Below are 525,230 nucleotides of genomic sequence, written 5' to 3' on the forward strand. Positions count from 1 at the left end.
CGGCGGCGCGAGTGCGAGGAGCTGGGCGCGCAGGCGGCGGCGGCGCGGCGGCGCGGCGAGGAGACCCAGAAGCAGCTGCAGGCGGCGCTGCGCGAGGGCGCCTGGCTGGCCGAAGAGAACGCGCGGCTGCAGGCCCAGGCCGATTGGGTGCAGAAAGTGGCGGCGGAGAACAGCGACGTGCGCGGGCAGCTGGGCCGCGCGTGCCAGGAACGCGACGCCGCCGGCCTGCTGGCGGAACAGCTGCTGCAGGAGGCGGCACAGGAGCAGGACAGGCAGCGGCAGCTGCAGCATGATCTGCAGAAGGCCCTACTTGATCTCCAGGTTGCCCGGGAGGAGATGCAGGCATTGCAGTGTCAGCCATACCCGGCACCCAAGGAGCCCCCAGAGGCCACCCAAGCCCCTGAGTCCCAAATCAGGGGCAGCAGAAGGCCCAAGTTCCGGCCAAGACCAGAAGACCAAACACTGTCCCAGCCTGGCTGGGTTGAGCCAGAAAAAAAGGAAGTCACCGGGCCTGAGAATCCAGTTGTCCTTGGGGAGCCAGACAGTACCCTCCAAATGCCAGCCAGGGTCCCTGACAGCCAGCCTCCAGACTCCATGCCCCTGACCAAGAAAACCAGCTCCAAGTCAACCTCCTCCTCTGAGATGGAGTCTGCCTGGGCCACTGTGCCATCCTGTTCTACTCTGGACCTGGACACGGCAAGTGAGGTGGATGATTTGGAACCTGACAGTGTGACCCCGGCCCCAGGAACAGAGGGTTTCGAGGCCCCCGCCGCCCCCAAGCTCTTCCTGGCTCGGTATAGCTACAACCCCTTCGAAGGACCCAACGAGCAGCCTGAGGGCGAACTGCCCCTCACTGCTGGGCACTACGTGTATGTGTTTGGGGACATGGACGAGGACGGCTTCTACCAGGGGGAACTTGAGGATGGCCGGCGGGGGCTGGTGCCCTCCAACCTGGTGGAGCAGATCCCAGACAACGACATCCTGGCCTGCCTCCCTGCCAAGCCCCCCGACCCTGGCCCCAGTCTGCTCCCAGCCAGGCAGGGCCAAGCTGAGAAGGAAGACACCAGTTGCAGCTTGTCACCTGGGAAAGCCCAGGACGCGGTGGACCGGGGGTCATGCCAGATAGTGAGGGCAGGCTCCGAGACAGAGGCTACAGTGGAGATCTTGGATGACAAGACGAAAGCCTGCCGGCTGGGCTCACTGCAGAGCATGGGGGGACCAGGCTTCTCCAGGTCCCTTTTGGGGGCCACGGGGTCCCTCTGTGTGACCCACATGCAACTTCACCTGCAGAGCGTTGCAGCCACATCAGCCGAGATCACCTGGGTCTACAGCAGCAGCAGACACCCCCATGTAGTGTACCTGGATGGCCGGGAGCATGCCCTGACCCCGGCAGGTGTGAGCTGCTACACTTTCCAAGGCCTGCGCCCTGGCACCCGATACCAGGCCCGGGTGGAGGTCCAGCTGCCGTGGGACTTGCTGCACATGCACAGCGAAACCATGTCCTCCACCCTCACCTTTGCCACGCCCTTGGCAGGACCCCCAGACCCTCCGCTGGACGTGCTGGTAGAGCGCCATACGTCCCCGGGCCTCCTGATGGTCAGCTGGCTCCCTGTGACCATTGACTCGGCCGGGTCTTCCAATGGAGTCCAGGTCACCGGCTATGCTGTGTATGCCGACGGGCTCAAGGTGGCAGAGGTGGCCAGTGCCACTGCTGGCAGCATCCTATTGGAGTTTTCCCAGCTGCAGGTGCCCCTGATGTGCCCGAAGATCTCGGTGAGAACCATGTCACTCTGTGGTGAGTCCCTGGATTCAGTGCCAGCCCAGATTCCCGAGGACTGCTTCATTTGTCACCAATGGCCCAAGACCTCTCCCTTTGGCTACACCTGTGGGGACCCATCCGCCTGCAGAGTCACCTTCCCCGTCTGCCCCGAGAGGGTGGCGCTGGCTCCTCTGAGTGGTAAGGCCAGCCCCCATGCCCCCGGAAACTGTGGGGACCCCCAGGCAGATTTCCTCGAAACACTCCCTGCAGAACTCCCAAGGTCGCCCCCGATGCCCAGCCTGAGTTCCGAAGGAGAGCACTGTAGTTTGGGGGCCAGTGGCCAAGCCCAGGATCCCAGAGAGACCCAGGAGGTGTGCAGGAAGGACCCAATCATCCAGAAGAACCCCCAGAGCCACGGGCCACCTCTGCCCGGTGTCCAGTCTGAGGCAGAAGAGAACTGCCACAGGGAGGCAGCCACCAGCCAAAGGCCCGCTCCGGCACTCGTCCGTCTGTCCCCCACGTGCGGGCCTGAGAAGGAACTGCGTCCGGAAAAGGTTCCCCTTAGGCAAAAGCAAGATGCCCAAGTGTTCAACGCTCCCCAGTTGGGCATCAGCCAGCAATACACATCTGACTGCTGGGGCCCTTGGGAGGAGGAGGAGGAGGGAGGGGGAGAGGAGGCAGCATGCTTAGGGCCGTGGAGCACAAAAAAGCAAAAGCAGACGAAGGAGCTCAGGAACCAGAGCGGGCGAGGCCAGACTCTAGGTGGCAAGAGGGAGTGCCAGTTCCACGAGGCCAGCTCGCTGCTGTATCCTGCTCCATCCAGCAAAGTCATCCGAATGTCAAGGGGGGGCCGTGTCTGGCCAGAGAAGGAGGCCAGGGTCTTCGTGGCCCTCTTTGATCACAAGCCCCTGGCCACATCTGCCAACCCCAAGGCTGCCGAGGAGGAGCTGACCTTCCAGAAGGGACAGCTGCTGAGAGTGTGGGGCCCCCAGGGCCCCGACGGCTTCTACTGTGGTGAGTGCAATGGCCAGGTGGGCAACATCCCCGGGCACCTGGTGGCCGAGGTGGAGGTGGGCCCAGAGTGGACTGATGGGAGGTGGCCTTTGCCAACCTCCAGGCCCCCAGAGGGCCACCTCAAGGACTTTGGGGGGCTGGTTGGCCCCCAGGGTTCTTTTTTCAGGTCCCAAGGGAATTCCCAGAGACCCCCACCATGGACCCCAAAGACCATGCTAGCGGCTTTGGACTATGACCCCAGAGACAGGCGAGCGGGGGGCCAGGCCAAAGGCAGGCTGGCAATGAGGGCAGGGGATGTGGTCACCGTCTATGGGCTCATGGACAATGAGGGATTCTATTATGGGGAGTCGGGAGGCAACCAGGGGCTGGTCCCGGCCCACCTGTTGGATCACCTGCCCATCCATGAAGAGTGAGTCAGGCTCTGTGCCAGATAGGGGACCCTGGCACCCACGTCCAGCCGGAAAAGAAAGCCATCCATGGTCCTGCACCCCATCATCTGCTCCTCCTCTCTGTAAGCAGCCTCTGCTCCAAGCACCGCTGTGCCCCACTGATGACGGTCCCCCACCGTGCCCCCAGCATCCCCCCAGCCTCTGAGAGCAGCAGGGCCCCAGTCTACATTGAATCATCTCCCAAAGGAAACAAAAACAAACAGCCCCTGAGAGCTGAACAAGCCGCCTTGGAGGTAACTGTTGGAGAAGTGCCTTTTTCCTGTGGCCACTAAGTGTTTGCTTCAGGAGTCTAACCTCAGTAATGCAGTGCCTTGTATGAGAGTCTCAAGAAAAAGTCTGCATCTTAAAAAAAAAAAAAAAAAAAAGCAACCAGAATGTTTATTATTTTTCTACCTTATTTTTAGCCCCCTCATTAAAATGTTCCTAGAAAAACAAACCAAAAAAAAGAGAATATTTCAGAAGTGAAAGCACAAGCAAAGGATATACGAACCTGCCCTCATCCTCCCCATCCTCTCCTCTCTGTCCAGGGAGCCCACAGGGGCCACAGAAACGTTGTCTCTGCTGGGGGAGGGGAGGGTGTCCCCCTCGCCCGGCCACAGAGGGTCCAGCCAAGAGCCGGGGCTGAGGAGCGGGCTCTGGAAGGTTCGGTATGACCAGGCCTGCCCACAGGCATCCCTGAGCTGGGGCTGTGCCCCTGACAAGACTTCTGTGCGGGGCTGAGATCAGTGTCCCGCGAATGTACCTGACTGGGTATCCCATCCCACGTGGCATTAATTGCTGCTGCTGTTTGCTTTCGAGATGGGGAACACTGGGAATGGGTTCCAGGGAGGGGGGCATGGGTCCCAGCCCCATCAAGGAGGTTGCCCACAGCTCGCTTGTCACTGGGCACTGTCAAAGTCACCCATCCGATCTTCAGATGTCTGCCCAAGCCTGCAAGGATGGCTGAGACTGAAAACCCAGTGGCAGTGGAGGGATTTAGGGGGCCCTCGCCCACTGTATTTGTCAGCCAAAGGGGTACTGATGCAAAGTACCAGAACTCTATTGGCTTTTATAAAGAGTATTTCTTTGGGGTAGAAGCTTACAGTCCTAAGGCCCTAAAGAGTCCAACTCAAGGTACCATAAGAGGTACTTTCTCACCCAAAGTCATTTGCCACATGCTGAGCAAGATGGCGGGCCATGTCGGCAAGGCAAGCGTTCAGCCTTCTTAAGGCTCCATGGTCCACACAGCTTCTAATCTCAGCTGTGGGCTGGCCTAAGGCTCATCTCTCTCCCGGAGGTCCATTTCCTTCCGGGCTTAGCTGCTCTGGTCTCTTCACGAGGTCAGCTGTAGACTATCAGGCTCATCTCTTCCTGGGGCCTCTGCTGTGTCTAATGAACTGTCTTTCTTCCTGTGTTCTTCTCTGTGTGTCTACTTCGGTGTGAGAGTCTGTTTTATCAGCCCAAGGGCGCTGGTACTCAAAGGCTGAGTGTACTCTAATGACATCAAAGCCCTAATCTTAACATAACAATCAGCTGTCTCAGCGGAATCTAATACAATCAAAGGGTGTCATGCCCCCAGGAACAGCCCCCTTTACAAATGTATCTCTTTTTGGAAATTTTAATCTTAAACTGCCACACCCATTAAGCCCCTGACTCTGGGTGGTGTGTCCAGAGGGCGCTGGGGAACCTGCTGTGGTTGTTAAAGGCTGCTCTAGAGGAAGTAGGTGAGTTTGGTCCGAGGGCTCCACCAAGGGGCTTGGCCCACTTAGTGGTGCCTTCTCAAAGCACGTGGGAACCAACGGGGCACCCCTGGATGAGCAAGCGCTTCCCATTTGCAAGCAGATGGCTGCAGGCCCCGGGAGTGGGGAGAAGGCGGCCTTCCAGGTGGGCCAGGAGCTCAGCGCAGGTCATCCCCCTGCCATGTTCACGGTGACTCATTTTTTAGAGGTGAGTAAGCAGCCTCGGGGAGGGGATGTGCTCTGTGGCTGTCCTGGGTGCCCTGGCTTAGGGAGGGAAGCCAGGCCGACTCACCCCCCGAATTCTGTGCCTGCACCACCACCTCTGGCATGACCCAGGTCGCGAGTCACTGAACCCAGCCCAGGGCATCAGCTTTCACACTTTTCCAGGGACGTGGAGGTGGTTCAGGCCGTTGGGCACTTGCCTCTCCTGTAGGAGGTCCCAGGTTCAGTTTCTAAACCTACCGTGACCCCCAAGGCCAGAATGAAGCCTGAGATCCAGGAGCAACAAGCAAAGGCTTCCTTTCGGGAAGAAAGCCAGCCTGACCCCTTGTGGCCCCCAGAAGCTGGGTGAAGGGAGGAGAGCACTTGGCAGGTCACCCACGGGCTGAGGGTTCCCCCCACACTGGAAGAGCCATGTGGGCTGAGCAGGGAACTGAAGCTTCACACACTTCAAAATTAGGGGCCAGGACGATAATTCCATGGAAATCAGAAAGTCAACACAAATCACTCTACCCACCCTGCATCATTTTTATTTTTTATTTTCTTTAAGAAGGTAACAGGGATTGAACCCAGGACCTTGGACACGGGAAACAGGCACTCAACCACTGAACTACACCAGCTCCCCACACCATTACTTTTTACTTAGTTTTACATCATGGATATCACTCCCCACCTCCCTTCCCTGACCATCCCTTGTCTTTTTCCCTAGAGCTGCATAATGTGTTGTGGCTAGGGACTGGCGCTCCACCCCCACCCCAGCCCTCACTCCAGCCCCCTATCCTGCTTTGTTTTTTCCTATAGCATGGCATGTTACATATTTTTCTGATGTCTGCATTCCCACCACCAACAGAATGTCAGCGCCGTAACAGATGGGATCCTCTCCGGCTTGAGCATTGTGTGTAGCGCATAGTAGGGCCTCCGTTACGCAGTACACAGTGGGGCTTCCATTGTGCAGCACACAATGAGACCTCAGTTGTGCAGTACATAGTGGCTCAATAGCACAGCACGTAGTAGGGCCTTAATTGTGCAGCATATAGCAGGGCCCCTTATGCAGCACATAGTGGGGCCTGAACAGTGTAGTACATGGTGGGGCCTCCATTGTATTACACGTGAAGTCTCACTTGTGCAGCACGTAGTGGGGCCTCAAAAGCACATGACATGACCTCCGTTAACACAGTACATGGTGGGGCCTCCGCTGTGCAGCACATAGTGAGTCCTCAGCTGTGTAACTCATAGTGGGGTCTCAGCTGCACAGCACAGAGTGGAGGCTCAGTAGCACAGCACATAGTAGGGCCTTAATTGTGCAGCATATAGTGGGGCCTCAATAGTGTAGCACATGATGTGGTCTCAATTGTACAGCCCATAGTGGGGCCTCAATCATTCAGCACATGGGGCCTCCGTTGTGCAACGCACGGTGAAGCTTCCGTTGTGGGGCCTCAACAGACATGGTGGGGCCTCCATTGTGCAGCACACAGTGAGGCCTCAACAGCACATAGTAGGGCCTCTGCTGCGCAGCACATCGTCGGGCACCATAGCATAGCACCTAGTAGGGCCTCAGTTGGGCAGCATATAGTAGAGACTCAATAAGTGTGCCTGGGCTGAGGGAACAAGCCATGTTTTTGTTTGTTCTTACCACCCTCTGTACGCAGACCCTCCGCTGGGCTAGGGCACCAGCCCTGTGCCCCAGGTGTTCACCCCACATGCCAGGCTCTAATGGGACCAAGTAAGAAGAGATGATGGTTCATTCTGCCCATAGGCCCGGGAGGCTTCCCAAGTGGAACAAGGCTTTGGGCCCCTGGGCCAGGGAGAGCAAGGACACCCTAGGCAGAAGCAGGAACAGTGGAGAATGAGGACAATCGCACATTTGGCAGCAGGGATCCACTGCTTGGCTTCTGCTTGACAAGGCTAGTCCAGGGAGCTTCCTCATGCCCCCACCAGGGGACAGCCTGGGCGCCACCAAGGGTCACTCCACCAGGGACTGTGCACCTGGCCACAGCTGCCAGGGTGAGCGGGAAGTATTTCCTTGCTGGGCTGAGATCCAGCTCACGCTGGGCCCTATTCTCCCCCTCCCTTCTCCTCAGAGCACCCACCCTTGGGGAACTGCCTGCCTACCTGCTGGAGTTGTTCACCCAGGGGACCAGGGACCAGCTTCAGAACTGGCAAGCCTCTCTCTTCACCTTTCTAGCAGACTGGCTCCCCACATCCTTCCTTCTGGGTATCACGGGGAGTTTCAGTGAATAAAAGATTCGTAAAGGGAAGCAGATGTGGTTCAAGCGATTGGGCTCCCATCTACCATATGGGAGGTGCAACCTCTTGGTGAAGGAGAGCACCCCAAGAGGGGTGCTGGCCCTAGTGGAGAGCTGGAGCAGCAAGATGATGCAACAAAAAGAGACACAGGGGAAGTGGATTTGGCCCAACGGATAGGGCATCCACCTACCACATGGGAGGTCCAAGGTTCAAACCCAGGGCCTCCTGACCCATGTAGTGAGCTGGCCCACGCGCGATGCTGATGTGCACAGAGAGTGCCCTGCCAGGCAGAGGTGTTCTCCCTATGGGGGAGCCCCGGCATGCAGGGAGTGCACCCTGTAAGGAGAGCCTCCCAGTGCAAGGAAAGTGCAGCCTGCCCAGGAATGGCGCTGCACACACAGAGAGCTGACGCATCAAGATGACACAACAAGGAAAAAGGACTTTGGCCCAGTGGTTAGGGCGTCCGTCTACCACATGGGAGGCCCGCGGTTCAAGCCCCGGGCCTCCTTGACCCGTGTGGAGCTGGCCCATGCGCAGTGCTGATGCGCGCAAGGAGTGCCCTGCCACGCAGGGGTGTCCCCCACGTAGGGGAGCCCCACGCGCAAGGAGTGCACCCGTAAGGAGAGCCGCCCAGCGCGAACGAGGGAGCAGCCTGCTGAGGAATGGCGCCACCCACACTTCCCGTGCCGCTGACGACAACAGAAGCGGACAAAGAAACAAGACGCAGCAAAAAGACACAGAAAATAGACAACTGGGGGAGGGGAGGGGAGGGGAGGGGAATTAAATAAATAAATAAATAAAATCTAAAAAAAAAAAAAAGATGACACAATAAGAAAAGAGGCATGGATTCTGTGTGCCACTGACAAGAATACAGGCGGACATGGAAGAACACGCAGCGAATGGACACAGCAGACAACTGGAGGGGAAGGAGAGAGAAATAAATAAAAAATAAATCTTTAAAAAAAAAAAGAAGGAGACACAGAGAAGAGACAATAAGAGACTCAGCAGACCAGGGAGCTGAGGTGGCATGAGGGATTGAGCACCTCTCTCCCACTTTGGAAGGCCCCAGGATTGGTTTCCAGTGCCGCCTAATGAGAAGACAAGCAGACACAGAAGAATGCACAGCAAATGGACACAGAGTGCAGACAACAGCGGGGAGGGGGCATAAATAACAAATAAATCTTTTAAAAAATATATGCGTAAGTCCTGGTGGGCTGGGGGATGCAGCGGATTGGGTCTGAACCCGTCCCGCCACTGAACAGCTGGGGGACCCTTGGGTGAGCCCCTTTGCCTCTCAGACCTTCGGTTTCCTCATCTGTGACAGGGGCCCTGTGGTTCTGAGCAGGTCGTGTCCACAGCGTTCAGCTGAGGGTGAGGGCGCCAAGGAACAGAAGGAAAGCTGGGGTGGGTGCAGGTGTGCATGCAGAAAGCAGAGAGAGAAGATGGTTCTCGGTCTTGTTTGGCTGCCCCTGAGGGCTTGGAGAGCCTGAAGATTGGGGGCAAGTCTAATGTGATGGGCAGGAAGGTGGGGGCAAGAGTGTGAGCATGCCTAGCCACCATGACGCCCTGACTGCTCCCTGGCTGACCTCATGGGGCACAAGCCCCGAGCCTGTCCAGGCTGGCCCAGACAGGGACAGAAAGCCTGGCTGGCCAGAGGACACTATCGAGTGGGCAGTGGGGCCGTGTCCAGACAGTTCTTTTGCAAGGGTCACTGGTTCTGTTTTATGGCCCCAGGGCCTCTGTCCAGGGCAGGTCTCAGCACCTCCAACCTCTATCAGCTCTGCTGGGAAGAGATTTTCAAGCCATTTGTCATCAGGGACCTCATTTTTGGCTGCCACGGTCCGCGTGGTTGGCTCAGGTCACAGGAGCAGAAACAGCCCCAGACATCGGAGCCACCCCTACATGCCCTCCAGTCTCTTCCACAACCCTCACACCTTCCCCTTGCTCCCCCATCCTGCCCAACCCCACTGGGACCAGCCTACCAGTACCCTCCTCTCATCTCCTTACCATCTTTCTTTCATTCCCTCTGGATACGCGTTATTTTTTATTTTTTGGTGTGTATTTTTTGTTGTTAAAAATTAAATTTTGGGAGAGTGAATGTAGCTCAAGTGGTTGAGTGCCTGCTTTCTAAGTATGAGGTCCCGGGTTCAATCCCCGGTACCTTCTAAAAATATATATATAAATAAATAAATGAATAATTTTTTTAAATCAAGGTGTATCATTCGTACATGAACATACATAAACAATACGTGCATAGTAAGAGTTGTGAATTTACAAAATAAACCTGCATAACATCACACAGGGCTCCCACACTTCACCCTACCACCAACACCCTGCATTGCTGTGCACCATTTGCAGCTGTGCACATTTTAGATGTAGGTCAATTTGCTCAATTTTGGAGTCATTACAGGAAATCTGGAAGAGGTATCACCAGGACATGATACAAGGAACATAATAAAGGAGACTCGGAGATCAGACCGGGGCCCATGTTAAGCACGTTCTACCTTTGGAGCCTACCTCTCATGTCCCATCACTTCCCGGCCGAGGCCCGATGTAGGGGCCAGGTGAGGTCCCGTGGGAGTCAGGCGTTCCATCCAAGGTAGAACATGCCTGTCTGACTCTGGTCTTGTGAAACCAAGCACGTGGCCAGGTGGGATCTGGGCACAGACCATTCCCGGGGCCATGGGGCCACCAGCTGACACTCCAGCCGGTCGCACAGGTCCAGCCGGCCCCTGTTCTCAGTCATCACCACCTCGTGCCTGCCCCAGGCGGAAGGTGTGGGTCTAACGTCCTATGCTTGAAGGACTCCTCACCTGCCCTTTGCCCATGGGGATCTGCCCTCTCCATAAGACCCTGGTTTCTGATGCCTGGCTATAAGCCTTGTGTGCCCCACTTTGCTTTCTCAAGGGGGGCACATGGAACCCCCAGGTGAACCTCCTTCAGATCCTCCTGGAATTGACCACCTGGCTGATGCTTGCCCACACAGATCCCCAGGACACCACGCTCAGCCTGGGCAACCCCTCTGGCCACAATCTGTTGGGCAGGGTGCTTTGGGCAGGGTGTGCCCTCTTGGAGAACAGGGACCCCCTTTGCCCAGCCAGAGAGTTGAGGTGTGGACTGAGTCCTGGCCTCCAGCCTTCCTTGTTGACTTTGAACGACTCTCTCCGGCTCCATTTCCTTTTCCTTCCAATTGACCTTCAGGGCTGTCCTGCCCCTTCAGCCAACAAGGTGAGCTGCAAGGTGTCCTTCAAAAACTCCAGCCAATGTTTCAAGGCAACATTCCCCCAAATCCCGCCCCTCCCTTACTGGATTTAATTGCCTCTCCCACCTGCTGGGACAGCCCCCCAGGCGCAATCCCTGTGCCCTGGATGGGTTTATTCCCCCCTCCACCTCCCCCCATCAGACTAGTTTGAGCCCACCTGGCGCCTGCAGCAGGGTTTGCAGATTGACCTGCTTCTAACCTAGGAGAGGCGCCACTGGGCCCCAGCAAATGTTGGCCTGGGGCTCTCCAAGGCCACAGTTCCCTTTATCAAGCCCTTAACGTGTGCCTTCCTTCGCTCAGGTACAGCTCCCTGCAACCCTCCCCAGATTGCCCCATTTAAGAGATGGGGAAACTCAGAGTTCCCTGAGATCCCTCCTCCAAAGTTGTTCAGCAACTTGCTGGCAGGAGCTGAGATCTGAACCCAGGCGTGTCCCTTTGTCCCAGGCCTTATCTCACAGTAACTCCCTCACCCTCCCTGGGGCAGGGCCTGGGTCTGGGGTGGTGACCAGAGGGAAGGAGAATCAGGAATTCAAATTGAAGGGGCCCCTGGGGGTAGGGGGGGTGGGGAAGGCGGTTAGGGCTGGGACAAACTGGGTGCTCGGCTACCCCCAGGGGGGCAGTGGGAGCAGACACTGACCTTCTGCATCGGAGGAACCGGGGAGGGGGCTGTGGGCAGGGCCAGTGAAGGGACCCCCGGATGGGAGACTTTGAGAGGGTAGGGGGCGACCTTTTCTGGAAGGAGAGAATGATCAGCCTACACAAGGCTGGTTCAGGTAAAGGGCTGCTAGGCCCAGCCTTCCTGGTGACTGTGGCCAGTGGCAGCTGTCACTGGGGGCTTCCTGGTGCCCCTCAAACCCCTCCCCCCACCAGCCACAAGAGGCCACTCCCTGGGCCCTGAGATGGAGGAAGTCTTCCCCCCAAAAAGGTGGAAAGCTGCAATTTGGAAATCCCATGCCTTCCCCACCTCCAGCTACAAGATGTTGCCAGAGCTTCCCCCACTAGGTCCTCAGTGCCCCAGCAAGGAAGGGTCTCCCTTGGGAAATGGAGCGGTCCCTCACCTTGATCCCACCTCTCACCCGGGGGTACACTTGCTGCCCACTCCCTCTGCCACTCCACCTACTGAGGCTCTGCTGGGTTTCAGCAAAGAAAAAAAAATTATTGTGGTGACATACATGCAACATAAAATTTCCCATTTTCACCTCTTTCCACTGAACAGTTCAGTGGTGTGAATTACATCCACCATGTTGTGCGACATCACCACCATCTATGGCCGAAACTTTTCTCTCACCCCAAGCGGAACCTTGATACCCATTTAAGCAGCAACCCCCCATTCCTCACCTCCCACCCCAGGCCCTGGTAACCTGTATTCTAATTTCTGACTCTACAAATTTGCATATCCTTGATTATTTCCTATCAATGGACTCAGACAATATTTGTCCTTTTGGTGTCTGGCTTATTTCTTTCTTTTTTAAAAAAAATTTCTCTCCCCTTCCCCCTCCACCCCCCAGTTGTCTGCTTTCTGTGTCCATTTGCTGTGTGTTCTTCTGTGACCGCGTGTATCCTTATCAACGGCACCAGGAATCTGTGTTTCTTTTTGTTGCATCATCTTGTTGTGTCAGCTCTCCATGTGTGTGGCGCCATTCCTGGGCAGGCTGCGCTTTCTTTCGCCTGGGCGGCTCTCCTTACGAGGCACACTCCTTGCGCGTGGGACACCCCTGCGTGGCATGGCACTCCTTGCGGCGCATCAGCACTGCGCATGGGCCATCTCCACATGGATCAAGGAGGCCCAGGGTTTGAATCGTGGACCTCCCATGGGGTAGGCAGACACCCTATCCATTGGGCCAAGTCCGCTTCCCTGTCTGGCTTATTTCATTCATCAAGTTTCCTCTATGTTGTAGCATATATTAGAACTTCATTCCTTTTTTTTCTTGTAATTTTATTTTGTACATTTAACAATTGAAAAGATAAACAATAATTTAAAAAGAAAACAGTTGAATAAAAACATACATTTCTCAATTAAATCTATTGAATACATAAAAATTTTTTTTGATTCATACAATATGTTACACAATATAGTTGGTTCACAGTAAAGCAATCATACAATATTTGTCCTTTTTCATTCCTTTTTACAGCCAAATAATATTCCATTGCATGGATAGACCACATTTTGTTGGTCAGTTCATCTGTCCATGGACACTTGGGGTGCTTCCACCTTTTTCGGCTGTGCTTTCACCTACACCATCTGCATAATCACCTCTACGCTCATGCAAACCAGTGAGGCAGGTACTGGGAGTAGCCCCATTTTACAGGTGGGAGAACTGAGGCTGGGGAAGTTGATGGTCAGTGGCACAGCCAGGAAAGGATCCAGGTTCAACTGCTTTCCCCTGGGCTCCTCCTTGAAACACAGGCCTGCCTTCAACTCTACCTTACCTGCTTCAGAGAGATGTCTGGGTCCCCGCATTTACCTAGGCTTTCACCTGGGCTGTTCCGGGGATGGGTACCCTGGCAAAGGAGAAGCCAAACCAAGAGAAGGAATAGTTCAGGGGCAGGAGGTCAGGGCCTGGGGCTAGGGACCAAGCAAGGGGGCCAGGCAATGGTCCACCAAGGAAGGAGGCCACAATGGGATTTTTGTTTTTCTATCTTCATAAGGATTTTTCTAAAAATAACGAAAGAAACATATAGACATAACAATCCCAGCAACAGAGCAGTACATTGAGTGAAATGTAAAAAGCGCCCTCTCACCCTTCTCATCACTTTCATCCCCACCCCCCCAAATTCTCTTCCCTCTGGTGAGTCCCTTGCTCCCACTTTTTTTTTTTTTAGGAATTAATAAACATATGTGTGAATGGAAGCACTTACATTGTTTTAAAAATTGTAAGTATGATTACATCCCATGGACTTTTCTGCATCTCGCCTCTTTCACTTAGCAGAATATCTTGGAAGATTTGCACAGTAGAGCCTTCGGTGGCTGTTCTAGGCCATCTAGCTCTCCCGTGGGCTTTCCCCCAGTTTTCAGGAGGACTTGGCTCCCCCACTCACCTCCAGCTCAAATCTGACCATTCCCCAGCTGTTTGTTTATTTATTTATATTCCCCACCTTTTAGAGAACATTTTGGTGGCATGCATGTTGATTGGGACAAAGACCTCCCAGCCCCCACCTGGCTGTCATCTCACACTTCTCCAGGTGGGTCAGCCCTCTCTTCCTCTGGAGACAGTGGGCCTGTTGTCCCCCTGCCTGACCTGCCTGACCTCTCCCAGCCTATAGGTCTCCTGTTAGTACTTTGAGTTTCACGTGCGCAACAATTCACATGTGTGCTGAATTTTTTTTTAGGATGTATTTTATTTATTTCTCTCCCCTTCCCCTCCGTTGTCTGCTCTCTGCATTCATTCGCTGTGTTTTCTGCGTCTGCTTGCGTTATCTGGCGGCACTGGGAAACTGCATCTCTTTTTTGTTGCATCATCTTGCTGTATCAGCTCTCCTTGTGTGTGGCGCCACTCCAGGGCGGCCTGTGCTTTTTTCACACGGGGTGATGCTCCTTGCGGGTCACACGCCTCGTGTGTGGGGCACCCCTATGGGGGGGCGCCCCCGCGTGTCATAGCACTCCTTGTGCACAGCAGCACTGCTCGTGGGCCAGCTCACCACGGGTCAGGAGGCCCTGGGGATCGAACCCTAGACCCTCCACATGATAGACCGACTCTCTGTCAGTTGAGCCACATCCACTTCCCCTGAATTGTTTTTTGACCATGTCATCTGTGTTGGTCTCAGAAGGGTGCCCAGTCCCACAAACTGGGTGGCTTAAAACAACACAAATTTATGGTCTCACGGTTCTGGAAGTCTGAAATCAAGGTTTCAGCCAGGCTGGACTGGCTGTGGAGAAGTGTCTGTTGTGTGTCTCTCTTGGGGGGTGGCCGGCCATCCATGGCCTTCTTTGGCTTCTGGCAGTATCCCTTCAGTCTCGTCCTCTCTGTCCACTCTGCATCCAAACTTCCCTCTTCTTACAAGGACATCTGTCAGACTGGATTGTTCCCCCTCCCCTCACTGAACCCATTTTGGCCTCTTCTCAATGAATTTCATCTTCAAAGACTCTATTTCCAAATACACATTCATAGTACCGGGGGTTTGGGCTTGACCACATCTCTTTGGGAGAAACAACATAATACAATCCTTGACAAGGGATGGTGAGGATGGAGGGTCCACGTGTGGACAGCTCTTGGAACACATATGGAGTGAGGACTCCGCTTTGGGAGCCAACTTGAGTACCCAGAATTGGGACCACAGGGTCATTGTTCTCAGAACAGATGCTCTTTTATTTTTATTTTTATTTTTATTTTTATTTTTATTTCTCTTCCCTTCTCCCCCTCCCAGTTGTCTGTTCTCCGTGTCCATTTGCTGTGTGTTCTCCTTTGTCTGCTTCTGTTGTTGTCAGCAGCAGGGGAATCTGTGTCTCTTTTTGTTGCGTCATCTTGTTGTGTCAGTTCTCCATGTGGGCAGCGCCATTCCTGGGCAGGCTGACTTTCTTTCATGCTGGGTGGCTTTCCTTACGGGGCGCACTCCTTGTGCATGGGGCTCCCCTACACAGAGGACACCCCTGCGTGGCAAGGCACTCCTTGTGTGCATCAGCGCTGCGTATGGGCCAGCTCCACACGGGTTAAGGAGGCCCGGGGTTTGAACGGCGGACCTCCCATGTGGTAGACGGACGCCCTAACCACTGGGCCAAGCCTGCTTCCCTCACAAGGAATTTTATCTTCCCAGACAAGTGACCTGAATGCCACGTTTTTGGCAATGCCACTCCATTCTCTGCACGTGCTGAATACATCATGTTCCTATAACAAATGAATGAATGAAGCCCACGTGATTTGGGCAGCTGCAGGAGGGGTCCATTGTGGCAGGAGGGAAGGGGGGTCCGGCGGAAATTCATTCATTCATTTATTCATTCATATATTCATTCAAACTTTAACTGAGTACTTATTTGGTCCAGGCATCCAGGCATGAGCTGGGTGCTGGGTCTCCAACAGTGAACTGGCAGCTTTCTAAGGACTATGTCAGGGAGAACGGGTGAAGCTCACTGCTTGAGCACCTGCTTCCCATGTACTATGTCCCGGCTTCAATCACTGGTACCTCCTTAAAAAAAAAGGATTTATCGGATGACCGGCCAGGAGAGCAGATGAAGTCTGATCTGACTGTTGGAGCTTGGTTAGGAGTTTGCCAAGTAGGGAAAGGGGAGCCCTGGGTACAAACCCTGGAGAAATCATTTACATGGACAAATAGCAGAGAGTTCTCCTGTGTGGCTTGAGCTTGGGATGGGAAGAGGAGAGAGATGGTATTGAATAGGACAGATACAAACTTAAAAAGTGACTTGGTGGGAGTAGATGTGCCTCAAGCAGTTGAGCCCCTGCTTCCCACATTGGAGGTCCCTGGTTTAATCCTCAGTGCCTCCTAAAAACAAACAAACAAGCAGACAAAACAAAACAACCAAAAAACCAACTCAGGGGACCCAACACGGCTCAGTGATTGAACACCAGCTTCCCACATACAAGATCCAGGATTCAATCCCCAGCCCTGATACCAAAAAAAAAAAAAAAAAAAAAAAAAAAAAGTCACTTGGGGTTTATCTAGAATTGGAATTCAATCAGGTGGCCTGTATTTTTATTTGCTAAATTTGGCTGCTGTGTGAAGAAAGTGGGAATGACCCTTTGGAGATATTGGGGGAATTGTTTACTTTTTGTTTTTGATTGAAAAAGAGAAGACGATGGTAGGATTAAAGAAGGATATTAAAGTAACGTGAACTCCGTCCTTCCCGCTTGTCAAATCCTATAGGACATAGCGATCAGAGTCACACTTCACCCAGGGCTGGCTACAGCCCAAGTTCTGGGCTCGACCTGCCCAACCTTGTTTCGTTTAATCCTCCCAAGAGCCCCATGAGGCGGATGTCATTGTAATTCCCAAATTGCTGGTGAGGAAAGCAGTTCAAGAAGGTGAGGTCCTGTAATCGACACACAGAGTGTCAGCTGTGAGTTGGGACGCAAAATAGACCTAGTTTTAAGCCCTCCATGGGATGGTTTTTATATTTCACATGCCCTTTACCTCCAATACAACTTTACGGTCAGATAGAAGAAATTTGAAAATACGCTATTTTCACTTAAAGTGCTATCAATGCCCCCTCCCCTGTTTTAAATTTAAATAATAGTGTATTAGAAGCAGGGGTATGACCAATGCTAGGGTTTTATCAAGGTCCTAGCAGGAAAGGGGGATGGGGCGCTCGCATGAAGATGGAAAGATAGAGTGAGGGGAGGCTGCCAATGACCAGGAAAGAAATTCAGCAATTTGGAAATCCCTTTTTCCCCCTACTGGGCTTTTTTTCTTCTTTCAAAAGGAATATGTACCATGTAAAGAAAATTCGGAATGTTCAGAAAAGTTGGAGAAACAAGAAAAAACAAAACCTGGTCCAAAGGATATGGCTAGCTAGAGCATCTGGGGAAAGTATATCTGGCAGTCCCTATTAAACTTTTAAATGTCCACATAGCATTTGACCCTTAGATTTCACTTCTGGTAAACTAATCTATAGAAGTAAGGGCAGGAGAATGTAAACATAAATATCCAAGGACTTTTTTCCCTCTTAATGAGCATTTTTTTCTTTAGTAATTATTTCAAAGTGTAAATAACTTGAATATCTCTGAGTAGAGGAATAAACTGAATAAATTATGGATTCCTCCTACCCTGGAATATGAGGTAGCTATTAATGAATGAATTGTGGAAATGAACTAGAAAGATGCCTGTGATATATTTTTAGGGGCCAGCAAACAAGTGTAGTGTAATGTACATAGTAAGATCTCTTTGATATCATGTGAACAGACAACTTATATGATGTTAGAGAAAGGAGTGAAGATATGCCAAGCTATTGATTAACTTTCAGAGAGAAAGGATGGAAATGAGGGAGAGGGAGAAATTAGTAACTTAAAAAAAAAGCCTCAGCATACCTAGAATTGTCTCAATCAGCTGTATTAATTCTGTACTAAGCACACACACTAAAGTATACACGTGTATGAAAACTAACAAAAAACACATCCCCAGAGAGAACCTCTATAAATATTTTGATGTATTTTCTTCAAATGCTTCTCCATGAATCAATATTTTGCAAGTATTGGGTACATACAATTATAGAAATTTACTTGCTATATTATGTGTATATTTCTAGGTCATAAATTTCATTCTTAATAACTGCTTAACATTCCATCATGTAGACTAATTAACCAATCCCCTATTTGTGGATATCTAGGTGGTTCATGACTTTTTCATTGTTATAAATGGCACTCAAGTAAATATTATTGTATATTAAGTTTTCAAATGTAAACTAAACAATAACTGAGGGTCTATTAAATCTCAAGTGGGGACCTAGGCAGTGGGGTTCTGAGTTTACCGTCTGGTTACGAGGAGAGATAATCAAACACATGGTCTGCAAGTGTGGTTATTTTCCAAGTACAGATTCCAGGAAGAAGAATTACTCATTCACAGGGTATGATACTTTTTAAAATTTTTAGCTCATACTGCCAAACTGATGGCCAGAAAATGTGAGGCAGTGTGCATTGCCTCCAACAATATGAGAGTGATTACCCACCTGATCCTGCCTGATTTGAAACTGATTTTTTAATTTGTTTGGTTAAAATGGTATCTAATCATTTTGTCTTATGTGCCTTTGATTAATAGAGAGGTTCACAAATTTTTCAATAGTTCCTTCAAATAGTGAGTCGTCTACTGAGCTCCGTTTGTGGAATATTTCTTTTCTTCCTTATGGATGTTTGAAATATCCTTTTTCGTCAATTCTATTTTTATCATTTCTAGGATCTGTTTCTAGGCTTTCTGTTCTGTTTCTTGGTCTGTACCGCACTGATTTGACTGCAGACATTTTTGTTTTTAATATTTGATAAGGCAAGTCCACCTTCATTCATTTTGTTGTTGTTGTTGTTGCTTTCGGTTTGATTCCAAGGGGAAAAAAAAGATAGCTGCTTTTGGTTACTTATTTTTCTGGTGAACTTAGAATTTTGTTATGGACTGGGAGAGAGTGGAAACTACAACATAAACTATAATCCATGCTGGGTAGCAATGCTCCAAAATGTCCTCATCAAATGCAATGAATGTACCACACTAATGAAACAAGTTGTCAATGTGGGAGGAGTGAGGAGTGTGGGGAGTGTGGTATATGGGAACCTCTTATATTTTTTAATGTAACTTTTTTTTTTAAAGATTTTACTTATTTATTTCTCCCCCCTCCCTCCATTGTCTGCTCTGTCTGTCCATTCGCTGTGTTCTTCTGTGTCTGCTTTTGTTCTCATTAGGTGGCTCCAGGAACCGATCCTGAGACCTTCTGGAGTGGGAGAGAGGTGATCATTTTCTTGTGCCACCTCAGCTCCTTGATCTGTTGCGTCTCTTATTATATCTCCTCTGTGTCTCTTTTTGTTGTGTCATCTTGCTGCGCCAGCTCTCTGCGTGAGCCAGCACTCCCGCGCCGGGCAGCACTCCATGCAGACCAGCACTCTGCGTGGGCCAACTCACCTTCACCAGGAGGCCCTGGGTAGAGAATCCTGGACCTCCTATATGGTAGACGTGACCCCAATTGCTTGAGCCACATCCACTTTCCTAATGTAACATTTTGTGGGATCTATGTATCTTTAAAAAAAAAGATAATAAAAATATTTAAAAAAAAAAGAATTTTGTTAAATCTAAGAAAGGTTCTGTTAGGATTAAAGTAAACCTACACATTCATTTCGGCAAAAATGATCACATCATCTGCCTTTGGCAGTTACTGAATTGATTTTCAATCTTGAGGCATGATCAAGAACTTGAGGGCACAGCTTCCCTAACCACACCAACAATCTAGGTTCCGCTCCCACTTCTGGGGCTGTGAAAATGGTGTGTTCCTTTGTTTGGCATTTAAAGTAGGGCGAGGGCTACGAAATAACTCTCTAGAGAAAGGGGCCCGACCACGGCTCCCGGCCCCTACCCCAGCTCTCCCAGTCCCGGTGCCCCTACCCCCTACGCCTCTCCCACTCCCACCCTGTCCGGGACCCTAGCGCCAGTTCCCAGCCACTGTCCCTAGCCTCTAGCTCCAGCCCCCAGCCCCAGCGAAGTCCGCGGGGATGACCGCCCGAGCCCGCTGGCCGGGAGCAGCCGCGGCGCGGCCGCCAAGCCCAGGTCCGGGTCCGCCCAGCTCAGGCGCGTCGCTTGACCCCTGGGCCCGCGAGGGGCTGCGGCCACCGGAAGGGGCTGGCTGCGCCGCGGCGTGCGCGGGACCTCGGCACCCTCCGAGCAGGTAGGGCCGGTCCGCCGGACTGGGAGCACCGGCACCCGAGGGGGCGCTGGCGTCAGGGGTCGGGGGTCCCCGTGCTACACGGGACCCGAAAGACCCGGGGCTCCCGGGAGCCCAGAGCATGCAGCCTGCAGTTCCCGGGGGGGGGGGGGGGGGGACTGCGCCTTTGAGGCTGGGGCCAATGCGGGGGGTGGGGAGGGGGCGGCGCAGGCCAACGCGCTGAAGGTCCAGTAGGTGGGGTGCAGGGAGCCTCTGATGGGGGGGCTCCCAGGGGTCAGGGTCAGGCTCAAAGGAGGCAACCCTGAGACCGGGGGCTGGTGGTGGGCCTGTGGGGGGCGCCAAGGTCTCCGTCCCGGGGGCTGTGTGTGCCGTCCGGGTGTGTCGGGGGGCAAGGTCAGGGGACGCCGAGGGCGGGGGTCCAGCCGAGCCCCGGGGTCCCCGGCCCCCCTCTGCGCCCCTCCCCCACAGCGCCGCCCGCCGGCCCCGCCCCGCGCTCGCCCGGCCCGCCGGCCCCGCCCCCGGCCCGCCCCCGCCGGCCCCGCCCCCGGCCCCGCCCCGCCGCTCGCCCATTCAGATGTGGGTCAGGGGTGAGCGGGCGGCGCCGACGTCACAAGCTTCCAAGATGGCGCCGGGCGGGCGGCTGTGAGCGGCGCTCGGGCGCGCGGGGCGGGGAGCCGGGCCGGCGGCGGGCGGACGGGGCGGGCGCGGGCGGCGCGGACGGGCGCCGAGGACGAGGGGCCGCGGGCAGGCCGGCCGGCCGGCGGGCGGAGCGCCGCCGCCGACGCACACGAGGTGAGCGGTGGCCCGGGGCGGCGGGGGGCGCGGGCCGGGCGCGCCCCCGGGGAGAGGGGCGTGGGCGGGCGCGCGCCCGGGAGGGGGCGCCGGGGGGGCTGCGCGCGTGGAGGGGCCGCCGGGGCGCGACCCCCGGGCCCGGGCGGGGGCGCACCCGGGTCTCGCCGCAGGTCCGGCCCGCCCGGGGCTTTGTGGCCCCTCGGTGCCCGGCGGGGCGGGGAAGCCGGGCACAAAGCCCCCGGGGCCGCGCCAGGCCTCGGGCCGCGGGTCTGCGGAGCGGGGGGCCGGCGGGCGAGCGGGCGCCTCTTTGTGCCTTTTCATTAGCAATCTAATCCCAAACCGCGTCGGGCGAGCTGCGCTGCCTGACAGGCGGGCTGGGTCCCATTATGCAAACGGCCCTGCGCCCGCGGCCGCCCCTCGCAGGGGCGTTCTGCGATCTCCAGGAGCTGCGCCCCGCACCGTCTGCGGTCCCCTGCCGCTGTCCCCTCCCCGCGGGCAGGGGCAGGGGCAGGGGCAGGGTCGGGCCTGGAAGGGACCGCTCCCAGAGGGCCTGGCCCTGCGGCTGGTGGGCTCGCTGCCCTGCCCCCAGATCTCTCCTGTTAGGCAGCCTCTTGGCAGGAAGAGAGATGGGCTTGGGGGAAGGGGGGACGGCTGGCAGGGGGAGGGGGCGGAGGGGCCCCAGCTTGTCACTCTCTGTTTTTCTTCCCCGATGTTCATATTCACACAGGCTTGTAGGGGGTTGGCGGTGTGTGTGCGCGTGTAGTGCCTCTCCCCCGGGGGTGGGGTGGGGGGTGGGCAGTGACTTGTGGAGAGGAGGGAAGGAGGCCTGATAATCTCTGAGCTGCTGAGCAGCCCCACCCAGAGCAGTTTGGCGAAAGGGAGCCTGGTGAAGGGAACCCCGTGCTGATCGGGATGGGCTGGAACGTTTTTGAAGTTATTTATCCAGTGTCTTCTCTAACCCCTTTCAGCCCCCCGTGTCTTTCCTAGTAGGAATTGCCAAGCACATCTGGAAAGCTAGGTTCCCTGCTTCCCCCACCACCACCACCAGCGGGAGGGGTGTAACCCAGGAGGCCACCCCTCTGACATATGTGGTGGGGGGGAGGGGTAGAGCCCTTGCCCATATAGGAATCCTGTGGCGGGTGGATTGTTGACTGATGTGGGGATTTCTGTCTCTTGGGCTGGGGGGAGGGGGAGAACTGGCAGGTAGTGGAGGGGCCTCCAGAGCTTCTCAGCTGAACTTGGCGCTGTTCTTCTGGGCTCTCCCAGATGGAGGGATTGCAGCTGGGTCACCCAAACCCAGGACCTCTCTGGACCTAGCGTTTATGGCTTCCTGGCTACTGCCTTTGCTTCTTTCCCCTCCATTCCCATCTGCCAGTGTCTGAACGACCCGGGCCTTTTCAGCAGACATTTTCAGGAACACAGGCCATGTGGCCGTTCTGTAGCCCTGGCCCGAGGAGAGTGTACACGCGAGCAGGGTTGCTGGAGTGGTCTGAAAAAAAGCAGATGGGCTGGCCTCAGGCCGGCCTCTAGAGACAAAGCTGCGTGGTGAGATTGCTGGGTTAGTAGGCTTGTAGCACCGAGGGGGGTGGGGGTGGGAGGAGGCTGCTACTTAGGGAAAGGACTGAGTCCTTTGGCCCCGGGGTGGTTGTAAGGAGTAGGTTGCCCTGCCTGTCAGGGAACCTTCTAGTCCTGTGCAATGGTGCTCCTTAGGAAAATCCCCAGGTCCTTGGGGTGATCGACTTGGAAGGCTGGGAGGGGGTCTCCCCACCTGCCTACCTGCTTTGCGGGCCAATGCACTGAGGTTGGTCTGCTTTCCTTTGGCTCCTGGCTTCCTGCTGGCAGGTTTCAGGGTGCCACAGCTCCTCTTTCCCAGCTCCTCTGGCCATTTGACTCGAGTGCTGGTGTGTGCCCAGAATTTCTCCTCACGGTTTTTTTTTTTTTCCCCTTGCCAGTTGTTGGGACTTGTAAATTAGTCATTGGGCTTTTACAAGCGATTCCTGAAAAGAAAAATCCCCCTCTGGTTGTTGGCTCCATGCAGAGGAAGAAGCAGCCGGAGGGAGCCAGGCCTTTAATTAAAACAAAACCAGAACGAGTGCCGCAATTGCTGGAAGGAAGAGGCAGTGCAGGTGGGGCCGAGGTGCCCTGTCCTGTTCTGCTGAGCGGTACCTGCCTGGGGACAGGTAGGCATGATCTCGTGTCCGCTGCTGGTCTTGGCCAGCAGCCCGGCCTTCTCCACAAGCTACGGTCCCGGATTAATCCTCACGGAGAGTTTTCTTTCCACAGATCAGATTTCTCATTTTGTTAATAAGCACAGCCTCCGATCACTTGAAGTCAGCTGTTGTGGGCTTGGAGCAACATGGTGTTGCATTATTGAGCTGGCAGGCCTGCTGCCCTTCCTAGAGGCCTCATTGTCTGCCAGGGTCAGTTCCGAGGGGTGATGGTAGGGGGGAGTGGGGGCCCTTGGCTGGCAAGGATGAACCCATGCCTTGTAATCAGCAACTAGCCCCGGAGAAGGGCTGGTTGGGCAGTTCTGGAGTGTCGGAGGAGTGAGGAAGGAATAAAGTTCAGTTTACCCATGGGTTGTATGGTTCTGCCTTTTGCCTGGCCTCTTGGCCTCAAGCAGTCAGCCCCACCCCATACCTGGTCTTGCCCATGGGGGCTGATCACCTGGCCATGTGGGTGCCCTACTTCCTGGGCTTGGTCCTGCAGGCCAGGGAGGCAGCTTTCACCATGGGGAGGAGATAACAAATCGGGTTCCTCCCCTCCTGGCTCCTTGTGGCCTGGCCCCAGAGGGACTTCCCTTCTGTAGGGCAGTGAGAGGGACCTGGGGATCGGGAATCCTGGCTCTGTCGTTTACTCTTGGCAGCGTAACTCAGAACTGTATGGTGTCCCCATTTTCACATGGAAACAGAACTTCATTTTACATTCAGGTACTGCCACCCTCCAGAGCTCAGTCTGGGGAAGACAGACAGGCAAACTGTTGACTGTAAGATGGCATGATAAGAGCATAAGGCCATAGAGCCCGGGGTGAGTGTGAGGTGTATTGGGAGGGGCGCTCTGGGCTGGAGAAGAGAGAGCCCTAGACGTTGGCCCTAGGTGCCTTGCTGCCTTCAGGTCAGCCTTTGGGTGGGGCCTTAAAACGTGGAGGGACTGAATCTGCTTTAAGGAAACCGTGAAGGGACTGAATCTGCTTTTAGTGGCAGTCTGGAGGGGGCAGGTCAGGAGAGCAGTGGAGCATGATCCTGTGAGAAGCTAGACTGTGGCACCCCGACCCCCTCCCTGCTGTGAACCTGGCACGTGTGTGGCTCTTTGACCAGTTTTAAACAAAAATTACTGTGCCCGGCTGCTGTGGCTATGAATTTCATGAGTCAAACGAGCTGCTCCCTGTCCTCTGGCTCTCACTAGCCTACCAACTAGTGGTTTGCCTCTGAGGCCCAATGAAAGAGGCCTTGGCAGGCTTGCTGGGAGTCCTTGCCCTTCAGATGAGTAAACTGAGCCTTGGTGGGCCCGCATTGTGCAGGGGTTGAAAGTAAGGGGACGGGTGTAGCTCAGTGGTGCTCAGTGTAGCGTGCCTGCTTCCCATATATGAGGTCTAGGTTCAACCCCTGGTACCTCCTAAAAACAAAAAAAGAAAGAAAACAGGTGGTCAGAGCCCCTGACTTCCCAGAGTGTCTAGGATCTGGTGAGATTTGCAAACTCACCAGGAAGGGGCTCCAGATCAGGGGCTTCCGGACAAGCTTGTCCAGTTTGACTCTGCCTGGCACCGCCAAGGCTTGCTTCCTGCTGGGATGAGCCCTGCCCTAAGGGTTAGGGACCTGGGTTGGGGGAGGGCTTTGAGGAGGGGCTGGCTCAGGGGCTGTGGGTTCTTGAACCCAGTTTGAGCCAGGAGTGGCAAAGCGAGAAAAGCAGGTGGGGGCTATGTGTGCGTCCTGGAGAGCCTGATAAGGAAGGAGAAGACCCAGAACAGATTCCAGACCAGCCACCATCCATTGGGAAGGGACGGGACACTGCCTCTGCAGGAGGGAGACACTGTGGCCAGACACTTGTGGACTGAGTCGGCCTGGGACCCTGGGCCGGTGAGCCTCAGGGCAGCTGCCAGGCCGGGGGGAGCCTTTCTTTTCTACTCACACGAGGATGGTAATATTCACTGTGAAGACAGGGGGGGCCTCGGGACTAGAATAAGGGGCCCTCGGGGGTCCTTCTGCCAACGGGAGGAGGTGTGTCAGCCAGCTGCCTCTGGTGAGATATGTGGTACGTGGTAGGCGCCTGTTTCCTGTTCGAAGGTGATCAGCTTCTGGGAGCCATGTGGGGTGTGGAGGGGAGGGAGCCTGTGGTCTATGGAAAGGCCGCCTGAGCCTGCTGTGCCCCGCCCATCTCGTGGGAATCACAAAGGAAAAAGGCAGGGTTTGGGGGGTGCTTCTCAGGTGGGGCTGGGACGGCTCTGGAGATGGGGGCACTGCGGGCCAGCAGGCACGTCTGCTGTGCCCCGCGCGGTGCGGGCTGTGGAAATCCTCTCATGCCTGGAGAACAGCCCCCTGGGAGCCCCCGCCCACCATTCAGCTCACCAGGCTCTTCCTCAGCCTATTACAGGCTCTTGACGGTGAGGGCCATGTCCCCTGGGCCTGTGCGGTGCCCTCATCTTTGCTGCCCTTAGTGAGTTTCTGTCCAAAGAATGAAGGAGAAGGGAGAGGAGGGTTGATGGCCCAGAGCAGGGCCAGGCCTCCGTGGTCTGCCCCGTGTGTGGACGCAGCGGGCTTTCCAGGGAGGACGAACGCAGGCCACCAGTGATGCAGTGTGGCCGCCCTTGTGTGGCCTGGCGCAGCGCCTGCCTGCTGGTGCCCTGGCTTGGCTTGGGCTCTGCGTGAGGATCGCCAGGGAGCCTGGAGGCAGCCCAGGCAGCTGTGTTCCTCGAAGCTCTGAAGTGATCCTGACGTGCAGCTGAGTTTGAGAACCCCTGCTTTGTTGGGTGTTGGTTGGTGACAGACTTAGACAAGCTAGGATGCTGAGTAAGTCAGCCCGAGTGGCCTGGGGAGGTCATGACTGCCTTATGCTGGGCCACTTCTTTTGAAGTGAGCAGCTGCCTTGTGGACAAATTCACCCAAGAAGTCCTGGCCGATTCTCCTGGTCACCAGAGTCTTAGATGAGTACTCGGCACAGGGCTTCTTCATGGCTTCTACCTGGGCAGCTGTGGGTGGGACGCCGGGCTGGGTGCGCTGGGGGGCTTGGTACAGAGGCGGCCCAGCTTTGTTTCTGTGATGAGTTGTGATCTCCTCACGGCATCCTGTCTGGTCCACTGTGGCTACAGCTGAGGTGACTGGACAGCTGGGGGCCTCTGGGACCCACAGCCCTTCTTTTTCCCTTTAGCCCAAGGGCCCGGGGGACTGAGGGGGTGCAGGAGAAGGGCAGAGCTTCAAGGAAGGCCTTGCCTGGCTCTTCCTCCTTTGCTGGGGTGTCGGACATTGGACCGTCGTGGGTTTATTTTGTTGGTATCTGCAGGGAGGCAGGACTGAAGACAGCCTCTGCCTGCTTGGGGGCACTACACCGGGAGGTGATGGGTGGAACTCCTGGGTGTGGTGTGGTATGGCATGGCGGCAGTACAGGTTTGGTGTCCTGGTCAGGAAAGCTGTAGTTTGAAGAAGGGGGAACAGTCTGGGCTGGGCTATAGAAGGAGGGCTGACAGTGGGCCCTGGGCTGTGGTCAAGGAGGAAGGCAGTGTAGGCGGGACGCAGGCAGTGTGGCCTTCCTCCTGGACGTCTTCCACCTGCATACCAGCGTGGAGTTTGTTTTTTGGTAGATGGGCCCGAGGGGTCCTTTCTGGCAGCGGATGGTTGTACAGACCTTCTGATGCAGATGCAAAGTGGGGAGGGTGGTAGGTGCTCACTTTGGGCCCTTACCCTGTGCTGGGCCTGGTGAGATGAGCTTTATATGCCGTTCATCCTCAGAACATACCTGTGTGTCCCTACTCGTCTTATCCAGTCCCGCTTTACAAGTGACTTAGGTTAAGTGACTTGTCTAAAGTCACACAGCCCCTGCCCACTCGGGTCAGCTGACATGCGAGATGGGAAAAATGGAACACAGACATGTCTGGGGAAACCTGGAAGACAAAAGTGCTGAGCCTTCATTTTGAGGGAGTGGCGGACAGCTGCTTTGGGGGTGTCTGATTCTTGGAGCCTGAAGGGCAATCAGCCTTACTCTTGTAGACTGAGGAAAGGACTTCAATCAGTCTGTCCGCAGGTGGTGCCCTGTCACCACTGTGGGCCAGGGTGGCTGAGAGCAGTCTTTGGGTGAGGGGTTTGACACCACCCGTCAGACTGAGCCCCCTTCCTTCTCCTCTTCATCTTTGCAGAGCGGGCAAAGAGAGGGGCTCAAACCCTGCCAAACAATACTGGCAAGGAGTGCCGCCTCCTCAGGTTCCCTGGTTCCATGCCAGCAGGTGCATCTCTTGCCTGGCTCCAGGCGCTGGACTTGGCCATGTTGCGGTTGGAGCTTTGGCTGTAGTGGGTGAACCTGAGCTGCAGAGGGCCAGACATGAGCCCCTGGTGCAACCAGAAAGGAGAGGAGGTTTCCAAAGTCCCACATTCCATGCCTGTTGACGCTGATAAGGGCAGCTGGGCTGGCTGGGGCAAGAGGGGACTTTGACTTTATGCCCCCACAGACAGCATGCATGTCCAGCTTCCTGATAGCACCCTTCCCCCTCCCCTCCCATTCTCCCTGACCCCCTTTCAGCTGGGCTGCCCCCTGCCTTTGGAGGTGCTGGCCTCAGCTCCTGGAGTGAAATGGTGCTTCTATTTGTTTGAAATGTTACTCTCAGGTTTGGTGGGAGGCCCCTTGCCCAGGATTTCAGCATTTGGTGAACACCCGTGGTTTAGCAGGAAGTGGACTCTGGTGTCAAGCCAGCTTCCCCCTGTGCCAGTCCTTGCCTCTCCACGCCTTATTTCCCTTGCCTGTATAACAGGTTGTTAGACGTATTTGAGACGGTGTGTGTCGGTGGTCTTCTAAGAGAGGATCCCCAAGAAGCCCTGTGTCCACAGGGGCCCATGGTACAAAGCCGTGGGTGCCTCACCCCAAATGGGGTGACACCCTACGGCAGGACTCAGCGTGCGGACTTGAACACTCAGATCGCCTGCTCACGCGTGTCCTGCGGAAGCATCAGGGGCGACTCCCTATTACATCTAGACCTTTGAGTAGACATTGTTTTAGTATTCTGTGTGGCGAAATGGGGAAGATGCAGAATGTCTCCAGGTTGTCTGAGGTATGAGCCAAACGAGCTGCATTTTTTTCATGGAACATCATTTTCACTTGAAGGAATGACAAAGCGTGGCTATTCAGACATGGGGAATTTGGCTGGTGTTTGCTCTGAAGTGACCAGTGAGCCTGCCACTGTAAGGAAAACAACTGATAATGTTTCTCACTCATGATAAAGTTTAGCTTTCAAGTAAAAATTAGATTTTTGGAAAACTTATGTGTGTTATTGTAAACCTGACAGCAACCCAACACTGAAAAGCTTTTTGATGACATCTGTGGTGATAATGAACATGTGATTTAAAAAAAAAAACGTTTTATTTTGAAATAATTTGAAACCTACAGGGTAGTTGCAAAAATAATAGAAAACCCACCCCCCAACCCGTTATACAGGTCGACCAATTTTAACCTTTTGCCACATTTGCTTATCACTCTACCCATCTGTCCATCTATTCACCCGTCAATTTTCTAAACATTTGAGAGTAGGTTTTTTAAAAAAAGATTTATTTATTTATTTCTCTCCCCTTCCTCCCGCCCCGTTCTCTGCGTCTGTTTGCTGCATCTTCTTTGTCCGCTCCTGTTATTGTCAGAGGTACAGGAATCTCTGTTTCTTTTTGTTGCGTCATCTTGCTGTGTCAGCTCTCTGTGTGGGTGGCGCCATTCTTGGGCAGGCTGCACTTTCACGCTGGGCTGCTCTCCTTACGGGGCGCACTCCTTGCACGTGGGGCTCCCCTACGCGGGGACACCCCTGCATGGCAGGGCACTCCTTGCGTGCATCAGCACTGCACATGGGCCAGCTCCACATGGGCCACAGAGGCCCGGGGTTTGAACTGTGGATCTCCCATGTGGTAGGTGGATGCCCTAACCACTGGGCCAAGTCCGCTTCCCTGAGAGTAGATTTTTATACATTGTGCTCCTTGGACACTTAGTACTTCCATGTACCTTTTTTGAGCTCAAAGATATTAGCATCTAACAGTTTTCAAGTTCAAGAAATTAAGCATTGATATATAGCTTCCAGTCTACAAATAAGGCTTTTCAGATGTCTCAGTAGTGTCCTTTTGGGCTTTTTCTCCTCCATAATTTGTTCCAGTTCAGGAGAACACATGATTTTTTGATATCGTATAATGCATTGTGATAACTTTTGGAAGATGTGATTAACTCATGAGCCAGTGGTTTCCAGATGACAAGTCACAAAATCACGAGTGGCTGCAGATGCAAGGCAGGCCAGTGGATTTGCGTGTAACCATGTTCAAAAGGTCCACGGACGTGACCTCAAATACTGCCTTGCAGCTTACCTCTAAAGCTACCGCCTGGCAGGATTTGGTGTGGGATCAATGAAGAATAGCCACAGTTATCTGGAAGGATTGAAGAACTCCTCCCTTCTGTCTGTGTGAGGCCAAATTTCTTCACAGACTTCAACCGAAACTGCACATCCAAACAGATTAAATGCCGAAGCAGATACGAGAAATCCAGCTGGCTCTGTTAAAGAGATTTCCAGAAAAGGAAAGCACATACTGCTTTTCTCACTATTTTTTCTCCTTTAGGAATAGTTTGTTTCACCCAAAAAAGTGTTACTGGTGTTTTCAATGAATTAAATACTTTAAAATAGTTTCAGTTTTTCCAATGCAATAAATATAACAGTAACAAGCACACAGTGACATTTACTATAGTAACATGTAAACAACTTCAACAAAGCTCTTTGGGAGTCCTTATTAGTTTTTTTTCTTTCACTTTCTTTTTTAGAGCAGTTGTAGTTTTACCAGAAAATCATGCAACAAGTACAGTTTTCTCAGATACCTCTCTATCTCACAGTTTTCCCTGTTAACGTTTTGCATTAATGTAGTATATGCATTACAATTAAACCAATATTATGATTTTACTGCTAACCAAAGTCCATTGTTGTGTTTTGTTTTGTTTTAATTTTTATTGTGGTAACATAATCAACCTAAAATTTCCCTTTTTAACCACTTGGAGGTATACAACCTTATCACTTTTTAAGAACGTCTACAGACTGCCAGTGACAGCGTTGGAGTGGCTGACATGTAAGCAGGCCTGGACCCAAGGTGCTGGGCCAAATCTCCTTTGTCCTCTGCCTTCCTCTCTTTACCACCTTATCTTTTTCATGTGTTATTTCTCCCTATCTATTCTCAGCATTTGTTCTTCCTGAGTTCATCAGCTCACCTAACATTTACTGAGGGCCTACTGCGTGCGGGCCCAGTTGGGCTGCAGGGTCCCTAACCTTGAGCTAGCCTTGTCATCGTGCCCAGGCGGGGAGGGGTGGTGCAAGGGCTGGGACAGTGAGGCAGCTGTGGGCACTGTGGCGAGAGGGGTGGAGAAGACAGGTGGCTTCCCAGAGGAGGAGGTGCCCCGGTGGAGGGCACAGCCTGGCCGTGGCAGGCAGGTGTGACCGCATGAGACGGTCACAGCCTGCCTGGCCTGAGAGTGGACTTTAGCTCAGACATTGGGAATCTCTGCAAGCTTCTAAGCAGGGGAGTGCCTTGATGAGATCTGTGTTTGAGAAAGATAACTCAGAGCAACTGAACTCTGAATCGAGAGGGCAGGGCCCGGGCAAGGGCTAGCCCGAGGGCCTGGGGAGGGGAGATTGTTCAAGACTTTGAAATTTCCCCTCGAGTAGCTTTACCCCTGGTCTTTTCCTGCTGACCCTCGGAGGACTTCTGGCCTTTCCCTTGGCCGGCACTGCTGTGGGTTTCCATCCACTCTTCCGGGTACCAAGGTCCCAGGGCTTCTGGTTTTTTTTGGAACCGGAACATTTTCTGGGTTCTGTGGGACTGGGTTACTTCTGAGGCCCACGTTTGTGAGTGTTGCTGTGGTCGCCGGCCTCTGGATTAGATGGTGGCTTGGGCACGACCTCTGAGGGCTGCCGGAGGGGCTTGGGAAGCAGGACATGGCGCAGGCAAGGTCACCGCGGGGCCCTCCCTTGCGCTGGGAGCTTCTGCTCAGAGCATGCTTAGCCTCCTTAGTAGACCTAGAGGTTATTTACAAAGAGAGTAAAACCCGAGGGAGAAAATTATAGGTATGCTTATCCGCACACGCAAGCACATATTTTAAAGACTAACAGGAATTGTTTAAAACGAATGCCGTTGTGCAAACAGCCACCCGGTCCGCGAGCCCATCACACACTCCTGCCCTCCTCACCCCAGAGGGCACCAGGTTTCTGAGGGGCAGGCCCACGCTTTCCTGTGGTTTCCCACATTGGGCGCCTGAAGCAGAGCAGCTTGGGCGGGAGGGTCTTGCTCTCTGCGTCTGAAAAGTGGGGCTCTGTGCGCTCCTGCTGCTGTGTGCTCCGAGATTCTCTGCTGTGGGCAGCTGCCCTTCTGCCACGGGAGGGTTGTGGAGCAGTGCTACGCACACCTGGCAGTGCACATATGGGTGTTTCCAGGTACTGCTTTTGGCTGCCTCCCAAGCCACCCGCTTTTCATCCCTGATCTGGACCCCTCCAGGCAGAGAAGTGCCGGCTGGTTATGCTTTGTGTCTCTAAACCCAGTTTCCTTAGGTTTCCCATTCCTTCCAGCCCTGTCCAGGCTCAATTTTAAAAAAAAATTTTTTTTAGAAACTACCTGCTATTGAACCCAGGACCTGGGAAGCAGGCACTCGAAGCACTCACTGAGTTATATCCACTCACCTAGGTTTTTAAGAGTCAGCCTTGTGGATTTAGTGTTTGTTTTTTTCCCCCCAAAGTTGGGGTGGATTTCTCTGTCCCTCTCTTGCCCTGCTGTCTCTATGGCTTCTTTGTTAGACCCCCTTCAAGGATACCTGCTGGGCAGGTGAGACCCCTTCTGTAAAGGACCTTCCCTGCGAGCCTCTCAGGCACAGGGATAGCCATTTGTCAGAGCCAGGCAGGTCTTTATCTTTCCCGTGGCAGTTCTTGAAATTTTGTCCTTGAAAATGTCTTCTCACAAACTTGATGGCTCTGTCTGAGGTGGTGAAAAAGATGGTGGTGATGGTATATAGCACAATATCACGAACGTACTTCATGCCTCTGAATTGCAAACTTTAAAGTGGTTAAGGTGGGAAATTTTGAGGTGTATGTTTGTCATGCAATAAAAAGTGAAACCAAAGATTAAGTGACAAAATAGAGAAGAAAGTGCTTTTTAAAGTGTAAATGAATTATTTGTGGTAATTTCAAGTGATCAGCAGTTAACCCTTTTTTTTTTTCCTTAAATCTTTGTGAGGTTATCTTTTTATAGGCAGCAGGGCAGCGCCATCTCCATGCTGTCTTTTCAACGCTCATTACCTCTTGAGCTGAGTAACTCTGAAAGGCAGCTCAGACCTGTTCTTCTCCCTTTGAATTTTCTTAGTGTTCTCCATTCTAGATGCTTTTGTTGTTTTTCTTCCTAATTAGTCTCAGGTTTGAACTAAAATTTGTCTCTGGGAAAAAGCAGAAAAACCCAAGAACTCCAATGTGTGCCCAAGGTGTCTCTCCTTGACTTGGATTGAAATAATTCGATATCTCTTTGGTGCTAGGACTCTGAGCCATTTGTTTGCAGCACTGGGGTGAGGCAAGGGGTGTTGGGTAGGGAATGGGGGGATGTAGTTAATTATCCTTCCACCACCAGGCAGGGGCAGCCGGCCATCGCCTTCTCCCCAATGTCTTCCTTTGACCTGAAATTCTCGAGGGCTCGCTTGTTTTCTTTCTGGCTTTCTTTCCTTTGATACTCTGCCACCAGGATCTGGTGGCCCACTTGGCTGGGAGTGTCTTGGTAGCCTGCCCCGCTCCTGGACTGGCCTTTACCTTTGAGGTGCCCCTCCTTTCTTCTTTGGAACCTAGAACTAGACCTTAGGACAATGAAAAAAAAATTCCCTGTTTGTTATTTTTAAAAATCTTTAGCAGACATTCATCTCCTACTAGAGATTTCAGATAGTCTTCTTTAGGTTTCCTGGGGTTCCTAGCTGGCAACTGGTTTGTTGCATGAGTTCCTTCTTCTAAAACCAAACAGGCCATCCTGGATTTCGCCACTTTCCCACCTGCCCTGTCAGCATTCGTCTCATGCGTTGGGATTGTGATTAATTAGTTGGGGGTTCACAGGCAGTTACCGCCTAGACCAGGTCTACTTGCTAGTCAGGATGGTGTCCGACCCCTGCCTCCCCTCCCGAAAGCTCTGTGCAGCCTAGTGAAGCACAACATACATTAGGTGTGTGCATGCTCATGGGTGACAGCTCCAGAATTCTTCCCAAACGAGCACACTCACGTAACTGGCACCCAGAACCACCCCTGCCCCAGCGTACCTCCTCCCCCCTGCTAGTGCCATCCACTAGCATTGCGTATTTTGAACTTACGTACTTGGGATCATACATGTATAGTATGACTCACAGTCTTGGTGTCTGGCTCCTTTGCTCAGAGATTCATCTGTGTTGCGTGTAAGCCAGACCGTATGAAATTGCCAACAGTCAGCCGTTATTGACCTCTTAAAAAAAAAAAGGATAGTTTCATTTGGTTCTAACGAAACTGTCCTCCTCTTTGCTGTCTGATGTCCTGGGGGTGGACTTAAGAATTGTTCATTTTGCGCCCTTATGAGCCGGGTTGCTGTGAAAATGTTTTCTGGTGTTTTTTGTTTTTTCTTTTTTTTTATCAACATATATGGATTTCTATTGGTGTATTCCTCGGAATGTACTTGCTAAGCTACAGGGTTTGTGTGTTTTCTGTTGTAGAAAAGGCTGTCAAGATTTTTCCAAGGTGTACTAGAATTCCAGTTGCCCCAGTTCCTTACCAGTATCTGGTCTTGCCTGTCTTTTTCCTGATGGGTTTTTGAAGTTCTCATTCTTTCTGGAACAGTCCTGAGCTTATTTGAAAACACGCCCTTTCTCCTCCTCCTGTGTTGTTCTTTTTGTATTTGGCAAATTAAAAGCCCATTGTAATAGTTGTCTGGCATCCAGCCTGTGTGTTGTTTTTTTTCTAATTCCCCTTTAGATTCCGTCTCAGTCTTAGGCAAGCCAGGTGCATCCTGTCTTGTTTTGGAGCAGGGCAGCAGTTCCCTAATGTCAGCTTGTCTTAGAGGTTTTTTACTGGCCCAGGACAAAAGCCTTGGAGAAGGGTTGGGTGTGTCAACTGCCCTTTCTTGGCAAGAATTCCTTTATATTAAGAGGTGGGTCTTCCTCCTTTGGGTCCATTGAAATGTTTCCTTTTTGAAGTGATAATGATAGGAGACAATTTTTTTTTTAAATTCTCTTAGAGGCCACACTTGACAAAAGAAAATTAATAGCCAGGGTTGCTTTTGAAAGGGCAAAGTCAGATAAGCCCTTCTCTTGGAGGCCCCAACTCGGCCATGAGGGGTTCTCACTTTTCTGTCTGAGGGTGCCCCGGGGGCAGGCAACGTGACCAGGATGGTCCCTTCCAGCGGGATGCCCTTTTAGTTCCTTGCAGGGGGCATTTCCCATTTACGTGCCGGGCTGGAGCTGCTGGTTCTCACAGACCCTTGGGCTCTGCCGCCCCCCCCCCCACGTCCTCCTTCTCATCTGGCTTGGTCAGCTCGAACCCCTCCCATGGCACCGTCCCCACGCTAAGATGCCCGCGGTCGCGGAGGCCCTGCCTAGCTATCCAGTGTTCCAGCTCACCTGTTTTTATTACTTCAGCCTCCGGTCTTATTGACCTGGGAGACGTGCTTCCTTTTTGGGACTCTGCATTGCACTTCCATGATAGTAGGAAGTTTAGAACCCAGCCCATGCTTCTCTAACCTTAACATGTACTCCACGAACCTGAAGTTAAAATAAAATGCAGGGAAAATAAAATGCAGGTCCCTGCATCGCTCCTGCTGGTCCTTGGATTCCGCCGGATATGAGAAAGAGTAGGAAGTGGGGTTGATTGCATGCTGTGCATGCTGTGCTTTAGAGACCCAGCACACTGGGCTCTTTCTGCCTCTTGGATTGAAGTAGCTGCTGAAGCTAATGTGCCTTACCTGATAGACATGGCAGCCTGCCCCGGCGCTGCCATCCCTTCAGCTAGCCCACCCTGCAGGCCTTCCGTTCTCCAGCATCCTGCTCTTTTGCTCCTCACAAGGCTTTACACAGCTCCGGCCACACCTGGGGACAGCGTGATGGGTGCACGCACGTGTGTGTGTATTATGCATGATTTCCATATTAATCCCCACCTTCCTGTCCCAGTAGTATGCGCAGACTCGGTGCTTCCCAGACCTCTTGGGCAGAGGGTGCCAGGCCCCGGGCCCTTGTGGCAGGACTGGGCGGTGTTGGCACCAGGGGAGCCAGCTGTGGCTCCCCAGGCCATCTCAGCACACTCCTGCCTGTTGACTCCAGAGCTGGCAGCGGTAGGCAGGGCGTCGGCCCGGGGCTGGAGGAGGGGACCAGGTCTGGGGCATTGCGCAGAGCACAGTTCGGGGGATAAAGGGGGTCTGCCGGGTGTGTGGAGCCTCCTGCCAGCCTCCTAGGGCAGTGTTCCCTGACTCGCCTCATTGCGACGGAGTGTAGTGTTTTCATGGCTTCTTTATACGGCTTCCCGAGGGAGGGTGTCTCCTGCCTTCGCTGTCCCTGGCCTTGTCAGGCTTGCCACCATCAAACCCAGTGCACAGCGAGGCCTCTGCCGTCCCCATCAGGCCTGCCAAGGGGTGGGCCACACACCTGCAGACCCCCTCGGCTCCCCGGAAGGTTGGCAGGAAGACAGGCTGGACTGGCGCAGCCATCGACAGCATGGGAATTCCAGGGCAGGCGGTGGGGGCGGGACTTGGGCGGCTCACCTCCCTTACTGTCCCTAGGCGAGGAGGAGGGGGAGGTGGGCTCAGGTCCCCAGCACCCTGTCTTCAACACCTGAGCGGCAGCCGCATGTTTGTTTCGCAGAAGCAGCGGTGTGGAGGGAGGGCTGGGCCCTGGCATGCGTGGAGCTGCTGCTTTCCAGGAGGATGGTCTGGGAGCAAAGCCAGGACCTGCTGGCCAGCCTCCAGGTCTGGGCTGGATTACAAGGCCGGGCTTGCCTGGGGAGTGAGCCCCGCCCGCCAGCGCCTGCCTGCAGGGACAGTGTCGAGGTCACGGAGGGCAGGGGTGTTGCTGCTGGAGCAGCAGGCGCAGCCAGGCACCCAAGGCAGGCTGCGTGGCAGGGACCCACTTTCTAGCTTCTGGAACCTTCTAGGTGCCCTCTGCTGGAGGGGCTGGGCAGACCCATGCCCTGACGCTGAGCTCAGGAGAACCCACCTAGGAGTGTAGGGAGTGAGGCCGCGTGGGGGTTGGGGTACAGGCAGACGTCCTCCCAGGAGCATGCCCACCCCGCGCCAAGCGGCCACGCTGACAGCACCCTCTTTGGGGAGCTTTGCATTTGGAGCCTGTCTGCAACAAGTGTGTGTGTGTGGGTTGCACGCTTTCCGTGGTCACAGCCCTGGAACCAGGCCTGGGTCCCTCACTGAGCCACCTGTTTGCTTTCGTGACCTTGGGCAAGGTGCTTCACCGCCCCGCCCCCCCAGCCTTCCTTTTCTTTTCTGAAGCTGGAGATGGAGATAATGGGGCCCTCCTAGGCCTGTGGGGAGGGGTCCCTGAGCACTGACCTCTCCAGAGCCTCCCCAGGCCTGTGATCACCATCTCACCCAAGCAGACACAACAACCTAGCCAGGGTGCCAGGCAGGGCACAACCTTCCCAAGAACGAAGGAGAGAGGGCTTCCTCTCCTCTCTGGGGAGGGCGTTTGGGGTCTGGGGTCAGGTGCGCCTCAAGGCTCTCCTGGGCCCTGGGCTGCTTCCTGCCTGGGGCACCGCTGCTCATACCTTCTGGCGGCCTTTGCTCGGCCCGGGTCGTGCTTGAGGCTGGGCAGGGCTGTCCCCTTTGCCTGCCCACGGGTCCATCCAGGCAGAGGCCACCACTTGCAGCCTACCTGTCAGGGCGTTGGAGCACGAGGTAATGGGCCAGGCCTGGGGCCCAGCCCCAGGCCCCGGCCTGGCACGCTCGCCCCTCCCTCCCTCCCACTCAGCTGTCCTGGCGCCAGCTGGGGGAGTCCTGTTTCAGTCTGTTTCTCCTAGCCAGGAATTCCTGTGACGTGGGATGGCGAAGGTGAAGGAGTGGCTCCTTAGGGGTGCGTGGGCCAGGCCTGGCTCTGGCTGCACCTTCTCCCCATCCCCCAGCGTCGTCACCCCGGCTTTCTGGGAGAAGGTCCCCAGAGCACCTGGGCGCCGAGGCCTGGGGGGTCTCTCCCGTCCCCTGCCCTTCTCCCCTGACTGGGCGTGTGCTGGGCAGATCCTGCCCTGTTGTGGGAACACGACATGTTTTAGTTGAGGTGCCTTGGCCGACTCTAGGAAGGGGTCCTGCCCCCCTCGAGGTCAGGCATCGTTAGAAGGGAGACCACGCTGGTGGGGCACTGGGCCCAGGGGACAGTATTCGTGAGGGTCAGAGGCGTCAGGGACGGCATCCACACCCTCTCCTCCACTTGGCACCCCCTGGTGGGCCTGGGGACAGGTGTGATGTGTTCCCCCCGCCCAGGGAGCAGGGCTGCCCACCCAGTTTCCCAAGGGTGCCTCTCAGGGGCCAGGGAAGCCTCCAGGCTTGCTGGAGGTTGCAGCTCAACAGGCGCTGGGTATCGGCCGAGGTGGGCAGCTCTCACCAGAATGGGCAGTTGGGGTCCTCGCCTCCTTGCACTTCACATAAGCAGGGATCGTTTTCACCCTCAAACCTGGTCTCTGACAGCCTCTGCAGGGTGCTCGAGTGAAGCATGCTCTCCTGCCCTCTGAGGAATACTAGGGGAGTGGCATAGAGGTGGGCTGCTTCCCCCTACTGTCCTTGAGGCCCCCTTGGACTGCCAGAGTTGACCACCATGGTGGGGGGAAGGCATGGCAGCCTCGCCCCACAGCCCTGGTCACCTGGGAATGGAAGGCTGATGGAGGGTGCTGCTCCCTACGTGTTGGAGCAAGGTGGGTGCCAGAGGCCACGGGCCTGACGCCCTCCTGATGGCCCTGTTAGTGGTATGTGTGGGGCACATGGGGCATGGACCCAAGGGTCACCCTGGGACCTGACTGCCTGCCCTGAGGGCGCCCAGTGTGGGGGGCGGGGGGACACAGGCAGCTGCTCTCCCCCCACCAGCTGCTTCCGGATGTTGAGGCTGCAACGTGAGGCCCTCCCGAGTGGCTGGGAAGCCCTCAGCTAGGAGGCAGGTGCTCTGCACCCGGTCCAGATGGCACGCCTGCGCTGAGCCCCAGCCCTTCGCGTCTTGGTCCAAGGGCGCCCTGCCCTGCCAGGGCCTCTGCTCTCCCTCGTCCTGTTTGCTCAGTGTTCTTTTTCCTTTTGAGGTAAATGGGGTGCCAGATTTTACACGTGCCCTGGTAAGTTTTGACCCACACCTCCACCTTAACCCCAATTGGAGATGGAGGGCACTGCCATCAGCCGAGAAGTTCCCTGCACCCCCTCCCAGATGGCACCCCAACCCCGCATTGCCGTGCTGGGTTTCCCACCATCGCTTACTTGGGCCACACAGTCTACTGTCCCTGTACGGCTCCATGGTGTGTCCCTGCAGCGCTTGTCTGTCCCTCCCCGCCTTTGTTTATAGGATTATAAAAGTAATCCACGCTTATTTTAAAATACAGCCATTCCCTAAACAAAGGTACAGAAACTCTTTTTCCTCCCACCCCATCCCCCAGAACTACCTCCTCTCACAGTGGAGTGCGCGTGCCCCCAAGGTACTTCCCCAGGATGGACTTGCCTGCCCAGGCCCTGGAGTGGCTCCTTCCGGTCACCGAGGAGGGAGGGCAGGGAGGAGCCGCAGAGGATCCCGTGATGGGTGCTGCCCAGGCGCACGGGGGCTGGAACGTCTCTGGCCTCCAGTGGCCTGTCTGGACCTTGGGCCTCGCCTCAGTGTGAGGGCCCGCGAGGCGAGGAGAGGACCTGAGAGCGTGTGGGGCTTGTCCCCAGTGTTGGGACAAGTGTCGCAGCGAGGCCGGCTAGCTGAGGACCGGGAGGTAACCCCCAGCTCTACTGCCAGGGTATTTTTGTCCAAACTCCGGGGGGTTCTTCCTGCCCTCCCTTGCTGGGGTCAGCTGGGCTGGGCCCCACCCGCCAGGCCACAGGAAGAAGCCTGGGGCCAAAGGCCGTTTCTGTGCCGCCCTTCCTGTCCCTGCCCCCACCCCTACCCACCCCCTGGGTCTCCTGAGGGTTCCACCCTGCAGAGGGGTCAAGTCTCAGCCTCAGTAGCCTGGACCTGGTGACCGCTGCGCTGGGAAGGGTGTCTGATCCTTGCGCCTGAGAAACGCCCTGTTTGGGCCTGCTGCCCGGGCTGCCGGGTGCCAGGAGCCAGTGCCAGGTGGTGTCCTCGTTCGAGTCGGCCCCCCGTCCCTGCCAGGGCTGGGCACTACCCCTGGTACCCAGCTACTGACCTGAGCCAGCCCCGGTTCCGGTCACTGGTCACCACCCCAGGCTGTGGCTTCCACAGGGCAGGCCTGCACTGAGCCCACACCTGGTGGCTCGCAGGTGGCAGAGGTTGCTGCCAGCTATCAGTCGGGTTGGAACGTGGCAGGGCGTGGCCCCCTGGTGTGGGTGAGGGTGCATCATTGCAGCACGGCAGCAGCCTAAGCCTGCCTGGGAATGGAGGGCGGGCCGGGCAGCATCTCTGTCCGGGGCAGTGGAGCGCAACCTAGAGGCTCCTCTGCCGTGCGCTGCCTCTGGGCGGTTGGCTTGAGGAGGGACCCTCATGGGTGACAGACTGAGGGCCCCTTCAGAGCTGGGCTCCAGCCCTCCCTGCCTGGGGATACCTGGGTCAGACCAGGGCCGGAGGAAGGGGTGGCACCTGCTCTGCCACTTGCCCTGCACCACCAGGCCTGCATGGGTCTGATCTCTGATGAGGGTGTGTTGTCCCCATTGCAGGGTCTGGCCTGAGCTGGGGTGAATGTGGGTGGGGGGGGTGCTTTGCCCAGGAAGGCTCCTGTGGACACAGAACCTTGGGTGAACTATTGAGGGGCCTGCGGGTCCCAGTGGGTGACCGGCGGCTCGAGGGCTCCCCTGGCCCCTTGGTGTGGTGGCCTCTCTGTGCTCCCTGCCCCTGCCCCCTGTCCTGGGCACCTGCTCTGGCTTCACGCTCCTGGGGTGCCTGGGCTTTGCACCGACTTGGTCTTTCTTGGGCCCTGTTAAAAAAGGTGCTCAGGCCGCTTGCTGGACCTACAGATAAGCCCTCTGGGCTGACAGTGGTGCACCCCTGGCCCGGGGCTACCCCACTCTAAGGAGAACCTGGGGGTACTACAGTCGAAGAGACAGCTGGCAGGCTGAAGCCGAGGGCTCCCAGCCAAGGGCCTGCACCCCGGGTCTGGTCGCATTCCTGAGGGACCTGCTAAGCCTCCCTGGCCTGGGGGTAGGGGTGGGGGAAGGGCAGGCCGGGCAGGGCTCCGGGCCTGCTGTACCCTCCTCTCCCACTTGCTGGGCCTGTTGGGGGGGGGGGCAGGAACTAGAGCCTCCAGACCCACTCCCATGGAACCCAAAGCTGTGGGGGGGGGGGGGGAAGGGAGGTGCCGCATTTGGTGGCAGCTGTGGTCCCAGTCTGGTTTTCAAAGGCCCAGCCTACCACGGGGCAAGCCCAGAGGCAGGGAAGCCTCCAGAGAGGGGCGAGCATGTGGTCAAGCAGGGGCTGGGCCCTCTGGGCAGGGAGGGGGCCCACGGCAGATCCTGGAAGGGAAAGAGGCAGGGGAGCCAGAAGCGGTTGAGACTGGTTCTTATAAATAGCCCGTTGCACAAGTGGCTCCAATTTTGACCTTTTGTCATGTAAATGTGGCCAGCCTGGGAAGGGCTTTGCCCGGGCCTCCTGCCACCGCCACGCCCACCCACCCGCCTAGGATTGTGTGCCTGCCACCAGCTCCCCCAGGCCTCAGTGGCCCGCGTGGGGCCCGTGGTGGAGGGTGAGGAGGCAGCACCTCCTAGGCGCTCCAGACCTGCCACGCTTGAGAGGCCGTCCTGAGCCTGGGGCCCACTGCGGTCACCCGCCTGATTGTCCCTGGGGGTTCCCTGCCAGAGAGGCGGTCGGGGTGACGGTGTCCCTCTTCTCCACGCCAGGTGACCAGGCATTGATGCTCCCCCAGGGAAGTCGCGCGCTCAAGGAGGCCACCCCCGCTGGCTGCTGCTCACATGGTCTCTGGACCCCTGGCACTCCGGTAGGCAGGCCGGGAGGGGGGCAGGCCGGGAGGGGGGCTGGGGAGGGCAGCGGATGGAGGGGGCGGGGCTCCAGCTCCAGTACCGGCCTGGGCTGTTTGGAGCCTGCCGGCAGACGCTTGCTGCCTCCTGCAGGTGGAGCTCTGAATGTTCACTTGGGGGACTTGGGTGCCCCGATGTGGTCCCGGTGAGCTCTGAAGCCTTCTTGGGGACACATCTAATTTTGTTAGGGTTTCAGCAAGGGCAGGGGAGAGCTCTGCCCAGTGGAGGCAGGGTGGGGCACTCAAGGGCAGGCCGAGGTAGGAGCAGGAGGTGCCGGCAGCTAAGAGACCAAGGTGCCCTCATCCCCTGTGTGGCCCAGGGCCTCGGGAGCTTCAGGGGCTGCTGCTCTGTTGCCAGGTGGCCCTGAGTAATGAGGGTCTGACTGGGCCCTGAAAGTTCTTGGCTCTGTGGGCTGTCTTCTGGGGAAGCCCCCCGGGCGGGGCAGCGGGTGGCCACCTGTGCACAGGCCTGCCCTCCCCAGCCTGGGCCCAGCGTCCGTCCCTTTCTGTGGCCCAGGGGGTGTGGGTGGGTGGGTGGGCGGTGAGAGGATGGAGCCGCGGAAGCTGCTGCCCGCGGCTGGGAGTTGGGGTTGAGCTTGAGGACAGCTCTGCTCCTCCTCATGCGTGCCCCCACCTGCCGCCTTTGCCTCTTCCCTTGGAGGGGCATTTCCTGCCCCCTGCAGTCTTTCTGGGCCCCATTGGGCACCATCTGCCCTGCCTTGTTCTTCCTACTGTGAGGTCTACAGTCCTTGGCAGGGGACTGCCTTCCCAGGTGGGAGGGGCTGTTCATTCAGGGTGGGGGGTGACCAGGGGCACCCTGCTCCCAGGGACCTCCAGGCTCCTGGCTGTATCCCTGGGCTCCCAGCTGTATCCCTGGGTTCCTGCCTGCACCCCTGGGCTCCCAGCTGTATCCCTGGGTTCCCACCTGCACCCCTGGGCTGCCGGCTGTATCCCTGGGTTCCTGCCTGCACCCCTGGGCTCCCGGCTGTATCCCTGGGTTCCTGTCTGCACCCCTGGGCTCCCGGCTGTATCCCTGGGCTCCCAGCAGCACCCCCGGGCTCCTGGCTGTGTCCCTGGGGTACCCAGCTTCCCCAGTAGTGGCTGTATCAGTAGGGGGGCGGGCTGGCTCCTATGTTTCCTTTGGGGACCAGAGGTGTTTGGAGCTGTATTACTGACGTCAGTTAGCCTCTGTACCAGCCCTCCTGGCAGAGGCCAGGTGGCCCCCCTTGCCCCAGCCCAGGTGGTAGTCACCCTTCCGCAAAAGGCTTCAGGATCCAGTGCCAGCGGCTTGGCCAGGCTGCCCAGTCAGTACTGCTACTAGGGCCTGCCCAGGGCGGGGCCTTCCTGGGCTTGGGGGTGAGGCCTCTTTCCTGAGGAGCAGGGGCTGTGGGGGTCCTGGAGCCTGGGAAGCTGGGACATGCCTTCTGGCAAATGGTGAAACTTCGGAAGCCCTGAGGGTTAACAGTGGACCAGCCAGTGCTCACCTTTGATTTGACTTGGCCCAGACAGTATTTACAAAAACAAGAACAAAAAGGAATCTAATTTTAACATTGGGAGTGGGGAGATGTCCTGTGAAAATCTGGGTTTCTCACTTAACCCTACCCACCCCTCCTGCCTTTCCCCCTCCCCCCAGCATTTTAGAGTCACCTGCTGGTCATTTTGGGGTTCCTTTTGGCGCCCTTCTAGCTTCTGAGGGCAGGAGGCCTGAGTTCCATTGGCGTGTGGAGAGAGCGACCTGGGCTATGGGGCCAGATTCCTGCCCCGGCAGCTCTGCTGGGTCCCTAGGGGGCCTTTAGGGCCCTCTGCTCCTGCATTCTCATTGGTGTGCGTGGGACTTCGCGGTGCACTAACCCCCAGTGCCTGTTTTTGGCTCACAGGTGGTGCGCGTGGGGAGGGCGCGGGGACACGGGCGCCGACATGGAGCTGCCCAGCCACTCGAAGCAGCTCCTGCTGCAGCTGAACCAGCAGAGGACCAAAGGCTTCCTGTGTGATGTCATCATCATGGTGGAGAACTCCATCTTCCGGGCCCACAAGAACGTCCTGGCCGCCAGCAGCATCTACTTCAAGTCCCTCGTCCTGCACGACAACCTCATCAACTTGGACACGGACATGGTCAGCTCCACCGTGTTCCAGCAGATCCTTGACTTCATCTACACAGGCAAGCTGCTGCCCAGCGACCAGCCGGCCGAGCCCAACTTCAGCACCCTCCTCACCGCCGCCAGCTACCTCCAGCTGCCCGAGCTGGCAGCCCTCTGCCGCCGCAAGCTCAAGCGCGCGGGGAAGCCCTTCGGCTCAGGGCGGGTGGGGGCCACCGGCATGGGGCGGCCAGCCCGCGGCCAGCGCCTGTCCACCGCCTCTGTCATCCAGGCTCGGTATCCGGGCCCAGTGGACGGGCGCAAGGGGATCCACCCCGCCCCAGAGCTGCCCCCGTCCAAAGGCTCCGACGACGAGCTCTTCCTCGGCAGCGCCAACCCGGAGGCGGCCCACTCCCTGGGCCGGGTGGGCTGCCCAGCCAGCGTGGAGCCGGGCCTGGGCGGCTGCAGCAGCAGCACCAACGGGAGCAGTGGGGGCTGTGAGCAGGAGCTGGGCCTGGACCTGTCCAAGAAGAGCCCACCTCTGCCACCCGCCACGCCCGGCCCCCAGCTCACCCCCGACGACCCGGCCCAGCTGAGCGACAGCCAGCACGACTCGTCTCCCTCAGCCCCTGCCCCGCCCATCGCCAACAGTGCCTCTTACGCTGAGCTGGGGGGCACCCCCGATGAGCCCATGGACCTGGAGGGGGCCATGGACAACCCGCTGGGTCTGCTGGAGGGGCCCGGCGGGCAGCCCCGCAAGAGCCTCCGGCACTCGGCCCGCCGAAAGGACTGGAGCAAGAAGGAGCCGGTGGCTTGCTCCCCCTTTGAGCGGAAAGAAGCAGGGCCCAAGGGCCCCTGCCCCGGGGAGGAGGGCGAGGGCCTGGGGGACAGGGTTCCGAACGGTATCCTGGGGGGCGGCAGTGGGGCCGGCGGGCCCTATGGGGAGCCCCCGTACCCCTGCAAGGAGGAGGAGGGGGAGAACGGCAAGGACGCGAGTGAGGACAGCGGGCAGAGTGGGAGCGAGGGGGGCAGTGGCCCGGCAGGCGCCCACTACGTGTACCGGCAGGAGGGCTACGAGCCGGTGCCCTACGGGGACAACCTGTACGTGTGCATCCCCTGTGCCAAGGGCTTCCCCAGCTCGGAGCAGCTCAACGCCCACGTGGAGACGCACACGGAGGAGGAGCTGTTCCTCAAGGAGGAAGGGGCCTACGAGACCGGCAGCGGGGGAGCAGAAGAAGAGGCCGAGGACCTGTCGGCACCCAGCGCAGCCTACGCGGCCGAGCCGCGGCCCTTCAAGTGCTCGGTCTGCGAGAAGACCTACAAGGACCCGGCCACGCTGCGGCAGCACGAGAAGACGCACTGGCTGACGCGGCCCTTCCCCTGCAACATCTGTGGCAAAATGTTCACGCAGCGTGGCACCATGACGCGCCACATGCGCAGCCACCTGGGCCTGAAGCCCTTCGCCTGCGATGAGTGCGGCATGCGCTTCACCCGCCAGTACCGCCTCACCGAGCACATGCGCGTGCACTCGGGCGAGAAGCCCTACGAGTGCCAGCTCTGCGGGGGCAAGTTCACGCAGCAGCGCAACCTCATCAGCCACCTGCGGATGCACACCTCCCCCTCCTAGAAGCCAAAGACCGCCCCCTGCCGCCGCCCGCCCGGGGCCAGCCTCCCACACCCCAAGCTTTAATCGACAGTCTATACCAAGAGAAGCGGAGAGAAGGGTTTCCGCGGGGAGCGAGGCCCACCTGCACGGCCCACCCCCGGCCGCCCGCGCCGCTGGCGGGCTCGTGGCGGAGCCATGGGTGTGCCTCGCCTTGACCTGGTTTCCCTCCCGCAGTCAGGTTGGGAGAAGGGGCAGGGGTGGGGAGGGCCTCCTGCCGCCGTGAGCCGCGTGGGGCCGCGTCTTGAGTGCGTGCGGCGTGCTTGAGTGTGTGCGGGCATCCGGGCAGGAGGCAGCTCCCGGGCGGCCAGGGTGACCACCGCCTACCTCTCGACCACTAAAGAGTCCTCTGCGGCCGCGTCGCTGTTGTTCCTACTGAGCTGTGTCTTTTTCCTCCCGAATTGTGTTACTTTAAACCAAAACAGAACAATAGTTGATTTTTCTCCCCGGGGCCGAAACGAGGGTCCGCAGACTGAATGTAACAGGGGCAGCTGCCCCTCCCTCTTGTCCCCGGCCCTGCCCTGATGCCGGGGGATGGAGGGGTGAGCCCACCTCTCCAGGCCCCAGAAGCCCTTCTTGCCCAAAGGCTTCTCTGGGCCCAAGGCCCTGCCTCGGCCACCTCAGGAGAGAGTGCTTTTCCTATAGTTTCCAAGGAATCTTCTTTGTTTAGAGGTACTTTTTTTTTTTTTTTTTTTTTATTACGAGAAAAACCAGTGTAACGTTTATGTGAATGTTTGAACTGGAAGGTCTGGGGTTGAGGGGGGTGGGCATGGGTAGGCTGGACTGGACGCCGAGTCCGTCGGTACTCTGTTGTTTCTTTTTATTTTCTTCGTGGGTGTGTGTGTGTGAGTGGGTGTGTGGTGTACGCGGCGAGTTTGGACAGATACTTCGCTTTCCTTCCTTCCTCACTGAACAAGGTGGAGAGACTTCTGACCTTTTGCTACCTCTTGAATCCCTGAGACCCCTACGTGGGTGACTGGCAGTTGAGGCCGAGACACCTTTGTTTTCCTCCTCTTTCTGTGGTGCTTTAGTGTGCACTGGGCCGGGGCCTCCGCTTCCCCGAGGGAGGCCAGAGGCTGGCCAGAGACCTGAGGGTGCTGCCAGGGTGCCCGGGCGGCCTCTGAGGGGGGAGGCCCCCGCAGCTTCGTGGTCTCTGGGCATGCACGTGTGTTTTCTCCTTGAGCTGCTTTTAGCAGGCCACCTCGAGGGTGTGCCCATCGTGGCCCGGGCAGGGAGGGCACCTGCTCAGGTGTGCAGCACGGCTGCACCTCAGCCCTAGGTTGGTTCCGCTGTCGGTCCCTTCGAGCCGGGGAAGCCACGGTGGGAGGGTGCGAGCCCTTCGCTGCTCCTGCCAGAGCCAGGGTGAGGCGGAAGTGAGCCCCCCCCATCCTGTCTGTCCTCCCCACCCCACGGTGGCTGAGCCAGTGAGTACAGGGGGGCCCAGGGCTCCGACCAAAGCAATGGGTTTGGGGGCGTAGGGGGTGCTGCATGCTCTTGGTGAGAGGCTGAGCCGGTCTGGGGTCCCACTGCCCCCCTGCCCCTCACCCTGGGCTTTTTTTCTCAGCCAGACTCAGACGCCTCTGTGTGCTCCCAAGGCCAGAACCAGCGGCTGCCGTGCTCAGCCATCTGTCCCGGGCTGACAGGAGCAGGCCTGGGCCAGTGGGCTTTATCTTCATATTGCTTAATGCTCTTCTTTGTTTTCCTTTTTTTTTCTTCCTTTCTATTTTAAGTTCAGACCAAAAAACTCTGGAGTCATCCCCCCACCCCTCAACCCCTCAAGGAACCTCCAGCTGGAATCGGGGCCTGTGTGCAGGGACCTCCGTGCTGACCATGGTGCGTGGGAGAGGAGGGAGCTCGGCCCGCACTCAGCCTCCTGGCTGAGCCCCCGCGTGGCTCCCCGGCCCCAAGCCTGCTCCCGTCGGCTTTGGGTGGGGAATGGAGGGCGGGACCCCAAGTCTTGAGCTCTAGCGGGCCAGGCTAAGGATTTGGGTGGAGGAGACGGGCGAGCCCCGGCCCCTCTGCTCCCCTGCCCACCCCCCCCCCCCACTCCATCAGCACTTAAGCCACACGACACAAAGTCTGTACCACACCGCATGAGAAGCGCGCGCGTGCCCTCGCGGGCCCTGAGCAGACGCGTGCTCCATGTCCGGGGCCACCGCACCCATGGGAAACTCGTGCAAGTAGGTGACCCGTTTGCAGAACTTCAGGGACTGGGAGCTAAGGCCCCCTTCACTCGCGACGTTCGGGCGACATAGTATTGTACCCGCCTTAGTATTGTATCGAGCCTTTTCTGTATTTTAATGAGAAAGCAGAACACTAGTTTCATATTTAAGATTTGCAGGGTTTGTGGGGGCGGGCGGGAGTAACACAACCCATCCTTTTGTTTCCCTCTTCCTTTGATCTCTCGTTGCGTGTGTGCTTGCGAGTGTGTGCGTGGAGTTGTGTCCCGAGCCTCACGAGGAAGTTAGGCCGTTGGCGGCCAAGGGCGGCTTTTACAGTTCTCTGCTTTAGTCACTTAATTCCTGAATGTTTCGGAGAAACAGGAAACAGAAAATAGCAGATGACGTAGGAAAGAGGATAAAAAGAAAAAAAGAAAAAAAAAAAAAGCTCATACCCAAATTCACAAAACCTATTTTTTAAACCAAAGCACATTTTTGAATGAATATGGAACCTCACTGGGCTCAGCAGAAAGATTCTAATATATTTATCTCATTGTTTACATAAACTTCTACAGTTTCAGACCTCAGCAGCTGTAAGGCCAGTCCCAGGGACCCCTCACCTTCCGCTGGGCGCCCACGGGAGCTGTCCCTCTGGGCTCAGGCGCAGAGATGGGGCCGGGGGGCTGGAGGTGGGAGCCTCCCGGGGGCCCCTTCAAGCCCAGATGGCACCAAAGAGTTTGGGCCCTTGCTGACCAGCCCCTGAGGTCGCCTGGCCGGACCGGGGCTGTCCCTGCCGGCGGCTGCCCAGGGGCGGGCGTTGGCTCTGGCCTCAGGACCCGCGTCTGGGCTTGGGCCCCGGGCTGGGAGGCAGGCCCTCTGGCTTCTCTGCCTGCGGCCTCAGGGTGGTTGCTGTGAGGGTCCCCTCAAGCCAAAAAGCCAGGACCTTCACACAGCACCGTCCCTGTGGGCCGCCCTGTCCCCTACCCCGAGCACCCTCCCCGCCCGAGCTGCGGAAGGGCTGACTGGGCCTGGTTCTTACTGACACCGACGGTGCAAACACTCTTCACAGTGTTCTTTTTGTATCAATATGTTTGTGCAGTGATGAATGTATTTATTTCTCAGACTTGGCGAGAGCGAGCGAGCCGAGCGGCAGGCCCGGCCCCGGCCCCCGCCACCGCACGCTCCCGCCACACTGAGCCACGGCAAAGGGCTCCTCCAGGATTGCGGGGGAAAAAAGGGAAAAAAAAAAAAAAGAATAGACAAACCTTTAAGCAAATAAGACTCTCAAGAGACTTGCAGCATAGCCATACACCTCAGCCTGTGAAATGAACAATCCGGACGAGACTGGTTTTTGTAGCCTCACGCAGCCGTGTGTATGTGTGTGTGTGTGTGCGTGCGCGTGTGTGTGTGTGTGTTTCCCATCAGCCCATCACTCGGAGCGGGGGGCCGGGCCGTCGCCACCCCCTGTCCCCCCTGTCAGTATTCACTGGACCTCAGGGCCTGCTGCAGGAGTGCGATCTGGCCGGGGCTGGCTGGGCTGGTGGGTCCCACCCGTCCCCCACCCCCACCCTCACCCCTGGGACCATCCTGAGGGGGTTGCGAGGCCTGGGCAGCCGGGGTGCGGGCGGGCTCAGGGAGGAGGGGACCACATCTGTCGCGTCCCTGGAGGACGAGGCTCGGGAGTCCAAGCCCCTGCCGCCCCTGTCCCCTCCCCCAAAAGGGACCAGCGTCCTTGCTGTTTTCCAGAACCGTGTTGGAGCAGGTGTGACACAGCCGACGTTGAACCTGTGAATCTGATGCCAGGAGGGAGGGGCTGGGGAGGGGCCAGCCAGGGCCTTGGTCTGACATTCCAAATTAGGGGAGGGTTAGGGGCGTTTGCGGTGATGATCCAGGCTGCCCAGGTCCTCCCTTGCCCAGGAGCCCCCCAGCTTCAGTCACCCCACTTGATTTTTCTACCAGGAACCCCTCCCCCTACCTCACCTTGCTATTTATTGCTGTAATTTATTGACCTCAAAAAATGCTGCATAACAGACCTCACTGGGGGCACGGGGGCTCCCCAGGGCTCCCCCCCTCCATTTGGCAGGGCCCCGCGGGGCCAGGTGCTGAGGGGAGCCTCTCTGTACCCCCACCCATCACTTGCCCTCCCCCTCCCCCGGGGGGCCCCAGGTTGGGCACTGACCCATTTGCAAATACCTCGAGGGGGAGGGAGCGGGCTATAGCTATTTTGTTTGATCAGAACTGGAGAGGGATCATGTCCCACTTTTATGTCCTTCCCAGAAAGGGGGAGGGACAGCCCAGGATCGCACTCCTGTACTGGCCACCGCCGCCGTCAGTCCTCAGCTTAAGTTCATTTCCCTCGAGAGTTTGAATAAATTCAGGTCAGAGCTGCATGGCAGCTCCCCAAAGTGTCATAGAAAAAAAGCAATTCACCGACGACTGATCTCTCCATTCAGAAGCGTGCAGTCTTAATGTACAGTGATGAGAAACTGTTATTTTATGATCTTTTCATTAAAAGCTTGATTGAAGACTCACCTGGTGTTGGGCCTTGTGTATTCCCCATGGCCGTTACCCCTTGCTCGGTGACAAACAACTGTCCTCTCTGTCCAGTGCTTCCTAGTCCCAGGGTGGTGGGGTTCGAAGTGGGGGCAGGCCTGCCACCCTCCGAGGGCGGGTTTCACAGGGCTGGAGCTGGGGAACTTGCTCTTCTCTTGGGGAACGCTGGCTGTGGAAGTGTAGGGAGCAGTGGCTCTCGGGACGGGCTGGTGGGCTGGAGCGGGTGGTTGGGGTGAGGGAGATGGTCTGGACCGCGTGGTGCCTGGGACCACCCTTTGAGCAGCAGGGCTGGTGTTGAGGGCCTGGGGGTAAGGCTGTCTTCTGCCCCCTGTGCCTTCCTGCTGCTTGACCTTAGGGTGGTGGCGTCTCCAAGGGCTGGGGGAGGTAGGTGCGATTCCCTGGGAGCACTGGCCCTCCTGGCCACCTGGGGCGGAATCCCAGAACGAGCGAAGACCCAGGAAGAGGTGGGACAACCTAGATCCCTGACTGGACGCTGGCTGTCCACAGTCCCCCAGGACAGCTACAGACGGGCCCGGCAGCTGCAGGCCTGCTCAGGCAGAGTGGCAATCACTGCTCTGAAACTCGGTAAGTTCAGTTCAATTGTTTTTGTCTCTACTTTTTATTTATTTTTAAATTTTTATTATTCTTAGGAGGTACCAGGGATTGAAACCTTGTACATGGGAAGCAGGCACTCAACCACTGATCTATACCTGCCCCCCTGTTTTTAATCAAAATCATACCCAGGGAGCAAATGTGGCTCAAGCAGTTGAGCACCTGCTTCCCACATGGGAGATCCCAGGTTTGATTCCTGGTGCCTCCTAAAAAGAAAAAAAAAAGCAAACGATAAAACCAACTCGGGAGCTGATGTGGCTCAGTAGTTGAGCACCGCTTCCACAATGAGGTCCTGAGTTCAATCCCCTGGTACCTCAAAAAAAAAAAAAATCCAGAACATTGTTTGTTTGTTTATTTTTAGGAAGTACTGGGAATTGAACCCAGGACCTTGTATATGGGAAGCAGATGTTCAACCACTGAGTTAGCCCACTTCCCTGAATGTAGTTTAAATCATCAAATGGTTCTTTAAAAGGCTTAGGCAAAAAAGTTTCTCAACCCCATCCCATGTTTAACTCCTGTAGCATTTTTTTCTGCATTTTTTTTACTACATTTCTAAATAAGGGAAGCGGACTTGGCCCAGTGGTTAGGGCGTCCATCTACCACATGGGAGGTCCGCGATTCAAACCCCGGGCCTCCTTGACCCGTGTGGAGCTGGCCCACGCGCAGTGCTGATGCACGCAAGGAGTGCCCTGCCATGCAGGGGTGTCCCCACGTGGGGGAGCCCCACGCGCAAGGAGCACACCCCATAAGGAGAGCCACCCAGTGCGAAAGAAAGTGTAGCCTGCCCAGGAATGGCGCCACACACACAGAGAGCTGACACAACAAGATGACGCAACAAAAAGAAACAGATGCCCATGCTGCTGACAACAACAGAAGTGGACAAAGAAGAACACGCAGCAAAAAGACACAGAACAGACCAACTGAGTTGGGGGGAAGGGGAGAGAAAATTAAAAAATAATATTCTATTGTCTTTTTTTTAAATATTTATTTCTCTCCCTGTCCCCCCCACCCGAGTCGTCTATTCTCTGTGTCTCTTTGCTGCTTCGTTGTCTTTGTTCCCTTTTGTTGTTGGTGGTGGCACAGGAATCTGTGTTTTTTTTGTTGCATCAGCTCTCCGTGTGTGCGGCACCATTCCTGGGCAGGCTGCACTTTCTTTCACACTGGGCGGCTCTCCTTATGGGGCGTACTCCTTGCATGTGGGGCTCCCCTGCACGGGGACACCCCTGCATGGCAGGGCACTCCTTGCGTGCATCAGCACTGCGCGTGGGCCAGCTCCACATGGGTCAAGGAGGCCCGGGGTTTGAACCGCAGACCTCCCATGTGGTAGACGGGCGCCCTATCCACCGGGCCAAGTCCGCTTCCCTCTATTGTCTTTTAACTCCTCTGCTTTAGAATCTGTGGACTTCGACTAGGTGAGGATTTTAGTTCATTCTTAACCACTTGCCCTTACCTTATATTCTCAAAATAGTCATCAGAATGTTTAATTTAGGGATTGACAAACTTTTTCTGCCAGGTAGTCGGATAATAAATATTTCAGGCTTTAAAACTTTACTTTAAAAAAAAACCAGCATAGGGAGCGGATGTGGTTCAGGTGCCCACCTCCCACATGGGAGGTCCTGGGTTCAGTTCCCGGGGCCTTCTAGAAAAACAAAACAAATGACACAACCAACTCAGGGAAACCAATGTGGCTCAGCGGTTGAGCACCAGCTTCCCACACATGAAGTCCCAGGTTCAGTCTGTGGCCCCCAGTACCTAAAAAAAAAAAACCTGGCATAAGCTGTTGTTTACATCATTTTCACTACGGAATCATCATAGCTGAGCCAGGAATTGTGCTGAGTCTTTTCTCCTTTTTTGTATTAATACAATTTCCTGTTTTCCCTGAGGTTGATAATTACTTTTTTCCCAATTACTTAGTGTGCTTTCAAACTGCCTTTAACTCTGTATAAAATGCTCCCCGGTACTGTTTTTCCAATAGTCGGACATGGTCAGGAAGCCATCTGTTCTGTTATTTTTGTCCTGGGCCTGCCTTCCTAGAGGCTGTCCAGAACAGACATGAGCTGAAGTTCTTGTCTTTATCCCGTCTTAGAAAAGCCCTGCTTTCTGTGTCCCATGTGTTCTCTTTCATGAATTACATGACAGCTTAGTGTAGTTTTTTAACCATACCAACCTGAGAAAGAGAACATGGGAATGAAGCTTTTTGAGATATCAAGTGTTTAAACTACAATGGCCTGGTAGTTTGGCTGGATGTAGAATTGCAGGTTGGATATCCTTTTTTCTCTGAATTTTGAAGGGTTTTGCTGTCCAGTTTCCTTCAGAGTCCCTATCCTTTGTATGTGACCTGATTTCCTCCATGGAAGCTTTTAGGATTGTCTCCTTAGTTTTATTTTATTATTTTTTAGATTTATTTATTTCTGTCTTCCCTCTCCCCCCTCCCATTGTCTGCTGTCTGTGTGCATTCGCTCTGTGTGTTCTTCTCTGTCTGCTTGTGATCTCACTTGATGTTGCATCGTCTTGCTGCATCAGCTCTCAGTATGTATGGCACCACTCCTGGGCAGGCTGTGGTTTCGTGCAGGGAGGCTCTCTCTGTGCAGGGGCCACTCCTTGCATGGGGGGCACCCGTATGCAGGGGCATCCCTGTGTGGGCTGGCACTCATTGCACATAGCAGCGCTGCATGTGGGCCAGCTCACCACACGGGCCAGGAGGCCCTGGGTATCGAACCCTTGCATCTCCTATATGATAGATGTACGCTCTATCCATTGAGCCACATCCGCTTCCCTCCTTGGTTTTAAATGGTCTGCTCATTTTCTGGGCCACGTACTTGATGGGTTGGTTTTCCTCTGGAAACTCACGCCCTTCAATTTAAGTCATGGATTTTTAAAACTTATCAGCTGTTTTTTAAATTTCCAAGAACACTTTCTTTTGTTTGTTCCTTAATTGCACACACTTTTTCTATTTTCTTTTTTTTTTTCATGGATGTTATGTTTTCTTCTGATGGATAGTTTAATATATTACAGTTTGTGATTGCAGAGTGCAGTCCCCACCTCCACCAGGCTGTTAGGCTGACACGCAGCATCTGCACCGATCCCCTTTCCAAAACCTGAGTGGTCGCACGTCACACCCAACCCTGGGGGGTCCACCCATGGCTTCCAGCCTCTGGGGTGCTTGGTCAGTGCCAGTCTGTCACCTTGGATGCGCCGCAGCTCTGGGTTGGGAGGTAGCGGGAGCCCGATAGACTAGTTGCTGCTTGAACTGTACCACGAAGGGGGAGGCAGCCAAATGGATGGGGTCTGGGGCGGGGGGGGGCAGGGCTGGGGCGGGTGCTCCCAGCGAGAACACTGCGAGCACGGAGGGGGGGGGCACTGTCTCCGTGTCCTAGCTGCTGTGACAATACCACACGGTGGGTTGGCTTCAACAATAGGAATGTATTGGTTTCCATTTATTTTCAAAGATTTACAGTCTTTTTACCTGTTCTGTATACAAGTTAACCCTCAGCTTTCTGTTCTCTAACCTCACTCTATTTTCTGGTGACCCATCTAACGTCATTAACTCCATGACTTGACACAATACATTTAGTCCATAATAGCCCAGTCGTACAGTATTCATCCTCTGTGTCTGGCTTGCTTCACTCAACGTAATGTCCTTCTCCAGGTTCATCCGTGCTGTCATGTGCACCCACCCCTCCCAGGTCGCCCCTGGGCCAGGGTGGGGACCACCATCAAGGAAGCGGCATCAGTAGGTTTTCCGTGTCGGTGCATTCGCCGGGCCACCCCGAAGAACCCCAGACTCCGGGACAACATGTGTGGCATTCCGAGCCCAGGGTGGTAGATGCAGAGTGTGGTGCTGACATCCCAGGACCTGGGGTGCCCCGGAGGGGACGGGATCAGTAGCAGCCACTGTGGTGCTATCTAGTCGTAGGTGACACTGGGCCCCGGGTCCTTGGCAGCACCAACTCTTCCGGCTAGCTCAGCACCCCATTTGTGGTAATGAACCTTACCCAAGATCCCTTGGGGGGTGGGCATCGGAGAGTCTCAGTGGAAGGGAGGTAGAGGAAAGGCTGGGGTCCATGGGAGGCTTCCTGAGGTCCCGGCTGGAGGGGGGCAGGCTCCCCGGGAAGGGGGCCTCTGCAGGCGCCCCGGTTTGGCCCACAGGTTTCCATGTGGCGAGGTGGCCGTGAGGGAGATTGTTCTGGCACAGTCTGCCTCACAGAAAAAGGCTGAGGAGAAAGTCAAGGCGTGAGGGCATGAGATCTGAGATGTTCCTGAGGCCGGAGCTGGGCCGGACCCCGAGGTGAGGAGCCAGGCCTTCCCTGTCCTCCAGCGGCCGTCCGGGGAGCCTGGCCACAAGCGCGAGGAGCCCCTCAGGCCCCCGGGAGCCCGGGATTTGCCTGGGCAGCACGGAGAGGCCGGGTGTCGCACCCCTCCTCCCTCCACAGGGCCACGAGCCCAGCGTTCCTGGCCCGGGTCCCTGGAGGCCGGGCCCCTCGGGGAGTCCCTCAGGGGTCACAAGACCTCCAGCTGGGGCCTTGTGGCCCAGGGTGTGGGAGGGGCCAGCGAGGCTGCCCCGGTGTCTGTCTGTCTGCCGTGGGCCCTTTGCATCGATGCCAGAGCTCACCCCCGCCTTCCTTGCCTTCCCTCCCACACACCTTTGCTCCTACGGCATGCTTTTTGTTTGTTTGTTATTTGTTTTTTGGAGGTACTGGGGATTGAACCCAGGACCCTCATACATTGGAAGCAGGTGCTCAACCACTGAGCTACATCTGTTCCCCCTGAACATAGTTTAAATTACCAAATGGCTCTTAAAGGCTTAAGTGAAAAAACAGGTTCTTGTCCCCTCAACCCCATCCCATGTTTAACTCTTGTAGCATTTTCTTCTGTATTTTGCACAATATTTCTAAATAATATTCTGCTGTCTTTTTTTTTTTTAAGATTATTTATTTTTCTCCCCCCCCCCAGTTGTCTGTTCTCTGTGTCTATTTGCTGCGGCTTCTTTGTCTGCTTCTGTTGTTAGCGGCATGGGAATCTGTGTCTTTCTGTTGTGTCATCTTGCTGTGTCAGCTCTCCGTGTGTGCGGCGCCATTCCTGGGCAGGCTGCACTTCCTTTCGCGCTGGGCGGCTCTCCTTACAGGGCGCACTCCTTGCGCGTGGGGCTCCCCTACGCGGGGACACCCCTGCGTGGCACGGCACTCCTTGCGCGCATCAGCACTGCGCATGGGCCAGCTCCACACGGGTCAAGGAGGCCCAGGGTTTGAACCATGGACCTCCCATGTGGTAGACGGATGCCCTAACCACTGGGCCAAGTCTGCCGCCTCTGCTGTCTTTTGAAGACTCCATTTTAGAGTCTGTGGACTTAGACTAGGTGAGGATTTTACTTCATTCATACCCACTTCCCCTTACCTTATATTCTCAAAATAGTCATCAAAATGTTTAATCTAGGGGTTGACAAACTTTCTGCCAGGTAGCTGAATAGTAAATATTTCAGGCTTTAAAATTTCACTTACAAAAAAAAACCATGGAAGCGGACTTGGCCCAGTGGACCTGACCTTGCCAGGGGGTGTCAGCAGCACCTGACGCCTCACGCGTGGGTACCTCCTAATCACCTTCTGCTGTGAGGGCATACCGGTCATGGCACTCGGGGCTGCCCACAGAGATGGGGCCACCAGGCCATCGTGGCGCCCTTGGCAGCAGGCCGGCGGGTAGCCTGGAGGGACCTCTTCGGAAGAGGAAAGTGCACCCACGTCCTGGCCATGCCCTCACTTATACTGAAGCAGCGGTCGGTTTCCCGGGAAGCAGGGCTGCAGCGGCTCCGGGCCCAGCGAGCCCACAGCACAAGCAGCGCCAGGGCCCAGCGTCCCCGTCCCCACGGGGGCGGCAGCACGTGACTGTGGACAGCCTGGGAATGGAGGGAGCTTCAGGCGTGTGGGCAAGAGGTGGGCCGTGGTGGTCCCAGGATGGACACAGCTGGATCCCAGCCCCTCCCAGTGGTGGCCGTGGGGCCTCAGGCAAGAGACCACGTCCTTAGACGATGGGGACAGTTGCTCGTCCACTGGTCTAGCTTCCGTTCAGGTGCTGGACACTGCTCAGCTGGGCTCATCTCCCAGCAGGGAGAAAGACAGTGAACCCGGGGAGAAACAGCAGCTTCTAGAAGGGTGGCCAGGCCAGGCTTCCCGAGAGGCGGGCACTGGGGGTGAGGCCTGAAGGAAGTGGGGGAGAGCAGGTGTCAAGGGCCTGTGGCAGGCAGGAGGCCTCGGGGGTGGGCACAGGAGGCAGATGCTGGGCCCTGGGGCCAGATGGAGAAAGGAACAGGCCCGGCTGTGCAGGCCTCGGAGGCTCTGTGAGAGCTGGGACTTGTGCTCCATGAGCTGGGAGCTGCTGGAGGGCTTGGCGGGGGCCGTTGAGTATAATGAGCCACATTTCCCCCACTACTCCATGTGGGAAATTTCATGCGAATGACGGATCTGGAAGAATTACAGACCACACAGGAGCCATTGGAATGAGCCAGTCACACGGCAGTGGCATCACAGCTGCTGAGAAGAGGTCAAGTTCTTTATTTGTTCAACTTCTGGTTTGAAATAATTTCACGCCTCCAGTACAGGTCCAAAAATCACGCAGACACCAACATAACTCCCACCCAGAGACCCAGATCCTCCAATTGTACCCTTTGGCCATGTTGTATCATTCTCTCCAATCCATCCAGCTATGGATCCATCATCCATCCATCCACCCACCTATTTTTACACAGCTGAGAGTAGGTTGTAGACATCATCCTCCCTGAACATGCGCACAGGAATATCAATTTTTCCTGTCAGCGTAGTTCCCCAGCCCTTGGGTGACACTTGCAGCGTGCCAGCACTTGGCAGGCCTCATGGGGCAGGGGTGTTTCTCCAATTTACTGGCGAGCATGTGGAGGTACAGGCAGATTCTTAGTGGGTGATGGCAGAGACCCCCCCCCCCCAGGGTTCGTGGCCAGGGGGGAGCTGGAGGGGGGTGCGGGAGCAGGGTGACATCAGGGTTTCTAGGCCATATGGGAATAGCGGAAAGCACTAAGTGACTGGGAGCCCAAGGAATGCAGCAGCAGGGGGAGGACAGGACGTTTGAGCCGCAGGGGGCTCTGGGTAGGGGCCTGGGGGGTGGGAGGTCCTGACTGGAGGGGCCATGACATTGCATGACCCTGGGGAGGGGACTTGCTGGGACACAGGGAGGGGCTCCGAGACTCTCAGGGTGAGTCAGACGAGAATCATGAGTTGAATCATGAGTTGACCGGAGGGTCAGCAACGCAGAAGGTCCGTTTCCGGCCATGCCGTGACTAAATGAAGGAAAGCCTGGAAATACGAACCCTCTCTCTCTCACTCCCTCACCACGACCTTGGGTGGCTCCCCCAGGATCGGGGAGCTCCGTGTGGATTCAGGTTCCCCGACCCCCACCCCCTGCCCAGAGCACACATGGCTTCTAGAAGATTCCCTGTTGTCGGCCTCCACGGGCGGCGCAAGCTGTGGAGTGCTGGGGAGTCCACTTGGCATCCATCTGTCCCTTCCCGGACGGCACCATCTGAGACTCAACTTTGTGGCCCAGGACCCAGATCACATCCCTGTGCGGCACGGGAGCTCCGACCTCACACCGGTGCCCTCTTCACCAGGCCACTTCTGTTCTTCCTGACATATCACAGTGCTTTTTTCTTTCCAGTGACAAACATTTATTTTTCTTATTATAAAAGCAGCATGTGTTGACCATAGAAAAATAAAGGGTGGGGGAGTGGGTGTGGCTTAAGCAACTGAGCTCCCGCCTACCACATGGGAGGTCCTGGTTCAGTTCCTGGGGCCTCCTTAAGAAGATGAGCCAGACAGCGAGCAGATGCGACAGGCAGGCGCAGTGCACTGATGCAACAAGAGACACAAGGGGGAAGATATTAATAAGAGACCCAACAAAGCAGGGAGTGGAGGTGGCTCAAGAGATTAGGTGCCTCCCTTCCACATGGGAGGTCCCGGGTTTGGTTCCTGGTGTCTCCTAAAAAGAAGACCTGCACACAACAAAACAGATACAGCAAATGCAAGCAACGAGGGGTTGGGGAGAAATAAATAAATCTTAAAGTAAGGGGGACAAAGACAAGCAAAAAGGAGCTGGGTTCTCGGACCTTGATGAGGTGGCCGTCCTGCCACCGCCATATGAATCTCTAGCACTTAGGGACCTGAGGTCTGCAAAATGGTGTGGGGCTATCATTGTTCTCCCTCTCGTTTAACACGTTTCCTGAGTTTCGACCCCGTTACAGATGTTCTTACATGATTGTACAGTTAATACAAAATGGCTGCATTCAGCCATAGAATTGACGGCTGAGCTGGGTCACAGGCTGGCTGCATGCGGGTGCTCAGGCCGGCAGCTCCCTTTGAAGTGGACAGATGGACAGACCTGCAGCGAAACAAGTGGAGAGTCATGGATGCAGTGGAATCCAGGTGGTTTTACCATCACTCATGCTCATTATTTCAGCTCTCATAGACCCTTGAAATTTTCCATCATAAAACCTTGGGGGAAATGTGGTTGACATATCACAGGCTCTTTTTTTTCCCTCCTCACCCCCTCCTTGTTTGCACTTGCTCTGTCTGTTCGTTGTGTGCTCATCTTCCTTTTAGGAAACACCAAGAACTGAACCCAGGATCTCTCATGTGGTAGGCGGTGTCACCTACAGAGGTGGTCATCTCTGTTTCCCAGGCTCATTTTAATCAATGCTAATTTCAGAAGTACTAACCCAGTAGGAAATCCCAGGACAGAATTGGGGTGGCTCAGCCACAAGCCCCCTTCTGTTCTGTGCCACCTTGGGCAGGCCTGCCTTCCAGGATGTTCTGTGGGAAATGAGCCTGGGCTGATGCAGTGAAGGAGGGAGAAAGAGTAGGTACTGGCCCCAGGAGCTGAGTTGTGGGAAAGCAGCGACGGGGGTCTGCCTTGAACAAAGGCAAAATGAACGTGCCCAAGACAGGTCTGCAGGATCTAGGCTGGCCACTCACCCACACCTTCCTGGCCCTTCCAGGGGGCTGAGGTGCAGGCTTGGATTTTGGGGTGAGTCGGGGGAGGGGTGGTTCCTGAATAGCACCAGGGTCCCAGCAGAGGTGTCCCCTCGGCCAGGTGGTGTGGATGTCGCTGCGTAGTGGGGAGCCTGCCAGCTGGGGAGCCTGGTATCTCCAGAGGCGCCCTCGTCAGCATCCCCCATGGCTGCAGAGAAAGTACCTCAGGGATAAGCCCAAATGCCACCCGCCCTTTCCTGCTAGTTGCTGACTCCAGTGTTTCACTCTCAGAATTTACGTGGGAACAGGAGGGCCCTAGGCTGCCACTTCCTGGTCATCTGCCATTGCCGAGCCTTAGTTTCCCCATCTGCGGAATGAGAGTCATGATGCTCACTCAGTGGGGCGGTGGGGGGCGTCCTGGTGGTGGGGCAGGGGCTTCCAGGCAGAAATGATGGCGAGGAGAAGGAACCCAGGAGGTGACACCACTAAGCTGGACAGTGCCATCCGCTAGTGTGTCTGTCATTGCACGAAAATTGTAAAAGAGAGGGCGAAATACATTCCACTGGTGTTTCTTCTAGCCTAGTATATTCCAAATATTATTTCAAGGGTGTGAGTTTGGAAATATGGTACTGACGTATACTTACCTCCCCTGCAGGTGCTCCTGGCCTGCGAGGACCTGGGCCAAGAGCCAAGGACATTTAGATTGGCCGGGCTCAGCTCTTAGCACCCAAACTGTGTTAACAGGGAGCAACCCCATTTAAAGATGGGGAAACTGGCCCAGGGGTCTCCATCCTCATCTTTCATCCCAGCATCTGCAGAGTGGCTACCCCCATACTCACCAACCTCACCCCCACTTCTGCCCTGATGGCTGGGAGCCCTCCAAGTATCACATCCAGAGGAATAGATTAGTTTACAAACATGATCTTTCTTTTTTTGGGATTCATAAATAATCTCAAACTCTCAAACCATTTAACAACAAAGCAAAACAAAGCCCCCAAAACTCCACAAACCTGCGTTACTGATGGTGATCCATACCACAGCCTAAGTCTGTGGTGATGAGCTGGGCAGGGAATTTAAAGGAGGACAGAAACATCCAGGTGTGTTCTAGGCTGTGACTTGGGGGCTGACATGGTTAGGCCCATGTGAACATTTAAATATCAAGTCCTTGTTCTCTGGGTTCAGATCAATGTGGGTTGAAGTTCAACCACGGTGTCGGGGCTTGGGGGTGCATAAGCACGTCTTAGATGCTTAGACCCTTCTGGAAATGAAACCCCCCTGACAGCAGTAATGTGTCTGGCACTTGGTGAGGTAGATGCTCAGAAAGCAGCAATTCCTTCCCCCATTCTCTGCCCCTGACCTTGACCCCATCTCTGGAATTCATCACTGACCTGTAGGGGACTGATTCCAAGATAAAGTGACAAGAATAACTCAGGTAAAGCCACCCCACCCGAGCAGCTGCCACGTATTGCCACATTCCTACAAGTACCAAATAATAATAGCTGTCCCTTGCAGCAACCCTAACATCTAGTCATCCTTTGCTACATAACACACTATGCTCTGCAAATAGAACAAACCACCCCAAGACTTAGTGGTTTAAAATAAGAGCCATTTTGTTTGCTCATAGTTCTATTGGGTCAGCAACTTGGGCTGGGCTGTGGCTGGGCTGTGGCTGTGGCTGTAGCTGTGTTGGGTTGGGGCTGTGGGCTGTGACTGGGCTGGGGTTGGGGCTGTGTTGGGGCTGTGGGCTGAGGTTGGGTTGTGGCTGGGGTTGGGGCTGTGTTGGGGCTGTGGGCTAAGTTTGGGCTGTGGCTGGGCTGAGGCTGGGTTGGGTTGGGACTAGGCTGTGGCTGTGGCTGTGCTGGAGCTGTGGGCTGAGGTTGGGCTGTGGCTGTGGCTGTGGCTGTGGCTGTGGCTGTACTGGGGCTGTAGGCTAAGGCTGGGCTGTGGCTGGGCTGAGGCTGGCTTGGGTTGGGACTAGGCTGTGGCTGTGGCTGTGTTGGAGCTGTGGGCTGAGGTTGGGCTGTGGCTGTGGCTGTGGCTGTGTTGGAGCTGTGGGCTGAGGTTGGGCTGTGGCTGTGGCTGTGGCTGTACTGGGGCTGTAGGCTAAGGCTGGGCTGTGGCTGGGCTGAGGCTGGCTTGGGTTGTGACTAGGCTGTGTCTAGGTTGAGGTAGCGCTAGGGTGGGCTGGGCTGAGGCTAGGCTGGGACTAGGTTGAGGCTGGGGCTGGACTGTGGCCATGGCTGTGGCTGTGGCTGGCCTGTGGCTGTGGCTGGGCTGGGCTCGGCTGGGTGGTTCTGCAGATCCCGCCTGGGCCTTTGACCATGCAGCTGCATGGCTTCAAGGCTCTCTTGTGGTGGAAGGTCTGGGGCAGCTTCCCTTAAGTGACTGCTGGTTGGTGCTGGTAGCCAACTCGTGCAGGGTCTTCCTGTGGTTATGGGGTTGTATGGTGGTGTAGCAGTTTGATATTATTGATGAATTCCAAAAAGAAATATTGGATTATGTTTGTAAACTGGTCTTTTCTTCTGCGCATATTAGTTTATATCAGATTCAGAGGTTTATTTAAGTAATTACGTAAACCTCTTGTGCCAAAGGGTGGGGACTCACAGATAAAAGACATGGCAAAGGACAGAGTTGAGTGTTTTTTTGTGTTTTTTTTTAATATTTATTTTTCTATTTATTTCTCTCCCCTTCCCCACCCCTCCTTGTTGAGGGTTTTTGATGTTAGAGTTTGATGCTGAAGACTTAAGCTGGAGCCCCAGGAAGAGAGGAACCCTAAGCCTGGAAAGAAGCAAGCCCTGGGAAGAGAGGAGCCCAGGAAGCCTGAACTTTTGCAGACCTCAGCAGCCATCTTGTTCTAATATGTGAAAGTAGACTTTGGTGAAGGAAGTAACTTATGTTTTGTGGCCTGGTATCTGTAAGCTCCTACCCCAAATACATACTCTACAAAAACCAACCAATTTCTGGTATTTTGCATCAGTACCCCTTTGGCTGACTGATACAGGTAGGTTATAAGAGGGCAAGAGGGGCTGCAAGAATTCCCTTTACATGGGAAGCAGGTGCTCAGCCACTTGAGCTACACCCACTCCCCTGAAAGAATTCCATATGCACAAGTCTCATGACATTGTTTCGTAAAAGCAAGACACAAGAATGAGCCACAGTGCACTGGGTGAGGAAATGGGTTCCTTCCTGATGGGAGGAACTACAGAAATTGGTGATCTTTTCAATCTACCCTAAGTAATCGAAAGTAACTTCAGTCTGCTTATATTTACAAACTGGAGTGACAGGAGGCCCAGCCCTAGGTGGGGCCTGGCAGGTCTCCTAAACCCCCAGTGACGCTCTGAAGTCCCTTGCCCCCGTGCCCAGATGGCATTGACCCTGGTCCCTGCCTGACATGCTTCTTCCTCGTCCCAGACCTGCTCCCCTTGTGGTCCCTTGTTCCTAGCACTCCCCTCAACATATTTCGGTTATGTAAATTTTCTCCTGTGATACGCCTCATTCTGCTACCTATTTTTTACCTTCAGCATTGCTTTCAGGCCTCTTACTGTTGATGTTAGTAAAGCCCAGCTCCTTTTAACTGCTCTAGAGCATGCCTTTGTTTCCAGAGATCACCTTTCAGTTTTCAATTTTCCAACATGGCTGGAATATTTAGACTGTTCCAAAGCTTTGTTCCTAGGAGCGTGTGTCTTTTTGGCATACTAAGAGCCTATCGGCTCCGTAGTGGACTTGCAGGTTGTAGAGGCCCTCGCCCGGCCACTGCTTGAGCCAGCAGCTGGTGGCAGTGCCCGAGCACCCCTGTTCCTCCACATCCTGGCTCCTGTTTGATGTCCACCAATGTCTCAAGTTGGCTGCACTGATGGATGTGAAGCGTGGAGCATCTCCTTGTACTGTCGGGCATTAAAGTTCTCCTCTCTGGTTGTGCTCCAGAGCTTCCTCTTTGCCCCTTTTCTCTCTGCCGTTATTGGTCGTTCTTGGGGTGGTCCCAGGATGACCCACGTTAATTCTAGTTATTAATCCTTGGAAGGCAAAGATCTTTTCCTCTTCCATGATCCTTTTGTAAAATTTGCCCAAGGTGTTGTTTTATTGTTTGTTTGTTTTTATTTATTGGGCCCAAACAGATTATCTTGAATTGAGGCCAAGTGCACAGATTTTTGGTGTCCTGTTTGATGCATTTTGGCTTATGTCCACACTTGGGTAACTCACCTCCCCCTCAGGATAGAGAACATCACTGTCACCATGCTGTATTTTTATTTTATTTTTTATTTATTCCCTCCCCCACCCCAACTGCCCCGGTCTCCCTGTTGTCTGCTCTCTGTGTCCATTTGCTGTTTGTTCTTCTGTGCCTGCTTGTATTTTCATTATGTGGCTCCGGGAACCAATCCTGGGACCTTCCGGAGTGGGAGAGAGGTGATTACTCTCTTGCACCAGCTCAGCAACCTGTTCTGCTATGTCTTCTTATTTTCTCTCCTCTGTGTCTCTTATTGTGTCATCTTGCTGTGCCAGCTCTCCTTGCCAGGTGGCACTCCTGCATGGGGTGGCATTCCAGTGTTGGGTGCCATTCTCACACAGGGCTGCACTCCTGCATGTGGCGACATTCCTGCATGGGCTGGCACTCTGCATGGGCCAGCTTGCCCTCACCAGGAGGCCCTGGGCATTGAAACCTGGACCTCCTATATGGTAGATGGGAGCCCAGTTGGTTGAGTCACATCTGTTTCCATCATGCTGTATCTTTAGATAAGCAGAAATCCTATGTTTGATTTCATCAAATCAACTTTCTCTTTATAGTCATGCCCTATATGTCTTAAGAAATCTTGCCCCAAACCCAAATCTGTCACGTTGCCTCTCCCATTTAAGCTAACTAATCCTGCTGGTGCTACTTTTTAAAAATAGAATACGTAGCAGGGGTCTGATTTTACTTCTCTTTTTTTGGCATGAGCCAGCTTTCCCAGTACCATTTGTCACATGGTCATTCATCTAACCCCATTCATTCCTTAGTCCTGGTTCCATTCCCATTTGCTGGCGACTACATTTGGAACAAGCACATGCCCTAGTTCTGGTCCAGGAAAGGCAAGGGCAAATCTATGGGAGGTTTCCCCCAAAAGAGGCCCAAGATAGAGCAGAAGACTGGCCCTTTTCAGGCACATTTCAGCCTCTCATGGCTTCAGGGTGGCTACAGCAGTTCCAGGCATCACATGCAGACAGCACGCATAGGCAACAAAGAGAATGTCCCTCCCTGTGTCTCTTTTTACACAGAGGCAGTCTTTCCAGCAGCCTCCAGCAGAGTTCCCCTGGGGTCTCCTAGGCAGAATTGTCCCACAGGGAGGCAAGACGCCATGACTTGTATAGACTATCCTGCTTTACCCCTGGAATTAGGAAGAACAAAGTCCTTGGAAGGAGCTATGGGGTAGGCAGTCACTGCGTCTGCTTTCACCTGGTTTCCGGCCCTTCAGCATAATGTTATATCTTAGCAGAGATGAAGGGGTCACTCTTGTCCTTTAAAAACTTTAAGGGAATGCTACAAACTTTCCCTTAGTATAATGTTTGTTTTTTTACTAAGTAGACTTTATCAGATTAGAGAGTCCCTTTCTGTCTCTCTTTTATAAGTTTTTTTTAAATTTCTCTCCTCCCCCCCCCCGACCCCAGTTGTCTGCTCTCTGTGTCCATTCACTGTGTGTTCTTCTGTGACCACTTCCATCCTTATCAGCGGCACCAGGAATCTGTATGGTTTTTAAAAAAATTTTTTGGGGGGGAGGTTTATATTTTAGACTATACAATTTTCTAAATTTTTAGTTATCTTATGTTTTACATTATGATTTACATTTTAGCCTATCAGCCCCTATATTTTTTTGGTGTAATTTAACATGTCTTACATCCATCCTTGCGTAATCTTGTGGAACACTTCTATTACTCACACAGTTACATTGGTTCCATCTATTCAATACCTCTTTCCCCCTCCCCTCAGGTCAGTGACAGTCAATCTTCATTGCTTGAAGGGCCATGTTCAGAGATACTTGCAACAGTGTTGAGGGCTTGACATGCTCAACTGCTCTAATGCACTGGGAGCCACCATTTCTCTTGAGAGATACAGTTCCCTCTATTTGAGAACATCAGTCCTCCCCAGGATGTGGGTATACCTTCGCTCCCATTATATGGGTCTCTACCCAATGATATAACTCACTATGGCAAAATGAGCATTCACATACTCCCTAGCAGCCTGTCCTATGCTGGATTATCCCTTTAAGCATCTTAAACAGGTAACTTTCCTTATTATATTTTTGAAAAATTTTTCTCAGCATTATACTCTCAACCAAATACCTGACAACAATGCTTCTTTTTGTTGCGTCATCTTGCTGCCTCAGTTCTCCATGTGTGCGGTGCCATTCCTGGGCAGGCTGCACTTTCTTTCACGCTGGGCGGCTCTCCTTACCAAGCGCACTCCTTGTGAGTGGGGCTCCCCTTGCGCGCAGCAGCACTGCGCATGGGCCAGCTCCACATGGGTCAAGGAGGTGCAGGGTTTGAACCGTGGACCTCCAATGTGGTAGGCGGACGTCCTATCCATTGGGATGAGCCTGCTTCCCTCTTTCATAAGTTTTTAAAATCATCAAAAGATGTTGAACTTTGTCATTACTTTCTGCATCTATTAAAAATGGACTATTGAAATGGAGTTCACCTTCCCTTTTGCCTGTCCAAGCCGGCAATGAAATTGCTTTCCTCATCTTGAACAATCCTTGTATTCCTAGAATAGACTCTGTTTGGTTTCCATATATCTTTTTTTGTACCCTCTTGGGTTTGGTGAGCTAATAATTTATGTGTGATTTTCACATCCAAGTTCATAATTGAATTGGGCCCAAACAAAGGCAGTTTAAAAGGATAAGTTTACCTACATGCTCACCAAACAGCATAATAGTTCCTCCTTCTTCTGTTTCCTTTATAGCCTGTAGACCTTTCCATCTTAGTTATTATCTTAGCTAAATGCTGAATAACATTGTAATTTTTTCACTAGACTTCGCCACTCTCCACACAGTGCCACACGGTGTTCCAGCATCCCATGTTAACAATTAGAATTGTTTCCTTTTGTATGGCTTCTGTAGCTAAAAGATCCGACCAATAATTTAATACATGGTGGAGTTTTTAAAATCTTTTTTCTCCCTGGGATACATTCCTAGAAGTGGGATGATGGGGTCAAAAGCTATGAAGAGATTTATAGAACCTGATAACTATTTCCAAGTCTTCTCCAAAAGACTTAACAGTTAGCAGGTGCCACTTGCAATGTGGGGGAACAAGTCTTGCCTCAACTTTGTCCTTATCAGCTACTAGTAGTTTATTAGCGTTTTAAAACTCTAAGCCCACTAAACGTCATGCTCCAGCCTGCGAGACCCCAGCCCGGGGCCGGCCTCGGGGCGTGCGCTCGGGCCGGGGGCCTTTGTGACGCCGCCGGCCCTGCGGCGGGGGCGGGCGGGCGACTGGCGGCAGAGCCGGGCGCCATGGCCGAGACGCGGGAGGTTCTGCTGCAGTTGCAGAAGGACAACCGCGACGGGCGCCTGCGGAAGCAGGAGCTGGAGGAGCTGCTGCGCGGGCTGGAGGCCGAGAGCGAGAGCCTCACGGCGCGCCTGCGGGACCTGCGCGAGCGCGAGCGTAGGTGCGCGGCGCCCGGGTGGCCCTCAGGCGCAGAGGCTGGGTCCCGGCGCCACCTGCCGGCCGGCGGCCACTCCCCGCCGTTGTGGACCGCCTCTCCGCTCTCGTCGGTGGGAAAAACCCCGGGCAGCGGGTAGGGGGGAATCTCCGCCTCGGTTTCCCCTCTGCAGCCTGCAGCGGCGGCAAAGCCAGGCGGCGCGGGCGCTGCGCGGAGAGGCGCGCGAGGCGGCGCGGGAGCGCGCGGAGCGGGCGCTGGAGCTGCTGCGGGCGGCGGAGCAGCACAAGCGGGATCTGGTGCGGGGCGGACCCCGGCGGGGAAGGCGGGGGCTGAAGTGCGGAGGCCTGGGTGGGAACCTTGGGGATCGCCTGGACGAGGGTCCTGGGGAGAACGGCGGGGTGGCTTGGGGGGCGGGTGGCATGGGAGACCGAGGGGAGTCATTGGGGATTCGGGAGAGGGTTGCGGGGAGGCCCGCGGTGTGTGTGGGGGTCTTGCGGAGGGGCTATGGGTTGGGCAGAGGGGCGATCCAGAGCGGAGGCGACCGTGGGGAGGTCTTCGGGGGGGCCGGACCGCCCCTTGGGCTCTTTCCGCAGGAGCTCCGCAACCGGCAGCTGCAGGAGCAGTGGGAGGAGCTGTCAAGTCAGGTATGCGCGGGAGTGGCCCCGCCTCTGGCTTCCGCTCCGAAGTCCGGCCCTGGGTCCCCTCCCCTCCCGGCCCCGCGTCCCAGGAGCTTCGAGCCCCGCAAAGCCCGCCCTCACCCCCCAGCTCTTCTACTACGGAGGGGAACAGCTGACGCGGCGGCGCACGGAGCAGCAGCTCGGGGCCCAACTGGCAGCCCTGCAGGTGCTGAGCGGGGACGCCCAACCCAGAACGCCCGGGGGGCGGGGCCCGTGCCCTGGGGGCGAGGCCCTGCGGGTCGGGCCGTGGAGAGGCGGGGCCCTGGGCGGGGCCCCATGTCCTGGGGGCGGGGCCCTGCTGGTCGGGCCGTGGAGAGGCGGGGCCCCATCTCACGGGGGCGGGGCCCTGCGGGTCGGGCCGTGGAGAGGCGGGGCCCCATGCCCTGGGGGCGGGGCCCTGCTGGTCGGGCTGTGGAGAGGCGGGGCCCCATGCCCTGGGGGCGGGGCCCTGCGGGTCGGGCCGTGGAGAGGCGGGGCCCCATGTCCTGGGGGCGGGGCCCTGCAGGTCGGGCCGTGGAGGGGCGGGGCCCCATCTCACGGGGGCGGGGCCCTGCAGGTCCGGCCGTGGAGAGGCGGGGCCCTGGGCGGGGCCCCATGTCACGGGGCGGGGCCCTGCGGGACAGGCCGTGGAGGGGCGGGGCCTGGGGGCCTGGGGCGGACCCCGAGGGCCGGGCCGGGCCGGGGCCCTGACGTTCCCGGGATCCTCGGAAAGAAACAGCTGCAGCTGGTGGAGACCAAACACGCGATGCAGGCGGAGGGCCTGCGGCAGGTGCGCGCGTTCTCCCGGGCAGGTGGCCGGCGCGTGGGGAGGGGCGTGTCTAGCCGAGTCTAACCCGCGCTCCCCGCACCCCAGAGCGCGCAGCGGACGGAGGCGGCCTGGGCCAACTTCCAGGAGCAGAGCGGAGTCCTGCAGGTGGTGCCCCGCCTCCGGCCCCCCCGCCGCTCCCCGCCCCCCCCCCCGGCTCTGAGGCCTCAAACTCCTCCGGCCCCCCCATTCCGCCCCGCAAACCCCGCAGGAGCTGCAGGGGAAGGTGATGGAGGCGGCGGCCGCGCTGGACGCCTCGCGGAGCGGCCCGGAACCGTAAGGGGGCCAAGGGCTCTTGGGGGGTGTTGGGGGTGGCGGGGGCGTTCGTCGGCCCAGAGCGGGCAGATGGCAGACCTCGAGCCCCCGCGCGCGCAGGTGGGACTCCAAGCCTCGTCCGGTGCAGGACAGCGCGGGCTCGCTCATGGAGGAGGTGGCCAAGGCCGACCGCGTGAGCGCGGGCGGGGCGGGCGGGGGGACCCGGCCCGGGATATTTTGGCGCGCCCCGCGCCCTGCCCATTCGGTACGAGGCTCGCCTCCTCTTTTGGGGTCCAAGCGTCGAACTTCCCGCCCTTTTGTGGGAGACCCCGGCTTCCGCCCCGCACAAGCTGGATGCCCTTTCCATTGCCCCCCTCCCCCCCATAGGAGAAGGGTCTGTTCGCCCGCTGCCGCTCACCTGGCATCAGGTGAACTGGGGTGCGGGTTCTCAGCTGGCGGTGGAGGAGGGATCGGCCACGGGCGGGGCATGGGCGCGGGCTCGGGTCCCTCCGCCCTGGATGCGGTCCTCGGCCGCCCCCTGCCCCCCTCCTGTCGCCCCGCAGGCTGTGGGTGCTAGGCACGCTGCAGACGCTGCTGCTGCTGCCGCTCGGCTTCCTGGCGCTGCCGCTGCTGTACCTGGCGCTGGTGAACCCCTCCGCGCTCCGCCGCGGCCTCCCGCGCCTCGGCTCGGCCGCCGCGCTCCGCCGCCTGCGCTACACGCTCTCCCCGCTGCTCCAGCTGCGCCCGCACGGGCTGCTGCCCAGCTAGCGGGCATCACGCACGGCCGCGGCCGCCCGCACCTCTGTCTCCTGTGTGTTTTTTGGGGGAGCGCCGGGGGGGGGGGGCGGCAGGGTGGGGCGCTGCACCGTGAGCTCTGCCGCAGAGCCGGTGCCCCTGGCTCACGCACAGGCGGGGCTTCGCAGCTCTTCTTGGGACAGCCCTGCACGTCACCCACCGTGGCAGTTTGTTAGCATATTATTTCTAAACATACTGGTTTAATTACCAGCACATTTAGAAATGGGAATATTGGGAATGGAATAGTGGCGGTCTGCTGTCGGACCAGAAGGCCATGACCCCTTTGACTGGGCTTAGGGGCAGTTTTCCAGGTCCCCGTTTTCTCCCTGTGGTCTTGCGGTCCTCTCTGAGCGTCAGGGCCTCACTCGTCGCTGACGGCATGGTGGAGAATCCTTTTTATGTGAAATGGTCTGCTTTTACTGGCTTTCCCCTTGAGTGTCAATTTAGGTGATATAGGAGCTGCTTTCGTTCTTTAGTTGTGAAATCCTTCCACTTTATCTCCTTGTGCACTTGTCCACATGGGGTTTTGCTATGGACTTTGAACAATCGTTTTCCTATTGATTTGTGGGCCGCCTTTGGGCTTTTTGGGTTATATTTGCTACGGAGTCCTGTGGATTGCTTTTTATCAGATTTAAGAATAGGTGTTTGTTTAAAAGTCCTCTTTCACCTGGAAGTCAAAGACATTCTCATATTTTCTTGGAATTCTTTTAAAATTGTTTTTCAAATTTAGAGGTTTAATCTAGGGAGAATTTATTATGGCGTCTTCCAGGTTTACTTCCCCCACCAAATGGAAAGCCAGTTTCTCTAACATTATTTGTTGAATATGCTTATGTTTTATCCTAATAAATTTTGCTTGCTTTTTTCTTGGGGGGTGGGGGAGGCTGGGGAGAGATTATGCCTTTTTTGGGGGGGTTTAAACAGGAATTCATTATCTCACAGTTTGGGAGGCTAGAAGTCCAAAATTAAGACAGGGCCATGCTTTCTCTGGAATCTGTAGCATTCTGGTGGTGATTGCTGGCAATCCATAAATTAGACTCCACCTCCACCACATGGCGATCTGTCTCCTGTCTCCTGTTACTGGATGGCTCCGGTTTCTGGGCTTCTAGGTTCTTGGCTTATGTGGCATAAAATAATTCAGGGAGCAGATATGGCTCAAGTGGTTGAGCACCTGCTTCCCACACTGGAGGTCCCGGGTTCTATACCCTGCTGCCTCCTAAAAACAAAACACAAAACAAGCGAACAAGTGAAAAAACAAACGCAGGGGAGCAGATGTGACTAAGTGGTTGAACACCGGCTTCCCACATACGAGGCCCTATGTTTAAGGGCACGCCATAGGATAGGGTATGCCCTCCTTTTTAATTTTTGAAATTAAGTATTTCTAAAAGGCATATGACAAAAGACATTTGTTTGCTCATTCCTGTGTCTGAGTAACAGGTAGATGCTGCTGGGCCTTTCCCCTGAGAAAAGACAGCTGCTGTATCTTTGGGATGCACATTGTAAATGCATTAGGGGCTGCAAAATGCCACTCTCACAATATAGAGCTCTTTTTTCACATCCACGTATGTAACATAGTCCTCTAGCATCTTCCAGTGGTCACCAATGAGTTTTTCTTTTTTTGAGACCCTTATTTAAGATATCAATCAAATCTAATTACTAACCTTTTTTTTTTTAAGATTAATTTCTCTCCCCTCACCCCCCCCACCCCGGTTGTCTGTTCTCTGTGTCTATTTGCTGCATCTTCTTTGTCTGCCTCTGTTGTTGTCAGTAGCATGGGAATCTGTGTTTATTTTTGTTGCATCATCTTGTGTCACTTCTCCGTGTGGGCAGCGCCATTCCTGGGCAGGCTATACTTTCTTTCTTACTGGTTGGCTCTCCTTATGGGATGCACTCCTTGCGTGTGGGGCTCCCCTATGCGGGGGACACCCCTGCATGGCAGGGCACGCCTTGCGCGCATCAGCACTGTGCATGGGCCAGCTCCACACGGGTCAAGGAGGCCCGGAGTTTGAACCATGGACCTCCCATGTGGTAGACGGACGCCCTAACCACTGGGCCAAGTCCGCCGCCTTAGTAACCTTCTTGAGGCCAAATTAATGCCCTTTCAACTTGATCTCTGAGATAGTCTGACATGCTTCTGGTGGTTCTTGCTTTCTAGCTGAGATATCTAGCTGAGATAGTATATTCTGTGTTCACAGTATGTCGGTCAGGGGTGGATTTTCTGGGATTGCATTTGTTAATATTTCCAGTTTATTTATGATCACATTGAAGCTTCTGTGGTTCCAAAGTTAAATCAACAAAATGTGTCTCGGTGCCCTCCATCGCCTTAAGAAGAAACATTTGATTTTTCATTTTTATGGACTTCCCTCCTCCCTTTATAGAAGTGAAATATACGTCATTATGCCCCCTCAAGTACTTAGGGAAACCTCATGTTGAACACCCCTCAGTGTTTCCTGGAGCAGCTCCCCAGCAAAGTGCTGGGGGGAGGTGAATGTGCCAGGGTTACTCTTTCAGTGGATGGGTGGGTGTGGATCTTTTCCTATTAACAAACAGCGCTTCACTGAAGAGGCTCCTGCAAACACCTTATGTTTTGCCAGAGAATCTTTTAGGTTCCGCATGGTACTGGCTCAAAGGGTAACTAACTGCAGACCTGATGTAGCTATGGCCTAGGTCCACCTCCATCCATTCTCAACATCTATCTTCTCCCACCTGGATTTTGTCAATCTGATGGGTGCGAAATGGCACTGCCATGTAGTATTTTTAAGTTTTTATTTTTTTTAAAGATTTATTTTTTATTTATTTCTCTCCCCTTCCTCCCTCCCCCCAGTTGTCTGCTCTCTGTGTGTTCTTCTGTGACCACTTCTATCCTTATCAGCCGCACTGGGAATCTGTTTCTTTTCTTGCTGCATCATCTCGTTGTGTCAGCTCTCCGTGTGTACGGCACCATTCCTGGGCAGGCTGCACTTTTTTTTGCGCTGGGCGACTCTCCTTACGGGGCGCACTCCTTGCACATGGGGCTCCCCTATGCGGGGGACACCCCTACGCGGGGGATACCCCTGTGTGACACGGTATTCCTTGTGCGCAGCACCACTGTGCATGGGCCAGCTCCACACGGGTCAAGGAGGCCCGGGGTTTGAACTGCGGACCTCCCATGTGGTAGGCGGACGCCCTAACCATTGGGCCAAGTCCGCTTCCCTGCTATGTAGTTTTAATTTGCATTTCCTGGAGGCCCATGGTTGAGAGTATATTGTCTATTTAAGGGCCAGCTGCCTTTTTCTGGAAACTGTTCCTATCTTTTGCTCCTTTGAAAACTAGGGGATTGTAGGTATTTCTCACCCTTGCTTTTTCAAAGCTCTTTCAGAGCTGTGATTTTACTTCGAGATAAAAATTGTGAATACCTTTTTCGTGCTGGTCTTTGTGCGTGGTGGTCTCTTGCCATCCATGCCTTTTTTTGGGTGGTGGGAGAGTGGGTAACAATCTATTTTCCTTTATTGCATCTGGGTTTTGTTAGGGGACGTTTTCCCCACTTCTAGGTAAAGAAACTCCCTCATCATCTTTCAATACGTGCATGGTTTTATTGTTTACATTTCAATTTCTGGTCTGTTTGGAATTTTCAGGCTTACCCTTTGAGGAAGGATTATTTTAACTTTTTTTTCCTGTACCACTGTTCAGAAAGTTCATTTTCCCCCATGGATTTAGACGCTCCTTCAAAATCTATATTTCAATATGCATTTGGGTCTGTTTCTGGATTTTCTCTCGTTCCAGTGGTCTGTCTGTCCCTTCATCCCCAATACCATGGGGTGGCTTTGTAGCATGTTTTCCTATGTGGCAGGGTTCCCTGCCTTAGAGTTTTCCTGGGCATTCTTTTTTATTCCTCCTTTGGAACTTGATCAATTTATCTAGCTTTGAAGAAGAATCTCATTTCTATTGTGATCTTGTAAATTAATTTGAGAACTGCTCCTATTATAAGTCTTCCCATCTGAGAAATGTTTGTGCATTCATTTAAGGTGACTTTCTGACTTTCCAGGAGTGTTTTCTAATTTTCTTCATAAGTTAGACACATCTTTGTCTTAAGTTAGCCTAGCTATTACATTATTTTTGTTACTGTAAGCGGGGTCCTCTCTGTTTTGTCTTTGCACTGGTTTTTATTTATGAAGGCTGCTGGTTTCTGAATTTTTTTTTTTTTTCATTTTGGATGTTTCAGGGATTGAACCCAGGACCTCATATATGCAAACCAGGATTTCAACCACTGAGCCACACCCACTCCACTGAATGTATTTTATCTTTCTTCCTGAATTCTCCAGGGACAGTTTTCCCATTCTTTGCCTTAATCATATTACCTGAAAACTGTGATAGTTTTACCCTCCTTTTGCAACGGTTATGCTCTAAGTGATTTCTGATACAAGGTGAGTTGTTCTGAGGTAAATTTCTTTTTTTTAAAGATTTTTTTGGGAAACGGACTTTGGCCCAGTGGTTAGGGTGTCCGTCTACCATATGGGAGGTCCGTGGTTCAAACCCCGGGCCTCCTTGACCCGTGTGGAGCTGGCCATGCGCAGCGCTGATGCGCGCAAGGAGTGCCCTGCCACGCAGGGGTGTCCCCCGCGTGGGGGAGCCCCACGCGCAAGGAGTGCGCCCGTGAGGAGAGCCGCCCAGCGTGAAAAGAAAGAGCAGCCTGCCCAGGAATGGCGCCGCCCACACTTCCCGTGCCACTGACGACAACAGAAGGGGACAAAGAAACAAGACGCAGCAAATAGACACCAAGAACAGACAACCAGGGGTGGGGGGGGGGAATTAAATAAATAAATCTTTAAAAAAAAAAAAAAGATTTTTAATGTATTTCTCTCCTCTTCCCCCCTCCCCGTTGTCTGCTCTCTATGTCCTTTCGCTGTGTGTTCTTCTGTGTCCACTTGGATTCTTGTCAGTGGCACCAGGAATCTGTGTCTCTTTTTGTTGCGTCATCTTGCTGTGTCAGCTCTCTGCCATTCCTGGGCAGGCTGCGCTTTTTTTTTCTGCGTGGGGTGGCTCTCCTTACAGGGCGCACTCCTTGTGCGTGGGGCTCCCCTATGTGGGGGACATCCCTGAATGGCACAGCACTCCTTGTGTGCATCAGCACTGTGCATGGGCCAGCTCACCACACAGGTCAGGAGGCCCTGGGTTTGAACCCTGGACCTCCCATGTGGTAGGCGGACACCCTATCAGTTGAGCCAAATCTGCTTCTCTGATACAATTCTAATAGTGGAGACCCAGCACCCTTTTGTTCCTCTCAGTTTACCAGGAATGTTCCAAGAAGGCAGATGCTTCCTCCGGCTGAACAGCTTATAACAAAACAGAATTTGTTAAGGAGCCATCAATTCCTATTTTTTTTTAAAAATATTTTTATTTCTCCCCTCTTCCCAATGTCTGCTCTGTGTCCATTTGCTGTGTATTCTTCTGTGTCTGCTTGCATTCTTATCAGTGGCACCAGGAATCTGTCTTTTTGTTGCATTATCTTGAGTCAGCTGTGTGTGTGGTGCCACTCCTGGGCAGGGTGCACCTTTTTCGTGTGGGGCGGCTCTCCTTGCAGGGTGCACTCCTTGTGCGTGGGGCTCCCCTATGTGGGGGACAGCCCTGCATGGCATGGCACTCCTTGTGCACATCAGCACTGCACACAGGCCAGCTCACCACACAAGTCAGGAGGCCCTGGGTTTGAACCTTGGACCTCCTGTGGTAGGTGGATGCTCTATCAGTTGAGCCAAATCTGCTTCCCTTGTTTTTTTGTATGAGTGTTGAATCGGCCAACTTACTTTTTGGCATCCCTGGAGATATTTTTTTCCCCCCTTAGCTCTGTGTTGATAATGTGGATTATATCGATAGATTTCTGAATACTGAACTATCCTTGCAGTCTTGGAATACACTTGTTCTTTAATGTGCTGATGGATTCTGCTTGTTTTTTAAAGATTTATCCCTCTCTTCCTTCTCCCTCATTGTCTGCTCTGTGTCCATTCTGTGTTCTTCATCTGCTTGCAATATCAGGTGGCACTAGGAATTGCGTCTCTTTTTTGTTGTCATCTTGCTGCGTCAGCTCTCCATGTGTGTGGTGCCACTCCTGGGTGGGTTATGCTTTTTTCATGCGGGGTGGCTCTCTTTGCAGGGTGCACACCTTGTGCATAGGGCATCCCGATGTGGGGAACACCCCTGCGTGGCACGGCACTGTGTGTGTGGCAGCACTGTGCATGGGCCAGCTTACTATATGGATCAGGAGGCCTGAGGGATCAAACCCTGGACCCTCCATATGGTAGACAGCTCCCTGCTTGTATTACTATTTTTTATTTACTATTTTTGCTTTGATATTTATAAATAAGGTTAGTTTCTAATTTTCTGCTTTTCAGCTGAACCATCTTTGTCAGGTGTATCAGTTATACTTGCTCTGCCTTTCAGATTGGTTTTCTTGCCTTTGTCTTATCTGCTGCTTAACCAATCTTGTATTAAAATTTCTAGATGTTCTATGTAGCCCCCCTGCCCCCCATATTTTGGCACTTTACTTCCTATTTCCTTCAACTATTTGGAGGGCCATAGGGGAGAGAAGTAATAACTAGTGTACAAAGATTTCAGTCCCAGAGCAAAGCCCTTGAATATGAGGGAGATGACCAGAGAAAGATCACCTGGCAGGGAAAAGATGAGTGGCTTTGGTGGTGACTCCGGGGAAGGCAACTGAGCCCCGTCTGTGCTGGGAAGAGACACAGGGAACCCAGACACCCTCAGAGCAGGAAGGGGGAGTTAAGAAAATAAAGTGTTATTTTGGATACATTAGCAGTGTGGTGAGTAAACTTTATCTCTGCTCTAAATTCTGTACACTTTGGTGACGCTCAGTCTATTGAGCCATATCCAGAGCGTCCCCTCCCCCCTCACCAACGAATTGCACAACCTTCCTTATCGGTGAAAGGGGGACAGTCTGGTAGCTTGCAGGGGGTGCCTGGGCTCCTCTGCTCGGGGGTTGTGCTCTCATCCTGGACTACTACAGGGGCCTCTGGAGAGGGAATGAGCCTGTCCCCTCCCAGCTCATACTCTTACTTTTTGGATTTTTTATTTTGTCCAAGTTGACAAAATCTTAAGTTGAATATAATGTTTTCTTTTTAAACACACACAGAGGAAAAAATACTTCATGTACCAATGGAATGAGGGGGACAGGGAATGTGTCCAGTGCCAACGGGAAGCACAGATGGCGTCCTCAATGATTGTCGCTCAGTTCCCACACGTGGGTCACTCCTATGGAAGGGTCACAGGCCAAGCTCGGCAGGTCTGTTCCTGCTGCCTATTAACAGCTGCTGCAGCCACTGGGCCCACTTTACTCTGACCCCCGGGGCCGTGCCTGGCATAGCGTCTGGACAGAGAAGCTCTTGGGCCCCAGTCTCAGGGCTCGGCAGGCTCAGTAGGGGATGTCGTTCTGGTAGTACTGGATCATGTCGTAGGTCCGGCTCCTGGAAGAGAGTGGCGGGAGGCAGTAAGGCACTCGTGCCGTCTGGGGACCCCTGGCCCTCCACGCCCCCTCTGCTTCTCTAGGAGTGGCAAGGAGTCGGGCTGTGGGGGCTGCCTCACACTCAGATGCCTTGAGGGAGTGTACCCTACTTCCCCCAAGTTTCCGATGCAGGTGACCAGGCCCCCGGCCTCCTGCACCCAGGTCTCACAGCCCACTGCCCCTCTCCCCCATCCCCCCTTGCCTTTCTCACAGCTACACTGATTCCTCAGTGGATCCACTGGACGTGCCCCTTCCCCCAGGCCTCCCTGCCCATCGCCCTGTCCCACATGTTCAGTCCCTGAGCCACGAGTGGGGAGGCAGTGGTGGAGGGCTGTTCTTGCCTGTTGCTGAGGAAGCAGCTCTGAATGACCTTCATGATGAAGTTGGCCGCCTCTCGCTCAGTCATGTTGGGGCTGAACCTGTGCCTGGGCAAGGAGGAGACAAGTCTGCCCTGGGGCTAGCAGCAGGGTCACCAAGGCTCAGTGTGGCCCCCTCCTCGGCCCAGTGGGTTTACTCAAGGCTGGCCCTCCCAAGCCTAAGGGGCCTAACCTGGTTTCATCATTCCCATTTCTGACTTGGGGGTTGGGGTTTGGACTTCATGGGCATTTTCTGCTAAGGGGCATACCCTGGAAGCGCATGCTCTCAGTCCCTGGAAAATGGGAGGCGGGGGTGAGGGCCTGGGCCCCTTCCCCACCAGCTGCTGAGGACAACTAAGCACAGGGGAGTTGTGGGGCACAGGGCCCCAGAGGCAGGCTTGTTCCCCTTGAGGGAGGTGAGGGCAGGGTGCTCCTCCATGTGTCCTCGGTGTGGCTGGCAGCAACCAGGTACTGGTGACAGCATCCTGCCAGGAGCCCTGCTGGCTAATGGCCCGTGTTAGGCAAGGACCTACTTCAAGAGCTTGATTGTCTGGCCTCGGAAACAGGGCAGGCCCGTGTCCAACATGAGGGTGACCAGAGAGACGACTGCGTCCATGTAGGGCCTGAGGAGACAGGGGATGACAGAGGCTGGCCTGAGCAGGTGGCGGTGGCCCTGCCCTCGGGGCTAGAGCCTGACGCTGCCCTCCAGCCACCATGCAGCACCTTCATGCCACTCTGTACCATGCCTTGGCAGTTCTCTACACACCACACCTGCTGTCTTCCAGCTTTCCCTGCACCCCAGCCAGCCTGTGAGCCCCAAAGGACCAAGACCAGAGGTGAAGACTGGGGACCAGGTGGGGCCTCAGCGGTGGCTTTTGTGCCAGGTGGAAGACAGAGACATGCAGTACAAAGCTTCCCTGGCAGAAGAAGCTGTGCACAGCTCTGGGCAGACTCTGGGTGGGAGGCTGGGTGTCACCACATTGTCCTTTGACTTGGCCAGGTGACAGTGAAATCAGGACAGTGGCAGGGGGAGGCTGAGAAACTGCAGAGCAGGCCTGGACTGTGCTGGCACAGTGGTGGCCCAGGCCGGCCCCTGCATCTTGTGCTCTCTGACCCTTGATCCCTTCATCCATAAGGGACCAAAGAATGCTGCCCCTGGGACCTCCCGGCACCTATGACAGGCCTCCTGATGCTGGTCCTGGGCTGGGGGGCCTGTGTTTTAACCAGAGTCCCAGGTGCCTGTGGGGCCCACCTAACAGCCAGGTAGCCACGGACACACATCTCCATGAACCACTTGAAGGGCGTGGCCTCCATCTTGCCTCCCATGATCATCACCATCTCGTCCGTTAGCTTGATGTCCGGTTCCCAGCCGAGGTTGCCGCCTGGCGAGCTTTCAAACATGAAGCCGAAGTCTGCAAGACCCCACAAATCCATTTATGAGGGGACCAAATCTCAGGCAGAGATGTGGGGGTAGGAGGGCACACGCGGGATTGTCTGCTCTGAGGAATGGCAGGTCCAGGGGCCACATTTTCATGGGGTTGATGGAGAGGAGGTGGAGGAAGGACAGAGATGAAGCAGGGGCAGGAGCCGGCAGGGGCAGAGACGAGCTGGGCGCTGAGGCTGGATGACCTCCAGCCACCCTGGGATCCCTGCCCCTCCCCTGCAAGCTGGGTTCCTCTGTGCCTCCACAGCCCCTGCCCCAGTCTCCTCTGAAGCAGGAAGTCCTGGAGGTTAACTGCTTAGACCCTGACCCTTTCCGGCCTTGACTTTGGGGCTGCCTGCCCCACCTGCCGAGGGGAAGGTCCCTGAGTCCCGACTGACCGATGTGGATGATGTGGCCCTTCTGGTCCAGCATGATGTTGCCATTGTGCCGGTCTTTGATCTGCAGCAGGAATAGCAGGAGGCTGTAGGCGGCCATGCTCCGGATAAAGTTGTAGCGGGCCTGTAGCAGGAATCGGGGTGCTCACCACAGCCCTCAGGGCTCAGCCTCCTGGGGCTTACAGCCTCTCCCTGTGATGAGCCCTGGGACCCTGGGTCCCTGGGTGCCCAGTGTTGGAGGCAGAGCTCGGGGCAGCCAGGCTGTGGGTGGCTGTGTCTGGCGTGCAGGGGCTGCGGTCTTTATCTCCCACACCCAGGAATGTGGGAATTGTGGAGAGTCTGGCGTGCTCTAGGCTCCTTTGACTCAACCCCAGGAGGGTGTGGGGTGCTTTTCCCATGTGTACCGAGGGCTCAGTCATGCAGGGCAGGGTGAGGCAGGACGAATGAGCATGGGTGGCCTGAGGCTCCCTGCTGCACCGCCAGCTCAGCCCTGGGTGGCACCTGTTGGAAGGCCAGGGTGGACTCGTCTCCGTACTGGCGTGTGAAGTAGTCGTACATGCCGAAGTCTGTCTGGCGGCCCAGCTGGTCTCGAGAGGTACAGTCGGGAATGCACTCAATCACCCCACACTGAGGAAAGGGGGTGAGCCTGAGGCTGTTGGGCACTGCCCCAGCCCAGGACCATCAAGGCAAGGCCCCCTTGGGGCTCCTGCCCAGGGAGGAAAGGGCACTTACCCCAGGGGCGGTGGCCACCACCCTGTAAGGAAACACGAAGAGGTCCAGGCCCACCAGCTGGAAGATGTTTTTGAAGAGGTCGATGATCTGCAGGGCCAGCATGTCCTGGGACAGGAAGAGGGAGAGGCTGCAGCCTTACCTCCTGGTCCTGCCTGATATACCTGAAGGAGGCTGCAGCCCAGTGGGTGTGTGAGCCAGGGGCAGCCCCTGCTCTCAGGGCTGAGTGTGTACCGTGGGAGGGGTGGCACAGGGAGCTGGGCCTCTGGGTTTTCCAGAAAAGTCTTATTTACCCTGGGTCACCCAAGCCAAATGGGGGAAGCAGAGATTCTTTCTGTGCCTGGAGCCCTGGAGAGAGGGCCGGGCCCAGCAGCCTGAGGCCTGGCCGTTACCTGCCGGCAGTCGTCGCCCACTTTGAAGATTGCTGCCTGCCAAGAGATCTTCTGGCCATCAGCCTCCTGCATGCTGCCCTGGTCGGTGGAGTCTGAGCAGCACCGCAGACCTGGGGGGTGGAGGTGCCTGTGAGAACCCAGGAAGCCTTGGTGCAGAGAGAGTCCCCGCAGGGTTAGCCGAGGAACTCCAGGAGTTTTTCTAACATTTTGGCTTAAAAGGAAGGCAGAACAGCCCCACTGTCATTCAAGGTGGGGAGCCAAGTGTGCCTCGGGGCCAGAGAAGGGGAGATGTCCATGCTGGCTCTGTACCCCCAAAGCCACAGCTATCAGCCACAGGGTGGCACCTCCTGGCCTTGCTGGCTGGCTGCTCTGGGGGCAGACTCCCAGGCAGGCACAACTGAGTGTCTGCAAGCTCAGTGCTGCCCCAACGAGTGGCCAGCTGAGGGTCATAGCCGGTAAGAGCAGGCCCATGCAGGTGGATGGATGGACACCATCTCTTATGGGGAGGGGTAATAAGCTGGCCATGTCACAGGAAGCTGGCATGGTAGGGGAGTTTCTCACTAACCTTCTTTTTCAAGTTCACTAACTCCACATCGTTTGACTTTAAACTTGGCCAGGTACGGTGCTTTCGCAGCACTAAAGAAAAGACAAATAAAAAGGATGTGGCGGGCGTGATGTGGTGCCATCTCCTCATGGCAGATGTGGAGGAAGTGGGGATGAGGCCTCACCTCTGCATTGGAGTCCCGGATTTGTAGTCAATGTCTAGGACGATGGCTTCAGGGTTACTGGGCAAGTAACAGCCTAGTGTGGGGCAGAGCAAGAGGTCACAGGGGTCATGAGCTCCCCTTTACTCGCAGTCCCACCAGTGGCAGCAGCTCTTCCCTTGCAGAAGGGCCAGGCTGGGGGCTGCCCTGACTCCAGGAGTCTGTGAACTTTCCATATCTTAAAAGTCAGCCAACAACCTCCCAAAGAGGGCACACATGGAACCCCACAGCCTTCAGACCAAATACACGTCCTTGACCATGACAGTGCGCGGGTGAGAGGACATGGGGTCCCCTCTCTGTCTCCAGCACCAGCAGCCACCTGAGGAGCCGCCGCCTCACCTCCATTGGCCCTGAAACCCCCTTGGCTCTTGTGCGTATCCCACGGACTAGTGCTCATTTCTCGTTAAGTGCTCAATAAATGTGTCAAGTGAAAGAACAGATGTGCAGGTGGCAATTCATCTTCAGAGAAATCCTATCACTGGTTCCAGGCAAGCTCTCTGGGGGGACTCTGGCTTGTCAGGAAGCCGTGGGTCTGGACTCTCACCACCAAGGGCGGGGCTTCCAGGGGAGGCCCTGAAACAGGAGGGACCCTGGGGAGCAGAGGGCCCACTGTGGGTGCTGGGTGGTGTTCCTCCAAAGGAAGGTGGGGGGTCAAGGCACAGGCAGACTCACCAGTCTCCCCCAGCTTCTTGGGCAGCCTGTGCTTGTCCCTGCTGGGGCTTTCCCTACCCACAGATGCAGCCTGTCACCCTTCTGACCTAGAACCCAGGGGGCCCCTGGCAGCAGGGCCTGCCTGGGGTGTGCATGTGTGCGTGTGCGGCCCAGCACATGCCGTGGAGAACCACCACCTTGGACTCTTCCAGCCTCCCTCCCCCAACAGTTTTGGTGACGGAAATCAGAGGCCCTATGTGAATGTCAGGCTCATTTGGGAAGCTGAGCTCCTGTAGGTGCTGAGGCGGGGCCATGAAGGCAGGACAAGTCCCAGGGAGTATTTAAAACCCAGGGGACACACTGGCAATCCAAGCTGGGCCAGCCTGTGTGTGAGTGTCTGCACTGGATGGCCAGGGCTTTGGAAAAAACGAGTTGGTGCCAATGGTTAAAAACAGAGCTGCACGGTGAACTCTGCACAGCAAACCCTGCTTTTCCATCTTCTCTTGAAAAAGCAGCAGACCCGACCACGTGGGCTTTGTTACCGCCTGGGCACTGCTGATGGCCTCAGCACATGGGTGATATCTTCCCGGCTCCACCCATCACCCTCCGCTGCTCTTTTAACACTAAGGATAAGGTACCCTCTGCCAAAAGGACAGTTGTCAAGGGCAGAGTCTTGGCCTTCAGAAACACAGTACGCAGTAGGGAAGATAAAGCTGTGGGGAGCAGCACCCAGCTTGGTGGGGGTCAATTCTGGAGAGGAGACAGGGTCCTGTGGCTGGGGAGCTGGTACCAGACATCGGGCACCAGCAGGGCCCAGGCACACGAGAGGCCAGCTGAGCCACAAGTGTCCACTGCCACCCCATGCCCCGCCTCCCTGCAAGGGACAAAGTATGCCAACCCCTCCTGCACCACCCTGCTTACCAGGCTGAACTTTCACTTCGGACAGAGCAGACAGACAAGCCTTCTTCCTCTCGTCGCCTTTGGGGTAGGGCCTGAGAAACAAGGCACATTTGCTGTGTGTCCTGTGTGGGCCGGCCCAGGGCCCTGTCCTGTCTGAAGGGCCCAGGTGTGGGAAGGGTTGGTGTATGTGGCAGGCAGTGGAGACCAGCGGCCTGGCCAGTCCCTCGTGCGCCTGAGCCCTGGTGGTGCCCGACACCTCTTCCTAACAAGTCACTTGCCAGGGCACACTAGTGATCCCGGCCCTGTTCAGACCCCCTGCCCCGTCTTCCTTGTGGAGTCCACCAGCTCTCCAGGGGCTAAGGTGAGCTGCCCCAGCTGTGTCTGTGCCCCATCATGCTGGCTATGCATGTGTCACCCCCTTCCTGGGAGTAGCTGCTGCCAGGGCCAGTGGGGACATGGCTGGCTGTGGGTGCAGACAGTTCTGGCTCAGATGCTGGCTATCTAATCATGGTATGACTTTGGGCAGGCCATTCCAATGTCCTGCTTCTACAGGTGGAGGGCTCCATAGCAGGATGTGATGCAATCATCATATGGCAGTCCAGTAAATGCTTCTCCCACCCACCCCTTCACCTTGGTGGGCCATGTGCTGCCAATAGCACCCACTCTACTTAATACCCTGCCCAGGGGGTCCTTGGGAGATATGAGATGGACCCAGTGGCGACTAAGATAAGAAGAGGACCTGATGCTTCCCATGGACTGAGGCGCTTGGCCGGTGTGATGACCACAGGCCCTGGCCCATCCAAACGGACAAGGCACAGGTAACTGCGGATGGTGTCATGCATGGGGGGTCCAGGGGATAAGCCAGGAGGCCCCTGACTAGATCTGCCGAGGAAGCCTGCTTTTCCTAATGCCACCGGGACCCTCTGGATTGTGGAGGGAGGCGAGGCCTCAGGCTGTGGGACAACGTAAAGAATAAAAGGCAGACAGGCCTGTTTTCTGCAGCTGGCACAGCCATCACTGTACTGAACTTTCCAGAGACCTGGCCTGTCCTGAGCAGCACTTCTCACGGGTCAGTGGCTGCCCCTCCTAGAGACTCTCTTCCACCTGGTCTGGGCCTGAGGCTGCTCAGCAGTGTTTTTAACACTCCTCAGGCAATAGGACCTCAAGAGGTCTGCTTCTCAGCCCAGTCACTTACTTGATGATGGCCGACACGTTGGTGATCTTGTTGAAGAAGTCGAATTCCCGCTGGTAGAAGTCCTTGGCTGGGCCGGACAAGGAGCCTGTGATCTCCTCCACCAACTGCTCCAGGAGGTCCCCGATGTCAGCTGACAAGGACACAGGACACAGGGAGGCTGAGCCCCTGCTTCCCAGAACCCATCACAACCAGCCCATTGCTGCCAGATACTTCATCCAGGTCTCTCCAATGCCTAGACTGGCAGTAGATACCTGGGGTCTCCAAGATCTTTGCAGGAGACCTCAGGATCAGAGCCACCCCAAGATGTTATTTCCTGTTCATGGTTGCCCAGTGATGCAACCAGCAGTGTGTGTCTGTGGGGCAACTGTTGGTGCAGAAGCACAAGCCAGGGGGGCTGGTGTGTACCAATAGCCACTGGATTCCTCATGGTTTTGTGCTCAAGGTTTTAAAAAAAACTCCACAAAAACCCAGCTCTGATTAATGACCTTGAAGAAAGAAAAATGATTACCCTTGAGTACCTGTCTCTTTAGCATTCTGTGTGGAGAAATGGGAAGGAGCATGAAGCCCTTCTGGTACATTCTGAAGTACAGGGGTAGTCCTGGGAAAAAAAACCCTCGTGCATTTGTTTGAGTTGTGAGCTGAACTAATTTCCAAGGAATATCACTTTTACTTGGAGAATTACTGAAGCAAAACAGTATTGTTCAGATTTAAGTATTCTGCAGACTTTTTCTTGAAAATGAACAAAGTGAACCTCCCACTTAAAGGAAAGCAACTAACATTTTTTTGGCAAATTTTTATTTGCTACTGTGAGCTTGATGGTTCCGCAACACTTATGGGGTATGGAGTTTTTCTTTTGGAGTAATGAAATAATTCTATAATTTTTTGTGATGGTAAATGTACAACATTGTGATTATACTAAAAGCATTTTTTATACACTTTGGATAGATCATATGTTATGTGAATATATCTTAATAAAACTGCTTAATAAATAAGTAATTGTACAATAGCCAGAAATAGCAGCTATGTCTAGCAGGGGAAACAGAGAGATTGAGAGGTGAAGAATTTTGTCTGTTTTTTGTTGTTATTATTATTGAAATAATGAAAAGGCTCTAATAATGACTGAAGTGATGAATGCACAACTATGTGATTATAGCAAATATCATGGATTGTACACTTTGGGTGAACTGTATGCTTTACTAATATGTACCAATATAACTGATTAAAAACAAACATAAAAACTTTTCTGATAAGACAGGGCAGAGGGGTTATTAATAAATGTGATTTTTGATACTGTATGATGAAACGTGCCAACATTTGGAAGATCTCCCTAACTGCCTGACCCATATTTTACCAATGACCAGCGCCTGAGCGAAGGTCACCCAGGAGTGGGTTTTAGCAGAAGAGTGTGAGGAGTTCACTGATGTGGTTTCAGAGCCCACACTGTCACTGAGCTTTAAGAAATGCTTGTCGAGTCTGAAGAAGAACAGGCACAATGACCTGAAAAGATGACTAAAATACTCCTCCTTCACTTGAAAGTGGTTAAAATGGGAAATGTTAAGTTGTACATTTGTTACCACAATAAAAAATTTTAAAGAAACCACTCCTCCCTCTTCCAACTACATATCCGTGTAAAGCTGAATTTCCCTCACTCGCTCCACCAATATAACGTATTGCAACAGATTAAAGGCAGAAGCAGACTAAGAATGAGTCTACAGCGGTCTTCTATTAACCTGGACGTTAAAGAGATTTCTAAGAAGGGAAAACAATGCCACTTTTCTTTTTTTGGAAAAAAATTATCTAGCATAAAAATATGTTATTTATCTTAACATGCAATGGATTTATATATTTTAAATTTCTCAGTTTTAGTTTCTAATGTTGGCCAACATTGAGAGGTAAAACCCATATAAGCCAAAGCCTGCTGAGGGGCTCAATAAGTTTTAGGCCTGTCAAGGGCTGAGCCAGCATGATCTGAGACCTGCTCCCTGGCCTGGCCACCTCGCTCTTATGTAGCCATGGGCCAGGTCAAGCACAGGTACTGATGGTGAGCTGGACACTATCTCTGATTGGGAGAAGAAGCTTGGTACCGAGTAGGAAGGCCTTGGGCACTTGGGGGAGCACTGCAGAATAAGGGGGGCTGAATGGAGGTATGCAGGGGTGAGGAAAGGCTTCACGAAGGAGGAGTTTCTTCTACCAGGTACAGGGCAGCTCAGGGAGGGCCCTGCAGGCAGTGAAGGTGTTGGGAAGCCCTGAAAAGTGTTAGAGATAGGGGAAAACAGGCAAGGGAATGCAATACTCACGATCTTTCTGGTGCCCCTCCTCATCCAGGTAAATGTTCGTTTTCATGTTCCAAATAAACTGGTGTGCCAGGAGCTGGGACTTGGACGCTGCCCACAGGATATACTCACGCACATAGCCCATCTGCAGAGAAAGGCCAATGTCACCCAGGCTTGGCATCCCCTCTCTGCAAAGGGGCTCTTTCCAGACCTGTGCTGGAGCTAACGTCCAAGACTTGGCAAGCCTGGGAAGAAGGGAAGTGAGTGGTTTCTGAGTGTGGGCAAGATCGGCAGGGTCTGGGGTGACCTTGTGGGCGATCTTGTGACATGGCCAGGAGTCAGTTTTGGGCTTCCCCTCTGTTCCTTCTGCCTGGAGTTTAGAACCATAACTCATCGATTTCTGCTGTTGTCAAGTATGAGAAACGAGCAGGCCGTATACTAAAAACTCATTTATAAGCTGGTTGTTTAGAACAGTGTTCCAATGTGATCAAGAGGTTCCAGAAAGCTCCATTTAGTGCCAAATATTTCCTTTTAGAGTTGACACACCTATGGTCACCAACCTGAGGCCCTTTCCTCCTCCTTCCTGTCTATTTCCCACCATTCATATGAGTAACTCCAGTTTTAGTTGCCATGTCCTAGGTGAAAGGGTCTTGGTGGGCTGACCCATGACCATTTCTGGAATTCTGGAGGAGAGGCCTTTCCCTCCGCACAGCAGGTGTCTGATAAGAGTTTTCCTTGGCAGGATGTTCTCAACCTGGGTGAATGATGGGTTGCCTTACCGAACAGGTAAAACTGCAAACAACTCATTGCTCTCGATTTGGTTTCCCCATTCTAACCCAGCAAGTGAATCTCAAGAGTAACTACGGGAAAACGGACTTTGGCCCAGTGGTTAGGGCGTCCGTCTACCATATGGGAGGTCCGCGGTTCAAACCCCGGGCCTCCTTGACCCGTGTGGAGCTGGCCATGTGCAGCGCTGATGCGCGCAAGGAGTGCTGTGCCACACAAGGGTGTCCCCCGCGTGGGGGAGCCCCATGCGCAAAGGAGTGCACCCATAAGGAGAGCCGCCCAGCGTGAAAAGAAAAGAGCAGCCGCCCACACTTCCCGTGCCGCTGACGACAACAGAAGCGGACAAAGACACAAGACGCAGCAAATAGACACCAAGAACAGACAACCAGGGGAGGGGGGGGGAATTAAATAAATAAATAAATCTTAAAAAAAAAAAAAAGAAAAAAAAAGAGAGTAACTACGAATACACAACTTGTAGTGCTTTTAAATAGAATTTTGTTTTAGGATGATGTAAAAACACTTACATAGCTCTAAAGTCAGAATGACCACAGTACATCTGGAGAAAAAGATCAACTTCTATTCCTGCCATGCCTACTCTGTTCTCTTCCTTCCCCAGCCAGTTTGGTTAGTAAACAAATATAAGTTTGTATTCCTCCCTCAGGCTTAATTGGAAAAAAAAAGTCTAAAATTGTAAAGCAATAAGGAAACCAATGGTTCCTTCTCAATTAGAGGTGAAGTGGGCATCACCATCCCAGCATCCTCAGTATTGGGGAATGAATGAGGGACTAGAGTAGACTTACTGTTATTCTACGATAGGCTTATTGTGATTCTAACAATATTATTGATGTGGAGGCACTGGCCACTGAAGGTTCTGAGGGGAGGGAGAGGGAAAAACAGGTATAACATGGGGGCATTTTTGGGAATCGGGAATTGTCCAGAATGACACTGCAAGAGATAGAGGCCATTATATATCTTGTCATAACTTACAAAATTGTGCAGGAGAGTGTAAACTACAATGTAAACTATAATCCACACTTAGTGGCAATGCTCCAAAATGTGTTAATCAATTGTAACAAATGTACCACACTAATGAAGGATGTTGTTAATGTGGGAAAGTGTGCAAGGGGTAGGGAATAGGGCACATGGGAATCCCCCATATTTTTTATGTAACATTTAGGTAATCTAAGTATCTTAAAAAAAAAATAAAAAAGAATATTAAAAAATAAAATAAAAACAATGCTAGTACAGGCTTTGAAGTAGCTTACTGTCATGTAAGATGGTTTAGTCTTATTTCCATGAATATTTCCATGAAGGAAGTGACCTCAGGCTCCCCTAATGGCATGGCACATGCTAAGCAGGGTATGATGCTACCATTCTGGAGAATATAGCTTTGGGAATCTAATAAGAAACAGAAAGATTTCAATGTATCATTGTTTCAATGCAAGGCTGTGTGGGCAGGAGTAGTATAGAAAATAATGTGAGTATAATAAATATTTTCAATTAAAAAAAAAGAAACCAATGAAGCTAAGCCCTGAATTGGTGGTATAACCACAGTAAGGATCATTTCAAGTGACTTTAAAACTCAGGAATCTGTATGTCTCTGATGATGAATATATCAAGGAAAAAAGAAAAGCAAAGAAATGTGAACTAGTTTTAAGTTATCACATTGCTAGCAACAAATATTGGTAATGCTATTTTGAAATTCTTAAATACAGACAGTAGGATAAAAAATTATGTTGATTTTGTTTGGAACTGATATTTTTAGTGCTAACAGAACAGATTTAAACATAAAGTAAGAAGCCCTGTAATCCTACATTTAAATTAGAAATGTTAGTATAACCTCATGATGTTTTTTTTTTCCTAAAAAAAAAAAAATCCCCTGCCCTCCCAGCTTTCTCTATTGGGAAGTCTTAGAAACAAAGAGCAATGTGGCAGCAGTGGGCGTTCTTAGCTACCAGATGAAGGCTTCTAACTACCACGTCCCTCTGCAGTGAACAAGGGCTCCTTGGAAAACTGGAAGATCCTAGTTTGAGGGAGGAAAAGAACAAAAAGAGCCTAGGATATATTGTTACTCTGCAAAGCAAGGAAGCTCTCAGAGACACTGGGTTTGGAAGATGGGGCAATTTGAGCACTGAAAAGAATAATAACTGAAGTGTGCTTATATGTATCAAGTATGTTGTAGTCTGTAAGTACCTAATAATACTTAATAAAGAAAATGGTATTGTTTACCTTCAAATAATGCTAAGGAATTATCTCATTATTTTGAAAATTAGAATTTTATAAAAACAGCCAAATAAAAGCCTTTCTAACAAGGCAGTGAAAGAAACCACCACCAGTCTAGGCGTCCATGGGGGCAGGGGCCTCAGGGAGGGTGTGCAACAGTGTGTCACTGCTCCTGAGGGTTCCTTCCTGGTGCTGCTGCCACTGCCAAGCAAAACAACTAGAGTGAAGGGGACAGAAGGACAGCAAGTGTCGGCCCAACCTTACCTTGTCATACCTGAGTGCCTGCACAATCTGTGGAATGTAGAAAAGGATGGCATCCTGCAAAGAAACAAAGGAAGGAGAATTGACGGTGGTCTTTCTGAAGAGGGAGGACAATTCCTTATCTCTAGAAATATTCAGAACCAATCAACAAACATGAATATGCCATGCTGCCTGAGGACGTTAACCATCCTCCTTTCACTTAGCCCCATGCTCTCCTTGCTGGAGGCCACAGAGAGACTAAGGACTGGAGAAAGCCTAGAGGATGGCAATGAAAATGACCAATGACTTGAAACGCATGGTTGGTGGACAAAAGCTCAAGGAAATAAACAAGCATTCCTCGGGGAAAGGGCTGTGGATGATGGGAGAGCCTGAGGGTCTGAGGCTGCCACAAGTCAGAATCTAGAACAGGACACACTGTGAGCACATGTGGTCAGGGATTCCAGAAAGCACAGGAACATGGCCATGGCGAGCTGGACTCATGGCTAACCCAAGGCTGGCAGTGTGTGCATGCCTGCTACACCTGGAACCCAACTCAAGCAAATTTTTAAAAACTCAAATATGTAATTAAAGATGAAAAACAAATATTCCCATTAAGCACACCTGCACGAGCGTGAAATCTACTTTGTACAACTGCAGGGTAAGAATGGGGCACGAAAGCAGGTGCCCAGGTGTTTTCTGACCTCCTTGGCTTATGACAGGACCCTGCCTGTAATTGCTCCATGTGAATGCTGCCCCGGCACCCCCTGCACCAAGGTGGACTCGCAGGGCCCTGGACTCACCGGAGGGAAAGACCTCAAGACCTTCACTCCGTACTGGGCCGTGAGCGGGTGTGGTGGGTACATGCTGGAGAAGTAGGAGAGCCCTGTGGGTGGGTCGGCGGGTGCCCAGCAGAGCACATGGCTGAGCTCAGGCGCATCGGCGTCGATGGTGTGCCAGGTGACCAAGAACTGGGAGGGAAGCAGAGGGATGCTCACTTCCGGCCAGGAGTGGTGGCCCATGTCCTCCATTGTTTGGGGAGGGGTAGGGGGAAGTCAAGTGAACAAGGGGTGCTCACAACATGGAAAAATGTTGCTGATGCATTACATAAAATGCCACAATTGCAATTAAGTACTTCCCCCCTATTGTAAACATAGTAAATGCTTCATATATCAGGAGTGGAAAACACAGGAAATGAGGAGAAAGGCAAAGTTGGTGTTGCCGCTGAGATGCCCCGGCCCTGTTTGTCCTGTTTCCAGCTCCCAGGCCTCTGCTGCACGCTTTGCGAAGGCTGAGCTCGGGACCTGGCACAGGGGCTATGCTACCTTGATCGCTTCAGGGATGTCGCTCACAGCTCCCGGGTCCAGCCGAACCAGACGGGTCACTTCATTCCCGATGGCTTCGGTGTTCTTGAACCTACGTCACAGGGTGGGTGGACAGGTTCACTACCATCCCAGGAAACACTGAACTGGAGGAATTCAGACCAAGCTCCACGCTACCTGGGTGTTCTGTGCTATAACTGGATTGAATGAGTCTGAGAGTGAGTTTAAAAATAAGCAGCATCATGATGGGCACCTCAAACGGGACTCATCCTACATTCACATTTCAAAGGCTGGTTAAAATAGTCCTTGCCTTTGGAATATGCCCACCTTTTAAAAATTCTTTTCCAGGACCATCTCTCCACAGCAACCCATTCTTGAAGACACTTGACCCAATGGGAGGCAGTCCAGGTGTGAACAGCTCAAGCTAATGCCAGGTAGACTTGCAGTAAACATATATTATTATTATTATTATTATTATTATTTTAAGATTTTATTTATTTATTTAATTTCCCCCCCTCCCCTGGTTGTCTGTTCTTGATGTCTATTTGCTGCGTCTTGTTTCTTTGTCCGCTTCTGTTGTCATCAGCGGCACGGGAAGTGTGGGTGGCGCCATTCCTGGGCAGGCTGCTCTTTCTTTTCACGCTGGGCGGCTTTCCTCATGGGCGCACTCCTTGCGCGTGGGGCTCCCCCACGCGGGGGACACCCTTGCGTGGCACGGCACTCCTTGCACGCATCAGCGCTGCACATGGCCAGCTCCACACGGGTCAAGGAGGCCCGGGGTTTGAACCGCGGACCTCCCATATGGTAGACGGACGCCCTAACCACTGGGCCAAAGTCCGTTTCCCGATATATATATATATATATATATATATATTATTATTTTTAATGGATGCAGGGAAACTAGTCCACAGTCCTGCTCTAAAGAACAGACTTGGACCTGATGAAAGAGGCTGTAAGCAGGCAAGTCTGGGCTTGGCTGAAGGAAATGGCAGTCCAGAAGCATTCACATGGGTTGGGAGCCCCCTGGTGGAACATCCACCCAGGAGCCTCTGCTGCACCTTCTGAAAGTACCTCTGCTACCAAGTCTTAGGGTCTGTCCCTGTAAGGGCTACTGTGGGGAGTTCACGGAGACTCAGTTGCCAGCCGTGGCACTGCTCCTGAGCTTCTGAAAGGTGATGTCTGGGCTAAGCCTCCCTGAGCCTGGATGTGATGGCCTCCATGTGCTTTTCCTCCCCGTGAATGAGATCATTGCTCTGAATTTGTTGTTATTTCCTCGGGTCTCTGGGTGCTCCAGTGTCCCATTGGGACTTTCACAAAATCACGAGGTCACCACATAATGACTGCATAGAGACTGCTGGGTGAGGGTGCTGGGCTAGAGGACTGTTGCTAAGCGCACACCAACCCCCCTGGTTAGTGACTGAGCCCCACTCACCCCACGCTCACATCTCCACCCATCCCCCCACCCCCCTGCTTACCCTCCTTATACCTCTCATACTCTGCCCCCCCCTCACCTCCCTGTTCACACCCCTCCTCATGAGCAAATGAACAAAGATGCTTCTCACTGAACCTGGGACAAGGCCCTGGTTGGGCAGGTGTGATCCTGGGGTCTACCTGGCTGGCAGCTGCACGGCCAGATAAGGAGAGATGCTCCAGGCAAGGTTCACGTTGTCTTTCCACTGCTTCTCACTCAGGCTGATGTACTTGGACCTCCAGTTGGCTACGCTGTTCTCCCCTGCCTGGTCCAGCTCCAGCTCTGGGGCAGACAGGGGGTTGTACCACGTGATCAGACGCTCAATCTCGGTGGCCTAGTAGAAGCAGACAAAACACACCCCATGTGGCTTTGCAGGCCCAGGAGTGGATCCCTGGGGTGTCATAGGGGAGGTGGTCCCAGGTGCCGTGTGAGCAGTGGTCTTGGGTGCCGTGGGGGAGGAGGTCCCGAGCACTTTGTGGGCAGTGGCCCTGGGTGCTACGTGGCAGGTGGTGGGCAGCCATGCCGTGGGGCTTACCAGAAGAGACAGCAGCAGCGTCCTGCGCTTCATGTAATACTTGTGCAGCTGGGAGCCACGGTTGGTTTTCTTTGACATCCCTTGGTGGGAGAGAGAAAGAAGACAAGCACTCCTCAGAGGCTGCCTGCCCACCCAGGCTTCTGGATTCCAGAGGAGCCAGTCCTGTGCCCTATCCCAGGCTGAGCACGCCCTTGGGCCGTCAGGACTGGGACATGGTGTGACTGGCGCATTACGTGAGTGATGCTCCGACCAACCTGACTTTTTGGAGATGGTGGACATGCCACTGGATAGAGGGTAGGTGTTGATCCAGCCTTGTGTGGCTTGTTGTCGAGAGCCGACAGTTATATCCAAATTGCTCCGTGTGTCCTGGTTATCTGTGGGCAGAAACGCTGTTGATGCCAGACTGAGGCAGCTCAAGGAGCCTAACAGGAGTCAAATGGACTTGGGCCAGCGGAAGGGTGGACAGGAACTTCCCAGAGCTCTGGGAGCCCTCGGGGGGCTGGCAGTGAGCCTGCAGGGTTGGGCTGGCAAGGCCCAGACACAGCTGCTGACAACTCTGTGGAATAAACCTTTGGGGACAACCAGTTTCCAGGAGTCTGAGAAATTCTTTGTTTTAATCATTTAGATGGAAAGCTTTATAAAATGTATTCTATTCCTTCTTGCCTTTAAAATGGAAAACAACATAACAGTCTTCTCTTGATAGATGAGGGTTGCTACTGGATCACAATCCTTCTTCAGCACAGGCTGCCACAAGGGCCTGTGGGCCCAGCAGGGCCATCTGCCCAGCTCTAAGTGGCTGGCTTATAAGATCGCTGTGTCTGCTTTCTCAGCTTTCCTACTTGTTCCTGGTGGTCAGGCTGTTGGCTTTACAAGCTGTGCTTTGTAAGTAGTGATGAGCTTAGGAAACAAGACTGTGGTTTCCTTTGGGAGGTCTGCCACAGGCCACGCCTGCTCACACCTCAGTGTCCCTGCCTCCTCTCTGCCTACAATACTCTCAGCCCCTGTCTATAATGGCCACTTCCTATTTATCCTCTGGGACGTGCATCAGCTGTCCTCTCCTGATTCTCTCCTGTCCTTGATAGGCACTCCTACGGTCCCCTTCTGTCAAAACCACCTGTGCATTGCTTGCTTCTCCTACTAGACTGCAATGGCCTGGAACATATACACACTTGCACACAGGTCCCTGGAACGGGACCTGGCATCTTAGACTGGGTGGGCTCTGTGAGAAGTCTGTGCAGGAAGTCTATGTAGTCCAAGGAAAGGAGTCTGCCAGAGGCCTCCTGAACTCATAGTTCTCAGTTCAGGCTCAATTGACAGGACCAGATCCCTGGGCTCCAGAAAGGCAGATCCAGGCAGGCTCTGGGCCTCCAGGGACAATGAGACGTGGCCAAGGTCAGGGCTTGCTGGGCCCCACCTGCTCCTCTGACCAGCAACTCAGGGCTGCCTGCCACATGCCTCTGCCCCCCTCCCTAGCCAGAGGTACTTACCTGGGGGGACAAGCTGGCTGGCAGTGAGGTATTTCTTATCTGAGAACATGGCAGTCCAGAATTTGATCATTATGCTTATATCTTCTCGTAGTCTCTTTTCTCCTTGAGTAGGGAACTTTGGGGGACAGCTTAAAACAATCACAAGAGGAAAAGGAATTGGGAGCTCAATGTCAGATATATTATCAAGAGGGGAAAGGGGATGTGGGTGGTCTCTTAACAACGAAAGGTTAACCCAGAGCTGATCCCCAGCAAGAATGCCTTCATTAGTTCAGACGGGAACGGTGGTTATTTCCAGCCCTCTCATTACCAACATCACTATCCCCAGAAGGCCTCTGCGTCTGTCTGACCGGAATGCTTGTGGCGGGTGGTGACTATTGCAGCCTTCCGTACACAGTATGCAGAGCCCCGGCAGTGCACGGTCTCAATTTGTTACGCACTAGTCATTCGTGTTGACGGGAAGGTTAAGTGGGTGCACTTAATCTCTTAAACCAATTGAACGAAGGGAAAATTTGCATAAATGGCATTGGGGGATTAGCTCTAAGTACACGCATGAAAACAGCATTGGGCCGAGGATATACATCAGGCTGCTGAACAAGGATGTCTTGGAAGCTGGCCATATCCTCCTGGGAGTCTCTTCCTGGGGGATCAGGGCAACTGTGGAGCTGGGCAGGGGTGGGGGTTTCTGGATGCTGCACCCACGTGCCTGGGAGGCAGTACCTGAAGTAGTCGAAGGCTGTGGAGTAGATCTTCTCCCGAAGGACGTTGCGGATAGTGGCGTTTGGGACCACGTCAGCGTGCAGGAGTGACAGCCCCAGCGTCAGCAGCCTAGGGGAGAGCCCATGTGGCCACGTCAGGGCTGGAGCTCGCTGCTGCAGCCCCGGAGCCTGGCCACAGGACTTGACCCCCATGACAAACCCCGTGGCTCTAAGCTCAGGGAGTGGGTCTAGTGGGCCAAGACTGAGGCATCAGGCAAGGGGCTACAGCTCCTATCTCAGGAAAGACTTTTTTAAAGCCTTCATTTTTTTTTTTTTAAGTACCAGGGGCTGGGGATTGAACCTGGGACCTCTTATGTGGGAAGCCGGCACTTAACCACTGAGCCACACTGGGTTCCCTGAATTGTTTTTTTTTGTTTCTTTGCCTTTTTTTTGAGGCACTGGGAACCAAACCCCAGACCTCCTGTGTGGGAAGCAGGTGCTCAACTGCTTGAGCCATGTCTGCTTCCCTTAGAGCCTTTATTTTTGTTGGATGTTACTCTGCCTCAGGCAGAAACCAGTCTAATAACCCATCTGCAGAGTACTCCCTCAGGACAGTTGCCGCTAGGAACTGTGAACGTGCAACATTTAATTCAAGTAAAAAATTCCCTAGGGCCTGGTTCCTGCCAGGTCAGGCCCTGGGCAGGTGGTGAGAGAGATCACTGTGGAGGATGGTCCTGTCCACAGGGAGCTTATTGCTCAGAGAGGTGAGGAGATAAGTAATCCCATGGGTGGGTGATAGGGAGAACCAGCTATGCTAACAGGCCACTGTACAGTCCACAGAGCAGGCGTCAGGTTCCAATGGGCCTTTCCCAGAGGGAAGAGTGCGAGATGGTTTCTGACTACAGCCACCTGCAGTGCTCTGACAATATAGGGTGGGCCATTCTCTGGTGACTCATCTCCACTGTATTTTAACAGGTCAGGAACAGGTTGGAAATAAAAAAAAACTTGTGCTCTTTCCTGTAGCTGGATTGAGGACTGCTGCCCAGGAGGGCCCAGACGGCTGTGGGGAGGGGCAGAGCAGGCAGTAGATGGTAGTTTTGAGGGGCCCTCCACTGAGGCACTACAGAGGGCCTGGGCCCAGAGGAAGGCACCATTGGAGGGTAGACTGAGGGGAGTAGGTGAGCAGGTAGGGAGGCAGGCTAAGGGGAGCAGGTGGGGGCGAGGGGGCAGGCTGAGGGGAGCAGGCGGCGGGGGGGGGGGGAAGGGAAGAGATTTAGGGGAGCAAGCAGGGAGTGCCATGTCCTAGCTGGGCCCCTTTGCCCTCCCGGCATCTGACCACCAGGGACCAGAGGCTGTGCTGAGACCCTCCCTGGCTCAACCTGCCACTCCTTGTGGCCATGTGGGGCGGCTGTGCCACTGGCCCTCCTGAGACAGTACCCTCAGGCTCCTCATGAGCCAGTACTTGGACTACCTGCTGCATGGCCCACTGCAGGCTACACTTACTATGGCAGGGGGTGTCCTCTGACCCCTTCAGCAGCCCCTCAGCTTTTCCGTCCTGCCAGGCCCATGGCCCAGCACCTTCCTGGCCATATCCCCTTTGTAAGCACACCCAGGCCAGGGAGGGCATGTGGTCCAGGTTGGCACACCCAGGTACCCTGCAGGGAGCTCTGCTTATTCGTTTCTGGAGAACAAAGGACCCCATGTTAGAAATCCATGCAGAGATGTTCAAGGAGCCATCCACGTGGACGGAGCTGCTGCCTGAAGCCAAAGAGCGGGGATGTGGGAATGGGCAGGGGAGCAGGGTCTCCAGAGGGTGAGTGGGGATGGTGGAGGGCAGAGGTCAGGTTCTAGGAGCCATCACACTAGGAGTCCCAGGAGCAGGAGGGGCAATGCTGGGGAGGCGGGGAACAGGGAGGTGTATGGTTTAACCATTCTGGAACATGTCACTTGGGACAACAGTCCCCGCCTCAGTGCAGTGAGGAGTCTATTTCTGATGAAGTTCTCCCCCATCAGCCTAGCAACTGCACACCATCACTTCCCCCACTCTCCACAAGTGCCTGAGACATATGTGCATCCCTAGGACCCCTCGCCCCCTGCCCAGGAGAGCTCCTCACTTGAAGCGTGGCCCGATGGCTGCCACATGACGGTTCATGCTCCCTTTGGCCCCGCCGATGTTGAGGGACATGGAGCGCTGCAGCAGGCTGGAGAAGATCTCCACCTGGTCCGAGCTGCAGTACTTGGCGATCTCAAACCTCTGCACCAGGAACTGAGTGAGGATAAAGACACACAGCCGTGAGGGCCTTGGCCAGCCCAGCATCAGGGCCAGGGCCATGCACCCCACAGTGCAGTCATCATCTGAGGAGTGGCCCTGGGCTGGCAGAACAGGGACAGGAAGGATGGGTAGGGTTCCATGGAAGCAGGAGAGGTGGGCAGGGGTCCACAGGGAAGTGGGGAGAGGCAGGCAAGGGCTGTCCTGGAACAGTTGTCCCCTCCATCCACTCTCCTTAAGTAAGGTGGTCTTAAAACTAGGGGCCCTCTGCTCATGGGGCCCCTGCCCCCAGCATTAGGGTACAGTGAGTAAGCACACAGCCCTGTGGGGAGCAGCAGGCTAGGTACGTACGTCGATCCAGATGTAGTGCGGGGTCACTTCAGGGGGGCAGGGCTTGGGCTGACTGGCTTCAGACGCAGCCAGAGGGTCTGCTTCCTTTGTCTCCGCAGAAAACAGGCCGAACTTCTGCTCTACTGTCATCTGCCAGGCCCCTGCCATCTCCCGCATGAACTGAAAGTGCAAAGTGCCCATGAGCTCCTCCAGGAAGCACAGAAGAGTTGGTGTTTTTTTTTTTTTTTAAATTATACAAGGAATACATGCTCATTGAATAAAAGGTGTGTGACAAAATCCAACATCATGATAAAAGCACTCAGAAAAACAAGGAATAGAAGGGAACTTTCTCAGCATGATAAAGGGAATTCATGAAAAACCCACAGCAAACGTCATCCTCCAAGGTCAAAGATGGAAAGCCTTCCCCGTGAGGACAGAAACAAGGAAAAATTCCGCTTATACTACACTATTCAACATTGCAACAGAAGTGCTGGCCAGAGTTATCACATAAGAAAAAGAAATAAAAGGCATCCAAATTGAAAAGGAGGAAGTAAAAAAAATCCCTATTTACAGAGAACACAATCCTATATAAAGAAAATCCTAAGAATCCACAAGAACTCATAAATTCAGTAAGCTTGCACAGTTACAAGATCAACATGCAAAAATCAGCTGGGTGGCACCCTCATTGCTCTACCTGTGCTGAACTGTGCCCCATCTGCAGCTCCCTCCATCCCTCCCTCCCCCTGCCATCATTGCCAAGCTCTCCCTGATAAATCTAAGTCTGCTGAAGCCACACATTCATCTCTGCCTGTACAGGTTAGAAATACATCCACTCACACCTAATCCTGGTGCACATTATTTGTTAACAGAAAGAAAAAAAAAAAAAAGACTTTCTTCTCATTTAGAAATTCAACAGAATAGTCCTGGGTGTAGCCTTCAGGTGTTCCTGCCTTGAGAATGACAGTACCTCCTGTTTGAGAAAAGAAAATAAAAACAAAAAGGTTAACTGTTAAAAAAAAAAAAAAATCAGTTGGGTGGGTGGGGAGCAGGTGTAGCTCAGTAGATTCCAAGGAGGTGAAGAATTTGTACCCTGAAAACTACAAAAGACTTCCGAAAGAATCTAAATGAGATCTAAATAAATGGAAAGACATCCTGTGTTCATGGGTTGGAAGACAACATTAAGATATCAATACTGTGTATTTTTCTTGTTGGGATTCATTAAGAATCTTAAAGAGGTTTTTTAAACCTCCAACATACCCCACCAGGTACCCAGATCCACCTATCTTAACATTTTGCTACATTTGCCATATCTTTTCTATCTATTTATTCATTTATCTAAAACATCTTAAATATTTTTGTTTTCAGATAATTCTCAAATGTAGAATTTCTACTTGGATCTTATTTTTTATTTGGTTCTTTTTTATAGTTTTCCTTTCTCTGCTCAGATTCCCCATATCCGCACCCATTCTTTCCATCCTTTCTTTAGTCTCTGAACCTATTTTTTATTTTTTAAAATTTTTATTTCTCTCTCTTTCCCCCTCCCCACCCCAGTTGTCTGTTCTCTGTGTCCATTTGCTGTGTGTTCTTTGTCCGCTTCTGTTGTTGTCAGTGGCACGGGAATCTGTGTTTCTTTTTGTTGCGTCATCTTGCTGTGTCAGCTCTCCGTGTGTGCGGCACCATTCCTGGGCAGGCTGAACTTTCTATCGTGCTGGGTGGCTCTCCTTACGGGGCACACTCCTTGCGCATGGGGCTCCCCTATGCGGGGGACACCCCTGTGTGGCATGGCACTCCTTGCGCGCACCAGCACTGCGCATGAGCCAGCTCCACACGGGTCAAGGAGGCCCTGGGTTTGAACCACGGACCTCCCATGTGGTAGATGGACGCCCTAACCACTGGGCCAAGTCCACTTCCCTGAACCTATTTTTAATAGTTATTTGGAAATCCTTGTCTGGTCTGTTCTAGTATCTGAGTCATCAATGGGTCTGTTTCTGTTGTTTTTTCCCTCCCTTTAATGTGATTTCTATTCTCTTGCTTCTTCCATATTTAAAAATTTTTTATTTTATACTAGACATTGTGTATAGAAAACCAGAGAGGGAAGTGGATGTGGCTCAAGCAATTGGGCTCCTGTCTACCATATAGGAGGTCCAGGGTCTGATGCCCAGGGCCTCCTGGTGAAGGGGCGCTGGCCTGTATGATGAGCTGGCCCATGCAGAGTGCTGGCCTGTGCAGAGTACTGCCCCGTGCAGGAGTGCTGCCCTGTGCAGGAATGCTGGCCCAGTTGGAGAGCTGGTGCAGCAATAAAACACATCAAAAAGAGACAGAGAAGAGAGAATGAGAGATGCAACAGATCAGGGAGCTGAGGTGGCTCAAGAGAATGATCGCATCTCTCCCACTCTGGAAGGTCCCAGGATTGGTTCCTGGGCTGCCTAATGAGAATACAAGCAGACACAGAACACACAGCGAATGGACATGGAGCGCAGACAACAGGGGAGTGGTGGGGGGAAGGATGATAAATAAACAAATCTTAAAAAAAAAAAAAGAAAGATCTGTTATTGGGAAGTGGATGTGGCTCAGGAAGTTGGGTGCCTGCCTACCAAACAGGAGATCCTGGGTTTAGTTCCTGGTGCCTCCTAAAAAGAAGATGAGCACAAACAACAAACAATACTAGTAGAAGTGTAAAATGCTTTAATATTTTAGCAAAGCAACCTGGTAGTACCTATGAAAATGTGATATGCACAAGCCCTTTATTCCGGAAATCCTTACTATAAATATCTGTATTAAAAAACAAAAATTAATAAATAAGGACATATGAGCAACAAGAAGAAAAAGACCTGCTATAAGAACATGAATTGCAGCTTTATTCATAATAGTAAAAGACTGTGGACAGCCCATATGGTGCATTTAATTCCCAGGAAAGCCAAGTGCTGCCACAGTAGCTACCCAACGGTGTCTGAGCCACTCCCAGAAGACACCCCTGCCCTACCCAGAGCTGCAGGATGGTAGAGGCACTAGGCCACTCCCATGCCTGGTACTCGGAGAAGGCCCAGAGGGGGTGTGCTGGGTGGGGCCTGCTGAGAAGGCCAATGGCCTTCAGGAAGACCACAGCATCACTGGAGGAGGAGTTTCAGCAGAAACAGGCACTGGGATGGCGGAGCTGGGGCAGGGGAATGCCAGAGGACGTGATGGTTGGCAACACCTTCAGAAAACTCTAGAGTTTACCATCACAGTACTTTAGAATTTACCAGGCTTTTTTCCCCATTTGATCTTCTCAGCAATTCTGCAAGGGAGAGGCTATTGCTAGCATGCCCCATTCTGCAGAAGAGAAAGCAAAGGCTTGCAGAGGCTAGGGGGCTTATCTGAGCTGAGAGCATCCTCCACCTCCTGTCCACAGAAGGGAGGTGTGAAGGGGGCAGCAGTTTTTACTCCAGGGTCTCACTGTGGCCTAGAGCATCGAGGAGCCCCTGCTGAGCTCCTTCCTCAGCCCTTCAAAGGGGAGGGAGCTGTCTGCATGTGCAGCAGGATCAGGGCTGCTGCAGCTGTGACAGGTGGCCCTTGGGGTCGCCTGTCAGAACTAGCTTAATGAGGGCACACCACAGTCCGAGTTAGCAGGGACATGACTCCCAGACAGCCAGGATGGGAAACACCGCTGCAGGCTGTGGACCAGGTGTGGGTGCAGCCACATCGCAGTCCACCAGTCTACCAGTCCAAATGCCTAGGCCTGATGATGGGTGGGGATGTGCAGAATCCTTCTTGGGATCCTTCTAGAAGACAAAGCTGTCCCATTTTTTTCACAGCAGCCAGAGTAGGAGAAGGTGGCCCTTGGGCTCAGCCACCTCAGGCTTGGCTCCTGCCCCTCTCCCACTAGCTGAGCTAGTCACCTGCCTTCTATACCTCGGCTCCTTTACCCATCAATGCAGCAGACATCCTGAGCCCAGTGAAACCCCTTTCAGTGATGGAGGCCTGCTGACTGCTGGGGTTCATGGCCCCTCCTGCTGACAACACTGACTGCTGTGCAAACAGTGGACGACAGGAAGATCCTAGGGGCTGGGCACTGTGGCTGGTCCTGGAGGTGAGTTAAGTCATTTAATCTGCACAACAACTCAATGAAGCTGGTGCCCTTGCTGCTATTCTCATTACCCAGAAAAGGAAATCAAGGCAAAAAGAGGCTAAGTAGTTTACCCAAGGGTCAAAGGGTCTAATAAGGAAGGGGGAGAGAGGACTGGGTGGGGGCTGCTACCTTCAATGAGCCTTTGGTGCATCTCCCTTAGAAGGAGGTAACACCCCCTCTCCCTGCAAAGAGACTCCAGTATTGCTCCTGTGTCAGAGCCCCTGCAGGCTGCAGTGCGGCTCCATGAGAAAGGGTCAGGAACCCAGGGCTGGGCCCGGGATCCTGGTCGGCCTCCTTTGCTGAGAGGCAAGGAGGGAGCTCCTCCCTGACTAGATAATTTCCCTCAGAACCAACTCAGCCAAACTTGTCCTGAGAACTCTGAGTGGTTCAAACAGTGGGCACAACTCGCACAGTTATTAACAGAAAGCAAAGGGAGCAGATGTGGCTCAAGTGGTTGAGTGCCTACTTCCCACATGGGAGGTCCTGGGTTTGGTTCCTGGTACTTCCTGAAAACAAATGAAAAAAAACCAACTTAGGAAAGCCAAAAGCAGATGTGGCTTAGTGGTTGAGCACCAGCTTCCCACATACAAGGTCCTGGGTTCAATCTCTGACCCTGGTACCTCAAAAAAAAAAAAAAAAAAAATAGTAGGCAAAAGTCAGGCATTAAGGCCACTGCTATTGACTGGAACATTCTAATTCTCTCTTGGGAACAAGACAAAACGAAACATTCCTTTTGTCCACTTATCTCAAATGATCCTAAGAAACACAGAAAAACCCATCAAATCTCCTATCATCATGAAACTTAGCAGGATCTTTGAAAAATCAGATCATTCTTAGGTGTTCATCCAATAGGCTGAAAGGTGAGTATAACTTTCCCAGTACGTCCCATCCAGCAGCAACTTCAGAAATATGGACACAAGGAAAGGCAGCTGCCCTACAGTGAGCAGGCTGAGAAACATATCCTTGTGGACAGGTGTTCCAGTGAGAAGGCCTTCCCGTCTCAGGAGGGCAACAGTGGCCCCTACGCTCCTAGACACCACAGGGGCACTTTTAGCACACACTCTTGCTAGTCTTCCTAACAGCCTAGTTAAGCCTCGAGGACATAATTTGATACCTAAGAAGGCTGAGGCTGGAGTGGGCACAGGGCTTGCCCAGAGTCTCCAGGTCTCAGCAGCAGAGCCCAGGGAGGGCTCTTCCCATCCCCCCCACCCCCGCCTCAGGAGTTGGCCTGGGGGGGGTCCTACCGGAACTTCCACGCCATTCTTGCCGGCCAGCAGCCACTCCCAGCAGGCCAGGGCGGTCTCCATTCCATGCTCATTGAACATCCGGAGAGGCCCCCAACACAGATGGTGGAGGAGTTGGGGTTCGCAATCTGTAACCAGACATAGGCTATTTAGAGGCCTCCAAGTGCTAGCTGAACCCAGGCACAACTCTCCTGGATCGACAAGCAAGTCAGCACCAGCCGCACCAACGATTCAAGTAACAATAGGCAACTTTCCACCCAGGAGAGATGACAGATGACAGAGCTTTCTCCTGAGGGATCCCCACTGAGTTTTCAGCCAGTCCCCAGCTTGCTAATGACAATGGAGACAGTACTCCGGCATCATCTAGAATGAATTCACAACTCCCAGGGGCTTCCGTTCGTTACCCTTGCAGCTGATGAGCATTGCGGTCAGCTTGAACATGGCCTGTGTGTAGTGCTGAGGCTTGCCAAGTTCTAACGCCGTAGTCAGCTCCTGGACCATCATTTTGTTCAGGTCGGACATCTGGCCTGTTGCGCCTGAGAAGCGAATCATCCCATACACCTGCAAGAAGCACACCTGTCAGCCCCGTGGCACATGCATGATAGGACAGGCAGGTGCTTCATTCACCATATCCAGCTAGAGCTTATGACTGCTGAGAGTGACGGACTCATTCCCATGACACAGTTACAGCTCACGGCACTTTGGGAACTGCTTTTTTAGAACTGCAGCCTGGCCTTCCCACTACTTTACACATTCCGTAAGGGCAGGGACCTGCTCTTGCCATCCTTGTAGTCCAGCATTGAGGCCAGGGCCTGGCATACAACAGGACTGTATGGACATGAGCCAGACAAACAAAGCTACCTCCAAACAAGAATATCAGTCTACTTTTTTTTAATTGTTTTTATTTTTAAGTCTACTTTTAAAAAAAAAATTTAGGTACCAGGTCTGGGGATTGAACCCAGACTTTGTATGTGGGAAGCTGGTACGTAGCCGCCATGTAGGATGCTGACACTCAACCGCCTGAGCCAAATTTGCTTTCTGAGCCTTACTATTTTCAAAATCACACCTTTTTTGTTTGTTTTGTTTTCCCATTTACAAGAATGACCATAAAAGTCTGGACTCCTTCCAGAAACCAATTCTGTACCTTGAAGACTGGATTCCCACCACCAACCAACGTATCTCAAACCAGGCTGAACAGTCTCTAAGAGCAGGTCTCAGTGACTGGCAACATACTGATTGGTGGCTGCTGAGTGGAACACAGGTCCCACCTGTGGAAGAGCAGCTCTTGGAAATGTTGGAAACTAGGCCCACCCAGAGCTGGCCTCTAATGGGCTTTTGGAGTCAGTGCAGACTAGCCTCTTGCTTCTGCATTTTGTGGATGAGGAAACCAAGGTCCGAACAGAACACGCTGTAGTGTGGTGGATGGAAACCCTCACAGGGACTCTAAGATGTGGCTCCCAACCCAGCTCTGCCTGAGGGACTATGGCAAGTGACTACATCTCGGGAGCCTCAGTTTGTTTAACTGCAAAATGGAATAATGGTTCTTATGCCTCACCTAGGGTCCAGGATAAGGCATGGCATGCAACAAATGTTTGTTACAAGGTTAAAACAAAGAAAACACCTGCCAGAAAATAGAATGCTTCAGTGTAGTCCCAGCATGTTTATGGGAAATCACCTCCAGTGAGAGTGGTGAGTAGCTCTAATAAATGTTCCAGGGGCATGGTCTGAGGCTCCTTGCCTTCAGGCCCGCCTAAAAGGAGTACATTTTATCATTTCTCCTACATTCATGCAGACCCTCCTTCATGTTCCATTTAGAAAGGAGCCAACTGGCACCAGAACTCCAGAACACACAGTGGATTCTGGCCCTGGGGAAGGAAAAGTACCTCTCCTGCATAGCGGTTGCGCAAATTCAGGGATGCCATGAAGTTGGAGTAATCTTTCTTCACACAGGCTGGGCGCTCGGTTAGCTGAGTTGCCTACAGACAAGTATTGATAAGTACCTTCAGATTATTGCAACATACTAGTTTTCTAAACCTAATTAAGTCAAGTTTATATCTGGGGTTATTAAAACTCTTCAGACCTGGCAATTCCACTTCTAGGTATGTACTCAAAAGAACTGAAAGCAGGGACTAAGATATTTGTACACCAATATTCACGCAGCATTACTCACAACTGCCAAAAGATGGTAGCAACCCAAGTGTCCATCAACAGATGAACAGATTAACAAAATGTGATATACACGTACAATGGAATATTATTCAGCTGTAAAATGGAGTGAAGTTTTGATACATGCTACAATATGGATAAACCTCGAAAACATCATGTTGAGTGAAATTGACCAGATACAAAAGGACAAATAATGTATGATCTCACTTACATGAAATAACTAGAATATGCAGTTCCATAGAGACAGAAAATAGATTACAGGGTAGCAGGGGCTGGGGTAAGGGTGAGGAAAGGGGGCATAATGGGTACAGAGTTTCCATTTGGGGTGATAGAAAAGTTTTGGGTGGTATGACAGCAGCACAACATTGTGAATGTAAATAACACCATTAAATTGTATGCTTGAAAGTGGTTAAAATAGGAAATATTGTGTTGTATATATGTTTCCACAATAAAAATAAAACTTTTTTTTTAAAGCAATCCTTATTTCAGTGTCTCAAATTTTATTAGGGGGAAAGAAGGCAAAACATTTGGATCAGTTTGGGGCCAAAGTTTAATTAAAGATGAATTCTATAACCCAAAAATTCTTCAATCCTGGCAAGTTAATAAAATGAAACACTTTAGAACTTGCTCTAGTCTGATATCACCCATGGAGGAAACAACTTATAATTTTTGTATGAAAAACTCTTCTGGAAGGTAGCTTGTGCTATAGCTTCACTTTGCTATCCTGTTTATACTCTCGACCCCAGTGAAAATTTCACTCCTGGGCAAATGAATAAGCCTCCCCAAGCCTCCCTGCCTCATCTGGAAAATGGGGAAGGATGAGAAGGAATGGAAGCAATGGTGAGCAGCACACCAGTGCACAGGGCATGGGCTCTGGAGCCAGATTGAATCCAAATCCTGGCTCCTCCATTCTCCAGCTGTCTGACCTCGTTCCCCTTCTGTAATATGATGACACAAGAATACAATCCCCTGGAGAAAGGATGGATGGAGTGCTGTTGGGGACCTGCTGGCAGAGGGTGTGAGTTGAAGAGATAAGAGAGTGTCGTGGCTCTTAGGAGGATTCCCAGGACTGGGGAGTGAGTGAGTGTGGGCGTGAAGAGACTTCTGGGAAGGTTTTTGCACGGGGACTTGTGGGACAAGCTGAGTGGGGACAGTAAGGACAGTGAGACAGACCTGCAGAGGGGAGAATTGGCTCCAGGTCATATTGATATTTGGATTATCAGTTTAGTTGGAAAAATAGTTATCTGAACACCATGAGACTGACTGCTTGAGAGAAGGTCACTTCTCCCATTTTTAGGTTCTTGGGGAAAGAACTTGGTGGAAGGGCCTCTACCATCACATCTATAGGACTGGCTGGGTGCCAGGACTTCTGGGGAGCCCACTCTGCACCCCCACAATGCTCGCATTGTGCTATGTCATCACTATGCTCAGCAAGGGCTGGGCTGAGAAAGCGCAATGTGTGGTCCCTGAATAGGACCTAGGGAGTTGCCAACACACCTATGCTGCAGGGAACGGCCTCAGTGGGGTCCTGCTCACTTGCAAGCTCAGCAGCAAACTGGTGGCCTCTACACCAAATTGAAGGCTCAGAGTGGATCCTGGCAGAAACACTCTACTGGGGGAAGGCAGCAAGGAATTTCTTTTTTTCCTGCTTTTTGGTTTTTATTTGACAGAAAAAGTTGCTCTTGCGGTACAGATTTTCAGCAGGGATTTTTGTGGAGAACTTGTATCAGTAAGTGTGGGTGTTGATCTGGGCAGGCCAGGACATGTCATTTATTTAGACATCTGAAAACAAGGCTCTTCACCAAAGCAGATTCAGAAGTAGCTACAGGATTGGGAGGAGTATGTGTCAGTGGAAGCTGGGGCTGACGTGTAGGTGACCGTGCGTGGAGGCCACTGTGGTGCGTGGTTAAGGGTGCGGGTCAGAGCGCGTTGGCCCAGGTCCCCCCCAGCCCTGGCACGCACTGGTTGTGTGACCTCAGTCCCCATGAAACAAGGATAATAAAAGCATATTCTGGGTGGATGTGAGGATTCAACAAGATGAAGCCGGTTAGAGGCCTTCCCTCAACACCGTGCAAGAGAGTTAGGGAGCACAAAAGCCCTGGAGGGCCAATGTTCAAGCTAACCAACAGGGTCCCTGATGCTGGCGACTGAGGCTGTGAGACTCCATACAACAAAAAGCCAATCAGATCACCAGCTGTCAACTCCCTGTTTGATTCTCAGCTATAATTCAGTGCAGGAAGGGAAAAAACTATTTAATGAACCCTCGAAATTAATCTAGATTGGAGCAAGATGAAACTCAACACTTCTGGGTTTAGTTCAGCACCCACAGAAAACAAAACTATTAATGAAGTCCAGATAAGTGTTTCAGATAAATGTGATTATAAGATAACTTTGCCCCTATCTAATAGAGATCAACTTCTCTCCTTTGTGATGTGGACACTCAGAAATGTTAAATTGATCTCATTATGAATCAAGCTTAAATGTCTGTAAATCCATATTCAAATTATAAGCAAAATAAGAAAATATCTATTAATGACCACCTTTTCTTTGAACCAAGGTGACATCCGATTCTGATTTGCCCCTTCCCCTGCAGCTTGTAAGCACTGGGCACCTTTCCAAGAAAAGCCACACGCACTCCTCCCTCAATATCGTCTGCTCTCGTGGTCCAAGAAGACACTGCTCCTCGGGAGGCTCGCAAACACATACCCCAAGAGTTGTGTTCTGCTTGTTATAGCCAGCAAAGTGAAGGATGCTCTCCGTGGCCATTGCCAGCCCTGTGTGCTGGGACAGTCCCGACACCCAGTTCTGATGTTTGTTCAGGTATTCCTAAAACAAGGGGAGAAGTGCTTTTTTATTTTCACAGTAAGGAATAGGACTTTACAGAGAAAACACTGGGTTCAAATTCTGCGTTCACCCCCCTTTGTGAGCTAGCTGAGGGGCTCTGGGCAAGATAGAGCACCTCTCTGATTGTTCCTTACCTGTAAAACGAGAATCAGGCCCACACAGAACTGCTGTCACAGTCAGTGCTCAATAAATGCGAGCACTTTGTCAGCATATTTTTGCTTAAAATCTGCCATTTGCCAGCCTGAGAGCTGCATGGCGGTTGGTAGTGGGCGTTCAGACTGACCGGATGTGCAGGCAAGGCCAGGGAGGGCCTGGGGTGATGCCTGGTGGACATATCAAGCTCAGTAAAGCCTTTTCATTTTCCTCTCCTTTCTTAAGCCAGGACTGAGAAAAGGCCAGAGTAAACAAAGATGCTGTCTATACTGACCACCTTTTTCTCCACAGAAACCATTCATGTATTAAAGGGGCCTCCCCTCTTTACACTGCAGGCCTGGAAACCGAAGTCCTCTGCCTTGAGAAGGTGGCACCAGAAGAAATTAGACATTTCCCAAACGTCAAAGTTTGATAAATGCCCACAGCAGAAAGAATTCTATTGTATGTGTTAGGCAGACACAGAGTATAATTTAGTCACAAGGACCAGCAGTGTCCACCTCAGCCCCTAAGTCTGCCTCTGTTCTCTTCCATCTTGTTCCATTGCCCCAACAGCTCAATTCATGCTGCCTCAACATCTCTGTGCAAGGAGGAACTTTTACAGCGAAACCCAGGCACAACCCATCAGTTCTTGAGAAACACATTTCCTGACAGCCTCTGAAGCTCTTGGTGCTAGCTGTTCTGTGTTTACTGGATTTCATCGCTGGAAATATTTTTGAACTATGGCTGCTGTGGTGAACTTCACAAGCTCTTCTCAAAATGCCTGCTCTTGTGAACTCAGATTTCTTCTAGTGGCATTTTTCTAATCTGACCCTGTTTTAAGGTGCCTCCTTCCTCATGTACACTGTGGCATTTCTGGTCTGTCCCTACTGATTGTCCCTGGTCATCTGTACTGACCAGACACATGGCTTTAGTTGAAAAGGATTCCAATGTGCACATGTGTATGCAGCCTGGTGAGCATCTTCACTGTACACAAACCTGTGACTCTGCCCCTGCTTAGCCAGCTTCCACTGGGTGTAGGTACCTTGGCCCTTGGGGTTGCTGCTGGTGGCTCACAGGTCTCCCACCCCCACCAACGCCTGCCCGTGTCCATCTTGCTAGCAGTCCCCAAGTCCCACCACAGGACACAGTGCCTTATCCGGTGGAAGCTGTCAGGGTCCTTGGCCCTGCTCATGCTGCACACTTACCTAACCCTAAGGTGCTTCTAGTTCAAACCAGTCACTGAGGCTTTTATTAGTCCCAGACACTAACCTGATAGTTTCGTTCTCTACTGATTCACATTAATGTTGTCTGCATTAGAAATTCTCTGGGTCTGTGAAAAGCTTATCGATTGCTCTGATGACTTCAGGAAAATACCTGCAAGTGGGACTTGGTGACTGTTGGTGCCCACTTCATGGCTTCTTGGAGAATCATTCCACAGCGTGCAGCAAAGTCCTTCACGATGCTCTGGAAAAGGGTTTGAGTGCTTTTAAACAGACTAAGGTCAGTTTATCTGGGCAGTCAAGGACAGCTTGGTACATATTCTGTTGCTGTGTCCTAACCCCATGGTCTGCAGGGACCGTGCAAACATTCCAGTCTGTAATTCTTGCACAGGTTGCAGCAAAACCTACGCTAATAGCGTATCATGCTGCTGATGTGCAACATATGTCATAAGTCAGCAAATGAAGGGGAAGGAAGGTTCTGGAAGGTAAAAATCATCACAAGGGTCTCTTGTGGGAAAACTCCCTGCCAACTGCTGGTTTGGCTGGGATGTCCCAAAGCTGGGACAGGCTCAGGAGCTCCAGTCTGAGCTGAGACTTCGGTCCTGCCTGAGGCCTGTGAATTAGGTTACGTGGGGAGAGAAGATGCTCAGGGTAACGACTAAAAAGCAAACTCCTCATTTGGAGCTATTTACTCTGTTCATTTATTTTCCCATGGTGTAGAAAAAAGCCAAAGTCATGTTACTATATAACAGTAACAACAACAAAAAAATCAGAGCACAAGGTTTGTCTCAAAATCATGCTTGTTCAATGGAGAGTTGAGGGGCTTTCAACTGTCTGGTAGCTGAATATCTCTTTGGCAGCTAAACCCAGAAAACAGTTGGAGTCAGCATGAGCCAGTGGTGAGAGCCAGGCTTCGCAGCCAGACAAAAGTGGGAATGAGTCTGGGCCCAGACTGGCCTGTGAGTCCTCATGACGTCAGCCAGCTCCTCAGTTCCTGGTGTGGGTAACACCACTCCCACCTCAAGCAGATGGGGGCTAATGAAAGCCTGTGTGTGGAGGGCCTGGCAGGGACCTGACTTACTAATGTGCTCAAGAGCGGGGAGAGGGAATGACCACCAGCCACAGGAGTGGCTTGGACCTACCTCTCGGGCTTCATAGGTATCAGGAACTGTGATCCGATAGGGTGCATCAGGGATGTCATAGTACGGCTGATCCTTGTGAATGTCCTGAAAGCACAAACAAATTTGCTTTCCGAGTTGCCTCTGCTGTGCTGCAATGGCAGCCAACACTGGTCAGGAGTGCCTGCCACGTCTTCCCCATATTCACTCTGGCTGTCACCTGTTTCCATTTGCAATTTACTGGGAAACACTGGGGAGGGATCTGGGCCCCCTCCCCCCTCAGTCCCTTGTAGCATAAATTAAGCTCAGATGCATGGCCAGAGGTATGCGACAATGCGAGGGTGGGCCGCAGGTCTGCGAGCTGTCCTCACGTCTCCAGGAACACTCACAGCACTCAGCGACAGCGACAGGGTCTGAAGGATGTCCAGCATGGTCTTCAGCACTGTCCCACTCCACAGCAAGTGAGGAAACCTGCATCGAAAGCCACGATTTAGGGCCGAGGAGACAAATCTCCAAGGAGCCCACATTATCCCACCTCTGCCACCCTCCCTGTAGACAGTACAGCCCCTTGGCTGCTGCCCAGCATAGGGCCTGGCTCCACTGCAGGGCACCCACCACCCCAGGCCCTTGGGAGTGGGGTGGGCAGTGTCCAGTGAGATCCTCCCCGGCACTGGCCAGTCCCACTCGTCAGGGCCTGAAGTGGCCTGCTCTGGTGCTGATGCTGGTTGGCGCGGTCACACACCGGCCAGATGTATTCCCCCACTCTCCAAAGTGACTCTCGAACTGTCTTCCCATGGGTCCCAGTTTTCCACTTCATGGCACACATAGAAAATGACATCGTAGGGTAAAGAGAAGCAGCTGCTGCCTGCTCCTGAGTGACAGCATGGGTAGCCAATGGCCCACTGCACAAGAAGCCCAGTCCTAGGCACACGCTACACATGTATTGCCTGCACCTGTCAAAGGACCACGGCCCCTGGATGGCTGCCCACCTGCCTCAGCTTGGATCAGGGGCATTTGCGGCTGGCCCCAGGGCTCTAGATATGGTGAGCTGGCAGGTTCCCGGGGGCAGCTGGTTCCTCTGGCCCCTCTACTGGAGAGGCTGGCCCAGACTACCTTTCAGGGTTCTCATCAGCTTAGGGACATGTCTCCCAGCAAGAGAGTCCATGGTGGAAAAGGGCCAGTGCAGGTTTTTCTCCCTAAGGATGCCTGAAGTTACTGATTCTACTAGAGACCACTATGCTGTGCACTGGGGTAGGAGGTGACTCTTAGCATGGCTATGAGCTTCCAAGAGCAGGATCAGAAAGGCTCTGTGGCAGGTGAGGCACTGGGCCACATCTTATCAGGCTGGGTGGAAATCAAAGGCAGAAGGGACATGACATTCCTTGACCAGTGAAAGATGCAGTACATGTAATTTAGAAAAGGTCCAAAGTACTGTCTGCCCAGTAAAATTATGACAGTTCAGAATGGAGGTTTCAGAAACAAAATTCAGACTACAGCAAACTCAGTGACATTGAGTGGGAGGCTACATGGTCTTTTGATTATTTAAGGGGGATTTTCCCCTGTATTTCAGATCACAGAAGTATATGATTTAACTAAAACACATCATAGCTCTATACACATATATAACATGGATATTTATACATACGTACGTACATACATATAATGTGTATATACACACACACACATACATACAAATATATATAAAAGCATTAGTGGAAGCAACCCAAGTGTCCATCAGAAGATTAATGGATTAAATAATATCCATACAGTGGGGAAGCAGATGTGGCTCAGGCCATTGGGCACTCGCCTCCCATATGGGAGGTCCCAGGTTCGGATCCTGGTACCTCCTGGAGAAGGCAAGTAAACAATGAGCAGACAGATGAGAGAACCATGGGGGGATGGGGGTGGGAATAAGTAAAAAAATAAAGTAAATAAATAAACCTTAAAAAAAACCCCATACAGTGGAATATTACTCTGCTTTAAAATGGAATGAAGTTCTGATACATGCCACTAAATGGATGAGACTTGAAGACATCATGTTGATTGAATTAAGTCAGACCCAAAAAGATAGATATTGCATGATGCCACTTATATGAAATAGCTGAAATATGCATATTCTAGAGACAGAAAGTAGAACACAGGTTACCAGGGTGAAGGAAAGGGGGAATGGGGAGTTAATACCTAGTGGGCATAAGGTTTCTGTTTGGAGAGATGGGAAAGTTCTGGTAATGGATGGGGGTGACAGTAATGCAAAACGGTGACGTGATTAGTTTCACTGAACCATATGTTTGGGAGGGGCTGAGATGGGAGTTTATGTCAAATATGTTTCCACAATAAAAAAAAAAAAGCTACTGAAGAGACAATGACAATTAAATGCAATAAATGATCCTGGAGTACTGGATCTAATAATGGAGGAGAAAAGGCTCAAAAGGACATTACTGGGTCATATGAAAAAAAAATAGAATATAGACTGAAAGTTTTTCATCAGTGTTAAAGTTCTTGAACCTGCTAACTGCATCTAAGGTGGTTACATAAGCGAATATTCTTGTTCTTAGGAAATCAACCTAGAATATTTAGAAAACGGACCGACAAAATGATATAGCAAATGTGGAAAAACATTAAAATTGGTGGATGTGGGTATATAGGGGTGTATGCTAGACTTCTATGTAGGGGTTTTGTATTACTTCTGCAACTGTCCTGTAAGTTTGAAATTATATCAAAATTAAATGTTTAAGGGAAAAAAAAGCACTAGAAGGAAGTGAACGTACTTATCCACCAGACCAGAGAGATACTTGTCTGCCACCCTCCTGATCCTTTTATGAATGTGGTTGAAGTTGACCAGTAAAAACTGGGCGTGCCGCTCTAGCTCCTCTTCATTCTCCTTGGTCTTGTCCTAGACATTCAGAAGAGACAGGTACAATGCAGGCCCACCACGAGCCACCAGCGCGCACAAACACGTTCTCTACGACAAGGCTCACTTTATCTGCCATCATGTTCAGAAAGGCATCGAACACTTTGTCTGCAACGGCAATCACACACTGCATCATCCCTGAAATGAGAGAGAGGGGTTCTTGCCAGTCAAGTGCAGCAACAGAAAGGGACCAAGCCCAGATATTTTCAAACTTCTCAATTTGAAATAATTTTAAACTTACAAGAGTTTTCCTATATCCTTCACCAGCTTCCCACAATGTCAACACCTGACCATCATGTGCTTGTCAAAACTAACAATGATTCAAAACTGTTACCTAAAATTTCACCATCTTCCCACTAATGTCTTTTTAAATTTTTAATTTTTTTCTCTCTCTCCCCACCAATTGTCTGCTGTGTCCATTCGCTGTGTGCTCTTCTGTGTCCGCTTGTATTCTTGTCAGCGGCATTGGGAATCTGTGTCTCTTTTTGTTGCGTTATCTTGCTGTGTCAGCTCTCCGTGTGTGTGGTGCCACACCTAGGCAGGCTGCACTTTCTCTGCGCAGGGTGGCTCTCCTTACGGGGCACACTACCACATGAGGTTCCCCGACACGGGGAACACTCCTGTGTAGCACAGCACTCCTTGAGCGCATCAGCACTGCAAGTGGGCCAGCTCACCACATGGGACAGAAGGCCCTGAGTTTGAACCCTGGACCTCCCATGTGGTAGGTGGATGCTCTATCCGTTGAGTCAAATCTGCTTCCCTACTAATGTCCTTTTTCTGATCCAGGACCCAATCTGTGGACCAGTATCCCCAAGCTGTGTTTAGTCATCAGGTTTCCTTTGTCTCTTCCAATCTGTGTTGGTCCCTCAGTCTTTCCTTGCTCTGAGGACCTTGACATGTTTGAAGGGCATAGGTATCTTGCCAAATGCCCTCAGGTTAGGTTTGTCAGATGTGTTCCTGTGATTAGACGACGGTTCTAGGTTTTGGGGATGAGTACGATAGAAATACTGGACCCTCCTCGTCACATTGTATCATGCACAGAGGTGACTGTCTTCTCACTGAAGATGTTTTCCTTGAGCTCCTGGTTGAGGTGGTGTCTCCAGGTTTTTCCACTGCTAGGTCACAATTTTCCTTTTTCTATATTCTATTCTTTAGAAGAGAGCCACCAGGTCCAGCCCACACTCAATGAGAGAGGATTTAAGAGTTATCTCTGGAAGAGAATTTGTGGACATGTTAAAACTGCCATAGCAGCTGATAAGTACGTTGGGAAAGACTGTTTGAGGTGATGCAGAAATTGACTTGCTATTTCTTCAAAGATTTAGTTTTATTTATTTATTCCCCCTTCTCCCCCGCCTCATTGTTTGATCTGTCTGCTCTCTGTGTCCATTTGCTATCCACTTGTCTTCTCTTTAGGAGGTACTGGGAACTGAACTGGGACCTCCCATGTGGGAGAGAGGTGCTCAATCACTTAAGCTACCTCCACTCCCTGCTTTGTTATATCTCTCATTGTGTTTCCTCTTCATGTCTTCTTGTGTCATCTTGCCATGCTAGCCTGTTGTGTCTTGCTTGTCTTCTCCAGAAGGCCCCAGAAACCAAACCCAGGACCTCCCATGCAGTAGGTGGAAGCTCAATCACTTGAGCCACATCTGCTTCTCCCCATTTCTCTTTAATTTTTTGTCCACTAATTTTAGCATCCATCAGTGGATTCTGCCTGTGGTGTTCTAATGGTGATTTTCTATTTCCCTCACTCCTTCCCTTTTTGGTAATTGGAATTCTTATCCAAGGCAGCTTGTTTCTTTCCCCTTTTTGTATTTATTTAATCATCTACTTACATCAGTTTGACCCAAGGATACATATTTTATTCTCTGAGTTATAATCCAATACTATTGTTTCATTTTGTTGCTCAAATTGCTCCAGCTCTCTTAGGTTGGCTCCTAAAGGTCCTTATGACAGATGCCCATGTATTAAAAAAAAATTTTTTAAAAAGCACTTACTTTCTGGCAGTACAAGATGCTCCAGGCTTATCTTGTACTTTCCCTGCCCCAGCCTTAGAATTACCTATTTCTCCAGTGAATCCTGCTTCCTTTTACTGAAGAATGCTATTTAGAAGGCAAGATCTGGGCATTGTGGGTGCTCATTGCTACTGGGGTGCAATAGCAGATTTTAAAAAAAATTTCCTCCCCCCCACCCCCTGCTGTCTGCTCTGTGTCCATTTGCTGCACATTCTTCTGTGTCTGCTTGTCTTCTCTCCTCATCTCTTGTTTTTTATGTATTTACTTATTTATTTCTCTCCCCTTCCCTCCCTCCCGCCCCGTCCCAGTTGTCTGTTCTCTGTGTCTATTTGCTGTGTATTTTTCTTTGTCTGCTTCTGTTGCTGTCAGCGGCACGGGAATCTGTGTTTCTTTTTGTTGCGTCATCTTGTGGTGTCAGCTCTCTGTGTGTGTGATGCCATTCCTGGGCAGGCTGAACCTTCTTTTGTGCTGGGCAGCTCTCCTTATGGGGCGCACTCCTTGCGCATGGGGCTCCCCTATGCGAGGACACCCCTGCATGGCACGGCATTCCTTGTGTGCATCAGCACTGCGCATGGGCCAGCTCTACACAGGTCAAGGAGGCTTGGGGTTTGAACCGCGGACCTCCCATGTGGTAGACGGATGCCCTAACCACTGGGCAAAGTCCGCTTCCCCTCATCTCTTCTTTAGGAAGCACCGAAAATCGAAAATTAATTCTGAGACCTCGAACTTGGGAGAGAGGCATTCAATCACTTAAGTCACCTCACCTCCCTTGTTTGCTGAGCCTCTCACTTTCTCTCCTCACTGTCTCACTTTGTCATGTCATCTTGCTGTGCCAGGTCTCTGCGGCATGTGCCATCAACTCTCTGTGGTGTGGGTCAGCTTGCCTTCACCAGGAGGTCCCCGGAATTGAATGTGGAGCTTCCCCTATGGTACACAGGAGCCCAACTGCTTGAGCTACATGTTTCCCAATAGCAGATTTTAAAAGGAACAGAAGGGAAGTGGACTTGGCCCAATGGATAGGGTGTTCGCCTACCACATGGGAGGTCCGCAGTTCAAACCCTAGGTCTCCTTGACCTGTGTTGAGCTGGCCCATGTGCAGTGCTGATGCGCACAAGGAGTGCCGTGCCACGCAGGGGTGTCCCCTGTGTAGGGGAGCCCCCCGCACAAAGATTGCTCCCCATAAGGAGAGCTGCCCAGTGTGAAAGAAAGTGCAGGTTGCCCAAGAATGGCGCCGCACACACGGAGAGCTGACACCACAAGATGACGCAACAAAAAGAAACACAGATTCCCAGCGCCGCTGATAAGGACAGAAGAGGTCGCAGAAGAACACACAGTGAACGGACACAGAGAGCAGACAACTGGGGGAGGGGGGAAGGGGAGAGAAATAAATAAATAATTAATTTAAAAAAACAACAACAGAAAACAGAATCACAGTGTGGGTGCAAGGGTCATTATAAGACGCCAATTCATACTTCACAATGCTGTTCCACTTACCTAGATGGCTAAGTAACAGGACTACAAGACCTTCAGGGGTTTAGGTACATAACATGTACACTCCAAAAATAAGATTTCATCCCTCACACCCAGCCTCTTTAGAAACTACCGTACATTTAGATGCTACCACCTGCCTGGATGGGTAAATGTACCAAAATGTTAAAAGTTGGTGGATCTAGGTATCTGGGTAGGGAGTATACTGGGTTCTCGATATTGGGTTTTTATTATTTTTGCAACTGTCCTGTAAATTTGAAATTATTTCAAAATAAAAAATAAAAAGTATTAAAAATAAAAGAAATTCATACACCTGTTTCACAGGAGTAAGAACTACTTGCCAAATAATTTTTTGGATGAAGGTTTTACATAAGTGGCATCTCTCAAGAGTCCATGGAGTGATTATTTTAAGAGATTTCTTCAAGCACTGATATTTCTCCACAAGAAAAAAAAAACGGTACCATAAGTATCTGAGGATTATTTCTTCCACTGGCATGAACAAGTGGATAGATTCATCAATGTGTCAAGGGCTTTGCCAATGGAAAGTGATGATTGCTACTAGTTGTGCTTTATTAATACTAAATTTATTCATCTTTATCAATCAGCATTTCTCAAAATATCCACACAGTTAATACATAAAAAAATCATAGATCTAACCAATTAAATTCCTGTAAATATTTAAACATGATTACAAAATCCAATTCTTCTAAGCATTTAATTAAAATATAGGTTTAATATTTCAGTCTAAGTTTTTCAACACCTTATAAATCAGTACCCAGATGAATACAACGATGTGAAAACTTATCGGTGTCCTCACCCTAAAACTGGTCAACAAGTACCTAAACTATGGATTAGACTACGGGTCTTTTTCCTTGCTGTCTCTATTTTAATATTTCTTCTTCCTTTAATTTCTGTTCTTCCCTTAGGGCTGCCTTTCGAGGTTTCAGTAATTGTAATATTTGTGTTCCTTCCCAAGGTTTCAATAATTTTTCTTTCTTCCAAGGGGTTTGATGGGGCTGGGATTGGTCATAGCTGGCACCCCTGTGTGTTCAGGGTCTGGGATGTGCTGCATTATGGACTTGAAGTCTTTGTCATTCTCAGAGATTCTCCTGTTCTGAATCCCCACCACAGTCCCTACACAGACATGTCCACAGACCCTGACCTGCTGCCCTGGCATCTGACCAGTCCCGATGGTGTCAATGACAGTCACAGCCCGAGTGGGGTTGCATCACGACCAACATGGCTGTCACTTAGGTGGGACAGAAGGCCTCCCACCAATGAACTCTCATTTCACATTGCACTCCTAATAAGCACTTGGCTAACCAAGTCCACAGTTGATCAGTATTTAGCGGAAGAAACAAAAGTATATATATCCAAATAAATCCATCTTTCTTTTGTAATTACAACTCTCTTCTTATGCATTTTAAAAATCAAATCTTTTTTTGAAGTATCGTTATGAACTCATACTTTCCAAAAATGACACTTGTTTCAATTAACTAAAGTAATGAGAATATTGTGACCATCTGTCCACTGTAAGTCCCTTTAAATTGCTTCCTTGGGCCTTTCAACCTGCTCCTGGCATTTTAAACAAGCACTTGCTCCCCAGAAACAGTAAGATGTTTCAGGTCCATCAAGAATTGTCTAAGGAGCTTTGGTTCCTTTTATGGAACAAAACTTGGGTGCTGGAGTGCACTCAAGGAGTGCTGCTTTTGCACCTGGGCCCCTCTCAGCAGTGGCAGCACCAAAAGGTAGTTTTTATGGTTGTAGGTTTCATACTAATTGTTCCAATGTAGTATATAGTGTCACAATACAATTTTCTTCAGGCAGACAAAAAAATAGGGAAGAGTTATCTCCTATAATATTAAAGCTAAATTTGTCATGAGAGTACCATGATAATAAGCTTACCAGATTTGTCTTTCTGAATAGCTTTATCCTCAAAGTAGCAGAACATTACCTGGAAGCGATCAGGATCTGTAGAACGCAGTACCCTAACAAAGAGAAAAGCGTTAATTACATTTCAAAAAATCCAGGTCCTCCTTATTTCAAATTTGATATGAACTAGAACTGGTATGCTTATGATGAACAGAAAATTTGGAGATAAATAATAAAGAGATGTGAACTTTCTAGCAGGCGACGTCCACTGTTGGCCCTAACAGTTCCACACTTTGAACCCAGCAGGTCTACCAAAAGCATCTACATGCACAGGGACCCTCAAAGAGCACTGTTTGCATAGTCCAAGATGCCAACAATTTAATGTCCCTCAGTGGGAGACTAGTCAGTTAAATCAAAGCACATCCGTTCAATGTCATATCATGCAGTCACCAAAATGAGAGGGAGCTATGAGGCTTTTATGGGAAAACATCCTATACATACTATTTTTTTTTTTTAAAAGAGGGTCATTTTTTTTTTTTGGTAAAGAAGTCATTCTACCTAGGTATAACAGCATTAAACATTTCTATATACCTAATAACAAAACTTCAAAGAAAAATCTGACAGAATCAGATGCCATCTTGCCCTGCCTCCTCCTATACATACTATTAATTGAAAAACACAAGGTGCAGGGAAGACATGCAAGGCCTGGCATCACTGACAGTTTTTCTAAAGGCTTCAGTGTGTGGTATGCATGTAGGACACATATGCTTGCATATGCAGAGAAAATGTCTAGAAGGAAAATAAGAGGCTACTCTAGTCACTGGGTATCTCTGGATAGTGGAAATGAGACTCAGGGTTAGGAAAGTGAAACTTGTGTTATATATAATAGAGACTTTTACTTTTAGAGTGAAAATATGTATCTTTAACTTTAGGGGGAAAAAAAAGAGGAAAAAGGAAAGAAATATATGCCTGTCAACAATAGCCTCTGGGAAGGGCTTCCCAGAGCGTCCATTTGGTCACACACTCAGGCAGACAGCCTTCGGTGGCCGTGTGGGGCCTGAAGGCTTCTGTGTCTGTCTTTCGCTCTTTAAGTCTAAGTAGGGCAGGCCAGGTTGCTTTAAGTACGTGCATTCTCAAGTGCTCACACACACAAGGGCATGCAGTTTGAAAGCAATTTTGAAAGTTCTCCCAATAACTAAAAAGCCAAGAATATAAGCCAGATTCGTGGATAAAGGCGCCTGGTTTCTTTCTCGTGGCTCACAGGCCTTGGCTAGGTGCCCTGGGGAACCTGGCTACAGCCTGGGCAGGAGCTACTGTGAGCTACCTGTGAGCTACCTGAGGCCCATCTCCTTGGTCTTCCTCTGCCCTGAGAACCATGCACACACCATTTAGGGGATGCTTGTGGGGCAGCAGGCAAGAGTTCTGCCTTTGTGCAGATGATGCTGGAAGGAAATTTTTCTAAATTTTTTTGTGGTGATGAATGCACACCATTGTGATTATACTAAAAGCCACTGATTATATACATTGGATACTGTAAGGTATGTGAATATATTTCAATAAAAGTGCTTTAAAAAAACAACAACAGAGACATCTCTTTTAACCACACATGCAATGAATAAAACTAGGTTTCTGTCCTGTTTTGGTTTGTTTATTTTTGAAAATATTTTCTTTGGAGAAAGGACTAGAGGGAGCTAGTATACTAATATGCTATAGGGAATGGAAGTGAGATCAGTGGCTTTTCCTCCTCTACATATTTCCACATTTTTGTGTAATGCCCTCACGTTACTTTTATTTCTCTCCCCTCTCCCCATTGTCTGCTCTCTGTGTCCATTTGTTGTGTGTTCTTCTGTGTCTGTCTGCATTCTTGTCAGCAGTACTGGGAATCTGTCTCTTTGTTGTGTCATCTCTCTGTGTGTGCGGCGCCTCTCCTGGGCAGGTTGTGCTTTTCTCGCATGGGGCTGCTCTCCTTGAGTGTGCACTCCTTGTGTGTGGAGCTCCCCTACACAGGGTGCCCATGTGGCAATCCTTGTGCACATCAGTACCTTACGTGGGCCAGCTCACCACACAGGGCAGGAGGCCCTGGGTTTGAACCCTGAACCTCCTATGTGGTAGGTGGACAGTATCAGTTGAACCACATTCGCTTCTCACATTACTTTCATAATTGAAAAAAATTCATATAAGGTGAAAAAGGAGAAGAAAGTCAAAGCTCCCTGGCTTTGTGGGATTCTGGGCAATGGGTCATCGGGGATTGCTCAAATTCTGACGAGGAGCCTGAGGAGCTGCCGAGAGACAGGGAAAAGATGATGGAGAGGGAAGGTGGGAGGTTCATCCCATTCCAACCAAAACTGCCTTCATGTGCTTGATACACTGCACTTTCAAGATCTGTTATACCAAAGAGTTGCAAGGCACCAAAAATAAGTTAAAACACTGTTGCTTTCCAAATATCCCTCTTTTTAAATACTAACACTTTTTTTTTTTTTAAACTGTATGGGAAATAAATTCTAACTCATTATGCCCTTCCTGGGACTTAAATGAGCTGAGTGTCTACTGACCTATGTTTTAGTGGTATGGGACCATCCAACGTTCTATAGCTGGCACGTGGGGTGGCAGCCCAGGGGTGCCCTTGGGCCCCATCATGGAGGGTCTGTAAAATCCTGCGCATCCCAGCTGCTTCTCACAGCCTTCATTTACAAGAGGCAGCAGGACACAGAAGTTAAGAAACTGGGTTTGATTCCAAGTCAGGGATCATTACCTTGGGCAATTTACTTACCTGCTCAGCATCTCAGTTTCTTGTCTGTAAAACAGGTCTCTAACAGGGCCTACCTCAAAGGGCTCAGGCAGGACCTGGCATGGCATGAGCACTCAAATCATGCAACTATGACCTTAGCATGAGGCAATCACAGATCAGAACAATTATGCTGTTACAGCCAGTGTGGTGACAGAGGCATCCTGAGTCAGACTACCTGGAGGGTTGTTTTGGAGCAGGCCTTTTCCACTTTGCATTTGTTGTTTATATTCAACTGTGGCTCTGGGAAGCAGCTCAGAGAGCTTCTCTGAACCACTCTCAGAGAGGGCTGGTCCCTGAGAGGGGCTCTTGCCCAGTAACATGGATGACTTTGCAACATCTATTGTGACAGTTCAGAAGCCCGATTCATGCAGGATGGGATGATAACGGAGTGCAGATACATGTGTGGTTGTTAGACCTGGTACTTGGTGCCCAAGAAGAGCATAGGGCACAGAAATTTAAAATCAGAAGTGTGGGTGTGCAGGGCAGTGAAGGGGGGCATACCTCATGTATTCCAGGCGGTAAACTGACAGGAGATAGGTGGACATGGCAAAGTCGAGCTTATTGATGAGGGCGGACACTTCTGGGGGAGGGTCCAGCAGATTGATGATGGTGCTGCGGAGCTCGCTCAACTCAGCCTAGAGGGGAATAAACACTCTCCAGGGCTCCAGGGCCACCCAGAGGGGAATGCTTCCCTACCTCAGGAGCAATGGACCCCAGGGGTTAACAATGTGGGTTAAAAGGGGAGTGGATGTGGCTCACGCAGTTGAGCACCCGCCTCCCACATGGGAAGTCCTGGGTTTGGTTCCCAGTATCTCCTGAAAAACAAAACAAATAACAAGCAAAACAAATGAAAAAACCAACTCAAGGAAGCCAATGTGGCTCAGTGGTTGAGTGCTGGCTTCCCACACGTGAGGTCCTGGGTTCAATCCCTGACTCTCGGTACCTCAAAAAAAAAAAAAAAAAAAAAAAGGACCTGCTCTACTTGCTCCCAAGAGTGGAGCAAGACCCTGCCCTTCACTGCCTGTTCCTAGTGAGACTTGGGCAGGATGAGAATCCTTACAGGGGTGACGGTGTCATTTTTCATGGCTGAGTTATACTGCAGGACGGACCGCAGAGGCTCTTTGCTGGGGAAGGTGAGCAGAGGAGACTTGGTGGCAATTTCACAGACCCCCTCATACCACTCCTCAGGCCAAAGTCCTGCAAGAGAATGAAATGACTGAGGTCGCCTGTTGGTCACGAGGCACCGCAGTGGGGCAGGTGGTGACCACCTCTATAGCCTGGGTCTTTTGAGCCAGCCACCCCAACAAGTGGGCACAGAAACCAGTCTGTCACCTGAGTTGGGCGGTATTCTCAACAATCCTAAACTATATCTGCAAAGTGCCACATCTGCAAATGCTTTTGGGGAAGCAGCTACGTTTGGACTAATTTCAAATTCACAATCAGGTTGAGTCCCAGATCATCACCACTGTTTTCACTCTGCATTCTGTCTTCCTCGGGAGAGGACACCTCCTACCTGACCCCTCCACAGCGAATCCCATCAGCACAGAGTAGAGCCAGAAGTCCCGGAAGAGCTTCTGTAAGCGAGGCTTAGCTTCCTTGATGGGCGGCAGTCGTCGGGTAAGCTGTGTGACAAGGAGGCAGAAAGGGAGTTCGTTTGCTTGTGGAAACCTAAAATCTGTTGGTGTAAAATAGACCACAGATTCATTCTCCAACAGCACTCTCAAGAGACTGGGCTGAGAGTTGCCCACCACTTCTTGACAATTTCACCCATAAATGTTCATAAATGTTCAGCAGTTCACCTGTTCATTCATTCATTCATTCATTCAGCAAACATGAGTACCTAATGAGTACCAGGCACTGGGCCCAGGAGGGAAAAAAAAAGCCCTGTTCCTCCACTCGAAGGGCTTTATGGAAGCAGAGAAGCACATGATGACTGTGGTAGGGTTTGCAGAGTGGCATGGCTCCTAATCCTAAAAGAAGAGTGAGGGAAGCATATCTGGCTCAATTGACACAGTGTCTGCCTACCACATGGGAGGTCCAGGGTTCAAATCCAGGGCCTCCTGGCCCGTGCGGTGAGCTGACCCATTTGCAGTGCTGATGCATGCAAGGAATGCCGTGCCATGCAGCGGTGTCCCCCGCGTAGGGGAGCCCCACGCGCAAGGAGTGTGTTCCGTAAGGAGAGCCACCCTGCACGAAAAAAGTGCAGCCTGCCCAGGAGTGGCGCTGCACACACAGAGAGCTGATGTAGTAAGATGAAGCAACAAAAACAGACACAGATTCCCGGTGCCGCTGATAAGAATACAAACGGACACAGAAGAACACACACAGGTGAATGGACACAGAGAGCAGACAAGGGGGTGGGGAGGGGAGGAAGGGTAGAGAAGTAAAAAATAAATCTTAAAAAATAAAAATAATAAAAAAATAAAAGGAGAGTGAACCTTAGCCAGGCAGAAAGGAGGAAGCAGCCTGCCCAGGTGGAAGAAGGAGCAGGTGGAAAGTTTGGGAGCATGGCGGGCAGGCAAAGAGTGCTTAGAGAAAAGCCAAAAATTCACTGGGGCAGCAGCAGAGATGAAGCAGCAGCAGGGATGTGAGAGGCAGACCGGGAGAAATCCCATGGGTGGAGCAAAAGAAGTGATTCTTCAATTTTTTTAGCTGAAAGACTTTTTCAGGTACGATCCTAATATATAAAGCAGGTAAGAGCAGAATGCTAAGGTATAGGTGTGAGGGGCTGAACTCTGGGCTGTTTCAAGCCATGGGATGAAGCAGGGAGTGGCCCATGTAAAATTTCGTAAAATGGTGGCACTTGGCAGGATCCACATAGAATTCTCAACTGGGCATCAGAACCCCCTGCAAGGATAATGAATTGCAGTGAGCAGGGCTCTGTGATCCAAACATTTATGAGTGCTAAGTATGTGCCAGGCACGGTGCCACGACAGAGGTGGGACGGAAAAGATGATATCCCATGTAGGGGGCAGGGGTGAGACGGCACATTGCCACCTGGCTGGTAGGATTATAAATTGGTGCAACAACTTTCTGGAAAGCATTTTGGTAGTATGTATCAAGAGTTCTAAATATCCTCAACTGTTGCCCTAAAATCTCATCACTAACAATGTATAAAAGAAAAAAAAAATCCAACTTAGATACAAAAATGTTCCAACAGTTGCTATAACAGCAAAAATACTAAAGGTCTGCTCGAGAAAGGCAGTTAAATAAGTCAGTGAAATAAGTATATTGTACAAGGCATGGGGCTATGTATCACAGGGAAGCTGATGGTAGATGGTCTATGGTTAACAGGACAAATATGACGTTTTCTCCTGAACAGTAAAATATATAATACTAATATAAAGTATTAAAATAATTGGGTGGGTTGGGGAAAAAATACACCAAATGTAATATATAGGCTATAGTTAGTAGTAATATTTTGATGATGTTCTTTCACAGTTTATAACAAATGTTTCACAAGGCAAGGTGTTACCGGGGAGACGCATGGGAGCCTTGTATGATGACATGTATGCTTGCTTTATAAATTCACGAATTTTACTATACATTTATTGTTTATGTTTATTTGTGTATTAATGACATATTTCAATAAAAAAAGAAACACATGGTTCACATCCTAACCCCCCAAAATTGATGACAGCACTTTAAAAAAATAATTGTATTAACAGTATTTACCTCTGTTAGAACTGATGAAAGATTAAAATAGTTCTATCATCCACTAAAAAATAAATTTTCGTAAAACAAAAAGAGTAAAAAAATAAATTTTCTAGGAATATTTGGTTATGTAGAACTAGCAATATATCAAGTGCAAAACCTGCAGAAATGTATAATGATATAGATTTAAGAATTTCTACTTTCTTCTTTAAAGTGGTCTATATTTTCCAGTGTTCTGCCATAAATGTGCTACTTCCACAATGAAAAGAAGGGGGAAGAGGAGGAGAAGGAGTGGCTTCTGTTTGGAGCTGCAAGGAACAGAGACCTGGAAGGGATGGGCAGACTCTGGGAAGGTGCCCTGAGGTAGAGGGGTGCTGGAGAAGGGGGTGGTGAGGAAGGCAGGAAGGAAGGTACCAGGAGGTGGAGGGGTGCTGGAGAACAGGGCTGGGGCAGGGGACCAAGAGTGGATGCTAGTGACACAAGGCTGAAAGCCCAGAGCCGCAAAGGGCAACTGGCCTCTAAGAGGCGACACACTGAGAATGCCAGAAGCGTCAAGAAGGGTTGAAATCCTTTTTTTTCAGTAGTGAGAAGTCTGTGTTCATCCAGGGGCTAAGGATGGCAGTGATGAGAGGCTGTGGGGTAAGAGGAGGTGTTGTTGGAGGCATGATGGGGTTCCCAGAGTGCAGCCTTTCCTCAGTGCTCAAGACCTATGTGGTTAAGAGGTTCTGGGAAAGGTTAGGATTCCAGAATGCTTCAGTCCCAATAGGACCAGAGACTCCAAGGGGCTACAAGTCTAGTCTTTGGCATAGGTAAGAAAAAGTGATTTGAAACTCCATATTCGACTTAGGATCCTGCATCTCACCCCATGAACATCCTGGCTCCTACCTAAGGGCTTTGGCCTGAAAGTGTCCCCTGTGGGTTCTCCCTGCTCAGTCACTAGGACAAACTCCTACTGCATCTGAAAAGGCCCTAGAGTGCCCTGAAGGATCCCAAGATAGAGGCATGGAAGAGCAGGGAAACAGTCCTACACTTCAAGAAAGACAGAAAGGAGCTGGGCACATTTCAGAAAAGGGCCATGAAGCTCGTTCCTGAAAAGTTCAGGTCAGGGGAAAAAATGGGAGGACTAACACAGATCAAGGAGGCTAAAGAGACACAGCATCCAAATACGACGACTAACACTGGCTGGATTCCAGATTTTTAAAAGAAGCTATAAAACGACATTTGAAAAAAAAGATTTATCCCTCCCCACTCCCCCTGTTGTCTGCTCTCTGTGTCCACTTGCTGTGTGTTTAAAAGGACATTTTTGAACTATTAGAGAAATTGGATTATGGACTGAATGTTCAGTGATTTCTCAGGTGTGGGTGGCAGTGGTATCAAGGGGTGTCAGGGACCCCCGTGTTCAAGAGATGCGGGCCCAGAAGCTCAGGGCGGAAGTGTCCCACTGTCCTCAGTCACTGACCCGTCCACACTTACTTGTACCCAGATGGCGATTAAGCCAATATGGCAAAAACATTACCTGTTTTATCTAGATGGTTGGTGTATGGATGTTCAACATTCAGTTCTTCCACCTTCCCTTGTATGTTTTAAAATTTCACAATAAAGAGTTGGAAAAAAATACCTAACTATGAGGCAAGCCTTGAAACTGGCAAAAAACAAAGAAGTGTATATGACAGAAGGCCTGTGTTACAGCAGGTGCGGACCCATATACAGTCTTTTACCCCTAAGGGGACAGACCGAAAAAGTCAAGTGTCAAGGAGGGCTGAAATCCAGTTTTTCAACAGTGGGTAATGTGATCAGAAATGCACACATGCAGGAAATGGGGAGTCTGGACACAGGAAAACAGCTTCCTGAGGCCACCGCCATGGCGTCTGTGTTGAAGCACTGAGTAGGAGGGATGAAGTCCCTGAGACCAAAGCTACTGAGCACTAAACCAGATCAACCCCACCGTGTGCTCTGTGTATGGAAGAGTGGGCAGCCTGCTACGCAGCAGAATTTCTCAAGCCCAAGCCACACATGGAAGACCCATACACACCCCTTGCACACCTGCAGCTCTGCCAGTCTTGAGAATCATGCTTTCATTTGACAGTCTCTGGCCAACACTACCAAGCACACTTTCAGTACTGAAATTGGGGAGCAATGTTTCGGTTACAGGTTGGCTGCTGGATAATCCAGAATATCCTTATGCTTTTTAGGTCAAAAAATTCAAAACAAAAATTGAAAAAAAAAAAAATATATATATATCAGAACCCCATGGATCCCTGTAGACTTCAGTTCAAGTAATAACCTATCTCTTCTCCAATGGACATTAGCTTGGCTGCTAGCAAGTTCAGGCCAAGAACACGGCTACCTTTGACTAAGAAAGGTACTGCTCCTTGGTATACTTAATCTCTAAAACACTCATCTCATTCTTTCTCCTCCACTTTTTTTTCCTTCCTTTTTCCCCTCCACTTTTAACTGAGGAACATGGTGAAGGGTGGGTGCCTGAATCAGCCACACTGACCCTGGAGACTAGAGCACAGTCCGGTGCTCATTCTAGAGGGAGAACAAATTCTCAGAAGGCAGATTGTGGCCTCTACTTTCAAGGGAGCATTAAGGTCCCTGCAAAGCCACTTTATCATCTGGTACTCTGAAGAGTGTCTCAGTTATGTGGTGACTTGGGTGAGACGGTCTGATCCCAGGCCCTGTAAGTACGTTGACACGGTGAAGTCCTGTGTTCACAACATCAGCTAAATGAGAACATGAGCTGAGGAATCACAAGTTGTTTAGCAGTGATCAAAGATGCAGCTGAAGGGGTTTATGCTGACAAAGCAAGTTAGGCAGTGTTTGATTTGGGACATATTTACTTTGGAAAATATGCAACAACAGCCCAGCACCAAAGTTCACATTGAAATTCCACTGGTGGCCTTGGTGTATTTCATCTCTGCAACACCACTTCTCAGAAGCACAGAGGTAAGTTTGGTTTCTAACATTTCTGCTGATTAATCTGGTTTGTGAGGTTTAGAGCTGCGCAACTGCTTCATTTCTTCATCAAACTACAGACTCAAAAGCTTTCTATAAAATTTTAGAAATGCAAAAAAACTTTTAACTTACCTGTTATAAAATTCTATCAGTTACATTATTGGGACAACTGACATTGGAATAGAAACTGTGGAATAGAAGAATATATTGTACATATGTTTTATTTCAATTCAATTAACTGTATTGTGGTACAAGTGAGAATATCTTTTTCTTAAGCAACTTTCCCTGGAGTATTCGTATAAGGGTTAGAGGGACATGACTTATGCAACCTATTCTCAAATGACTCAGAAAAAAAGAAATAATAGTGTGTTTGTGTGTGAACACACACCTCTATAAACATGTATGGAGAGAGAAAGATGAAGCCCATTTCTAATATGTGAAAACCTGGTGAATGTAGTTAAGGAGTATACAGGTGCTATTCACCATACTATCCTTGTAACTTTTCTCCAAGTTTGAAGTTATTTCAAAATAATTTTTTTTTTTAGAAACCTAGGCAGTTCCTTCTATCCCATCATATCTGCTCTGTTTTGACCTGGAGACAAGAAGCCAGGAGGGGCTGAGAGAGTCAGGTGTTATGCTCTGACATACCACCCAAAAGTCTGACGATACTACATGGAGATAACAGGAGAAGGCACCATGTAAAATCCCCATAAAAACAAACCTTTGAATGATTTTCCTTTTAAAGATATTGCTTCTCTTCAAAGGTGGTCATCTAGATTTAAACATAACCTAGGGAAAGTTTTTAAAATGTCACATATAATTTTGTTGTACTAAACAGCAAAACAAAATGGAGATTTCTTTTGGAACCTTAATTTCTATCTATAGAAAATATTAGTGATATTTTCTCCTTTCTCTAACAAGGGAGTAACAGAAGTTATTTTTGGCTTTTCATCATAGGATGTAGGAAAAGAGTATAAGATATAAGATACTTCCAAATATATGATCTGAATACCAGGATAAAAATATGAATGTCCTCACACCCCTGCCTCCCCATCTGGTTTTAGATTCATTTTCCTCAACTCTTATTTATTCATGGTTTATTAATCTTATTTCTATCCAAGAGGGATACTTTTTTTTTCTCTTCAGGTTCTGGGGCTGGGGATTGAACCTGGGATCTTGTATGTGGGAAACCGGCACTCAAGCACTGAGTCACATTGGCTCCCCTGAGTTGGTTTCCTCATCTGTTTGCTTGTTTGTTTGTTTTTAGGCGGCACTGGGAACTAAACCTGGGACCTTCCCATATAGGAAGCAGGTGCTCAACTGCTTGAGCCACACCCACTCCCCCAAGAATACTTATAAGTGCAGCCTAGCAAGGAAACTTGCACCAGGTGGCTTACTTTCTTTTCTAACTTTGAAAAACGTACTGTTATCAACACCCATACCCAATTCTACTTAGGAATGAGGCCTATTTATATTTGGCAGCCAGAAATGTGAGTGATGGTGTCACAAGTGGGGGCTAAGCGTGAGGCATTGCAGTGCTGTACTGAGAGGGAGGGTGGGAAAAGATAAAACATTTTTAAAAATAGAAAGTACATAATTTCTCTCAAAAACAGGTAATCCAAAAACCTCGCAGTGGCGATTAAAATGAAGTTTGAGTTGATTATTTTAATAGCACTGTAAAGGGGAGGGGGATCACGTAGGAAGCGATTGCCAAACCTCAGGCAAGTGATAGGGGCACAGTCCATCACGTGGCCTGTTAGCGCTGGTCCCGGCGCTCCAGCAGGCACAAGGGAATACTCGACACCCAAGGCGTGGGAGTCCAACCAACTTGGTTTGAATCCAGCTACTGACACTCACGAGCAACATCAGGCTGTTTCCTGATGTGTCAGAGGGTGTGAGTTAATGCCGTAGTGATTAAATTTAAGTTACACGGATAAAGCACCTTGCACAGCACTCAGCATCCGACAGAGACTCGGTCAATAGTCACTGCCATTATTAACACCAATAAAAGTGACAACATTTCAAGCAGGGTATCTGTACCATTAGCCCCACTATCAGGCCTAACAACTTCAAATATTTACTTAACAGGAGCCAGCAACCCTTATCTGGCCTAGCCGGGGAGCAGATATTCTGGTCCTCAAATATCTACCTAACAGGAAGGGATCCTATATTTAACAATGCCCAATTCTTTCTGGGGATCAGAAGCCACGCTGAGACTTGTATGCTACCTGCCTGGGTCAGTGTTATAAACGCCAACTGGGGAAACATAGAAGCATCTGCCCAGTGTAAACTGCTTATCTACCCAGAAGCACTTAATAATCTGGTAACGAGAAAAAGCAGAGCAAAGCGTTTGGCAGTCAAAACTGATTTGACAAATCAACTCGAATTCCTCCTTGGAACAAGGCAGGGATTCTAATTTAGGGGGTCAGAGATTCTTCGGGGAAGTGTTTGAAGCCCATACAAATTGTCAAGTACGTGTTATCTTCATGAGGTATTTTTTTTTTAAGATTTATTTTTTATTTATTTCTCTCCCCTTCCCAGCCCCCAGCCCCCTGTTGTATGCTCTCTGTCCATTCACTGTGTGTTCTTCTGTGTCTGCTTGTATTCTTGTCAGCAGCAACTGGAAACTGTGTCTCATTTTGTTGCGTCATCTTGCTGCGTTAGCTCTCCCTGAGTGCGGCGCCATTCCTGGGCAGGCTGTATTTTTTTCACGCTGGGCAGCTCTCCTTATGGGTTGCATTCCATCCGTGTGGGGCTCCCCTATGCGGGGGACACCCCTACATGGCATGGCACTCCTTGAGCGCATCAGCACTGTGTGTGGGCCAGCTCCACACGGGTCAAGGAGGCCTGGGGTTTGAACCTTGGACCTCCCATGTAGTAGGCGGATGCCCTATCTGTTGGGCCAAATTCGCTTCCCAATGAGGTTCTTTTAAAGTCCATAATCCAAAAGGGGTGAGGATGGCCTCTCCTAGGGCCTGTGTCTGGTCAAAGCTAATGGAACCTGCAGTGAGGTCCTGCGACTGGCACTCAGCTGTGCCACCTCTCATTATGTTGTCTGTTCCTCCCCACCCTGACAACTTTAGCTCTGCCAACATGAACCTCCTGCTACAGTCACTTGTGTCTCTCATCATAACATCTGCCTGTGGTGGGGAACAAGGCCTTGTGGATCAGCTTGAAAAAGGAAAGGGGAATTCCAAGTCTGTGGATGCCGGCCAGGGAAAGGTAAGCAATGAAAACCTGAGCATGCCCCTTCTCCCTGCTGACTTCCACAAGGAAAACACCGTTACCAATGACTGGATGGCAGAAGGGGAGGACGATGACTACCTGGATCTGGAGAAGATCCTCGGTGAGGATGACGACTACATCTACATCGTAGACGCGGTCTCACCGACAGACTCGGAAACAAGTTCTGGGAACATCCTCCAGCTTTTCCAAGGCAAGAGCCGAATCCAGCGTCTTAACATCCTCAATGCAAAGTTCGCTTTCAACCTTTATCGGGCGCTAAAGGACAGGGTGGATAATTCTGACAACATCTTCATAGCCCCTGTCGGCATTTCAACTGCAATGGGGATGATTTCCCTAGGCCTCAGAGGAGAAACCCATGAGCAAGTGCACTCAATTCTGCACTTTCAAGACTTTGTTAATGCAAGCAGCAAGTATGAGATTGCAACAATTCATAACCTCTTCCGGAAGCTGACTCACCGCCTCTTCAGGAGGAATTTTGGGTACACGCTGCGGTCAGTCAATGACCTTTACATCCAGAAACAGTTCCCAATCCTGGATGACTTCAAAACTAAAGTGAAAGAGTATTACTTTGCTGAGGCCCAGTCGGCTAACTTCTCAGATCCTGCCTTCATCTCGAAAACGAACCACCACATTCTCAAGCTCACCAAGGGCCTCATAAAAGAAGCACTAGTGAACATAGACCCAGCTACTCAGATGATGATTCTAAATTGCATCTACTTTAAAGGTAAGAGTGAGCTTTATACTTCCTGAAGCGAATTCGTGACATGCTCTTTTAGTATGTGGGTGGGATGAACATCAAAAAGTGTATTCTAGTGTAACTTATCCAGGACAGTGAGACACAAGGTCACCTCCTAGTTAGAGGAGTCAAGGAAGGTTGTGATGAGGTGACACAGAGCCCTGACTCCATGCTCTGAACTTGTTTAGTTTCTACCCTAACCCTGTGAGGCGTCTCTATTATTAGCATCCCCATTTTACAGATGAAGGCACCAGCTCACAGAGAAGTGAACAAACACCTTAAGGACACACAATCTAGTAAGGGACAGGGCCACAACAAGATCCAGCAAGCTGTCTCTAGCTCCTGAACTTTTTTTTTTTTTTTTAAAGATTTATTTATTTATTTATTTAATTTCCCCCCCTCCCCGGTTGTCTGTTCTTGGTGTCTATTGCTGCGTCTTGTTTCTTTGTCCGCTTCTGTTGTCGTCAGCGGCACGGGAAGTGTGGGCGGCGCCATTCCTGGGCAGGCTGCTCTTTCTCTTCACGCTGGGCGGCTTTCCTCATGGGCGCACTCCTTGCGCGTGGGGCTCCCCTACGCGGGGGACACCCCTGCGTGGCACGGCACTCCTTGCGTGCATCAGCACTGCTCATGGCCAGCTCCACACGGGTCAAGGAGGTCCGGGGTTTGAACCGCGGACCTCCCATATGGTAGACGGACGCCCTAACCACTGTGCCAAAGTCCGTTTCCCAAGCTCCTGAACTTTTGACTACTTTGTTAAACTAGATGACATAAAGGCTAAAATCTTTCAGCATTTGGCCAAAATGGATTTGAGGTTTTTCATTTCCTTTTCCAATTATCAATAAGCAGGAATATGGATAAAAACCTATAGAAATGTGTTGGGAAAGTGTCTGGCTTGAGAAACTGACAGTAACATCTAGAGGTCCTTTTCAGGACAGTTGTGCACTAATGGGCAATGGGAGTGGGGAAATAAATGAAGGTTTCTCAAGCAGCTAGTCTGAGCCAGGCACCAGGGCACTTTTTAAGCAGAATGGGGTAGCGCCCATGAATGATCCCTGGAATTGAAGGAACAAATGGTTTGGATTTGCAAAAACCAGAACCTCTCTTTAAAAACGTCCTCACTGGGAAATAGGAACCCTTGTACATTGTTGGTGGGAAGGTTAAATGGTGTGCCTGCTGTGGAAACAGTTTGGTGTTTCTTCAGAAAGTTCAGTATAGAATTAGCATATAATCCAGCAATCCTACTTTTTGGTACATACCCTAAAGACCTAAAAGCAGGGACTTAGACAGACATTTGCACACCAGTGTTCACAGTATTATTCATAATACAGCAGTATTATTCATAATAGCCAAAAGGTGGAAGCAACACAAGTGTCCCGATGAATGGATAAACAAAATGTGATGGAGTATTCCCCAGCCATAAGAAGAAATAAAATGCTGGTTCATGTTCCAACATGTATGAAACCAGAAGACATCATACTGAGTGAAATAAGCCAGACACAAAAGGACAAACAGTGTACGATTTCTCTTTTATGAAATACTTAGAATAAGCAAATTCAGAGAGCCAGGATGCAGAAAAGTGGTTACCCAGGGGCTGTGGGGAGGCAGAATGGGAGTTATTGTTTAATGGGTATGGATTTCTGTTCAGGATTATGAAAATGTCCTGGAATTAGATAGTGGTGAAAGTAATACAACATTGTCAATACAACTAAATAGTCAATATTGTTAATGTCAAAGAATTGTCCACTTAAAATGGTTAAAATGATTCTTATATTATGTATATTTTACCACAGTAAGAACACTGAAAAGAGAGGAGAGAGAGGCTTAAGATATACAAACCTCCCCCCCCAAAAAAAGGAAAAGAATCTCTCCTTCCCTCCACAAGCCTAGGGTCATCAGAACTAGTCATGGTAATATATGACTACACAATGACAGCTTCTCTTTGCCACCAATAACTCTGGTACCATTATGGTCAGTCCCTGAGGCCTTGGGGACCGACAATTTCTGGGCTAGTTAGCTGCAGCTACCATTTTACAGCAGCGGAGGGACGTGGAGGACAGAGGCCCTCTCACTGGCATCTGCTTTGGGAAGTGGGATCGGAGCCTCTCTTAACTGGCAATGCACCTGCACTGTGCCTGAAGCTCTGCAAAGCAGGCCTTCTGTCAAATGGGAACAGGAGGGCTGAAGAAGCCAAGACCACAGGTTTGGCATGGCATGGTGAGATATGAACCAGAGTTTCTAACCCCAAGCTCCAGGCACAATGCTTGCTTCTTGGTGGCTAGAATCAGAGGCTGAGTCTCCAATAGGTTTGTGACACATGCACACTCTAAATAGACAAAACATCCTTTTTATCACCAGTTGTAAGTGCAAGTTTTGGAACTGAGCAAATCTGAGTCTAAACCCTGGCTTTTCCACTTCTTATATGTGTGAGCTTGGGCAAGGCATTTGCCTTTTCTACGACTTGGTTTCTTCATCTTTATCATGGAGATAACACCTGCTCAGATGGGACTGTGGTGAAGGCTATGAGAGAGAATGATGGAATGTTTGACCTAGGCATGGCCTCTGGTGCAAGCTCAATGAACTCAAAGGAGTAAAACTATATTATAATATAAGTACATATAATATTCTACTGATATATACCTTAATTACATGAGCAATTTATCTATGTTTAGGGATGACTTATGAACATACAAGTGGAAGAACAGGCAACTGGAAGACACACCAACTGGTCTGACAGGTGCCCCCCAAGAAACATCCAAGAGCCTCTGCTTTAGCTCTGGCCGGGTGAGGGGCAGGCAGAGGAGAGCAGCAAGCCATGGCTGCTGGCAAGGGGCGGGAGACACGCTTCGGTTATCAATTATTGAACATAACTATTGCCTCACCAGAGGGTAAAAAATGCCAAATACATGTTCTCCTGTTATACTGAAAAGGTCTTTTATTGCTGGGAATCGTAAGGGATCAATTGCTATAAACACCCAATCTTTCATGAATGTTTATCAAAGAAGAATTGAGTCTAGAAGTGTAATTTTAATCTTGAGCTCCAAAATTTATTAGTAATTTGATTTGAATTCCAAATGTTATAATCAGCTTTTAATCCGTAATAAAAATAATAGGTTGGGCCTCAGAAGGAAGCCAGAGGAAATAATCTCATAAAACAGGGTAGAGCAGTGATTTGCACCTGGAGAAATTTGTGGTTGTCACAACTTGGGGGCTGGGGCACAGTGCTACCAGCATCTGGCGGGTAGAGGCCTGGGATGCTAATAAACATCCTACACTCAGAGGTCAGCTCCCACAAGAGTGACCCATCTAAGTCCCAATGTCAACTGCACTGTTGTTGAGAAACAGCTAGTGGCAGAGTCAGGGGAAAGAAGCTATAGGCAGGCGACTTGGAGCCTCCGAGTATTTAAACCTCCTCCTAAGGAGCCACCTGCTCATCTCCTCCCAACTGCTCTACCCACTAGCTAGAAACTTTGAACAAGTGACTTCACTTCTTGGTCCCAGTTTTAGCCCCTGTAAAGTGGGGATGACAATAAAAAGCACCTGCCTCATCTCACTGGCAGGAGAAAATGAAATAATTCAGGAAAGTTGCTTAGAGAACCTAACACATCACCAGATGGCCGTCGCTGGTCACCTGCCTTTGTTATTTACTACCACCTTAAATGCAGTTTTCTGAGCTAAAATAGATATTTACTTGTTCCTGGATACACAGTACTGCTTCCAAATCTAAAGAAAAGATCTTGGTGGCATCTATTGCCCTATTCTGTTGGCCACTATAATCCACAACAGAGGAGAGATAAGCTCAAGACTCCTCGATTTACAGGCCCAGACAAGTTAAGTGTCTTGCCAGGGTCAAGCAACTAGTTAGTGTCAGAATCTCACCCAGAACTCATTCCTGTCTATTTAACCTCTCTGCCATTACCATATCTTCCATGAGGAAGCTGGCATTCTAACCTTCTTAGAATCCTTTAAATTCATGATTCTCAGAGTGTAGGCCCTGGTCCATTGGCATCAGCATCACTTGGGAGCTTGTTAGAAACGTACATTCGTGGCCCTACCTCAGATCTTCAGGATCAGACTCAGGAGCAGGCCTGAATTCCCTCAAGGGAATTCTAATGCTGTTCAAGAGTGCGAACCAATGGTCTAAAATACTATTTGTTCCTGTCAAATCCATAGGATCCTGGGTGAATAAATTCCCAGCGGAGAGGACACACAACCAAAACTTCCGGTTGAATGAGCGAGAGGTAGTCAAGGTTTCCATGATGCAGACCAAGGGGAAGTTCCTTGCAGCAACTGACCAGGAGCTGGACTGTGACGTCCTCCAGCTGGAGTACGTGGGAGGCATCAGCATGCTGATTGTGGTCCCACACAAGTTGTCCGGCATGAAGACCCTCGAAACACAGCTGACGCCCCAGGTGGTGGAGAGATGGCAAAAAAGCATGACAAACAGGTATACTGTGTGTTAGTTCTTTCGAGGTCCTGGGGGTTGGGAGTGTCCAGGAATACTGGGACTTTGCTAATTTCAAGAAAAAGGGAGAAGTAAGCAAAAATACCCAGGAACTGTCAACAATACTGGGCCAATCTCTGTTAATTTAGCCCAAATGTCTTTATTTGTTGAGAGATGATCAGAGAGTGTTTATGCAAAACACACCTGTTCTCTACGAAGACATTTTCAAAAATTGGGGACAAATGACTTAGAGCCAGTTTGGAAATAATCTGGGCCACATAAACTTGCTTTGTGGCTTCTGAGCCCCAGATTTGTCACCTGTAAGGTGGGGGTGGTCCCATTACTTTCCAGGATTGCTATAACAGTAAAAGTTTCTCACAGTGCCTGGAACCAAATTGCTGTTCAACAGAGATTAACTCTCTCTTGCCCCTACAGGAGAAATCCCAATGTTCTCTTCACCCATGAAAGACAGGTCATTCATAATTTTCCTCTAGTTAAAACTATATGTTTTAGAAAATATCCTAAGATTATTATTGGATCATGTCAGAGAGAATGGAGAAGTCAAGTCTTTTTCCTGTTTCACTGGATCCTGGTTAAAACCATAATAAGAAATGAATCTGATTTGGGTCTCCTTACATGATAAGAACACAAAAGAAATGCAGCAAACTGAATGGAGATTCTGAGAGGAAGCCTTGCCCCGGCGGCCCATTAGTTGCAAAGCTCTGTTGATCCTTCCTTTAAAATGTCCCTTCTGGGAAACGGACTTGGCCAGTGGTTAGGGCGTCCGTCTACCACGTGGGAGGTCCGCGGTTCAAACCCTGGGCCTCCCTGACCAGTGTGGAGCTGGCCCATGTGCAGTGCTGATGCACGCAAGGAGTGCCCTGCCACACAGGGGTGTCCCCGCTTAGGGGAGCCCCACGCGCAAGGAGTGCACCAGTAAGGAGAGCCGCCCAGCGTGAAAGAAAGTGCAGCCTGCCCAGGAATGGCACCGCCCACACTTCCCGTGCCGCAACAGAAGCGGACAAAGAAACAAGACGCAGCAAATAGACACAGAGAACAGACAACTGGGGGAGGGGGGGGAATTAAATAAATAAATCTTTAAAAAATAAAATAAAATTAATGTTTGAAAAAAATATAAAAAATAAAAAATAAAATGTCCCTTCTGTGATGACCAGATGAGTGTTCCTGAGACACCGCTGTTGTGGCTTTCTGAAGCCTCTTAGCCTGGCACACAGACACCAGCCCTACTGGGCCTGGGCGGTTTCTCCCACCTGCTCTCCTCTTGAGTTACAGCCAGAGCTGCTGCTGCCTTCCAAATCTTGGGCGCTGGTCAAAGCCATGGGAAGATCCCTCCCCCACAGGGCCAGCCCCTCTTAGAAGACTCTATTAGCTGAGAGCTGTTCTAGTCATTATGGTCTTTTGTTTGTTTTGAGGTATTGGGGTCAGGGATTGAACCCAGGACTCATACATGGAAAGCAGGCACTCAACCACTGAGCTACATCTACTCCCCTAGTCACTCAAATCTTAGCATACTGTTTTTGCGGTTCACCGCTTCACATGTGAAAGCAGCTTCTTGAGAATGGCAACTACAACTCACATCTCTTTATCACTCTCTAAAGTGCTAAGTCAATCAATCAATGGCCTCATGGACCATTCAGTCAATTAAGGACTAGACTGAGAGAGCTGAGGCCAAGACTGAGACTGTTTTGCATTGTTTGATAGACAAATGGTTCTTATTTTAAGAACACTGATCAGATATTCAGTTTCTTACTTAAAAAAATAAGAGATGCCTGACAACAGCGAACCAAACGAGAGAATGATTTTAGATACGTTCTCATACCATGAACTCTATATAATCCAGTAAAAGTTCTGCCGCTGGCCTTGAAGGTAGGAACTGAATCACGCAGTGTCAAGGAAATGACCACACAACTATAAACATGTTCAATTTTAAATAACTAGAATTACAATGGGATGGTCTTTCCAAAACCCTCAAGTGGCAGTAGAGAACACACTGAGTTTTAGTAAGTGCTGTGAAAATTCTGTGGTAAATGCAACCCAGAGGGGCACAGGTTAACATTTAAAAGGAAAAACATGATTTTTTTTGTAACTTGAAAAGCTACATTTGACAATAAAACTGGGCCCTCTTTCTTATCTATTCAGAACAAGAGAGGTGTTTCTGCCTAAATTTAAGCTGGAGAAGAATTACAACCTGGTGGAGGCTCTTAAATCAATGGGGATTACAGCGTTATTTGACGGAAATGGTGACATGTCGGCCATCTTGCCCCAGAAAGTCACCATCAACTTGGTAATCTCTCCCTCATCTACTGTCACCCCCCACCCCAGGTCTGCCCCCCTCCAGGTTTGCCCTTCCCAGGTCTGCTTCCAGCCCATGCCTGCCCCAAGCCAGTGGGGTAAGTCTTGCTCTCACTGAGTCTGGCTGTGGGTGCAGGCTCCGGTCCATGGGGATCAAGAAGGGGGCACTGTATTTGCTTGGGAAGGCCAAGGCCACATGCTCAATGGGCAGAGCAGGCATGGGGAATGGCCTTGGAGCAAGCCCTGTGCCAGGGACCACAGAGTGGGAGGAGGCACATGTGCCACTGAATTGTGACAGCACTGCTAAATGCATTCAGTGAAACAGTAGTGCTCGCTCGCTTTGCTTATGCCATCAGATACAGGCATCCTGCCCCAAGAATGCAGTAGACAGTGCCCCCCTCATGGAAGCCCACCCCAGGGAGTGGGCACAAGATGGGGGGTAGTGGTGGATGTGCTGTCTTGCCTCTACAGGCCTCTTTCTGTGGGTGTAGCCAAGAGTGAATATGATGCTAGAGTTTGAGGGTAAGCGTTCTTTACAAGACATGACCTCTTGGCACAATTATGGTACTTGACAAGTGAGGAAAGGTATTTTTGAGGATAATTTTGACCAGCTGTTGTCTCTGCATGCTCCTTGAATGAAATGAGACTATCCTTCCAGTGTGTCAGCCTACAGAGTGATAACTTCCCCTTCCATTTTAAAACAGTTCAAACACCAAGGCACCATCACAGTGAATGAAGAGGGCACTCAGGCTGCGGCTGTGACCACAGTGGGCTTCATGCCGCTTTCCAGCCAAGTCCGATTCGTCGTTGACCGCCCTTTCCTGTTTCTTGTATATGAACATCGCACCAGCTGTCTGCTCTTCATGGGGAGAGTTGCCAACCCCCTCAAGTCTTAAGGAAGGAGGCCTGAGCACTCTGTAATTCTGTTTCCATTATAACAAGAAGAGATATTTTGGCATCATGACTTTTGGGATTTATGCTACCAATATGAAACTGAGACCAAAATGATAGAAGAAATCTGTTAATGCTTGAGAAGCATGTTGGAATCAATTCTCCCTGGTAAACAAAAGCGTAAGTTCACAGAAGTTCACTTGACTTAGGCATGTTAAGTGTGACCTAGAGAACAAGGTAAAGATAGTCTCACCATTACCTGCCTCCTCAGAGCAAACTGTCCCTCTGAACCCCACCCTTGCACACCTGGTTCTTGCACTCAAAGCCTTTTTCAAACCCAGCTCCTCTAAACACAGAATGCAGAAAATGATTTACATGACAGTTTCTCAGACCTCCCAAGGATGGTAAACAACTGGCACCATTCCCAATGTGCAGGAGAGAAGTGATCTCATGACATACACAGATTTTAATTCTTTCAAGGTCACCTACTGCCTCCCGTTCCCTCACTGCCACCAGAGAACAGTTTGTCTACATGGCCATGTTTCTCACCCTAGAGATAAATAAATAAAGCTACTTTGTGTATCTGCAATGATTCTCTCTCTCTTAAAAGCTCAAGTAACTAACAAAAGCCAAACGTGAAACAGTTGAAATCCACAGGAATAATAAAGGCAAAAATGAGCTGACTACCATGCCTATTTTCAGGATCAGGACATACTGTGTTTTGCGAAGTCCTGGGTGCAGTGCTGTTGTGGACAGGGTTTCAGAATCCTCCTGAGAAAGCACGTAAGGCCAGACCAAGCTGGAACTATGTAAGCGGGCCGGATCTCTGCATGCCACACTCTGTACGTGAGCAGCCTTTGCCCAGAGCATAAACTGAGGTGGTCAGCCTTCGGATGTAGTGAGACCCTTACACATGGTACTGTCATCTGGTTTAGCTGAGGGAGGCGATGTCTGAGGAAGACGTTTCTGATCAGCAGTAATGGGGACTGCAAGCACAGGACAAGTGTGCCAAACCTAATTGCCATGGCCCTGCAGCAAAGTCTTCATTTCCCGCAGTGCCAGGGTTCCAGGGCAGGTTGGCCCAACCCAGTGTTATGGCTCCCAACCCCGAGTGCTTCTGACCTGAACAATACCAACAACTAGTAGCAGCAGCAGCAAGGCAGTGAGCCAAGCGCCCACTGATGCTACAGCAGGTATTGTGAGGTGAGCCCTTGGAATGTCTTACCAAGTCCTCACAGGGCCCTGTGAGGGAGGTGCTGCTGTCACCCTTTTCTCCCAGCTAACAGAAGAGTTGAAGCTCTCAGAGGAAGGGTTTTGCTGCAGGCCCCAGTTTAAGCTTGTGAAGTGCCCTGGATTCTAGCGCGGGCCAGTGGAACGTGGAGACCACCCTCTGAGTCTCTTCCCTTCTCCATTCCTACACCAGGACCTCTGTCCCGGGTCTCTGCTGAAAACTGATCAGCCCGAGGTTGAGGATGGCTATTCTCCATCACACCCTCCTGACATCTTGGTGAAACCTGATTCTGTTGACGACTCTCGAGTGGTCTCTCTAATTCATTCCAAGAACATTCTTCTTTCCCAGGGCTTTATCCTGCCCTGTATTTCTAAATGCACATTCTCTTCTGGTTGCTCATTTGGTTCCTCCTCCTTCCATTCCTAACTACGTCTTCTCCAACCCTTCTGTCTTTGGCTCTTGCAAAGGCCTCATCTCAGGTGTCACTTCGTGTTCTTCCCTAGCCAGCCTGGTCCTGTCAAATGCACTCCAATCTGCAGGCTTCTGTTCATTCATATCCAGGCAGAAGGCTCTGGATCCTTCACAAAGGTGAAGGACAAAGATCCTGTTAATCTAAGCACAAAGGTGCCTCAGGGGCCATGTGATCCAGCCTCCAGGTTCCCAAGGTCACTCTGATAAAAGAACAGCAGCAGGAGTACCAAAACCCAGGCCTCCAGTCCAGAATCCACTAGTAGTTCCGTAGTTCCTTCAAACAAAGTAATTCAAGACACTTTATCATCAAAAGACCCAAAACAGAGTATATATTTTTTTTTTTGGGGGGGTGGGGAGGGGCAGAAAGGAAAACAACACATTAAAAAAAAAGTTTGAAAATGAGTCTCCAAAAAGGTCAAAGGGGTAACCATAAAGCAAATGTAAGAAACCATGAGCTCTGTGTTCTTTGTTGAGCAATGAAATCAAATATTTGTTTCCTCCCCCACAATATAACCATTAACTTTTGTTAAAAATACAGTAATTCTTCCCTTCAAGTAAGAGGTCACAGCAGTGAGAAGACACAAGTCCTGAAGTCAGTCCTTCTGACCTCTCACAGGTAACAGACTAGCCCCAGCTATGCCCATGGTGGCCCTGAGCTGGCTCTTTGCAGGGTCCTCTCCATCATCCCAGGAAACCTGCTGGCCGAGTATCACCTCCACTGCAAAGGACAGGCACCAGGGATGGAGAGGCCGAGGCACTCACATGGGTCATACACAGAGCCCCGAGACTCAAAGCCCAGCCTGGGCAGCTACACGTGCTTTCAACCACACCAGTGGATGTGCCCCCCAAAGTGGAAAGTGCCCCCTGGAGAATTCCTCCATGCATTTAATAAACTCTAAATGATAACCACTAGACATGTTTGAAAACTCTCAAACATCACACAACTCGTGGCTTGAGAATTACCCCAAACATTCCCCTCTTAATCCTAAAGCCTTCCCTCCTGTGGAGCCTGCCACCACCCAGATCCCCTGCAGCCCTGGAGTCTAGGGCCCTCACCATTCCCTCTGGGCCCAACAAAAGTTCCACATATACTGGCACTTCTAAAGCACAACTATACACTAGTCAATATTAATTATGAAGTGAAAATAAATGTTTTTTAAAATTAGCCACTGGGGAGGTCAATGAAAAATACCATTGTAGAGAGAGCCCTGGTACTCCTCAAGTCATCACAGGGTTCTGGGTGTACACCTGATCGCAGGTACAAAGGTAGTGAGGTCCCCAGGGGACTCACAAAAACCACGAGGCAGCAGTTCCACACCTTCGCACGGCAGGCCCAGCCACCTCAAGGACACTCACACACCTTCCAACCCGTTCATGCAGACAGACGGAAGAGGGAGAACAAGCAAACTGTACCCTCCTCTTGCTCGGCCACCTCACTGGGAGAAGTTAAAGGATAGAGGAAAGTGTCCTAGAAATAGGATGTTCTATACATGCAATATGTGATGTTTGATTATTAACCATAAATAATTAACCAGCGGTAACTCTCTTCCATTCATCTTAGCCAGATGAAAGTGGACTCCCTAAAGATCCCAAATTTAAATTAATAATGAACACTCAAATGGTTTAAGTATAAAATCTGTTTTGCCGAGACTGGAAGAGGCCTTTCTGTGTAAGCGATGTCACCTGCCTGCCTGGGTCTGGGCCCAAGTCTCCCCAGCAGCTCTGCCACGGGGTCAGTCTTACGGAGCCCTTCCACAGTCACCCTCTGGTGTCCCATGAGAAGGGACACACCTGTAAATGCTGAGGCCTGAAGTCCTGGGGGTGGGGAGGAATTGGAAAACTGAAGTGACTGAGCTAAGTAGAAGACAGTGAGCAACAGATGAAAACAAATGCTACAACACAGGGGCCCTGGGCTTAGGAGCAAAGAGTAAACAACTTCTATAAAGGTCACTTGAGAAGACATGGAAGCAGGCTGGCAACTGGACACGATGGAAGGTGGCTCTCTAACTCTGTGGCCAGAGGCAGAGCCTGGCCCACAAGCAATGCTGCACCACAGTGGATGGGGCTGATGCCCAAGTCAGACTGGCCATGCCCTGCCAACAATGCCCCCAAAGGAGATGGAGAGCTGCAGCAAGAGAGCTAGCGGGCAGAGGAGGGTGGGAGCAGGGCACCGGCGCCAGCATTCATCAGAGCCTGGGGCCTAACAACTGGAGGATGAAAGCAAGAGGCAGACAGTAACCTGGCACCACATGAGAAGGGACCAGAACATGTTCCCTGGCCAGTCACTGAGGAGGTTTAGGGAGGGTGGAGACACGGGGAGTGGTGCAGCATGGCCACAGCAGCCACACACCTACAGGGTTGTCACAAAAGAGCTGGTGGGGGCTGACAAACAGCCACTTCTACACAATCACTGGGGTATCAAAACAGCATTTTCCTATGGAATTTGCTGGGTGTCAGTGGGCAACAGTCACACTTGAGCACAGCATCTGGAGCTTTAAGTCACTTGTCAGTGAATACTCACCACTGCTATCACAGGAATGAGTACTCCCAAGTTTCCCGCGCTGCTCGAAGCCTAGAAAAGACAGAATCGACGTCAGTGAGGAGCATGTGTTTCTTTTATTAAAAAAAACAAAAAACAATTAAGTATTATGTGGAGTTAGAATAATCTTAATCCAAAAGAAAGGAGGATATATATAGAAATACACATATAAAGGCATTCATCCAGTTGAATTTTTATAGTAAAAAAATGGAAACAAATGTCCAAAAGTAGAATGATTACAAGTCATCATGACATTTCTGCACAAATATCACAAAGCTGTTAAAAAGACATATTTCTGAAAAAGTTACCTCAGAAAGTGCCTGCAGAAAATGTTAAATAAAAAAAAAATTAGGGTTTAAATGAGTATGCTATATGATCCCAATTACATGAAATACATATGCATAAAAATATCTAGGGGGAAATTTTTGAAACAATGTTACATCTGGGTAGAGATTGTGGATGGTTTTTACTTTACTTTTTATAGGTTTCTGTATCTTTTCTACAATAAACATACTTTCTTTGCAAGTTGGTAGATGTGATGGTTAGGCTATTGTGTCAACTTGGCCAAGTAATTGTGCCCAGGTGTTTGGTCAAGCAAGCTCTGGGCTAACAGTAATACAAGGGCATTTATGGACTTTCGTCACCATTGACTTTACTGCAGTGGTAAATCATAGATAGCTGGTTATAATTACATCAATCAGGGAGATTGCCATGAGCAATGAGTGACCCTTAACCCAATCAGTTGAATCCTTTAAAAGGGGAAGTGATTCCAGCATTGAGAATTTCCCAGCTCGTCTTTGGACAGTCAACATTTCCCAGAACTCGTCAAGAATCTTCACCGGACTTTCACTGGAGCTCCTGGTTGCAACCTGCCTGCAGAACCTGGACTTGTGCATCCCCACGGCTGTGTGAGAGACTCTGATAAATCTCTCACTATCGACAGATATCACTTGTTGATTTTGTTTCCCTAGAGAACCCTAAGACAGTAGAAAACTTAGAAGGTAGTCTCCCTGGCTAGACAGAAAAACCAGTTTGGCCCACAGTGTGGCTGATCCATGCACATGTAGACTGGGCAAAGATCCAGAGCAGGCATTTCAGCACCTCCACTGGATATACTGGCCAAGAGGGCAGCCACTGAGGCTGCCCCACAGCATGCCAGATGCTGCTCCAGTGGGAAAATAGGGGGTATGGGTCGCTTGCCAAGGCCACACAACTGTCCAGCAGTGGAAAAAGAATTCCCACCAACCACCTCAGTGAATCCTACTCCATGGCTCTGCCTGCCCACTCTGGGGAAGGCTTAGGGCCCTGCCTAGGTCTAAATGATCCACAATCCTTTGTTTAATTTATAACTACAGCTCCTGTGGTCTTCAACAGGACAGCAGCTTGCCAGGCCCTCTCGCCATCCCTACAAGCTCCCATACTCCCAGAGATCTGATCTGGCAGGAGTGGGGTGTGGGGGGAGTAAAGAGCAGTAGTAGTTAAGGAAACACTTGCTTATTCACTGCTTGTTGGAAAAGAGGATCTACTCTTCAAAGAATACAGTTCCCAAAGGATAGCAATGGACCCCAGTTGCTCCCAAGGCACAGCCTCAGCTGCAGCCGGTGAATGAAACATTCATCCTGAATGTCTTGAGGCTGTTAATGTGTAGTGAGTGCAGGCAGCCATGAGCAGCCATGAGGTCCCAGGATGTGCTCTTGCTGACATGGGGCAGAACTTCCTAGGAAAGAAGGAAAACAGCCCTGGAAATGCTCCAGAGACAGTTGGAGTGCTTGTTTTCTTAGTGCTGAGCCCTCCTGAGCCATCAGGAAGGCGCTCCTTGTCCTGAGGCTTGGTGGACATGTGGATATACTTTTCCCCCACTTTGGGAATGGTGCTAAGCTGTGGACCATCTTTGGGAGGATTGAGAAATGTGTCATGCAAGTTAGACACAACTCATTTTTGGGAGGACCCAGCCAAGTAAGGCTGAATTTGAGTGTTCTGCAGACCTGCCAAGGGTCTTAAAATCCTTTCCGGCACCAGTCCAGGGCACAAATGGTTCCTTCCTTTGGATTTCAATTTAGATGTCACCTCCTCAGAGAGGTATCATCACCAACCCCTCACAGTGCCCTGTTCTAGCCCCACTGTCTCCTATCACTAACATTAGGAATAGGGGTCTCCTCTCTCCTGCTCACAGATCTCCTGGGTGCAGCCATGTCTGTTTGCTTATATCGTGCCTGTGGTTGCTTTTCTCACCACTGTAAAGTGGGGTGGTTGCAACAGCGACCTAGGGCCTGCAAAGCCTAAAACACTTACAATCTGGTCCTTTACAGAAAAGGTGTGCTTTACCCGACTTAGGACAGTCCCTGGCAACAGGGTATGAACAATACTGCCTGAGGGAGGGGAGGGGGCTAGAAGGGGGAACAGGAAGAGGGAGGAAGACAAATGACCAGAAAGGTGGTGAGAAAGGAGAAACTGGTACCCACATGACCTGTCCAAGGGGAGATGACGGGGAGGAAGTTTAACCTGCCTTGATCTCTCCCCTCCCCCCAAATCTGTCTATTTGGGGATTCAAGGCATAATAGTTTGTCTGTCCCTGTGGGCCTGTCTCCCTTGGACAGCCTGTGATTGTTCAAATCTGGCCTTCTCACGCCGTTAGTGTCCCCTTGATAGGCTCAAATCCATCCTCAGCACAGCCACTGTCCCAGGCTCCATTATGGCCAAGGCAGAGAGGAGTCTAGGAAGAAGCTGCCCACCCTCCACCCCCAGCTAGCACCCCAGAAAGGAAAGAAGCCCCCCTTTCCTCCTGCCCTCGGCCTACCTTTAGGGCGGGCCCCTTCTCACTGGCCCTTTCGCTGGCCCGCTTGCCTTCCAGCCCCAGCTGCACAAACAGCTCCAGCAGGTTCATGAGCAGCTCGTCCACCAGGTGCTCGTCCCGGATGTTGGCCGCGATGTTGGCCAGAGCGTTGATGACGGCCAGGGAGCAGTGCCTGAGGGAGGGGCCCTGCAGGGTGAGGTCGCAGCCCCCACCACACCTCACCTCCTCCCTCGCCCTCCTCTGGCCTTCAGTCCCTTCTCTGCTTCGCTGAGACAATCTCCTTAAATATGCTGGACTGTCCTTCCTGCCCTGCACCCAGATAAGAGCAACAGTTCTGGGGGTCTGCCTAGCCCCACCTTGCCCACCACCCTGCTGCACCAAGGGGCAGGGGCCAGTTTAAGCCTCCTTTGGCACCTCATCTCTCGCAAAACATCCAAACTCATGGATATGAGGCCCCTCCTGACCCAGACCTTGCCAATCCTCAACACACTACCTGATGCTCTGAAAATCACCCACTGCTCTTAATTTCTCAGCACATGGAGCTGTTTCTTTTTTCTGTGCCTCTGTAAAAACCGTTCTTTGAAGAGCCATCCTCTGGGGATGCCCACTCCCCCAGGAGGGGCAGAGGGTGCAGAGGGTACAAGGGGGAACACTAAGCCTGGCCCTCCCAGGAAGGGTGGGGGGTGCAGAGGGTACGAGGGGGAGCTCTTGAGCCAGGCTTCCCAGCTGTCCCCTTGCCAGCCCCTCTCTGGGCCTCAGGGTGTGCTGAGGACTTGAGGAGGCAGGGCAGGAAAACACCTGGGAGGGTGCCAAGTGCTGCTTCTGCAGTAGCGGTTATTAAAGCCCTCTGTGTGACACCTCTCCCGACCCCAGGCAGGATGGACCAGTTTCGTGCTCCCACTCTATTTCCCCACATGGCTTTTCTAACCCAGGAAGCATACTGCATTGTCTGCCCACTGTCTGTGCTCCCCAGGGACTGTTTTCAGCACAGGGCCCGGCACTCAGCAGACCTAAAAAAAGAGTGAATGGGTCCAAGAAAGTGACAAACAGCAAAGGTAATACGAGCCCAAAGCACTGCGGCAGGCCTGAGGTCTACGTGGGCTGTTTGCCCTGCTGGAGGGACCTACAGGCATGGCCTCCCAGTGTTGCTGACACCACTGCCCAGAAACGGCAAGAACCCAAACATCAAGTGAGACTGTTTCTTGGGGAGGGGGAGCCCAGCTGAGCAGCTGGTGTGAGGACTAGACTTCTATCTGAGAGCCCACTTATTTTTAAAAGACCAAAATAAAATGCTTTGGCAAGTGCCACATGTCAAATAGATGCCATGTTCACCACTGCGGAATTCAGCATGCTCCTGTGAGAGGGCTAATGCAAGAAGCTCTGCGGAGGAGCAGGGCTGGAAGGTGGAGGGCTGGCCACAATGGGCAGGGCACTGAGGGGGCTCGGGCTCACACTCCAAACAGCCAGGCAGCTGGCTAAACATGGGCACAATATAGTGCCCACGACATCCTAGTCCTGCACCCCAGCCAGCAGGGAGTCTTGTGCACAAAAGAAGAAGTTATCAGCATTGCCACGCATGTCCACCGGCATCTCAAGAACTCTGATCCATGCACCAAGATGCCAGTCCAAGACTTGGCCCAGGAGGATGATCTGTAAGGAGGCAGCAGCGCTTTCCTAGGGGCCTGGTGTTCCTCACAGTCAGGTCTCATTTGCTCATGTAAGAGCACAAAATAAAACTATTTAGAGAAGTTGACAGAAGGAAAAGTGGTCTCTGCCTGAGACTGCCATTTCCCAAGGACGTCCTCATGGAGAAGGCTGTGCCGCATCCATGATCAGCCTCTTGCCAAAAGATGCCACAAGCAGGACAACTTTCAGGGAACAATTCTCCATGATGCCAAGGTGGTGTGTGAGTTTGGGATGTTAAAATGACCCTGAAGGCGGTGGGAACCCCTGTACTGGTAGGTAGATAATAGGAGTGGGCTGGGTGTGGGCCACACTGGCCCTGGGCCTCAAGTGCCCTCACCATAAGCAAAAGAATTTTCCAGAAGTGATGAAATGTCTTGGTGAAAAACAGGCCCTAAAAGAAAACCCACTGATTTAAAAATGACCGTGTACCTCTCTCATGAGATATAAAAAGGCCTCAAGTGGACTGTAAGTTTTAGGAGTCTTTTACAGTAGAGGTACACTCACATTTGCACATCCGAGGGCCTGGGAAGGTCTCAGGATACTTCCCTTGTGAATGCTGAGGATCTACTGCTCAAAATGCAAGTCCTTGCTTCTAGGCATTTCCTAGGTGGATCCTGCTTTTACTCCTCAATTTATAGATGGCCTTAATTCAACATTGCCATTCATAAAACTTTTGTCTGATGTCCAGCTACTTCCCATATTGCCTCCACCTTGGGGCCGATGTCAGTACTACCTTGCACTGAACACTTGGAAGTGATGAGTGGCCCAGACCACCAGGCTGCGGTGGCCAGTCCCATGTAGACTCCAGGTAAGAAGTTGACACTGCCCACTCATCCACAGAAGCCTTGAGCTGGCCAAGCTGCTCGGCTCCTTCTGTGGGAGCTGGAGGCAGCTGGATTTTGCCACTTACATGCTATGTAGCCCTTATGAATACTAAGTCTTTAAGTCTCAGTTTCTTCCTAAGTAAAACAAGGTTAGTAATCCCCTCTCCACAGGGTTGTGGAAGGAATTAAGTGCTCTGAATGATGCATTCAGCACCCCATCTGGCACCCAGAAATCATGGAGCAAGTGAGAACCATGATCGAAAGGCACTCTTTACAGAAGATAAATGCCTGCTAGGTGAGGGCAAACAAATGGCAATGCATGATTCCACTGGCAAGGATGAGGACAATCATTCTGGGTGGTCATGTCAGAAAAAGCTTTAGGGAGGAGGAGGTTATCTGAGTTGGAAGTTAGAAAGTTGGCATCATGAAGAATGGGAACCCCGCACACAGGAAGGGTAAAGAGAAGCAAGACAGAGGAGAGGGTCCAAAGGAAAATGGCAGGAGCAAAGACAGGGAGGTAGGAAGTGTGAGGGCTAAAAGGGCGCAACAGACACTCGCCCTCAGAGCAAGGAAGGGATGTGGGGAAGAGGCACTGGGCTGTGTTCTGGTTTTGCTGCAGAGACCAAGATGGGCTAGGAAAGAGAGATAAGCCTGACCTCCTCACCCAGGCCAGGCAGTCATCAGTCTGTTAAGCATCTTGGCTCACAAGGGTGGCAGGGAGAAAGTAGAAAACAAGTCAACAATAAAAAATAAACCAACACCACCAAAATAGCCAGCATTTGAGGTGTACATTATGCCAGATACTATTTTAAGCATTTTAAGGTTGTGATCTCACTGAACCCACCCAACTTGAGACAGGTGCTCTTGTGAGATCCTATAAGCATGGATAAACATGTCCCGGTCTCCAAAGAATTCCTAGCTGAAGGCAAGGAAGAGACAGAGAAGGAAGCATATCTAGCTCGGCTGGCTGGGAAAACTGGACAGACTTTATAAAAGCTCAAAACTGCCCACCTCCCAGGCAAGTGGACTGGCTAGGTGAGCATGACACTGCTCTAGAACTGAAACCACAAGGACATTGTAGGGGATGAACATGGGAGCACGTGTGGCATGACTGACACTGTGCTACAGAAAAAGGGCAGGCCACCAACAGGCAGAGCTGGCCATTCAGGAGGCAAGAAGGCCCAAGTTCATGGACACCAAGACCTAGAAGTCAGCTCCGGTGGCCACATGCATGCTTCCCCTTTTCTGCTTTGTCCGGGCACTTATTTGTAGCCTACACTGCTTTTGTAAAAAGAGAAGTGTATTGGAAAGACTAATTCCCAAACCTCATGCTTTCAAAATGCTGTCAAGATCTAAAGTGAGGGTGAGGCTCAGTTGAATGACCTGTAGCCGTGGTCCTTGTAGTCTTTTGTGGCTGAGTACACGACCGAGCTCGCCTTCACACTAATCTGCTGGAAGAGATTCCACACCTCCTGATAAATGTATTGCTGGAAAGAAAACAAGGGACACTGTTACCACGCCATGATCATGTCCCTAAAACACCTCCTCAGAGCACAGAAGAGGTTCCTCCTATCATATCATGAGTGCCTAAAATACCACCAAAACCTCCATTTCTAAAGCCTTAAGCAAACCTCAAATCAAATCCTATTGCATGTGACTAATGTTGACAAAGGTTAGTTGAAACCTCTTTTTTTCCCTTAGCACTCATGGAACCATTTACATTCTTCTCTTTAATTTGTAAAATCTCATTATTCAATGTTAAGACTGAGATGAGCATGTAACCTGTCTGCAGGGCACAATTAAACCTGTACTAGACATGCTTCATGATCAAGAGTTTCAAGAGACTTTCAGGTGAGTGAGTTTCAGGGCCCTGGTCTCACAGTCAGGGGCTTTCCTTACGTTTCCAGTGATGACCAGGCAGCCCAGCTGATCGATAATAAGCACATCGAGGGAGGAGGGCGGCTGGCAGAACTTCTGCTGCAGGATCTGCAAGATGGGCTCCATGACCTTTGGTGTGTCCCTCAGGGCCACAGCAATGTGTCCCAGGGCCCGGATGGTGTGGTCCGGGATCAGGTGTGCATCCCTGCACAGAGAGAAGCAGAAGCACCTTAAGGATGGCCCTCCAGCATGCAGTCGTAATGCGATTCCCAGGGAGCCACTGAACTCTGCCAGCTCAGTTCTAGGCCTCAGTCTGGGAATGACAGCTGGGAACTTAAGCCCTGGGCACTGGGCTAGGGGACAAAGATCTTCCTCTACTCCCAGATGGTGTCCAGGACCTACACTCCAAGGTGGCATCACCTTAAATCCCATGACAAGCCCTACCCATGACGACACAGTGAACGGAAAGAAGCACAGAGGTGCATGGCTCCAGGTGCCCCCTACCTAGAGGGCTGGGGCCACACTGAGGGTTGGGGACATACTTGTCACTCTCCTGGGAGATGTAGAGCCGGTTGGAAAGGCTAGCCAGGAAGGCCTCCACGATCACTGGGTCCACCGTTAGGCCAGCCTTCAGGCACCTAAGGGGGAAACCATACAGCATTAGGGAGTAAAACCACTCAGTGTTTAATTTTTCCTTTCTCAGTTCTATAGAGTTTAAAGCACTGCTCTGAACTTTCCCCATAAATATGAATGAAAGCCATTACACAGAATGACTTCAAAGAATTGTGACAGACTTTGTCTACTTGATAAATATCTCAACTGGAAACAACAGTTTCATTATTCTGCCCGAAGTTTCCTTGGGAATATGACACTAACCTAATTCCAATTTTAAATTTCCTATACCATTCCTTAACAAAATACACAGTAACTGATTCAAAAGAGAAATGGCCCCAAGATAGCTGAGGGATGTTAAAATTATGTATCAAGATCTTACTAGTGGAGACAAACACGTAAGTTAAAGAGAGAAGTGAAAACGTGAAAAGTATATCAGAATGTAAAGCCTTCTGAGGGGTCTCGTTCTCTGTGTCACTGACTGGATTTGGTGGCTGAGAGCAAGGAGCCATAATTCAAAGAGGGATGGATGCATTTTGATTTAAATCTGAATGGAGGTTGTTCCTAAGTTTGGAGATAAAGTGTGTACAAGGCAGCAAGGAATACCTGATCATATAAAAATTTTCGTTCGTGTTAAAAATAATAATTCTTAAAATAACAACTCTACAATAAGCATTTTTATGTTCACAATTGGGGGAAAAATGAAAATAAAAGCCTCATTTTAAAAAAATACATAACAGAGAAGCAGATGTGGCTCAAGCATTTGGGCATCCGCCTACGAGATGGGAGATCCCGGGTTCGGTTCCCGGTGCCTCCTGAAGAAGACAAGCAAGACAGTAAGCTGATGCAACAGGCTGGCATGATGGGCTGGTGAGGCAAGCTGATGCATCAAGATGACACAACAAGGAGACACAAAGAGGAAACACAATGAGAGACAAAACAAAGCAGGGAGCAGAGGGGGCTCAAGCGACTGAGCACCTCTCTCCCACATGGGAGGCCCTGGGTTCAGTCCCAAATGCCTCCTAAAGAGAAGACGAGCAGACACAGAGAGCCTACAATAAATAGACATAGAGAACCAGAGAACAGATAGCGAGCACAAACAATGAGGGGTGGGGGGAAAATAAATAAATAAATCTTTATAAAAACACATAATGTTTCCTCTCTTTAGGATAAGTGTAGATTTGAAATAGAGATAAACTTTAATAAGTTAAAGATGTTTCCTATTTTCCAAGAAGCCTATGTCTAGCAGTTCTCTTCCTCCCCACAGCATGTCCCTCCCCAGGGCCAGCCTCCCACCTGCAGATGTTGTCGATGGCGATGTCTCGGAGCTGCTCATACATGGAGGGCTGGCTCTTCTTCCCTGACATGACACTCAGGGTCGGCTCAGCATGCTCATTGGTTACGCTGATTTTTATATCGTTGCCAGCAACTAAATGTAAAGCCAAATATATAACTGGGTATTCACTTTCTGTCCCCTGCTTTGCACATCAAAGGCTAAGTATATGCTAACCATATTTAGTTTATAAAAGCAATCACTATAAAAACCAAACATTTGAGACACAGATAGTCTGAGATAGACACAAAGTATGAAGTGAACACAGTCAAATTAGAAGGAGGCATACTTAGTTTATAAAGCAACAGGTAAAACTGGCAAATTCCTGATGAATCGTTCAAAAGTGCTGATGAGAGCCTGCAAGAAATGTGGTCCTGTCTTGAGGCGTCCTCCAGCTAATGAAAGGAAATGAATGTACACCAAGCCAGTGAGAGTGAAGACAAGTGAGAGAGCAGGGGCCTCAGAGCCACAGACTCTTCGGTCACTACTGGGTCTGGGGCAGGTCTCTCCACTGCTTAGAGTTGGGGGTTACTTTGTCTGAAGGGTGAAGACAGAAAAGCCCACCTTCCTAGGACTGCAGCTAAGATAAGCAAGACTGAAGCCCCTTGCTCATGCAGGTGTTCAATTAGTAGTAACTAGGTCACCAGACTTGTTGTGAGCTGGTTTTCCCATCCATAAAAACCTAACAACATAGTCTCATCTGGGTGATGGGAGAATCAGTGAGAGGACAGATGAAGCTCTTGGTCCAGTGTGGAGACCGGGTAATACACTTTTAGACTAATGTAGTGAAAGTAGATGTCATAAAGAACATAGGGCAAGAGCAGGGCCTTCAGCAATGGCAGGAATTACCAGGGGAAGGGGAAGGAGGAAAGGCCTGAGATGGGACTACTTGCATAGGAGAGGCACGAGCAAAGGCCTGGAGCAGGAATGGGCCCAAGGACAGGGCAGTGAGCACAGTGCCAGCCCACGATGTTTTCAAAACCTGCTGGGCTCCCACCAAAAGTCACATCGTCGTCTTCTCAGATTCTTAAGGGCACCCGAGACGAGGCCTTGCGCACCGGACTCTGTGTTACCTGTGTGGTACTGACTGTGGTACTTGTACAGCTTCACCAGCACTGGGGATGGAATGACCAGGAAGTCTCGCAAGGATGGCGTGACTGAATGCACCACCACTGGGAACCTCTCACACAGGCGTCCCAGACCCTGCAAAATTACATCCGTCCATCACCAGTTCTAACAAGGAGACTCAGCTCTTCAGAGACCTGAGCCTGACCGAAAATGCCCAAGGTTGACACTCCCAGCAGCCATCTGGGGATACATGTGTTCATTTCTTCTGGAAGCAAATTAAAGGGAGGAAAGGCACAAAATATGATTTTGGGACCACAGCTAATGTGGAGTTACTGGGATTTGAGACAAGGGAGGAGTCTCGGCCAGTCAGAGTTAAGCCCTGCCAGAGAGAAGACTCTATCAAACGGCCTTCCCCTGCTGGCTTCGGGAACATCCTATATCAAGGACACAGCAGCCTCGCAGCAAAAGAGGGCCTGGTGGCTCTCTTGGAGGCCAGCTGCTCCTGGACCAACCCTTGCAGAAACCCCTGCTATGGTACAGGCCCTGGGCCATGCTCATGGTGTTAATCTTTAATATTATTATCATTATTATCATTATTATTTTTGAGGTCCTGGGGCCAGGGACTGAACCTTGGACCTTGCATATGGTAAGCCAGTGCTCCACCACTGAGCCACATCAGCTCCCCTAGATTTTTTTTTCAGGAGGTACTGGGGATTGAACCCAGGACCTCATACATGGGAAGACGACACTCAAACCACTGAGCTACACCCACTCCCTCTCATGGTGAACTGTATCCCAAGGACAACAGCTCAGACTACATTGGCTCTCTTGCTAGTGCAGCACATTTGCGAACTACAGCTGCAACAGTACGACAAGAAGAAGGCCCTGATGATGGTATTTAAGTCTCTAATGTCAGGGAGACTGACCTGCAGGCAGCAGATAAGCAAGGGCAAATGAGCAATGATGACTTTGCTGGATGTCTTGGACTGCAGTTTCTCAGAGAGCTTGAGGCAGAGATTTTCAGCACCTTAATTCAAAATCAGAGGAGGGTACAAATGATTAAGTCCAATATTTTAAAAACACTTACTTGACAATTAATTATGCAATTTAATTAAACCTCTGAGAGATTATACCAGAAAGTGCCTGGAAGTAGAAGTCCTTAAATCTCATCTGTGCTATTTTAAAAACACTTTCCTGCAGTGTGGGCAACTCCTCTCTCCTCTCTGCTGGAAGACAAGCCTCTTGTGTCCCCCTTGGAAATGTGTGCACAGTAGGCATTCCAGAAATATTGCTGAATGCTCTGCATTCTGCTACTCATCCTAGACAAACACTTTTTCCTTCAGCACCGAGCTCCTACCTATGCTCTTACAAACTTAAAGAGCCTGCAAAAAGTAGTGGGGAAATCACACAGGCCCTCATGGCCCTGGATGTGTCCCCATCCTGCCAAGCCTGGCTTCCTCAGAAGCAGGTCAGGACCCTAAGCTGCCCTCCACATGGGCTGCTGGACATGACAGGGGCTGCCGCTCAGCCCTGCATATGCCCAGGGCCAGCTGCTCCCAACTTGACAGCTTGTGCTGGTAACAGAGTCAAGCATTTTAGAAGTCATTTCTGGGAACCTGTGTTAAGAATGATTCCGAGGCCCACCCTGAGCTCACACAGAGAGTGGCCCTGGTTGTGTGGGTGGTCAGGTGGCTTGGCTCACCCTGCTCGTCCTTCACAGCCCACACCATGAGGTCCACACAGGCAGCATTGGCCTGGCAGCGCAGCTTGAGGGGGCTCAATTCATTGTGGACCCGGTCAGCATCATGCAGAATCTTCTGCAGCTCCCCCTGGCTCGTATTGAACTGTTCCAGCACAAAATCATGGATTTCCTTCACAAAGGAGGTTGGGAGGTCTGTGGGAAAGACAGCAGGTGTCACAGATGAGACCAAGCAACACTACACCAAAATACAGGCAGTGGTGGCATGAACATCTTTTCCTTCTCAAACAAAAAACCAAGAGTAGCATTTGCAGCCAGCTAATGTGGTTCCAAGAACACCCACTGGCCTGGAAAGGCTGGGTCTAGTTGTTCCTCCATATATACTTCCTGGCAATCAGAGGAAAGTGAGAACCACACTGGGTATTACAGAATCAGTACACTAAAACTGAATTTATGAAACACATAAATTAGGATGTATCATCACTGGAATGGTTCCACTGACAAAGGGAAGTCAGTGAGGCTTAAATAAAAAATCACGTTTTCATTTATCAGATAAGGGCAAAAACTGGTTACAGCTCAAAACAGAGCATTCCCTGGCTACAAGGTTTGAACTTGAGAGCAGCCATAGTTAGCAGCCTTTTCAAACTCTCATTCTAGAGGCCTGAAAACTCCAAGAGAACCACTGTGATGGGCACAAGTCAGAACCAGTAAGGAAGTCAGCAGCATACCACATTCTGGCAAGGGCAGGAAGGGAGGATCTGAGGGGATCTTGAGGGCCAGGCTGGGATGCCTCTGCTTAACGAAACTAAATCCTTGCAGTGGTCCTGGTCAGACTTAAACCTGCAGGAACTTCTCCCCGCATTGGATTAGGAAAATGGTTGGGTAAATTACGGTACCTCTACGTTACAGAATATTATGTGGGTATCAAAAATTATGTTTATGAAGAATACTTAATGGCATGAAGGAAAAGCTTAGGAAAAATATCAACCAAAAAAAAAAATGCATGCTGAACTACAACATCTGAGTTTTAAGATTATGAGTGCCTCCTTTCCTTATTTTTTTAATCTTCTAGAATTTATAAAAAAGACATGTAAAACTGCATGCATGATTATGACTGGATAACAAATACGTGTTTCAACAACATCCTGAGAAGCCCACCACAGCGGTCCCATTGATGGTACTGGGATTGGGATCGCAGAATCAGGGATTGTTTTGTTTTGTTTTTTCTTCAATTTACTTTTCCCCAATTTCAGTAATATGACCATGTTACTCATATGTATCTTTTGGGTTGCTCCAGCAAAAGGAAGCACAAACCTGCGGCAGTAGCCGTGGGAACCCAGACTCATTGCACTTACACAGCGTGTGTACAGTCCTCACCCTTCATGTAGTACAGTGTGTCCCGCAGCATCTTGAACATGGCCACATACAGGGGGTCGCTGAAGGTCGTGTAGTAGAGATCAGCCGCAGGGTTGGCCTGCAGGGAAAGGCAAGGCATGTGATCACAAAGCAGAAGCTCTCACCTGTACCTCCTTTCTCTTTCAGCATTTATTATATATGTAACCAGCATCAAAAACCAGAAAATGGGAAAATGGACTTGGCCCAGTGGTTAGTGCGTCCGTCTACCACATGGGAAGTCTGCGGTTCAAACCCCGGGCCTCCTTGATCCGTGTGCAGCTGGCCCATGTGCAGTGCTGATGCATGCAAGGAGTGCCGTGCGACACAGGGATGTCCCCCGCGTAGGGGAGCCCCAAGCACAAGGAGTGCGCCCTGTAAGGAGAGCCACCCAGCACGAAAGAAAGTGCAGCATGCCTAAGAATGGCGCCACCCACACGGAGAGCTGACACAAGATGACTCAACAAAAAGAGACGCAGATTCCCGTGCTAACAACAACAACAGAAGCGGACAAAGAAACAAGCCGCAGCAAATAGACACAGAGAACAGACAACTGGGGTGGGGGAGGGGGGAGGGAGAGAAATAAATAATCTTTAAAAAAAATAATAAACCAGAAAACGATTTATCATGACTCATCAATATTCACCACTCAGAGCAGGGGTTTTTAATCAGAGGTCCATGAGCTTGAATTGAAATTCAAAAAAATATTACTCTTGTGGGACATGATGGTACGGCTATGATATATTTATTAAATAATACACAGTATAGTGTGGACTTAGTAAGGGGTTGTGGTTTTCATCTGACTGGCAAAGGGGTCCAGGGAACAAAATAGGTTAAGAACCCCTGGCATAAAGCATCAGGCCAAGGAAAGCAAGAGGGCTCATGCAGTCTAGGGAAGGCTATGTGTGTGGTGGGGGGGGGAAGGAATCTACACCCTTGAAATCTACACCATTGAAGTGAGAACCACATTCCTCTCACTGCAAGATCACTGTCTCTGGTCTAAAGGAGCAGGAGGGAGACAGCAAGGAATCGACCAGACCAGTAGATTCAACCCTGTCCCTCATCAAGTAAGAGTCATGACAGCCAGGCCACCTTCATATTCAGCTTACCCTTGTAATGATTTTTTTAAAAAGACTTATTTTCATTTTATCCCGCCCCCCAGTTGTCTGCTCTGTGTCCATTCGCTGTGTGCTTTTCTGTGACTGCTTCTATCCTTATCAGCGGCACCGGGAATCTGTGTTTCTTTTTGTTGCGTCATCTTGCTGTGTCAGCTCTCCGTGTGTGTGGTGCCATTCCTGCGCAGACTGCACTTCCTTTTGCGCTGGGCAGCTCTCCTTACGGGGCGTGCTCCATGCACGTGGGGCTTCCCTACGTGAGGGACACCCCTGCGTGGCATGGTACTCCTTGCGTGCATCAGCACTGCAAGTGGGCCAGCTCCACACTGGTCCAGAAGGCCCGGGGTTTGAACTGCAGACCTCCCATGTGGTAGGTATACACCCTATCCATTGGGCCAAGTCCGCTTCCCTTACTCTTGTAATTAAAACTCATTTAAAAAAAAAAAACTTTATTCACACATCATAGAAAATTCACTTTAAATTATCGTTCAGCAATCTAAAATGTGGCACTATTTTTCTGCCAGGAAAAAAATTCCTACAAGGCCTAATAATGCCATCCTAAACTTGAATACATTCCCAGTTGAGCAGGACAGAAAGACATGATGAGTTATCATTCTCTATGTGCATTAGAACTGACATGAGTAAAGGCACTTCCTCTGTAGGTACAGGCTAGGGAGGCAAGGAGGCAGGTGGGCAGAGATGGCAGGAAGGGGCATGTTGTGCCAGGCTGGTAGAAGGCATGGGAACCACGTGGGTTTGCAGGGACTCTGGCGATGAGAGCTGCTGTTAATGGAATGCCTTTGATGAGCACAGCTCTAAAAGCTTTACTGAGACTCATCTTGTGCAAGTCTCAAAACCTCTCCAAAAGGGTGGAAGGCAAGGTAGGAAAGTGCTAAGCATAATTTGGAGAGTTACAAGAACTGTGTCCTCAGAGAAGAACCAGCGCAGGTGGTCCATCTGATAGCTGTCAACAGCTCACTGACAGCCAATGTGGACTTCTTCAGCATGGAAAGGTCCCTGGTATTTCCCTCTCACTACACCCCTAAACCCCAGGAGTGTCAGGGGCTATGAGTTTTATAATCCGGTGAGAGAAAAAACACTAAACTTAAACAAGGAAATCTGGATCCAGTACAGAGCTGAGGCAATAATCACCCTGACAAATGAGAATCTCTCTGGAATCTTAACGCTAAAAAAGGGGACTAACCCAAATGTTCCCTGAGATTTTTAGATCTCCTGGCACAATCACTGAATGATTTATAAATAATGCTGTAGCTCTTGGTTCCAAGTACATTAAAGACAAAAGTTCCTTAGGCACACACCTCTCATATTTAAAAGCCAGGGACCGTTGTGCCTGGAGAGTGCAGCTCCCAGCCCAGAAAAGGGGCTCTGGAAGTGCTGAAGAAGTAAAGGAGATAAGCAAGCACAGCCTCCAGTCAAGACAGGCACAGTCGGATCCCTGCTCCCAGCTGTGGAGCAAGGGTGGGTATGCTACCTGGGCCTGACTTCTCATCTCACCTGTAAGACGGAGATGCTGACTCCCTTTAAGAGGGATTGCAAGGCAATGTATATACAAGAACCTGGTATAGTACCTGGTGGAAAGAATGCTCTCAGGTGGCAGATGTGAGGTTACAATGCATGACAAGGGAAATGGAACTGAAAACTCAGGGCCAAATGGCCTTCATTCTGGCCCCCAAACAAAGTCTTCTTGTGTTTTGCTTGTGGATGATTAAATCAGGCCAAACTTAATCATTATGCCCTTCAAGGTACATACCTCTAAAACGCTGGCCACCACAGCATCCAAGGATTTGAGGACAAGCTCTTCTACAATCTTCTTCACCTATCAAGGAAATAAAAGCTTGTGAACTGCCTGACAATGCAGTGATGGAGACAGGAATGTCAGCTCCTTTTACCAAAGAATGGACTATGCTGACTGATGAAGTCACACAAGCTCGTGTGGTGAAGGTGACGGAGGTAAGAGGCCAGCAACATAAAAATGGTGGCTACATATGAAATTATGCATGCAAAACGCCCTTAAATCTGCTGTCAATTGGAATTTTTCTTACCCTAGATCCAAAATGACATAAAAACAGAGAAAAGGAACCTGTTCCCTCAAGTTTGCTGATAGTAGATTTCCCCTTCCTGGATGAAGAAGTGTTCATACTGGAGGTACCAAAAGTATCGTACTCACTCAGTGCTAAGCATGGCTGTGACACAGCTGTCCATACTTCCCTCCCCAATATGCAGGACACTGTCTCAGCCAGTCCTCAGGTGCCAACAGCTCCCTCCCCTCCCCCTGGGCCTGGCTGTACTGGTCCTTCAATGCCACACAAGTATGTGCCCTCAGATACTGGCTCTTAATTTCTAATGGAAGCAATTATTTACACCCATTCTCTGGATCTGCACTTGGCAGAGGAATAAACTGTTCTCTCAGAGGTAGGACCACTGATGAAAGTGCTGCCCAACTGTAGTATTTCAAAATGTAGGGATGATGATAAACAACATGCTAGGAGAAGAAAGAAAGTCACTTAAAAAACCATAATTTTGGAAAGTTAAAATACAGTGGAAAAAATAATTCTACTCAGTCTGCCTTCAGTTCGAATTTTCTGACATTCTAGTAGGAAGAGCCATCTCAGAGGGCCATGGTCCACCCAAGCGACCATTCCTCTAGACAATGGCATTGAGGAGCATTATAAACAAAGTCTTCCTTCTTGATTTCACCTTTGAAAGTGAGGGTCATGCTACAAAACTTCCTAATTATTTAATAATTCATTTTGGCTTCACCCACATTAATTATCATCTCTGTTTTAACACCCTCTTACATCAACAGCCTGAAGCCTTTCCCTTTGGGTGCTGGCTACTGATCACAAATCACAGAGAACAGAGCCACTCTCTCCAGCGCACGCACAGGGTTCCATAACCAAGTCTATGTCATTCCATTCAGAGCAAACTTCACTCTCAGAAGTGTTTCATTCCCTCCCATACTGTCCAAAATAGAAAGTCCAAACTTTAGAGTCTGTTCTTGATGATGTCTCACCCCTGCCCACTCAAATCTGCCTTGTACCATCTCAAGCTCGATCATAATGTGCACCTTGGACTTATAACCTGACCAGGGACTTTGGTGATGACACTGGTGCCTTCTCTGGCTCTACCTCCTCGCTAACACATGAAACATTTAGGTTATTTATTAATCCAAACAGCAAAACCTGAGTTGTAGTAAGGTATGATGGAAAAGCAACGGCCTTAGCATCAAAACCACTCAGATGAGCCCTGGCCCTGCCCTTGAACTGAGTAGTGCTCTTGGATCTGACCCTGATTTTCTTTAGCTTTAAAATGCAGATACATGGTCCGTTCCCCTACAGGGATGCTGGGATGGTTAAATGACAAAGTATTCCATGAATTTTACCCTCTTTTCCTCGTCAGCCTGCAAGCTTATGACTATTAAATTGTCTTCTGAAATACTAATGCTCTGAATTAAAAAAAAAAAATACAGGGTTTTGCCACTAGCAATTTTACTGATAATGTGTAATCTGTTATCCATCCATGCTCTGCTTACCAGGTTTAAGAGTTCCCGAAGCATTTCTAGCGGAATATCAAACTCCTTATAGGTAATGCCATTGAAAAGAGGAGAAACTGAGAAGCTGGAACTGATGGTGGAGAAATAGTAATCTGGCTCCAGGGCGCTTCCATCAGGCAGGTAAGAGACTGACAGGAGAAAAGCAGGGTAAGTATATTGTGGTGACTCAAGACCAGGAGAGCTTTCTCAAGTTGGTTTCCTCAACAACAAACAAATGCCTAGATTCTGCTTTTGTTTATATTCCAATTCCTCATTTGCTTTTTTTTTTTCCAGTGGTACCAGGGCTGGAGATTGAACTTGGGACCTTGTATATGGGAAGCCAGCATTCAACCACTGAACCATATTGGCTCCCTGAGTTGTTTCTTTTGTTTGTTTTGCTTGTTTTTTTTTTTAGGAGGCACCAGGAACTAAACCCAGGACTTCCCATGTGGTAAGCAGGCACTCAACTGCTTGAACCACATTTGTTCCCTATCGTTTGCTTTTTAACTGTGAAGTAAAAATTGGATTACAAATCACCATGGTGAAAAGGGGAATCTCTCAGGTATTTCAGGTTAAGGCTCAGATATGATCATGTCCTAATATTTTCAACTCAGACAAAATAAGTTAACACGGGGGGAAATTACATGTTTTTAAAGGTTGAGACACCGACAAGACCCTAAAGATATTTTTCCACCAAAATAAGAACAAAAACACATACTATGAAAAATTCCAAAACAGGAACAAAATAAAGACATTCAGTCATCCAGCACTTCTTACTAAATATGACACACAAATCATATATTTGAAAATAATGTAGTAAAAAAAAAAAAAAAGATTACAGTAGAGAAGGAATGTTGGAAGATGGCAGAGCAGGAAGCTCCAGGAATCAGCACCCTCACTAAAATAACTATTAAACTTAAAGATTATGAAAAAGTTCCAACTATGCTCAAAGAGCTAAAGAAAATACAGACAAAGAACTAAAGTAAACCAGGAAAATGATAGATGAGCACAAAGGGAATATCAATAGGGAGATGGCAATTATGAAATAGGAACCAAACAGTAAAAGAAACTAAATACTCCAGAGGGGTAAAGCAGCAGACTGGAGCTGCCAGAAGAATCAGAGAACCTGATGATAAGCCAACTGAAACCATTCAGTCTGAGGAGCATAAAGAAGAAAGAATGAAGAAAAGTAAACAGAGCCTGAGGCATATGTGGGACACCATTAAGCATATATATATAAATAAAATGGGACTCCCAGAAAGAGAAAAAAGAAGGGACAGAGAGAATATTCAAGAAATAATGGTGAAAAACTTCCCAAATGTAACAAAAGACACGAATATATACATCCAAGATACTCAAGAAACTCCAAACAGAATAAACTCAAACAGACCCACACCATGACGTATTATAATCTGTGCAATGTCAGTGATAAAGAATACTGAAAGCTGCAAGAGAGAAGCAATCTGCCAGGTACAAGGGAGCATCAATAAGATTAAGTGCCAATTTCTCATTGGAAACCATGGAAGCAAGAAGGTAGTGTGGGATGACCAATTTAAAGTGCTGAAAACAAAAAATCGCCAACCAAGAATTCTATACCTGACAAGAATGTCTTTTAAAATGGGGAAGAAATTAAGACATTTCAAAATGAAACAAAAGCTGAGAGGGTTCATCATCATTAGACGGGCCCTACAGGTTATGCTAAAGAGAGTTCTGCAGGTTGACAGGAAAGGACAATAGACAAAAGAAAAACCACAAGAATAAATTAAGATTTCCAGTGACGGTAATGACATGGGTAAATATAAATACCAGTACTAGGGGAAGTGGATGTGGCTCAAATGACTGAGCTTTTGCCTACTACATCAGAGGCCCCGGTTTCGGTTCCTGGTGCCTCCTGGAGAAGACGAGCAAGACAGTAAGCTGGCACAATGGGCTGCCATGGTGAGCTGATGCAATAAGATGATGCAAAAAGGAGAGACAAGGAGGAAACAAAATGAGACAGACAATAAAGCAGGAAACGGAGGTTGTTCAGGCAACTGAGTGCCTCTCTCTCACATGGAAGATCCCAGGTTCATTTCCCAGTGCCTCCTAAAGAGAAGATGAGCAGACACAAAAAGCACACAGTGAATGGACACAGAGAGCAGATAGTGAGTGCCAACAATGGGCGGGAGGGGGGAATAAATATTAATAAATAAATTATATTTAAAAAAAAAAAAACAAAACCAGTACTACTGTATTTTTGTTTAAAACTGCACTTTTTACTTCCTACAGGACCTAAAAGGCAAATGCATAAAATGTAATGTTTTATCAGTGGTTTCTGACTCATAATACGTAAACATGTAATCTGTGGCAAGAATTATATAAATGTGGGGGGATGGAGGCATGTAGCTACAGAGTTTGTATACTACTGAAGTTAAGCTTGTATTAAAGCAAACAAGATACAGTTGTAGGATGTGTAATTTAAACTCCATGGTAACTACAAAGAAAATACCAGAGAACATGCAAGCTCATGGAGACAAAAATTAGAATACAGGTCATCAGTGATGGGCAGCAAGGGGAATGGGGAGTTAATGAGTAATGGGTAGAGGGTTTCTGTTTGGGGCGATGGGAAAGTTTTGGTAATGGAAGGTGGTGACGGTACCACAATATTGTGAATGTGATTAATCCCACTGAACGGTATGCTTGGCAGTGATTGAGATGGAAAAGTTTATGTTGTGTATGTAGAGTCCCATAATTTAAAGAGAGAGAGGAAGAGCAACTAAAAAGACAACAGAAATTAAATGGAATACATGATCCTGGGTGGGATCTAGAAAGGGAAGAGAAAGGCTCAAAGGCACATTATTGGGACATATGAAAAAAACTGTAATATAGACCGTAAGTTTTATACTAATATTAAATTTCTTGATCTTGATAACTACACTTAAGATGGTAACATAATTGAATATCCTGGTTCTTAGAAAATATACATGGCAGTATTAAGTGTTCAAAGAGCATAATGTATAAAATCTATATTCAAGTGTTCAAAAAATGGTTTCATAAATAAATAGGCAGGTAGGTAGGTAGGTAAACGGACTGATAGTAGAATGATAAATCAGATGTGGCAAAATGTTAAAATTGGTGGGTCTGGGCAATAGCGGTAATTTGGTATTCTCTCTATGGGGTTTGTATTATTTTTCTCACTTTCCTCTAAGTTTGAAAGCATTTCAAACAAAAAAGAAGAAAAAATGAAGGCGAAATTAGGACTTTTACAGATAAAAACTGAAAGAGTTCATTACCAGAAGATGTACCCTATAAGAAAAGCTAAAAGAAGTCATTCAGGCAGAAATAAAAAGACACTAGAACAGTAAATTGAAGCCATAAGAAGAAACTTGGTGGGAAGTGAATTTGGCTCAACAGATAGAGCATCCGCCTACCACATGGGAGGTTCAGGGTTCAAACCCAGGGCCTCCTGACCCGTGTGGTGAGCTGGCCCACTCGCAGTGCTGATGCCCTGCCACGCAGGGGTGTCCCCTGCGTAGGGGAGCCCCACATGCAAGGACTGCACCCCGTAAGGAGAGCCGCCCTGTGTGAAGAAAGCACAGCCTCCCCAGGTGTGGCACCCCACACATGGAGAGCTGACACAGCAAGATGACGCAACAAAAAGAGACACAGATTCCCAGTGCCACTGACAAGAATCCAAGCGGACACAGAAGAACACACAGCGAATGGACAGAGAGAGTAGACAACGGGGTAGGGGAGAGAAATAAATAAAAAATAAATCTTAAAAAAAAAAAAAAAAGAAACTTGGTAAAGGTAACTACACATGTAAAGTCTTATATTATTATACTTTACCTTGTAACTGCTTTTCCCCCCTAAACAACAGAAAAACATGTAAAATAACATTCAAAATCTATGTTAATGAGCATACAATATGTAAAAATGTAATCTGAGACAGTAACAATATGAACAGGGAGGGAAGGCGATATATAGGAATAGAGAATTTGAATACTACTGAAACTAGGTTGCTGCTAATCTGACAAGGTTGTTATTAGCTTTAAGATGTTCACTGTGATTACAAAGGGAATCACTAAGAAAATAATATTGAGAAAAGCAAAGAAAAAGGGAATCAAAGGGTATACTACAAAAAAAAACCCCAACTAAATACAAAAAGGGCAGTAATGGAGTAATTAAGGAACAAAAAAACATACAAGACATATAGAAAATAAATTGCTGAATGACGAAAGAAAAACCTTCCTTCTCAGTTATTATCTTTCTTTTTTTTAGATTAATTTATTTCTTCCCCCTCCCTCCACTGTCTGCTCTCTCTGTCCATTCACTGTATGTTCTTCTGTGTCTGCTTGTATTCTCATTAGGCAGCTCCGGGAAGTGATCCTGGGACCTTCCAGAATGGGAGAGAGGTGACCATTTTCTTGCACCACCTCAGCTCCCTGATCTGCTGCAACTCTTATTTTCTCTCCTCTGCGTCTCTTTTTGTTGCTGTGCCAGCTCTCCACGTAGGCCAGCACTCTTGTGTGGGGCATCACTCCTGCACAGACCATTACTCCATGCAAGCCAGCACTCTGCGTGGGACAGCTCACCACACGGGCCAGCTTGCCTTCACCAGGAGGCCCTGGGCATCGAACCCTAGAACTCCTATATGGTAGACAGGAGCCCAATTGCTTGAGCCACATCGGCTTCCCTCAGTCATCATTTTAAATGCCAATGGATTAAACTACCCTATTGAAATGCAGAGATTGGTAGAGCAGATGAAAAAGCATGGTCCATCTATAGGCTAACTACAAGAGACTCACTTTAGGTACACAAAGTACCTAAAGACACAAAGACATTGAGGGTGAAAGGGTGGAAGAAAATATTTCATGGAAACTGTAATCAAAAGAGAGCCAGAGTGGCTACATTATTCTCAGACAAAATAAAATTTAAGTTAAAAAAGATTACAAGAGACAAAGAAGGATATTATATATCGATGAAAGGTTCAATCCATCAAGAAGATATAACAATTAAAAACATACATGAACCTCACAACAAAGCCCCAGGTATATGAAGCAAAAATGGACAGAATTGAAGGGAAAATAGTTCTACAACAATAATTGAAACCTTGTATTTTTTATGTAACATTACATTTTATGTAATCTAAGTATCTTTTTAAAAAAATTTTTAAAAAATGGAAAAATTAACATTAGTTGAAAACATCATACACCACTTTCAATAACTGCTAGAACATCTAAACAGATGATTGATAAAGAAAAAGAGGACTTGACCAACACCATTAAGCAATTACGTCTAATGGACATATATAGAATGTTCCACCCAACAAGAGAATACACATTCTTCTCAAGTGCACATGGTACATTTTTCCAGCAGAGACCACATTGGGCCACAAATCAAATCTTCATTAAAAAAATTTTTGAGGTACCGGGGGCTGGGGATTAAACCTGGGACCTTATCTCTGGGAAACTGGTGCTCAACCACTGAGCCACATCAGCTTCCCTGGGTTGGTTTTTTTTGTTTATTTTGCTTGTTGCTTGTTTCTGTTTTTGTAGGAGGCTGAACCTGGGACCTCCCACGTGAGAGGAAAGAGCTCAACTGCTTAAGCCACATCTGAGTCCCCCCATTTAAAAAATTTTTATCCCCCCCCCCCCATTGTCTACTCTCATGTCCATTCGCTCTATGTTCTTCTGTGTCCACTTGCATTCTCAGTGGCACCGGGAATCTGTGTCTCTTTTTGTTGTGTCATCTTGCTGCGTCAGCAATCTGTGTGTTTGGCGCCACTCCTAGGCAGGCTGCACTTTTTTTCGCTCAGGGCGGCTCTCCTTGCAGGATGCACTCCTTGCATGTGGGACTCCCCTACATGGGGGGCGCCCCTGCATGGCATAGCACTCCTTGTGCATGGGCTAGCTCATCACAGGGGCTAGGAGGCTCTGGGTTTGAACCCTGGACCTCCTGTATGGTAGGTGGACACTCTATCAGTTGAGCCACATCCACTTCCCCAACATCTGCTCCCCTTAATAAATTTTAGAATATTGAAATCATACAGAGTATATTCTCAGGCCATAGTGGAATAAAGCTAGAAATCAATAATAGAAGGAAAATGAAAATTTACAAGTATGTGGAGATTATTAAACAACCAATGGGTCAAGGAAGAAATCACAAGGGAAACTAGGAAGTATCTTAAGACAAAAACACAACATACAAAAACATATGGGATGCACCAAAGGCAGGGCTCAGAGAGAAATTTATAACTAAATGCCTACATTAAAAAAAGAAGAAAGATCACAATAACCTAACCACAATTCAAAAAACTAGAACAATCAAAACCCAAAGTTAGGAGAAGGAAGGAAAGAGTACAGATTAGAGCAGAGATAAATAGAGAATAGACAAATAATAGAGGAAAAAAACACCAAGATCAATTAAATAGACAAAACTTTAGCTTGACCAGCAAAGAAAAAGAGAGGACAGACACACCTATAATCAGGAATAAAAGTGGGGACATTACTGCCAACCTTACATAATAAAGAGAATTCTTAAGAGGATACTATGGGGAAGCGGATTTGGCTTAATGGATAAAGCTTCCACCTACCACGTGGGAGGTCCAGGGTTCAAACCCAGGGCCTCCTGGTCCATATGGTGAGCTGGCCCATGCACACTGCTGATGTGCGCAAGGAGTGCCGTGCCACGCAGGGGTGTCCCCTGTGTAGGGGAGCCCCACACACAAGGAATGCACCCAGTAAGGAGAACTGCCCTGCGCAAAAAAAAATGCAGCCTGCCCAGGAGTGGCGTCGCACACACAGAGAGCTGACTCAGCAAGATGACACAACAAGAAGAGAGACACAACAAAAAGAGAGACAGATTCCCAGTGCTGCTGACAAGAATGCAAGTGGACAAAGAAGAACACATATTAGGGAAGCGGACTTGGCCCAATGGATAGGGAGTCTGCCTACTACATGGGAGGTCCGTGGTTCAAATCCTGGGCCTCCTTGACCTGTGTGGAGCTGGCCCATGTGCAGTACTGATGCATGCAAGGAGTTCCCTGCCACACAGGGGTGTCCTCCACGTAGCGGAGCCCCACACACAAGGAGTGCGCCCCATAAGGAGAGCCACCCAGCGCGAAAGAAAGTGCAGCCTGCCCAGGAATGGTGCTGCACACATGGAGAGTTAACACAGCAAGATGATGCAACAAAAAGAAACACAGATTCCTGGTGTCATTGATAAGGATAGAAGTGGTCAAAGAAGAGTACACAGTGAATGGACACAGAGAGCAGACAACTGGGGGGGGAGGGGAAGGGAGGGGAGAGAAAAAATAAATAAAAAGACCATGTGGGATTTATTCCAGGAACACAAGGATAGTTCAACATAAGGACATCAATTAATATAATTCATCACATCAATAGAATGAAGGAAAAAAAACACCACATGATTTTCTCAATTGATGCAGAAAGGCGTTAGACAAAATCCAAAATCCTTTCATGATAAAAACAGGCAGAAAACTAGGAATAGAAGGGCACTCTCTCAACATGATAAAGGACACTTAAGAAAAACCCATTTGAATAGAATGTATTATATGTGAATCTATCTCAATTTTCAAAAAAAAAAAAAAGAAAAAGAAAAACCCACAGTAAATGTCATACTAAATGCTGAAAGACTAAAAGCTTTCCCACTAAAGGTCAGAAAGAAGACAAGGATGTCCACTGTCACCATTATTAGTCAACACTGAACTGGAAGTCCTAGGCAGAGCAATCAGGCAAAAGAAGGAAGTAAAAAGCATTCCAATTGGAAAAGAAGAAGTAAAAAATTCCTATTTGCAGATGACATGATCCTATGTATAGAAAACCCCAAAGAATCCACAAGAAAACTAGTAGAATTAATAAACAAATTCAGCAAAGGTGCAGGATACAAGCTAACCATGCAGAAGTCAGTTGGATTATATACAACAATAATGAACAATCCAAAAGGAAATTTTAAAAAATGTCATTTACAATAGCATTTAAAAGAATAAAATATCTAGGAATAAATCTAACCAAGGAGGTGAAAGACTTGTTCACTAAGAATTACAATACATTGCTAAGATAAATTAAAGAGGACCTAAATAAATGCAAAGATATTCCATATTCGTGGATTCGAAGACTTAATACGATTAAGATGTCAATACTTTGGCCCAGTGGTTAGGGTGTCCGTCTACCATATGGGAGGTCCGCGGTTCAAACCCCGGGCCTCCTTGACCCATGTGGAGCTGGCCATGCGCAGTGCTGATGTGCGCAAGGAGAGCCGTGCCACGCAAGGGTGTCCCCCGCGTGGGGGAGCCCCACGTGCAAGGAGTGCGCCCGTGAGGAGAGCCGCCCAGCGTGAAAAGAAAGTGCAGCCTGCCCAGGAATGGCGCCGCCCACACTTCCCATGCCGCTGACGACAACAGAAGCGGACAAAGAAACAAGACGCAGCAAATAGACACCAAGAACAGACAACCAGGGGAGGGGGGAAATTAAATAAATAAATAAATCTTAAAAAAAAAAAAAATGTCAATACTGCCTAGTACGATCTACAAATTCAACATAATCCCTATCAGATTTCCAGCAGCCATTTTCTGTTTGTTCATTCTGTTTTTCCAATGATTCATTGAAGCAGAAAAGTTGGTACAATAATTGCTGGAAAAATGCATCTTAATGGTATTCAAAAATACTTCTGAAAGATTATTCCAGCACAAGACTTCTTTGTAAACTAGTTTATGCTGTAAACTTTTTTTATACATCTTTAAGGAGTATAGGTTCTTAAGAACTAGAGATCACTGCTATTCCAAAATTATCTTGTGCTCCTGAAAAACTACAGAAAGGCACTTGAAAGCTAGTTCTTGGGAAGCATATGTAGCTCAACTGACAGTGTCCACCTACCATATAGGAGGTCTGGGTTAGAACCCAGGGCCTCCTGGCCCATGTGGTGAGCTGGCCCACACGCAGTGCTGCCATGCGCAAGGAGTGCCATGCCACACAGGGGTGTCCCCCGCATGGGGTGCCCCCCGAGCAAGGAGTGCACCCCTCAATGAGAGCCGCCCTGTGCTAAAAGTGCAGCCCGCCCAGGAGTGGCACTGCACAGAGAGCTGACGCAGCAAGATGATGCAACAAAAAAGAGACACAGATTCCCATGCTACCTGACGAGAATGCAAGCAGACACAGAAGAACACACCGCGAATGGATACAAGAGAGCAGACAATGGTGGGGGGGAAGGGAGAGAAATAAACAAAATAAATCTTTAAATTAAAAAAAACCTAGTTCTTTATGATAGGAATTCCTAATGGTAATACATTGTAGCACAAAGTGTGTGCAATTTTCATTGAAGATCATCATGATGGTGAAAAGCTTTGTTGATAACCTGCCGATCTCTAATTTCAATAGTCTCAATCAGAAGTGTACTTTTGGAGTAAGAGTCAACCAGAGAGAGTGACTCCAGATTGTTTCCCTCAGGTTCAGAAAAGAGAATTTGGAAGAGGAGAGAAATCCTGCTCTCCTCGTCCTCCAGCAGCTTCCAATAGGTGGCGATCTCAACATTAAGCACCATCTTGATCTTTAGTAGGTCTTGGTATTCAAGGACATGCCAAGTCATCTCCACCTTTGTGTTCTGAATCTCATCTTGCAGCCGACTAATAGTATCTTGGAAGCCAAGAACTTCAACAGCCAAGTTCTCTTCCATTTCATGCATCTGGCGCTCTAGAGGATTGCTGGTACCTTTGAATCCATCCACCTTGTAGGAGAGGGACTACAACTGTACCTGGTACTAGTTTGACTCCTGCTTTGCCTGGCAGAGAGTATCATTGTTCCAGTTGACAGTCTTAGGTCAGCAAACTTGGACCTGTACCATTCCTCAGCCTTCTGCAGGTTCTTGGCAGCCATGATCTCATACTGCTGGCACATGTCACGCAAAGAGGCCATGGGGTCAGGCTTGGAAACATCCATATCAATCTAGACAAGCTCCTCCTGAACCTGGACCTGCAGTTCCTGGATTTCCTCATTGTGCAGTTTTCTTTCATGCAAGGATTCCACTTTATGCTCAAGGTCAAGACGTGCCAAAGAAGCATTGTCAATGTCCTATCTTCAGAACTACAGGGTACTCTCAGCTTCCTCTCTCTGAAGCATATTGTCCTGTAACTTCTCCCACAGCCACTAGATGTCCTCAGCCAAGTTGTTGTGCCCCACCTCAACACACACCTTGTCGACACACACCTTGTAGTTGGTGACTTGGTCCAGCTGATAGCACAGCTCTCGCATCTCCTCCTCATAGAGGTTGTCCAGGTATAAATTACCCTGACCCTTGAGCTGCTCAAGCTTGGCCAGCAGGATCTTGTATTGGTGCTCCAGGAAGTACATCCTGTCAATGTAGTTGGCAAAGTGGTTCGTGAGCTCCTGCAGCTCCACCTGCTTGTTGGTGTGCGTGCTGCTGAACTCAGTGTTGATGATGTCAGCCAGCAAGAAGTCCATGGTTATGCAGCAGGCGTGGGCCAGGCCCCCTGCTCTGCTGGTACAGAGCAGAGATGCACACAGTGCAGACCTGGGGGATGCAGTGTAGAGGCTATGGCTGGCGCTGAGGGCAGGGTGCTACCCAGGCTATAGGTGTGCGTGGACGTGGTCACATAGCTGTGGCTGGAGCTGGGCTGGCTTAAGGTGATGGGGTTGCTGAACATCCTACAGTAGGACGACAAGGACGCCGAGTGGGTGGACATGGCTGCAGTGGGCAGGTCTGTGTGCAGCAGGTTCTGAGAATGGGACCAGAGCAGGAAAGGCAGAGCCCAGCAGCCATTTTTGCTGAAATGGAAAATCTGATCCTCAAATCCATGTGGAATTGCAAGGGACCCTGAATAGTCAAAATAGCCTCAAAAAAGAGGAAAATGGAAGTGGATTTGGCTCAACAGACAGAGCATCCGCCTACCACGTGGGAGGACCAGGGTTCAAACCCAGGGCCTCCTGACCCGTGTGGTGAGCTGGTCCACGCGCAGTGCTGATGCATTTAAGGAGTGCCATGCCATGTAAGGGTGTCCCCCACATAGGGGAGCTCCATGTGCAAGTGTGTCCCATAAGGAGAGCCAACTGGCATGAAAAAAGTACAGCCTGCCCAGGTATGGGCACTGCACACATGGAGAGCTGACGCAGCAAGATGATGCAACAAAAAGACACAGATTCCTGGTGCTACTGACAAGAATACAAGTGGACACAGAAGAACACACAGCGAATGGATGCAGAGAGCAGCCAACTGGCGGGGGAGTGGGGGAAGGGGAGAGAAAGAAATTTTTTTAAAAAATCTTGAAAAAAAAAGGAAGAAAAATGTCGGAGGACTCATACTTCCCAATTTCAAAACTTACTACAAAGCTACAGTAATTAAAACAGTATGGGGGTGGCAGACGTGGCCCAGTGGTTAGGGCATCCGTCTGCTACATGGGAGGTCCTCAGTTCAAACCCCCGGCCTCCTTGACCCATGTGGAGCTGGCCCATGCGCAGTGCTGATGCGCACAAGGAGTGCCGTGCCACGCAGGGGTGTCCTCCACGAAGAGGAGCCTCACGCGCAAGGAGTGTGCCCCGTAAGGAGAGCCGCCCAGTGCGAAAGAAATTGCAGCCTGCCCAGGAATGGTGCTGCACACACGGAGAGCTGACACAACAAGATGACGCAACAAAAAGAAACACAGATTCCCATGCTGCTGACAAAAACAGAAGCGGACAAAGAAGACGCAGCAAATAGACACAGAGAACAGACAACCAGGGTGGGGGGGGAAGGGGAGAGAAATAAATAAATCTTTTTTTAAAAAAATTAAAATTAAAACAGTATGGGGAGTAGATGTGGCTCAAGCTGTTGAGTGCCTGCTTCCCACATGGGAGGTCCTGGGTTCGCCTCCTGGTGCCTCCTAAAAACAAAAACAAAAAAACAAAACAAGCAAAACAAACGAAAAAAAAACAACTCAGGGGAGCTGGATGTGGCTCAATGGTTGAGTGCCAGCTTCCCACATAAAAGCCCAGGTTCAATCCCCTATCCCCTATACCTAACAAAACAAAACAAAAACAGTATGTTACTTATAGGCATAAGGATAAAGATACGGACCAATGGAATAGAATTGAGAGCCCAGAACTAAATCCACACATCTATGGCCAGTTGATTTTCGATTGGATAAGGTGCCAAGTCCACTCAACGGGGAAATAATAGTCTCTTCAACAAACGGTGCTGGGACAAATGGAAATCCACAGGCAAAAGAATACCTACTTCTTACCATATACAAAATTAATTTTAAAATGGATTAACAATCTAAAAATTAGAGTTAAGGCAATAAAACTTTAAAAAGAAAACATAGGGAAATATCTTCAGGACCTAGTGATAGGTAACAGATTTTTAGATTGTACACCAAAAACACAAGCAACAAAAGAAAAAATAGATAAAACGGACTTCATTAAAATTAAAATTAAAAACTTTTGTGTATCAAAGTGCATTATCAGGAGCAGATGTGGCTCAAGTGGATGAGTACCTGCTTCCCACATGTGACATTCCAGGTTCAATCCCTGGTGCCTCCCAAAAACAAAAAAAGCAAGCAACAAACAAACGAAAAGACAACTCAGAGGAGCCAATGTGGCTCAGTGGTTGTGTATCAGATTTCCACTATACAAGGTCCCAGGTTCAATCCCTGGCCCTGGTACCTCGGGAAAAAAAAGCCCATTATCAAGAAAATGAAAAGACAACCTACAGAGTGGGAGAAAATATTTGGAAGCCATATATCTGATAAGGTTTTACTATCTAGAATATATATACTACAATGCAAACAAACAAGATAAATCTAATTTTTAAAAATTAGCCCAAAATTTGAATAGACATTTCTTTCTAGAAGATATTCAGCCAATAGGTATATGAAAAGACACTCAACATCAACAGCCATTAGAAGTTGCAAATTAGAACTATAACATACCACTTCACACATTAGGATAGTTATTACTAAAAACCTGAAAATAACAAGTGATGGCAAGGATGCAAATAAATAGGAATCATCACACGTTGTTGGTGGGAATGTAAAATGGTAAATCACTGTGGAAAACATTTTGGCAGTTTCTAAAAAACTTAAAGAATCACCTCATGACCTGGCAAATCCACTCCTGGATATATAACCAAAAGTACTGAAAGCAGGGACTCAGACAGACATTTGCACACTGATGTTCATAGTAGCCGTATTCACAATAGCCAATAGGTGTAAGCCACCCAAGTGTCCATCAACAGAATGAATAAGCAAAATGTGGAATATTCATACAAGGGAATATTAGCCATAAAAAAGTGCTGGTACATGCTACAAAATGGATGAACCCTGAAGACATCACATTGTATGAGAAATAGACCTCAAAGGACAAATATTATGTGACTTCTCTTATACGAAATACTTAGAATAATCAAACTCATAGAGACAGAAAGCAGAAGAATGGTTACGAGGGGTGGGGGAGTAGGAAATGGAGAATTACTGCTAAATGAGTGAGTTTTGGTTTTGGGTAATGAAAACAGTTTGGAAATAGTATTGTCAATGTACTTAATATCAAAGAATTGTCTATTTAAAATGGTTGAAGTCATTTTTACATTATGTGTATTTTACCAATTAAAAATAAATTTTTTTTAAAAACCATGAGAGAAGACAATGATAGCAAAATAAACAAGTTGGTGATATTTTCATATTAAACAACATTAGCATAAATAAGGACCCAATATATTTTCTGACTTTCTCGAGCAGCTAGAGCAGACCTGAGTTCACCCTGTGTCATGGCTGGTATGTAGTCCTCTGACACCGGAAGCATACACTGAATGACTAAAGATGGGTCTAAAAAGGGAACAAGCGAGCCACTTACAACAGAAGGGGATGAGCAGTAATACTGAAAGGGCTGAAACACTGGAAGACTATGATAAACCTCAGTGAAGAAATGAATGAATAAGGAAAGATGGCTGGGAGGGGACAAAGCCAGAATTAAAAGAGTAGACTGGGTAAATGTGGAATTCTGTGATCAGAGATTATTGTCCAGAGAGACAACAAGAAATGTGGATGAAGTACTATAGGCTGAGGCTGTGTGTGGTAGACATAGGTGGAGGCAGAGACCAGAACTGCAGATGTTAAGCGATCTCAGGTTTGAGATTTATGCAGGGGGTGGTGCTAAAGGCTTTTAAGCAGGAAATTAAACAAATGGACTTGTGCTTTTAAAAAATTAAATGTTAAGGTGCTGTGGAAGAGGCACTGGAAAGGGAGGAAGAGAGACAGTGAGAAAGGCCTGAGTGCAAGGAGGCTTGTGGGCAGAGGAAGAGGCAGCAATGTGTTTACTGTTCATCTCCTCCACAAGGAGATGAGAGCAGAAAAGTGTCTGTCCTGCTCTCCCCTGCAGGAGAGAGGGCTGGCAGAGAACGGGCACTCAGCCTGCAGTTGCTGAATGAACAAATGAAGTGGAGCAAGCACCTGTGCTGATGGCCAGCCTGCACCTGGCCTGCTGCAATCCTGGCATGCATTGGAAGTGGCTTGTGAAGGGCTGAAAGAAGCTCAGAAGGGCAGCAACCATGGTAAGCGCCCTGATTCTGAGAAGGGAGATTGAGAGCGACTGACTGGCTCATCAGCTACAAGAGAAGCCTTCTGAGGGGAGCAGATGCAGCTCAAGTGGTTGACACCTGCTTCCAATACGTGAGGTCCCCGGTTTGATCCCCGGTATCTCCTAAAGACAAACAAAAAGAACAACTCTCACTGGGGAGCTGGTGTAGCTCAGTGGTTGAGTGTCTGCTTCCCATGGGTTCAATCCTCAGTACCTCCTAAAAAAAAAGACTTTGAAGGCACAACATCCTTGTCTTTAAATGCCCTGAAGGCAGGGACTTTTTAAAGCCTAGAACTATATATTCTACACTTCAATAAGGGGGCTTACTGGGAGGTGAGATTTGGAATGGTGGAATTAGCCTTTACAATTCTAACATGTTATGGGTCTCTGAGAGATACTGTATACAGAGTTTCCTATATTCATTTGCATTTACTCTTTGTTTGTTTGTTTTCATTCTCTCTCACATCTCTCAAGATCCTCTTGAGAAATGTTCTTTTAGCAATTAGCAAGCCTCATCAGACACTGGAATACACTGCTTTATGAGGCATGGAATTCTGGCTTCTCCATTTCCTATCACTTGAGTCTTACTCCCCTCAAGGATAAAATGGTGGTGATTTAAAAACATGTGACAGTGCACTGGGTGGCCATTTGACTCAAAGTCCACAAACTATGTAAAAGGACTTTGTGAACAACCCTATAAACAGCATTAGTAATCCTACTATTACATTCTTACCATTATCTACATACTTAGTGATGTTAAAAAAAATGAGGGAAACGGACTTTGGCCCAGTGGTTAGGGTGTCCGTCTACCACATGGGAGGTCCGTGGTTCAAGCCCCGGGCCTCCTTGATCCGTGTGGAGCTGGCCCATGCGCAGTGCTGATGCGCGCAAGGAGTGCCTGTGCTACACAGGGGTGTCCCCCGCATAGGGGAGCCCCACGCGCAAGGAGTGTACCCATAAGGAGAGCCGCCCAGCGCGAAGGAGGGAGCAGCCTGCCCAGGAATGGCGCCACCCACACTTCCCGCGCCGCTGACGACAACGGAAGCGGACAAAGAAACAAGACAAAGCAAAAAGACACAGAAAACAGACAACCGGGGGAGGGGAGGGGAATTAAATAAATAAAAATAAATAAATCTTTAAAAAAAAAAAAATGATATGGTGGGGGGTGGGGAGTGGGTTATATGGGAACCTCGTATGTTTTTTGTTTATGTTTTTTTAATGTAACATTCCTTGTGATCTATTAACTTTAATAATAATAATAAAAAAACAACGGAAAAACAAAAAACAAATGAATATAAGAAGTGCCACTGTCAGTTCTTGTACCTGCAAACAAGGGTCCCTAGAGGGCTAGCACAAAACACAGTATACCTGGAGAGCAACTAGGAGGTCTGATGTTATTTTCTGCCCTTTTCTCTATGTACAGAATATTTTTAAGTTAAAATATTAGCAGTTTAAGTGAAAATAGAAAATAAATACTTTCCAAAAGCTTGGCAATCTAGGCCCATGAAAAGAGAGTTACTGTAGCATCCTTAGTATCACATGAAGTCCTTTTGAGCTTGCCATCTAAGTGATACGTCAATGTTCTTGGCAGAAAGGCAAAGCTCACCTTCAAAGTATTGGAAGGCAGATCCTCCAGGGGAGCTGGGAGGGGGCATCCCACGTTCAGGGCTGACCTGAAACATCAACCACAGTTACAGATCAGAGAAGGCCAGTCACCTCCATGAGATTCACCTTGAGAATACACTCTCTCTGCTAGTCCACTATTTATAAATCAAGTCCTGGTTCAAACTTCAACCCCTCCCAGAAGTCCATCATAGCTGCAGGTTTCTCTACTGTCTACATTGTCACGAAAGTCTTCATGTCTGACCACATAGTTTATACATGATACAGGGCTGAACTGTTCTGTGTTTCATGTTTCTATCTTTTCTTCCACGAGTTAATTATATACTCCTTAAGGACACCAACTGTCTCCCACTTAGAACAAAGTTTGGCACCCAACAGATAGGAGACAAATACTTTTTGTGACTAGGAAATGAAAATGGCTTATAGCTCTTAAAAAGGCCAATACAAGTCTTCTGTTAAGGAGAATTCCCTGAGAAGCTTTTATGTTTAAGTTTCATCAAATGACATGAGTGGGAATTTATTTACATCAGTGCTAACCAAGATCTTTCTACTCTGCTATTTTCCCAGGAACCCCAGGCTTACCTGAGAGATGCTGGACACACTGCTTGTTTTCCTCTTCAGGGTACCATCCTGACATACGGTCAGCAAATTGCTGGGGAGGATGGAGCGGAAGTCATTGAAGGAACGCCGTCGAATACCTTCAAGCTCTTCAGGAACTCGGAGGGAATGTGGAGGGACTTTGGGAAAGAGCTTTGAGAGGAGAGATTCCTCCGTGTTGCTGTAACGCCCAAATGCTCGGGAGATGCCAATCAGGCACGGGATTGCATATTTGCAAAGGTATTCTAGGAGACAAAGTGAGAAAGTCACAATAGGAGAGAGTTATCAGTGAGAGAAGTATAATGTACCAACTTGTAATACCTGCTTACATTTCACAACCATCCACTTACAAATTGGAACCTTTTGCATGAGCCAAGATAGCAGAGTCAACCTCAAGGACTGACAGATGATATTTTTCAATTTGTCATTAAGAGCAACTCGACACTAGGTCTCCATCACGCACAGAGGCACTCATTGGGAGGTCTTGACCTGACTCATGGCATATCCAAATCAATAATACAGGTAAATCATGTTACCATGCACCTCCATTAAGCAACACCTCCTAGGATCACACTGCTAGAGGAAGAACGACCTTTGAAGATCAACTAATCTACCCAGACATTTTATAAACTAAGGCCCAGATGGGTGAAGTTACTTGTCCAAAGATGCCCAGCATTTACATGTCAAGTCGTGCTCCTGACTGCCACCTCTTAGTACATGAACACACAGCCCACGCAATCTAATACTGGAAGATTCTAATCTGTCAGGTACCATCAGGGACTAAAAGAACAGAAAAGATTGAGAAAAGGAAGGCAAAGAGTTATCAGAAAACCATTTGAGGAAAAGAAAAATGCCTTAAAGAGGTAAATTCATACCTTTTTCTTGAATCTCCAAGGCCTGGCACATTCCCAAAAGGACATGCAAAACCTGCAAAAGTGCCTCTAAAATCTATAATAGCCAAGGAAACAGGAAAGAAAAAAAAATATAAATTAAATCAGATAAATATCACAAAATTAATTCAGAATCAGAAGGCTTGACACATTATCTTGTCCAACGCCATTATCTGCTACCCAAATCCCCTCCACAATAGCACTGCTCAGTGGCCACCAGCTGACCTTCTAGGGTAAAATCCTTCTCCACCCAAGGCAGTGCATTTCATCTCTGCACCAGAACACAGTTCTACCTAATACTGGACCCACATTGTCCTCCCAGGCTTAGCTCCCTTGGAGCCATACAAAGCAGTTTTACTTCTTCCTCTGTATTCTGGAAAATAGTGCTAAGTCTGTCAGATTGTCGCTCTTCATGGCTAAACACTTCTAGTTTCTTCAACCACTCATTATGATTACAGATCCTTTATGAGGCTGACTGCCTTTGGGTTTTACTGTTTACTTGTCTACATCCATCTCAAAGTGTGGTGTTCAGGACAAAATACCTTAATATTGAGGGATACTGGGACTCACCCAGAGTAATCAAATCATCATGGATTGCAGACTTCTAATTATGGGACACTGACTTCTTGGCAGTCATTTCATGCTGCTGGCTTACAGATTAATAAAAGACTTTTTCACACATGGTGCTCCTAAGCTATGCCACCTCTACATATGGAGTTGGTAATTTTATTAGTTGTCATTTATCCCTACAAAAGTATCCTATTCCTAGTGGAGCAGGTGTCGCTCAGTGGTTGAGTGCCTGCTTCTCATGTATGAGTTCCCAGGTTCAATCCCTGATACCTGCTTAAAAAAAGATTCCTATATTCAGTTTAGCTCAATGTACTGGTCTTTGATTTTCTACTTTGTGTCTTCAAAAAATGAGATTGACTTCAATCTCCAACCTATAGTCAGGAAAATGAGCTACCTCTGCATTTTGCTGCCTGCCTCATCAGGCTATTGGGAAAACTGAATGAAATAATACTCATTAAATCACATGGTAAACGAAAAGTACAGTAAGCAAGTATTAAACACTTCTTAGGTCTGCTATTAATAATATGGAAGAAATTGACAAAGAATCCTATCACACATCAATTTTCTTTATCTTTCTTTTTTTTCTTTTTAACTTTTTTCACCACTTTAGGACTGTTTCGCTCTAACAATAATGCATATCAAGTCAACATCACACCCTTACACCCTTACCTCATCTCTAAGTGAAGGATCCCTATAAGCCACGTCAGACAGCAAAGTCACTAAGCAGAAGCTGAAGCTCTCTGCAATTGGGAGGGCACCTGGAAGACATAAAGACACAAATCAGATCATTGGTAATGAAACACTGTCCATACTACTGGCCATCCAATCCAATATTTTCCCTCTCTTGCATGGACGTCAAGGGACAGATACAGTGGCTGTCCTCCTTGAGATGCCTCTCAAAGAACTAATGTGGGTTCAAACATTAATTGAGGAATACATACTGTACCTTTCTTTTAATAAAATGTTTTGCTTTAATAAACTTAGGTGTTTTGCTTCCTAAGCCAATTTATAATTTGAGATTGCAGGGCCTCTCAAGATAACATATTCCATTTTTTCATTCCCCACCTAAATAAACTTGAAAAATCAATATTGTTAGAATATGAGATGGTAAATGCAAGCTAACTGCCAAATCTATTACTAGGACTTTAAGTTGAATGAAATATTTATAGTTTATTTTCTGCTGTATTTTAACAAATATGGAAAAATCCTATAAGAGCTTCCATTCCCTATAAGATTTTAGATCTTTTCACTACTAAGCCTCCTAGCAGGGAGGTTCTTAGAAGGCAGGCCCTCAAGCTTGGGAAGAGTTCACTATACCTGAAAGATCAAAAGCTAAGAAGCCTGTCCATCAAGCACAACTTCAAATGTTAGACCACTGCCATGTGGGTTCAATCATTATTAAATATGTAATCAATTTTCAACATGAATATTTAATGAAGAATGTATAAAAACACTATTTTATAAATATATTCATAATACATGGCTGAAGACTATTCATTTCTAATCCTGTGCTTATAATTTCTAAATGCTGCTGGAGGTCGCTCTAGGTCATTCTCAAACCTTAGTGTACATCAAAACCACCTGGAGGGCCTGTTAAAACACAGCCAGCCTGCTTCCTCACCCCAGATAACTTGCATTTCTCAAAAGTTCCTAGGTGACACTGATTTTGCTGGTACAGGGATGCACTTTGAGAACTACTTTCTTGTTTAAAAGCATAAGTAATACTGCTTTAATGAAAAAAAAAAAAAACAAAGTGAAATATTATCCAATAATTGGAAACATATATATGTGCCTAACAAAGTTTCAAATAATGGTAAAACACAAATTCTAAAACGAATCCACATATACAGGAGTGATATCAGTTCTGAAATTAAAAAAAAAAGGAAACTAGTTATCAACTTCTACTGGTATTCTACTCCCCAAATGAGGTAACACAGTGCTGGGCATAAACTTTTTAGAAATAGCACTCTCCCCATTTAGACTTGCAGTCCCTCAAATTCCAGGATATATACATCATTTTTGTGACATGACTCAAAGGAGTCTGCTGGTTTCAGGCACAGCAGGTTACCAGAAATGATGAAAACCCAAAGGTAAAGAAAAACCCTAGGACAAAGAGGATGGTCATGAGAAAAGCCACATTAGGGCCAAGTAGGCAACCAACAAAAAGAATGATGGTCTTCCTTAAAGGTACAACTCCCTGCTACATCTAGACGTAGGCATCTGGCCTCATAAAAGTAGATTACAAGGAAATGTCAGTTTCATGGGTTGTAAGCTCTAAGATGTAGGTGGCCTCCCAAACTGATTCTGCAGTCTGTGGAAAGCAGTATATAAAAGCATCTGCATTAAAATGTTTAGCACACTGCTTGGCACATAGTGGCCCTATATAAATATTTCTGAAGGGAAACAGGCAGGGGGAGGAGGGGAGGGAAGAGAAGAAAAATGTTCTAACTTTACCTTTGACCTTACAGAGAGATCAAAATAAAAGTTAAAAAGAAATATGCATGAACAACAAAAATACAAACAAGCTAATCCAAAAATGGGCAAAGAACTTCAATAGTAATTTCTACAAAGAGGGTAAATAAATGGCCAATAAGTACATGAAAAGTTGCTCCACATCATTAGCCATGAGGGAAATACAAATCAAACCTACAATGAGAAACCACCTCACAACCACTGGAATAGCTATTATCACAAAAAAAAAAGAAGGGAAGAGGACTTGGCCCAGTGGATAGTGTGTCTGCCTACCACATGGGAGGTCCACGGTTCAAACCCCAGGCCTCCTTGACCCATGTGGAGCTGGCCCATGTGCACTGCTGATATGTGCAAGGAGTGCCGTGCCATGCAGGGGTGTCCCCCCCTGCGGAGGGGAGCCCCACATGCAAGGAGTGCGCCCTGTAAGGAAAGCCGCCTAGCACGAGAGAAAGTGCAGCCTGCGCAGGAATGGCGCTGCACACACAGAAAGCTGATACAACAAGATGACACAACAAAAAGAAACAGATTCCTGGTACCGCTGGTAAGGATGGAAGTGGTCACAGAAGAGCACAAAGTGAATGGACACAGAGAGCAGACAACAGGGGGTTTGGGGGAGGAAAGGGAGAGAAATAAATAAAAAATAAATCTTAAAAAAAAAGAAAAAGAGAAGTGCTGGTAAGGATGTAGAGAAATAGGAATCCTTGTACATTGTTGGGGGGAATGTAAAATGGTACAGCTGCTGCAGAAAACAGTTTCGCAGTTCCTCCAATTGTTAAACATAAAAATACTGTATGAACCAGAAATTCTACTCCTAAATATATACCCAAAAAAAATGAAAGCAGGGACTTGGACAGATATTTGCACACCAATGTTCATAGCAGCATTATTCACAACACCCAAAAGGTGGAAGCAAGCCAAAGTGTCCATTGACAGATGAATGGATAAACAAAATGTGACATATCCATACAATGGAATAATATTATTCAGCCTTAAAAAGGAACGAAGTGGGAAGCGGATGTAGCTCAAGCAACTGGGCTCCCGTCTACCATATAAGAGGTCCAGGGTTTGATGCCCAGGGCCTCCTGGTGAACGCAAGCTGGCCCATGCGGTGAGCTGGCCCACACAGAGAGCTGGCCTGTGCGAAGTGCTGGCCTGAGCAGAGTACCACTCTGCGCAGGAATGCTACCCTGTGCAGGAGTGCTGGCCCATGTGGTGACCTGGTGCAGCAAGATGACACAACAAAAAGAGACACAGAGGAGAGATAATAAGAGATACAGCAGATCAGGGAGCTGAGGAGGCGCAAAAGAATGATAGCCTCTTTCCCATTCCAGAAGGTCCCAAGATTGGTTTCCAGAACTGCCTAATGAGAATACAAGCAGACACAGAAGAACACATAGCAAATGGACACAGAGAGCAGACAACAGAGGGAGGGGGGAGAAATAAACAATTTTTTTTTAAAAAAAGGAATGAAGTTCTGATACATGCAGCAACATGGATGAACCTTCACGACAACATGCTCAGTGAAATAAGTCAGACACAAAGGGGACAGATACTGTATGATTCCACTTATATGAATAGTTAGAATTTGCAAATTCATAGGGACAGAATGTAAAGTACAGGTTATAGGGTAGGGGGCAGGGCAGGGGGTTGTTTTTGGGTGATGGCAAAGTTTTGGTAATGGATGGTGGTAAGGGTAGTGTGTTGCAAATGTTATAATGTCAATGAATGGTATGCTTGGGAGTGACTGACATGGGAACATTTATGTTATACATATGTTTCCACAAATTTTAAAAAAAGAAACTAAAGTGACAAAGATCTAGTGATTATGGTTGAGTCCCCAAAATCCATCTCACCCTTTCCTCTGAGCATCAGCAATGCAATTAGAACAGGGGTTCTTAACAAGGGATCTGTGACCTTAAACTAAAATTCAAAACAATGTTATTCTTGTAGAGATATGTTGGGCAGGATATGATATATTTATTAAATACACAGTATAGTGTGGACATAGTAGGGGTCCATGGTTTTCAACTGACTGGCAAAGGGGTCCTTGGCACAAAAAAGTTAAAAATTCCTGAATTAGGAGAACTGACTTTACTCCAGGAGCAAGTCTGTTAGTTTGACAGTCTTAGGGACTGATTAGGAACAGGCAGGTGACCCAATTTTGGTCAATGAGGCATGAGAAAAGGTTCCTGAAGGTCTCAAAGTAGTTGCTCTCACTCACAAGAGTGCAATGAAAAGCCAGCTTGCTCAGCCCTGCCCTTCACTGCCTTCACCCTCTGGACCTGGAATTGAGTGAGGAAGCTCACCCTAAGTTGCTGCAGGTGGTTAGATATCCCACAACCAGCAGTGGAAGCAGCTAGAAGCATCCCAGCCGATGTGTTAGTAAAATTAAACACTTGATCCTTACAGAACACAGAACATATATATTCAGGGAAAACATTATACAAAATTACCTCTGCCTTTCCGAGCTGTGCTTTCTTCTACCCAATATACTTTTGGAAGACCTTTGAGAAGTCGAAGAAGGTAAGGAACCACAGATTCTTTGTGCTAAAAAGGAAAGACTGCATTTAATGAAATACCTGACTGATAGCTTTCTGCTATGGATTAAGCCCAAAGCAAAGCAAAGCACAGCCACATCCTAATCATCTCAAAGATTCTTCAGGGATAATGGAAGAGCATGTTAATTCATACATGGATCGTAACCTTCCCCTGTCAAGTCTACACTCTGTCAAGGCAGCCTGCATTACAGGTTCTGTTGCCTTCTGGGGGTGTGAGGTTTAGCAGTGGTTCTGGTCTCCCTGAGGGCCTCTACAGAAGATATGTGTGCACACACTCAAAACTGCCTATAGTGAGAGGGGTTCAGAGAGCCCCCAAAACCACTGAAACTACCATTACCAATCCCCTGGAAACCATCACTTACTAACTCACTTTTCAGAGTAACCCCTCCCTACTGGTTTGTTGAATTTTCTAGATGTTTCTAATTCCCTTTCTTTAAAGGCCAACCTCCCTATGTTTATTCATAGGAGGCTTGCTGCCTCATGTGATAAATTACTGTTTCTTCTCCCCCCTTGCAGTACCTGCTAAAGCAGGCTCCGATAAGTTCTAGTCACTGAGTATGCTAGGTCTCCATTTTAAGACCACACATAACTCACAAGTGAGCATGCTCCACTTAGCCAGCTTTCCCTAAGCTGAATGGTCCATGTCATCCCAACCCATCCTTAGCCACTCCCTCTAGTCAGCCTTCCCCAGACAGCATAAAACTCCAACACCCATTTTGTCTGGGGAGACGGATCTGATGCATGCCTCCAGTCTTCTTGTTGGTCGACTACGTAATAAACTCTTTCTTTTCTTGAAATCCTGGTGACTCAGTATTGGCTCCTGTGCATATTGGGCAAATGAATCCACTTGTCAGCAACAATATCAGTGGGCCCCAGGCTAAGGTCCTGTGGACTGGAGAAAAACTATTAGCCATGAGCTTCTTAACTTGGTGATGCCTTTATTCTTTGTGGCCGTTGTCTTCTTTCCTTGTGTTTTTTTTTCCTCCTCCATGTTTTTTCTTGCTCCTCTCATACTGAGCATTAGACTTTATAGTCAACATTAGACCAATGGAAAAAATTACTTTCCTCTAGTTTCCAAAATAGCTGATGAACATGTAATTTCAAAATCTTCCATCACAGGTTTTTTTAGTTATTTTCCTATTTACACCTGCTGCAGTTAAGGATGTTAATAAGTGTGCTCCAGATAATGGAACTAGTTAATGTTCTGAAATATTGAAAAACTATGTGGTGGTTTTAAAAATGTGTCCTTAAAAATTCTTTGACACTCTTCCACCAAAAGGTGGAAGGAGTTGAATTTCCTCCCCTTGGAAATGGGCTGCCTTAGTGACTTGTTTCTAATGTATAGAGGGAGCCATCTAAATGAGACTCCGTGACATCCAAGGCTAGGAGAGAAAAGAGTGAAGCCTCCATCTGGCTCCTTCTGGGGACACTCACCCTGGGGACCCAGTCACTATGTTGTCACAAGGCCCCAGCCACATGCAGAGGCCATGTACAGGTGCTCTGGCCAAAAGCCAGGACAACCACAGACCTATGGGCAAGTAGACCTTCAGGTGATTTCAGCTCCCAGCCTTCGAGCCACCCCAACTGATACTCAATGGAAACCTGTCTAAACTGTGGTTTCATGAACATAATGGCTATATTGTGGCAACCCTCAAAACTTAGTGGCTTAATATAAGAATATATAACCAGAACAAATAGAGAATTTTTTTTAAAAAAGATTTCTTTCTTTCTTCCCCTCCCCCACCCCAGTTGTCTCTTCTCTGTGTCTATTTGCTGTATCGTCGTCTTTGTCCGCTTTTGTTGTTGTCAGCGGCATGGGAATCTGTGTCTCTTTTTGTTGTGTCATCTTGTGTCAGCTCTCCATATGGGCGGCGCCATTCTTAGGCAGGCTGCCTTTCTTTCACGCTGGGTGGCTCTCCTTACAGGGTGTACTACTTTTACACGGGGCACCCCTACGCGGGGCACACCCCTGCGTGGCACGGCACTCCTTGCGTGCATCAGCACTGCGCACGGGCCAGCTCCACACAGGTCAAGGAGGCCCAGGGTTTGAACCGCGGACCTCCCATGTGGTAAACGGACGCCCTAACCACTGGGCCAAGTCCACTTCCCACAAACAGAGAATTTTTAATTTGTGAAAACAAAATCACTATTCCTCTAAATAACGCAAAGGAGCTGGCTTCGGTCTCTGTCCATGATACTCACAAACTGACAATGATTCCCTTGTGGAGGAGATGGTCCCAGATGGCCCTTTTCCATACAAGCTGTTTTGGTTTGTGAAGCAGGTGGTGAGTAAAAACACCTCTGCTTGTCTTGCCAGACCTGCTGCCAGAGCAGCAAACTAACTGGACACCAAAGGAGGCCAGCATCACAGAGAAAAAGCTAGTCCGCAAGGCTCAAGGGACAGGTAAAGCGTGCTAGGCTCCTCTCCAGATATCCTGAAGCCCATGGATTGTATGTTTCAAGGGGACAATGTACCTCCACCCAGGGCCATGCCAATCCCTACAAGGAACTCCAATTATGCCAAAGGTGATTTATACATGTCTCTTCATTGCCACCTTTAAAAGCCCAATACATCAAGTATAACACTTTCAGGATTCTCTCAAGTAATGTGTTTGCCAGATATTTTCAAGTGTAGCTTTAACAGCAGTAATTTCTTAAACAGATCAAATAAAATTCTTTTCCTTCCTTTTTAATTAATTTTACATTTGAATAGGATTTGGCAAATAGAAAAGTAGAAATTATTTCCTTTCTTTTCATGTTTACAAATGAATAGAAAGAATTAAAATGAAGATTATGCATCCAATTTTGGTTTTCTATATGCCCTTGGTCAGGCAATATATTTAATTTTTAAAATTTGCTCTATAATTATAATGCTTAATATATTCAGTTCAAATACATAAATACTCTAACCAAACCTTTTAATGCTTATTAAGGTAAAATTTCCAGGACATGCAAGCTTTTTTAGATAAAAGTAAAAACCCAAATATCTAATATCTTTACCTTCCTAATACAAATTAATCTGGAATTTTTTAAAAAAAGATTCGTCATTCAATGATGAAGTATTTGCTTCAACCTAGCCTTGATAAATACAAAAGAGCAAGAGCTACTAGCATCTTTTGTTAGAGCTATAAACTTGGGTTTTAAATCCCTTTCGAATGGTATATTAACATGGGCTCTAAAACTTACTTTCTATCACAGCTTAGAAAAACACTTTGTTATATCAAAATTATCTGAAATAATAGTCTTTTTGAAAGGAGAAAAATGGTTACACTAAGTCTGACTGACTAGCATTTTATTGGGATTGAAAAATCAAGTCTATTCTAGAATGCACATAATTACTTCACACAGTATCTTAACTAACGTCCTGGTGGAAAAAGGAAAAAACGTTATTTTTAACTATATAATACAATGACAGTGCAAAAAACAGAATAACATAGAAAAGTATACATTATTCCCATCTGCTCTATCTACCTCCCCCCCAACCACTTTTATTAAGTTTTTGTTCATTCTTGTGGTACTTTTTTCTCCAATATAAAGTAGATAAAAATTTAAATTCCAATTATCCATCCCCCTTAACACTGTGGAAACACTTTTAACTTAATAAAGACTTGCCTGAAGATCAGATTCAATGAGAAAAATCCCCAGTGCAATAACTGCATCTCTCCGTCGCTCATCCAACTGGAATATGCCATGGAAATCTACTGGGCACATGCAAAGCAGCTTTTGGACCTAGAAAACAAGACCAAAAAGACACAGCTTCAGAAAATATAATCCCACATTCAGAATAAACCAGTACCACAAAAGCCCAGTGAACTCATAAGCAAAAAGTCATTACGTTTTTTTCACAAAAAGGACATCTCTGGCTTCTGAAATGGTGGAACACATTCCAAGAATGAAAATGATGCCTACAAGGAGGTGAAACCAAATGGCTAACATCTGCCTTTGGTGCCTTTGGTGGCCCAGTCCTGGGACACTGCTTCCTGGAGATACTGAAGCAAGTTACCCAAACCTACATATGAGAACCACGTCTACCCTTAGGGCTCCTACAAAAATGAGATGTACTGGGAAGCGGATTTGGCCCAACAGATAGGGCGTCCGTCTACCACATGGGAGGTCCGTGGTTCAAATCCCGGGCCTCCTTGACCCATGTGGAGCTGGCCCACGCACAGTGCTGATGCATGCACAGTGCTGATGCTTGCAGAGTGCTGAGCCACACAGGGGTGTCCCCCGCATAGGGGAGCCCCACGCGCAAGGAGTGCGCCCCGTAAGAAGATCCGCCCAGTGCGAAACAAAGTGTAGCCTGCCCAAGAACGGTGCCGCACGCATAGAGCACTGACACAACAAGATGACGCAACAAAAAAAGAAACAGATTCCCAGTATGGCTGATAAGGACAGAGGCGGTCACAGAAGAACACACAATGAATGGACACAGAGAGCAGTCAACTGCAGGGGAGGAAGGAGGGGGAAGGGGAGAGAAATAAATAAAATATAAATTTTTAAAACAAAAAACAAAACAGCCAATGTCTGCTACAATAACATTAAAATTTTGGATTTATTAAGAAGAGGAAAACAAGTGATGCCGATCTTAAAAATCTTTGCCACAAAAAGCACTGAAAAAGAGATGTACTTGCCGGGTGCAATGGATGTGTCATGATGAGGGGAGTGAGTGTTGCTGGGAGGGGAGTGGTGGGGTGGGGGTGGTGGGGCTGAATGGGACCTCATATATATATATATATATTTTTTTAATGTAACATTTTTACAAAATCAATTAAAAAAATAAAAAAATTAAAATAAAAAAAAAGACTAACTCCATCTTCCCTGGGGGGGAAAAAAAAGCACTGAAAAAAACAATCAGAAACACCAGAAGGACTTGTCACTGTGGCCCCAAATTAGAAGTTGTTTACTGCCACTCACGTTATGGTGGTAGCAGAGTTTATTAACCAAGAAAATCAAGTGAATGCACTGCTTGATGCTTGTCCTGAAAATGTGTTAATTACCACTGTAATTTTTAAAAAGAAAGCCAGTTGCTTTAGTGTGTTTAGATTTTAAAAGGGCAGCAAGAACTGAAAGTAAAGTATCTTACAACCTAAAGAGAAGTATATTCATTGACCTAGTAACATCTCTTCCATCAATGACCTTAAAGAAATAATAATAAATAAAACTCAGGCAATACATTCAGCACTGTTATTTATATTAATTTTTAAAACTCAGCACAATCTAAATAGTTCACATCAGAATAGTTAAATAAATTATGATTCAACCTTACCTGATGAAATAGAAGGCTGAACCTAATATTACACAGACATTAAAATCTTAGGTATTTACTAAGAATAAGTAATGACATGGGAAAATGCTCTAAATGTTCCATAAACCCACGAGAGGAACGATCTTAACTTGAAAAAAGAAAAAACATATCAAAATGTTAACAGCTTGTGGGTAGGATGACCAGTGGTTTTATTTTTCTTCTTTGTGCTTTTCTGTATTTTCCAAAGTATGTTCCATACGAAAATACTACTAATATAATCAGGAAAAATATCCAGTAATTAACCTAAAATATATACATTCAGAAAAAAGTTCCATGCTCCTATGATTAAATACTTAGGCAAAAGAACATAAATTAACAGATAAGGTAGGAACATAACTGCTAAATTCCCACTTTTCTTCAGTGTTTCTCCACAAGGGGAATGTACTTCACAATCAAAAGAGTAAAATAAAGCTCTTTTATTTTAAGATGGCTGCAGTCCAACCACAAGATCAGAACATTTCAAGGACTCTGGCAACTTTAAAGGAAGGGCGCCAGGGATCACAACACATCTGGAAAGAACAAGTCAAGTCTTTCAAAGGATTCATATAAACAAGAAAGATTTCTATCAGAATGAGTCAATGAGATTTAAAAACCGCTGATTAACAAATGAATCAACATCTAACTGGAGGGAAGATTCTGTGGCCACAGTCAAAGTCTGTGCACTTCATCCTGTTCTTTGAAATACTTGTAACAACACCCTCTTCGAAAACAAAGATAGATTCTGCCACACACACATCTGGAGGGTGAAGCTCGTGCTAGAATAGAGACTTTTGGAAACCCACCAAAATTGGCACACCATCAATATCAACACAGAAAATATGAATCTGTACAAACAGATTACTCATCAATATTCACACATACCAGCCACAATCACACTTAAAATTTGTTTTAAAGTCTTTTTTTTAAAAAAAGATTTATTTATTCCCTTTCTCGTTTGTACTTGCTGTCTGCTGTCTGTGTCCATTCACTGTGTGCTCTCTCATCTTCTCTTCAAGAGGCACTGGGAAATGAACCTTCTCTCCCAGGTGGGAAGGTGCTCAGTTGCTTCAGTCACCTCCACTCCCTGCTTTGTTGTGTCTCTCATTGTGTTTCTTCTTTTTTTTTTAAGATTTATTTATTTCTCTCCCTGCCTCCCCCCAGCCCCAGCTCTCTGTTCTCTGTGTCTATTTGCTGCGTCTTCTTTGTCCGCTTCTGTTGTTATCAGCTGCACGGGAATCTGTGTTTCTTTTGTTGCATCATCTTGTGTCAGCTCTCCGTGTGGGCGGCGCCATTCCTGGGCAGGCTACACTTTCTTTCGCGCTGGGCGGCTCTCCTTATGGGGCACACTCCTTGCACGTGGGGCTCCCCTACACAGGGGACACCCCTGCGTGGCACGGCACTCCTTGTGCACATCAGCTCCACATGGGTCAAGGAGGCCTGGGGTTTGAATCGCGGACCTCCCATGTGGTAGACGGATGCCCTAACCACTGGGCCAAGTCCGCCACCTGTGTTTCCTCTTTATATCTCCTGGTTACATCATCTTGTTGCATCAGCTCGCTGTCTTACTCTTCTTCAGGAGGCACTGGGAACCGAATCTGGAACCTCCCTTGTGGTAGGCGGGAGCTCATTCGCTTGAGCTACATCTGTTTCCCTCAAATTTTACATAGTTACTCACTTAGTCCTTTCCTTTGACCCTCCAGATTTCTTTGGGGACAGGACAAGGATGTGTTTTGTTTTTCTGGTATACAGAGATAAATGTAATGATGCCCATTTTCAGCAGAGTAAAATGTCCATGGACTTTGGAGTTAGACCTGGAGTCACATACATGCTCTGGTACTTCCCAGCTGGGTGATGCACTGGGCCTCAGCTTCCTGTTTGTACTGTCTGTACAGCAGCCTTCATGGGGCTGTTCTGAGGAGCAGGCAGAGGAGACAATGTCATGGAGCCAGCCACAAAGGCACAGCCATTACTGGAATTCCGTAATCACGCAGCATTATACAATAAGCATCTTCCATATTACTGCTCTTCAATAACATCTTTCAAATGGCTATACAATCCAACGAGTTAATATGCCTTTAATTCATTCTCCATTTACTAGGCAACTACTCCACGCTAAACACTATTCCAGGTGCTGTGGATGCGGAGTCAACAGGGCAGACAAGGACCTCTGCTGGGGATAAATCAGATAAATATCAAAGACACACAGCACCTGGAACACTACTTTCAAAGAGATACCTATTAAATTGGGATCTGGTTAAGGAATCAGCCAGGCCAAATTGGGACAGAACATTCCAGGCAGAGGCCACTGCAGCCAGCAGCACACTGGAAAAGTGAGAAGAGACCTGGAAGGCCAAGGGCAATGCAGGCCAGATCAGGAGTGTGTACTGTAATCCAATAACAATGCTGGTGTGCACAAAGAGGCTTTAAAGAGGGGACTGGAGGCTCAGAAGAATCCCTCTGGCTGCTGCAAGGACAGTAGACTTTGAAGGACAAGACTGAAAGCAGAGGCCAGTCAGTAGACCAGGCAAAGATGGCTCTGAGCCGGATGGACAGTGTCTTAGAAGGGAGATAAACAGACCAAGTCAGGGTGTGTTCTGAACAAAGAGATTATAGCATTCGATGATGGGGGTGAGGCAGAAGTGAGGGAAACATTGTTTTAGATGCCTCTTGGGCACCTTTTAATATTGCTATAGTAGAAAGCATTCAAAGAAGAACGTCCAGGATGATTTGGGGTCTAGAAACATTCCATACAAGAACCAGCTAAAGAAATGGAATGTTGGGAAATGGACTTGGCCCAGTGGTTAGGGCGTCCGTCTACCACATGGGAGATCCGCGGTTCAAACCCCAGGCCTCCTTGACCCGTGTGGAGCTGGCCCATGCTCAGTGCTGATGCGCGCAAGGAGTGCCGCCCCACGCAGGGGTGTCCCCTGCGTAGGGGAGCCCCACGCGCAAGGAGTACACCCGTAAGGAGAGCCGCCCAGTGCGGAAGAAAGTGCAGCCTGCCCAGGAATGGCACTGCCCACACTTCCCGTGTCGCTGACGACAACAGAAGCGGACAAAGAAACAAGACATAGCAAATAGACACAGACAACCAGGGGAGGGGGGGAATTAATTAAATAAATAAATCTTAAAAAAAAAAAAAAGAAATGGAATGTTTAGCCTGGAGACAATCAGGTTAAAGGTAAAGATGGTTGCTGTCTTCATGGATTTGAAGAGCTAGCACACTATTGATGCCACAATTATTCATGTACTTACTTGAACTATAAGCTCCTTAAGGACACAAATCGTGTTACTATCTTTGTATCCCCACCTTCTACATTGGGGGTGTGGATGAAAGGGGAGACAAAAAGACATGCTCACTGTCCCTGCCATCTTAGTTCTTAGCCAGACTCCACTGTGACTGGTGTAACACGTTCTTCTCTTTCAATCCTGACTCTCCCCTATTTGGGGGGCTTCTACCCACCTGTATGGTTATGAATTCCAAAAACAGATATTGGATTATGTTTGTAATCTGGTCTTTACCTGGGCATGACTGAGTTATGATTAGGGCTTTGATTAGGTCATGTCATTAGGGCATTGAGTCCCCACCCCTCGGTGGTTGGGGACTCAGAGATAAAAGGCACGGCAAAGGATACAGTTGAGGGTTCTTAATGTTGGAGTTTTGATGTTGGATGGTGGAGTTTGATGCTTAAGTCTTAACCTGGAGCCCCAGGAAAAGAGGAGAGCTGTTCACCTGATAGTCTAGAGCTGACCTTGTGGAGAGAGGCAAAGCCTTAAAGAGCCTCGTAGTCTACAGCTGACCTTGTGGAGAAAACAGAGGAGCTGAGCCCAGAGGAACCCAGGAAGCCTGAACCCTCACAGACATCAGCAGCTATCTTGCTCCAACAAGTGAAAATAGACTTTGGTGAGGGAAGTAAGTTACGCTTTATGGCCTGGTATCTGTAAGCTCCTACCCCAAATAAATACCCTTTATAAAAACCAACCATGGAAGCAGACTTGGCCCAGTGGTTAGGGCGTCCATCTACCAATGGGAGGTCCGCGGTTCAAACCCCGGGCTTCCGTGCCCATGTGGAGCTGGCCCACGCACAGTGCTGATGCACACAAGGAGTGCCGTGCCACGCAGGGGTGTCCCCTGTGTAGGGGAGCCCCACCCGCAAGGAGTGCACCCTGTAAGGAGAACCGCCCAGAGTGAAAGAAAGTGCAGTCTGCCCAGGAATGGCGCCGCGCACACGGAGAGCTGATACAACAATATGACGCAACAAAAAAACCACAGATTCCCGTGCTGCTGACAACAACGGAAGCAGACAAAAAGAACACGCAGCAAATAGACACAGGGAACAGACAACTGGGGTGGCGGGGAGGGTAAGGGGAGAGAAATAAATTTTTAAAAAATCTTAAAAAAAAACAATTTCTGGTATTTTGCATCAGCACCCCTTTGGCTAATACACCACCCATCCTGGTACTTGCGCCCTAGGCCAGAAAGAAAGCTAAATCCAAGGCCGCCTCTTTTCTGTAAACTATGGGAACTGGATTTCCCCTCTCAGGGCAGGGTTTTTCAGCTTGGATTGGTTTTTGTTTGTTCCTTTGTTTTTTAGATATTACACTCTTACCTGGAAACTGATACACAGGGTAGGCCAAGGATAAGGGCTCTGACAACATTCCAGAATGAAATTTCAGCATCATGAACATGTCTAAACTGACTGTCTATGAGCTGTCACCCTACCTGCTTGAAAAATCTGAAGGCAGTACAGCTTTCACTATCCTTGTCTCTTCTGGAGTAGAAGAACCAGGCTCTGCACTTGGCACCCCACCTTTATTTCAAATGCCCAGAGGTGCTCTGGGCTACTCTGAGTTCAGACCTTCCTCCATTTTCCTCCCTGTTGCCACTAAATTAAAAATATTTAAGGAAGCAGACTTGGCCCAATGGATAGGTCATCCACCTACCACATGGGAGGTCCCGCGGTTCAAACCCTGGGCCTCCTTGACCCGTGTGGAGCTGGACCAAGTGCAGTGCGGATGCGCACAAGGAATGGCCTGCCACGTAAGGGTGCCCGCCACATAGGGGAGCCCCACGCACAAGGAGTGAGCCCTGTAAGGAGAGCCTCCCAGCGTGAAAGAAAGTGCAGCCTGCCCAGGAACAGCGCCGCACACATGGAGAGCTGACACAACAAGATGATGCAACAAAAAGAAACACAGATTCCCGGTTCCCCTGATAAGGATAGATGCAGTCATGAGAAATAAATTTTTAAAAATCTAAAAAATAAAAATATAAATATTTAAATAGGAATCATTTGTGACAATTCGGAAATCAGTCTAGGAGAGTGGATATGGCTCAAGCAATTGGGTGCCTGTCTCCTACATGGGAGGTGCCAGGTTCAGTTCCAGTGCCTCCTAAAGAAGACAAGCAGAAAACACAACGAGCAAGACACCACAACCAGCTGGAAGCCATAAGCAGAACGCCATAACAGTAGGGAGCAGAAGTGGCTCAAGAGGTTGGGAACTTTCCTCCCTCATGGGAGGTCCTGGGTTCGGTTCCCAGTGACTCCTAGAGAAGATGTGCAGGCAATGAGCAGAGAGATAAGGGAGCCATCTCAGGGGGGTGGGGAGTAAAAATTTAAATATGTACATACACACTACATTTAATTGAGAAATAGATGTTTTTATTCAACTGTGTTTTTCTTTTTTAGTTGTTTTTATTTTCAACTATTAAATGTACAAAATGAAGTTAAAAGAAAAATTACATATATATAAAGAAAAGCCACATACATAGGCTTAAAATGTGAAGAGGGTCACAGATGTGGCTCAAGCAGTTGAACGCCCACCTCCCACAAAGGAGGTCCCAGATTCAGTTCCAGGTGCCTCCTAAAGAAGAGAGACAAAGAGCAGACAACAAGCAAAACAAGCACAAACGATAAGCAAAGAGACAAGCAAAGACACAAGGGAGCCATCGGGGGGTGGGGAATGTAAAGGTATTACACCAAAAATTAATAATTAAACAACTTAGAGATCTATATAATGATTCAGTGATTTATGAACATTTATGACTTAGTAGGCAGAACCTGTGATCATGGTACCTTACAAGGCAAAGGGATTTCCCAGGTGGGATTAATTTAAGGACCTACCGATGGGGGGATTATCCTGGATTATCTGGGTGAGTCCAAAGTAATCATAAAGGTCCTCAAAAGTAAGAGAGGCAGAAGAGGTCAAGGTGATTCAGTGTGAGATAGACTCAACCCTCTGATGATGTCTTTGAAGGCAGTCACCAGCCAAGGAATGCAGTGTACTCTAGAAGCTGGAAAAGGCAAGGAAATAGATTCTCCCCCAGAGCCTCCAGAAAGGAACCCAGCCCTGTTGTCATCTGGACTTTAGCCCGGTGAGACCTGTGTTGGACTTCTAACCTACAGAGATATAAGGTAATACATTTGTCTTGTTCTAAGTCACTAAGTTTGAGGTAATTTGTTACAGCAGTCATAAAAAATTAATTCAGTTGATCACTAGGTATTAAACAAAACTTCAAGCTTGAACTGCCTATCAAGAAAGATATAAAAATAAGTAATCAGATTACAGGTAATATTTATTTCCTTCTTTAGTCTTTTCTGCATTACCCACATTTTCTATAATAAACATTGATAACTTCAGAATCATAAAAAAATTTTAAAATAGCAGAAACAACTTAGCCATTAAAGCAAATCTTTACAAAAGGATAATAATATATTTATACTCTTAAACTCAGAAAATAAGAGAGGAGCATATAGTATTTCAATAAATAGAATCTGGGTAATCCAAGAACAAAGAAGTAACATAAAACTGAAGGAAAATCTAGGTCAAATAGGCTAAGCAGAAGTTTTCTGGATATGATGGTTCTACAACTTCTCTAATTCCAACATCTTAACATCAGTAAATCAACATTTACTTTTCTTTTTTTTTAAGGTAGTACCAATGATTGAACCCAGGACTTTAGTACATGGGAAGCAGGCACTCAACCACTGAAGCTATACCACTCCCCATCAACTTCTACTTTAATTAAATACAATTTCCCCAAAAGTCTCAATTCAAGTAAAAAAGCTTTTCTCTTTTTCAGGGGACAAGAGGCACAGCTACTCCAGCCTGTATTGGTCAGCCAAAGGGGTGCTGATGCAAAGTACCAGAAATCTGTTGGTTTTTATAAAGGATATTTATTTGGAGTAAAAGCGTACAGTTACAAGGTCCTGAAGAGTCCAATTCAAGGTTACTTTTATCACCAAACTGTGTTGCCACATGTTTAAGCAAGATGACGGGCCATGTCTGTGAAGGTTCAGCCTTCCTCTCTCTCTTAAAGCTCCATGGGCCTGGTTTCTTAGGATCTCAGCTGTAAGCACGCCTGGCCTTTCTAACTACTCAGGGCTCTGGTCTCTTCAGTTGCAATTTATGGGCAAATGGCTCATCTCTCTCCCAGACTCCAGGATCAATTTCTCTCCTCTGCCTGTCTATGGAGCTCTCTATTCCCATGTATCTTCATCTCTGTGAGTGTCCATTTACATAGCCTACCAAGGGGGCAGGGACTCACTCAGAGTTGCCCTAATGATGTGGTCGAATCAAAGCCCTAATCATGATTTAATCAAGCAAATGTAAAACCTTTGAATTTAATACAATCAAAGGGTATAACAACCAGAGGAAAAGACCAGTTCACAAATATAATCAATATGTATTTTTGGAATTCATAAATAATATCAAACAGCCCTAAGACACTACAGTTTCAATGAAGACCCAGTAAAGACTTATGCAAGAAGATACCATCCAAAACAAGAGACTGGGAGAATCAAGGTTAATCTCACAAAATTGTCCTGAAAATATTTCATAGCTCTGTGTAAAGAGAAACCATATTTATTAGATTGCTTCATTAGCAAAAAAATGGAATGTGAAACTGAGCTAACCCTGGCCCAATTTCTATCAAGAAAAACAGAACACACACAAGCACTGTAGAGAAATTATATTCACCTTGACTTCAGTCTGAGGACCACTAACAACTCCCAAATGTACACAGAATCGGAGATGTAGGACTGGGAGTGGTAACACAGACTGAACTGGTCAAATGTCCACTTTGTGGCAGGTAAGGTGTCATCTCATTTTTCATGCCAGGCAACTAGGCCCAGACAGGTTAAGTATATCATAGGCAATAGGCTTTTGGCTACGCCCTCTCTCAGTCATCTGTCTCTCCCTACTCCAGTATTTCCACTTTCAGTCCATTCCCTTTCAGTGGCTCCCACTGTCCAATGACCACTCAAAGCCCTAGCCTAGTGCCCAAGGTCCTCTCCAGCTTCTCTAACATACCCAGGCACTAATAAAACACTCACTTCTCCCTGCTTGGCCTTTTCCATGGTTTTCACCTACCTGCAACATTTCATCCAACCTGCCTAATCTCTCCTAAAAATTTTTTACCCATCCCTCAAGACCTATCTCAAAGGTCTCCTGCTTCTTGAAAATTTCCCAGATTCAAGCAACCCAATGTGATCTCTCCTATCACACCTCTGAACACCCCACAAAGAAGGTTGTACTTGTCAAGGTAATGGCCTTCCTTCTATCTTAGCTTAGAGTTACTTGTATATTTGTCTTATCCCCTAAAACCATAAACTCCTTGCAGACAGGACTGTGTCCTACTCATCATTGTACACACTACACATTTTACATTCTAGAAACCTAACTGAGTGTCAGACTGGCACTGAAGGAGCAAATGTCACATACCCACTTAATGAGGTGAGGAGGAGAGAAAAGAGGAACAGGACCACTAGAATGCAGGCTTCCTAGAGCAGGGTTTACTATGTGGGATATTTGTCAAAAAATCTGTGCCAGGCACAGGTCTGGCATGTATGTGGTGCTGAATAAATATCTGTGGCATCACTGAATAAACGGAGGGATGGATAGGTAGAATAATTAAATGAAATGATGCATAGTATACAACACTTCCCTCACAAGCCTTACAATCCATTGCAAGTTACAAAACTATAAAAGTGACACAACATCTAGTGAATGACACAAGGCAGAAATCAAATCATGGAGAGCCCTGAAAGCCTGGCACTCGTTTCAGGGTTTGATGGAAAATACCCTTGGAATCTGGGACCCCAGTAAGAAAGATGTCTGAAGACCTGCAACTGGGTCCTATAGAAGTAGTCTCACATCGGATGAAAGAGAACCAGTTCTATGGGTGACATCCTCCCAATAATAACCACTAATGTTTATTGAGCATTTATCACATGCCCCAATGCTGGTCATTTAATCCCCACAATAATCCATTAGGTAGATATTATTAATGATAACTATTCTAAAGATGAGGAAACTGACATCAAATTCCTAATGCACAATAAAGCTTTAATACTATACTTTTTTGAATAAAAAAAGATTGAATAACTTCAGAATTTTACAACAGACTATCAAATTAATTGTTTTTAGGGTTTTCAGGGAGGTGGGGGTAAAACCAGTCATTATAAAAGATTACTTAGTACAGTATCTGACAGAGATGGTCAGGATTACTCCCATTTGAAACAAAGATTCAGAGGGCTCTACCTACCACCTTGAGGAGATCAATAAGCCAATGACCCCAACACAGGGAGGCAACAAATGTAACCTAATTAGATATTTAAAAGTACTCTTGATACTATTTTAACTCAAGGCTACTAAAAGACAAACACGATAACTGTGAATTGTTTTTTCTATTATACAAAAATTTTTTTAAATTAGAGAAGTTGTGTTTAGAAAACAATTATGCATATGTAGCAGTTTGATATAATTGGTGAATTCCAAAGAGAAATATTGGATTATGCTTGTAATCTGATCTGCACCTGGACATGATTAAGTTATGATTGGGGCATCGAGCCCCACCCTTTGGTGGGTGGGGACTCAAAGATAAAAGGCATAGCGAAGAACAAAGTTGGGGGCTTTTAATGTTGGAGTTTTAATTTTGGAGTTTGATGCTGAAGGCCCAGAAAGTAAGCTCACAGAGGAAAGAGAAGCCAGCCCCAGGAAGAAAGGAACCTTGAACCCAGAGGAAAGCAAGCCCCAGGAACGTAGGAACCAGGAAGCCTGAACCCTCACAGGCGTTGGGAGCCATCGTGCTCCAAATAGACTTTGGTGAGGGAAGTAACTTATGTTTTATGGCCTGGTATCTGTAAGCTCCCACCCCAAATAAATACCCTTTATAAAAACCAACCAATTTCTGGTATTTTGCATCAGCACCCCTTTGGCTGATTAATACAGAGTTTGGTACCGAGAGTGGGTTAGTGCTTTTGCAATTACTGAAATGCTGGAATGGTTTTACAAATGGCTAAGGGGTATTTTCTGAAGGAATTACGAGATGCTTGATGGACCTAGATTGCTTTGAAGAGACTGTTTATAGCAATATGGATGACTTTTTATGATACCTTAGAAGTAATGATGAAACTATTATTAGAAACTGGAAGAAAAGTGATCTGTGTTTTGAAGTCGCAGAGAACTTAGCAAGTTTAACTCCTGGGGTCGCATGGAAGGCAGAATTTGAAAATGGTGAGCCTGGGTATTTAGCTGAAGATATTTCCAAAGTACACCTGGAGAATGAGGCTTGGCTTCTGATTGCAGCTTATAGCAAAACAGTAGACAAGAGAGATATACTGAGGACTGAACTGTCAGGCACAAAGAAAACAGAAACTAATTCTGGAAATTCCAAGCCTCTGGAAATCAAGCTCCCAGATGGAAATCAAGCTCCCAGATGAAAGTGTCCCATTGGAGGACTTAACTAAACTTGGAACTTGTAAATCAGGATTGAAGATGAAGTTATGTTAGAAAGACTTGTGGAAAATCTTACTGTCTGATGGCTTGGATCCCTGCTTCCTGCATGCTAAACCATGTTTATAGAGAGGGTGCGTTTGCCTCAGCACTTGAAGAGGGTGGATGTTCCTGTCAGGTGTTCTGGGAGAGTTTTGCTGCCCCAGGGTACAGAGATGGTGGAGCACACTTCCCAAGGACAGAGTTGAGGGCTTTTAATGTTGGAGTTTTGATGTTGGAGTTTGATACTGAAGCCTTAAGCTGGAGCCCTGGGAAGTAGGCTCACAGAGGAAAGAGAAACAAGCCCCAGAAAGAGAGGAACCCAGGAAACCTGAACCCTCATAGACATTGGCAGCCATCTTGCTCCAACACGTGAAAATAGACTTTATAAAAACCAACCGATTTCTGGTATGTTGCAGTCAGCACCTTTGGCTGACTCACACAGCACACTATACAGGATTCTCATCTATTGCCCTACCATACAGCATGATTTTTAAATTTTTTAACAGATCAGTTTTACACATATTATTTTATACATATTAATAAGGTATAAATCATTTTAAAATTTGATAAATTATAAGTTAACAAAACAATCATGCATACCACATAGGATTCTATACATCGCCCCATCACCAACACAAATCATCCTATTATTACCATGTATTAGTACTGTATACTTTTTATAGTTAACGAGAGAACATTCTCATATTTGTACTATCAACCACAGCCCATCACTCATTTTGGGGTTCACTGTGTTAAATGTCCCCTGCCTTGCTCAGTCCATCCAAAGTGTATACTCAGTGGCTCTCAGTTTTATCACAGAGTTGTGCTGTCATCAGCTCTGTCCAGTTCAGAATGTTTTCATTAATCCAAAAGGAAAAAAATCACATACCTCCCCATTATTGACCCTTAGCACTGATCTAGTACCTTCTTTGCCATAGCAGTAAAAATATTACAATACTGTTAACTATAGTCTAAACTATATTTACTATTTAATACCTAATATATATTCTATATATATTAAATATATATTAATAGCCTGTACAATTACTGTGTTTTTCCCAAGTATTTCTATATTCTTAACACCTTGTAATAGAGGAACATTCTTGTATTTCTACCTTAACCACAATCATCATCCACCACAGAAATCACTGTTATACAGTCCCTAGATTATCCTCTAGCTTTCTTTTAACTGACATTAACCAACCCAGACTACCCCTTTTCTGCCACAATCATGTTTATAAATCAGCAGTGTTGATTATGCTCACTATAATGTGTTAGCATCAACTCTAACCATTTTCCTACACTTACAATTTCCTGTACATTCCACATACTTTCAACATCAGCTCCCTTTTCTCAACTCACATTCTATCTCCTAGTAACCTATATTCTATAGTCTAACTCCATGAGTTTACGAATTGTATTTAGTTTCTATTAGTGAGACCATACACTATTTTTCCTTTTGTGGATAACTGTGAATCTTGACTCCCAAGGTAAGGAAATGATAAACCGAGGAGAAAATAAGATGCCATCATAAGACATCTTCGTCGAGTCCCCATGGTTTCCGGCTTCAACAGTGTTTGAACAGAACCTGGCACTTGCCGCCATCAGCCAGCCACTCCAAGTCAGCCCTCCACCACCTTCCCTCAATGGCCTATGACCACCCCAAGGCCCCACAGTCACCTTTCTTCAGCTGTACACCATGACCCCCTAACAGATGCACCAGCATGACAACCAGGGTAAGAGGCAACAGATCAACGTGGAGCCTATGCCTATACCTCTTACATCTGTCTGTCTTACTACTTTGACCATGATGATGTGGCTTTGAAGAACTCTGCCAAGTATTTTCTTCACCAATCTCATGAAGAGAGGAAACATGCCAAGGGACTTATGGATGTGCGGAACCAATGAAGGAGGCCAAATCTTCAGGATACCAGGAATCCAGAATGTGACAACTGGGAGAGCTGGCTGAATACAAGGGTGTATGGGCGGCGGACTTGGCCCAGTGGTTAGGGCGTCCGTCTACCACATGGGAGGTCCGCAGTTCAAACCCTGGGCCTCCTTGACCCATGTGGAGCTGGCCCATGCACAGTGCTGATGCACACAAGGAGTGCCGTGCCACGCAGGGGTGCCCCCCATGTAGGGGAGCCCCACGCGCAGGGGGTGCATCCCGTAAGGAGAGCCGCCCAGCGCAAAAGAAAGTGCAGCCTGCCCAGGAGTGGTGCCGCACACACGGAGAGCTAACACAAGATGACACAACAAAAAAAAGAAACACAGATTCCTGTGCTGCTGACAACAAAAGAAGTGGACAAAGAAGACGACACAGCAAATAGACACAGAGAACAGACAACCAGGGTGGGGGGGAAGGGGAGAGAAAAATAAATCTTTAAAAACAAAAACAAAAAACAAAAAAACAAGGGTGTTATGTGTGACACAAACTATCCATTGACAAAAATAATTCCCACTTGAGTGACTTCATTTAGGCACATCACTTGAATAAGCAGGGAAATCCATCAAAGAAGCGAATGACTACATAACCAACTTGTGTGAGATGGGAAACCCTGATTCTGGCTTGAAAGAGTATCTTTGACAAGCGCACCCTGGAAAACAGTGATGATGAGAGCTGAGTCTTAGGCTGGCTTCCCCAAAGACACAGAGGTGACTTCTGGGGTCACCCCAGCAATGTATACATGTTGTAAAGTTTTACTTTTACCTTTTTCTATAACTTGTGTTACCATCTACACCAAGTTCTCTCATTTGTACCATTCCATCAAATAAAGTAATTTGGTACTCACCCCCTCCCCCAAAATAAGATGCCATAACAAGCCTGGATGACTAGCAGAAAACTGCAGATAAGAATCAACCATAAGAAAGGGGATGGGTAAGGTACTTTGATCAAAATAAATAAAGCTACAATAATAGCATCAAAAGCTGGCTAATTAAATATTTTTAAAAGTATAAAACTTTTGTTATCTGAAACCTCTGGGAAGAGTCTTTCTAGAGAAACAAAATTCCCTGAGAACTGAAGATTAAATTTTAAGTACTAGTGGTAGTTTTTTGTTAAAACCATTTCTATTTATCTTTGATGTACTGCCTACCTCCTTAATCAGAGAACACTGAACATAAGTTGACATTTTCTAGTGACTCAGATATTATTAGAAACAAAGGTGATTGTGACACGATGCAAATGTAGTTACCAATAGAGGTGGAACAGTATCTACTCCACAGACAGCCCTGGATTGTGCTTTCATTAAAGATGCCTTTTTGGCTACTTGCAGATGGGTGCAAGGCCTTATGAACAATTAGTAAGGCTTTCTGCCACGTTAAACATAGGCAACATTACAATAGTACGTAAAATTAACGAGTCAAATACTGGAGAACAAGGAAGCAGATGTGGCTCAACTGACAGAGCATCCGCCTACCATATAGGAGGTCCAGAGTTCAAACCCAAGGCTTCCTGGCCCATGTGGTGAGCTGGCCTATGTGTAGTGCTGCTACGTGCAAGTAATGCACCTCACAAGGACAGCCACCCCGTGCGAAAAAAGTGCAGCCTGCCCAGGAGTGCCACCACACACACAGAGAGCTGACGCAGCAAGATGACGCAACAAAAAGAGAGACACAGATTCCTAGTGCTGCCGAGAATGCAAGTGGACAAAGAACAACACACAGCAAATGGACACAACAGAGCAGATAATGGGGGGAGAGGGGGAGAGAAATTAAAAAACAAAAACAAAAAAAGTCACAAAACTAGAGAACATAAATGGCAATAACCATTTCTTGAGTCTTGCTCATGTGCCTGAGAAGGTGTAGCACACCCAAGCACACAGGTCTGATTTCGTGGTGAATCTGTTTCAAAGGGCAACTAGGTACTCAAATTAGATAAGAAGCACCCAGATTAGAAAAGATGTAGGGAAGTAGATGTGGTTCAAGTGATAGAGCTTCTGCCCATCATATGGAAGGACCTGGGTTTGATCCCTGGGGCCTCCTGGTGAAAAATAAGAAGAGAAAGCATGCCCACGCAGCAAGCCAGTGACCGCATGAGTGCCCACATGGTGAGCCAATGCCTGCATGAGTGCCCGCGTGGTGAGCCAGTGTCCCACGCAAGTGAGTCACACAACAAGATGACGACACATCAAAAAGAGAGCCAAGGGGAAAGTCAAGGTGAAGCACAGCAGAAACCGGGAACTGAGGTGGCACAATTGACAGGGAACCTCTTTCCCCATCAGCAGTCTCCAGGATCGAATCCCAGTGAATCCTTGAGGAGAGAAAATGAGAAGACAACACAGAGAGCAAAAACAGTAGGGTGGGAGGAGGGCAAGGAGGTAAAATAAATTTTAAAAATCTTAAAAAAAAAAATGATGTAGAACTATCTCTTTGTAGATGACATCATCTCATATGCAGAAAATCCTAAGAAATCCACTAAAAAACTACAAGCAAAGTTGAAGGACAACAATATCAATATACAAAAATCAATTGTATTTCTATATACTTGTAGTAAACAATCCAAAATGAAATTAAGAAAACAATTTACAATATCATCAAAAAGGATAAAATGCTAATGAATAAATTTAACAAAACAGGTATAAAACTATACTCTGAAAACTACAAAACACCATTAAAGAAATGAGCAAAGACCTAAATAAATGAAGAGACAACCTCATGTTTGTGGATCAGAAGACAATACTGTTAAGATAACAATGCTCCCCAAAATGACCCAGATATTCAATACAATCCCTATCAAAATTCCAGCTAATGTCTTTACAGAAATTGACAAGTTGATCCTAAAATTTATATGACATTCAAGGGATACAGAAGAGCCAAAACAATATTGAAAAAGTCAACGAAGTGAAAAGGCTCACTTGTACCAATTTAAAAAATTAGTACAAAGAATAGCCAGAATAGTGTAACACTGGCACAGGGATGGACATATTGCCTAATAGAATAGAGCCTAGAGAATGAAGATGTGGCTCAAGCGAGTAGGCTCCCATCTACCACATGGGAGTCCAGGTTCGATTTCTGGGGCCTCCTGGTGAGGGCGAGCGCGCCCACATGGCAACCTGGCCCATGTGGAGTGCTGGCCCACTCGGGAATGCCGCCCCGTGCAGGAGTGCCGCCCTGCATGGGAATGCTACCCAGTGCAGAAAAGCCGCCCCACGCAGGAGTGCCGGCCGATGCAGATAGCTGACGCAGCAAGATGACACAACAAGACACACAGAGGAGAGAAAAAAAGAAGACATAAGCAGAACAGGGAGTTGAGGAGGTGCAAGAGAGTAATCACCTGTCTCCCACTCCAGAAGGTCCCAGGATAGGTTCCTGGAGCTACCTAATGAGAATACAAGCAGAAACAGAAGAACACACAGTGAATGGACACAAAGCGCAGACAAGGGGGGGAAATAAATAAAATAAATCTTAAAAACAAAAGTTATAAGATGTTAATAGGCAAACATACAACCAAAGAAATTATGGATTTATACAGTAGTATACAGTAATATATTAATAATCCTCCATATTAAGGGTTAAAAAAAAAAAAGGAAATATACTAAGGGAAAGAAACTAGAAACAAGGTACTACATATTGCTCTACTTCATCTACACAAAATATAAACACAAATAAAACCTTGCAGGTTGTGTGCTGTAAAGTGAGGGCATTGATTGGAAAGAAGTGGAAGCCTGAGGACTGGAATGGAGACATATGGGTTGATGATGATATCAGTGGGGACACTGAAACCCTAAATTCTGCTGAGACTTTACCAGATAAACTTTTAATGGTCTGCCCTCAGGAGACCACCCAGTGTCAAGCTTTCATCACCCAACCTCCAGCCTGCGCCAAGAAATCCAGACCTTCTCCCTGCCCTGAGGAAGTACCACCCAATCTCCAGTCTGCACTGCCCAATCTCCAGCCTGCCCGAAGGAGTCCTCACTTCCTCCCTGCCCTGAAGAAACCATCACCCAACCTCTACCTGTCTTGAAGAGTTTGCCATCAAACCGCAGCCTGAAAAGATTAATCCTGTCTCACTGCAACTGCAAGGGAATGCCCTGAGGTAATAAGCGCTTCTGTTGTTGTCAGCGGCATGGGAATCTGTGTTTCTTTTTGTTGCATCATCTTGTTGTGTTAACTCTCCGTGTGTGCGGTGCCATTTCTTAGGCAGGCTGAACTTTCTTTCGCGCTGGGCAGCTCTCCTTACAGGGTGCACTCCTTGCGCGTGGGACTCCCCTACGCAGGGACACCCCTGTGTGGCACAGCACTCCTTGTGCGCATCAGCACTGCGCGTGGGCCAGCTGCACACCGGTTAAGGAGGCCCAGGGTTTCAACCGTGGACCTCCCATGTGGTAGATGGACGCCCTAATCACTGGGCCAAGTCTGCTTCCCCGCAAAACACTTCTAAATCTTCTCCAAACTCACCCCCACCACCTTTTTTTCTTCCAGACCTATAACTAGACTAATATCACAAGACCCTAAAGGCGAAGTACAAAGTGTGACCCATGAGGAAATATACTACATGCTAAAAGAACTGAGTAAGTTTTCTAATTTATATAGACAGAAATCAGGAGGGTATGTGTGGGAAAGGATATTAAGGGCATAGGATAATGGTGGCAGGAATACCAAGTTAGATCAGGCTGAATGTATTGATATGGGCCCACTAAGCAGAGATTCTGGATTCAATGTTGTAGCTCAAGGGGATAGAAGGGCTCTAACAGTTTGTTCAAGTGGCAACCTGAAACATGGACCAAAAGATGACCTACACTGCTTGAAGTTGAGGCGCCCGATTTACCCTGGTATACCGTAGATAAGGAATTCAAAGGCTTAGAGATTGGAATGCTAGAATGGATTCACCATTAAAACCTGTTCATCCACTACAGGAATGTCCAGAGGACATACCTTTTACCAGGACTGTGAGGAATACGTTTGTGAGACTAACTCCATTGTCCCTGAAAAGTTCTGTGGTTGCTCTTCTCTCTAAGTCAGATATTATGTGGGAACTGCTATCACGGAACTAGAATCCTTAACCACTGTGGGGATGATCAGATCATGGGTTGGCAGAAGTCCAGTAATAGCCCTGAATCCCCAAAGACAAGGTGGGCATGGCTACCACAATGAAAGGCAGACTCAAAGCAGAAATCAAGAGTCTGAGTCACATAGACCTATGTATGATATTGGTTAATAGATCATGGGGTCCCTAGAAGTAAAATAGATGGGCAGTATACTAAATTCTGACTTGATCTGTATAAGCACGAAGAGTTCTAAGTCGAGTGAACAAAACCCTAACTTGAATTACAGAAAGAGAGAGTCATGGCCCCTTAATCAATTCCCAGACTTGAGACAGTTTACAGATCCAGACCCCTTGAATGAGGGGAAGGCCAGATTCCCTTGGGGAAGGATCCTGTTACACTGCTAAAAATTTTTACTGTTAATCTTACTCCCAGCTTTCCCTAAAGAGACCTTTTACCAGGGTAATGGTACACTGGAGGATCAGAAATGTCAGGGATTATCAGACATTAGCTCAGAAGTGACATTAATTCCAGGAGACCCAAAACATCACTGTGGTCCACCAGCCAAAGGAGAGGCTTATGGAGGTCAGGTGACTGATGGACTTTCAGTTCAGGCCTGTTTCACAGCAGGTTTAGTGGATCCCCAGACCCATTCTGTGGTTTTTCCCCAGTTCCAGAATATATATCTGGAATAGACATACTCAGTAACCGGCAGAATCCCCACATTAGATCCCTGACTTGTGGAGTGAAGGCTATTATGGTAGAAAAGGCCAAGTGGAAACCACTGAAACTGCCCCTACCTAGCAAAATAGTATACAAAAAGCAATACTGAAAAAAAAAAAAGGGGGGGGAGCCAATGTAGCTCAAGTGGTTAAGTACCTGCTTCCCACATATAAGGTCCTGGCTTCAATCCCCAGTACCTCCTAAAAAGAAAACAAATGAAAAAACCAACTCTCATTGGGGAGCAGGTGTAGTTCATTGGTTAAGCATCTGCTTCCCACATATGAGGTCCTGAGTTCAATCCCCCATACAAAAAAAAAAAAAAAAAAAAAGGCAATACCAGATTCCTGGAGGGACTTTAGAGATCAGTGCTACCATCAAGGATTTGAAGGATTCCCTCCGCATTCCCATTCAACTGTCCTATTTGGCCTGTGCAGAAAACAGATGGATTTTGGAGGATGACAGTAGATTATCATAAACTTAACCAGGTGGTGACTCCAATTGCAGCTGCTGTTTCAGATGTGGTATCATTCCTTGAGCAAATCAGCACATCCCCTGGTACCTGCTATGCAGCTACTGATCTAGCAAATGCTTTGTTCTCAATGCTGTTAGTAGGACCATCAGAAATAGTCTGCTTTTAGCTAGCAAGCCAGCAATATACCTTTACTGCCCTGCCTCAAAAGTATATCAGCTCTCTAGCCCTATATCATAATATTGTCCACAGGGACCTTGATCGTCACTCCTTCCCATAAGACATTAAATTGATGATATCATGCTGTACAAGTTGAATATTACCGACGAATTCCAAAAAGAAATATTGGATTATGTTTGTAATTTGATCTGTACCTGGACATGACTGAGTTATGATTAGGGCCATAAAAGCATGGCATAGAACAGAGTCGAGGGTTTTCTGATGTTGGGGTTTCTGATATTGGAGTTCTGATGTTGGAGTTTGATGCTGAAGACTTAAGCTGGAGCCCCAGGAAGTCAGCACACAGAGGAAAGAGAAGCCAGCCCCAGGAAGAAAGGAACCTTGAACCCAGAGAAAAGCAAGCCCCAGGAACCCAGAAAGTCTGAACCCTCACAGACGTAGGCAGCCATCTTGCTCCAAATAGACTTTGGTGAGGAAAGTAACTTATGCTTTATGGCCTGGTATCTGTAAGCTCCTACCCCGAATAAATACCCTTTATAAAAACCAACCAATTTCTGGTATTTTGCATCAGTACCCCTTTGGCTGTCTAATACACAGCTAATTGGACCTGTCAGCAAGAAGTAGCACTTACTCTAGAACTTAAGACAAAAAAAAAAAAGATACAACACTTATGTGGTCTCTTCAAATTTCAGAGACAACATATGCCTCATTTGGATATGCTACTCTGGCCCATTTGCTGAGTGACCAGAAAAGCTGCAGTTTTGAATGGGAACCAGAACAAGAGGAGGCTCTGCGGCAGGTTCAGTCTGCTGTGCAAGCTGCACTGCCACTTGGACCATATAATCCAGCTGATGTAGTGGTGCTGGAAGTGTTAGTGGCAAAGAGATTCCATCTGGAGCCTCTGGCAGGCCTCTACAGAAGAATCACAACACAGACCCTTAGGAATTTGGAGCAAAGCCCTCCCATCCTCTGCAGATAACTATGTTCCTCTTAGTAGGAACTGAACACTTAACCACAGGTCACTAAGTTACCACGACACCTGATTTGCCTATCATGAGCTGAGTATTGCCTGACCCACCAAACCATAAAGTTGGGCGTGTACAGCAGCACTCCATCATAAAGCAGACATGGTATATGTGAGATAGGGCTTGAGTAGGTCCTGAAGGCACAAGTATTACATGAGGAAGTGGCCCACATACCCATGGCCACCATGGCCACGACTCCTGCCACATTACCTTCTCTTTTCCAGCCCACACCTATGGTCTCTTGGAGAGTTCCTTACAATCAGTTGACTGAAAAAGAGAAAACTTAGGTCTGGTTTACAGACAGTTCTGCACAATATGCAGGTACCACCCAAAAGTGGACAGCTATAGCACTGCAGCCCCTTTCTGGGATGGACTTGAAGGACAGTGGTAAGGGCAAATCCTCCCAGTGGGCAGAACTTCAAGCAGTGTGCCTGGCTGTTCATTCTGCTTGGAAGGAAAAATGGCCAGAGTGTGTTTATACACTAATTCATGGGGTATTGCCAATGGTTTGGCTGGATGGTCAGAGACTTGGAAGGAATATGACTGGAAAATGGTGACAAAGCGATCTGGGGAAGAGGTGTGTGGATAGACCTGAATGGAAAAAAAACCATGAAGATATTTGTGGACTTCATGAATGCTCACTAGAAGGTAACTTTAAAAGAGGAAGATTTTAATAATCAAAAGTGAATAAGATGACCTGCTCCATGGCTAGCACCCAGTCTCTTTCCCTAGCCACTCCATCATTGCCCAATGGGCTCATGAACAAAGTGGCCATGGGGGTAGGGATGGGGGTTATACAAGGGCTCAGCAAAGTGGGCTTCTCCTAACCAAGGATGACTTGGCTACAGCCACTGCTCAGTGCCCAGTCTGCTACATCAATAGAGACCCACACTCAGCCCAATATGGCACCATTCTCCCAGGTGATCAGTCTGCTACCTGGTGGCAGACTGATTACATTGGACCACTTCTGTCATGAAAGGGGCAGGGATCTGTTCTAACTGGAATAGACCCATACTCTGGATATGTTTGCCTTTCCTGCATGTAGTGCTTCTTCCAAAACTACCACCCGTAAACTTACCAAATGTCTTATCCACTGCTATGGTATTCCACACAGCTTTGCTTCTGATCAAGGAACCCACTTTATAGCAAATGATATGTGGGAATGGGCACATGGTCATGGAATTCACTGCTCTTACCATGTTCCTCATCATCCTGAAGCAGGTGGATTGACAGAACAGGAAATGGCCTTTTTTTTTTCAGATTTATTTTATTTACTTCTCTCTACTCCCTTGCTGTTTTCACTTGCTGTTTGCCTTGTTTCTTTAGAAGGCACCAGGAGCCGAACCTGGAACCTCTGATGCGTGAGGGTGGTGCCTAATCGCTTGAGCCACCTCCACTCCCTGTTTTGTTGTATCTCTCATTCTGTTTTGTCTCCCCATGTCTCTTGTTGTGTCAGTTCACCGTGCCTGCCCATCACATCAGCTTGCTGTCTTCTTTAGGAGGCAATGGGAACCTCTGCTCCCTGTTTTTGTTATTTCTCTCATTACATTTTTTCTTCTTGTGTCTCTTGTCAGCTTGCCACAACTGCCCATTATGCCAGCTCACTGTCTTCTTTAGGAGGTTTGGGATCCAAATCAGTGACCTTCCATGTGGTAGGCAGGAGCTCAGTTGCCTAAACCACATGCACTTCCCTGGAATGGCCTTTTAAAGACTCAGTCACAGTGCTGACTTGGTAGCAATACCTTGTAGGGATAGAGCAGTGTTCTCCAGGAGGCTGTGTATGCTCTAAATCAGCGTCCACTCTATGGTGCTGTTTCTCCCATAGTCAGGATTCATGGGTCCAGAAATGAAGAGGTAGAAATGGTAGTAGCACCACTCATTATTACCCCTAGTGATCCACTAGAAAAATTTTCGCTTCCTGTCCCTGCAAACTTAAGCTCTGCTGGTCTACAGGTCCTAATTCCAAAAGCAGAAGTGCTTCCACCAAGGAACACAACAGTTTCATCGAACTGAAAGTTAAGACTGCCACCTGGACATTTTGGGCTTCTTGTGCTTCTGAATCAACAGACAAAGAAGGGAATTACTGTACTGGCTAGGGTGACTGATTTTGACTATTAAGGGGAAATAGGACTGCACCTACACAATGGAGGTAAAGAAGAGTTTGCCGGCAATACAGGACATCCCCTAGGGCATCTCTTACTACTACCATGACCTATGATTACAGTAGAAAACTGCAACAACCCAATCCAGGCAGGACTAACAATGGCCCAGAATCTTCAGGAATGGAAGTCTGGCTTACCCCACCAGGCAAAGAACCACAACCAGCTGAGGTGCTTGCTGAGGGTAAAGGGAACATGGAATGGGTAATGGAAGAAGGTAGTGATAAATACAAACTTTGACCACATGGCCAATTACAGAAACAAGGACTATAATGGTTATGAATATGTCTTCCTTGTTTTATGTTTGTATATGTACATAAAACAATCTTTTTCTTCACTTTCCTTTCCCCTTAACATATGACATAAGCTGTATTAATTTCATGTTGTAGTATTTAAGGATGTCAAGTTTAAGAGAGAATATTACCCAAGGACTTGCACCCAATTCTGGAGGGATTTAGTGCATTTCCAGTTGTACACAGGACAGCTGAATATTGTCAGGTAAAAATATATATATATACACAAATACACACATGTAATTGTTTTTATTTAAAGACTAAGTATGGTTTAAAGGGACGTGTGTGGCTGCCAAGTTGACAAGGGGTGGACTGTGATGGTTAGGTTATTATGTCAACTTGGCTAGGTAATGGTGCCCAGTTGTTTGCTCAAGCAAGCACTGGGCTAACTGTAATACAAGGGCATTTCATGGACTTTAATCATCAGTGAGCTGATTACATAGATGGCTGGTTTTATCTATCATTTACTGAGGAGATGGCCTTAGCAATGAGTGACATCTCATCCAGTTAGTTGAAGGCCTTAAAAAGGGAAGTGATTTCAGCATTCAGAGAGTGAATTCCTATGTTTACTTCAGACAGACAGTGTCTGCTGGAGAACTCATCAAGGACATTCATTGGAGCCCCTGATTTGCAGCCTGCCCTATGGAATTTGGACTCAAGATCACATGAAACATTTTTGTAAAATCTCATACTATTTAGAGATACCGCCTGTCAGTTCTGTTTCCCTAGAGAACCTAATACACCTATTGTATCCTTTCACTGTAATAAAATTTAGCCATGAGTACAATTATATGCTAAGACCCCTAAGTTCTTCTAGCAAATCACTGAATGTGTGGGTGGTCTTGGGGACCCTCTGAAAAAGAAAGGAACCCTGAAATGAGAGATGATGAAATTAGGAGATAAGAACACTATAACAGTCAATATAATTGTGTTCAAAAATTTAATGAAAAACATGAATATAAAATATAATCAACTAGAATTTGCGGAAATGAAAAATGCAATTTTATATTAAAAGTTTACTACCTGGGATTAACAGAAAACTGGAGAATTTGAAGTCACAGCAATTGAAACTAGTCTAAATGAAACACAGAGAGAAAAAAAGAGGGGAAAAAAAATGACCAGAGACATAGCAATATGTAGGACAATACCAAATGGTCTAACATGAAATGCAAAAAAGGAGGGGGAACAGAAAAAAATATTTGAAGGAATAAAGCTGGAAATGTTTCTGAATTTCATAAACCTATAAGGCCATAGAACTGAAAAGTTTAATGAACTTCATATAGAACAAACAGAAAGAAAACAAGGGAAGCAGATGTAGCTCAAGAGACTGGACTCCTGTCTACCATATGGGAGGTCCCGGGTTCGATTCCTGGGGCCTTCTGGTAAAGGCAAGCTAGCCCACGTGGGGAGCTGGCCTGAGCAGTGAGGTGGCCTGCCCGGCATGCTGGCCTGTGCAGAGTGCTGGTACAGCAAAGTGACACCACAAAAAGAGACACAGAGGAGAGACAATAAACAATGCAGCAGACCAGGGAGCTGAGGTGGTACAAGAGACTGAGTGTCTCTCTCCCACTCTGCAAGTTCCAGGATTGATTCCCGGTCCTGTCTAAAAGAGAACACAAGCAGACACAGAAGAACACACAGCAAATAGACACAGAGAGTAGGGAGCAAGCACAAAACAATGTGGGGCAGGAGGAGAAAGAAAGAAATCTTTAAAAAAGAAAAGAAAAGAAAGAAAACCACACCAACACATATCATAATCAAATTTCTGAAAATCAATGATAAAAAAACTCTAAAAACATCCAGAGGGAAAAAAGCACAGTAGACACCAAAACAAAACAAAGCAAAACCATGGAAAAAACTGACTAGTCTTCTTTCTAGTGAGAAACCATGTTATACAAATAACATGTGAGTCTGGAAGATAATGAAATGACAACCTTTAAATGCTAAAATAAAAGCATTTAACCTAGAATTCTATATTCAACAAAAATAAAGAGCAAAAACCTTTTTCAGATAAACGAAAGGGGAGAGAATGCATCATTCTAGCAGACCTGTTCTATAAGAAATGCTAAATGATATCAGATATAAATTCAAATCTACATAAAGGATTAAAGAGAACTGAAAAATGTAAAGATATGAATAAGTGTTTTTTATATTTTTAATCTCTGAAAGATAATTATTTAATGTAAAAACTTAAAACATTGCATTGTGGTATTTAGAACACATAAAAGTAAAATCTATGATAACAATAGCACAAAGGATGGGGTAGAAATGGAAGTAAAAAGTTGTAATGTAAAAAAAAAAAGAAAAAGAAAAAAAAAGTTGTAATGTTATTACATTGTAAGTGAAGTGAAATAATGCTATTTGAAGGCAGACAGTGATAAATTAAAGATGCATATTTCAATCCTAGACAACCACTTTAAAAAAAAGGGAATACTACTAAACAATAGTAGAGATAAAATAGAATACTGAAAAAAAAAAAAGAGGGCAGGAAAGGAAGGAAAAGGAAACAGACAACAGATGGGACAAAAAAAATGTTGAAATGGTAGACTTCAATCCAACCACAGAAATAATTACAATAAATGTAAATAGTCGAAAAGGCTGAAAGCTTTCAAATTAGACAAAAAAAGAAGACAATTTGCTGTCCGTATTAGTCATCCAAAGGGGTACTGATGAAAGTACCAGAAATCGGTTGGTTTTTACAAAGGGTATTTATTTAGGATAGAAGTTTACTGTTTTTTTTTTTTTTTTTAAAGACTTATTTATTTATTTAATTCCCCCCCTCCCCTGGTTGTCTGTTCTTGGTGTCTATTTGCTGCGTCTTGTTTCTTTGTCCGCTTCTGTTGTCGTCAGCGGCACGGGAAGTGTGGGCGGCGCCATTCCTGGGCAGGCTGCTCTTTCTTTTCACGCTGGGCGGCTCTCCTCACGGGCGCACTCCTTGCGCGTGGGGCTACCCCACGCGGGGGACACCCTTGCGTGGCACGGCACTCCTTGCGCGCATCAGCGCTGCGCATGGCCAGCTCCACACGGGTCAAGGAGGTCCGGGGTTTGAACCGCGGACCTCCCATATGGTAGACGGACGCCCTAACCACTGGGCCAAAGTCCGTTTCCCAGAAGTTTACTGTTTTAAGGCCCTAAAGAATCCAACGCAAGGTTACTTCCTTACCAAACTCTGCTGCCATGTGTTGAAGCAAGATGGAAGGTTACATCTGTGGGGTTCAGCCTACCTCTTCCCTCTTATTGTTCCATGGGTCCAGGTTCTTCCAATCTTGGTGTAGGCTGACACAGGGCTCATCTCTCCCTGCTCAAGTGCTCTCTATTCTCTTCACAAGGTCAGCTGGATATCAGGTAAATGGCTCATCCTTTTCTGTGTCTATGGAGCTCCCTTCCTCTATTCTCAGTATCTGCTTCTGTGTTCCTGACTGAGCATCTGTTTATATAGCCTGCCAGGGGGGCAGGGACTGAACTCTGAGTTGCCCTAATGATGTAGTGGAATCGAAACCCTAAACCTAACATAATTTAATCAAAGACATCTCAGCTGAATTTAATACAATCAAAGTGTATCATACCCAGAGGAATAGATTAGTTTACAATCTCTCTTTTCAGAATTCATGAGTAATCTCAAACTGCCACACTGTCTATAAGAAAATCACTTTAAATGTGAAGACACAGGTTAAAATATATACAGATGGGAAAAGTTATACCAAGCAAACACTAAACGTAAGAAAGCTGGAGTTAGTATCAATGTAGATTTCAGAACAAGAAGTATTACTTGGAATAAGGAAAAAAATTTTCATAGAGACATAACAATTGTAAATGGGTTTGCATCCAAAAGTCAAGCTTCAAAATAAATAAAGCAAAAACTGACAGAACTCAAAGGAGAAACGAACAACTCTATACTTATGGTTGGAGACTTCAACACTCCTCTCTAAATAATTGACAGAATTAGTAGACAGAACACCAGTAAAGACACAAAATCTGAAACCAACCTGATCGTACTGATATGAAACTTCACCAGACAAAAGTAGAATACACATTGTTTTCAAGTACACTTGGCACATTCATGAAGATATACCTTTCATATGCTGAGTCACAAAACAAGCCTCGATACATTTTAAAAGGTTGAAATCAGAGTATGTTGTCCGACCACAACAGAATTAGAAATAAAATACAGAGATTAAAAAAACCTCAAGGAATAAAAGCAAGAAAGACCAGAGGATTTTGCCTCAACCCTGCATTTTATCTGCCAGTTTACCACACAAATGAGAATAGTGCTCTAGCTAGCTTGACAATGTCCACCAAATGCCAAGCATTCCTCAAAAATGCCAACCTAAACAGAGAAGGAAATTTTAAAAATGAGTAGTAGATAAATAAGCAATTAGGAAAATGAATAAATTTCAGCAATTAAAACAAACGATGGGAATAGCTGCTGATGGCAGGGATTAGAGGCAATCTCATCACTGGCTGCAAACTGCAAACAGAACAGAAAAGAGACTGCAGTAAGAAGTCAGAAATGATCCAGCCCTGCTCTCTGGTTTCCCAAACAGCTAACAACACATCAATTCTGAAACCACTAAGGATATCAATATAAATAATATAGTCAGAGTAATCTTCCTAAAGTCTGGTGGGGACCTATCACTCCTAGGCCCAAAAACATTCAAGGACTCCTCCCCTGCATCATCAATTAAATCCAAACTCAGCACCTAAGACTCAGTATTATGAGGCTGCCCACTGCCTTTTCCATTTCATCTCCAGCTTCCCTTTATTTTTTAAAAATACTTTTTGTTTTTAAAGATACTTAGATTACATAAATTTCACATAAAAAATGTATGGTCTTCTCATATGGCCCACTCCCTACCCCTCCTACACTTTCCCACAGTAACGATACCCTTTATTAGTATGGTGCATTTGTCACAATTGATGAACACATATTGGAGCACTGCCAGTAAGTTTAGATTATAGTTTATAGTTTAAACTCTTTCCCACATAATTTTTTAAGTTATGACAAGACATATAATGGTCTGTATCTGTCATTGCAACATCATTCAGGACAATTCCAATGTCCCAAAAATGTCCCCATATTCCACCTATTTTTCCCTCAACCCTCCCCTCAGAATCTCCAGTGGCCACTGCCTCCACATTAATGAAAAAACTTCTTCCATTCTAGAATAACAATAAGTCTATAGTAGAATAGTCCATCATTTATTCTCCAATCCTGAGGATTCTGAGATGGTGATGTCCACTCTGCCTCTAATTGAGAGGGGCTTGGATCCCATGAGGCAGATGGATGGGACTATCTTGTTTGCAATTGGAGACTCTCTCTGTTCCTTGGGATGGTTGTTGGCCATCATCATTTCCTTCTTAGTTGTCCTGGGTGAGTCCAATGAACTGGAGAGGTATTACAGCTCTGTTGAGATTCAGGGCCTAACTGGCACATGGAAATCCCAAAGATTTAAGTCTCTTGGACATAAACCTATCAACTCTAGTACTAACTATAGGTTCAGATAGAAGGGGCAGAAGAGTCATGTGCAGAGAAACCACAACTGAGTCCAACTCTGTCACACTGGGAAGCGTAAGTTCCAAAGAAGGGCCCACTGGCAGGGTGCCAAACTCCTGAGCTGTAAGCCCTGCCTACAGAGTCTGGATGTCTCCAGAGCCCTGGGGAGCCCAGCTATTTGAAGCAATATTTAATGTGGCAGTCAATGGGATCCTGCTGAGACATGCATAAGCATAACCTCTGGAATGACCTCCCAACTCACTTTGAAGTCTCTTAGCCACATAAATTCATTTGTCTTTATCCTTTCCCTCTTTTGGTCAAGGTCTTTTTCCAGGGGCATTGCTAGTTGGTGCTTGGTAGTAATCCCTCAGTGCCAGGGAGACTCATTCCCAGAAGTTAAGTCCCAATCTGGAGGGAAGGTAATGCATTTATATGCTGAGGTTGGCTTAGAGGCCACATTTGAACAACACGGAGGCTCTCAGGAGGTAACTCTTAGGCAACCTATAATGCTAGACTAAGTTTCAATTTCAAAAGAAAAGGTTCATAAGTACAATCATCAATATCAAGGGCCCACCAATGGTATATTCTCCTTCACCAGTCACTGCCCTTGTACTTGGGGGGATTCTTTCCAGCTTCCCTTTAAACATACCATTTCTGCCAATCTATTTTACCTGCTGTTCTTCATTCTCTTCCTGTCCTTTACTCTCTGTTCTCTCAACAGACATGAAAGGATATTCCCTCACCAACCCCTCAGCATTTACAAATGCCCACAGTCACCATTCCCAAGCTTCCCTATTTAAACTCCCAACTGAAAGTAACCTTCCATCAGGTGCCCACAACTTTCTTAGAGCATTTTCCATGTTTCCATCTTACATTACATTTTTTACATACCTGTCCCCAAACAGGTTTGGGGACTAAAGAAAAAAGTATCTGCTCCTCCCACCCCAACCCAGAAAAGTGCAAAACAGCTGAATATCTTCCCAGAGAATTTCTTCTGTGAAGTCAGAGTCAGTCACAGGCTCCTTTCTGAATGGACACTGGCTACCCTCATAACTATCACTGCCACACCTAGCAGATCCAACTATCAAAAAAGAGCTACCTAGAACAGGCACATCTAGGACTCAGTATTCAAGCAACAGGAATATAAGTAAAAAGAAAGTACTATAAGTTTCCACACAGCAGAAAAAAAAACAGCAATTTCACATGATTCTAGTGCTTTTAACACATGGTTTTTGTTTGTTTAGTTTATAACACCATCAACCATGGTTAGATATTGGTATCTTACTATCAAAAGAGTAAGGTATCTTTTTGTGCTGAGTTGGCAGGAAAAATAAAATAAAATCCAACCCTGGTGAAGCTATAGATAAATATACACAAAGATGTATTGCTGATGTTATCGTAACTAAGTACAATTCTTTGATAATAGTCGGACAGTAAACATCAAGACCCATCTACAGTTTAGTTCGAGCAAATAATTCAGAAGACAAAAAAGCAGATGCACGAAGGTGCTTTTGGGAAACCCATTTTACAGAAAAAGAAAACTAGACTCTAAATAGAGAAATGCTTAAGCAAATTATGACAGGTCAATTTAAAAAAAACCTGCAGCCATTGAAATAATAAATACGGACTATTTTTAAAACAGGCAATAAAACTAGAAACACCATGAATGTAGCTATATAGGATTAACTAAAAAAGAGCACCAAGAAATTAAGGTGTGAATGGGTTTATGTGGCAGGATTACGAGCAAAAAAGTTTTTCTTCTTCCAATAGTCTTAAAATATTAAAATATTGATTTAATAATAATGGCTCTAACAACATAAACACCCTCTGCCAAGTTCTCTCTCTCCTTTCACCATGGGTAGCTCTTTTTCACATGGCCCCTTAAGGCAAAAGGAGAGAGGAGAGGAAAAGCTCAGCTTCATGATGCTGAGAAAATTCCAGTACCATCACTTACTCCAGGGCAGACCACTCTAAAGAACAGACAGGAAAACCATGAACCCCAGGAAGCCACTGCCTTAAGCACCTACCCACACATTCCTCCAATTATAGATTAGAGTTAAACTCATCTTCTGGAGCATACACGCCGTCCAGCGAGATTCAGCCTATCCCTAATGCCACAGTACCGTTTAAACATAAGAACAATAGTTAGTATTCTGGGTATTCTAACTGAAGAAAAGGGAGAGGATATTTTAGGACATGGGGAAAGGACCTTGGCCACAGCCTGAGAGTGGGAGAAGACTGGAAAGGATAAGGAATGCTGCCTAGTTTGCCCAAGACTCTGAATGGCACAGGGTCGGGGGCTCCATTGGCACAGGCCAACAGAGGAGAGGCAGGAACAGATCACCTGATTCCCTGAAGACAGGGAGAGTATAAATAGGCAGAGTTGAGAGGATGTTCGGTAGGGGTTCAATAACACTATGAAGACAGGTGAGAACCTGGAAAGTAGAGCAAGGACTAGCAGGCAGATAGAAATCACGGAGAGGGAATCTGAAGGCAGACCATATGTGGAGACCCAGTGTTGAAAATTCTCTGTCTTCTTGTCTGTTTTCCTCCTATCTTTCTCCCAGAGGCAGAGGGCTGAGGACTAAGTGGAACGTAGTCAAAGACTTCACAGAGGGTATCAAACCTCTAATCTGAGGGTAGGGCTCAGGGGTGCAACTCCAATTTTAAGGGTAACCTAGCAAGAAAAGGTCTAAGTGCAGACATGGATTAGAGCACAGGTACCCAAGGATCTTGGGTTTGGATCTCCTGAACATGGCAGGAGTCTGATCACCAGACTTGGGGTACAAGAGTAGAGGGGGCCTTGCAGCAAGTCTGACTTGTTGCTGGTCACCTGCGCAAAAAAAATTATAACTATTTTTTATGCACCTGGGCCTAGGACATGCAGATACACAACAAGTGCTCAATAAATGTTTTCTGAATGAAAGAGTCCATTAATTAACAAAAAAAAAGTCAATAGTGAATTAAGAAATTAACAAAAAAGTCAAATCCACTCACTAGGGATAAACTGGCTCCATAGCCTGGGCTTACAGAGGGCGAGTGGAGTAAGTAAATACATCTGTGGCATGAAGAGAGATATCAATAACAAAGGTTATGTCATTAATGTGCCTCAAGCACTACTAAAAGCATGTTGGGGCCACCTGAGTTACCAATGTCTGACTCAAGACACTGGGTTTGATTGAAAGCTTAACATTCCCCAGGCCAAACCTATCAGGACCAAGGCCCATTCAGTCCTCTGCCCATTCTCTGAATAGAAAAGGGAGAGAAAAAAAAGAAACAAGAGCAAGAGAGATTGATTTCTCAACACTCATCTCCCCCTTATATCTCTGTCTTTATTATCCCAGATAGGTACTCATAAATTCCTCCAAGCTTATGACCTTCAAGAATCTATTCCTTAGGAATGTTAAGGGCTTCTTGTCAATTGTTTTAAAATAGGGGAATGAAGTAAGCAGATTATAGGATCAAATAGTAACAATAATCCATAGCATAATCAAGTCTGAAGATTCTAGATGAGTATAAGAATTCACATAAATTTGATAGGACAAGGCACCTACAGAAACCTCCCCTAAAAAAGAAGTTGTTTCAGGGCCCCAAGACCACCTACATGTATAAAGAATTGTACTCATGGCTAAAGTGTATTAGAGTGTAAGAATATCAGCAAGAGAAAAAGACGTAGACCCAGTCTAGAGAAATCCATGCATAGGCTTCCTTATGTTCTCTCCTTCCCGTGAGGGGTCATACAGAACATACTCTGCATGGCAAAAAAATATATGGTAATGAGAACAATGTTTCTGTCCAGGGAAGCCCATTAGAGACTCAGAACTCTGGGTGTTTTTGTTTGTTCGTTTTCTTTTTTTAGGAGGTACGTGGATTGAAACCAGGGCCTTGAATATGGGAAGCAAGTGCTCAACCACTGGGCTACATCTGCTCCCAGAGCCCAGGGTTTGTATTAGTCGTGGTCATATAGGCACCCTCTGCACTCTCAAAACTCCAAACCCTAGAAGAAAAGCAGGTATTCAGCATAAACCAAATGCCTGTACAAACAGCCTAGGCCAGGGGTTCTTAACCTTTTTGTTCCATGGACCCCTGTGTCAGCCAGGTGAAAACCACGGACCCCTTACTAAATCCGCACTATACTGTGTATTAATAAATACATCACACCCACACCAACATGTGCCCACAAGAATGTTTTTTTGAATTTCAATTCAAGCTCATGGACCCCTTGTTAAGAACCCCTGCTCTAGTCACAGTGAACTAACCTGATCAGTTAGGGTATAGAGGGCACATTTCAAGTGCCAAGTTTCCAGACACCATCCAGGGGCCAGCCTTGTAAGCAGGCCCTTCTAAAAGACAGGAGCCTCAGGCCTGCTATGTTAACTGTTCTGCACAGAGGTGACTTGTGAAAATTACTCATAAGACTAAAGTGACTCCCAAAATAAGAAACAGTATTAGGAGCTATAGACTTAAAGACCATGTTAATTACTTGTCAAATATATTGGAACCTAAACAATTGAAGAAGTTACCACAAGATACAAAGCTAGCAATGTTCCTGCAACTAGTGAAGAAGGCTGAAGAAGGCAAACTGAGCTTGAATTCATTTAATCCTCAAGAAACACCTTATTTTACAAATAAAGAAAGAGTCACTACTTGCCCCTGGACAGACACCACAGTAAGTGACAGAGCAGGGACCAAACCAAGGTAATCTGTGTTCTTTCCACCATCCAAAGGCACATCTTTGAATTGTCTTTCACCTGCCAAGGTATAGAATTCCTCTGGCACGAGTACTGCTTTCTCCTCTGAAGCAATCTCGAGTTCAATTCTCTGTCCACTGACAGACGGTTCACTCCCCTTCCCAGGCAATGTCCCTTCTCCTTCAAAGGCTATCTTTTATTCAGTCTAACGCTACCCGCTCCCAGTTCCCCCCAGCCTTATAGCACCACAACACGAGTCAGTTGATCTGAAAGCGATTTCAGATACACGATTTCGTCAGCTCCTCTCGAAAGCCCAGGTAAAAGCACACCCCCTGGTCAAGAAAGGCATCTCCCCAAGGTCACGGAAGAAAAAGCAGGGGAAGCTGGGGGCAGAGCCCTGGTCCTCGGCTCTTCCCACAGCTCTTCACCGCCTCCCCTGTCCCACCCCGCCCCAGCGATGTCACAAGGTGTCCCTCGGCCCAAACCCCTGCCCGCCGCTTCTGTCCGTCCCACGCCCACCCACGCGCAGGGGTCTCTTCCGCCCGCTGAATCCTCACACGCGTCCCCTCCCCCACGACCCTTTCTCCCCACTTGTGGTCTTAGTCCCGCCGCTTCCCTCCCTCAGGGGCCCCCGCCGGCTCGCTACTCCCACTCGCCTCCCCGCTATGCCGCCCCAGGCCCCTCCTCCTGTCAGCCCGCGGCCGAGCCCGCCGCGGTTACCTTCTCCAAGGATGCCGGTCTCTGCACAGCCAGTGAGCGGGCCAGTGACAGAACTGTGTTGAAGTAGAAGCCCCGTGAGGCACCGGCGTAGGAGCTGGAGCTGGAGCCGGAACCGCCGCCGCCGCCGCCGCCGGGGCCGCTTCCCCGGGCCGCGGCCGCCGCCATCGCTGCGCGCGCCACTGCGCTGCCCGCCGGCTCCCCGCTCCCCGCCCACTAGCACCCGACCTAACGCGCAAGCGCGGCAGCATCCGGCTTCCACACCACGTGACCTCTGGTGCTGATTCTGGCTGGGGCGTGGCCACGGGACGGTTCCACCGCTGGAGGGGGCAAGAAGCCGCTCAGTAGGTCTCTGCCGCCCTCTCCGGGCGTGGCTCCCCCTCCAAAAATCGGGCGCGATGGTCGGCTCCAAGGCCCGGGCGTCCGACGCACCTCGGGCGGAAGGAGGCAGGCGTGGCGGCCGCGAGTCGTCGCCGGGCTGCATCTGGAAGGCGGCAGTTGGTCCTGGCTTTACGGCGGTGCTTTCTCTTACCCTAGGGGGGCCGGGAAGGTCGCTCCCCACCTCGGCCGCCCACCACCTTCTCCTACCCAGACCCAGACCGGCGCCGGCATCATGTCGGCCTACCCCAAAAGCTATAACCCGTTCGACGATGACGCTGAGGACGAGGGCGCCCGACCGGCCCCGTGGGAAGACCCCCGCGACCTCCCCGACGGGCCCAACGACAGACAGCAGAGCCTGCGGCAGGAGGTGCTGCGCAGGGCCGAGGCCACGGCCGCCAGCACCAGCAAGTCCCTGTCCCTCATGTACGAGTCCGAGAGGGTCGGGGTCGCCTCTTGCGAGGTGAGCCAAGGATCAGGGCCGAGCCGACCCGTCGGAATGATCACTCAGGCAGGTCTGAATGACCTGTCGGATCGAGAAACGCTTAGTTTCAAGATCGTACGGGAATTCTCGAGTGGCCCAGAGTAGGTTCTCGCGGGGTTTTTTTTCTTGTTTTTTCACTTGATTCGTAATAATCTATTAACTATTATATAGAGTTGGCACGTCCGGAGTACTCGAAAGAGGCAGTTTGCCCTGTCAGTCTTCTTTTAGTTCATTAATTTTTTTTCCTCGAAGGAAACTCCAGACTCTGTTCTGCCCAGCTAAGGAAAAATTCTGAACTGTATGAGCTGAATTAGGGAAATGGAGGGTCTCGTTCTTCTACATAATTTTCTGGGCTTAAGACTTGCGGCTTTGGCGGTTCCTCTCCAGTGACCCAGAATGTGTAAGGACTGTGTGTTCTGCCGGTGTCATGTGGTGCCCTGAAGCAACAGTGCCTTGAGACCTTTCTCCAATCTCTGACTCTTGTTCTGGCTGGCTGGTAGGGGTCAACACTGTCTGACTGAACAGCTGCTGGGCAAGCTATACCCCGATTTAGGTTGAGTCTAGTACTTACCTTGGCTCCCCAAATCCAGAGTATTGTGTGAGGCTGCTGAGCGTCTGTTGCTCCAATTCACCTTTATCAGTTCTTTCCATAGAAGGTTTCAGAGACTGGGACCTTAATTAGGCATTGTTCTTTCTTGCGCATCACGTTTCCTCCTCAGCCTATTAGTTTTGCTTGGGCAGAGGGGGAAAAAAGTTGTAAAAAGTGTAATAGTAGATTACTGTTATATCAGCTAAGAAAAATTCATCTTAGGCGTTTGCAGCTTTGTTAATGCAACGGTTGACATTGAAACATTGTCTTCTGTCATTGGCTCTTCCGTAATTCTTTTCTCTGGCGAGATTTTTTCTGACCTGATCGCTTATAGCCTTGTACAGTTTTTAGATGTATTGATTAACTTCCATTGTTTCCCCATTGCTACTTTCTTGGGTTATTTTCCTTCCCCACTTCTTCCCATTACTGTCTTTCTCGTTGGCCTACCATCCTCCAGCCTTGTTGAGGTTTTAGGTTACAGTTCTTATACCTCATATCTCCTGGATGCCTATGTTTGATTCTAAATGGAAAATCTCATCTTGATTTTGGGATGAGAGCCTGAGGATTCACGTGTTTGAAGGCCTGACGGAAGCCAGCTAAGAATGGTTTGAAGAAGTATCTTTGGAAACCATAAGAACAAATGAAATAGGAAATCTGAATCTTTTGCAATAGGCCACAATGATAAGAGGATAAACTTGAATCTGGCTTTGAAGGCTGAGGTTTAGACAAGAAGAACGAGGAAGAAGGATGTTCCCAGGGAAGAGAGAAGAACACACCAAAGGCATTGGCCCAGCATTGGAACACCTGGGCTCTAGAATGAGGAAGTTCTGGACAGGATGGGTTAGAGGAAAGGGGCTGGAGGGGGCAGCTTAGGAGCCATGGTGGTCGATGTGGAGGGCCTGGTCTCAAAACCCAGGAGAGCCAAAAACATAATAGTTGTGAGTTGTTTAACACATATTGTGGAGATACTTTCCCTACCCTGCCCCAGAGGTCATTCCCTATGTAATGGGAACTGTGACAGCCAAGACAGACTGGCACCTTAGGCACGTGAGGCTTGGACTAGGCTAAGCTGGGTATTGCTCTGAGAGGTACAGTATGAATGTGACTGGACGGGTAACCAGGCAGGTGACAGGCTCTCTCATCTGTGTGATTGCATGTTGAATTTTTCCAGGACTGAATCAGCTCTCAATTATCTGACGCCCCAGGAGGCAGGAAAGATAAACACCTCAGCCCCTCCTGCACTCTCCAAACTGGTTTGAAATCACTCTTCCACTCCCCTCAGCATCCAGGGTTGGGGTGGGGGGAGCCAGGTGAGCTTTTTCAGCCACTTAGTGTACAGTGTGAGTGACAGACACCACGTCATGCCAAAATGCCACATTTTTATAGAAGATTAGGAGTTTGCAAATAACACTGGGTTGGGAAGATCGGAATTCAGTTCCAGCATGGCACAAGTGTGAAAATGACTTCATCAGGTCACCTCTAGTGAAGGAGAGCCGCCCTTTTCCTTCTGAGAAACCTGATAAGGTTTGTTCCTTGCTGGCCTGGTAAGCACAAGTGCAAAAACAGAGAAGGACCTGTAGGTTGCTCATCCCTTCCTTTACTTGGCATGCCTTTTAGCACGGTTTTTTTCTTTTACCTTTTCTTTTTCTAAGTTTTTTTTTGTGCGTATGAAAAGGTACTATAGTCACTTGTTAAAAATTCGAAACAGTGAAGTGGGTGTAGCTCAGAGGTTGAGTGCACGCTTCACATGTAAAGGTCCCAGATTCAATCCCCATTACCTTCTAAAAAAACATTTCAAAATGTACAAAAGGGTATGGCATCTCTTTTTCCCTTCCCACCCTCTGCCCCTAAGACAGCCAGTTGTCATCAGAGCCTTCAGTGTCCTCATAGAAAGAGATCATGTATAAAGACATACTTAGTCATTTTCTTTTCTTTTTTTTTAACATAAGCAGAAACATTCTTAACACACTGTTCTGTGCATTGCTTAATAGGAGTGGAGGTTGTTCCACAGCAGTTGATGATTTTGCTTTGATCTTTCCTATGCCTGAGCCATAGTCCATTGAATGGATGACTTTCACTTATGTAGCCAGTCCCTGGAGATGGACATTCAAGTTGCTCACACCTTTTGGGCAAACCTGTTTGCTTCAGACTTAGACTTAATTTTGTGCGTCTTTTAACCATGCTGGCAGAGGAAACCTGCCCACCCCGAATCCACTGCTTCTCCTCTGGCAGTTGAGAGTGATCAAGGCAAATTCTCTGGGGCCCAGGAACTCGGTTCTGGGGCTCCAGCAGCAAGCTTCAGACCAGGAGGTCCTGAATGGTTGACATAGTAGAATGAAAGGAGAAGGAGTGGTGTTTGGTAAGATTCTAGCATGACGCCGGCACGTTCCACATCAGATCTTGCGGGGGCCCCGTTTGACTTCCTGGCCATCAACAGTTGCCCAGGCTGTGCTAGGATGAGAGACCTCCCGCTTCCCCCTGGAGCATAGTAGAATGAAAGGAGGAGTGGTGTCCTGCAGGGGCCCATTTGACTTCCTGGCCATCAACAGTTGCCCAGGCTGTGCTAGGATGAGAGACCTCCCGCTTTCCCCTGGAGCAGAAGCCACAGTGGCCATTGTGTTCAGGATGTGCCGTAACTTGTGGTAGATGTCCTGCCTCAGCAGCAGTTCCCTCACTCTCTGGGAAGCTGATCTTCAAGCAGAATTCCGAGCAACTGGCTGGACAAACCCAGAGCCGCCCTTCCAAGGCAGCCTCTGATCATTCTGGCAGGGCCAGAGTTCTGAGCACAGCCCTGTTCTGTGCCAAAGGTTGATGGAGGCGGGGGAAGGCAGCTGCCAGATGATGCGTTTTCTCAGTAGATGTGTAACTGTCAGCTGGGGAGCAGGAGCAGTCAGGTACTCCACTTTCTACCCTGACACATCTCTGCACTGCATCCTTTATGTCATAGATGCTCTCCTTTCGGGGGTGGGGGTTAACAGAGGACCTGAGGGAGGGAAGGGAGTTGGGAAGGAAAAGGAAGATGAGGGAGCAGAGGACTGGAAGCAAAAAAGAGATTGATGTGGGATAACCTAATGGAGCCGCATGACTATGGATGAAATCCCACTTCCCCAGTGACCAGGAAACATGCCCTTAAACCTCTCAGATTGTGGTCCCCAACCTCTCTGCTCTAGAATGGTCTTTGGCCCATGTCTTCTCCAACAGGTCTGCTCTGGGTATTTTTAAATTATTATTTTTTTAAATGATAAGTAAGCACAATTTCTCTTAAACCATCAATGACTGAATTAGACTCTTGGAAAGTTCTGAGATCCCAGACAACAGTTTGCTGGCTCCGTAGCCAGAACGGGGCATCGCAGGAGGGTGATCCATCACCATGAAGGCAGGTCTGACACCCCAGGTCAGAGCCACAAATCTGACCACCACTTCTACTGTTGGCCACCTTGCTGTCCCGAGGGACAGGCAGTGAGCCATGGGACACTGAAATGGTTTGCCCATCAGTCTCCACCTCTGAGGTGTCTATTCTGAGAACAAAAGGTGCTGGGAGGAGTGCTCACCCAGCCCACCTACCCACACTCCAGCCTGGCCCTCGGGGCTTTTTGTGCAGCCAAAGGTCCTTTGTGTATTTCTGAAGTAACTTCTGCTCCTGGAGACGTGTGGTCAGACAGGGCCATGGTGTGGGGCAGCTTGTCACACGTGTGTGCCCCACCAGTGCTTGGTTGCATGTGTGCTCGTTTGGAAGGGGAGCGACCGCACAGAGAAATATCACATTTTGGCTTCAGTCCACTGCCTCCAGATGGACCTCCAGAATCATAACCAGCTCCTTTCCTTTCTCTCAGGAGCTTAGGGAGTGACCCTGTCAGGGTAGGCCAGGTCCGTCTGATGTCAGGAGGTGCATCCTGTGCCTTCTGAAGGCCCTGCCAGCCGCCCCTCAGGGTTCCCCTTCTGTGCTTACTGCTGTCAGTCCCACTTCCTCTCTGTTCCCCGAGCTGGTCCTGTCTGGCTGCCAAGTGGTGTTGCACCCTTTGCTTCCCAAAAGGCTCTTGCCCCATCCTCGCCCTTCTGACTCCCTGACTTCTCAGCTCTTGGTCTCTCCCCACCAGAGAACCGCCCCCCGCCTTCCCCTTTAGCTGGGTGAGGCGCCACTGCAGGAGCGACTTGCTGTGGCAGGGTATACATCACGTGTGGGTGTGCTGGCTTCCTTTGCTGTCACCCCACAAGGCTGTAAGCTCAGGGAAGCAGAGACCCACCTGTCTTGGAGCCCCAGCACCGCAGTGTCATCAGTAAATGAAAACTCAGGTGCCACTTCACTCCTCTTGTCCTCTGCTCGAATGTAAGCTCCATGAAGGCAGAGAGTTTGAGTGGTTTAGTTTACCCTTGAATCCCTGGCACATGGAACAGTGCCTGGCAGAGAGCCGGTGCTCAGGAAGGCGTCTGTGGGCAGATAACTTGCAGCACCTCCAACCCAGTGTGTTTTCCAGGAGCACTGTGCCTGCAACAGCTCCCCAGTCTCTCTAGCTCCTGCTGTGCCCTTGGATATATCCAGCCAGTCAAGGTATACCCTCACCATGTCCTTATCTGTTCTCTCTCCTTCCCCTTCCTCTACCTGGAGTCCCTCTACTTGACAAAAAGCCACAAACCAAAGAGGGGTCCAGAGACCTCCCTCTGTGTTGTCCCTCAACATTGTGCCACAAGCACAACCAAATCCTTTCACTGATTATCTTCCTTTTCCGGCAGTTTAGAAGTCAACTTTGGGATTGGGGGGGGGGGAACACCTGTCATTCTAACACCTCAGGCAAGTGCTTCGCATGTGACCTTTAAACCGAGGGTTCTTTCAGGAGCTTGTTTCAACCCTCACAGGCACCGTGCATCCTCACAGTGACTGACAAAGAAGACAATACTGTGGGAGTGCCCTAGCCGTCCTCCTCCACCTCATTCTTCTCTTCCTTCTGGGGCACAGGAGCACAGAATGCACCTTGGCCGTGGAGTGTGTGAAGCCAGCCTTCATGCTGATCTAGGTGTGGGATATTTGGTCAGCCTGTCCCTGCTAGCTGGCCATTGCCGACTTTCCTGGCTTCCATGTGTCCTCTTGGTACTTCTCTGCCAAAACCCTTCTTCCTTGTCGGGTGGAATTAGGTCACAAGCATGTTACATCCAGTTCCTTCCTCCAGAAGAACCTTCTCCCTCTCTGGCCTTTTGACCAGCAGCTCACGGCCAGTGTGTCAGGACAAACCTGCCTTGTGTTTTTCTCTGGGCTTCCATCAGCCTCATGTCTCAGAAATGAAGGTGGAGAGGTGATGGTGGGAAGCTGAGAAACCCCCCTTCCAGCCCCTGACTGCTCCGATCATCTCACTAGCTTCAAATTCTTCTGTCTTTTGCAATATGTGAAATTGAGACTGGACTGTTAGAAACATCAGCTCAAACACATGAAAGCCAGGGGAAAAAATCATTTTCGTCCTTATTTATATCCCCATCCAGAAAAGATTTACCTCAGTATGGACATGAAGATGATAGAGGTATTGGAAGACACCCAAACTGAAGATAAATCAGCAGCTTTTTTTTTTTTCCCCGAAAATTAACTCTTGCAGTATTTGCTTGACATATTGAAGGATGCAGTCCAGGAAACATTTTTTTTTTCTTTATTTAAAAGAGCCTGATGCTGGGTTTTTTGATGATTTCTCCCCATCCCACCCCACCTCACCCCACCCCAACACATCTCATCAACTGGTAAACACAGAGCTGTAAACTTCAGCAGTTCAAAGTTTATTTCTAATGAGAGTTAAGCAGAATTGAGTAGTAAATTCCACTGATGTGTTAGCTTTTTGCCTGAAAACAGTATTTTCAGGCAGTTGTGACATGGATTCCTAAATGTCCATTTTATCCCTGGAAAACCTTCCATTCATACCTCAGTACTACAAAAGGCCCTAATAACTATATATATAGTTTCATTTTTATCCTTCAAATCTCCAGGGTGCTTGTTTAAAAATTGTTCATGACTGTTTTCTTTGCTATCAAGAGAACCCTTATGAAGATTATTTGTGTAGTTAAACATAATTGCTGTGCCACAGGGAGGAGGAGGATAGAAGATGTAGAAGAAGGCTGCTGAGGGCAGAGGCTGCCATATGATGTAGAATAAAAAGTTGAGAATCTTCCAGCTGGAAAGGCAGATCGTGGGGAGAGGATGTGGATGGCTGTAGATAAATCCCGGAGTAAGGACAAAAGCAAGTTTGTCACAAGTGAAGGTGTTAGTGTAGCTGTTGTGATGAGTTCACATTCACAGCCAGGATCACCAGCTCTCAAGGGGTAAGGCCTGGGCTGTCCCCATGATTGCAGAGTGTCATCTACATGTGTAGCTGCTCTTAGCCAGGCACTGAAGACACAGCAATCCCTGCTCTCATGGAGCTTGCACTCTATTAAGAAAACCAAAGAAGGTTGAGGGATGGAGAGGAGTGTTGGAAGATGGGGTTCTACTTTAGAGAGGATGTTGAGGGAAGGCTTCTCTGAGGAAGTGGACTTTGAGGAAAGATCTGAATGAAGTGAGAGAGTAAGCCATACAAGTATCCAGCTGAGGAACATTACAGGAGCAGAAGTAGCATGTGCAAAGGCCCTGTGACATGGTCACCCATGGTACAAGTTTCAGCCCAGAAACCAGAGTTTTAAAGCTGAAACTATGCACGGACCTGGACCCAAAAAGGACACCAGAGCCCATGAAATAGAGTGAGTTTGAAGATGTAACCAGAGCCAGGTGGCTGGGGTGGCCTCATGAGAACTCTCATATCTGAAAAGGAAGAGATCGTGAACAGAGTCCACAGGGCAGTGCCAGGTGAAAGCTCAGAGGGCTCCCAAGAGTGGGGGAGGATAGAGAAGATCTGCCATCAGCCCACTTCTGAACTTTGACCACTCCCCCCCAAACAGACACTTTTCATCTGTCTTAACGTGGTCCTGTGAGCCATCTCCTGGGCAAAAGGCAAAATAGACTCCAGAGTAAAATAAGAATGAAAGCAGGGCAGGGGAGAGGATAAAGGAGTGTGTTGTCTGCAGATGACAGCACCAGTCTGCATATGTGCTCCACAGGCCTTTACTAAGTGCCTGCTGGGCACATTCTTTGGGGTGGGAAGAGAGTTACAAAAAGGCCTAAAGCTGGCACCTCTTGTTTTCCCCAGGAACTCATCCGTCAGCGAGGTGTCTTGGAACGCACAGAGAAGACGGTGGACAGGATGGATCAAGACTTGAAGACCAGTCAGAGGCACATTAACAGCATCAAGAGTGTATTTGGAGGGCTGGTCAACTACTTCAAATCCAAACCGGTGGAGACGCCACCCGAACAGAATGGCACCCTCACCTCCCAACCCAGCAGCAGGTGAGCCTGTCTTCAGCCTTCCCCATATGACATAGCAGGAAGTGGGGTTTCAGGCTGTAGCTAGTTAGTGCCTTAAAGAAACCCATCCAAGGCCCCTGTAGGTTACTTATCAAGAAGGCTCCCACTTTAGTAATTGCGAAATGAGAAACTTTTCTCTAGGGCTCATGGTTATGTGCATCTCATTGAAGTCCAGACTGTGAATTCTGCATAAATTGGGCCTCTGGTAAATTACTGCTCCACTAACTGTGCCCCTAGTAATTTTTAAATACTTTTTTTTTTTCTCTTCATTAAAAGTGGAGGGGAACGAATGTGGCTCATGTGGTTGAGCACCTGCTTCCAAAGTACAGGATCCTAGGTTCGATCCCTGACCCTGGTACCTTAAAAAAAAAAAAAAGGAATGGAAAATAATTTTCACTTATTTTGGGATCACCAAATACAGCAGTTGATAAGGTATTGATGACAAAGGTCTATCATTCTGTTGCCAATGTTCATAAATTCAATTAGAGACTATCTTCAGATGGTAGGAGAGAACAATGCAATATATACTGTAACCTTAATTTTCTACTAAATGATTTTTTTTTCTCTCCCCTTCCCCCCCTCCCCCTGTTGTCTGCTCTCTGTGTCCATTCGCTGCGTGTTCTTCTGTGACCGCTTCTATCCTTATCAGTGGCACTGGGAATCTGTGTTTCTTTTTGTTGCATCATCTTGTTGTGTCAGCTGTCCGTGTGTGCAGCGCCATTCTTGGGCAGGCTGCACTTTCTTTCACGCTGGGCAGCTCTCCTTACGGGGCGCGCTCCTTGCACGTGGGGCTCCTTTACACGGGGGACACCCTTACGTGGCAGGGCACTCCTTGCACGCATCAGCACTGCGCATGGGCCAGCTCCACACGGTCAAGGAGGCCCAGGGTTTGAACCGTGGACCTCCCATGTGGTAGGCGGATGCCCTATCCATTGGGCCAAGTCCACTTCCCCTAGATGATTTTGAAAGGGAGAAAGTTCACCTCAGGAAGTCAGTACAGATGGGACTCACTTCACAGAATTTTTGCCCAGAAAATTCTTATTGTCCAGTTTCTCCATACCTAATCCAATTTTCCCATTGGTTTTTAAATTAGAGGTTATTTTCCTTAAAAATTTTGCTTAGAGCCATAATGAAATTATACATGAGATCTCAGCAGGCATTGAAGTATCACATGCTCAAAAACAAAAGAATTGAGCTTCTGCTAAAATAGATTATTACTGCTCAGAACTCAGAACACTTTCTGGTTTGTTTTTTAATAAAAATAATATGACCAAAATAATATAGTAATTTGGCCATATTACAGGAAATTTTTGCCTTGCCTACCATAACATAAAAACTTTTAGTTTCTTTCCAGTCTTTTTTCCCTCATTCTGTTTGTTTTTCAAAACATTTCATGAGGACTTTCTGGAAACACAATTTTTTTAATATCATGTTTATGGTTAAAATGGCTATGGGCATTACCCAACCAAGACTTTTTTCTTGTTTAATTTTTATTGTGGTTAAGTATATATAACACTTATTCTAGGTATTTTATTTTATTTCATTTTTCTAGGTATTTCATATGAGTGAAATCATACCCTATTTGTCTTTTTTATGTCTAGCTTCCTTCATTCAGCATGATGTCTTCAAGGTTCATCCATGTTGTAGGATGTATCAGCACTTCATTTCTTTTTTACAGCTGACTTATATTCCATTCTGCATATATACCTTTTTTTTTTTTTTGAGATTTATTTTATTTATTTCTCCCCACCTCCTTGTTGTTGTTTACTTGCTGTGTCTGTTCATCTTCCTTGTTTATTTAGGAGGCACCAGGAGCTGAACCCAGGACCTCTGATGTGGGAGGGAGATCCCTTTGCTTGAGCCACCTCTGTCCCCTGCTTTGTTGTGTCTCTCATTCTGTTTTTCCCTCCCCACATCTCTTGTTGAGTCATTTTGTTGCGTCAGCTCGCCGCACCTGCCGTGTCAGTTTGCTGTCTTCTTTAGGAGGCACCAGGATCCTCTGCTCCCTGCTTTTATTGTGTCTCTCATTGTATTTTTTCTTCTTGTGTCTCTTGCTGTGTCAGCTTGCCATGCCTGCCTGCCTCATCAGCTCACTGTCTTCTTTAGGAAGCCCTGACATCTGAACCAGTGACCTCCCATGTGTTAGGCGGGAGCCTGGGCACCTGAGCCACATCCACTTCCCTATACCATATTTTATCTATCTGCTGACAAAAAAAGACACTTACGGTGCTTTTACCTTTTGGCTATTGTGGATAATGCTGCTCTGAACATCAGTGTATAACTATTTGTTTGAGTCCGTTTTCATTTCTTTGGGGCATGTATCTAGAAATGGAATTGCCAGGTCATATGGCAATTTTATGTTTAACTTTCTGAGGAAATACTATACTGTTTTCCACAGTGACTGCACCATTTTACATTCCCACCAACCATGTGCATATCCTTGCCAACACTTTCTGTTTCTTGTTTTCCCTAATAGCCAGCCTAGTGGTTATGAAGCTTACCTTGTGATTTTTGATTTGCATTTCCTTAATGGCTAATGGTGTTGAGCATCTTTTCACATGCTTATTAGCCATTTGTATGTTTTCTTTGAAGAGATGTGTATTTAAATCCTTTGCCCATTTTAAATTGGGTTGTTTGTCTTTTGTTGTTGAGTTTAGGAATTCTTTATATATTCTGGATATTAAGCCCTTATCAGATACATGATTTCCAAATATTTTCGCCCATTCTGTAAGTTATCTTTTCACTCTTGACACTCCTTTAAAAAACAAGAGTTTTTAATTTTGATAAAGTCTGCCTTGTCTATTTTTTTCTTTTGTTGCTCATGCTTTGATAAAAAGTCAAAGAATCTGTTGCTGAATACAAGGTCCTACAGATTTTCCCCTGTATTTCCTTGTATAAATTTTGTGGTTTTAGCTCTTATATTTAGATCACTCATCCATTTCAGGTTACTTTTTTTATATGGTGGGGGGTAAGTATCCCATATGATTCTTTTGCATGTGGATTTCCAGTTGTCCCAACACCATTTGTCAAAGAAAGACTCCTCTTTCCCGACTGAATGGACTTAGAACCCTTGTCCAAAGTCACTTGGCCAGAGATGGGTGGGCTAATTCTTCCATTTTTAACTCATAATAATGTTTGGCATAATGTTATTATACAAGGTGGTAAACGTCTCCCCCCTCCAATATAGAGCTGTTTTTTTAAATGCATAACTAACGTTCAGTAAAGTACACAGATCTGAAGAGACAAACAATGAATGTTAACCTGCGTGTCCACCTGTGTGGTCACTGCACAAATCGAGACATAGGGTACAGTAGAAAAGAATTTGGAGAACTATTTGAAGCTTACAGTGGGCCTGGTGTGAAATGATTTTAGGTGAGAGAACCAGTGGAGGGAGGAGAGAGAGCAGGCAGGTGAGGTGGTTGAGATCATGGAGGAAACTGCTGAAAGGGAACAGCCGCTTGGTGGGTGGCTGGAGGGTGTGCATCCCATGGCTAAGCTAGCCAAGGTTATGAGATGTTGTTTGGGGGGACTTTTTACAGCTTAATCATAATCACCATTCATCTCAGGTTTTCCAGCTTGATCCTAATTTCAAATATAGTCACTTTTTTTCTCCCAACTGGAAGGTTGTGCATTTTTTCCCAAAATACAAATCAGAAAGATGTTTTGTGTCCTCATTTCTGGCCAATAATTAATTAGCCTAGGAGGAGTCAGAATGTTCATTTGCTGTGGACTAAGGCGTCCATCCTCCTTGGAACAACGCAGGAGCAGAGCGCACACTCGGAAAAGTGGGGAATTGGCGAGTTCGAAGTTGACACTTTGCTGTGTCCTGTGTGCATCTTCCCAAAAGCTTTTTCACGGGGCTATTGGACACACAAACACACTCATCCCCAGGCACTGCCAATCAGCCTTGAAGGCCCCTGGTTCCAAGGGCAGTTTGCTTTTTCTTGGAGAATGCATGAAAACTCTAGGCCTTCCCAACAAGGACTTCCTAGTAGGGAAGCAGTCCTATAGTTATTTTGACCAGGGGCTTGCTGGTACCCGAAGTCATGTTCCCTGTCTTGCCTCCTGCCTGTAATCAGCCCCTGACAGCTGCAGAGTTTTATTTTATTTATTTCATTTTTTAACAAATCAATTTTAGTGGTACATATTATAAAGCATAAAATTCATCCAAAGTGTACTATCAGTGGTATTTGGTATAAATCACGTAATTGTGCATTTATCACTTCATTCATTATTATAGCATTTTCATTATTTCAATAATAATAAGTAAGCAAAATAATTCTTCACCTCTCAATGGCTGTTTCCCTTGCTGTACATAGCAGCTATTTCTGGCTATTCTTGCACTATTTATTTGTTTGTTTGTTTATTTATTTATTTATTTATTTATGAAGCAGTTTTATTGAGATATATTCACATACCATATGCTACATCCAAAGTATATAATGGCTTTTAGTATAATCACAATGTTGTACATTCATCACCACAAAAAATTTTAGAACCATTTCATTACTCCTAAAAGCAAAACTCCAAACCCCTTACCATGCCTTCCCTAGCCCTACATAACCACTAATCAGATTTCATCCTTATAAATTGATTTATATTTACATTTTATATAAATGGAATCATACAATAAGTTACACAATATATATAGGGGAGTGGATGTGGCTCAAGTGGTTGAGGTCCTGCTTCCCAACATGGGAGGTCGCAGGTGCCTCCTAAAAGAACAGACAAGCAAGGATGCCAATGTGGCTCAGTGCTTGACCATATATGAGGTCCCAGATTTAATCCCTAGCCCCAGTACCTAAAAAAAAAAAAACAACACAAGAATATATTTAGTTCATAGTAGCACAATCATACAATATTTGTCCTTTTGTGTCTGGCTTGCTTCACTCAACTTAATGTCCTCCAGGTACATCCACGGTGTCATATGCTTTACGACTTCATTTCTTCTTACAGCAACATAATATTCCATCATGTGAATGCTGTTTATACATTTATTGATTGATGGACACCTGGGTTGTTTCCAACTTTTGGCAATTGTGGATAATGCCACTATGAACATCGATGTACAGATGTCTATTCGTGTCATTGCTTTCAGTTTCTTCTGTGCATATACCCAGTAGTGATAATCCTGGGTCATGCAGCAAGTCTATATTCAACTTCTTTTTCTTTTTTTTAAAGATTTATTTTTTATTTATTTCTCTCCCCTTCCCCAACCTCCCCGCCCCCCCCCCCCAGTTGTCTGCTGTGTCCATTTGCTACGTGTTCTTCTGTGTCTGCCTGTATTCTTCTCAGTGGCACCCAGAATCCATGTCTCTCTTTGTTTTGTCATCATGCTGTGTCATCTCTTCGTGTGTGTGGAGCCATTCCTGGACAGGCTGCACTTTTTTTTGCACTGGGCTTTTCCTTACGGGGCACACTCCTTATGTGTAGGGCTCCCCTACACAGGGGACACCCCTACATGGCACGGCACTCCATGTGTGCATCAGCATGGCACATGGGCCAGCTCATCACATGGGTCAGGAGGCCCTGGGTTTGAACCCTGGACCTCCCATGTGGTAGGCAGATGCCCTATCCATTGGGCCAAATCCATTTCCCTATATTCAACTTCTTTAGGAACTGCCAAACAGTCCTCCACAGTGGTGGCTGTACCATTCTGCATTCCACCAACAGTGTGTAAGTGTTCCTATCTCTCCAATCTTCTCCAACACTAGTAGTTCTGTTTCTTAATAGTGGCCATTCTTCTAGGTGTGAAACAATATCTCATTGTAGTTTTGATTTGCATTTCCCTAATCATTAGTGATGTTGAGCATTTTCTTATGTTGTTTTTTTTTTTTTGCTATTTGTATTTATTCTTTGGACAAAAGTCTATTTAAGTCTCTTGCCCATTTTTTAATCAGGTTGTTCGTCTTTTTACTCTTGAATTATAACATCTCTTTCTATATCCTGGGTATTAAACCCTTATCAGACATGTGATTTCCAAATATTTTCTCCCATTGAATTGGCTGCCTTTTCACCCTTTGGACAAAGTCCTATGAGGTGCAAAAGTGTTTAATTTTGAGGAGGTCCCATTTATCTATTTTGTGTTGTTGCACATGCTTTGGGTGTTAGACCCAGGAAACCACCACCTACCACAAGCCCTTTAAGATGTTTCCCTACATTTTCTAATTGTAGTTTTATAGTCCTGACTTTTATATTTAGGTCTTTGATCATTTTGAGTTGTTACTTGTATCAACTGAGATAGGGGTCTGTATTAGCCAGAGGGGTGCTGATGCAAAGTACCAGAAATCTGTTGGCTTTTATAAAGGGTATTTATTTGGGGTAGAAGATTATAATTACCAGACCATAAACTTTAAGTTACTTCCCTCGTGTGTTTTTTTCCTTCAATTTGTTAATGTGGTGTATTATGTTAACTGATTTTTTTATGTTGAACCAGCCTTACATACCAGGAATATCCCACTTGATCATGCTGTATAAGTCTTTTGATATGCTGTTGAATTCAATTTGCCAGTATTTTGTTGACAACTTTTGCATCTATGTTCATTAGAAAGATTGGTCTGTAATTTTCTTTTCTTGTCCTTTGTGGCTTTGATATTAGAGTGATATTGGTTTCAAAAAATGTGTTGGGTAATTTTTCCTCCTCTTCAATTTTTTGGAAGAGTTTAAACAGGATTGGTGTTGATTCTTTTTGAAATGCTGGTAGAATTCACCTGTGAAGCCATCTGGTCCTGGACTTTTCTGTGTTGGGAGATTTTTGGTGATAGATCAATTTCTTTAAATGTGGTTGGTTTGGTAAGTTCTTGGATTTCTTGTAGTGTCAGTGTAGGTTGTGCATTTCTAGGAATTTGTCCTTATTGTCTAGGCTATCTAGTTTGTTGACATACAGTTTCTTATAATATCCTCTTATGATCCTTTTTATTTCTGTGGGGTCAGTTCTAACTTCCACCTTTCGTTTCTCATTGTATTTATTTGTATGTTCTCTCTTTTTTTCTTTGTTAGTCTAGCTAGGGGTTTGTCAGTATTACTGCTCTTCTAAAAGAAGCAGCTTTTGGTTTTCTTCTTTTTCTCTGTTTTGTTTTTTCTCAATTTCATTTATTTCTGTTCTAATATTATTTTTTTCCTTCTGCTTGCTTTGGGATTGGTTTGCTGCTTTTTCTAGTTTCTCCAGTTTTTCGGTTAGATCTTTGATTTTTTAGTTCTTCTTTTTTAATATAGGCATTTAGGACTGAATTTCCCTCTCAAGACTGCCTTCTCTGTATCCCATAAGTTTTGATGAGTTGTGTTCTCATTTTTGTTTGTTTCAGTGTATTTACTGATTTTACTTGCAATTTGACCCACTGATTATTTAGTAGTGTGTTTATTAGCCTCCACACATTTGCAAATTTACCTCTTTCCTGTCTATTATTAATTTCCAGATTCATTCTGTTATGATCTGAGAAGGTACTTTGTATAATTTCAATCATTTTGTATTTATTGAGAGCTGTATTGTGATCTAACATATGGTTTATCCTGGAGAAAGATTCATGGGTACTTGAGAAGAATGTATAACCCGGTGAGTTTAGGTGCAACATTCTGTATATGTTTTTTAGGTCTAACTTGTTTATCATGTTGAAGTTTTCTGTTTCCTTGTTGATCTTCTGTCTAGTTGTTTTCTCCTGGAATGCCTATGATGTATATGTTGTATTTCGTGTTGTCATTCAACTCCCTGAGCCCCTGCTTAATTTTTTCTGTTCTTTTCTCTCTTCAATTTCAGATGTTCTGTCTTTGGTATCACTTATTATTTTCTTTTATTAGAAAGAATGCCTCTTTTTTTCTTTTTTAAAGATTTGTTTATTTCTCTCCCCTTCACACACACACAGACACACACACACACACACACACACACACACCGTTGTCTGCTCTCTGTGTCCATTTGCTGTGTGTTCTTCTGTGTCCTCTTGCATTCTTGTCAGGGAGCACCAGGAACCTGTGTCTCTTTTTGTTGCGTCAGCTCTCTGTGTGTGCAGCGCCACTCCTGGGAAGGCTGGATTTTTTGCGCAGGGTGGCTCTCCTTGCAGGGCACACTCCTTGTGCGTGGGACACCTCTACATGGGGGGCATCCCTGTGTGGCACAGCACTCCTTGCACGCGGCAGCACTGCACATGTGCCAGCTCACCACATGGACCACGAGGCCCTGGGTATAGAACCCTGGACCTCCTATATTGTAGGTAGATGCTCCTATCAGTTGAGCCATGTCCGCTTTCCTCTAATGTGCTTTTGGTCTCACCTATCATGTCTTTCATTCCCATGAGCTCTGATAACTCTTCTAATCAAGTTTGCAAATTCTTCTTTATGCTAATTAAATGTCTTCTTGATGTTGTTTATCTCCTTAGCCATTTTGTCTTTCAACTCATTAATTTGACTTTGGAAATTTGTGTGCATCTCGTTGATTGTCTCAAATCCCATGTCTCTTCTAGGGCTTTATTTTTCTAAAGATTTATTTTATTTATTTATCTCCCCCCCCCCCCCCCGTTCTCTGTGTCCATTCACTGTGTGTTCTTCTGTGTCTGCTTGTATTGTTGTATTGTTGTCAGCAGCACCAGAAATCTGTGTCTATTCTTATTGCGTCATCTTGCTGTATCAGCTCTCTGTGTGTGTGGCCGCGATCCCTGGGCAGGCTGAACTTTCTTTCGTGCTGGGCGGCTCTCCGTATGGGGCGCACTCCTTGCTTGTGAGTTCCCTACACGGGGGACACCCCTGCATGGCAGGGCACTCCTTGCACGCATCAGCACTGCATGTGGGCCAGCTTCACACAAGTCAAGGAGGCCCGTGGACCTCCCATGTGGTAGACAGATGCCCCATCCGTTGGGCCAAGTCCGCTTCCCTCTTCTAGGGCTTTAATATATTCCTTTTCTTGGGCCATGTCTCCCATATTCTTTGTATGGCTCATAATTTTTTGCTGATGTCTGGGCATCTGATTCGGGTGGTGAATCTACTCAGATGCTCAGTTTCTCTTTCATAGGGACTTAGTGGCAGGAGGCTGTGTGTTACTCCTGTTCTTTGACTCTTGGTTCAACCTGGGTCCTTAGGGTTGTCCCTGTTGACTACTCACAACTGGACTCTGGACCCAGTAATGGGTTGCAGACCTGTTTCCTAGGACCTTGGGGAGGGAGATTATAAAGGTCAAAAAAAAAATCCTCTCGTTTATTTACTTTTAATTTCTTCACATGTACTTCCTTGTTCAGCCAGCAGATGGTGAGTTTTTGCAGCCCTCTTAGTTCAGTGCCCTGGGGGAGTGTTTGCTGCAACAGGGACTAGATCAGTGTGATAGAGAATCCTGTCTGAGTGCTAAGAGCCTTGTAATTCAAACTTTCTCAGAGACAGTTTTCTCTAACCTTCCCTGGCAGCCTCCTCCCCTTTCCCTAGTAGGAAATAATTCCACTCCTCTCTGCATTCTCAGCAATCAGCCCCAGTTAGCAGAGAAGAGATTGAGAGGGTCAGATCTCTTTAGTCTTGAACTGGCTCCCAAGGCTAACAATGGTGTGGCCTGGAAGGGCTCCTGGGACACAGCAGACCAAATTTGTGGGTCAAAAGCTGAGTGAGCCTTAGGCTGTGTCCCTCTCTCCCCTTTCTGAGAAGATGGACCTCTGGGGTACCCTTTGTAGCGCCCAGCCTAGAGGCCTGAGTATTTAAAAATATCTTTAGTGTGGAGGAAGGTTCCAGCAGCTTTTAACCCATAATTTTGCTATCACGATTCTTTTCCTTTGTCCCTTTCTCTTCTGGGTGGTGTCTAGCCTTCCCCTGGTGTCCTAAACCCTGGAAGTTTTTTTCCCAGGCTGTTTCTGCCTGTCCTCTAGCATTTTTCTGAGAGACAAGAAATCCCATTTCTTTTATTAGTAGTCTGTCATCTTCCCAGAAATCTATTTTATATTTTATTTTTTTTTATTTTTTTATTTTTACACACTCCATATTCACCAAACATATACTCCCTCTCCCCTCCTCCCCTTCCCCAGTGACCTCTAATCTGCTTTTCTATCTCTGTAGACTTGCTATTTCTAGACATTTCTTAGAGGTGACATCATACAATATTTGTCCTTTTGTGTCTGGCTTATTTCACTGAGCACAAGGTTTTCAAGGTACTTCCATATTGCAGCAGGTCTCAGAGCTTCATTTCTTCTTCTGACCAAATAATATCCCATTGGGAGCTGTAGAGCTCATGTCATTGCCTACCTAGTAAATGCAGGAAAACAAAACAGTTTCAAATGAAGCCATGGACATTAATTTAGGCATCGCCCAAATATGCCTTGAAGCTTGGCAGGAGAGGCAGCTCCAAGAGCCCTGCACAGTCCCTTCCTCTGAGCTGCTCCTGCTCAGACCAGGACCCACAGTGGTAGCAGCGGGAATATAGTGCCTGTGTTGGAAGGTGGGGCGGTACATACAGAGAGGTGCATGGGATGCAGTAGAGGCCCAAGGTTGGGGGTGGGGACTGACTAGTTTGGCCCTGGAGACCAAAGCAGGCAACCCAGAGAGGATCTTTTGCGTGGAGTTGAGGTGGAATAGGAGCCCCTAGTCGAAGGGGGTTAAATGTAGACACATTGCAGCTGGGGCATGGGAGGGGATCAGCAGACTTGATGTTGAAGGAAGACATGACCAGCCTGCAGTTGTCTCAAACCCTAAATTTGCAAAAAATCACCATAAAATATAATTACCTATGTAAAATACAGCAGATTCTGAGAAGAAAACAGAAAACATAGATTTTAAAAGATCTTCATGCATGTAGATTTGGCGGTGGATTTTTAGATTTGACATCCAACAGCAAGAGCAACAAAAGAAAAAAATTAAATTGGATTTTGTCAAAATTAAAAACTTTTGTGCATTAGAGGACCTTATAAAGAAAGTAAAACAACAACCTACAGAATGAGAGTCAATATTTGGAAATCATATATCTAATAGGAGTTTAATATCCGGAACTCCTACAACTCAACTAACAAAAAGACAATCCAATTTAAAAATGGGCAGGGAAGCAGATGTGGTTCAACCAGTTGGGCACCTGCCCACCACATGGGAGGTCTCAGGTTAGTGTCCCAGTGCCTCCTAAAAGAAGATGAGCAGATACTGCTCCCGCCGCAACGAGCTAGATGCCACAAGCCAGCAGATGCCACAGCTTGCAGGGAGCAGATGTGGCTCAGGTTGTTAGGCACTTGCCTCCCATGTGGGAGGTGCTGGGTTCAGTTCCCAGTGTCTCCTGGAGAAAGCAAGCAATGAGCTGACAGGCAAGAGAAGGGGGCAATAAATAAAGAAAAATAAGGTAAGTAAATCTTTTTTTTTGTAAACAGGCAAAGGACTTGAATAGGCATTTCTCAAAAGAAGATATTCAAATAGCCAACACACACAAAATGATGCTAAATATCATTAGCCATTAGATACATGAAAATCAAAACCACAATAAAGTACTACTTTACACCCATTAGGATAACTATTTTTAAAATGAAAAATAAGTGTTGCAGAGTATGTAGAGAAATTGGAACTCTTGTTTATTGCTGGTGGGAATTTAAAATGGCTTAGCTGCAGGGATGGATGCTGGATGTTGTGTGTCCTGTCATGACCCACTGGGTGGACTGGGGGAGAGTGTGGACTACAATGTGGACCACTGTCCATGTGGTGCAGCGGTGCTCCAGAATGTATTCGCCAGGTGCAGTGGATATGCTGTGATGATGAAAGAGGTTGTTGATGTGGGAGGGGTGAGATGGGTGGGATGGGGGGTATATGGGGACCTCATATTTTTTTAATGTAACATTTTTTTAAAAATAAAGAAGAAAAATAATAAAATAAAATAAAATAAAATGGCTTCGCTCCTGTGGAAAAGTTTGACAAAGTCCTCAAAAAGTTAAACATAGAGGGAAACGGACTTGGCCCAGTGGTTAGGACGTCCGTCTACCACATGGGAGGTCCGCGGTTCAAACCCCGGGCCTCCTTGACCCGTGTGGAGCTGGCCCATGCGCAGTGCTGATGCGCGCAAGGAGTGCTGTGCCACACAGGGGTGGCCCCCGCGTAGGGGAGCCCCACGCGCAAGGAGTGCACCCGTAAGGAGAGCCATCCAGCGTGAAAGAAAGTGCAGCCTGCCCAGGAATGGCGCCACCCACACTTCCCGTGCCGCTGACGACAACAGAAGCGGACAGAGAAACAAGACGCAGCAAATAGACACAGAGAACAGACAACCGGGGAGGGGGAGAATTAAAAATAAATAAATAAATCTTTAAAAAAAAAAAGTTAAACATAGAATTACCATATGACCTGGCAATTCCTCTTCTAGGTATATACCCAAAACAACTGAAATCAGGAATCAGGGACTTAAAAAGATACTTGCACACTGATGTTCATAGCAGCATTATTCACATTAGCCAAAAGGTGGAAACAATCCAAGCTCCATTGACAGATGAATGAATAAACAACATGTGTTTTATACATACAAATAAACATTATTCATCCATAAAAAGGAATGAAATTCTGATACATGCTACAACATGGATAAACCTTGCCAACATTATGCTAAGGGAAAGAAGCCTGACACAAAAAAACAATATTGTATAATTTCATGTATACAAAATATCTAGAATAAGCAAATTCATAAAGAAAGCTAGTTGATTAAAGATTCAAGGGGCTGGTGGTAGTGGAATGGGAAGTTATTGCTTAATGGGTACAGAATTTCTGTTTCAGTGATGAAAATGTTTCAACAATATATGGTATGATGGTTGCCCAAGACTGAATGTAATTATTGCCACTGAATTATATGCTTAAAAATGCTGATGGCAAATTTTATGTTCTATATATGTTTTCGCAGTAAAACTTTTAAAGAGGGAAATGAATGTGGCTCAAGCGATTGGGCTTCTGCCTACCACATGGGAAGTTGTGGGTTCAGTTCCCAGTGCCTCCTAGACTAGAAGGAAAGCTGACGTGATGGGCATGTGTGGTGAACTGATGCAACAAGATCACACAACAAAGAGATACAAAGAGGAAAAACAATGAGAGACAAAACAAACCAGGGAGCTGATGTGGCTCAAGTGATTGAGCGCTTCTCTCCCACATGGGAGGTCCCCAGTTCAGTTGCTGGTACCTTCTAAAAAGAAGATGAGGAGACACAGAGAGCATGCAGCAAATGGACATAGAGAGTACACAGCAACTACAAACAACAAGTGGGGGGGAGGAATAAATAAAAATCTTTGAAAAGAAAAAAAGTTTTTTAAGAAGTAAAAAAAAAAATGCAGGGAAGCGGACTTGGCCCAATGGATAGGGCGTCCGTCTACCACATGGAAGGTCCGCGGTTCAAATCCCAGGCCTCCTTGACCCATGTGGAGCTGGCCCACATGCGGTATTGATGCATGCAAGGAGTGCCCTGCCATGCAGGTGTGTCCCCGCATAGGGGAGCCCCATGTGCAAGGAGTGCGCCCCGTAAGGAGAGCCACCCAGCGCAAAAGAAAGTGCAGCCTGCCCAGGAATGGTGCCGCACACATGGAGAGCTGAAACAAGATGACGCAACGAAAAGAAACACAGATTCCCATACCGCTGACAACAACAGAAGTGGACAAAGAAGAACACGCAGCAAATAGACACAGAGAACAGAGAAACTGGGGTGGGGGTGGGGGGGTGGAGAGAAGTAAAAATTAAAAATTTTTTTAAATGCAGCAGATCGTGACTAAAAACACCGTGATTCTACCCAAACACTTAGTAAACCCACAAATACAAGTATATTGTCATTTATAAAGCTTTTTTTTTTTAAAGATTTATTTATTTAACCCCCCCCCCCCCCCCCCCAGTTTTCTGTTCTCTGTGTCTATTTGCTGCGTCTTGTTTCTTTGTCCTCTTCTGTTGTCAGTGGCACGGGAAGTGTGGGCGGCGCCATTCCTGGGCAGGCTGCACTTTCTTTCACGCTGGGCGGCTATTGTTTCCTAGGTACATCCTTATCACCTAACCCCTTTTGGCTTTCTCTGTCATTGGATTTGTCTCTTGGTAGGCCATTTTATTCTTGCTAACACAGCTGCATAAATGGCTCTTTTCTTGTTTCTATGTAAAGCATTTAGGAGGTCCATATACATCCCAGTTTAAAATCCACCTCTGAGGGAAGCGGACTTGGCACAATGGATAGGGCGTCCGCCTACCACATGGGAGGTCTGCGGTTCAAACCCCGGGCCTCCTTGACCCGTGTGGAGCTGGCCCATGCGCAGTGCTGATATGCACAAGGAGTGCCCTGACACACAGGGGTGTCCCCCGTGTAGGGGAGCCCCACGCGCAAGGAGTGAACCCCATAAGGAGAGCCGCCCAGCGCGAAAGAAAGTGCAGCCTGCCCAAGAATGGCACTGCACACACAGAAAGCTGACACAACAAGATGACGCAACAAAAAGAAACACAGATTCCTGGTGCCTCTGATAAGGATAGAAATGGTCACAGAAGAACACACAGCGAATGGACACAGAGCAGACAAGGGGGGGCGGGGAAGGGAAGAGAAATAAAAAATCTTAAAAACAAACACACACCAAAAAAAAAACCCACCTCTGAGGTTGAGAGTCCCTAATTTAGACAAGGCTTGTTTTCCAACCAACAACCATCACTCTGTTAGATGCAAAGTTGGCTTTGAGATGTGCAGGCTGGGACATCACCAGGAGACCTCAGGAGCCAAGCATCTCCCTACTTCATTGAACCCGGCAGCACTCAGTTCACCTTCAGGCTGGAGAAACCAGCTACACATTCTAGACGCTCCGTGATTGCTTCTAAGCAATTCAAGCTACAAGCATCAGCTCCTTATATTTCACCCAGTTCTGCTAGATTGTGCCCATAGCTTGGTGTACCCAGGGTGGGTAAGTCAGTAGCCCGAAGAAGCCTGAACTTTGCTCTGAGAGAGCAAGTGGGGAGTCCTCAGAGGCTGGGGGACTTTCCTGTTTGGCTATTCTAGAAAGATGCCTGGCAGCCTCATGGAATAAGGATTGAAAAGGTGGGGGCTGCCTTAGAGATTATGCTGGAGGTTATACTTTAGAGATTATGTGTAGCAGTTTGATATTATTGATGAATTCCAAAAAGAAATATTGGATTATGTTTGTAAACTGATCTTTTCCCCTGGGCATATTAGATTATACTGGATTCATAGATTTACTTGATTAAGTAATTATGTAAACCTCTTGTTCAAGTAGGGTGTTGAGTCCCCACCCTATGGTGGGTGAGGACTCACAAATAAAAGGAATGGCAAATGACAGAGTTAAGGGTTTTTGATGTTGGACCTTTGATGTTGAAGTTTGATGCTGAACCCTTAAGCTGGAGCCCCAGGAAGGAAGCTCCCAGAGGGAACAGAAGCAAGCCCCAAAAAGAGAGAAACCCTGAGCCCAGGAAGAAGAAGGCTGAGGAAGGGAGGAACCCAGGAAGCCTGAAACCTGGCAGATGTTGGCAGCCATCTTGCTCTAACACGTGGAAATAGACTTTGGTGAGGGAAGTAACTTATGCTTTATGGCCTGGTATCTGTAAGCTCCTACCCCAAATAAATACCCTTTATGAAAACCAACCCATTTCTGGTATTTTGCAGCAGCACCCCTTTGGCTGACTAATACACCATGTCAGCATAAAGGGAGGCAGGTCAGAAGGCATGGGAAGGAGAGACTGGATTTCTGCATGGAGTTGTGTAGAAAGGGTAGGTTCCCAGCCTGGCTGGTGAAGGCAGAGTAGCCGAGCTGCCAATCAGGGTGCAGGAGGCCCAGCTGCAGGCACAAAGAAGAACCTAAGAAGCGCTCACCTCGGAAGCAGATATGGCTCAAGTGATTGACTCCCAACTACCACATGGGAAGTTCCTGGTTCACTACCTCCTAAAGAAGACAGCGAGCTGGCACAACAGGCAAGCACAGCAAGCTGACACAAGAGACACAAGAAGAAAAACACAATGAGAGAGACAGCAAAGAAAGGAATAGAGGTGGCTCAAGCAATTAGGTGTCTCCCTAGTGTAGGTACTTATATAATGTAGGTACTTATATAACAGGAAGGAAAAACAAGTTTCCACAAACATTTGAATTTTATTGGCAAAATTCAAAATATAAGAACAGTGAGTATAATTTTATTTTCATAAAACAGGTCTAAGAAGAAGAGTGGAATTCTTCTGAGAGGGACAATATTTCACTTACTTGAGAGTATAAAATAGGTGTTCCCTATCCAATCAATTACAAAGTCATTTGCAAATGCCTTTCTTCACTCTTGGCCACACAAAAACCGATTTGGGGGAAGCAGATTTGGCTCAACTGATAAGAGTGTCTGCCTACCATATGGGAAGTCTACGGTTCAAAGCCAGGGCCCCCTGACCCTTGTGGTGAGCTGGCCCACGTGCAGTACTGATGTGCACAAGGAGTGCGCCCTGCAAGGAGAGCCACCCTGCACAGAAAAAGCGCAGCCTGCCCAGGAGTGGCAGGAGTGACACTACACGTACAGAGAGCTGATACAGCAAGATGACGCAACAAAAAGAGACACAGATTCCCAGTGCCGCTAACGAGAATGCAGGCAGACACAGAATAACACACAGCAAATGGACAGAGAGAGCGGGGGGGGGGGGAATAAATCTTAAAAAAAAAAACAAAACCAAAAGCCTATTTGGCCCAGGAGCCAAAAAGTTTGCTGACCCTCAGTCCAAAGTGCCCATATAGGTGGTTCATTTGCTATGCTTTGCTCCTGCCTGTTCCCAGGGCTTCTCATTTTCATGAGAGAGGGCCATCCAGTTCAACGCTAAGCTTCTCAAGTAGGTGTCCTTGTAAGCACTGCGCAGACAGACTGGACGCCCAGGAGGTGCTGTTGAAACGTGGCTCTGGTGGGACGTAGCTCAGCACAGAGGAGGTGTTTGATTTTCTGCAAGTAGGCATGGCTCGAAAAGCCCAAGAGCACTGCCAGGGGTGATTTTCCTTTTTAAAATTTGTATTTTTGTTTTCTCCAAAGATTGAAAGAAGCTATAACTACAAGTAAAGAGCAGGAGTCGAAGTACCAGGCCAGCCACCCAAACCTCAGAAAACTGGATAATTCAGGTGAGTGGGGGACATGAGTGTGATTCTGTGGGAAACCACGTTCAGCCTTGGCCCTGTGCTGACGGGCAGCGGAGGCCTCTACAGCTGTGAGTGCTGACTCCAGCTGCTCTCTCCAGACATGCTGGGTGAGGGGCACTTGGCAGCCTGCGCCACTTTCTGAGGACTGGGTTTGCTTTAGGGTGGGTTACCTCCTGCCGTCTCCCAGGAAGGGCAGAATAAAGAAGTGGGGGGCCTGCATCCCATTTAAAATGCACTATTAGTTTGCCGTGTGTATCTCCAAGCTCTCTGATAGTGAAAATCAACTGGGAGAAAACTCCTATAGAGAGCACAGTAATAGCCCCAAGGAGGTCTACATCCTAACTGCTGGAACCTGTGAACATGTTTGATGACGCGGCACAGGGAAGATTAAGATTGCAGAGAAGCAGTTGTGGTTTTAACTGTTGGGTACCCACCTACCACATGGAAGGTCCCAGGTTTGGTTCCCGGTGCCTCCTAAAGAAGACAAGCAAGACAGCGAGCTGGTGCGATGGGCTGGCATGGTGAGCTGACGTAACAAGATGATACAAGGAGACACAACAAGGAAGCACAGTGAGATACAACAAGCAGCGAGCAGAGGTGGCTCAAGTGATTGGATCCCTCCCTTGAAAAGCACCATTGCAGGAAATTCAAGGACTTCTTGATTTGTGGAGTGTATGGTGACACGAGAGACTCAAATTGATGCTTGCATGCAGAGTGGATTCACTAGGTAAGTGCCAGAGAAAAGGCACTCCTTCTACAAAGAGGTATTTCCCCAAAAGATGTTAACCATGGAGTCAGAAAGGGCTTTTTTGTGTGCATTTAAAAGGTGAAGCTGAAGAAGATTATTCCTTGAGGCCAGAATGCATTATGTAAGAACCTTGTTGTTTTAAGTGAACAGAAATAAAATTTTTTTAAAAATCACTCCAGGGAACGGGTGTAGCTCAGTGGATGATCACCTGCTTCACATGTACAAGATCCCAGGTTCAATCCCCAGTACTGCCAAAAAAAAAAATCACACCGAAATCTCATTTTGGTAACAGTTTCATTTTTTTGTTTTGTTTTGCTTTTTTAGGAACCCATGACCTCCCACGTGGGAATCACGCACTCAGCTGCTTGAGCCACATCCACTCCCCACAATTGCATTTTTTAACTTTGTTGTCCAGACTTGTCCACCCGGACCCTGTGGTGATTTTTGTATTTGTTTTTAGTTTTTGTTGTTTCTTTTTTAATTAGAGCAGTTGTAGGTTTACAGAAAAATTACACAGAAAGCCCAGAGTTCCCACATACCCCCGCATACATGCACACACACACGGTTTTCCCTAATAACAGTTTGCGTTAGTGTGGTTGGTACCTTTGTTAGAACTGGTACAATATTAACTATTAGCTAGTCCATAGTTTATGTCAGGGTTCACTCTTTATGTTGTACTGTCCTAGAATTTTCAAGCCCACATAGTTTCCATTTCCACCATTCCACTGTCATATGTGTGAATCTGTCTCTTTCCAGAGCTTGTGGACCAGGGTCTCACCAAGTGACCCATCTCTTGAGGTAGAATCTGGCACCCTGACTTGCCCCTGTGGACTCTCTCCACTCACCTGGCCCACAAGCCGCCCCAGGGCTCTGGTCAGGCCAGCTGGCTCCCCTCCCACATGCATTTCATCTAGACACCTTTATTTCTATCTCCTCTCCTCGGACGGCCTCAGGACCGACCACCTCATTTCCTCCACCCATTTATCCAGATTCATATTCACCTGGACAGATGTCCGCTCACCTTCCTCTCGGTGTCTCCTTTTCAAATCAGACTCCATCATTGGAGGGGCCAGCTCTGCTGAGAGTGCCGAGGCTTACCCAAAGAACCCGCACCTCCGAGCCTATCATCAGAAGATCGACAGCAATCTCGGTAAGTCGGAAGGCTGCTGCAGCCTCGGCGAGTCACACATAGGCCAGACACTTGGCCTCCAGGCAGCTCATGGCCAGCACAGTCGTTGCCACCCTTCTGCTCAGGGCAGAGATCTGGGAATGGCCCTGGTGCCTGCTCTTGCCACACCACAGGCCACCTCCCACATGGCAGCATGTCCATTCACCTCATCGCCTCTGGGTTCTGCCTGCTCCTCTCCAGTCCTGTTTGCACTGCCACTCCAACCGAGCTGTCCTCCCCTCTGGTCCGGATTCTTTTTTTTTTTTTTTTTTTAATTTCTCTCTCCTTCCCCGCACCCTGGTTGTCTGTTTTCTGTGTCTATTTGCTGCGTCTTCTTTGTCCGCTTCTGTTGTTGTCAGCAGCACAGGAATCTGTGTTTCTTTTTGTTGCATCATCTTGTTGTGTCAGCTCTCTTGTGTGTGCGACGCCATTCCTGGGCAGGCTGCACTTTCTTTCGTGCTCGGTGGCTCTCCTTACGGGGCACACTCCTTGCGCGTGGGGCTCCCCTATGCGGGGGACACCCCTGCGTGGCACGGAACTCCTTGCGCGCATCAGCACTGCACATGGGCCAGCTCCACACGGGTCAAGGAGGCCCAGGGTTTGAACCACGGACCTCCCATGTGGTAGATGGACGCCCTAATCACTGGGCCAAGTCCGCCGCCTGGTCCGGATTCTGACAGCAGCCGACACTGGCCCACCAGGGTCCTGAGAGGCCATATTGTGCGCTTTCTGGGTTCCACATCATCTCCTCTCTGACCTTCAGGGACTCAGCCTGGGTTCCTCCACTGCAAAATAGAAGTAGGGACAGACCCTGCCACTGAGGGCTGGTGGGAGGAGTCCCAGCACTGACCCTGGGAACCTTTAGGAACACCTGGCCGCTCATGTGGCTACTCCAGCCCATTTGCTCTACAGCAGTAAGCTTTTAAAGATGTAAGCCAGACTTTGTGATGCTTTGCTGAACTGTGGCCTCCCCACCCATTCAGAATGCTTCCAGATTTCTCACCTGGGCCCAGCCTCCAACCCCCATCCATCTCCCCACCCTTCCTGCCATCCTCACTTTCCTCGCCCCCTGGAGCCCTTTGCCTCCTTCCTGCCTCACAGCCCTCATAGAGCTGCCTGCCTCCACCCTTTGCAGGCTGGCTCCCTCTCCCCCTCTAAGTCTCGTTTTAACCTGACTTCCCCGTTTTGTTCTCTCAAAGCACCCTTTTCTTTTTACTCATAATTTATGTATCTGCTGGTTTATCTGTCGTCTTGCTGAGCAGACCCTAAGCTCTAGGAGAGCACAGGGATGCTTCCATTCTGTTCACCTCTTCCTACCTACCCAGGCCTAGTAGGCCAGCAGTCAATTGTTATTTCTGAACAAAGGGCGAAGTCGATTATTTGAAGCTCCAGTTGAGTAGTGTGTGTTTGTAAAGTGTGCATTGGTCCTGGAAAGGTTCTGGCCAGCTGTGTGTGCTCTCAAGTGGTGAGTCCCTGATATGCATCTCTTACCTTTACTCCAGGAACAAGAACCCTTCCCTCCACCCAAGGCTAATTGGGTTCTCATCCAGTGTCCCTCCCAGCCCCTGCCAGGAGTCTGGCAGGGTGGGTAAGACAAATAATAAAACCTTTTGGGAGACAGAATGGAAACCCATGGAAGGCATGTTGGGGTGTCCATGTGTAGCCTTCATTCTGCCCTCCTTCTGGTGAGGCAAATGTGCACACAATTTTTTTTCAGTCATACTGGGGCTGGGAAATGAACCCAGGACCTTGTATGCAGGAAGCTGGCACTCAACCACTGAGCCTCATCGGCTCCCCTGGGTTGGTTTTTACGTTTGTTTGCTTGTTTTGGTTGGGTTTTTAGGAGGCACCAGGGACCGAACCCAGGACCTCCCATGTGGGAAGCAGGTGCTCTTCATAAACACACATACACACACACACACACGCACGCACTGCACTTCATGTTTGTAGAAGTGGGGCTCATTCTCGTGTTTGAACTTGAATGCAATAATGATGTAACATATCACAAGAGCTGAGCCTTTGTCGACAAGAGTATAGGCCACAGTTACTCCATGGGAGGCTGGCACCTACAGCACCTCATTCCACTTCATTCCTTCCTCCATGGAGGGCCCTGGTCTGCAGGCATCTGTGCACCCGGCTCAGGCAGACACTGGCTTTTTCCACAGAGCACATGGAGGAAGAGTTGCCAGCCTGGTTCCAGGAACTGTGAGCCGGCTAGGGTAGCCTCATATGTTCAGTGGGAAAACAAAACATGACTCTTAATAGCACAGGTAAGGGTTTTCCTAGTATTTGCTTCCAATGGGTCCATCTGTGTTTTCATGTATGTTCTGGCAGAGTCCCCTGAATGCAGGACAGGGACAGATGCCCCCCCGCCTTCTGCCACCCAGCGTATGGTCTGGCAGGATGCAACCTTATCCAGAGGTGGGCCTGGCCTGGAGCTGATGTGTGCAGGAGCTCCGGTTAGACAGGACTTCCCAGGTCTCTTTTAGGCATGTTTCCAAACAGGGATTCCCATCCATATTTAATCCATCTTCAGGGAGGCTGGAGACAGCAGGAAGGAAATCAGGCACTGGTGAGCTTATCCACTGGTGCAGGGTTCTTGCCGGCAGAAAGCAGTCCCTCCAGTCTGCTGTTAGTAAGCCACAAAGCTCTCCCGGGTACTCACAGAGGGTCTAGGAAGACATTGCTCTCCAGGCCCCTCTGTGCATTTTTCCTACGCTACTCACTGATCTCATAATGTGCAGTGCCCTCCTTGAAGGTTAAAAGGCAGCTGGAAAAATGAGATCAATCAAATCACAGGAGTAAGAGTGGTTTTCTCTCAGGGCAAGAGGGTGGCTTCTGCATTGAGCACTTAACCTTTATTTTACTTTATTTTTTAAGATTTAGTTATTTATTTATCCCACACACTCCCCATTCCCCATTTTGTGCCTGCTTTCTGCTCTCGGTGTTCTTCTTTGTCTGCTTGGCTTCTCTTAGGAAGCACTGGGAACCAATCCTGGGACCTTCCAGAGTAGGAGAGAGGTGCTCAATTTCTTGCAGCATTTCAGCTCCCTGATCTGCTGCTTCTCTTATCGTCTCTCCTCTGTGTCTGTTTTTTGTTGTTGTTGTTGTTGTTTTAAGATTTATTTTATTTATTTCTCTCCCCTTCCCCTCCCCCTGCCGCCCCAGTTGTCTGTTCTCTGTGTACATTTGCTGCTTGTTCTTTTTGTCCGCTTCTCTTGTCAGCGGCACGGGAATCTATGTTTCTTTTTGTTGCGTCATCTTGCCGCATCAGCTCTCCATGTGTGCAGCACCATTCCTAGGCAGGCTGCACTTTCTTTCACGCTGGGCAGCTCTCCTTACGGGGCTCACTCCTTGTGCATAGGGCTCCCCTATGCGGGTGACACCCCTGCGTGGCATGGCACTCCTTGCGTGCTCAGCACTGTGCATGGGCCAGTTCTACACGGGTCAAGGAGGCTCAGGGTTTGAACTGCGAACCTCCCATGTGGTAGACAGACGCCCTGTCCACTGGGCCAAGTCTGCTTCCCCTCTGTATCTGTTTTTGTTGCATCATCTTGCTGTGCCAGCTCTTTGCACTGACTAACACTCTGTATGGGCCAGTATTCCTGTGTGGACCAGCGCTCCTGCATGGGCCACCACTCCATGAAGGCAAACACTCTGTGTGGGCCAGCTGTCTGTGCAGGCCAGCACACCGCATGGCCAGCTTGCCTTTCACCAGGAGGCCCTGGAAATCGAACCCTGGACCTCCTACATGGTAGATGGGAGCCCAGTCGCTTGAGCCACATCCATTTCTCTCAACTTTTACATTTTGTCAACAGATTTTCTTTTAACTCCGTACATAGTTTAGAAAGTATAACCATGGCCCTGGAGTTGAGCCTGTCTTACAAGGAAGAGGACTCAGCACTTACCCTGGAAAAGGGAAAGAAGCAGTCCCAGGTACTGTAACCATGTTTGCTCAGGCTGCCTGTCATTTCCTTTTCCCACAGATGAGCTGTCCCTGGGACTGGGCCGCCTGAAGGACATTGCCTTGGGGATGCAGACGGAAATCGAGGAGCAAGACGACATCCTCGACCGGCTCACAACCAAAGTGGACAAGTTAGATGTCAATATAAAGAGCACAGAAAGAAAAGTTCGACAACTTTAAACGACACCTTTGAAGAGAAGGCTCTCCACTTCGTTAATGACAAAAAGATTTGAGATTTTTTTTTTTTTCAGACTTCCAAGAAATCTCACAGATTATTCTAGTATGTAATTTAATATGTTTGCAAATGTTGTAATAGAGTGATTCTTAAGATATTTTATTATGTGGAAGTGTATGTCCCCTTCTTTTTAGGGCCAACACCTCTCTGAGTTCTTTAACTGAATACTTAAGTGTTTCAGGCAGAGCACAGGAACCTGGGAGGCTGGCCCTGAATATCTCAGGCTTTTGGTTACCATGCTGTAATGAGAAGGAGTTCCATTTCTCACTTTGATGAGTATATGGAAAGAGGTGGGCAGAATTCCAGCCTTGGAACCACCACCCTCGGTTTCTCTATGTTGTATTTCTCTCATTCCTTGGCCTTCCTGTGAGTCAGAACTCCAAGGAACTGTGTGAGCCAGTGGCGTGGGGAGGCCGTCTTCCCACACTTCTCTTTAGCAGTCAGCATCCCACCCCTGCCCCCCTGGGCACATAGTTTGTGATTCTTTCCACTCCCCTGGTAAAGGATCATTAGATTTGGAAATGGAGCAAGTGGGCACTTTTGGCTGTTTAATGGACAAATGTCACCTCCTGTGCCTCCATCCCTGGCATGTGTTTCAGTAGGAGGAGTTCAGACTGGCTCTGCTCAAAGTGACAACGGGAAATATGGAGGGAATTGGGTGACTCATCCCCCTCACGTGCTCTCAGATTCCACGGCTGGGTGGCCCCATAGAACGTGCAGGAACGGAGTATCACGTAGACAAGGCCACACAGCAGGCTTCCTCCACCGAGCACTCCACCCCTCTGGGCATTGCTCCGCTGACCAGGCCTTGGGTAGGGAAAGGGATTTATTCAGTGTCCAAGGTCTCCTGGCTCGTCCAGGAATCCCACCCCCAACCCCTCTCAGGGGGTGACACAACTCAGCCCTTTGTTCTCAGCCACCAGGTTTAGGACTGGAACTCCTCAGATGGTGCCAACTTTGTATAGTGGGATTCGGCTAAAAAAAGAAAGAAAAGCCCAGACATGGTCATTTTAACTGGCCCAGCTTGGTCTTGCATTCATTAGAATTAATTTCTCTAATAAAATTAATTCACCTCCAGTGAACAAGTGTAGCCATAAGACTGTTCAACACAAAAAAACTTAAAATATTTTAAGGCTTGTAAAAGGGACCAATTTGATGGAGACAGGTCAGGAAATGGTTTAAAACAGCAGTGCCTTTCACCTGAAAGCGCAGCCTTGCTTTTGTGACCTTTGCCATTTTGCGGTCACACTCTATATCCTAGAAATAATTGTCCCTCCAAACAAAAGAAACCTCTTGTTAGTGCTGTAGCTACACATTTATATTTATGTAGCAATCTGTAAAAGTTCCATCACCTGAGACATGACCTTCCAAAAAATACTGACATCCTCTGGGTCATGTGCCAGTCCCTCAGGGAATCCCATCCCAGTCCTTGTAAAAATCCCAAGATGTGAGGATGTACCCAAAGGGATCACATAAGAGGTTGTTTTAAATCAGGTGAGTCTATTATTTTTCTCTTAATAAGTGATAAAAGAAAAATGTTAAACCTACCCCCAGCCCAGTGGAAACCAGTTCTGAAGGTTCTGCAAAAAGGCTCTGCTTGAAAGCATGAAACTAGAATAAGGAGTAGCCTTGCATACATCTCCACTCATTCTGATGTTTTCTGTTTTCTTTCCTCTCTGACACCCTTCATGTGTATCATAATTGTTTTTATCATCATCAGGCATACCATGAAGATCAGTCATAATACCTTATATCTAAACTTCTTTTTCAAATAACTGCTGAGAAAGGCCACCACCAGAACACTCTTCAAAGGCCTTCCTGAAGAAAATTGCTATTTTGTATGCTGGGATTAATGATTTAACTGACTTGATGTAAAGTTAACATTTTATTCTCTGTATCTTTCCCTTTTTGTTGGATTGATGAAGCCCATCATTCCCCCCACCCCCTTTTTTTTTTTAATCCCAAGTCCCAAGCACATAGAAGGAGAGTTGTCCTCACATTTCTAGAAATGTCTTTCTCTGACATGTCAGAGGGCTCCTCTGTTCTGTGGCCTTATCCGATGGCCCGCCATTAAGCCACATGATGGTCAGCTATAGCAGCCAGCCATCTTCTTTCAGCTGGGTCTTCAGCCCCTGCTCCCTGGCTTCAAAGGACTGGCTGCTTCTCTGCTTTCAAAAGCAAAGTTGCTTGTTTATTTTCCCAGAGAATAAAGGGAGACCTGAGAAGGCTCCAAAATTGTTTCATATGATGATTGTGATCAAAAGGGAAACATTCTAGAGAAGACACATCTCACGGAGATGCTCAGCCAGGCTGGGATTGGCTGTTGGATGGCCTCCCGTAACACAGCCTAGACCAATGAACTCCTTACCAGGTGAGGTCTGTAAGACAGATTTTGATTTCCACAGTTGAGATGGAAACATTGTGCCTTCCAAAAAGTGGCTCTTCTGACAATAGGTTACATGTTAAGTGTGCTGCCAACTTCAAAATAAGTGCATTCTCCTAGAGGAAGCTGTTTCTAACATCAAATAATTTGTGACTTAGCAGTGGGATTGCCTTGTGAGTGTCTTTGCATTCTCTAGGAAAGGAGACCTGAACAGAGCTCTCAAGAGGCTGCAAGAAAAAAATACATAAGGTGCATTTTAATTTCTCTTTCTCTTAACTTCTTTTTGTGAATATGTAAGTTTAAGTGTATACTACACCAGTTTAGTAAAAATCTTATACTTTGCCAATAAAGGCCTTTTCTGCAGAATTTTCAAAGTGGCCAATGTTGTTAAGCGTTAAGCATCTTCTGTTGCAATGAATGAAATGTCTTCCTTCCAGAATGATAAGCTGGTCTGTAAGTGCTCATGAGAGGGTGGGGGGAAAGCTGGCCTTTTATTCGGAGTCAGTATCAGAATAGCTATTCTCAACCTTGATGTTTTCAACTCAACAAATGAGCATATTCCATGAAATAAAAGGGGAAGCTGTTTTTAAATCATGTTCTGGCTCCTACATAGTCATTTTCAAAGAGGTGGGGGGAGCGGATGTGGCTCAAGTAGTTGAGCACCTGCTTCCCACATGGGAAGCCCTGGGTTCAGTCCCTGGTGCCTTCTAAAAGCAAAAAAACAAATGAGAAAAACAACTTAGGGGAGCTGATATGGCTCAGTGGTTGAGCACTGGCTTCTCACATATAAGGTCTGGGGTTCAATCCTGGCCCTGGTACCTCAAAGAAAAAAAAAAGAGATAGCTGCAGAGAGGGTCAGCCTCATGAAGGCTCCATATAGTTGTCCCTGCTGCTGCATCTAGCACCTTGAACAACCTTCCTTCAAAACCCTCTCCATTTCCAGAATGCTCTTCCAGGCTCTTTCCTACCTCCCCACCCCTCACATCACGGCCCAGACCAACCCCAACAAACATCTGTGATGGGCCAGAGAGTAAATGTTTTAGGCTCATGGGCCATTCGGTCTCTGTCACAGCTACACAACTCTGCCATCAGAGTGCGAAAGCAACCAAAGATGCCAGTGAATGAGTGTGGCCACATTCCAGTAAAACTTACTTTATGGATCCTGAAATTGAATTTCTTACCATTCTCATGTGTCTCAGAATATTACAGTCTTATTTCTTATTTTCAACGATTTAAAAATGGAAGAACCACAAGAGGAAAAAAATGGTGGCAGGCCAAATTTGGGCCACGGGCCATGGTTTGCCAACTTGGTGAAGAACCCTGAGAAGTACTCCTGAGGAGAGGGGTGTAGAGGATGGAAGGAAGGGTGGCCACTCTATTCCGCAACTGGTTTCCCATCAGGGCTTTCAGTTAACACTGCAGCCCCCCCCAAAAAAGTGAGCAAGCTCCATGATCCTACTTCCATTTTCATGTCTGAATGCCTAGGAATTGCTTCTAGAACCAAAGTGCTGAGAATGTGGGTAGTCTAGGCCATGGTGAATCCAAAGCATCTTGGGGGAAAAAATTTTTTTTTTTAGATACAGGAGCTGGGCATTGAACCCAAGGCCTCGTGTGTGGGAAGCTGGTGCCCACCCACTGAGCTATACCAGCTCCCCTAAGTTTTTTGTTTGTTTTTAGGAGGTATCGGCGTTTGAGCCTGGGATCTCGTACATGGGAAGCAGGTGCTCAACCACTTGAACTACATGAGCTCTCCAGTTTTGGAAATTTTATCTGTCGGTAGAGCAAAGACCATTCCGGTTTCAGTGGATATCATCTTTGGGCATCATTATAGTAAAGAATGATGAAGGTTTTGATTAAACAATGGGCTTTTCTTGGAGGATAAAGAGAGGACATTACAGACAGAAAGCAAAAAAACAAGGGATCATGTTGGCTTTTACCAGGGGAGTTGTACGTAGAGGAAAGGCTAGAATTTGGGTTATGGACGGTAGATAACACTAGGAATGTAGGCAAGTCCTGATATGAAAAGATGTTTGGGCAATACTAGGCAAGAACATTGGCCTCCAATGACAAGGAGGTGATGGTAGATTCTAAGCAAGAGGATGATATGATCAGATTTGCATTTTGAGAGGGACATAAAGATAGGCATAAAGATATTTATAAGGAGGGTCATCACAGGATTATTTATAAGAGGAAAAAAGGACCTGGAAACAAGCTAACAAAGGAAATGATTGAATAAATGGTGGTTCAACCAAACACTAGAGTTATAAAAGAATAGATGTAAAACTGATCACACAGGCCTCACCCCAGTGAAGATGGTGGGGTGGAGTGGGAAGCTTCAAGGCTCCACCATCACCCCCAAAGAAGCTTGAGATAATCAGCAAGAACTGGCAGAAACAACTCTCTCGGCAGAAAACAGTTAAAGAATTGTAGTAACAGGGTGAGTGCTGAATCAAGAAAAAGGCAACTTTTGGCCCTGATTGGCCCTGATTGGCCCCTTCCCCATCCCCTCAAGCTTTGGCACAGAACTGACCCACACTCCCTGAGCAGGTTTCTGGTCCTGATTCCAGAGGGAGCAAAGTAACTCCTGTGCATGTATTTGGAGCATATATACCCAACCTGGTGGTGGCCTGAGGAACCTGTCCCAGAACTTGCCCTGCACGTAGAAGGTGACTCACTGAGCTCTCCTACAGAGCGCTCTGGGAGAGCAGTCCAGTCATGGCTCCCTGGGGCAAGAGATGGCTGGCTATAGGACATAAGAGTACAGTGCCTGGGATCATGAGGAACTCTTCCCTGGGGAAGAGGGGACATTTGTATCCATGTAAATGTAAATGGAGGAATTCCTAGGGCAACAGACACATGCACAGGACAAGATGTAAGTGCAGAGAGGATGAGGAAGTCCCCTATATTTTGACCTGGAGCTATTCTCTGTACTCAATGTGTGAACAAGCTCAGAAGGAGAGGAGAGGACTCGTGTGGGTTTGCAAAAACTGGGAACGGTGTTTTGTTTTCTGTCTTTTCTGTTATTAATTCCTGCCATTCAAAAAAAGCTCTGGCACAACACTAGCTGTATATAAACTTAAGGAACAGAGGCTTCTGAGTCTAGATTCCAGCAATAATACATTAAAATACCAAAATGTCCAGATTTCAACAAAAGATTACAAAACATACAAAGAAATAAAAAGTGATGGCTCTGGCAAAGAAGATCATCAGTGAGTATCAGACCTGGGACATTCCAGACTAAAATTTTAATGGTCCTAAATATGTCCAAAGAGCGAAAGGAAAACATGGACAAAAAGCTAAAGGATTTCAGGAAATGATGGGTGAACATGAAGAGACTATCAATCAGGAGACGGAAATTATGAAAAGGAACCAAAGAGAATTGAGGACTGCAATAACAAATTGAAAACATCTTGGATTGAACAACAAACAAGCTGGCAGAAGAAAGAAGCAGTGAACTTGAAGATAAGACAATTGAAATTATCCAGTCGGAGAAGCAGAAAGAAGAACGAGTAAAGAAAAGTGAACAGAGCCTGAGGAACCTGTGGGACACCATCAAGCATACCAATATATGCACTGTGGGAGTCCCAGAGGAAAAGAAAGAGAGAAAGGGACAGAGAGAATATGAAAAGAAAGAGAGAAAGGGGTAGAGAGAATATCCAAAGAAACAATGACTGAAAACTTCCCAAATTTAATAAGACATGAATATACACATTGAAGATGTCAAGGAACTTCAAACAGTGTAAACTCAAGTAGACCTACACAATGACATAAATCAAACCTTCGTGTGCCAAAGGTAGAGAAATCTGAAAGCTGCAAGAGAGAAATAACATGTCTCAGACAAGGGAGCCTCCATAAGATTAAGTGCCACTTTCTCACTGGAAACCATAGAGGCAAGAAGGCAGTGGAGAGGCATGAAGTGCTGAAAGCAAAAAAATTGCTAACCAAGAATTCTCTATCTGGCAAAACTGTCTTTGAAAATAGGGGTAGAGAATCTCAGATAAACAAATACTGAGGGAGTTCATCACCACTAGACCGTACCTACAAGAGATACTAAAGGGTGTTCTGAAGGTTGAAAAGAAAGGACACTAGAAAGGACTCTTAACCAAATTAACCAAATTACATTCGACAATTAACCAAAGCTACATGAAGAAGTTAAGCTTTCTGGTAAAGATAATAACATGAATAAATATAAATGCCAGTAATAATTCTATTTTGTATTTTTAACTCCACTTTTTACTTCCTACACCATCTAAAAGGTGTATGCATAGACTGTAATGATAAGTAAATGGTTTTGGACTTATAATGTATAAACAGATAATCTGTGACAAGAACTACATAAAGGTGAGGGACAGAAGGGTATAAGAACATAGTTTGTATATACTATTTTTTTTTTAGATTTATTTATTTCTCTCCCTGTTCCCCGCCCCTGACCCCAGTTGTCTGTTCTCTGTGTCTATTTGCTGCATCGTCTTCTTTGTCCCCTTCTGTTGTCAGCGGCACGGGAATCTGTGTTTTCTTTATTTGTTGTGTCATCTTGTTGTGTCAGCTCTCCGTGTGGGCGGCGCCATTCCTGGGCAGGCTCCACTTTTCTTTCGTGCTGGGCGGCTCTCCTTACGGGGTGCACTCCTTGTGCATGGGGCTCCCCTATGCGGGGGACCCCCCTGCGTGGCAGGGCATTCCTTGTGTGCATCAGCACTGCACATGGGCCAGCTCCACACGGGTCAAGGAGGCCTGGGGTTTGAACCGCGGATCTCCCATGTGGTAGACGGATGCCCTAACCACTGGGCCAAGTCTGCCCCCTGTATATACTATTGAAGTTAATTTGGTATCAAAACACACGAGATTGTTTTAGATTTAGGATGTTAAATTTAAGCCCCATGTTAATAGCAAAGAAAAATATCACAGAATTTGCAAGATTCTAGAGACAGAAGGTGAAGTGCAGGTTACCAGGGCCTGGGGGCCAGAGCAATGCAGAGTTAACACAGAATGTAGGTTTTGGGGTAAGGAAAGTTCTGGTAATCTGTGGCGAGGGAACTGCAATATTGTGAATGTGATTAATTATGGTGAATGGTAATGCTTGGAAAGGGTTGGGATGGGAAGATTTATGTTGTATATATATATGTGTGTTTATTTTTTTTTAAATTGACTTTGTAATAATATTACATTAAAAATATATATATATGAGGTCCCATTCAACCCCACCACCCCCACCCCACCTCTCCCCCCCCAGCAACACTCATTCCCATCATCGTGACACATCCATTGCATTTGGTAAGTACATCTTTGGGCACCTCTGCACCTCATGGTCAATGGTCCACATCATGGCCCATATATGTGTGTTTATATATGTTGTATATATATGTTTATATTGTATATAAACATGTTTAGATTGTGTGTGTGTGTGTGTGTGTATATATATATATATATATATATATGTTTCCACAATTAAAGGAAAAAAAGAGAGAAACTAAAGAGAATGACAATTAATGCAACACCTGATCCTGGATGGGATCTAAGAATGGAGGAGAAAAGGCTCAAAGGAATAAGAATGTAAGTTTTATATCAATGTTCAATTTCTTGAGCTTGATAACTGTACTTAAGGTGATTACATGAGTGAATATCCTTGTTCTTAGAAAATGCATATGGAAGTAGTATGAGTTGAAGAAATATGATGTGTGTAATCTGCTCATAGATGTTCAGGAAATGGAAGAATGTGTTGATAGATGCAGCAAAGGTGGCAAAATATTAAAATTGGTGGATCTGGATATCAGAGGTGGGGATGGTATGTTTGAGTTCCCTATATGAGGTTGGTATTATTTTTGCAGCTGCCCTGTAAGTTTGAAATAAAAAAAAAAAATTACTCCTACATTGTTGAGGGGGACAAGTGGGAACAAGCTAAAGAGAAGAGTTTTAGAACAGTCCAGGCCAGAACGAAAGAGGGGGCCCAATCTAGAGCAGAGGGGGACAGGCAGAGAAGAATGAGTGGGTTCCAGAGAGCATTAGGTGGGGTAGGCTTTAGTGGTGGATTTGCCAGCGAGGACTGCTGGAAAGGGAGAAGTAGATTGTGGCGATTTGAGATTATTTGTGAATCCCAAAAAGAGATTATGTTTGTAAACTAATCTTTTCCTCTGGGTGTGATAACCTTTGATCGTATTAAATCCAAAGGTTTTAAGTTTACTTAATAAAATCAGTTTAGTGCTTTTGAGTCATCCTTGTCAGTATACGGCACATGACTCAGGTTGAGTCCCCACCCCCTTGGTGGGCTGATAGAAACGGACACTCACTCAAGCAAGAAGATACACCGAAGAGAAAAAGAGCTCTGTGATGTTTGATCCTGGGGCCCCAGGGAGAGATGGGCCATTCGCCTGATAGTTTGCAGCTGAAGACAACAGAGCAGCTGAGAAGGCCCAGAAAGAAACGAGGCCTATGCCAAAGACTGATATAGGAAGCCCTGAGAGACCAGGAAGAGATCCTCAATGACCATCTTACTTCAACACGTGACAACTCTCTTTGGTGAGAAAGCAACCTTGAGTTGGACTCTTTGGGGCCTCATAACTGTAAGATTCTACCCCAAATAAATACTCTTTATAAAAGCCAACACATTTTTGGCACTTTGCATTAGCACCCCTATGGCAGATTAATACACAGATGATAACTCTCAAATTTCCAGCCAAAGGAATTAGTAGCAGACTGTTTTATTTCACTAGAGGAATACAAAATCCCAAGCAAGTTTGGGGTTGGGGCAGAGGAACAAATCCTAAAGACCAGAGAGGACTCAATGTGAAAGTAATCGAAGAACAGGGGGTTAAGCAAGTCATAGATAGGAAAGAAACTGCCCAGCCCACAGAGGCCACATTTAAAGGGTCACAGCACCGACTAATGTCAGAGACATGCCATTGAGACCCAAGGCCCCTTCAGGCCATTGAGAAATTAAGTCAAAACCCAGGTCTGCTGGGGGTCGATTTTGCTTTTTTTTTTTAAACGAGTTTTGTTTTCACATTTCAGTTCTCTGAGACAGGCTAATACTAAACATTTCACCACTTAAAAACTTCTCTTGGGAGAAGCGGATTTGGCCCAATGGATAGGGCATCTGCCTACCACATGGGAGGTCCAGGGTTCAAACCCCGGGCCTCCTGACCCGTGTGATGAGCTGGGCCATGTGCAGTGCTGATGCGTGCAAGGAGTGCCCTGCCACGTAGGGGTGTCCCCCGCGTAGGGGAGCCCCACGCACAAGGAGTGTGCCCCATAAGGAGAGCCGCCCAGCACAAAAGAAGTGCAGCCTGTCCGGGAGTGGTGCCGCACACATGGAGAGCTGGCGCAGCAAGATGACGCAACAAAACAAGACAGATTCCAGGTGCTGCTGACAAGAACAGGAGCGGACACAGAAGAACACACAGCGAATGAACACAGACAACAGACAACTGGGGAGGGGGACAGGGAAGGGAGATGGATAAATTTTAAAAAATAAAAAATATAAAAATATAAAAAAACTTCTCTTAGCTCCTGTGGTGGTTTGGACCTGTAGGTACCCCAGAAAAACATGTTCTTTTTTTTTTTTAAGGATTTATTTTTTATTTCTCTCCCCTCCCCCCCCCCAGTTGTCTGCTCTCTGTGCATTCGCTGTGTATTCTTCTGTGACCGCTTCTATCCTTATCAGCAGCACCAGGAATCTTGTTTCTTTTTGTTGCATCATCTTGTTGTCAGCTCTCCGTGTGTGCGGCACCATTCTTGGGCAGGCTGCACTTTCTTTCGCACTGGGCGGCTATCCTTACGGGGTGCACTCCTTGTGCGTGCACCCCTGTGTAGCACAGCACTCCTTGTGCGCATCAGCATGGTGCAAGGGTCAGCTTCACATGGGTCAAGGAGGCCCGGGGTTTGAACCGCGGACCTCCCATGTGGTAGGCAGACACCCTAACCACTGGGCCAAGTCCACTTCCCAGAAAAACATGTTCTTAAAGTTAACCCATTCCTGTGGGTGTGAACCCATGGTAAATAGAACCTTCTGATGAGGCTACTTCAGTTAAGGAATGACTCACCTCATTCAGGATGGGTCTTAACCCTATTAATGGAGTCCTTTATCAACAGAATGAATACAGAGAGAAAGAAAGCCCAGGAAGTTAGAAGCTGAAATCAACAAAACCCCAAGAGAAGGGAGAGACCAACAGACACTGCCATGTGCCTTGCTTTGTGGCAAAGGACCCAAGAATTGCCTGCAGCTGATCTTCAGGAAAAAGGCATCACCATGATGATGCCTTGGTTTGGACATTTTCTTGGCCTCAAAACAGTAAGCTAATTCCCATTGTTTAAGCCGAACCATTTCATGGTATTTGCCTTAAGCAGCATAGGTAACTAAAACAGCTTTTATTGTGATTATGGCAGAAATGTCACTTAGGGAACCCAGTGGCCAGTTTAGGCAACTCCAAGGACCAGAATCTGGTGGTCCCCAGGTCCACAGGCCCAGAAGTAGCTAGTCCTTGAGGTTACTAAAAATCCTCATCACTAAAAATCAAAATAAAATGAGAAGGCCATAATTATTCATTTGCAAGAAATATAAGGGTTAAGTAAACTATTGAAGCTGGAATGTAAGCTCTCTGAAGACAGGACTCCAGTACCTTATACATAGAGTAGACACCCACTAAGGCTGTATTGAATGGATAGGGAGAAAAGGAAAGAAGAGAGACTGCAAGAAGGCAAGGAAGTAGAATTTGCATAATAATTGATATAAAGTACATTCATTCTTATTCTCTCTCCCTCTCTCAGAAAGTTACTTGAGGAACTTTCCTACAGGTTAAAATCAGAAGTTCAGTTAGCACAGATTTCTCTGCTACACTGAGCATCATCAGACAGGCACCACATTGTAGTCACCTTTGCATCCTGACTCCCAGCAGATGCTCAGCAAGTGTTTGCTGAGTTCCTTCATCACTTAAATGTTGATCATCTCAGAATCTTCTAAAGGGCTTCTTTTCCTGAATTCCAGCAAGCCGGAGTCTTGTCAGTCTACCTCTGCTTGTCTATCCCAAAGTCAATTTTTCTTCTTCCTTAATTGCAAAACCACAATTTTGCCTGGCCTCAGTCAGTCAGGGTGGACCCATTCTTGCTGGTGCTTACTTTAGGAATGAGCGTGTGACCCAATTCTGGGCAGAATGTAAAGGATATCTTTCAGGAGGTTTCAAGAAGAAACACTCTTTGTTTTTAAAAAGAGACAAAAGGAAGTCACCCTCCTTCTTCTTCTGGACATTGTCCTAACTGGATGTGATGGGTGGGATTACTGTAGCCATCTAACTACCAGCCTGGTGATGAAGGAGTGGGGGCGGCTGTGGCTCAAGCAGTTAAGTGCCTGCTTCCCACATGGGAGGTCCCAGACTCAGTTCCCACTGCCTCCTAAAAAAACAAACAAAAACAACAAGGAAACGAAAGAAAAAAACACCTCAGGGGAGCCAATGTAGCTCAGTGGTTCAGCATTGGATTCCCACATATGAGGTCCCGGGATCAGTCCCTGGCCCCCGTACATCAAAAAAAAAAAAGTGAAAAGCAGAAAAATTGCATTGAGACTCAGTCTGAATAGCCTGCATCTGGAACCTCCCTACTATACACTTCATGTTATGGGAAATAACAAATCCCTTATTGTTTAAACCATTTTGAATTGGGGGTTCTCTAATATTGCAGTAGAAAACATGCTAATACAACTTGGAGGGTTAAGATGATTATATTGTGACTCCATGATGAGTAAACTTTTGTCAAATCATTGAGTCACCCTAGTGCTGTAGAAATAGACCCATCCGATTGCCCAATTCCAGAAGGGTTAGACCCTGACCTCAACCATAACTACTTTTTTAATAGGCTTTGGACTAGGAATTGAGTGGGAAGATCATAGGTGATCTTGGGGTTTAAACAAAAAACAAAATCTTCAGGTTTAAAATGGAAGATATCCAGAGAAAATTTCTCTATGGTGGGTGGGAAATGAAAATGTGGCAATAGGACCATGAATGGAAAAAAATAAAATGTTCATGATTTTATATCAGCTTTTAAGGTTTTAGTGTGTCAGGAAGGGAAGATTTGGGATTGAAGTCTTCTGTCCATGTCTACATCATTAAAATGAGATTTTACCCAGGCAAAGATGAAAATACAATGAAGATCAATGATAAAGCATTTCCTCCCTCAAATAGAGACAGTGATCACAGACAGGGGTTAAGGCAAGACTTTTATAACATTAAGCGTTGGTTATTTTTAAGCAAAGATGTCTAATTCTGGCTCTAATACAGACTGCCCAGTCTGCCTCCTATATGGTACATAAATCATACAGGAGGAATGCTATAATTATTGATTGAAAGGTGTTTAATAAAAAGAAAGGAACTGTTGCTTTTACTTATTTTTTTTTTAAGATTTATTTATTTATTTCTCTTCCCTTCTCCCCGCCCCCCCCCCACCCCCAGTTGTCTGTTCTCTGTGTCTATTTGCTGCGTCTTCTTCTTCGTCCGCTTCTGTTGTTGTCAGCAGCACGGGAATCTGTCTCTTTTTGTTGCGTCAGCTCTCCGTGTGTGCGGCACCACTCCTGGGCAGGCTGCACTTTCTTTCGTGCTGGTGCAGCTCTCCTTACGGGGCGCACTCCTTGCGCATGGGGCTCCCCTATGCCGGGGACACCCCTGCGTGGCAGGGAACTCCTTGTGCGCATCAGCACTGCGTGTGGGCCAGCTCCACACGGGTCAAGGAGACCCGGGTTTGAACCACGGACCTCCCATGTGGTAGACGGACGCCCTAACCACAGGGCCAAGTCCGCTTCTCTGTTGCTTTTACTTAAAAGAATGAGTCTCAGCTGTAGGACAAGTTCTCCTTCCTACTAATCATGGAAGGGAAAAGATGTTTCTCTCAGATGCAAAAAACTAAACTGACTAGAAAATTCCCAGTAGTCTAAGTCTGGTTGCACATTAGAATAAGCTATGGGGGTGGGGAGGAGTGGAAGTGGCTCAAGTGGTTGAGCACCTGCCTCCAACTGGGGGGGGTCCTGGGTTTGGTCCCTGGTGTCTCCTGGAAACAAAAACAAACAACCACAAGCAAACAAATGAGGGAACCAACTCAGGGGACCCAATGTGGCTCAGTGGCTGAGCCACATGTAAGGTCCCAGATTCAATCCCCGGCTCCAGTACCTCAACAACAACAACAACAAAAGAATTAGAAATACTGATGATAGCCCTTAAACATCTGAAAAAGTGCTCACTTCATTGAAGAGAAATGCAAAATAAAACTCAACATTTTTTTCACCTATAGAACTGAAAAAAATCTAGATGGACATATAATTTCATTAGCATCTATTTCTCCTCTACTTCTGAGAATATGGGGGAACAATTCCCTGATCTTCCTGAATTTAGGCTGGGCTGGTGACTCATTCTGGTCCCTAAAATGCATGCAGAAATTGCATATTTCCTCTGGGCCAAAGCATTTAATGGCTGGTGCTGTTAAACTAAAGAGACTCTCCAGTTCTCTTCCCCAACTCAACCCCTGAGGGAGAAGACCAAACATTTCATGTGGTGCTGCCTCCTGGATGGCTGAGTTGCCGCATGGAGAAATGTTGCTTTGCCTGTGTATGAATCAGAAACTAATCTTTGGGAGTGAAAGTAGCTCAAGTAGTTGAGCACATGCTTCCCATGTACAAAGTCCTGGGATCAATCTCTAGTACCTCCTTTTAAAAAAAAAAAAAAGGCGGCGGCAGACTTGGCCCAGTGGTTCAAACCCCGGGCCTCCTTGACCTGTGTGGAGCTGGCCCACGCGCAGTGCTGATGTGCGCAAGGAGTGCCCTGCCACGCAGGGGTGTTCCCCGCATAGGGGAGCCCCACGCGCAAAGAGTGCACCTCGTAAGGAGAGCCACCCAGCGTGAAAGAAAGTGCAGCCTGCCCAAGAATGGCGCCACACACACAGATAGCTGACACAGCAAGATGACACAACATAAAGAAACACAGATTCCCGTGCCACTGACAACAGAAGTGGACAAAGAAGACGCAGCAAATAGACACAGAGAACAGACAACCGGGGTTGGGGGGGAGGAAGGGGAGAGAAATAAATAAATCTTTAAAAAAAAAAGAAGAAGAAAAGAAATCCTTGATGTATTAAGCCTCTGCTGCATAAGCCTAGCCTGTTCTGACACAAATCTGTTGGTTAGGCTTTGGGGAAACAGGCATTTTCTTTTATTACCACTAACAGTAAAAAAATGAGACTTTTATAGAGGGCAATTTTTTCTTCAGGAGGTATCAGAGATTGAACCCAGGACCTAGTACCTGCAAAGCAGGCACTCAACCAATGAACTACACCTGCTCTGCTATGGAGAGCAATTTTAACCCTATCTATTCATGTACGTTTTAATTATCCTTTAATCTGCAGTCCCACTCCTGGGAATTTATTCTGCAGAAATACCTGTACATATGAAATGATGTATGTACAAAGCTACTCATGGTGGCCTCATAACAATAAAGGTTTGGAAGTAATTCAAATACCTAACTCTAGAGATTGGTTAAATATGCTAGGGTAGAGCTTCACAATGGAACAGTGTGCAAATGTTAAAAAAAAAAAAAAAAAGGAAGCTCTCTCCATACTGATAGAGAAATATTTCCAGGATATAAAATTTTAAAAAGCAAGAAATTGTATCGTATGTGAATATATCTCCACACAATTGCTTTACAAAAAAAGCAAGATGCAAGAGAATGGATGTTTCCTTTAGTGTAAAACGGGAGGGAAATAAAAATATTCTTACTTATTTTTAATTGCACAAAGAAACACTTGAGGCTAATAAAAATGGTTAATTATAGGAGCCTGGGGGAACAAGATGGATAGAGCAGGAGCAAAACTTCTCAATGAATATCATTTGTATCATTTAGATATTTGAGCCATATGAATGCATTGCCTTTTTTTTTCTTCTTCAATTTAATACTCAGGTCTCCCCAGGCCAATTAAATAAGTATCCTGAGCTGGGGCCTGAGCTTTTTTTTTTTTTTTTAAATTGTCGCCCCACTGATCAAACGTTCTTGGCCAGGGTTGAGAATCACTGCTTTCTGCCTCAGTCTCAAATGAAACCAAGAATCAGAGAGGCAGCTTTTCTGTTATGGGTGTGGGTAACATTTGGTCCCTGTTTTCTATAACCTAACTCTGGTGGCTCAAGTCACCCTTCAGGAAATACTCTAACTAGATGAGGGAGATCCATCTAGTTAGAGTATGTTAACCCAGACAGTCCTTACGATGTTACCATGGATGGAAGGTGTCAGGCTATATTGGAGAACTGGACCAGACAAAGAGATGGAGTAAGTTGCAAACCCATACTGTGCTCAGTCATCAGAGATGTTAGGCCTTTTTAAAGGAAGAGAAAGTCTACTAGAAGTTGCGCTAGTAATCCCAAATAAGTCCTGAGTCTTGCTGGGAACAGCACAAAGGGCATATATGGAAGAAATGCTTTTTGCCTAAAGTAAGGGTCGACAAACAATGGCCCATGGGCCAAATCCAGTCCACGGCCCGTTTTTGAACAGCCTGTGAGCAAAGAATGGTTTTTATTAAGACATTTTTCAGTAGTTAGAAAAAGACTCAAAAGTTGCAGAGTATTTCATGATGCATGTGTATTATATGAAATTCAAATCAGTGTCCATTAATAAAGTTTTATTGGCATAAAGCCACACACATTCATTTGCATATTGCCTATCAGTGCTTTCCCACTACAATGGCAGAGCTGAGTAGAGACAGAGACCATCTGTGGCACTCTCAAGCCTTTGCACTGATGCTTGGCACACTACAAATATCAGTAAAACAGTTCTAATTCCACAGTGTTTTGAATGCCACACGTTATTGCTGTACTAAAATATTTTATTATTTTGTTATCACCAGTGCTCACCCATTGTGTCAAAAGAAGAAAAGTGGAGTCTGTATGGCGTGTTTTTATTATACTAAAAATGTATGAAAGTTCAGTATTATTTTGTAATTAGAGAAGTTGTAGGTTTACATAAAAGTCATGTAAAAAATACAACAAAATGGCATGTAGGTAATTCTGTTATTGGATTAGATGGCAACACACTGTGTTTATAATGTCACCCAAGAGCTGTGCTAAAAGAATACAATGTATGATAGCATTATGAGACTGAACAGTCATCACAATATTCCCAACCCACAGGAAAGCAATGGTCAGAAAAATTAGAAAATTTCAAATGGAATTTTTCATCACAACAGACTATCTTCCAAAAGATAAAAAATGAAAATGAAAATGAAGATGCAACTAAAGTAAGTTTCTAAGTGGCTCATTTGTTAGCTAAACATAAAAAGCTGCTTACCAATGTTGAGTTAATTAAATGACTGTAGCAGCTGAAGAAATGTGGCCAGAGAAAATAAACTTGTTTTAGACTGTAAGCCTTTCAGTGAGAACAGTTGCTCAAACACTTGAGAACAACGGGAGCAATATCAATAGTCAATGAGCAAACAAGGCAAATGATTCCGAGTGATTTTCCTTGGTTATTGCTGAGTAGACAGATGTTACTAAGACTGCTCAGTTACTGTTGTTTATTCAGAGAGTCAATACTGATTTTGGAGTCGCTGAATAATAAGCCTCTGTAAATAGTCTCTTTATATAGAACAATGACAGCCATTTTTGAAAGAAGTTTAGAAAACAATAATATAATCTGAAGTGGAATCTGCTAAGATATGTTACAACTGATGGTGGTAAAAATGTGTGAACCAGAAGAAGGCTTGGTTGGACAAATTTTTAAAGCTCAAGAAAATGTTTAGAACCTAGAATTATTAAGGAGCTAATTGGCAGAAAATATTTGAACCTATCATGTTAACTTAAAGGGTCAACAGTGAACTTAATTTGTTCTCAAATTTAACTATCATCATATCTGTGAGTTTTTGTTAGAAATAGAAGTTCAATATCCTGAGCTGCCCTACCATACCATCAGTTTACTAGCTTAGGAGTGGTAAAGTTTTGTTACAGTTTTTTCAGTTCATGGCTGACCAGGATATTTCTCTGAATGCGAAGAACCATTCTAAACCACTATTACTGAATACTGAATGGCTTTGGACATTAGCTTTTGGTACAAGTTTGATGAGTTCAACCTAAAAGTAAAAGATAAACCAAAATAAATAAATAAGTAAATAATATAAAGACAAACCAGTACTTATGTGTGAAATGTATACTGCAGCTAAGTCATTTAGACAATAACTAATGTTGTTTTGAATCATAAGTAATGTCAAGCTGCTTTATATACTTCCTGTGCTATCAAAAGTTAAAATAAGAAACAAGATTTCCATTCCCACACAAACTTGCAGCAGATATATTTTCTGAGCTCATACTACAGTTCCAGCAGTGTTTTTTGGATCTTGATGCCAACTGCAATGGAAATTTCCATATTTCAAAATCCATCTAACCTTCAATTGAGGGTGATTAATCTCCAGTGTAATAAAAGGCAAATATCAAGAGAACAATATAATTGAATTTTATAAATGCCTTCCAAGCGATGACTATGCTCAATTAAAATCATATGCTCATGCACTGATATCAGTATTTGGCTGTACCATCTGTGTGAAAGACATTTTCAAAAATTAAATATGTAAAATCTCATTCTGAATCAGCATTAATAGTTCAACATTTGATGACTGTTAACTATGAATGCCAATGAATCAAAATGTTATCCCAAATATAAGAATTCCATTCTCAACAGTCTACCTGTATACAAAGAAAAAAATAGTACTCAATTTTATTATATATATTTAAAATTTTTTCTTTTTCTTTTTCTCAATTTTATTATATTTTGAATTTGATCAATAAAAATTTGGTGGAAAATTTTTTCTCATTGTTAAATCTTGTTATAATATCCATCTGTCAAGCCTAAAATAGTTACCATCTGGCCCTTTATAGAAAGTTTGCTGACCTCTGATCTGAGGGGTTGCAGAGAACGAGTTTCTTTGAGGTAAGTGTGCTAACATCTGTGCATAAATCAGAATGGTCCTTACTGAAAGGACCATACTGCTCCTGAGTACTCTGAAATCCAGGAGAAACAAGAAAATTTGCCTTTCAGACCACAAGTAACTATATGGCAAGAAAGTGGAGATATAAAAGAGGTGACAGAGCAATTAAAACTACATTAGAGGGAAGCAGACTTGGCCCAGTGGTTAGGGCATCCGTCTACCACATGGGAGGTCCGCAGTTCAAACTCCGGGCCTCCTTGATCCGTGTGGAGCTGGCCCATGCACAGTGCTGATGCGTGCAAGGAGTGCCCTGCCATGCAGGGATGTCCCCCATGTGGGGAGCCCCACGCGCAAGGAGTGCGCCCCGTAAGGAGAGCCACCCAGCGCAAAAGAAAGTGCAGCCTGCCCAAGAATGGTGCCGCACACAGGGAGAGTTGACACAGCAAGATCATGCAACAAAAAGAAATATGGATTCCTGTGCTGCTGACAACAGAAGCGGACAAAAAGAAGAACACACAGCAAATGGACACAGAGAACAGACAACTAGTGGAGGGGGAAGGGGAGAGAAAGAAATAAAATAAATCTTAAAAAAAAAAAAAACAACTATATTAGAGGGGAAGCAGCTGTGGCTCAATCAGTTGTGCTCCCGTCTACCACATGGGAGGCCCTGGGTTCGCATCCCAGGGCCTCCTTGTGAAGGCAGGCTCGCCCACATGCAGTGGAGAACTGCAGGCCCGCAAGTGCCGCAGAAAGCCGACTCAGCAAGGTGACGCAACAAAAAGGGAGACAAGTAAAAACACAGAAGAGCACGCAGTGAATGGACAGAGAGCAGACAACAAGCAAGCTGCAAGGGGGGCGGAATACATTAGAAAATAGCAAGGGGAACATGACACTGGGATATAGAAGTAGGCCAGTATTTTCTATCTTGGTCAATAGATGGAGCTTCTGGATAGAGCAGGTAGGCCTAGTTTAGAGAGATCATTTATGAAAGAAGTGATTATTAAGTTGATATTTTAAATAGTTCAGTATGGCAAACTATAGTGGGATACGAACATTATTTTATCAGTATTATGGCAGCACAGTAATAAAGAGAAGGGGGAAAAAATAATCAATGAGCTTTTTGTTTTAAGGAGATAAAGTTAGAAATATATGTAAAACATGAGAGAATACCGGCTGAGAAGAATTGATCAGAGAGAAAATTACATAGGCGGGAAAGACTTCAAGGAATTAGGTTAATAAATGCAGTAGAAACTGAACAACACCCAGTCTTTGTGGAGAGAGCATCTGAGTACCACTGACCTTATTAAGTCAGTGAGGTAACACATCACTTAATTCCCTATCTGCATTGCCATTCCTTTCTACTCTTAGCATCTTCCTGGAAAAGAGTCAAGGACAGGAAGAAGGGACAGAGCTTGATCTTGTGCCTTTAGTAAGGCATCCTGGTTTCAGCAGTTCAGGAGGACTGTCCCCTGGCCTAACCATCACCTGAAAGGTTGGGCTTGCCCAATCAACAGGGGGTCCCAGGGTTGTGTCCTCTGTGCAGAGGCAGGCTCAAAGTTAGAAAGTAAGGAATCCAGACAACTTGCTTGAAAAGCCATATCAGTCCTTTGGGTCTAGAGTGTAATTATCTTAGAAGAAAGGTGTCTACATATAATACCATCTGGAAAACCTGGTATGACAATATTAATTTGGTGAATCCCAGAAAGAGAAAGATTATGTTTTTGAACTAATCCATTCCTGTGAGTGTGAGATTCTTTGGAATGGACTACATCGGTGAGGTGTAACTCGGGTTGCATCTCTGCCTTTTTACTGGAGCTGATATAAACAAAGACAGAGAGAGACACAGACACAGGAAAAGGGAGCTCTGCCATTCTGACCTGGCCATGTAAGAGAGATTTGCCTATAGCTGCAGGAAAGTCAGAGAAGCTCCAAGAGACTGAGAGGAGGAACAGAGACAAGCCCTATGCCTGGCTGCTCAGAGCTGAGCTCCAGGAGATGGTAGTTTCTGGAGGGGAATGCATAGACCTCGGCAGAGATTGCCTGCCAGGTTGCTTTACCACATGGCAACACACATTTCATCACCCAGCTTTGACAACTGTCAGTATGTGGCCAATCTTCTATCACCTTTATCCAGCTCACACCCTTTCTGGATTATTCTGAAACAAAAGGAGAGGTACTTTGGTCCATCTTTAGAGCAATTTTTAAAGAAGGGAGCATGGCATCTTGGTGGCACCTGAAATCCAAGCTGGGGCATAAATACAACAGTCCTCCATATTTCAAGACTGATATTCCTTTCTGGTGCTGGAATTTATTTTGGAGGGCCTCAGTTTTCCTATCAGCAAAACAAAAAGAAAATGGACTAAATCATAGGGAGTTCTGTAACAGTGAACCTTGTGACCTTGACTTCAAGTCAAAAGACCTGACTTCAGGGTGACTCTTGCAAATTATATAATTTGAAACAAGTCACTTAACTTGTCTGAGCCTCTGGATCACCTATAAAATGATCCTTCATGAGACACTGATTGGAAGAAGACAATATACTATATGAAGTTCTGTGAATGGAAAAGCACCATATACATGAGGTACTGTTGAGGTTTTCAGCTAAATAAAAGATGACTAAGGTTGACCTTCTAAATTAGGAAAATGGTGATGCTATTGACAGAAAAGAGGAAGTTGAAAGCCAGAGTTTAATCCAAAAGGAAGATTAAACATAGAGATGTGGGGCTAAACCTCAGGTTCAAATATGTATTTTAAGTGCATTATGTTCATAACATGGTTACGAAACTACATGGTTTCCTTACCTTCACTAAAATACACTTTCACTTTCCTCTGGCTTCTTCCCATCTTTATCCACCTAAGTTCAAAAACCATTTAAGGGAAGCAGATGTGGCTCAACCAGTTGGGCACCCATCTACCACCAGAGGTCCCGGGTTCGGGTCCCAGTGCCTCCTAAAGAAGACAAGCAAACACCTGCACCCACCACAGTGAGCTAAACCGTACTGCATCAACAAGCAGATGCCTAAACTAACAGATTCCACAAACCAGTAGACACCACAGCCCTCAGGGAGTGGATGTGGCTTAGGCTGCTGGGCACTCCCCTCCCATGTGGGATGTCCCAGGTTTGGTTCCCGGTACCTCCTGGCAAGCAATGAGCAAACAGAGGAGAGAATCATCTGGGGGAGGGAGAGATAAATTAAAAAAAAAAAAAATAGGGAAGCAGATTTGGCTCAATGGATAGTGTCCACCTACCACATAGGAGGTCCAGGGATTAAACCCAGGGCCTCCTGACCCGTGTGATGAGCTGGCCCACGTGCAGTGTTGATGCACACAAGGAGTGCTATGCCATGCAAAGGTGTCCCCTGCATAGGGGAGCCCCACATGCAAGGAGTGTGCTCCAGAAGGAGAGCCACCCTGTGCGAAAAAAGCACAGCCTGCCCAAGAGTGGCGCCGCGCACACGGAGAGCTGATGCAGCAAGATGATGCAACAAAAAGAGACACAGATTCCCAGTACTGCTGACAAGAATATAAGCAGACACAGAAGAACATACAGCGAATGGACACAGAGCAGACAACTGGGGAAGGGCAGAGAAATCAATTAAAAAAAAATAACTATTTAAGTGTTTCTTATGTGCTTATATATGCTAGCCACTGGGAATACAAAAAAATACTACTATTAGTCTCTCTCCAAGATGCTCATAGGTCAGGGAGGGACAGATACTTAATATGCAATTAGAATAGATAGACAAGACCCATATTAGACTGTGATCACAGTGCTTGCATAGTAATCATCCATAGGGTGTGGTCAGTTTTGTTCTACTTTTAGAATATAGTGTTTTGGGGTTATCAAAAGCAGGTGACCCAGAAAGCCTTCACTTCATGATTAGCCTACTAGAGAAGCTGGAGAGAGAGCTTAAGGACTGAATTCCTACAGTGAGGGGATGGAGACAAAAGTGCTCTAAAAAGAGATGAAGAAAATATTATTTGGAGAGGAAGAAAATGATGTTAGTGTCCCGAGCAAAAAAAAAGAAGTCTTTCCTTGTGGCCAGGAAAAGGATGGTTTCCGTGGAAATAAATGATGAGTAAAATACGGTAGAAGCCAGATCAAGAAGGCTGGGCAAGGAATGAGTGCTGACAAGGTGTAAAATCTGGCAGTGAAAAGTAGAGAATCAAGCGAGGTTTTTCTCCCCACCCTCCTCACTCAATTATGGAGAGATCATGTTGCACATGCTTTTAGACAATAGAGAGTGAAGCCCAGACAGAGGCTAATAATAATGAAAAACTCATATAATGCTTAATATATGCCTGGCACTAAGCACTTGACTTGTATTAACTTGTTTAATACATTTACTGCTACCCAGCGGGTAAAGACTATTATTATGGCAATTTTATAGATAAAGAAAGGGAGGCACAGAATGATTAACTTGCCCAAGGTCACCCAGCTATAACTAACTGACTGAGTCAGGATTTGAACAAGCAGTCAGCTTCAAATTCTGTGTTATTCAAATTGTACCTGGGACAAATACAACATGCAGGTATCTTTGGGGAAGATGAAAGCCTGTTTATGCTGAGTGACACAAGGCACTAACCACTTTGACATTTCCCTTTAGCTTACACTAGGACTGACATCACCCCACAACCGGGAAGATGCAAAAAGCCAAAGTGAAACTCCAACTATATATGATTTTTTGCTGCTGGCGACTCCAGTTTCAGACCTGTTTTCTTGTCTGTCCAGTTCCGGGGAAAGGTGCTACCGATAATCGGACACCAGGAGGCTGCTGGTCATTCCCAATGGTCACTCATTCAACAAATATTTGGGCATCCACTCTAGGCCAGACATTGTGCTAGGTCCAGAGGTGAAGAAAACAGAGCCTGGCTCTTTCAAAATTTACGTTCTAGTGGACGAGGAGGGCACGGCTGGAGCGGGGAAAGCAAGGGTGACCGGGAGCAGACGAAATGGGAGGGGGCAGAAACTGGCGCACAGAGGCGTTTACACTTTATATGCCGCAGTTCAGCGCCTGTGCGGACACCTAGACCGCCACATTCTATCAAGTGATCCTATACACACACACACCTCCGTCCCCAAATGCCCGTCGGGTCACCCAGCCGTCTTGGGTCAACTGAGCCACCTCGACCGGGGCCATCTCATCATCTCAGAGGTCACGTATCTTGGGGTCCTCTCAGCCTCCGGGTCACTCGGCCTACCGGCCCACCCTCCCTCAGTGCCGGGCCCCTCGGCGAACCAGGTCCCCTCAGTGCCACGCTTCCCTGGCCATAGATTCGGCACATTACGCTTGACGCTTTGTTCTCCTCGCAGCAGGTTTTCGACTCCAGCTGTTCCCCTGCCAGCTCGGGTGCCCCGGCAGCTGCAGCGCCCCCGGCGGCACACAGCAGCCCAGGAAGGGAGTGTCCACCGTCGCCGTCGCCACCGCCCACGCCGCCCACGCCGCCCACACCGCCCCCTCCTCCTCCGCTACCTCCCCCTCCCGGAACGCGGGAGCCTGCGCGAACGCCGCACGCTGGTGGCGCCGCGACCGCACTCCTGATTGGCTGCGCCGCGTGACGACACGGGGCGGGACCCAGCGGCCGCTGGGAGTCGAAGCGCCGCGCGTGCGCAGACGCAGCGCGCTGAGAGGAGGGGGAGGTGGCCGGTTGCTTCTCCCGCGTCCGCCATTTTGTTGCTGTGGCTCCTGGGAACGGGTTGAGCGAAGCCGTCCGAAGGCGCAACGCTTCTTGGGGGTCCGGTGCTGTGCGTGGCGACGCGGATCGTGCAGAGCCGTGGGGACACGGAGCCTGCGCCTTCCAGGCCGGAGTCCCTGGAGGCACCCTTCGGTGCGCCGGCCCGCCCGAGACCCCTGGGCGGCTTCCGCTGCGGCTCTGCTTCCCCGCATTCCCCGACCGGGTCCCTCCGCGAAGCGGCACCGGAGCAGACGGGCGGCGGCGGAGGATGCTGCGGGCCCAGCGCCGCGGCGAAGGTTCTGGCCCTGCCCTTTAAGCGCGACTCGAGGTGTGCCAAGAGGCCCTTTCCTTGGCCCCGCAGCCGCCCGCCCGGTGTAGGCTTTCCGAGCAGGCGAGCGCCGCCGCCCCGACTCGCCCCGAAGCCTCCGGCTGGACACCATGTCCTCCGCCAGGTTCGACTCCTCAGACCGCTCCGCCTGGTACATGGGGCCGGTGACTCGCCAGGACGCTCAGAGCCGGCTCCAAGGCCAGCGCCACGGCATGTTCCTGGTTCGCGACTCGTCCACCTGCCCCGGGGACTACGTGCTGTCCGTGTCCGAGAACTCACGGGTCTCCCACTACATTATTAACTCGCTGCCCAACCGCCGTTTCAAGATCGGAGACCAGGAGTTCGACCACTTGCCGGCCCTGCTGGAGTTCTACAAGATCCACTACCTGGACACCACCACCCTCATCGAGCCTGCGCCCAGGTATGCGAGCGACCGCGCCCGAGGGCGGAGAAGCGGCGGGATGTTTAGCTCTGGGGTCGGGGAGCGTGGCGGCGCGGGGTGGTCGTCTGAACTCACTTTCTACAGAGGGTCTTCGGAACAGATGGCTAGTGTTAGGATTTGGGTCCTTGGATGAAACGGATGCGTTTTTGCCGTAGGTTTTATAGTTTTAATATGTACGCTGTTCACTGTTCGTCACTTTCGTTAGATTATCAGCCTAAAGCAGGGGTTTTTTGAGGGTGGGTTTTCACCATTTTTGGACCACGGGCTTCTTTGAGAATCTGAAGAATAGCCGTGGCATCCCCCCACCGCCCCCTCCCCCCGAAAATGTATGTAAACACAAGTATGCACACCCTTTCAGCTTCTGATACTCTGCGGATCTCTGAACTGCATGGTAAAAACTGTACTGCAGCCACGATAATAATCGACAAATGAAAGTACCTTAGCGTTTAGAAACAAAATCTTTTGTGACCTATCAGAACTGGGTGTTGGTAACCTAGTGCCAAGTTTGAAATGGGCCAGGTTTTTTTTTAATACATTCATTACAAAAAGTAAGTAAAAGGAGCTTTGGCCTCATCGAGGACCTTTTTTGGAAAGTGTATTTTCATTAATAGGCTACCGATAAATTTAGTTAAATTCCAAGGCGGAGTAAGGCTAAAATGTTACTTAGGGGAATTTTTGAATGACATTGAATTCTGTGCTAGTTCAATTTTAAATGTAGTTTTTATATTAAGCCTAATAATTTATTATCTGCTTGAAAGTTAACCCAAAATAACAGTGAGCATCAGTTATCCACTTTCCTAAGTAAAATGTGTTATTTTATTTCATAGCCCATGGCTCATTCGTTATTCTTTTGTTTATTTTGCTTTAATTTCCATTTAATAAGTATTTTATTTCAGAAGATATTTTATTTAAATAATGCCAAACTTGAGCTGAAGGAAATGGTCTAGAATTTTTAAATGAAAGATACCTCACTGCTTTGTTCCTTTTTTAATTATCTATTTTAAAAGGACAGATTTGTTGGTGTAGGTTTTTCAGGGTGAGATATTTCTGACTTTTACAGATCTGATGACAAGGACATTACTGTGAACATTAAACCTTAAAAACTGTTATAATTAATTAAGGAGCCCTAACTGGATGCCAAAGTTTTGCTTCCATGGGATAGAGATATGGGATTAAAAAACAAACCATGACAGTATAATGATTGTAGGATTAACCACTGTACTAAACGGACTTTAAAATCAGGGCAAAGTGTTTATAAATCAAATTCTGTATAGCAAAGATGAAGACAACAAGAATTTCATTGGTAAGGCCTCTTCAGGTCCCTGCAGATGCTGGTAATTGCAGTCAACTTTGACCACAATGTAATTCCAGTATGAAGGGTTGGACAGAATCTTAGAATCCATTGTAATGTGATTTTAAATTATTTTCTGTAAATAACTTCCCTACTTTGTGAAGGTGAATTATATCATTAATTTCAGGCCCTTATTAAACATTGTGCTTCGTTGAGGCTTTTTAGAAAGTACAAGTGAATGCCATGGACCTTCCTAGAGGGAGAAAAAAATGTCTGCTGCAGTGACTTCCCACTACCCACAAAACTGAATCCCATCTCTCTTCTCTACCAAGCATAATTTTCTGTCTTTGACACACGTCCTCACCCCCTTTAGCTTTAGTGCGGCTCAACTAGAGGCTCCCTTAGTCCCTGCTAGTCAACCCTGCTCATGCCTTTGTATCTTTGCTCTGGGTGTTGCCCTTCACTGACCACGTGTCTCCACTCCACTCTTTACCTATTAAAATCCTACCTGTGGTTCTAATCCTTTCACAAATAATGGGGCCTTTCCTGGGCCCTGCAGAGCCAGCCTCCGCAAACCCCACATTCAGTTGTTTTTTCGGGTGCCTTTCCTACTCCCTGTCTCCAGCAACTAAACATTTACCCTTTCCCAGTGTGTCTCTCAGGGCAGTCACAGCACACATTGGATTGGCTCTTGGCTAGATTTCCTTTGTCACACTTAGGCTTTAATGAATGCCTCTCCCAAGCTTGAAGTTAATCGATTTGGTTTTTATGAACCTTTTTTAGAAAAATCTATCCCTTATCAGTTGATAGTACCTATCAGCTAGTGGCTGGGCCAGAAATGCAAATCTGAATGTAATACCCCAAACAGGATAATTTAAGATGTTTAGTTTTTCAGGCATCAAAACTGAGCCCTTTAAGAGCACTTTAGCCAGTTTCATAGCCCATGGCTCATGGGTCATTCTTTTGTTTATTTTGCTTTAAGTTCATGACTGTAGTATCTTCAGAATTTAAGGACTAGTTTTTGTTTTGTTCTAGTCTGGGCCTTTTTAATTGAAAGGATTTTTAATTTTTATTTTCACTTTGCATTTTCATTTAACTACTTGTGAGAGTTATATCCCAGTGATGTAGGTACTGGTTTGAAAAATGGGTGACAGGCATAATTTCTCTGTCATGGAATTACATTTTAGTGGAGGAGACAAGATGAATATAGAAAATAAATAGAAATAAATAGAAAATAAATAAAATACCTGGAAGATTAGTAAATGCTATGAAGGAAATAAACTTAGGCTAAGAAAATAGAAGAGATCTAGCTGAGGTAGTGTGTTCTGCCTGACGCTGAGATCCATAGGCCTGGAAGAAGTAAGCCTTGGATAGAGCCTTTGAGCATAGGGAAAAGCATGACAAAAGCCCCAACGTGACAAACACAGCCAGTGGTTCTTCAAGGAGAAAAGGGGATCATAGAAGAAGAGTTTGGGGGTAGTGGTCAATGTGTAATAGATTGCATTGTATTTAAAGTGCTTTGGGCACCAAGGAAGGACTTTGAAGTAGGGGAGTGACCTAGAACTGTAACCACAATCCAGGTGCAAAATGGTGGTCACTGGAACCGTAGCCATGGTAGAGACAGCAGCGCTAGGATTTGGAGGTGCCTGTTTTGGAGATAGAATTGACAGTCCTCCTTGATGGAGGGAAGGGGAGGGAAACAGAACGGAGAGGGAAAGAAACAGGGATAATTAGGTATATTTGCAATTTTGTGTCCTCTAGGTTTCCCTTATTATTGCTTTTTATATTTGTCTGTAGTATTTCTGTAGTAGATTTAAAATTTAACCCAAGAGAGAAATATAAATAAAAAATAAATCTTTCAAAAAAAAATAACCCAAAAGATAGAATATCAGGTGGTCTCCTGTGATTTTGAGTGGGCCTAAATGTGCACGTGGGTGTAATTTTTACATTTTTTTTTTTTTTTTTTTTAAGATTTATTTTTATTTATTTAATTCCCCTCCCCTCCCCCGGTTGTCTGTTTTCTGTGTCTTTTTGCTGCGTCTTGTTTCTTTGTCCGCTTCTGTTGTCGTCAGCGGCACGGGAAGTGTGGGTGGCGCCATTCCTCGGCAGGCTGCTCCCTCCTTCGCGCTGGGCGGCTCTCCTTATGGGTGCACTCCTTGCGCGTAGGGCTCGCGGGGGACACCCCTGTGTAGCACGGCACTCCTTGCGCGCATCAGCGCTGCGCATGGGCCAGCTCCACACTGGTCAAGGAGGCCCGGGGCTTGAACCGTGGACCTCCCATGTGGTAGACGGACGCCCTAACCACTGGGCCAAAGTCCGTTTCCCATGTAATTTTTACATTGAAAATCATTTGATAAGCAGGAAAAATCCTGTCCATGGTGGTTTTCCCCTCTTCTTTATTTGAGTATAAACATTTTTAAGATTCTGTTTAGGGTATAGTTAGTATTCAGGTAAGCATTAGTGTTTTCTATTTAATAGAAGCTTTTTGACAACAGAATGTTTTGAAAGGTTTCTGGGTATATATAGATTTTTTTAAGATTTTTTAAAGATTTTTTAAGTTTATTTATCCTCCCCCCCCCCCCCCCGTTGTCTGCTCTCTGTGTCCACTCACTGTGTGTTCTTCTGTGTCTGCTTTCATCCTTGGTGGCAACGGGAAACTACATCTCTTTTTTTGTTGTGTCATCTTGCTGAGTCAGCCCTCTGTGTGTGCGGCCCCACTCCAGGGCGGCCTGTGCTTTTTTATGCAGGATGGCTCTCCTTGCAGGGTGCACTCCCTGTGCGTGGGGCATCCCCGCGCAGGGGGCCCCTGCATGGCACGGCACTCCTTGCGTGTGGCAGCTCTGTGATCAGCCAACTCACCACACAGATCAGGAGGCCCTGGGAATGGAACCCTGGACCTTCCCATATGGTAGGTGGACACCCTGTCAGTTGAGCCACATACGCTTCCCTGGGTATATTGTTTTGATGTGAAATACATTTTCCCATGGTTTAGAAACCTGAAAGCGTGTTTAGAAATTAATCCAATTTTAGATTCTGATATATGAAGGCCAAGAGAAAATAAATTGAATTAAGAATTTACTGGGGAAGCAGACTTGACCCAGGTTAGGGCGGTTAGGGCGTCCATCTACCACATGGGAGGTCCTTGGTTTAAATCCCGGGCCTCCTTGACCCATGTGGAGCTGGCCCATGGCGCGGCGCTGATGTGCGCAAGGAGTGCCCTGCCACGCAGGGGTGTCCCCCGCATAGGGGAGCCCCACGCACAAGGAGTACGCCCCGTAAGGAGAGTTGCCCAGCGTGAAAGAAAGTGCAGCCTGCCTAAGAATGGCGCCGCCCACATGGAGAGATGACACAACAAGATGACGCAACAAAAAGAAACACAGATTCCCGTGCTGCTGACAACAACAGAAGCAGACAAAGAAGATGCAGCAAATAGACACAGAGAGCAGACAACTGGGGCAGGGGGTGGGGGGTGGGGCAGAAGGGGAGAGAAATAAATAAATCTTTAAAAAAAAAAAAGAATTTACCATTAAAAATTGAGGAAAGTTGGTCCTTAGAGAAAGTCATGATTTTTACTCAGCAGGCATTGAATATTGCATGTACCTTGTAGTGTGAAAACAACATTAAATGGGGTAGTCCTTGCTGTGCTTGTGAGGACCTTACTAGTTACTGAGATTTTTTTTTTTAAGGCCATTTCTATGGTGTATAATATGGTAAAGTAGCTGCGGGAGAACTGAGAAAGGGGACACAGCCTAACGCTCAGGTACAGAAGAGAACCTAAGCCAAATCATATAGGGACCTGAGGAAACCCTATGGTCCTTTCTCTCCTACATCTAAATATATAAGGGAATTCAAATCTAGACTTATAATTGGGAATGGGGGAGAAGGGTTACCTGGAATTTTGATTGGTATGCTAAAATTTGGCACTGTCAACCCTTGGGTTTCTTCTGATTAGTAGACAGGACTTTAAGCTTAAATTATATTTGTAAAGGTGACGCTACTTAGTAGGAGTTCATATTACCCTAGAGTCTTAGCTGCTAAAATGGTGACAAGTAAGGTGGTGCCACCAGGCAAGTGGCCACTAGCCTGGAATGATGGCAACAAGTGCCAGAGGAGCAGTAGAGCCGTGGTGAGTGGAAGGGGCTTGGAGGGCCAGCCAAGTGCACACAGGGTCTCCTTGTTTCCAGTACAATAGAATTAAACCAGGTGAAGGTGAGTGGAGTGCTTACGCTTTGTTTTCAGAAGGAAAGGATAGAAATAGGCATAGGAAATGCTTCCCTGTGTCTGTCATTTTTAATGTGATTAGGAAGTGCAATTTATCAAGGTCTCCTGTATACCAGAGCATAATACTAAATTCAAAATATGTAATGGGAGTAAACCATGGTTCTTGCCTTTGAGGAGCTCAGTCTTTTGAAAAAATTAAAATAGAATGCTGTGGAAGCTTAAAAGCCAGGGTGATCAACTTTGCCTAAGGGTCAGGGAAGACTTGAAGAAGAGGTACTCTTTCAATTAATTTTTTTTTTAACATTTTTTTTTCTCTCCCCTTCCCGCCACCCCATTGTCTGCTCCGTGTCCATTGACTGTGTGTTCTCTTTGTCCACTTGCATTCTTTGTCAGCAGCACCAGGAATCTGTATCTCTCTTTTTGTTGTTGTGTCTTGCTGCGTCAACTCTCCATGTGTGCAGTGCCCCTCCTGGGCAGGCTGTGCTTTTTTCACACGGGGCAGCTCTCCTTGAGGGGCACACTCCTTGCACGTGGGGCTCTCCTATGCAGGGGACACACCTGTATGGCACGGCACTCTTGTGCACATCAGCACTGCTCGTGGGCCACTCACCACACAGGTCAGGAAGCCCTGGGTTTGAACCCTGGACCTCCCATGTGGTAGGCAGATGCTCTATCAGTTGAGCCAAATCTGCTTCCCTCAACTAATTCTTGAAGTATGTGAGGTAGAAGTGGTAGCTGTGAGTGATGGGCAAAGGATAAAGCTAAATTGTAAAGGCTCTTCTGTGCCTTGCAAATAAATAAGTTTGAACAGTAGGGGCCATCTAAAGTTTCTAAAAAGAGAGTTGTCATGATTTAGAAACTGTTTTGGCTAGGAAATGGTACAGGGTAGGGAGAGAGTTTGGAGTGTGGGACTAATTAAAGGCTGCTAATGGACTGAAAAAAAGACCAAGAGGATCTGAAGATCAAATGCATTGGCAATATAAACCAAGTCTGACTGGTTTAGAAAGGTATAGAAGGGGGAAACAACAGTTGCTTGTAGAAAGGTGGGGAAAGAGGTATGAAATCAGGAATGATTGGGTGGTGCCTTGGAGTGAAACCAAAAGCATTTTGACTGGAAAGCTACTTAGCCTGGGGATAAAAATTTCAGAGTCTAAAAGTAAACAGAATCACAGAATGAGTGCGCAGAACGGGAATTAGCAGGGGAAGAGGAGCTGTGGAGAGGCCATGAGTGATGGCATAGGCACCCAGGATGAGACGAGGTTGGAGAGGTCCTCTATAAAATGCCACTGCATGGTAAAGAGCTGTGACCACACCAAAAGTATTTTCACTAGAGGTACTTAGCTGATATTCTTGGATTTGATTCTTCCACCAGTGTTTTTAGAAACATTTTACTGTGAGATAATTCATATATACAAAATAGTATGTGTATACATGCATACATACATAATAAAAAATACTTTTCAATATCCATGTACCCACTTCAAGAAATGGGACATTCTGGGAAACGGACTTTGGCCCAGTGGTTAGGGCGTCCGTCTACCATATGGGAGGTCCGCGGTTCAAACCCCGGGCCTCCTTGACCCGTGTGGAGCTGGCCATGCACAGCGCTGATGCGGGCAAGGAGTGCTGTGCCACGCAAGGGTGTCCCCCGCGTGGGGGAGCCCCACGCGCAAGGAGTGCGCCCGTGAGGAAAGCCGCCCAGCGTGAAAAGAGGGAGCAGCCTGCCCAGGAATGGCGCCGCCCACACTTCCCGTGCCGCTGACGACAACAGAAGCGGACAAAGAAACAAGACGCAGCAAATGGACACCAAGAACAGACAACCAGGGAAGGGGGGGGAAATTAAATAAATAAATAAATCTTTAAAAAAAAAAAAAAAAAAAGAAATGGGACATTCCCAGTACCTTTGGAAAGCCCTCTCTCCAGAAGTTGAGTGTATACATTCTTTAGCATGAATAAGAGATTTTAGGATTACGCGGTTTCTTAACACTCAGGTTAAAGAAGATGTTTGGGAAGCAGACATGGCTCAACTGATAGAGCGTCTGCCTACCACTGTCCAGGGTTCAAACCTAGGGCCTCCTGGCCCGTGTAGTGAGCTGGCCCACACACAGCACTGCTGCGCACAAGGAGGGCTATGCCTCATGGAGGTGTCCCCTGGGTAGGGAAGCCCGAAGCGCAAGGAGGGCACCCTGCGCTTAGGCGCCCTGCACAAAAAAAGCTCAGGAGTGGTGCCGCACACACGGCTGACACAGCAAGATGACGCAAGAAAAAAGAGACACAGATTCCTGGTGCCACCGAGAATGCAAGTGGACACAGAAGCACACACAGCAGCAAATGGATACAGAACAGACAGTGGGGGTGGTGGGATAAACAGTAAAATAAATCTTTAAAAAAACAATAAAAATAAGTCTTAATTTATGTTCCTAAATGAAGCTAAGAATGTCTTTAAGCAAAGAAAGGCAGAGGCAGGTTCGATACCATTAGATAAGGAAAGCCACCTTTCTGGGGCCTTGCTGCTCTGTGTGGGTCTTGGACCACAGGCACAGCAGAGTTGGAAAAGCATGGGGTGCTTTACTAGGTTTGGAAAACTCTTCATATGTAAACTTGAAAAGGGAGTTGGGGGTGCTAGTTTCAGTCTGGCTAAAGAAACAAATGGAAATGATTGAGAAGCAGTCAGTTTTTCCACTTTTATGTCTCATAATGCTTTAGCCAGTGGGCCTACTACAAAGGGCACTGGCAGCATTGTTTTTGTTTCATCTCCACAGGGGAACTAATGTGTGATTTGCAGGGAATTTTGATGGCTAAATGTGTTTGAGAATTTGAGAATATGAAGGGGAGGGCTTTGAAATGTCAGGGATGGCTAGGGAAATTGATTTGGTGTCAGATCAGGGGTATCTGTGCAGATAGTCAGGAAATGGGGCCCCAAGGTCACTGAAGTATAGTGGTAGAGAAAGTATAAGCCACCTGATTAAAATCTTCCATTTTTATCAGATTTGTACATATATGTGTATACACACCCTCATCCATCAATCCTCTCAACCCAGTTGTGTAGACCAGCGGTCAGCAAACTTTTTCAGTAAATGGCCAGATGGTAACTATTTTATACTTTGTGGGCCCTATGCCCACAGTCAAAACTGCTCAACTATGCCTTGTAGTGCTAAAGCACTAAAGCAGTAGATGGCATATAAACAAAGGGGCTTGACTATGTTGTAGTAAAATTTTATTTATAAGAGCAAGTGATTGCCAGTTCACACCCACAAGGTTGGCTACCATTAAAAAAACAAAACAAAACAGAAAATAGTGTTAGAAAGGATATAGAGAAATTGGAACTCTAGCACATTGTTGGTGGGAATGTAAAATGGTACAGCCACTGTGGAAGGCAATAGGGGGTTTCCTTAAAAAGTTAAAATTTAGAATTATTATTTGACCTGGCAATCCCACTTCTACATATATATATCCAAAGAAAGTGAAAACAGGGTCTTAAATAAATACTTGTTTACCAAGCACCAATTTTATAGCAGCATTATTCATAATAGTTAAACAGTAAAAACAACCCCTGTGTCCATCAACAAATGAATGGATAAAGTATGAAACATACACACAGTGGAATGTTATTTGGCCATCAGAAAGAACAGTTCTACAATAGGCTGCAACAAGGAAGAACCTTGAAAACATTATGTTCCATAAATAAGCAAGACACTTAAGAGCCAGTATTATATGGTGTCACTAATAAGAAATGGCTAGAAATAACAAATCTGCAGAGATAGAAGCAGATTAGAGGTTGGGGGCTGGGGGAAGTGTATGTTTGGTGAATGTTTTAAAATAAAAGGCGGGGGGGGGGGGCGGGAAATGGACTTGGCCCAGTGGTTAGGGCGTCCGTCTACCACGTGGGAGGTCTGCGGTTCAAACCCCGGGCCTCCTTGACCCGTGTAGAGCTGGCCCATGCACAGTGCTGATGCGCTCAAGGAGTGCCGTGCCACGCAGGGGTGTCCCCTGTGTAGGGGAGCCCCTCGCGCAAGGAGTGCGCTCCATAAGGAGAGCCACCCAGCACGAAAGAAAGTGCAGCCTGCCTAAGAATGGCGCCACCCACACGGAGAAATGACACAACAAGAAGACGCAGCAAAAAGAAAACACAGATTCCCGTGCCACTGACAACAACAGAAGCGGACAAAGAAGACGCAGCAAATAGACACAGAGAACAGCCAACCGGGGTGGGGGGGAAGGGGAGAGAAATAAATAAGTAAATAAATCTTTAAAAAAAAAAAAAGAAAAGGCAGTGGGCTGAATTGCCTACCAGACATGGTTTGTGGGCTCCCCAGGCCAGATTCGAAGCTAGTTTTTGTTCAGTGTACTGGAGCTAAGAATGATTATTACATTTTTTAAGGGTTGTTTAAAAAAATTAAAATATATTATAAAGACCCTTTGTGGCTCACAGAACCTAACTGGCCCTTTACAGAAGTTTACCAACCACCCAAGGGCCTTGGCCAGCAAGGCCCAAGGTCCGTACATGTGGGAACCAGCGATGTATGGCGTGGAGAGGCTGGTGAAGGGAGCCTGGGAGCCTGTGGTCTTGACCTGATATACAATCAAAATAATTTAAACCTTTCTTCAACAAAATCTTCCATCTTCATGGGGGCTAATCTGCAGCAGAATTGCATTTGTACATCCACTTCCTTGCCTGTTCTGACCCTTAGCAGACTCCCCTCCTCATTGTCCCTGTCTGCCTCCGCAGTAATGCACATTGCACTGCACACTCGTTTGCCTTACAGTCTCTACCTCTACTCAGTTGTCAGTCTTCTGAGAGCAAGAACTTGGTTTTATTCATTGTTTATCCATAGAGTTTAGTACATAGTAGGCCTGGTGAAGCCTGGTAAATGGAACCAATTGGTGTTAACGCCCTCTGAAGCTGTAATATATTGTGGTTGTCTCAAGATCTCTGTTTAACTTTTAACCACACACAAAAATAAAATGAGATCCAAGATACAGTGGTCATCTACTTACTATGCTCTTAAATTTATGTGGTGCTCCCCAAAATATTCACCAAGGCACTGTGGCCCTTGAAATAGGCACAGGAGTGTACTTTAAGTAGAGGGAGAAAATGAATTGGATGCTCAGTACAGGTTAAGGACGGTTGTGAATGTTTCATGTGCTTGCGTCACACAATTTATTACATTACTTCTCATATTCCTGTAAAATGCAGCATTTGTCACTGAAGCTGGCTAGCTTAGAAGTCATTAAGTAAGGACCTGAGAGTCAGAGTGCTATAAAATTAGTTTGTTTTTTTACATTGAAAAAGATATAAATTTTGCCAAATTTTGACACTTGCTCTCCGGAAAGCAGTGTGACAGTACGTACCAAGGACCATCAAAATGTCCATGTTCTTTAACCTGGTAATTCCAGTTGTTGGAATCTAGGCTTTTCAAAAAATCTAACATAGGGAAAATATGCTCACAGGGATTCAGAATATTGATGGTTAATATGGGGAAGTAGAAAATAAACTAAATATCCAAAACTGTAGGAATGCTTGGTTGCAGCATTTTCACTGAATGAAATGTCAGGCTGCCTGAAAGCTATGGCCATGAAGACCAGTAGGGGGGATATGTCTGCTGTCTGCCTGGGAGCAAGAAAACTGCCTCAGGCCAACGACACAAGACTCTCCTAAGAAAGCTATAAACTGAGGCAGTTAGGGGAGATGAAGAGAAGGATAGAAGTATTTATGTTAGGGCAGGAACTGTGGAGTGTGTGTGTGTGTGTGTGTGTTACAATGTGATGACACTTCATAAAAAGGAAACTTTTTTTTTCTCCTTAAAATGCTTCAATGTAGGAAATCACTTTGCATATGAAATACTTCTCAGAGCATTTATTGAGATAGAAGTAAAGAAATAAAGGGGAAAGAAAGGAAAAAGCCATGAGCTGATTGAAGATAAGTCAAATCATGTCTATCGTTAAACAGGCATGTCCTATCTTGGCATGATCCTTCCGTGCTGTCCTAGAGCTAATGGTCTCAGGTGATGCTGGTGAAGCCATCTCTTAAAGAGGTACAGACTCTTTGGATGAGGCCCAGGGTTTATTGACATACTGTATATTTTGTGCTTTAGAAAAGTTGGGGGGTGGGACAGGGAGCTAATGGTAAATTTTTTTTTCTGAAACTGGTGTTTTTGCAACTTTTCAGAAACATTTCTTAGGTTAAGAGGGGCCTCTCCTTTTGCGGATGGGGTTATTGCTGGAGAGCAGGAGCTGTACTTTTATAATGTGCTTTTTATAATGTGTTGATGTCTTCAACACATACACAGTGAATCCCTCTGTGAATCTCTTGGCCTTGAGGGGCGGGGTTGGGGGGATGTCTGTGCATTGATACGTGGCAGAGAGCTAGCTCTTAAGAACCTCTGAGTTTTGCCGTAAGAACTTCCACAGTGTTTTCATTTTGTTGGCCAGGTGAGTATACAGTATGTTTTTTGGTTGTTGTTTTTAATTTGGAAAGTGTATTAGCCCTTTTCTGCTTTTCATATTTTAGGGACAGAGACCTTTGTCATGGGCTCGCTACTCAGCACAATCCTAATGAAAGGCGGAGAGGCTGCAATATTCACCCATTTTCCTTCTTTGGGCCCAGAAAAGTGCTGTACAACTGCCATCACTTAGGACCAGCAGGAAGTGGGGTGTGATGTTTTGTGGGGATTCTAAGGAAGGTGGATATTGAAGTTACTTGAGATTTTAAAAATAAATTCAAATCTATTATTTCTGTGTGTAAAACAAGTGGGTGCAAATAAACTCCAGTAATTTGGAATGGCACATTCAGAAATATTAGGGTTTTGTTTCATTTTTCCAGAAAATACAGTAGTGTGATAAAACTTAATTATTGAGATTACAGAAAAAATATATTTATTTTTTTTTAAGTTTGAGAAACACTGGTGTGCAGTAAGATTTTTCTCTTAATTTTTTTCCCTCTTAAGATATCCGAGCCCATCAATGGGATCTGTATCAGCACCTAACCTGCCTACAGCAGAAGAAAATCTGGAATATGTACGGACTCTCTATGATTTTCTTGGGAATGATGCCGAAGATCTGCCTTTTAAGAAGGGTGAGATCCTGGTGATAGTAGAGAAGCCTGAAGAACAGTGGTGGAGTGCCCGCAACAAGGATGGCCGGGTCGGCATGATTCCCGTCCCTTACGTTGAAAAGCTTGTGAGGTCCTCCCCACATGGGAAGCATGGAAATAGGAATTCCAACAGTTACGGGATCCCAGAACCTGCTCATGCCTACGCTCAACCTCAGACCACAACTCCTCTCCCTGCAGTTGCTAGTACTCCTGGGTCAGCGGTCAACCCTTTGCCATCCACTCAGAATGGACCTGTCTTTGCGAAAGCAATCCAGAAAAGAGTGCCCTGTGCTTATGACAAGACTGCCTTGGCATTAGAGGTAAAATCCACTGAGGCTGGGTTTGGGGGTCCTTTAACATTTGATTTCTCTTTTTTGTTTTAATTTGGTTCCAGCAAAGTAATGATTACTCATTTAAGGTTATATTTATGAAAATAAGAGAACTGGGTGATTTTTAAAGTGCCAGCTAAGAGCTGCACATCATTCTTTTTTCCTGTCCTACACCAACCAAGTTCTCAGCCTGCTCTCTTTTCTTCTTCCAAACGCTCAGAGTCTCTCAGTAGTTGGCTTTCTTTCCAGTAAGGAAAGGTGATGGTTAAGAAATACCCAGGATCTAAGTAGAAAGTCAAGCTATGGACACAAAGCCACTTGTATGGTTTCACTTTTCTAACACTATGACCAGTTGAGGAGGAATATTCATAAATGTCTTAGAGTTCCTCTTCATCTAGACTGAGGAGTCATTTTAAAATCTCAGACCTTGCATATTAGAGATTTTTTTAAAAATCCAGAAAGTTGATGTTGGTGAGCCTATTAAGGGAGGAAGGATGAGATAGTGAATCACAGAAGGTAGATGTTTGGTGAGACATTTGGTAATCCCAGAGCAACCATACACACAACACCAACCCCATGGTGGTGAGGGCCCTAGGGAAAGAAAGGATGGGAGGATCTGAAAAATAAAGTTTTGTGTTTTTTTTAATAATTTTTTTGACATACAGTTCACAAACCTCATAATTAACACCTTTTTAGTGTACAATTCAGTGTTTTTGTTTTTGTTTTTGTTTTTGTTTTTTGCTTATCTGCTCCTTTTTTTCTTTAGGAGGCACCGGGAACTGAATCCAGGACCTCCCATGTGGGAGGCGAGCTCCCAACTGCTTGAACCACATCCGCTCCCCAAAGTTGATTTTTAAAATTCAGATTTGTAGAACAGTCTGATGTATTTTCTTTTTTTTTTTTTTTTTTAATTTCTCTCCCCTTCCTCCCCGCCCTGCCCTAGTTGTCTGTTCTCTGAGTCCATTTGTCCGCTTCTGTTGTTGTCAGCGGCACAGGAATCTGTTTTTGTTGCGTCATCTTGCTGCATCAGCTCTCCATGTGTGCGGCGCCATTCCTGGGCAGGCTGTGCTTTTTTTGCGCTGGGCCGCTCTCCTTATGGGCGCATTCCTTGCTTGTGGGGCTCCCCTGTGCGGGGACACCCCTTCGTGGCACAGCACTCCTTACGCGCATCAGCACTGCGCATGGGCCAGCTCCACACAGGTCCAGGAGGCCCAGGGTTTGAACTGCGGACCTCCCATATGGTAGGCAGATGCCCTATCTACTGGGCCAAGTCCGCTTCCCAATATATTTTCTTTTTGATAAATTTTTTACTAGGGTTTAAAATGCACACACAGTGAGTTGGGTCCTGCATATTACTGTGCCTGAAATCCCACTTCTATTGTTTAATCCTGGAGAAAATCAGTTAGCCTCTGAGCTTCTCTGCCTTTGCCTGTAAAATGGAAATAGCCTACTCTGCCATCCTCGGCAGGCTGATAGTGTTGGTGAAAATGCTTTGTAAACAACAGATTGCCATGTCAGTATCATTATATATAACTACAGTTGAATATTCTTTCTTAATGTATCAAATGGCATATACATTAAAGAAACTAAGATTAAGTTGGGGACTGTTCTCTTTGTGTTCACCTGAAGGTCACAGTAGGGAGGGTTGGGAGACAGCCCAGGGGCATCCCAGAAGGGTGAAGTAATCAAAGTCTGTTGCTTTGGAAATGCAGAACTTCCCCAGGGTTACTTCTCCCTGTGAGGGTGAGCACCTGAGACCTGTGGCAAAGACCAGAGGCTGGGAGGACCCAGCTGCTTTTCCTCGTCCCAGTGGAAGAACCAGAAAGAAACCAGAGAAGTGGTTCCACAGATAGAGGCTTGGGGACGCAGGCCTTCCAAAGACCTTTGTACCTCTATAAAAACTGCCCCTACACAGGTGTACCCCTCTGCCCTAGTGTATACCTCAGCACCTTAAAATAACTTTGGGCTCTGAACACTCTCCAGTTTATCTCGTGGTTTCAGCCTTTTGGGTCACAGAGTTGGTGTGACTTGTGTGTGTTATGGAGCTGGTGTCAGCACACCAGCCTTGGGGGCTGGGCTCCCAGTCAGATCTCAAGGTCCTAAAGGATGTCAGGAATGGGGTCCTTAGCTGAGCTAGAGCACCACTTATCTTGGGCACTGCCCATTAGTCCTTAGGCTCTAAGAGGAGCATTTGAAAACCCCATGACTGCTGTGTGGTCCTGGGAGTATGCCATGGGGTGGTAGAGTGGGGCACTTGGAGCTCGGTGAGTGGCAGGTATGGGTGCCTGAGAGAGGCCAGGAGGAGAAAGAAGTCTGCTTAGTGCTGTGTATATTACGATAACCCACACACTTGGCTAGACTGCAGCCCTCACGGTCCCTTAGGCCACAGAGGACTTCACACCTGAGCCTCCTTATGACACTAACCAGCTATCTCAGTCCCATCCAAGGCTTTGCTTGGTGCTTCACTGACCCAAAAAATAACTCACCAAATTCTACTTCACAGTATTCCTCATTCTATATGTTTAAATGAAGCTTTATAGCATAAGTAAATACTTCTGTGGATTATGTTCTCTTCTAGTGGTGCCTGTCTGATCTTGTTAAAAACAACTCTTTCTCTTGGGGCTGTTGCAATTAGGTTACCAGGAAAGGTATTAAAATTAAAATGGGAAACAGTATGACAAGTAGGACAGAATGTGCCAGTAAATGAAACCTCATATTCCCCTGACAGCAGTGTTAACACAGACCGGTGATGGCTTAGGAGAACTTTATTCCTTGAAATTACTTGGCAAGATTTTTTTATCCCCCAAACTTGGTTTTCAAAAGAACATTCCTGCAAGTAAAGAGAGATTTTAAAACCGGTCTGAGATTAGTCGTTTTCCTCTTTCTTACCTTTAAAGAAGTGAATTGATCCTGGGACTTGATTTGGAGGTAGAACAGTTCATCTGGGTAAGATGACTGCTAGTGGTCATTGTCCCTGCTCCTTCAAAACAGCTGAGCTCTCCTGTTCTCTTAATGTCTCCTGTGTCTTGTGTCACGGGGCTGGAAGGGCTTCTGGTAAGTGGACTGTTTGGAGTAAGAGTGCTGTTGTTATAAAATACCTGAAGTCAAAATTGTGTTCTCTGGCCTGATAGAGGAGCAGTGTGGTTAGGGAAAAATCAGGTACATGCATTCAATCTTGGCTTTTCCTGGTGCCATCTTACGCAAGTCCTCAGAGCCTGATCTAAAAACCAGGCTCTGACAGTTGCTATGCATTGGTTCATTAATTATCCATTTATGCAGCAAGCTGTGTGAGGCCTGGTCGAGCCCTGCCACCCTGGAGCTTACCATCTGGTGAAACAGACAAAAATAACAGTGAGGTAAATAGGAGGAACAGTGGGGATGGAGGTGGGAGATGGCAGTGTGGGTAGGTAGTGTGGAATCTCAGGGATCACTGTGAGTTCCCCTCGCTGGGTGACCTGTGGTTTATACCCCCATCTGACTCAGCTCTAGAGGTCCAGACAGCTCTAGATAGGTCTAGACAGGGTCACATCCGTCCCACATAAGGAGATGCTCTGTCTCACCCCCTGTCACACTTCCCCCTTCCCCAGGGCTTGTCAGAGATGCCCGGGAGTGCACATGTACTTTCCCAAATAGAGAGCTAAGGTGCCTTTTCAAAACTCAGATGTGTGGGTGTCCAAGACTGGGAGGAATAGTTTCCAACTCCCCTCTCTCATCTTTTTTTTTGTTTAAGATTTTTTATCTACCCCCCTTATAGCTTTGCGCTGTCTACTCTCTCTGTTTGTTGTGTGCTCTCCATGTCTGCTCATCTTTTTTTTTTTTTTAAGGAGGCACTGGAGGCCTCCCGTGTGGGAACCCCATCTACTCCCCCCGTTCCCCTCTTGGGCCTCTCCCCAGGACTCACCTGATTCCTACTGCACCCCTTGTTCATTGACATCTCTCAGTCATCTTTCAGAATGTCTAATTTTGGAAGTTTGATTTACTCTCTTTCTACTGTACCAAAGTACTTTTTCCTTGATCACAATATCGTATCAAAGGGACTTTTGAATTAGGCTCCCCCCACCTTCTAGCATATCATATTCTCACTGGCGTATGGATCAGAGAAAGATATTCTTAAAAGGGCTTTGTTCTTCTTAATGTATAAATTGGATGAAAATACCATGAAACTAGGGCCCTGGGGTACAGGATATCCCCACCTAGTCATTATTCCGACCTCAATTTTATGTAAGTGGTAATAGATACTGAGTGAGAAGAATCACCTGCTAGGGGCTTTATGTGGAGTGTTTTATTTACTGCTTCTGCCTGTCCGGTAGGATAGGTTGTATGAGGTAGAACTGGGACGTGGCCCATCTTCTGCATCACAGCAGACTGGGCCACAATATTTTGGACCCCGGGCCCACCCTAAAATGGAATCCTTCTGTTTCCACAAGAAGTGTTAGCCAGCTTGCAACCCATGGACAAGAGATTGGGAAACCCTCTGAAGCAAGATAATGAATGATTAGGGAGTGTACGTGGACTGGAATGGCATGTACCATGGGACCGGTCGCCTAGGCAAACTCACAGGGGTTGGCCTTCAAAGACATTGACCCAGGCACTGCCCTGAAGGATCATGGGCAAGGAAGAGACCAAGTCTTCAGTACTAAGAGTCAGTTATGTAGCATTCAGTTATGGATTGAGAGTCCATGAAACTTAATTGACTATTACTCACGGCACAATGGACAAAGCTCCTTGCCCTCCAGACCCTCTCTCCAACTGCAGCAGCTTTGCTTCCAGTACAGGTGCACAGAGAATATAGGGGCAGAAATAAAAGAGCTAGAGGGCCCAGACAGCTCTGTGAGGGTAGAGGGCCTGGGCATGTAGCAGATACATAATATTTATTGAATTAATGAATGAAAGCCAAAGATAGTAGGAAGGACCCTGACCAGTGTTTATAGTACATGAGTTTTGTTTTGTTTTGTTTTGTTTTAAGCTTGAAAATCTGGTAGAAGATATGAAATCTTTCTCCAGAAAAACAAGGTACATTAAGGCATATACATATAATTCAGCATATACTTTTAGAATGTTCTTGGAACCCTGAAAGCCATCAGTGTCACCAAAGCTAGAACTTTTCCAATGTAACCCATTGTGTTCCTAATCTTATTTTATTGGACCTGAGAGTACAGTCTCAGAATATCAGTATGGGGAGCAGAGTGTGATTGGGGAAGCACAAATCTGCTATTGTGACAACCAGTGCCTTGGTCCATCTGGGCCTTCACCACTCTCTGAACCAAGTACCCAGAAGTCAGGCAGCACAGTTATTTCCAGAGCCCTTCTGCACATACTCTGGACAGGTAGAGCTTATCCATACTATTGCCCGAGTAGGAAGTGCCCTTTTAACTTTAATTTTAATTTTAACTCTTGCCTTCTCCTTGCATGGTCTTCATAAAACATAAAGAGGTTCAGGAAGGACTAACCGATGTCCCTGCCAGTGTTCTTAATTTTAGAGTTAAATGTGTACTCTTCCCAGGTGCAGCCAGGCACAAACTTTTTTTTTTTTTGCCAGCTCTAGTAATGGTTAGGATTGTCCAGTTTAGAAGGTGATATTTAGTAAAAGCCTGTGCCGCCTCTTGTTCTCTTGATGGGGGGCCAACCACATCTTCCAGGCCTCCTTTGTTTCTTGAATGGAGTTAATACCCAGTCACTTGGAGATTGATCTGCCCTCCAAAGCAAGTGCTTCTGTGGGCTCGATTCTTCTGTAAAGCCAGAAAAAGGGCACTGTACCAGAATTGGAAGTGATGATAGGCGCTGCAAGATGGCTGAGGAGCTACGGACCATTCTAGGCCCTGAGCCTGAGCTGTGTGCAGCAGGCTGCACAATGTGGTGTGGGTTTCTTCTCTGTTGGTGGTCTGGGGCTTGTGTTGTGGGGCTCCACAAACACAGGGTCTTGAACAGAAGCAGAAAGCAGCCTGAGGGCCAGCGTGGAGTGTACTGGCACGTGCAGGCTCCTGGAAGCCACACCAAGGCAGTAATGGGCAAGTGGCCATCAGAAACTGACTGGCCCATCTCTTTGTCTCAGTCGCTCCCTGACCATTTCTGCTGGCCGGAGATCCCATGCTCTGCAACAGTGATGCAACTCTATTTTTCTCCCACTTGATGCTTTTTACCTTGTGTTGCCTTTATTTAGTCCAACAAACAGTCATTGAGCAGTCTTGTGCTAGACTGCGGATTCTTTATCATCTGCCCCTCAGTGAAAGCATAGGTTCCTTGAAGATAAGCACTGACCTCGATTTCCTTGTAGCAGATGCTCAGTAACTGGTCACGGTTGGAGGTGATGGTAGTACTGCTTTGTGAATGTAACTAAACTACACTGAAATGTGCACATAAAAATTATTTAAATGGCAGGTTTTATGTTATATATATGTTACCACAATAAAAAATTTTTTAAATCTTTCTTCAGTTGATTAGGTAGATAGGCTTGTGTGGAAAGTATCCTGTACTAAAGATTGCCAAAGTCATAAATCACTTGGAGGCATGAGATTTGCATTTTCTTGGCAGTGAATGAGTACCTGGCTCACATTCTTCTCTATCTGTGGGTTGTCTTCCTCAGCGGCTTAGTATCCATCACAATGATTTATTAGATATCACACACACACCCCACCCCAATTTTCAGACCTGCCCATATCTTTTCTAATATGCCATTTTTCCTCATCAGTTCTGGGAGGACTTGGAGTAGGGCAGGGGTTGCATTCTCTTCAGGCATCTCCTCTCCAATACAATTACCTTCTCTTTAACTGAATGTTTGGCTTAATGATTCCCATGTAGAACTTTATTGAAAGAACCTTCCAATTTGAAGGAAACTGGGACTTGGGAGAACTCAAGTAGTTTGTCATAGTCTTGTTGCTGGTAAAAGTGGCACAATCAGGATATTATCAGTTTGGTCCTGCCCCATTCCAGATTTGCTCTAAATTCATGTGATAGGTCTCATGTTTGAGTTGTGTCTTTGTATCAGATGTATACCTTGCAGAGCCTGACCAAGTGCTCTGCCCAGAACACAAACCCTTCTGTTTTCTGTCATTCCTTCCTGCCCTGCTCCCACCTTGAGGCCCTATCTGCTCTTTTCTACACACACAGTTTTATAAGGAGGTTCAGGTTGTCCCTAGGACTCATTTGCCTTTGCTCAGGATTGCATCTGTTTCTTCCTTTCTGAAAGAGCAGAGGTCTAAGGTTTCTTAGGGCTAGCCCTGCCATTCAGGGCAGTGGTCGGAAGATGATTTTGTTTATTTGTTTTCAGGAGGTACCGGAGATAAACCTGGGACCTCATACGTGAGAAGCAGGCACTCAACCACTTGACATCTGCTTCCCTGGAACATGGTTTTTGTTTTTTTAATTAATTAATTGTCTTTTTTTGTTGTTGTTTAATGTTATGTTTTAAAATTATGAAGTCCCCATATACCCCCCACTTCTCTCACCCCACTCCTCCCATAACAACCTCCTCCTCCATCATCATGGGACATTCATTACACTTGGTGAATACATCTCTGAGCACTGCTGCACCACATGGTCAGTGGTCCACATTATAGTTTACACTCTTCCCCAGTCCACCCAGTGGGCCATGGGAGGACATACAATGTCTAGTAACTGTCCCTGCAGTACCACCCAGGGCAACTCCCAAGTCCTGAAAATGCCCCCACATCACATCTCTCCTTCCCACTCCCTACCCTCAGCAGCTACTGTGGCCACTCTCTCCACATCAATGCTACATTTACTTCCATTACTAATCACAGTTGTTCCAGAAAAGAGTATCAGTTAAGTCCACTCTAATCCATACTCTATTCCTCCATTCTGTGGATGGTTATGTCCACTCCACCTCTATATCGAGAGGGTGCTTAGATTCCACTTGGATGATGGATGCAATGGAACATGGTTTTTAATGCCCTGAGATGTGCAGTTGTATCATTGCATTTCTAGCTCTTTGGGTTCTTCCATCTGTCAGTTAGTCCTTATCTAGTACGGTAAAAGGAATACGGATTTGGGGGCTGGGAGAAGTGAATTGGAATCCTGTTCTCAGGTTCACTAATGAGGGGTTGTCGGGTCCAGATTCTCCAACTGTGAGTAGGGTGATGACATGACATGTGCATGGCACAGTGTGCATTGGGTGTTTGGTAAGTGGTTCAGGAAAGCAGGCATAGCATTGTTAGCACAGCGCTCCTTCAAGGAAAGACTGGATTGTTCATTTTATGGCAGCCCCATTTAGAAAGCTCTCAGGGGGAAGACTACAGTTCATTCCAGTGACAGCTGGGCCTGGTGGCCTCCCTAAGACATTTTCTTTTTCTTTCTCTTTTTTTTAAGATTTATTTATTTCTCTCCCTTCCCTACCCCGGTTGTCTGATCTCTGTGTCCTTTCGCTGTGTGTTCTTCTGTGTCGGCTTGCGTTCTCGGCAGTACCAGGAATCTGTGTCTTTCTTTGTTATGTCATCTTGCTGCATCAACTCTCCATGTGTGCAGCGCCACTCCTGGGCGGGCTGCGCTTTTTTCACACTGGGTGGCTCCATGCAGGGTGCGCGCCTTGCACGTGGCACTCCCCTACGCAGGGGAGTGCACTCCTTGTGCACAACAGTGCTGTTGTGCACAACAGTGCTGCGCTTGGGCCAGTTCACCATATGGGCCAGGAGGCCCTGAGTTTGAACCCTGGACCTCCCATATGGTAGGCAGACGCTCTATCAGTTGAGCCACATCTGCTTCTCCCTAAGATCTTTTCTATCACCTAGGGTGCTATTCAGCAAGCACTCCCTGGAGGTAACCCCATCTAGCTCTTCCCTCCAGTGCATTATACAAATGTTGTGGGGAGTAGCTACTAGATATAGATCGTAGTCAGTAAACAAATGGCTAAATGATCTCATGTGGAGGTGGGGGTGCCTTAAGGAAGAAGAACCTAGTAGAGTGAGGGGAAGAACCTGTAGCCCCTTTGGGATTTTCAGGAAGAGCCCTATGAGGAAAGAGGTACCACTGAAACCAGACTTGAAATTGAACCCAGACTTGAAAGATGAGAAGAATCTGAATTGGGCATTCAGGGGACATGCCTTGAGGCAGAGGGAACACAGGACACAGAAGTCCTGAGGCGGGAAGGAGCTTGGCGTATTTGAGCAGCTGCAAAGGACAGAGTGGCTTGAAAGGAGGTCAGAGATGGGGAGAGTCTGGAAACAGATGAGGCATGCCTTGAACACAGGATTTGGATGTTAACTCTTGAACAAAAATATTTGAGGATTTAAAAAGCAGAGCAGTGACCTGATTCCGTTGTGGTATTAAGGTCAGTTCTTATGTCCTTAGGCCCTTGTGCTTGCCATGTCTGCCCTCCATATCCTGGCTCCTCTACTTGGCATCTGGGGACATCAGGCCATAGTTTTCTCTCCTCCCTCCCTCTCCCCCACCCCCAACTCTGCAGACTTTTCCAGAAAATAGTTTATAAGAGACATACATAGAGTGCAAAAATATGAATAAAGCTGGTTCCTTCCTTGGAGTAGTGCTGTATGGTGGGCTTGGGGGAGCGTAACCACTGAAGAAGACAGAATGGGACCTCTCTGGGCATATCTGCCCAAATCTGGAGGACAAGGCACCTGGTCTCAACCTCACAGAGGCTCAAAGGCTTGCTTTCCACATTTGTTAAATGGGGAGAGTGCCTACTTCACTTAGGGCTACTTTACAGAATAAACCCCCAAAAAAGGGAGAGGTGTGTGGGAACTTTCAAGAGATGAAGGTAAGTAAGATCTGACTTCAAATGCCGTAGAGCAGTTACAGAGGTTGAAAACACGGGGATGTAGACATGCAGAGAGAATATCTCTCTTTCTAGAACTCTGGAGTAGGAAAGGAAAGGAAGTGGGATGATGGGCAGGGATGACATGAATGATGGCAGGTGGCTCAGGCAAAACAGTTGGCAGGAGGTGGGGGCCTGGAGTCCAGTTGAGGATAGAGAAGGCATGGATAAAAGACAGACAAAATTCCCAAGTATTTTTTGCAGGACATTAAATTACTTGGGCAAGCAAAAACTAGTCTTGGGGAGAAACGGCTGATCTCCAACATCTGCCAGCAGTACTCATCAGCCCAGAGCTATTTAGCCACCTTGTTTGCTTTTTAGTTTATGCTCTTTCTTGCCTTAGCCTTTTTTAACACCTTATACATAGTGGCAGTCAGATCTGGTTTTGAAGGCCGTCTCATCCCTACCCTGTTACCCAGAGTCCATGTAGGTAATTTGGTCACCTGGCACTTGCCCTCTCTTCTCCCCTGTCTTGTTCTTCCTGCAGGTACCCACCCACACACCCACTTATTTGTCATTGCACTTTTAGTATATTTATTTTCTTATACATTGATTATATTGCATTTTCTAAGTGTCTGTAATTATTAACAGTAAATAGAAGTTAACTTGGAATGCTGTCAGAAGGTTTCTACCTGCAAGTTTTCCTATTTCTCCAATTTCATTATTCTAAGAATAAAGACAGAAGCAACCCGTTTTCTACAATACAGCGGAAGTGAAAGAATATGAATGTATGCTGAGGGAGAAAGGCAATGGGGCTTCTCCCCTCAATAGCGTCACTGTACTCAAAAATCTCTGTTGTTAGCCTTCAAATTTAATTATTGTTCAACCAGCTTGTGTTTCATTTGAACCCATGACTTAAGATTGAGAATAACCAGTTATAATATTTAATCCTTAAATAATTTAATCCTTAAATCTGACTCTTTATACCTTGTTTTTCTCATACATATCTTGTAGTACCTGTTGACAAAAGTCTGAATACTGGAGTAGATTTTGTTTTTGTCATAAAACCTCTCATTTTGTGAGATCTAGTCCTTACCAGATTAACTCTTTAAAAGCCATCCTACAGTTGTTGAATTGGTAGTTCCCTTTAAAGGAGTTTGTGCCAGAATTCAGACTGGGAACTAAGCAAAATATGTTATTGAATTTACATTCTGTGTTCTAACCTGGCAGCCTGCGAATTATCATGTTGGTGAATGCTCAAACAAGCCAATTTCTATAAGAAGAGGTTCCCTTTGGTGATAGTATTGTTTTCAGTGTAAATTTAATATTGTTTTCAGTGTAAATTTAGGAACTGCATTCTTATTTCTCAGAAAGTTTGGGAAATTGCAGATAGTTCTTTATGACTTGAACAGTGTAGAACGCTAAAATGAAAAGACTAAGGGCAACGGGATCCTGCAGGAGGCAGGAGGCAGCTAGTCCATGTCCACAGGAGAGGAAGTTAACAACAGAGGGGCCTTAGGGACCTGAAGAACCCAGGACGGGGGAGGTGAGCAGTCCCAGGGGCAACTGGGCCACACTGCCTTTGCACTGTGTGGTGGCAGATAAAGATAGCAGGCTAGGGACCCTGCCTGGTGTTGTGTTCCTGCTCTGTGGTGTGCCCTTTGGCAGCCTTGTGTTACCCCCATCTGCCTGACAGGAGGATGGAGTGTGTTGGGAATCCAGTGTGATAGTGTGTCTGAAAGCACCCTGCAGATGGGAGCCTCTGTGAGAATGGGACCACACAGGTTCCTGCCTCTCCTGGCCTGCCTCTCCATTGATTCTGAAACTCAGGACTATGGAGCACACTTTGTGAAGGCTCAGTTTCTTTCTAGATCCTATTGGAACCTTTCTCCCTGCTCTCTGGCTTTTGAATGGGCCTTTTTTCTGTTGATGTGCTTTTATGTCAGGATATAATTAGCAAGTTTTCAAATTTGATTGACATTGGTAAATTGCTTCCTGGTAGCATGTATAGAGGTACTTAGAATCCCCTAAGCAGTATGTCTCCAACCTCCACCCTTACCCCATAAAGGCATGCTCTCTTGAAATAGCTCATCTTGTGTTTGGAGTCTTAGTTTGGGTCCCTGTTCATTGTGGTCTTGCCTTATCTTACTTACGTACCTTAGGTTTATAAATGACAGTATTGCCGAACTTTGGTGTTTCTGCTTGAACCTTGGGTGTCTTTATAAAAAGTGCAAAAGATTCTTGTTTCAGAGACAGATTCCCTACTCTGGATCAGCCTCAGGAAACATGACTACTTTTTTTCAGAGTGCAGTGAACCCAGTTAGCGACCAGGAAAGTTAAGGGAGGCTCTCTGGGAAGCCTGTGAGTGTCGAGGAGGTGAAGCAGAAGCAGAGGATGGGACCGGTGGTCTGGCGTTTATCATGACAGCACCGGCCTGTACAGCCCAGAGCTGTGCGCGCATGTGGACTCGGAGAGTGTCTTACCAGCTTTGGATCCTTGGATACAGTGCAAGCAGTCAACCTGCTGGACCAGTACCTCAACCAGAAGACCCCTTTTTCCCAACTGAAAAACTGCATGGAACCCCAAAATATGACAGTGAAAAAGGGTTTTGTTTTGTTTTTTATTAAATTTTCAGTATAAATGTATTTTGTAAGAATTACTTAAAGGCAACTGGGGGAAAACTTAATTGTTATGATGGGCTGAAAATATCGGAAATAACATTTTGCGTAACTGGTGCAGTTTTACGGCAGCCCAGCATCCAATTTATTCCTGAATTTATTTTCTTCAGCTGTTTTTTTAAATTGTGATAACATACGTATAACCTCAAATTTCCCAGTAACCACTTTAAACGTTACACTTCAGTGATGTTTAATTACATTCTTCTTTTTTTCGTCCAAGAGGCAATAAATGATTTTTAGCTTGTACTTCACCATTTTGGAACTAGTCTTCAATCAGATGCATGGCAAAAGCATCTTCTTTCCAAGAAGGCCTGCATAGAAGTTATTCAGCAGGGCAGCACAAATTAGTATGTCAGGAGCCATAATGCATGTGAATATGCTTTTTTTTTTAACTTTATAAAATGTAATTTTAAAAAATTGAAGTCCCAATCACGTATTTGTTGGACCTTGAAAGCACCTCCCTAGAGCCCCCTGTGGATTTCCAGAACAATTTGAAAACCACTTCCAAAATCAGATCTTGCCCAGTTCTGTCTTCCCTTGGTGAGTGAACCACACCCCCTAGCTGGGACATTGATAATATTCCTACCACCCTGCAGTTTAAAGTAGGCCCTAAAAGGGAAGCAGACTTGGCCCAATGCATAGGGCATCCACCTACCACATGGAAGTTCCACAGTTCAAACCCTGGGCCTCCTTGACCCGTGTGGAGCTGGCCCATGTGCAGTGCTGATGCGCACAAGGAGTTCCGTGCCACGCAGGGGTGTCTCCCCACGTAGGGGAGCCCCACACACAAGGAGTGTGCCCCATAAGGAGAGCCGCCCAGCACAAAAGAAAGTGCAGCCTTCCTAAGAATGGCGCTGCCCACACGGAGAGCTGACACAACAAGATGTAGCAACAAAAAGAAACATAGATTCCTGGTGCTGCTGATAAGGATAGAAGCATCACAGAAGAACACAGGGAAGACAGCTGGAGCGGGGGAGGGGATAAATAAATCTTAAAAAAAAAAAAGTAGGTCCTAAAAGATGCTCGGGAGTGGGGAACTGAAGTGGCTCAAGTGATTGAGTGCCTTTCTCCCACATGGGAGGTCCCAGGTTCAGTTCCTGTGCCTCCTAAAGAGAAGTAGAGCAGATACAGAGCACACAACAAGTGGAAATGGCAGAGGGGAGGGGAGGTGAATAAATAAATCTTTTTTTAAAAAATTGCTTGGAAAAAAAAAAGTGCTCAGGACTGACCCTCCCTTCCCCCAGGAACTGCCTCACAAAGATGGGTGGCAGGGAGTGGACAATTCAAAGAGGCACCATTGCTGCTTGGGGAAGGTGGCATGGAGTAAGGTTGCAGTGACCCCAGTTCCAGTGCCATGTACACATGTACATTGGGGCAAGGTGGATTCTTTGTAAATACTCATTTTTGTGTGACTTGACTTTAAACATTCTCAGGGAGTCAGTTGTTGATTTCTGTCCTCTTGAGATTAGTAGGTAATATTGGGGGAGGCAGGCTCTTTGTGCTTGGAATTGGCTTCTCTTGACATGCATTGTTGCTTGCTGAGAAGTGCTATGACCTCCTTGGTAGCACTTTATCTTTGACAGTGTTGGTTTTAGTTCTGAGCACTGAAAAAAATAGATGGCTCCTAAAATATTATGGGTTGCTTTGGATTAGGGCAGTGTGATTTAGTATAAACTTTATTTTTCTTTAGTTTGCCCAGAAAATGCTAACATTGTCTTCTTTCTCCATCCTTATAGGTTGGTGACATTGTGAAAGTCACAAGGATGAATATAAATGGCCAGTGGGAAGGTGAGGTAAATGGTCGGAAAGGGCTTTTCCCCTTCACACACGTCAAAATCTTTGACCCTCAAAACCCAGATGAAAATGAGTGATCGCGGTTGCCCTTTTCCCTGCTGCTTCGTTGTTCTGCCTGTCATAGTCTCTTTGAAGTGGGAAAGCATTCTCTCTCATAGGCAAGTTACAGTGCATTGCCACCGTCCAGCTTTCTGCAGAATGACAGTCTCTTATACACGTTTGGATGCACACAGCGGACTGCTCCTGACATTTGTGTCATAGTCATATTGTCAAAGAGTAGCCGGTTTTAGAGTTCTTTTGGGTTATAAACTGGAAATACTGGTGGAAGCACACAAGTGGAGAGAAGTTGACAAGGAAGGGGCAGTCCTCATCATCACAGCCCTGGTTATACTCAAGACTCATTCTCTCATGGTTTTCAGAGAAAGTCGGAGGCCGTGGCCAGGCATTGCACCTTGCTGTTCCACAAAGCCTGTGGCTCAGCTGCCAACCTCATTTGCCTTTGGAAGACAGAGGAAGTGAACCTTAATGAAGAGAGAATTCTGTCCTATACTCCCCACATCTGGACTTTGTTTTTCTTTGAGTTTGGATTTGGAAGACTAATTAATTACTGTACTGAACAGGTTTGTAAGTAGCAGGTTGAATTTTTATGATATGAAAAGGAATGGCATGTGCCTCTGAGCTTCTAAAATGAAGCTGAAACAAAAGGAATATGAAAAGAACAACCCTGAAGTGAGGCCTTTATTATCTTGGTTGTCAGTAGTACCTTGTTTTGCCATATAGCAAACAAATCAAAAACAATCAGCAGTTTTGGCGTGCCAGCGTGAATATACAGCCTCTTGAATTATGTTGTCCCTAAAAGCGTCAGGTTGGGGGGAGGGGGGTTGCTGATTTGGGGAAGCCTTTGCGTGTGTGCCAGTGACAGAGTTGGGATGAGGGGGGTTTGTGGACACTGGCAGTAGATTTTCCGTGAATGCTCCTTTTTAAGGTATGTAACAGGGAACTTAAAATTCTTTGAGGTTGTTTATAGAATCATTGCATTAAAAAAAATTTGAGCTTATGAACTCTCTAGTACTTCCCTCCCGTGGCCACAGCTGACCAAGCTGCCAGAGAAAGATGGTGCTGCTAATAGTGATTCCACAGTCTAAGCATCCATGATGCTCCCAGGCAAAGAAAATACAAGTTCTAGAAACTGGCTCATGTGTTGATGTGTAGTGTTTTAGTGACTGAGGAGAACCTTTAACCAATTTATTATTAACCATTTGCCAATTTGGTGTAAAGCATTTCCCTGTTAGCTACAAGGGGCCTGCTAATGCAAGCTGGCATGTACAAACATGAGCCCCAGCCCTCATCTGTCTGCACCTAGCACACCAGAGTTCTGGAACCTTTATGCCCTTCTTTCTGCTCTCTCTTCTGGACACTGGCGAAGATGAGCATCAGCTCAGAATGAGTCCAACAGACCTCAGCATATTGTGAGAGCCACATGAGTAACTGTACCATTTACCATGCTCAAAATAGGCTTACAGCCTATTTTGGTGACAGTACCATCCAAACAACCATTTTCCCATTTCTCTGTAAATCAGTATTCCATCAGGCAGGCAACTGCCATTGTAAAGAATCTTAAGAGGAGAGCTCCTGTGACAAAATTAATGGTCATTTGGAAAAAATACCACCTTGACTGCAGTCTGTGGTTTCCCTGAAAAGGGCCTGGTAGTCCCTGCCTGCTGCCTTTGCCTAGGGCCCACAGTGCATGCATGTGGCTGTGTCTCCACGCTTGCCCTGCAGCCAGTGAACAGATTCTCCCCTCCCTTGTCAACATCTGCACCTGAGATGGTTGTTCACAGAAGATGGAATGAACTCTAAGGCCTCTAAGGCTGCTTTAGTTGAGGGGCTTGACATGTTTTCATTACAGCAGTTGGCTCATTACAAAGTACATGGCCATTTTGGAAAGCAAGGTGTTCTCTCAGCCTGTCTGCTGACCAGCAGCACCTCCTCACATGGCACACTTCAGAGTCCAGAACACCCCATGAGCCTAGAGTTCAGTTTCTTAGCAAATCAGCTCAGTCACTTTAGCTTGTATAAATGTCTCCAGGGCTGCCCAGGAGTGTCAGAGCCCAAAAAAGGTAAGATTTGATTCTGAACCCTTAATATGTGCCAAAAGTTAAAGTAACTGATGTTTTAGAATTTCATCCCTTTTTAATCAGGCAGGGAAATTTTCTTTCAGGCTTAGTACATAAGAAGCAGCACCACTGCCTCAGCCTGGTGCCTACCCCACTTTAAAAAGCTGTGTGGATGTGACCCCTTGGAGTCAGCTCCCATCCCGGGTGGGCTTCCCTTTATGTGTGTTTTACTGTTGCTACTTGCTCTGTTCTCCTGTGTGTTCTTCAAGAAAATACTTGGATATTAAATTAACTATCACAATAGTTTTTTACTCAGTGAAGAAACAAATCACATGCTAAAGGGCAGTGTCAGCTTGCATCAAAACCTGTTTATTCTGGCAAGGACCTCTCACATTGTGGTCATCCTTGTCATTTCTGCGCTGTGTGGTACCACCTGATGACACTTGAGGAGGACATCTTAACCGGCTGCCGTTTGATGACTTTGGTCACAAATATGAGATACCTGCTGTGCTCGTGGCTGGAAAACTGAAGAAGGGAAAGACAGTTGCGCCTTCCTTGAGCCCAAGCCCCCCCAGCGCTGTGTAGTGCCCTTCACAGCTGTTTACGACGTCGGGGCCACTGCTCCAGACACGTTTGCTCACAGGAATAGAACAGTTACTCTTGAAAAGGGATGATGTCTTTCTGTGCCAGGTGTTTATAATTTAATTTTTTAATATTGTGTTCATTAACCTCTTAAAATGAGTGAATTCTTGATTGTTTTAACACAGACCCTAAGACTAATTGCTCTCTATGGACACCACTGAGCTCTGTCTCCAACTCCACCCTCTGGGACCGGAGCATGATGTCCCTGGTAACTGCTGTCAGCGTGGACACTGAGCTAGTTGTATATTCTTCTAATGGAGTAGGGCAGTTCTCTGAGATGGGATCGTTGTCTCTGCAGGAGGAACAGTGGCCTTGCTTCTGAGACGGTCTTCACTGTGTGTTTTAAAATGACAAAACAACACAAAACTTTTGACCTGTAACTTAAAGATCATAACCTTCAGGCAATAATATTTTCTGTGTAAGCTTTTAAAATTATTTTTGGGGATCATAGCTTGTTTTATTTTGTGCTATAAAATTAACAGTATTAAATGACTTATATTCTTAGAATACATCGAGTGTCTTTTCTTAACAGATTAGTGCCTTTTTATTTTTGTATTCCATTTTACGTTACTGGTCCCGGCATCAGAACCCTTGTTTTCCATGGCCTGTTTGTACATTGTCTCAATAAAACTTGCATCAGCCGGTGGTAGCAGCGGCTTTGGTGTTTCAGTGTCTCCTCAGTGCTGCCTAGAGGCGCTCAGCCCCCACCAGCCATGACTCTCCTGAGCATTAGGCAGTTGTGCTCCTCCAAGGATGGTGTCCTGAGACCCAGCCTTGCCACTGCCTAACAAGAAGTGGAGTGGGAACTTGCATCCACTTTTCCCCATGCTCAGGGCTGCCCCCAAGAGAGAGAAGCAGAATCTTAGCATCTGAGCACTGTGCTTGCTGTAGGGGAGTGTGTGCTCTATCGCAGCCTTTTGAGGACCAGGCAATCAGGCAATATAGTTTCCATGCTGAGTGCGCCACCAAGGAGGGCTTTGACATTTTCCTTCTTGTCAGCTCCCTTATCTAAAACCTGCTAAATATTTGCTCAAAGTGAGCTAACCAGAGTTGAGTGCTTTAAAGGAAACGTCCTGGGGAAGCATGTGGCTCAGGCCATTGGGCTCCTGTCTACCATATAAGAGGTCCAGGGTTCGGTTCCCAGGGCCTCTTGCTGAAGGCGAGCTGGCCCAAGTGGAGAACTGGCCTGTGCAGGGAGCTGGTGCATCAAGATGATGGAACAGGGAAGCGGACTTGGCCCAGTGGTTAGGGCGTCCGTCTATCACATGGGAGGTCCGCGGTTCAAACCCGGGGCCTCCTTGACCCATGTGGAGCTGGCCCATGCGCAGTGCTGATGTGCGCAAGGAGTGCTGTGCCACACGGGTGTTCCCGCGTAGGGGAGCCCCACACACAAGGAGTGTGCCCCATAAGGAGAATTGCCCAGTGTGAAAGAAAGTACAGCCTGCCCAGGAGTGGCGCCGCGGACATGGAGAGCTGACACAACAAGATGATGCAACAAAAAGAAACAGATTCCCATGCTGCTAACAATAACAGAAGCGGACAAAGAACACGCAGCAAAATAGAACAGAGAACTGGGGCAGAGGGTGGGGGGAAAGGGGAGAGAAATCTTAAAAAAATAAAAAAGATGACGGAACAAAAAGAGACAGGAGAGGGAAGCGGATTTGGCTTAACAGATAGTGTCCGCCTACCACATGGGAGGTCCATGGTTCAAACCCAGGACCTCCTTGACCCATGTGGAGCTGGCCCACGCGCAGTGCTGATGCACACGAGTACTGTGCCACGTGGGGTGTCCCCCACCTAGGGGAGCCCCACACACAAGGAGTGTGCCCCGTAAGGAGAGGCGCCCAATGCGAAAGAAAGTCCAGCCTGCCCAGGAGTGGTGCCACACACATGGAGAGCTGATGCAGCAAGATGATGCAACAAGGAAAAAAAGGGGGAGGACACACATTCCCCGGCCGTTGACAAGAATAGAAGCAGACACAGAGGAACACAGAAAAGCAGACAGCTGGGGGGGGGGGCGTAAATCTTAAAAAAAAAAAAAAAAATGGAATAAGAAATGCAGCAGACCAGGGAGCTGAGGTGGCTCAAGAAATTGAGCCCCTTTTCCTACTCCAGAAGGTCCCAGGATAGGTTCCTGATGCCACCAAAAGAGAAGACTAGCAGACAGAACACACAGCAGACATCACAAAACAACGAGGGCGGGGAGGAATCTTTGGACAAAAAAGGATGTGTACCCTTTACACCATATATAAAAATGAATCCAAAATAGATCAAATACCTAAATATAAGAGAACACGGAAACTTCCAGGAAGGTGGCAGTTTTGAGAGAGAGTTTATTTTCCGAGTGGGAGGGGAGGTAGGGAATATATATATATATATATATATATATATATAAATATATAAATATAAAGGAAAATGTCCTAGGAAGCGAGCTTCCTCAATCCCAGGTTAGGGTGTGATATCTTTCTGCCTTTTTGAAATCCTTCTATTTGACTCTCCATGGCCTCCCTGTTGAACTCTGGAGGGTCTTCAAGAGAAATCAGTGTAGAAATAGAGGGATTTGGGGGCTAACTTCCCTGAGGGCCTCCCACTGGCACCACCCTCACCTGGAGCCCTTGTCCCACCACAACCCAACGTTTCAGGACTTTTTTGTTATTTTTTTTAAGGAGGTAGCAGGGAATGAACATGGGAAGCAGGAGCTCAACCACTTGAGCTTCATCTGCTCCCCAACCCATTTATCTTTGACTTCACCTGTAGCTTGTTCCCTGGTCTATCTCTGTGTAGGGAAAGCTCCAGATTTTTTTTTAAAGATGTATTTTACTTACCTCGCCCCCTACCTCCCACCTTGTTTGTGCCCGCTGTCTGCTCAGCTCTCTGTGGTGGCACAGGCCAGCTTGCCTTCACCTGGAGGCCTGGGGAATCAAATCGGGGCCTCCCGTACAGTAAGGGAGTCTGATTGCTTGAGCCACATCACCTTCCCTCCAGTTTTTTTTTTTTTGTGTGTGTGTGTGGTGAAAGAAATACCAATCCATATTTACACAGGACTGTGCTGCTAAAATGCAATCCCCGGCTTCTACTTTTTAGGATTCTGCTGAAGTCTGAGAGAAAAATCTGTTTGGATGGAAATAACCAAAAGCTTTCTCGAGTCATTGGGGAAAGAAAAAACAAAAACGGTGCCTCCAGAGATGCACAAAGGTCAAAGATCTGTCCTTTTGAAAAGGTCTATTTCAGTCAGCATTACTGATCTCAAGGCATCCTGAAAGTTCTTGGTATACCTCATTGGCCAGGAAACCCTTGGCAATGCACCCTGGTGTGTTGGGGCTGCACCTGGGCCCTGCGGCCCCGCCTGGCCAAGCCCTGTGTGGGAAAGCTCTGGGTGCAGACATGGTGGTGGCTGCTCTAATGGGTGTTTGGGGGGGGGGTGCTGTGGAACCCAAGAAGGCTGCCTGGAGGAGAGTGTGCCTAGCTCACTCTCACCTCGCCCTTCTCTGGCAGGCATGTGAGGCCCTGGGCCACCTACCCTTCCTCGACCTCTGACCTCAGCCCACTGGACCCCACCAAGGGAGCCGTGGCCCAGCTGCGGGTATCGTGAGTCTGGGCTTTGGGTATTAGTAGGTTCCCCAGGAGTTCCTAATATGCAGCCAAATGTAAGGCCCATTGGCAGGTGAAACACCCCAGCTTGGGCTCTTGGGCTGAAGTGAAACGGTGTGGCCGATCTTTCCGCTGGCAGGAGGTTGAAAGCTGGGGCACCTGTGTGCTCTGGGAGGCAGGTGGTGGTCCCAAGGGTGGACTGGAGGACCCCTGAGCTGCGGGCAGTCAGCACCCCAAAGAGGCAGGCTCCAAATGCAGAAGGCCCGGCTGCCATGCACCTGTCCCCACCTCTGCTACAACCGCTTTCTTGTTGCCTGGTTCTCACCCCCCAACCTACCCCCACAGCACAGGCATCCCCCCTCGCATTGCCAAGGCTCCTTCCCCACCCTGTTCCTGGATTTGCCATCTCAGTTTTTCAAGCTTTAGACTGGGGTCTTGAGAGGGCACGGGGAGGACTGCATGGGCAAAGCCCCCTTACAAGCATGTCCCAGCTCCACCATTGCCAAAACAGAAGATAGGGCACACATGGTGGGGGGGGGACAACTAAGGAGAGGTGACCGAGGGACGGTAGCCCTCCATCTCTACCCTGCCAGAGCCCTGGGGACCTGGCTGTTCCCCCAAAGGAACCTAAGGAAGGGAGGATGAAGACCAATTTCCCAGAGCTGCCCCGGAGCCAAGTCTGGGAAGAAGAAAGTGGGTCATGTGCCCAGTCGCTGCTTTGATGGGGAGGCACCAAGACTGTGACTGCAGAAGGGGGCCAGACCCTTAACCCAGAACCTGACACTCCAGCCAGACTGAGCTCCCCAGGATGTGCTATCCTACCTCTTTGCTTTGGTCACGCTGCTCTTTCCTGCCTAGGCACCCTTCTCCTTTTGTCTGGTGAACTTAGGCCCGAAGCCCTCAGCTCCCGCCACCTCCCATGTGAAGCCCTCCTGACCTTTCCCTCTGCCCACCAGGACTGGAATTGTGAGCCTGGGCACGGGACAGGGTAGACAGCAAGTCAGCAACGTAGGGAGGGTCAAGGCCAGGCTAAAGGGGTCTGAGAAAGCTGCAAGCTGGCCTTGAACAGAGTCAGAGAGCCCCCAGACAAGTCAGAGTGTTCCAGGGACAGGGTCAGGTCTGTTTTGGGAGGTCTGGCCTGGGGAAAGGCTGGGTGGCAGTAGCCAGAGGGAGGCAGGGAATCAGATGGGGACAGGTGATAGTGCTCCCCACCTTGGGAACCCCTCAGGATATGCTTCCCAGGCACAAAGCCCCAGTGTTGCCCCACGACCCAGCTGGCTTCGGCTCCAGAAGTGATTCTGCTGTATCAGCCCCTCAAAATTGCCTGGGGATCAGTTAGTTAAACCAGGTCTCCCCAACTGGAAGTCTACTACCTAGCCTGGCTGGAAAGAGCTCCCACTCCAGCCCCAGTGGTCTGCCCTCCGGCTTTCCAGGCTCAGAGAAGGCCCTTCTGACCCTCAAACTGGCCTCCAGGGGGTGCCAGTGTCAATGCCAATGTTAGATATTGAAGCTGTCTCACTTTCTTACCTAAAAAAGGACCATGCTGCACACCCCTCCCTTTAGACACTAGCTGGGGGGACTGGGACCCGGGTGGGGACATAAGGAAAACAGGAGCACACTTGCTGCATGATGGCGTGATCCAGGGCCGGCTAGCGGGTGCCTACACATCAGGAAGGGGCAGCTCCTGTGGGAACTGGGGCAGGCTGGCCCCATCAGTGCCATCTGTCCAGGAACGGACTGCCTCTCCTTGTAGCAGGGGTGACAATGATGCTGCAGAAACTACACAGCACTGCAGAGGGTCGGCCTGAGCCGAGTCACAGGTGTCGCCTCCAGACCACAGCACTAATGGGGATGAGAAACCTCAGAGACTGCCTGGGCCCTGCACCCACCCACCTCACAAATGACCCAGGCAGGCCCTGGTCCTGTTGACTGGCCACCCTGCACCAGTCACTCAGTTGCTTTGAGTTGCCTTCCCTTTTTTAAAGTTGGGGAGGGGGTGGGGGGGTGTTTGCTGTGCTTGCCTCCTGGATGGGATGGGACACAAAGGATGGCATGTGGGTTAGTTACTACTGCTTTTATTATCATCCTCCCCCAGGAAGGGAAGAGACTGGGAGAAAGGGAAACAACGCAGGCCACTAAAGGATGGTTATAAGACATGGCCCCGGACATGACATCACTTCCCTGGAATATGAGTCATTCATCCCTTAACCCACCTGCTGGGGGCACAGGTTCTACCTGCAGTCAGGACAGTGAAAACACCCAGGTCCCAGGAGGCAGAATTGCAAAACCTGAATCAGTTTGGTCAGGGAGGACTTCCTGGAAGAGGGGGTACTCCTCTTGGTGTGCCATGATTTATGGAGACCCAGAAAGTTCCGGTATCATGACAGGTGGGAAAAAATAAAATGTAACATCCCATGAAATAAAATAAAATGTCAAACCGAGCATGCTAATGTGCGGGGAGAGGGGCAGGAGGGAGGGAAGAAGGCTGAGGAGGCTGAACCCCCAAAGCTAGCAAAAGTATATGTGGGGCATCCCGGGTAGTCATCTGTGTTTTGTTTCTTGGAGAGGTTTTTCTCGAGCGGTTCAACCTCCCTCAAGCCGCTCACTGATGCCTCGGACACTTTACGAAAAGAAAGAAAAGGCCAAGAAACCGGACCCGTGCAGGCTAGTCCGGTGACTCTCTCTCCGGTCGCCAGGATTCCCGGGGACCTAGACCCTGTCCCGTGCGTCCACCGCCCGCCAGGGACCCGGGGCTCCCTCCCCACGGGCCGCGACCCGGCACCCGAGGCCCGACCGGGGTCATCGCCCGACCGACCCCTGGCCCCCTGACGACCCCCATCCACCTCCGCCTCCCGGGACAGGCGGGGCGGTGCTGGGCGCCGCGGGCTCCCCGGCCGCAGTGTCGCCGCAGCGCCGGCCCCGCCCCCGCCCTTTCTTCCCCCCCGCACCCCCCCCCGCGGCCGCGGCCCCGAGCGGTTCCAGAGCGGAGGCCGGTGCCGAGCCCAGGTGAGCGCCTGCCCAAGGGGCCCCCGGCCCCCGGGACCCCTAGCTCCCCACCCCGTCCCGCTCACCCGCCGAGTCCCAGCCTCCCCGCCTGCGCGCCCCGGGGGGCACTGCGCGCGATCTCGGGGCTCGGACCCAGGACCCGCGAGTGGTTGGGTGGGGATCGGCAATCTGGAAAGGCATGCCGGAGTGGGGGTGGGGTGCTGGAGAGCCCGTCCTCCTCCTTCCCTACCCCCGGACCCTCCCCCACTGAGCGCGGGGGGGGGGGGGGGGCCCACTCTGTGCCAGCTCCTCTTCCTGGGGCGTCCGGTGCGGTGGGGACTCTGGACTGAGTAGGAACGGCTGCTGGGAAGGGCTTTCCAGAGACAAGGAACCTCAAGTGCAAAGGGAGAGTGCTCCGGTTTGTTTCTGAGCCCCCAGGAGAGGGGGCGAGGGGAGGACATACCCTTATTCTGGAACCGACTGAGGAGCTGGAATCCTATCCCCAGGGGCACCTGGAAGTCACTGAGACGGGATGCAGACCCTGAGATGGCTGCGTGTAGAAGGGGCCTATGGGATCCTTGGTGGCAGAGGGTCCAGGAGGAGGGAGGCAGGAGGCCCAGCCAGGGCAGGGGTCCAAGGACAGGGTAGAGGCTTCTGCCAAAGGCCGGAGGAGACCCCTGCTTGTCTGCACCTGCATGCCCTAGGGGAAAGACAAGAGGGGCGGGGGGGGGCGGGCTCTTGAAGCCTCAGTTTCCCTCCCTGTGAAGTGGGGATAATTCAGTACCTGCCCTGGAGGTGGTTGACAGCTCCATCTCGGGCATTTGTCAGGTAGTGGACACTGCGGCTTCTTTTAGGCACTGAGTGGCTGTGAGCAAGGGACAGTACTCTGCAAGAACTTGGGGGACCTTCTCTGCTCCATGCCTTGACATGGACCTTCGCCACTGAGCTGGGTATCTGGGCTGCAGGGACAGAAGGGCTCCAGTCCAGCCTGGCACAGAGAAGGTGCCTGGAGAAGCTGAGGTCCCCACCCAGTCTCCTTCTAGGTCCAGGCCCAGGAAGGCATAGACCCGGGTGGGCCCCTGAGAAGGGAGGAAACAGCCTGGTGGCAAGACCAAGCCTGAATTTTCCTGGGGGTCAGTGGAGCGGCAGGTGAGGCCTGAGGCCAGGCAGGAAGGAGTTGGGCAGGGCCGAGCCAGAGTTGAGGCAGGATCTGGAGAGAGGCCCGCTGGTGCCCGTGGAGGATCAGGTGGGGTAGGCGTCAGCCAAGTTTTACAGACCCTGCCCTGGTGCCCAGTGGGGGAAAGCACAGGCCTGCTTCGACGGCCTTCTGGAGATACCGCCTCCTGACTGCAGCAGGCACCTGTAGGGCAGGGAAGACAGGGTGCCAGGCGGTAGGTGGTCCCTCTCCAACCTTTTCCTCCCTCCTTCTTGGCTCCCTTGCCTGGGCTCTGGACATGACCAAGGTGGCCTCAGGCTAGACTTCAGGAAGAACTTCTAAGGGAAACAGCAGGGGCCAGCCGGTGGAATGGTCTGTGGGAAGGTCAGTTATAAACTGGACAGCCACACCTTTGTCCTGGGCCTTCCAAAGCCCACCCCTCAGCTATGTCTTCCGGAAGGTCCACACTGTGGCCTTGATGGCGCGTGACCCCGGGGACCTCTCTGCTGACCCAGGCGACCCCTCCCTGAGCTGGGTGACCTGCTAGGGCCTCAGCGTGTTATGGGGGCTCCCTGGGCCCCTGCAATCCAGATGCTCTGCCCACCCCACCCCCACCTGACCTTGGCGAGCCCTTGGCCTCTGGGTTTCCCCATCTGACTTTGGGGAGATGGTGGGTGGGAGCTCCTGGCTTGGGGGCAGGGCTGTGTGCCTGGCTTCCCTCTCCCCCCACCCCATCAGGCCCCAGGCTTTTGTTCACCATGGAGCTAGGTTTCCCTGGGGACCAGCAGGCTGGCCCAGCGCCCTCCCTCCCCCCACCCGCAGCCCCTTCTGGCCACAGCTCCCAGCAGGAGGAGGGACTGAGGCCTGGGCTGCCTCCCGGACTCCCTGCCTCCCTTAGCCTGCCTTCCCGGGCTCGCAGCGGCAGCGTGGGCCTGGGAGCAAGGAGCAGAGACTGCCCTTGGATCAGGTGGGTGTGCAGGGACTGCCAGCCGGGGTGGGGGCCGACGAGAACCAAAAGTTTTACCCTCATTGGGAAGGCACCGACTTGTTCCAGGTAACCCAGGGTTGGACCCTGGGCATGGTGGCATCCTCGGGCCAGGGAGGGGTGAGGAATGGAGTGTCTCTTGGGTGCCAGATTTGCAAGGGGGAGGAAGGGGCTGCAGAGGGTGTGGGGGAGTGGGCGGTCTAGTGGAAATCGGGAAGGATTTCCTGGACCAGGCACCTTAGGTTGGACTCACAAGGGTGGCAAAGTTTGAGGGCAGAGGGGCTCCCCTGGTGGTGGGCACAGCACGTGCAAAGGGCCAGAGGCAGGGCAGAGAATCGTGCAGGTAGAGTTTGCTGAGCCTGGAGGGCCTCAAAGGGTCTGGGTTCTAAACGCCCCTACAAACACCTATTTCCCAGCTCCAAGACAACCTTCTCCAGAGGCTCTCACGGTCTGTGTCTGTCTGCCTGTTTGGGTCTCTCTCCTCACCCCTCTCTCCCCTCCCATTCCCTCTGCAGATCCTGAAGGCTGCTCCAGCCAGGATGGCAGCTACCGCATCTCTAAGGCCCACAGGGGGTCCGGTCCCGTGTGGGGCCCCCTAGGCGCTCTACCTGACTGCCCACCACCGGTGCGCCTGCCCGCCTGCCCACCCACCCATCCGAGGGCCACTCGCCATGGGCAGCTGCTTCTCCAAGCCCAAGCCAGGTGCCCCCTCTCTTCCTCCCGCCCTCCCTCCCTCCTTCTGCTACCTTCCCCCTCCCCTCTGCTCTCCGCAGGCCTCCGAAGTAGGTCAGGCTGGAGCCAGAGCCGGCTCGGAATGTTAATGCGTGGGCCGGAGGGGGTGGGGTGGGGGTGCTTGGAGCTGTTCTCCCATCCCCCATCCACCCACCCAGCAGGTCCCCCTCTTTACTGGGGACTTTGGGTGCTGATGGGGGAAGCAGCAGCTGGAACCTTCTTGGAAAGAGGAGCTGAGGGTTCTTTCCACTGTGGGGTAGGGGGTGGGGGGGTTTTCCCCCAGGGTTGGGGGAGGGAGGGCCCCCTCAGGGGCTGTGTGACTTAGGGTACGTGAGTTACCTCTCTGGGCCTCAGTTTTCCTCTGTATGATCTACGCCTGTCTGCCCTGACTTCTCGGGGTTTCTGTGAGCTTCTCTCTTTTGACCTGTTGGGTGACTTTGGGCCACTGCCTCAGCCTCTCAGGGCAGATTTCTCCATTTGTATAGAAAGTCACCTCCCTGCCTGGCCCAGGAGGCTCTGGCCAGGGGAGAGGGCATCTCGGGGTGCTGGGAGAGGCTCCCCTCCCCTAGGCTCTTATCCAGGACCTCCTCACCCCACCCCGGAGGCAGGGGTATGCAGCTGTGTCATAGAAGGGCAGGTCCTGAGAGGCCTCTCAAGTGCCCTAGCAGCACCCCTGCCTGCCCCCATCCAGGCCACCCTGCCCAGGCCACCCCACCCAGCCAGCTCCCCTTACCTGATACCCATCGGGCTCCATTACCTTGGAACGTGTGAGCCTTTTCTCCTTTTCCTGGGCCTGAGGGTAGACCAGGTGGGGGCAGGGGGAGGGCTAGCCGAGGTGGCCCCACCAGGCAGTTGGACCCACCAGCACCTACTGCAGGACACTGCTGTCACCCACCTCCCCACTCCCATGCCCTGGGCACCCATCCCGCCACGCTTCCCCCGCCTTCAAATGACATCCATTTTCTTGACATTAGCCTTCCCCAGTGAGAAGTGGGCAGGAGGAGGCCAGCTGGCCCTAACCGGGCATGTGCAGGCCTGGTGGCCTGGCAGGAGGCCTGGGCAAGTGTCACTTGTTGATGCCACCTGGAACTTCTTTAAAGGGACCCCAAAGGGGCTGCCTGCAGAGTTTCTATATACTGCCCTATTGTTACATTAACATCTTGCATTGCTGTGATTCATTTGTTCCAACTGATGAAAGCCCATTTTCAGAACTGTACTATGAACTAGATAGTTCATGGTTTATTTTAGGGTTCACTGTTTGTATAAAAAAGTCTTACATTTGTTTGTTTTTTTTAAGTTTTTTATTCTAGTAAAATATAATCTAAAATTTCCCCTTCTAACCACATTCAAATACATAATTCAGTGCTGTGAATTACATTCACAATGTCACCCTACCATTAACACCCAAACTTTTCCACCCATATAGAAAGTATATAATTTAAGCTTTAAGTCCCTATTCCCATCCCCCGCTCCAGCCCTGGGTAACCTATATTCAGTTTCTGACTCTCTGAATTTTCTTATTTCATATCAGTGAGATCATACAATATATGTCCTTTAGTGTCTGGCTTATTTTAACTCCACGTGATGTCTTCGAGGTTCATGCATGTTGCAGCATGTGTATAACTTCCTTCCTTACCATGGCTGAGTAATATTCCATTGAACATATGTACCACATTTTGTTTTTCCATTCATCAGCTGATGGACTCTTGGGTGACTTCCATCTCTGATGAACTTTGGTGTACAAATATTTGTTCGATTCCCTGCTTTCAATTCTTTGGGGTCTATATCTAGAAATGGGATTGCTGGGTCATATGGTAATTCTGTACTTAACTTTCTACACATCCACCAAACTGTTTTCCACAGTGGCTGTACCATTGTACATTCTTACCAACCATGAACAAGTGTTCCTATTTCTCCACATCCTCTCCAACACTTGTTATTTTTTATTTTTTATGGTAGTCTCACCTTTTTTTTCTTTTTTCTTTCTTCGCCTGTGCTTTTGGCATCTAGTCTAAGAAATTGCTGCCTAACACAAAGTCCTGAACATGTTTCACTGTATTTTCTCCTAGGAAGGAGTTTTATAGCTTTAGTTCTTATATTTAGATCATTGATCCATTTTGAGTTAATTTTTGTATATGGTGTGAGGTAGGGGACCACCTTCATTCTTCTGCTGTGGACATCCAGTTCTTCCAGAATTATTTGTTTAAGAGACTATTCTTTCTCCATTCAGTGGATTGATCCATTGGCCAAAGGCGTGAAGGCTTATTTCTGAACTCTCAGTTCAGTTCCATTGGTCTCTATGTCTGTCCTTGGGCTGGCACCATGCCATTTTGATTACTATAGCTTTGTAATAAGTTAAAATCAGGAGGTGTGTGTCCTCTAATTTTGTTATTTTTTTCCAATCCATCCAGCCCTGCTCCTCCTTGGCTGTGTGGCCTCGGGTAGGTGACTGTACCTCTCTGAGTCTCCAATCCCTTATGTATAAAATGGGGCCAATCCTTGGGCCCATCCATGTAAGTAAGGGTGCTTAACACAGAACCTGTTGCACAGAAGTACCTTCTTCTCTGCACTGGGCCCTCTGATGCCAGGACTCCCATCAGGGACTGCAGGCAGGCAGGAACACAGGCCAGAGAACAAAAGCATTTGGGGCATAACCACTCAGCCAGGATCAGGAGGGGCCACGGGGAAGCCAGAGCAAGCAGAACATCTCTGTGCAAATTCTCACTTTTTTTTCCTGGTGTGATTCGCTTCTGTGGCTTGATGCATGTGAGGCCCTGGAGTTTTCTGAGTTCTCCCTCCCCTCTGCCATGCCCCAGTGTCTCTGTGTTCCAAATAGGAAGGCTTCAGGTGAGTCCCCAGAACTAGTGACATCTGGTTACCTGCCTTTTATGCGGCAGCAAGAGCTGCCTAAACGCTTTCCCTCTTTGCCATGGCTGCCAGTAAGCTCAGTGCTAAACTGAGGAAACACTACTGCTCAACCCCATCTATGGAGCTTCTACTCTGGGTTCACATGTATGTATCACCTCCTCGGGCATTCACTATCACTGAAGAGGTAGGCACTCTCTTCCCCATTTTATGACAGAGGCACCTGAGGCCCAGACACCGTGGGGGCAGCTGGGACTCATGGAGCAGGAGGACGTGGGGGCAGAGACATGCTCCCTCCCCACCCTCCTTCCTCGGCTTCTGACTTAACGTCTTCCCATTAGACTGCCTCTGTGTGCACCTGGGAGCCTTCTGGAAGGAGAGGGAGGATGTAAACAGCTTGGGTCAGCCACTATCTGAACCCCCGCCAGGCTGTTCCTGTGAGCTTTCTCTCCACAGCTCACGTAGCTGGTGTCCGCTGAGTCCAGTGTTTTTCTTTTTAATTCTTCTGAAAACATTCTAACACCATTACATCAAGTGTGGCAAACGGAGGCCACGGGGAACCTCCACCCGTAAGCCTCCACCTGATAGGACAGCCTCCGCAGAGCTGTGTGCTCGTGCACAACCCCCTGCCCAGCTGGGATCACAGACGAGACCTTCGCCCTACCCCACCCCCCCCCTCCGTGCCTGGGCCTGAGCTGGGGACTGAGGCACGAGAACCAGGGTGAGGAGCCCGGGCTCCTGGGCCGGGGGGTGGGGTAGGGGTGGGGGGTGTTATCCCGGCGTGAGACAAGGGACATCTGGGGGGCTGGGCAGCCAGGGGAGGCCAGGTCAGGCTCCCAGGAGGAGGCCATCCCTGGGCTGCATCTAGATGGAGGGGTAGAAGGAGTGAGGCAAAGCCAGGAAGGACAGCGGCCCTGGCCGGGGGAACCAGTCACACAGGCCAGGAGCATGACTCAGCAGCCCGGCTGGAGGCTCGGGGTGCGGGGGGGTGGTGAGTAGGAAGCCAGGAGAGGCCTGGAGCTCTGGGGCCTTGGGAGTTGGAGAGGCGCCTCCTGCTGCCCGCCTGGGCCCACTCTGGGCATCACTTGCCCTCCTTCGGCCCGTATTCCATGTAGCTAAGCAGCCCAGGAGGCCAGATTGCCGCTGCTAAAAATTGTTTATTGTTCCCTTCTAATGAGAAAAATGCCCCAGGCACGTTGTAGGGAATTTGGAAACTGCGGGAAAGCATAAAGAGCAAAACTGCAGTCTCCTCCCCAGCGTGGGACCCCACCAGCACACCGTCCCGGGCCTTGTACCCCCTCTGCACTGTCTACAGGGGGCGGGCTTCACAGCGCCCCCAGGCCCCAGACCCTGGCCCACCAAGACACTGAAAATCCCAGATGAGTGAGTGCTTCTCCTACTAGGAAGAACAGATATTTTATGAAGCTGAAATTATGCTGTACATGCCTTTAAAAAAAAAAAGAAAACAACTTCAAACCTAAGGGAAAGTTGTAAGAATAGGATAAGGGGCCCTTGATGTCTGGTCGCCCACATCCACCAACTGTGAACTGCACTGCACTCAGTTTGGGGCACTCTAAAGGCGACCTCTGCACGCTCAGAACCCTAAACCATGGCTGTCCTTTGTCCACTGTGTCTCATGTTCCTTGGAGTCAGAGCACCAGCCTTGCTTCCGCCTAAGGTTTTCTAGGCAATTACAGGGCCAATGGAGCATTGCTTTGTGTCCATCTCTCATTTTGTTATCAAAAAAGAAAACGTGCAGAAAATAATTCTGGAAGACCAAAAGCAGTCCCACCTCCCGCTGTCCTCTGCTTCTTGCCTGTTCCCGGGCTTTCTGCAGGTGGCTTTCTGGCAAGTTCTCAGGGCTGGGGGAACCAAGCTGCGGCAATCAAGGGGCCGGGCTGACCCGGCTCACCTCACCGCCCCTGCCCACAGTGGAACTCAAAATAGAGGTGGTGCTGCCTGAGAAGGAGCGGGCCAAGGAGGAGCTGTCGGCGGGGGGCAAGGGCAGCCCCCGGGCCTACCAGGGCAACGGCACGGCCCGCCACTTCCACACCGAGGAGCGCCTGCCCGCCCCGCACTCCTACCCCGGTGCGCAGGACTGCGTGGAGGCCGCTGTCTGTCACGTCAAGGACCTCGAGAATGGCCAGTGGGTGTTGGGCATCCGAGGGGCATTGCGGGGCACAGATCTCGGGTGGGAGGGCCAGGTCCGGGCCGGGGGTGGGGGTGGCACGGTTCCTGGAAGAGGGACCCCCAGGAGACCCGTTGCGGGCCCTGGCCTGACCTCTGAGCCCCTCCCCAGGATGCGGGAAGTGGAGCTGGGCTGGGGGAAGGTGCTGCTGGTCAAGGACAACGGGGAATTCCACGCCCTGGGCCATAAGTGTCCACACTATGGCGCGCCCCTGGTGAAAGGTGAGTGCGGGAGGCGGGGTGGGACCTCCCAGCAGGAGGCGTGACCGCTGTGCATCCTCTGTCATCCGGAGGGGATGTCCCTGCAACTGGCTCACGTCCTGGCTCCAACTGGCCCCAGACCAGCCTGCCTCCTCCCTGGGCCTCAGGGTCCCCATCCATGAGTGGGGACCTTCTGGGCTGCAAGAGGGACCTGTGGGTGCTGGGACACGGGTCCTCGGAGGGAGGCTCTGCCTCCCCCCTCCCCACCCCGTGGCCCCAGCCTAGCCCCGCCCTCCCAGGTGTGCTCTCCCGAGGCAGGGTGCGCTGCCCCTGGCATGGCGCCTGCTTCAACATCAGCACCGGGGACCTGGAGGACTTCCCCGGCCTGGATAGTCTGCACAAGTTCCAGGTGGGGCTGGGTGTGGCGTGGGGAGGGGGGCCTTGAGGAGGATCCCCAAAAGCCAGGCCCTGAGCAATGCAGCCCTTGCAGGTGAAGATAGAGAAGGAGAAGGTGTACGTCCGAGCCAGCAAGCAGGTGAGGAGGATGGCTCCAGGCTCAGGCAAAAGGGAGAGGCAGGGAGGGCTTCTTGGCATGTGCAAAGGGCCAACGGTGGAAGGGAACCTGGTACATAGGCCTGGAGAGCAGAGTGAGGGGCTGTAGGTGGGGACCTGGTCCGCTGGGATAATAGTGGGGAGGTTGGCCACGACCCCAGTTCCCAGCTTTCCCACACCCTGCCGTCGCCAGGCCCTGCAGCTGCAGCGAAGGACCAAGGTGATGGCCAAATGCATCTCTCCGAGTGCCGGCCACAGCGGCAGCACCAACGTGCTCATTGTAGGCGCTGGTCAGTGGTGGAGTCATGAGGGGTGGGGGGTGGGGGCGAGAGGCGGTCCCTGGCTCATGAACCCCTCCCCTCAGGTGCAGCCGGCCTGGTGTGTGCAGAGACACTGCGGCAGGAGGGCTTCTCGGACAGGATTGTCCTGTGCACCCTGGACCGGCACCTCCCCTATGACCGTCCCAAGCTCAGCAAGGTGGGAAGAGGGGAGGGTGGCCAGGGCACAGACGGGGGTGGCCAGGGCAGGGCCCGAATTCCCTGTCCCTACGGGGCCCACTGGGAGCCTCATATATCACCCCTTGGGGGTCTGGCCAGTTGCACTCTGTGTGCCTGCTGGGCCCATCTGGAGTGGTCCAGAAAGATCTGAGATTTGAGCCTTGTCCGCTGCCCCCTTGTAACCCCCACCTTGGCCCGGTTCCCCTCCCTGAGCCCCGTGTCCTCTGCTGTCACAAGCTGGCTGCTTCCCACAGTCCCTGGACACGCAGCCTGAGCAGCTGGCCCTGAGACCCAAGGAGTTCTTCCGAGCCTATGGCATCGAGGTGCTCACGGAGGCCCAGGTGCGTGCTCAAGAGTGGGCAGCTGGAGGCCCGGGAAGGGTCACTGGGAAACATGGAGAGTGTGAGGCTGTGCAGGCGGAAGGTGTGTGGGGATGGTGCTTGGCCTCCTGGCACCCACTGCCCAGGGACTGGGCAACTCGGGGACTTGGTGCTCCAGACCTGGAGTTGGCACCTCAGCCTTCTTCCTGGCAGGGTCATGGGCACGCAGAGCCCCGGAATGTGGGGAGACAGGTGATCTGATCAGGGCTGGGGCAAGAGCCTGGCAGGACCTGGGAGCAGAGGGAGGGCTTTGAGTGGTAGGGGATGAACACACCTGTGGGAGTGGCACACAGGGCTTGGACTCCGGGCGGAATGGATCGGAGGAGCCGGAAGTGAAGGTGAGACCCAAGTCCGTGCCCAGGCCCACGCCCTGCCTGTGGGGGGGTGGGGTACAGGTGGTCACGGTGGACGTCAGGAACAAGAAGGTCGTGTTCAAGGATGGCTTCAAGCTGGAGTACAGCAAGCTGCTGCTGGCGCCGGGGAGCAGGTGGGAGGGTGCCCCCTCCCCGCTGGTGGGACCCCCGACAAGGGCTGGGAGGGCTTAGCCGCGGGGGAGCCCCTCGCTGACCTTGGTCCCGTCTCAGCCCCAAGACCCTGAGCTGCAAAGGCAAAGAGGTGGAGAACGTGCTCACCATCAGGACGCCCGAGGACGCGAATCGTGTGGTACGGCTGGCCCGGGGCCGCAATGCCGTCGTCGTGGGAGCTGGCTTCCTGGGTGAGCGGTGGGGTGGGGGTGGGAGGACCCATCACGGCCAGTCCCTGGAGGTGCAGGGTGCCAGCTCATGCCCCCCGCCCCCAGGGATGGAGGTGGCCGCCTATCTGACCGAGAAGGCCCACTCGGTGTCCGTGGTGGAGCTGGAGGAGACGCCCTTCAGGAGGTTCCTGGGTGAGCGCGTCGGGCGTGCCCTCATGAAGGTGAGTCCAGCAGCCGGACCCTTGGGACCCCCGGGAGGTCCCGGCCGGGCCCTTTGCCCCACCCGCGCACCTGTCCTGGCAGATGTTTGAGAACAACCGGGTGAAGTTCTACATGCAGACGGAGGTGTCGGAGCTGCGGGCCCAGGAGGGCAAGGTGAGGTGCCCTGCTCCCCCTCTTCCCCGGGCCCCCTGGGCCCCCTGCTCACCCATCCACTCCCCACAGCTGAAGGAAGTCATACTGAAGAGCAGCAAGGTCGTGCGGGCTGACGTCTGTGTGGTGGGCATTGGTGAGTGAGGGGCAGGCAGGCCGGGAGCGGCCTGGGGCTCATCTCTTCCTCTTCCTGAGCCTTGGTGTCCGAGGGTCTGTTAAACGGGGCCCACCCAACATCACGGGGCTGCTGGGGAATGGGTGTGCCGGGTGTCGCCCAACCCCCTCGGGGGCTGTGGAAGTGTACCATGTTGACCCCCTTCCCAGGGTGCTCAGGAGGAGGTGAGACCCGATGGGAGGCTCAGGGGGATCTAGACAGAGGAACAAGACAGGCCTAAGACGGGCAGTCGTGCGTGGTCACCGTGGGACCCGTTTGTTGGTGGTGAGGGGAGGGGCGTGGAGAGCTTCGGGCAGCAGGACACGGGGGCCTCTGTCCTGTCAGGTGCGGTGCCCGCCACGGGCTTCCTGAGGCAGAGTGGCATCTCTCTGGATTCCCGAGGCTTCATCCCTGTCAACAAGGTGGGGGCTGGCTGAGGGCAGACGTGGTGCTGCGCTCTGCCTGCGGGCGGTGGGAGGGCCAGGCCACGGCCCCCGTGCCCTCCCCTGAAGCCCTGGGCCCTCTCCCCACAGATGATGCAGACCAACGTCCCCGGTGTGTTTGCGGCTGGCGATGCAGTCACCTTCCCCCTGGCCTGGAGGAACAACCGGAAAGTGAATATCCCACACTGGCAGATGGCTCATGCCCAGGGTATGGCCGGCCCCAGGAAAGGAGAGTGGGTAGGAGGCTGCCTCAGGCCTCCTTGGGCCCACCCCTCAACGCCTGGACAGCGTTGTGGTCCGTCTGGGCAGCACATGGAGCACGTCCCATGGGCCATCCCCAGAGACCTCCTTCAGGAGACACCAGAGAATCAGCGTCCTCTGGGTACCCCCATCCAGCCAGTCGTGGTCCCACCCCACCACAGTTGTTCTCCCACCAGCTTCTCCTCTTGTCGTCAAGGATACACTTCCTGCAGAATTCCTCTGGCCTGTGCCTTCACTTCAGAGAAGGGGAGAGGGATTTAGGAGGAAAAGGGCTAGCTCTGCACTCGGTGCCTTGTGCAGGCCCCAGGGAGGTGGCCCTCTGGGCCCAGGGGATGAGGGTCTCGTGCCCTCTGAGGAATAGCTTCCCCCTGCCAAACACATCTGTTGACCACCAAGCCCCCTAAGCCTTACCAGCTGTGTGCGCCTGCTATGGGCCCCTCAGACACAAGTGCCAGCAAGTTAGCTGTCTCACTGCCTCCTAGGAAGGATCCCAAGACTCCCCCCGTACAGGGGACTCCACTCTGCCCCCATCTCCCTTTCTCTCTGCCTTTGTTTTTTCTGAGTGTCTGCTGCAGGAAACCCCACTCCTGGTACCAATTTCTGTCCAAGTCCAACGTCTACAGTTGCTGCTAGGTCCTAAGGAACCAAAGGCAACACATCAGTCCTTAAGGGTTTTTTCTTCTGGGGGCGTACAGGGATGCTCACTGATAGACTTACTGCAGAAGAACTGGGAAGCACCCCCATGGCTATTCTCTCTGTAGACCCCGGCCCCCGTGTGGCTGTCATCTCTACCTCTTCAAGTCTGACATGTCTGTTTAGTTGCGTGCACAGCTGAAACGCCCGGCAGTGTCTCCCCTACCCCCCAAAAGCAGACCTTTCAGCCCAGGGCCCCTTAATTCAAATTCTCTAGAGAAGAAATCTAATTGGTTTGAGCTTTGAGCCAGGTATCCCCCTCTGCACCAATTACCTGCAACTGTGGGCAGGCAGTGGGCTGAGCCATAAGGTGGGCGGAGGAGAACTGTGGGGGTCCCTGGAGCCCCCAGGAGGGCTATGTGGGTGTGGCGAGGGCAACGGTGGGGTTCTTACTGGCCTGGACCATTACCCTTATCCTTCACTCAGGGCGTGTGGCGGCCCAGAACATGCTGGCGCAGGAGGCGGAGGTCAGTACTGTGCCGTATCTCTGGACCGCCATGTTCGGCAAGAGCCTGCGCTACGCAGGTGACTGGGGGCTCGGGCTGAGGGGCGGGGCTTGGGAGCGCGGCGGGGCGGGGCTGAGGCGTTAGCAGGGTGCAGGGGTGGGGCCGCAGGACTAAGGGCGGGGCTATGCATATCAGGCGGGCGGAGCCACGACGGAACTGGAAACCAGCCGCTAGGAACCTCTTAGGGGCGGGGCCTGAGCGGGGTTTGACTGGCCCCGGGGGTGGAGACTGAGAAGCCCCACCCCTTCCATCCGGCCCACAGGCTACGGAGAAGGCTTCGACGACGTCATCATCCAGGGGGACCTGGAGGAACTGAAGTTCGTGGCTTTTTACACCAAGTGAGCGCAACGGGCCGGAGCGGGGGTGAGGGGCAGTGGACCAGTTGGGAAGGGGGATGAATCCCCGAGCAGCTCTGCTCCAGAGGAGGGGGCTTGCCCGAAAGGTGCAACCTAGGTTGGACCAGGATCTAGGCAGGAGTCCCCGCGGAGGCAAGGCGGGGAGGTGGGGACAGTGTTGACTTTTAGCTGCCTTGAGGCCTAGCACTCCATTTCAGGAGGGCTCTTTGAGGAGGGTGTTAACACCCCACTTTTACAGTTGAGGAAAATCACAACAGATAAAGACAGTGGGGACCCCTGGAGCCTAAAGTCTCCATGGGATTCCCGCAGGAGTCCAAAAAGCAGGAGGGCTGGATGTTCAGGGCAAGACCCCTCCCTGGGCCCTAGGTGGACAGGAGTGGGTCAGGGTCCTCCGGAAAGGGGGAGATCTCTTGGGACAGCTCTCAGACCCGGCCACCCTCTCCCTGCAGAGGCGATGAGGTGATCGCCGTCGCCAGCATGAACTATGACCCCATCGTGTCCAAGGTGGCTGAGGTGCTGGCCTCGGGCCGAGCCATTCGGAAGCGGGAGGTGGAGTGAGTGTGGGCAGCAGAGGCCTTGGGGTGGGGACGAGAAGGGGGGTCTAAAGTTTCCCTGAGGGCCTGACTCTGGTTGCCCCTGGCAGCCAGCTGTCCCCATAGCCCTCCAGGGCCCTTCTCCTTGTTCTTTGTCCCCATCTGTCTGAGGCTCCCAGCCTTTAGGGCAGGATGGGGCTATGGAGGGGTGGGGCATGGCTGTGGTTTGGGAGCTGGGTAGGAAATGTCCTCATGAGGGATGGGCAGAAATAGGGGCCATGTCCCAGGACGGGGTCAGTGCCAAGGGGAGGGTTCAAGGCCCACTGCTTGGGCAGTCACCTGGTCTGGGACACCGAAGTCAGGTAGAGAAATGCAGGTAGTGATTGCCCCTGGGGACCCCCTGTGCAGAGATCTGGGTGGTTTTTTGGGATCTGGGGGGCACTGGACACCATCCAATATCCCTACCCCAGCGTGGCACAGATAGGAATCAACCTGCAAGCTCAACCTGCCTTCAGAGGGGCCCCAGGGACTGGGGAAAGCCTGGAGGCTGCAGGGGAGGATAGGGGTCATGGGGAGGATAGCGGTGCTGGTGGTGTAAGGCCTGAGGCTGGACACAAGGGCCAAAAAGGGACATGACAAATGACATGCCCTCTTCCTGGCTTTCTCTTTCTCCCCTCTTGCCTTCGTGAAGGCTGTTTGTGCTGCACAGCAAGTACGTTTGTCCTTCTTTGTCCTTCCTGTTGAGGGTTCTGAGCCTTTCCCACTTCAGCCCAAGAGCATCCACCTACTGGGTCTCCCCCTCTGCCCAAATACACATTCATGCTGCCTTCAAGGGCCAACTGCTCATGGTGCCCACATTGGGGTACCCTGCCCTTTTCCTGCTCTGACCCTACTTCCCCTCATTCTTGCAGGACCGGCGACATGTCCTGGCTCACAGGGAAGGGCTCCTGAGCTCTCATGCCTCAGGCTTGGGCAGACGGTCTGGGGCACCAGGGACAGAAGCCAAGTCCTGGGGGAAGGTGCCAACCTCCAATTTCCCAAGATCCCCCAGGGCAGAACCTGAATCGTTCCAGCGCTTGCCTTCCACAGCCTCCTGGCTCTCGTTTAGAGAGGCCTCTGCTGTCTTGAGAAGATGCCTATCCCCCCCAGGCCTCTGCTGCCATAGCTGGCACTGGAGGCAGGACAGGCCCTGCCTCTTCTCCCTCTGTTGGGACTCGCCCCCTGTGGGACCCTTTGACATCTTAGACATTATCTTAAAATTAAAATACACACATTTGCAGATCTGTGTGACTCCCCGTGTGATTGGGCAAACACTCATGGGGGAGGAAGCAAACCTGGCCTTCCAGGGGAGAGACAGGTATACCCCCAGATTTCTCAGTGCCACACCCAAGAAGTTTGGCCTGAGGGCCCCCCAAGGAGGTAACAACTGCTTGCGCTTGCTTGCTTGCAGGGTCAGCGGAGGCTCCTTAGAAGGAGTGACTCTGGATCTAGATTTTGAAGAACGGACAAGGGGAGTGCAAAGAGCTCGAGACAGGGAATGCTGCTTCAACGGTCAGAGGCAAACCCATGTCTGGCAGTTTGGGAGTACTAGACTACTTAGAGCTGTAGCAATTGGGTCCTGGGAAAGACCCCATTCTCTGCAACTAAATGGCAGAGGAGGAATGAGAATCCAGAGGGCCTTCTCTTTTCATTGCTCCATGCTGCCTCCCAGCCAATAAGAACATGGAGGGGAGACCCTTGGCCCCGCCTGCGGAGGCCGGAACCCTCCTTTCGGGATCCAGGGAGCAGCGGACAATATAGAGGAGGAGGCATGCGCAGATGCAGGGCACGCCGGGAACCGCAGGTTTCCCGCGATGGGTTCCCGGACAGCAGGGGTGAGGAGGGCACAGGGGAAGTGCAGCCGGATAGGGCAGAGAACGGGACTCCGCATTCACTGGAAATGGGAACCTGGCACCGACACTTCGCCGGAAATGTGTCCGGGGAAGATCGAGCCCCAGCCGAGCGCCGCTCTCATCCGCGGTGTCAAGAATGGCTGTAGGCCTGTCGGAAAGTGCGGGCGAGCCGCGCGGCGCTGGCCGGAAGTGCCGCTCCGTCGGCGCAGGGCTCGCCGGGAAATGTAGTTCCATCGGGTGACCCGGGGCGGTGGCCGCACGTCCCGCGGACCCGGGATGGCTGGGCCCTGCGGCTCGGGGGGCCCGATCGGGGCCGGGTCACTGGCAGGCGGCGCGCGGTCCAAGGTGGCCCCGAGCGTGGACTTTGATCACAGCTGCTCCGACAGCGTCGAGTACCTGACGCTCAACTTCGGGCCCTTTGAGACAGTGCATCGTTGGCGGCGCCTCCCGCCCTGCGACGAGTTCGTGGGTGCCCGGTACGGCCGGGTTCTGAAATTCTTGGGGGCGGGCGGTGGTCTGAGGGGGTCATAGGGCGGGGTCCAGAGGAGAGGCCTGGGCGTGGTGTCCTGGGGCGGAATCTAGTGATTTGGGGGGAGGAGTGACCACAATGGTGTCCAGGGCGGCGAGGGGGCGCGGAGGGGATCCCAAAACGGAGTGACCCGCGGCAGGATCCTAGGGCGAAGTGGTGTTTAGGTCTGGACTGGGGTCCTGGGTGCTCTCCGGTGGGGTGGGAAGATCCAGAGTCCCATACAGCGTCCTTTGAGAGTACTGGTGGAATTTAGGGGTCTCAGTAGGCCTGTGAAGTTGAGAGGTGTTAATCCCACTTCTGTGGCAGCCACCAGGAGGGTCCTGGCCTCACCAAACCCCATCTTTTCTTTCTTCCAGGCGCAGCAAGCACACAGTGGTGGCTTATAAAGATGCCATCTATGTGTTTGGTGGAGACAACGGGTGAGTCTGAGCACTAAGGAGGAGAATGTGTACTGCTCAGGGGATGAGCCTCCAGGCTGTTAAGTGCTAAGGCCCAGAATCCCCATCTATAGTGCTCCCTGCCCGGTTCATGGTGAGGATGAAACAAGATCTTGCACATGCCCTCAGCACACCATATGGTAGGGAGACACACTCAGGACACAGAAGTGTCTTTGTTCTGTGCAAGAGGACACAGCTTTGAAAAGAATATGTCCACCCTTGCAACCTCTGCCAGGTAGTTTTCCTTTTCCAGCCCTCCCTCTGGGACTTGCTCACATGTGCATGTTGCAGCTGAGAAGGTACTGTGGACACAACTTTATTTCCTGCATTTTTCACTTTTTGTGAGAGTTTCCTACATTGTTGTAAACTCCTGGCAAATAGCTTACCTGGCAAGGAGTCAAGGTTCTGTTGTTTGGTCACCATAATATACAGGAACTGTCCCCTTTTAAGATGTGGCCAGTTTTCCTTGGTGAATGATAGTGGCCGAGGGAACCCTACCCTTGGAATGTTTCTCTAGGAGCTGGACCTGAGCAGAGGGAGGTGTTATCTGAGGCCATGTCAGGTAACGGACAGGGGCGTAGCAGGCAGACCTATTCTGGGCAAGGGGCGTATGTGTCAGGTCTGGTCAGGGTCATCTTTTTGGAAGGTATGATACCCTGAAAGATGCATAGGAGGGAGGCAGGCCAAGGAGGGAAGAGTATTCAAGGCAGTGGGATCAGCATGGATGAAGGCTTGGAGGTAGAAGACTACAGTATAGTGAGAACTGATGTCTGCATAGGGCCTTCTTCCCCATTCATTCATTCATTTATTGTGCTCAGGAAAACCCAGAGAACCAGGACTCTGGGACGGGTTGGGAGCCTGCCGGATGTGTCCGAACTTTGGTCTCCTGGGCCATTCAGACTCAGTTCAAATTAGCACCCTGTGGCTTTGGGTTCAGGCAGGCGGCAGAACTACACTGACTGTGCTTTGGCTTCCTTGCTCTGTGTCTGGGGTGGCTGTACTGCGGGCACCCATGAGGGCCAAGGAGCTCGTGACCGTAAGGCCCAGCAGAGACGGCAGAGTGTTTGCACATGGGCGATCCTTCCTCCGCCTCTCAGCCCCAGGACCTGGCCTGCAGCCCAGGAAGGGCCAGTCTCTGATTGACACTGCAGCCTTGGTCCCTCAGGGCTCCCCGGGAGGTGAGGTGGGGGGCCGACTTGGGGCTGGTGGAGTAGGCTTCCAGAAGCCTGTCTCCCCACAGGGGTAGCAGCGAGAGGGATCCTTTTCAAAATGCAAGTGGGAGCATGTCCCTCCGTAGCTATGAACCCTATGAAATACCTTCCTGTCTCCCTCTGGGGGAAAGTCAGCATCTTGGTGGAAGTCTGCAGGGTCCTCTGCTCATGCCCCTCTCACCTCATCCTTTCACTTTGCTGGGGCTGCACAGGCTACCTTGCTGGGTTTGGATGATACCCAGCACCCTCCTGCCTCACGCCCTTGCAGTGGCTGTTCCCTCTGCCTGAATGCTCTTCCCCCAAAATGTCCACAGGGTCCCTATCCCCTTCTCCCCTTCCTCTGTGCACCTCAGGAGCGAGGCCTTCCCTGGCCACCTGTGTGAGCTGGTGGCCTTGCCCACCCCTCCTGCCCTTCCCACCCTCCCCATTTGCCTCTGGACCTTATAATTGTTTGTTAACATCCTTCTCACTGAACTGTCAGCCCTACTGGGGCAGGATGGTACTTTGTTTGTGGTACCCCAGTGCCCAGACCATGAGTAAATTAACGAAGTGGCATCTCTCTGCCCACAGGCGTTTACTGTCACTTTAACGAGAATCCCCCAGTGTGGGTGTCCATCTCTAGGCAAGTCCTGTAGCTTGAAGAGTTGAGTCCTGTAGCCTGTAGAGTTGGCGCCACAATTTTGTAGCCACGAGCAGAAACGCGTTTGCTATAATGTCACTGCTCAGTAAGAGGATACAGATTTCCCTTCCAGTTGCAACTTTGTAAGGACTGACTAGGTACAAAGAAAGATGGCCTCCTGTGGTATGGGGCGGAGGGTGGGAGGGCAGTTCTCACCCCTGGCTGCCAAGCCCCTTCCTCCCTTTTTGGCCACAGGGCCTCGGGCCTGTCCTTTCATCCCCCAGGCTCAGTTTCCCCATCTGGAACACAGGAGTGGTGGACCCTCTCTGGAGGTGGAGAGTGTCCCCCCCATCCTGAGTTGGTACAGGCTGAAGGAGACAGTTTAGGGGTTGCCAGCCCAAGCCTTCCAGGCAGGGGGCGATTGGCTTGTGGGGGACCTTCCACCTTTCTCCCCTCACACAACAAGGGCTAAGCAGTGGCCAGAGGTTTTGTCATCCACTTTATTGCAGCTTTAGTGTAGTTGTCTCATTGTTTCAGTTTCTTTGCTGTTCTTGGTTTTTATGTTTTTTTGGGGTAACATATATACGATGTAAAATTTCCCCTTTTAACCATTTTCAAGTGTACAGTTTGGTGGTGTTAACAACCTTCCCAATGTCATGCTGCCATCACCACCATCCATGACCAAAACTGTCCCAACACCCCCAAAAGAAATTCTGTCTCCATTAAGCAATAACTCCCCATCCTCCTATACCCCATCCCTTCCCCTGGAAGCTTGTCCTCTGATTTCTGACTCTGAATTTGCATATTCAAATCCTGTCATATATGTGAGCTCATTCAGTGTCTGTCCTTCTGTGTCTGGCTTCTTTCACGCAACAGGTTCATCCAGGTTGTGGTGCATGCCAGAAATTGCTTTTTTTCCCCTAGTACTTCATTTTTGATACAAAAAGGCAATATAGGTTGACATCCCAACAGTTACAGTAGCGATAGGTTTCCCCGCTCTGCTCCTAATAACCATTGAGGAACAGAGTTGACCTTTGCCATAGTGTCTCCATATATCGCCAGGTGAAAATCCCCTGGAGTACATTCCCTGTCCTCCTCCCAGATCTATTGAATCTGGATCTCCAGGGAAAAGTCCAAAAATCTACATTTTTAACATGTCCCAATTAATTATTTTTTCCCAAAAAATCAATTTTATTGATACATTCTAATAAAGCATACAATTCTTCCAAAGTGTATAATCAATGGCTTTTGATATAATCACATAGTTGTACATTCATTACTTCATAATCATTATTAGAGCGTTTTCATTATTTCAGTAATAATAATAATAAACAACATGCCATGGACTTTTTTTTCCTGAGCTACCAGGGCTAGGTATTGAATCGGGGGCCTTGTGTGTGGGAACCTGACTGAGCCGCATCAGCATCCCAGAATTGTTTTTTGTTTGTTTGTTTGCTTGTTGTTTGTGTTTTTGTTTTTAGGAGACACTGGAACCAAATCTGGGACCTTCCATGTGGGAGGCAGACACTCAACCACTGGAGCCACATCTGCTCCCCAACACTTTTTTTTTTTTTTAAGGAGGTGCTAGGGATTGAACCCAGGACCTCGTACATGGGAAGCAGGCACTCAACCACTGAGCTACATCCACTACTCAGCTTTTTTTTTTAATTAAAAATTAAAAAAAAATTTTTGTATCAATGTTACAAGTTACTCAATTAACAGCTACACTAACAATAAATCTGCTTTGGTCAGTGGTTCCCTTCCCTCCCAGCCCATTTTTGTTCAGTCCTCAGTCTTGAGGGGTTTGGAATGGTGTCTGCTCTGACTGCTTCAGGTTCAGAAGGGATGTAGATATTATGGGGCAGAGGAATGGAATTGTTTTGCCGGCAGTTGAAAATACTCCTTGTTTTGGTGGCTGGGGCTGGTTCATCCTCATCGTTTAAATGGTTACGTTACCCTGGGCAGGCCCAGAGAATTGGGGGGTGGGAACTGACTGCCTGTTTGCAAGGATTCAGGGCATAGGAACAATCTGAAACCTTTTAGTTTCTGAGAGTCATCCTTAACAAGTAAATTGAAAGTTGTGGGTTCAGATAAAAAGAGTAGAAGACTTGTTTTTTAAAAAAGGTTCCACCCCAGATGGCTCCCTCATCCGTCTGCTCATTGTCTCCACTCATTGTCTCTGCTTGTTGTATCTACTTGTTGTCTGCTCATCTTTAGGAGACACTGGGAACTGAACACAGGACCTCCCATGTGGGAGGTGGGCACCCAACTGCTTAGCCACATCCGCTCCCCAAAAGGAGTAGAAGAATCTTGGTTAGGGAATTTATAAATGAGTATAACTTGATTATATTGGGGAAATAGATTTACATATATTGCCAGAGAATGGCTAAGGATGTGGCTGGAAGAGAAAGAAGCAAAGGGGTTTTCCCAGAGGTGTGGGCCAGTGTGTCACTACCCCAGGCCATTTCCTGTCCCCGAGGCAGCACAGGGTGGACTTCCTGCCTGCCCTAACTGGGGAGCCTCTCGTGTCCCTCAGGCAATCAGCTGGCAGCCTGGCCCTGGCCACCTTTGGGAGGGAGGGGTGTTAAGCAACCCAGCCACACCCCTCCCTCCTTCCCCCACTTGCAGTGCCCATCTCTGGGCCCCTGGGGGAGGGCAACGCCGCATAGAGTAACCCTGCCCCAGACTAACACTGTCCCTGGCTGCCTTTCAGGAAGACCATGCTCAACGACCTGCTGCGTTTCGACGTGAAGGACTGCTCCTGGTGCAGGTGGGTGACTGGCGCCCCATAACCTCATAAGCAGCTCCCGAAGGCCAGGAGGAGAGCTCTTGTGAGAGGCTCAGAGGAGGAGAGGCCAGCTCCTGGGGTGTCAGGCCCTGGCCACTTGTCGGGTTTCCCTCTATTTCCTGGACTTCCTTTCCAGTCTGAGGCCTTTGATGGCTAAGTGTGATCCAGTTGCAGGTCCCCAAGTTCTGCCCCAAGCCAGCTCTATAGTCTCCACATTTAGGTGCAGCTGTGGGAGCCAACAAGGGGCCCCGGGCTGAGGGGTCCTTTCTAGGGTTGACCCCAAGCTGCAGAGTGCCACCCATTGGCTAGCAGCTGTGCACCCCTCTCTCCTCCCACCCCATGGGAGGCCCATCCTCTGCCAGGAGAGCTGGCTGGGATGATGGGTAGTCTTGCTTTCCCTTCCACTCATGCCTGTCACAGCTCTGTGGCCTTGGACAAGGCATCTGCCCTCTCTGAGTACTGGGTATTTTTGTCCATCTCCTCCAGCCCAGTCCCTACCCGGGAGTTGCTTATAGCGAGCGGAAGAAATGGATCCCAGGATTACCAGGGAATGGGGTCTCTCCTGAGCTCTGCCATTGCTCTGACAAGGAGCCTAAACCCAAAGGATCCTCTTGAGGCTCCCTGCTGGGGGCAGGAGCTCCATACACAATCCTCTTTGTCCCTGGCAGCCCTCTGTCACCTGGACAGAGGAGAAAGTCAAGGCTCAGGAGATCGAGTAACAGTGGCCAAGTGGCCAGTCTGGGACAACATCCTGGCCACAGGCCAGTGCCACTCTGCCCCTCCCACCCTCTGCCTAGAAAACTCCAGTGGTGCTGGGCTTGGCTTCAGAGTTTTTGCATTGTTTCTCTCATACTTGATTTTGAAAATATGGCTAATGGTTACACATCCATTTTAAAAATTGCTCTGAAGACTGTACACTTCTTTATCAATTTGCTTCAAGGTAAAGCTATGAAAAGGAGCAGCCCTAGGAGAGCAACGTAAATGGGCTTTCAATTCAACAAATAAAATGTATGGCCGGTGTAGCTCAGTGGTTGAGTGCTGGCTTCCCATATATAAGGTTCTGGGTTCAATCCCTGGGCCCAGTATTTCAGTGCCCCCCCCCAAAAGGATATAGATTACCTATGCTGCAGAATCCTGTGCAGCATAGATGAAAAGGTGGGCATAGATGATTCTAGAAGAGCAGGGAGACAGTCACAGCCCAATGTTTAGATGAAAAAGCTGATGACTAAATATGCACCACATGATTCCATTAGAAAAAGAAAATTCCAAGGTAAAGCTGCACAGGAAAGTGTGGTGGGAACACCTCGAGGCACTCACGGAGGTTTCCTGACGATGGGATGGTATGTGAGTTTCAGTGCCTGTATTCTTTTTTTCTTATGTGTGATTTTACAATGAGACAGTGATTATCTTTGAAAGGATAAATAAAAGGAAGGGGAGCAGATATAACTCAAGTGGTTGAACACCTGCTTCCCACATACAAGGTCCCGGGGTTATTCCCGGGTGCCTCCTAAAAACAAACAAAAACAACTCTTGCTGGGTACGCGGCCCTGGGTTTAATCCTTGGTACCTCCTGAAAAAAAAGAGAGAGAAAGAAAGAAAAGAAAGAAGAGAGGAAAAAAAGCAAGAAAGCAAGCAAGAAAGAAAAAAGAAGAAAGAACAGAAAACATAAATGGAAGCACAGGAGCTCCCATGTGTGGGTGTGGACCCCCAGGAGGACCCTCCCCCCTCCACTGACACCACCCCTCTGCCTCTGCCCGTCCAGGGCCTTTACCACTGGGACCCCGCCTGCCCCCCGCTACCACCACTCAGCAGTTGTCTACGCAAGCAGCATGTTCGTCTTTGGTAAGTGTAAGCAACTTCCCTCCTTTACCCAAGTGCTGGGTTCCCTCCAGGACGACAGACCCCCCTGCCCCGCGTTCCTGCCAGGCTCGGGTTGTCAGGGTTGTTCCCTGCTCTGGACAGGCCCTCAGTCTGCCCCTCGGCTTCGTCTTCCCAGGTCCCCTCTGCTCTGGGAGGCTGCCCGTGATCTTCCCGGGCTGGGTTGGTGCCTCTTCTGGGCCCTTTTCCTCATCATCCTGATCCCTTGGGGTTGGAATTGCCCATATCATATGCCTGGGTCGTCATACGAGTGAACAGTGTTGGCCATCTCTGTGGCCTCAGAACATGGCCCAGAGGCATGCAGCTGGTGCACCTCTGGTTTGAGGAAGGAGCCCCAGCAGGCATTTTTATATGGCACATCTTACCCTCACTTCCTGCGGTTTTTTGTTTCTTTTAGGAGGTACTGGGGATTGAACCCGGGACCTTGTACATGTGAAGCAGGTGCTCAACCACTGAGCTACACCTGCTCCCCTCTTACCAGGATTTGAATGCTCCAGCTGCCTTTGCATTGCCAGTTTCTCACTCTCTTTACTCAGGGGGCTACACGGGGGACATTTATTCCAACTCTAACTTGAAGAATAAAAATGACCTCTTTGAATACAAGTTTGCTACTGGCCAGTGGACGGAGTGGAAAATTGAAGGACGGTGAGTGACTTTGCCAGGCCTTGGGGGTTGTGCTGACAGCTTCTGTCCTGTTGCCTGGCACTTGTTCCCCCAGTAGCATTACAGATGAGGGGTTAGAGTGACTCCAGCCATGTGCTGTCCCCAGTCCATGGTCTCTCTCAGAAGTCAGAAGTGGCCTGAAAGCCCCACTGCCAAGTGCTTCTTTGTCTTTTCTTTGGTGAATGCTCCCTTTGATATTTTGGCCGTAGAAGGATCCGGGGCTGTCTGGACTCCTCCTCTAGCTGTCTCTCCGGCCCCCTGAGCTTGGCCTTGGCCATGCGAGTGACCTCTGGTGCCACTGCTTACTACCAGTCCCCCACTGGGAGGCCAGGTGTCAGGGGGTACCGAGGCACAGCCTCCCAGGGTGTGGTCCGTGCCTGGACTAAGCACGCCATGAGCTTCAGGCCTCACCCCCTTCCTCCACACCAGGCTGCCAGTCGCCAGGTCTGCCCACGGCGCTACCGTGTACAGTGACAAGCTGTGGATATTTGCTGGCTACGATGGCAATGCCAGGTAGGTGGTGTCCCACCCCCTTGCCCCCTGGCCCTGTGCAGCCCCAGGAACGCACTGAGCCACAGAGCCACCCTGCCTGATGAAGGGCTCGCACTGGGAAAGGTCAGGCTGGTGGCTTTGGAGTACCACCCTGCCTGGGGGACCCCTCGGGAGGGATTGGAGGTGTAGATGGGGTGAGAGACCATCAAGCTGGACCCCTACCCAATTTCCACAGAGGCCAGCAAGCCTGAGAGCCTGAGGTTGGCTGCCCAGGCACCTCATGGGAAGACCTGGAGGCAGCTGAGGGGGCAGAGAGCCTGGCATGGGTTCGTGCAGTTCTCTGAGGGTGGGCCCGTCTCCAGAGCAAAGGAGCCATGGCTGGGGGTCATCAGAGATGGGTGTGTGAGGGGGCTGTTCCCTGGCCCCTTGGGTTGCTCAGTTGAGACTCAAGCCCACAGCAAGAAGGACCCTGGGGGGCCAGGTGGGTGGCCTCAGGGCCCAGACCAGCCCCTCCCCCAGTCCCGTTGCCTGTGTCACAGGCATTTTGTTCCTTGTTCTAGAAAAGTGGCTTGGCTGTATTTCTTATGGTGACAAAAAGTAGCACATGCTATGCTCATTCCCATACCCTACACCCCCCAAACTTCAGCGTTACAGAAACTCCAAGGGGTTCAGGGTGGGTGCTGGTTTCTGTGGCCATTGCCTCCATGGTCCTCTCCCAGCCTCAAGGCACGGTGGAGGGAGCCAGTGGCATTCATGAGGCTGCTGAGTGGTGGTGGTGGTGGGGGGTGAGGAGTCAGCCCCCATTGCCACAGCTGTGTAAGGGTTCAGTGCAGCGCCCCCTGCCCTGGAGCTCCCACCTCGTGGCTGCTGTGTGCTAGGTGGGGCCCGGATTAGAGAGTCCTAGGGGACTTGGCCGCCAGACCCAGCTGTGAGGCTTCTGACCCCACCCCCCATCTAACCCAGGTTGAACGACATGTGGACAATTGGCCTCCAGGACCGGGAGCTCACCTGTTGGGAGGAGGTGAGGGGCACAGGGGAAGAGATGGGGTGAGTGGGGGGTTGCTTCCTGCTTTCTCCCTCTTGCCCCAGCCCAGCCTTGCTCTCCTCCCCCCTGCTTGGCCCTCACTCGACCACATGCCAGTGGCAGTTTCTAGTGAGCCTTGTCTGCAGGCTGTGCTCTGGGTGAGCAGAGGGGCACGTGCAGTGATGTGATGTGGTCGTAATCCTTCCTTAGGTGAACCATTGGGAGGGGTGCGTGCTTTGCTGTGGGCCGGTCACCAGAGTTTCCTGGCAGCCTGTCCAGTTGCTTCACCTTCCCACCCCAGGCAGTGCCTTTCCTCTGAAGCCATCAATTTAGCTCCAGCTTTTCACAACTGGGCAAGAAGGGGCTTGGGGAGGAAGCCATCCCTATATTTTAAGTGATTCTGCAAACGCTCATTTGCAGACGTTTCGAGAATAAAAGTCATTTACATTCAGCAGTCTTGGTGTGTGAAAGGGCACACCAGGTCCTAGGAGGCCCAGGCTGAGCTGTCCCTCCCCACCCAGGTGGCCCAGAGTGGTGAGATCCCACCATCTTGCTGCAACTTCCCTGTGGCCGTGTGCCGGGACAAGATGTTTGTGTTCTCGGGCCAGAGTGGAGCCAAGATCACCAACAATCTCTTCCAGTTTGAATTCAAAGATAAGACGTGAGTGCTGTGGGCCCTAGGTGGATGCAGGCAGGAAACCAGGCTTCAGAGAAGCCTGTGTTGTCAGCCTCCATTGCCAGCACCCAGCTGTGTCCACCAAAGGCTTCTTGGGTGCAGGGGTGTGTGGGTGTGCCTTAGACATGGGGCTGGGGCCCAAGGCCACCAGGCTGCTGCTTGGCAAGATACAGCCAGGCACAGGAAGCCCCTAGCCGGGCCCTGCCCTCTCCTGAGTGTGAGGGATGCCCCCACCCTGTGGACAGGCTCAAATGCCACACAAGGCTGGCATAGGTTTCATATGATGGTACAAGACTTTGAGTGGCCTGCAGGCTCTCAGAGCTTCTGGCCCTTGCTATCCCTTGCCTGCCGGTCACCCCAACTCCCTTGTGATGGAAACAGGGCCCCTGGATGTGGCACTGGCCGTGCCTTGGCTTTGGGGGTAGATGGAGCAGAGGGAACAAGGAGCTTCAGCAGCAGGTCAGGGAGGCTTGGGAGGGGAACATCTTGGGACCAGGGTATCCTTGGGTGGGAGGACAGGCAGGCCATCCTGAGCAGAGGGAACCTTGTCGCCAAATGCCCTGCTCTCCTCTCCCAGTGGTGGCCAGGAGTGGGAACAGAACCACATGGGATGGGTGCTCTGCATGGGGCACATTGAACAGGCAACCCCACTTTGATCCCTCTCACCAGCACAGAGACCCCTATGGTCTTCATTTTTGCCCCTCACCCCACCCCAGAACTGTCAGACGGGGCCCACGTGCCCTCTGCCTTCCTTCCTGTTTGCTTCATTTGCCTCATGAGGACCAGCTTTCCTAGTTTTGCTCCCCATTTGACCTGGCCTCCTGTGAGGAGGTCAAGACTTTTTAGTGCAGACTTGAGGTTGAGTGTTACCCTCCTCTGGGCAGGGAAGAGGTCTGGACTCCTTGGGTCAGGCTGGAGGTTGGGTGATGCTAGCTTTACATTGGGTAGTCTCCTCAGGCCAGACCGTTACAGGTTTATCTGGCAAAGTCTCAGCAGAATTTAGGGTTTCAGTGTCCTCACTGATGTCATTATCAACCTATATGTCTCCATCTGAATCTTCAAGGTTCCACTCATTTCCAAGCAATGCCCTCACTTTAACAGCAGACACCCTGCAAGGTTGGGATTTTAGTTTCTGTTGTAACTCTGCTACTCGTACAATGAGACTCTGAGTCTGGTTTTCAGACCTCTCAAGTCTGCAACTGCAGAAACAAGATTTTCTTTCAGAGCATGCATAGAAAGTTTCACATCACTGATTCAGCACTTAAATTGCAAATTTGAAGCCTTCAGCTCATCCCTTTCTTTTGCAGCCAGTCAACATTACTGTACCTTTTTTTTTTTTTTTTTTTTTTTTGAGGCACTGAAGCCAGAGATTAAACTCAGGACCTTGTATCTGGGAAGTCAGTGCTCAACCATTGAGCCACATCAGCTCCCTCACTGTACCTTTATTTTTATTTTTTAAGGTTTATTTTATTTTATTTCTCTCCCCTTCCCCCCTCCCGCCTCAGTTGTCTGTTCTCTGTGTCTATTTGCTACGTGTTCTTTGTCCACTTCTGTTGTTGTCAGCAGCACAGGAATCTGTGTTTCTTTTTGTTGCGTCATCTTGCTGTGTCAGCTCTCTGTGTGTGTGGCGCCATTCCTGGGCAGGCTGTACTTTCTTTTGCGCTGGATGGCTCTCCTTACGGGGTGCACTCCTTGCATGTGGGGCTCTCCCCTACATGGGGACACTCCTGTGTGGCACAGCACTCCTTGCGCGCATCAGCACTGCGCATGGGCCAGGTCCACATGGGTCAAGGAGGCCCAGGGTTTGAACCGTGGACCTCCCATGTGGTAGATGGATGCCCTAACCACTGGGCAAAGTCTGCTTCCCCCTCACTGTACCTTTAAACTCCACAAAACTCCGTTAAAGTGTTAAAAACAATCTCACCCAGATCCTTGCCTTTTATAAGCATGGAAGTAGTCCTACCCAGTCATATCCAGATATTTTGTGTATCTTCAGTGCCAACTCATGCCATGGACTGCCAATTATTGGAAACAGAATCATTAATGCCCTTGAATCTAAACAGAGTAGAGAGCCAACTGCAAAACTCCCAGAACCAATTCAGAAATCCCATTTTTAAGATTCTCTCTCTCAAAAGAACCCCACTCCTAGTACCAAGCTGTATTAGTCAGGTTTCTCTAGGGAAACAGCCAACAGGAGATATCGGTAATAGTATATGATTTTATAAAATTGTTTCACGCGACCATGGGGATGCATAAGATTGAATTCAGTAGGGCTGACTGTAAGCCAGGGGCTCTGATGAAGGTCCTTGATGAGTTCCCCAGGAGATGCTGGCCATCCAAAGTAGAGGTGAATTCTCTCCCTTAATGCTGAAATAACTTCTTATTTTAAGGCCTTCAACTGATTGGACAAGACATCACTTGCTGCTGACAGCAATCTCCTCAGTTGATTGTAGATATAACCAGCCATCTATGCAATCACCTCACCAATAATTAAATTCCATGAAATGCCCTTGTATTACAGCCAGCCCAGTGCTTCCTTGACTAAATAACTGAGTACCATTACCTGGCCAAGTTGACATATTAGCTTAACCATCACACCTCCCACCTCCAGGGAAAACTTTGCCTCTTTGACGGCCTTCTAGAAGTCTTTGGCTCACCACAGAGCCAGAGCTTCCTTTCCTTTCCTTTAGACAAATCCTACCCATTCTCTTATACCTTCTGGCCTTCCTGGGCCTCCTCCCACGTGGTCTCCCTGCAAGGTTTCTGCCACGAGGCCAGGTAGCCAGGCTCCCACTCCAGGCTCCTGACCCCACCTGATCATGGCTGGGGGAAGATGCAGACCCAAGGGTTGCCCAGGGGTGTGGGGGCCTCAGCAGGCCTGGACATAGAGGCAGTGCAGGTGGAGATGGTCCAGGCCACTGAGGGAGCATGTTGTTGAGAGCGATCCCGCGTGATGGCTGGGGCAGAGTGAAAGGGCCAAGTCTGAGGGCTGGGGCAGAGCCAGGCTTGTGGCAAAGTGGAGAGGGAAATGGGATCCACGCCAGGGGTGGCCCACCTGGTAGCAGCAGCCTGAGGTGGCACCTCCGTGGCCTGCTCCCCTCCAGCCCTCTCCACCCAGCATCACAACTGCCACTTTTTGCTTCCATGCCTGGACATGGGTGCAAACATGCTGTCACCACTGGGTTCCATTTCTCTGCTGTGGGTGGGAATACCTGTAGGGTGATGTCACACCAAGCTCCATCTTCCACGTGGACCAGGAGGCAGGTGGCTTGAGGGGCTGGGCCCTGAGAGCTCCCGACTGCCATCTCAGAGGGACACTCAGAGCCCAGGCAGCTGGGAGCTGGGACTGATGGACAGCCTCCTCCCTGCTGGATGGGGAAAGTATGAGTGGCAGCAACTGTCAGCATCTGGAGCCCCCTGGGTGCCAGGGGAGGGCAGGATTAGTGGCTGGAAGGCTCCTGGGAAGCCCATGCACTTGTGGCAGGTGTGGTCCAGGCAGCCTCAGGAGGTGGGGTCCAGGAGCTCTGGGACAGGAATGCCTCCTGCTGGTCATACCATCCCTCCCACCTGCTGCCTGCTCCTTGGCTGGCAGGAGGGGTCCCAGGTGAGACTCCACAGTGCATCCTGTAGGGCTGGGCAAAGCCCATCCCAGCAGCAGGGTGAGGGCACTGGTTGGTTCTGTAGGGGGCGCAACAGCCCGGGGCTGTGGTGGGGATGGAGGGAGCAGGGGAACCCGTCCTAGCCTGGGCTCAGCGTCACATGCCCCCAGGTGGACACGCATCCCCACGGAGCACCTGCTCCGAGGCTCCCCACCGCCCCCACAGCGGCGCTATGGACACACCATGGTGGCCTTCGACCGCCACCTCTATGTGTTTGGGGGCGCGGCCGACAACACGCTGCCCAATGAGCTGCACTGTTACGATGTGGACTTCCAGACCTGGGAAGTGGTCCAGCCCAGTGCTGACAGTGAGGTGAGCGCCATCCAGCCTGGGACTTGCTGGTGCCTTCCCTACTGCCCCTCCCTGCATAGTCCCTCCCAACCGTCACCCCCAGGGCACTAGTAAATCCAGCCTGGTCCCTGCCTTTCTGGCCCTCCAACCTGCAGCCAAGGAGGCTAACAGTCCATACCTCATCATGTCTCCACTGGGCTGAGGACAGGTCCTTCTGGAAGCCAGCCTTGACCCCTAGGGCTGGGCCCTCCCTCATCCTTGCCTCACTGGGATAGGACATCTGCAAAGAACACCCTCAACCTATGGCCCTTCCCCTCTCCATGTGCTCTGGGTCCCAGCTACCCCCAGCGCCCTCCCTTCATATTCCATTGTGTCCCCCTACCAGATTGGTGGAGCAGAGGTGCCAGAGCGAGCGTCAGCTACCGAGGAGGCCCCTGCCCTGGCCCCTGAGGAGCGTGGTGGCTTCAAGAAATCCCGAGACGTGTTTGGCCTGGACTTTGGCACCACGTCAACCAAGCAGCCTGCCCAGCCAGCCTCTGAGGTGAGGCCAGGGGCCAGGCCAGCGGGCAGGTGGGCTCTGCATTGGGGCTCCCCATCACCCTTGAAGCAGGTTTCGCTATCGGCCCCACTCACAGATGGGGAGACCGAGGTTCAGAGTGTGCTTGCTCAGGGTTATGCAGTAAAGAAGGAGCAGGGCCATGAGCTGAACGCGGCTGGCTCTCAGAGCCCGTGCCTAGCCCATGCCCAGCCCACCACTGAGCCCTCGCCCTGAGCTCAGGCCTGAGGCCATACCTGAATCCACGCCTGAGTCCAGGCCCAAGCCTGTGCCCACGGCACCCCTTAGCCCACTGCAGGCTTCACCCTCTAGGCCACACCTGCTCGGCACGGGACGGAGCTCCCATTCTGTGGTTCTGTACAGCACGCGGCTTCCTGCTCACTCTCCCCACCCTGCGCCGGCACCTGGAAGCCCTTCTCCCTGGGGGCCCTGCTCTGTGGTCCCCCTCCTCCCTACAGCTGCGTGCTGCCCTGCCCCCACCCACAACCTGGCTAGCCCCAGACCTCCCAACTAGAGAATTCGCCTGACCTCCATTCTACTCTGTTGACTTGTCCCCCACCCAGTTGCCCAGCGGGAGGCTCTTCCATGCGGCCGCCGTGATCTCGGATGCCATGTACATATTTGGGGGCACTGTGGACAACAACATCCGCAGCGGGGAGATGTACAGATTCCAGGTGGCAATGAAAAACTGAGGCCTGGCAGGTGGAGTGGAGGGTGGGGTAGCAAAGGGCACTTGGAGCCAGGGCACAGCCTGGCTAGCTAGAGGTATTTCTAAGAAGGCTGGCAGCCAGGGTGGGGTCCTAGGCCAAGTGCAGTGAGGGGAGAAGGGTGAGTCTGGGCTGAGCTTAGGGGTGTGCAGGAATCTTAGGGCAGGGGGTTGGGGGGCTCACAGTGGAGGCCCTGCAAGCCAGCCTGGGTCAGTGGGAGAGGCTGGGAAGAGCTGGACTCAGCTTTGGGGCCTCAGGACCCCCATCAACTGTAGAAGGGCAGAGCCAGGCTGCTAGTAGCTTCAGCAGCAGCCCCTTCCCAGGTCTAGAGGATCAGGGGGGAGGTACTTATCCTGACTGGTCTAGCCCAGCACCTGTCCCACTCTGGCAGGAGACAGCTCCAGGCCAGGGTGGTCAAGGGCAGGGGACAGCTGAGGCCAGGGGTGACTTCCTGGAGGAGATGGGGGGAGGCAGTGCCCGCTGGGGAACAGCAGGCATCTATGGGTCAAGGCACAGGGGTGAGGGACGTGTACAGTCCTGCAGAAGTGGGAAGCAGAGGGGCTGTGGGGCGACAGTGAAGGCCAGAGTGGGCCCTTCCCCCCGGGGACATGGTGGATGGGCAGTGGGAGAGTCGCCAGGCAGTGCCCGTGCAGTGGGAAGGGACTGTTTCCTTTCCTGGTGACCCTGCCTGGAACCCAGGGCCAGCATGGGGCCGGGTGGAAGACGGAGAGTTAGCCTGCCCCGCGGCCCCGGGGTCTCCATGTGGCTGAGCGGGCCGCCTCGGTGTCTCCCGTTAGTTTTCCTCCTACCCCAAGTGCACGTTGCACGAAGACTACGGGCGGCTGTGGGAGAGCCGCCAGTTCTGCGACGTGGAGTTCGTGCTAGGAGAGGTGGGTGCCTTTCCTGGGTCCCAGGCAGCAGGAGCGTTTCCCTTTGGAAGCACGCTGAGGGCCGAGTGGTGCCTGGGGGGGGCCCAAAGGCGAGGGTCGGGGCCCAGGAGCTTTTCTTCTGCAGAAGGAGGAGTGCGTGCAGGGCCACGTGGCCATCGTCACCGCGCGGAGCCGCTGGCTGCGCAGGAAGATCGCGCAGGCGCGGGAGCGGCTGGCCCAGGTGAGGCCCCGCCCCAGGCCAAGCCCCCGCCCCGCCCCTTTTTCTGCCCTTCGAGCTGAGTCCATTAGGGCAGTTACTGAACGCCCTTTCTATCCCAGAAACTGGAGGAGGAGGCGGTTCCGACCCCCAGGGAGGCCCCTGGCGGGGCTGTGGGGGTGGCCCGGGCACCTCTGCTGCATGTGGCCATCCGCGAGGCTGAGGCCCGGCCCTTCGAGGTGCTCATGCAGTTTCTCTACACCGACAAGATCAAATACCCCCGGAAAGGTCCGCCTGGGGCGGGGCCTGTGCGGGACAAGGGGGTGGGTGCGTCGCGCAGCCTGGAGAGTGAGTGGCATTGCTGGCGATCCCGACACTCGCCCAGAGGCCGCGATCAGCTGCTATCCCAGCAGCCAGCTGCGTGTGAGGTTCTCCCAGACCCTGCCTCCGGGCCGTGTCCTAGGTCCTCGGCTGCAGTGTCCCTGGAGGGAGCCCTGCCCCGCCCCGCCCCTTGCCGGAGCCTGGCTCACATTGCTCTGTGCGCAGGCCACGTGGAGGACGTGCTGCTCATCATGGACGTGTACAAGCTGGCGCTGAGCTTCCAGCTGTGCCGCCTGGAGCAGCTGTGCCGCCAGTACATTGAGGCCTCGGTGGACCTGCAGAACGTGCTGGTGGTGTGCGAGAGTGCCGCGCGCCTGCAGCTGGGCCAGCTCAAGGTGCGCGCCACCCCGGGAGGGGGCGGGGCTGGGGAGGGGGCGGAGTTGCCGCGCCCGCCCTGCCCCGCTGAACGCCCAAGCCCCGCCCCGCCCGCCTGTCTGTCCGCCCCAGGAACACTGCCTGAACTTCGTGGTGAAGGAGTCCCACTTCAACCAGGTGATCATGATGAAAGAGTTCGAGCGCCTCTCATCCCCGCTCATCGTGGAGATCGTGCGGCGTAAGCAGCAGCCACCCCCGCGTGCCCCCTCTGAGCAGCCTGTGGACATTGGTAAGGGACTGGGAACATGACTGTGGTGGGAAGAAGACTTGGGGGCTTGGAAAGTCACTGCCAGGCCCTTAGGCAGAGGATGGGAATGGGGTTGTATGAGGGGCCCTCCTGGGCAGGGATTTGCAATGGGAGTCAGTTCAGGCCACAGAGCCGGTGGTCACCCTGTGCCTGTTCTTTGGGGTGGCGACAGGCACCTCTTTCCCGGGTGTCAGATCTAATAGCTGACCCCAGCCCTGAGCTCTCTGTGACCTCTCTGGGAGATCCCAGTGCTCCTGTAGTCCCCAGGTAGGGCCCCAAGGGGTCTCCCAGAAAGAGGGAGGGGCAGGGGCTCTCTTCAGCGCCCCAGTCTTCCTGGTGGTGGGGTTGGGGGGCTGAGAGCAGAGGCAGTCAGTGCCCCCAAGGGCCCTGGGTTGGCTGTGAAACAGGCAGCAACTGGGCAAATGTGGGGGAGCTTGTGCCTCTGGGAAGTGCCTCTGATGGGCAGGGTCTGCTAGGGGGAATGGTTTGGAGGTGCCTACTCAGGCTCCCCCCTTCCCATACCATGACCCCCCCCAGGCACATCTCTGATCCAGGACATGAAGGCTTATCTGGAGGGGGCAGGCGCGGAGTTCTGTGACATCACGCTGCTGCTGGATGGGCACCCGCGGCCAGCCCACAAGGCCATCCTGGCCGCCCGCTCCAGGTGGGTGGGGGGTAGAGGTGCAGTTGGGGTAGGGGGTGGCAGGCGGCCCTGCCCCAGCGGCACTCCCTGGAGAGGCCACCACTGCCACTTCTGCCTGCAGCTACTTCGAGGCCATGTTCCGCTCCTTCATGCCTGAGGACGGGCAGGTGAACATCTCCATCGGGGAGATGGTGCCCAGCAGGCAGGCCTTCGAATCCATGCTGCGCTACATCTACTACGGCGAGGTCAACATGCCACCCGAGGACTCACTGCATCCTCAGGGCCCGGCTGCTCTGCTCTGGAGGCAGGGAGGGATTGACACTGGAAGAGGGCACTAGAATTCTAAACCCTCACAACTGGCACTTTGAAATGGTTCTGCACGTGGGCGCTGGTTCTTTTTTAGGGGGAGGATTCCAGGGCTTTCCTTGAACTTATGCATGGAGATGTTGACCAGTTCATTTGCTCAGAACCCACTTAGAGAGCAAGACAGTGTTCAAGACTGGGAGCTCAGTGCTAGCTGCTCTGAACCAGCAGGAGTTGGCCATGGGTCCCACCAGCCTTCTCTGCCTCTGGTGGGCGGGCATGGGGCCTCCCGGGGAAGAATGGAGAAGAGGGTGGGTGGCAGGCGGAGGATGGGCTTCCTTAACCCAGCCCCCAGCTACCTGTTCGCGGCCCCCTACTACTATGGCTTCTACAGCAACCGGCTGCAGGCCTACTGCAAGCAGAACCTGGAGATGAATGTGACCGTGCAGAATGTGCTGCAGGTAGTGTCTTGGGCCTCGGGCACCTGGTCAGAGGGGGCGAGGTGGGGCTGTGTTCCTCAGGGGGCCCAAATGACCTTCTAGATCCTGGAGGCTGCTGACAAGACCCAGGCACTGGACATGAAGCGGCACTGTCTGCACATCATCGTGCACCAGTTCACCAAGGTCAGTGCCCCAGCCTCTGCAGGACCCTCCTCCTGGTCAGTGACACTCCTGGGGCTGTGGCCCTGGGGGTTAAGCCCAGGAGAACTGCCTGCCCCCCAGCCATGGGTGCCAGCCCAAGCCCTGAGCAGGTGGGGCCCCTGGACGATGCCATCTGTCCAGTTCCATCCTGTTCTGGCCTCCGGGCTGCCTCTCGCAGGTCTCCAAGCTGCCCACACTGCGGTCGCTGAGCCAGCAGCTGCTGCTCGATATCATAGACTCCTTGGCCTGCCACATCTCCGACAAGCAGTGCGCAGAGCTGGGCGCTGACATCTGAGGGGCCCCATCGCACCTTGCCCAAGTGTGGGGAACCTGCCACACCTGCCCCTGCCAGCTGCGGTGATTCCCTGGTCATGCTGGGTCCTGGGCAGGGGTGTGTGACACCTGTGGGCAGAGGGGCAGGACTTCCAGAATCTCAGAGGGAGCCGAGGGAACGAGGGGGGGCTCCACTGCTGAGGAAGCAGGTGCCGGGGTCCCACAGGGAGCCGAGGGTGAGTCTGACCTGGCATCAGGCCCCACCGTCCTGGTGTGGAGTGGTGTTGAGGGCCAGGGCTCAGCATTGGGAACCTGGCCAAGAGGAGGCAAGGTACCTGGCCCTGCTTAGCTGGGAGGAGTGATGAGCCCACCAAGGAGGGTTGGCTTTGAGCCCCGCACCCAGTGGGGGCCTGGGTATGGGCTCTGGGACTTTGGCCATGCCTGCCATGGCCCCAGGCTGCTTGTGATCCCAGCCCTTGGTCCTCTGACGTGGGGAGGGACTCAGCAGAACCACTGTGGCCCAGGAGCTCCAGCAGGGCAGCACTACCCCCTCAGCCTCACAGAGAGTCTATACTGGCTGGACTGGGCCCTATTCAAGATGAAATTTGGGGTGTGATGTGCCCTGAGTCAACTCCCAACCCCACCGTCAGCCAGGCTGGGCCAGGTCTGCCTGGCAGTGTGCTCTGCTCATCCATGTGCGTCAGAGCTTGGGACGGCACCCAGGGGAGATCTGTGGAGGTGTCCTCTAGGCCCCAGTCCAACCCTCCCTGCATATTTATTTCTGTCAGCGACATGCCTCCATTAAAGGCACGGCAGTGCTACCGTCCAAGGCTTCGCCCTCGTCCCTCTCTTCCTGTGGGGTCTGGCCCTTAGCCCTGTGGGCTTCCCGCAGCCGAGGATCAGGGGACTGGTTTTGTGGCACGATGGCTTGGCAGACCCCCAGGCACAAGATCAGTCGGTTCACCCATATTTCTTTATCCATGTTGTCAGCAAACCACTCCCCAAAGTGGGGTTACCCAGCCGTGTGAGGGGAGAGGGGAGAGGGACCATGGGAGGAACCCAGACTGGCCCTCCCCTCCCCTGTCCCTGCAGAGTTGGCTCTGGCAGAAGAGTGAACTGTCTCACCTGGCCTGGGAAGCTGAGGACGGGCTGTTGCAGCCTTCCCTGCCCCCTACAGAAGGTGTGAGCCTTCCCTTAGGTGGAAGGTACTGTTCTGCCTCCTTTTTGGTCCACTTTCTGCCCTGGCTGCCAGAGATTACCCTGAGGGGAAAGGATTTGCTCTCTCCTTGGGGCTTTGGAGCTTGTTTCCTTTCTCTGGTCTACCTCAGCCACAGTCCCTGGTGGCTGTGTGTGGGTGACGAGAGCCCCAATGGCTGTCATACGTGACAAGAGCAAGCCCTGGGGGTGGTATGGGGGTGACAAGAGCCCCAGGTGCTGGATTGGGCTCCCTTAGCCAAAGACAGGAGCTGCCAGCAGGCTGGAAGGGGCCTAGGTACACACAGATAAGCTGGGAAAGGTAGAGTAAGCACCGAGGCAGAAGGCTGTGAAACAAGGTGGGACTGGTGAGGAGGCAGCAGGCCCAGGGCCACAGGTGGGAGGTGTCAGCTCTGGAAAAGGATGGTTCAGCCTGCAGTGACTGGGGGCAGCCACAGGGTCACTGTCTAGGATGCTCCCACTCCTCAGCAGGGCAGCCTTGCCCCAACCCCCTTGCTCAGAGGCATCTGGGAGCCTCCATTCCCACCCTCCAGAGCTGGCACAAACAGTCTGCAAACCATGCTCTAGGGATGGCCCATCAGGAATCTCTTCTAGAGATGGAGATGAGCAAATGAAGTTACATGCTCAGGGTGCCCAAAAGCCAATTCCAGAACACTGTGGCAGTATGCTCAGTTTGTAGGGAAACAGAAGGAATTTGGCTCTGTACTTTGGTCAGTCATAGGCAAGGACCAGCAGGGAGAGGCCTTGCTCGCATCTAAATTGCACCCTCCCCCAACTGGGCCGTTTTCCACAATCACAAATAGATTAAGGCTTTCTGGATTCTCAGCGGGTTTAAGAAAAATAAGGCTGTGAGCTGAGGTCAGGCCTGCAGCCATGCCTTCCCCAGCCACACTGCCCACAGTATGCTGTTGGGCTCCTGCCTGCCTCCATGCCCTACCCATGCCCCTTCCCAGACTTCCAGGGACTAAAAATATCATATTTTGGTCCCTCACTATTTGCCAAGTATAGTAACCCCAAAGGGGGTGATCATTGCCCTACTTTTTAAGATGAGATAATGCTGGTAGGGGAGTGGGGGAGCTGGCCTGGGGCCAGGACTCATGGATTGGGCCAGGTCCATAGGTACCCTGCCAAGCCACCAGGCCACCTGCTGTGTCCTTGCAAAGGAGCCAAGTGTGGACTGTGGTTTTACAAGAGTTTTCAAATGGACCAGCTTGCTTTTAAGTCAAGGTTGCTTCAGGTCCCCAGGAAAAGGGGCCTGGTGCTCCCCTGGTCTCTACCACACCACACTGTCCCTCTCAAGAATCCCATGGGTACAGAGTTGTGTGGGGAGAACAGATGCTGGTGCCTGGTCCTGAGCCACAGTCCATGATAGGTGGGCTGCTCTCTGTCTCCCCCGGCATAGCCCTCAGAGGGCTGCCTGGGTGGTCAGCCCACTGTCCAGCAGCTGTTGTCTCGGGGGCTGGTGGGGGAAGAAGCTGGAACCCAGGGGAGGAGCCCCAGCACCAACAGAGCTGGACAGCAGGGCTTATTGTAATATTCACTTTATTCTGGCACTGGTTGCGCCTGGTAGATGCAGCTCAGATCAGGTCCTTCTCTGGGCAGAGTCTGAGGAAGGAAGAGCAGGCAGCCCCTCAGGCCATGCTGCCGCTCAGCTGCATGGCAAAGTCCTGCACATGCTCCTTCAGAGTCTGGCGGGCATCAGCCTGGGCCCGCTTCTCCCGTGCCCGCTCCTGCTGCAGTTTGGTGAGGCGTAGTCGCAGCCGCTGCTCCCGCCGCTTGCAGGCCTGCAGCTGGCGCTGGGCCTTGTCCAGGGCATCCAGAGCTGCTTCAGCCCGCCACTTCCAGAGCAGGGCGCTGCCCACCTGGTAGCTGTGCTCGTTCTGAATGTAGGCTCCAGCTGGCGGCGGCAGGCGAAGCATGTAGGCCGAGGGCGAGACAGGCCGCGGTGTGAGAGGGGATGGCTGTCTGTCTGGCTCCTGCTCAGGTGAGGGCTGGGTGCTACAGCCAGCTTCGTCGGCCTGGGCCCCCAGGGGCCCAAGGAGGTCTGAGAAGGGGCTGCTAAGGCCAGGCTCCAGCCTCCCAGCTGGGGAGGCAGGCAAGGCAGCAGGTGCCGAAGCCTCTTCCACAGGAAAGCAGGGGACATCAGCAGGTGGGGGTGGGGAAAACAGAGTCATGGGCCCTCGGCCCTCAGAGCAGCTGGGAAGAGAGAGTGAGATTGACAGGCTGGGCTAAGGTCTCACCAGGCCCTACTTTGCCAGTCCACCCGAGGTCCCCAGCAACTGCCCCCCTGCCCCACAGATTAAGAACACTGGCCAGCAAGGGTGCCAGCAGACCCCCAAATCCCAGTCCCTTGGACTTGGCAGTGGGAGTGGGGCACAGCCTGCAGCACATACCGCTTCCTGCATCGCCGGAGCCGGCTGACATCAGGGGGGCCAGGAGGGTAACCGTGCCCCTTGGTCTTGGTGGACCGACGCAACTTGGAGAAAGACTCAAATATCGTGGGGACTGCCCCCTCCTTCAGCCTGTGGTACCCACTGTGGGGGAAAAGCAGCCTGGGTGAGATGGATAGCAAATACCACTGCCCCAGGCAAACTACTACGGGCAGACGGGTCCTGGGCACGGAGCCAGTCTGCCTGCCAGCACCCCAGAGCAGGTCCCCAGGCACTAGGCTGTGGGAGGTTGGAAAAAACGTAGGGGAAGGCCATGTTAGGCAGAGTTATACCAATCTAGAAGCTAGCATGTGAGGAGAGACCCCACCAGAAAGGAATTATTTTATTTGTGGACTTGCTGGAGGACTGGGGTTCTGAAGAACATGCTCTGGAAACCGGAACAGCAATCCTTGGGGGGTTTTACTGTCCTCATTTGTCAGGGGGTGGGGGCACCCTGGTACTTCTGCTGCTCCCACTCGCCGCGCTAGGCTCCCCGCCCCTGCTGATTGGCGAGGAGTCCCACCTGATTCCCACCAGCTCAAAGCAGTTTTCCTCGAAGTGTTTGGAGCAGAAGTAGATGTACTCAGACGCTGGGTCCCACAGGCCTTGGCCGCTGGGGTCCAGCCGCTGGCAGTTAGCCAGCCACAAGCCTCGCCTCGGGTTGTCTTTCTTGGGAAGTCTGTGGAGCCAAAAAACTCAAGAGCACAGGCTTCCCGCTGCCCTCTAGGATAGACAGGCGTCGCCACCGCACCGGCCTCCCACCCCGCCGGGTGGGCAGCGCCCGCCGCACAGACATGAAAGGCAGGACTCGGGAAAGAAAACCACTGGTTCAGTTATATGTAGCAGGAAGGGGGAGAAGTGGGTCCAAAGGCAGTAGACCTCCCGCCTATCGTTTTCCCCACGGGACTCGGCCTCCGTCCCGGACTGCCCCCTTCACCCTCTCCCACCCATTAGCTTGAAGCCTCGCTCCCATCAGAGGCAGGGCGAAGCGCACGCGCAACTGTGGCTCCCGGCAGCCCGCCAACGAGGCGCATGCGCACGTAAGCCTAGGTGCGCCAACACGCACGCGCGCTGACCTGTGGAAGGAGATGCCGCGGTTGCGCGTCTCGCGCGTATCGCGTGTGCAGCAGCCGGCGGCAGAGCAGTGACGCGGCATCTGGGGAAGAGGCGGGAGCTTGGGCGCGGGTGGCTGTCCGGGTCCAGAGGGGACCTTGCACTCCCGCCGCTGTTCTGCTCCAGGCGGCCCCGGCCCGGTGGAGTTCCTCCGGCCCGGTCTTGCCCCAGCGCTGTCCCAGCCTGGCCTCCTGGTGTCCGCCGGCGGCACTCACGGTCCCGCCATTACTGCGCCGTTCAAGTCTCGCGATGTGTGGCGCGTGGCGGAAGTTGATGCCGTGGAGACGGCGGGGCGGGGCAGGAAGGGAACCTCGTGGAGGGCGAGGGATTGAGCGGGAGGGTCCCAAGTCGCAGCTAGGGCGGAGTACTGGCACAAGGGGGCCTTGCGGGGGCAGGGTGCAAGGATAGCAAGGGAGCTTCACCGGGGAAAGGGGGTGTGCCCCTCTTTCCTCCAGTGCCGGCGCGATGTCCTTAAGAGGGCAGCAGGCCAGGCGGCCTTGCCCCAGGGGAGTGGGGCAGGAGCTCACACGAAGGGATCTGACAAAACCATGGCCAGCACATTCTCCGGGGTACCAGGACAAGGTCTTCAGGGAGGACCCTGCAGTGGGAGGGGCCTGGTTGCATTTGGGGGAAGTAGGATGGGCAGATGTAACATTTGGCAGCAACCCGAGAGAACTAAGGAAATGGTTAGGGCCTTCGTGAAAATAGGGTTCTAGGGCCGGGTTTTTTGCAGACCAGTTAGAAAACCGTAGTGGGGCTCTGGAAACCTTTTCTTTCGGGAGGAAAATCAGATTACTATTCTTTTCTCCGAAGAGCGAAGAGCGTCAGGTAGGTAGATAAGGACTTAATGTTTGATTATTCAAAAGAACCTAAGCACTCTTTTTTCTCAAGTCCTGTGAAACCTTTCTGGGAGTAATTCAGTAACCAATTAAGCAGTCACAGACATGTTTAATAATTGCTTGAGAAGAAACATATGGATGTTTCCCCCAGAAATCCATTTGGAAAAAGCAGATATTTGTGTTGGAAATTTTATCAAAGTAATGTACAAAGAACAGATGATGCCTCAATACAGAAATTTTAATAGGTAAATATATCATGTAATGTTACAGTGGGGGGGTGGGGCGGGTACAAAGGAGGCCTGCCAACTGCTCTCCCCCTTAGTATTCCTCCCCTTCTTCGGCCTCGGCCTCCACGGAATCCACGCCCACCTCTTCATAATCCTTCTCCAGGGCAGCTAAGTCCTCCCGGGCCTCGGAGAACTCTCCTTCCTCCATGCCTTCCCCCACGTACCAGTGCACAAAGGCGCGTTTGGCGTACATGAGGTCGAACTTGTGGTCGAGGCGTGCCCAGGCTTCGGCAATGGCGGTGGTGTTGCTCAGCATGCACACAGCCCGCTGCACCTTGGCCAGGTCGCCGCCGGGGACGACGGTGGGGGGCTGGTAGTTAATGCCCACCTGTCAGAGAAGGGGAGAGGAGAGTGAGCTTTTAGACTGGGGTCAAATGGCAGCTTCTTTAAAATATTAGACCCTAGTTTAAATGAACACCTGTAAAAACTGGTACTGTTATTAGCATTTACTCTCCTTTGATCCTGTCATTTCACTGGGATTTACCCGCATGAGAGCATAAAGCTACATGTATAAATTTCTATTTGTTTAACTTCACAATATTGTATGTGATGACAAAACTGGAAACATGTTTATCATGGGAAATTAAATTATTATACACCTAAACAGTGAACCCTCGTAGTCATTAAAAAGATTGAGAACTCTGTATGAGTATATAAATATGTCCTAAGTATACTGCTGAGAAGTCAAGGTACATGTGAGTTTATGTGCTTTAAAAATACAGAAGAAGGATGCACCCCTGGCAGTGTGCTGAGGTGGTGACCCTTCCTGAAGTCAGGGAGCAGACAGCAGCTAGGGTACGGTGTCTCCAGGAGAGAGGGGCAGGGAGAAGGGTCCGGGGGGCCTCTCACGCTAATCAAGGGGTGCCCTCCCACTGCTTTTTGGCCAGGCCAGCAGCTTCTCCATTTGGGAGTGCTACCAACGTTCTGTTCTTTGTGACCACTGTATAAACTGAGTCTGTAATTCACACAAAAGGAATGGGCACTCTTTATCAGTGTCTGCTAATACCTGTCGATCAACATCACCTATGTAAGAGGCATAAGGCAAAGAATATCTCGTGAAGGACAAACAAAAAGCTCTGGGGAGAACTGTACAACAAAGAGTGAACCCTAATAAAAACTATGGACCATAGTTAATACAGTCATAATAGTGGTTCATCAATTGTAACAAAGCAACCACACTAATGCAAAATGTTAATAGGGTAAACTGCGTGTGTGTACGCCAGAACTCTATGTTCTTTCTATAAACCTACAACTGTTGTAAAAAAAAAAAAAAATTTTTTTTTTTGAAGTTCTGGGAAAGGAGACTTTAGCCTTTTCAGCCTTCTGCATTATTTTAATATTTTACCATGTATGTAAATTTTAAAAACATGCACAGGATTCCTTGACAATAGTAAGTCCTTAAGCAAGAAGTTGTTAAAGCCTTGGCTTATTAGTCTGGCTGGCTGCAAGTCTCCCTCCTGAGCTGTGCGCAGGGTTGAAGAGGATGACCTTCCCTGCTAGAGGAGAACCTTCTTCAGTCAAGGGTATATGAGTAGTTGCACTCTCCCGCTAGAACCTCCAAACAAGCTCTCAAGACTAGGGTGAAATCCTACTGAGCCTGACAAGAAGGAACTTAGAGCAACAAGAATTCAACAGGGTTCATCTGGGATTGGACTCTCTCCGGTGGGAGCCACAGGGGCTACAACTTCCTGCACTGCCTCCACAGGTGGCCTCCCTCTTGGCTCACCAGAGGTAGACACTCGGGTGAGGGGACCTGGGCAAGGCACAGCGCTTTCCACAGTGCCTTCCCACTGTGGCTGCCTTGGATGTTACTCTGAAAGAAAACTGCCTCCACTTAGGTCATGGGGCCTGAGAAGTAGGCACAGAGAAGGGAAGCTTTCAGTGCTGAAGCCCAAAGTAATATTTTCAGGTCAGTAAAGTATGTGGAATTTACCTATTTCTGTGTGTCAATTTAAAACTCAGTTCTCAAGAGATGATCCAGACTTAAGATGGGCATCCAGAAGCTTTGGTAAGGTATGCAGGCAGGCAAGCTGTGGACAAGACATGCTCGCTCCTGCTCCTTATGTCATTTTCCATTTGAAATGACCCTGGGATATGCAACTCCCCTGACCTCTAAAGAACTTGCAGGGCTTACACATACGAATCCATAGCTCACAGTCCAAGCTGAAGCAGTGTCTAAATACAGAAAATCAATTGTGGACAAGGGGTTTTAACCGAGGGTACAAATTCAGATAACCCAGGTGTGGTTAAGGCACTTAGCCTTGAAATCACAGTAGGTCTTTAGGTCCCTTGGATAGCTCAGTTGATAAGAGTGGAGGACTGTAGTTGTTTTCCACAATAGGTCTGCAGAGCCTGACAGCCTGTAACCTCGTTTCCGATCTCGGAAGATGTTTCACTGTGAGACTAAAGACGTCGGAGGGAGCCACCTTGTTACTGGTATGATTCTGTGTGCAAGACAGTGTTCCTAGCCTGAAAAAATATTGGTCATCTACTCCTGGCCTGCACAGGAAACAATGCGTAATGAATTTAAAATTCTATTTACAAAAGCCTGTGTGTTGCCTAAAATGAGTAGCACATGATTAAGGTCATGTAAAGTCTAAAAACTATCATTCTAACCACAAAATGATACCAAAGAATTTGACAACCCTCTAACTGAGCAGTGGTATAATAAGGACACACCCAAGGATCTGCAGTCAGACCACCTCTGAATTCAACCCGTTTCATTCACTATGCTGAGGCTTTTAGACCTTAGAGCTAGCTCAGCCTCAGTTTTCTAAAAGGTAAGATACTGGTAATGCTGCACCATGAACTCTACAGGGTTGTCATAAGAATTAAGGATAAGTATAAGGCACTTGGCAAATGATTCCTCTGTTCTCTGTGGCTTAGCTGGTGTGGGACGGCAGTCTCCCCATGGGTGTGGCCTCTGGAGGAGCATGATTCAGCAGGGCCTCCTGAGCCCTACCCAGGAAAGCAATGCTCCCCGCCCCGCAACTCCTACCTTAAATCCGGTTGGGCACCAGTCCACAAACTGGATGGTGCGCTTGGTCTTGATGGTCGCGATGGCCGCGTTGACATCTTTTGGGACCACATCGCCCCGGTACAGCATGCAGCAGGCCATGTACTTGCCATGGCGAGGGTCGCACTTGACCATCTGATTGGCTGGCTCGAAGCAGGCATTGGTGATCTCGGCCACAGACAGCTGCTCGTGGTAGGCCTTCTCGGCGGAGATGACCGGGGCATAGGTGGCCAGGGGAAAGTGGATGCGGGGGTATGGGACCAAGTTGGTCTGGAACTCTGTCAGGTCCACGTTCAGGGCCCCATCGAAGCGCAAGGAGGCCGTGATGGATGACACAATCTGCCCGATCAGACGATTGAGGTTGGTGTAGGTGGGCCGCTCGATGTCCAGGTTGCGCCGACAGATGTCGTAGATGGCTTCATTGTCCACCATGAAGGCACAGTCAGAATGTTCCAGGGTGGTGTGGGTGGTCAGGATGGAATTGTATGGCTCGACCACAGCTGTGGAGACCTGGGGGGCCGGGTAAATGGCGAATTCCAGCTTGGACTTCTTGCCATAGTCCACTGAGAGCCGCTCCATGAGCAGAGATGCAAAGCCGGAGCCGGTGCCACCCCCGAAGCTGTGGAAGATGAGGAAGCCCTGCAGCCCGGTGCACAGATCCGCCTGGGGGAAAGAGAGCGCCTGAGCCGCTGCCCGCAAGGGCCACGACCCCCGACAGCTGGCAGGTTCACAGGGATCAAGATCTCCTACAGTAAATGTGCAGCACACTCTGAAGCAAATAAAAGGAGACTCGGGAGACACAGGGATATGTTTCAACGCACATCTCTGTAAACCCACTCGGACTCACAGTATTGGCCCAGGTTTTGCCAAAAGGCAAACCAAGGCCTGCTGCTCAGCTTTCCTGTGCAGCCCTCTTGGGCGCATTTCTCACCAGTTTGCGGATCCGGTCCAGGACCAGGTCCACGATCTCCTTGCCGATGGTGTAATGGCCTCTGGCATAGTTATTGGCCGCATCTTCCTTCCCGGTGATCAGCTGCTCTGGGTGAAAGAGCTGCCTGTAGGTCCCCGTGCGCACTTCGTCTGCAGACACAAAGCATCCCGTGAGCCCTCCAGGCTGGCTATGCTCACCGGGGCAACACATTCGGGTGCTGCTCAGCCCTACAAAGCAGACTTGCTCCTTCTAGGGCCACAGCATAAATGTCTCGTAGAAAACGTGGCAGTGTGACAAACAAACCACAATGCAATTTAGGGCTTTGGGAAGGGAACATCAACTCCCAGTACAAATGCAAGCACAAGCATTCCCCAATGCAGGGAGACAGAGCTCTCGTGTGCCTAGGTAACTGTACTTTCTTTTATACTTGTGGCTACAGCAAAAGATATAATAATAATAAAACATCTAGGTACTACGGTCACCCAATTAGCGTGAATTTTCCTGGGAAATCTCATCGGCATCACACGTGGCCTGGGTCTTACAGGATTTGAAGTGATATTCTGTCACCTCCTGGGTGGGAACTGAAAGATGCTCTCTTTGCAGCACCTGCTGGAAACTATCTTGGGCTCCTAATCTAGAGGAACCAAAGGAAGAACACTCAGCACCAAGGAAGGCACCTATACCCACTCACCCACAGCATCTGTGTTTTTTTTTCTTTTGAGCTACCAGGGACCAGGAATTGAACCCAGACCTTGTATGTGAGAAAGCCACTGCTCAACCACTGCACCACATTGGTTTCCCTGAGTTGGTTTTTTCATTTGTTTTGCTTGTTTTTTTTTTTCTTTCAGGAAACACTGGGAACCAAACCTGGGACTTCCCATGTGGGAGGTGGGCAACCAGCTACTTGAGCTGCATCTACTCCCATCCACTGCATCTTACAGGCCAGGTCTGCTCAGCCTGCTGAGGCATCTTACTGCTGGCCAAACAGCCTGTCCTCGTAGGTCAGGTTTCTCACAGAAACCTCATTCACTATCGTTTGCATTTCTCACTAAAAATCACCACAAGTATATGCTTCTAAGTCCTGCCCTTTCTGCACAAGAGTTGAAGGAGCTCGCATGTGGCTTTGGTGAGGCTCTCCTACCATCCCAGGAAAATTGCCATTGGACCCAAGTACCTACCCACCACGGTGGGCTCCAGGTCCACAAACACTGCCCTGGGTACATGCTTGCCGGCTCCGGTCTCACTGAAGAACGTGTTGAATGAGTCGTCCCCGCCGCCGATGGTCTTGTCACTTGGCATCTGGCCGTCGGGCTGAATCCCATGTTCCAGGCAGTACAGTTCCCAGCAGGCATTGCCAATCTGGACACCCGCCTGCCCAACGTGGATAGAGATACACTCGCGCTGGGATCCAGAAGAGAAAAGGGAAGCTGTTTGTCTCCAAGGCAATTCCAAACTTGATGGCATGCAAAGCATTCATATTAACGTTTTGAAATGCTTCAGTGTCTAGGGCTTTCGCAAACATTATTTCCCATGAGGCTCATGTGACTTATCCCCATGGAAGTACTTGCTCTAATCCAACCTCACTACCAAGTGGCAGAGTTAATTCCAGAATCTAGGTATTTGCCATTACAAAAAAATTGGTGATTTTAAAACCTGGAAACCATGAAATGTCTATAATAAAGTCCACTTTAGGGAAGCAGATGTGGCTCAACTGATAGAGCATCCGCCTACCACATGGAGGGTCCAGGGTTCGATCCCCAGGGTCTCCTGACCTGTGTGGTAAACTGGCCTGTGTGCATTGCTGCTGTGCGCAATGAGTGCCATCCCACGCAGGGGCGCCCCTGTGTAGGGGTGCCCCACGCACAAGGTGCGCGCCCTGCAAGGAGAGCTGCCCCGCGTGAAAAAAGCATAGCCCGCTCAGGAGTGGCGCCGCACATGGAGAGCTGATGCAGCAAGATGATGCAACAAAAAGAGACACAGATTCTCAGTGCTGCCAGATAATGTGGACACAGACAAACACACAGTGAATGGACACAAAGAACAGATAATGGGGGGGAGGGGACGAGGAGGGGGGTGAAGAGAAATAAATAAAATAAATCTTAAAAAAAAAAAAAAGTCCACTTTATGCCTCCTGTCACAGTAATTCTAGGAGAACACACATTTTTTATCACATCCTGACCAGGAGATCAGGGAATAGGATGAGGGAAGAAGTGGGATGGGGTGCATGTTCCCAGGTGATCACTGTTTGGGTCTTCTGTCTGCACCTTGAGATCCACTTTCCATTGTTCTTTACCCGGTGGGTAACCCACGTGCCCTGTACCAAAGGGCTTTCTTGCCCCTTGGCTTCTTACTGGTCTTGCCAATTGCAGCTCCAGCAGGAGAGGGCAGTCCAGGTGTTTGTGCCCTGAGTCCCATGAGCAAGGCCACAGCTTTGGCTGTTGGCCTTCATCACATTACCTGCTCCAAATCTGCTGACTACTCCTGCCCTTGACCCCTTAAGCTTAGGAGTGGTAATGGCTTCCAGACATTACTGCCCTGTCCCTTGGTGATATGTGCCCATAGCTTTGTAAATCTTAGGTTTTTAGCATCTCCTTAAAGTACCTATTTAGAATGATAAACCATCTCATTCCTGCCACGAGTCTAACCAAATAATCACTAGCCATTTAATTTTAGACAGGTCTTCCCCATAAATACATAGAGAAGATCAAATTAAATTTGAGGTCCCTTGCCCACTCTAAAATGTTAATCTATAACCCAAAGAACTTGAAGTCCTGCGTTTCCTCTTATAAAAGCAGCATCAAATCTGTTGGCAAGGACATGAATGCTCAGTGCAATGCAGTGATCCCCCCCAAGTCATCCCAGAAGGGGAATTTCAGTTCCAAACTTCTCCAATGCCAAGGAACTTCCTTCCCCACAGAGGAGCAATTAGTCAAAGCTCTTTAAAAAGTTGTTTTGGGGGAAGCGGATGTGGCTCAACTGATAGAGTGTCCGCCTACCATATGGAGGGTCCACGGTTCGATATCCAGGGCCTCCTTACCTGTGTGGTAAGCTGGCCCATGCACAGTGCTGCCAGGTGCATGGAGTGCCATCACGCAGGGGCGCCCCTGTGTTGGGGTGCCCTATGGGCAAGGAGAGCCGCCCTGTGTGAAGGAAAAAACACACAAAAAAACGCAGCCCGCCCAGGAGTGGCACCACACACACGGAAAGCTGACGCAGCAAGATGATTCAACAAAAAAGAGACCCAGTTTCCCTGTGCCACCAGATAATGCAAGCAGACGCAGAAGAACACAGAGCGAATCGACACAGAGAACAGACAATGGGGGGGGGGGGGGAAGGGGAGAGAAATAAATCTTTAAAAAGAAAAAAAGTTCTTTTGGAATCTACTCAACCACACAATTTTCAAATCTGTATTGTTTTGCTTTAGGTAAACCCATATACTCTGTATTTCACAGGATGCCTGATTTGAAATTGTAGTTATCCAGCTCTGGTCCAATCATTAATTAACTCTGTGACCTGGGGGAAGGTGATCTCCCATTTTCTTCATTTGCAAAATAGGGGTGGGAAACAGTGGTCTTTAAGGCCCCTTCCACCTTTGATCATATGACCAAGGAAGGAATCCGAGACTACCATTCCTATCTTTCAACAGAATGCCACTATAAATTCATCCTTGCCAAACTTATCTGGATCATCAAATTTTACTTTTTTTCTCTGAAAAAATTATTTGCACCTTTCTCTATTCTTTCTAAATTCCAGATGAATTCCTTTTTTTCCTATTCTTGGCAGATGACCTTTTACTCTATGTGATAGTTTAAACTTGGTGAATCCCAAAAAGATTACGTTCTGAAACTAATCCATTCCTGTGAGTGTAGGGTCCTTTGATTGATTAAATTCAGTTAAGGGGCCTTTGCGTTATGTCAGTCAAGTGTGACACAGGTTGGGTCTCTGCCTTCCTGCTGGGTTTCATACAGAGACACAGAGAGAAAGAAGACAGAAAAAGAAAGCTGCCATTTCGATCCTGCCATGTGAGAGAGAGGAAAAAGAGAGGATTCCTGGTTCATCTACAGCTGAGTTCAAGCAGAGAAGCCTAGAGAGGCTGGGCCCACAGAGCAGCTCAGTGCTGATAGCCATGTGGCAGGACTCTAAGATCACCAGTAGCTGACAGTGGTGAGAAAGTATCTCTGATCATGCTTTGATTTAGACATTTCATAGCCTCAGAACTGTAAAATTTTCCCCTAATAAAATTCTCATTATAAAAGCCAATCCATTTCTTGTACTTTGCATCAGCAAACTTTTAGCATACCAGGACACCCTACTTACCCAGAAGCTTTAACTCCTGTAATCAAACCCGAAAATAGCCCTCCATGCCCTTCCATTTCCTTACCATTACAAGAAACCTGTGCCTATTCCTTTCACTGATCCATTCCTGTCTACAAGAGTCTTCAAATAGCTCACACTGGAGTTATCAGACCCCTAGCATTGTGTTAAGACTTTTATAGAGGCACATGAGGATAAAACCAGTTTCACACTAGTACTACAATATTAGCACCCTTTTTCACTGTGTTGGCATTTGCACTGGCTGTGCAAAAGCAAAGGTGGGTAAAACTGCTGGTGTCTTAGCACAAACCAACTGTACTGGTGACCACTGGATTCTTCAATCCTGTACACCCAGGGTTAAAAAAACAAGTTTCATTTAAGAATGTCCTTGAAGTAATAAAAATTATTTTATTAAATCTCTACCCTTGAATTTTGTGACAAAATGGGGAGTACACGTAAAGCATTTTTGCCACATACTGTAGTTTCATTGTCTCCAGGAAAAGCCCTTGCGCATTTGAGTGGGGAGCTGAATTAGGCACTTTTTTCATGGAACATCATTCCTACATTAAACAATAACCAACAGACTGGTTATTCAGACTTGGATATTTGCTAATTTGGGATATGTTTTCAGATATGTGTTGTCTTTTAAGTAACTAGGTAATAAGCGACTATGTATTTTAAATCCTCAGCTTTTATTTGCAACACGACAAACAGCCATAACGATCAACCCATGTTAAAACACAAGCTCTTTGTCGTCCCCCATAACTTCTAATGCTGTCGAGGATTCCTGACCCTAGGAAGTTTGAGAAGGGCCCTCCAGTGTTTTGGGGGATTCTCCCTGAATCTCCCCAAGCCGTAGGGCCCATCAGCCTCATCTCAAACACAAATTCTTCCGCCGCGGCTCTTTACAGCACAGGTTCTAGACACTCCCTGGCCTGCTTTCTCCCCGGTCACCACCGCTCTCGAGGCCCCAGATCCTGCACCTTGTCCACGTGCGTCCACGTGTGCCTGCTGCCTCACTCCAAGCCTCCCGGGACACCCGTGGTCTTCTCCAGCCCCTCTCCCGTCAGGCCCGCCCGGGACAACCCGGCCCCTCCGCTGTCCTTCGGAGCTCGGCCGCCTCCCTCCAAAAAGCCTGAAGCCGGGGCTGCCAGGTCCGGTGGCCTCCCAAGCCTTACCATGGTGAATTCCGCTGCTGTCGGTCGGACACTGCTCCCCAAACTCAACCGCCGCCGCCGCCAACGCGCGTCCAACTGCCGGCTCCCGGCGCGTGCGGCCCCTATTGGCTCGCCGACCCGCGGGCGCCTATTGGTCCGAAGCCCGTCGGGGCGGGCCAAAGCCCGCGTTCCTGCCTACGAATGGCTCCTCTTTCACGCGTGAAGTGATGGGGCTTTCTGATTGGGTGCGGATTTGGCGGGAAGGCCATGTGGTCGTCAATGGCGGCTCGGGCGGGACACAGGCTCCCTGGTAGTGCCTCTGCAGCGGCTCCCGTGCAAAGCTGGTGGTGCAGGACATTACTTGTATGGGTTCGGTTCCCCAGAGCCTGAGGATGTCTTGAGAGACTGTTGTGTTGCCGTCCCCTCCCCGGGAGTCCTGGGCGTCCTGGGCCTCCTCGGCTCCGTGCTGCCTATTTTTAGCTAATATGACTGCCTCAAAGACCGCCCCTCCCCCAGGCGGCTCTCCAAATCTTGGCGTACCGTCTCCCATCTGCCCCCTTTCCGTTGAAGAAAGATCTTTCCCAACCAGAACCCAGGAAGCGTGCAGGGTTTGGTTACCTATGTAGTGTGAGGAGTAGGTTTACAGGGACCAGGGAGGGGGTGGGTACACCCCCATCCCCCACCTGGGAAGAACTGGACCGTGGCCAGGGTGCGGCAGGAGAGGAATGGTTAGGGCACGGTGCCTGTTTTGGAGAACTTTGGAACAATCACTTCATTCTTCAGTTCTGTAAAGATTATCTTAACTTTTCTTACCATCCAGTGTGTATTTGCTTCTGGGAAAAAAAGAAGAATCCAGGCAAACTCCTCATCACCAGAACGCGGTGTCCCGCTGTGGTGTCTCCCTAGAGAAGTGGGCAAGGCAGACCTTGAACTTTTCCTCCTGAGAGAGCCGGGAACCCAGCTAGTGCTGGTTGTGATGGACACACCAGGTCGAGGTGTTGGGGCTTTTCTGGAGGCCTTGGGGAGTCTCTGAACAATGCAATCCACTCAGGCAGCAGGGAGGAGGAGAGACGAAGGCTAGACAAGCAAGAGAGCCTGGGGAAACCAGGAAGGGGACTCTGACCTCCCCTCTTCTTCCCAGGTGAGTGATTCCCTAGTTCCTCAGGGCTCCACACCACATTCATCTTAATTATAGCTTGTCTTACATTGCATCTTAAATTTATTTTTGAACAATAAAAATAATGCCTACTCTGAGTTGAAAATATGGAAAATGCAGAAAAGTATCAAGAAAACAAAAAATCACAGGTACCCACAGGTAAACATTATTAATATTTCATTGAAGTTTTGTTTTTCTGTGTATATATATTTGTATTTTTAAGTATATACAATTGGGTATAAATGGAATCAAACCATGTGATTTTTTTGGCCAACAGCATCATTGAAATATGTCACATATCACAGAGCTCATCCACTTAAAATATGCAATTCAGTGGGTTTCAGTATATTCACACAGTTGTGCAACCATCATCACAATGTTAGAACATTTTCATCACTTCAAACCTAATTTCTTAATTAATATTATTAATATTAACTAATATTGTTGCCAAATAATATTTCATTTGTATGAGTGTACTACATTTTATTTATACATTCACCAGTTGATGGGTATTTGGGTTGTTTTCACTTTTTGGCTATTACGAAGAATGCTTCCATGAACACTTGTATACAAGTTTTTGCATGGACATATATTTTCTTGGATATATACTTGGGAGCAGAATTGCTGGGTCTTATGGTGTCTCTGTATTTAACTGATTGAGGAACTGCCAGACAAACCATGTGATTTTCTTTGATCCTTATTTTCTCATTTGACATTAATCATGTACATTTTCCCAATGGTTCTTTGAAAGCATGGCTTTTTAGTGGTTGCAAGGTTCCAAATCTTAATTAACCAATCCCTTGTTATTGGGCATCGAGGAGACTTCCAATTTTCATTATTAAAAATAGCTTTGGATAGCAATCTTTTTATGAATTTCTGTAGAGATTAGTCAAAAAATTGATCAAAGGGCACAGACAGTTTTAAGGCTCTCAGTGCATAATGATAAATTGCCTTGCATCAGTTTGCATTCTCACAAGTCGAGTTTGGGAATGCCAGTTGCATACCACCTTATCTTTTTTTTTTTTTTGCGTTCTTCTGTGTCTGTATTTATTTTTATTTATTTATTTCCCTCCCCTTGAGGCTTGCTTGCTGTTGCCTGCTCTCTGTGTCCATTTGCTGCGCTTTCTTCTGCATTTTTGCTTGTTTCTCTTTTTGTTGCGTCTTACTGAGTCAGCACTCCGCGGCGCTTGCGGGTCACATGGCACTCTGCAGTCCTTGTGGACCGGGCGGCTTCCTGCAGCATGCGGGCGAGCCTTCCTTCACAAGGAGGCCCTAGGATGCGAAACCAGGGCCTCCCATATGGTAGATGGGAACCCAACTGATTGAGCCACAGCCACTTCCCCACCTTATTTTTTTTTTTTTTCCCACCTTATTTTTTAATTGCCTGCTTACCTCATCAGAGTTTGAGCTAATGTTTGTGCATCTCTGAACAGCATATCGTAAGGGCTTGTATTAGTCAGCCAAAGGGGTGTTAATGAAAAATACCAGAAATCTGTTGGCTTTTATAAAGGGTATTTATTTGGCATAGGAGCTTACAGTTATTAGGCCAAAAGCATAAGTTAGTTCCCTCACCAAAGTCTTTTGCCATGTGTTGGAGCAAGATGCCAACATCTGCTAGAGTACAGGCTTCCTGGGTTCCTCTCTTCCTGTGGCTTGCTTCTTTCCAGGCTCAGGGTTCCTCCCTTCCCAGGGCTTGCTCCTCTTTCCTTACAACCAAGCTTCTCTGTGTTTTTACTTCCCGGGGCTCCAGCTCAAGACTCCAGCATCAAAACTCCAACAGCAAAAACTCCAACTCTGTTTTTTGCCATGTCTTTTATCTGTGAGTTCCTACCCAACAAGGGGTGGGGCCTCAACACCCTAATGACATGGCCCAATCAAATCCCTAATCATAATTTAATCATGCCAAGGTGCAGACCAGTTTACAAACATAATCCAATATTTCTTTTTGGAATTCATCAATAATATCAAAGTGCTACAGGGCTCAATAAATGATACATGAAGGACCGAGAGAAAATGAAGGCCCAGATTGGTGCAGGTGCTATGGGGGCAGAGAGGAGGTGTTTTAATTCGCTAAGGCTACTCCTGCAAAATACCAAAAATGGGTTGGCTTTTATAAAGGAAACTTATGATGGTAAAAGCTTACAGTTCTGAGGTTGTGAAAATCTCTAAATCATCATCATTATCAGAGATGCTTTGTCATCAGAGGTCAGCTGCTGAATCCTGAACTCCTGCCATGTGTCAAGGCAAAATGGCAACTCTCCATCTGGGTCTCTGCCTTCTTCTCTGTTTTAGTTTGCCCAAGGCAAAGGTCTACAGCTGGTGGGATTCTGGAGTTATGCCACATGTCAAGGCAAGATAGTGGCTTTCCATCTGGGTCTTTGCCTTCTCCTCACCTGGGGCCTGCTCCACATTCCAGCCTTAGGCCTCTCACTCAGCCTCTTGGGGCTTCTCTGTCCTCTCTCGTACATGGCAGAGTCAAAATAGCAGCTCTCTTTCTCTGTTTCTACTTTCAGTTCTCAGTTTATATAAGACCCCAGCAAGAAGGCAGAGACCTAATCTTGGTCACGCCTCACTGACACAGTCCAGGCAAGAGCCCTAAATTGATCTAATCAAAAGTGATCTAACCAGAATCTCTTAACTGAATCTAATGCAATCAAAGGTTCTCATACCCACAGGAATGGATTACTTCAAAGAACATGATCTTTTCCGGGATTCACAAAATTTCAGACTGTCAAAGGAGGGTACAGGTGTCTGAGTCATTCTGAAGGCCAGTTCAACCTGGGTGATGAGTGCAGACATAGGTGGAAGGCCACATGAGATCAAGGACCCCCAACATGGAAGGTGGGAGGTGAAATGGCTCACGGGGGATGAGCAAGCCACACAGCCACACTTCACAGTCATTTAGGGACAGATGCTGCTGGAAACTGGCAGTAATGCTTTTTTGTACTCCACCCTTGGAGCCCCAGTCTTTACACAAAGCCCCGGAAGGATTTCCTTCACTGAGCTAGCGAGGTCATCGAACTCTCTGTTCATCTGAATATCCTGAGGAGAAACCACATTACAAGGCAGTATATCATTACTGAGAATTTGGCTATTTTTGCTTTCACAAGTACACCACACACACACACACACACAGACACACACACAACTTCTCTCCTGGTGGGTGGTAATCTCACACACTACAAACCCCAAACCATTAAAACAGAGAGAGGAAAGGGCTTGAGAGGTGCTTCTAAGGTGCCTGATCTGTTTCTTGGTCTGGGGTCTGGTTACACAGTTGTATGCTGTTTGTGAAAATTTGCCAAGCTCTACACTTAATATGTATGCCTTTTTTTGGTGTAACTGTTGTACCTCAATTAAAAATAAAAAGCAGGGAAGCGGATGAGGCTCAAGTGATTGGACTCCCATTTACCATATGGGAGGTCCAGGGTTCAATTCCTGGGGCCTCCTGGTGAAGGCAAGCTGGTCTGAGTGGAGACTGGCCCATGCGGGAGTGCTCATCTGCACAGAGAGCTAGTGCAGTAAGATGATCCAACAAAAAGAGACACAGAGGAGAGACAATAAGAGATGCAGCAGACCAGGGAGATGAGGTGGCACAAGAGATTGAGCACCTCTCTCCCACTCCAGAAGGTCCCAGGGTTGGTTCCGGGTGATGCCTAAAGAGACAACAAGCAGACCCAGAAGAATGCACAGTGAATGGACACAGAGAACAGAAAACTGAGGTGGGTTTGGGGGGGAGAATAAATGAATGAATGAAAAAGATTGGGGAGAAGAGAACTAGCACTGATGGAGTTTTTCTGTGTGCAGACCCTTTCTTTAGGGTCCATTATCTCATCCCATCTTTGTAATCACCCATTTTATATAAAGGTGAAGTTGAGGCTGAGCCTTGAGAAAGGTTTTCCTTGAACTACATGATTCACAAGTAATTCCTTCAAAACTGAGAATAAAATCTGGGTTTGTTAGATTAAACTAATGATAACAAGAAATCAGAGAATAGAAATTGGATCTAGGCTAGTGTTGTTCTTCGATTCAGAATCATGGCCAAGACCCAGGACTTGGTCCCAAACCTGTCTGATTACAAAGCTCGAGATATTTCCAGATATACCAGAAGCCTCATACATTATCATGAATAAATGTGTATTTTGACAGGCAGTATCATAGATAATTCTACATTGTTTAGAATGAGAGAGTTCAGTACCGACAGGATTCCTAGGCAGTAGGAACATGGTAAAGGCAAGTTAAGTTAACCCCTGGCTTTGGAGTCATAGAGACCAAGTAGTTAGAAAGAAACAGTGAGGAAGGATTGGAACTGTAAAATCACATCTCTGGAAAGGCTTTGGACTCAAGCCTGAGTTGAAATAAATTAGGGGTAGAACTTAGAACTGGGCTTTCTTTTAATAATTTGCATTTTGAGATTCTCTCTTTCCATCTTTAATGTTTGTCTGCCTTTGAAAAGAGTGACATTTTTCTATACTGAAGAAGCAAAATGGAATGAAAAGGGGGCCTAATCTCCCTCACAGCAGCGCATGTGAATCTTACAGTGCCACAATCCACCTGCTGGAGGTACAGATCAAGGGGAGGGGCCAACGGGCCAAGGGAAGGAACTGGCAAGCCAGGGGTGGGGCGAGCAGGCCAGGAGGGTCTGGAGGCTTGGAAATGCGGAACCTGCGAATCTAAACATCAGTTAACAGAGAACATTGTGCCCCTTGACAGGTTCTTCTATTGCAGCTAGTGAAAAACCAGGCAGAGGTCAAAGGTGAGATCATGCTGCTACTGCCAAGTAGGAACCAGGATGAGTGGCCTCATGTCTTAGATTCAGGCTGGGTTTGAACTCCAGCTGCACTGCCATTTATCTGGGCCGGGTGCTTTATTTCTCTGATTCCCTCTTTCTTTGTCTAAAATGGAGATAATGGCACCTAACAGGTTTGCTGGGAGGATCAGATTCAAGGTTTATGAAAAGCCCTTACAGAGAAATCCAGTAGTTCTAGGGCAGATGCTGGATTATCCTGGACAGCCTTGAGAATTCCAAAGCAGCCTTCACTTCGCATGGGGTTCCTGGACACCTAAGAAACACACATGCACAAAATGAGAGAAGCTGAGCCCCAGGAGGCTGGGAAGGTGATGGTGGAGCAGGGATTCATTGTCTTATGTTGATTCTGAGGGTGGCTTGGGGTGACCCACCATCTCAGCTCAGAATGTGTCTCCACAGGACCAAGTGCTTGGAACTGGAGACCCACTGAGTGCCCATCTCTGGCTGAGCTCCACACCTGATCCCCTGCCCTTCCAGAGTTTTCCATTCAGAGTGGGAGGGAAAAAAAGGAGACAGATCATAAAAATTCAATGTGGGAAGTGCCAGGAGAGCATGTGCCTCAAGTCTATCAGGGAGGTTCAAGAAGGCTGAGGGTGGCACAGTCGGGTGTGGATAACACCTGAGCTAAACTTAACAGATGAGGTGGGCCCAGCTTGGCACTTCTGCAAAAGCAGGAGCCAAGCAGAGGTGAGAAACAGCAGCATCTGTGGAAAATTCCAAGCAGCTTGGGGTGAGAGTGACTGAGCTCAAGGCGGGAGGGAAAAGGAGCACGTGGGAGGGTTGTGAACTCAAGCCGTTGGCACGGGGGTCCATGTGGACCTGCCCCATCATGGCCTTGCTCACTGCCCTCCCTTCTTTCTCATTGCTGCCATCTGCAGTCCTGGAGGAAGGCACCCCTGCTGGGTCCACCCAGCCTCAGGAAGGACTCAGCTGTGGCCCACAGTACACCTGGGCCCATTCTGGGTTCCAGCAAGGTCAGAGGAAGAGCTGTGGGGGCAGAGGAAGGGGGAAGCAAAGGGTGCCACTACCTTCAGCTGGCTAAGAAGGAGGAAGGCCAAAGGGCAGGTGTGTGTGTGTGTGTGTGTGTGTGTGTGTAAGATGAATAGGGGAGGGATCTGAAAATGTGCCTGGGCCAGGTCAGAGATTGGAGATTGAATGTCAAGAGGAAGCCAGGAGACCCCTCCTCAAGATGTACATCTGGGGATCTGGAGCTTGTGGGAACTTCTGTCCCTGGGGATGGCAGAGATGGCGGGGAGGAAGCTATGTGCCCAGGGGCAGGTCTGTGCCAGAGCCTCCTCCATCAGGCTAGCACTCACAACAAGAATCCTCAGTGTCTGATTGACCTGGAGGCCCAGGCCCAGACCCAGGGCTCCCACTGCCGAGATGCGGTTGTTGCTGCAAAAAAAAAAAAAGACACACGGTGCACTGAGTTACCTTCTCAACAGCTGGGCAGAACCAACCTGACCCAGGGACCCCCTCCGCCTCTCCTCTAGGTCCTAGTGGGGCTGCCATAGCATCACCATTGCAGCCCTCCACTCTCACCTGGGGTCCTGGACAGGTCAATATGTAACCCACAGATAATGACCCTGCCTTGCTGGTGGCTCCCAGGGTTCAGGGAGATAAGATAACTGGACAAACAGACCTTAGGGATGCACAGACCTGAGCATCCCTCCTCCGGCCCTTTGAGCTCAGCAGGTGTTCCCACATGTTTTGCCCCAGCTGGTCCCCCAAACATATCACAGAGACAGGGAATCACTCAACTCCCTCCCTATGTCCCTTCCTCTTCTGTCCTGCTCAGCCACTGGCTCCCAAACTACATGCCTCAGCACTGCTCTAAGTGACTTCTCCCTGCCTGGGTTGGCCCCTGATTTCAGCATTTTTTGGAGCTTTATCCTTGGCTTCTTCCACTGGAGAGGAAAGCTGGGCAGGGGGCCATCCTGCTCTCTTCCCCCAGCACCCAGGCCAGGGGAGGGCATCTTTTTCCTTCCCTCTGTGCTCATGGCCCCAGAGGAGCAGTTCACATGTGGCAGCCTCCCAGGAGCCAGCTGCTGAGCAAAGCATCCACATGGGCCCACATGTCAGGGCCCTGCCTCCTCTCAAAGGGAGGACAGCTCACATGGAGCACCCATTCCACACCAGGTTCTGTTGACGGGGCCTTTGCAGCTATTTGCCATTCCTGGCCACCTGCCTGTTCAGTAGGAATCACAGGTCCCAATGTATAAATGGAGACCTAGAGTAAGAAGGATGGAGCTGGGTGTTCTTGTGTGTGGCTCAAGCCCCATTGTAGGTAGACAGTTGGTTCCTAAGGTAAGTTGGTGGACAGAGCAAGATCCCATGCTTCTCACCCTATGTTGAGTTCCTCCAACACGTTATTGGTTCTCAGGGCCTCACCCACTGCAGAGGCTCCTGGATTACCAAAGCCATTGTAGGAAATATCCAGGACTTTCAGGAAGATGTTTGCCTAGAACACAAAAGAGTGGAGCTGTGGACTCTGGCAGTGGAGGAAGTCTGGGGGCTGCAGCCTCAGAGGACAGGAGGCCCGAGATGCACAGGACAGGGAGAGGCTCCAGGGCAGAGGCAGGCCCCCTTAGCTGTGGCTGGGGATGGCAGTGGACAGCAGGAGAGAGTGGGTGCACATGCCCACTAGAGGCCTTCAGAGACTGGGGATCTGCCATGTGGCAGCAGGACCAGAGACACGGTGATCAAATGCCACGTCTGCTTGGGAGTCTCTCAAAAGCAGGGAGCCTGAGGCACAGGGCAGTTGGGCGAAACCCAACCAGAAGACTGATGGAGAGAAGGGTGGGAGCTTGTGTGTGCCCTGACTCACAGATCAGCCCTTGGAAGAGGGTAAAGTAGCTGCTGCTGTTCTCTGCAAAGGACCCCACAAAGGCAGCTGACCCCGTGGGCACTGCAGGGCCCTCATGCCACCTTGCCAGAGCTCAAGCCAACCATTCCTGACCACAACACCCAAGGGAGCACGTGTGAGAGTGTGCTGGGACCCACAGGTGCCAAGAGTGTCGTCTCGGGGAAGCATCTGTGTATGCTCAACAGCTAATATGTGTCACCAGACTGCATGGATATCCCCTGCCAGCTGAGCGTTGTCTGGAGAAGGTGTGGGACATTTCAGTGGGATCTTTCAGTAAATGACATGAGAGCCTGGTACATTGTAGTCATTCCAGGAGGTGGGGAAAATTCAAGAGATCTAAAGAAATACTCTTTGAATGCTGCTTAAAAGAGCCAAGATTCATGCTCACATTGGCAGCACCTATTATAAAATTGGAACCACACAGAGATAACATGCCCCCCCCCCACGCAAAGATGACAAGCAAATTCATTAAGCATTCCATATATATATATGAATTAAATTCATGGAACTGCACTTCACAGGGAACCTTAAGTTAAACCATGAACTACAGTTAACAGCACAATTATAAAAACATGCTTTTGCCAATTGTAGCAAATGGATCCACGTCAATGCAGCATGTTATTAATAGGGTGGTATATGGGACTCCTGGATTTTATGCATGATTTTCCTGTAAACCCACAACTTTTCCAATTAAAAAAAAATCAGAAAAAAAATATCCAAGATTCACTTCTGCAGAGCCACAAAGTCATCACTAGGGGGGCTGGAGAGGGTGACCTCCTACCTCCAGTCCCCTGGCAAAGGCTACAGCTCCCGGACCTCGAAGGTGATTCCAGCTTATATTAAGCTCTGTGAGTCCTGTGTTCTCTGCCAGGGCTGGGCCGAGGATCTCCCCTTTAGAAACATCAAGAGAGACCTTCTCATTCACTCTGTTTAATGATTCAAAAATGATACCAATGTCTGCTGTGTGTCTGGGTCTCTAGGCTCAAGGAAATTCAGGAAGGCTTTAAATAAAGAAGTGACAGGGTTGAGTTGATATTTTCAGCAAGAGCCTTAGAGGCAGGTATAGTGGATGGACTGGGATGGACAGAGGCAGAGACAAGAGGCAGAGACCAGTTGGAAAGCTCGTGCAGTAGACTAGGCAAGAGGTGGCAAGGCTAGAGTAACAGTGACAGTAGTGAAAGGAAGGGGTGTTTGTTGGAGTATATGTTAAATTAAAATTAAAAAAAAAACCCCTGAGATATTTAGCACATAAAAGGAGCAGAACCTTCTGCCCCACTCTCCAGTGTCAGCACTCAGGCACCCCAACCTGTTTCTGGGGTCTTTGCAAGAGGTCCTCCCCGGTTGGAATTGCTGGTCCCTGCTTCACCTGGGTTTACGGTGAAGTCTTGGCTTCCATCAGGAAATCTTGGCTTCCACCCTTCCAGGCTCTGACCTGTCCCATCTCTCCCACTAGCCTGGGACTCCTTGGAGGGACTGAGTCTTGGCCCCTTGCCGTGGTCCCCACACCTAGCACAGTTTAGCAAGGGTGGTTTGAATGCACAGAGGAAAGTCAGAATGAACTAACCTGACCTCCCAGTCAGCCTGCTGTGGCCAAACACTTTCAGCACCTCGGAGAGCTCCCCACGCAAGCGCAGGAGAACTGGACTTCGCGCCTAGCCCTGGGGTTTGGCCACCCGCCCACGATCTCAGATACGGGTATTTTCCTGCTTCTCAGACACTTCCAGCACTGGCAGCTGAGGGTGGTGGGCTGTCACTCTGTATGGGGAAGCCCCTTGGCTGAACTGCTCTGCCTCTCTACCGGCAGCCATTCTGCGAGGTAGGGCTACCACCCGCACTGCACAGGAGGGGAAACTGAGACCCTTCACCATTCAAGGGAGTCAGGCCCACCCACTTGGGGATACACACGGCCGGTCTGAGTCTACTCTTTTCCAGGTCGAACATTTCCCCACCCTGCTCCACCTCAGGCCCATGTGTGTGTATTTGCAAAGGCTTGAGAGGACCTTAGCTTCTAGCTCTCTCTCTACCGTGCTTTTTGCCCTCTGATCGTGCAGGCCCAGAGGGACACTGATAGTTAATTTATTGAAAGTCTGAAATGAGTCTTTCTTTTAATTTCACTGACTTCCTCACAGTAATCTTCTTCTTCTTCCTTTTTTTTAAAAGATTTATTTATTTATTTCTCTCCCCCCCACCCCCCGGTTGTCCATTCTCTGTGTCTATTTGCTGCGTCTTCTTTGTCCGCTTCTGTCTCACAGTAACCTTCTTGAAAGGCAAATTGGCCCTCTGGCAAGGCCAGTTCTCATGGCTGAAGCTGGCACCACTTCTTTCCCTATAAGCAGCTGGAGACAGAGTAGTGATGCCCAAACTTTCCAGATCAGAACCAATTTTCCATTTTCCCAGGGGCACCCAGTAAAAGGCTGCTGCCCAGGCAAGCCTACCTCCCACCCCATCCCCAGCCTCCAACTTGGGCAGGTGCAGGACCCTGGAATCTGTATTCCTAACCTGGAGTCCCAGGTGATTCTTACAGCTAATTGGAGCATGTGAGGAGAGGCAGGTAGAGGTGGGTGCATATTCCTGGCAAAGCAGACAATCCATGCAAAGGTCCTGGGGCATGAGAGTAGTGAGGTCAAGGAATCCTACCCATGTCTTCCACAGCACTTGGGACAAAATCCCCAAACCTTTGCCATGACCTGCAGCCCTGCTGGTCATACTGGTGTCTATCAATCAGGGAAGAGAAAAATCATGCTTTCCCTCTGGTCTTCATAGATGACTCCTTCCCACTCTGCATACTTCAGCTTAAATGCAGTTTCTCCCCAGCCACCCCTCTAAAGCAGAGTTCCAGTTCTTCCTAGTAACCTGCCCTGTTGGTTTGCATTGCAGCACCAAGAATTATTGAGACTTATTTTGTAAACTTGTGTTTCTTGAGGTCAGGGAATTTCTTTTGTTGATGACTGGATCCCCAATGGTTAAATCAGGACCCAGCCCATAGAACAGAACAGCACTCAGAGATATTCTGGGTGTCTGGCATGGGTGTGTAGCAGAGTAAGGTCAAGTGTGGAGAGCAGGAGACAGAGGACAGGCAGCCTCAAGGCTAGGCTGAGAAAGTGCTCTTCCACAGGTGCTCAAGGAAGACATACTTGGGTATGATGGTACCTGCTTGGTCGTTCAGCTTGTTGTAGCTCAGGTCCAGGAATTGCAGGCTTGTGTGGAGCACCAGGAGCTCAGCCAGGCACCCAGCCGCCTGCTCCTCCAGGCCGTTCCCTGCCAGCTGCACCTTCTGCAAGGCGGGATTCTCTCCAAGGGCGGCACAGAGGGCCCGGGCTCCCACCACTCCGAGGTGGTTCTCTGACAGGTCCACATCTGGGGGTCGACACCACTCCTCAGTCAGTAGGATCCGAGGTCGAGGGGTAGGGGCTAGGCTGCAAGGAGGCAGGAACCACAGGCCCCACCCTCTTCCATCCCACAAACTTCCAGGTCTCAAAGCAGAAGAAGCTTGGCAGTTGGGCAGCCGTGTGGTTGCATGGGCTTCCCCCTACCTGGGTATACTTGACCTTCTCAGTCAAGGGGTTAAACTGTGTTTTGGAGATGCTTGGGATGGAGGTGCAGCCCCTTATTCATGATCACACCAGGCAGCAACAGAACCCCCCATAGAAACCCTTGCTCTCCCCCTATAGGGACAGGCCATGACAGCACAGGTAGCTGTGTATTGAGCACTCATGTGGGCCAGACCCTCAGGCCAGGACTTTACTGGCCCTCATTTCACAGAATGAAAACTGAGGCTCAGCCAGGGGAAGCTGCCCAATGTAACCCAGCTGGTCTTTGAATCCAGCCCCATTCTCCTCTTATTATGAGTTGAATTGTATCCCCCAAAATATACGTTCAAGTCCTAAACTCTGGTCCCATTGAATGTGACCTCACTTGGAAATAGGGTCTTGGAATATGTGATTTAGTTTAGGCAGGAACCAGATTAGGGTGGCTAGAATCCAATATGACTGGTGTTCTTATGAGAAGAAGGAATTTGGACACAGGCAGGAGAGGGGAGAACGCCATGTGCTGACGGCGATAGAGACTTGAAATGCGCAGCTGCAAGCCAAGAAATGCCAAGGTTTGCCAGCAAACCACCAGAAGTTAGGAAGAGTCAAGGAAGTCTCCCCACTGTGGGTTTCAGAGGGAGCATGGCCGGGCTGACTCCTGGAGTTTTGGACTTCTAGTCTCTAGAACTGTGAGCCAATAAGTCTCTATTGTTTTCAGCCACCCAGTTTATGGGAGCCCCAGGACACCAAGACCACATCCCCTCTGAACCTGCCAAGCTTCCACTTCTCTGAGTCCAAATTAGTTAGGATGACTTTCTACCTTTGCATCTAGGCAATGCACATTGGGGGAATCATGGAGGGGAGGTGGTGGTAGGGATTGGGAGGATCAGGGAGTGGTGATCCATGGTGGGAGTCACACAGAGGGTGTGACTCTACCCCTCCCCCATCCCAGTCTCACCAACAGGCCCAGGGGAGAAGGCCCAGCTGGGGGGGAAGGGTGGGTTCAGGACAAGGAGAACTCAAGATTGGCCCACCTGCCCCAGGCTCAGCACCTACCACAGAGGCTGCTTTTGCTCAGGGCAGCTGCCAGGGCCTTGGCCCCAGCCTCACAGAGTCCATTGTCTCGCAGGTTTAGCCTCTTGATGGAGGGGCTGGAGGCCAATGCGGAGGCCAGTGCTCGGGCCCCCTGGAACAGAGGAGAGGGGACCGGACATAGCTGCCTGCCATCCTGCTCATGCTCTCCCATTGGAAGCCCTCTCCTTCCCAATCTGCCCCAAGAACACCTGTAGGCAACCCAGCCCTTCTGCTTATCACTGCCATGCATCACCCACATCATCTTCTCACAGATGTGGGGGATGGAGCTCGCCTGGTTTAGGGAAGGTCCAGGGAAGTGTGGGATGGATGTAGCCTTCACTCAGGGAGGGAATGGGCAATCCCAATGGCTGCTGCTTCCTGATCCCCCCACCCCTCCCCTCACAAAGCCTAGCCTCTCAGGGTCTCTCCAGGGGTACCTGGGGTCCCAGGCCACGGTGCGGCAGGTTCAGCTCTGGGGCGCTCCCTTGGCGCAGAAAGCAGGAGGCAGGCACGACGCCGTGGGCCTGACAACACTCGAGGTAGAGGGCGTCCCTGACCAGGTCTGCAAGCCCCTGGGTGCCTGGGAGGAGACAGGAAAGAATGGGGGCCCCTTCCCAGGGCCCCACGGCCTGTCTTCTCCCCTGTCCTCCGTCACTCCCTGCTCTGCTTCCCCTCTACAGGTGTTTCTTCCTGTCTGCTTGGTTTTGCCCCTGGGTTGGGAAAACCCAGCCCTGATCCCATTTCAGGGTGGAGCACCCCCTTCTTACGCTGTTGGGCAGGTTTTTGTTTTTACATTTTAAGGACACTCTGGGAATACAGAGGGGTGTGCTCTCTGCTGCACCGGGGTTCCCTGCCCACCTCGGCTCCAGCCCACCTCCTTCCACCCCTGCAGGAAGAACCCCCAGGGTGAGGGGCCCTGGCCCATCCTGTCCGGGCGCCTGCGGGGCTGGGGCACCTTCCGATTCCAGGTCGGAGTCCGAATCCTCGTCCGAACCCTGCTTGGCCTCCGCGACCCCCGCAACTCGCCCGGCAGCCCCCGCCGCCTCTTCCTCCTGGGTCTCCCCAGTCCTCTCTTCGGGACCCCTCATGGCTACGCCCACCTCACTGTCGCGGGCGCGGAGGCCGCGGTGGAGGTTCAGCAGCACTAGGACACGGGGGCGGGGGGGGGGCCGTGGGGGGATGTGGGCGGACTCTCAGACAAAGCCCACCAATCGAACGCGGCGTCTGGGGAACAGGCGCCCGCCCCAGCCAACTGAGATGCGCTCTCCCCAGCAGCTGTCGCCTGGGCAACCCGGTGTTGGTGTTGTAGGTTGCCGCGGAAACCGCCCCAGGCGGGTGTGGATCCGGAGCCAGCTTCTCAAGGAAGCTGGTAAGAGTGCTCGCCACCTCCAGGGGCAGGGCTGGGAGTCTTGCGGAAGCATTTATTTTCCCTGTCACCCCGTGAGGTTCCAGCATCGCCCCCATTTTACGGATTAGAAAAAAACAACCGTCTATGCTTTTCTTTCCTCCCCTTTTTCTTATTATTAAAGTTAATAGATCACAAAGAATGTTACATTAAAAAACATAAGCAGGAAGTAGATTTGGCTCAACTGATAGAGCGTCTGCCTACCACATGGGAGGTCTGTGGTTCAAACCCTGGGCCTTCTTGACCCGTGTGGAGCTGGCCCATGCGCAGTGCTGATGCACTCAAGGAGTGCTGTGCCACGCAGGGGTGTCCCCCATGTAGGGGAGCCCCAGGTGCAAGGAGTGTTCCTCTAAGGAGAGCTGCCCTGTGTGAAAAAAGTGCAGCCTGCCCAGGAGTGGCGCTGCACACATGGAGAGCTGACGCTGCAAGATGAATCAAATGAAAAGAGACACAGATTCCCGTGCCGCTGACAAGAATGCAAGCGACACAGAAGAACACACAGCGAATGGACACGGAGAGCAGACAATGGGGAATGGGGAGAGAAATAAATAAAAAATAAATCTCTTAAAAAAACAAAACAAAACATAAGAGGTTCCCACTCCCCACCCCCACCCCGATCATTTTTGTAAATTGTATTTTTTGAAGATATATACATCTCAAAAAATGTTACATTAGAAAACATAAGAGGTTCCCATATACCCACCACCTCCCCACCCCACTCCTCCCACACCAACAACCTCCCCCATCATTGTGGCACCCTCATCGCACTGGGTGAACACATTTTGGAGCACTGCTGCACCACATGGATAATAGTTTATATTGTAGTTCACACTCTCCCCCAGTACGTTCAGTGGGTTATGGTAGGATATATAAAGTCCAGCATCTGACCCTGCAATATCATTTACGACAACTCGAAAGTCCCAAAAATGCCCCCACATCACTTCTCTTCTTCCCTCTCCCTGCCCTCAGCAACTCCTGTGGCCACTTTCTCCACCTCAATGCTAGTGTCTATGCTTTAGCACTGCCCTATTCCCTGCGCTATTGCCTGCTTGAGTTGGGGGGCCCAGAGCTGCGGGAAGGCCTGAGGAAACTGGCAGAGCCGGGTCACCCCCCCCCCTGCACACCCTTGCTCATGACTCTTCTGTGACTCCAGTTCTCTCTCCTGCTTCTCAGCCTTCCCATGTACTCCTCTCTCCCTCCCGCCCCAGCTCCATTACTTGCTGAGCTGCAGAATCTTCAGGTGTCAGCTCAGAGGTCATTTCTTCCTGAAGCTTTCCTTGGCCCCTCCTCAGGGCTCCTGCTGCCAGGCCACCCTCTCCCAACACTTATCATTCCTTCACCTCCTAAGAAAGTAAACCCCACAAGGCAGAAACAGAGACTGCTTACCTCTGTGTCTGGTAGACAGAGGCTCAGGGCAGCTGGGGACGCAGACGAGCCGAGGGTGGGAGCTGGATCCTGCCCAGGTGGTGGTGTCCCTTTAACAGCTGCTGGCCGGTCCCAGCTTGGGATTAGGCTTTGCCTCCCATTCGGCTGTGACTGTGCAGCTGCCGTGCTGACTCATGCACCCCAGCAGCCAGCAGGAGCTGGGAGCATGGGCTTCTACGGGGTCATGGCAGGCTGGGGGCTTCTGGATTACAAGACGGAGAAGTATGTGATGACAAGGAACTGGCGGGTGGGCGCCTTGCAGAGGCTGCTGCAGCTTGGGGTCTTGGCCTACGTGGTGGGGTAAGAGAATGGTTGTTGCCAGATGGGCCAAAGGGTGGTGGCCGGTCCCTCTTCGCCTGAGGGTTGAAGGTTTGGTTCTTCGGAGGCTGGGCTGGTGGAGGGCAGGCAGAAGGAGGGACCTCCATCAGTTCAGAGGCCAATGGGATACAAGAGCTAGCTGTGAGCTGCGTCCCCCTGTGTGTCTCTCTGCCTCCTTTTCAGGACTTTGTCCTAGCCCTGTGTTGGGCCCTGAGGACAGAGCAGGATCAGTGCCTCCTTCTGCCACCAGGAAGTGCCCTAGTGGGGGAGGAGGATTTCCCAATACCTAAGACAGCTGGAACGCTAAGGCCCTGGAGACAGACCACTGTTCTAGCTGGGGTCAGGGGAGTCTTTAGGAGAGGAGGGGTGTTGGCAGGCAAAGATGGTGGTGGTGGGGAGGGCAGAGTTATCTCATGGCTGGCTGGAGCATCTGGCCCAGGAATCTGGGGGAGGAAATGAGGCCGGAGAGAAGTGAGGGGCCTCTCGAAGGGCCTAAGGCTGGGCTGGGAACCTTGGGGCATGAGTGTGATGTGACTGCACGGGGTGGAGTGGACAGCGTCCCACGCAGGCCTGGGGCACCGGAGCAGTGGGGAGAGAGGCAGTGTATGTGAGAACCAGCTCTCACACTGCTTCCATGCACCGGGGACACCACAACAGTACCTATCTTCTCCTCCCCAGGTGGGCCCTTCTGGCCAAAAAAGGCTACCAGGAGCGTGACCTGGACCCCCAGATTTCTGTCATTACTAAACTCAAAGGGGTTTCTGTGACCCAGATCAAGGAGCTTGGAAACCGGCTATGGGATGTGGCTGACTTTGTGAAGCCACCGCAGGTGGGTATCTTGGTTCTGCTGCCCAGCGTGAGTTGGTGTGTTCGGTGGGGGCTCTTGAAGTAAGAATATAAGAGAGAGGGGCATGTGATGCCAGAGGTGGGTTAGAGGGTCTTGTGTAGTCTACAGGGCAGGATGGGAAGGGCTTTCAGGGATGTGTAGGAGGTTTCCAGGCAGATGAGGGAACGGGGTGAGAGAAGCCAGGTCAGAGGAGCTGCATTTGCAAAGGCTGCATCTGAAAAGGAATCTGGGAACTCAAGACTTGAGCTTGAGGATGGGGTTGAGGGGTTGAGGGGCGGGAGAAGGTCTGGAACTTCCTGAGAGTTCTCCTTGCTGACCTGGGGCACCACTGTCAGGTGCTTCTTCTCTGCCCCTCTTAGACCACATTTACCTGGCCCCTTCTCCTTCTACCCACCATTTCTGTAACCTTCGCTACCCCCTCCATTCTGCTGACACCCAAATTGAAGTCCCAGTGACAACCTGCCCTGAGCCCCAGCTGCTTCCTGCGTGCATACTCACCACGTCCAAAGAGAAATCATCTCTCATCGTGGCCTCTCCTGATCCAGTTGAGGGCCAGGATGTCCACCAGTGCCAAAGCTGGATGGGGACTTGGTCTGGGCACCCTTCTATCCTTCCCTTCTGTCTCTGCTTCTTCCTAACATTCTTCCCTCCTGCCAGCAGCCACAGGCCTCCTCGTCTATGCCTGCCTGAGGCTGGGGTCTCCTAATGGATCCTCTGACTTTCTCACCCCGGCTACCCCCACCTCCAGGTGCACTCCTTACTGCAGGCAAACTCTCATCAGGTCTTGCTGGGCCCTGCTGGCAACCCTTCCAAGGCTCCCCTTCCTTGATGGTGGAGGGACTTTGGGTCCCTCTGTATTCTAACCTCTGCTGCACCTTTCCTTGCCCTCTGCCCAGTGCCCAACCCCTTCCTGGTCACACACTCCCTGATCACACAAAGCTCTCCTGCACAGCACTCAGGGGCCAGCCACCCTTCTGGTGCTTGGTCGCCCTTGCACCCAGGCAGAGTTCACCACCTCCCCTACTACCCTGGGTGGCACCCCAGCCCAACTCAGTTCTGATCCTCACTGCACAGAAGCAGGAGGCTCTTGGAAAATTCTGGTTGAGCAAATGAGGGTGAACAAGAGAAATAACCTCGTCCCAAGGAAGGGCTGTGGTTTCCCACAAAAACGGGCCACCAGGAAGGGTTTCCTACAGGAGGCGAGGCTGAAACTGATGAGCTCGTGGATTCGGCTGGTGCAGGTAGCCAGGCACAAGGGGCCACGGGGCAGAGGCCAGAAGCCCAGCCAACCTCCCATCTCCGCCTCAACCTGCCTCCCTGGGGGTGTCTTTTGGGGATGGGGTTGGGTTCATGACCAGACGGGGCTCGGTCCTCTTCCCTCACAAACCCAGCTGCCCACCTCCAACCTCCCAGTTGAAGGAGCCAAGGAGAGGCTAACCCCAGGACTTATTTCTTAGGGAGAAAATGTGTTCTTCTTGGTGACCAATTTCCACGTGATGCCAACCCAAGTTCAGGGCAGATGTCCAGAGGTAAGGCTGCCCGGGAGCTTTCCAGGGGGTCCCTTGGCTGTCAATCACGTTCCTCTTCTTCCTTGTCCTTCTGTGCCTTCTGTACATCCCAGGCACTGGGGTTAAACCCTCTCTGTGATTCATTTATTTCACTTAATCTTCATAAATATTGTGGTAGGAATGACCATGATCCCCATTTAAGATAAGAAGACTGAGGCTCAGAAGGGTTGAGTCACTTGCCTAATGCCACACAGCCTGTGGGTGACAGGGCTGGGTTCAGGCTTAGGTCCATGGACTCTAATGCCATGGTTCTGGACCTCTGAGCACCCTAGCTTTGGGGCTTTCCGTTGTTGTTGCCCCATGAAGAGTCCAGCCTCTTTCCCATTCTGTCCTTCCTCTGGCATGACACTCAGGTGGGCATATAAGCAAGAGCAAAGCTGGAAGATCACCTCCCCTTTCTCTCTGCCCAGCCTCTATTAATGTTTCCCAAAGTAGCTTTCATTTTTGTGGGAAACCACAGTTAAGCTCATGCTTAGCTTGGGGTCACTTATGACTGCTGGGTGTTCTTCACTACAGCTGGTTGAACCCACTTTGTTCTTGCTCATTTCTCATCCAGAAATGCAGATTCCTCCCTTGAAATCTCCCCTGTACCGCTTATTTGGTGCTGTATCTAGAGGTCCAGCATCTGTTGCAGAGGACATTCATTCTCCTTCCCAGCTGTGGGTTTTGTTTGAACATTTGGGACTTGGGACATAGGTTGGAATCGTCCCTGGTGACATCTTTCTTTAAGCAAGTCCAGACATTTAATCACTTGCTGGGCTGGAGGGTAATGGCATGGTCACCTGTCCCCCAACCCTGGTCCTACCAGAGTCACTGGGACACAGCATGTTGGTCCCCGTCCATCATGGAGGCGAGATATGTCTGCAAGGATGTGCTTATGTTTAATGAACCCAAATGATGTCCTTCCCTTTCCAAAATGCTCAAAAGATGTTTATTTAATGTTCAGTTGATACGCTGCTCTGAAACTTTGTGGGAAACCATGGGCTCTGGCCTATCCCTCCTCCCCATGTTTCCAAGGGAGGCCCACAGTGGTTGTGAGGCCACAAGACTGCCAGATAATTCATCCAAACTGACAACCAGGCTTCCCAAATAGTCAGAGTCTCCTGACTATTCTCATAGCTTTGACCCTCCCAGCCTATATGGTGTCAAATCCTTCACCCCTGGATTCTCACCCTGGGCCGGGTCCCGAATGGGGCTCACAAAACTCAAACTGCCATAGCTCAAGGGGACCCTACACAGATAGCCACGAGCCAAGGTAGTGGGCTCTATGATGGCAAAGGCTGTGGCTGGGAGAACCAGGGAAGCCTGCTTCTCATCCTGGATCTGCATTTCTGGGTGAGAAATGAACAAGAACAAGGTGGGGATGGGGGAAACTGGCTTAACCAGAGTTGTAGTGAAAAACACCCAGGGATCATAAGTGACCCTGAGCTAAGCATGAGCAAAAAGGTGCTGTGGTTTCCTACAAACATGAAAGCTGCCCTTGGCATCAGGAAGGGCGAGGCTTGGGTGGAATCCTAAATTTTGAGAAATCGATGAGCTGGTGGATTTGGCTGGCTTGAGATAGCCAGGCACAAGGGGCTGTGGGGGCAAAGGCCTGGAGCTGTGGGAGATGAGGCATTGCTAAGAGGTTGGAGAGTCAATTCAGCATGGCGTGGGAGTCCACGACCTCGAGGCCTTGTGTACCCTGCTAAGGAGCTGAACTTGATTGTAGGAACAGCAGGGAGCCACGGGCAATTTTCAGCACATCGGGATGGGCCACCCAGGCTGCAGAGTGGGAATGGATGGGGCAGAGTCGGAGGCAGGGCCATGTGGTGATGACTGCTGGGTCTGGTTGGAGGAGACGGTGGCCCAGCCAGGGTGGAGAGGAGGGACAGAGGAGGGGCCCACCTGGGACAGTGTAACAGAACAGGTGGCTCCACAATGTTCTCTGCCCCACTTACCAACATCCCATCCCCTACAGAGCCCCCATTCATCATCTCCTTCTGGCTTCTTAGAAGCTTTGAGCCCTTCTTGCCACCCTAGTGCAGGGTCTCCAGGCAGCAGTGCCTGGGCAGCTACTTGCCCCTCTTCTAAGCCCTTCTGATGCCTCCTTGCCTTTGTATCCTCCAGCTCTTCCATGTGCCCCAAACTCAGGGAACCTTGTGAGGACATGGGGAGGGGATTGTCCCTCTGGCTGCTGGCTGGCATCATGGAGGGGAGACGCCCTCCTGGGCCCATGGCAACTCTGCTCTCTCACCCATCTCCCCCAGCACCCTTCCGTTCCGCTCGCTAACTGCTGGGCTGACGAGGACTGTCCTGAAGGGGAGACAGTGACCCATAGCCACGGTAATCATGGGCCCTGTCTTCCAACACCTCCACCGGGGCCGGCTGTGACCCTGAATGCATGCACGGCACAGCCTCTGTCCCCGCGTCTCCCTGTTCTGCCGAAACGCCCTGCCCGCCCCTTCCCAGGCCCTGTGGAGATTTGAGGGTCTGGAGTTTGTTTTTTTTGAGGCATCAAAACAGGCCAGTGTGTGGAGTTCAACAGCACCCACAGGACTTGCGAGATCCTCGGCTGGTGCCCGGTGGAGGACGGCCCCATGCCAATGTGAGTGCCCCCACCCCAATGCAGGGCCCGGGGTGGGGTCTGCAGGGACTTGCCCTCACCTCCCTCCTGGCCTCAGGAAGCCCCTCCTGCTCCAGGCCGAGAACTTCACGCTGTTCATCAAAAACACCGTCACCTTCAGCAAGTTCAACTTCTCCAAGTAAGCCCGGGCGGGTCCTGGCCAGTGCCCAGATGCTCTACCCCAAGGACGACCACCCACCCGCGTCCTGACCCCTTCCAGGTCCAACGCCCTGGAGACCTGGGACGCCACCTATTTCAAGCACTGTCGCCATGATCCGCGCTCCAGACCCTACTGCCCCGTGTTCCGCATCGGGGATCTTGTGGAGGCGGCCGGGGGTACTTTCGAGGACCTGGCGTTGCTGGTGGGTCTGCGGGGACGGGTAGGGGGCTCTGCAGCCTGGTTGTGGGGAGGGGTCCCTGGCCTCCCACCGGCAGACCAGTGACGCGCGGCCTGCTAGGGTGGTGCTGTCGGCGTCCGCGTCCGCTGGGACTGTGACTTGGACGTCGGGGGCTCCGATTGCTGGCCCCACTATGCTTTCCGGCTGCAGGAGAGGAGCTACAACTTCAGGTGTGGCCCCTGCCGCCCCATCCCACGCCTGCTGCCCCTCGCTGGCGTCCCTCTCTAGCCACAGTGGGGGTGGCCGGGACCCACCAACTCCCGGGCCCTGCTGTCTGGATGCTCCTAGAGGGGCTGGGATGGGGGATGGTATCACGGGAAGTGGCTGGGGTGGGTGGCTGGAGGGGGGTGTTCTCTGGCACCCCCTTCTCCTAGCACAGGCTCCGCCCCACCCGTCCTCTTTACCAGGCTCCTCCCCTCCTCCCCCACCCTCTGACTCCAGCATCTTACCTCCAGGCCACAGGACTCCCAGCTGAGTTTTATCTACAATGTTTCAAAGAAACCAGAGCAAAGTCAAAAGACTCATTCCTGGAGCACCCTAATTTATGCTTGCTCTGGACTCCCCAGGGGGTTACCATTTTTGCCACATTCACTTTCTCCCCTCTGGAATGAGGGGGATTTATTTAGACTGATGTCATACAGATGTCAGTGGCGGTCATGCAGACACTCGTCCCCTCGGCAACCCTGTCCTGCCTGTTCTGAGAACGAGGAACCTTGCCAGCCACACCGTCGCACTGTTGACACACCCAGCAATGACGGAAGAGAGCCAGCATTTTAATGTTCCCATCCGTCCCCAGTAATCATCCTCCAGTGTTTCTTTTTTTCCCTTCCCCTGGATCCAGGATGTACTCAAGGATCTGGCATTGCACCCACGGTCCTGTTTTTCAGTCTTCTGAACAGCGTCCCACAGGTCTTGCCGCCACCTCCCGTGGCCTTGTGGTCTTGCTCTTGACCCCACGTGCCCACGTGGCTGCTGGGCCTGGGAGCGGAGCCTCTCCACGCTGCTCGCTGGGCCTTGCCGGGTCTGGCTAGGCCGACCTCCCCAGCCCTTCACCACCATGTGGGGTTGACCCCCCCCACATACCCTGCTCTCCCCACCTCTGCTCTTGCTGGCTCTACTTTCTCTGCTTAGAATACCTCCTTCCTGACCCCTGGAAATCCACATGTGGCTTCTTTCAGGCCCACTCCAGGAAACCTTCCTTGGTGTCTAGGGGAGAATGAGCTACCTCCCTTCCCTGGGGCTCTCTCAGCACTGGGTCTACCCCATTACCCTCCCTATACCCACTGCTGGTGCCTGTTTAGGGACCCTCTGATCACCCCCACCCTTCCTCTCAGAAGGCAGGGAGCTTCCTAGGGGCAGGCCCGTTTGTTTTTCCCCTGTCCTTGGCAACAGGTTTCTGGTTTGAGATGGAGACGGATGGAGTGGTTGGATAAGAAAGCAAGAGGACTTGGCTGGAGGAGACTGAGCTGGCCCCCAGACCACTGTCTCTTGTCCCCAGGACAGCCACTCACTGGTGGGAGGCCCCTGGTGTGGAAGCTCGGAGCCTGCTCAAGCTCTATGGGATCCGCTTTGACATCCTGGTCACTGGGCGGGTAGGGGCCAGAGGGGGCCAATGGGGGAGACAGGGCTGGAGGCGTGGGGCCACAGGTATGACCTGAGGCTGGCTCAGCTGGGTTTCTCTCTCTCTCAGGCGGGGAAGTTCGGGCTCATTCCCACGACCATCACTCTGGGCACTGGAGTGGCTTGGCTAGGTGTGGTGAGTGGTTGCAACTGGCTCCCCATAGCTGTGGCACCTGCGTGCCCAAGCACCCTGTGCTTGTGGGTGGTGTTTTGGGGTGCAGGTTGGGTTGGGGAGCTAGACGTGGGTCTGCCCTGCCTCTCCCAAGGTCACCTTCCTCTGTGACCTGCTGCTGCTGTATGTGGATGGAGAAGCCCATTTCTACTGGAGGAACAAGTACGAGGAGGTGAGCTGCGGGCCAGCTGGGTGCTGAGGCCGCTGTGCCGGGCTGCTGTGCTCCCTGGGAGGATGGAGACCAGAGCCCTGATCTGCTGTCCTTATCTGCAGGCAAAGGCCCCGAAGGTGACAGCTAACCCCGTGTGGACCCAGCTATTTTTCACAACTCCACAGCAGGCTGCCCAGAGGCCTTACATGGGCCCAGCACCGGCCTCCACCCCCAGCCAGATGGTGACACCAGGGGTCCGGGCTCTGGTCCCACCACCAGCTCATGCCTGAGGCTTGGGGCTGTTCCCTCCTGGGTCAGGGGTCTGGAAGGATGGGGGACCTCAGGGACGAAAGACCAGCACCCTTACACCCCCAGGAAGACTCTTTTTCCCTCCCACCCCCTGACTCCAATCTTGGCAGGTGCTCTCCTGGGGGAGCCACAGAGTCATCTGTTTCCATACAGAGACCTGCTGTGAAACCATGGAGACAGGGAGAGCCTGGGGCACCCACTTCTCTGGATGCTGCTGGCAGGCTGTTCTCCCAGACTCTGTCACCCCCGACTCCCACAGGCGCCACCCACTGGCTGTTGTGGATGCCACCCTTTGAACTCTCCTTCCCTGGGGTCCGTGCAGCCTAAGCCCAGTTAAGGTAGCAAGAGGCAACCACGGGCAGGTCTCATCCAGCTTTGGGGCTTGTCTGCAGAATGGAGGTGGGGGGTAGCACCTGCTCAGCTTCGGAGCATCAGCCCCTTCCCTGGGGGGCCACCCCAGGCTCTGGAGGGCTTGGAGGGGAGGGGAGGAGAGAGGCTACATTGGTGGTCACTGAAGGGCTTTGGGGACCTTTTATGTGAGTCCTTGGTAATCCCCAGCCCAGCCCCACTGGGCTTCCTGGGAGCTCTGAGGACAGGCACCCAGTGCATCTGGAATTCACTGCTGCCCCAGGCCATGGCTAGGAACCTGTCTGGGCACCTGTACTTGGGAGGCCCAGGCCCCCCAGGTGGAAGAAATATCTGGAAGGAATGCTACCAATAGATGTTAAAGAGGCAGACCTGGCCCCCAGCTGGCTGGCCAGATTCCAGTTCTGGAACCCTTCAGTGGGGCCCAGTCCTGCCTGCCAGAGAATTTCCCTATTGCCCCAGGACCAACAGTCAAGACAGGGCTGAAGGAGCCAGGCACCTCTTGATCCCAGGGTGGTGGGCAGGGGTGGCAAGGGGCTACTTTCTCATGGGCCCCGGTGGCCAGGGTTGTGCTGGTAGGTAGCTCTTAGAGTGACATGGACCTGGTGGGGAAGGGCCAGAGCTGGGGCTCCTGATGGGCCAGTGTCAGGATTAGTCAACTCCAGGAGCCTCTGCAAAGCCCTTGGGGACCCTGCTGCCCCTCAATCTCTGGAGGATGCCCAGGGGAGGTGGGCCAGCAGAGCCAGGGCGGGAAAGGGGGGCCCATCCAAAGCCTGGTTTTCACAGCAGGACCCCAAGAAAGCTTATGTCATGGCTGGAGAAGGCTGAGGAGTTAAAACCTGACAAAGCCTCCAGCTTCCTGACTTTTCTTTATGGGGCTGGAATGGGAAGGGGAAGCATCAGCAGTGGACACTGCCCAGCTGTGGGGGGGACTGGGGCTTTTGTGGGGACTCCCCCTGCCCAAGAAATGGGGCCCCCTCATGCATGCGTGCCACTCTGAGCCCTCACCTCCAATCCCCTGAGTGGGAGGGCAGAGGGAGAGGGCATGAGTGTGGGCTGTGGCAGCTGAGAGCTGCCACCTGGGAGAATCGAAATGCAGGATGGAGCTTGGAAAGAGCTATGGCCTCAGTCTGCTGATGGCAGTGACAGCACCTGTGGGCTGCCAAGGTGGGCGTGGGCCGTGCAGGCATGTGCCCGCAGTGGGGTGTGAGTGTGGGGGGTCGCAACATCCCCGAGCAGGCCTCAGGCACACAGCCTACTGTCTTAGAGTCCCGGGAAGTCGAAGGTTCTCTGGGAATCATAGCCTTAGGCCCGAGCCTCTGCTTCCTGGATCTGCTCCTGGGGGACATGGGGAAGTCTGCAGATGGGTCCTGACCCCACTTCTGTCATGGGCCCTGTTGACCCTTGGAGACACGGCCCATGCCCTCCGTGCGTGTCTCCTTTCTGAGCTGGGCAGAGGGCACTGGCCCGGCCCAGCCCTGACCTCCCCTTTTGCAGAACTTTTGGCATCTCTGCTGGGCCTTGGGGCAATCAACTGGTTCCCAGGGGTAGGTGAGGACTCAGTGCCAAAAGAATGCCACAGTGGACACGGCAGCAGGCCATGCAGATGGTCGGGTAGGTATTATTGTAGATCTCCCAGAACCGTGGGCTTCTTTCTAGCCGCCCGGCTGCCTGGCCTGTGGCTAGAGTGTGTCACAATCTGCCGGAAGGTGCTGGGCAAAGAGTCCATGCCACCAGTGCTGGCCATGGCCTGCTCCCCGAAGACTTGGAACTTTGCCTTGGTGGCTGAGGGCCTAAGGTCCTGAGGCTCCCCGGCCCATGCCAGCCCAAGCTGCCCAGGACAGAAGGGGCAGGGGCACTGGCAGGCCATGGGCAGCCTCATGGCCGGACAGGCTGCTCCGTGAGGTCAGGCTCCTGGGCAGGTGGCTGCACAGCCTGCACCGTCTCCTCCAGGCTGCTGCTGGGGAACACCACGTAGCGTGCAACGGCTGGCTCCTGTGGCTCCCGCAGGTTCTCCTTGCTGTGCCGGATGCCGTAGCCGAAATACACAGTGAGGCCTGCGGCGGTGGGAGGGTCTGAGAGGCAGGTCCAGCCCGCCTGGCCCTCTTCCCACCACCTGCTCAGCATCCCGACCTCCCATGTTCCCCCTCATCCCAACTCACCAATCAGCAGCCAGCCGAAAAAGCGCAGCCAGGTCAGGTAGCTTAGCTTCAGCATGAGGCAGATGTTGAGGAGGATACTCAAAGCTGGCGTCAGGGGCACCAGGGGCATCTGAGGGGACAAGAGCTGAGCTGTGGGGAAGATCTGCTACCCTAGGGCCTCCTTTTTCTACCTCAGGAGATTTAGGAGGCATGTGCCCACCCCCCGTGCACAAAGAAAGGGTGGCCACATGCAGTGGCGTCCCCAGTCCTCCAAGCTCTCCTCGTTCATTCTGCAGCGGCAGAACCTGGCCATAGAGTCAACTGGGCTACGAGCGAGGGGTAGAGAGTGTGGGTTGGGGTGGTACCTGGAAGGTATCCTGTAGGCGCTCCTGCTGGTGGGCTGCCAGGACAGCGAGACTGAGCAGAAAGGTGACCCCGCTGAGCAGGACCAGCAGGATGTAGCTCCAGCGTGGCAGGTGCAGGGCTGAGTCTCCAAAGATGAGCACGCCACTCAGGGTGATGGCAGAGGCCACCAGGAGGCCGAGCGCCCAAGCCACAGCAGTTCTGTGGCCGCAGTCACCCAGGAAGCCCAGGTAGGGCCTCAGGGCCGGCCGCAACTGTCCAGGCTCGGGACCTGAGGCATGCTCATCCCGCACCAGCTGGAGGTGGTCTGAGAAGGAGTTGTGCTCCTTGGCCTCAGGGTCGGGGCTGGCCGCGCCCGGGGAGCTGGGCTGAGAGGTCTTCTGGAAACGTAGCACGATGACGCTGGCTGCCACGAAGGTGTAGGCGAGCAGCGTCCCGATGGACAGGAACTGCACCAGTGCATCGAGGTCGAGTACCAGGGCTAGGAGGGCCATGAAGACCCCAAACACCAGGATGCCCATCACGGGGACCTGGGTCCTGGGGTGCACGCGGGCAAACACCTGGAAGAACAGTCCGTCGGCTGCCATGGCATAGACGATGCGTGGCAGGGAGAAGAGGTTACTGAGCAGGACCGTATTCATGGCTGCAGCAGAGGAGCAGGAGTGAGGGGCCTGTCAGCAAGGGTGTGTGGACCTGGGTGGGTGTGGGTGCTCAGTCACCTCCCACCCAGTGTCAGTCACAGGCCCGTTGGAGAATTTGGGGAAGGTGGTGAGTGGGAGTGGAGGATTCTCTAATCATCAGAGCCCTCCTGGGACAGTTACACAGCAGGGGTCAACCCAGGAAGCCCAGGACAGGGGGCTGCCTCTCTCCCCACCACCCCACCCAGTTCCCACCCTGCAAGGTGCTGCTTCCTCACCGCAGATGGAGCCCGCTGCCACGATGAAGCCGGCCCAGCTGTAGCCCCGCTGGTAGAAGGCATCGGCGAGCGCCGAGTCTGGGTCGAGGCTGTGCCAGGGAACCATGAGGGTAAGCACGGTGGAGACTAGGATGTAGGCCGTGGCCGCCAGGCCGAGAGAGATGGCGATGGCCATGGGGACGGCCTTCCGCGGGTTCCGGGCCTCCTCGCTGGAAGCAGCAATGACGTCGAAGCCTACGAAGGCGTAGAAGCAGGTGGCAGTGCCAGCCATGATGCCCGAGAAGCCGAAGGGTGCGAACCCACCCTCCTCTGCACTCCAGTTTTCCAGGCTGGCCAGGGAGAAGCCCAGGATGATGATAAAGAGGATGACGCAGAGGCTGATGGCCGAGAAGGTGTGGTTGAGCCATGAGGAGACGCGGGCTCCGCAGGAGACAAAGGCAGAGGCCAGAAGTAGGATGCCGGCGGCCAGGAAGTCCGGGTAACGGGCCAGAAAGGGCACCTGCCAGCTGCTTATGTGGGTCTCAGTGAAGTTGCGGATGTGGTGGCCGAACATGGCATCCAGGTAGCCACTCCAGGCCCGGGCCACGGCGGCACCACCGATGAGGTACTCGAGCAGCACATTCCAGCCAATGAGGAAGGCCCACAGCTCACCCACGGACACGTAGGTGAAGAGGTAGGCAGAGCCTGTACGGGGCACACGGGCTCCAAACTCCGCGTAGCACAGGGCTGCCAGCAGGGAGGCTACAGCAGCCACAGCGAAGGACACGAGTACAGCTGGGCCAGCCATCTCCTTGGCCACAGTGCCCGTGAGCACATAGAGGCCCGAGCCCACCATGCCACCTACTCCCAGAAGGGCCAGGTCCAGCGTGGACAGGCAGCGATTCAGGGATGTCTCCATGGTGGACTCCTCCAGGGGCTTCAGCCGGTTCAGCTTCCTGCAGAAGTGTGCCAGGCTGGCGGCGCTGGGCAGTTGCCAGGCCATGGTGGGCAGCAGAGAGGAGTGTGGGCCCAGTCACCTGCCAGGGTCAGAGGGGAATGACGGGCTGCTGGGTGGGGTCAGGCATCTTCAGTCCCTTCTGGATTGCCCACCCACAGCCCAGTCCCCGTCCCTGACCTGGGGATGTGAGCACATGCACCTGCCAGAGGGCTGAGCTGGGGGAGGGCTCAGGGCTCGCTGCAGGCAGGGCAGGGGGTCACCGGGAAGCACGGGGGTCCTGCCTGCCCTCCTCCTCTCCCCAGCGAATCTGGTGCAGTCGGACCTGGGGTGTGAGCCGAGTGTCACTGAGGGCAAAGTGGGAACATTCGCAGGGAGCAGGAGGTGGGAAACCCTCCTGATCTGGGATCTGAGAGCAAGGTGGAAACCCGGAATAGGAGCGGCTCTATTATCCGGGGCGTGGCCCACGCAGGCCACCTCGCCTCAGACAGTGGCAGTCAGTCCCCACCCCCTGCGCCAGGCTGGGGAATCAACGCACCGAGCCCTGGACCCCAAAGCTGACGCCCCGCGCACCTCTCCGCGTCGCCAACTCCGCTGCGTCCCTGTCCCCAAGCACCGGAGCCTTCCACCCCGCACTCCCCCGCCGGGTCTCAGCCCCACCCGCACTACCGCCCGCGACCCACCTGCCGCCGCCGCCGCCGCTCTGCGCCCGCCCCGCCCCGCCCCGCCTGTGCGCAGGGCCCGCCCCTCCCTGGGGCCCGGATCCCGTTCGCCGCCTCCATGCCCCCAGCAGGGGGCCCGGACCCCACACACCGCCCCAACATCCGGTCCCGCTGTCCCCACTCCCAGAGCCGGACCCCGCACAACGACCTCCCCGGGTCTGCAGACTGCCCCGCCCCGCAGTCACCCATGCACTCCCCTCCCCCACGCACGCATCTAGATGGTCCCCCCTATCCTTCTTTACAAGATCTAGACCAGCGCTCGCCAGGTTCCCGGGAAGCTCTATGTTCACAGATAAGGAAGCCCAGGCCACCAGGTAAGTGCCTGGCGCTGGGTCACGCGGTGCCCTGGGGGCGGGGTTAAGGCCCACTCTGTAGCCACCCACTTCCTACCTCAGCAGGCACCTGCCGTGAATGCATCCCAACGCGTGCATTAGAGGTCTGGAGGCCTCTGATGAGTTGAGCCTGGGAGTTTGGCAGGGGTGGGGAGGGGAGTCCCTGCAACCAAACGCTGAACAAATGCTGGATGTTCTGAGCTTTTAGCTACAAACACAGCCTTTGCGAGGAGGGCAAGTAGCCTCCTGGGACAAGCTGCAGCCGTCTAGCATGCGGCACACCCTCAGAGGCCCATTTCGTCGTAGTTAGGCGTGGAGGACTCTGGGGGATCCCGATCCAGCTCCCCCGCTAGTCGCCATCCCGTGTCTCTAGGCGGCCATCATGAACTCCCTGGGGCTGAGTTATTTCCTGAGTCCAAGTGTCTTTCCACTTAGCTCTTCCTGTATGTCTTAGCTCTTCCTGTATGTCCGAAAGTGAGAAAGTTGGTGTGAAAGAATGCTCAGTTGTTTAGAGCCAAACGACCACCAAACCCAGCCACACTGAACCAAACCAGAACAGGCATCCTCCTCGCCCAGAACCTTCTGTGTGTTTTCTATGTGGCTGGTGCAATTGGGCCTCAGGGAGCTGCAGCCCACCTGGCTCACTGCTCAATGGGAAGGAGCACGTCTAGAGAAGATGGTGGCACTTGGAGCCCTGTGCCTTAGCCGGCCTCTGTGGCCCCTTCTGATATTTGTCTGAGAACCTTCTCAGGTGGGTTTCCGTCTCCTGCTGGGCTGACATCTCCTGCACTCCTCACCCCTAAAGTTGCCTAAACATAACTGACATCCCTTGTCCTGAAATGCTTCCACAAAAAGATATAAAGCAGTACCCTTTCTTTAAAAAAAATTAGATCCTTTCTTTATTACACAAAAGGTAGCATAGACGCCTTTAAAAAAGTCTCTTAATAATATGTCCTGGAAATCAATCCATCTGTTCACAGAAATCCTCCTCATTCTTTTCCCCTTTGGGTGACACACTAGAGATTATTCAGCTTCTTTACCGTGCATGGGCCTTTGGGATTCTTCTAGTAATTTGCAATTACAGACAGCACTTGAATGGATAGCCTTTTGCACCTGCGTTTTTGTACTGTGAGAGCTGTATCTTCAGGGTCAATTTCTGGAAGAAAGGAATGGCTCTCTGTAACAATTTCTATAAGAAGATAAGAAGGGGAGGGATTTCTGTAATGATAATATATTTTATTGTAATAAAATATTAACATATAAACATCATTTTAAGTGGACAATCTTTGACATTAAGTATATTGGCAATATCGTGTATTTCTACTATTTCCAGATTGTTTTCATCATCCTAAACTAGAATTCATACTCTTTATTTTTTTTTTTTTTAAGATTTATTTATTTATTTGTTCCCCCCCACCCTGGTGTCTGCTCTCTGTGTGTTCTTCTGTGACCACTTCTGTCCTTATCAGGGGCACCGGGAATCTGTGTTTCTTTTTGTTGTGTCATCTTGCTGTGTCAGCTCTCCGTGTGTGTGGCACCATTCTTGGGCAGGCTGCATTTTCTTTCATGCTGGGTGGTTCTCCTTACGGGGCGCAGTCCTTGTGCGTGGGGCTCCCCTACGCGGGGGACACCCCTGCGTGGCACAGCACTCTTTGCACGCATCAGCACTGCGCATGGGCCAGCTCCACACGGGTCAAGGAGGCCCAGGGTTTGAACCATGGACCTCCCATGTGGTAGGCGGATGCTCTAACCACTGGGCCAAGTCCGCTTCTCCAGACTCATTTTTAACAACTCCTTAATCCCTTCTTCCCCTAACCATGGTAACCACTATTCTGTCTTCTGCCTTGATGAATTTGCTTATTCTAAGTATTTCATAGAGGAGAACTCATGTAGCATTTTATCCGTTTGTGTCTGGCTGATTTCAGTCAACATGATGTCTTCAAGGGGGTCACCAAAGTCTATTGCCACATGTTGAGGGAAGATGGCGGGTGACTTCTGCCTGGCCTCTCCTTCCTTCTTCCTCTTAAGACTCCTTAGGCCTCGCTTCTTCTACTCTCAGCTGTAGGCTGGCATAGGGATCGTCTTCTTTCTGGGGCTACAGCTATAGCCTGTCACATGGCAGGACTGAAATGACCAAGTTCTCTCCTCTTCCCTATCTTCCTTCATGTATGTCTGTTTCTCTCAGGCCCCAAGTGGGCAGAGACTCAACCCTGAGTCATGCCCTACTGCTGAGGTCGAATCAAAGCCCTAATCTTGATTTCATTAAGTGAATGTAAAACCTTTGCATTTAATACAATCAATGGGTATCATGCCCAGATGAACAGACCAGTTCATAAAAATAATATCTATTTTGGAATTCATAACATCAAACTGCTAATAATACCCATATATTAGCATTACTAATTACAAATCGCGTGATGTACTTTCACCGTTTTTATTCACTTGCAAACATTTACAAACAACATTTTTATCAATTCTGCACAGATTAAACCTCAGTTTTCCATTCTCTAACTACATTCTTTCCTCTGATAATTTATATTCTAGCTATAACTCAATGAGTTTGCTCATTATATTTAGTTTGTAATAGCAAAATCATACAATCATTCAATATTTGTTCTGTTATGTCTGGCTTGCTTCACTCAACATAATGTCCTTCAGATTAATCCATGTTGTCATAAGCTTCACGACTTCATTATTCTTACAGCTGAATAGTATTCCATCGTGAGTATATCCGTTCATCAGTTGATGGACCCCTGGGTTGTTTCCATCTATTGGCAATTGTGAATAATGCCACTATGACATCATTGTACAGATGTCTGTTTGTGAATCTGTTCTCAGATCTTCTGGGTATATACCTAGTAGTTGTATTGCCAGGTCACATGGCAGATTTATATCTACCTTCCTTAGAAACTGCCAAACAGACATCCCCAACGACTATACCATTCTACATTTCCACCACCAGCGAATAAGCATTCCTATCTCTCCACATTTCTCCAACACTTGTCGTTTTCTGTTTTGCTAATAGTGGCCATTCTAGTAGGTGTGAAATGATGTCTCATAGCCTTGATTTGCATTTCTCTAATAGCCAGTGATGAATGCTGAATGTTTTTCCATGTGTTTTTTCACCATTTGTAATTCTTCTTTCGAAAATGCTTATTCAGGTCTTTTGTCTATTTTTAAATTGTGTTACTCGTCTTTTTATAGTTGAGTTGTAGGATCTCTATATATCATGGATATTAGACCCTTGTCGGATGTATGATTTCCAAATATTTTCTCCGATTGAGTAGGCTACCTTTTCACAAAGCCCTTTGAGGTGCACAAGTGTTTAATTTTGAAGAGTCCCCTTTGCCTTTCTTTTGTTGCTCGTGCTTTGGAGGTAACGCTTAAGAGACTGTCACCTGCCACAAGATCTTGAAGATGTCTCCCTATATTCTTTCCTAGGAATTTTAAAGTCCTGGCTTTTCTGTTTAGTTCTTAGATCCATTTCTTTCTTTCTTTTTTTTTATAAAGGTTTATTTATTTATTTCTCTCCCCTTCTCTCCCCTACCCCGGTTGTCTGTTCTCTGTGTCTATTTCCTGTGTCTTCTTTGTCTGCTTCTGTTGTTGTCAGCGGCACGGGAATTTGTGTCTCTTTTTCTTGCGTCATCTTTGTTGTGTCATCTTGTGTGGCAGCTCTCTGTGTGTGTGGCACCATTCTTGGGCAGGATGCACTTTCTTTTGCACTGGGTGGCTCTCCTTACGGGGCGCACTCCTTGCGTTGGGGCTTCCCTACGCGGGAGACACCCCTGCGTGGCATGGCACGGCACTCCTTGCGCGCATCAGCACTGCGCATGGGTCAGCTCCACACGGGTAAAGGAGGCCCAGGGTTTGAACCGCGGACCTCCCATGTGGTAGACGGACGCCCTAACCACTGGGCCAAGTCCATCCATCTTTGATCCATTTCGAGTTGATTCTTGTATATAGAGTGAGATAGGGATCCTCTTTCATTCTTTTGGTTATAGATGTCCAGCTTTCCCAGTACCATTTGTTGAAGTGACTGTCTCAGAAAAGTGGACTTGGTAGCTTATCAAAAATCAGTTGGCCATGGAGATGCGGGTCTCACTTTGATTCCATTGATTAATGTTTCTATCTTTATGCTAATGTCATGCTGTTTGACCACTGTAAATTTGTAATACATTGCAAGGTCAGGAGGCATGAGTCCTCTGACCTCGCTCTTCTTTTTAGAAAGTTTTTGGCTATTCAGGTGCCCTTTCCCTTTCAAATAAATTTGGTAATTGACTTTTCTATTTCTGTGAAGTTGAGTGTTGGAATATTGATTGAGATTATGTTGAATCTATAAACCAGTTTGTGTAGAATTGACATCTTCATGATATTTAGTCTTCCAATCTGTGAATACAGAATGTTCTTCCATTTGTTTAGGTCTTCTTTGATTTATTTTAGCAGCGTTTTGTAATATTCAGAGGATAGATCCTTTCCATTTCTGGCTAACTTAATTCCTAGATAATTGATCTTTTTGTTGCTGTTGTAAATGGATTTATTTTCTTGGTTTCCTGCTCAGCTTGTTCATATAGTAGTACAGTGTATAAACAGCACTTATTTTTGTGTGTTGATCTTTTATCCTGCCACTTTGATGAACTCGTTTATTAGCTCTAATGGCTTTGTCCTAGGTATTTTGAAATTTTCTAAATATAGGATCATGTCATTTGCAAATAGAGTTTTACTTTCTCTTTTCCAATTTGTATGCTTTTTATTTCTTTTTGTTGCTTAATTGCTCTAGCTAGAACTTCTAGCAGAAAGTTGAATAACTGGTGACAGTGGACTACCTTGTCTTGTCCTATCTTGGAGGGAAAGCTTTCAACTTTTCCCCATTAAGTACGAAGTTGGCTGTGAGATTTTCATATATGACCTTTATCATGTTGAGGAACTTTCCTTCTATTCCTATCTTAAGTGTTTTTATCAAGAAAGGATGCTGGATTTTATTGAATGCCTTTTTTGCATCAATTGATATGTTCATGTGTTTTTTTTCCCCTTTGATTTGTTAATGTGGTGTATTACATTGACTGATTTTCTTATCTTGAACCATCCTTGCATACCAGGAATAAAACCCACTTGATCATGGTGTATAATTTTTTTTTTCAGGTACTGGGGCCAGGGGTTGAATCTGAGTCCTTGTAGATGGGAAGCCAGCTCTTAACCACTGAGCCACCTTGGCCCTCCTGAGCTGTTTTGTTTTTTGTTTGTTTGCTTGTTGCTGGTTTTTTTTTTTTGTGTTTGTGTGTGTGTACATGTGTGTGTTTAGGAGGCACCTGGAACTGAACCTGGGGCCTCCCACGTGGGAAGCAGATGCTCAACCCCTTGAGCCATATCTGCTCCCCTATAATTCTTTTTTTTTTTTTAAGATTTATTTATTTATTTATCTCTCCCCTTCCCCCTCAACCGCAGTTGTCTGTTCTCTCTATTTGCTGCGTCTTCTTTGTCCGCTTTTGTTGTTGTCAGTGGCACAGGAATCTGTGTTTCTTTTTGTTGCGTCATCTTGTGTCAGCTCTGCATGTGTGCAGCACCATTCCTGGGCAGGCTGCACTTTCTTTCACGCTGGGTGGCTCTCCTTATGGGGCGCACTCCTTGATCGTGGGGCTCCCCTACATGGGGACATCCATGCGTGGCAGGGCACTCCTTGCGCACATCAGCACTGCACGTGGGCCAGCTGCACATGGGTCAGGGAGGCCGGGGATTTGAACCATGGACCTCCCATGTGGTAGATGGATGCCCTAACCACTGGGCCAAGTCCGCCGCCTATAATTCTTTTAATATGCTGTTGAATTTGATTTGCAAGTATTTTGTTGAGAATTTTTGTGTCTATGTTCATTAGAGAGATTGATCTGCAATTTTCTTTTCTTGTAGTATCTTTACATGGCTTTGGTAATAGAGTGATAGTAATTTCATAAAATGTGTTAGGTAAATTTTCCTCCTTTTGAATTTTTTGCAAGCATTTAAACAGGATTGTTATTTTTTTTTTAGATTTATTTATTTTTTATCTTCTCCTCCCCCAGGTGATTCTCTCATCTATCTGCTCATTGTTTGCTTGCCTTCCCCAGGGGGCATTGGGATCTGAACCTGGAACCTCCTGCCTGAGAGGCGAGTGCCCAATGGCCTGAGGCACATCTGCTTCCCATGGGCTGCAGCGTCTGCTGGCTTGTAGCATCTGACAGTTGCTGTGGGGGCGGTGTCTGCTCGTCTTTTAGGAGGCACCAGGACTGAACCTGGGAACTCCCATGTGGTAGGCGGGCACTCAACTGGTTGAGCCTCTATCTTTTGACTGGGGAGTTCAGTCCATTCACATTCAATGATATTACTGTAATGCACTATTTACTTCCTCCATTTTATCCTTTGGTTTTCATATGTCATATCTTTTTTTTTTTTTGTCTTTTTATTCTTTTGGTTATCTTTTCTGCTATTCTTACTTCCGTACTCTCCTCCAAGCCTTTCTCTCCTGTCTTTTTTCTCCATGGTATCTGAAGAGAAATCTGCACTAAGTCTTTCTGGATGTCCCTTGTATGTGAAGGTTTGCTTCTCCCTTGCCACTCTGAGAATTTTCTCTTTATCTTTGACATTTGACATTCTGAGTAGTTTGTGTCTTGGAGTTGGTCTATTCAGATTTATTCTGATTGGGGTATGGTATGCTTCTTGAACATGTATGTTCATTTCTTCTGTGAGAATTGGGAGATTTTCAGCCATGATTTCTTCAAATACTCTTTCTGCCCCTTTTCCCTTCTCTTCTCCTTCTGGAACTCCCATGACGCATATGTTGTTTCGTTTCGTGTTGTCATTCAACTCTCTGAGCCCCTGCTTAATTTTTCCCGTTGTTTTCTCTCTCTGTTCTTTTCCCTCTTCAGTTTTATCTGTTCTGTGTTTGTTATCATTTAGTCTTTCTTTTATCATTTTGAGTTTGCTCTTGTATGGCTGAAATGCATTTTTTAAAAAAATATTTATTTTTTATTTATTTCTGTCCCTTCCCCCCACCCCCAGATGTCTGCTTTCTGCGTCCTTCACTGTGTGTTCTTCTGCGTCCACTTGTATTCTTGTCAGCGGCACCGGCAATCTGTGTCTCTTTTTGTTGTGTTATCTTGCTGCGTCAGCCCTCCGTGTATGTGGTGCCACCCTGGGCAGGCTGTCCTTGCCTGTCGTTGCCCAGAGAGATTGAGGAAGATTCAAGCTCCTTTTCCCCTGCCTAGGGTGGGGATAGAGCTGCACATGGGGGCAACTATCTATGTTGTGCGGGTCCGAAATGACCGTGGTTGTGCCAAATGTACCTGCAGTTATCCAGAGAGATTGGTGCATGGCCTGCCAGTTTCCTCCCTGCACGGAGTATGGCTAAAACCTTGGCTAGGGCTGCAGGCTGATCTGGGTGAAAGAAGCCAGTCCCTACCAGCACTGTGGTTTTCAGTCAGCCCTGCTTTCCCTCATGCCATGGATGGAGTTAAAATGTTGGCTCTAAGCCTCCTTTCTGACATGGACAGATTCAAACTTTAGCTTATACTTTAGCCCGCCGAATCAGTAGCTGATGTTGTGCCCAATTGTCTCTTCCAGCCCATTTTTGGTAAGTAGCTCCCAAGTTGTCTTGTGCTGCCAGCGGAGGATGGTCACTGGCCTTTGGGCATGGGGCACTCTACTTACAAATCTTCTCTGCAGATGGGCAGTCTCCTCCTTCCATTCTTTCAAGGATGTTGCAGGATGCTCTTTTGGTCTCCTGAAGGCCTCAGACAGGTGCTTTAGATAGCTCTGTGTTTACTAACTGCCCTGTGGAAGGAGCTGACTCTAGGAGTGCCTTACCCTGCTGCCATCGTGCTGGTTGTCCCTCTGTTTTATTTTCAATCTCCCCTATTGTCTTTCATTACCATAAGCTCTATTATTTTTCTATTCAGATTTTCAAATCCTTCTTTGTGCTCACCCAGTGTCATCTCCTTCCTCTCTCTCCCTCCTCCCTCCCTCCCTTCTTTTGTTTTAGTGTCTTCTTAGTTAATTCTTTAGCTATGTTGTCCTTCAACTCTCCTATTTGATTTAGGACATATGTATTAACATTATTGCTTAGTTGTTTCAAATCCTGTGTCTCATGTGGAGCTTTGATTTGTTCCTTTGCCTGAGCCATATCTTGCTTTTTCTTAGTATGGCTTGTATATTTTTGCTGATGTCTGGGCATCTGATCATGAAGGTCTAGGCATCTGGTGGTCAGTTTTTTTCTCTTGCCTAGCTGTGTACTACTATTGTTCTTTGATTCTTTTTTTTTAGAAAAAGATTTATTTATTTCTCCCTCCTCCTTCCATTGTCTGCTCTCTGTGTCCATTTGCTGTATGTTCTTCTGTGTCTGCTTGTATTCTCATTAGGCGGCTCTGGGAACTGATCCTGGGACCTTCCGGGGTGGGAGAGAGGCGATCGTTTTCTTGCGCCACCTCAGTTACCTAATCTGTTGCATCTCTTCCTGTCTCTCCTCTGTGTCTCTTTTTTTTGAGTCATCTTGCTGTGTCATCTCTTCACTTGGGCCAGCACTTCCACATGGGGCAGCACTCCTTGCAGGGGCAGCACCCCATGTGGGCCAGCTCACTACACAGGCCAGCTTGCCTTCACCAGGAGGCCCTGGGTATCCAACCCTGGATCTCCTATTTGGTAGATGGGAGCCCAGTTGCTTCCCTGTTCTTTGATTCTGGATCCACCTTGTTCTAGGTCTTTAGGATTGCCTGTGTTTAACTGCTTAAACCAGGGCTATGGACCTATTGATGGGGCGCAGGCTAGTTTCTAAGGGCCTTGAAGAGGGGGGCGGTAAAGACAGCAGATTCCTCTTTAATTAATTAATTATTTTTCCCCTTCTGTGTGTGAACTGTCCTGGTCTGCCAGCAGATGGTGCGCTTCCTCAAACCTCTCTTCTCAGACCCCATATGCTAGGGGTGACTGCATTTACTGGTGCAGAGACAGTGACCCTCAGGGTGGGTTTTCAGAGCCAAGCCTAGCAAATCAAACTTTCTCAGAAGCTGCTCTACTCCTCTGGCCATCCGCACCCTCCCTTGCTCTGTGTTGTCAGCACCCAGTCCAGGAAAGTAGGGAAGGTGTTTGGTTTGGAAGGCAGGTTGTTTTTAGCTCCCTGCTGGCTCTCAAGGCAAACAGTGTCACCACACCAACTGGCCTGGAAGTGTGTGAACTCTGGGATGCAGCAGTCTTACGTTTGCTGGCCAAAAACTGAATTTGCTAGAGGCTGCGTCCCTCCCTTTCCCCTTTCTTGGGGAAGAGGACCCCTGCATCCCCCTCAGTATGTAGCCGCTGGCCAGGAGCCATGGACCCACTGCTGTTTGCTCCAATGGTGGGTGGATGGGTGCCAGCAGCTGCTTCTGCAGCTTTACTCATGGGATCTTTCCAGGCAGTTGAGACTTCTTTCTTTGTCCCTCTCTCTTCTGGGTAGTATCTAGCCTTCCCCTGGTATCCTAAGCCCTAGAACAGTTTTACAGACAGTTTCAGCCTGTCCTCTAGCTATTTTTCTGGGAGACAAGTGAGCCCTCTGCCTCTCTAACCCACCATCTTCTTAAAAGTCTCATTGTAGTTTCAATTTGCATTTCTCGAGCTGAGCATCTTTTCATATACTTACTGGCCATTTGTGGTAGTTGGGAGCTATGTACCCCAGAAAAAAAAATATATTTTTAAAGATTTATTTTTATTTATCTCCCCCCATGCCATTGCCTGCTCTCTGTGTCCATTTGCTCTGTGTTCTTCTGTCTTTGCTTGCATTCTTGTCAGGAAGCACTGGGAATCTGTGTCTCTTTTTGTTGCGTCATCTTGCCGCACCAGTTCTCTGTGTATGTAGTGCCCCCCTGGGCGGGCTACATTTTTCATGTGGGGTGGCTCTCCTTGCGGAGCGCACTCCTTGCGCGTGGGACTGCCCTACGCATGGGACTCCCCTGCATGGCACAGCACTCCTTGCATCCGGCAGCACTCCGTGTAGGCCAGCTCCACACGGGTCAAGGAGGCCCTGGATACCGAGTCCTGGGCCTCCTATATGGTAGGCAGATGCTCTATCAGTTGAGCCACATCCACTTCGCTGAAAATATATTCTTTTTTTTTTATTCATTTTTAAAAAAATATTACATAAAAAAAAATAAGGTCCCCATTTACCCCCACCGCCCCCACAGCAACACTCTCCCCCATCATCATGAAACATCCATTGCATTTGGTGAGTACATCTCTGGGCATTGCTGCACCTCATGGTCAGTGGTCCACATCATAGCCCATACTCTCCCACGTTCCATCCAGTGGGCCATGGGAGGATCTACAATGTCCGGTAATTGTCCCTGCAGCACTACCTAGAACAACACCAAGTCCTGAAAATGCCTCCACATCTCATCTCCTCCTCCCATTTCCCACACCCAGCAGCCACCATGGCCACTTTTTCCACACCAATGCCACATTTTCTCAATTACTAACCACAATAGTTCATGAATAGAATATCATTAAGTCTACTTTAATCCTTACTGTATTCCTCCTTCCTGTGGACCTTGGCTTGGTTGTGTCCATTCCACATCTATGTCAAGAGGGGGCTTAGATTCCACATGGATGCTGGATGCAATCCTCCTGCTTTCAGTTGTAGGCACTCTAGGCTCCATGGTGTGGTGGTTGACATTCTTCAACTCCATGTTAGCTGAGTGGGATGAGCCCAATAAACCAGAGTGTAGGAGCTGAAGTCTGTTGAGGCTCAGGGCCTGGCTATCTTATTCTCAGTCCAGAGATTCAGATCCCCTAGATACATCTTAAACCCCAGCACCAACTACAATTCCAGTAAAGTAGCATGAAAGGCTTGTGAAAAGACATCACATCTGAGTCCAGCTCCATCACGCAGAAACAACTCCAGAGAAGGGCCAACTGACATGGCAGTAAACTCCATCTACCATGACCATAGAACCTGTGGGTCTCTTTAGCCCTCAAAAGAACCAATGCCTGGGGTTATATCTACTTTATCTGTCTCTGAGACTCTGCTCAGGTGTGCATAAGGGCAATCCTTCTGACAACCTCCAGACCCTTTTTTAGAGACTCAAAGCCATATAAACTCATTTGTCCTTTCCATTTCCCCCTTAATTTAGGTCAAAAAGCATTTTAAAATCCTGTTATTATATGTAGACAGGGATATTCTGCTGGTCCGCATTGAACATTTTATTCAAGGTCATTTTCTAGTTATGTCATCAGCTGGTACTTGGTAGTGATCCCTCGGTGCCAGGGAAGCTCATCCCTGGGTGTCATGTCCCACGCTGGGGGGAAGGCAGTGCATTTACATGCTGAGTTTGGCTTCAAGACTGGCCACATTTGAGTAACACGGAGGCTGTCAGGAGGGAACTCTTAGGCACAGTGCTACTCTAGGCCTTGTTCTTATTTCAGGTGTATAGGCTCACAAGCATAGTCATTAGTATCAGGGGCTCACTGTTGGACCCTCATTCCTTCCTGGTCCTTGCCGTTGCACCCGGGGGACTGCCGCTGCTCCCTAGGGACCATGACAGAGCCCTCCCCCCCCAATGGCCAGGAGCTCAGCACCCTGCCAGCTGTTGTTTTTAATTGTTTCCACTATGAGTGTATCCAAACATTTCTATGCACCCCGGACACATGCCCTGTATAACTCCCTGTCAACCATATGTCCGCTGTCAATAACATCCCATACCAGTATTCCTCTGCTGCCATCGTTGAAGCACTCTGTGATCCAAAACTTCCTGAAAAGTGAAGCCCAATATAATGCCAGGTTCCCTTAATAGTAAAATGGAATATAGCGATGAGTTTAAAGGTTTGATATAGAATACATATTGATTTGGAAAAATTCTACATCCTATCTTTTTCTTTTCTTTTTTCCTAATTATTAAGCTTCTCTTCACAAGAGCTATAGATCACAGTAATTCATATATACAATATATAGTACTCCCGCATAACCAATATAAAACCTTTTCCCTTCCACAGCTATAATCTTTTAACATATTCATATCTTATTTACCGAAACTGATGTACAGAAATTGAGACAATAGCTTTCAAACAAGGTAATATTTGTGTTTACATTGTGGTTTATACTTTAGGCTATACAGTTTTCTAAATTTTTTAGTTATCCTATGTTTTACATTATGGTTTACATTATTAGTCTGTCATCCCCTATATGTTTTTGGTGTAATATTACATGTTTTATATCCATCCTTGTGTACTCTTGTGAAACACTTCTATTGCCCTTACAGTTACGTTGGTTCCATCTATTCAATATATATTTCCCCCTCCCCTTGGGGCCCACAGTGACAGTCAATCTTCATTTCTTGAGGAGCCATGTTCGGAGATACTTGCAACAGTTTTGAGGGCTTGCCTTGCTCAACTGCCCTAATGCCCTGGGAGCCACCATTTCTCTTGAGAGATACAGTTCCCTCTATTTGATGGCATTAGTCCTCCCCAGGATGTGGGTCTACCTTTACTCTCAGTATATGGGTCTCTACCCAATGGTATAACCCACTCTGGCAAAATGAACAGTCAGATATTCCCTAGGAGTCTGTCCTGCGTCAGGTTATTCCCTTTGAGTATCTTAAACAAGTAACTTTCGTAATTACATTTTGAAAAGGTTCTCTCAGCATTATACTCTCAACCAACACCTGACAATCTCCTATGTTCATATGTTGCCCCACCCTCCCCCCAATTTCTTGGGCAATATTACCCATCCGCCCATCCCTAGCCCCTCTCAAGCCCACAAAGCCCCACCCAAAGGTAAACCTATGCCCCCATTTTATTCCTTCCTTGTACACATACTTACCTCCAGCTTATCATAGATTTCACCCATGTAGATGTCAGCTTACATCCTTCCTCTACCCCCTGATTTCTTGTAAGCCTATCTTCCAGTCACTAGCTCTCTGAGGCAGCTTGGTTTACTTATTTCACATCATTGAGGTCATGTAGTATTTGTCCTTCAATGCCTGGGTTGCTTCACTCAACATAAGGTTCTCAAGATTCATCCATGTTATCACGTGTGTTTGTAGTGTATTTGTTCTTAAAGCCGAGTAGTATTCCATTGTATGTATATGGTACATTTTATTGATCCACTCATCTGTTGATGGGCATTTGGGTTGATTCCAACTTTTGGCGATAGTGAACAAATGCTGCTGTGAACATTGGTGTGCATATATTGGTTTGTGTCCTTGTTTTCAGTTCTGCTGAGTATATACCCAGCAGTGGAATTGCTGGGTCATATGGCAAATCTATGGTTAGTTTTTTGAGAAACCGCCAAACTGTCCTCCAGAATGGTTGGATCCTTCTGCATTCTCACCAGCAGTGGATGAGTGTTCCCATTTCTTCACATCCTCTCCAGCATCTGGAGTCTTCTGTTTTTTTCATAGCTGCCAATCTTATGGTAGTAAGATGGTATCTCATTGTAGTTTTGATGTGCATTTCCCTGATAGCTAAAGATTTGGATCAGTTTTTCATGTGCTTTTTAGCCATTTGTATTTCTTCTTTGGAGAAGTGTCTGTTCAAATCTCTTTCCCATTTTTAAAATGGGTTGTTTATCTTTTTATTTTCAAAATATAGGAGTTCTTTATATATGCAAGTTATAAGTCTCTTATCGGATATATGGTTGCCAAATATTTTCTCCCATTGTGTAGGCTCCCTTTTTACTCTCTTGACAAACTCCTTTGAGGTGCAGAAGGCTTTAATTTTGAGGAAGTCCCATTTATCTATTTGTTCTTTTGCTGCTCGTGCTTTTGGTGTGATGTTCATGGAGCCATTTCTTATTACAAGGTCTTGTAGATGTTTCCCTACACTGCTTTCCAAGGTCTTTATGGTCTTGGCTCTTATAATTAAGTCTTTGATCCATCTTGAGTTGATCTTTGTATAAGGTGTGAGATGGTAATCCTCTTTCATTCTTCTATATATGGATATCCAGTTCTCCAGGCACCATTTGTTGAGTAGGCCATTCTTTCCCAGTTGAGAGGGTTTGGTGGCTTTATCGAATATTATGTGGCTATATATATGAGATTCTATATCAGAACTTTCAATTCGATTCCATTGTTCTGTGTGTCTCTCCTTATGCCAATACCATGCTGTTTTCACTACTGTAGCTTTGTAGTATGTTTTGAGGTCAGGTAGTGTGATTCCTCCAATTTCGTTTTTCTTTTTCAATATGTCTTTGGCTATTCGGGGCCTCTTTTCTTTCCAAATAAATTTCATAAAAATAAATAAATAAATAAATAAATTTCATAGTTTTTCTAGTTCCTTAAAGAAGGCTGTGTTGTTTTTTATTGGGATTGCAGTGAATGTGTAGATCAGTTTTGGTAGGATAGACATCTTAATAATATTTAGTCTTCCTATCCATGAACAGGGAATATTCTTCCATTTAATTAGGTCTTCTGTGATTTCCTTGAACAGTCTTGTATAGTTCTTGGTGTATAAGTTTTTTACATCTTTAGTTAAATTTATTCCGAAGTATTTGATTTTTTAATTTACTATTGTAAATGGTATATGTTTCTTGATTTCCTCCTGATCTTGCTCATTATTGGCGTATAGAAATGCTACTGATTTTTGCACATTGATCATATAACCTGCGACTTTACTAAACTCATTTATGAGTTCTAGAAGCTTTGTTTTAGACCTCTCAGTGTTTTCTATGTATAGGATCATGTCATCTGCAAATAATGAAATTTTGTCTTCTTCCTTTCCAATCTGAATGCCTTTTATATCTGGTTCTTGTGTCAGTGCTCGAGCAAGTACTTCTAAGACAATGTTAAGTGGAAGGGGAGACAGTGGGCATCCTTGTCTTGTTCCTGACTTTAGAGGGAAGGATTTTAGGATTTCTCCATTGTAAACGTTGTTGCCTGTGGGTTTTTCATATATACTCTTTATCATGTTAAAAAAATATCCTGTATTCCGATCTTTTGGAGTGTTTTTATCAAGAAAGTGTGCTGTATTTTGTCAAATGCTTTTTCTGCATCTATAGATATAATCATGTCATTTTTTTCCTTCAATCTGTTTATATGGTGTATTACATTGATTGATTTTCTTATGTTGAACCATCCTTGCATACCTGGAATGAATCCCACTTGGTCGTGGTATATAATTCGTTTAATGTGTTGTTGAATATGATTAGCAAGTATTTTGTTAAGTATTTTGCGTCTAGATTCAGTAGAGAAATTGGTCTGTAATTTTCCTTTCTTGTGGTGTCTTTGTTTGGCTTTGGTACTAGGGCAATTTTGGCATCATAGAAGGAGTTAGGCAATGTTCCTTCTGTTTCGATTTTTTGGAATAGTTTCAGCAGGATTGGTGTTAGTTCTTTCCGGAATGTTTTGTAGAATTCACCTGTGAAGCCATCTGGCCCTGGGCTCTTCTTAGTTGGGAGGTTTTTAATGACTGATTCTATCTCTTTACTTGTGATTGGTTTGTTGAGATCATCAATTTCTTTTTTCGTCAATATAGGCTTCTTATGTGTTTCTAGGAATTTGTCCATTTCCTCTGAATTGTCATTTTTGTTGGAATATAGTTTTTCAAAGTATCCTCTTATGATAGTCTTTAATTCTGTGGGGTCAGTGGTGATATCTCCTTTCTCATTTCTTATTCTGTGTATTTGCGTCTTCTCTCTTTTTTTCTTTGTTAGTCTCTCTAAGGGTTTGTCAATTTTATTAATCTTCTCAAAAAACCAGCTCTTGGTCTTGTTTATCTTTTCAAGTGCTTTCTTATTTTCTATTTCATTTAGTTCTGCTCTTATCTTTGTTATTTCTTTCTTTCTTGTTCCTGTGGGATTACTTTGTTGTTTTTTTAACTAATTCCTCCAAATGTGCAGTTAGTTCTTCAATTTTTGCTCTTTCTTCTTTTTTGATGTATGAATTTATGGCTATAAATTTCCCTCTCAGTACCGCTTTTGCTGCATCCCATACGTTTTGGTATGTTGTGTTATCATTATCATTTTTTTCAAGGTAGTCGTTGATTTCTTTTGAGATTTCCTCTTTGACCCACTGTTTTTCCAAGAGTGTGCTGTTTAATTTCCATATCTTGGTGTGAAATCTGACCCTCTGGCCCTTGCAGATTTCCAGCTTCACCCCACTGTGGTCAGAGATGTTATTTTGTTTTTATTTTTTTTATTTTTTTTATTTTTTATTTTTTATTGACTTTGTAATAATATTACATTAAAAATATATATGTGAGGTCCCATTCAACCCCACCCCCCACCCCCCCTCTCCCCCCCCCAACAACACTCGTTCCCATCATCATGACACATCCATTGCATTTGGTAAGTACATCTTTGGGCACCTCTGCACCTCATAGACAATGGATCACATCATGGCCCATACTCTCCTCCATTCCATCCAGTGGGCCCTGTGAGGATTTACAATGTCCGGTGATTACCTCTGAAGCACCATCCAGGGCAGCTCCGTGTCCCAAAGACACCTCCACCTCTCATCTCTTCCTGCCTTTCCCCATACCCATCGTCCACCATGTCCACTTTTCCCAATCCAATGCCACCTCTTCTATGTGGACATTGGATTGGTTGTGTCCATTGCACCTCTATGTCAAGAGGAGGCTCAGATTCCACATGGATGCTGGATGCAATCCTCCCATTTTCAGTTGTAATCACTCTAGGCTCCATGGTGTGGTGGTTGTCCTTCTTCAACTCCATCTTAGCTGAGTGTGGTAAGTCCAATAGATCAGATTGTAGGTGCTGGAGTCTGTTGAGGCTCAGGACCTGGCTAGAGAGATGTTATTTTGTATGATTTCAATCTTTCTGAATTCATTAAGCCTTTCTTTGTGGCCTAGCATATGGTCTGTCTTGGAGAATGATCCATGTGCACTTGAGAAAAATGTATATCGTGCTGTGTTTGGGTGTAATGATCTGTATATGTCTATTAGATCCAGTTCCTCTAATATACTGTTCAAATATTTTGTTTCTTTAGTGATTCTCTTTTGAGATGTTCTGTCCAGAGTTGATAGTAGTGTATTAAAATCCCCCACTATAATTGTAGATGCATCTATTCTTTCACTTAGCTTTTCCAGCATTTGCCTCACGTAGTCAGAGGCGCCCTTGTGAGGAGCGTAAATATTTATGATTGTTCATTCTTCTTGAGAGATTGTCTCTTTCACTAATATGTAGTATCCTTCTTTGTCTCTCACAATTGTTTTGCATTTAAAGTCTATTTTGTCTGATATTAATATAGCTACTCCTGCCTTTTTTTGGTTATTTTTGCTTGTAAGATAGTTTTCCAACCATTCACTTTCAGCCTCCATGAATCTCTGTGTCTAAGATGTGTCTCTTGTAGACAGCATATAGATGGGTCATATTTCCTTGTCTACTGTCCCAGTCTGAATCTTTTGATAGGTGAATTTAATCTGTTGACATTCAGTGTTATTACTTTCAAGGAATTATTTATGTTAGCCATATTTTGATTGGACTTGTGTTTGTCATTTTTGTTTGTTTTTTTCTTCTTCTCTTTTTGTCTTTTTTGTTGCTTGTACACTCTCCTCCAACTCTGCCTGTCCTGTTTTTTCCTTTCTTCCTGCAGAACTCCCTTTAGAATTTCTTGAAGGGGAGGTTTCTTGTTGGCATACTCTTTCAATTTCTGTTTATCTGTGAATATTTTGTACTCTTCATCATTTTTGAATGCTAGTTTAGCTGGATAGAGTATTCTTGTTTGGAAATTTTTTTCTTTTAGTACCTTGAATATATCATACCAGTGCCTTCTTGTCTCCATGGTTTCAGATGAGAAATCAGCGCTTAATCTTATGGAGTTTCCCTTGTATGTGATGGTTTTCTTTTCTCTGGCTGCTTTTAGAATTTTCTCTTTGTCTTGAGCATTGGATAATTTGACAAGTATATGTCTTGGGGTGGGCCTATTGGGGTTTATGATATTTGGGGTACATTGCGCTTCTTGGATGTGTACATCTGTCTCTTTCAGTAGATTTGGGAAGTTTTCAGCCATTATTTCCTGCAACACTCCTTCTGACCCCTTTCCCTTCTCTTCTCCTTCTGGGATGCCTATAATAAGTATGTTTGTGTGTTTTGCATTGTCATTCAGGTCCCTAAGTCCTAGCTGGATTTTTTCTATCTTTTCTTCGATCAATTCTTCTATCTGTTTGATTTCCAATGTACTGTCTTCCACATCACTAATTCTCTCCTCTGCCTCTTCTAATCTGCTGCTATTTGCTGCAAGTGTATTTTTGATTTCTTGAACTGTGGTGTTCATTCCCATCATATCTGTTATCTTTTTGAGTATGTCTGCAATTTCCTCTCCAAGTGTTGTCTTCATATTGTTAACCTCTTCCTTTACTTCATTAAATTTGTCTCTGATATATGTTCTGAGATCTTTAATTACTTGTGCGAAGTTCTGTTCCCCTTCCTGGTTTTTAGTTTGTTCATTGGATTCAGCCATGTTTTCCTGATTACTGGTTTGGTTTGTAGATTTTTGTTGCTGTCTGGTCATCATTTTATCTTGCTGGGTTTAATCAGTTCCTTAGCTTCTTTGTCTAGTCTTGGGGATTAATTAGCTGTTGATTTTGCATAAGTGTTATATCTTCTGTTTGTCACTTTGTTCTTCTTATTCTAATTTCTTATTGCTGGCTGAGTTCACTTTGGATGAAAGTATTAGGGCCAGGGAAAGGCAATTGTGTAAGAAAGGAAAATGTGTAAAGTAGTATTGGTAATAAATGTTAACAGAGCAACAATATGAGATCTGGGAGGATGGATATTAGATTCATGTAAATTGTGTAGAGTTATAGCAGTACGTGGAGTACCTATAATGAGGTAGTCGACTGAATGTGGGAGGAATATGGTATGAATTAAAAAGCTAGTGTTTTCGTGAGAGAAGGAAAGAGAAAAGAAAGACAATAGTTTTAAGTGTGGATAAAAGACAGAAAACAAAACAAAGGTATTAGAAATTAAATGTTAGACAATTTGGGGATCAAAGAAAGGGAGGTGGAATATAGGAGAGACAGTAGATGATGGAGGATATCAAGATGTGGGGGAAAGGGGATAGTGTAGGTCGCCAAAATCCATTCACACAGAAATGAGGCAATGGAGGATGAGGAAACCCATCAAATGTGAGGTGTTCCCTGCAGCACCTATTGTATAATTAAGATAAAATAAAATAAGAAGAAAATCAGGGACTAGAGAAAAGAAAAAAGAAAGAGAAGAAAGAAAGAAAGAAAAGGGGGGTGGGTAAAGAAAAGGGAGGGGAACAAGTAAGGAAAAGAAAAGAAGATATAGAACAACAACAACAGCAACAACAAAAAAACCCTAAATAAATGAAAAAAAAGACCTTGGGGGATACAATGGGAGAAAAGACTAGGAGATAATGCAATTTTAGCAACCAGGACAATGAAAAATAAAAAAAAATAAAAATTAAAAAAAAACCGCAAATGTTGAGGGCTAGGACAATCAAGGACCTCAGATGGACCTCAGGGCATGGTGGATTCAGGGATGGAAAGTCTGTGATATTGCAGACTCAAGAGGTGTGAGTCTCTGGGGTGTGGGCCACCAGGGTTTAGGGGACACAGACCTGGCAACCTCAAATCCTGTTAACAGGGAGCCTGGGAGCACCACAGTGCAACACAGCCTTCAGGGATCCCCGCAGCTGGGTGCCAGCCCTATGGGGGAGGTCACATCTGCAAACTCTGACCTATGTGTCAGAAACCCACAGTTCCCCCTCTCACTAGGGTCTCTTCTGTGGCTGTATCTCCAATTCGACTTCAGGACACCTTCCGCCCTGCAAGCCCCCGAAACAGCCAGTTGGGGGTGCCTCTATATTGTAGCCAATTTAAGGATGCTGCGGATCTGCAGCTAGGCCTATGGGGCGGAGCTCTACCCGGAAGCGCTAATATCAGTGTCCAAAACCGAAAATCCCATGCCTTGCAAAAGATTCTCCTAATCGGCTTCCAGATGCCTCCCACCCTGCAAGCCCCTGAAACAGCCTCCTGGCGACGTCTCTTCACTACTAGCGATTTAAGGCCACTGCAGATTGGCAGCCGGCCATGGGGGCCAGGCTCTAGCCGGAAGTGCCACCACTTGTGTCCGAAAGAAAAAATTCCCCGCCTCGCAAAAAACTCCCGTCTGTCCCACCAAATCAGTTTGCGAAGGCCTCTTGCCCCTTAAGCCCCCAAACAGCCCGCCCAGGGCTCACGAATTCCTCAGCACCACAGAGCCTCCAGGAATCACCTCCGCGACACGGTGCTGCGACTCTGCCCGCCCTAGTGGGGAGTGTCCTGCGCGCAGCCCCCAACTCCGTGCAAGAGAGCCTCAATTTTATCTTTTACACGAATTTTCTCTGTTACCTTCCCACCAAATCGATGTCCAGACACTTCCTGCCCTGCAAAATCCCGAAACAGCCTGGTCCTGAAGAATTTCCAACGCTGCCCAGCCGCTTCTTTGTGGGAGAGACTATAAGGTGCACTCACTCAACCACCATCTTGCCCTGCCCCTCTCTCAACCAGAAAATATATTCTTAAACTTCAACTATTACTGTGTGTGTGAACCTTTGTAAATAGGATTTTTGGATGAGGTTACTTCAGTTAAGGTATGGCTCAGCTGAATCAGGGTGGATCTTGATCCTATTACTGAAGACCTTATAGGGAAGTTCACACAGAGAGAAAAAGCCAGAGGGTGCAGCCAGAAGCTGAACATTAATGAAACCCAGAAGAAAAAGAGAAGCCAGGAGAGGCTGCCATGGGAATCGCCGTGACAAAAAAGCCATGGACCAAGGACCACAGGCAGCAACATCAGTCTACTGCAGAACACCGGTGTCTTCTGGGAGAAAACATAACCTTCATGATGCCTTGTATTGGACTTCTCCTAGCCTCAAAACTGTGGGCCAATAAATTCCCATAATTTAAGCTAACCCATTGTAAGGTGTTTGCTTTAGCAATGAGGAAACTTAAACACCATTTGAATTTCTTTTTTGGAGAAATATCTATTCACATTCTTGGCCTCCTTTCAAATTGGGGTGTTTGTCTTTTTCTTGTTGAGTTGTCAGAATTTCTTCATATATTTTGGATATTAAACCCTTATCAGGTATATAGCTGACAAATATTCTCTACCATTCTGTAAGTTATGATTTCACTTTTTTGAAAATAATATGTACTACAATGCAGAAAATATTTTAATTTTGATGAAGCCCATTTAATCCATTTTTCTTTTGTTTCTTATGATTAGGGTGTAAAATGTAAAACTCCAGTACCTATTTCCAGGCCGTGAAAATATTTCCCTATGTTTTCTTGTACAAGTTTTATAGTATTTGCTCTGCTATTTAGGTCATTGATCCATTTTGAATTAATTTGTGTGTATGGTGAGAGATAGAGGTACACATTCATTTCTTTTGCATGTGGATTTCCAGTTGTTGTAGTACCATTTGTTGAAGAAACTATTCTTTCCCTGTTGAATGGACTCAGCACAACTGTTAAAAATCAACTGCCTGTAGAATGTGTGGATTTATCTCTGCATTCAGCATTCTATTCCATTGGTCTGTATGTCTGTCTTTATGGCAGCACCACATAGTTACCCTAGGTTTATAGTATGTTTTGTGTGAAGTTTAAGTTCTCCAATTTTGTTCTTCTTATTAAAGACTAATTTGACCAGTCACGGTCCCTTGCAATTGCATATAAATTTTCATATAAGCTTTTCCGTTTCTGCAAACGAGGATGCTGGAATTTTGATAGGGAATACACTGAATCTGTAAATTGTTTTAGGCAGTATTGACATCTTAACAATATTAATTTTACCAACCCATGAACATGGGATGTCTTTCCATTTACTTAGATCTTCTTTAATTTCTGTGAGCAATGTTTTTTAGTTTTCAGTGTACAAGTCTTTCACCACCTTGGTTAAATTTATTCCTAGTGTTTTAGGTTGCAAAGACTGCTGGGAGAAATATACCAAAAATGGGTTGGCTTTTATAATAGGAATTTATTAGGTTAAAAGCGTATAGTTCTTAGGCTATGAAAATATCCAAATCAAAGCATCATCAGAGATGCTCTCTCACTGAAGGTTGGTTGCTGGCAATCCTGGATTCCTTCCACATGGGAAGACACATGGAGGCACCTGCTCATCCGGGTCTCTGCCTTCTTCAGTCTTAATTTCTCCCTGACCTCAAATGTGGGCAATCAGGCATATTGCTTGTCTCTTCCCTCTCTTCTAGACCTCTTCACTTTGAGTCTCTCCTGGGCCTCCTTCTGAGTCTATATTCCACTGATTCTAGCCTCCTCTCTCTTGGACCTCTCAACCATGCAGGATTTTTCTGTCTCTGCTACCTTTTTCTGTGTGTCTGCTGCTTTCAGTCCTCCGCTTATAAAGGAATTCAGCAAGAGGACCAAGACCCGCCTTGGGTCACACCTCACTTAAGTAATCCAAACGCCCCCCAACTGAGTCCAATCCAATCCAATCAAAGAGTCTCACACCCACAGGAAGGGATTAACCCTAAGGATATAATTATCTGGGTTATACCCAGTTTCAAACTGTCACATCTTGTTTTTGTTTTTTGTTTTCAATTGCTGTTGTAAATGGAGTTATTTAATGATTTCCTTAACAGATTGTCCACTACTGGTCTTTAAAAACCCACCTGACTTCTGTATGTTTATCTTGTATCCTTCAACTTTGCTAATTTTGTCTATTCTAGCAGCTTTCTTGTGAATTCTTTAGGATTTCTTATTTATAGGATCATATCGTCTGTGAATAGGGATAGTTTGATTTCTTCCTTTCCAATTTGCCTGATTACTCTGGTTAGAATTTCCAGTAGAATGTTGAATAACAGTGTTGATAGTAGGTATACTTGTTTCATTTCTGATCTTAGGGGGAAAGCGTTCAGTTTTTCACCATTGAATATGATATTTACTGTGGGTTTTTTGTAAATGCTTTTTATCATGTTGAGAGATGTCCCTTCTTTTTTTAAAAATTGTTTTTGTTTTTTTTATCTTTTTGAGAGATTCCTTCTGCTCCTAGTTTTCTGAGTGTTTTTATCATGAAAAGATTTTGACTGTTGTCAAATGCCATTTCCGTACAAATCGAGATGATCATGTATTTTTTTCTCATTCTATAAATGTGGTATTACCTTGATTAATTTTCTTATGTTGAACCAATACATTCCACTTGGCTATAGTGTGTAATCCTTTTAATATACTGTTGTATTCAGTTTGCTAGTGTTTTGTTGAGGATTTTTTCATCTATATTCATAAGGATATTGGTCTGTAATTTTCTTTCACTGTGTTGTCTTTATCTTTCTTTGGTATCAGACTAATGCCAGCCTCATAGAATCAGTTAGGAAGTAATCCCTCCTGTTCTACTCTTTGGAAGAGTTGGAGAATGATTGGTGTTAAATATTTTTTTAAATGCTCAGTGGAATTCAGCAGTGAAACCATCTGGTAATTGTCTTTTCTTTGTTGGGAGGTTTTTAAAATTATTGATTCAATGTCTTTTCTTGTTATAGGTCTGTTGAGATTTTCTATTCTCACAACAGATTAGGTAATTTGTATATTTCAAGGAATTGGTCCATTTATCCAGATTTTTACTTTGTTGGGCTGTAATTGTTCCTAGTGCCCTTTTATAAACGTTTTATTTCCAGTAAGGTCATAGTAATGTCTAAACTTTCATTCCTGGTTTTAGTTTTTTTGTGTTCTCTCTTTCTTTTTGTCAGTCTGGCTAAAGGTTTATCAATTTTGTTGATATTTTCAAAAAACCAAACTTTGATTTATTGATTCTCTGTATTGTTTTTAGTCTTTCTTTCATTTATCTCCACTCTACTCTTTACTGTGTCCTTCTTTCTACTAACTTTGGGTTTAGTTTGGTCTTCTTTTTCAGTTTCTTTAGGTGTGAAGTAAGGTATTCGTTTGTTTGTTTGTTTGTTTATTTATTTATTATTATCATCCCCCCGCACATTGTTTGCACTCACTGTCTGATTTCTGTGTCTCTGTTGTGTACTCTCGGTGTCTGCTCGTCTTCTGAAGGGGCATCCCCTATAGGCATAACAGAGATGGGTTTAATTAATGATTTTCTGCCAGCAGTTATATTAAGCAAAGCCCTTTGTTCTCTGAATGTTCTTAACATTTAGACTAATATTCATATATCAGCAGCTGGATGGTTCTGGGAAGAAAAATCAGGACCCTGTAAAAATCTTCAGCAACTGATATATTATAAAAGGCTTTTAGATAATAAGTGGTATGCTGCTATGGTAAAATGTGAGGTCAAGGGTATGCTCTTGTTATTACAAAGGATGGAGAAGAGTGTTGGATACCTTCTAGTCACATTAAACTTCATTTCTTTGGAGATGATGGTCCCCTGAGCCCCATCGTGTTGTGTCTTTTGTGTTTTTCTTTTCACTTCTGCATTCAACAGGTTCCTGCAACAGTCTTCTTTTTAGGAGGCACTGGGAACTGAACCCAGGACCTCCTATGTGGGAGGGAGGCGTCCAATCATTTGAGCCACCTGTACTCCATGCTTCTTGGGTCTCTCATTTTGTCTCCTCATTGTGTCATCTCACTGCACAAGCCCATTGTGTTAGCTTGCTGTCTTGCTCATCTTCTTTAGGAAGCACTGGAAATTGAACCTGGGACCTCCCATGTGGTAGGCGGGTGCCTAACTGCTTGAGCCACATCTGCTTCCTGAAGTTAGATTATTGTTTTGCAACCTTTGTTTTTCAATGTAGACATTTAGAGCTATAAATTTGCCTCTGAGTATTGCCTTCCCTTCATCTCATATGTTTTGGTATGTTGTGTTTTTATTTTCATTCAATTCAAGGTATTTCCTAATTTCCTTTGTGACTTATTCTTTGACCCATTGATTGGTTAATAGTGTGACATTTAATTTCCATGTATTTTAAAATTTTCCAGTTTTCCATCTCTTATTGATTTCTAGTTTTATTCCTTTGTGGTCTGAGAAGATAGTTTGTATGATTTCAATGTTTTAAAACTTACGAAGATTTTGTTTGTGGCCTAATGTGTGGTGTATCCTGGAAAATGTTCCATGGGTCTTTGAGAAGAATGTGCATTCTGCTTTTGGGTGGAGTGTACTAAATATGTCCATTATGTCTAACTGGTTAATAATGTTGATCAAGTCCTCTATTTCCTTATTGGTTTTCTGTTTAGATGCTGTGTTAATTATTGAAAGTGGAGTGTTGAAGTTTCCAACTTTTATTGCAGCACTATTTCTTCTTCTAATTTTTTCCATTTTATTTTTCCATAATATTTTTGGGACTGTGTTGTGAGCTGCATATATGTTAATAATAGTTATACCTTGTTGGACTGAATTTTTTATCAATATATAATACTCTTCTTAGTCTTGTGTAATTTTTCTTTTTTTTGAGATACTGGGGGCCAGGGATTGAACCCAAGACCTCCTATGTGAGAAGCCAGGACTCAACCACTGAGCCACATCGACTTCCCTGAGTTGTTTTTTTTTTTGTTTGTTTTGCTATTTGTTTGTTTTTGTTTTTTCAGGAAGCACCAGGAACATGTAGGAGGTGGGAGTTCAACTATTTGAGCTGCATCCGCTCCCCAATCTTTTTATTTAAAGTGTATTTTAGGGAAATGAATGTGGCTCAACCAATTGGGTTCCCATCTACCATGTAGGAGGTCCAGAGTTCAATGCTCAGGGACTCCTGGTGAAGGCAAGCTGGCCCATGCAGTGAACTGGCCCACACGGGGTGTCGCCCTGCGCAGGAGTGCCGCCCTGTGTAGGAATGCCACCCAGCACAGGAAAGCCATGCCATGCAGAAGTGCTGGCCAATGCGGAGAGCTGGTGTAGCAAGATGACGCAACAAGAGATACAGAGGAGAAAAAATAAGAAGACATAGCAGAACAGGGAGTTGAGGTGGCACAAGAGAGTAATTGCCTCTCTCCCACTCAGGAAGGTCCCAGGATCAGTTCCTGGAGCACCTAATGAGAATACAAGCAGACACAGAAGAACACACAGTGAATGGACACAGAGAGCAGACAACGAGGGAATGGGAGGGTGAGAAATAAATAAAATAAATAAATCTTAAAAAAAAAAAGTGTATTTTGTCTGAGAATAATATAATGACTCCTGCTCTCTTTTGATTACTCTTTTCATGGAGTGTCTTTTTTTTTTGGTCTTTATTTTTTTAATATTACATTAAAAAAATATGAGGTCCCCATATACCGCCCACCTCTTCACCCCACTCCCCCCCCCCATAGAAACAATCTCCTCCATCATCATGAGACATTCATTGCATTTGGTGAACACATCTCTGAGCACCGCTGCACCTCATGGTTAATGGACCACATCATAGCCCACACTCCCACAGTCCACCCAGTGGGCCATGGGAGGACATACAATGTCCGGTAACTGTCCCTGCAGCATCACCCAGGACAGCTTCAAGTCCCGAAAACGCCTCCACATCTCATCTCTTCCTCCCATTTCCCACCCCCAGCAGCCACGATGGCCACTTTCTCCACACCAATGCCATATTTTCTTCGATTACTAATCACAGTAGTTCATGAATAAAGTATCGGTAACTCCACTCGAATCCATATTCTGTTCCTCCATCCTGTGGACCTTGGAATGATTGTGTCCACTCCACATCTCTATCAAGAGTGGGCTTAGCATTGGCTGGACTGTACTGCTTGAGGACCTCCTCGATGGTGCCCTGGCGGCTCAGGCCTGCAGTGGCTACCTGGACGCCATGTTTGGTCACCAAATTCACTACCTCACTGAGACCCACATAAGCACCTGGCAGGTGCCTTCCTGGCCTGGTACCCAGACTTCCTGGCCTCTGGCATCATTCTTCTTGTCTCTGCCTTTCTCTCCTGTGGAGCCCACGTCTCCTCCTGGCTCAACTACACTTTCACAGTCGTCAGCCTCTGTGTCATCATCTTTATCATCATCCTGGGCTTCTCCCTGGCCAGCCTGGAAAACTGGAGCACTGAAGAGGGCGGCTTTATGCCCTTCGGCTTCTCGGGCATCATGGCTGGCGCTGCCATCTGCTTCTATGCCTTCGTGGGCTTCGAAGACATCGCCGCCTCCAGCGAGAAGGCCCAGAACCCACAGAAGGCTGTGCCCATGGCCATCGCCATCTCTCTCAGCCTGGTGGCCACGGCCTACACCCTGGTGTCCACCGTGCTTACCCTCATGGTTCCCTGGCACAGCCTCGACCCTCCATCGGCGCTCGCCGACGCCTTCTATCAGCGGGGCTACAGCTGGGCCGGCTTCATCGTGGCAGCGGGCTCCATCTGCGGTGAGGAAGCAGCACCTTGCAGGGTGGGAACTGGGTGGGGTGGTGGGGGGAGAGGCAGCCCCCTGTCCTGGGCTTCCCGGGTTGACCCCTGCTGTGTAACTGTCCCAGGAGGGCTGTGATGATTAGAGAATCCTCCACTCCCACTCATCATCTTCCCAAATTTTCCAGTGGGCCTGTAACTGTGCACCCACACCCAGCCAGGCTCACACACCCTTGCTGACAGGCCCCTCACTCCCGCCCCTCTACTGCAGCCATCATCATGGTCCTGCTCGGCAACCTCTTCTTCCTGCCTCACTTGGTCTATGCCATGGTGGCTGACGGGCTGTTCTTCCAGGTGTTTGCCCGCGTGCACCCCAGGACTCAGGTCCCCATGGTGGGCACCCTAGTGTTTCGGGTCCTCACGGCCCTCCTGGTGCTGGAGCTGGACTTTTATGCACTGGTGCAGTTCATCTCCTTCAGCGCGCTGCTCACCTACACCTTCGTGGCCGCCAGCACCCTAAGGCTGTGCTTCCAGAAGACCTCTCAGCCCAGGTCCCTGGGCCCAGCCAGCCCCGAGCCTGAGGCCAACTCCTCAGTGCCCCTCCAGCAGCTCTTGGTTTTGTTTATTTTTTCTAGTGCCACCTTATTTTCCATTTCATTTAGTTCTGCTCCTATATTGGTTCTTTCTTTCTTTCTTCTTCTTTTGGGGTTAGTTTGTTATTTTTTTGCTAATTCCTCCAAGTGTGCAGTAAGGTCTTCAATTTTGGCTCTTTCTTCTTTTTTGATGTATGAATTTATGGCTATGAATCTCTCTCAGTACAGCTTTTGCTGCATTCCATAAGTTTTGATATGTTGTGTTGTTGTTTTCATTGGTTTCAAGGTAGTTACTGATTTCTTTTGAGATTCCCTCCTTGACCCACTCTTTAAGAGTGTGTTGCTTAACTTCTATATCTTTTTGCCTAATCTGGTTCTCTGGCCCTTGCCGATTTCCAGCTTCATTCCACTGTGGTTGGAGAAATTATTTCTTCTATGATTTCAATCTTTCTGAATTCATTGAGACTTTCTTTGTGGCCTAGCATGTGGTCTATCTTGGAGAATGATCCATGTGCACTTGAGAAGAATGTATATCCTGCTGTATTTGAATGTAATGTTCTATATATGTCTGTTAGGTCCAGATCCACTAATACATTGTTCAATGTCTTTATTTCTTTATCGAGTCTCTGTTGAGATGTTCCGTCTAATGGTGATAATGGTCCATGAAAGTCCCCCCCCCCCCCATAATTGTAGAGGCATCTATTCCTTTACTTAGTTTATCTAGTGTTTGCCTCACATATTTGGAGAGGCCCTGGTTAGGAGCATAAATATTTATGATTCTTCTTTCTTCTTGAAAGATTCCCCTTTTTACTAATATGTAGTGTCCATTTTTGTCTCTCACAATAATTTTGCATTTAAAGTCTATTTTGTCTGATATTAATATAGCTACTCCTGTCCTTTTTTGTTGTTTGCTTGTAAGATTGCTTTCCAGTCATTCACTTTCAACTTCCTTGAATGCCTGTGTCTAAGATGGGTTTCTTGTAGACAGCATATCCATGGGTCCTGCTTCCTTATCCATTCTGCCAATCTGTGTCTCTTGACAGATGAGTTTAATCCATTGACATTCAGTGTTATTACTCTCAAGGAATTACTTTCATTAACCATATTTTCTTTGGATTTGTGTATGTTATCTGTTGTTTTTATTTCTCTTTTTGGTTTTTCTTACTGTCTCCTCCAAATCTGTCTCTCCTGTTCTTTTTTTTTACTCCTGCAGAACTCCCTTTAGTATTTCTTGAAGGACAGGTTTCTTGTTGGCATACTCTCTTAGTTTCTGTTTATCTGTGAATATTTTGAACTCTCCATCATTTTTGAATGCCAGCTTTGCTGTGTAGAGTATTCTTGGCTGGAAATGTTTTTTCTTGTAGTACCTTGACTATGTCATACCACTGCCTTCTTGCCTCCATGGTTTCAGATGAGAAATCGGCATTTAATCTTATTGAGCTTCTCTTGTATGTGATGGTTCTCTTTTCTCTTGCTGCCTTCAGTATTTTCTCATTGTCTTGAGCATTGGCTAATTTAGCAAGTATATGTTTTGGGGTAGGCCTGTTGGGATTTGTGCTGTTTTGGGTGTGTTGTGCTTTCAGGACATGTACATCCATGTCTCTCAATAGGTTTGGGAAGTTTTCAGGCATTATTTCCTCCAGTACCCCTTAGTCCCCTTTCCCTTCTCTTCACCTTCTGGGATGCCTATAATGTGCATTGTTATGTTTTTATTTTTCATTGTCATTAAGATCCCTAAGACCCTGCTGGATTTTTTTCTATCTTTTTATCTATCAATTCTCCTGTTTTGATTTCAGAGGTACTGGTCTTCCATATCACTAATTCTTTCCTCTGTCTCTTCAAATCTGCTGTCATTTGCTGAGAGTGTAGTTTTGGTTTCTAGGATTGTGCTATTCATCACCATCATATCTGTAATCTTTTGGGTATGTTTACAATTTCTTCTGTATGCTCTGCAAGTGTTTTCTTAATATCCTTAATCTCTTCCTTGTCTTCATTAACTTGGCCCATGATATTTTTCTGGAGAGCTTTGATATTATGTTTGATGTTCTGCTCCTCTTCCTGTTTTTTAGTTTGTTCAATTGCTTTAGCCATGTCTTCCTGGTTATTGGTATAGTTTGTAATTTTTTGTTGCTGTCTGGTCATCATTTTATCTTGATGGATTTGTTCAGTTGATTAGTTTCTCCATCTAGTCTTGGGGTTTATTTAGGTGCTGTTTGTGTGTGTGTTGTCTTCTCTTTGACATTTTGTTCTTCTTATTCTATTCCCTGTTGTTGCCTAAGTTCCCTTGAAGGAAAATGATTAGGGCCAAGGAAAGTAAAAGAGGTAAGAAAAGAAAACGTATAATAGCAGTATTAATAGTAAATATTAGCAGAAGAACCATGTAAGACATAGGAGAATGAATATTAAACTCATGTACGCTGTGTAGAGTTATAACAGTAAGAAAGTGGAGAGCCTACAATGAGATGGGAAACTGAATATGGAGCAAAATATAATATGAATTAAAAAGCCAGTGTGAACAGAAGAGAGGGAAAGAGAAAAGAAAGGACAATAACAAAAAAAGTGAATAAAAGATAGAAAACAGAATAGAGGTGTTAGAAATAAAAAGTCGGAAAAATTCAGGGCTATACAAAGAGAGGCAGAATGTAAGAGCAACAACAGAAGATGGAAGATAGAAAGATGTAAAGGAAAAGTGATAGCATTTGAAGCCAAAATCAGTATACACAGAAAAGAGGAAACTGAGGATGAGGAAGCACAACAAACAAGAAACACTGCCTGCAGCACTTCATAGAAAAAAAGAAAAAGAAAAAAAAAAGCTTGGTGAAGGATGAAAGGAAGGAAACACAAGAAAACAAATGAACAACAACAAAAGCAAACCAAACAAACAAACAGATAAGCCCTCAAGCAAGGAGTTCTCTTTACATCTGAATAAACTGCTTAGGAATCTGCCCTTCCCTTTTTCTCCCTTCCTCATTTCTCTCTTTCCTAGGGCAGCAGGAAGCCTGTGTAAGAGCTCCCCTCCAAGATTCCAATGGGACTCTGCCAAACCAACTCACCACAGAAAATAATGACTCTCAGTCTCTTTAAGAGCTAGCACCCACACCTTGGTGGGAACCCTAAATATGCTGTTGGAAGCCTACCAAGCAGGTTGTAATGTTCCCCTTCCTTAGGTGTTTTGCTCAGGACTAGTTAATTGCCTTACTCCACCTTCTCCCAGACCAATTTTCCCTATACCAGGGCATTTAGTTAAATCAGGGAGCCTCAGAAACTTCACCTCTCCTCTCTTCCTAGCCTCTTCTGAAGCCAAATAGCATGCTCCCCCAAGCTCAAAAAAGGGGGTCCAGACAATTGGACCCACAATCCTTGGGCCCCTCTGTACCTCTCACCAGAACCCTCCCACTCTCAGAGTTTGTCGGAGACCAGTGGGCTCGGGAATGCCGTGGTTTGGAAGATCTGGGTTCAGGGAACATGGGCTCAGGGAACACAGATTTGGGAAGCAAGGTGCTTGGGAATGCCAGCATGTCACCGGCAGTGTTCAGGGGATGCTGCAACTATCAGCCCTAGGGGAAGGGTTTAGTCTTCTGACAGCTTCGGGCAAAAGTGCCAGAAAACCTGGTTTTACCTTGAGCAAACACTCCTTTTGTCGCCCTCTCTCCAGATCCATGTCCAGAAACGTCCTGCTTTTTGGGTTCCCAAAACAGCTCACTCAGGCAGGATTCTGCCCCACTCATCCGGTTTTTTGCAGGAGAGATGACGAGGGTGCACTCACTTAGATGCCATCTTGTGTTACCTCCTCTATTAATTATTGAAAGTGGTGTACTGAAGTTTCCAACTTTTATTGTAGCACTATCTATTTCATCTTTCCATTTTTTCCCTTTTAGCATCATATGTTTGGGACTCTGTTGTCAGGTATATATAAGTTTATAATTGTTATATCTTTTTGTTTGATTGAATCTTTTTATCAACATAAAATACTCTTCTTTGTCTCCTGTAATTTTTTTTTTTTGAGGTACTGGTACTGGGGGATTGAACATGGGACCTCTTATGTGGGCAGCCAGCACTCAACCACTGAGCCACATTGGCTTCCCTCAGTTGTTTTTTTTTTGTTGTTTATTTCAGTGATTGCTTGCTTTTGTTTTTTCAAGAGGCACCAGGAACTGAATCTGGAACCTCACGTATAGGAGGTGGGAGGTCAAACACTATTTTTAAAAAATTTATTTATTTATTTCTCTCCCCTTTCCCCTTCCCCGCCCCCCGCCCTGGTTGTCTGTTCTCTTGTCTATTTGCTGTGTCTTCTTTGTCCACTTCTGTTGTTGTCAGCGGCAAGGGAATCTGTTTCTTTTTGTTGCGTCATCTTGTCGGTCAGCTCTCTGTGTGGGTGGCGCCATTCTTAGGCAGGCTCCACTTTCTTTTGCACTGGGTGGCTCTCCTTATGGGGCACACTCCTTGCGCGTGGGGCTCCCCTACGTGGGGGAAACCCCTGCGTGGCACGGCACTCCTTGCGTGCATCAACACTGAGCGTGGGCCAGCTACACATGGGACAAAGAGGCCCGGGATTTGAACCATGGACCTCCCATGTGGGAGACGAATGCCCTAACCACTGGGCCAAGACAGCTTCCCAGGAGCTCAACCACTTGATCCACATCTGCTTCCTTATCTTTTTATTTATAGTGTATTCTTTCTAAGAATGTTATACTGACTCCTGCTCTCTTTTGATTACTCTTTGCATGGAGTATTTTTTTCACCCTTTACTGACAGTGTCTTTGTGTTTTGAATCTAAAGTGAGTCTCTTATAGACAGCATATAGATGGATCATGCCCTTTCACCCAATCTACCAATCTGTGCCTTTTAATAGGGTAGTTTAATCCATGGACATTCAAGGTAATAACTGAGCAGGAAGGTTTGACTTCTGCCATTCAGCCATTTGTTTTCTGAGTCTTATATGTTTTTGCTCCACAATTATTCCATTACTGCCTTTTTAAAATTCCTTCCCCACCTCCACATCTGAAATGTCTCCCTCCTCTCTTTGCTCACTGTCGTTTATTTTTTTCCCTTGTTGTCTGCCTATTGTCTGTTTTTTCTTTAGGAGGCACCAGGAACTGAGCAGGGGACCTCCCATGTGGGAGCTGGATGCCCAAGTGCTTGAGCCACATTTGCTCCCCTTTTTTGTATTTAATTGCCTTATCTATCCACTTCTCTTTTCCTTTTCTATGTATTTTTAGTTGTTTTATTGTGGTTTTCTTACTTTTTACAATGAACATCTTAAACTAATAACAACCTAATTTGACTAGTAACAACCTAGTTTCAGTACTATGCAAACTCTCTACTTCTATATATCTCCATCCCTCTTCTTCACGTTGTTATGGTCTCATATTACATCTTTATATGTTGTGTGTCCTTTTTGCAAAGTGTGTGTGTTTGTGTGAATGTATAATTCTTTGGCTTCCTGAAATGATCCCTATGGGATCTCCTGCCTCATCCTCTCCCCTACCTCAGCCTGCTGTCATTTACTGCCCCAAAGTTGCCAGTCCAACATGTTTCCAACCCACATCCATTACTGTCCAGCTCCAGCCCACTGGACAAAATCAAACTCCTTGGTCTTGTCGCGGTCATGCCAGTACCACATACCCAATACCTCAAGTATCACCCACTTCACTGCAGCCCAGATGCGTGGTGGAACCTCTAGCTCGCAGATCTCCCTGTCCCCATGCTTGCCCTCCCCCTTTGCTGCCTGGAAAGCTCTCATGATTCTTCAAGGCCTCCCCACCCTGTCAGGTCCCTAAGCCTTTGGAGGGGTACACTTAATGCTTCCCTCTTTCTCCTGGAGCCCCCTCCCTGCTTCCCTTCTGGAAGTCGGCAGGTGGGACGCATCACGTGATCTTGTAAGATGGGGGCGACAGTATGCTCTTGAGGGCGGATCTGGGTCAAAGTGCTTAGCAGGTCGGCACTAACATGTATTTGCACATGCAGGAGTGTTCAAAGCCCTTTCACAGCTGCTAATTCTCATAGCTTCTCTCGCCCCTGTAAAACCTCAGAGCGTGGTCCCACTTTGCAGGTGGCTGACTGTACGGGGTTCAGTCTGGGTAAGCTCCCTCCGCACATACTCCCTGCGTGGCCGCCACTTCCCGCCCAAATCGACGACCAGTTAGAAGGAGGACCTCGCCATGAGAATTAAACTGGCCAATTGCGATCAGTATCCCCTTGCGATGTCCTCAGCGAGGGAGGCCGAGCAACGGAAGTAACGGGGCACCTCTGCCCCTCCTCTTTCCTATTTGTCTCTTCTGTTTGAGGCACTGAATGCAATAGGCAAGGTTTATATCGTCTAGAAAGAGAACTGCAGAAAACGGTATGAGCTGAGAAGTCTTGCTTTCCCCATTTGATAATATTTTAGTTTTTCCTTCCTTTTATTATTTTTAATGCAAATTGGGATACATAGAGGTATTTTGCTCCTTTTTTTTGCATGAAAGTTGGCACACCGTACCTACAATTCCACCTTATTTTTTCATTGCACAAAAATTCTGGAGTTCCCTGGATCAGCATATATGAAGAGGTGAATTTTTGTTTTCAGCTGCTTAATAGTCCATTGAGTGGCCTGACCTTAGGTTATTCCAACTGGTCCCGGTCGATGGACACTTGGATGGTTTCCAGGGTGGTGTACATAAAGCTGCAGTGAGTCACCTGAGTGGGTGCCACATCTTATAGGTGTCTGTGTACCTGGGATGGATGCCAGGAGTGGGGTGGCTCTGATTTCATGGATGCTGTCACATCCCCTTCCACCTGCTATAAATGAGAATTCTTGTTTCCTCACAGCAGGGCAGGCTTCTGCTGGGCACTTGTTGAATTAATCCATTACACATTCTTGGAGACCAATCAACACTGCTGTTTTTGTGCACATCCAAAACAAGGGATGCCCAAGAGACAGCTTATGTGGACAGAGATCAGAAGGACCCTTGGCAGGACTTTGCAAGGTCCAGGTCAAGTACCGTTTGTCCCCTATTAACTATACCTGATGGCAGGTCAACAATGAGCCTCAACTTCCTCTGCCCCCTCCAAACTTTCTAAAAACTTACTGACTGGAGAGCAGGTGTAGCTCAGTGGTGAGTGACTACTTTGCATGTATGACATCCTAAAAACAAATTATTATATAATGATCAAAGCAAAATTTCACACTCACCCGTTGTAAAAGTTGGTATAGAGGGAGAACCAGCAAGATGGTGGCCGAGTAAGGAGCTTCTAGATTCAGCTCCTGCTACAGGGCAGTTAGCAAACACCCAGAGCTCTCTGGACCTAGCTGAAGGACTTGTTTGGGGACTCCAGGAGGCCAGAAGAGCATCCTACAGTGTCCTTGGAGAGGAAGGAGGAGACTCCGCATCTGCAGAGAAGACTCGTAAGTAGAGTGCTCCATGCCACAGAGGCCAGTGCCCATCCTCTACCGGAAGCACAAGCCACCTCAAGAGCTGTTCTGTGGCTGGAACTGAAAGCTCCACTTCCCCAAAATGGGGCAGGAAGAGGTGGTTGGGCACCAATTTCAGCTATGATGAGGAAATTCAGTGGGCTACAGTATGATCCTGAGAACAGCTAAGGTTTGAGCCTGTCCAGGTCAGAAAGAGGCCAGAAACTGCCATCTTAACTCCGTGGCTGGCACAAGGGGGAGCAGGGCGGACTGAGAATCCCAGTGCAGGTGGGGACCAGCTTCTTCCCATCCAGATCATATTGCAGGTCTAGCCTAAGACCCAGTGCCACCTCCAGCAGGGAGGAAGCTGCGGGGACCTGCGGGAGCCTCTCTGGGAAATTACTAGCCAAACCATGGAGGTTGGTAATCATCCTACTCTGGCGCACGAGCCACTTCAGGAGCTGTTCTGTGATGGGAATTGGAAGCTCCATTTCCCAGAAATCGGGGAGGAGGAGACAGTTGGCTGCTGATTATGGCTACTGATTGGGAGATTTGCTGGTGAAGAGATAACCCTGGGAACAGCTGGGGTGAGAACCAGCCCAAGTCAGAAAGGCCAGTAGCCACCATTCTGACTCTGCCCTCAGTCTGAGGGGAAGCAGGGTTGACTGAAACTCTCAGTGTTGGTAGGAACCAGATTCTTTCACACAGATCAGCCTGCAGCCCTAACCTAGGCTTCAGCCTTGCCTCTAGGGGTGTGGAGGGTGAGGAGCCCTGCACCAGCCTACATAGGTAACTGCAGGGAACTTTGGCTGGCATAGACTGAAAATCAGAAGTCTACCAGGGCAACTGCGGTCATCTTGGACCTGCACTGCATAGATTGCTGCCCATACCTGCAGCTCCATCCCTGCCCCAGGCAGGGGAGAAAGCGATGTGAAGCTTCATCAGTCTCTCTGGGCAACTACAGTCTAGGCGTGCGCATGGATTATGCCACATAGCCATCACTCTGTACTTACCCCTGGCAAAGGAGAAAGTTGGAAGAAGTTCCATTGGTCCCTGGAGCAACAAGGGCGGCTTGAGCCTCCACAGCTTACAGCACCAACTACATGCTTGGCTCCTATGGCATAACCAGCAAGGGAGAAACAATAGGAAGCCCTAAACTGCAGAGAAAAACTGCACCCAGAAAAAACACTCTAGTAAGCCAGATGCCAAGACACCAACCAAAAATTACAATCCACACCAAGAAACAGGAAGCTATGGCCCACTTAAAGGAACAAGATAAGCCTCTAGATGACATAAAGGAGTTGAGACAACTAATCATAGATGTTAAAAATAAATCTCCTTAATAAATTCAATGAGATGGCTAAAGAGATTAAGGATATTAAGAAGACATTGGGGGAAACGGACTTTGGCCCAGTGGTTAGGGCGTCCGTCTACCATATGGGAGGTCCGCGGTTCAAACCCCGGACCTCCTTGACCCGTGTGGAGCTGGCCATGCGCAGTGCTGATGCGCACAAGGAGTGCCGTGCCACGCAAGGGTGTCCCCCGCGTGGGGGAGCCCCACGCGCAAGGAGTGCGCCCGTGAGGAAAGCCGCCCAGCGTGAAAAGAAAGAGCAGCCTGCCCAGGAATGGCGCCGCCCACACTTCCCGTGCCGCTGACGACAACAGAAGCGGGTGCCGCTGACGACAACAGAAGTGGACAAAGAAACAAGACGTAGCAAATAGACACCAAGAACAGACAACCAGGGGAGGGGGGGAATTAAATAAATAAATAAATCTTTAAAAAAAAAAGAAGACATTGGGGCAGCGAACTTGGCCTAGAGGTTAGGGCATCCGTCTACCACATGGGAGGTCCATGGTTCAAACCCCAGGCCTCCTTGACCCTTGTGGAGCTGGCCCGTGTGCAGTGCTGATGTACACAAGGAGTGCCCTGTCATGCAGGGGTGTCCCCCTTGTAGGGGAGCCCCATGTGCAAGGAGTGTGCCCCATAAGGAGAGCTGCCCAGCGTGAAAGAAAGTGCAGCCTGCCCAAGAATGGCGCCGCACACATGGAGAGGTGACACAACAAGATGACACAATAAAAAGAAACACCGATTCATGTGCCACTGACAACAACAACAGAAGCAAAGAAGAAGATGCAGCAAAAAGAAACAAACAACAGACAGCTGGGGTGGGGAGTGGGGGGAAGGGGGGAGAAATGAATAAATAAATAAATCCTAAAAAAAAAAAAAGAAGACATTGCATGAGCACAAAGAAGATTTTGAAAGCATACATAGAAAAATAGCAGATCTTATTGGAAAGAAAAGTGCAATCAATGAAATTAAAAAAAACATTGGAATCATAACAGCAGATTTGAGGAGGCAGAAGAAAGGATTGGTGAGTTTGATGAAATGGCCTCTGAAAGTGAACATACAAAGGAACAGATGAAGAAAATAATGGAAAAAATTGAACAAGCTCTCAGGGAACTAAATGACAGCAAAAGGCTTGCAAACATACGTGTCATGGGTGTCCCAGAAGAAGACAAGGGAAAAGGGTCTGAAGGAATATTTAAAGAAATAATGGTAGAAAATTTCCCAACCCTACTGAAGGACATAGATATCCCTGTCCAAGAGGCACAACGTACTCCCATCCAAAAAAATCCAAATAGACCAACTCCAAGATGCATACTCATCAGAATGTCAAAGGCCAAAGACAAGGAGAGAATTCTGAGAGCAGCCAGAGAAAAGCAATGCATAACATATAAGGGATATCCAATAAGATTAAGTGCTGATTTCTCACCAGAGATCATGGAGGCAAGAAAACAGTGGTCTGATAAATTTAAGATACTACAAGAGAAAAAGTTCCAGCCAAGAATCTTATATCCAGCAAGACTACCTTTCAAAAATGAGGGCAAAATTAGAATATTCATAGATAAACAGAAAGTGAGAGAATTTCTAAGCAAGAGACCAGAATTTCAGGAAATACTAAAGGGTGTGCTAGAGCCTGAAAAGAAAAGACAGGAGAGAGGGTACTGGAAGAGAGTCTCAAAATGAAGATTATATCAATAAAAGTAACTAAAAGTGTCAAAAGAGTGGTAAAATAAAATGTGACAGATAAAACTAAAATAATCAGGAATAAACTTAACCAATGATGTAAAGCACTTGTATTCAGAAAACTGCAAGTCAATGTTCAAACAATTTTTTAAAAATCCCTGAATAACTGGAAGAACATTCCATGCTCACGGATTGGAAAACTAAGTATCATAAAGATGTCAATTCTAATCGAATTGATATACAGATTTAATGCAGTCCTGATAAAAATTCCACAAGCATTAAAGAAAAAATTGAAAACATGATCATTAATTTATTTGGAAGGGTTAGGAGTCCTGAATAGCCAGAAACATAAAAAGGAAAAGTGAACCGTCATGTCCATACTTGAAATCATAATACCTACCTATAGTGGTGAAAAGAGCATGGTACTGCCCTAAAGACAGACACAATAGACCAATGGAAACAAATTTATGGTTCAGAAACAGACCCTCACAGGTATGATCAAGTGATTTTTGACTAGCCTGTCAAACTCACACATTGCGGGCAGAACAATCAACAAATGGTGCTAAAAGAATTGGACATCCACAGCTGAAAGGAAAGAGGATCCCTATCTCACACCTTATCCAAAAATTAACTCAAACTGGATCAAAAGACTAAAAATAAAAGCAGGAGTCATGAAACTTCTAGAAGAAATTATTGGAAAATATCTTCAAGACGTGGTGGTAGGTGGTGGATTCTTAAAGGAGATAAGAGGACTGAGTGCACTACTGATGTTTAATGTGTGTAGAAGTTTTAATTAGCTTTACTATAAAATTGTGGAAATGTATAGAGTGGATGGTAATACAGTGAGTAACAGCTAGTTTATAAATGGGGATGTGACTGAAAATGGTAGTCTAGTTACGTAAATGCTATTTGACAGATGCTTGAGAATAATCTAGGAACTGGATAGCACAATAAACCAAGAGGTGGGTAAGAATTGTGGCTGATGATACAGATCCAAGAGTGTCCTTTGTTAGCTAGAACAAATGCATATCAATACTGCAGGGTGTTGGGAATGTGGGGAAGCGTGGGAAAAATACAGCTGGAGTGACCTCCGGACTGTGGTTAGTAGTACTAATATAATATTCTTGCATCTATGCAAAAGATGTACTGTGTTGATACTGAGGCAGTATGGAAAATGTGAGCCAAATGGACACTATGGACATGGCAATAATCAGATGATATTTATCTGTAGAAAATGACACACCACATTGTGGTGTGTTAATGGAGGGGTGTTGTTTGTGAATTCTGCACATGTGCATGATTGTTTTATGAGTTTCCAACTTGTCATGAAAATTATTTTTAAAAAACAGTAATAGGGTAGGTTGGGGGAAAAACACACCAAATGTAAGAAAAGAGCTATGATTAGTAGTAAGGTTTTGACAGTGTTCTTTCATAGTTTGTAACAAATGTCTCTTGACAATGGAAGGTGTTGGTGGAGGTTTGTTGTATGGAACCCTGTATGATTTTATGCATGTTTGCTTTGTAAGTGCATAACTTTTACTATACACTTAATTGTTTATGTATGTTTATATATAAATGATATAAAGATAATAATAATCAGATTGGTTAGGGGGGAAATACTTTGTTTAGTAGTAATGTTTTGTCAATGTTCTTTTAATCATTAGTTAAAAAGGTTTAAAAACAATGCAAGTAGGGAAGCGGACCTGGCCCAGTGGTTAGGGCGTCTGTCTACCACATGGGAGGGCCGCGGTTCAAACCCCGGGCCTCCTTGAAGCATGTGGAGCTGGCGCACATGCAGTGCTGATGCGTGCAAGGAGTGCCATGCCATGCACAGGTGTCCCCCAGGTAGGGGAGCCCCACATGCAAGGAGTGCACCTCGTAAGGAGAGCCGCCCAGTGTGAAAGAAAGTGCAGCCTGCCCAGGAATGGTGCCACACACACACAGAGCTGATGCAGCAAGATGACACAACAGAAAGAGACACAGATTCCCGTGCCGCTGACAACAACAGAAGCGGACAAAAACAAGAACATGCAGCAAATGGACACAGAGAACAGGCAACTGGGGTGGTGGGGGGAAGGGGAGAGAAATAAAATAAATCTTAAAAAAAAAACGTTGCAAGTTATTGGTGGTAGGGTGAGATGTTATATATATTTGTTTGATGTTATATGTTTGTTTTGTAAGTTCACAACTATTATACATTTCTTGTTTATGTATGTTTATGTATGAATGATATACTTCAATAAATTAAAAAAAATTTTTTTTAAAAGCTGGTGTAGAGGCTGCTTTTATTGGTCATTGCACAGTTGAAAACAAGCTGCTCAAATGTTTGTTTTATTTTTATGTTTCTTTAGAGAGGAATTATTCCACATGTAAAGGAAAGGGATCCTCTTTTACCCACCATGTAAACAGATGTTTCAGGATTGGAAGAAATTTGTGGAGTTCACCATTTTTAAGAGCTGTTATTTTTAGAAAAACCTTTGTCTTAAAAAAAGGAGAAAAATGACCATGATTAAGTAATACTGTCAAAAGAGCTATGAGCCATGTTTTTGTTGGGATGAGATGATCTTTTCAAGTTGAAATGCATAATGATGACTTAAAAGTTGTAATTTAACTTGAATTGATTTAATCAGGAAATTTTCCCAGTAGGCAGGAGATGTGGGATATTGCTGTGAATATAAGCTCAAATAACTTGTACAGCTTTCTCTGAGCAAATATTGGGCATTCAGGGCTTTTCCTTTGTGTTGTTAGAAGGATTTGCATCTTAAGATGAATTTAACGGTAATCTCAGCAGCAGAAATTGTGCCTAATCCTACTTTATGTATCTATGAGCCTTATCACAAAGTTGATTACTTTCCGAAGAATTTGTCCCTGAGGGCAGTCCATGTTGAAAACTAAGGGTAATTTTTTTTTTCTGTCTCAGTACTCCAGTTTGGTTAGAATCAGATTTAGACTGTTAGCTATAACTTAGCCAGTTTTCTAAGGCCTACTAAGGATAAGGCAGAAGTAGAATTTCTGGACTTCTAGACTCTTCCCTTATGAGCCAGGGGGTACTAAAGCCAGTCTAGAAAATTATAAACAACTGAAAATAGCCCAAGATTTCTGAAATCTATTGTGATCATAATTATATGGTGTAAATATAATACCCTTTAAGTGAACTGGATCATGATATGGCCTTTTTTTTTAAAGATTTATTTATTTCTCTTTCCTTCCCCCCCAGTTGTCTGCTGTGTCCATTCACTGTGTGTTCTTCTGTATCTGCTTGTATTCTTGTTAGTGGCACCCAGAATTTGTGTATCTTTTTGTCGCATCATACTGCATCAGCTCTCCATGTGTGTCGTGCCATTCCTGGGCAGGCTGCACTTGTTTCATATGGGGCGCTCTCCTTATGGGGTGCACTCCTCGTGTGTGGGGCTCCCCTATGTGGGGAACACCCCTGTGTGGCACAGCACTCCTTGCACGCATCAGCACTGTGCATGGGCCAGCTCCACACGGATCAAGGAGGCCCTGGGTTTGAACATTGGACCTCCCATGTTGTAGGTGGATGCCCTATTCATTGGGCCAAATCCACTTCCCAGTATGGCCATCTTAATTGTCTATTTTATTTTATTTTCATTCCCTCTTCTTGTGTGAGTTTTCATAATTTCCCTTGTCATCATTTTAACATCTATAAGATCAGTAATATGTTCCTTCTCATTCCTGATATTAGCACTTTGTGTCTTCTTTTTCCTGATCTATTTAAAGAAAGGTTTATCAATATCATTGTAAATATTAATATATTCTATTCACTACAGTCCATAGTTTGCTTTAGGTATATTTTTGTCCCCATGTCACCCTATTATTAATACCTTTGTTTTAGTTTGCCAAAGGTTGCTGATGCAAAGTACCAGAAATGTGTTGGATTATTAGGTGATTTGTTAGGGGTAAATGCTTACAGTTTCAAGGTTGCAAAATATCCAAATCAAGGCACCATCAGAGTTGCTTTCCACCATAGTCAGCTACTGTTGATCCTGTTGTCCAGCCATGTGGAGAAGCAAGATGGCCATTAATCTCTGCAGAGGTCTCTGCCTTCCTCTCTGGAATCTACTGTCTTCTGGAGCCCAGCTGTGGGCAACCAGGCATATGGCTTGTATCTTTCCAGGTCTCCTCTATCAGAATAGGCTTCTCTGCTTTCTTCTTGAGTTAGGTAGAAGCTATCAGGCATATAGCTCATCTCTCCCTGAGATTCAGCTCTTTCAGCCTCTCAGGGGCTTCTCTCTTGCATCTCAGCTGTGGGTAAAACTTAGTCCATTTTCTCACACTGAAAGAACAAATATGGCAACTTCCTTTTGCTGAGAGTCTCTAGACCCAGCCAGAGGGCAGAGCCTCAATCTGAGTCATGCCTCATTGACATAGTCTGGTGACAGGATCTCACACCCACACGAAGAGATTAGTTTAGAAACAATCTTTCAGTTTTGGGGATTCATGAAGGAATTTCAAACTGCCACAACCTTGTAATTGTAACATACATTTGTTTTAATTCATGGAAGAACATTCTTATATTTGTACCACTGACCGTAGTCATCGTTCACAACAGGGTTCACTATCTTACACAGTCCCATGTTTCATCCTCTAGCTTTCCTTTTAGTGACACACATGACCCTAAACTTGCCCTTTCAACCACAATCACACGCTCATATCAGCACTGTTAATTACACCCACTCTAATGTGCTATCATCACCTCTCTTTCCATTTCCAAACATTTACAATCAATGTTATTACAAATTCTACACAAATGAAGGGTCAGCTCCCCATTTTCTACCCTCATTCTATCTTCTGGTGAACCATATTCTAGATACTAACTCCATGAGATTGCTCATTATATTTAGTTCATACTAGTGAGATGATCCAATATTTGTCCTTCTGTGTCTGAGTTATTTCACTCAACATAATGTCCTCAGGGTTCATCCATGTTGTCACATACATCAAGACTCCATTTTTTTCTTACAGTGGAATGATATCCATCATATGTATAAAGAACATTTTGTTTATCCATTCATCATTTGATAGACACTTCCATACTTTTACTGATGTAATCTTCCTTTCTATAATTTCTTCCATGCCTCTCTCTCCTGTCTTCTCTTTCCAGGCTGTAGCACTCCCTTTAGTGTTTCCTACAAAGCCTGTGTCTTGGTTACACACTCCTTCAGTTTCTACTTATCTGAATATTCTAAACATCCTCATTTTTGAAAGACAGTCTTTTTGTAAAAAAATTTATTTCTCTCCCCTCCTAACCCCCAGTTGTCTGCTCTCTATGTCCATTTGCTGTGTGTTCTTCTGTGACCACTTCTATTCTTATCAGCGGCACTGGGAATCTGTGTTTCTTTTTGTTTCGTCATCTTGCTGCATCAATTCAGTGTGTGCAGTGCCACTCCTGGGCAGGCTGCACTTTCTTTCGTGCTGGGTGGCTCTCCTTACAGGGTGTACTCCTAGTGTATGGGGCTCCCCTACATGGGGGACACTCCTGCGAGCCACAGCACTCCTCACGCACATCAGCACTGTGCGTGGGCCAGCTCAACATGGGTCAAGGAGGCCTGGGCTTTGAACCATGGACCTCCCATGTGGGAGACAGATGCCCTATCCACTGGGCCAAGCCCGCTTCCCTAGAAAGACTGTCTTGCTGGATATAAGATTCTTGGCTGGCAGTTTTTTTCTTTTAGTATCTTAAATGTATCATGGGTTCTGATGAGAAATCAGCATTTCATCTTATTGGGCATCCCTTGTATGTAATGAATTTCTTTTCTCTTGCTGTTCTGAGGATTTTCTCTTTATTTTTGTCATTTGGCATTCTGGTTAGTATGTGTCCTGGAGTATGTCTATTCAGATGGGAGTATGTTGTGCTTCTTGGCCTGGGAAGGCATAGCTGTGTCTTTCAATTGAGTTTGGAATTTCACTACCATTATTTCCTCAATATTCCTTCTGCATCTTTTCCCTTTTCTTTTCCTTCTGGGACACCCATGACAAGCATGTTTGTATGTCTCTCGCTGTAATTTAGTTCTCTTGGGCTTTGTTGAATTTTTTCCCATTCTTTTCTTTATCTGTTCTTTTATATGTTTGCTTTTGGAGGCCCTGTTTGCTTTTTTTTTTTTTTTTTAATTTTTTTTTATTGACTTTGTAATAATATTACATTAAAAATATATATGTGAGGTCCCATTCAACCCCATCCCCTCACCCCCCCTCTCCCCCCCCCCCAACAACACCCGTTCCCATCATCATGACACATCCATTGGATTTGGTAAGTACATCTTTGGGCACCTCTGCACCTCATATACATTGGTTCACATCATAGCCCATACTCTCCTCCATTCCATCCAGTGGGCCCTGTGAGGATTCACAATGTCCGGTGATTGCCTCTGAAGTACCATCCAGGGCAGCTCCATGTCCCAAAGACGCCTCCACCTCTCATCTCTTCCTGCCTTTCCCCATACCCTTCGTCCACTATGTCCACTTTTCCCATTCCAATGCCACCTCTTCTATGTGGACATTGGATTGGTTGTGTCCATTGCACCTCTATGTCAAGAGGAGGGTCAGATTCCACCTGGATGCTGGATGCAATCCTCCCATTTTCAGTTGTAATCACTCTAGGCTCCATGGTGTGGTGGTTGTCCTTCTTCAACTCCATCTTAGCTGAGTGTGGTAAGTCCAATAAATCAGATTGTAGGTGCTGGAGTCTGTTGAGGCTCAGGATCTGGCTATCACATTATCAGTCCAGAGATTCAAATCCCCTAAATATATCTTAAACCCCAACATTAACTGCACCTCCAGCACATTGGCATGAAAGTCTTATGAAGGGAGATCCCATCTGAGTCCAGATTCATCACACATAAACACCATTTCCAAAGAGGGGCCATCTGCCCTGGTAGTTAACCCCATCGGCCATGACCATAACTCCCATGGGTCTCTTTAGCCCTCAAAGGAACCAATATCTGGGGGTTGTATCTGCTTTATCTGTCTCTCTGACTCTGCTCAGTTGTGCATGAGGGCAAACCTTCTGCCAGCCTCCAGACTCTTTTTTAGAAACTCGTAGCCATATAAACTCATTTCTCCTTTCCATTTCACCCTTACTTTAGGTCAAACAGCATTTTAAAGTCATGGTATTTTATGTAGACATGGATATTCTGCTGATCTGCATTGAACCTTCCGTATAAGGTCATTTTCCAGTTGCATCATCAGTTGGTAGTTGATAGTGGTCCCTCGTTGCCAGGGAGGCTCATCCCCGGGTGTCATGTCCCACGCTGGGGGGAAGGCATTGCATTTACATGCTGAGTTTGGCTTCGAGACTGGCCACATTTGAGTAACATGAAGGCTGACAGGAGGAAATTCCCAGGCACAAAGTTGCTCTAGGCCTTGTTCTTATTTTGGGTTTATCAGCTCACAAGCATAGTCATTAGCATCAGGGGCTCACTGCTGAACCCTCACTCCCTCCCGGTCCCCGCCACTATACCTGGGAGACTGTCGCTGCTCCCCTAGGGACCACGACAGAGCACCACTTGGAGGCCCTGTTTTCAAGCTTAGTGATCCTTTCTCCTGCCCCTTCAAATCTTGTTATATGCCTCCAGTGTATTTGCAATTTCATTCATTGTGTCTCATTCCTATAAGATCTGCTGCTTTTCTGTGTTTACTTTTGAAGTCTTCTTTGTGCTCATCCAGTGTCATCTTAGTATCCTTAATCTCTTTAGCCATCTCATTGGATTTATTAAGGAGATTTACTTGAACATCTGTGATTTTCTCAACTCCTTTATGTCATCTGGAGGCTTAGTTTCTTCTTTTGGTCCCTATCTTGTTTCTTGGTTTGGGTGGTAAATCTTTGTTGGTATTTTAGCATCTGATTTACTTGATATATTTATTCTGGGCTCATTTTCTCTCTTTACTCTAGGTCTTTCTTTTTGATTGGCTTTGTGCTACAGCCCTTGTTTGATACTTGGTTCAACTTAATTTGGAACTTCATAGTGGCTTGTGTTTAGCCAATCTAAAATTTTTTTTCAGTTCATTTGTTTCTTGTACTTCCTCTGTTGCTAGTTGTGGAGTAGAGCCATGGAGGCAGTTGGTAGTGTAAGCCATGGAGGCTAAAGCTGCCCATGTCACCCCAGGAACTGATGAAGCTTCTTCCAGCTTTCTCCCCTGCAAGGAGAAGGGACTGAGCAACAGCTGTGTGCAGTAATTGCAATCCAAGACCTGACATTAATATAGTTGCCTGGAGAGACTGATGAAATGCCTTACCCCTTCCTCAACTTCCTGGGGTGGGGATGGTGCTGCAGGAGTGGGCATTAAACTAAACCATGAAGTTCAAAACTGCTTGCAGTTGTTCAGATAAACTGATGAAACACTTGACACTCCTCCCCTGTCAAGGGCGAGGATAGAGTCACAGGTGTGCACAACAATCTTGTCTGTTCAGGCTAAAGGTAACTGGAGTGCCCAGAGAAGCTGAGGAAGCACTTCCCGTCTTCTTCCTTGCCATGGGTGGGGATGGAGCCACAAGGGTACCCAACAGCCTAGTCTGTGTGAGCCATAAGCGACTGAAGTTGGCCGGTGAGCCTGGGAGAGTCTAGCCCTCCTTCTCCCTGTGAGAGGCAGGGATGGAGCTCAGAAGTGTCCAACAGTCTAGTTCATGGTGAACAAATGCAGCTGCAGTTGCCCAGAGGCTCTGGGAAAACACTACCCCACACACCATTCTATCAGGCGGGTGGGGATGGAGCTACCGGTGTCCAACCATCTAGTCCTTATGGGCCAAAAGTGCCTGCAGAACCCCAGAGATGCTGAGGAGACACTGCCTACACTCCTTTCCTATTGGAGGCAGGCATGTAGTCACATGGGTGCTCAGCAATCTAGTTTGTGTAGACTGAAAGCGTCTATAGTTACCTAGAGAGGCTGGTGCAAGTCCTCTTAGCTTCCTCCCCATCAGAGATGGGGCTGGGTCCTAGGCTAGGGCAGTAAATTGATCTGGGTGGAAAGAAGCCAGTACCTACTATCACTGTGATTTTCAGTTAACCCTGCTTCCCACCAATTGCTGGAAGGTGGTGATAAATGGAGACTGCTGATCTCTTTCCATCTTAGTTTCAGACTTTAGCCATTCTTAGTATTGGACTTCAGCCAACCTATTTTACTAATCAGTGGTTAAATTCAGTGTGTGACCATCTCTTCCTCCCCCATTTTTGGGAAATGGAGCTTCCCATTCCAGCTGGACAATAGCTCTTGAGCTGCCAGTGGTGGATGGGCTGTACTCAAGAATCTTCACTGCAGATGGAGACTATCCTTCTTCTGTTCATACAAGGATATGGCAGGATGCTCTTTTTGTCCCCTGGTCCCCCCAGCATGTGATTAAGATAGTTCTGGGGGTTCTGGAGACACCCAGGCACTATGGTCAGGGCAGTTAGCCCATGAGGTTGGTGCCTTGCCAGTGGGCCATACTTTGAGATTTGTGCTGCCCAGTGTGACAGAATTGGACTAAGTTATGGTTTCCCTACACGTGACTCTTGGGTCTCTGCTGTTTCATCCTATAGTTGGTGCTGGAGTTGGAGGTGTATGCCTAAGAGATTTGAATCTTTAGGCTGTCCATGTGCCAGCTGGGCCCTGAGCGTCAATGGAGTTGCAACACCTACTCTCCAGTTCATTGGACTCACCAGGACAACTAACAAGGATGGATGGACAACCAGTATACCAAGGAACCAGGAGGGTCTACAACTCCAAACAAGAGAGTCCCATTCATCAGATGTATGGGGCTGAAGCCCCCTCTCAATTAGAGGTGGAGTGGGCATCACCATCCCATAATCCTCAAGCTTGAGGAATGAGTTATGCCTGAGAGTGGACTTACTGGTATTCTGCTACATACTTATTGTGATTCTTGTAATGGAAGAACTTGTATCATTGATGTGGAGGCAGTGGCCACTGGAGGTTATGAGATCAGAGAGAGGGATAGCAGGTGTACTAAAGGGTCATTTTCAGAACTGGAATTTGTCCTAAATGACATTGCAATGAAAGATACAGGCCATGGTACATCTTGCCATAACCTACAGAATTGTATGGGAGTGTAAACTACAATGTGAACTAAAATCCATGCTTAGTGACAGTACTTCAAAATGTGTTCATCAATTGCAATGAATGTACCACACTAATGAATGATATTGTTAAAGAGGGTAAATGTAAGTGATGTGGGGAGCAGGGCACAAGGGAGTCCACTATATTTTTTATGTAATATCTGTATACTCTAGTATCTTTTAAAAAAATAAAAAATTACCAAAAATAAAGATAGCTCTGATTGATTACTAACTGCACTGTAGAGCGAGCTGACTCTTCGAGCACCTTTCTTGCTGCCATCTTGCCCCTCCCTTGTCAGATGCCTTTTCTGAGTCAATCAAAATGATCATATGGTTTTTCTCCTTTGATTTGTTATTGTGGTATATTACATTAGTTGATTTGCTTATGTTGAACCACCCATGCATACCTGGGATAAACCCACTTGAATATGGTGTATAATTCCTTTGATGTGCTGTTGGAATCTATTTGAAAATATTTTATTGAGGATTTTTGCATTTATATTCATTAGAGAGATCGGTCTATTGGTTTTATTTTAGTCTAGTAACTTTATCTGCTATAGAATTAGGGTGATGTTGGCTTCATAGAATGAGTTAGGTAGTGTTCTCTTCAATTATTTGGAATAGTGTGAGCAGGACTGGTTTTAATTCCTCTTGGAATGACTGGTAGAATTCATTTGTGAATCATTCTAGTCCTGAGCTTTTCTTTTTTGGGAGGTTGTTTTTCCTTAAAAATTCTTATTAAAACATATTCATAAACCATACAGTTCATCTAAAGTATATAATCAGTGGCATTTGGTATAATCACAGAGTTGTGCATTCATCACTTCAGTCAATATTAGAGCATTTTCATTTACTCATCAAAAAAGGAAACAACATAAAGCAAAAACAGACACACAAAAAACCTACCCCTTTGTAGCCACCTCTGTCTCTCTATCCTTCCCCTGCCATATAAAAATTGCTAATCTATTTCTGTCTTTGTAATTTATTTGCATTTATATTTTGCATGGATGGAATTAAGCAATGTATATTACTTTTTCCCCAATATAAGCACTAATTTTATTCCTAATAATCCCACAATTTTAAAAATTACTTCTTAAACTTTTTATAAAAAGTACCCCAAGTGTCATATCTGGAAATTGTTTTGTACCTAAATACTATCTTAGTTGCACTGAAACAGTCCAAAAATGCCATAGTATCTACAGATTTCATTTAAACAGTTTAAAAATAAAAACCTTTCTACTTATATTTCATGATAAATGATGCTACTGATACCTTCCCTTGGCAGAATTTTACTTTCATAATTTTTGGTTTTACAAATATGGAACACATATATCATATATATAACTAACAAGCCAGTCTAATGGCTTGCATTGGAGACCCGGGAGTTGCATTTTGCTAAACCCAAATTGAACAGAGTTGCATTTAGGTTCTTACAGAGAAAGACATGCCCTGGACATGTTGTTCTTGGTATTTCTTGAAGCATCAGATGAATTGTAAAGAGTTGAAAGTGCTACTTATTACTCTTGATTTTGTAAAGTTCCTATAGAACAACACTAGGCTTTTCTGTATTTGAATATGAAGCTTTGGGGTTTGAAGCAACACAGACCAAGAATGAAAAAATAAAGTATTGCTACAGGATTCCAGAAAAGGCTGCAAGAATTAGAGTCCGCTGTCATCCAAAGCAAACTATCAATGACATTGGACAAGAGTCCCTTACTGGATAGTCTTAGATGATTTAATATTACTGGTTCAACTTGATTATTCCAAAGCAAAGTTTTCCTTCATCTGTATTCAAATCCAACAAAGAGAATCATATGTCTGAGCCAGATAATCAGCAAATTAAAATTACTTTCTCCCAGCTTCCTATGTTACACTGCTTCTTTACTATGCTATTTCAGCTCTGCGTGGCTGCTTTGAGAACAGTTAAAGTTCATAAAAATCTCAGTGGTAAATAAAAAATACGAACACTTCATGAATTTGCATGTCATCCTTATTTAGGGGCCATGCTAATCTTCTCTCTATGGCTCCAGTTTTAGTGTATGTGCTGCCAAAGTGAGCACTGTATTACATATTGCATAGTTTCTTTTATTTGACTATTTTTTTCTTTCTAACATTTATTTCTCTCCACCCCCTTGTTGTTTTCACTTGCTGTGCTTGTTTCTCTTCCTTGTTTCTTTAGGAGGTATGGGGAGCCGAACCTGGGACCTCTGATGTGGGAGGGAGGTACCTATTCATTTGCACCACCTCCACTTCCTGCTTTTGTTGTGTCTCTCATGGTTTTCCTCCCTGTGTGTCTTGTCATCTTGTTGCATCAGCTCGCCACACCTGTCCATCATGTCAGCTCGCTCTCTACTTTTAGGAGGCACTGGAAAGCTCTGCTCCCTACTTTGTTGGGTCTCTCATTATGTTTTTTCTTGATCTCTTGCTGTGTCAGCTTCCAGTGCCTACCTGTTGAGCCAGCTCGCTGTCTTCTTTGGAAGGCACTGGGATCTGAACCAGTGACCTCCCACGTGGTAGGTGGGAGCAAGTTGCCTGAGCCACATCCACTTCCCATGTTGGCTTTTATAAAGGGTATTTATTTGGGGTTAAATCTTACAGTCAGGGGCCATAAAGAGTAAGTTACTTCCCTCACCAGAGTCTGTTGCCACGTGTTGGAGTAAGATGACTCCCGTCTCTCCTAGGGTTCAGCCTTCCTCTTCCTCCTTAGGATCCATGGTCCCAGCTTCTTCTGATCTCAGCTACAGGCTGGCATAAGGCTCGTCTCACTCCCCAGGTCTTGTTTCTTTCTGGGCTTTCACAGCTCTTCAGAGCTCTGTTCTCTTCAGCTGCAAACTACCAGATGAACTATTTGGCTCTCTCCCCAGGCTCCAGCATCCAAAACAAAACTCTCTGTGTTCTCCTTCTCTGTGTATTTACTTCCCTGTCTTTGATTGAGCATCCGTTTGTATAGTTAAGAAAGCAGTTGGGGGTGGGAAATCAAACCGAGTCACCCTAATGACGTCAAAAAAAAAAAAAAAAAAGCCCCAATCTTGATTTAATAAAGTAAAAAGGGAAACCTCTGAATCTAATACAATCTTATATGCCCAGAGCAGACCAGTTTACAAACACAATCCATATCTATTTCTGTAGTACATAAATAATATCAAACTGCTACAACATCCTGTACAGTTTTTGATTCAAAGAAAAACCATCACAATCTTCTTGAGAAGAAAATGGCAAATCTTTATTTCTCTCTTGATTAGCATCCTAATCCTTGTCCTGCCAGCATGGATTTGTTTGAATAGTCACATGACTCCTCGTGGAGCCATTTCTGTGGTTTCCAGCTCTGGAGCCCTGGATTCATGAATCCTGTCCGCATTGCATTGGAACTTCTAGACCCTGGGCAGGTAGGTTTGTACCTGAGAAGTGACTGATAATTTCCTCATGGTGACACGCTTTGTTTTTTTTCCCCTGTAAACTGTAGACTTTAGTTTTTTTCATGATTTATCTGCCCCTGCCATTTGCACTTGCTGTCTGCTCCATGTCCATTTGCTGTGCATTTTCCTGTGTGTACTTGTTCCCCTTTATTTCATCATCTTGCTGTGCCAGCTGCCTGAGGTGTGAGCCATCAGCTTTCTGTGGCACAGGCCAGTTTGCCTTCACCAGGAGGCCACTGGAATCGAACATGGGGCCTCCCGTAGGTAGAAGAGGGCTCAATTGCTTGAGCCACATCCTTTTCCCTAGACTATTTTTTATGAAGTTAAGTAGAGAGATAAACACAGAAGGCTGTTCCATTTAACTTCCCCAAACTCATATTCCACTTCCTTTAACCCACAGTGCCAAAAATCTTACAAGAAATAAGCAAGCTTTCCAGAAGGCCTTTTCTTCCTCCTTCTCCTTAGCAGTAATATCTGGTGAATTACTTACAAAGAATTAAGTTGCTACTAACATAAATTTTCATTGTCCAAAGAAACTCATCTTTTAGAAGCTCACATGTGCCAGTAGAATCTGCCACTACTCTTGACATGAGAGCAGAGTGCAAATGACTCTAATTCTATAAAAGACTACAATGGAAGCTTCAGTTATGTTTTCTGTTGTTAAGTCCCTGTGCCCATTAGGGGAGAAGCTGGAGATACCAACAAGGCAGAGCCTGCCATTTCAGATGCTTCTGAATGGTTGTCATCTTGTCATTCTGTTTTAAAATTACTTTATTTCTTAAACTTAAGAAATGATCAAAACAAAATGATTTGCAATTCATTCACCCTGTCTTTATTTTATTTTTATTCTCTGTCTTGTGTGGTAATTTATTATTATTATTTTAAAGATTTATTTTTTATTTCTCTCTCCTTCCCTTCCCCTCCCCCAGTTGTCTGCTCTCTGTGTCCATTCGCTGTGTGTTCTTCTTTGTCTGCTTGTATTCTTTTCTGTAGCACCGGGAATCGGTGTCTCTTTTTGTTGCGTCATCTTGCTGCATCTACTCTCTGTGTGTGCAGCGCCACTCCTGCACAGGCTGCGCCTCTTTCGTGCTGGGCTGCTCTCCTTGAGGGAGAGCATATTTTATTTTGTTTTATTTTTATTTATTTTTGTTTGCTTGGAGGGACTGGGGATTAGAACCCAGACCTTGTACATAGGAACCCGGGACCTTGTACATAGGACATTGTACATAGGACCTTGTTCATGCTCAACTACTGAGCTATATGTGCTCCTGTATGAATTTATTTTTATATCAGAGTTACATGTTAGTTAAGAAGATATCAATTACAGTAACAATAAATCTGCTTTAGTCAGTTGTTATACTCTTCCCTTATTTTTGTTCTTTCCTCAGTCTTTTGCTGTCCATTCTGACTATTTCAGTCTGAGAAGAGATGTAGATGTTATGGGGCAGAGGAACTGTTTTGCGGTTGAAGATACTCCTTCCTTTTGGGCTATGACTGGTCCATTATCATTGTGTTCATTGTCCATTGTAGGCTGGAAGAAGTGGAGAGTAGGAACTGGCCATGTATCTGCTGGTTTTCAGACTCTGCCAGCAGAGGAACAGTACAAAAGACTTTAAGTCTCTGAGAAATATTCTAAACAATTAAAATGAAAATTATAGGGAAACGGACTTTGGCCCAGTGGTTAGGGCGTCCGTCTACCATATGGGAGGTCCACGGTTCAAACCCCGGGCCTCCTTGACTCGTGTGGAGCTGGCCATGCGCAGTGCTGATGCGCGCAAGGAGTGCCGTGCCACGCAAGGGTGTCCCCCGCGTGGGGGAGCCCCACGCGCAAGGAGTGCGCCCGTGAGGAAAAGCCGCCCAGCGTGAAAAGAAAGAGCAGCCTGCCCAGGAATGGCACCGCCCACACTTCCCGTGCCGCTGACGACAACAGAAGCGGACAAAGAAACAAGACGCAGCGAAAAGACACAGAAAACAGACAACCAGGGGAGGGGGGGAAATTAAATAAATAAATAAATCTTTAAAAAAAAAAAATAAATAAAATGAAAATTATAGTTTCATAAAAGGAGAACTATCATAGTTAGGGGATTTATAGATGAGGATAACTATGTTCTTTTGGGGAAATACCTTTTCATATATCCCCAGGTAGAGCGTGCTGAGTGTGTGCTGGTTTCATGAGGCCCTGTGGTCTGCCTATGCTGTCCAGATGTTCCTAGGGCCCTCAGGAGCAGGTTTTATTTTAATATATTTTTATTTATTTTTAAAAGACACATAGATAACAGAAATTGTTACATTAAAAAAAATAGGAGGTTCCCATATGCCTCACTCCTCGATTCCCCACTTTTCCCACATCAAGAACTTCTTTCATTAGTGTGGTACATTCATTGCATTTGATGAATACAATTTGGAGCACTGCTACACAGTATGGATTATAGTTTACATTATAGTTTATACTCTCTCTCAGTCTATCCAGTGGGTTATGGCAGAACATATAATGTCATGCATCTGTCCCTGCAATATCATTGAGGACAACTGCAAGTCCCCGAAATGTCCCCACATCACACCTCTTTTTCCCTCTTCGTGCCTTCTGCAACTCCACTGGCCACTGTCTCCACATGAATGATATAATTTATTCCACTGGTAGAGTCACAATAATTCTATAGTTGAATACCAGTAAGTGCACTGTAGTCCATATTTTATTCCCCCATCTTGAGGACCCTGGGATGGCAATGCCTACTCCACCTCTCAATGAAGAGGGGGCTTTGAACCCACATGACTGGTGGATGGGATTTTCCTGCAAGACAAGGTCTTTTCCCAATTGCATCACTGGCGGGTGCTTGGTGGTTGTATTAGTCAGCCAAAGGGGTGCTGATGCCAAATACCAGAAATCGGTTGGTTTTAATAAAGGGTATTTATTTCAGGTAGGAGCCTACAGATACCAGACCATAAAGCATGAGTAAATTCCCTCTCCAAAGTCTATTTCCACTTGTTGGAGCAAGATGGTTGCTGACAGCTGTGAGGGCTCAGGCTTTCTGGATTCCTCCCTTAAAAGGTCTTGCTTCTCTCTGGGCTCATGATCCTTTCTTCCTGGGGCTAACTTCCCTTTCCTCTGTGAGCTTACTTCTTGGGGCTCCAGCTTAAGTTTTCAGCATCAAACTCCAACATCAGAAATTCAACATCAGAATCCCTCAACTCTGTTCTTTGCTATGCCTTTTACTGTGAATCCCCACCCACCAAGGGGTGGGACTCAATGCTTAATCATAACTCAATCATGCCCAGGTACAGATCAGATTACAAACATAATCCAATATCTGTTTTTGGAATTCATAACCATATCAAACTGCTACAGTAGTAATCCCTCGGTGCCAGGTATGCTCATCCTTGGGAATCATGTCCCATGCTGGGGGATGGTAATGCATATATATGCTGAGTTTGGCTCAGAGAGTGGCCACATTTGAGCAACAGATAGGCTCTCGGGAGGAACTCTTAGACACCTTGCAACACTAAGTGAAATTGAAATTTCAAGCACAACAGGCTCATAAGCATAGTCATCAGTATCAGAAGTCCATCATTGGGACATCCTTCTTCACTGGTCACTGCCCTTGCACTTTGGGGATTGCTACTCTTCCATTGGGGAATGTGGCAGAGCTCCCCAGGATGGGAACCTAGTACTCCCTCCCAGCAGGCCATCTCTAGAGAGCCTTTCAGTTCCAGGTCTACACACATGTGCTACCGGCATGGGCAGCTTACAGCCCACAAGGCCATAGGGCCGTGTTCCCCCTCACTGCCAAAAGGACTGTGACTCACACATAGGGGATCTCACTTCTGCCTCTCCATCACACTATCTCAGCTGAGACTACCAATTACTGGGCCCTTTGGGGTACACTTGGCCTTCTCTAAGAGCTCTCTCTCCTTGGGCACCTGTGATCCCCTTTGAAGAGTCCCTTCCCCACAGGTACTAGGTGCTGGTTGTCTCTCCGCACACTCTAGCCCCCATGTCTGAACATCTTCCTCTGCCTCCCCTTTGACTTGTCCCCACAAGGTGGATGGTGGAACAAGACACTCTAGGCAGGGCTCTGTACCTCTACAGAAGCTTTAATCAAGGAAGAACTGGAAGAAACATCTTTTTCAAAGCCCTGGAAAATTGTGAAGGGTTACAATGAGCACTGAACTGAGAAAAAGGTAAAACTGGTAGGGTTTCATGGCATCCTTTCTGGCCCTTCCCTCATCCCCTAACCAGCTCTGCAAGGAGCCAGCCCATGTTTCTAATCAGGGCTCTGGTTCCAGTTCTGGAGCCAAGAGCATGACCTCTGTGCATATCCTAGGGTGCATGCGTGTCCATTCCATTGTGCCTGGAGACAGCCTGAAGGGTGAACCTGGACACTCATTGTAGGCTTACCATCCCAGATATTGCCCTGCATGTGGAGGTGACTCACAGAGCTCTCCTATAGAACACTATAGGAGAAGAGTCTGTTTGCAGTCGCCTGGTGCAAAGGACTACAGGTCATGGGACATACGGTGTAGCACCTGGGACCATGAAGAAACACTTGTTTCCTAGCAGAATGAGGATATTCATCTCCATGTAAATGGAAAAATTCCTAGGGTTGCATTTGTATGCCCAGGATAAGAGACAGCTGCAGAAAAGCCTGGGGAGGACTGTACACTTTTGCTTTAGGCTATTCTTTTTACTCAGAACAGCCAGGCTCTGAAGAACAGCACTCACACACGCCAATCTGGAAAGACTGGAAAAGGTTTTTTTTTGGTTGTTGTTGTTGTTTTTGTTAACTCTTGGTGATCGAGAAAATCTCTGTCATCACACTGCCTGAACACAAATATAAGGAATAGATGCTTTAGTCTCTAGATTCCAGAGTTAGCACCTTAAAATATAAAATTGCCAGCTTGCAACAAAAAGATTGCAAAACATAAACAGGAAGTGATAGCTTGTGCAAAGGACCAGGATAAAAAAATTAGAAATCACCGATAAGGAAACCAGCTCTTGGAAATACCAATCACAACCTTTTTGAAAATAGTCCTAAATATCCTCCAAGAGCTAAATGAAATCAGAAAAACTAGATGAATAGCACATTGAAGCTCACAGAAAAAAGTCAGACACATTGAAGATAAATGTAAATGATTAAGTTTGAGAAGCAGAAAGATAAAAGAATGAAGAAAAGTGAACAGAGCCCAAGAGTCTTCTTAAACACCATCAAGAGACCCAATATACTCATCGTGGGGACGCTTCTCGAAGAAAGAGAAAGGGGGTAGAGACAATATTTGAAGAAATAGTGGGACTTCTAAGAAGTTTGTAGATTAGAAACACTGAACTTTCTACTCTGCCATTAAAATAGCTAGGGGACAGGTTAAAAAAGGCTGGAAAAAGATCTAGGGTTTAGGATATAAGGCAAGGGTTCGACACTGCCTGGAAGAGAGAGGGACAAAGGAGGACAATTGCGATGATGGCAAAACTGAGTTGAAGCCAGCAGCTGCTAATGCCAGCACCCTTCCCCACACTAAAGACACTCTAGAATTCCTAGGCCTCTGAGCCGGCTACAAAGGGGGCTCCAGTGATCCATTGCCCCAGAAAAGGGAAGACAGAGGAGCACATCCGAAGGCTGACTCAGTTTCTGATCTACAGACTTGTTCTGTTGTGTCCCACCAGTCCTTCCAGGCTAGATGGGACCATGCCATTGTCTGCCCTGGGAGACAGCACAGGACTGGAGTGATCCTACCCTGGCAATCTCCTCTCTTCTAGCCAGGACTGATTGTAGAGGATGCACCTCCCCAGGAAAGGGGAGAGAGAGGGACACAGCCTAAGGCTGACTCAGCTTCTGACCACACACTTGGTCAGCTTTGTCCCATGAGCCCTTCCAGGCTGGCTGGGCCATGCCATTGTCTACCTTAGGAGCTGGAGTGGGCTAAAGAGATAGGACTCTCCCAATCTCCTTGTCTACCAACCAGGACTGATTGTTGAGGATGCAGAGGGGAGTGGAATTATTTCCTACCTGGGAAAAGGGAGGGGGCTACCAGTGAAGGCTGAAGGACTGTCTCTGAGAAGGTGTGAATTTCAAGTCTCTTAGCCTCCAGGCAGAAACCTCTAACAGGACAATCCTGTCAGTGTTGCAGCTGACACAGTCCCAGCAGGCCCTGATCTGAGAGGACTGCTAAAGTATGCCATCTCCTAGAAGAGCAAGGAAGTGGACATAAAAATCTAGGAAGCAGGTCTGCATCCCTTTCCTGGGTCAAGAGCCCAGTTTTGAGCAGCTAATAGGGACAATCCTAACGATCCAGGTTGAACCAAGAATCAAAGAGCAGCAGTAACACACAGCCTCCCACCGTGAAGCCCCTACAAAAGAGAAAGAAATTGAGCATCTGACTGAACTACCATCCTAATCAGAAGCCTAGACATCAGTAAAAAAACTATGAGCCATACTAAGAAAATGGAAGACACGGCCTATGAAAAAGAATACATTCAAAGTACCAAAAAAGATGCATGATTTGAGTGAACTAATTAACAACAGCATGGAAATTTGCAAAACCACATTAATGAATTGAAAGACAACATGGCTAAAGAGATAAATTGCATCAAGAAGACATTGAGGGAGCGCAAGGAAAAATTTGAAATCTTGAATAGAGAAGACACGGAACTCATGGGAATGAAAGACATAATAGGTGAGATTTTAAAAAAACACATTGAGGCATGTAACAGCAGACTTGAAGTGATAGAAGAAAGAATAAGTGATACTGAAGACAGAACAATTGAAACTGAAGAGAACAAAGAATGGAAAAATTGAGCAGGGGCTCAGGGACTTGAATGACAACTTGAATTGCAATAACATACATGTCATGTGAGTTCCAGAAGAGGAAGAGAAGAGAAAAGGGGTGGAAAGAGTATTTGTGGAAATAATGACTGAAAATTTCCCCACTCTCACAAAAGAAATGTACTCACATTTCCAAAAAGCACACCATACCCCAATCAGAATAAATCCGAATAGACCTATTCCAAGACACACACTACCCAGAATGTCCAATGTCAAAGATAAAGAGAAAATTCTGAAGAGCAGCAAGTGAGAAGCAAACCATCACATAGAAAGGATGTCCAGTGTGACTTAGCATGGATTTCTCATCAGAAACAGAGGAGATGAGAAGACAGTTGTATGTTATAATTAGGATACTGGAAGAGAAAAACTGCCAGCCAAGAATTCTCTATCCAGCAAAATTGTCCGTCAAATATGAAGGTGAGTATAAATACTCACAAACAAACATAAAGTAAGAGAGTTCATAAAAAACAACCCCCCTTTGCAGGAAATACTAAAGGAAGCCTTAGAACCTGAAAGAAAATCAAAGGAGAGAGAGGCCTGGAAAAGAGTATAGATGAAAGGGTAGCAGAAAGAATAACTGAAAGTGTAAAAAGACAGGCAAAACTAAGATATGACATGAAAGCCAAAGAAGAAAATGGAGGAAGTAAATACTGCATTTACAGTAATACCTTTGAATGTGAATGGATTAAACTCCCCAATCAAATGATATATGCTGACCAAATGGATAAAAAAAAAAACCAAAAAACGAGGTATCTATATGCTGCTTACAGAAGACTCATCTTAGACCCAGGGATCAAAAAACAGCTGAAAGCGAAAGGTTGGAAAAAGATTCCCATGAAAATAGTAACCAAAAATTAGCAAGAATAGCTATACTAATATTGGACAAAACAGACTTTAAATGCAAAAAAGGTATAAGATACAGAAGGTTATTCTATATTAATAGAAGGGACAATCCACCATGAAGATATAGAAGTCATAAATACCTATGAAACTAAACATGGTGCCCCAAAATACATGAGACAAACTCTGGCAAAACTGAAGGGAGAAATAGATATCTCTACAATAATGGTTGGAGATTTCAAAACAGTTAGAATTTGAACAACTAGACAGAAAATCAGCAAGGAAGCAGAGAGCTTGAACAATATGATAAATGAGTTAGACTTAACAGACATATACAGAATGTTGCACACAAACTCAGCAGGTTATACATTCTTCTCAAGTGCCCATCTTTCTCCAGGATAGACCACATGTTGGGTCACAGTGTAGCTCTCAATAGATATAAAAAGATTAAAATTCTACAAGGCACCTTCTCAGATCATAATGGAATAAAATTGGAAATCAATAACAGGGAAAAAGTAAAGTAGCAAATGTGTGGAGCCTGAACAACTCACTTCTAAATAATCAGTGTGTCAAAGAAGAAAATGAAAGTGAAATCAGTAAATCTATTGAAACAAATGAAAATGAGAACACAACTTATTGAAACTTAAGGGATACAGAGAAAGCAGTCTTGAGATAGAAATTTATAGCCCCAAAGATTCGTTTAAAGAGGAAGAAAGGTAAATTCAAAAATTTAATGGAATGTCTAGAGAAACTAGAAAAGGAAAAGCAAACCAATCCCAAAGAAAGCAGAACGAATGATATAATAAAGATAAGAGCAGAAATAAATGAAATTGAGAACAAAAAAATAGAGAAAATCAATAAAACCAAAAGCTGATTCTTCATGAAGATCAATAAAATTGACAACCCCCTAGCTAGACTAACCAAGAAAAAAAGAGAGAAAATGCAAATAAATACAATCAGAAAGGAAAGGGGGAAGTTATGGCCCCACAGAAATAAAAATGATATGAGGATATTATGAGAAATTGGTGATACCAACAAACTAGACAACCTAGGTGAAATGGACAAATTCCTAGAAATGCACAACTTGTAACAACACTGGTGTTACAAGAAATATAAGAACTTGACAAACCAATTCCATTGAAAGATTTAGTCTGTCATCAAAAATCTCTCAAAAAAGATATGTTTAGGACCAGAAGAATTCACAGGTGGATTCTACTAAGTGTTCTGAGAAGAATTAACATCCATCATGTTTAGACACTTACAAAAAATTGAAACTGAGGTAAAATTACCCAAATCACTTCATGAAGCCATGGTCACTCTGATACCAAAGCCAGATAAAGACCCTATCAGAAAATTACACACCAATCACTTTAGTGAACATGGGTGAAAAAATTCTCAAAAAAATACTTGCAAATTGAATCCAACAGCACACCAAAAGACTTACACATCACGACCAAGTGTGATTTATTCCTGGTATGCAAGGCTGGTTCAACATTTTAAAAAATCAATGCATTCACTTTAACAAAAAGAAGGAAAAACCACATGATTGCAATTGATGCAGAAAAGGCATTCTACAAAATCCAGCATCCTTTCTGGATGAAAACACTCTGAAAGGTAGGAATAGGAAAAAATTTCTCAATATGATAAAAGGCATATTTGAAAAAATCCACAGCCAACATCGTACTCAGTGGGGAAAGGTGGAAAGCTTTCCCTCTAATAGGTAAGTTCAGACAAGTGGCAGGATATGATATCACCACACAAAAATCAATAATATTTTTATACACTAATACTGAACAATTGGAGGAGGAATTCGGGAAAAATTCCATTAACAATAGCAACAAAAAGACTCAAATACCTAGGAATCAGTTTCACCAAAGATGTACAGGATCTGTATTTAGAAAACTACAAAACAATGCTGAAAGCAATCAAAGAGGATCTAAAGAAATGGAAAGACATTCCATGGATTGGAAGGCTAAATATTGTGCAGATATCAATCCTACTCCAACTGATTTCATAGAGTCAATGCAATACCAACCAAAAGTCCAACAGCCTAATTTACAGAAATAGAACTGACATATGCCAAGCTCATCAGGACAGAATACTGCACCGTAATAGCCAAAAGCATTCTAAAAAAAAAAAAAGAGTGATGTGGAGGAATTTCACTGCCTGACCTTGAAAGAAAGCTACAGTGCTCAGAACAGCATGGTACTAGTGTAAAAACAGACAATGGATTTTGGAGAACAAAGCAGGGATTTCATTTATCATTAAGAAACATTTCCTGGAGCCAAAGAAGTACCTAGGTGTTCCGGTGATGGTAGCAGATGCTGAAAGGTCAGTCCTGTCTCTGTGTGGAACTTGTGGCCCCATCAAAATGAAAGCTGAATCCATGGAAGATTCTGGAATTTCCCTAGAAATGGAAGCTGTGACAGTAAAGGAAGAATCAGAAGATCCTGATCACTCTCAAATACATTGTTCTTCCAAAGGCAATGAAGGAACAGAAAGAGAAGTGCCAGCTGAAGATTCTACTCAGCTGGTCACTTCAGAAACCAGTGAGGAACCAACTTCCAGGAAGATGGCAGACCAGAAAGATACTGGCTTCTCTTCTATCCCAGAAAAAAAGCTAGAGGACAGTCAGAAAAGGCCTGGGAAAAAATGTTGTAGGGTTTAGGACAACACAGGAAGGCTGGACACCACCCTGAAGAAAAAGGGGCAAAGGAAAAGAATCATGATAGCAAAACTGAGTTAAAAAGCTGCAGCTGCAACTGGTGGCATGTTCCACCACCCTGTAGACACTTTGAATTCTCAGGCCTTGGGGCTGGTGGCTACAGCAAAGTGGGACTCAGGGATCCACCTCTCTAGGAAAGGAGAGGGAGAGGGACATAGTGTAAGACTGGCTCAGCATTTTTTTGTTAAGGTATGGGAACTGGAGATTGAAACTGGAACCTCATGTGTGGAAAGCACGTGCTCAACCATTGAGCCATGTTGGCTTCCCTGACTCAGGTTTTGGTTTTTCTTCTTCTTTAAATCTTTTTTTTTTTTTTTGAAAGGTACATAGAGCACAAAAAATGTTGCAATAAAAAATATAAGAGGTTCCCACATATCCCACCCCCCACCCCCTGGTCCTCCCATGTCAACAACGTCTTTCACCATCGTGGCACATTCATTGCATTTGGTGAATACATTTTGGAGTACTGCTGCACAGCATGGATTATGGCTTACATTTTAGTTTACACTCTCCTCCAGTCTATTCAGTGGGTTATGGCAGGATACATAATGTCCAGCATCTATCCCTGTAATATCATTTAGGACAACTCCAAGTCCCAAAAATGCCCCCACATCTCATCTCTTCTTCCCTCTCCCTGCCCTCAGCAACTACTGTGGCCACTTTCTCCAGATCAATGCTCCAGTTTCTGCAGATTTGGTCTGCTTTATCCCAGGAGTCCTTCTGGGCTGGGTGGGACCACAACATTGTTTGCCTTGGGAGTGGACATGGGCTAGAGAGATCCAACCCTCTCAGTCTTCCTCTCTCCTGACTGAGCCTGGTTATTGAGGATGCAGAGGGGAGAGGAATTATTTCCTACCTGGGAAGAGAGGGGGCTGCCAGCCAAGTTTGCAGAACTACCTTTGAGCAAGTTTGAATTATGAGACACTTAGTCTCCAGGGAGGATTCTCTATCACGTTGATCCAGTTCCTATTGCAGCCAACACACAGGCAATCTCTGAGCTGAGAGGGATGTTGAGGAGCGCCATCTTCGGCAGACCAAAGAAATTCACATAAGGTAATTGAAAGTAAATAAATACATGAGGTTTTTGTGGCCTTTAAGAGTCCCTTCCCAAGGCTCTTGGAAGTGGGTCTGCAACCCAATACTGGCTCCAGTGCCCAGATTTGAGCAACTGACTAACAATCCTAAAGACTCAGAACCGGTTGAACCAAGAATCAAAGAACAGCAGTAACACACAACCTCCTGCCACCAAATCCCCATGAAAGAGAGAAATTGAGCATTTGAGTAAACTCACCATCCTAACCAGATGTCTAGATATCAGCAAAAAATTACAAGGCATACTATGAAAATTGAAGAAATGTCCCAAGCAAAGGAATATATCAAAGCCCCAGATGAGACACAGGATTTTTTTTTAGGATGCAGAAGTTTTTATTTGCCACCCACTCCCCAAAGGTACTCTGCTTCTTGCTGCCTCAATATATCAGAGATACACATGACCATTACATATTAATAAAAGGGACAATCCACCAGGAAGAAATAGCAGCCATTAATATATATGTACCTATCAGGGATGTCCCAAAATACATCAGGTGAACTCTGGCAAAACTGAAGAGAGAAATAGACATCCCTATAATAATCCTTGTTGACTTCAACACCCCACTCACATCATTAGAACACCTAGAAAGAAGATCAACAAGGAAACAGAAAACCTGAACAATATGATAAACAAGCTAGACCCAACATGTACACAAAATTGCACCCAAATTCAGCAGATTATGCATTCTTTCAAGTGTTCATGGGTCTTTCTCCAGGATAGACTACACGTTAGCATGAGGCATTCCTCAACAAATACAAAAAGACTGAAATTATATAAAGCACCTTCGCATGTTAGAATGGAATGAAACTCAACTGACAAGAAAGAGGTAAATTTGCAAATGTTTGGGGCTGAACAAAAGACACACCTAAATAATCAGTGGATCAGAGAAGTGGATCACTTTTTATAAGTGAAATTATGAAAAATATATTCAGATGAATGAAAACAAGAGCAGAACTTACCAAATCTTATGGGATACAGCATAGGCAAGTCTGAGTAGGTAATTTATAACATTATGGACCTATATTTAAAAAGAAAAAGCTGAAATCAAAGATCTAACCAAACAATGAGAAACTAGAAAAGAAGAGCAAACCATTCCCAATGCAAGCAGGGGGAAAAAAGTAATAAAGATTAGAGCAGAAATAAATGGTTCTGAAACAAGAAATGGAGAAAATCAATAAAACCAAAATCTGGTTTTTTGAAATCAATAAAATTGGCAAACCCCTAGGTGGACCAACAGAGAAAAAAAAGAGAGAAGATGTAAATAAATAAAATCAGAAATGAAAGAGGGGAAGTTACAACTGGCCTCCCAGAAAGAAAAAGATTGTAAGAGGATATTATGAGAAACTATATGCCAATGAACTAGGCAAACTAGATGAAATGAACAAATTCCTAGAAATGCACAGACTACCTACAATGACACCACAAGAAATACAAGAAGTTAACAAACCAATCACATTTAAAGAGATTGACTCAGTCTTCAAAAATCTCCCAACAGGGAAGCAGATGTGACTCAGGCAGTTGGGTGCCTACCTACCACATAGGAGGTCCCAGGTTCAGTTCCTACAGAAGCAGGTTCTGCTTCCTACAGAAGACAGGCAAGATAGTGAGTTGACATGATAGGCTGGCATGGTAAGCTCTCACCAGAAAATTCAATGAAGAGGCACAATGTGTAAACACTTTGAGAGACCCAATAATTGGGAGCAGAGGTGTCCCAAGTGATTGAGTGCCTCCCTCCCACATGCACGATCCAGGGTTCCATTTCTGGTGCCTCCTAAAAAGAGACAAGCGCACAACAGACACAGAGAGCAGACAATGAGCGCAAACAATGAGGCAGGGGTCATACCCCACTCTGCACACCCTTGCTCACCACCCTTCTGTGGCTCCCAGTTCTCTCTCCTGGTTTTCATTCAGCCTTTGCATATACTCTTCCTTCATCCCGCCCCAGCTCTATTACTTGCTGAACTTCACAATCTTCAGTGTCAGCTCAGAGGTCATTTCTTCTAAAGCTTTCCTTGGCCCCTCCTCAGGGTTCCTGCTGTCCCCAGGCTCCTTCGACATCCTGGTCACTGGGCAGGTAGGGGCCAGAGGGACCCAGTGGAGGAGACAGGCTGGAGGCATGGGGCCACAGGTATGACCTGAGGCTGGCTCAGCTGTGTTTCTCTCTCTCTCAGGCAGGGAGGTTCGGGTTCATTCCTGTGACCCTCACTCTGGACACTGGAGCAGCTTGGCTGGGTGGGGTGAGAGGCCGCCACCTGCTCCCCGTGGCTGTGGCTGTGGTGCCTGCATGCGTAAGCACCCTGTGCTTGCGGGTGGTGTCTTGGGGTGCAGGTTGGGTTGGGGAGCTAGATGTGGGTCTGCCCTGCCTCTCGCAAGGTCACTTTCCTCTGTGACCTGCTGCTGCTGTATGTGGATGGAGAAGCCCATTTCTCCTGGAGGAACAAGTACAAGGAGGTGAGCTGCAGGCCAGCTGGGCACTGAGGCCACTGTGCTGGGCTGCTGTGCTCCCTGGGAGGACAGAGGCCAGAGCCCTGATCTGCTGTCCTTACCTGCACGCAAAGGCCTGGAGTGTGACAGCTCACCCGTATGGACCCAGCTGATTTTCACAACCCCACAGCAGGCTGCCCAGAGGCCTTAGATGGGCACAGCACTGTTTCCACCCCCAGTCAGGTGGTGACACCAGGGGTCGGGACTCTGGTCCCACCACCAGCTCATGCCTGAGGCCTGAAGCTGTTCCTCCTGGGTCAGGGGTCTGGTAGGGTGGGGGACCTCAGGGACAAAAGACCAGCACCCTCACACCCCCAGGAAGACTCTCTTTCCCTCCCCCCTGCCACCGTCCCACCCTCCCTACTCTAATCTTGGCAGGTGCTCCCTGATGTGGGAACCTAGAGCCATCTGTTTCCATACACAGACTTGCTATGAAACCATGGAGACAGGGAGAGCCTGGGGCACCCACATCTCTGGTTGCTGGTGGCAGGCTATTCTCCCAGCCTCTGTCACCATCTCCCACAGGTGCCACCTCTTTCACTGTCTCCTACAGGTGCCGCTCACTGGCTGTTGTGGACTCCACCTTTGAACTCTCCTTCCCTAGGGTTCTTGTAGCCTGAGCCCAGGCAAGGTAGCAAGAGGCCACCCAGGGCAGGTCTCATCCAGCTTTGGGACTTGTCTGCAGAATGGAGGTGGGGGGGGGTAGCACTTGCTCAGCTTAAAAGCATCAGCCCCTTCCCTGGGGGGGTCATGCTAGGGACAGGAGGGCTGGGAGAGGAGGAGAGGGCAGAGGGGCTGTGCTGGTGGTCACTGAAGCACTTTGGAGACCTTTTATGTGAGTTCTTGGTAACCCCTAGCCCAGCCTCACCCTGCCCACTGGGCTTCCTGGGAGCCCTGAGGACAGGCACCCAGTGCATCTGGAATTCACTGCTGCCCCAGGCCTTGTCTAGGAACCTGTCTGGGCAGCTGCCCCCCCATAGCCTGGGGTGCCTATATTTGGGAGGCCCAGGCCCCCCAGATGGAAGAATTATCTGGATTGAATGGTACCATGAGACGTCAAAGAGGCAGACCTGCCCAAGCATGTCACAATCCCTTCGAAGGTGCTGGGCAAGAGTCCACATCACCACTCCTGGCCATGGCCCGATCCCCGAGGCCCTGGAACTTGGCGCTGTCAGCTGAGGGCCTGAGGGCCGGAGGCTCCCAGACCCACTCTAGCCCAGGCTGCCCAGGACAGAAGTGGCACAGGCACTGGCAGGCCACGGGAGGCCTCATGGCCTGATGGGCTGTTCCGTGCAGTCAGGCTCCTGGGCAGGTGGCTGCATGGCCTGCACCATCTCCTCCAGGCTGTACTGGGCAACACCATATGGTGTGTGCACACTAGCCTGCTCCTGTGGCTCCTGCAGGTTCTCCTTGCTGTGCCAGATGCCGTAGCCGAAGTACACAGCGAGTCCTGTGGTGGTGGGAGGGGTCTGAGAGGCAGGCCCAACCCGCCTGGCCCTCTTCCCACCACCTGCTCAGCATCCCAACCTCCCATGCCCACCCTCACCCCAACTCACCAATCAGCAGCCAGACAAAAAAGCACAGCCAGGGCAGGTAGCTTAGATTCAGCATGAGGCAGATGTTGAGGAGGATACTCAAAGCTGGTGTCAGGGGCACCAGGGGTACCTGAGGGGACAACGCCTGAGCTGTGGGGAAGATCTGCTGGCCGAGGGCCTTGTTTTCCTCCTTGGGAGATTTGGGAGGCATGTGCCCACCCCCATGCATAAAGAAAGGGGGTCGGACGCAGTGGTGTCCCCAGCCCTCCAAGTCCTCCTCCTTCATTCTGCAGTGGCAGAAGCTGGCCATGGAGCCAGCTGGACTATGGGCAAGGGATGGAGGGGGTGGGTTGGGGTGGTACCTGGAAGGTATCCTGTAGGTTCTCTTGCTGGTGGGCCGCAAGGACAGTGAGACTGAGCAGAAAGGTGACCCCGCTGAGCAAGGCCAGCAGGATGTAGCCCCAGTGTGGGAGGTGCAGGGCCGAGTCCCCAAAGATGAGCACGCCATTCAGGGTGATGGCAGAGGCCACCAGGAGGCCAAGTGCCCAAGCCACAGCGGTTCCTTGGCTGCACTCCCCCAGGAAGCCCAGGTAGGGCCTCAGGGCTTGTCGCAACTGCCCGGGCTCGGGACCTGAGGCATGGTCATCGCTCACTGGCTGGAGGGGCACTGAGGAGTTGGCCTCAAGGTCCGGGCTGCCTCGGCCCAGGGACCTGGGTGGAGAGGTTTTCTGGAAGCGCAGCCTTATGGTGCTGGCGGCCACGAAGGTGTAGGTGAACAGCCACCCGAAGAAGAGGATCTGCACCAGTGCATATAAGTCCAGCACCAGCGCCAGGAGGGCCATGAGGACCCCACACACCAGGGTGCTCATCACGGGGACCTGGGTCCTAGGATGCACACGGGCAAACACCTGGAAGAAGAGCCCGTCGGCCGCCATGGTGTAGACCCTGCGAGGCAGGAAGAAGAGGATTCTGGGCAGGGCCATGATGATGGCTGTGGCAGAGGAGCAAGAATGAGAGGCCCGTCAGCAAGGGTGTGTGAGCCTGGCTGAGTGTGGGTGCTCAGTTACCTCCCACCCAGTTTCAGTCACAGGTCCATTGGAGAATTTGGGGAAGGTGGTGAGTGGGAGTGGGGGATTCTCTAATCATCAGAGCCCTCCTGGGACAGTTACACAGTAGGAGTCAACCCGGGAAGCCCAGGACATGGGGCTGCCTCTCTCCCCACCACCCCACCCAGTTCCCACCCTGCAAGGTGCTGCTTCCTCACCACAGAAGGAGCCCGCTGTCACGATGTGGCCGGCCCAGCTGTAGCCCCGTTGGTAGAAGGCGTCAGCGAGTGCCGATTGAGGGTCGAGGCTGTGCCAGGGAACCATGAGGGTAAGCACGGTGGAGACCAGGATGTAGGCTGTGGCCACCAGGCCGAGAGAGATGGTGATGGCCATGGGCACGGCCTTCCGCGGGTTCCGGGCTTTCTTGCTAGAGGCGGTGATGATGCCGAAGCCCTCGAAGGCAAGGAAGCAGATGGTGCTGCCAGCCATGATGCCTGAGAAGCCAAAGGGCGCAAAGCCGCCCTCCTTCATGCTCCAGTTTTCCAGACTGGCCAGGGAGAAGCCCATGATGACAATAAAGAGGATGACGCAGAGTTTGATGACTGTGAAGGTGTGAAAGAGCCAGGACGAGATGTGGGCTCCACAGGAGAGAAAGGCAGAGGCAAGAAGAATGATGCCAGAGGCCAGGAAGTCTGGGTACGGGGCCAGGAAGGGCACCTGCCAGGTGCTTATGTGGGTCCTAGTGAGGTAGCGAATTTGGTAATCGAACATGGAGTCCAAGTAGCCACTGCAGGCCTGGGCCACGGCGGTGCCACCAATGAGGTATTCGAGCAGCACATTCCAGCCAATGATGAAGGCCCACAGCTCACCCACGGACACATAGGTGAAGAGGTAGGCAGAGCCGGGACCGGGTACGCAGGCTGCAAACTCTGCGTAGCACAGGGCTGCCAGCAGGGCGGCCACGGCGGCCACCATGTAGGACACGAGCACGGCCGGACCGGCCATCTGCCTTGCCACAGTGCCCGTGAGCAAATAGAGGCCCACGCCCACCATCCCACCCACTCCCAGAAGGGTCAGGTCCAGTGTGGACAGGCTGCGACTCGGTGACGTCTCCATAGTGGACTCCTCCAGGGTCTTCAGCCGGTTCAGCTTCCTGCAGAAGTGTGCCAGGCTGGCGGTGCTGGGCAGTCTCCAGGCCATGGTGAGCAGCAGAGAGGAGTCCAGGCCCAGCCACCTGCCAGGGTCAGAGGGGAATGACGGGAGGCCAAGTGGGTCAGGCATCTTCAGTCCCTTCTGGATTGCCCACCCACAGCCCAGTCCTGTCTTTGACCTGGGGATGCAGCACATGCACTTGCTGGAGGGCTGAGCTGGGGGAGGGCTCAGGGCTCGCTGCAGGGGGTGCAGGGGGTCAGGGGAAGCACGGGGGTCCTGCCTGCCCGCCTCCTCTCCCCAGCAAATCTGTTGCAGCCGGAACTGGGGGTTGAGCCGAGTGTCACTGAGGGCGAGATGGGAACATTCGCAGGGAGCATGAGGTGGGAAACCCTCCTGATCTGGGATCTGAGAGCAAGGTGGAAACCCAGAATAGGACCACGTCGCCTCTGACCGAGGTGGTCAGTCCCTTCACCGTGCGCCAAGTCCCAGGTCCGGAGCCTAACACCCAGCACGCCTCTCCGCACCGCTAGTTCTGCCGCGTCCCTGTCCCAAGCACCGGGCCTTCAACCCCAGTCCCCGCCGGGTCTCAGCCCTACTCCCACAACTGGCTGTGACCCACCTGCTGCCGCCAATGCCGCCCCTCAGGCCCACCCCGTCCCGCCATTGCCCCGGGTTGCTCCCTCACCCGGGCCCAGATCCGTCCCCCGCCCACCTTCCCCTCCGCCAAGACCCCACCCTGGGGCCACGACCCCGGACACCGCCTCACTGTCTGGCGCCCACACTCCGCACACCGACCCCCGTGTCTGCACACCGCCCTTCACCTCAGTCACCCACACATTCTCTCTCCCCACGCATGCACCAAAATGGTCCACCCTACCCTTCTTTACAAGATCAAGACCAGTGCTCACCAGGTTCCTGGGAAGCTGTATGTCCACAGATAAAGAAGCGAAGGCCACCAGGACGCGCCAAGCCTGGTGCAGGGTCACGGGGTGAGCTGGGGGCGGGGTTAAGACGCAGATATGGGCCTCTTTACCCACCCACTTCACCCCTTAGCCAGCACCTGCGGTGAATGCACCCGAACCTGTACATCAGAGGTGTGGAGGCCTCTAATGAGCTGAGCCTGGGGGTTTGGTGAGTGGCCCTGGGTGGGGGTGGCAGGGATGGGGAGGGGAGTGCCTGCGACCAAGCACTTAACAAATGCTGGATATTCTGAACTTATAGCTACAAACACCGCCCTTCTGAGGAGGGCTAAAGCAGCCTCCTGAGCCAAGCTGCAGCTGTCCAGCATGAGGCACCCCCTCAGAGGCCCAAAGAGTCACAGTTAGGCATGGAGGACTCTGGGGGACCCTGACCCTGCTCCCAGACCAGTCACATGGAGTATCCCATGCCCTCAAATGGCCATCTAAACTCCCTAGGGCTCATTTTTTCCCTGAGTCCAAGTATTATCCTACTATTGCTGCATGACTGAAAGTGAAAAGGATGGTGTGAATGTTCTCACTTCTTTAGAGCCAAATGACTGCCAGACCCAGCCACATCACACCAAACCAGAATGCATCCACCCTCTTTCATCAAGGGTATGACCCGACCTTGTTTCTGTAAATTTGGACACTCCCTCTTAAAATGACCAGGTTTCCTACAGTGATAACACCCTGCAGAGTCCTGCACTCTCTCAGCCCCTTCATCCAAGCTAACCCAGCTGGCTCTGCCTGCCTCCTCCCTGCCTTGCTTCTAATCTTCCTGGACCATGCGGTCGACTGTGCTCATCATGACTTTGGTTTTCTGCTTCTGTTTTCCCCCTCCCTTCTCCCAAACACTTTCTGAGACTCTCTCCATAACTCCTCCAGTGGTTTATCCATCCCAACACCCATTCATCCATTTCCTGGATCTTATTCTGAATATCAGGCCAAGTCCCCTTTACATAGCAGACCTTTAGCATTCCCTGGGGCACAGGGTCGCCAGGGTCCATTCCTGAATAGATCCTCACATGGTGCCTCAACTTTGCAGGTAAGCAGAGGGAGTGTCATCTTTTTCTTGATTCACCTCAAAGGCCTTCTTTAAATTTTGGGATTTAGATATGGCCAATTGTATCCCCTGAATAATGAGGTCTCTAAGATCCTTTATTTATGCTCATCACCCTGATCGTTATTATCCCAGTTAAGGGGACTTTTGCTCTCCTGCCATTACCCCGTGTCCAGGGGTGTGCTGCCTTTCCCATTCCTTTATAGCCACCCTCCTCACCCTTCCCCTTTCTTCTACTGTAAAGAGGATATTCAATAGAGATGTATGTTCAGACTGCATATATAAAAATAAACTAGGGCCTAGGAATTGATCCACTTGTGCTCAGCTAGCCCTGCTGGATCTGGCATTAATGACTTCATCTCCTTTAAAAAGTTTCTGACTTCTGTACTTGTCAGTGGGGCATTTACATAACTGATTTCTCCTAGCCCAATTGGTACTTCTCTCAAGGGGTATAGAAGCTCAGTGGGAATGTTCCCTCACCCTCTTTTCTTCAGGGGCCTTGGAGAACAGAAAGTGCTCTATGTCCTTCCTACATTGTTCCAATTCCTTCCTTAACTGCTGGTGGGTCATAAGGGGTGGGGCAGTTGGCACCGATTGACCCTTTGCCTCCCTGGGGGTTTGGGTAGGTTCTGTTGGACTTTTCAAATTTGCCAGTTCCTGTCCCAGGAACGGAGGGAAACATAGGGCAGAAGAAGGCTCAATAGAGGGTCCCAGGTTTTCACTTTTATAGACTTGGTTTCTGGGTCTGGAGTTTTAGCTTTAGTGTTTCAAATTACAAGGTCCGCACATAGCCAATCCTCATCTGCTCCGTATTTTGTCCAAAATACATCGGGCAAAAAAAGCTTCCCTTGGCTCAAATGTAACAGCAATATTTAATCAATTTCTTTTTATCCTTTCCCTTGGTCCGATCATTATTGTGTCAGTGTTTCAATATCATCCCTAATGGATGATCTGGAGATATGTCCCCAAGGGATGCTACAGATACCCCCTTTCCTCTTTCTGGCCAGCAGACAGCCCCTTTTCCCCATTCTGAGTCTTGTCCAGGTTTCTTCCTGTCAAATCTTTCCACTTCGATCGTCTCCAACCCTTCCCCTCATGGGAGAAGGAAAACGTGAATTGGGACACTGCACTTGCTTCACGCAGTATGTCACACGTCTCACGCACACACAGTCAACCCCAGGCTCATCAGAACTTCCCCATCACTAAGGCAATACCTTGGTCTGTGCACCAAGGTACCTGGTCACTGAGAGACAGGTTTTCTTTCCCCTGTCCTCATCCACAATCAGCAGATCTAAGTGTTGGGTCTCAGGTACTTCCAGCAGTCAAAGCCAGGCCCCCAACGGCGGAGCCTGAGACCACTCACTCAGCAGGGCACATCTTCTCCTTGTCTGCCCTGGGGGGTCCCCCTCTGAAGCTTCAGAAAGGGTTGGAAAAAGATATTTCATACAAACAGTAACCAAAAGAGAGCAGGGGTAACTATACTGGTGCCGTGTAAAACAGACTTTAAAAACTAAAAGTGAGACTTCTGGGAAAATGGCAGACTAGATAGATAAAGGACTTTGTTCTCTCTCAGAAAAATAGCTAGAGGACAGGCAGAAACAGGCTATAAAAAATATCTTCTAGATGGGTAGCAGATATGGATTACCAAATCCATTTGGAAGGGAAAATGCACCCGGGTAGCCAAAAGCATTCTAAAGAAGAAGTGTGACATGAGAGGAATTTCACTACATGGCCTTGAAACATATTACAATGCTACAGTGGTCAAAACAGCATGGTACTGGCATAAAGATAGACACATTGATCAATGGTATAGAATTGAAAATCCAGAAATAAACCCTCACCTCAATGGCCAGTTGGTTTTGACAAACTTACCAAGTCCATGTTAATGGGCAAAAAAGTCTCTTCAACAAATGGTGTTGAGAGAACTGGATAACCATTTGACTAAAAGAATTAAAGTGGACCCCTATCTAGCTCCCTATAAAATAATCAACTAAAAATGGGTCAAAGACCTAAATATAAAACCCAAGGCCATAAAACTACTAGAAGAAATGTAGGGAAACATCTTCAAGACCTTGTGGTAGGTGTGGTTATTTGGACTTTACAACCAAAGCATGTGCAGTGAAAGAAAAAATAGATAGAAGGTACCTCCTAAAAATTAAACACTTTTGTGCCTCACAGGATTTGTCAAAAGGTGAAAAGGCAGCGAACTCAATGGAAGAAAAAATTTGGGAATCACAAGTCTGATAAAGGTTCAATATCCATAATATATATAGAGCTGTTACAACTCAACACTAAAAAGACGAATGGCCTGATTAAAAAATGGGCAAAACACTTGAATATGCATTTGTCCAAAGAAGAAATACAAAAGGCAATAAAACATATGAAAAAATGGTCAACATGACTAGCAAGTAGGGAAATGCAAATCAAAACTATGAGATATCATGTCATACCTATCAGAGTGGCCACTATTAAAAAGACAGAGAACTACAAGTGTTGGAGAACATGTGGAAAGACGGAACACTTATTCATTGTTGGTGGGAACATAGGATAGTACAGCCACTGTGGAGGACTGTTTGGCAGTTCCTAAAAAAGTTGAATATAGATTTGCCAGAAGACCCTGCAATACCATTTCTGGGTATTTAGCCAGAAGAACTGAGAGCAGTGACAGGAACAGACATCTGCACACCAATGTTCACAGCAGCATTATTCATGATTGCCAAAATTTAGAAACAAGCCAGGTGCCCATCAACCAATGAATGGATAGACAACTCTAGTGTATTCACACAATGGGATATTATGCATCTGTAAGAAGAAATGAAGTCACAAAGCATATGATAATATGGATGAAACTGGAGGACATTGTATTGAGTGAAATAAGTGCAAACTGAAAAGACAAATACTGTATTATTACTATGCTACTATGAACTAAATAAATTGTGTAACACATCATTTGAATCCATTTCTATAAAATGTGAATGTAAATCAATTTATAAAGGTGAAATTAGACTGGTGGCTATGTAGGGATGGGGAAGGCATGCTAAGGGACATGGAGTGTTTCTTATTGGAAAAAGATTTTCTGTGATAATGAATGCACAACATTGTAATTGTACTAAAATCCACTGGTTATACACTTTGGATAGACTATGTGGCATGCGAATATATCTCAGTAAAACTGCTTAATAAAGAAATAGTTGTGCAAGAATAGCCAGAAATAGCACCTATGTAGAGCAGGGGAAACAGAGAGATTGAGAGGTAAAGAATTTTGTTGTTTTTTTTTTTGCCTGTTTTTTGTTTGTTACTATTATTATTGAAATAATGAAAATGCCGTAATAATGATTGAAGTGATGAATACACAACTATGTGATTCTACCAAATACCATTGATCATACACTTTGGATGAATTGTATGCCTTATTAATATGTATAAATAAAGTTAATTATTTTTTTAAGACATTTTCAATTAAAAAAAGATAATATTAAAATTAAAGGACAGGCATGGGCATTATAGGCCAAATTCCCTCCCCCCAAAAGCAAAAAGTGATAAGATATGCAGAAAGTCATTATATATTAATAAAATGGACATTCCACCAGGAAAATGTAAATCATAAATATCTATGCATGTAACCAAAATACATGAAGCCCAAACATATGAAGCAAACTCTGGCAAAACTGAAAGGAGAAATGAACATCCCTACAATAATATTTGGTGGCCTCAACACACAAATAACATCATTGATAGAACAACTAGACAGAATAGCAACAAGGAAACTGAATATCAACAATATGGCAAGCTGGACCTGACAGATACTTAAAGAACATTGTACCCCAAATCAGTAGGTTATACCTTTTTCTCAGGTGCTCATGGATCTTTCTCTGGGTTAGAGGCCAAGCAACACATTCCTAAATAATAAGTGGGTTAAAGAACTTGCAAGAGATATTATTATCTAACTACAAATGAATGAAAACAAGAATACAACTTATCAAAACTTATGAGATACAGTGAAGGCAGTGCTGAGAGGGTAATTTCATAGCCGTGAATGCCCATATAATAAGAGAAAGAACTAAAATAAAAAACCTAAGTGAACACTGAGAGGAACTAGAAAAAGAACCGCAAACTAATCCCAAAGCAAACACACGGATATAATAAGATTTGAGCAGAAATAAATGAAATCAAGAACAAAACCGAACAATAGAAAAAATCAACAAAAAAAACTTGTTCTTTGAGAAGATCAATAAAATCAATAAACCCTAGGTAGTCTAACAACAACAACAAAAAAAAAAAAAAAAAAAAAAAGAAAATGAAAAGAAATACAACCAGAACTGAAAGAGGAATATTATCACTAACCCCATATAAACAAATAGGATCATAAAAGACTTTTATAAGAAAAAGTACAATTAGCCTAGTGCATGCTTGACTAAACAATTGGGCACAAATACCTGGCAGAGTTGACACAATAGCCTAACCATCACATATGGTTACCAAATATTTTCTCCCATTGGGTAGGCTCTCTTCACTTTCTTGATAAACTCCTTTGCATTTCAAAAGACCTTAATTTTGAAGAGATCCCATTTATATTTTTTTTCTTTCATTGCCCGTGCTTTGGGTGTGAAGTTCGTGAAGCCATTGCCTATTCCAAGGTCCTGTAGCTGCTTCCCTACATTGTCTTCCAAGGTCTTAAGTCTTTTACATATTTAGTTAAATTTATTCCTAGGTATTTGATTTTTTTAGTTACTATTGTAAATGGTATGTTTTTGTTGATTTCCTCCTCAGATTGCTCATTATTGGTGTACAGAAATGCTACTGATTTTTATGCATTAATCTTATAATCTGTGACTTTACTGAATTCATTTATAAGTTCCAGAAGATTTATTGTAGATTTCTCAGGGCTTTCTATGTCATTTGCAAATAGTGAGATTTTGACTACCTCCTTTACAATTTGGATGCATTTTATATCTGTTTCTTGCCTCCGTGCTTCAGCAAGTACTGCTAACACAATGTTAAATAGGAGAGGCAATTATGTGCATCCTTGTCTCATTCCTGGTCTTATAGGGAAGGATTTGAGGATTTCACTATTGTAAATGATGTTAGCTGTGGGTTTTTCATATATACCCTTGATCATGTTCAAAAAGTTTCCTTCTCTTCCTATCTTTTGCAATGTTTTTATCAGGAAAGGGTGCTGCATTTTGTCAAATGCTTTTCCTGCATCTATAGATATGATTTTGTGATTTTTTCTTTTGATCTCTTTATATGGTGTATTACATTGATTGATTTTCTGTGTTGCACCATCTTTGCATAACGGGGATGAAACTCACTTGGTCAGGGTGTATAATTCGCTTGATGTGTTATCAAATATGATTAGCAAGTATTTTGTTGAGGATTTTACCATCTACGTTTATTAGAGTCATTGGTCTGTAATTTTTCTATCTTGTATTGTCTTTGTTTGGCTTTGGTATTACTGTAATGTTGGCATTATAGAATGAGATAAGCAATGTTCCTTCTAATTTGATATTTTGGAAGAGGTTAAGCAAAATTGGTGTTAGTTCTTTCTGGAATGTTTGGTAGAATTCACATGTGAAGCCATCTGGCCCAGGGCTCTTCTTAGTTGGGAGGTTTTTAATGATTCTGTCTCTTTACTTGTGATTGGATTGTTGAGATCATCGATTTCTTCTTTCATTAATATAGGCTGCTTATGTGTTTCTAGGAATTTGTCCATTTCCTCTAAATTCTCCTTTTTTTTGGAATATAGTTTTTCAAAGTATCCTCTTATGATAGTCTTTATATCTGTGGGGTCAGTGGTGATATCCCCTTCCTTGTTTCATATTTTGCATATTTGCATATTCTCTATAATTTTCTTTGTTAGTCTAGCTAATGGTTTTTCAATTTTATTTATCCTCTCAAAGAACCAGCTCTTGGTTTTGTTTATTTTTTCTAGTGCCTTCTTATTTTCCATTTCATTTAGTTCTGCTCTGATATTGATTCTTTCTTTTTTTCTTCTTTGTTTGTGGTTAGTTTGTTATTTTATTTTTTTAAAAGATTTATTTATTTAATTCCCCCCCTCCCCCAGTTGTCTGTTCTCTGTGTCTATTTGCTGCGTCTTGTTTCTTTGTGCGCTTCTGTTGTCGTTGGCACAGGAAGTGTGGGCGGCGCCATTCCTGGGCAGGCTGCACTTTCTTTCGCGCTGGGCGGCTCTCCTTACAGGGCGCACTCTTTGCGCATGTGGCTCCCCTATGCGGGGGACACCCCTGCGTGGCGTTTGTTATTTTTTTTGCTAATTCCTCCCAGTGTGCAGTAAGGTCTTCAATTTTAGCTCTTTCTTCTTTTTTGGTGTATGAATTTATGGCTACGAATTTCTCTCTCAGTACAGCTTTTGCTACACTCCGTAAGTTTTAATATGTTTTGTTGTTCTTTTCATTAGTTTCAAGGTAGTTACTGATTTCTTTTGAGATTCCCTCCTTGACCCACTCTTTGTCTAAGAGCGTGTTGCTAAAATTCTATATCTTTTTGCCTAATCTGATCCTCTGGCCCTTCCAGATTTCCAGCTTCATTCCACTGTGGTCAGAGAAATTATTTTTTTTATGATTTCAATCTTTCTGAATTCATTGAGACTTTCTCTGTGGTCTAGCATGTGGTCCATCTTGGAGAATGATCCATGTGCTCTTGAGAAGAATGTATTTCCTGCTGTATTTGAATGTAATGTTCTATATATGTCTATTAGGTACAGATCCACTAATATATTGTTCAACGTCTTTATTTCTTTATTGAATCTCTGTTGAGATGTTCAGTCTAATGGTGATAATGGTCTATGAAAGTCCCCCCCCCATAATTGTAGAGGCATCTATTCCTTTCCTTAGTTTATCCAGTGTTTGCCTCATGTATTTGGAGAGGCCCTGGTTAGGAGCATCAATGTTTATGATTCTTCTTTCTTCTTGAAAGATTCCCCTTTTTATTAATATGTAGTGTTCACTTTTGTCTTTCACAATAATTTTACATTTAACGTCTATTTTGTCTGATATTAATATAGCTACTCCTCTCCTTTTTCATTGTTTGCTTATAAGATTGCTTTGCAGTTATTCACTTTCAACTTCCTTGAATGCCTGGGTCTAAGGTGGGTTTCTTGTAGACAGCATATACATGGGTCCTGTTTCCTTATCCATTCTGCCAATCTATGTCTCTTGACAGATGTTTAATCCATTGACATTCGGTTTTATTACTCTCAAGGAAATCCTTACATTAACCATATTTTCTTTGGATTTGTGTATGTGATATGTTGTTTTTATTTCTCTTTTTTGTCTTTTTGGTTTTTCTTACTGTCTCCTCCAAATCTGTCTCTCCTGTTCTTTTTTTTTTTTTACTCCCACAGAACTCCCTTTAGTATTTCTTGGAGGACAGGTTTCTTGTTGGCATACTCTCTTAGTTTCTGTTTATCTGTGAATATTTTGAACTCTCCATCATTTTTTTTTTTACTCTTTTTTTTAATTGACTTTGTAATAATATTACATTAAAAATATATATGTGAGGTCCCATTCAACCCCACCCCCCCACCCCCCTCTCCCCCCCCCCCCAACAACATTCGTTCCCATCATCATGACACATCCATTGGATTTGGTAAGTACATCTTTGGGCACCTCTGCACCTCAAAGACAATGGTCCACATCATGGCCCATACTCTCCTCCATTCCATCCAGTGGGCCCTGTGAGGATTTACAATGTCCGGTGATTACCTCTGAAGCACCATCCAGGGCAGCTCCATGTCCCAAAGACGCCTCCACCTCTCATCTCTTCCTGCCTATCCCCATACCCATCGTCCACCATGTCCACTTTTCCCAATCCAATGCCACCTCTTCTATGTGGACATTGGATTGGTTGTGTCCATTGCACCTCTATGTCAAGAGGAGGCTCAGATTCCACATGGATGCTGGATGCAATCCTCCCATTTTCAGTTGTAATCACTCTTGGCTCCATGGTGTGGTGGTTGTCCTTCTTCAACTCCATCTTAGCTGAGTGTGGTAAGTCCAATAAATCAGATTGTAGGTGCTGGAGTCTGTTGAGGCTCAGGACCTGGCTATCACATTGTCAGTCCAGAGATTCAAATCCCCTAAATATATCTTAAACCCCAACATTAACTGCACCTCCAGCACATTAGCATGAAAGTCTTATCTCCATCATTTTTGAATGCCACCTTTGCTGTATAGAGTGTTCTTGGCTGGACATTTTTTTTCTTTTAGTACTTTGACTATGTTATACCAATGCCTTCTCGCCTCCATGGTGTCAGATGAGAAATCAGCACTTAATCCTATTGAGCTTCTCTTGTATGTGATAGTTCTCTTTTCTCTTGCTGCCTTCAGTATTTTCTCATTGTCTTGAGCATTGGATAATTTAGCAAGTATATGTCTTGGGGTAGGCCTGTTGGGATTTATGCTGTTTTGGGTGTGTTGTGCTTTCAGGACCTTTACATCTATCTCTCTCAATAGGTTTGGGAAGTTTTCAGCCATTATTTCCTCCAGTACCGCTTAGTCCCCTTTCTCTTCTCTTCACCTTTTGGGATGCCTATAATGTGTATGTTTGGTTTTTTTTTTTCATTGTCATTCAGATCCCTAAAACCCTGCTGGATTTTTTCTCTCATTTTATCTATCAATTCTGCTCTCTTTGATTTCAGCGGTATTGGTCTTCCATATCACTAATTCTTTCCTCTGTCTCTTCAAATCTGCTGTTATTTGCTGAGAGTGTAGTTTTGATTTCTAGGGTGGTGCCACTCATCACCATCATATCTGTAATCTTTTGGGTTTGTTTACAATTTCTTCTGTATGCTCTGCAAGTGTTTTCTTAATATCCTTAATCTCTTCCTTGTCTTCATTAACTTGGCCCATGTCATTTGTCTGGAGAACTTTGATATGATTTTTGATGTTCTGCTCCTCTTCCTGGTTTTTAGTTTGTTCTTTGCTTTAGCCATGTCTTCTTGGTTATTGGTATGGTTTGTAATTTTTTGTTGCTGCCTGCTCATCATTTTATCTTTTGGGTTTGTTCAGTTGATTAGCTTCTCCATCTAGTCTTGGGGTTTATTTAGGTGCTGTTTGTCTGTGTGTTGACTTCTCTTTGACACTTTGTTCTTCTTATTCTATTCCCTCTTGTTGTCTAAGTTCCCTTGAGGGAAAATGACTAGGGCCAAGGAAAGTAAAAGAGGAAAGAAAAGAAAAAGTATAATAGCAGTACTGATAGTAAATATTAGCAGAAGAACCATGTAAGACATAGCAGAATGAATATTAAACTCATGTACACTATGTAGAGTTATAACAGTAAGAAAGTGGAGAGCCTACAATGAAATGGGAAACTGAATATGGAGCAAAATATAATATGAATTAAAAAACCAGTGTGATCAGAAGAGAGGGAAAGAGAAAAGAAAGGACAATAACAAAAAAAGTGAATAAAAGATAGAAAACAGAATAGAGGTGTTAGAAATAATAAGTAGGAAAAATTGGGGGCTACACAAAGAGAGGTGGAATGTAAGAGCAACAACAGAAGATGAAAAACAGAAAGATGTAAAGGAAAAGTGATAGCATTCGAAACCAAAATCAGTATACACAGAAAAGAGGAAATTGAGGATGAGGGAGCACAACAAACAAGAAACACTGCCTGCAGCACTTCATAGAAAAAAAGAAAAAGATACAAAAAGATCAGTGGAGGATAAAAGGAAGAAACACAAAACAAATGAAAAACTACAAAAGAAAAAAAAAAAACCAGATAAGCCCTCAAGCAAGGAGTTCTCTTTATATCTGAATAAACTGCTTTGGAATCTGTCCTTCCACCTTTCTCCCTTCCTCATTTCTCTTTCCCAGGGCAGCAGGAAGCCCATGTGAGAGCTCACCTCGAAGATTCAAATGGGACCCTGCCAAACCAAGTCACCACAGAAAATAATGACTCGCAGTCTCTTTAAGAGCTAGCACCCACACCTTGCTGGGAACCCTAAATATGCTGTTGGAAGCCTACCAAGTACGTTGTACTGTCCCCCTTCCTTAGGTGTGTTGCTCAGGACTAGTTAATTGCCTTACTCCTCCTTCTCCCAGACCAATTTTCCCAACACCAGGGCATTTAGTTAAATCAGGGAGCCTCAGAAAATTCACCTCTCCTCTCTTCCTAGCCTCTCCTGAAGCCAAATAACATGCTCCCCCAAGCTCAAAAAAGGGGGTCCAGACAATTTGACCCACACTCCTCGGGCCCCTCTGCACCTCTCCCCAGAACCCTCCCACTCTCACAGTTTGTCTGAAACTAGCAGGCTTGGGAATGCCATGGTTTGGCAAGATCTGTGTACAGGGAATGCTGGCTCAGGGAACAAAGATTTGGGAAGCACGGTCTCGGGAATGCCACTATGTGACTGGCAGTGTTCAGGGGATGCTGCAACTCTCAGACCTAGGGGAAGGGTTTAGTCTTCTGACAGCTTTGGGCACAAATGCCAGAAATCCCTGGTTTTACCTTGCATTGTTGTTGTTTTTTAAAAAATTTATTTTATTTTATTTCCCTCCCCTTCCCCCCCATTGTGTGTTCTCTGTGTCTATTTGCTGTGTCTTCTTTGTCCACTTCTGTTGTTGTCAGTGGCACAGGAATCTGTTTCTTTTTGTTGCTTCATCTTGTTGTGTCAGCTCTCCATGTGGACGGCATCATTCTTAGGCAGGCTGCACTTTCTTTTGCACTGGGTGCCTCTCATTATGGGGTGCACTCCTTGTGCGTGGGGCTCCCCTACGTGGGGGACACCTCCTGCATGGCATGGCACTCCTTGCATGCATCAGCACTGCACATGGGCCAGCTACACACGGGTCAAGAGGGCTGGGGTTTGAACCGCAGACCACCCATGTGGGAGACAGATGCCCTAACCCCTGGGCCAAGTCCGCTATCCAGGAGCTCAACCACTTGATCCACATCTGCTCCCTTTTTATTTATAGTGTATTTTTTCTAAGAATGTTATACTGACTCCTGCTCTCTTTTGATTACTCTTTGCATGGAGTATTTTTTTCACCCTTTACTGACAGTGTCTTTGTGTTTTGTATCTAAAGTGAGTCTCTTACAGACAGCATATAGATGGATCATGCTCTTTCACCCAATCTACCAATCTGTGCCTTTTCATAGGGTAGTTTAATCCATGGACATTCAAGGTAATAACTGAGCAGGAAGGTTTTACTTCTGCCATTCAGCCATTTGTTTTCTGTGTCTTATATGTTTTTGTTCCACAATTATTCCATTACTGCATTTTAAATATTCTGTCCCCACCTCCACACCAGAAATGTCTCCTTCTTCTCTTAGCTCATTGTTGTTTACTTTTTTTCCCTTGTTGTCTGTTCATTGTCTGTTTGTTTTTTCTTTAGGAGGCATCAGGAACTGAGCCGGGGACCTCCCATGTGGGAGCTGGATGCCCAAGTGCTTGAGCCACACTTGCTCCCCTTTTTTGTATTTAATTGCATTATCTATCCACTTCTCATTTCCTTTTCTATGTATTTTTAGTTGTTTTATTAGTGGTTTTCTTTCTATTTACAATGAACATCTCAAACTAATAACAACGTAGTTTGCCTAGTACCAACCTAGTTTCAGTACTATACAAACTCTCTACTTCTATATATCTCCATCCCTCCTCTTTATATTGTTATGGTCTCATATTACATCTTTATATGTTGTGTGTCCTTTTAGCAAAGTGTGTGTGTTTGTATGAATGTATAATTCTTTGGCTTCCTGAAATGATCCCTATGGGATCTCCTGCCTCATCCTCTCCCCTGCTTCAGCCTGCTGCCATATACTGCTCCAAAGTTGCCAGTCCAACCTGTTTCCAACCCACATCCATTACGGTCCAGCTCCAGCCCACTGGACAAAATCAAACTCCTTGGTCTTGCCGCGGTCATGTCAGCACCACATACGTAATACCTCAAGTATCACCCACTTCACCACAGCCCAGATGCGTGGTGGAACCTCCAGCTCACAGATCTCCCTGTCACATGCTTGCCCTCCTCCTTTGCTGCCTGGAAAGCTCTCACATTTCTTCAAGGCCTCCTCATTTTGTTAGGTCCCTAAATCTTTGGAGGGGTACACTTAATGCTTCCCTCTTTCTCCTGGAGTCCCCTCCCTGCTTCCCTTCTGGAAGTCATCACGTGGGATGCATCATGTGATCTTGCAAGATGGGGATGACATGTATGCTCTTGAGGGCAAATCTGGATCTTAAAGTGCTTAGCAGCTCAGCACTAGCATGTATTTGCACACGCAGGAGTGTTCAAAGCCCTTTCACAGCTACTAATTCTCATAACTTCTCATGCCCCTGTAAAACCTCAGAGCGTGGTCACACTTTGCAGGTGGCTGACTTTACGGAGTTCATTCTGGGTAAGCTCCCTCCACACAGACTCCCTGCGTGGCCGCCACTTCCCGCCCAAATCGACGACCAATTAGAAGGAGGATGTCGCCATAAGAATTAAACTGGCCAATTGCGATCAGTATCCCCTTGTGATGTCCTCAACGAGGGAGGCCGAACAACGGAAGTAACGGGGCTCCTCTGCACCTCCTCTCTCCTAGTTGTCTCTCCTGTTTGAGGCACTGAATGCAATAGGCAAGGTTTATACCGTCTAGAAAGAGAACTGCAGAAAATGGTTTGAGCTGAGAAGTCTTGCTTTTGCCATTTGATCATATTTTAGTTTTTGCTTCCTTTTATTATTTTTAATGCAGATTGGGATAGATGGGGTATTTTTTGCCTTTTTTTTTGCATGAAAGGTGGCACACCGTACCTACAATTCCACGTTATTTTTTCATTGCACAAAAATTATGGAGTTCCCTGAATCAGCATATATGAATAGGTGAATTATTGTTTTCAGCTGATTAATAGTCCATTGAGTGTCCTGACCTTAGGTTATTTCAACTGTTCCGGGTCACTGGACACTTGGATGGTTTCCAGGGTAGTGCACATTAAGCTGCAGTGAGTTACCTGAGTGAGTGCCACATCTTACAGGTGTCTGTGTACCTGAGATGGATGTCAGGAGTGGGGTGGCTTTGATTCCATACATGCTGTCAGATTCCCTTCCATCCACCATAAATAAGAATTCTTGTTTCCCCACAGCAGTGCAGGTTTCTGCTGGGCACTTATTGAATTAATACATTACACATTCTTGGAGCCTAATCAACACCACTGTTTATGTGCACATCCAAAACAAGGGATGCCCAAGAGACAGCTTATGTGGACAGAGGCCAGAAGTACCCTTGGTAGGACTTTGCAAGGTCCAGGCCAAGTACCATTTGTCCCTGATTAACTGTGCCTGATGGCAGGTCACCACTGAGCCTCAACTTCCTCTCCCCTCTCCAAACTTTATACAAACTTACTGACTGGAGAGCGGGTGTAGCTCAGTGGTTGAGTGCCTACTTTGCTTGTATGATCTCCTAAAAACAAATTATTATATAATGACCAAAGCAAAATTTTGCACTCACCTGTTGAAAAGTTGGTATAGAGGGAGAACCAGCAAGATGGTGGCCGAGTAAGGAGCTCCTAGTGTCAGCTCCTGCTACAGGACAGTTAGAAAACACCAGAGCTCTCTGGACCTAGCTGAAGCACCTTTTTGGGGGCTCCAGGAGGCCAGAAGAGCATCCTGCAATGTCCTTGGAGAGGAAGGAGGAGACTCTGCATCTGCAGAGAAGACTCATAAGTAGAGCACTCCATGCCACAGAGGCCAGTTCCCATCCTCTACCGGAAGCACAAGCCACCTCTGGAGCTGTTCTGTGGCTGGAACTAAATGCTCCACTTCCCCAAAATGGGGCAGGAAGAGATGGTTGGGCACCAATTTCAGCTATGATGAGTAAATTCAGTGGGCTACATATGATCCTGAGAACAGTTAAGGTTTGGGACTGTCTAGGTCAGAAAGAGGTCAGAAGCTGCCATCTTAACTCCCTAGCTGGCAGAAGGGGAAGTGGGGCTGACTGAGAATCCCATTGCTGGTGGGTACCAGCTTCTTCCCATCCAGATTATATTGCAGGTCTAGCTGAGGCTCCAGTGCCACCTCCAGCAGGGAGGAAGCTGCGGGGACCTGTGCCAGCCTCTCCGGAAAATTACCGGCCAAACCATGGAGGTTGGTAATCATCCTACTCTGGCACACGAGCTGCCTCAAGAGCTGTTCTGTGATGGGAATTGGAAGCTCCATTTCCCAGAAATAGGGGAGGAGGAGACAGTTGGCTGCCGGTTATGACTACTGATTGGGAGACTTCGCTGGCTAAGAGATAACCCTGGGAACAGCTGGGGTGAGAACCAACCCAAGCCAGAAAGGTCAGTAGCCGCCATTCTGACTCTGCCCCCAGCCTGAGGGGAAGCCGGGATGACTGAAACTCTCAGTGTCAGTAGGAACCAGATTCTTTCACACAGATCAGCCTGCAGCCTTAACGTAGGCTTCAGCCCTGCCTCTAAGGGTGTGGAGTCCTGCACCAGCCTACATAGGTAACTGCAGGGAACTTTGGCTGGCATAGACTGAAAATCAGAAGTCTATCAGGGCAACTGCGGTCATCTTAGATTTCCACGGCATAGATTACTGCCCATACCTGCAGCTCCAGCCCTGCCCCAGGCAGGGGAGAAAGGGATGTGAAGCTTCATCAGTCTCTCTGGGCAACTACAGTCCAGGCCTCCATGTGGATTATTCCACATAGCTGTGACTCTGTCCTTACCCCTGGCAAAGGAGAAAGTTGGAAGAAACTTCATTGGTCCCTGGAGCAAAGAGGGCAGTTTGAGCCTCCATAGCTTACAGCACCAGCTACATGTTTGGCTCCTATGGCATAACGAGCAAGGGAGAAACAATAGGAAGCCCTAAACTACAGAGAAAAACTGCACCCAGAAAAAATACTCTAGTAAGCCAGATGCCAAGACACCAAGCAAAAATTACAATCCACACCAAGAAACAGGAAGCTATGGCCCAGTTATAGGAACAAGATAAGCCTCCAGATGACATAAAGGAGTTGAGATGACTAATCATAGATGTTCTCCTTAATAAATTCAATGAGATGGCTAAAGAGATTAAGGATATTAAGAAGTCATTGGGGGGAAACGGACTTTGGCCCAGTGGTTAGGGCGTCCGTCTACCACATGGGAGGTCCGCGGTTCAAACCCCGGGCCTCCTTGACCCGTGTGGAGCTGGCCATGCGCAGTGCTGATGCGCGCAAGGAGTGCCGTGCCACGCAAGGGTGTCCCCCGCGTGGGGGAGCCCCACGTGCAAGGAGTGCGCCCATGAGGAAAGCCGCCCAGCGTGAAATGAAAGTGCAGCCTGCCCAGGAATGGTGCCACACACACGGACAGCTGACACCATAAGATGATGCAACAAAAGCAAACACAGATTCCCGTGCCGCTGACAACAGACGTGGACAAAGAAGAGGACTCAGCGAAAAGACACAGAGAACAGACAGCTGAGGTGGGGGGTGTGTGGAAGGGGAGAGAAATGAATAAATAAATAAATCTTAAAAAAAGAGAATACATTGGATGAGCACAAAGAAGATTTTGAAAGCATACATAGAAAAATAGCAGATCTTATCAGAAAGAAAAGTGCAATCAATGAAATTAAAAAAAACACTGGTGTATACCATGGAGCCTAGAGTGCCTACAACTGAAAGCAGGAGGATTGTATTCAATATCCATGTGGAATCTAAACCCCCTCTTGACATAGATGTAGAATGGACACAACCAAGCCAAGGTCCACAAGAAGGAGGAATACAATCTGGAAACCAGAAGTCCAAAATCAGGATCACTGAGCCAAAATCAAGGTGCCAGCTGGGAGATGCTCCCTCCGGAGGCTCTAGAGGAGAATGTGTTCCTCGCCTCTTCCAGCTTCTGGCCCCTGCTGACATGCTTGGCTTATGGCGCTGTCGCTCCTCAGCCAGCATTTTCAATTCTCTCTGTGTCCCATCTTCACAGCATTTTCTCCCCTCACTGTATGTAAAATCTTCCTTTGCCTCCCTCTTATGCAAGTGATTACAACTCACAACATGCAACATCACAGCAACAACTTTCTAAGCCAGTAAAACTAGACTTTCATTTCCTCATTAGGTCGCCTGTAGGAAAATATAATCTTCCTTTCTGCCACCTTGTGACTGCATCTTATTAGTGCTTTGCAAGTTTTTTTAAAAAGCATTTTGTTTATTTTATTTTCTTATTTTATTTTATTTTTGAGATACGGAGGCTTTAACCCGGGGACCTCATATGTGGGAAGCAGGTGCTCAATCACTTGAGCTACATCCGCTCCTCTTTGCTAGTCTTTTTAATGAAAAAGTTTCAGTGGACACATCATAGGAAGACTGATTTTCCAAAAGAAAAAATCAAGATCTTCAGCAGTCATCTGCCAAGATCCTTTTTGACCATATAGGATAACATTCACATGTTCCAGGGATTCAGATGTAAATAACTTTTGAAGAATGATTTTTCAACCTTTTCCAGCCTCTATACTCCACAAAGGGAAGGATCCAATCACTTTCCTTATTTTCCCTAAGCAGTAGTCCTTGCACAGAGAACTTGCTAAATATATTTTGAATGAATGGAAAAAAACAAAAACAAAACACTGGTATCATATAACAGCAAGTTTGAGGAGGCAGAAGAAAGGATTCATGAGCTTAAAGAAATGGCCTCTAAAAGTGAACATACAAAAGAACAGATGAAGAAAATAATGGAAAAATTGAACAAGCTCTCAGGGAACTAAATGACAGCAAAAGGTGTGCAAGCATACATGTCACGGGTGTGCCAGAGGGAGAAGAGAAGGGAAAAGGGTCTGAAGGAATATTTAAAGAAATAATGGTAGAAAATTTCCCAACCCTACTGAAGGACATAGATATCCCTGCCCAAGAAGCACAACATACTCCCATCCAAAAAATTCCAAATAGATCAACTCCAACACACATACTCATCAGAATGTCAAAGGCCAAAGACAAGGAGAAAATTCTGAGAGCAGCAAGAGAAAAGCAATGCAAAACATATAAGGGATATCCAATAAGATTAAGTGCTGATTTCTCACCAGAAACCATGAAGGCAAGAAAACAGTGGTCTGATATATTTAAGATACTACAGGAGAAAAAGTTCTGGCCAAGAATCTTATATCCAGCAAGACTGTCTTTAAAAAATGAGGGCAAAATTAGAATGTTCACAGATAAACAGAAAGAGAGAGAATTTCTAAACAAGAGACCAGAATTTCAGGAAATACTAAAGGGTGTGCTAGAGCTTGAAAAGAATAGACAGGAGAGAGGGGTTTGGCAGAGAGTCTAGAAATGAAGATTATATCTATTAAAGTAACTAAAAATGTCAAAAGAGTGATAAAATAAAATGTGACAGATAAAACTAAAATAGTCAGGAATAAACTTAACCAATGATGTAAAGCACTTGTATTCAAAAAACTGCAACTCAATGTTAAAACAAATCTGTAAGAATCCCTGAATAACTGGAAGAACATTCCATGCTCATGGGTTGGAAGACTAAATATCAGTAAGATGTCAATTCTAATTAATTGATGTACAGATTTAATGCAAACCCGATAAAAATTCTACCGGCATTAAAGAAAAAATTGAAAACATGATCATTAAATTTATTTGGAAGTGTTAGGAGTCTTAAATAGCCAGAAACATCATAAAAAGGAAAAGTGAACCCTCATCTCCATACTTTAAATCATAATACCTACCTATAGTGGTAAAAAGAGCATGGTACTGTCCTAAAGACAGACACAACAGACCAATGGAACCAAATTTATGGTTCAGAAATAGACCGTCACAGGTATGATCAATGATTTTTGACTAGCCTGTCAAACTCACACATTGCAGGCAGAACTGTCAACAAATGGTGCTAAAAGAATTGGACATCCACAGCTAAAAGGAAAGAGGACCTCTATCTCACACCTTATCCAAAAATTAACTCAAAATGGATCAAAAGACTAAAAATAAAAGCAAGTTATGAAACTTCTAGAAGAAATTATTGGAAAATATTTGGAAATATTGGAAAAATATTGGAAAAAGTAGATAAGAGGACTGAGTAGACAACTGATGTTAATATGTGTAGAAGTTTTAATTAGCTTTACTGTAAAATTGTGGAAATGTATAGAGTGGATGGTAACACAGTGAGTAACAGCTAGTTTATAAATGGGGATGTGACTGAAAATGGTAGTCTAATTATGTAAATGCTATTTGACAGATGCTTGAGAATAATCTAGGAACTGGATAGCACAATAAACCAAGAAGTGGGTGAGAATTGTGGCTGATGGTACAGATCCAAGAGTGTCCTTTGTTAGCTAGAACAAATGTATATCAGTACTGCAGGGTGTTGGGAATGTGGAGAAGCATGGGAAAAATACAGCTGGAGTGACCTCTGGACTGTGGTTAGTAGTAATAATATAATATTCTTGCATCTATGCAAAAGATGTACTGTGTTGATATGGAAAATGTGAGCCAAATAGACAGTATGGACATGGCAATAATCAGATGATATTATTTTATCTGTAGAAAATGACACACCACATTGTGGTGTCTTAATGGAGGGGTGTTGTTTGCGAAGTTTGCACATGTGCATGATTGTTTTATAAGTTTACAACTTGTCATGAAAATTATATTTAAAAGTAATAATAGGGTAGGTTGGGGGGGAAACACACCAAATGTAAGACAAGAACTATGATTAGTAGTAAGGTTTTGACAGTGTTCTTTCATAGTTTGTAACAAACGTCTCATGACAATGCAAGGTATTGGTGGAGGTTTGTTGTATGGGACCTCTGTATGATTTTGTGCATGTTTGCTTTGTAAGTGCACAACTTTTACTATACACTTAATTGTTTATGTATGTTTGCATATAAATGATATAAAGAAAATAATAATCAGAATGGTTCGGGGAAAAATACTTTTTTTAGTAGTAATGTTTTGAAAATGCTCTTTTAATCATTAGTTAAAAAGGTTTAAAAACAATGCAAGTAGGGAAGCAGAACTGGCCCAGTGGTTAGGGCATCTGTCTACCACATGGGAGGTCCGTGGTTCAAAGCCCGGGCCTCCTTGACCCATGTGGAGCTGGCCCATGTGCAGTGCTGATGCAGGTAAGGAGTGCCATGCCATGCAGGGGTGTCCCCCACATAGGGGAGCCCCACACACAAGGAGTGCACCCCAGAAGGAGAGCTGCCCAGTGCGAAAGAAAGTGCAGCCTGCCCGGGAATGTTGTCACACACGCAGAGAGCTGATGCAACAAGATGATGCAACAAAAAGAGACACAGATTCCCATGCCACTGACAACAACAGAAGCCTACAAAAACAAGAACATGCAGCAAATGGACACAGAGAACAGGCAACTGGGGTGGTGGGGGGAAGGGGAGAGAAATGAAATAAAATAAATCTTAAAAAAAAAACATTGCAAGTTATTTGTGGTAGGGTGAGATGTTATATATGTTTGTTTGATGTTATATGTTTGTTTTGTAAGTTCACAACTATTATACATTTATTATGTATGTTTATGTGTGAGTGATATATTTCAATAAATTAAAAACATTTTTTTAAAAAGCTGATGTAGAGGCTGCTTATATTGGTCATTGCACAGTTGAAAACAAGCTGCTCAAATGTTTGTTTCATTTTTATGTTTCTTTAGAGAGGAATTATTCCACATGTAAAGGAAAGGGATCCTCTTTTACCCACCATGTAAACAGATGTTTCAGGATTAGAAGAAATTTGTGGAGTTCACCATTTTTAAGAGCTGTTATTTTTAGCAAAACCTTTGTCTTAAAAAAAGGAAAAAAATGAACATGATTAAGTAATACTGTCAAAAGTGCTATGGGCTATGTTTTTTTTGGGGTGAGATGATCTTTTCAAGTTGAAATGCCTAAAAATGACTTTAAAAGTTCTAATTTAACTTGAACCGATTTAAACAGGAAATTTTCCCAATAGGCGGGAGGTGTGGGATATTGCTGTGAATATAAGCTCAAATAACTTGTACAGATCTTTCTCTGAGCAAATGTTGGGCATTCAGGTGCTTTTCCTTTGTGTTGTTAGAAGGATTTGCATCTCAAGATGAATTTAACGGTAATCTCAGCAGCAGAAATTGTGTCTAATCCTACTTTATGTATCTATGAGCCTTATCACAAAGTGGATTACTTTCTGAAGAATTTGTCCTGGAGGGCAGTCCATGTTGAAAACTACAGGTAATTTTTTTTTTCTGTCTCAGTACTCCAATTTGGTTAGAATCAGATTTAGACTACTAGCTATAACTTAGCTAGCTTTCTTAGGCCTTCTAAGGATAAGGCAGAAGAAGTAGAATTTCTGGGCTTCTAGACTATTCGTCTTATGAGCGAGGGGGTACTAAAGTCAGTCTAGAAAATTATAAACAACTGAAAATAGCCTAAGATTTCTGAACTGTAATGTGATCATAATTATATGGTATAAAAATAATACCCTTTACGTGGACTGGATCATGATATGGCCTTTTTTTTAAAGATTTACTTTTTATTTATTTCTCTCCCCTTCCTCCCAGTTGTCTGCTGTGTCCATTCCCTGTGTGTTCTTCTGTATTTGCTTGTGTTCTTGTTAGTGGCACCCGGAATTTGTGTCTCTTTTTGTTGCATCATCTTACCGCATCAGCTCTCCATGTGTGCGTCACCATTCCTGGGCAGGCTGCCCTTGTTTCACATGGGATGGCTCTCCTTATGGGGCACACTCCTTGCATGTGGGGTTCCCCTATGCAGGGGACGCCCCTGTGTGGCATGGCACTCCTTGCACGCATCAGCACTGTGCATGTGCCAGCTCCACACGGGTCAAGGAGGCCCTGGGTTTGAACCTTGGACCTCCCGTGTGGTAGGTGGAGCCCTATTCATTGGGCTAAATGCACTTCCCAATATGGCCATTTTAATTGTCTATTTTATTTTATTCTGGTTCTCTCTTGTGTGAGTTTTCATAATTTCCCTTGTCATCGTTTTAACATCTGTAAGATCAGTAATATGTTCCTTCCCATTCCTGATATTGGCACTTTGTGTCTTCTCTTTTCTGATCAATTTAAAGAAAAGTTTATCAATATCATTGTAAATATTAATATATTCTATTCACTACAGTCCATAGTTTGCTTTAGGTATATTTTTGTTCCCATGTCACCCTATTATAATACCTTTGTTTTAGTTAGCCAAAGGCTGCTGATGCAAAGTACCAGAAATGTGTTGGATTATTAGGTGATTTGTTAGGAGTAAATGCTTACAGTTTCAAGGTTGCAAAATATCCAAATCAAGGCACCATCAGAGTTGCTTTCCACCAGAGTTGGCTACTTTGATCCTGTTGTCCAGTCATGTGGAGAAGCAAGATGGCCGTTGATCTCTGCAGAGGTCTCTTGCATTCCCCTCTGGAATCTACTGTCTTCTGGAGCCCAGCTGTGGGCAACCAGGCATTTGGCTTGTCTCTTTCCAGGTCTCCTCTATCAGAATAGGCTTCTCTGCTTTTTCCTGAGTTAGCTAGAAGCTGTCAGGCATATAGCTCATCTCTCCCTGAGATTCAGCTCTTTGAGCCTCTCAGGGGCTTCTCTATTGCATCTCAGCTGTGGGTAAAACTCAGTCCATTTTCTCACATTTCAGGATCAAATATGGCAACTTCCTTTTGCTGAGAGTCTCTAGACCCAGCCAGAGGGCAGAGCCTCAATATGAGTCATGCTTCATTGATGTAGTCTGGTGACAGTTTCTCCCATCCACACAAATGTATTAGTTCAGAAACAACCTTTCTGTTTTGGGGATTCATGAAAGAATTTCAAACTATCACAACCTTGTAATTGTAACATACATTTGTTTTAATTCATGGAAGAACATTCTTATATTTGTACCACAGACCATAGTCATCATTCACAACAGGGTTCACTATCTTACACAGTCCCATGTTTCATCCTCTAGCTTTCCTTTTGGTGACACACATGACCCTAAACTTGCCCTTTCAACCACAATCACACCCTCATGTCAGCACTGCTAATTACACCCACTCTAATGTGCTATCATCACCTCTCTCTCCATTTCCAAACATTTACAATCAACGTTATTATAAATTCTACACAAATTAAGTGTCAGCTCCCCATTTTCTGCCCGCATTCTATCTTCTGGTGACCCATATTCTAGATGTTAACTCCATGAGATTGATCATTATATTCAGTTCATACTAGTGAGATCATCCAATATTTGTCCTTCTGTGTCTGAGTTATTTCACTCAACATAATGTCCTCAGGGTTCATCCATGTTGTCACATACATCAAGACTCCATTTTTTTCTTACAGTGGAATAATATCCATCATATGTATAAAGCACATTTTGTTTATCCATTCATCATTTGATACACACTTCCATACTTTTACTGATGTAATCTTCCTTTCTATAATTTCTTCCACACCTCTCTCTCTTGTCTTCTCCTTCCAGGCTGTAGCACTCCCTTTAGTGTTTCCTACAAAGCCTGTCTCCTGGTTACACACTCCTTCAATTTCTATATATCTGTGAATATTCTAAACTTCCTCATTTTTGAAAGACAGTCTTTCTTTAAAAAATTTAATTTTTCTCCCCTCCTACCCCAGTTTTCTGCTGTCTGTGTACATTTGCTTTGCATTCTTCTGTGGCCGCTTCTATTCTTATCGGTGGCACCAGGAATCTGTGTTTCTTTTCATTTTGTCATCTTGCTGCATCAACTCTCTGTGTGTGTGCCACCACTCCTGGGAAGGCTGCACTTTCTTTCGCACTGGGCAGCTCTCCTTACAGGGTGCACTCCTTGCACAAGGGGATCCCGTATGTGGGGGACACTCCTGCGGGGCACAGCACTCCTTGTGTGCATCAGCACTGCATGTCGGCCAGCTCCACATGGGTCAAGGAGGCCCAGGCTTTGAACCACGGACCTCCCTTGTGGTAGAAGATTCCCTATCCCCTGGGCCAAGCCCACTTCCCTTGAAAGACAGTCTTGCTGGATATAAGATTCTTGGCTGGCAGTTTTTTTCTTTCAGTATCTTAAATGTATCATGGATTCTGAGGAGAAATCAGCATTTTATCTTATTGGGCATCCCTTGTATGTGATGAATTTCTTTTCTTTTGCTGCTCTGAGGATTTTCTCTTTATTTTTGTCATTTGACATTTTGGTTAGTATGTGTCCTGGAGTATGTCTATTCAGATGGGAGTATGTTGTGCTTCTTGGCCTGGGAAGGCATAGCTGTGTCTTTCAATTGAGTTTGGAAATTCACTACCATTACTTCCTCAATATTCCTTCTGCCTCTTTTCCCTTTTCTTCTCCTTATGGGACACCCATGACAAGCATGTTTCCATGTCTCTTGCTGTAATTTTTTTTTTTTTAAAGATTTATTTATTTATTTAATTTCCCCCCCTCCCCTGGTTGTCTGTTCTTGGTGTCTATTTGCTGCGTCTTGTTTCTTTGTCCGCTTCTGTTGTCGTCAGCGGCACGGGAAGTGTGGGCAGCGCCATTCCTGGGCAGGCTGCACTTTCTTTCACGCTGGGCGGCTTTCCTCACGGGCACACTCCTTGCGCGTGGGGCTCCCCCACGCGGGGGACACACTTGCGTGGCACGGCACTCCTTGCGCGCATCAGCACTGCGCATGGCCAGCTCCACACGGGTCAAGGAGGCCCGGGGTTTGAACCGCGGGCCTCCCATGTGGTAGACGGACGCCCTAACCACTGGGCCAAAGTCCGTTTCCCTCTTGCTGTAATTTAGTTCTCTTGGAAACTGTTCAGTTTTTTTCCATTCTTTTCTTTATCTGTTCTTTGGTATGTTTGCTTTTGGAGGCCCTGTTTTCAAGCTTAGTGATCCTTTCTCCTGCCCCTCCAAATCTGGTTATATGCCTCCAGTGTATTTGCAATTTCATTCATTGTGTCTTTCATTCCTATAAGATCTGCTGCTTTTCTATGTTTGCTTTGAAGTCTTCTTTGTGCTCATCCAGTGTCATCTTAGTATCCTTAATCTCTTTAGCCATCTCATTGGATTTATTAAGGAGATTTACTTGAACATCTATGATTAGTTTTCTCAACTCCTTTATGTCATCTGGAGGCTTAGTTTCTTCCTTTGGTCCCTATCTTGTTTCTTGGTTTGGGTGGTAAATATTTGTTGGTATTTTAGTATCTGATTTACTTGATATATTTATTCTGGGCTCCTTTTCTCTCTTTACTCTAGGGCTTTCTTTTTGATTGGCTTTGTGCTACAGCCATTGTTTGATACTTGGTTCAACTTAATTTGGAACTTCATAGTGGCTTGTGTTTAGCCAATCTAAATTTTTTTTCAGTTCTTCATCTGTTTCTTACACCTCCTCCCTTGCTAGTTGTGGAGTAGAGCCATGGAGGCAGTTGGTAGTGTAAGCTGTGGAGGCTAAAGCTGCCCATGTTGCCCCAGGAACTGACGAAGCTTCTTCCAGCTTTCTCCCCTGCAAGGAGAAGGGACTGAGCAACAGCTGTGTGCAGTAATCCAGTCTGTGCAATCCAAGACCTGATATTAATATAGTTGCCTGGAGAGACTGATGAAATGCCTTATACCTTCCTCAACTTCCTGGGGTCAGGATGGAGCTGCAGGAGTGGGCATTAAACTAAACCATGAAGGTCAAAACTGCTTGCAGATGCTCAGATAAACTGATGAAGCACCTGACACTCCTCCACTGCCAGGGGTGAGGATAGAGCCACAGGTGTGCACAACAATCTTGTCTGTGCAGGCTAAAGGTAACTGCAGTGCCCAGAGAAGCTGAGGAAGCACTGCCCATCTTCCTCCTTGCCATGGGTGGGGATGGAGCCACAAGTGTACCCACAGCCTAGTCTGTGTGAGCCATAAGCAACTGAAGTTGGCCGCTGTGCCTGCGGGAGTCTAGCCCTCCTTCTCCCTGTGAGAGGCAGGGATGGAGCCACAGAAGTATCCAACAGTCTAGTTCATGGGGGTCAAATGCAGGTGCAGTACCCAGAGGCTCTGGGAAAACACTGCCGCCCCACACCATCCTATCAGAGGGGTGGGGGTGGTGCTACCTAGTTGGTTCCTACCATCACAGTGATTTTCTTTTTTTCTTTTTAGATTTATTTTTTATTTATTTCTTTCCCCTCCCCCCCAGTTGTCTGCTCTCTGTGTCGATTTGCTGTGTGTTCTTCTGTGACGCTTCTATCCTTATCAGCGGCACCTGAATCTGTGTTTCTATTTGTTGCATCATCTTGCTGTGTCAGCTCTCCGTGTGTGTGGTGCCATTCCTGGGCAGGCTACATTTTCTTTCACACTGGGCAGCTCTCCTTACGGGGTGCACTCCTTGCCCGTGGGGATCCTCTATGAGGGGACACCTCTGTGTGGCAGGGCACTCCTTGCATGCATCAGCACTGCGTATGGGCCAGCTCCACATGGGTCAAGGAGGCCTGGGTTTGAACTGTGGCCCTCCCATGTGGTACATGGATGCCCTAACCACTGGGCCAAATCCACTTCCCCACTGTGATTTTCAATCAGCCCTGCTTCCCATCATGCTGAAATGTGGTGATAAATGCAGGCTATCAATCTCTTTCCATCTTAGGTTCAAACTTTAGTCCTTCTTACTGGACTTCAGCCAGCTGATTTTACTAATCAGTGGCTAAACTCAGTGTGTGGCCATCTCTTCCTCCCCCGTTTTTAGGATATGGAGCTTCCCACCCCTGCTGGGCAATAGCTCTTGAGCTGCCAATGGAGGATGGGCTGTACTCAAGCATCTTCACTGCAGATTCACAGTATCCTCCATCGGTTCTTCCAAGGATGTGGCAGGATGCTCTTCTGGTCTTCTGGTCCCCCCAATATGTGATTAAGATAGTTCTGAGGGCTCTGGAGACACCCAGGCACTATGGTCAGGGCAGCTAGCTCATGAGTTTGGTGCCTTGCCAGTGGGCCATACTTTGGGATTTGTGGTCTCCAGTGTGACAGAGCTGGACTCAGTTATGGTTTCCCTACACATGGCTCTTGGGTCCCTTCTGTTTGAACCTATAGTGGTGCTGGAGTTGGAGGTGTATGCCCAAGAGCTTTGAATCTTTGGGTTGTTCATGTGCCAGCTGGGCCCTGAGCCTCAGCAGAGTTGCAACACCTATTCTTCAGTTCATTGGACTCACCAGGACAACTAACAAGGAGGTGATGATGGACAACCACTGTATCAAGGAACCAAGAGTGTCCACAACTGCAAGCAAGAGAGCCCCATCCATCAGCTGTATGGGACTGAAGCCCCCTCTCAATTAGAGATGGAGTGAGCATCACCATCCCAGAATCTTCAGGTTTGGGAATGAACTATGGCCTAGAGTGGACTTACTGGTATTCTACTATAGACTTCTTGTGATTCTAGTGATGGAAGAACTTATATCACTGATGTAGAGGCAGTGGCCACTGGAAGTTATGTGATCAGGGAGAGGGATAGCAGATGTAATAAGGGCGCATTTTCAGAACTTGGGAATTGTCCTGAATGACATTGCAATGACAGATACAGGCCATTTTACATCTTGCCATAACCAATAGAATTGTATGGGAGTGCAAACTATAATGTGAACTAAAATCCACGCTTAGTGACAGTACTTCAAAATGTGTTCATCAATTGCAATGAATGTACCACACTAATGAAGGATATTGTTAAAGAGGGTAAATGTAGGTGATGTGGGGCACAGGGCACAAGGGAGTCTGCTATGTTTTTTTGTTGTAACATATATATACTCTAAGTATCTTTAAAAAAATAAAAAATTACCAAAAATAAAGATAGCTCTGACTGATTACTAACTGCACTGTAGGGCGAGCTGACTCTTAGAGCCCCTTACTTGCTGCCATCTTGCCCTTCCCTTGTCATATGCCTTTTCTGGGTCAATCAAAATGATCATATGGTTTTTCTCCTTTGATTTGTTATTGTGGTATATTACATTAGTTGATTTGCTTATGAGTCATGAATACCTGGGATACCATGAATACCTGGGATAAACTCACTGAAATATGGTGTATAATTCCTTTGATGTGCTATTGGAATCTATTTGAAAGTATTTTATTTTGGATTTTTGCATTTGTATTCATTAGAGAGATTGGTCTATTGGTCTTATTTTAGTCTAGTATCTTTATCTGCTATAGAGTTAGGGTAATGTTGGCTTCATAGAATGAGTTAGGTAGTGTTCTCTTCAATTATTTGGAATAGTGTGAGCAGAACTGGTTTTAATTCCTTTTGGATGACAAGTAGAATTCATTTGTGAAGCCTTCTAGTCCTGGGCTTTTCTTTGTTGGAAGATTTTTTTTTCCTTAAACATTTTTATTAAAACATATTCATAAACCATACAGTTCATCTAAAGTATATAATCAGTGGCATTTGGAATATTCACAGAGTTGTGCATTAATCACTTCAGTCAATATTAGAGCATTTTCATTTACTCCCCAAAAAAGGAAACAACATAAAACAAAAACAGATGCACAAACAACCTACCTCTTTGTAGCCACCTCTCAGTCTTTCTATCCTTCCCCTGCCATATAAAAATTGCTAATCTATTTCTTTTTTTGTAATTTATTTGCATTTATATTTTGCATAGATGGAATTAAACAATGTATATTACTTTTCCCTCAATATAAGCACCAATTTTATTCCTAATAATCCCACAATTTTTAAAAAAAAGTAATTTCTTAAACTTTTTATAAAAAGTAATCCAAGTGTCATTATATCTGGAAATTCTTGTTTGTACCTAAATACTATCTTAGTTGAACTGAAACAGTCCAAAAATTCCATAGTTTCTATAGATTTCATTTAAACAGTTTAAAAATAAAAACCTTTCTATTTAGCTTTCATGATAAATGATGCTACTAATAACTTTACTTGGTAAAATTTTAGTTACTTTCATGATTTTTACAGTTTTACATATACAGAACACATATAAAAAATATATATAACAAGCCAGTCTATTGGCTTGCATTGGAGACCCGGGAGTTGCATTTTGCTAAACCCAAATTGAATTTAGGTTCTGACAGAGAAAGACATGCTCTGGACATGTTGTTCTTGCTATTTCTTGAAGCGCCAGATGAATCATAAAGAGTTGAAAGTGCTTATTACTATTGATTTTATAAAGTTCCTTTAGAACAACACTAGGCTTTTCTAGTGTTTGAAGATCAAGCTTTGGAGTTTGAAGCAACACAGATCAAGTATGAAAAAATAAAATATTGCTACAGACTCCCAGAAAAGGCTGCAAGAATTAGAGTCCACTGTTATCTGAAGCAGACTATCAGTGACATTGGACAAGAGTCCTTTACTGGATATTCTCAGATGACTATTACTGGTTCAGCTTGATTTTCCCAAAACAAGGTTTTTCCTTCATCTGTCTTCAAGTCCAAACAAAGAGAATCAGATGTCTGAGCCAGATAATCAGCTTATTAAAAATTTACTCTCTCCCAGCTTCCTATGATGCATTGCTTCTTTGCTATGCTATTTCAGCTTTGAGTGGCTGCTTTAAGAACAAGTAAAGTTGATAAAAATCTCAGTGGTAAATAAAAAATATGAACACTTCACGAATTTGTGTCATCCTTGCATAGTAGGGACCATGTTAATCTTCTCTGTATTGCTCCAGTTTTAGTGTTTGTGCTTCTGAAGTGAGCACTGTATTACTTATTGCATAATTTCTTTTATTTAGCTTGTTTTTTAAAAACATTTATTTCTCTCCACCCCCTTGTTGCTTTTTACTTGCTGTGTTTGTTTCCTTCCTTATTTCTTTAGGTGGTACCAGGTGCCAAACCTGGGACCTCTGATGTGGGAGGGAGGTGCCTATCCACTTCAGTCACCTCCACTTCCTGCTTTTGTTGTGTCTCTCATGTTTTTCCTCCCCGTGTGTCTTGTCAAGTCATCTTGTTGTGTCAGCTCTCCACACTTGTCTGTCACATCAGCTCGCTGTCATCTTTTAGGAGACACCAGAAAGCTCTGCTCCCTACTTTGTTGGGTCTCTCATTATGTTTTTTCTTTTCGTATCTCTTGTGTCAGCTTCCCACACCTGCCCTTTGAGCCAACTCGTTGTCTTCTTATGAGGCACCAGGATCCGAATGAGTGACCTCCCACGTGGTAGGTGGGAGCAAGTTGCCTGAGCCACATCTACTTCCCATGTTGCCTTTTATAAAGGGTATTTATTTGGGGTGGAATCTTACAGTCATGGGCCATAAAGAGTAAGTTACTTCCCTTGCCAAAGACTGTTGCCTCATCTTGGAGCAAGATGGCTCTGGTCTCTGCTAGGGTTCAGCCTTCCTCTTCCTCCTTAGGCTCCATGGTACCAGCTTCTTCTGATCTCAGACAGGCCAGCATAAGGCTCGTCACACTCCCCAGGTCTTGTTTCTTTCTGGGCTTTCATAGCTGTTCAGAGCTCTGGTCTCTTCAGCTGCAAACTACCAGATGAACAATTCGGCTCTTTCCCCAGGGCTCCAGCATCCAAAACGAAACACTCTATGTTCTCCTTCTCTGTGTATCTACTTCCCTGTCTTTGATTGAGCATCCATTTGTATAGCCCACAAAGAGGGTGGGGGTGGGAAATCAAACCAAGTTGCCCTAATGACATGGTCAAAAAAAAGCCCTAATCTTGATTTAATAAAGTAAAAAATGAAACCTCTGAATCTAATACAATCTAATATGCCCAGAGGAGCAGACCAGTTTATAAACACAATCCATATCTATTTCTGTAGTACATAAATAATATCAAACTGCTACAACATCCTGTACAGTTTTTGATTCAAAGAAAAACCATCACAATCTTCTTGTGAAGAAAATGGCAAATCTTTATTTCTCTCTTGGTTAGCATCCTAACCCTTGGCCTGACTGCACGGATTTGTGTGAATCGTCACATGACTCCTCATGGAGCCCTTCCTGTGGTTTCCAGCTCTGGAGCTCTGGATTCCTGAATCCTGTCAGTTCTTCCTATCTCAGACCTCTGCCTCCTCCTGCCTGGCTGGTCACGCCTCCTCCTCTGGCTCAGCCCTGTGTTGTCTCTGCAGGGCCACTGCAGTGTTCTTCACTTGTATTTATGTCCTGTAATTCTGAGTCAGCTGGCTGGTGGCCCAGCTGCCTGATTCTGTGCATAAAGCTTCCTCTGCACTCAGTTACACCTCATCACCAGATTGCCTGTGGCTACTTCTGAGCCAGGCAGCAGAGTGATGTGGGTGGGGCAGTGCTCTGTGGTGCCTAAGGCCTAAAATATGTGCTGTTGGCCCCTTCCTGACAAAGTTCGCTGACCCCTGTTCTAGTTGACCTTTTATGCTGCTCCCAGTTAGATGTCTGTAAAACCTCTGGTCATCTTACCTCCTAGTTCTGAAACTCCCTTTTGGTCCAATCTTGGAGAGTCCCACACTCCCCTCCATCCTGCTTAATTAAGCACATGACAGGACATTTCCTGTTGCTGTGACAACAGCAACCCATACCCTTAATAGTCTGCCACCTTTGCACGTGCATGAGCTGGTGGGCAAAGGGGTTGTGAGCTGCCCTTATCACAGGTGCATCCTCTGAACACCTCTGCATGGAAAATGTTCCAGGTACAAAATTCACCACCATCTTGTGAAAGCAGGTGGAGCACATCATCTCGAAGGAACACAAAGCAGTGTCCATTTTCAGAGGGAAGACATTCTCTTCACCTGGTTTACCTGGGATGCAGTGCCCTCGGGCAGCTGGGGAGCTAGCCAGGGAGGCTTCCTCTGGTTCCTTGTCTTGGAAACCATCATCCTATTGTCCTGACACCCTGGCTGGCACAAAGGGCTCAGTGAAGGTTTGCAGGGGAGCCGAGCTTCACCCTGGAGGCCACATGGCAACGATGGCGTGTCTTCTCTTCTGCTCTAGCAAAATAGCTGCCATTTGACCCCAGTCTAAAGCTCCTCTCGTCTCCCCTTCTCTGACAGGGTGGCATTAACTACCAGCCACCCACTGTCATCCCCGGGGGCACTTGGCCAAGGTGCCCCGGGCCACGTGCATGCTGAGGCAGAGCAACACAACTGCCAACGCCAAGGCCTGGGCGCGCCTCGACTGCAAGTTTGACCTCATGTACCCCAAGCTGCCTTCGTGCACTGGTACGTGGGGGAAGGCATGGAGGAAGGAGAGTTCTCGGAGGCCTGTGAGGACCTGGCCACCCTGGAGAAGGGTTATGAAGAGGTGGGCGTGGATTCCGTGGAGGCCAAGACTGAGGAAAGGGAGGAATCCTAAGGGGGAGAGTACAGCCAGGAGGCCTCCCTTTCTCCCTTTCTGCCACCCCCTCCCCCTTTGCCTTGGCTCTTTGCAGAAGTTGTTTATGATTAAAGTTCCTGTGTCCCACCTCTTGTCTGTGCTGATGCTCCACTGGGCCACATAGGAGCATGGCCAGGATCCCCACACCTCCTGCCACATGGAGGGCAGCCTGCCCCAGTCCACAGTTCCTCCCTGTCAGGGTGGTTGCGGGACACTGCCAGCACCCTCCCCCCCCCCCCCCCCCCCCCCCCCGTTTGAAGATGCCACTGCTCAAGTGACAAGACTCGGGAGGAAGAATTCAGCATTTCCCATCTAAGGCTTTAAAGTGGAAAGATGTATGAGATTCTAGAGAAATAGAGTTTGGTTTCTTAATCAAATGTGCCATATTTTGGCTGCTTCTTTGATGGGACATGCTGAGGAAGGTACAGTAAAAGCATAGAATGGGAGTGTCCAACCCACAGGTCCATGTAAGGGCTTAGATGCGAGCATGGGGGTGTAGTAGAAAAGCTCTTGGTAGATGGCCTCTCAATGTTTGGAATTTCCCATGATGGCAGTGTCCTTTCTCATGGTGGGCAGTAGATCACATGTAAATAGTCGACGCTAGATGGTACAGAGGTTTCAGAGCCAAGTCACGTCAGCTGGACCTCTCTGACCTCTGAGAAGATTTGGGGGGCACATGGGCATTGATTCCATTGATCACATAATGAGACCTTAATAAAACCTCTACACCCAAAGCCCAGAGAGGTTCTGTGATTGTTGCTACACATTGAAGTGCTGGAAGGGGATGTGTTGTGGTCCACATGGAGAGGACACAGAAACTTGACCTTGGAGACTCTCCCAGACCTCACCCCAGGAGTCTCTGCTTTTGACTGCTTCTGCTGTGAACCTTTGCTACTGAAAAATCTGTGATGGTTAGCAGGCTTTCCCAAGCTCTGAGTTGTTCTAGCATATTAGTGAACCTGATGGGGTGGTGGAACTCCCATATGTCTAGCCAGGTGGTTAGAGGTGGGAGTGGCCCTGGGACCCCTGAACTTGCGGCCAGCATCCAAGTGAGGGGTGTCCTATGGAGGGCAGTCCTTAACTTGCAGAGCTGCCCTCACTCCAGGTAGTCGTAGTCAGAATTGTATTGTAGTTGTTGTCTGGAGCCACTACACGGTTTAGGTGGGGGTCACCACAAAATTCCCAGAATGTTATGTCGTATTTCTCCTGGGGAAAAGGATGATTGCTTTTAGTGAATTTTCCAGGGCATGCACAACCCACAGATTAGGACCTCTAGGTTACAAAAAAAACCATGAATTCCTCTTCTGACTCAATTGTCCCATGATCGTTTGAAAGACAGCTTTCTTCCCGCCACGCTGAAGCCAACCCACCTTGCACTGTCCATGGCCTCAGCGGAAATCACTTTCACCTTCAGCAAAAGGTGAAGCCACAAGTAGGACCAGCCCCCAGAGCACCTAATTCTACACCTTCAGCCTTATTACAGATCCCTAATTTGGGGATCTTTGAATACGATCAAATATTGATAGAAAACATCTTGAACCCTCAAGTTCAAGTTTATTCTTCTTGGAAGGAAACAGCAGGAGGCCTCTTGTCTGCAGATGGTGGAGCCAGCAGTCAGGGTGATAGCAGTCTCTGCCCCTGTCCACAGTGTCCCAGGACATGCTGCCATTCTAGGTGCTGCCCTGAGTGGGGCTTTTCCCAAGACCACCCCCTTGGGCAGCCTGGTGGCACTGGGCTGGCATGGCCTCCTCTGGCTGGATCCTTCCCTGCCGCTGCATTCCACCATGGCTGGGGCTCCACCGACAACAGTGCTCCCTTTATTTCTCCTTGAGTAGACACAGAGCACATGGTTAGGAGCCCCCAGAATTGCTTGCCCACTCCACTTGTGTTCCCCGAGCAACATATGTAGACGGTCCATTCCTGTCTGGTAGCATTTGCAGCCAGGGAGCCCACGTCAGTCCTGAGAGCCTTGCAGCCCAGGGCTGCCCATAATCAGCACATCCCAGGGAAGTCCTTGGAAGGGCCAGAAGCAGTGCCAGCAGCCATCAGGAAAGTTTTGAAACAGCAAAAGCCATGGGCTGACTTGGTCAACTGTGAGTTGAACTGGTTTGCTCTTGTCCTAGAGGGCATTCAGCCTGCCTGTGACTACTGTACCCACAGTTAGAGGAGGGGCCTAGTGAAGGACTTCATGGGATACTCTGGCACAGAGTGAATGCTACCTGAGTGTTACCAAAGATTCTCTATCAAAAACTAGGCTACAGCTGGCCACACAGGTCTGGATTCCCCAAGAATGGCATTTCACTAAAAGACAGGATTTGATGGTTCTCCTGGGCAACGTGAAACTACATATAATTCTTTTGGGTGGCATATGTTGAGATTTCATCTTTTTTTCCAGTTTTGGTTTCCTAAAATGGCCTGTTTAGACCTTCCATGGGAGGCTGCTATGGTGTTCCTTCACTTAACAGCAGCCCAGCTTCCTTCTGGTAAGTATCAGCTGTCTGCATGATTTCAGGATGATGATATTTCTGTAGTTTCTGTGAGTTTTTTCAATTGACCTGGTTGTTTTCTACAGGGCATGCATTCTTGTTTGCTAGGCTGCCAAAATGCAATAAACCAGAAATGGGTTGGCTTTTACAATGGGGGTTTATCAACTTACAAACTTACAGTTCTGAGTCCATGAAACTGTCCAACTCAAGGCAGACAAATCTTCCTTCCTGGAGACCAGCTGCCAGCGATTCCATGTCCAGTGGGTTTGCTATCTTCTGTAAAAGGACTGTTCGTTTGTTGTACATTCTCACTAATAGTTGTAGTTGTGCAAATTCATAGGTGATTCATCACAGGGGAAATTTCCAGTGCATGCTTACACCTCATAGACTACTCTATAGTCTCTGAGGGTCTCCTACACAATGGGGGTCCTTTCCAGACCTTGGAGCCGACCCTTCCTCTCCTCTCATGGATCCTGCAGAAGTCAGCTTTATTTGGATCTGATGCAGTCTTCTGAGGTGACTGGTGATGCCTGAGGAGGGAGGGTACTGAAAGCAAGTCTGAGAATTGCTAGTCTAGTGATGTCCTTTGGCCAGCTAGAACCAGTACAGTGGTTTCTGTCACTTGAATTTGTTTTGATTTGAGCCAGAATATCCACAAAAGCTGTAAAATGATTTGCTTCTGATTTATTTATTTTTTTCCCTGTCTTCTGGGCTAGCGCAAAAGCCTACTCTATAAATAAACTTCATGCACAGTCATGCTAAGACTTGGTTAAAGTCATAGAGGCTTTTCCAGCAAAGGTACAGCTCTGCTAGCATCTCTTGGGGCATGTTTTATGCACTCCTTGGAAAGCATAATTGTAGTCCCTGATTCCCAACTCTGAGCACTGCCTGGCACAGAGGCCTGTCATAGTGTTGTGACTCACATTTATGGGCACATGTGAGCATGTGGACAAGGCATTCTTGATTGTGGGTTCTAGTATCCTGCTGGGGACTCTTGGCCGTGTCCTGAGACATTTTTTGTTGTCACAAGTTGTGTGGATGGGGTGGGGCTGTTGCTACTAACATCTGGTGAGTACAGGCCTTGGGTGCTGCCAAACACCCTACAGTGCATGCGATAGTCCCCAATGTCATTTGGCTCTAAAGAAGTATCCGACCCAAAGTGTCAATTGTGTCAAGGTTGAGAAACCCTGATGTGTATACTTAAAATATGTATTTAAATCACACCTAGAATTGTCAGGATGCCAGGATGCCAACTTGGACAAATAGCAAATACTGAATGACATTAAGTTTTAGTTACATTTCAGGAACTTAGTCTGAGAAAGAACCTTGCCACTCTTTTAATAGAGCTCTATTCTGAGCAAAAAGCTTTAATATTGAAAAAACAAAACAGGAAGTGGATTTGGCTCAAATGATAGAGCTTCCACCTACCACATGAGAGGTCGGGTTCAAACCCCGGGCCTCCTGACCTGTGTGGTGAGCTGGCCCACACGCACTGCTGATCTGCACAAAGAGTGCTGTGCCACGCAGGGGTGTCCCCAGCGTAGGGGAGCCCCACATGCAAGTAGTGTGCCGGTAAGGAGAGCCGCCCTGCATGAAAAAAGTGCAGCCTGCCCAGGAATGGCACCTCACACATGGAGAGCTGATGCAGCAAGATGATGCAACAAAAAGAGACACAGATTCCCAGTGCTGCTGACAAGAATGCAAGGAGACAGAGAAGAGCACACAGCAAATGACCACAGAGAGCAGACAACTGGGGGCAGGGGCGGGGAGGAGAGAAATAAATAAAAAATAAATCTTAAAAAAGAAACCAAAAAACAAAAGTGTTCTAATCATAGGCCATTTGGTCCAAACATGAAGCACTAGTGTGTTGTTTTCTTTTGCTTCCTTTGTTTTGTGTTAATATAATCTTTTTTAAAAAAATATTTCTCTCCCCTTCCCCCCAGTCCCCCATTGTCTGCTGTGTCTACTCGTTGTGTGTTCTGTGTCTGCTTGCACCCTCAGTGGCACCAGGAAACTGCATCTCTTTTTCATTGCATCATCTTGCTGCGTTACCTCTACATGTTTGCGGTGCCACTCCTGGATGGCCTGTGCTTTTTTCACGCAGGGCAGCTCTCCTTGCACAGTGCACTCCTTGTGCTTGGGTCACCCCCACATGGGGGTGCCGCTGCCTGGCATGGCACTCCTTGTGCAGCAACTCTGCTCATGGGCCAGCTCATTGCATGGGCCAAGAGGCCCTGGGTATTGAATCCTGGACCCTCCCATATGGTAGGTGGATGCTCTATCAGTTGAGCCACATAGTAGGCTTTACTTAGGGTATTCATTTGACAGTTGATACTTGCGTAAGTTTTATTTTGGTATTCCTGTAGAAACAGAAAGATAAAAGCTTTTGCCCCATAACATAGAGGAGGACTGGAAGCACTCCTGTTCTGCATGCTGTATAGCCACAGTGAAAGAATCAAAAGCTGCTCCTCCCATTACATGAGGGGTTCCCTGAGGGTGGGTCTGGTCCACACACTCATCCCTTTGTGGTGGGTGGCCCAGGGTAGCACATGGCCTTGGGAATAGGCCTGATCCTTGCCAAGTCTGCCCACACCCTAACCAGTATTCTGTTTCAGGAGCTGCACACCATTTTCCATGGCTGGTGGAGAGCATTTTTGGCAGCCTGGATGGTGTCCTTATTGGCTGGAATCTTCGCTGCCTACAGGGACGTGAGAACCCTGTAGAATTCAGCATTACCATGGTATTTCTAGACCCTGGATAGGTAGGTTTGTCACCTGAGAGGTATCTGATAATTTCCTCATAGTGACACCCTTTGTTTTATTTCCCGTGCAAATTGTACACTTTTTATTCTTTTTTACAATTTATCCTCCCCTTGCCATTTGCGCTTGCCATCTGCTTTCTGTGTCCATTCGCTGCACGTTCTCCTGTGTCTGCTTGTTTCCCTTTATTGCATCATCTTGCTGTGACCACTTTCTGTGGCGCGGGCCAGCTTGCCTTCACCAGGACGGCGCTGGAATCGAATCTGAGGCCTCCTGTATGGTAGACAGAGACTCAATCACTTGAGCCACATCAGATTCCCTAGACTATTTTTTATGAAGTTAAGTAGACAGATAAACACAGAAGGCTGTTCCATTTAACTTCCCCAAACTCATATTCCACTTCTTTTATCTAACTGACGGTGCCAGAAATCTTACCAGAAATAAGCAAGATTTCTAGAAGGCCTTTTCTTCCTCTTCCTTAGCAGTAATATCGGATGAATTACTTACAAAGAATTAAGTTGCTACTAACTTAAATTTTCATTGTCCAAAGAATCTCATCTTTTAAGAAGCTTACATGTGCCAGTAGAATCTGCCACTATTCTTGACATGAGAGCAGAGTGCAAATGACTCTAATTCTATAGAAGACTACAAGGGAAGCCTCAGTTATATTTTCTGTTGTTAAATCCCTGTGCCCATTAGGGGAGAAGCTGGAGACATCAACAAGGCAGAGACCACCATTTCAGATGGTTCTGAATGGTTGTCATTTGTCCTTCTATTTTTAAATTACTCTATTTCTTAAACTTAAGAAATGATCGAAACAAAATGGTTTGCAATTCACTTACCCTGTATTTTTATTTTACTTTTATTCTCAATCTTATGGGGTAGTTTATTATTTTTTAATTTTAAAAGTTTATTTTATTTTTATTTATTTTTGTATTTTTTGAGGGACTGGGGGTTGAACCTGGGACCTTGTCAGTGGGAAGCAGGTGCTCAACCTGAGCTATATCTGCTATCATAGGAATTTATTTTTTATATCAGATTTACATGTTACTCAGTTAATAAAATACTAATTACAATTACAATAAATCTGCTTTAGTCAGCAGTTACACTCTTCTTTTATTTTTTTTCATTCCTCAATCTTTTGATGTCCATTCTGACTACTTCAGTCTGAGAAGAGATGTAGGTGTTATGGGGCAGAGGAGCTGTTTGCAGTTGAAGATACTCCTTTCTTTTGGGTTGGGGCTGGTCCATCATCATTGTGTTCATTGTCCATTGCAGGCCTGAAGAACTGGAGAGTAAGAGTTGGCCATGTATCTGCTGGCTTTCAGACTCCGCCAGCAGAGGAACAGTACAAAAGGCTTTAAGTCTCTGAGAAATATTCTAAACAATTTAAATGAAAATGATAGGTTCATAAAAGGAGAAGAATCATAGTTAGGGTATTTATAAATGAGAATTACTATGTTATATCGGGGAAATACCTTTTCATATATCCCCATGTAGAGTGTGCTGAGGGTGTGCTGGTTTCATGAGGCCCTGTGATCTGCCTATGCTGTCCAGATGTTCCTAGGGCCCTCAGGAGCAGGTTTTATTTTAATATATTTTTAATTTATTTTTAAAAGATACATAGATAACAAATTGCTACATTAAAAAATATAGAAGTTTCCCATATGCCTCACTCCTCACATCCCCCACTTTTCCCACATCAACAACTTCTTTCATTAGTGTGGTACATTAATTGCATTTGAAGAATACAATTTGGAGCACTGCTACACAGTATGGATTATAGTTTACATTGTAGTTTACACTCTCTCTCAGTATATTCAGTGGGTTATTATATGTCCTGCATCTGTCCCTGCAATATCATTCAGGACAACTCCACATCCCCAAAATGTCCCCATATCAAACCTCCTTTTCCCTCTCCTTGCCTTCAGCAACTTCATGGGCACTTCTCCACATCAATGGAATCAATAATTTCTTCCACTGGTAGAGTCACAATAATTCTATAGTGGAATACCAGTAAGTGCACTGTAGTCCATATTTTATTCCCCCATCCTGAGGACCCTGGGATGGTAATGCCCACTCCACCTCTCAATTGAGAGGGGGCTTTGAACCCACATGACTGGTGGATGGGATTCTCCTGCAAGACAAGGTCTTTTTCCAGTTGCATCACCGGCTGGTGCTTGGTGGTTGTATTAGTCAGCCAAAGGGGTGCTGATGCCAAATACCAGAAATTGGTGGTTTTAATAAAGGGTATTTATTTGAGGCAGGCGCCTACAGATACCAAACCATAAAGTATAAGTTACTTCCCTTACCAAAGTCTATTTTCACCTATTGGAGCAGGATGGCTGCCAATGGCTGTGAGGGTTCAGGCTTTTTGGATTCCTCCCTTCCAGGGTCTTGCTTCTCTCTGTGTTCAAGATTCCTTTCTTCATGGGACTGGCTTGTCTTTCCTCTGTGAGCTTACTTCCCGGGCTCCAGCTTAAGTTTTCAGTATCAAACACCAACATCAAAACCTGAACATCAGAATCCCTCAATTCTGCTCTTTGCCATGCCACCAAGGGGTGGGGACTCAATGCTCTAATCATAACTCAGTCATGCCCAGGTACAGATCAGATTACAAACATAATCCAATATCTATTTTTGGAATTCATAACCATATCAAACTACTACAGTAGTAATCCCTCAGTGCCAGGGAGGCTCATCCTTGGGTATCATGTCCCATGCTGGGGGGAAAGTAATGCATATATATGCTGAGTTTGGCTCAGAGAGTGGTCACATTTGAGCAACATGTAGGCTTTCAGGAGGTAACTCTTAGGCACCCTGAAACACTAGGTGAAGTTGAAATTTCAAGCGCAACAGGCTCATAAGCATTGTCATCAGTATCAAAGTTCCATCACTGGGACATCCTTCTTCACTGGTCACTGCCCTTGCACTTTGGGCATTGTTGCTTTTCCATTGGGGAATGTGGCAGAGCTCTCCAGGTTGGGAATCCAGCACTCCCTCCCTGCAGGCCATCTCTAGAGAGCCTTTCAGTTCCAGGTCTACATACATGTGATACCGGCATGGGCAGCATACAGCCCATGAGGCCATATGGGAGTGGCCTGGGTAGCCAGAGTGACAGTATATTGCATCCCTGTTCCCCCTCACTGCCAAAAGGACTGTGACTCATACATAGGGGATCTCACCTTTGCCTCTCTGTCACACTGGCTCAGCTGAGACTACCCTTTACTGGGCCCTTTGGTGTACATTTGGCCTTCTCTAAGAGCTCTCTCCTCTTAGGCACCTGTGGTTCCTTTTGCAGAGCCCCTTCCCCACAAGTGCTAGGTGCTGGTTGTCTCTCTGCGTACACTAATCCCCATGTCTGAACCCCATCTTCTGCCTCCCCTTTGACTTGTCCCCACAAGGTGGATGGTGGAACAAGACACTCTAGGCAGGGCTCTGTACCTCTACAGAAGCTTTAATCAACAAACAAGAACTGGAAGAAACATCTTTTTCAAAGCCCTAGAAAATTTTGAAGGGTTACAATGAGCACTGAACTGAGAAAAAGGTAAAAATGGTAGGGTTTCATGACATCCTTGCTGGCCCTTCCCTCATCCCCTATCGGTTCAGCAAGAAGCCAGCCCATGTTTCCAATCAGGTCTCTGGTTCCAGTTCTGGAAGCAAGAGCATGATCTTTGTGCATATACTAGGGTGCATGTGTGTCCATTCCATTGTGCCTGGAGACAGCCTGAAGGGTAAACCTGGACACTCACTGTAGGCTTACCATCCCAGATATTGCCATGCACGTAGAGGTGACTCACACAGGTCTCCTATAGAACACAATAGGAGAAGAGTCAGTTTGCAGTTGCCTGGTGCAAAGGACTACAGGTCATGGAACATACTGTGTAGCACCTGGGACCATGAGGACACACTTGTTTCCTAGCTGAATGAGGATATTTGGCTCCATGTAAGTAGGAAAAGTCCTAGGGTTACACGTGTATGCCCAGGACAAGAGACAGCTGCAGAAAAGGCTGGAGAGGACCTAATACTTTTGCTTTGGGCTATTCTTTTTTTTTTAATTTTTTTATTTTTTATTGACTTTGTAATAATATTACATTAAAAATATATATGTGAGGTCCCATTCAACCCCACCCCCCCACCCCCCCTCTCCCCCCCCCCAACAACACTCGTTCCCATCATCATGACACATCCATTGGATTTGGTAAGTACATCTTTGGGCACCTCTGCACCTCATATACATTGGTTCACATCATGGCCCATACTCTCCTCTATTCCATCATGTAGGCCCTGTGAGGATTTACAATGTCCGGTGATTACCTCTGAAGCACCATCCAGGGCAGCTCCATGTCCCGAAGATGCCTCCACCTCTCATCTCTTCCTGCCTTTCCCCATACCCTTTGTCCATTATGTCCACTTTTCCCAATCCAATGCCACCTCTTCTATGTGGACACTGGATTGGTTGTGTCCATTGCACCTTTATGTCAAGAGGAGGCTCAGATTCCACCTGGATGCTGGATGCAATCCTCCCATTTTCAGTTGTAATCACTCTAGGCTCCATGGTGTGGTGGTTGTCCTTCTTCACCTCCATCTTAGCTGAGTGTGGTAAGTCCAATAAATCAGATTGTAGGTGCTGGAGTCTGTTGAGGCTCAGGACCTGGCTATCACATTGTCAGTCCAGAGATTCAAATCCCCTAAATATATCTTAAACCCCAACATTAACTGCACCTCCAGCACATTAGCATGAAAGTCTTATGAAGGGAGATCCCATCTGAGTCCAGATTCATCACACATAAACACCATTTCCAAAGAGGGGCCATCTGCCCTGGTAGTTAACCCCATCGGCCATGACCATAACTCCCATGGGTCTCTTTAGCCCTCAAAGGAACCAATATCTGGGGTTGTATCTGCTTTATCTGTCTCTCTGACTCTGCTCAGTTGTGCATGAGGGCAAACCTTCTGCCAGCCTCCAGACTCTTTTTTAGAAACTCATAGCCATATAAACTCATTTCTCCTTTCCATTTCCCCCTTACTTTAGGTCAAACAGCATTTTAAAGTCATGGTATTTTATGTAGACATGGATATTCTGCTGATCCGCATTGAACCTTCCATATAAGGTCATTTTCCAGTTGCATCATCAGTTGGTAGTTGATAGTGGTCCCTCGTTGCCAGGGAGGCTCATCCCCGGGTGTCATGTCCCACGCTGGGGGGAAGGCATTGCATTTACATGCTGAGTTTGGCTTCGAGACTGGCCACATTTGAGTAACATGAAGGCTGACAGAAGGAAATTCCCAGGCACAAAGTTGCTCTAGGCCTTGTTATTATTTTGGGTTTATCAGCTCACAAGCATAGTCATTAGTATCAGGGGCTCACTGTTGAACCCTCACTCCCTCCCGGTCCCCACCACTGTACCTGGGAGACTGTCGCTGCTCCCCTAGGGACCACGACAGAGCACCACTGGCCGGGAACCCAGTACCCCCCCTACTGTGGTTTTTAATTGTTGCCACTATGAGTATATCCAAACATTACCATGCACCCTGGACATATGTTCTGTACAGCTCCCTGTCAGTCATATATCATCTGTCATTGGTATCCCATACCAGTATCCCTCCATTGCCATTGTTGAAACACTCTGTGATCCAGAACTCCCCAAAATTTGAAGCCCAATATAATGTCATGGTCCCTTACTAGGGAATGGCATATAGCGATGAGTTTAAAGGATAGATAAAGAACTTGGATAAAGTTAGATAAAGAACTTAGGTAAAGAATGTTGACTTGAAAAAATTCCACATCCTATTTTTTTCTTTCCCCCCCCCCCCCTAATTATTCAGCTTTTCTTCACAGGAGTCCTAGACCACAGCAATGTATATATATAATATACAGCACTCCCACACATCCACCAGAAAACCTTTTCCCTTCCACAGTGATACTCTTACGCCCTATTCATATCATATTTACTTAAAGTGATGTACAGAGTCTGAGACATTAGCTTTCTAACAAGGTGACATCTGTGTTTACATTATGGTGCATACTTTAGGATACACTGTTCTTTACATTTTTAGTTATCCTATGTTTTACATTATGGTTTACATTATCAGTCTGTCATCTCCTATATGTTATGGTGTAATATTACATGTTTTATATCCATCCTTGTGTACTCTCAAGAAACTCCTCTCTTACCCCCCATTTACTTTGGTTCCACACATTTAACGTCCATTTTCCCTTCCACCTTGGTGCCCTCAGTGATAGCCAACCTCCGTTTCCTGAGGAGCCACTTCCAGAGATAGATGGAATATTGTTCAGGGCCTAACTTGCTCAACTGCCCCAATGCCCTGGGAGCCACCCTTTCTCTCGAGGGATACAGTTCCCTCTATTGGATGGCATTAGTCCTCCCCAGGATGTGGGTCCACCCCCACTCTCACTACTTGGGTTTCTACCCCATGGTGTCACCCACTCTGGCAGAATGAGCTTTAGACATTCCCCAGGAGCCCGTCCTGCATCAGACCCTCCCCTCCGAGCATTCTAAACAGGTAACCCTCTTTATTATATTTTGATATGATTTTCTCGGCATTTTACTCTCCACCAACACCTGACCCTCTCCTGGTTCGTATGCTACCCCTCCCTCCCCCCACTTTTGGGCAACGTTACCCACCCGTCCCTCCCCAGCCACCCTCAAACCCGCAAAGCCCCAAGCAAAGGCAACCCCTTGCCCCCCTTTTATCTCTTCTTTGTGTTCATACTTACCACCATCTCGTCTTAAATTCCACCCCTGCAGACATCGGCTCATATCCTTCCTCCACCCTCCGATTTCCTGCAAGCCTATCGTTCAGTCTCTTGCTGTCTAGGGCAGCTTGTTTATTTCATATCATTGAGGTCATGTAGTATTTGTCCTTCAATGTCTGGGTTGCTTCACTCAACATAAGGTTCTCAAGATTCATCCATGTTATCACATGTGTTTGTAGTGTGTTTGTTCTTACAGCCGAGTAGTATTCCATTGTGTGTATATACCACATTTTATTGATCCACTCGTCTGTTGATGGGCATTTGGGTTGATTCCAACTTTTGGCAATAGTGAACAATGCTGCTATGAACATTGGTGTACATATATTGGTTTGTGTTCTTGTTTTCAGTTCTGCTGGGTATATTCCCAGCAGTGGTATTGCTGGGTCATATGGCAAATCTATGGCTAGTTTTTTGAGAAACCGCCATACTGTCCTCCAGAACGGTTGGATCCTTCTGCATTCCCACCAGCAGTGGATGAGTGTTCCCCTTCCTTCACATCCTCTCCAGCACTTGTATTCTTCTGTTTTTTTCATAGCTGCCAATCTTATGGGTGTAAGATGGTATCTCATTGTGGTTTTGATTTGCATTTCCCTGATAGCTAGAGATTTGGAACATTTTTTCATGTGCTTTCTTGCCATTTGTATTTCTTCTTCGGAGAGGTGTCTGTTTAAGTCTTTTTCCCATTTTTTAAATGGATTGTTTATCTTTTTATTTTCAAGATGTAGGAGTTCTTTATATATGCAAGTTATAAGTTTCTTATCAGATATCTGATTGCCAAATATTTTCTCCCACTGTGTGGGCTCCCTTTTTACTTTCTTGACAAACTCCTTTGAGGTGCAGAAGGCTTTAATTTTGAGGAAGTCCCATTTATCTATTAGTTCTTTTGCTGCTCGTGCTTTTGGTGAGATATTCATAAATCCATTACCTATTACAAGGTCCTGTAGATGTTTCCCTACACTGCTTTCTAAGGTTTTTATGGTCTTGGCTTTTATATTTAGGTCTTTGATCCATCTTGAGTTGATCTTTGTATAAGGTGTGAGATGGTAATCCTCTTTCATTCTTCTACATATGGCTATCCAGTTCTCCAGACACCATTTGTTGAATAGGCCACTCTCTCCCAGTTGAGAGGGTTTGGTGGCTTTATCGAATATTATGTGGTTGTATATGTGAGGTTCTATATCAGAGCTTTCAATTCGATTCCATTGGTCTATATGTCTCTCCTTATGCCAATACCATGCTGTTTTCACCACCGTAGCTTTATAGTATGTTTTGAAGTCAGGTAGTGTGATTCCTCCAATTTCGTTTTTCTTTTTCAGTATGTCTTTGGCTATTCGGGGTCTCTTTCCTTTCCAAATAAATTTCATAGTTAGTTTTTCTAGTTCCTTAAAGAAGGCTGCATTGATTTTTATTGGGATTGCATTGAATGTGTATATCAATTTTGGTAGGATAGACATCTTAATAATGTTCAGTCTTCCTATCCATGAACAAGGAATAGTCTTCCATTTATTTAGGTCTTCTTTGATTTCCTTGAACAATCTTGTATAGTTCTCAGTGTATAAGTTCTTTACCTCTTTAGTTAAATTTATTCCTAAGTATTTGATTTTTTTATTTACTATTGTGAATGGTATTTGTTTCTTGATTTCCTCCTGATCTTGCTCATTATTGGTGTACAGAAATGCTACTGATTTTTGCGCATTGATCTTATAACCTGCGACTTTACTAAACTCATTTATGAGTTCTAGAATCTTCGTTGTAGATCTCTCAGGGTTTTCTATGTATAGGATCATGTCATCTGCAAATAATGAAATTTTGACTTCTTCCTTTCCAATTTGAATGCCTTTTATTTCTGGTTCTTGCCTCAGTGCTCGAGCAAGTACTTCTAAGACAATGTTAAATAGGAGCGGCGACAGTGGGCATCCTTGTCTTGTTCCTGAGTTTAGAGGGAAGGAGTCTAGGATTTCTCCATTGTAAACAATATTGGCTTTAGGTTTTTCATATATACTCTTTATCATGTTCAAAAAATTTCCTTGTATTCCAATCATTTGGAGTGTTTTTATCAAGAAAGGGTGCTGTATTTTGTCAAATGCTTTTTCTGCATCAATAGATATAATCATGTGATTTTTTTCCTTCAATCTGTTTATATGGTGTATTACGTTGATTGATTTTCTTATGTTGAACCATCCTTGCATACCTGGGATGAATCCCACTTGGTCGTGGTGTATAATTCGTTTAATGTGTTGTTGAATACGATTAGCAAGTATTTTGTTAAGTATTTTTGCGTCTAGGTTCATTAGAGAAATTGGTCTGTAATTTTCCTTTCTTGTGATGTCTTTGTTTGGCTTTGGTACTAGGGTAATGTTGGCATCATAGAAGGAGTTGGGTAATGTTCTTTCTGTTTCGATGGTTTGGAATAGTTTCAGCAGGATTGGTGTCAGTTCTTTCCGGAATGTTTTATAGAATTCACCTGTGAAGCCATCTGGCCCTGGGCTCTTCTTAGTTGGGAGATTTTTAATAACTGATTCTATCTCTCTGCTTGTGATTGGTTTGTTAAGATCATCAATTTCTTCTTTTGTCAATATGGGCTGTTTATGTGTTTCTAGGAATTTGTCCATTTCCTCTAGATTGTCATTTTTGTTGGAATATAGTTTTTCAAAATATCCTCTTATGATAGTCTTTATTTCTGTGGGGTCAGTGGTGATATCGCCTTTCTCATTTCTTATTTTGTGTATTTGCATCTTCTCTCTTTTTTTCTTTGTTAGTGTTGCTAAAGGTTTGTCAATTTTGTTAATCTTCTCAAAAAACCAGCTCTTGGTCTTGTTTATCTGTTCAAGTGCTTTCTTATTTTCTATTTCATTTAGTTCTGCTCTTATCTTTGTTATTTCCTTCCTTCTTCTTCCTGTTGGGTTACTTTGTTGTTGTTTTTCTAATTCCTTCAAATGTGCAGTTAGTTCTTCAATTTTTGCTCTTTCTTCTTTTTTGATATATGAATTTATGGCTATAAACTTCCCTCTCAGTACTGCTTTTGCTGCATCCCATAAATTTTGGTATGTTGTGTTATCATTATCATTTGTTTCAAGGTAGTCATTGATTTCTTTTGAGATTTCCTCTTTGACCCACTGTTTTTCTAAGAGTGTGTTGTTTAATTTCCAAATCGTGGTGTGACATCTGGGCTTCTTTCCCTTGCAAATCTCCAGCTTGACTCCACTGTGGTCAGAGATAATGTTTTGTATGATTTCAATCTTTCTGAATTCGTTCAGCCTTTCTTTGTGGCCTAGCATATGATCTATCTTGGAGAATGATCCATGTGCGCTTGAGAAAAATGTATATCCTGCTGTGTTTGGGTGTAGCGATCTATATATGTCTATTAGATCGAGCTCCTCTAATATACTATTCAGATGTTTTGTGTCTTTGGTGATTCTCTTTTGAGATGTTCTGTCCAGAATTGATAGTGGTGTATTAAAATCCCCCACTATAATTGTAGATGTATCTATTCTTTCACTTAGTTTTTCCAGCGTTTGCCTGACGTATTTAGAGGCACCCTTGTTAGGGGCATAGATATTTATGATTGTTCGATCTTCTTGACAGATTTTCCCTTTGACTAAAATGTAGTATCCTTCTTTGTCTCTCACAATTGTTTCACATTTAAAGTCTATTTTGTCTGATATTAATATAGCTACTCCTGCCTTTTTTTGGTTATTGTTAGCTTGTATGATTGTTTTCCAGCCTTTCACTTTCAATCTCCATGCGTCTCTGGGTCTAAGATGTGTCTCTTGTAGACAGCATATGGATGGGTCATATTTCCTTATCCAGTGTCCCAGTCTGAATCTTTTGATAGGTGAGTTTAATCCATTGACATTCAGTGTTATTACTATCAAGGAATTATTTGTGTTAGCCATATTTTGATTGGATTTGTGTTTGTCATATTTTGTTTGTATATTTTTTTTTGTCTTTTTTGTTGTTGTTGTTGGTCTTATACTCTCCTCCAACTTTGCCTTTCCTGTTTTTTCCTTTCTTCCTGCAGAACTCCCTTTAGAATTTCTTGAAGGGGAGGTTTCTTGTTGGTATACTCTTTCAGTTTCTGTTTGTCTGTGAATATTTTGAACTCTCCATCATGTTTGAATGCTAGTTTAGCTGGATAGAGTATTCTTGGTTGGAAATTTTTTTCCTTTAGTACCTTGACTATATCATACCACTGTCTTCTTGCCTCCATGGTTTCAGAAGAGAAATCAGCACTTAATCTAATTGAGCTTCCCTTGTATGTGATGGTTTTCTTTTCTCTTGCTGCTTTTAGGATCTTCTCTTTGTCTTGAGCATTGGATAATTTGACAAGTATATGTCTTGGGGTGGGCCTGTTGGGGTTTATGACTTGTGGAGTGCGCTGTGCTTCTTGGATATGTACATCTGTCTCTTTCAGTAGATTTGGGAAGTTTTCAGTCATTATTTCCTGCAACACTCTTTCTGACCCCTTTCCCTTCTCTTCACCTTCTGGAATGCCTATAATACGTATGTTTGAGCGTTTTGCATTGTCATTCAGGTCCCTAAATCCTAATTGGATTTTTTCTATCTTCTTATTGACCCCTTCTACTATCTGTTTGATTTCTGATGTACTGTCTTCCACATCACTAATTCTCTGCTCTGTCTCTTCTAGTCTGCTGATATTTGCTGCAAGTGTATTTTTGATTTCTTGAACTGTGGTGTTCATTCCCATCATATCTGTTATGTTTTTGCGTATGTCTGCAATTTCCCCTCCAAGTGATGTCTTCATGTTGTTAACCTCTTTCATTACTGCATCAAATTTGTCGGTGATAAATGTTCTGAGATCTTTCATTGCTTGTGCCAAGTTTTGCTCCCCTTCGTGATTATTGGTTTGTTGATTGGATTCAGCCATGTTTTCCTGATTATTGGTTTGGTTCGTAGATTTTTGTTGCTTTCTGGTCATCTCTTTATTTTGACGAATTTAATCAGTTCCTTAGCTTCTTTGTCTGCTCTTGGAGGTTAATTAGTTGTTATTTTTGCACAGGTGTTATATCTTCTCTTTGTCACTTTTTTCTTCTTATTCTAGTTACTTGTTGTTGGTTAAGTTCACTTTAGAGGAAAGTATTAGTGTTGGGGAAAGGCAATTGTGTAAGCAAGGGAAAAGTGTAAAGTTGTATTGGTGATGTATGTTAATAAAGCAGGAATATGAGATCTGGAAGGATGGAGGTTAGATTCATGTAGATTGTATAGAGTTATAGCTGTAGGTAGAGTACCTTTTATGAAGTTGATGACTGAATTTGGGAGGAATATGGTATGAACTACACAGCTATTGTTTTCATGAGAGAGGGAAAAAGAAAAGAAAGGTAATAGTTTCAAGAGTGGATAATAGACAGAAAACAGAACAAAGGTATTAGAAATTAAGAGTTAGACTCTTTGTGGATCAAAGAACGGGAGGTGGGGGGTGGAATATAGGAGAGACAGTAGATGATAGTGGATATCAAGATGCAGGGGAAGGGGGATAGTGTAGGTAGCCTAAATCAGTTCACACAGAAATGAGGCAGTGGAGGATGGGAAAACCCAGCAAATGTGAGGTGTTCCCTGTAGCACCTATTGTATACTTGAATTAAAGTAAAAATAAGTGGAAGATGAGGGACAAGAGGGAAAGAGAAAACCGAAAAAAAAACAAACAAAAAAAAAAACCAAACTAATTATAATAGAGAAAAAAGAAAGGCAAGAAGAAAGGAAGAAAGAAAAAGAGGATGGGCAAACGGTGGGGAACGGATAGGGAGAAGAGAGATACAGGTACACACGTGTCACAATTGCAACACTATCTAAAACAACAACTTCCCCCCGCTTTGCCCTAAAACCCCCCCGTCTGTCTGCCCAAATGGGTCTGCAAGCACCTCCCTTCCCACAAACCCCCAATAGGCCGCCCAGGGCCCACGAACTCCCCAGTACTGCAGATGCTCAAAAAAAAAAAAAAAAAAAATTTAAGTAAGATTAAAAAAAACAAACAAACAAACAAACAAACAAAAAAAAACAAAAAAAAACAGAAACCCCTCCGCAGGCCCGGCTCCGCCCCCCGCGGAGGCTTGGACCGGCTCTGCCCGGCTCCTCACGCCGCCTTGGCCTGGCCTGGCTCCGCCCAGCTCCGCTCGCTACAGCGGCCCAGCCGGCTCCGGCATCCACCTCCCGCCACCGCGGCCTGGACCGGCCCTGCCCGGCTCCGTACCCGCCGCGGCCTGACCCGGGCCCGCCCGGCTCCAAACGCTACCGCGGCCCGCAGCCGGGGCCTGAACCGGCCCCGCCCGGCTCCAAGCGCTACCGCGGCCCGCAGCCGGGGCCTGCACCGGCCCCGCCCGGCTCCAAGCGCTTCCGTGGCCCGCAGGCGGGGCCTGCACCGGCCCCGCCCGGCTCCAAGCGCTACCGCGGCCCGCAGCCGGGGCCTGCACCGGCCCCGCCCGGCTCCAAGCGCTACCGCGGCCCGCAGCCGGGGCCTGCACCGGCCCCGCCCGGCTCCAAGCGCTTCCGCGGCCCGCAGCCGGGGCCTGCACCGGGCTTTGGGCTATTCTTTATACCCAGAACAGCCAGGCTCTGAAGAACAGCACTCATACATGCCAATCTGGAAAGACTGGAAAGGGTTTTTTTTGGTTGTTGTTGTTGTTAACTCCTGGTGATCAAGGAAATCTCTGTCATCACACTACCTGAACACAAATATAAGGAATAGATGCTTCAGTCTCTACATTCCAGAGTTAGCACCTTAAAATATAAAATTGCCCAGATTGCAACAAAAAGATTGCAAAACATAAACAGGAAGTGATAGCTTGTGCAAAGGACCAGGATTAAAAAAACTAGAAATCACCGATGAGGAAACCAACTCTTGGAAATACCAGTCAAAGCCTTTTGAAAATAGTCCTAAATATGCTCCAAGAGTTAAAGGAAATCAGAAAAACTAGATGAACACAGAGAATTGCAATAAAGAGAAATCATGAAGAGGAGCTAAACAGAGCTGAAGCTCACAATGAAAAAGAATTTCCTACAGGGCTTTAATAGCAGATTGGAGCTCTCAGAAGAAAGTCAGTGACCTTGAAGATAAATGTAAATGATTAAGTTTGAGAAGCAGAAAGATAAAAGAATGAAGAAAAGTGAACAGAGTCCAAGAGTCTTCTTGAACACCATCAAGAGACTCAATATACTCATTGTGGGGACCCTTCTAGAAGAAAGAGAAAGGGGTAGAGACAATATTTGAAGAAATAGTGGGACTTCCAATAAGACTGTAGATTAGAAACACAGAACTCTCTACTCTGCCATTAAAATAGCTAGAAGACAGGCTAAAAGAGCCTGGAAAAAGATCTAGAGGTTAGGATACCAGGCAAGGGTTGGACACTGCCCAAAAGAGAGAGGAACAAAGGAGGGCAATTGCGATGTTGGCAAAACTGAGTTGAAACCAGCAGCTGCTACTGCTGGCACTCTTCCCCACACTAAAGACAGTCTTTAGAATACCCAAGCCTCTCAGCTGGCTACAGAGAGGGCTCCAGGGAACCATTGCTCCAGAAAATGGAAGACAGAGGGACACACCCTAAGGCTGACTCAGATTCTGACCTACAAACTGGGTCTGTTGTGTCCCACCAGCCCTTCCAGGCTAGATGGGACCATGCCGTTGTTTGCCCTGGGAGATAGCACAGGACTGCAGAGATCCTACCCTGGCAATCTCCTCTCTTCTAGCCAGGCATGATTGTTGAGGACACACCATCCCAGGAAAGGGGAGAGAGATAGGCCTAAGGCTGACTCAGCTTCTGACCACACACTTGGTCTGCTTTGTCCCAGGAGCCCTTCCAGGTTGGGTGGGCCAAGCCATTGTTTCCTTGGGAGCTGGAATGGGCTAAAGAGATATGACCCTCCCAATCTCCTTCTCTACCAACCAGAACTGATTGAGGATGCATATGGGAGTGGGATTATTTCCTACCTGGGAAAAGGGAGGGGGCTACCAGTGAAGCCTGAAGGACTGTCTCTGAGAAGGTGTGAATTTCAAGTCTCTTGGCCTCCAGCCAGGAACCTCTAACAGGACAATCCTGTCAGTGTTGCAGCTGACACAGTCCCAGCAGGCCCTGATCTGAGAGGACTGCTAAAGTATGCCATCTCCTAGAAGAGCAAGGAAGTGGACATAAAAGGTCTAGGAAGCAGGTCTGCAGCCCATTCCTGGGTCAAGAGCCCAGTTTTGAGCAGCTAACAGGGACAATCCTAACAATCCAGATTGAACCAAGAATCAAAGAGCAGCAGTAACACACAGCCTCCCACCACTAAACCCCTCAAAAGAGAAAGAAATTGAGCATCTGACTAAACTACCATCCTAATCAGAAGCCTAGACATCAGTAAAAAAATGATGAGCCATACTAAGAAAATGGAAGACATGGCCTAAGAAAAGGAATACATTCAAAGCACCAAAAAAGATGCATGATTTCAGTGAACTAATTAACAACAGCACAGAAATTTGCAAAAATCAAATTAATGAATTGAAAGACAACATGGCTAAAGAGATAAATGACATCAAGAAGACACTGAGTGAGCGCAAGGAAAAATTTGAAATCCTGAGTAGAGAAGACATGGAGCTTATGGGAATGAAAGACACAATGGTGAGATTAAAAAAAAAAAATTAGAGGCATACAACAGCAGACTTGAAGTGTGATAGAAAAAAGAATAAATGATACTGAAGACAGAATATTTGAAACTGAAGAGAGCAAAGAATGGAAAAATTGAGCAGGGGCTCAGGGAGTTGAATGACAACATGAAATGCAATAACATACATGTCATGTGAGTTCCAGAAGAGGAGGAGAAGAGAAAAGGGAAGAAAGAGTATTTGAGGAAATAATGGCTGAAAATTTCCCCACTCTCATGAAAGAAATGAACTTATATGTCCAAGAAGCACACTGTGTACCCCAATCAGAGTAAATCTGAATAGACTTACTCCAAGACACACACTAACCAGGATGCCCAATGTCAAAGATAAAGAGAAAATTCTGAAGAGCAGCAAGGGAGAAGCAAACCGTCACATAAAAATGATGTTCAGTGTGACTTAGCATGGATTTCTCATCAGAAATAGGAGATGAGAAGACAGTGGTATGTTATAATTAGGATACTGGAAGAGAAAAACTGCCAGCCAAGAATTCTCTATCCAGCAAAATTGTCCATCAAATATGAAGGTGAAGGGAAGAGGATTTGGCCCAATAGATCAGGTGTCCACCTACCACATGGGAGATCCAAGGTTCAAACCCAGGGCCTCCTGTCTCATGTGATGAGCTGGCTCATGTGCAGTGTTGATGCATGCAAGGAGTGCTGTGCCATGCAGGGGTGTCCCCCACTTATAGAAGCCCTGCATAAAGGAGTGCACTCCATAAGGAGGAGCCGCCCAGCGTGAAAGAAAGTTCAGCCTGCCCAGGAATGGCGCCACACATGTGGAGAGCTGACGCAGCAAGATGACACAACAAAAAGAGACACAGATTCCCAGTGCTGCTGACAGGAATAGAAGCAGACACAGAAGAACAAACAGCAAATGGACACAGAAAGCAGGAAAATGTGGGGGCAGGAGGGGGGCAGGGAAAGGGAGAGAAATAAAAAATTTAAAAATTTAAAAATTAAAACAATTAAAAAAATATGAAGGTGAGTATAAAATAGTCACCAACAGGGAAGCTGACTTGGCCCAGTGGATAGGGTGTTCATCTACCACATGGGAGGTCCGTGGTTCAAACCCGGGGCCTCCTGCACCCGTGTGGAGCTGGCCCACATGCAGTGCTGATGCACGCAAGGAGTGCCCTACCATGCAGGGGTGCCCCCTGCATAGGGGAGCCCCACATGCAAGGAGCATGCCCTGTAAGGAGAGCCACCCAGCATGAAAAACAAAAGTTCAGCCTGCCCAAGAATGGCACCACACACATGGAGAGCTGACACAGCAAGATGACACAACAACAACAACAAAGAAACACAGATTCCTATGCCACTGACAGTAACAGAAGCAGACAAAGAAGAACATGCAGCAAATGGACACAGAGAACAGACAACCGGGGGGGGGGGGGGAGGGAAGGGAAGGGGAGAGAAATAAATAAAAAGAAATCTTAAAAAAAAGTTAAAAAATATAATAAAATAGTCACAAACTAGCCTAAACTAAGAGAGTTTATAAAAAACAACCCACCTTTGCTGGAAATACTAAAGGAAGCCTTAGAACCTGAAAGAAAAACAAAGGAGAGAGAGGCCTAGAGAAGAGTATAGATGAAATGGTAGCAGAAAAAATAATGAAAGGCATAAAAAGACAGACAAAACTAAGATATGACATGGAAGCCAAAGAAGAAAATGGAGGAAGTAAAGACTGCATTTACAGCAATACCATTGAATGTGAGTGGATTAACTCCCCAATCAAAGGATATAGGCTGACAGAATGGATAAAAAAAAAAACCAAGCTATCCATATGCTGCCTAAAGGAGACTCACCTTCGACCCAGGGATAAAAAACCAGCTGAAAGTGAAAGGTCGGAAAAAGATTCTTCATGAAAATAGTAACCAAAAATGAGCAAGAGTAACTATACTAATATTGGAAAAACAGACTTTATTTTTTTAAAAAATTTTTTTATTGACTTTGTAATAATATTACATTAAAAAATATATATATATGAGGTCCCATTCAACCCCACCACCCCCACCCCACCTCTCCCCCCACCAGCAACACTCATTCCCATCATCATGACACATCCATTGCATTTGGTAAGTACATCTTTGGGCACCTCTGCACCTCATGGTCAATGGTCCACATCATGGCCCATACTCTCCCCCATTCCATCCAGTGGGCCCTGTGAGGATTTACAATGTCCGGTGATTGCCCCGAAGCACCATCCAGGGCAGCTCCATGTCCCAAAGACGTCTCCACCTCTCATCTCTTCCTGCCTCTCCCCATACCCATCGTCCACCATGTCCACTTTTCCCAATCCAATGCCACCTTTTCTATGTGGACATTGGATTGGTTGTGTCCATTGCACCTCTATGTCAAGAGGAGGCTCAGATTCCACATGGATGCTGGATGCAATCCTCCCACTTTCAGTTGTAATCACTCTAGGCTCCATGGTGTGGTGGTTGTCCTTCTTCAACTCCATCTTAGCTGAGTGTGGTGAGTCCAATAAATCAGATTGTAGGTGCTGGAGTCTGTTGAGGCTCAGGACCTGGCTATCACATTGTCAGTCCAGAGATTCAAATCCCCTAAATATATCTTAAACCCCAACACTAACTGCAACTCCAGCACATTAGCATGAAAGTCTTATGAAGAGAGATCCCATCTGAGTCCAGATTCATCACACATAAACACCAGTTCCAAAGAGGGGCCATCTGACCTGGTAGTTAATCCCATCGGCCATGACCATAACTCCCATGGGTCTCTTTAGCCCTTAAAGGAACCAATACCTGGGGGTTGTATCTGCTTTATCTGTCTCTCAGACTCTGCTCAGTTGTGCATAAGGGCAATCCTTCTGACAGCCTCCAGACTCTTTTTTAGAGACTCGTAGCCATATAAACTCATTTCTCCTTTCCATTTCCCCCTTACATTAGGTCAAACAGCATTTTAAAGTCATGTTATTTTATGTAGACAGGGATATTCTGCTGATCCGCATTGAACCTTCCGTATAAGGTCAGGAAAAACAGACTTTAAATGCAAAAAAGGTATGAGATACAGAAGGTCATTATATATTAATAAAAGGGACAATCCACCACGAAGATATAACAGTCATACATATCTATGAACCTAACCACAATGCCCCAAAATACATGAGACAAGCTCTGACAAAACTGAAGGGAGAAATAGATATCTCTACAATAATGGTTGGAGATACTGAAATGATTAGATAGATTAGAATAACTAGACAGAAAATCAGCAAGGAAACAGAGAGCTTGAATAATATGATAAATGAGTTAGACTTAACAGACATATACAGAATGTTGCACACAAACTCAGCAGGTTATACATCCTTCTCAAGTGCCCATCTTTCTCCAGGATAGACCACATGTGGGTCACATCATAATGGAATAAAACTGGAAATCAGTAATAGGAAAAAAGTAAAGTAGCAAATGTGTGGAGCCTGAACAACTCACTTCTAAATAATCAGTGGGTCAAAGAAGAATTGCAATTGAAATCAGTAAATATATTGAAACAAATGAAAATGAGAACACAACTTATCAAAACTTAAGGGATACAGAGGAGGCAGGCTAGAGAGGGAAATTTTAGCCCCAAAACCTCATTTAAAGAGGAAGAAAGAGCTAAACTCAAAAGATTTAATAGAACAACTGAGAAACTAGAAAAGGAAAAGCAAAACAATCCCAAAGAAAGCAGAAGGAATGACACAATAAAGATTAGAGCAGAAACAAATGAAATTGAGAACAACAAACAAAAAAATAGAGAAAATCAAAAAACCAAAAGCTGATTCTTTGAGAAGATCAATAAAGTTGACAACCCCCTAGCTAGACTAACCAAGAGAAAAAGAGAGAAAATGCAAATAAATACAATCAGAAAGGAAAGGGGGGTGGGGTGAAGTTATGGCCCCACAGAAATAAAAAGGATATGAGGATATTATGAGAAACTGGATGCCAACAAACTAGACATCCTAGGTGAAATGGAAAAATTCCTAGAAATGCACACCTTGTGACAACACTGATGTTACAAGAAATACAAGAATTAACAAATCAATTCCATTGAAAGAGATTTAATCTGTCATCAAAAATCTCTCAATAAAGATAAGTTTAGGACCAGATGACTTCACAGGTGAATTCTACTAAGTGTTCTAAGAAGAATTAACATCCATCATGTTTAGACTCTTCCAAAAAATTGAAACTGAGGGAAAATTACCCAAATCATTTTATGAAGCCATGTTCATCCTGATATCAAAGCCAGATAAAGACCCTATCAGAAAATTACACACCAATCACTCTAATGAACATGGATGAAAACATTCTCAAAAAAATACTTGCAAATTGAATCCAACAGCACACCAAAAGACTTCACATCATGACCAACTGTGTTTTATTCCTGGTATGCAAGGCTGGTTCAACATTTTAAAAAATCAATGAAGTGGCAGACTTGGCCTAGTGGTTAGGGCATCCGTCCACCACATGGGAGATCTATGGTTCAAACCCTGGGCCTCCTTGACCCGTGTGGAGCTGGCCCATGCGCAGTGCTGATGCGCGCAAGGTGTGCCCTGCCATGCAGGGGTGTCCCCTGCATAGGGGAGCCCCACATGCAAGGAGTGAGCCCCAGAAGGAGAGTCAGCCTGAATGAAAGAAAGTGCAGCCTGCCCAGGAATGGTGCCCCACACACGGAGAGCTGACACACAAGATGACACAACAAAAAGAAACACAGATTCCTGTGCCACTGACAACAACAGAGGCAGATAAAGAAGACACAGCAAATAGACACAGAGAACAGACAACCAGGGTGGGGTGGGGGGGGGAGAAATAAAAATAAATAAATCTTTGAAAAAAAAGAAAAAAAATCAATGCAAGAATACTAACAAACAGAAGGGAAAAACCACAAGATTGCAATTGATGCAGAAAAGGCATTC

At 47.8% G+C, this 525,230-nt stretch overlaps 13 protein-coding genes, 2 long non-coding RNA genes and 3 other non-coding genes across 39 annotated transcripts in view; 11 read left to right on the forward strand and 7 right to left on the reverse strand.

Moving 5' to 3' along the window:
- LOC101432761 (RIMS-binding protein 3A-like) overlaps positions 1–3,581 on the forward strand; it is a 9,226-nt gene extending 5,645 nt beyond the window's left edge. The window contains exon 1 of the mRNA XM_004466465.5: positions 1–3,581. This exon is cut by the window's left edge and continues 5,645 nt beyond it. Coding sequence (XP_004466522.1) covers positions 1–3,186 — 3,186 coding nt within the window. The 3' untranslated portion in view covers positions 3,187–3,581.
- A 16,340-nt stretch (positions 3,582–19,921) lies between these two features.
- HIC2 (HIC ZBTB transcriptional repressor 2) lies at positions 19,922–49,545 on the forward strand. Of its 3 annotated transcripts, none has more exons than XM_071209906.1 (3): positions 19,922–19,975; positions 40,981–41,078; positions 42,995–49,545. In XM_071209906.1, exons 2-3 carry the CDS (start codon positions 41,053–41,055, stop codon positions 44,817–44,819), a joined length of 1,851 nt encoding a protein of 616 aa, XP_071066007.1. In that variant the 5' UTR covers positions 19,922–19,975; positions 40,981–41,052; the 3' UTR covers positions 44,820–49,545. The 3 variants fall into 3 exon arrangements, with proteins under 3 accessions (XP_071066007.1, XP_004466494.1, XP_023446899.1); XM_004466437.3 differs by lacking the exon at positions 19,922–19,975 and adding an exon at positions 20,665–20,764; XM_023591131.3 differs by lacking the exon at positions 19,922–19,975 and adding an exon at positions 31,266–38,903.
- Positions 49,546–51,492: 1,947 nt separating this feature from the next.
- On the forward strand, positions 51,493–62,120 carry LOC131274617 (uncharacterized). The gene is made up of 2 exons (XR_009181902.2): positions 51,493–58,623; positions 61,880–62,120. It is a non-coding gene; the product is annotated as an uncharacterized lncRNA (long non-coding RNA).
- Positions 62,121–66,638: 4,518 nt separating this feature from the next.
- On the forward strand, positions 66,639–69,342 carry TMEM191C (transmembrane protein 191C). The gene is given in 9 exon segments (XM_058281761.2): positions 66,639–66,805; positions 66,972–67,095; positions 67,393–67,443; positions 67,565–67,642; positions 68,189–68,245; positions 68,330–68,389; positions 68,493–68,557; positions 68,657–69,098; positions 69,101–69,342. Coding segments are annotated over 9 exon segments (1,236 nt in total). The 5' UTR covers positions 66,639–66,650; the 3' UTR covers positions 69,305–69,342.
- A 7,029-nt stretch (positions 69,343–76,371) lies between these two features.
- Positions 76,372–223,870, reverse strand: PI4KA (phosphatidylinositol 4-kinase alpha). Of its 3 annotated transcripts, XM_058281759.1 has the most exons (55): positions 223,662–223,870; positions 188,474–188,590; positions 184,757–184,850; positions 180,501–180,589; positions 179,247–179,319; positions 178,357–178,616; positions 177,758–177,824; positions 161,591–161,739; positions 159,809–159,874; positions 156,908–157,004; positions 155,534–155,725; positions 154,758–154,858; positions 153,837–153,966; positions 152,727–152,859; positions 151,361–151,456; positions 150,840–151,023; positions 150,324–150,427; positions 146,434–146,602; positions 143,619–143,669; positions 122,670–122,778; positions 122,217–122,353; positions 121,658–121,791; positions 118,402–118,484; positions 113,064–113,134; positions 112,854–112,978; positions 110,475–110,556; positions 110,110–110,193; positions 109,122–109,211; positions 107,478–107,597; positions 104,489–104,581; positions 103,010–103,166; positions 102,606–102,733; positions 97,275–97,433; positions 96,769–96,920; positions 94,677–94,784; positions 93,960–94,087; positions 92,727–92,846; positions 92,473–92,552; positions 92,078–92,271; positions 90,470–90,560; positions 89,948–90,115; positions 89,172–89,225; positions 85,923–86,043; positions 83,626–83,755; positions 82,452–82,522; positions 80,844–80,916; positions 80,681–80,751; positions 80,116–80,225; positions 79,727–79,831; positions 79,496–79,621; positions 78,998–79,118; positions 78,429–78,588; positions 77,710–77,799; positions 77,162–77,245; positions 76,372–76,782 (listed from the first exon to the last, which is right to left on the reverse strand). In XM_058281759.1, the coding sequence occupies exons 1-55, from the start codon at positions 223,824–223,826 to the stop codon at positions 76,731–76,733; spliced, it is 6,318 nt and encodes a 2,105-aa protein (XP_058137742.1). In that variant the 5' UTR covers positions 223,827–223,870; the 3' UTR covers positions 76,372–76,730. The 3 variants fall into 3 exon arrangements, with proteins under 3 accessions (XP_058137742.1, XP_071066019.1, XP_071066020.1); XM_071209918.1 differs by lacking the exon at positions 184,757–184,850 and having other exon boundaries at positions 223,662–223,869; XM_071209919.1 differs by lacking the exons at positions 177,758–177,824; positions 178,357–178,616; positions 179,247–179,319; ... (2 more) ...; positions 188,474–188,590; positions 223,662–223,870 and adding an exon at positions 176,025–176,274.
- On the forward strand, positions 127,691–139,468 carry SERPIND1 (serpin family D member 1). Its single transcript, XM_071209920.1, has 5 exons — positions 127,691–127,759; positions 130,852–131,738; positions 135,921–136,194; positions 138,352–138,496; positions 139,209–139,468. Exons 2-5 carry the CDS (start codon positions 130,862–130,864, stop codon positions 139,398–139,400), a joined length of 1,488 nt encoding a protein of 495 aa, XP_071066021.1. The 5' UTR covers positions 127,691–127,759; positions 130,852–130,861; the 3' UTR covers positions 139,401–139,468.
- A 165-nt stretch (positions 223,871–224,035) lies between the features above and the next one.
- Positions 224,036–258,384, forward strand: SNAP29 (synaptosome associated protein 29). 2 transcript variants are annotated; one of them, XM_004466468.4, is made up of 5 exons: positions 224,036–224,499; positions 232,267–232,463; positions 249,417–249,502; positions 251,320–251,418; positions 255,423–258,384. In XM_004466468.4, exons 1-5 carry the CDS (start codon positions 224,272–224,274, stop codon positions 255,578–255,580), a joined length of 768 nt encoding a protein of 255 aa, XP_004466525.1. In that variant the 5' UTR covers positions 224,036–224,271; the 3' UTR covers positions 255,581–258,384. The 2 variants fall into 2 exon arrangements, with proteins under 2 accessions (XP_004466525.1, XP_058137745.1); XM_058281762.2 differs by lacking the exons at positions 249,417–249,502; positions 251,320–251,418; positions 255,423–258,384 and adding an exon at positions 233,131–240,022 and having other exon boundaries at positions 224,072–224,499.
- Positions 258,385–279,567: 21,183 nt separating this feature from the next.
- CRKL (CRK like proto-oncogene, adaptor protein) lies at positions 279,568–310,935 on the forward strand. Of its 3 annotated transcripts, XM_004466469.4 has the most exons (4): positions 279,568–280,373; positions 292,854–293,319; positions 307,470–307,521; positions 307,947–310,935. In XM_004466469.4, exons 1-4 carry the CDS (start codon positions 280,063–280,065, stop codon positions 308,051–308,053), a joined length of 936 nt encoding a protein of 311 aa, XP_004466526.1. In that variant the 5' UTR covers positions 279,568–280,062; the 3' UTR covers positions 308,054–310,935. The 3 variants fall into 3 exon arrangements, with proteins under 3 accessions (XP_004466526.1, XP_004466527.1, XP_058137746.1); XM_004466470.3 differs by having other exon boundaries at positions 307,470–310,935; XM_058281763.2 differs by lacking the exons at positions 307,470–307,521; positions 307,947–310,935 and adding an exon at positions 294,095–294,924.
- Positions 310,936–316,818: 5,883 nt separating this feature from the next.
- On the forward strand, positions 316,819–352,629 carry LOC101436760 (leucine zipper like post translational regulator 1). Of its 4 annotated transcripts, none has more exons than XM_071209908.1 (38): positions 316,819–316,883; positions 319,519–319,705; positions 324,533–324,746; positions 324,900–325,009; positions 325,288–325,397; positions 325,479–325,523; positions 325,734–325,830; positions 325,905–326,017; positions 326,292–326,378; positions 326,813–326,904; positions 327,002–327,132; positions 327,217–327,332; positions 327,415–327,486; positions 327,556–327,619; positions 327,983–328,059; positions 328,171–328,288; positions 329,461–329,559; positions 329,803–329,878; positions 333,207–333,269; positions 337,831–337,887; positions 339,668–339,747; positions 340,320–340,428; positions 340,876–340,959; positions 341,902–341,959; positions 342,484–342,623; positions 346,408–346,609; positions 346,974–347,129; positions 347,708–347,818; positions 348,649–348,741; positions 348,866–348,961; positions 349,060–349,225; positions 349,484–349,653; positions 349,766–349,922; positions 350,478–350,604; positions 350,705–350,854; positions 351,242–351,347; positions 351,429–351,509; positions 351,706–352,629. In XM_071209908.1, exons 2-38 carry the CDS (start codon positions 319,675–319,677, stop codon positions 351,820–351,822), a joined length of 3,975 nt encoding a protein of 1,324 aa, XP_071066009.1. In that variant the 5' UTR covers positions 316,819–316,883; positions 319,519–319,674; the 3' UTR covers positions 351,823–352,629. The 4 variants fall into 4 exon arrangements, with proteins under 4 accessions (XP_071066009.1, XP_058137747.1, XP_058137750.1 ...); XM_058281767.2 differs by lacking the exon at positions 316,819–316,883 and adding an exon at positions 318,842–318,985; XM_058281764.2 differs by having other exon boundaries at positions 327,415–327,619.
- Positions 352,630–354,540: 1,911 nt separating this feature from the next.
- THAP7 (THAP domain containing 7) lies at positions 354,541–356,793 on the reverse strand. Its single transcript, XM_058281771.1, has 4 exons — positions 356,521–356,793; positions 355,968–356,123; positions 355,409–355,549; positions 354,541–355,211 (listed from the first exon to the last, which is right to left on the reverse strand). Exons 1-4 carry the CDS (start codon positions 356,598–356,600, stop codon positions 354,647–354,649), a joined length of 942 nt encoding a protein of 313 aa, XP_058137754.1. The 5' UTR covers positions 356,601–356,793; the 3' UTR covers positions 354,541–354,646.
- Positions 356,794–357,616: 823 nt separating this feature from the next.
- LRRC74B (leucine rich repeat containing 74B) lies at positions 357,617–381,696 on the reverse strand. Of its 2 annotated transcripts, none has more exons than XM_058281768.1 (12): positions 381,412–381,696; positions 380,975–381,117; positions 380,520–380,649; positions 379,084–379,290; positions 376,715–376,824; positions 375,413–375,528; positions 374,384–374,462; positions 373,225–373,320; positions 362,809–363,031; positions 361,631–361,779; positions 360,682–361,362; positions 357,617–358,011 (listed from the first exon to the last, which is right to left on the reverse strand). In XM_058281768.1, exons 1-12 carry the CDS (start codon positions 381,623–381,625, stop codon positions 357,715–357,717), a joined length of 2,445 nt encoding a protein of 814 aa, XP_058137751.1. In that variant the 5' UTR covers positions 381,626–381,696; the 3' UTR covers positions 357,617–357,714. The 2 variants fall into 2 exon arrangements, with proteins under 2 accessions (XP_058137751.1, XP_058137752.1); XM_058281769.1 differs by having other exon boundaries at positions 381,493–381,677.
- On the forward strand, positions 376,314–376,420 carry LOC111766061 (U6 spliceosomal RNA). The gene has a single exon (XR_002798224.2). It is a non-coding gene; the product is annotated as a U6 spliceosomal RNA (small nuclear RNA).
- Positions 381,697–383,484: 1,788 nt separating the features above from the next.
- On the forward strand, positions 383,485–392,571 carry P2RX6 (purinergic receptor P2X 6). 2 transcript variants are annotated; one of them, XM_058281011.2, is made up of 12 exons: positions 383,485–383,667; positions 384,364–384,514; positions 385,990–386,061; positions 388,350–388,425; positions 388,594–388,687; positions 388,764–388,844; positions 388,926–389,067; positions 389,164–389,273; positions 390,602–390,695; positions 390,794–390,859; positions 390,990–391,067; positions 391,169–392,571. In XM_058281011.2, the coding sequence occupies exons 1-12, from the start codon at positions 383,534–383,536 to the stop codon at positions 391,334–391,336; spliced, it is 1,266 nt and encodes a 421-aa protein (XP_058136994.2). In that variant the 5' UTR covers positions 383,485–383,533; the 3' UTR covers positions 391,337–392,571. The 2 variants fall into 2 exon arrangements, with proteins under 2 accessions (XP_058136994.2, XP_071066018.1); XM_071209917.1 differs by having other exon boundaries at positions 383,485–383,589.
- Positions 392,572–393,324: 753 nt separating this feature from the next.
- On the reverse strand, positions 393,325–397,142 carry LOC101438634 (cationic amino acid transporter 4). Of its 10 annotated transcripts, none has more exons than XM_071209910.1 (6): positions 397,040–397,142; positions 396,256–396,484; positions 395,142–396,157; positions 394,228–394,868; positions 393,884–393,992; positions 393,325–393,778 (listed from the first exon to the last, which is right to left on the reverse strand). In XM_071209910.1, the coding sequence occupies exons 3-6, from the start codon at positions 396,121–396,123 to the stop codon at positions 393,600–393,602; spliced, it is 1,911 nt and encodes a 636-aa protein (XP_071066011.1). In that variant the 5' UTR covers positions 396,124–396,157; positions 396,256–396,484; positions 397,040–397,142; the 3' UTR covers positions 393,325–393,599. The 10 variants fall into 10 exon arrangements, with proteins under 10 accessions (XP_071066011.1, XP_071066014.1, XP_071066010.1 ...); XM_071209913.1 differs by having other exon boundaries at positions 396,278–396,400; positions 397,040–397,135; XM_071209909.1 differs by having other exon boundaries at positions 396,256–396,400; positions 397,040–397,135.
- Positions 396,824–445,600, forward strand: LOC139436984 (uncharacterized). The gene is made up of 2 exons (XR_011646536.1): positions 396,824–397,111; positions 444,857–445,600. It is a non-coding gene; the product is annotated as an uncharacterized lncRNA (long non-coding RNA).
- Positions 445,601–447,343: 1,743 nt separating this feature from the next.
- Positions 447,344–447,450, reverse strand: LOC111766059 (U6 spliceosomal RNA). Its single transcript, XR_002798222.2, has one exon. It is a non-coding gene; the product is annotated as a U6 spliceosomal RNA (small nuclear RNA).
- A 16,565-nt stretch (positions 447,451–464,015) lies between these two features.
- Positions 464,016–466,544, reverse strand: LOC101430238 (cationic amino acid transporter 4-like). The gene is made up of 4 exons (XM_058281773.1): positions 465,563–466,544; positions 464,661–465,289; positions 464,320–464,428; positions 464,016–464,213 (listed from the first exon to the last, which is right to left on the reverse strand). Exons 1-4 carry the CDS (start codon positions 466,542–466,544, stop codon positions 464,032–464,034), a joined length of 1,902 nt encoding a protein of 633 aa, XP_058137756.1. The 3' UTR covers positions 464,016–464,031.
- Positions 466,545–496,942: 30,398 nt separating this feature from the next.
- Positions 496,943–497,050, reverse strand: LOC131274698 (U6 spliceosomal RNA). Its single transcript, XR_009181987.1, has one exon. It is a non-coding gene; the product is annotated as a U6 spliceosomal RNA (small nuclear RNA).
- Positions 497,051–525,230: the final 28,180 nt, after the last annotated feature.

The sequence above is a fragment of the Dasypus novemcinctus genome, chromosome 19 (genome assembly GCF_030445035.2).
Source record: "Dasypus novemcinctus isolate mDasNov1 chromosome 19, mDasNov1.1.hap2, whole genome shotgun sequence".
In the NCBI taxonomy this organism is placed as follows: domain Eukaryota; kingdom Metazoa; phylum Chordata; class Mammalia; order Cingulata; family Dasypodidae; genus Dasypus; species Dasypus novemcinctus.

Bases quoted from the DNA above. Each gene is read 5' to 3' on its own strand.
- HIC2 (XM_071209906.1), top strand. From the start codon at position 41,053: ATGGTCTCTGGACCCCTGGCACTCCG. The intron at 41,079-42,994 runs GTAGGCAGGCCG...TTTGGCTCACAG, and splicing joins TCTGGACCCCTGGCACTCCG to GTGGTGCGCGTGGGGAGGGC.
- SERPIND1 (XM_071209920.1), top strand. From the start codon at position 130,862: ATGAACCTCCTGCTACAGTCACTTGTGTCTCTCATCATAACATCTGCC. The intron at 136,195-138,351 runs GTATACTGTGTG...TTATCTATTCAG, and splicing joins CAAAAAAGCATGACAAACAG to AACAAGAGAGGTGTTTCTGC. The intron at 138,497-139,208 runs GTAATCTCTCCC...ATTTTAAAACAG, and splicing joins AGAAAGTCACCATCAACTTG to TTCAAACACCAAGGCACCAT.
- PI4KA (XM_058281759.1), bottom strand. From the start codon at position 223,826: ATGGCGGCGGCCGCGGCCCGGGGAAGCGGCCCCGGCGGCGGCGGCGGC. The intron at 122,779-143,618 runs GTGAGTATTCAC...CTTGTCACACAG, and splicing joins TCATTCCTGTGATAGCAGTG to CTTACCCGACGACTGCCGCC. The intron at 80,752-80,843 runs GTGAGGCCTCAT...TCTTTTCTTTAG, and splicing joins TCCGGGACTCCAATGCAGAG to TGCTGCGAAAGCACCGTACC.
- SNAP29 (XM_004466468.4), top strand. From the start codon at position 224,272: ATGTCGGCCTACCCCAAAAGCTATAACCCGTTCGACGATGACGCTGAG. The intron at 249,503-251,319 runs GTGAGTGGGGGA...TTTTCAAATCAG, and splicing joins CAGAAAACTGGATAATTCAG to ACTCCATCATTGGAGGGGCC. The intron at 251,419-255,422 runs GTAAGTCGGAAG...CTTTTCCCACAG, and splicing joins GAAGATCGACAGCAATCTCG to ATGAGCTGTCCCTGGGACTG.
- CRKL (XM_004466469.4), top strand. From the start codon at position 280,063: ATGTCCTCCGCCAGGTTCGACTCCTCAGACCGCTCCGCCTGGTACATG. The intron at 280,374-292,853 runs GTATGCGAGCGA...TTCCCTCTTAAG, and splicing joins CTCATCGAGCCTGCGCCCAG to ATATCCGAGCCCATCAATGG. The intron at 293,320-307,469 runs GTAAAATCCACT...CCATCCTTATAG, and splicing joins AGACTGCCTTGGCATTAGAG to GTTGGTGACATTGTGAAAGT.
- LOC101436760 (XM_058281764.2), top strand. From the start codon at position 319,675: ATGGGCAGCTGCTTCTCCAAGCCCAAGCCAG. The intron at 326,018-326,291 runs GTGGGAAGAGGG...TGCTTCCCACAG, and splicing joins ACCGTCCCAAGCTCAGCAAG to TCCCTGGACACGCAGCCTGA. The intron at 347,819-348,648 runs GTGGCAATGAAA...GTCTCCCGTTAG, and splicing joins GGGAGATGTACAGATTCCAG to TTTTCCTCCTACCCCAAGTG.
- THAP7 (XM_058281771.1), bottom strand. From the start codon at position 356,600: ATGCCGCGTCACTGCTCTGCCGCCGGCTGCTGCACACGCGATACGCGC. The intron at 355,550-355,967 runs GTGGGACTCCTC...TTTCCCCCACAG, and splicing joins TTTGAGCTGGTGGGAATCAG to TGGGTACCACAGGCTGAAGG. The intron at 355,212-355,408 runs GTATGTGCTGCA...CTCTCTTCCCAG, and splicing joins CTCCGGCGATGCAGGAAGCG to CTGCTCTGAGGGCCGAGGGC.
- LRRC74B (XM_058281768.1), bottom strand. From the start codon at position 381,625: ATGAGGGGTCCCGAAGAGAGGACTGGGGAGACCCAGGAGGAAGAGGCG. The intron at 376,825-379,083 runs GTACCATCATAC...ATGTTTCTAAAG, and splicing joins CAAGCTGAACGACCAAGCAG to GGGAGATCCTCGGCCCAGCC. The intron at 361,780-362,808 runs GTAGGTACTTGG...TTGTGTCTGCAG, and splicing joins CCTGGAGCCCACCGTGGTGG to ACGAAGTGCGCACGGGGACC.
- P2RX6 (XM_058281011.2), top strand. From the start codon at position 383,534: ATGGGCTTCTACGGGGTCATGGCAGGCTGGGGGCTTCTGGATTACAAG. The intron at 388,426-388,593 runs GTAATCATGGGC...GTTTTTTTTGAG, and splicing joins GACAGTGACCCATAGCCACG to GCATCAAAACAGGCCAGTGT. The intron at 388,845-388,925 runs GTAAGCCCGGGC...GACCCCTTCCAG, and splicing joins AGCAAGTTCAACTTCTCCAA to GTCCAACGCCCTGGAGACCT.
- LOC101438634 (XM_071209910.1), bottom strand. From the start codon at position 396,123: ATGGCCTGGCAACTGCCCAGCGCCGCCAGCCTGGCACACTTCTGCAGG. The intron at 393,993-394,227 runs GTACCACCCCAA...TTGTCCCCTCAG, and splicing joins GCCTACAGGATACCTTCCAG to ATGCCCCTGGTGCCCCTGAC. The intron at 393,779-393,883 runs GTGAGTTGGGAT...CCACCGCCGCAG, and splicing joins TTTCGGCTGGCTGCTGATTG to GCCTCACTGTGTATTTCGGC.
- LOC101430238 (XM_058281773.1), bottom strand. From the start codon at position 466,544: ATGGCCTGGAGACTGCCCAGCACCGCCAGCCTGGCACACTTCTGCAGG. The intron at 465,290-465,562 runs GTGAGGAAGCAG...CCTCTGCCACAG, and splicing joins GACAGCGGGCTCCTTCTGTG to CCATCATCATGGCCCTGCCC. The intron at 464,214-464,319 runs GTGAGTTGGGGT...CCACCACCACAG, and splicing joins TTTTGTCTGGCTGCTGATTG to GACTCGCTGTGTACTTCGGC.